The sequence below is a fragment of the Aphis gossypii genome, chromosome 2 (genome assembly GCF_020184175.1).
Source record: "Aphis gossypii isolate Hap1 chromosome 2, ASM2018417v2, whole genome shotgun sequence".
Lineage (NCBI taxonomy): Eukaryota > Metazoa > Arthropoda > Insecta > Hemiptera > Aphididae > Aphis > Aphis gossypii.
Window position 1 is genome coordinate 63,738,860 of NC_065531.1, and position 481,282 is coordinate 64,220,141.

A 481,282-nucleotide genomic window follows, 5' to 3' on the forward strand; every position below is an offset into this window, starting at 1 on the left:
AAAATCTTGAATAGTTTTTTATTTAGTGAAAATTCTCGATTTATCGAGTTAAAAATGTCTTATAAATTTAACAAAATCATTAAATATGCCCTAAAACTGCAAAAACTCTAAAATAATACAGAATCGTTACGCCATGAAACATATTTTGATGCGTAGATAGGTTAGGTACTAGTAATTTTACTAGTTAACATTACGCATACAAATCAGTACAAATGTCGGCCTTGTAGTCATAATTATTTCTTTTTATTACCTATATAAACTACCTTGAAAGTTCCTATTGTTGCTTCTCCAAACTCAGACATTCATCTAAGTCGTATTATATTTCTACTTAATGGCTCTTTGCAGGAGACTCCCAACTTTTTGTCGAGTTTAAATTTACTTATTTCAAGTGCACATCCTCAGAAAACGTTCTCTTAAATCATCCAATGCATAGAATACTACACTATGCCAATTTTATGAATTTAAATTTTTGTGTTTTGACTTGGTTCTGTGATACGGACATAATATATTTTGTATTAAATTATTTACGGCCGTCAAATATATTTCGTTGTCTATAAGTTATACCAATGTTTAATATATAAAATATTACCAGTTCAGATACTTATAATCAAATAACAATATTTCTTTTTTTCAAAAATACTTATCAGTTATCAAATAATTTCAAACACTCATTTGATGTTAATATTACATCTAATTAAACATAGAACATAACAATATAAGAATTGAATAAACTTCAAAACCGCATAATATGGTAATAATTATAATCTTTATTTTTTCAGTTATCACTTGTTAATTAAAAGTGTAAATTACAAAAAAAAAAAAAATACATTATTATATATTATTCAAAGTTAATTAGATACAATATTGTTCTATTTATTGTGATATTTACAACTATCACATTTGTGATGCATAGGTATACATATTATAAATTATTGTACGATCACTTATGTAGTGTTCAGTAAAATATCATGACTATATTATTACATTAAATTATGACTTAGAGAAAATTTATGTTTACCTTAGCATAATATTACAACAATGTTTGTGCCTACGATAAATTATTAAAATACAAATTTGATAAAGAAACCCTAACTGACTATTGACTAGAACGGCCTGTAGTTCAATATATAGTATCAAAATAATTCTTGAGGAATCATTTTTATTTTCCTTACTTAATTTTAATAACCAATATTTTATTAAATATACAGTACAATAATTATGTTTATATAACAATAACAACAATAATAAAACTTAATTTACAAAAAAAAAAAAAAAGCCAGCCTTCCTGACTTCCTATTGTGCACACTTGGTGCTTACACCTAATATAATTATTGAATAAAATCAGTCATTTTTTTCTATTTGTTAAAATATGGATTATGTTAATACAATTTATATAAAAATGAAGTTAAAAAAAAATATGTATATAAATATAAATGTACTCCAATAACCGATATAAGTGACAAGACAGTCGAATAAAATTAAAAAAAAAACAATTCATAACATAATATAATAATAAAAATGACTGATGAAAATTATTTAAATTAGCAATTGTTTGGCAATAGTTATTTACAATAATCAGTAAAAAAGTTAACAAAAATGCCCAAAACAGATTAACAGAAAAACCAAGGAAGACAAAATCTATTTGTATATCTTAATAACGTCTTTAATAACAGCACGGCAAATCGGACAACGGCCCAAACGTACCCACTGCTTTTTAGCGCATTCGTAGCACATGCATAGATGTCCGCATGTGTACAAAGCACAGTCAACTGCTCTTTCGAAACAAATCGAACATTCTCCTTCGCCGGAAGGTAATTGCTAAAGGGGGAAAAAAATTAAAATTATTACTCATGCGCAACTCAAAAAATATAAATATTGTGTGCTTGTTTCGCGTCATCATCTTTAGACGAGCACTCAACAATAATGTCAAAGTATTAAACTATGATCATCTATGGTCAGTATATCTTACCTCTGGGAGATGTGGTTGTTGGGTAACAGGAGCGGCTCTTGGTTGTATCTGTTGGATGGTGACGGACGGCGGTCTAGCAGACATCTGCTGATGCTGCTGCATGCCAGAAGACGCCTGCGACAGGGCCGGAGACGGATGACACATCTGATTGTTCTGAGCGGCAGGTAGGTTAACGATGAGCACGGTGCCGCCGTTAGCGTCTGTGTTTACTTCTAGGATGTTTGACCGAACCATCGGTGGCTGCGGCGCGTAGCACACGGTCGGCGAAACTGACGACGAAACCGTCTCGTAAGAAGTCGACGGTTGTGGCGAAGATTGGACGATGGCGTTCGGGGTGCAGCCCATTGACGGTCGGGCCAACATTTTCGACACGACGATCTGCGTGGTCGTGCCGTAAATGTCGAACACTCCCCACAGCGTTTGCGAGTGGTCCACGCACATCAGCACGATCTCTGCGTTTCCGTTTTTGCTGCACAACACTTCGCCTGCAGAACAAATAAAAAAACAAACCGTTTAGTTTAGTTTTCGAGAAACACACATATTATTATTTTGTCTATTTATTATACGGTTTTAAGATATTCGTAGACATCGTCCGTATATAACATTTGATTATTGTGAATTTATAGTCGTTCTGAATACTTCATTAAAATATAATATTTAAGTATACTAAGTAAATATTGTTATGTACCGTTGTTGTTGATGGAGAATATCAGCACGTCACCGGGTTTGGTCTCTTCCGCGACGTTTCTGCTCATGACCCAGTACTCGCGCCGGTCGACCAGTTGGTTGGGGTCGTCGGGCAGTTCACCGATGCCGATGCTGCTCGGATCGCAGCACGTTACGCCGAACGAAAGGCTGCCCACGTATAACTGACTGGTCTTTGTGATCTGCACCAGGTACTTCTCGCCGATCTGCAGCGGCCGTTTCGTGAAGGTGTACCCTTGGAAGAATGCCGTTGACAGTCTGGTTCCAACGCAAGGCACACCGTCTTTCATGCTGATCATCACGTGCCGGCCCTTGCGCACTAATCCCAAAGGTTCCACATTGTCTGCTATCTGACCACGTGGGGGCGACGGGACCACCGCCGAATTCGATGACACGGTCACGGCGGACAGTTGAGAGGAGATTTCCAGTTCATCGCTGTACCGAGAAAAACAAAGTTAGTATCGCACAATATAATTATAATGTTATTGCGAAGTATCGCGGATGAACACAACAAGTCACACTAATATCGATGATAATAAAAAACGGATGCCATCACTGACATCCCTATAGTTTACGAGTTTATTTGGGAGTGATGTACCTAGCGTATTTAATTTTATATAAAAAAAAAATAATAAATAATGACTTTTTTTTTAATTATACACCACAAGTCATGGCGCACAATCTCAATCGATATTTTATGCGATCCTATTCATTCTTCCATTTATAATATATAATTTTTCGACGTAAACACATACCTTCTGGAAGTCCTGTTATTGTTCAGTTGTGGACGGCAGTCGAGAAACTCGACGATGGTCGAATTGCCGTAAATATCCAACAACACCCAAAGTGGTGACCTGGTGTCAATGCCCTGCATGAACACGCCTTTGGACTCGCCGTTAAGGCCGTAGTGCACGTCGCCACCAGCGTCAACGTAAAAAAATAACAAGCCATCGTGAATTGCATGCCGTTCGCTAAGCGCTTTCGCCCAAAATCCCGATTTGCTAGTCAGATCTAGAAAAACGAGAGAAAACGAGAATAAGTATATAGATCTATATAAATTGAATGTAATAGAAAATAATAGAAAATAATATCAGAACAAAAATAGCAATCGCGTGCCTTCAGGTACGTAGGTATACCAACGAATAATAGAATATTATATTGAACACTAACCAGGACAAGCGTATTTCGGAACTTTCTTGACGTTCGACGGATCTTCGCTGGTGAACCCGAACCGGAGTACGCCGCTCCAATTGTCGGATATCTCCAGGAACTTGATGTACACCTTTTCGTTGATGGCAACCGGCCGACTGCTGAATGCAACTCCCTTGCAAAAGCTGTCTACCCGTCTGGCGACGAACCCGTCTTTGTACAGCCGGATATTTTCGCCGTGAACGTTATGAAACTTGAGTGGCGGTAGGTTAGGATTGACAGCGCCGGTGCCCGATTTTGGTGCTGCAAACAAAAAACGTAAAACTGTTAGACAATTGTAATAAAAAAACCGTGCGTATTATTGTTTCAACAAAAATAATGTACAATGTTAGACAGCGCGCAGAAGTCCATAATAATATTATATTATCGTTTTAATTAATATTTTTCATAATTTAATCTCAGTGCGACAAATGTACTACAACAATGATAATAATATTGTATTATTGTGTGCCCTGCATATATGTATGTATGTGGGTGTGTGATATACGTATGTGTGTGTGTGTGTGAAGCCGTGTGGGTACGAAGCGAGGAATCGTTGAGTCTCTTTCATTCGGCAATTGTCACGGTCGAGTTTCCCACGACGACGACGTACGGTTAATATAAAAATGTGTTTCGTACGTATACATATATCATAATATTGTATACAGGTATATGCCATTACGATTGGTGTGGGACAATACGAGTGGTTCCTCAACACACTCGGTGACTATACGTATTATATGTACGATGACCGCGACAATGCACATGAAAAGCGGCCGCCGATGGCCGTGGGGTAGTCGAATGTGACATGTCATAAATGGAACAATAAGACGACGGACGAAAGACCAACATGCAATATACGGTATAAAATAATAAAGCCCGGCCGTCGGAATCGAGTGACGAGTATATAGTTAACATTTTTCGGTTCCAGTCGTACACGAAAATCGTTTTTTATGAGTGTTCTCTGTTGTATTTTAATTACACAATAATAATAATCGTGGTGCTCGAGTACAAAAACCAGAAAGACGCACTGCCGCCGCTTTCTGATTCAACAATATTTCATGTTATATTTTTTACAGAAATATTCAAATCGGACAACAACATAATCTGATCGAACAAAAATGGAATTGTAATTAACAAAAAACTACTCGGCAACTCAGATATGGTTGCAGGCTTCGTCTACTGCAGTGTATTGTAATATTACATTATTTATATTCAATTTTCTCCCGGCAGACCGTGAACTACGCATAGTATGTTTCGCATGTGTGGTTGCCAGGTGGTTGAACGCGTGTTAGTGATTCGTATATCCGGTGGTTTAAGCGGGCACGTAAAAAAGGGTTATTATCATGAAACGAACGACGGTCATATAATATTACATACACAACTCCGTCTTGGTGGAGTGTGGGTTACGACTAAAACTGAATGACTATAAACAACGCAAAGAAAAGGAAAACGAATCACTGAATCGGTTAAAAACGTCATATTATACGAAGAATATCATAAAATACAATTCTACGTTATCTGTTTCAGTCGGGAACACATGCATATTAGATAAATATAATAAATGCATACGAATTCGCGTATTATTATAATATATATAAGTACATTATAATATGCAATATCATATGAATTATAATAATAATAATAATAACGATATCGTTACGTGAGGAGCACGCACGCTATATTATAACGGCAACTTTGACGAGTATCACGCACGAGTCGATGACTCGACAACTGCGGAGACGGTGGTGGATGGGTAGGGGGTTGGGGATTTAGGCCTACCGCCCTACACGTTATCATAATTCCGAGTCAAGTATACGCGTAGTACGTACCTACAACGTATACGATATATAGTAAAAAAAATGCATAATAAAAGCGCTTCATAGTTACTCGGGTCACACATTGTTCGCGGGCGCGCGAGCGAACGAAAGACAAAACTCGCGGGACGGAGAGAGCAACGTGAAAAAAAACAACCTATATAATGAAAAAAATTATAATATTATATTATTTTACCGCGCGCAACACGGAGGCGGCTGAGACGACGATCCGGTCTTGTGCACTAGAAAATTTCGTATTACAATCGCGCGGCTTGTGCGAAGGGGGAGACGATCCCATTGTGTGAGCGGGGCGCGCGCGGTTTCCGGTGGCCCACCCGCCCGCCCATCGCACACAACCGCGGCTGGTTCTTGCGCACGTCCGCCGGAAGTCCGAATTCGTAGAGCGCCAAAGACGACGTTTAAATACGACACGATCGCGCGGAGCACAATATAATAATATAATATACTCTTCAGCTGCGCAAGCGCATCGTCGGCGGTCGAGATAGCGGTGTCGGTTTGTAAATGATAGGGAGAGAGGTAGGAAAGCCCCCCCCCACAGTTAAAAAGAATGAGAAGCCGGAAATAATTATCGGCGGTCGGACGGTATGTGTATTATTGTTATTACTTTAAAAAGTGCAAAACAAAAAATTGGTAACCACAACGTATAGCTATGATTACGTGCGAGCAATCGCGCGTACAAAACCGATTTACATACCGCATATTAAGAAGCCTCGATCATTTCCAATACCGACGTTAATTCGATTCATCGGAATCGATATTTTTATATAGTGAAGGTTAGTCTTAAGAGGTTTAACTGAGAAAATACGGTTTACAAGGCGGGTTCACGTCTGTAAGTGTCTGTAGTGTGACTTTTGTATCGTAAAATTCTGATTGGTCGTCGAAATCGCGGTGTCATTTATACCTATATTAATCTACGGGGGAACTCCCAGAGTCAATCTCGATTTTTCGACACGACATAGTTGTAAGAGCGCTCTCGGCATTTTAACGTAACACTTCGACGCCCCCCCCCCCCGCAGGGGTTAGCCCGTTTACCCCTTCACCCTAAACACCGTCTGCAGTCTTATAATCCGAAGCCTGAATGCAACAATATAATTGACACATATATACAAAATATATTTACACGGGTACAACGACAATAATAGTAATATCAAATTATTATAATCATCACCGTCATCGTGTCATATCGGAAAACCGCTGTGGCCGCCGCGCGCATTTAAATGGATCACGTCGGCTTACGACGGCGCTTTTTGTGTATGCGTATCAGGCACGGGCGGTTACGAATAATAATGATAAAAAAAAAAAAAAATAGTAATAGTAGTTATAATAATAAACCGTGAGAACGGAATGATGTCACTGTGCGGCCCGGAGTGGTGAGCGGCGAACGGCCAAAACGGTACGGCATAAAATTTACTATACGTACGCTCGTCGTCGTCGTCAGTCGACGACATGCGCTGCAATAACATCGTAGACATTACAGACGTGCTCTATTATCGTCTATTATCGGTACATTATTATTATCGTACGATTGCGGAGACGTATATTATGGTGTACCCGAGGAGAGAGCTGTCGTCTCGTTACACGACGTCAAATCCCAGCACACATTATCGGTAGTTATTATATTTACAATTACGATATTATTTCGAATGGACTTACGGCGACTATTATAATTACGCGTACGCCTACCTGCAACTATATAATAATAATATATTATATTGGTTCGAAATATATAACCCGGGATTACCGCGCGAGCCAATATTATCTCGATCTTACCCATGTATTATGATATATACGTAATGTACACGACAGTATTACAACTGTAATCTATAATGCACGTCTCTTAAGGTCGTCGTCGTCATCGTTGTCGCAGCGATGCAGCATCGTAGTCTGTCGTCAGCCCGAGGTGTCTAGCTCGATTCGTCCGTACGGAAAGTCCGATCTTCTGTTATGCGTACAATAACATGTATATACCGGATAATATTACGTTATACTGGGCAGCAAATATTGTTGTTTTTATTAATATAATAAACGCGGCACGTCGTTCATGGAAAAAACGACGAAGGGGCGAAAGGGACGCTGCAGAAATACGTAACGGTTTTTCAGTTTAGTCGCGAGGGGTGAGTTCGGCGACCCGCGGGTATTGTATTATTTTAGTGTCGCGCGCGACCCTCGTGGGAACGCCGGCCATCTGTAGCTATCTCGGTTGGCACTTTGCGCGCCGCGATGGACCACCACCGCCACCGCAGTCGTCGACAAGGCCGTTAATCCTTGTATCGGCGTCGGGTCCCCGAGGGCTTACATCGCCGCGCTCGTACGCACCGGCTTTGCTCTCGACGGACAAGGGCGAAAAGTCGAGAGAAAACCAAACCCGAGGGGGCGTATCGCATATATACACGTTGTACAGTATAAGAGTATACACATAACAATATAAGGGTGCGTTTGGATGATTTTACAATTTAAATTTTAAATGATCGACAGTCAAATCCACCGGATACATATATACGCGTACATGATATTATATATTATGAGCGGATGGCTACAAAACGCTACCCCACGATAATGCGATCATCTGAGGAGTATTAATAAAACCACTGCAGCGACGTCTAGAAAATGTTCCTCGGGGACACCACTTCCCGATATAATATATTACGCGTACCTACCATAATCTATAATGCATTTTAAATTCATGACGGGTGTCGTAAATACAAAATTATGAGACAGGCGACGACAATTGACACAGATCGCGTTAATTTCGGTTAGTTAACGGAATTAAGCCGACCGACGAGTGCGGACAATTTGTTATTAGATTATTATCATTAATAACGATCGCGGCGAACGACGACATGCCTTAAACGGCTGACAGTAATTAACACGTCGGTGGCGCCGACGTAATAATAATAATAGTATATACGACGACGGAAAGAGACTTACGACCGGTACGTTATTCTTCTTTCCTCTTTTTTTCTTACACAATCTCACTTCACCACTATTTGTCCATAAATTACAACGCTACTATCGATGTCGAGCACGCAGCTACTGAGAAAGCCGGAAAAACGGAGACTAACGTGCGGAACATGATACGCATGTCGCATACCTTTTATTATTTACTATCCCACAGTGTAACGACTTCTAAACACTTTTAATACATAATGTAATGATCACATACCCAGGCCGATTTTCTTGCGGATTTTCTTGAGACCTTTCATTTTGAACTTGAGCGGCGCCAAGAAATGGTCTACGGTACACTGGCACGGCGGTTCGGGAGCTACAGCGACGGACCTGCTGACGACGTTGTTGCTGCGGTTATCGGCGTTGCCCAGAACACCCATTTAGCGGGATTTATTGCGTGAGCGACGATTTCTTATATAAACACAAAGTGCGACGGACAGACGTCGTGTCGCGTGCGATTTCTTATAAAATTTAAAATCGGATAACTAATAGAACGCGTAATATTAACTATAATAATTTTTTTTCCACAGAGGGATAAATATTATACTATTATGACGTTATCACTACGGCGTCGTTACGAGCGTTGGGAACGGTGAACGCGACGAGGAGCGAACGCGTACTGAACGTGATCGGCTCCGGAAAGGAACTGACGAGTGTTGCTGCAATGCTGCCGAAAGCGACCGCCCGCAGTACGGTGTGAGGGCACGCGTCTCCCGCGGGCGACATCTGCTCGCTGTGTGGTGGGGGCAAGCACTCGCGCGCAGGTGGTGCACAGCGCCGCCGTACACGACGACGACAAGCGATACGCCGCCGCCCAGAGCACGTCGCGTATATATTATATTATTTTTATTAATATATATAAACTGCGTATGGTTATACGGGAATTATAATAATTATTATATATATATGCGTAATATTATACGGGAGAACGTTTTCACCTGGTGCGCGAATAATGGGCGGCGATGTAGTGAACGAATTATAATAAAAAGCGAAGAGGAGGAAACACCGGAGCGCGCGCGCGACCGAAGCGTGTGCGTCTCCTTTGACCGAAACAATGAGACCATCCGACCGTCGTAAAAAAAAAAAGTCATATACATTACGTCTTATGGACGTCCGTCGAGAACACATAATATAAATACTCTACCCCCTGGGAGACGTGTAAAGACGATTTGCAGGTTCTCGGGAGGACCTGCTACCGGCAATTATTATATGGATATAATATACGACTCGGTGGCGTGCGTCAAGGTATATACGACTCATAACAATCGTTTTCCCGACGATATGGCATTCAACGAATAACGATGCGTGAATTTCTTAGGGTTTCACAAAGGTACGGGCCAACAGGTTTCTTATTCGCTTTCGACTCGCCCGACGCCATGAAATGTGATGAAGTGAATTTTTTGACAAAAAAAAAAAATTCGCAATTGTTTCGAAGAACACCGTAGTCGAAGTCGACGACTATGCAGTACCTTATTTAACGTATACCGAGTAATAACTACAATTTATAATATTAATATGTTCCGGCAATACGGTGATTTACCAATAATTCGATTGGTCACTAATTATTCAATTGATTTTGTGACTATCCACTCTATTTGAACGACAATCGTTATAAACTTATAACAATAGAATTTGTCGTTAACAATATTATTATACATGGCAATACCATAATAATTTATTATTATATCGTTAATAATGATTACCGAAACGTGAACGAACGAGGACACCTACTGATGAGTCGACAACTTCAACAACCGTACAGACCACCCATTCTGTATTCACATTTCACAGTCTAATAATTGACTTTACCATTGAACAATATGCGGCACACATTTATACATTCATTAAAATCCCATTTCTTTTTTCCGTTGTACCTATATAGTATACATTTTAGTGGTTTGAATTTTGAAATCGTCTTATCTTATCTACGGTAATTTACTTTTATAGGCAATTTTTCTCGTGTTAGTGAAACTACCTATTACTTAATAATTAAACAACGTACAATATAATATATATTAATATTTAATTATTCAAATTGTTTAAGCGCATTGGAAACCTAATCTATGTTTTAGTGTGCTAAAATAATTATGCAGTCACAACGTCATGTTGACACTCGTTTCGTCTAAATGATAACCTATAGGCTATGAGACAACAGCCAACAACTGTAAACAAAATAATTATCATCGATAAGAAAAAAGTACAAAAAAAATCTATTCGAGCCATTGAATTTTAATCTAACTGATGCGATAAAATTACTTGACAGGAATTTTGTTTTTAAAAATAGTTTCATGTATATGATTGAAAGTCTCAAAACAATTTTTTTCTTCCTCTCACACAACACTACTTTATATTAAATAATATATTAAGAACAGTATAGGTACCTATAATGTTAATTTTTATTTTTAACATACACCTGTCACGACTCACAAAAAAAAAAACAAACGTTTAATAACATATACATCTGGACATCTGGTTCTAAGGATAAACAGAGAAATTATTATACGATCAGACATAATAGTTATTACTTTTTACCTACGTCTATACATTACACCTGTTGATCAATGATCTTACAGAAATTAAACAGGAAAAAAATATCTTCAAAGCAACTACATTTTCCTGTATCCCACGATCTAGTCGTGTGATCTTGTATGACAATGGAATGATTTCAGGCATTTTTTTTTATTAGAACACGTTGCAATGCGGCCTCTGTAATTATTACTGTACGCGTAATTTAATATCATAAAAACGATTATTAACATTGTTGACACTCCGTATTACTGGTAAAAATATGAACAAAACCATGAAATAAAATCTATTACGAATGTAACCATCGATCAGCGGTATACACATTTTTTCTAATAAAAAATTATTAAAAAGTATATATTTAACACTTATTTAATAATATTAATACAAATTTTGTCAATAAACGTCATACTTTTGCACTCTGATATCATATACAATTATTGTTATTTTTTCATTATTAGAAGCTATCAGCTACGGCTTGTAAAATGCCACTGGATCTCAAAATACAGTAATATTTATTAGTTGTTATATTTATCCATATTATTATATTATAGTGTTACTATACACGAACGCGTTCATAATACTGTAATAATATTTAAAATTTAAATAGGTCGTTGAGCTCTATCAATATCTAAAACACAAATCGAACTATAGAGCGATTCGTTCAATTTATCTATACGTAAACACTATCATATCTTCATTATACGCACGTATACACGCATAAGGTATGATATAATATATTCAAATATTTAAATCTACTACAATATATAACATAGGGAACCGCCTCAAGTCGAGAGTAGTCGTGCTGTTTGTGGTAAACGATGTCATAAACGCTCGTGCGTTACGGGATACTATAAACGCGGTCGGCGGTAACCGAAAACCGACTTGTTGCAGTGGCGATTAAGGGGGAAACGTCGACGAACAGCAAACTTATACAACACCGGAGGCGATGGTGATATCTTTGCAGCGGTAACACGAGTAAAACAAATTCAGAAGGGAGGGGGAGAGGAGATCGGCAGCACTCGACCTCGAGCTTCCTGCTCGGGCGAAGATACAAGCGCAAAAGACTGTGAAATTCTTTACGGCCCGATAAATCACATCCGCCGGAAACGGTCACGGTGCTATAGTCGAGAGCCACGCATGAAGGAATCGCGCGACGACTATAGGACAGCGGTAACGGAGATTCCGCTGTAGGTATACCAAATAATATTACTGCGTAACTATGCATAGTGTAGGTACCTACTATCTCTATAATATAATATATAGGCGTACAACGTAAATCATCGGTGGTTTAATGGATTCGTCGCGATTTCAGTACGAGCCGCGGTGACGATACAATAATATTACGTTACATGTAATATATATATTATATACAACACGGAAAACTACCATGTCGAGAGAAGAGAATAATATTATTCCATCGATTAAACAGAAAATATATACTACGTCGCAACCCGAGTTTAAAAAGTCGTCGGCATGGTGAGCAGGTCGCCCCCGCGCTATGCAAGTATAGGTCGGCTGCAGAAGACGTGGCTGGGCGCATGATGAGTGCGTATATAGAACCGACGATCGTGGGAAACGGTAAAAACCTGAGTCGTAGACGACGGTATTTAGACGGCGGTGGCATTAGAAACGATTTCTGCACCAGGACGAAGGTGTGTGTGTGTGCGTTTGTGTGTTCGTGTGTGCATATTCGTGTGCGTGTGTTTGCGTGTGGAGCGCGATTCTCACGACGTTGACCGCGGGCGCACGTCTGTTATACATCGCGAGAGCCTTTCCCCTCTCGCAAACGGGTCATCCAGCGGTGGGGACTGGGGACCTGACATGGCCGGGGATTGTGGAAAGGAGGGGTATAGAGCATCGATCGTCGATCGTCGATCGTGTGAATCCGTCGTGCGAAATCCTAAGGGGGCGATTGCATTTGTATAATATATAATGCTACAAAAAGTGCAGCACGTTTATACGTAGGTATATTGACATAGGCACACAATGCGGATGCAGCGTAATTAGTGTCTTGGCAACGACCAACGACAGTTAGAGATATTAAAAAATAACGTCAATAACAATGTATCAATATTTTAAAAGCGCAGCAAAAAATCGTATCAAACAAAACCGAGCCCCACGCTCGACGGATTAGATCTATCACCGGATAGACATCGTATAACGACGGTATTCCAGTTCGATGGAGTTCTACATGTAGTCACCAAGTACGGTTTTAGGCTTTTTTTTCATCCGGTCGCACGCACCGGACATGGTCATGATATACGAATACTCCCACTCATCGGCCGCCGTGCCGAAATTGTATCACTAATTTTTTTACTCGTTCAGAATGAAAAAAAATATTTGTCTAGACCGCACTGCTCTACATAAACATTATAAGCGTTTAACCTATAACTTTGTTTATATAACTTCGTCTGTATATTATATATATTATATATGTGGTCATATTACTCATACTATATTAATATTGATTTTTGTCGTGTTTTTTTCGCAATGTACACTAATGCAACCATTGGTAGACGAAAATCATTATCTATTTGTACTTTTTTTATGTAGATAATTCTATAAATATTATATATTACTCATTTACTTAGGAATCTCATATAAGCTTTTTCATGACATATTTTAGTATAATTATTTTAATTTTAGTAAGTTTTATTTAAGGTTAGGTACCTAGATACTTTATTACCTTATTAATAAGGATGAACAAAAATAGCGACGGGGGCGGCATGGGTAGGCTTAGCCTATCCTTTATCATCTCAAACACACCTAAAACTTATAATGTTTTAAAAAATATTACGTTATCATGACATTTTTACAATTTCTTATGTGTAGGATTCATTACATTATTTAACATTTATTACCAATTACCATCCTATTTTAATTTAGTGATGTATTACAAATTGAAGTATTGATACATTTTACTGGTTTTTCATTACTAATAAATCCTTAGTTAACTTTAAAAATCAATACTCAACCTATTTTGCAATCATTATGTTAAACATAATGTCTTATTGTTTTATGAATTATGAATAATAAAATCAAGTAGTACTGATTAACTGTTGAACTTACTATATTATTATAGAATATTTTAATACAGAAATTATAATATAACAAACGTTTTTTATACAAAGAAATGATAGAAAGTGAGGAAGCCGAGTACTTAAAAATAACTCCATTTATAATGGACGATCAATCAAAATAATATCCTTTGATTTTCAAAATTAATTTAATTAATAACAATGACGTAAATTAAAACGTTAGTCGTTAATGTTCTTAATAATTAGGAACATGACGATATTAAATTGTCATTATTAAATATTCTCAATACTGTGTTTTATTGTTTCGATGTATAATATATCTATTATCTATACATAGCTGCCTAGTGAGTGTTTCAAAATGTATATATTATTAAGCTTATTTCAAATAACAATAATCAAATGAAGCGTGTTTAAAGTATATAAAATTCAATTTCTAATGTAGATTCCATTAAAGAATATTATACAACTTTTTATTATATAACATGTTAGATACAACTTTTAATTAAATGTTTAATAGAAAAACCAATGACGATGTGTAAATTTAGTTTTATACATGAAAAACTCACAATAATAATAATAAAAATTAAATAAACCAGACATTTTCTTAGTGTGGGGTATCTTTAATATTTGGTACCTTTTTAATAGCCCAAATGCGTCTGCCATAGTATCGCTATAATAATGTTTGTATATCCCAATTACCAAGTGTGTCCGTAATGTTATCGCTGATAATACGTATACTATGATGGTACCTATAATATTACTTTATATTAGTTTGCGTTTGCACTATAATATATTATTTTATATTAATTTGCGTTTACACTATAATAGCCCATATTCCTCCGTACCTATAGGTACTTACTATTCGTAAATAACATTACCTTCTTGAAAATATTAAAAATTCAAATTAGATCCGACAATGAGAAGAAAATTGAATTCATTGAAAATAATATAAAATCTATCAAACTGTAAAAATTTCTAAATTCAATTTTATGAAAATTATGGTAAGTATAGAAAAATCAAGTAGGTAAAGTATAAATAAATAGGTAGTATGAAAACATAAATATTAAATCATAAAAATTGTACAATATTAGTACAGTCGTCAGTCACACGACATTTAAAAAATGGTTGTAAGTCAAAATAATCAAATAAATAACAATAAACATATATTTTTGCAGGGGTATAAGACAATATATATCTCCACATGGTGCACCCTTGGATAACTCTAAATAAACTAGGACGCACTCGCACTCCATCAAAATATAACATTTTTTTTCTAGGGACGTACCTATACTCTGATACAATATTTTGGACATACTTGAAAAATTTAAAAGGATTCAGTTAAGGACACACTAAACCTAAGTCATAGTTCATATAATATATTATGGATATTTACTGATATTACTATTGAGTATTTAAGTACTGTAAAAATAAATAACAAAATTATAAATAAGTAAATTTTAAATTAATAATACAAAAAAACTAAATGTATTAGAAAATGTAATCAATTTAAAATCTAAATTACTGTATAGGTATATTTAATATGACAATATTAGTTTATTAAAATTCTTAGTTATTATTAATAATTTCCAGCAGCATATTTTAATATTACACTATATCTATATGAATATGTTTAAAACAAAATACAATACTATGCTATTCAATATACAGTGCACACGAACAGTTCAATAACCATTGTTATTTATTTATTAATTATTATTATTTTACACCATGTCAATGTTTTCAAATAAACACGTCACCCATACTGCCAATCGTCAATCATGTACTTAAGCATTTATTGTTTTTATCCAAATAAAGCAGGAAATAAGAAATAATAGTAAAAAACACCTGCATTTTTACCTAAACAATTTATTAAGGATTTAGCTAATGCGTGTAAGTTATTACTAGAAAAAGTAGATATTAATTTAAAACGGGAAATACTTGTGTTATTCGCCTGCTCCATATCTATATTAAAAATTTTGAACGAAAAAAAAAGGGATATACGCAATAAATAAGGAATACAGTATTTTTCGTATACTTTTTTCGGTAATGAACTTATAATAAAACGCGTAATATGCATGGCTTTTAAAAATATTTATTACAATATGAAACTTTTATCTTCAAAATGTTAATATCTCACTATCGACCAAAATATTCGATCTTAACTGTTAAGTCAGCAGGTAAAAAAAATAAAACAATACACATTTTGTTACAAAAACATCTTAATATATTATTAAGTCTAAAACAGAAAGAATTTATTGTACAAAGTTCTAGCTGAATTTAAAACTTTTCCCTTTTATTATAAATGATTATTAAATACTCTCAGCTAATTTTTAATATTTTTTGAACGACGGGAAAGCACGATTATTTGCTATAGCGTGGGAGCGTTTCGCCTATGGACAATTCTGTGGCTGGTACGACTTGTTATGCAAGGTAATAAATAAGGTAACCCCGCCACCGTTTATATTATTCTGGACTATACTCGAAGTAGCAAAACTCATCTTAAAGATTAAGTACAATGTACAAATTAAATATACTAATATATCTACTTGAATAAAAGGAAAAAAAACAATAATTTTTTTTAAAAATGGATCTATTTAATGACAAGTTTATTAAATTAAACTAATGAAACTACTTGTTTTAAATTTAAATTATTTTTAGTAATGGACCCACTCTATGCAATCGTTCAAAGATGCCTGCACAATAATAGAGGCATGTTTTGATCATATCATTTTATTTGTACTCGGATGTATAATATAGAAATACTAAAAATATGACTACACTATATTATATACATTATTTTTTTTTTTTTTGCCCAACTGGAAGCATCGTGGATGAGATCCCTTCTATATGTGAGAAGGACAACATCTGGCGTCATACGGCTATCGACTCTCACAGGGGAGATAGGATGAAAAGCCTTTAAATATGAAATGTACGACTAAAATAATTACGCACACACACGAAAAAAGTACCCCTACAAAGCAACTGTTGCTTGCACATGTTGGGAGGGAAATAAACAATGAATTTGGTTACACAGAATCACACCGGGAGAAGTTTCAAAATAAACTTGTTGGCCCTGTAAGTTTAAGACAAACACGACGACTTCTAAAAGTAAAACTGCTTATAAAACATAAATTTTAAGTATATTTAGGAAAAGTTGGTGTATTCTTATATACATATTTAATAAAAATTACTCTAATTTTAGAATTAAAAGTTGATAATTATATTAAAATATTAAATAAATTCTATTACATAATATATAAAATAACAATGATAATTTATACACGAGGAGTTTCTGATACCAATATTTTCCAAATTTACGTTTCTCATATCAATTAGAAAAACAAATGTTGTTATGGACAAACACTAAAACCTACCAGACACTGTATAACTGTTAACTTATTGTTTTATATATATCTATTAAACAAATTCAACAAAATTATGAAACAATAATTTATAAACATACACTATGTATGTATATTGTTTATTTTTATTTTCGTTTGAGCATAAATGTCTAAAAATCTATATGTGTATAGTTTATTATTTTTCTAAGATCAGATAAAAACCCGCTAAACTAGATACGTTTTTCTGGGCCATATATATTTATATAACTCGTTATATTTTTTTTCATCAATTTTTTCTTCTATAAAATTACACATAATTAAATTAATTTTAATGTATATTATTCTAATTTAGATTCGACTTTGGTGAGAATATTTCTAAAACCTTAATTAATAAAATAATAAAAAATAAAAATCAGGCATAAAATGTAGTTAAAGTGAATGCATAAATCATTATAAAATCAAATAATTTAAAAATAATCAGAATTAAAGTAAAAAATGTTAAATTCAGATATAATACTAAATAAATTAAATAATACTCTGGAAACGTTAAAAAATAACCTACATTAAGATTTTATCAATAAATTAATGACGAGTAACGATGTGGTTTCTCGAAATTCATTGAATTTCTAATACTGCCTGATACATTAAATGATAGGCACACATAAAATAATGAAATATTGTATAATTTTCACTAAAAATTTTACTGGATATATACCTACTAGGAATACTATCAAATACAGGGTCAATATTAAGTCGATTAATTTAAAATTCATTAGAATTTCTAAAGTACCTACACAGTTAATATATCAGAATACAAAACATTGTCTTATGAATCTTATTAACTCGTAGATATACAGTCTAGATATAAAATATTATATTTTAAAATTGATAACATGGTAATAGACAATAATATTTTTAAATCAAAATATCTTTTATACTGTAGATACCTATTTGTATTGTTATTTATATATTTATGATGTTCATATTATAGCTTCATGTTTTTACGATCAATAAAAACGTAAAAAAAAACTAAAATATAGGTTAGGGGTACTCTAAAAAATAATAATTATGCATGGTTACGATCAGTTGAAAAACTTAAATCGAATACTTTAAAAATAATAAACATTAAAAAACAATGTTTGATAACAATCGAGCTGTACATTCATAGCGAACTCATACCTCCAAACTCGAATAAAAACAATGAGAAAAAGACGAAAAGAAACGTATTTAAAAAAAATTAAATAATAACGCGGAATGTCATTCACGATTTCGTTAACGGATATAACAATGTAAAATTATTATTATAAGACGTGGACCGGAAACTACGACTACGTTATTATAATATTATATTGAGGACAGCGGCCGGACAACGCACTTGTAAAGAGAAAAACGCATTTCCGTGTTCACTACGAGTTGTGATCGTCAAAAAAAAAAAAATAATAAAATAAGATAAATTAATAAGGAAAACAGTAAAACAAAACAGTCGATGACAAAAACTAAAAATCAAACCACTCGAGACGTTATTTTATAGCCAACGATTTTATTTACATACCTAAGTATCATACTATAATAACGACGTTATATCAATAAAATTACTTTTGATTTCGTGACGTGGTCTCCTTTCCGACATCAAAATATTATATTAATATTATTCAAAACTCTCTCGGATTTCATTCGAAATATTTACGCAACACAAATCATATATATATTAAAACATTATATGTGCCAAATCTATTACTTGCGCTTATTTTAAAATTATCATTTGGATTATTTAATATATGCCTACATTATACGATACATACAGGGGTGGCCAATTTACAGTTAGCGTGTGGCTCTCGTCATATTGTCAAATGTGACTGGCGTCTTATTTATAACATCAAGATTTACTTATTATTGTAATGAATTAAAATTTTTTTGCAGGCAAGGATTAATAAACATTTATGAAACGTTATAAAATGTACTTATAAACATTTTGGATCTTATGTATAGCGACTGAGAATAATAGTTGTATTTGTTCATGCGACTCACGAACACGTTCATGTCGGCCACCCTGATATAATATATATATATATACATAACAAACAAACGAAAAACAAATACGCATAAATATAATTAAGTGTTACTATAATTAATCTATAAAATTTCTCTTATTTTTATCATATTTTAAATTCGTTTTTAATTCGATCATCGGATCAAATATACCATTAAAAAAAAAAAAAAAAAACTTTGTCGCCATAATATACGTATATGTATATCGTCGTGATCAGTCGCGTGGGTGGGGTTGTCTGCACCGGTAACAACCGTATACGGGTATCAATAATATTATAATGGTCGGGGCACGCGCGCGGCCAAAAGGGTTGAGTTTAGGAATATTGTAATAATATATTGTAACAACACGTCGATTATATCCGTCTTTAGTCGTATAAATCGTGTCGCGATTTTTAAGAACCGGACGGCAGATGCACCAGCGATCTGCGGAACAGCTAGCGGCGCGAGCCGAGAAAACAACTGGCCAGCAGTCTGCGTTCGGCGGTAATTATTATTATATACTTGCTCGTAAAAATCCGATAGCAGCAGCAGCCGCCCGACGAGCCCCAAAGCATCGGGGCCGACAGCTGCCGTTTCCGATCGTCGCCTCGCCGTATACGGTTTACGAGTATAATAATAATATATTATATCGTTGGAGTCGGCTTCCGAGGCGGAGTACGGCCCGCGGGGGTATGGGCACGCGTATCGACGGTCCCGGTCGCGTGCCTGGTGTTTCCCGCATCTGCCCTCCGTCACTGAACACCGCCGGGTGGTGTCACCTGGCGCGTACACACGTACATATATATGTATTTTATATTTTAGGCGTATACACACATTATGCACCGACACACACACACACACGCCGATACCAGAACACGAGCAGTCAGCTGTTCCTTTGTACGGGCATTTTAAATTTTTATACATATAACATTATACGAACCAGCGGAGGAAACCCCCGCGAGGTCCTGTACTGCAGATTCTCACGATTGCGCAACAATAGGAGAGATGAGCGCCGACGACCCGAAGACTGTATATTTACGGGGCACACCGTTATTATGCGTATTATATCGTTTTGACGACGGTGCGACTCTCGATGAGGGATCTCCTCGGACCATATGATCGACAAAGAAACTGTGCGTTTCGCGCAACAGCTGATCGACAACGGCTTTTGTGAGTATACATTATGTGTGTGTGTTTCGTGTGTTATGGCCAAAAAATAATGCGTTCCCAGCCCGAAAAGTCTTTTCTCCGCGTGAGATCCGATACACCCCGGGTCGCACAAAAACACGCAATATACGTTTCTTTCGTGCTCGCAGTGCGAAAAATGTTAATCAGATATACAAAATGCGGTTTTGGGGGACAATCGTTCGGTTTTTGTGTTCAAAACCGCAGGCTTTTTTTTTCAGAGAAAACAACACAATGCTGCGTGCGCGGTCCGCGATAATATTTTATGATGCCACCGATAAATATACTATAGGTACCGCATGCATAACGTATGTATAATATATCCGAAGATTTCGGACATCACGAGAACGCGACGTGAATTTCTCAACCATATAGTCTAGATTTTTGTCGTACGGGTTACGGAAACTTTCCTGTCAATCGGTATATATACTTGCTGCAGTATGATGTATGATGAATATAAAATTTGGGTATACCGCACGCTATTATATTATATGTTATGGCGGTATGTATCTGTATATTTACGCGTAGCGATTTACGATATACGCGAAAAGGGTCTTGAAAGGATTACAATGAAACCATCGGGTCGCATCGATATTCGTATATAAGAATAGGGTTGTTGCCCCGAATACAAACGGGTGTTGTAGTAAAGGGTTGATGCAGAAGAATCAATATATGCGTATAATATAGTGCACCCGGGCTTCAATTGAAGCGGACCATCACATTTGGCGCCATTATTGGTTTGACGGAAAAAAGGTGTTTTATTGAAATAATTTCTATAGGTACAACAAGATGAAAAGGGTCACGAAAATCGACGACGGCAATGTCTACACATTTAACCCGTTTTAAAGATTATTGACAACCACGTTAAAAATCATAAATCAGAATTTGTTTTAAACTTAAAAAAATACATCTATATTTTTTAATAGACAAATATACATTTCAATTTCATTTCAAAAACGAACGTATCTGTACTAAAAAATGTCAAATCGATACGGAACGTTTAAATATTTCGGGAGACGTCCAACTGAGCAACATTTATAAAACCGGTGAAAAAAATGTATAGGTAATCAATAGCTAACAGAGAACTCCGACGCAAGCCAATGACGATGCGCGCATTACGTTTTTTTCCTACATAACATCGGGTGTTATTCTGGCACAGCTGCTAGCAATACATTACACGCCGAGAAACTACAGCCTAAATATAAACCCACGTCGTGTACATAAATTCGTACCACAGCAACTACCTATTGCTGGGTAAAATTATATAGTTGTTGCAACTAAGTGCATAGCGAAGATTCTTTTCTAGAGAATATTGTTGACGATATTATAATATTTAACAGTGACATGATTAATTTGTGTACTCAAAGGGAAAAGGCCAAATTCAATTTTAATTATTTTAACATGAAATTATGAAATAATTACAGTATACGTTATATTGGTATGCAGTATGCACTATATATTAATTACATTATGCAAGCAATACCTAATCAAATGAATTTAAAACCAATAATTTTAATCTAACCTGTGAACTCTAAAAATTACAGTAAATAAATTAATAATAATAACAATCCTAATCAAATAAAAGGAATTCGTTTTCTTGAGAAATAAAGAGTAATATAATAATAATAATTATTATTTATTAATTTAATTATTTATTCATAGTTCGTTGAATCTATATTATTGTAATATATACCTAAGTATTTTATAAGACCCGAATCAGTTCTGTATTATAATTTTAACATTTCATAAAATTAAATAGTATAACTAAAGAAAATTATATCATTATTTGATTTGAATACAATTGTAAGTAATAATAAGTTTATAACATACATCATAAACAAGAATTTGACTAGCTATTTAAAACTTGCTATAATAATAATAATAACCGATCAAAAACAATACATAATATTATGTAAACTATGTACTTTATATATAATATGTTGTATATACCTGCATCATATACCGCTCATAATAACATACATAATGATAATAGTATATTTTAGTATGGTAATGAGACGATTCATTTCTATAAAATAATTTGTATATTTATATATATAAATAAAACATCCAAATTCATATTCCAATTTTTTAATTTCTGTAAAATAAATTGACTTTTGAGTCTGTATTATACAACAAGACAGTGTAAATATAATTTAATCTTAAGCATGGATCTCGAACACATTCATCCTATACCAGCAAATAAATACCATTATATTATGTTATTATGCCGGTACTTTTATGTTCCTTACTAGTTGGTCGAGTCAATTATTAGTCTGGATAAACCTGCACTTATTCGTGCTCAAGTATCGAGGTTGTTACATCGAAAGCGTGACTGAGAACACCAAAAACCGGAATATTCGTCTATGAAAAAATTATATTTTCTTATTTAATAATCAACGTAAGACCGTGACCGAAGCAGGAGGAATACTTGTTATATAAACGTATTAATTAAAAGCAATTTCATAAAATACAATTTCAACTTGGACGAAATATTAAACTATTGTCTATTATCATTGGTAGTAATAAGTACCCTTATTTTTAAAAGAATATTTTTTTTCTGGGAAGTGATCGTAGACCATACAGACCGGAACTTACCTGTCGAATTGTACAACATGTCCCCCACCACATTATACGAAAGGAATAGGGGAACTTTTTTTCTTTAAATCCTGTTCCGGTTGACGAGTCCCTTCGCATTTATACAGGCTTCAGGCATTACGATAAATAGAACAGCTGCAACGTGCGCACGGCCCCCTTGGTTATTATTGCTCTAAACAGGATTTGTTTTTTCTTATACACTCCGTACGAGGATAAGATAAAAGCAAAATGTGCACGTCTGCTGCAAACATAATCTGATATAATATAAAAACCAAAAAAAAAAAAAAAATAGCAAAAATATAAGATAAAAATATAAGTCCTATACTCATTGGTTGTAGTGAATTTCATTTAAATTTAAATTTAAAGATACACGTACGTGATGTTAAATTTTACCTATGAATTAATTTTAATCATAAAAATACATAACACAAAAAAAGATGAAACCGGTATTTAATTTTTTATTTAACTATTTTGGAGGAAATGAAATAATCTATAAATTTTAATTTATAAATAAATATTATGACAGTAAATTACTTTTATTTTGAACAACTAAAACACATAATGTGTACAATCTATAATAAACATAAATAAATTATAATTCTGACATACAAGAACTTATATCAACAACATAAAAAAAAAATCAATATATATTATAAGTGAAACATAAAGAATAATTTTAAAAATGTTTTAAAATAACTTTTTTAAATAGGAATTTAATTCAGTTCTAAGTTCAATTAAATGGTTAAAGTACCTAATTCCATTTTAAGTTAAGATGTTTTATCTAGTAGGCAATGACGGCCTACGTCACTACGGCACTACGTATTTGGGGCCCTGGACAATTTTTTAGGTAGAGGCCTTAATTATTATAGAACTAGATAGAAATTACTCACACTGGATTTTTTTTTTAATATAATCCCTGACTATTTTTTGACATTTCAGATACCAATTACCAGTTAACGTTAATGATATATTTTAATATTCCTATAATTGAGGATTTATTTAGAATTACCTATTTTAAACATAAACAATTTATTAAATATTATTAAAATTAAAACATAATTAGGTATTACAGTTAATATATATTATTTCATTACATTTGTATTGATTTTAACACATATCAGCTTATAAAATGTATGAGTATCCACAAAAAAGTATATATTTCAAAAATAATTAGTGATTGAATACAATTGTTAATAAAATAGTTACCTACACAAAAAATTATTATAAAATTTATGTATAAGTATATCTGTCAATGTTCGCAAATTATATTTAATAAATAACAGGTATTTATGCACCCCCCTAGCGCCATAACTAATAATAGGCAATTACTTTTTGAGTTTTTAACCTACAGGACCTATTAAAAAGAAACTTTTTTTTACACATAATGTTTTAAAAGAAAAGAAATCATAAATCCAGGCAGTATTACTACGTTTTTCTATTTTTAGCCTTTTGGTTAAGTAGAAAAATACGTTGGCTCCGAGGTTGGTCCACAATAATTGTTTCAATATTATATGATAAAATAAAATAAAATATTGATCGTTTATCTACTATATATTATTTATAAACAATAACTCATAAAAGAACTGAACCCACGATATCAATAAATACAAAAAAAAAAATGTCTATGTTCATTATAAAGAATTAGTCTTACTATTTGGGAACTGGCTGTAATAGTGTAATATACAATAGGTACGTACAAATAATAATCGATGGTCGACAGATATGGAATAAATTACAAAAAGCCACTTTAAAATAGTTAGAGCAGATGTACAGCGTGTATACCAGATACATCCAGATGTACACCCACACAATACTGACCACTGGGTGACCAGTACCTGAATTCATTGCGGTAGGGCTTTACTCTAGAGCCTAGGGTAATATTAATACAATTTACAATGGACAACCGTATCTCACCATGGTAAATTTTTCCCACAAAATGTTGCCTTATGGTAAATAAAGTAATGGTCAAAATACATAGTGTTATAAAATGAACATTTGGTTATAGTGTGCAGAGTACTCAGCTTGCTATGCGAAATTACATTCATAATAATCATTACGCCCATTTGACCGTAAAATATTTTGAAACGTTCCAGATTCATAAAAATAGAAACTATATAGAAATAGAAGAATACATTTCATATTAGTATGGACAAGAATGGACTACAAATGATACGTTAATAATAAAAGTATTCATTGGCTCTACCCCACACATCAATTCGCACATTAAAGCGAAAACATACCCCCGTTTATTCATAGATAAACGAAAATTGTACAAATAAAAATTCTAATATTGATAAAAAAAATCGCATCTTATCTATATAGAATAATAACTAATATAATAATATATCAACTATCAAAATATGCACCTACTTCGTAATAAACTGAGTATGTTACTGTGATGGATGTGTTATATTATATTGAATTCAATAATAAATCATTGGATATAAAAATGATGTGAAGACAGTGTAGTCTGTCAGCCTATATTTCTAAAAATATTTTATAATTTATTTATATTATTGTTGGTAATTTATTTTTATTTATAATATGGTGATAGAACTAATTTTTGTCAAAAAAATCGCATTTATTAAATTTTATTATGATAATATTATATCATATTTTATGATATATTATTGTTGTTGAATATAAATCAATACACATTACGAACCGTAGAACTGCGTGAATAAGTTCGTGATATAAAAATCTTGATTGCTTGAAATTAGTAGATATAAATATTTAGAAACCTTCATAGTGTATAGTTATTTCATAAAATAATAATATACGAAATGATAAAATATTTTTAATCATTGCGAAAAAATATCTTTGTAGTTATAATTTATCATAAAATAACTTTTTCGAAAAAAAATGTTTCTTTTGCATAAATTAAGATATAAGGTGATTACTAATAAGGTATCTCATTTTGTCAACATTTTAAATTCAAACGCGTATGATTAATATTGTACTATGTATTTACGATGTTAATTGCTGTAAGAACAATAACCTATGAGGAACTTTGTACCTACTAAATGTTCAAGTTTTTTTACTCGCTAACGAAAATAAAAAATAATCAAATTCGTTCCGTTCAAAATGTTAAAGAAAATTTACAAACTAAATCATATTAATAATTGCTATACTATATTGTTAAATCAATTAAAATCTGAGTAGATAAAATTTATCAATAATTGTTATTTTACTGCAGTTATCTTATTATAAATGGTACCTTTAATACGTAACAATAGTGTATCAACATATTTAAAAGCGATTTGATGTATCATCACCTTTGTAAAAACCAGTACGTTCTATTTTAAATGAAACATTAAAGAGAATGTCAGTGCACTATTTATTTTATCTCTCTCGCCCACGTGGAACATGGAAAATTTCAGTACAACTAACGTTACGTTTTAAAACTTATTATAAAACTCAGAATTAAAAATATAAGATATTCTTAACTTTAAAGAAAATATATAATAATAAGTTTTTAACTACACGCATATGATAAATTTTTGCGATATTTTAGTTTTTATGAAGTATCTTAATTGTAATATTTAAAAAACGCTCATAACTCACTTAAAACTTAAAATGTCATAATAATATGTAATTCAATTTACTTTAATATTAAATTTAACAATACTTAATTGGAATTGCTGAATATACATTTTGGTGTGTTAACTAGTATGTTAGTAAGACTGAGACAACACATACGAATACGATTTCCTCTCAAGAATTATTTCAACAAACTTCAATAGCTTTAGATCATAAGATATTGAGATATTGTCAATATACATTTTATTAATATTAATTAAATACAATTATTTTCGACAAGTAAATAATACCTTGATTACTATGAAAATAATTAGATCTTATTAATTTGTATTGTTTTTTTAATTTTAACTAAAAGTTTCAAAATGTTTAATTCAATAAGGTATTACATACAAAAACTAAGAGTTTATAAAATAAAAGATATTAGTAAATATTTTATAATTTTTTTTATTTTTGTAAGAATCATACATTTATTTCTTAATATCAATCCTAGAAACCACCTGTGAAATATCACATAATTTTTTTAAAGAAAAAATAGTTATATTTTTAAGTACCAGGTTATTATAACGGTTATAGACTAAAATGTATGATACAGTAAAAATTAATGACCTGAATTAAGTAAAAAAAACTGTGTCTGACCACGGATTTAGGGGCACCACCCACGTCCATTGACGATGGACGATCTTTTTAATGCAAAATATAAATTATTAATTTTTTTTTTTATTAAATACAATAGTTTATGATTCACATAAATAAGATTTTATCCATAGTTAAAATCATGTATCTATATAATCTATAGCACCGTTTAATTGAAATTGCTTAGGTACATTAGTAAAACTACAGTATGGAGGGAAGGCTGTGGACAATGAGAATAAAATAGACCACTGTACGTATATTTTTAAAATAAAATAAATTATACGTAATTATTATATTTAATTTTTATCATATTACTATTTTTTCAAATATATTGATAACAAAATATAAAAAGTTTGTACGATAAAATAATTATGAACACAAATTTAATATTTAAAAAGGCTAACAAAATTGTTTACATTCAATGAACACCGTAGCTCATGGTTCCTAATCCGGACTCGAGTAAAATATATCTTTCTTATTTCCAATCAGTAAAACAAATATCTATTTCATTATCTTTTTTTACTTCAAAATAAATGCTAAATGTTAATAATATAACAACAAACGTATTAAGTGAGAACGTACCAATTTAAAATTATAAATATTTTTTTTTATAAATCTACAATGATTTACTTTTGTAAGTTATAACTAAATATTAAATATTCATAATAATAAAACAAAAAAATAACATCAATGTCGAATATGAAAACTAAATATAAGCTAATAATAGTTAAAACATATTATAACATTGTAATATAATGGAAAATGGGTAATGGATAATACACAATCTACAGAACAGTTCATAAATTACATACAACTCTAAGCTTATAGACAGTGTATGATAGATTATATGAACACACAACATTTTACTGTCAGTGATTGCAAACTTTAATTTGTCCGGATACATCCGGTTATACATGTATAATAATATAATTCGGCACTGAACACGTTTTTATCAACATTACATTGCACGTCGTGTAAACTGTAATCAGAGCGTCTCGTTATTTAAATATCTCACAGGCATTAGTTATTTTTTTGGGATGTGTATAAACCATAAATATTACGCTTATTTAATGAATGTTCACAGGCTAATGTAATTATAAAAAAACGTTTTGGGAAAAAACCACGGAGAGGGCGGTGATAAACTCTCCCGGTCAACATTATGGGTCAAAATTGTTCAAAATCCAAAGTTGCAATCAACTAAAAAAACAACTAAAAACAGTCATACAAAAAATCAAAAAAATTATAACTCAAAAAATATTAGATTATAAAGATAAAAAAATAGATACCATAAGTTTTTTTTAAATCTGTGTTCCTATTATCAAAAAAAATTAAATTTAAACATTTTTATTTTATCATACTTATATTTTTTATATTAGATTTATTTTTGGACTTTTATTAAATTAAATAAGTAGGTAGTACTGAAGACTCGGGAGAGTTTACAAGTTTCTGTCAGATAACATAAGAGTAGACCCGAGAAACAAAAAAAAATGTATGTTCAAAATCGTATGATACTGCTAAACAATACATAAAAAAATGGCTTTTCTTTAACTTAGAAAATAAATATTTTTTTTATCCTCTTTATTTTATTGTGACCTATTTGTATTTTGTCTTAATTTTCATGTGAATATTTATCTCAACTCTTTATCTCCAACACAAGCATTGCTTAACGGAGATAGATAAATCGCTAGTATAAAATGTTTAAATATATTGTACACCTCGTATTTTCGATAAAATAAAAAAAAAAAAGAGCCTACTATCGGGAGTTTCCAATCGCCCCGCGCGGAGACAAAAACAAATTCTTAATAAATACCTCACCGAACGGCAGTGGAATCGATCGTTAACACTAATATTACGAAACTCTCACCCTTTCCTATACGAACTTTGAACTCGTGAAATTGATTATGTCCGACAAAAAACACACGAACAAAATTATATTCTCTATATCATACACACATAGTATAATACACACCTATAATGTGAAATAATAATAATAGATCGTAAAAATCATAAAGTAATCATCACGAATGTACGATTAACTAGACTCATATCGATCCACCCATAATGATAATATTGCAGTATTTTGGTCTAACGGACGACTTACGAAAACTCATTTATTTTGTTATTAAACTCGTTATTATTTTTTTTTTTCGTCATTCTCGAGCTCGTGCGTGATTCCATAATTAGAACGCGAAACTCTACGGGAATCGGGGAGGCGGACAGAGAGCGCTCGACACACGCGTACGAAAACGTTTTTTTCGAGTCCACGGCCCCTTAAAAAAAAATACCCCACGTGGTAAAAATCGTTATTATTAATATTTTTCCTAACGTTATGATTTATTTTGCCGTAACAATCGCAATGTTTACGAGAACGTGTACCGCGGCAGCCATCTCGGCAAAGAACTTTAAACCGTGCGGGGGCCCGCCGGTTCCGTCATGGGTTGCTCCTCGCTCGGTTTCGTCGAGACCGCGCGCAACCGTACAGCAATAAAACCGACAACAACGAAAAACAATAATATTACAAGTACGCCCATTAATCATTATAATAACAGTTCGGACACGTAACTTCGTGACGACGGCGGCACACGTAGCTCGTCGAACGTTCGGTAACGACTCTACGTACATAGTTATGCGCAAATGTCACGAGAGAAACGATCACAACACAAACCTCTGTCGGGTGTGATGATAACGATAATAATAATAATAAGGTAATAATTATACATTTCGCGTTTTTGTGCGACCGTCGAAATCGAGAAAAATCGCATCGACCGGGGTCCGGACGACCGAGTAGAAGATGGGTACCCAAGACGAGGTAAAAGTTAGAGGTGAAATATTATTATCGATCTCACCTGATCTGTGACTCTCCGTCTGTCCCATAATACGATGGCGTCTTCGGCGGTGCGTGTCTCCCGGACGACGGCGATATACACATTTATAAGACGAACGCTGTACACCGGCACGAGACTGACTTCTATTTTATTGAGTGTGCACGAGCTAAACCGAGTACGACGACTACCGATTTACGATTACGCGGGCGACGGTAACGACTACGGTGGTATTCGAACGGCGGACGGAAATACCGCCGGCGGATACGGTGGCCACGGAGTCGATCGGACGACAAGACGTGATGGGCACGAGCTGAAAAGTGCAACACTATCGCGGTTGGCCGTATATAGCGATGGTCGTCGACGTCGTTGTTACGATAGAGTTCGGTCGACGAAAACGGTCGAGCCGACAACGGTCGTAATAATAATAGCAATAAATAACATTATTGCGGTCGATTATAATACACATCTCGACAGCACGTCGTCCTATCGTATTACGATAATAATATATTATTATTAATTTTATTATTGTTGCTGATAAGCGAAGCGGCGTCGGTTTGTTTTTTTTTTTCTCTCGTTTTCCGCCGTCCCTGATAACCTCGAACCGAAGAGTTTTAAACCGACAGCGCCATCTCGCGGCCCGGCCCGGCGACCCGACCGACGCCCGTTGTGTTGCCTAGGCGCTTCGACGTCGCGGCGGCCGTAATATCGTTTTTCTTATTTTTTTTTTCCACGTACAATTTACATATTATTAATATTATTAAATCATCGCTTTTCGTCGAACGGCGTACAAACTAATTTATTTTTTCCCCCCCGCAACGCCGTCCGCCCGACTTTTATTTTTAGTCCTCTTCAGTCGTGCGGCCCAATCGTTCGATATCATATTTATTAATATAATAGTCGCACGTATATTATGATGATGTTTTAGCCGAACGTATCGCACTGGCGTTTCATCGCATCGAGACGACTATCGGGTAAAACGTATTATTATCTGAGCGCCAATCATTATTATTTCTATACAGTCATCGATTTCCAATTTAATAATATCACAATCGATGTCCGATTGTACTAAATTAGCAGCGAAGAAAGCACATACATGTGTTGCACCGGTACGTTTAAAATTTTGCGTTTAGGACTTTTTCAAACGATCGAATCGCGTTTTGGCGAATTTCCAATTTTCACAACGCGTTTTGGAAAAATACAATGAACAAAAGCGCATAGCGTGTTCTAAAACAGCTGAGTACGTCTTGAACCAAGATTGTACAGATATTTTTAAACTATACTACTAAAATCCCATATTGTTTTTGTTAAACATTTTTAAAGAAAAAAATTTCTACTGGAAAATATAATATTGTCTATTAACTCTACCCAAATGTAAACGCGATATTTATTAGCTCTTAGAAAATACCGAACAGGTATAATTTTAAAATAATATACATAAAAAATGTATATCAGTTTATTTTTCGGGAAATAATTTAAACTCTTAAATAACATTGTATCAAGTGATAATTAGATAGTAAATGTCTAAAATGTCAAAATAAATAAAATGGTTTATGTGCTGTTTGCTTACCTATTTAATGCTCTATTTGAATTTTAAATGAAATAGTTGTTATGTATTTTTTTTTTTTTTTTGACAGCCTTCAATCAAGTATATTTATTAAGTATGCGAAACGTGAGTGTGACTTGTAATTTAATTTAGTCCATACTGTTCTGATCATTGTACATTTCTAAAACTAGTTTTAAGTTTTAAAACTCTGATTTTATTTAAATGTATTCTGATATTTTACAATTAACAGTTAGTTATTGGTTATAATAATTATTACCAACATCTGTTTAATGTTGCATTTTCTTACTAATATTTTATTAATACTATTAGCATTGGTCGAAATGGATCAAAAGAAGAGGGGGTATGGCACAAATCCAGTTAATTCCTACATTATAAGCACCAGTATAATAGAGTACAGTGATCCCTAATCTAACTCAGAGATTAGTGATAAGTAAATAATCTATACTATTATAATAGATATCAGACAATTGTATTTTAAGCAGCTAAATGACGTTATATAGTTTGTTGGTTTTCAGTTAAAATTTTAGAAAACAAAATCTATTTTATTCAATTTTACATTAAGAGGACGTCATACCCACATGTGTTATCTCTGTCTTACTAACGTACATAATCGTAAATTTGCGTTCAACAGGACACATTTTGTGATGTTAACTTTAACATTAGAGTAATTTACATATCATCAAATTTAAAAATAAGAACATTATCTAGGAAATGTCATATGTTTTTATTATCATTTTAAAGTGAGTTATAGTTATGTAGGTACAATATTACAATTTTAAAATGATAATATCAATAAAAGCATATGACATTTCCTAGATAATATTCTTATTTTTAAATTTAATAATATGTAAATTAGGTACTCTAATATTAAAACTAACATCACAGATGTGTTCTACTAAACTCAAATTTGCTATAGTGTACGCTATTAAGACGGAGATAACAACATGCGAGTAAAACATCCTCTCAAGTTATTTTTCTAAAAAAATTTAGTCAATCTGTATAAGAGACAAAAGTTATGAGAATAATTTAATAAATAATATTTCAAAATTTAAAAGAGATGATGAATAATTTTAAACAAAATAAGTGGGGGTTAGAAAATTCTACTAAAAAAAAAGTGACTGGGTGATATCCCCCACATTGTTCACTGACTATAATGTAATTATTATTAAGCCACATTAATATACAACATTTATTTTATAATTTATAGAAAAATATATTTTGATTTTCGCTCATGCGTTTTACTTATCTCCAATACATTTAACTCACAAATAAATATTTTTCATTAAATTATTAATACTATATTTTATTATAAAAAGAATATTTTATCAATAATTATATATTTAAAAATTAACTTATAAAATTAAATAAAACATAATAATTAATTAGCAAATATCTGACAAAATTCCAAATTAAAAATAGTCATTTGCTGAAGTCGATTTCATAATTGGCAGTTTAATGAGAACCGATTGACGCAGCTCTTGCAATTCCTTCTTCGATTCGTTTTTTATCGCCCAAAAACTTTTTTGAAGATAAAACTTTCATATCATCATCAAATTCGTAAACGAATGGAATACCCGAAGGGATGTTTATTGAGCAAATATCATTATCTGATACCCCTAATTTAAAAAAAAAAAGTTAAATTGCAATGATTATTGTATATTTTATCATATTATGAAAACAAAAACAAAACTTACCATCTAAGTACTTGATAAGACTTCGCAAAACCGTACCATGGGCAACGATTAAAATTCGTTGTCCTCGTTTAATATTAGGCACAATATAATCATCCCAATAAGGTATAACCCTCTCCATAGTCTCTTTAAGCGATTCGGTAGAAGGGAATTTTTCACTTGTGGTGTATGAGTGAGCAACGATTTTTGGATGGCACCAAATGGACATATAATATGCATGTGACTTGTCCATCTCTGGTGGAAGAACGTCAAAACTTCGTCTCCAAATTTGTACCTGAAAATAACAATAATGTGATCATTACTCAAATGTATATATTACAATTATACAGGTGTAAATTTATTGAACACAACATTTACAATAGAAGTTTTTTTTATCATATTTTAAATTGAATAAAAAATTGTTGGTTGTACAAAAACAAATAATTTAAGTTAATTATCTCTGAAAATCTTTTCACAATGTATGTTTTATAAGTCTAACATTGTAATTACTCACAGTGTAATTCCGTGTAAAGGTAATTATTAAAAATAATATATTTTCAAATGATTTTTAATTAACACATACAGTTCATAAGTACCTAATTAATGTATTTACTGAAGCCTTTTGAATTTTCGACATTTTTAAAAATCTACCTAACTGATGTTAATAAAAAACTATAGCTACACACTATTATGTTATTATTTAAAACTATAATTAAATTAAAATTAATTATAATATTAGAATAATTTAGATAATAGTAGAATTATTTATATTTATGAACATCAATAGTATCACAACATATAATATAACAAAATATATTATAAATAGTATAATATATTATATTATTTAATTATACACATAAAATATTAAGATAAAATCTATATTATAAGATATTTCTTATAACGATTTTAGTTTTTTTATTTTTGTTATTCGAAAAATATTAATTACATGGACTTACATTTTTATTTTCTAACACGATACAATTTTAAGATATTTTTTACCAAAATTCTAATAACACCATTCTATAAACATCAGTATTGACTTAAAACCTATAGTAAATAACCAAAAATATATATTTTAATATTATAATTATTATTTTAACTAAAAATAAAGTACTAATAAGCCTAGGAATTTAAATAAATTAAAAAATATTTTCATAAATAAAGACATCTGACAGTTTATTTTTTTTTTACGATGATAAAGCATTGAATTCAAGTTTCACACATCTATTATAACAGTAGCCTTTTAAATGATGATATACAATCAAATAACTATATTTACTATATAACAGATTAATTTTTCCAGTTTATACATATATATATTTAAAACTCAAAAGAAATAAACGATCCCATTAAATGTACTGCTATCTTATAAATTATAATGAACTTTTAAAGTATCGGAAATAAAATTCAAACATATCAAGATTTTAGTCCAATTTTATGATAATTACTTACCATAAATTTGCCATAATATGTTCTTTAATATAATAATATATTACCTGATTTTCACCATATTGTTCAGCTAATTCAGCTTTATTAAATCCGGTCAAAGCTCCGTAATGTCTTTCATTTAGTCTCCATGACTCTTCTACTGGTAGATTTGGCTGATCGATGTGTTCAGTAATTATCTTCAAAGTTTGATGAGCTCTAGTCAACAAAGATGTATAAGCTTTGTCGAATTTATAATTTGATTGTTTCAACAATTGTGCACATTCGAGTGCTTCGTTCGTACCTGATACGAGTAGAAAATAATGTATTATGAGTTTCACATTACATAAATTAATTCAATTAAATATTAATGCAATTAAGAAGTTAAAGAAGTAAGTAATATATGATATAATGTAAGAAAAATCAATATATATTACACAGTATAAATACTGTAAAAGTAGACACAGACTCTATACCTATTCAAAAGAGAAATTAATATTTATGTCTGTGTGTAACATAAAATACATATCAGATAAATATGATTCAACTATAGTTGAATCGATGATTGCAGAAACGTCACGAGTCAATTTTTTTATGAAATTTAGATATTGGTAAAAACGTATACCTAATAATAGTCATGTATTTATATGCGTTTAGTTTAAAAACGTCTTTAGTTGTATAATTAGTATATGCTATATTTTAATAAATATTTATTTTTAAATTAATTTTTTTTCAAAATTATTTAAATTATACAGTTTTTATCAATCGTCCAAAAATTTTAAATAATTGACTCATGACGTTTTTACAATCATCCATGCAGTTAAAAAAATATATGTGTATCATATTCGAGTTCTATCAATAATTGAAATTAAATTAATATTTTATGTGTTTATAAAATATATTGGTAAACGGTAATATTTATCATATGTTATAATTTATTAATTTATAATTATTGATACGATAAAATTATTTTTAATGTTAATATGTTACAACTATCTTAAAGTTACTATCATCAATATTATAATATTAAATTCGTAACTTGTAGTTATATGAGATGGTATATTATTTTAATTACCTCGATCAGACAAATGTGAATCGTACCATCCACAAAACACGTTGTTTTTAGACCATTCACTTTCGCCATGTCTGGCCATTACCACAATTCGTTTTCCTGTCATTTCTGAAATATTACAAAAATAATATTAAATGTTGTTAAATTTATAATTAAATTAGTTGAAAAATAGTTTGATTATATACAACGATATATTTCGATATTTAGCTTATGGTATAATAAGACAAATTAATTAGTGTACGGCAAGGGAATGACTCAAGACTTTAACACAGCTTTTATTTAATTCAAGTGACCTTCTTATAGGAGATAATGATAATGTTTATTATGTGGCACCGTGAATATAGGTACGTACCTACATTAGTACATTTTTTATTTTTAAAAACAACTACTTTATTACACTTAAATAAATAACTAACAAGAGATTAAACTTTTAAATTTCATACATGTAAAATCATCATTATATCAGTACTATTATTATTATACAAAATTATGCTTAAAACTATAATAAATGTACCTATTATATTCAACTATTATTATTATTATTATTATAGATTATTAAATAGTTATATTAAAATACTATAAAAAATAAAATGTATTACTTTTATACTGAAGTAAAAACAAAAAACCAAATTATATTATTTATAATTTTCAAAGTTACTTGATTTTTAATCATAATTTCAAGTTCAAGCCGAAAAATTTTTTTTTTTATTTAACGATTTTCGTTGTCTACTTTTTTTGTGTAAAAACCAGTTAATTTTGTTATTTATTTAGTCACATTTTCTAGTTAATTAAAACTGATTTTTTTAAATTTTAAAATCGGTACATTTCAGTTTTAAATTTGTTTATTTTTAGTTATAATAATATAGTCACATACTTTTATCTATTTTTTTCTTTTAATTAAGAATCAAAATCAATAAAATTAATTGAAATTTGAATTAATAATAATATAAGTATATATGTAATAAATATCAACCTATCTCAAAAATAAATTAGACACAAAATATACATAGTATTTTTGATTCATATCTTTAAGATTTTGAAACAAATAAAAAACAAATTAGGAACTAAAACGTAAACGGTAAAACATGATTAATAAATAAATTTTAATCTAGAAATTTTAATTACCAACTCAGTTTAAAGTTTTTAACACTTTATTGAGAAATAAGTAAAAATAAATAACTAAACAAAATTATCTCTGTTAATCATTATTTAATAGAATAAAAATATAAAATACCTATATTATAAAGATCTAAAAATTCTTAAACTTGGTTTATCAAAAAACAATATAAATTAAATATTACAAAAAAGGAAATAATTTTTTTTACATATTTTGCTCCTCTATTCATTCGAAATATTCAATAAACATAATGTTAAATATTATTATTATCAATTTTTACTACATCTATATTACATCGGTTAAGTATTTCGATAAAGATCAGCTTCAAATCTATTTTTAAGATTTACTAACTAATAAAAAATATAAAAACATAATATTGTATGATAATAATACATTTAAAAGAAGCCATTAATAAAATTCTTTTCAGTGCAAAATCAGCATTTTCTAATACAAAATTGTATAATTTTATGGTTGTTGAGCATAATATAATAAATACTATTGATTACTATCATTATTAATTTATGCCTAAATATATGCCTAAATATAATACAAATTGATAGCGTGTTTACAATAATTAAATTCCAAAAATGTAGTCGATTTATAGAAATAAGCAAAACTATAACTAAATATTGCGATTATTACATTTTTTCAAACCAATTTAACTACACACGTTTATATTTTCACAATAGTGAAGATATTGTATAAAATAATAACATTCTTCAATCACAAAATTAATATCCTCTGTATACAGTATAACATAAACATAAGTTATAAGCGATTATATCATGTAGGAATTTGCAAAACTGCAGTAATTATAGCTTTCTTATAATCTTATATCTCAATTATTATAATTTTATCAAAAAATTTAGAGGTTTTCAATTCATTAAGCATTTAAGCAATGTATAATTTACTACCTACATTATTTAGTAAGACGATCACGCCAAAGTAGAACACAGTTTAGTTTGAAGAATAAAAATTATCGTTACGAACAAATTCTTGAAATGCTTAATATAAAATTAATAACAAGTAGGTTAACTAGATAATCGAACACAATATTTAATAATAATTAAAAAAAATAATAATAATTTATATCATAAAGAAACAGAAACAACAAAAATAGCATAATTAGTGACCAAAAATAATATATTTTAAATATAAAATATAATGAACCTGTTTTATTTATAATTGCTGAAATATAAAAATTAATTAAAGTACTGAAAAATATAAGTACCTATATGATAACAAACTATACTAAACAAAACTAATTAAAGTATTAATCAATTTCTTCGTTGTAAATATCAAATGATAAATTTTTTATCATTTTAATACTAACATCATCAATTTTCTTAAATTATATTTATACCTCTCTACCTATTTAATTTTGCATAAACTTAACAAGTATTTTGCAATAAGTATACAAGAATTATTTAATAATCTGACACATCAATTAAAATTATAAATTGATGTCTTTTAACATGATGCGTATAAATATAAAATTAATTAAATCATGAATTAATTTATTAATTCTTATTAATAAATTTTCCTGACATGTTATATTATGAATAACTAATGTATAAATATATCAATAAAACAATCTTCTGAATTTATAACTTTAAAACAGAAGATAACAATTTTTTTTAAATAAAAGTAAATAAAATAGTATCCAAAACAATTAGTTATTAAGTTATAACTTAGAATCTGTAAATATATTTTACTTGTTGATTGCAAACAAATAGTTTAAAATTGTACTAAAATATGAAAACATTTATAATATATAATTAAAAATAAAATATTTTTAAAATCAATACATTCAACTTGTTGAAAATAGCTTTTATTTTACAATAATGTTGAAATATTTTAGCAAATTTAATTAATTGTTGTACAGTAAGAATATGTTTTTTTTAGTCTTTTTGGGTAATATCAATAACAAAAACGTTTATATTATACTTATAGTTGTATACCTACTCTCACGTAATAGGGTCATATAGTTAAGTATTACTATTATTACACCTAACTATTCAATAATTGTGGTAACGGTTTATTGTGTAAATATTGACAGAAAATAAGCTTTCACAAATCCTACCTACCTACATATTATGTATATTAATTATCAAAATATGTTTTGATATTTTTGTTTTTAAGAAAATCTTATGTAGGTATATAACTTCATTAACAGTTCAAATTGCAGACCTTAATTACTTTACAAATTAGTAATAGGTATAATTTCAAATGCCCAACAGCCAAGTGTTACGTAATTCTAAAATTATAATTATAGATAGGTATAAAATTAAAAAATCTATATTAAAAAGATATTAATATATTAGAAGGTTTCTTTATACCAACGAATGCAATAAGTAAATACAAACTATATTATCTGTATATACTATGTAGTAGTCATATAACTATTTGTAAGTATGAATATTTAGGATATAATTATTATATTATCCACCATTATGATAGTTTAATTATATTTTAATCTATTCTAATCTAATAATTTAATACATATTACAATAAATAATTAAATCGAATAGAAACTAATAAAATTTTTTTAAACTAAATATCGATTTTTAAAACAACTTTAGTTCAAAATTTAGACATTTATTACCAAAAAACTTTTAGAGTACTTATACAAATTAAAAACACTATACTTTACGGCTTTTATATAGATAAATATAAAAATTATTATGCCTATTAAACCATACTATAGCATCTATTATCAAGTGACAAGTACCTGTAGGCTATAATATTTGTTTTGCTCATAATATTTTCTGTTTTGCAAATTTTAAATTTTCTTGGAATGAAAATTTCTGATAATTTCTGACACGAATACAATATATACATAGGTATTATGTCATTGTTATTATATTAGAGACGCATTAATTATTGTAACAGTTAAACACTTTAGAAAATATGTTGATCACTGGTTATTGTTAAATTGAAAAATGTCTGAATTTATCCAGAGTCTAGTCACACAAAATTACAGAAACAATAGACGAAGATACGTAGATGAATATATTTATACCAATACCTATATAAGTAGTACTTATTGTGATTCCATATTTATAAATATAAAAACGAAGGTCATTATTGTGATCACCTATAAATTCAAATAAAGATAAAAAGACGTATTAAATGTTTGCATTACACATTTGTAATATAGCTATGGTGACCAGATATAAAAATTTAAAAAAAAGTACATTTTATAACTTAGCTCCTCCTCTGTCATAATTACCCAATGAGTAAACTATTTTACCCATGTTACTCATGTCATTTCCAATAGTAATCTTCTATAAAAATTGTTTTTTTCATCTGATTACTCTGTTTTTATTATTATTATCAATTATAAAAACTAATTATTTGAAACTGTATCTAATGTCAACTCATGTCAACTCATGAGTTAACATTAGATGACACCATAGTGTGTAGCTTTATGATGAAAATACTTTGAAATTTAACTCATTTAAGTGATTTAAAGTCTACTTAGGCTAAAGTATAGACATTCAAATTATTTTAACAAGCTACCAACCAATCAATCAGAATACATTAGGTTGAATCATATAATATAAATTAATAACCAAATTATAAAAAATCATAATATTAAAAAAATAAAAAAATAAAAAAATAAAAAAAAATAGTGTATAATTTCATGTACTTAACACTATAGTTAAGGAAACTAGGACATGCATCAAAAAAGAGTACGTCTGGTCGCCATGAATTATACACCTATATAAATTCATCAATATTTTTAATTATTATTTTTTTTTAATATGAATATATAGTTCTAAATTTATTTATATATTTAATCAAAATTGTTTTCTTTCAAATAACAATTTTGAATGCCTTTTTTAATGTAATTTCTAGATGTTATTGTTATTTCCGATGTTATATTATATACCTACAAACGATTGAATTGTTGTCAGTTGGAATGCTTTAAATGTAAAGGATACCACGACTGATTGTATGGGAACGAAAGCCGGTCTTGAAGTACGGAGTTAACTACAGTAATCAAGAGATGAGATAAATTAGCTGGCGTATTATTATAAGAGGAGTTCGAGGACGTTTGGAATTCCTCAGACTCGGGTTGAATGAATTACTGCAGTGATTTACAAAAATTATAATAACAATAATAATAATAAATCTACATAATATCGCATTGTAACTTGACTCAATCATTTGCATAGTTTTAAAATAATTCATTAAACTGTAAAATAAAGTAATTACTACCTAAATTATAATTAATAACTACATTCATACACCGTTTCAGTATAATTTATTATGTAGGTAATATGATAGGAAAATAAAAATGTGTTAACGTATTTATCAATAGTTACTTACATAAATGTACACATTTACCTATGTAAATTTAATCACACGTATGATAAATTATTCAAAATGTCAAAATAATAATATTATTTACATAAAAAATTATGTTGGTAAGATACAAAGTTTATCTAACCATAAATCATTTTTGTTTCTAAATATACTAAATAGTAAACAGGAAATTGATGCACATTTTAAGCTACTAACGGCGCTTATGCAAAAATAATCATTTAACTACGTAATTCTTCGTATCTTTTTTTAAATGACTAAAACATATTATATGACGTGTTCTAATAATTTAAGTTATAATTTGTAAATATAATCCACCATATAAGAACTTATGAAATGCATAATTAATACTTTCTATCCAAACCATTTTAATAATACATTATCACATTAGACTAAAAATATAATTAATCGATACATTATGTAAATACCAAATGTGTATACTATAAACTATCATTCTGTATTTATATAGAATGTGCAATAAACCGCGTCTCCAATCATAATGGTCTATGGCTTAAAGTTTGTCACACTTGGGCCGCATTATTAGAACAGTGACTTAATATATATTATGTAGTTCTGTATTTCTGTGTTTCTATTTACATTTAACAACAATTAAACAATTAAAAAATAAAAATAAGAAAAAAATGTGTCTACTATGCTAACTGTAATTAAAAGCTAAAGTTAAATGTCTTTAACTTCAAAAATACATATTACTATAATATGTATAATAAAGTTAAGAAAACAATTTTGTAATTATCTAATAAATGGTCAATAGCAACCCTAAAAGTGTCTTCCATAAATATTTGAGAAATAAGCGAACTATAGTTAAAACGTTATACGTGTACTATTTTGTAATACATTATACAGGTAGGTATATGTACATGAAAATTTGACATAATAATGATCATATTACTAATACTTGAACATCGAGTATACGGTTTCCAAAATAACTATATATATTTTTATATAAATTACATATTATTATTAGTCCTAATGCATGACGTGTGAACATAAGATTTCTTCTAATAACTATTTAATAAATTATACGATTTTTCTCAATTAATTTATAATTTAAAATATACAATAAGTACACAAAATTTAGTTTAACTTTTTATCACTTTAATTTGTAAACTAGATATTAAGATATAATATATTTAAATTTGTTAAGAAATACTGCAGGAATTTATGCTATATGCTTTTTAAATTCTTCCAATAAACTATCATAAAAGAATAATCCTCACGATTAAAATATTGATACATTAAATAACTTTTCAATCATTTTATAGAAAAATATTTTTTTAATAGTGTTTTAAATACGATATCCTTATAATAAATAATTTATCGATGGATATAATAGTAGATAAATGTACATAAACACATAGTTATATTATTATGTCTAATGTAACTGAATATAAGTATAATAATCAAATAGCAAACAATTTTAAGATTTAGGTATACATTTTTAATACTTAACTGGCAGCATGAACTTATAAAATGTAATAGATATATTGGTAGATTTTATTATTAAATTATTAAAATATTCTATAATGATAAAATTCTGAAAGACATCAATCTACTCAATATATGAATTTTTTTAAATATATTTATGTACAAACAAAAACATAATTGTTTACACTTTATATAAAATAATTACATAAAAGTTGAAATAAGTAGTTACGTAGAATAATTTCTTTAAAACATGCACTAAAGCAGTATCTTTATTTAGTATTAATATAAAAACAAATTTAAAGTTTAAATTGTCATTACTTATACAGCATTCAATCCACTTTAAACCCTGTTCTGCCAGAGGCATTTGCTTCTCTCACTCTCTCTATATACTCACATATATATTTAAATTTTAAATTGATATTGTGGTTTTATACATATATATAGGAATCTTATTACATATCCGTAAGTCGTAACATAAAAAAATTGCACAAATAATTCCTTTAATCATTACGGGATATCCAAAGTACCACGGTCTATTAAAATCGTATAGTATACTTTGAAGTAATTTTTTTTTCACGATTTAATAATCAATATCCGCCCATTATAAATATACTATAAAATAAAACTTATTTTTAGTTCTCAAAACATGTTTTATATTTGTTTGAATAAAAATATATGAATACCAAACACTTTCAATAATACAAACAAAATACAATTGGTGGAAGTACTTGAGTTAAAATATTATTGTTGTAAACTTTTTTGTAGTAATTACGGTTTCGTATTTTGAATAAAACTGAATTTATTACATTTTATAATCAAATAATTAATTCAAAAACCAACAAAATAGTGTTTAGGGAAATTCAGAAATAATTTTAAAAGTTCAATTATAAATTCTAGTACATACAATTTATGAAAAGTACCCGTAGTAAACATATAAAATAAATAAAATAAAACATCTGTGATCTGCAATTTTTACAGTCGAGTTGTAAAGAAGAAAATAAAACCACATAAGTACCTATGATGTTTTATTAATTATTATTGCCAAATTGTATTCATTATAATTCAACGTCTTTTAACTATCTAACTATCCAACTTATTCATTTACACGAATGTTTTGTATTTTATTTATTATAAAAATATTTTACAAATTCAATAATGATAATTTATTTGATAGTAATATTACGGTTTTTTTTTAAATATAATATAAAACAAAATTTACTTATGAATCTAACTCTACTTTGTAGTCAGCATAACAATGCTTTTATATGAATTAACTTTAAAAACATAATACATAGCTTATGTAATTTAATCAATAAAAATAGTAAGCCAAAAACATATAATATATTATAATTTATAATTAATACAATTTTATATTTTTTTCCTAGTATTTTTACCAAGTATATACTATTTATTCTACAAGTATTTAAATAAGTTACATTTTTTATTATTTTAATTGTCGACTGGTCATAGAACTAAGATTTTATACTCATGTATGATTGTTTAATTTGTTTTAAAATTTTTACAAAAGCAATCATAATATTATAAAAAATATTATCAAAAATTATAAGAAATTATTTATTTATTTATAAAGTTCTCATTTTTCATTTATATTTATTATTTTATTTCATTAAAGTATGATAGGTACCTATGTTAATATATTACTTAACTATTATATTACTTATTTTGAATTTAAACATAACTATAATGCTTATATATTGTATGAATATAGTTTCATGAAAATTAAAATGTTTTAATATATTATGTGATCTAGTATAGGTACTTTCAAATTAATACTTCTATTATAATTCTATTGGATATGTAGGTACCTATTTTACTATTAAATGCCTCTCTGTAATATCGTTACCTACTAACTGTACTAAAGACTAAACACGACATTGTAGATAAGATTATGTTGTTATGGTTATTTATACAATTATACTACACGAGTATGCGCGTTTTTATAATACTAACGTTGATATACTAATATATACTAACAAAGATAATAATTATTCTTGTTGGTAATAGGTGCACTGATACTTAATGTAAAATAGTGCAAATAAATCTAAGTTCAATTTTTTTTCCTTGAAATGTTCATGTTTGATTAAATTAATATTCATTAATGCTATATTATCATAAAGTGTACTTATACTATTTTGAGTTTTGTATTGATTCACCAATTAAAATTAAAATTAGGTAGTATTTTATTTCATATTATATAAGTACTTAAAACGCGATAGTTATAACTTATAATAGTAGAATATTGTTACTTTTAATATTTTTTCATGATAAATAAATAAAGTTCGTTGAAAATAAATATAACGGTTACATAACAGAGCAGAAATCAAATACCTAATATTAGAGCATAAAAAATAAGCTCTTATAATAAAGACAATAATAAATTGTATTATAATATTATCTTGCACCGTCAGAATTGTCGAGAAAAATATTTGACAATATCTCAGGAAACCCACATAATTATTATATAAGCCGTAATTACACTGTTTTAAAGATTAGATTTTGATATTTTTTCTAACGTATCGGAATTCTGATATAGTGTATAGTGCATACAATTTACGCATCAACAATTATTAAGAGGACGTAATAGTGGCATATCTTGTTGTATTTGTCCTATATACTATTATACTAACGCAAGCATTATCAAAATTTACGTTCAGAATCTTTTTTACTCTACAATTTTTAATATTACAATAAACCGACTTATTATCAATATTATCTAATGTTAACCTGAGCCCAACGTAGATATTTTTCTGTATTTTTCAATTTTAAAGTATTAAGACAAATCTACAAGAGGTCCTGGATTATAATAATATTCTCGCCTTTAAATTTGACCACAGATCGCAATTTACTGTAATGTTACAAAAAAAAAAAAAACAACGGAGTAGAGTAACACAAATCGTCCTGAACGTAAATTTTTTTATATTCAACATTTGTCAGAAGGGCAGCAAGTGGTATTACTCGTTTGACGTGTCATGCGATATAATGTCCTCTTAAATGCGTAATCAAATCGGTACCTATTATGCAACCCGAAAAAATTGGGCGGTTCGCATTACAATAATATTGTAGGTATTATAGTTAATGTATTATATTAAGTGCATATAGCGCACGGTCTCGATATCGCAGCAAACGATGTCAATGCGGCGGAGGATTCCGCAGAAGAAATTTCGAGAAGCTAGTCGACAGTGATGTCCGCCTTACGCGTGTCTATAGAGAGCGCGATCGGAAGGAGAGTGAGTATCTAACGCGGTGCACCGGAAGCTGGAGAAGAACCGAAGAAGAGTAGAGAGCAAAACGAGAATAAAATAACATTAATCTTTGTAATCGAATAAGATATCAAAATTCCATGTAATAATAATTAATAATAAACGATTGCGATATATATATATATTGAAGTGTCAAATAGCATTGCCGGAACACGGTGAATCGATTGTGACAGAAAAATTAAGTGTCGGCGCCGTTATCGTCGTCGGAGATTTTGATTAAAAATTGGCGCCAAAACAATACGCGGCCGAAACATATTTTTACTGTGTACATACACTCCAAACAGTCTGACACGGCGCGAGACACGGCGACGGGATCAATATAATATTATTATTATTATTATACGACGACGACGACAACGACATTGTTGTTATTTTTTTGGTTACGTCGATGGAGATAAGTCTAAGACGTAAAAAAAAAAAATATACTACATCGGTCATCGACATAATTTTACATATTATCGTGCACACACGTACGACGTATTATGTACTTATAATACCTATGCCCTATATAGACGTTAATTATTCTAAGCACAAGCACACACGGTGCACCGAGTCGATCGCTATACGAGACAGAACGGGCGCAATAATAATAATAATAATAATAATAATAATGATAATAATACGTAATAATGGCATGAAAATATTAAACACGGCGATCATGCGAATAATAATAATAATAATAATAATAATAATAAAAATATTACAATAATGACAATATTACTGATAACAAAGATTATTAAAATATATTCCAAGCAATTAAGCAAACGTTTAGAGTAGATATAATATTATTATACCTACCCATTATATTATGATATTATTGTATTATATTTTCAGACGTGTGGTACGTACCTATGTGGCGTTATGTATGCAACGTATATTAATTATAATATAAACGTAATATGCGTTAAAAATTCAATAAATAAATAAATAATAATCGTAAAAAAGATAACGAATTTATAAAATTACATATTATTATTGTTTTAATATTAATATTACATTAAATCACCGGGAAAAAAAACTATGAAAAAAAAAAAAAAAAAAAATTAAAAACAAACCGAAATAGTAAAAACAAAACAATGCGTAATGTTTACCACCTACTTGCGATAGAAACACTACTGATATAATAATATATATCGTGGCTGTATGTGTGTGTGTGTGTGTGCGTGCGCCGATCGCGCGCTTGCGTGTGTGTGTGTGTGTGTTTGTGCGCGCGCGGGTCGCAGCGCGCCGTCGCCTTGCCGTTCGCTTGCTCACCGGGGCAGTTCCAACACTAAATACGCAGACGGCCGTACCGAAGTTATAATACGGCGTGGCACGGCCCGACAGGCCTGCAGGCGCTGCTGCTGCTGCTAGTAGACGGCGGCGGCGTGGCGTTTTTGTGCGCACCGCGTGTTTTGGTTCTTCTGCCGATGTTGTTGTTATTGTTGTTGTTGTTGTTGTTGTTGTTGTTGTCGTCGTCGTCGTCGCTGATGGTTTTTTTTTTTTTTTTTTCAAATAGGTAGGTAACGCTCCCGGTCGGACCGGATCTGCGCCTCGACCGTTGCACCGATCACTGCAGCAGACGGACATGCACGGCGCAATCGTGCCGCACGGGCGGGGAGGGCCCCCTCCCCACTCGCGCCCGAATTCGTTTTTCCGGGGGACGTTTTATATACCGGCGCGGCGCCGCGACCGACACACACGGTGGAGGGGTCGTTGTCGTCGTGGTCGTCGTCGAGGCGCGTGCGGGGGGGAAATAATGCGACCCGCGCCGCGGAGAGGGGAAGAAACCGGGTGGCCGTCTTACGCGCGAGTAGTATGTGCTGCCGCTGCAGCGCCGCCGAGTGCGGTTTTTAACGGATGTCCTCGGCCGTGTTTAACGTGCACTGCTATATTATATTATATACTGCTACGTTATATTATTATTATGTTGTACGATATAATGGTAACGTACACGACACGCACCGGAAACGGCGTGGATTGTTCGTTTACACAGTGAAAGAAATGTTCACCGGGATAGGTATGCGGCGTGTCTGCGCGACGGCGGCGGCGGCGGCGGCACGGGGAGGGATGTTGGAATGTTTAAAAAACAGTGCGTGGTAAAAATATTGCTGATGAAATATCCTCCAGTTTTTCGACATAAGGGATGCCGTTACCTCGCAGCGTTCGGCGCGCGCACACGAACACGCACACGCACACGTACACGCACGATACGAAATCGCGGAGTTCGGTGGTATTATCGCGTGGCGTCGCTGCCGAATAACAAACAACGTAAATACACGATCGTACAACACTCGCACCACGCTCGTTTTATCGGGTCGATCACACCGAAACACCGCCGCCGCGCAGGCCACCGTGTGCAACAACGCAGACAACGTCAGACAGACCGACACGGACAGTGTGTCGAAAATCCTCCGAGTGTGTGCGTGTGTGTGTGTGTGTGTGTGTGGGTGTCAGTGGCATGTCGGATGAGTGGCACTTGGGGCCCTCTGCCATTGAATCGAGTCAAATGACAAATTAATCAAAAATTTAAAAAAAAAATTTCAATTACATGTTTTTTTTTTTTATTATTATTATTTAGTTAAATATTTGAGTGTGGCAATTTCTATGGCAGTTGTTGATCGTTTCTGATTTTGGACCCCGCAATCGATTTGGCACTATAATAATTTATATATTTTTTTTTTCTTTCGATAATAATAGATTTGTAGTCCTTGATTTGCCCAGTGGTTAAGCCACTGATGTATGTATTTTTATGTAGACTGCAGTATTGATCAAAAACAGCCTTTTGATACTTTCTGTAACTTCGAAATGATTCAAATAATTTATTGTCACAGTTATTAATGACCATTGATTCGACTTAACGCCACGCTGATTTTTCACAAAATTGGTGATTTCCTGAGCGACACGCTGAAATTTTCACGGCCGTTCGACGGGCTTCGTGTACAGTTATGGTGTCTTATCTCACTTTCTCTCACTCAAAAATTCTTCCCTTTTCGCGCGAACAAAAACTGGCACGTTCCATGTATATTATTGCGATATATTTAAACTGATCCGTTCTCCTTTTGACACTCAACCGCGATATAAATTACTCGTCATTAATTAATATCAAACTATTCACACTATGATATTATATGAATATATAGCCGAGTAAAATTTATATATAAGAGTACTAAAACAGTAAAACTACACTATCGTCAAATAATGCACTGTGATTAAAACACGTTTTACCTTATTGTAACTAATAATATTGAACGTCATTATTATAATTTATGCATATCGTCATTTAATCAATTTCATATTATTTTAGGTCGATATGTATAGTTTTTACTATATCGACCCATTTACTTATGCCTCATATTATGGCGAGTGTAAACGTTTTTCATAATTGTGGATCGTACTTGTGTCGTATGACGAGCATTTAGAAAGGTCAAATTTTTGTAATTAATCTATACATTTTAAAAATTTATAAAAAATTTATTACCAGCTCCACTAATAATAATACTAAGTAGGTACAATGATCAAATCATTATAGAAAACATTATAATACGTCGATTTGTTTAAATTAACATTAACATATTTTCTACCTATTTAATCGTTATATGTAATTTATTGAAATATACGCTGTAATTATTTTTATAGTGATTGTGGGTATATCGATGTAATTGAATATCGCGATTTCTTATAAATAAAGCTCGGATTTTTATGTATTTATTACATTAATATATTATGTACGTTTACATTGCATAAGCTAGTATAACTACGAGCTAAAAAGGTCAAATATTTAATTTATTTTCGAATTATAAATAAATAAAATAAAAATTATATTCTTATAATATCACAAAACATTACAAAACATTACTGATTTACGACTTAATTATCTTTATTGTAATTGGTTACACAAAATAAATACATTTTAAAATGTATTATTTATTAAAAATAATCGCCAATTCAGCTGTAAAAACCTGACTTACATCTGCAATTAAACGATACTTCTCCTTTTTCAAATGTCATTGAAGATCGCTGTAGAAATTCAAATAAGCATCTCTAAATAATATCTTTTATGTTTTTGCATCCTGCATTATAAATATGTAGTAAATAATCTGTCACATTAGAAAATAATATAAAAGACTTCATATAAATAAAAGTTAAAAATAATCAAAAAAAAAAAAAAAATTATACAAGAGCAAAATTTAAAAAAATTTATCGACTGTATTTTTTTAATTTGGTGGTAAACATAATGTTCAATTACATATACTTTATAACAAGATTTTTGGATTTATATTTTTTAATGAAAACGAGTTTAATATTACATGTATACAAAATTGTGTTACTCAGAAATACACAAACTTTAATAACAAAATATTGCCTAATAGACGCTAATAGTTTTAGAAACATGCTAATATTGCGAATTTAAAACGCTTATACCTATTAGACGTAGACAAATTATCGCTTGATTTTTTATTCAATCATATTATTATTTGTAGTTTTGTTTACATTTCAAAATATCAAACAATTTTTTTCCATTATGAATTTATTTCAGTTTAAAAAAAAAATGCTACTTATAAGTGATAGGCTTTAAACTTAAGTAAACTTTGATTATTAATAAAACGGATAATTTACAAAAAAATTTTTTTTTTGTTCTTCTATTTTTGAAAGTAATAAAAATTATATAAGAAAAATATAGTCAAATCAAATCTAACTTACTCGACGACATGGTAATTAAATATTTTTTTAGATGAAAGCTTGAAAATTATTTCAGTGGTATGAACCATCGCCTCCCCTATCACTATTTATGAATATAAGTTATTAATAAATAGATACTGTATTAAGATAGCGCATGGATTTTCGGATATCTAATAAAATAAATCCCATTAAAAATGATTGATATGGAAATACCATAAGATGTCGGTATTCCATCAGATAAAATTTTATCTAACAATAAGTTCATAAATACATGTCATATGAAGAAATATACGTCTATACTAGGTAGATGTTAATTCGCTTCTATATGTTTAATATACTTAACACATTTAATAGTCCAATAATAAATAGGTATTTTCCGAATAGGAAAATGTTAGCTTATCTTTTTACTGATTAAATTAAAAATATTAAGATCCAATACGAAAATCTTGAGACTTCTTAGCCCGACGGCTCTATTGAATATATACTTATGTAAGTATGAACTATACATATTACACAATAATTACATAGTTTATTAAGGACAAATTTTTAAAGGAACATTTATAGTTAACGTTAAGTTAAAAAATAAAAATAAAATAAGTAATAATACATAAATATAAATAAATTAGTTTTATTAGTCAATTAAATCCTAAGTTTACAATGCCCTTAAAAGTTTAATTAGTGGCACAGCAATATTTTATAATATGTGACTATGTTTTATTTCTTTTGTAACTAAATTGCTATTTTTATAAAGAATTAAACGGTTGTAAACATTTTATATTTTTAACAAAAAAAAATAATTTTACCTTAAGATAAGGATGATGGACCACGCAGATTCTTGACACTTGATTTCTATATAGCTGTTAATTTTAAGCTTAATGATTTTTACTACGTACGTCGGAAAAGAATTACCATACAAACATATTTTAGCTTATGATGGTAAAGAATTTCCTCACAAGTTACTAAACAAAATATTAACATATGTGACATATTTTTCTTGTGAACTATATATATATACGTGATATGAGTGCCTCTCCCTTCCAATCAAAAATCCTGGCTACTTCTCGTTATCATAATTTTTTATCACGTGCAATATATTTAAATACTGTTCTACTACCTAACTAGCTATTAAGGGGCTAATATTGGCAATAAATATGTTAATATTATAATATAAATAATATGTAACTTTTATATTTTAATAATAATCAGTACCATACTGTAATAATTTTATGATTTTCCGAGTTTATCTCTTTTATGTTTTGACTACCTACTTAAATAAACAGAATTGAAATTATAACAATAAGACGTATACTCAAATTTATTTAATATTTTTACATGTTTTGTTTTTTTTTTCTAACACAATAAATATGAGGCTAGAAAAATTCTTTGATGTTTATTTTACCTATTTGTATTTTATGATCAACATTTACCATATTGATAAAATACTATAAATATTTATATTTTAATGATTTGTAGCTTAGTAGCTTACAAAGTTACAAAATATAATAAATGTATATATATATATATGTGATTGCATATTATATATTGTATATAATATTTAATGGAAACTAATTTCAATCAATTTTTACTCGATATCTAGTGTACAGTATGCTACAACAATAAAAATATATATGCTTTATAGACTCGTCGGTACATAGTTTTTAATATTTATATATACATGTACTGTAGTACTAATTATTATACTGCATTCTGTATTATATATTGAATATACATACAATTATTTTATTATAGTCTGTAATTTTAACTTTATTGTAACTTAACAGTGAGCTACCTGTTACAACATATTGTAAGATTGACTTTTGTATAATATTTTAGTTTAAAAAATATAGATACAGTTTACAGTATATTTGATGGACGTTTTTAAAAATTAAAAAGATGATTTTATTGACTTATATGCAAAATAAGACAATGAATATAATAAAATATAAAATATTATATACATTATACATGTCATCACAGTAATATCATTATAATATATAAAAATATAAAACCATACCTTATGTCCTTCTTATTAGTTATTATATGTGTATTTAAAAAAAATCTTTTATATGTGTCTAGTTTGTTTTTATCACAGTGAATACTGAATAGTATTACATGCAATCAGTGGTATGCCAAAAGGGATACAGGTTAAGGGTTATATCCCTCCACCCATCGTTTTTTTTTTAGTCAACACTACGTTAGTTAGAGTGATTATTATAGCTTATATAGGTATTAGTTATTACATAGTACCTACCTACCTATACTTATTATGTTCTGCGATAAGACAAAACACGTACAGAATCGTATCAAATGTGGTACCTATTATAAATTAAACTTGAGTATAAATGTATAATCATTTATCAGTTGTCAAAAACTACTTCAACGCTTATAAAATGTTCATCGATATATCATTATACAGTTGTAATTATAGACTATGATATACTTATAAGTTATAAATGATATCTTAATCTATGGTTGTAAACCTAACCCATATAAAGCACCCCTATATTTGTATCTTTGGACCACAATTCGCTAAAATATATGATTATATTTACAACTCCTCTACCATTGAACATTTTTAAGTATTTAGTTTATAGCAATATAGGTAGAATATATTAACTTTGTTTAAAATAAACAAAATACATAACTGCCCATACTTCAAAGTTTGATGACTTACTATGAAGATTATATAAGTATATGTGATAGCATAAAACCCCGTCGATATCTTACGGTAGCGTATCTTTCTTATTTACAACATAATATAAAGAGTATTAGAATGTAAATTTTTCCAAATTTCCAAAATACTAAATTTAATGCTATAGTTAGGTAAAGAGTCATATTTTAATTGATACAGCACTTAAAGAGTTATTATTATTATATTGGCTTACTATATTACTATAATATGAGTAATATGTATAAAATAGAAATTTAGAGTAGGTATATAGTATACCTATATCTTTATTATAGTTCAATATTTTTTTTTTCTATGAACATTAATTGTTTCTAAAATAAAATTGAAATTATTAAACATTAAAGGTATAAATGCATAGTGGTATATCAAATAGAATTTTTTTTAATAAGTTATAAAACTATACAAAATCTATACATATATTTATACATAATAATTATTAATTACATGTGATGGTTATGATCTCGAAAAGAGAAAATATATAAATGGGGGTGGGTTGCATAAATAAAAAGTCGCACATAAAAGAATCTTTTATGATCCAATAAAAAAAAAAAATAGATAGGTACCTGATACATTGTAACACTATTTTTATAATTTATACTACTACTGATTTATACTGCTATTTACTTATCACTATTAAAAAAAATATATTATACTAGGCATTAATAGCATTATTGTGACATTATTGTTGGTGACCATCAAATACCATATATACGCAGTAAATATTCATTGTATGTAATATAACTAACTATTATGATATAATATTGCTAAATGCTATAAGTATTCTTACGATAATATATTAATTTTGATAAAATTGAATAAATCTATAAATCTAAGAATGTTGAAAATTGATTAATTTTTATTCATAATGAATAAATCTTTTAATTCCTCAATTATTTCAGAAATTCTCATTGATAAGCTTAAAATAAAAAAAAAAATCACATAATTATATTATACAATATAATATATTTTATAGCCTATGATTTGGAATGAAATCTATTGAGGAAAACGTGCAGTGGAATGTAAAAATTTTTTTGTCGTACTTTCATATATTTTTGTAGGATAAATATATTAATATACTTCTTTAACTAGGTCAAAATGTAGAAAATAATATACACATAAGATGGAATTGCAATACAATCTTAAGGTTTAATTTTTATTTAATAAATACAAACAGTAAATTTTTAGTTATGGTAAACAAAAGTAACCCTAAATTCTCTTTCAATGTCATGTAAATACACTATTATAAAATTAATTGTTAATTTAAATATATTTGTCTAGGTACCTATCTTTGATTTATTATACTTAGATTAAATATCTGTAGACAAAAATGTATTGCATAACAATTATTAGCTATCCCTTGTTCTGCTCGCAATCTAAATTTTTTCTAATATTGTAGTTAAGTTAACGTCATACATTAACAATATTAATTAACCATTCAAATCAATTATAAACATATTTATACATATAATTCTTCCTAATTTAGAAATATTCAAATAGGTTTTTTTAAACCAATAATCAATATGAATATTACTGTAATGGTGCAATCTTACAATGCTCAAATAAAAATGTACTTATTAAAGTAAATTTATATAACATAAATACTTAAGGATATTAAAGTCTCTAACAATCTTGTAAAGGATTTGAACTATTTCAGAATTTAGAAGACCATCAATCAATATAACTATAACTTAGACTTTAATAATAATTTAAGAAAATTATTGTATTCTTTTTTATTTTTAAAAATTCAAACTAGGATTATATATTTATATGAATATATTATGTATTATCTTATTAGTATAAGATTCATTATATTCCATAAAAAGTAACAACAATTAAAACAGGAAAAGTTTTAATCTTAAATTAAAAGTAATGCGTAGATACGTTACTTAAGAGGTCAAGACGATTTATATCAGTAAAATAATCACAACAAAATCAAATAACCGATAAATGAATAAAAAATTTAATTAGGTATCACAATCTTTCGTTTTGATAAATGTCAGACGAAAATAAGGAATGTTTAATTATGTATTATACCTATATCTTAATGGAAATATAATAAAAGTGATAAATTTGTATAAAAATAAGTACAATACGTACACCATTTAAGTAAAAATTACTTCTACATCAAAACGAAATTATTTTACAGAATTTATCTTGTTACTATTGTAATTTGCAAGAAGTTTTTCTCTAAAACATCAACATTGAATCTTTAAAAGTTATAAATATATTACTTGTTCGATATGTGAATTTGTCTCTGTTAGCTTAAATTTTTATGAAATAAATTTATGAAATTCAATATTATACTAAAATGGATTCTAAAAATAAATACATTTTTTATACGTACTGATTTTGAGTATAAGTGTATTAAAAATATGGTTGTATATTGCAATAATTTCTACAGTTCCAATATTTTCAATAATCTCTAAATACATCAAATTTAATTAACCAGTTTGATATTTTTTGTATTTTAATATTTTATGTACCATTAGGTATCATGTTTATAACATGATGAGTATTGAATATTAATTATGTATAATAATTAAATAATAATAACATACAAATAATATTAAATTAAATTAAGTTATCTAAGTTGCGACATTATACATTGAAATAAAAATTCTAGTGACCTTAGTACATTATAATGTTAAAATATATATTTATACAAACAATAAAAAAAAAAAAAATTAATAGAATTTATATAAGTATTGGGATAAATGATAATTATTGAAAAACATATTTTATTCTAAACTCCAGTGAAAAATTATATATTTGCGTGGGAGGAAGAAGTTGAATTACATGTATAAGGATTGATGTCTCCTTGAGTTAAGTTTATATGATATAATTTTACATCTTAATAATTATAATACAATTCAAAATATTTTTATCTTTGTTAGGTGTTATTAAATAAAATTCCATCTCCCCTCCTTGAAGAATACAAATTGTTTTCTCAATGCACACATTTTAGTTTTGATATTATACAAACCTAGTAATATTAATTTAATATACTTTTTATGTGAAAATAAATGTGATTGATGTCCATCCTATATGAAAATTATATATGAGCAAAATCGCCGAGAATCTATATACGGTTAAGAAATCAATAGAGGCTACACTGCATATACAATTCGTCAGCATCGGGGGAAAAAACAATAAACACTATTATAGTGGCTCACAATATAGGAACAGCTAAGGTTGTACGCTAAAATATTAAATTGCCGGCTTTAGTGACTCATGGACGTTTCTGTGCGCAGTTTATGTCATCTATTCCTCCAGCAGACATCAGGATATTGTACGCAGAGATCAGTTTGACTGATTAATTTCATTAAAAGTGCTCATAATAATATATTAATATAGTGATAAAAATCGAACCGCGATTGTGCACAGTATCAATGAATTCTTTTTAAATTATAAACGTCAATAAAGCACTCAATAATTTATTATAATAACATGATAAACATACAGACAAATGCTTTTCTACTTGTGCCTAGTTTGAATAGTAAGTATCCATTTATGATTATCAGTTATCAGTCATATATTATTATGTTCGAATTTTTTTTCCTGTGAACATTTTGCTTTTCATTTACTATTTGTTCGAATGACAGTCTTAATATACTCTACGTCAATTAATGAATTGTAAAAATAGATATTGTTTCAATTAACTAACAGCATCGGCCACATTATTATACAATGATTCACGATACTATATACTATCAAGTTAATAATATGGTGACAAGTAGTAGAACAATTGATCAGATTTTATTTTATTTCATTATTTTTATACTTCAAACTGTTTTATTGTTATATAAGACTGATTTAATCTCTTTCAATACAAAAATTAGATCTTTCATTACAAAAATGTATAACAAGTTCAGAATAATAAAATTCATTAACCATTATTTATCGATAAATACTTATTTAAGATTTTCCAAATGTATGTAACTATGATAATGATATACTTAACTAATATTCAAAATTACTAAAACCATTTTTTTAAGTATACCTACCAATTTTAAATTCTAATTATGAATAGATTTCTTACGTACCAATAATTATTGTTTATTTAAAATTGATACCTTTTTGATTTATTATTTATTTTTCATTACCTACCTATTAATATGACTTACAATAATTGATTTAAACAGGTATGAATATGAACACATACCTAATTCGTATATCTATCACTTAAATACGTATTTAAGAAAAATCTGATTAAAGTTATAACATTATTTTCATTTTTGACACTAAAATTAAATTTACTAAACATCAATAAGTATTGTTAATTGTATTAATTGCAATAAATTACACAAGTTAATAAACATTTGTCATTTACCATTAAAAATTAATTATACCGTCATAGAAGTCACAACTATTAAAATCATTAACATTTTTTTACAGTATCAACAATATGCGATTACAAACATTGAATACCGTAATTATAATTGTATACAAATATTAATAATTTAATAATATATTTACACCAGTATAAATGACGTAAAAGCATACAGTGTTTTTTGTTCTAAACTCTTATCAATAATTTGCTAAAGAAAATTTGTATACAATTAATAATTACATAATCAAAAAAATGTATTATATATATTATTATTGTCATTGGAAAAATTAATTAAATTTATCAACTACAGTTGATGTAGTTTAGATTTACAAATGTGTTTGGAGTTTATACGTCATAACATAAAATGAATTCGATTAAAAATTCAATCAAAATGATATTCATAACTTTTGAAAAATTACCTACAAGTGGAAATATTTGAAAATCAAATGATTTAATCGTAAAATTTTGAGCTGGCATATTTTACATCTACGTTGACTGTATTTGTAACATTAATACAAACATGTATATAGTATGATAAATCATAAATAATAATGTAGTGAATAATGCATTACGTCGTTAAGTGTACTAATGAATTAAAAAATATATATACCGACGGTATAAAATGTCACTGTGGCTTTATTATATTAAATTACTGTATGGTATAAACACTATAAACCATAAACTCACTAGGTATATGGCAGGATCCATTGAACCACCAAAAGAATTTATACTTAAGTATTCTGTTAGAATAGGTAACGTGAAGGTGCCAGTCCACAAGGTCATCATCTAAAATAAGGCATGATGGTAATGTCAATGAAAGTTTGAGGTTTATTATTTATTATTATAATATAATTGCGATTTATTTTTATTTTTTATTATTAGAAGTAGTCAGTATAAATATCTATTGTTATTTTGTTGTTCCTCGCGAATCGTGACTGCACAATGCTCGTCCGCGCGGTATAAAAAAAAAAGTCAAGGACACAATCGTACGTTTTACAAACAAACCACACACGTGATTCGGATTTCAAACTTCAAAGCCATTCGCTGTTGTGGAGAATGGAGATTACAATCTAGAATAATATTATTATATTATAATGTCAATCACGGCTTCTACGACTATTGTATAGACTAGTATTGTACTGATAAGAAAACATCAACCTGCAAGAAGACAGGAAACCATGCAACGCGTTTAATATGTATAGAAATATTCGTTCAATCGAAAACTAATGACAATCATCATGCCCAATCAGTAATCATTATATTACAGTACTAAAAAATACCATCTACTATACAATCCTCTAGAGGGTATGTACTCCCTGGTGTATTTACGGAAAATTACCTTCATTAGCTAACACCCTCCAGATAAAAATAAAATGAGTATATTAAATGTGTTCCATAAAAGTCATTGTTGAATAAAAGCTATCTATTAAATATTACACTAATGAAAAATATTTGATTACTATTCCATACGGCGTTAATTAAAAAAAAAATGTTTTACACGAAACTGTTAAGTATTAAAGTATATACATTTAGATAATCATTCAATTTGATACAGTTAAAGCCCTCGGTTGCCATTTTTCTTTGAGTAATAATGTCAATTATATTATGGTAATAGTATACCAAAGTTTATTCGATAATTGTGTAAAATACTAATACTAATATGTATATATTACCTTCCTAGAAAAATAGATGTCCTTTTAATTTTAACTTTAAGTTGTATAATAATTTGAAAGAAACAAGACTTTCATCGCCAAATAATAATCATTTAATTTTACTAGATAACAAATATTCAAATATAATATTATCAACTTTGAAAAGTATTAAAATACTAAATTAATATTAATCTATAAATACTAATTTTAATAAATTGTAGGATTTTAATTATTTCGATAATATTATGTTTTATTGTTATCTATTAATTAACGGAAAATTGTAACTTAATAGTTTATATACTATTGATGGTTCAATTAAAGTATTAAAGTCTATAGTAAAGTTCAAAATTGATATAATACTCGATAATATTTAAGATCGTTTTTCATTTTATAAGAAAATAGAGATGAATATAAATATACTATACTACATTCTTTTTTTAGTCTCATTCAGATATATATGTAAACCTTTTAATTTAAAAGTAAATTCAAAGAAACCTTAGATGTCTGTAAATACTAAGTAGTGTTGTAAATGCCTATGTGTTATAGTACAAACAATTTGTAGTTTTTAATATGGTTGAACATAAATAAAAAAAATGTATTATATAGAAATACAAATAGGTATATGTATCAAGAACGGTTGACTGATCACTGGACACTGATGAGTTTTAACTGAAGACTTGAGTCTATACAAAATTACTCAAAATTAATACATTTCAGAAACGATGGACAGCAACGTTTGCCCAAAAATCGAAAAACGAGCGTGATGCCAATCAACGGAAATGCGTTGGCCAAGTACTTGGTCATGGTGTCACAAGTGATCGCTTGGTGTACAGTCAGCGCGATGCTGTTGCGGAGGGGCCTGAACCAGGTGAATGCGGCCTCGCAGCAACCGCCGTCGCCTTTTTCGTACGACACTAAGCCTTACGGTGGTCCGGACGTAGCATTCAACGACAACAACGCGACATCAACCGCGGCTACGGACTCTAACCACCACAAGCATGGGACGTCGACGGAAAAGTCGTTCAACGAAAACGGTACGCCTGCCGTAGTAGCAGGCGTAGTAATGATCGCGATCGCAGTGATCATGTTGATCATCAGCCCCACGATCATGGTGATGAAAATAATCGAGAAACGCAAGAAAAGGATCCTAGACACGGTAGGCATATAGCGCATCAAAACGAAAAATCAGACGAAAACTTTGTTAAAAGAACGTCGTACCCGTAGTATGTGTTATCTCCGTCTTACATGGCAAATTTTCGTTCACCGGTTTCAAGAGCATGCTGTTAGATTTGATATTAGAAAGAATCGACATAATATATAAAACTTAAAGGTAAATTTATTCCACTTAGCCTTTTATTGATATTATTATTTTAAGTAAGTTATGACCTTTTTGAAACTGTACATTTTAAAATGATCATAACTTATTTTAAAATAATAATATCAATATAAGACTATATGGGTTCTTAGATAAAAATTTTACCTTTAAATCTTATAATAGGTCAATTAAACTCTAATATCAAAACTTATAATACACTATTGAAACTGGTTGAATGAAAATTTTCCATGTCGTACGTGTGTAAGACGGAGAAAGCACGCGTGGGTACAACGTCCTCTTAAATATGTATAATATGTTCTGCGGGTTAGGGTGGGTTGACTACGTATACGAGTTTCGGGTGCTGAGTTTTTGTCGGTTCAAAAAATCATATCGATATCATTGTAGGTATTTAAACGCGTTAAGTTTTTGAGTTATTATTATTATAATTTATAACATTTATAATATAATATGTAGTTTCTTACAAATATTTTCCATAATATGTGTTATGAATACAGTCATATATAGTTTGACATGACTTAAACATAATAGACAAAAATTAAAAAGTTATACAATAATTCATAACCCCCTTCCCATCAACAAACCAAGTATCAATACAAAATAAAGCTAAGAAGTTAGCTAGAAAGTTGGAAAAACATAGATTATAATTAAATATATCTACACCATTCTAATTTAAGTTTCTTGAATATACGGTTTAAAAAGTTTAAAATCATAGAATTTATATATATATATATATGTATATTATAGACATATATTAATTTTAAGAATCCTACAAGTGTAAATGAATAATTATACAGAAACTGAACTTTTTATACTAAAATGTTTCTTTAACTAAGGAATATGTGCAATGTATTAATATTTACTATATATTAATATGTTTATAATTTACTTAATTAAAAATACTAAAAACCAATAATAATAAATTTATAAGAAGCCATAGACATGCAAATAAAATTTTAAATTTATATAAAACATTATCTGTTAAATAACTAACGGCTTTGTAGTCAAAGTCTAACACAAATTAAGTATATTATAATGAAAATAGGTTTTACAATTTATTATTTTATTTTTACTTTCAATTTATACGCAATTAAAATCATTGGAAAACTATTTCCTAAATTAATAATTTTTAAAATAATATACCAGTGTAATAATAATATTATAGTTATTATTCTCTTTATAGGTACACTCTATTTTATAATAATTGTACTAAAATATGTTTATGGTAACGTTTTAGGTTTAAAAGCCCAATTAATATAATTCCCACATTATTGTTATTATATACCCGCCACTACCACGACCATCCACTTAAATTAAAAGTAATCAGGTGCATCAAAAGCACGTCCTAAGCACCCCTCTGTCTATCTCTGTCTGTTTTCCAGATTTGACGCTCTCCGTACTTAGATAGATCAAGTGATTATTAGAGACTAAAAATATAGTTTTAGAGCTATAATTATTTTCCTACACAACATATTATTGTACCTCCATTGATAGCTATTATATATATAGTATTTGTATAGCTGGTATAAATTAGTATTAAGTTTACTGTATACTATATAGGTCCATGTTGGTTTATTATAATCAATGATATTATCTGCTGGCAGTAATAATTATTGTAATCGAAACGCATTTGTTCTATTTATTGTGAATCGTTAACAGAGAAATTACAATATTTGACCAATTAATCATGTGCCGAAACTAATACGATGCTTTTGTTATTTATTTGCTTCGGTGAACCCAACTAGTTTTTTTATTATTACATTAATATGGTTAATGGTTATTTATATTTAAGTATATATTATAATAATATTTCAAAAAAAACTTTATATAATTTCCTATTATTGATTTTGATAAAAACGTCTTGAAAATAATAATAATTATATAAAAGCGGCAGAGAAACTGCCAAACGAGACTAATTTTTTAATATTATAGATTATTTTATTTTTCTTACATCTTACAAATACCTATTACCTATATTTATCGAGTGTTCTGCATTAAACAAATAATTGGGTGTATAATATATAAAATTATATATTGTTAAAATGCTTTGAAGCAGATTTTAATAATATTATAAAAATTATAGATATTATCATCAGCTACGAATTGATACGGTATAGGATAGCAGAAACATACTCTAATTGAACATTTTTAATATTTTCAAAGTAGGCTTAAACTATTATAGAAACCTAGGTATTTATAAGATTTTTTATATTTTACAGTATGAAAATAATTATGTTATGAACTTCATTTTTTTTGATAAAAATATTAATTTGATTCTTCTAAAACAATACCTAATATTTTAATTTATCTACCTATATTTAGTTAGTATGACGCAGACACAGTTGTATACACGAGTCACAACTCACAAGTTTTATTAATTATTATATTGTTTATTATAAGTTGTAAAAATAATAATTCCTTGCACATGAACGGAATCAGTGATCATGAATCGCCTATAGTAAACCATAGAACTTCCATTGATAAAGTTTTTTTTTTTATTTTTTATTTCTGGGTCATCAGTTATTCCTGTCTGTCAATAAACTCAATCACAAAACATTACTCCGAGGTGTAAAATTGATTGTTGTAAAGCTTAGTATTCGTACATTAAAAAATAACAATAACCATTTACATATAATTTGTTTTTAACTGTACTTAGAGTCAGTTGTTAACAACTGTTGTTGATGATGTCATTGTACTAACAGTAAAGAGCCTACATGGGAAAAATAAATACTCTCTCTCTTTTTCTTTTTTAAAATAATGACAATAGAGTTAACAATTTCTTTTAACGAATATTCATACTTGGAACAATTCACATAAAAATATCAACCAAATATACAATAACGATAAGATAATAATGCTATACAGTCAGTCTACTTTATTATAAGTTATAAAAAGCCTCAGCGGACGTTTTGTTAAATGTTGCTATAGGTATACCTATCACCTTCTGTGTGTGTATGTATAAAATATAAAAATACATCTTAATTTATTAAACTAACTAATGATATATTTTGTTTGTATAGGAATTAGAATCTCCGCCTAAATATGAAGACGTGGTGGAAAGCGCCCCAAGATATTCGTCATTATTTGTATTTAATAATGATGGTGAAATGGCATTAGTGACTGAAAATATATTACACAAAGAAAAGGATAATATTCAAAAACAACTTGTTTGAAATAATTAATTTTATATTATACTATCTACTTCACATTACTTACACTGCCACTACATCGATTGGCTTACGGTAGATAGCTATTCAAAAACTATTATTTATTGATGGTATAATTTAGCGTATAAACCTAAACTTATAAGTTAAAACACATAAACAGGAAAATATTGTTAAATTAAATGAGATAAAAGAAGTAAATATAAAGTAATAAAAATGTATTCAATAAATGTTTATAAAACTGTTATATATATTTTTATATGTGTAATTATTATTATTTTTTTTATTTTACATGGATGATATTTGACATTTTATTACAAATTGTAATGTTTCATGTAGTATTGTTAAATTTAATCATTTTTTAAAGAAAATCAATAACAGCCCACAATAAAAATTTTACATTTTTTCAATATACTGCAGAAAACTGAATGAGCTGATATAAAGATCATTCTATTTCTAAGGGAAACTTCAAATTTACAAACAATAATACATTAAGTAGGTAATTAATAAGAGTACTACGCCCAACTACATAAAATGTTCTACCAAAAACCCTTTCTAAATTGAATATACAAGTATATTTCTTTTCCATAACATGAAGAAAGACATACAAATAATAAGAACTGGGGAAATCTCTCCGTCGTAGTACAGGTTGAGTGTATCTCGAGCAGGTTACTGTAATGAATGTGATATTTTTTTTTAATTTGAATTCAATGATAAATTATTGAATACGATGAAAAACAATTTTGAGCAACGATGAACTGTTAGCCTACATATTAATATAAACTTACAAAGTAATGATTGAGTTTGGTGATTTTATATACCTATATTACCTATTGTGTATTTTCGATACTTTTTAATTGCTATAAAAAAAGCTTTACTTCTTTCGTCTGTTATTTTTCATCCAAATACAGAATGTTGTTAATTACTGATTAGTTATATTCAATTTATACTATATATTATATATATTCTACTTTCTAGATCTTTCCTCATTTTATTCTTAAATTTCCGTTTCCCGTAAAACTTCTTTTTTTAAGAACAGTCCGAACAGTACAAAACTCATTAATACAGTTTAGCTAAAAATGATTTAAATTAATGTTGGCTCATACAGATTTCATCAAACTTTTTACTAAGTAGGTAGGTAGATACTTAAATATGTTTTGGTTCATAATAAAAATTACCACTAGAATTAAACAATTCTAATCTCAAACCACATTTCACATTTCTAAACACAATTAAAATTATTCTAAATCCAAACAAATTAATTTCTAGTTCAAAATACCACAATTTACAACCTATACCTACATGGTTTATTCCAATTATTATCCAATCATTACATTCGATATAATAAGACACGGCATATTTATTTTAACATTTTAAAATACGACTTTATATATATATATAATATATTACTCTGTGGTGTAGCAAACGACCGGTTTTTTTGATTTTTGAATAACATTATACAAAATATAATCTACTCATTATTAATATAAATTCCAACTACATTATACTCACACTACATACTACATTATATTCGAATAAAATACTGCGTAGTACGTAAGTGCGTATTATTTATATAAATCGTTGATATATTTTGAAATAAATCATCCAAATTCATGGACGTATACGGTACACCTATATGTTAAAAGTAGATGTAGGTATGTAAATAAAAGTTATATAATATTAATATTTATTTAGGTACGTACATAATATTATTAGTAATATATTAAAATAGATATCTAAAATATAAGATTAGGTATGCTAAAAACAAATCCTCATTATTTAAAAAAAAACTGAATATACCTAGGTATCCAAGCTCATATATTGTTCATAAAATGAAATGAATAAAACAAAAGTATAAACAAAGTATAAAAAAATATAATGATTGGCTAATAAGTTAATGGCATTGGTTATTGCCTATTAGTTTAATTAGTACTTACTGGTTTTTAATTTACATCCTATAAATTACAAATCGAATAGAAAACCCAGAGAATTAATATCTGATGATTCTGATGTATTATATAATTAGGTTCTAAGAGTATTTTATCAACAAATAGATCACTGTAATGGATGTATCAATTTTGAATTTTAATGATAAATAATTGTTAATTAAAAAAAAAAATCTGAGCCAAAGAGATAGGTTTAATAGCATTTATTTCTAAAAATTAAATGAAACAAAACGTTATAAATGTGTATTATTATTAATTCTTAATTTATTGAAGAAAAACTTATAAGGAGTATCTTTTTAATAGATTTTAAAAAAAAGTATTAAAATTGAAAACCATACATTAACCACAAAATATTTTTTAAATGTTCGTAATTTCAACGAGATTAGTACCTATAAATTTAAACTCTATAAAAATGAAACACGGTAGATTCTTGAAGTGCCAAACATTACTATTTTAAATTTTTTGATACCTATCTCAAACTACACTGAAATTTCCTTGAAACTACCTTATACTCAATATAGCATTTTACTGTCGATAACTCGATATAAAACCAATCTCAAGCCTACACAAATATTATTTTGTTACGGTAAGAACATGGATGAATAACGACATTTTATCAGAAATCATTCAAAATCTCAACGAGAGCAAAGACTAAAGACGAACACAAAATGAAGAGGAGGTCACTGTATTTACAATTCAACAAGTTATAAATACACTTTAAAAACATCAAGGCATTTTGTTGACACTACAACAAGTATTGAAGATGTACACTTTTTCTACACTATCCAATTTGGAAGATATAGTAAAAGATAGAAGTAATAAAAAACAAACTTTAATGACAGATTTTTTTTAAAACTAATTTATTAAGTATTTTATTCTTTTTAAATAAAATTTAATAAAAACTCAATGTTTCGAATTTTTCCTGTTTCCCTTGAAATTCGGCATAACAAGAATCTACTGTATAGTTTTATGAAAACCTTGTATCACATTTTAATATATTTTGATTTTGAAATTAAAAATAATATTATTAACATAAAACGAAAAAAATCACAATCATAATTTAGAATGTATATACGAGTATAATAGCTCAATAAATTCCAAAATGTTTTGAAAACTATACCATGTCAGTATAAGTTCTATACGCGGAAATTTCAAGAAACTATCTATAAAATAATTGTTTTTAAAACATATATTACAAAACACTACATAAATTTTTGGTGTAGTTAACCTAAATATATCTATAATTTACTGCTGTTTTTTGTTAGTTTTTTCTAATATAAATATTAGAAGTAAATCGTATGCATATATAATATATGGTGATTTTTTTTTAAACAATCATTACAATAATATAATATAATAGTTATGCTTAAATATGTCAGCAAAGTTGCATGCACCAATACAGCCAATAGACATATAAGTATATACCTACATAAGGGTATACTCATTAGTTAGGTAATGAATTTAATATTGCTTCATAGTATACATACGTCATAAATAAACATTATATATTATTATATAGAAAATACAGATGTGTGTGGTGTAATACTATTAACTAGTAACTACTGTTACAATTCCTCTGCAAAAGTCCAATTATGTTTTTAAATGTTTTGTATTTATATTCATAATAATCATAATTCATCTTGGTACAATTTATAATTATTAATTATAATTTCATATTGTTATGGTTAATAGAAACAGAGCCATATAATATTTACTTAAACTTTGTTATTTTGATTAATCAACCATTTATTTAAAACCATTATATAAATTATAGTTTTGTTTTGTTATACGAATATTGATAAAGTATCAAGATCACTTTAGCAATGATGCATTGAATACAATATAAGTTATAGATATGATATAGGTATAAAACTGTACCTTAATTGTGGGTTTACAAATTGAACTAACAAAACAAACAAATTATTGAGTTATGATTTCATATTAAACAAAAAAGAATCTAGACGGTCATTAAGTATTTGAAATTAGTACTTATGAAGATGATTTTTTGTTAAACGCTTAGAGTTATTAAGATTATTGATTAGGTTTTGTTATTTATGAATATTATTTATTATTTTGTTTCTTAAATTGTATTTTAATTTGTTGTATGAAATTCAATTAAAAAATAACGATAAAAAATATTATAATTCAGATACCTATGACAAATATAGTAGCTTAAATATAAAGTTATATAATTTTCTTGTATTTGAGACATGGACACTTTACAAGGCTAAAATATTTAGGTTGCACTTGAATTTTATTTTGAAAGCAGATTGACCACGTTAATTTTTAATTTAATAATTATGGTTATTTACTGATTAAATCAATCATTTTGAATTCTACGATAAATTGATAAACAAAATATGTTTAATATGTTATAAAATGTTTGAAAAAAAAAATTTTATTATAACACAAGTATAACAATATATTTAATTTAACTTAATATGATAATTGTGGATTATATTTTACACAAAAGTTTAATTATAATATAAGTATATTGATAAACGTTAATTATAACATAGGTAGTATATCATTAAACTATTATGATAACTGACGTTTATATTTTACAATAAAGTCAATGTTATCTTACAGAAAATTATAACTATAAGTGCCTATACATGATTTTTATTATCATTTGAATACTTGATGTGTCTACGGCGGCTATATAATCTTTGATAAGAGCAGTTAGCTTAGTCTATTTAAAATTATTAGATATTAGATACGTCTGCTATGAAAAAAATTGTAAAACATTGAATGAAATTCTTTACTTAGATAAGTAAAATGTATGTTTTTTTATTTTTAATATATTATGGTAATAGGTAATTAACGTGGCTCACCTAAAGTTTCGTTGCATTTTAATTGCAATACTCAAATAAATAATATAAAAAATATATATAATTATGCAATATTTTCACCTATTCATTTCTAAGAGTAACTACTTTATTATAATTACATGCAATTCTAAGTCATATTGAGGTCTAAATTCTAAGATGCATATTTTTGTACTAACTTAGTTTGACCTCATTATTGATTAATGTCTTAAGAATTTTTGTATCATAGTTTAGATTTTTTACAACTAGTCAAATCTATCATCTTCAAAACAAGCATTAATTTATCAAATATATCACACCAAATACCGTTCTAATTATTTCAGTACAGAAGTGTAAATATACGTTATGCTTTCTTTCATTTCTTTTTTAATCGTACCCACAAAATAGACTTAATTATTTCGAAGTACAAATTTCCAATGATAATAAATTAACAACTAACGAACCATTACCATATAATTACAAATTGTACTGTTAGTTTAATAAGATACTAGTATTTGTAGCCGTCTTTTACGTTTATAAATTTAATGAATTTTAAAATATTTTTTTATTTTTATATTAATATGACACAAAAACAATTGCACTGTTTACCCAGTAAATAGCATAACCTTAGATAGTAAGCAAAGATAGGTTATATGAGACTGAAGTAATTTCTGTCTTTAAAATTACGCACTAATTTGGGCTAAGTTAGTTTTTATCTACGTAGGTACATTACATAATAATTACACTAAGTGAAAATATTCATATAGAGTACGAATTTCGGTAATAAATAATAAAAATCATATCTTGTATAACCTAAGGAATTTTTATTAAAAGAAGAAACTGTGTTTATAAGTATTTTATAATATCGTATTGAATATTTTAACTATATATTATGGGGCAATATTCAACAATGTTCTTCTACGTGGCCGTAGAGAATAATAACACTCTTGTTTTCACATGCTGTGGGGCATTTTAGTGGTAAAAATATTTTTATTATACCTACTTCGTTTCGGACAAAAAGGTACCAGTCGTCGGGCATCCCCGCCACAGGGCCACGCCCGCCAAGTCCCCACCAAATACTTGAACAACACTGTTCATACCTTTATAACGACGGTTATGTGAACCGAATTCGTGTGCCTGCGGACTTCTTGCATTCCTACAATTACAATTTCATTCTGCGTAAATTACAAAATGAAAATGACGAAAAAAATGGTTTGATCGTTCCCCCGTTTAAAGTGTTAAAGAGAATCAAAATATTTCTTTACTAAAAATGATGGTGGTGTAGAACCTATTAACTGAATAAATATAAATCGTAAACGGCAGTGAAATGCAAACATAAGAACGATACGTCGCTTAAATATGAATATTTTCCCTCTTAGAAAATCACCGTGACAACGATATTTAAAAGCACTAATAGGTATTATAGCATACATCCATCCACCATGACATCCATGTTACCTACCTAAACACAATATTATAACGCTACCCCTACAACTGTCCACTTAATACTTTGTTTAACGGAAGAGATAGATTTCATCATATACATAACTGAAAGATTTTAAAATAACGATTGTAAAATTTGAATTCAAAAACTTATAATACTATTTACGTTGTAATACGACATTATGTCGACTAATAACGGCGCCAAAAAAATACATTTTACAGTTTATTATAGGTATATTATACTAAAATATCAATCAACAGACGAGTTATTAAAATGGTGGATAAAAGGAGACGTTTGAAATCCTTTTTAGACGTACACATAACAGAATAACTGTACTGGACTCGTTTACCGTGAACTTATTCCATTTTAAACAGACATATAATGCGTTAAGATTAACCCTAGTGTTAGTAGTATTATAAACAGTCAACAATTGTATCTATACTACTTATATAAGACAGAACTAAATTCATATACTTTTATAACTGTTTTATAACTATAACAATACTGTACTTCATGCATGCACAAATTATTACCTATGTGTTATTCAATATTCATTTAAAGAAATATATTTTAATCCTGGAAGTTATTATTTTTCTAATTAAAAATTATTGTATTTATATAATTTATAATGATTTAGATGATAATAAATAAATTCAAGACTAAAGCAACTCAAAATAAATATATATTCAGCTTTGTTTATGAAATAATATTAATAAGATGACTGAACATTATGACTTCGCCATGGGAGGCATATTATATCAACAAATAATAAGCTATTTTACGATATACATGAATTATATTATGAATTACTCTATGTTATATGATATACATTATATTATAAATTAACTGACCTGCGTGTGCACTCAACTGGGCAGCCATCGTAGATTGGATTTCACGAAAGGGACGTCGATGTATTCGTTGCCGGACGAATCTTCAAACTGACTGGTGTTTTCGTCTAGAGCACTGCACACCCACAAAAATACCTACCTATAACGTTAATAGTCTTCATCCGTTGTCGATATAGCCGTGATTGTCGAGGACCAAGAGCACGGCAGCTGGTAATCACGCTTGTCAGGTGGCTGCAAAACTCGTCCCCGGCCTATTGTCATTATATAATATAAGTTCCAGCGTTGCCAGATCGGTAGAATTTCAGAGAAATGGGATGGATTTGAACCCTCCTCCTATACGGTTGTCGATGTAGCGTTAGGTGTAGGTTAGGTTAAAAATAATAAAGAAGTAAGAACTGCAGTATTCTTGTATTGCTTTTAGAGTTTTAGAGTAGGTACAGGAATTTTTGTACAGTTTTCAGAAAGATTTCATTACTATTATTATTATTTTTATGAATCAAATTTCGAGAAATATAACTTATAAACGCCATTGGTGTTAGTCATATTTTATATTTTTATTCGTTCTATGGCAACATTGTAATAATGAAGACCACAGTATACAAGTATAACATATGTGGTAGACGATGTATGGGAACGGTACGGGGGGATACCATCCCACTACTATTTTAGTTTGTATTTTCATCCCTCCACTTTCTATCCAAAATAACGCAATACAAAAAAATCACGATTTACCTATCTAGTTTTGGAATTTATTATTTTTAATACTACTTTTCATAAATAAAATATATATCTATATATTTTTAAGAGGAAAGAACACAATAGTTCATAGAGTATTAAGAATATTATGTATCCTACACTTATTAAAAAAAAAAAACAGAAAAAATTATAAAACAGAACAACTACCTAGACTATAACAGTCGAAAAACTACTCCGTCAATAAAAATTAGTCCTGCAGGTAATAGGTAGACTAAAATGGCCACCAGACTGGCGACTATATACTCCACGCCCACCGCTTACAGGTCAATTTTGAGTCCACGTAAAATCACCTGTAGGCTAAAATGATCAGTAAAGTGTAATAATAGGTACGTAATAAAAATATTATGCTACTATTGTACTATGATGATAATAATTGAATTTATTTTTAATGTATATATACAAATGTAATACAAGACTCTACAATTAATAAATATGATTTATGTAAAACTCAAAATATAATTTTAACAGAAATATTTCTGGACGAATTAACCAAATACCTTTTTCCACCGGCTAGATTTTAATGATATAACTTTCTAAATGACGCTTTAGAATAATATAAGGACTTTTTTAATTGATGGCTTAACAGCTTAAATTTCGTTTTTGAAATAAATATTATGGAATATTTTTTATCTCTTCTTTTAATTAGAAAATACATACGCCAGACATTATTACGATACTCTTATTACAATAGTTATTAATTATTATATTTAAACTAATAAATAAAATGTTTAAATATTAATTCTAAATATGCCTATTATTGAAAGTATAAAATATAGTATTTACCAATTTTCTATTTCTTTTTTCGTTTAAATATGAACATATCGCTTTGTTTAGTAATATCCCTGTAAATTGTAGAATTTTATGATATAATAAAATACTTAACTAATTGATTAATCTATGTTTTACAAAATATTGTAGGTAACACTGTGTAACCAACACTCAAATACGCCTCTGGCCTCTCATAAACTTCATATAGAACAGAACAATACAATTCTACTAATGACGCTAATACCTCCATTAGATATTTAAAGTATTTTAAAAAATACATTCTTATTAACATGCATATCAACCCGATTTTACAGTGGATGAGAAATATATTTTGTCGTTTTACACAAATTTTACAGAAAACAAGTACCTATAGAAAATTAAACTTTCAGTATAGGTGGGAAAAAATTAAAAATATCATACTATAGGTAAGTATTTGTTCTTTTACTTTTTATAAAAAAAAAAAACAATTCATTTACGGACTCACTGTCTCAATCCTTCAATACAATGAAACTGTTTCTCTATTCATTAAAATAGAGGAATTGATTCTTAACATAATTATATAGACCAAGGGTCTCCAAACTTTTTCATTCGAGGACCACATAAAATAATATCAAAAGCTCTGAGCAGGCCAAAATATATGAGCACATATATGTGCGCAACAACGACTCAGGGCGTATATTACACATATTTTTAACATATTTATTGTCCTTAAAGAAAGGAAAGTTAATACTTGATCTCAAGCTTTAGTTTAAAGACCCCAGATATAAACTAATGAGTTTGTTTACGATTCGTTTTATGTACTGAGTTTATCTATATATTATTATATATAACGTATCTATATAATCTATTACAAAAAATAATAATAAACAATACCATAAAATGTCCTTTTATACCTATCGCTTACTGGCATATTATATAATATTTATCAAATTTATTGATAACTGTTAATCATACATTGTATTGTTTGTTATACCTATTATAATAAATTAATGTAATAGTTATTATTTAGTTAGTGGTAGTAATTGAAATATTATCTATAACATTTTAGGTTCAGAATAATCTGCTGTATTACTCTGTTATATTGAATACTATAGTTAAATTTCATTTTTCAAAATTTATTTTTTATATTTTTATATATACCTATTTTACAAGCAATTATGAGTATAATCAGAAACAATTCAGCTATAGAAAAATTAATTATAAAGCAATAAAATTTATTTTTTTTAATGTTACAAAGTATTGACGCCAGTGGCAACTGCACCTCATGCCATTATAAGAATATCCGACGTCCATACGGTACACTGATTATTAACGTTGGAGAATAATTGATTATTCGATAGAAATTTGGGCTTACGATAAATCATTTTTAATAGGTATGTATTTTGTGTTAGGTACATGCGCAAGTGATAAAAAAATAAAAAGAAAAGCCGACTTGGCACATTTTCTATTTTTCTCGTCCGGTTAATTGGACGTCCGATTGCTTGGCGATCGGAGAATCGGAGTTCTACTGTACTTAAAAATGGATTCGCTGTACAAAACAATTAATATAATATAGTTAATGTAGCTTAAGAATTAACTGTGATGTATGATAATTAAAATGTAAATTTCGATCAAATGATGTAATATCTAAATATTTACTAATAGTTACTCTGTTTATACTATTACAATTCACAATTACATTGTGTATTGATTTGGTGACTTTTTGAGATTTTAGATAGAAAATTTGAAAAGTGATGATGAATTTTAAAAATGCAAAAATCTCGAGAGAATATATTGGCCATTGGGTATTATTAATTTGTAATTATAAAATTATCATTTTTATTCATGATTATTTTGTTTCACATAAAAAATTCTAAGAATTTTTTAGTCACAATTAATTTAAAGTTATGTGCATATACTTAAGTATAACCTGTCAGTTTGAAGTAGAAAGTACTATACCCTATGGAAAGTCAGGATTTATTTTTGTCTTTTATTACTTTGTATTACCTACCTATTTTTGTATTTTATTAAATATAATTAAATAACTAATTCCGGCAAACATTATACATTCGTCAGCTAATACGAAAATCCAATCGAAAAAAGCACCTTCCAATTTTTCTTCCCGTAAAACCCTTACTCGGACTACTACAAACATTGAAAAAATATAGCACAATAAATTCATCCATTTTCAAATTATATGCTTACCAACAAACATTTATCCACTTTTATATAATACTTATAAAGCCATTGAATATTACGAAAAATATACATTCGCATTTGTACATTTAAGTGTAAACCAGTTTTCTATTAAAATTAAACGCTGCTACTATGATTTTAATAAATGCCCGTACGTATTAGTCCTATAAGAGGAACATTTAGGGAGTTATATAACATATTTTATGTTATCTTATAATAGAATAAATAAATATGTTAAATACATTTACATATTATATTGACATAATTTTTCTACAATATACCTAAACACAATACCAGTGCTAAAACATTGCTTCCGAGATAGATAGATTACCGGAAACAATCCATTGGCATTTCCGGATTTTTTTCTATGTATGGTTACAAAATACAAGTATCAATGGTGCACCACTACCGCAGCATTCCAAAACTATACAGACAACACTGAATAGTGATGACTGATTATAATAAGAGCGCTATCTGGTGGTCGCCGTCGGTCATCGGCAGGCGGCCACGATTCGTGACAACTGACAATACGATGTTTGCGCGTGGACCGCAAATTACATTACAAGCCTACAACCAACGTATATGAAGTGGACAGGTGCACCGTCCACAAACAATATGTTTTAGTATTTAGTGTACGAAATAACTTCTGTACTACAATATTGTACGATTGTATGATCAAAACATTTTTTTAAGGGGTTTCTATATATATATAAACTAACTGCTAAAAGACTAAAAGACTAAAAGTCCAGTGCCCAATGATTCTACTTACACATTTAGGACATTCTTACTAATATAATAAACAATACATTTTAGATCCCTACGAAAAATTTATCAAAACAGACTCAAAAATATTTTTAAAAATAATAAAAGTAAATATTAATTGTTGATTTAATTTTTATTAAACTAATGGTAACGACTAACGAGTAGTCGAAAAAACGTTTCCAACTATTTACTAGTGGTTTTGGATGATAAATGTAATCTATTTTGTATACATAAAAGAGGTAAAAATTAAATTTTTTAAAATAATCGAGGAAAAAATAAACAAAAAATTAATGAAAAATGAGCATTATTAAACAGTATTAGTTTTGGAAAAATTAAATTTGGCCTTTTTTATTCTAGTTCAAAAGCTAATAACCGTAAATACATGAAATTTTCACTAAATATTTATATGATGATTTTTTATGCATAGAATAGTTTTTCTTAGTTTTTATAAAAAATTGTTTATAAAAATGCTTGAAAATTTAGAACAAATTCCTTATAATTTGTCAATTCACCAACCAAAAACATTTTGAAAAATTATAGTATCGACAAAGTTGACAAGATTCGTAAAATCTCTAAAATTGTCAATTTTCCAATTCGAATTTGAATAATCTATATTATACTCAAGATATGAACATTTAATACAAGGTTCTTTAAAAGTTTTTTAAGCTACCTACCTACATAAAAAAAAATTACGGGAATGCCAAAATAATTTTTTATAATCAATAATCATACCTAAAAAATTCAAATTGTTACCTACTATTTTTTATATTTTGTTATATATAGAAAAGGTAAATACAGTAGATGCTTTAAATTTTAACTTAAACATTTATGATCGATTTATCATCGTTTGTGTATTGATTTACATAGTATAAATTTCTAAATATTTCGATTATTTTTTAATTATTTATTTCAATTTTTATTTTTTAAGTTTATTTTTATACATTTTAAATGAAAAAGCTTAACAATTTAAAACTAAATTCCAGATAAGTTGTTCCTGTAAATTGTAAAAATATTTAAAAATACATAGGTACCTATTTGTTTTTATAAGAATTTTAAGTTTTCAAATTTTGACACCCTCCTTTTAACCCCGACAATTCGCAAATTGTTTCCCAGATAATCTATGAAATATGCAATTCTTTTAGCTAAGGCTTAAAAATGTAATACAAATAGTTCTTCATACTACAATCAAAAATTCTTAAAAAATGCGTTATTTTTTTATAGACATCTCAAGTTAAAATTTTAACTAAAATGTATTATATTATTTAAATATTAATAGTAGTATTGATTATTTTTTTTGTTAAGAAACATTTATAAAGAAGGAAACGTGAGGTACATCATGAATTAATATGCACAATGATATTTTCAAAATATATAGATTGTAGATTAATCTTAAGATATACCTAACTATTTATATTATGACCCTTCAAAGTGTGAGCTTCGCGCTGTTTTACGGTATTTACAGTAAGGTATTATTAATTCAAAAGTTCTATCAATAATACAATATAATATAAATATAAATACATAGGTATGTAGATAATAATATAATAAATGCAATGTTTCCAAAAAAAAAATAAAACAACTTTCCGTAATACTAAAAGAAAAATAAATGAATTTAATTGCTATATCGTGAAATTTACTTAATGATGTAGACGACAGACCGTTTCTATTCAGAATCTTTTTTCATTTGCAATGATTTACCAATATACCATTGAATTCAAATTTAACACATACATCAGTTCATCACAATAACCTACTCGTCAATCGTATAAAGCAAAGCAGTAGCAAACCTACTTACGTCTTGCCCATCTTTTTAAGTTTTAATATTTTTAATACTCATTACTCAATACTCATTATAACTTCCAAATTTCCAAATTTCCAAATTGAAATTTGATAACAACCATACAAAAAATACAATATAATATGTTTATCTTGTTATTAAGTATAATAATATTAAAATAGATCAATGTATTAATAACCCTATATTGTGTTAAAGCTAAAAACATAAAATTGGTTATGTTGAACGCAATGTGCTAGTGCTATATGTTGTACCTACCTAAGTTTGTAAGATAATGAGAATTTTCGACAAAATGAAAAACCGTTTAATTTTAATTTTTACAAAATATAGTTCTTACTAAATTATTATATTTTGAGAGCTATAATTAAAATTACTCTGGACTCAGTGGCCATTGGACATTGCACGTCAATTACTCCTAAAATCTCAGGTAAGGAAAAAAAATATGGGTTTCAAAAAGGTTATACACCAACTGCGCCGGGACGATATTGAGGTACAAAAAAGGTACATCACACCTTAATTGCGCGGTGATACTGAAGTTGAAAAATAAACGATATCGTTTTGACATCATTATTGTATGTACGTTTTCTGTCTAGGTATATGGGATAAAATAACCAATAAATTGGTCAAAATATACAATGACTTATAATGTTAACGTACCTATACATTAATTATGTACTTCCTTTGTCTATTTAATTAAAATAAAATATCTAAAAATATTATGGTATTATAATATTATAATATTTTTAGATACTGTATAGATACTATCTTTATAATGTTATATTTTCCTAGTGCAATCGATGTATACCTAATTAATTTGTGATAAATTTACTGGCCCGAAGTCATAGATTTCAGGTTATCTAGAAAAATCGACACAATTGACGAATACTGAAGCAATCATGAGAAGGTGTAAGTGGTTCCCACTAACCCTCGAAAATATTATCTTTTTCTTTTCACCTAGGTATCTATTTATTTCATATCGTCTTATGCATCTATACATTCTATTGTTTTAGTTTGATAATTTAAATAATTATTCTAGTATTAATAATTGTATAATGTATTATTATATATTTATATATTTAATATTATAAAATAGTTACATTATTACATACCGTTTTTAAAAACTCCATACGGGAAATTGTTTAACTTTTATACTTCGTCATTATCAGTTGATGTCACAGTCCACAGGCGCCTATTGATGATACATGCGGGAGATAAAATAAAAAATGTATGCTGTTATTAAGTAATATTATGGTGATATTTATTAAATAATATAAATAATCGAAATTAAACAGAAAATCTAAACATAACATAACATTAAAAATACATACCTAATGACCCGATGATGGTTTACCAGCATACGACTACACATTCCTACCACAGAATATTTATTATTTAATTATTTATTCTGTGTTCCTATATACTTTTCTGTCCACCTAGTTGACAGAGGAGAGCTCCACCACCACCATCATAACGTCTAAATTTAATAACAATGCTCGACAAAATTGCTTCAACAGTCCGACCCTGACGGGTCACGGGTGGTATATCAAGTGTTGATACCGGTATCCGCGGTATCCAGTAACTGTTTATAACCGCGTCAACCGATATCAACCATTAACGATATTATATAATATGGGTTACGTAATATTCAAAGTAATTATCGTAAAAACTTTCGATTTCGATTCTCAGTAATTATAAAATATACAGTAGGTACCTAGTACTTACATCAAAATCGGTATTTTCACTCATTTCAGTGAGTTTGTTTCCAACCCATGAAAATGTTTGATAAAAAATATTAACGTTTGTTTGTACCTAATTATAATTTAATTACAAAAAAAAAATACAAAATATTATTTAATATCTTGAATGAAGAAATTATTACAAAAAAAAAAAAAATCGATTTTGTTGTAAATTAAACTTTCAATGCTTGTGTCTCTACCCAATAGTCCTAATCTAATCTACCTATCTAGGTATATTATACAAAAAAGACTTAGGTTTTGCCATTTTTAAGGTCTCCTAATTATAAATAGAATATTACATTATTTTCAGGCTACAAATCAAATTATATAGGTATAATTCGTAAACTATTAGGTATATAACATTTATTCATTATTGTAATCAAATTATCAAACCATTCAAACCTAAAAATAATTACCTTTCATAATATTTTATTCAAAACTTTCATAAATAATAACTCATTAAAATATGTTTGTACCTACTATTTAAAAATTAAATTAAATATGTTGTTATAATTAAAGATTTTTATAACTAATTGTAATTTTTAATATATGTAGGAAGGTACATATATTATGTTTTTAAATTGAATACCACTTTATTTTCTGTCTAATTTTGCGTTACAGTTACGATCAAAACATAACTTAGACGTAATTATTAATGGAGCCTAAAACACAAAAAAATAAGTATTTTTTATTTGAAAGAGCATTCAATATTCTAAGACAAATGGTTTAGGTTGAACGTTTCTCCTCGCGTTCTTCAATAATTTATGATCTCTTAAGATTTTATATCAAGTATCAGTAATATCACGTTACGTTTGTATACATTCATTTTTTATGATTTTTGCTGGTTTTAATTTCTATGATATTTATGGTAATAATTTATTTTTTATTTTCAATATTTTTTTAAATAATTTGAAACATAAATTTTTAAATAAACAATTATAATTTTTCTTAATGTTTGTTAAAATTGCCCACTCAACATTTCTTAAATATTGAATGTATAATATTTATATTATTTATATATTTATACACCTATGTAGACTCGAATACAATACAAGAAATTCAACAAAAATAATACATTACTCATGTAAAAATAAAAAACAAAATACATTAATAATTGACTTGATGAGGGTAATTAACATTTATGTCAGAAATAATTAAAAATTACAGAAATAAGTACAAGTATAGTTAAATATTGGGGAATTATAATAGGATTGCGATGGACATAATAAAAATCGCAGGTTTGCTAGGTGGGGGGCTGAACCTTTCAATTTATTAATGTTTTAACATAAATACCTACAGTTGAGTAAGGTTTTGCGCCTCGTCGATTTTTTTAAATGTTCAAATCATAAACCTATTAACTAAATTAATAGGCCTATGGTTTAAATATTCAGGGCTGAAGCCCTACATTTCCCCCACTAAATTGAACTAATTTACTCCTATAAGTCCATTTATAGATGCCAGACTTTTTGTATTGAATATTATAATTTATAATACATTTTACGTAACTTGTACGCGCGGTTAAGTTATACGTATAGATCAAGTAGATCAACGCGTGTTTGTAAATTTTATGACCGGTCAATAAAACACAAAAAGAAGCAGATGGCGCAACTAACACTAAATTTTAGGGGGGGCTATCCATGTTTATAGCCCTACCTCAAAACTAAACCATAGGTAAAATATTTTTTTTTTTTGGTAGGGCTACGAGTAGTTTTTTTTTGAGGGGGGCTTAACCCCAAAGCCCCCCTCTAGTTGCGCCTATGAAGAAGTATTAAAATACATCCTGCCACCTCTTCATACATGACACTTCTGCGTCGAGAGTATTTACACCTCACTGGTTAGCAAATTGACATGATTCGCATGTTTACTAGTTTTTCCAAGTCTTTCTAAATCTTCAAACCCCTTTATGAAATCAAATACCTACATCAAACAATATTTGATAAAAACAAACATTATAATACCTATTAACTTTATCTATAAACATTTTAAATTCAATTTTTCTTTTTAAACTAATAAAGGTATCTATTGAACAATAATTTATTAAAAACAGATAAATATTTAGACTGACCAAACCAACATCACACATTCACACCCTCGTAAAAGTTGGTAAATCTTCTTTTTGTAAATGTACAAAGTTATAATATGTTGATGATTTATAAACATTAGTAAATTGATTCTTTAATCTTCCTGCACGGTCTACGTTTGATTCGCAACTACATAGTGACAAAAGACAATATTATTACTTCCGTGTTATAAAATAGAAATGTATAAGCATAAAAAAAGGTGCCTGCTCCACGGAAGTAATGCGAAAGCAGTTCCCGCGGCATCGTCGATTCAAAACGAAAAAAATGATAGATAGGTACCTAATAACTTTTTTTGTAAATTTATTTTTCATTTAGTTTTTCTTTATTCCTTTAATCCTTTCAATGACTTTATCGTCAAAAAGAATTTTTTTTTATTATTTATTTAATTTAATAATTTGTTCTTTTATATTTTAGTATGTCAATCATTTAAACATATCACATATGGATCATGGATGGACTAAGAAATACTAATTATATTGATACTTACTTAACGGGACTTATTTAATTTCTATGAATATTAAAAAATCTACCACTTTAAATACTACAAAAAATTGGCCGATTAAAAATAATTTAAAATAAAGAAATTAAAGAACTCAATTTGCTATAATACGTTTATTACTGTAGGATCAAGTGTACATAGGTAATATGTGTTTGTATAAGTCACTGTAATGAACGTATTAAAATTGGATTCAATGATTAACCATTTCACTTGAAAAAATCTGATACCGAATTGGTTCCAGTTTGAAAAAGGATTTTTTTTTTAAGATTAGCCATTTAGTTCCTGTTTAATTTGCAAGAAAATTTGCCACAATTCATAATAACTGGGAATTGGGATGGTTTACCAAACATTATTATTGCTATTTTATAAATAACAATCAAATGCAATTAATTGTAACTGTAAATTGTGATTTAATTATAAATTATAATATGTAAGAAAAAAATTTTATTTACAGGCCTTCTATAAGTACAACACTCAGAGCCCAACTTAGGAATTTTGGGGCCCAGGTCAAATTTTTTAATGGGGTCCCAAAATTAATTATTATATAAATTCTAAATTATCAACATAAATTATAATAATATCGGGGCCCGGGGCAGCAGCCCCCCCTAAGTTAGGCTCTGGCAACACTATAGACTATAGTACACTACAAATTAAAATTTCATCTAGTTTAATTATTAACAGCATAATGAAAAAATGTATTATCAAATATTACCATAATACAGCTACTGAAAAAAGTTATAATTTTATAAATCACTTTTTTTATGGAAATAATTACTAATCGATTGATAGCTATTAGTAATTAAGATGGTCGTCAGTATGTACCTCTCTAATAGGATATCACTATTAATAAATTAACTTAACTACAATAGGAATCAGTATTAGATACTACAGTCTTTTTTAATATTGAACGACTTCTGTACATAAAATTAATGTTAAAACCAAAAAATATTTTCTGTATTTAATTTAATATTGAAATAAATAATTATCTTATATGCAATTGAGTTTGTATATGAGGTAAAGTAACTAGCAATTACAATAAACAACATTTATTTTAAATAAAAATATATATCAATACATTACAATTGTTCATTTTTTACAGTCTTTTTTTTTCTTAGTAAATATAAAGTATTGTCTTTGAAATAATCTTCTATTTCAGATAATTTCTTTTTATGTGTTTCAGGAATAAACAACCATACAAAAAACACTGAAAGTATTGATATGAAACTATAGAACCACAAAATTCCTAGCATACCACCTAGTATTCCTTTGAGATCCTCATAAAAATGTACAGCCACAAACATGACTGCATTACACCAAGCCATTATTGGTCCAATAAATAATCCTTTTACTTCAGTTGGAAACATTTCGCTGGGCAATATCCATGGAATCAGCATTATACCAACAGAACCAGCCGAAATGTATAGTAACATACACAATAATGATACCCATGTCATAATAATACTGTCATCACCTTTAAAAACAAATAAATATAATTTAACTAAAACTAAATAAGTATGGTCAACATTAATAATTGTTAAGAAGCATGAGAAATTACAAGTAATAGTAGCGCTGATGGTAAAAGTGTTAAATAGTAGTTGTAACTGTTATACAACCACAGTAAAGCAACTCGGTCTTTGACATTTATACAATATTTAATGTATTAACCAAATCATGATAGTGAATTAATGAAATTCAAATAAATTTTAAACTATTCAAAAATTATTATTTGGTAACTATATTTTAATTATAACTTTTCTAATTAATTATAATGAAACAATATGTTTATACTTTTGACTATTTCCAGCTTTACTTGAACACAATATTTTATTTATTGTTCAACTTTTTTAATGAATTACAAATGTGGTTTATTTTTTATGGCAGAATTTTTTAAACACATTACATATAAATAATTTATTTTTGTACATTTATTTACATGGCCATTATTATATGTCAATTATTTAAGACAATATCCCTTTAAACAATGTTGTAGATGTTAGTGTAAAATACACTTCCTCAAAAGAAATTCTGTCTTCTATGTAAATGATTAATATTAATGTATGTTAATTAAAATAAACTCTTTTGATAATATAGTAGAATACTTTAATACCTGATTAATATTTTAATTAATGTCTATGTTAATAAAATGATAATTTATATTTTTCCTATCTTGCTGTTAATGCTTTACCTATAAAATGATTAATACAGTATGCTTTATTGAACTTTAAAATAAAAATTAATTTTAATTTTAAAAATAATTTAAGTAATATACAAATTATATTGCACAAAAGCCTAACATGCATATTAAATACTATGGAGAATATAATATTAAAATATAAAAACATTTAAATTAAAGAATATACACTTATTAGACAGAAATTAATATAAATTATTACCTTGACTTCTCAAATAAAAACATAATCCAGAAATAAATAAGGTAATTCCCATGATAATACCACTGATCATACACAGTGGACGTCTACCATAATTATGTAACATTCCTGTTGCCACAAAACTTAATAAGAACCGAAATAACCCAAACAGTAAAGTTGCATATTTGATGTCGATACCTTGAGTAACTTCCTTTAATATTAAAACAATTAATTAATAAACAATTATATTAACAATATTTAACTATACTTTATAATTACTTGTAACATTTTAACAGCATGAAATTGAAAAGTATAAATTCCAGTAAATTGTTGTAAAACAAAGAATACAATCATAAAAAGTGTAGGTTTAAAAACAGTTGGCTTAGATAAATTCCAGGCAATTCGTCTGAATACATTACTATTTTCAATATCTTTATTAATTAATAAATCTTTTTTTTCTTTGATATTTTTCATCTCATTAAAACTTTCTTGTACACCAACACTCTATAAGAACAAAAATTGTAGTAATAGTAATATATTAATGTTTTAATTTAAATAACACAATTTTAAATATAGGTATAAATGTAAAATAATATTCAAAAATAAAATATATATAAATATCATACAAAATATACTTGGAAATAACTTACATGTTTAGAGTTTTTAAAATATTTTAAAGATTTTAAAGCTTTAACATCTTGTCCTTTATGAATTAACCAAACAGGACTTTCAGGTGTCCAAAATGCTGTCATGAGAATTGGTAAAAATGCTCCAACAAATGCTATCCATGCAACAACCCGCCAATGTAAATATAACCCAGTGCAGTACATTGATAATACTCCTAATAAAAAAAATAATAAATTTAGTTTTATACACTTAAACTTTTTTTTTTTTTTAATAATTTAAATTACAGTAAAAGAAAATAACTATTTTACAAGATTTTGAGTTTACTGAAAAATAATATACATTGTATTTATTTATTATACTATTAATTTTTTCAAAATATGCACTAATTAAATTACTTACCAAAAGATAACATCACAGAACCTATTGACATCATGGAACCTCGAAGTTTTGGACTAGATATTTCTGCCATATACACATTGGCTGAATTTGTACCAACAGCTAAAAATGTAGTATTATATATGAAATATAGTATAATACGGTGTAAAATATTTAAATATTTTAACAATTATCATACACATTGAAAATCCAGTCAATAATCGTCCAATGATGATAATATTTGGATCAAAAGCAAGTGCAATTAACATCCATCCAATAACACATGGCCATAGAGAAAATTTAAATGTGGATATACGACCAATTCTATCCAATGAAAAAGCTATAAACAGACATCCAAGCGGAGCACCTACTGAAATACTGCTGGCTACATGTAAACATAAGAACATCTGAAAAGTTATGTATAGAAAAAAACCCTTATAAATTTAATTAATGATTTATCAATAACCGTTAAATTTATAAATTAATAGTAAATAAAATGTCTTAATAATATTTTTTGTTTAAAGAATGTATAATGTACATTATGGGCTATTTAGTTTTTAATTTACTGTAATAATTACAGGTTAGAAACATCTATAAGTAATATAAGTTACAAATAACATACCATAATGTTATAGACATTATATTTGTAGATATACATATAAAATTATTATTTTAGATTAAAAAGGAACATGTTATTTGTTATTCTACTAATATTACTCTATTATAAAATAATTAGTTAATATTAAAAATCTGAATGTTTTGTTTAATTAAATAAAATAAAAGTAAGCATATCTACCATTATATTTATTTCCATTTTTAAAAACATTTATTAAAACATATTATGCTTACTAATCATATTTATATTGATGCTATAGATAAATCATAATCATAAATATATCACCTTTATGAACATATAATAAAAATGTATATTTATAATTTTAATCTTTTAAAAAAATAAGGTTCAATCTGGGTCAGAAATATAAAACAGAATTTATGTTTACTTTTAATATAAGATCAAATATTTAATATACTTTAAAACTGATTCTTACCAATCCAAGAACATTGAGATTTGCTTAATTTGCCCACATCATCAGTGTATATTTCAAGTTGTGGTATAAGTATTGCAGAAAATCCCAAAGCAAATCCTGTATGTAAATTAGTAGTTGACACAGATACACAAGCTAAAAACTGAACACACAATTGTATTCAATCATAATACATTGATTAATATCATTATAATATAATATATATTATATATAGTAAAATTACCTCAGCCCAATCAAATGTTTTTTTATTTTTATTTTGAATTTCTTCCATTTCAAGTTCATGCATTGGTTTTTCATTTAGTTTTGTACTATAAGTAGGTACATAAATAAATAGATTATTAAATAAGAAATAAAAAAAAAAAATTACTAATGATTTATAATTGCATTACTTTTCTTCTTCCATTATGACAATGTAACTTCAATAACACTATTCAATGAAGTAAAATTAATAACCTAAAATTAAAATTAAAAATTTAATAAAAAAGTTAAGTTATAACCATAGACATATAAAACAACTAGATAGCGGACTGTGTATTACATTCCCATAGGAAAATTGAAGTCATGCGGCCATATGCCAACAAACAGGGCAATATTTACAAAATAACTCAATGGATAAGATAGCTATATTGATAATAATATAAATAACAAATTTATTTTTATAGTGTAAAATTTTATAAAAATTGCCCTTCTAGCATATGGCCGCTGACTTCAATTTTATTGTGCAGTCCGTTATCTAGTTGTTTTATATATCTATGGTTATAACTAATAAAGTATTAGTATTAATATCAGGAATAGGACTAATTTGTTAAATTCATTCATAGTGACCAGCGTATTTTTAAAAATCCATACGTTGTAAAATACATATACATATAAATGCAATTTTATTGAATCGATTAAAAAAATTTTGAAATTTTTTTTTATTGTGACTTAAAAATGCTGAATTTCAATTTTGTTTAGTTGAAAATAAAATAAATAATTAAAAAATATTATTCATCTATAAAATAATCCTTTGGTTATGTAGATAACTAATATAATTCGATATGTATACTATTGACTACAGTAATTATAAGTACTATTACTATCATTATTATTTGTTATTAGATAGATAGCCATAAGCACTAGATTGTGCAATATTAAATTTAATTAAATCATTAGACTAATTAAAGTTTTAAGTAAATTAGTAGTAAATTTTACATTATATTATACTATTATAGTAGGTACTGTAATACATCTAACTAAGATGATATTTTTAAAACTATAGCAAATTTAATTATAAATACAATGCCTTACTACCGAGTTTACTACTTTAGTTAGTGTATTATATGACTTATTATGTTGTAAGCACTTTTAAATAATTTATATAAATATTGCTTCCAGATAATTTTTTTTTTTGTTATATTTCTTTAAGTAAATATGTCTGGTGAGATAATTTTTTTCTTTTTGGCAATTATCAAATCACATCATATTAATAGGTAGTAAAGAACTAAAATTATTAAGTATTTTAGAATTTATATAGGTAAATATTAATATAGGCATTACTTATATTAATCATACCTAAATTCTTACAATCAGACAATAATTTACAGAAAAAAAAAAAAATTGTACGATTAAAATACAGTTGAGTGTTGATTATGCGCAGGTTAAATATTTGAACAAATTTATCTTTAGTTTAATTTAATTTGGATTTATCATTTATTACACTTGTTTTATTGTGTACTTATTATGAAATTTTTAATGGAAGTGCAAAAAAAAAATTATTATTATAAATAAATATATGTATTTACTAATTAATACATTATCTATTTTTATATACCTTTGTATGAATTTTATATTTTTAAATTTTTAAATTCAATCAATACGATATACACACATGTTTTTAATAATATATTAATATTAAAATATAAATAATGAATATTTTAAAATTAGTTTTAACTTTATTTTTAATCCATACCCCTTTGGTCCCAATTAGTGCGGATAATTATTGACACTCTACTGCATACACAAATCTCTACCTACATAGATAAGCATTTCATATGAAAAAATACATCATATTATTTTCACAACTAGAACATTTTCCAAATTACTAAGCAACAGATATTTTAGATTTTAATCAGAGCTATGAGTAAAATATATTTTAATAGTTTTAAAATAATTTAATAATGTGATTTTTATGTCTAATAGCACTTTTTAAAATATGAAAATAAAGTTTATATAACAGAGCGACTTTTATAGTTTTTATAACTTATTATCATTTTTAATGATTGTATTAATACCGATTATTAACAGTATCAGTAATTAGTTGGAGAAAATATAAATATTGAAATATTTCTATTGGCTATTACCTATTCGAGATTTTCAATTTTCAATAAAACATTAAACAAACAATACTAGTTGTATAAATTTGTATAACATAAATAGAAAATAAACCTCTATTAATTGTTTTAAACTTATAATGCAATATTTTATCATTACTTAGTAGAATATTTAAATAAATACTATTTAATAATAAATTAGTTAACTACACGGACTAAAAGATATCTTAATCCTTGGTTAACTATCTACTTAACCCTTTTTTTATAGAGTAAAATAGTAAATACCACCATCACGCGTCACATTTGCGGAAATCCATATACCTATTTAATTACTACAGGACAAATTACAGTGGAATATCCCAAATAATCCTATTTATAATAAACAAATTGTTATGTCCTAGCATGTACGAACAAGTAGCAGAAGCAGACGCCCAACAGCAGTAGTAGCATAATATAAAATACAGTTTATAATATTATATAATTCGGATTTTAATTTTTTTTTAGACAATTATAATATACCTATTATTGTTATGTATTTATTAATTGCATTATTCATCCTTATATATTTATATTTATTATCTACATACTTATATTACATTCACAATTTTCATCAATAATCTGCACGTATTTATTATTATGATACACTTTTAAATGACGGATGTCAATTAGTACCAGAATTCCATACCGCCATTCGCCTCAGATATGCATTAAGGGTAATCGGTAAAAAACGACACAACAATAAACGACAATGTGAAAAACGTTGGGTTAGGTTATGTTATAACTTATAAGTTATAAGTTATTAAAATAATTGCTATGATAAATATTTTATTTTTTTATTTTTATGCTATGATAAATAAATTTATTTATAAATAGCAATCCGAAATCACACTTGTTGAAATAAACTTTACATTTTATAAAATTTTGCACTTAGGGTTTGATTTAGTCACGATGGTGAAAGTATATTAAATAAGAAATAATATGCGAGTTGTATATTTTGTTATTAATACAATGATATTCGAGGGTTGCGATAAACCAAATTTAATCGATAAAAATGTAATTGTAAATGTTACCGGTTTCGTCTGCAATATTTTATGGCTATATAGGTAACTAGTACTTACAACATTACCTAGGTACATAGTTTCGATGAGTGAAGTCGCGACGATAATAATAATAATCAATAATAGAGAATTAGAGAACTAAAATAACTTATGAGATCACTCCTACCACGTAGAAACCTATTATCTATTGGGCACATACAACACGATAATATATTTGATTTATTTGACATTTTTTACTCAGATTCGTATTGACATGGCTGGAATATTATATTATCTACATCATGCCTTTAAATTTAATTATTTTAGTGTTTCGAGTAAATTTTTTTTTGGAATTGGAAATTTTGAAATATATAATTATCATGGTGCTAGATGTACGTTAATATAAAAATACGTACCTAATAGGTACAATACTCTAGTAAATGTGTGCATAAATTTGTAAATTTTCCATAATGTCTTTTCGTATTTATTTAATAAATAAATAAACCGTAAAATATTATTATTGCTTAGACAATTATAAATTAGAGAACTTTTTATTAGTAATTTAAGAAACTATCAGATGTCGATATTCATAAATTTTCTAAAAGCCTCCCAAATTTGGTTTTTTTGATTTTTTATACTAGTTAAATTGTCCGAGCGTATACGAAAAAGCAGTAGGTTCTATAAATATGACTACTATTTATAGCATTTTGGTCTATACTACATTTTATATTCATTAGAAAAAGATCGTGACTTTTGAGTATGAAAATGAATAAAAAAAAATCATCGGATGCACTAAGATTTTGAAATATCATCGAACAACCCAAACAAAAATACAAGCACACTTATACACAATATTACACACGAAAACCTGGGCTTTCCAAACTAATCGTGAAGAAGCTGTCCGACGAGAGCAACATTTGTCATAATAATATTATTATATTGTCGTCGTGCGGACATACATTCTTTAATAGGCCGAATAACGATCACTCGCACGATACTCACGTTTTGGCACGCGTCAAATCCAATTAGTAAACTCGTATCCAACTGATGAAAATCAAATTCTAATCCTTACGAAGGACAACCCCGAACTGCAAAAATATCCTGTTTAATAATAACTATTAACTAATACATAATAATGGAACGAAAAACAATGGGCCTCCAGTAAAGCGGCCTGCGTCCAACAACGCATAACGTCTGTCGAATGCGGAGTCGCAAAGATAACTAAGACTATATAATCGAGTACGGAGTAACGACTAACGAGTCGGAGATGAGAGATATAGTGTGATAACTGAACAATGATCGGTCATTGTGATTGTGTATAATATTAAAATATTTTGTAGGTTCTGCCTTGGACATTGAAACTGACTTTTGACGTCTAATTAACAGTTTACTGTTAAGACATGAAACATAATGACGTGATATTTTTAATTATCGCCGTGGTCCGTAAATCGAAATCGGGCATCGGCATTCGGCAATCAACCGCCGTCCGGATTCCGGAACGGCGTGAACAACACAATAAGAACGTTAACGTCTATTGCGCATGCGCAAAGCGCAACACTGTCACCTCCATCACCGTCGGATCATGGCTTAAATAATATATTTAAGCCATGCGTCAGATGGCGGATAAAATAAAATAGCGACGTCCTCGCCCCTCAAAGTGCCAACTGCCAAGTGGACATAGTTGTATTCGGACTAGTTGTAACTTGTAATAGTTGTATTTGCAATTTGCATATCCGTAACATTTTACATTGGAGTATAATGTGTTCGGAGCATGATACAATAATCTAATAATTAAATAGTAACAAATATTACAGTTCTTAATTAATTTTGGTGTCCAAGGTTAGGTTAGGTACTCCTACAATACCTATATTATGTTGTTTCTGCTTTCTGCACTATGCAACCCAACAACAGTTCTTATAAAAGAAAGAAAACATTGATACAAAAATCATAAACATTTTAAAATAATGCGTTGTATAAGCTAATAACTTAGATTTTTTACTGTTTTATTAGATATAGTTATTTTTAATGCACGTTTCCCATTATTTTTAATTACTACAGATCGATGGGCGATCATAATAAAATTTGATTGTTATGGTTTGGTCCATTGTTGGTTTTTGAACCTCTACGGTAGACATAACTTGTCAATATGGCCAATTTTTCTTTTTTTTTCCAATTATCAAATTATGCAATAAATTTTATTGAAATAAATATCTTATTTAGTTTTTTTTTTTTTTTTTGTCCCAAATACTTTTAATCTTTACCTTGAAGTGAACCAAATAGGAAACCATTTCTAATTCATCACTTAGGTACCTATATTTTTTCATTTTCAATTAATTGTTTTCTGGAGTCCAGACCATTATAGACCTATTAACTAAGTAGGTAGTTAGTTTATAGGTCTACGCTCCAGACGTTTGTGTTCACCGGGCACCGGCATGGCGCCATGGCGGCATGTATGATGTATATTGATATCGGTGTATCACCACGCTTGACGGTTATAGATACATTATCTTAAACCATGCCACCATGATTGTAGCACAGAATATGTGGTTGTAGGTGGTTCTAGTGATAAAAAATTGTTGTCGATTATTTTTTTGAAAATACATTTTTAGTGATAACAATAATAGTATGAGGTATTCAGTATTCACTATTTTCGCCTCTCGATATTATTGTAGGGCTGTTAAATACTAGTGCTTGGAGTAAATTTAGAATATTTGATCTTAAAACGATTGAAATCTGAAGAGCATTTACTGTTCAGTGTCCACTATTAGTGTACTTGACAAGCTACAAGCATATGATTTTTGACTAAATTAGTATTATTTTAAATTAAAAATTATATATTTTAATTATGCCTGTAAACACATTTATTCGATGGGAGAATTTAATGGACGTTTTAACCCATTATAGTGTGAATAATAGTTTTATGGAAACATTTAAGCATACTGCCAATAATGAAAAAATAAATCTTTGTATGCAAAATGAATTTATCAGGTACATAATTTCTTTTTCACAACTTTATTATAACATAAATGTATCTTATTAACTCTGTGATGTTAATGTCTATCACAGAAGCTGTCTGGAAAAATGGTTGGATGATTCAAAGTTTAATGAAAGTCTAAAAAATTCTACCAGATCTAAAGAAACTCGACTAGCAGCTAACGAAGAATTTAAAATGAATCGACTGGAGTTGTGTTGTAAACTTTACACCAAAGCAGCTCAGTTTGCACCGGATAAAAGTATAGAATCAGCATTAGCGTTTTCTAACCGTTCAGCTATGTACCTGAGGTTAAACAAATATCAAGTATAGTTTATTTGAAATTTAACATTGAACGAAAAATACTATATAAGCTTAATATTATTCTAGGAGTGTTTAAAAGATATTGATGCTAGTCTAAATATATTGGAAAATTTAGATATTAATGAAAAAGAAGTTCATAAAGGTCAATTAATTATGAAATTGTTAAAACGTAAAATTGAATGTTTGATGGCTTTAAAGCAATATGAAAGTGCTAAAACTAACTGGGAAAATGTATTAGAATTATCAAAAAATATTTATAAAATACCATTAGAAGGTTATGGTTAAAATATTTTATAATACATACATTATTTATTATTAACATTCACATCTTATTAATATAGATAAATTTATCAAGAAGTGCAAAATTTTGTTGGATTATGATAAAAATGATTCTAATAACAAAGATATTGTTAAAAATATCAATGAAATGCTTACTGAAGATCTAATTAAAAAAACATTGGATAAAAATGAAATAACTCTTCCATTTAAGTCTTCTAAATTACAGCTATGGTAATTATGGTGATGTGATTATTAACTATATATTTGTAAACAGTTATAAATATATATTCTAGATACCTCAATGCATAATGCATTTACATATTTATGACACTCATACTATATCACAGTATTAAATAAACATATAATATTTTTAAGTTTGTATAAACATTATATTTGCTTGTATTAAAACCTCAGAACTCGCTTCAATGATTATAATATTATAAAACGTCTATGGGAGGAAATTGAGTAATATTCTTATCCCTAAATTTTATACTAAATCAGTTCATTTTAATATTCAATTATCAATAATCTATTTTATGGATTTTTCTGAACATAAAATTTGCTATATAATAATATATTTAAATATTTTTTTTGTATAATTAATTTATTTGATTTTGAAATTTTAGTTATAAAGTCTACTCTTATTCTTATATTTATGTGCATATTATTATTTGTAACTATCTAACTATCTATTTACCTAATAATTACTGAGTACTGAGTTTTTATATAATATATTACTTCAAGAATATCGATCAACCATTACCTAGTGGTTTTATTCTGGTTTGACCATCTACCTACTCAATTATATTATACTATTCATAAAATTAAATAAATAATATTGATTGAACTAGAACTTCAATTTACACTTTATAAATACTATAATTACTAATGTATTTTTTTAAAAAACAATTGTATTTATTTAAGTATGAATTAACTTTTCATTTTATTTAATCATAATTAACTATACTTTTAAAACCTAAAGTTTTTTTTCACCATAGCTTACAAGTAAATTTAAGTATGAATGTTTGAATTTAATTTAAAATTGTTTACAGATATTGTAATTTTATCTATTTACTTGGATTTAAATGTTATTTTAGTTATACAGAAGCTAAAGGAAGACATTTTGTTGCTTCAACAAAAATAAAATATGGGGAACTTTTAATATTTGAAAATCCATTTGCATTTGTCTTACTACCAGAATATTATAGTTCATTTTGTTATAACTGCTGTGCCCCATTAAAATATTATTCTATACCGTAAGTGATATTAAATTTCCAATGTGTTATTAATTTTTACATGAAAATAATTATGTGAAGTAAATAAACTTAATAAACTTATTTTTTAGATGTGATAATTGTTGCACTATTTTGTTTTGTGATAATAAATGTCTTCAAGAAGCAAAAAATTCATATCATCGTTGGGAATGTAAACAGGGAACATCAATTTTTAAATGTATTGGCATTGCTCATCTTGCATTACGTTTAACATTAGAAACTTCTCAAGGAAACCGCAATAATGATCAAATTTATAATCTATTAACACATATTGATGATTTTAAATCATTAGAATTATACCAATACAGTCTGGTAATTTTTATATTTTACAACAATTTTAATAGATTATTTTCATTATTAACAATATGGTAAATTAATAAAATTACTTATAATTCTGATAGCATTAGCTGTAATATTATTTTGATTTATTTTTTAATTAGTCCTCTAAAACTAAGTCAATGTCTTATAGGAACAGAAATTTAATATTTATGATTTTGTTATTTTTAGACTGCCACACTTTTGCTTATATACTTGCAAAAGAAAACTGATTTCTTTGAAAAACATCCAAACCTTGCGATGAGTTCTGTGGGCAACGAATTACTACACCATATGACAAGATTAGTGTGTAATGGAAATGCTATTTCAACGCATTTGATGTCAGATCATGAATCAGGATCTTTTACATCAATTATTGATGAATCGCAACCACGTATTGGAACAGCTATTTTTCCTACTTCAAGTTTATTAAATCATTCATGCGATCCAAATATATTTTCAAGGTAAGCTTATTGACTTAATTTTTATTTAAATAATTTTAAAATTGGAATAACTTTTCAGTAATATACTAAAGTATGTTGTCATTAAAGCTTCACGAGACATAAATAAAGGAGAAGAAATTACTAATTGCTATGGTGAGAATACAATAATAACAATAATGATAATATTCTTGTTCATAATTTTGAAAATTTTAGGGCCTAACTTTCGACGTATGCGATTAGTTGACAGACAAATTTCATTGAAAGAACAATATCATTTTGACTGTAAATGTAGTATTTGCATGGATCCACAAAAAGATGATATGTTGTTTAAAATAGTCGAGGGACTTGTATGTTTCTTATGTCACAATGAAATTTCAGCAACTTTGTCAGATTTAGATGTAAATGACACTGTTTATTGTGATTTTTGCTTTAAACATTTTAGAACATTGGATTTTAAGAGACGGTTACTTAAAGCCGACAAAACTTATAATAAAGGTAAAAGTTACAATATTAAAAATTAATATAAATTAGTAATTCATTTTTATCTATGACTTTTAATATTCATTATACTATTCAATTCAATTTTTGAATTTGTGTGTAGTTAAATAATATCATAGAGTAAATTTGGTACGCAACTAATGCAATCATTTGTCACTCACTATTTTTATTTTTATTTGATTTGCTTGTGGCCCACGAAGATAGGAGATAATTAGATACTTATTTTTCACCCCCTAATTCCTTTCCCCATTAGTGAGACAAATTCAAATTAATTTAAAGAGTGATAAATGAGTGCATTGGCATTATGTATCTATAGTGTTATTTAATCTATGTTAATACTAAATAATATATTAATATCATTGATTAAAACATACATTTACATATATATATATATATATATATACACAAATATTTAATCATTAATAAATAATAATACTCACAAATTCAGTATAAACTATACAAACAATGGACATTCTAAATATTTCAGGGCTTCAAATATCCCACTAAAATTATCTCTTAATTTAAAATAGTTTTATATTCAATTATCAAGTTAGACACATAATATTTTAATATTAACCAATACACACACACGCACACACACATATATATATATATAGTACATAAATATAAGTATTATACTATTATATGAATTATAGTATGTGCTGAAGACTAATTTTTGAACAATTTTAACTGTTGAGAACCCTCTTATTAAAAAAAGAATGTTGGATTTTAATAAATTTTTTTTTATTTATTAGGAATAAAAGAACTAGAAGTAAATAATTTTTTTAAAGCAATAAATGTTATTTCTGAAAGCTTAAGACTTTATACTCTTGTTTTGAACCAAAAAAACTCAAATATTACTAAATGTGAAGATAGTATAGCAAAATGTTTTGCTTTAGCTGGTGAGATAATGATTCAATACAAATATGATTATTAAATTTTTTCTTTTCTTTAATTTTTGTATTATATGATTAAAGGAGACTATGAGAATTGTTATATGTATTTGGAGAGAAGTTTTGATGCAATAGAAGACCGCTTTGGCAAAAATAGTTTAGAAGTTGCTTACGAATTGGATAAAATATCAGATGTAATGGTCAACAACCTAGACATGAGAAAGAACCGGTAATTAATTTGCATTAATATTTCCATATATTTATATTTAAGAACATACGTATTATATATTGTATATGTACATTAAATAACTTAAACACAAATTTTAATGCAGTTGTTGACTGAATTATTTTTACTATAGTATTATTATTTATAGGAATTTAATTCATAAAGCATTAAAATATGTTCGAAGATCAATGGAAATATTTCACGCTAATTTATCTGCATGGGATATTCCATATAATGAATCTGGTTTAGCAAATATAAAACATAAAGAAAATATATTGTTACAGTTCTTGGAAGGTAGGTTTTGAAATCTATCTCAAATCTAAATATTGAAAAAAATTTATTCCAACTAGGTTGTAATTAATGTATTACTTAGTATGTAAAATTTAATTATTTATATATTATTTCACAATTTATTTAAAATAATATACATAATAAATAATAATATATTCTAGGAAATGAAAATTATTTTAAGTTTTTGTGTTTTTTTATTTATTAGGTTATTTGCTACCTTTTGTTCCTTATTTTTGCATTTATTTGAAGCTGTGCTGTAATTAAATCAATTTGTATATTATTTTGATTAATAAATTTGTTTTGTGATATTTTATTTTTTAGAATACCAATGTTAATCTCACTATGCTTTACTTAATAAGGATATGATATTATGCAATATCTGAATAAAAACAATTGTAGAACAATTTGCATAATTAGTCATTGAGATAACAAATTATTTACTATAACATAACATAGATCATGTAGTAGGGCAAGTAACCAATTGAGCTTTTGTATATCTCACTATATACTTATAGTATACTTATACTTATATACTTATTATTATTTTTTATTAATAAATATCGATTAGTTTCTTATAAGACTATAGGGGTGTTTATAAAAAATAAAGTTGGAAAATTAAGTATGAATTAGAGGGGTTAGTTAAAGACTACTTAAAGTATTAATTTTTAAATTTTAATATAAAGCTTGATTAATTACATACCAAAGAGCATCAGTAATTATACATAGAATAAAATTATATTCAAAAATAATTGTAGGAAGTTTTAGCCAACCATTCCGTAGAATCCTGAATCAGAGTTCCAGAGGGATATAATAATGGTACCTAAAACCTTTTGTAAATAAGTAATTTAGATTTAAAATTGAGTTTGGAAATAAGTAACAAAAAGATGAAGTTAGCTATTTTCCATGATTATTTTAATTTTAAGATGTGGGCCTCAAGCTAGAGGTTTCTGTAAAATGCCAAGGCATTTTGTTGAAAAAATATATTAAATATTAACCATCAAAAACCATAATTTAGTAACTTATAGTTTACATTACCTAATTGTTTTTATTATATTATCTACCTGTTGAATAAATGATTTAAAATATATTTAGATGTTAATAAAGATTAAAATAGTTAAAGTTGCATAATGATTAAATTTTAATTGTCTTGTAATTGATAATATTATATAATGTTTAATGTTAATTTATTTACAAATATCAAATTGTATCCAAACTTTAATTCAAAAAATTACATATAAAAAAAAAATCTATGTATTGATGTTGATATTGACTAATGGCTTTATTTATTTATTGGATTGTTGATTTTATGACCAGAAGGCAGAACGTAAATGTTAATTGTATATGTTAATAAATAAATAAATAATATAATACAAACTTACAAAACTTTCTAATAATTTTGGTAACCTCATGAACCATACACCAAATAAGTTACGGATTGCCATAGACCATGACGTTATTGAGCCCATCTTGATCCTTATAATACATATTAATGTATATTTTAGAGAAGACTGCTTTAAACATTAATTTTTGGCATTTGGGCTCAATGAATTAAGAGCTGCTGATATTAAGTTTACGAGCTATAGAATGGCGAAAAATCGTTTTTTTATTGGTATAAATTACCGAGACTTAACGATGGTATTGGCAGCTATAGTATGGAAGACTATATACGTACGTTTGGTTGCCTATCTAAGCACTTGTGATCAATTATTTAATATTATAAAATATATATCCTGTCTGCTCTTTACCAGAAGATCTTAAAAGTTAAGACCATAAGATCTCTAACATTTAAATTTCTAAGTTATTTGGAAAATTCCAAGAATTTACTCATATTTCAACTTAGATTTTATGTTAAAGTAACTTAACTTAAACTAGTTGAAAAAAATATGACTAACATGTCCAACTTTGAATTAAACATACTAATTACTAGAATTGGGATTTTGATGCAAAGGCATATTTTTCTTTAGTATTCTGAAGCGTTGGCTCGTAAGTATACAATATGTTTTGGGTGATATTGATAATTTTAAAGTAATTTTTTTTTTTGCATTTTTTGACAAAATTACCCTTAAATGCATTTTTTTTAGTTTCTAGAGTATTCTTTACAATTTGTTCATAAAATTAACAAAAATTGTTGCAATTAACAAGAGACTTTTGGCAATCTGCTAACGGTACATTTTTGAGATTTTCTAGGGCATTAAAATCCCAGTCCTACTAATTACTAATGGTCACTACGCATACAATGAGGTAAGACACATTAAGGCTAAAAATAAATTAATATGGCCTTAAATGAAGCAGTAGGTATACGATTAACTTGCAATTACTAAATGGTCACTACTCACTACTAATGTATATTTGAATATTTAAGTTTTAAATGGTAATGCGCATATCCAAAGAAAGGTAAGAATAATGGTAAAATGAATGTATCTAGAAAAGTAAAATGTATGAACGTGAATAGATACAGACAGATGAGTAAATTACCATATTGTTAATGCTTAGGTTCTGCTGAAAGGTATCAAGCAGAATTGTGGATCACAGCCAGCAAAGAATTGCTACCCATAACATTTAACAAAATAAAGAAAAGAACTCATAAATTTCTGATGTCTTTAAAGAGGGAATTTAAAAAGTTGCTGAAAGAAGAAAAATATGTATCAAATTTAGTATAACTTATTAGATATGTTGTATAATTGTATTTTTATTGATACCTAATGTTCTTAAATTCTATTGAATCAGTCAGTACTATTTATCAAGTCTTTCAGATTCTTGAGTATTAGTACCTACCCTACTTGAAAACAGGCAATAGTGGTTTTTATTTTTCAAGTAGTTTATTCATTGTAGTTTTATTTATTTTGACTTAATTAGTAAAGAAGTATAAGCACACTGAAATCAACACAGAGGAAATAAGTAAGGTAAAGACAAAATTACATACAAAATATTAATGTTGTTTTGTTTATTTATTACATACTACCACGTATTGTGGCAGCTATAATCTTAACATGTGAAACATAAATTCAGAATATGTTTAACACTTTAACTGTAATATGTATAACATTTGAATTTTATAAAAAACAAAAATTTTGTATAATTTTGTAACAAATCAATGATTATTTTAAAAAATCTGGTATAGTGTGATTAGAAAAAAATAACTGAATCAAAAATAAGAATAATAAATGTTACATTTTATAAATATTTGTCTAAAACAATGATTAAAAAACCGTATTCTAGACACAAATAAATGTAAGCATCCATAATGTGTTATTGGTTAACAACAGTAACAATTGACTATAATTTTAAATAAAACATAAAAAAATAAAATAAAAAAAAAAGACTAAAATTAACGAAAAACGATGAGAAACAGGCAACTAATATAAATATACAAGGTTATTCTTTTATCAAACATTATTCATTATTTCATAATCTATGAAGATTTTTTGAAATATATTTTTTACTTAATTTTCAGTCAAAATAAAACAATGTTATTTTTAAGTTTTTATTTTTTTAATAACAACATACATTTTTAAGTTTATATTTCGAAGCAGAATATTTTGATACAAAAAATTGAAATTAAGATGAATAGTTTATAAATATAAGTATTAAGTTCAAATATTTAAAGTTATGGTGACAAGTAGTACAAAGAAACCATGCAAAATGTTGGAGTTTATTTACAACTGCTCCACCAACATTTTAAACACTTATAACTCATAAACTACTTGTACAAATCTTGATTTTTATAAATTGAAATATTCCAAATAATATTTTACTTCATAATATGAAATTTGAAATGTATATTGTCATTTGAAAAAGTAGGTAATAAAAAATATTTTCAAAACATTAATAGATTTTGAAATAATTAATGTTGTTCGATAAAAAGAATCACACAATATCTTCATGTAGTTTATGGTTTACAAGTTAAGTATTTTGTTATTTAATAATTTAGATATTTTTACTATTGAAGTATTACATTTGATAATCATGGCTAAATGGATTAGATAAGAAATATGACAATTGAATACATATAAGTAGTGAATAATTAATTTTTAATCTTGACCCTGTATTGATTAGAATAAAATAAAAACCAAATTTCATTTTATGAGAAACAAATATTAATAATATTATTGAGTACATTTTATTATAAAATATGTATAAAAGTTGCCTATTAACACAAAAAAAAAAAAAAGAAAAGAAAAAAAGAAAGAAAGAAAAAAGACAAAAAAGTTAAATAATTATTTATTATTAAAGGTAACATTATGAAATAAACAAACAAAATAAATAAAAATTAAAACTAAACCTCATTAAACATAAATGCAAAACTTTATTATTTTTATGTTTAACAAAAAGGAGGAACTTTCAGGCCTAAGTGATTTTTAGTGACCACACCCTACGCGAGGATAATAAATAATTTATTAATTTATCAATCATTGATCAGTCATTTGCTTAGAAAATAAACAAAACAGTAATGTTTTGGAATTATTTAAAACTTTGCTATAACTTGATTTTATTTATTTTATAAAATATTTTAAAAAAATAGTACATACATACATTATATATAAATATATATGTATATGCATATAAAGTACATATTAATTTTTGAGCTTCTTACTCATTTTGACAGTCAGTCTTGTTACAAACATAACGGAGGGTATATGTTTTTCAATTATTTTATTCACTGTCATCATCTTTGTGGCATAAGTCTAATACTACCCTGTCAAATTCTTCCATACGTTCATCAAAACATTTAATTTGTTCAACAATTTCGGACAGGTGGTTGTAGACATTCAAATGATCAGGACGAACTTTTAATGATGGAGCACCAAGAAACTTTTGATAGAAGAGTGCCAATTCAATGTTTGGATTTGAATCAGAAAATGCAGCAGGCTTAAATTGTAATGGATTGTTGTCACAACTACGTCTCCGACAAAAATCTTCAGGTGATTGAGGTTTTACAGACTGACCCTAAAATTATTAAATAAATATTAGCATAAAAATATAGATAATGAAAAAATAAATTATTATTCTACTAAAATATTAAAATTAAATAACAAACAAACACCAGTAAAAATCAATTCCTTTTTTTAATTTCCCAATGTTAATGAAAAAAAAAAATACTAAAGTAAAGTTAGTCATTAATTAAATTACCAATTCTACCAAAATAAAATCATTGATGGCCTCATTGCTGGATGTATTCATTGAATGGTTGAGTTTGTTTTTGTTTTCAGTTGAAATGACATTATTGGCAACTCCAGTGCTCACCACCACACCATTGCTTACTGTAGAAGTCTTGTTATTTTGAATAGAAGATGTTATTGAATTATTATTTTCATTTGTTGATTCTTGAACTTTTTGCAATTGATTACTAGGTACCACGTGTGGTTGCCAATATTCAGCTCGTTTTCTGGGTTTTATGAATGTATCTTTTGGAAACTCAGGAATACGGTATAAGTTAAGGTTTTTAACTTTTTCTTCAAGACTGTCAGAAAAAGCACCCACAGTCCAATCATCCATGATGAATGTTCTAGACTGATCACTAAATTTAAGCATAATTTAACATTAAATTATATTACAATAACAAACAACAGTTGGAATATTAAGTAGACTCCAGAATAGGATAATAATAATTGTTTTTATTATTATTTAGTTTTTTTTTCATTAACTACATAAATGGTTAATTACACATGTTCAAAAATAATACTTTATTCTGGAAACCACCATAAATGAAAATAAAAATAATAAAAAAACATACATTGGAGTTTTGATAATCTGGTTGTGCCGTGGGCTATATTCTTTTCGAAAATGATCACTTTTCAACATAATTGGATCTTGTTGAGATGTTAGTGTCATAGAAGTACGGTAACAAACTGTCACTTGAATGGTCCCGATAGGCATTGACACTTGGCCAATTTGTAATTCTTTATATTCTTTTCCTGTAACACATTTAAAACAAATCAACATAAATATCAATTTATCATACTTAGTGACTAGTGCATATGATTTTTTTGGCAACCTTAATTTTCTTTTGTGATATTTTTGTATAGAATAAAGTATTATAATTAGCGGCCGATTTTATATGCATTTTGTATGTTTCTTTTAACAGTTCAAAAAATAGCTAGATAAGCTACAAGTTTGAATTATATGGTAAATAGATGTGAAATATTAAGTTTTATTTTACATATTTTTACATACTTTACCATTTTTTTATATGCAGAGCATATTTCTGTATTTAATGATTTTTCTTAGCATATAGACGATTTTTAAAAATATAATATATAATATGTAACAGATTTACAGTCATATTTAGAGTAAATAGAATTAACGAACATCATTTAGCCACACACCAATAAATAAAAAAAAATATATTTTCGTTATTGCTTTTTCAGATTGAAATTACAATACCTATATCGAAATTACTATAAAAAATGAATCATACAATATAATTTTATGTAAAGATATTAAATAAATAATGAAATTAGTCTTTTTTTCTGAAAATCGATTTTTTTTAAACATTTTTAAGGTTTTTAGAGTATATAAATCCGGGTCTTAGTTATAATAGTTATAGAAATATATGACTTTTCGTTATATTATTGTCTTGAAACGTAAAATTAGAAATAATTATTTATACGACATAAATACGTATAGACTATTTGTATTAAAATCGAATAATAGTCTAGAAACGAGTACGAAGACTAGTCAATCTTTAGTTGTGTTAGTATACTATTGTGTAACGTGACCTCTAAAATCTACGAAAACAAATTTATTGGCAACAATTTGGATGCACTCCGGGTCATGACATTGTAAAATTATATATTATATATATATATATTAAACATAAAAAAGTATAATATAATAATTATTACATGAACCAATATTAATTTCAAACAGTAAAAAATAAAGCTCATTTTTCCTTTTTATAATATTCATTAAACTTATTCATAAATCAAAATACATGGAATAAATAACTGGTAAAATAAACTAAGCATAGGTATTGTGATACCATATTGTAATAAATATGATCTTGATGCCAATTTTCTTGACTAATACTGATATTCTTAGTAAGATACAATAAATCGTTAAAACATTAAATCAGAACCTATATTTATTCTTATTACAATATAATATAGATACTATTAACATTAAAATCATACAGTCTTTGGTTATAATATTATTATGTTTAAACATATTAGCGTAATATACTAATATGCAACAGTGCAACACACAGCAAATTCTTATCGAGAACATGTTATTTATATCATTTAAAATTCACAAGACTCTTGCAAGAACTATGTCAGAGACAGAAAAAAAACATAACATATTCCTTGTTTTGTAATGCATACATAATTATTATGCGTGCATATTACCGAGAAAAATTATAGATATATTAAGCATGCTACAATGTTTTTATTATGTAAGTGTTCTTCGTTAAAACGTTTTTTTTTTTTTTTTTTTTTTTAACGAAAGGCAATTAAAATACAACCTCTGTTTAAGGGTTTTTTTTTTACCAAAAACAAAACTTACGGTATCAGAAAAATTATAGAACTTGTACGTTAACGTTAAGTTATCTATATTCAAATCATTGGTGATGAAGTATTGTAATTGAAAATTATTCGAAGTATGTATTGATTATGTTAGTGAACTTGACAAATTATGTGATTTTGTTATTTATATTTGTTAAATATTATTCTAAGTTAAAATTATATAACTTATAAGATAAATTACGTCAATACGCCACACACTCATTGGCGTAGCGTATATAATATTATATTATCAACACTAACACGAAAATATGAAGATCTACACCCTCTTCAAAACTCCAATAATAAAATTGAGGTATAAAAATAAGGTTGACTATTGATTTATTTAGGTGAACAATTAAAAAAAATTTCTAGAGTTGTGAACAAAACATATTGTATAAGGTATGTGTTTATTAAGTTTTAAAGAAATTTCAAAACTGTTTTAGAAATATATATAATATATATATGTTTACATTTTTTACAACGTTTGCATAAATTAATCAAAAAGTTTATAAGAGATTAATAGAAAAAATAGCATGTCATAATAAGTGTTACTTATAACACGAAGTCTGTAAATTATTTGCAGTATAAGTTCAATTAAATGATTATTGGATTTAATAATACTTTATCGCATATAGGTTCAATATCTCATCATAATAAATGTATTATTTATTTAAACTGAAGTTCGCGGTTTGTACATTATAAAATGGTTCTTGAATAATATATTTTTTTACAGCATTAACTTGTATTTTACATTTATCTGTAGTACTATGTAATTTGATATTAAATTCTCGTGAAGAAATCTTGAATAAATTTAGCTTAACTAACAAATAATAATAATAATATATAATATGATTAAAAGATACGGTAACAGTTTTATATTTGTACCTAATATACCTAATACTCATAGTTTAAGTTTGGTAGGGTAGAAACCTAGAGAAAAGCATCTGTTCATCTAGGACGCTACAAAATGCAAGTGAAAGTGGAAACGTGTCATAGTGACATTTGACCTAATAATGAGTAAAACACATCAATGGTTAAATATGAATTATTGTTCCACGCGTTTTTCGTCAAGTTAGAATTAAAATTAAATCATAAAATTACATACATATTCGATATTTGTATGGTCAGTAGTCAGTACGATCCACCATGCAACAACGAATAAAGGTGTAAAAGTCGGTTAGGTTTAATTGAATTATATAAAATTGTACTTTCTAATTATTACAATAATAAAATAAAAATTGTTAATAAATTAGGTATCTATTCAACATAATAATTTTATCACAAAATATTTCATCTAAAAAATTAAGTAAGGTTTACTTGCTTTTTAATTAAACAATGTTAATATTATACATATTAATGGATAACAGTTGTAATTAGTTTAGTTAAGAAAGAAACGTTTTACGATTAATATAAAAAATAGATGCCTATTTTAAATTTGCAACGAAGAAAAAATATGTAACCCATCGGAATAGCGTCTCGAAGTACTCCGATTTTATTTTATATTTTTGTTAAAGTTATTTTAGAAACATTTATTTAGGCACCAGATAAGCTTTTTATTTTTTATTTATTCATACACAAATCTAAAACTACTATTTAAAAACATTTAAACAAATTAATACGTTCTAAGATTATAATTTAAATATAATTTTAATTGTTTTTGATTTGATTAAGGATACAATACACATACATTATACAATACATTATACACATGTGCCTATACCGTGGAAATGTTTACATAGAATACATTTTTACTCATCTTAATATTTTTAATAACAAAATAAGTTTAGTAAAATTATTGATACAACATAACTTTTAAAACATATAAATCTAACATAATGTTTTATACGAGTACAGAGTATACTGTTCTATTACTTAAACGACGTAGTAACCATTGACTAATATATTATATATCTGATATTCGTTGAAGTTTAAAGAATTTGTTATTGTTTTGAAAGAATTCAACGTAAACATAACATTCAACATAACCGAAAAAAGAATTTTCTGAAAAATTTAGATTATCACAGATATTTTTAAATATATCTCATAAGCTATTTAATAATTGTCAATAATTAACTACGTCTAGATGCTACGCAGAAGGTGATTCAGTTTCAAATTATTTTCCATTATTAACATAGTTGACTAAACGTTGAATAATCTGTGATTCTGATTAATGAAAGACGGGAGTTTAAACCAGAAAAACGTAATAATTTATTATAACAAAAACGGATGGTTTAAGAATGTAAAATAATATTGCGGTATACCTAAGACGAAATAAACAAAATAGTTAAACGTGCTACTAATATATGCGATAAATAATTGCTCTATAAATTTTAAGAATAATAATACATTCAATCACCTTAAAGAATCAATCTAGAACAAGTGACTTACCCACAAATTAAATTTAGCTTAAAATGATATGAAAAATGGGATAAAAATGTATAATAATTAATTAATAAAATTATATTAGATACATAGTATTAATAATATAGAAAAAAGTAATATTACATATTATAAACACGAAAACATTTTATGTTAAGAAAAATATATTTTGATGTCGGAATGTGTTATATAAATATGTATATAAAGTGCTTAATAAAGCAATATATTTTCGTTTAGATGTCAATGCTATTTATATTTCATAGTATAATTTTCATTTGAATGTTGTTTAAAAGTGCATACCTAACAGGAATCACTAATATTGACATACCGGTTTTCGTCACTATTAATATAATCACGTTCACAGTTCACGTATAAATTTTATAATTAGTCATAACATTAAAATATTTAAGCAGAATGTTCTACAAAATTATAATAATATAAGTGACCGTATAGCTTAAAATTTACTCTTATTAATATTTCAAAACATAAAAAACGAGAAACTGGCTTCTGTTGTATAGTGGGTCTTGTGAGGATCTTGTTTTTTTAATCATGTTATAAAATATAAGGCATCATACTGGTAATTATACAATTTAAACATAAATTGAAAAAAAAAATAAAAAATGATAGTGTTATTTAACGTATGGGCTATATATTTTATGTTCCCCAATATTGGGCCACGTCCACAATTTTTTTGTGAACAAGTCAACAAGACCTGACGGACATAATAACTGCTGTTCCGTATCAAAAGAAAATGTACTGATGACTAATCATTAAAATTTAGGAAAAAGCCCCTAACCACATTCAACGCAAAAAAAACCCCGTACCAACTAAATATATTATTCGTATAATTATGATATACAAATTAAACATTGTAATTATTATATAAAATAACAATATGCATTACTTATAATAAAATATACAAGTATAGCAGCAATCTGCATTTCACATTGTCAATAATAATTGTTATTTTGTCATTTAAGAATACCATACCCAACTGTAGGTATAGTACACACAAATTTAAAATAAACACAACAATAACTGTGTGAACCAAAGTACCACATTTGTAACAATAAAATGTTCAGATCATAAGATACTAACACCAATTTTAAAATAAAGTCAAATGTCAATGACTTTTATTACTATATACTTTAATTAGTTTAATCTCTTATATTTCAAATGTATATTTATACCTATTATAGGTAGTTTAAAATGTTTGGCGTATTATTTTATTAAATTTTATTATATAAAAGTATATACAAAAGTTTAAACGAATATTTTATATAATATATTATATATTATGGTTATAGATACCTATGTCAAAAAAGTGTTACATAATTATATAGAAATAAAGATACATTGTAAAATTAAAAATTTAAGTGTTTTATGAATTTAGTTGGTACGGGACTCTTTTTTCCGAATTCCAATCATTAAGGTATCCCCTGAGCCTGAGGTCAATCATCATTTAAGTATATTATCTTAAAACAGTCAATAACTAAAAACTACTCGCTCGAATTCTGTCGTCAAAATTTTCAGAAAAATTAACTTTTAAATAATATACAGAAAACCTGGGTTGTCATTTGTAAAATAGAAGTTTGTATCTTCTTCACACATATGCTACAGTCTACACAATACACAGTCTCTATACATATTTGTATATTTAAAAGATCAAAAAATTATACTTTGATAATTACATCGTTCTAATTAGACCAATTTTTCTAACAGAAACTACCCTTAAAGTTGTAGATTGAAGCAAATGTTCTACTTGATGACCTAACTTGGTTACTGTAGAACATTTCTCGCTCTACTCAAAATCTAAAACTAGATTCAAAAATATACAATTAGAGCTTATATTGTTATTAGTTCTTTTTTCTTTAGTATACCAAACCATTTTTAAAAAATATATATAATTTATACATTAAAGACTGAAGCGATTACTTAAGGCTTATAAATACTAAATCATAATTAGATCAAAAAATCATTATTTACATGTACATTTTCAGCTCATTTAATACTTTGTTTATATTGTAAATAATCTATTTATACAATAAATGTAATACTACTTATATCTATAATTTTTCTATTCTTTAAGTTCAGTTATTCAAACTAATCAACAACATTGACATGTTTGTTGAATAATAATTTTAACCATTCATAATCGCATAAGAACATACTTCATTATTATTATTAACATGGAGACATTTTTATGTATTATTGAATAAACTAGTCTTGAGATATTTTAGTTTTAGTCATATTTAACTAAATAGTTATATGTATAGTATAGAAACAAAAATAATTGAAAGGATTGATCTGCAAGTTGTTATTGTATCAAAATAAAAGTCAATAATGAAATTGATAAACAATACATAAATGATTATTTAATTTAACTGTCTTTAAAATAAAAATTATTAATTTTAAGATCAGATATAAAAAAAATTGTTTAAAACTTTATTCTAAAATTACACATATTAATAAATACAAATATATAGCTATATGTTAAAATCTGTGAAATAATGCATGTGAGAACAAAAAAAAGAACATTGTTAAGAAAATAAATATTAAAATGATTTCAAAATGGCTAATTATGATACCGACCAAAATAAATGAAAAATCAGTAAAATGGGTTTTAACATTTTTACTTAAAAATGACATTGACCTCTCTTTTAAAGTCAAAGAAATAAGAATTATTCTTGACCCTCAGTGTATATTTCTATCCATTTGCACAAGATCACAAATTTACATTTCTCAAGGTAATCAAAAGAACCAAATATTGTACACGATTATAAACGAAGATCTACTCAGAATAAAAATTTTGAATTAATTAAAAATCAAAAATTAATTCTAATAAAGCATTGATTATGTAAATTTAGAAGTGAGCTGAGTAAACACACAGGGACTTAAGTTTCCATCTGAAGTACTTGATTGAGTTAACTTTTTTGAACTATTAAAAAAATCATTATCAAATAAAAATATAATATTATAATGAGTGTTGTCCATTTAAATTCATACGTTTTGACATTAATCAATAACATTTTGCTTATAAAACTTGATATACATTATTATTATACTTGGCCTCCAATCATTCTTATTTACCAATAGGTATTATTAATAATCTATATTAAATTATATTATATTTATTACTTATTAGTTATAACACTCGTGATAAATAATATTAGATAATTAATACAATTAATATGATATCATTTTTTTCTTCTACAAATAATAACGATTAATAACAATATACTACATATTTTATAATTTTTTTTTTATAAATACATATTTATTGTCATATTAAGATTCAAATATAAATCACCAGATTATTAAGCCAAAATTTTTTACTACCTAACAAACTATTAGACTTCAAATTATTAATAATAGGGTCCCTAAATTATTTAACAATAAAATTATGAAACAGTAATTTTAAAGATATGAAGGCCGTGAATCTAAACAAAATGTTGTATATGATTTAATAGTTCTTTACCAGTTAAGAATATAAAACACCTTAATTTACTTACCAAGAGTATGGACTTGAGGTTCTCCAGCATAAATTCGATGATGAATTTGAAAAGAATCATGGGATTGTTGCCTAGAGTATCGATACGCTGGTATTACTCGAGAAACTGACACTAATGATTTTAATAAAATTCCTAATCTGTTATATAGAGTATAAACTAAGTGTCGAGAACAAAAGGGATCAAAGACACTTTCAGCTAATAAACCAATACTCCATGTTTCTAATGTCATCGTATCTCCATCAACAGTTTTCAAAAATATTTCAACGCATAAAGGAACAGCATCTACAAGTCCATTACTTAATGCTAGTTTTGTTTCGGTTATTACATCTGGGATTTCTTTTATTGCAACATTCATCTGAAACAAATATTTAAAAATAATAATTATTAGTATTAACAAGTTAATACTTAGTATTTCTTAAATAATTTAATGATTTTATAATATAATTATTAATTTTGTTACTAATCATTAACTTAGGCATACATTACTGATTTGTTTTAACTCCAGTTTTAACTTTCATTAACTATTCACATGTTTGAATATTTTAATTAGTTTAAATAACTTAAAGCAGATTTTACTCAAAATAGATATGCATAGATGAAGAATAGATAAATAATTTGTTTTTTACTAATATGAATATAAGAACGTTTCCCTTGCAGTTTACAGCGTCAATTATCTAAATCTCAAAGAGTCAAAGATAGTAGACATCTAAACATGACATCACAATGTCGTGCTATTTCATTGTTAGACACTGTAGACCATATAGGGAAACCATACCTTAAGATTGCTATCTTATTTATAGTATCAACTTTTTTTTTTATCGGACTTTTTTTACTCATTATGATCATCCTAATTTTTCATAATTAATAAAAATCATTCAAATTCTTCCAGCCAAAATAATGTTCAAATATAACTTTTATGGACACTTAAACCCATATGCAATAAAATTGTTAATATTAAAAAAAAATATCTCAACTGAGTAGTTAAAACATTTTTATTTTTTTTTATTATTTAAGTAAGGTTTCAACAGCTGTTGTTATTACATAGACATACAAAGATAATATATTACATTTTTAAATACTTCCAATCAATTTTCTAAATTTTATCAATTTTTTTTTAATAAATATTATCTTAGGGATTATTTTAAACATTTTATTTGTTAATGAAAAAGATATTTTTTTCAATTATAATACATATTCTGGTTATGTAATGTAAATATAATTGCTACTTTTTCTATCTTTTATGAGATCTATTAATAATTATTATACTTTTGCAAGAACATATAATAAAACTAATGAGTAACTTGGTATAAAAACAAAATCGAGAACAAAATAGAATAAATTACAATACTTAAATCTAACTAAACACAATATAATATGTCAACGTAAAATTGAATGAACATTTTTTTTATATAATATAATTTGAACAAAGTACATTCCATACAATAGTATGTGAACTTGTTTTCAAGGATTTTATACCTTGCTCAACAGGATTTAATAAACTAGATATAATTAAGTATATTAAAACACTAAAAAGCAAAAGCAATCAAATTCCAGTTTGTACTATACATTTTTATAATAAATAAATAATATATATTTATTTAAATTAATTTAAAGATATTTAATTAATATTCATAGAAGGGTCTATTAATTGTTTAATTGTTGATTAAAATTAAAATATTATATTATAAGTAATAACTAAAAAAATAATATAATGTGATTGATTTTTTTTTTTTAAGTTCTTTGTGTAAATTATACATTTTTACATGTATTTTAGGCATAAAATCATTACTGTTATCATTGGGAAATTTAAATATAATGTAGGTATAATATAATATTAAGTATATTTGGATTTTTAAGTGAAATACTAAAAAATTAAGTTACGTAAGTTTCTTACGGATTAATCTAATTGCACTAGTCATTTAGATTTTAGGCAAATATAACGAATTAAGTAGATAATTGTAATTTTAAAATGTTGATGAAATGATTATTTATTTATTTAATGAGAGAAATTATAACTTATAATCATCAACATAATTAATATTATGTTAATAAAATTGTTTATGTTGTTAATTTGAAATAAAATACATATAATCATTAAATAAAGACTAAAAGTCTGTTTAAATTATTGTAATACATATTGAAAATGTTTTAAACATATTACAATACTTAAAAAAGGAGTATGTTATGTAAAATAGATTACTTAGTACTAGTATCATGAATCCATATTATATTTATTGTAGTTGTAGAAAATAGGTTTAAAGATAGTGCAAGTAGGTTAGTAGAACAGCATAACAATTTACTGTAATAGATAATAATCCAGCCACCTTGTAATATTATATAAGGGGTTTTGATTTAAATTAGGAAACTACTATTTTAAAATAACTTGTGTTGATAAAATAAACATGATGATTTTTATATTTTATCAGTGGTACCAATTATTTGGTACGAGTTTTTTTTTAAAATGGTTGTCAAATATCCATTAGGCCATACAATGTTTAATTTTTCAGATTAATAATTAAATTCAAATATATTATACATTTTTTACAAGCAAAGAATAGCAGTAAGATATTAAAGTTAATAGTGTTAAGCAAACTATATTAAACTTAAGTAGTAGTTCAACAAGTACTATTACATTGTACAATATAGTTTAATATAAATATTTTTAAGTTTTTTTAGATTAATATTTGTATTTAAAAAGGCAAAAAATATTAAATATGCCATTTTAGCTATGTTGACTTCTAAGACTTCAAATTTAATATAATAGTAATTATTTAGTTTTCTTTAAACTATATTAAAACATATTAGACAACTTTTCATCTAAAAAAAATTTGTAATACATTGCTGTTGTATTAATAATACATAAATTACATTTTTAAGAAATTTAAAATAACCAAATCTTACTTAAAAATGAAAAATTTTATAGGTAATTATATTTAATTTATTGCTGACTTTTGATCAACAATAGTTAATATTTTTTAAATATTACTTTACATAGTTTCCAAATGTTTGATTAAATTTAAGATTTGATTATAATAAAGAAAAATAACTGTTGAAAATAGTTTTTTAATTAATTAAAGAAAAAAATGTATCAAATTAAAAAAGCAACAAATAATTTGCCAAAATGTATTCATATTATGTTAATAAACATCAAATTCATCAAATGTTGTATTTTACTTAACACTAGTACACTGTCCATAATCCATATTAATTAGTCATATAATATGACTTATGCGTTAACTAATTACATTTAAATACAGAACATTATCTAATCAGTTGTTATTGTTTGTTATCTAACCATTTTAAATGTAATAAGTTTTTCTAATATACCTATATTTAAGCTTTAGTAATCTTTCATATAACAATATATTAAATTAGGTGTTTCAATGTCAAATAAAATAATTAAATTTAAATATGTAGGGGTAAACGGAAGTTTTGCCCACATAAAAAAAAAAAAAAAGATTACGGATGTTTTGTCGGTCATCCGGCATACTTTGATAATCTAAATACATTAATTTCTAATGAACAATTTAATGTTTAAATGACAATACTACAAAATGTACAAATACTAAATCAATAATTATACCTACAATATATTAAGTCAACACAAAATGTCGTAAAAATTAATAAATTTAAATTAATTATTGTAATACTTACATAAATTATATATTTATTTTTAGGTCAACTGGCTGATGTTTTTTTAATAGCATAAAATGTCATTATCGTCATTATATTTAAATCCTGTACAATATATGATTGTAATTTCTAATATAGTGTTTAATTTTAATTTATTAACTTTGTCATTTAAACATTAAATTGTTCATTCAAATTTAATGTATTTAGATTATCAAAGTATGATGGGGACAAAAAGTTGGTAGACGGGTTTTTCTTTTGATGAGGGCGAAACTACCACGATTCATGTAGGGATCTACAATGTAAGATACCTATTTCAATATGTTAGGCCTGTTAGGTATAATCAATTGACTAGTTTCCTAATTTATATTATAATGTATCTATTTTAAAAATATTTTTATAACTATCAATGAGAATTAGTAAAAAAGCTGAAAGGAAAATTTAATTTTTGGTTATCACCAGGACAAGATAAAAATTAGATTTTATCAATAACATATAAGAATTATACTCTGAATTATACTTATCAAATTATTGCATGTATTTTGTTAAGTTCTTTAGGATGCCTTGGTAAAATTACCTTATTAACTATATGAACACATTGTCATACACATTTATTATTCTAACCCATAGCTTTATTGAAATGTGTACTAAAAACAGTTACTCAGTGATTTTTAATTATCACAACTGAGATAATAAATTGCTAGTTTTATTTATTTAAAAAACTATTTACTAAATTAACTGAAATTGTATTAATATTAAATATAATACAATATTATATACAATGTTTATTTTACATTAACTAAATTTATTTTATAATACATAACTTATAATAATGCTTACCGAACTATTTTGATTTGTACAATAAGTATGCAATTTTTCACCCATTCTTGATTGAACAATTATTTGAGCTGATTTCATAGTCATAAGTTTAGTTAGCTGTTCCATTTCTTGCCTTTCTTTCTCAGCTGAATCAGTTAATGTTCGTGTATCCACCATTGTAATTTTTTATATTTAAGAAATGGTAGAAAAAAAAATTAAAATTGAACTATGAACACTTATTAACACCAATTTAATATAAAATTCACACATGGACAAACTATTAATAATTTTGAACATTTAAATTGTCTTTGTTTTAAAATTATTAGTTGCGTCACATTTTTCTGCATTTTGCAATAATCTGAAACATTTAAATTTAAATTAATATTTTTTTTTTGTTAAGATCATTTGTTACAATAAAATAATTTAATATAAATCTTAGCCTAAACCTATACGCCTATTGGGAAAGTTTTTAATTTTCAGATACTACTAATTTTCATATTTTGTACATATTAAATAATACTTACATTATTTATGTTACATATCTATTATCTATATAGAATAATCATAGTCTTTATAATAACCATAAAATCATTAGGGATCTAGCACAACTACTGAGTATTTTTAATCTTTATAACTGAATTTTATATTCATTTGATATCGTAGCATAGGTTTTGACATTAACCACTATATAATAACAGGTTGAAAGGAATAATTTCTTTGATAACAAATTTGTTTTTGTACACTTGTACATTATCAATTTATATTATTACACTTTTTATATGAAACACCTTTCATTATTACTTATTACCAATGAGCATGTATTAGTATATATAATTTAAAAATAAAGCATATTTATTGCAAAATCTTTAGGGACTATATAAAAGTAGATTGATTATAATTTAATATTAATGACGTAATAGCCAAGTTCAAAGAGAAGTTAATTAACCTCAGACTTATTTATCTTGAAAAAAAATACAAATAAGCAAGTACATAATATATAAAATATTATAATTAGTATACAATGTATAAAATAAGTATCTACTCTTAACAGGTGAACAACATGTTTATGTCATACTAAACACAAATCACTAACAACATAATATAGGTAAACTCCCGGATAAACTAATGGTACCTATTTATTTCAAAATATTTAGTGGGCAATTATAAAACTTTATATATATTTTAAACAAAATTATCAACTTATTCATGTTATTTTATTAATCTGATACCTAAATAAGTTTAAATACACAAAAAAATATTAAATTGTATTCTAAAAACAGTTGAGAATCATATAAAATAGAGTTATAATACATTTTTGTATATAATTTTAATTATTCAGTCACATTGATAGATAAGGTTGATTTTCATAAAAGTATGACAGATTAGTAAGACTCATTCATTTTTCGAGTTATAAAATTAATAATAAGTAGATATATTAATTAACTTATATTTAAAGATAACGTATAGATATAAAATCCGGTATATACTAAAGTAATTAACAAATCAGAATAGAACTTTTTAAAGTGTTTTGAAAACAACTTTGATAACTAAAAAACTAAATAACAAATAATACTATACCTACCATAACTGTACAAAATAGCATTATCAGTATTGAGAACATTCACTAAAAAAAATTCTTAACCTAACCTAACCTGAATTCAATTAGGTGTTATGAAGAAAAATTAACATATTCACATTTTTTTTTTAATGAATAGGGCCACATTAACTTGTCTATCTATATATACATATATATCTGAGCGCACAGCAGTACGCCAGGCCACGTCCAACAATGACAGTGTATCTTTATACGAACCAATTCGCCCAGTTTTTCTAACCCATATATCTCTGTTTCCTCTTAAAATATACTTTTGAAATTTAAAACACAGATTTATCTTAAGTAACTTAGGACGCTGTAAGAATATGAGCCTTTAATATTGTGTCATTTCAAAATGGGAGGATGTCAACATTTGTAATATTGTTACTGACTCATTCATTCACTCACTTAACATCAAAATTATAAGATACTTCCTGTATAGATAGAAACGTGAAATTTTTTCAAAATTAATGCTGCTTTAGAGAGTGTTTTTCTAAAAGTGTGAAGTGGCGTGCTTGGCAAGCATTAACGTTTTTTTTCAAATAGCGTTACAATATCAATATGGTAATAAGAAATTGTTTGTAATTGACTTATATATATATTTATAAAACATTATAATGTTAAATTTATTTTATTCAAATACAAAATATAATATAATTATTCAAATACAGAATATGTTAATAATATTCGTTGGTTTACAGACAAAAATTTTACGTAATAACGTCATAAGAAAACATTGATGACAAATTGTATACTTTTTTGAATTGAATGGAATTATTATCATTATTTTATATAATACAAAGAAGGAGTTACCGAGTTACCGAAATAGCCACGACCCTATCGTGATCGCAAAAAAAAAAAAAAACAATTCGTCCACGATGCTGAAGCCCGCAAAAATTAATGATACCTCCAACAAAAATCAAACGGTGAAAAAAAGCCAAGTTTACTATTTTTAATTCATAACCTCACTGCACTCCTACATCAAAGAGCAACATTCCTCTTTTATTTGTATTGTTTAATACGGTTTAATACTTGGCAAATTTATGAATGAAGTATAAAACGTTATTATTGAATGTACTCACTTATGACTTATGTGGGTGATGGGGAGAAAAGAACTAAGGAAAAAAAAAGATTTAGATTTCTTCTCAATAAAGACAGTAAATCATAGAAGTGGTATCTACATTGCGGTCAAGTCTAGTTTATGCCTCATTCAGAAACTGGCTAAGTGTTAAACAATACAAATAAAAGAGGAGTGTTGTTCTTAAATGTAGGAGTGAAGTTGAGGTTATGAATTAAAAAATAGCAAACTTGGCCACAATGTAGATTTCACTACTTTAATTGGCCAATTTTTTTGGGAGGGAGCCTCGGAGGGAGCAGTTAAGAACTTGGCTTTTTTTCACCGTTTGGTTTTTGTTGGATATATAAATATACATAAAATGGATTTTTATAATTTATTATAATTTATAATAAATATGCTATTAAATATGTAATTAAAATATTTGTACCTATACATTTTTTATTATTTAGCGTACACTTAAAATTCTTAAAATTGAACTTAGTACAAATTATAATAGATATACCTATATCAAATTTTATAAATAAAATTAAAAATTTAAGTGCATAGGTAACACATATTACCTCTTATAGTTTATAACAACAAATTATCCATATTAATTATTCTATTAATCAGAGTGAACAAACTACTCTATAAAAGGTAGGAAAATATGTACAAATATTTTGACAAGCAAGATTAGAAATAAGAGAATTTTGATTAATAATTCTTATAATTTCTTAATCAATAGCACAAGATCTGTATAGTTGGTATAATAATAGATTGGACTAAGCTGATTTGAAATGTCAAAATCCATGCTGATTGTGTAGAATTAAATAGGTACTGTTGACAATTTAGATAAATACCAACACAATTTTTAAGATCTTAGGTGAAGCACTGTAATATAAAACAATAAATTGTAACAACTCAATGAATCCATGATTTAAAATCAGGATAAAATATACAGTTATACTTCCATTATGAGGATGCCAAATCTGAATGTGAATACATGGTTAACAATTATTCAGTATAGGATGAATTTATTCTCTCAATATTTCTAACAGAATTACTAAAATTTCCACTAAAATTTTAAATTGCATTGAGAAGAACCTTAGGTATATGTGTCTTAGTGTTTAAATTGTTCTAATAACATGAATACAATTAAAGTCATCGGTTTGAGAACCTAAGGTTTTTTTTTGATTTAATTATTAAAATTATTGGTAACTACTCCGGTAACTACTATCCAAAAAATTAAAATGCTACAACACGGATAAAATTCTTCCAATGTGATTTATAATATTGATAATTCTAACATAAATACCGAAGGAGTAGTCATTCAACGCATAAAGATTTTAACTAGGTATAATACGAGGTATAATATTATGTCTATCTAAGACAGAGACAACCACAACATATGAGAGTATGGTGTCCTCTTAAATAGGATAAGAATCAAATTAAAATAAATGATAACAAAAGATTAAATTTTTTCTAAGTATTTCTTCTCATAGAATTTGAATAACAATTTACATTTTTCTTTAATTACAATAAAAATTTAGGTAATACAATGTTGACAAAAGACTTGAATACCTAATTTATAAAACTATTTTTTTTCTTTATTAAAATATACAATTGTTTAGAATCCTTTAAAATGAGTGATCATGAATGCCTCAATAAATGCGCTCTTTCTGAAAACTATTTTATTACATGATGGCATATATCTTAGTTGTAAATTTTTATAAAATATTCTATAAAATATCATTCATCAATGGTACCTAGTTTTTATAATTATTTATATTTTTTATTAAAAATTATAAAAATAATATACAATTAAGTATATTTTTAATATCTAAGTAGGTATTTAAATTACTTTTGAATAAATACTGTACTATATTAACATTGTGTAGGTACCTATGTATCTATTGAATCTATTACATAATAAACCAAACATTTACAATATTTCACCTGTTTATAAATAATGTACACTTTCTTTAAACTCAACTAATATAAATTCCACAATCAATAATTCTTATGTACTAATTATTTTCTCAAATTAAAGTTTGATATCAATAAATAGTTTCAACTTTAAGTCAACCTTTAAACTGGTCAACTTACTCCCTCCCTTAAAAATGTACTCATTATTCTACATTATTCTAGTTCATTACAAGCATTGTTTACCATGGCTTAAATATTTAAGCCATGATTTATACCAAGAAAAAAAGGTGATTAAAACTTGTTTAGTTTTTATTCTATACCTATAATTTAATCTAGGTATGATATTAATGGCTTAATTTGATTTGAAACTTATAATAACAATACAACGGGTATCATAATAAAGGTAATAAAACTATCTAGATTAGATACCTATTATATATTGATAAAGGTTACTACTTACTTAGAATTATTTCTTTATTTTACTAGTTTTGATTTTTTAAACTTTATAGACAAATTTTTCTACATTTATGCAAGTTAATTTTTAGATGATACATGGTTTTAAATTTATAGATATCAGCATAAAATTATTGTAGTATATATTATGCATTCATACAAGGTCACAGCTGTGAAAATATAGTTACCTACCTATTTATATATCACGAACAAGGTTATATGCAGTTTGATATAGGTAGTAGTCGGTAGTAGTTAACTTAGTGCTTAAATCACAATTTATAATAATGGTTTCTTCATTCTTTTAACTAGATTTCCAAATGGACTGGGAATTAAATCTCATGTATAGGTACATTTAACTACCTATCAAAATACTTAAGAAATAAAAATGAAAAATCCAAACAGGTAAACCTAAATTTTAGGTAGGAATGGAATAAGATATGCATCATGAGATACGTATCACATTTAAACTTGCTTTTTAGTAATACACAAAGGGTGAATTTAGAATACATAATATAAATTATTTTTGTAACTACCACTCAGATATTTCTTGAGATATTTATTTGTAGATATTTTAGTTTTTTATTAAGTAGTTATAGATAGGTTTCTTTTTATATTAGGTAACCAGATATTTTAAATAAACATAAAAAGTTATATATTAATCTATTTTTTTCACCAAACTTTATTTTATCAAGCTAACAGAGATTTAGTTTATATTATCTGAATAACAAATTAAAGTATTTTGTATAAACGAATAACTTTTAAATATTTTTAAGCAAACTGATATTATAAAACAGTTAAATAAAAACTATCTATAGCTTACAGTGTTTATACCAATTAACCTAAATATCACAAGCTAATATCAGTTTAAAACATAATGATAGGATCAAAGTAGGTAGGTAGATATTGTATTGTCATTCAATAGAACTATGTAGGGAGTCGTGAAATCAGCTGTGCCGTATTATGTACAGATTTAAAAAAATGCATTGAACACAACATGTTGTGCAACAAAAGTACTATCCAATGGAATGCAAGTATTCTAGGTATTATATTTTATGCCAATGTAAATAATGTAGGTAAACATTATACAACCGTGATTTAAACTAATGTACAATATTAAAACTTTTTACTAATACTAACCATTGAACTTATTTTGAAATTTTGTTAACATATACTAGGATCATTACTCCATAAAAATTACATAATGATAGGTATTATTTCGAAAAGTGTGTAGGGAGAATTAAAATATCTAACATTCCAGACCCTCCAAAGCTGTATAGAATTGATATAATAATCTCAGGAATTTCTTATTCTACAGTAAAACATTCACCAGACGTGTGGGTAGTCATCTGTAGGTCTTGCAGAAAGCATCTACCTACCTACCATCTGTTTTGTTTATTAAGCTATTTTAGCTCAAGCCATAAAAGTAGATAGAAACGCACATTTCTACAGTATATATAGAGGTAGGTACTATAAAGACGGAATATAAGGGTGATGTACTCACTCGTTAACGTGTATCAAAGTTATTAGTGTTACAGTAGTTAATATTATTGTAAGGTACGCCACCGAATCAGAAGGGGTACGACGGGAACGACGACTGGCTTTTTGGCGCCACGACAGTCGACGACACGCACGCAAAACATGTAGACGGCGGCCGAACGGTCGAACGACAGCAGCCTGCTGTGGGCCACACTCGCACTCGATAACACAAAAACACTTTTGGCAGCGGAAACGTGTGGATGTGAATTTGACCGCGAGTCGAACGAAAATAATTTAACAAGCAAAACGTCACACCGGATTGCACACACTGGTCAGACGGTGTCGTGTACGCGCATTTAAAGTTTGAACACAATAATTCGCATGTGGATTTACGCGGTATCTTCGCTTGTAGTATATTCCGTACGGTAGGAAACGTGAATATCCTTGTAGGACTTGTGGCTGATGTCACTCGCGTTATCACGCTTACGATTATTATTATTCCCGCGTCGTTTTTAAGGCGTGATCGTCGAATTTCGGTTTTTGTTTTTTTAAAAAAAAAAACGACTAATAATAATAGCGACTGATAGATACAATATTATTATTATATACTCGATTATACAATGTACGCACAGTGCACGGACGGGCGGCGGCGGCGGCGGTGGCGGACGAGGTCTAGACGGTCGTGGAAAACACGCTCGTTTGCGCTATCGTCGTCGATACAGACATACGCTACACACAATTGACAATTATGTTACACGCGGGTAACCAAAGTGCGCGCGTCTGTGGTGGGGGGGACGGGTATCGGTATACGGTTACGTGACGACGACGGTGGCGGCGGGACCGGGGAACCCAAGTCTGCCGACTGGGCGGGGCATGGAGGCGAAATAAAGGAGGAAAAAATAATAGTAATATTGGCCAGCGCGACGGGCGGATCCGCAGCGGAACGCGTGACGTGGTGCATACCGTCGGGCATGTGGAAATTCCGCGCGAGCCGCAGACGATCACGCTGCTCCAATCGGTGGCCGTTACGTCACGCGGTAAATATGTTTTCGCGCGTGGTGGTCAATGGTCTTCGGTCACGAACTCGAGCGACGGCCGACGACCACCGCGGCACAGCTCGCTTGTCGCTCGAGTACTGAGTAGTAGTCGAGCCGATTTCCATTGCCGCCCGCGACCACGAGGCCGATTCAATGGTCTGTGGTCACTCGCTGCTCCGTAATATATTAATAAAATGTCCAAGTCGTGGTAGGTACAGAGACAGTGTCTACACGAAACATTATACTGGGCGGTTGTAATAAGCTTATACTTGAACTACTATTACGATATTTTGTAAGTACATAAATATATATTGTGTAATGGTTATTGTCAAGGCCGTATTTAGAACTTTGGCGCCCCTAGGCAATGGCATTCCTCTTTTAGGGGTAGGGGGGATCCGGCGTTGAATAAACACGATTAGAAAAAGTATAAAGCGTTTCTTACTGGAATTTAATATAAATTGTATGCATTGGTCTACGATATTATAATGGCGTAGAATTCCGCATGATTCGTACATTTATAGATATTACTTTCGCATCACTTGCAGATTTGCAATAAAAATTATAGGTGTATGTTATTTACCTATTTTTTTTATTTCCACCTGCATGTAAAATGGAACAATACTTACTAAATAGATAATAATGTATAGTAAATGAATACATTAAAATTATATTAAAATTAAAGTAGTTGGTACTTGGTTAGGTTCGACATAAAAGTATACTTCTCTCGAAGTTCTTTATTTTTTCAAGAGGAAATTTCCCTCGCAGGCTAAATCTTAAGTACAGTAAACTGATAATTGGTCCTCATCTTTTCGAAAAGTCGGAACACAGCGTACTTGTAGGTACATTAATTGTTGATAATTTTTTTTCTGTGGTAGATTTTATTTAAAATATTTTTAATTTTTTTGTAACGGTAGATTTAAAAGATGGAAATTAAGATATCGTCTTATAGTGTCACTAATAAACCAGTGTACCAGCAGTTGGTACGTATTTTTTAGCAATAAATAATTACTTATAGATTAACTATTTTTAAATATAATAATATATTGATCTTCATTCTTCATCTATTAAGTTGTATAGGTGATTATGATGGAGGGTCAATATCCGCTTACGGCACTTTCGTAAAACCCTTGAATACACGTCTGTCACGCCTAAGTATAGTATTATCAATGATTATACTATTATGGTATTTATAATAAATGGTATTATGTACACTGTACATTCACTGCCACATAATGTTTCGAATCTGTAGTTGTAAACAAAATAACCAGATTATGACGTTACAAACTATAAGTAAAACTCGTAAAATGACGTATTAACTCATAACTGGTTCTGAGATCCGATCGCAGGGGATAAATTACTTCTATTTATTATTATTTATTTTGTATTCATGTGTTGTAGTTTTAAGTTGAATTAATTTATTAAAATTCCTGAGTGGGGAGGGAGAATGACTGCTAAATTATTTTGCATCTATACTTTATATTCTTATAACTATAGGTATACTCATATTAAAGTTGAACGTTAGTGGTTACGCTCGCCTGCAAAGACGAAAGACTGTATCTATATCGTCATTGTCGACATTAGTAGTCAGTAGTCACTCAATGACTAAATAGTAAATAGGTACATCTAATGGTTTCATGTATTACCTAAACTCGGGCTAAACCAATATTTTATACTTTTATTATTCATAGTATGCATATATTAACTAATATTTATGTAGGAATTAATCACTAAATAATCATATTGTACTAGAATATTAAAATTAATAAATTATAAATGACACGATAGATATACAACGTAAGTACACGCTACTAAATAAAAGCTGGGTTCAGGACTTTCAGAAATTAAATGATCGTATCTGCAGTATTGGTATTACATTTTGAGTGGAGGCTATCAGGATATATTTCTAAGGATATTTTATTAATTTATATAAATGTAACTATTGACTATTTGGATATTACTATTTGTAAGTATCTATTACGTTTTAACTTCTACAAAAAATTACACTAATTTGATATTTTGACGATAAAAACTAATTGCATATTTTTTTATATTCATTACTCATTAGTTATTACTTATTATTTTGATATTATTTTATATTTAAGTGTAGTAAAATGTGAAAGATTTCAAATTCTTGTGTACCTATTGCACAAAAAAAAGCCAAAATATTTTTAAAAATAATTTTAATACAACTTGATATAAATCAGGTCTAGAAAATGCTATTATAAATATTTGCTACTTTAAATTAATTTTATTGTAATTTATCATTTTTAAACATTTATACATAATGCATTTAACAAATTACTTATGCTAATGCACTAGCGGCTGTGTCAAACACCCTATTCAATTATTAAAGTGTATTATATCATAGATGTGTAATATACCTATTATGTATATCATAGTCCTACCTGTCATATATACATACAGTAAATATATTGTATATTGTCATATTGGTTTCATTGGATTTTTACACGATAACTGTATGAAATATTACCATTATGTATATAATAGCATGAAATCAGCAGTTATTACAATACATCCAGTTTATCTTGGCACTCCGCATTCGACGATTTACGATATATAGTCGTGTACAACAGCTGTTGTCGACTTTTCGAGTAAGTAAAGTTGTCTAGAATCTAGACGACTAGATGGGATGGACGGGCTAGGTTACAATAAACAATAATTATTAATTACCCATCAGTATTTTATATTTTTATATTTTTCTGTAACTGTAGTAGGTAGTCCAGTGGCGCAACCAGAATTTATTCAAGGGGGGGGGGGTCCAGGAAAATTTTTTATTTATTATATATTGTTTTTCTGTTCTCTTCCTCAGTATATACTATATACATTATAAATACATTTCATTGCTTGATAAGTACAATTATATTATTATACCAACTCTAATAATAATTATAATCAATACATTTTGATGAAAACTTTTGGGTAACTTTAAAAATATAAAATAAAAATAAATACTATGGCATGATCCAAGGAGGGGGGTCCACCCCCCTGGTTGTGCCACTGAGGTAGTCACAGATACTAATAGGTATAATTATTATTTATTAATTTTTTTTTATTTATATTTGTGGTAGTAGTTGACAGTTGTTGTAGTTGTTCGCATAGCAGACGGTTATATTGTTCATATCACTTCCTCTAGTTCCCCCGCTTTTTCTATTTAAGATAAATTCCTTATCAATGGAGGCAACGTTATAACGTTATATAACGTTTAAGCATGTTCTGGCTACACTGGACTATTGGTTGGATACTTGTTTTCCTCTATTATCTATAAAAAACCGGATACCGGAAAACATTGTTTATTGAATATTGATACTCGAGACTTTTCTGTCTTCTGTGACTACTACTTGAATTTTTAGCGTGTGGTGGAAAGTGGTCAGTGGACGATTTGATTTAGGACGTGTTATTAGCTACTTCGTATGCCGAAAGTTCGCAGAAGTCGTAAACCTCCTCCGGATGGGTGGGAACTAATAGAACCTACGCTAGAAGAATTGGAACAGAAAATGAGAGAAGGTAGGTACAAAAAATTGTTGGTTTCTCTAAGAATGCTTAGTTATTAAATTATTATTACTGAATTGTCCATCATTGTATTCCGTGTAAGCTGATAAAAATACCACTTAGGTATGAACATAATATTCTAAACAGATATAGGTAGGCTTATTTTATAAAATTGAAGTGTAATGACTAAGGTTCATAGACTTGCTTAGGATTTTGTGTCTGGTATTGTTGACATTTTTAACCTACCTGATATAAACAATAAGTATTCAACCAATTCCCCTCATTATATTTATGGCTTAGATAAAACAAATACTTTTAGGTGTGTAAGGTAAAAATAATGTACTTATGTACATATCATTTAATTATATGAGTAAAATTTCGTTTAGTACTTTAACATTTTTTTTGGTATACATATGAGACTATGAATAATTTACTATTTACTTATTGAGTTTGTATTTGTATGTCCAATACATGTGGGTATATCTGTCAGTATAAATCCCAGACTTATCTTGCATTAATAAATTTTTATTCATTTGATCAACCATTGATAATTTTTATTTTTATTTTATTTTAAATTCAATATTTAGGACTACAATATTCTTATTTTTTATATGTAAATACTAGATGCCTGATGTTTTTAATAAATATTCCTTAGTCCAATAAATCCAAAATAAATAGTCAACTCAAGACTGATTCCAAGTCAAAAACTGAAAATGTATGATTTTTATTGATGTAATACCTACATAACCAGGTATATATCTAATGTCTTGGATCAGGGGTCTTCAAACTTTTTTTATTCAAGGGTCACAAAAAATATCATCATCTCTTGGTGGGTCAAAAGTTAATTCATATACAGGGTATGGCAGTCAAATCCGACGATTTAAAAAAATAGAAAAAAATTTTTTTATTAATTTTTCGTCAAACAAATAAAAACTACACAAGTGGAATTTTTTATTAAATATTTAAAAACTTCATTTTTTAAAGATTGTGTCATGCAAAAGCTTTCCTTAGTTAACCACACATTTATCATTATTTTTGTAATACCCTTTTACCACAAACGCATGCTATTCACTCGACCAATGCTCCATGATAACTAAATTCTGGGTATTTAAAAGCGATAAGAACATTCCCAACATTTCTACCACTTGCTCTGCCGTCCAGTTCTTTTTAAATCGTCGGGTTTGACTGCTGAACCCTGTATATGTATTAACTTTTATACAATTTTTAATTTTTTAATGTTAGATATCTTCTTGTATATTTACTATCCTATGGGGCCGTGAGTTGGTTACAATTTGTTTGTAGGCCGTGGTTTGGAGACCCCTGTCTAAGACAATGAAATAAAATCAGGTTGTACAAAATTATATATTTTTAAATAACAGTTAATCATTAAAAATTAAATAATTTACTTTTTTCCCCCATAATTAATATTGACTTAAAACAATAATTAATTGTTTTAAGTAATTTGTTGTTGATGCATTATTAAAATGGTATACTAATATTATATTATGTGATTTTAGCTGAAACCGAATCTCATGAAGGAAAACGTAAAGTTGAGGCACTGTGGCCGATTTTCAAAATTCATAACCAAAAATCAAGATATATTTACGATTTGTTTCATAGACGTAAAGCTATTTCTAGAGGTCTGTTTGTATTACAATATCAATTGTAATATAATATATTATTATTATTATTGTTATTATCAATTATATTATATTACTTGAGTCAAAATATAACCTAATCTTATGATTAACCACTGTTATTTGAACAAATAGGTAATTAAGTACCTATGTTAACTATTTAATATTTAATTATATTTTATCTAATAACTAAATACAAAGTTAGCATGTATTTATTACTGTGTAAAATTATGTACATAATATTTTTTTATAAAAAATAATAAGAGCATAGTTTGAATTGTTATTGAATTTTTTTTTCTGTTATAGAATTGTATGATTTTTGCTTACAAGAAAAAATTGCTGATCAAAATTTAATAGCTAAATGGAAAAAACAAGGTTATGAAAACTTATGTTGTCTTCGTTGTATTCAAACAAGGGATACAAATTTTGGTACTAGCTGTATATGCAGAGTCCCAAAATCTAAACTAGAAGAAGTAATTGCTTAATAATTTAATTTATTCAAATATATGTATAAGCAATCAACATATAAGGTATTTACTTAAATATTATATTTTTCAGGGTCGAATTGTGGAATGTGTGCATTGTGGATGTAGAGGTTGTTCTGGCTAATTAAACACTGAACACTGAATAAATGATAATTGTATTACTTTTATTCTTAATACTTGTAAAATAAATGTATTTCTTTATTAATATGTGTGTGGTATAAGACTGAAATTAAAACAGTATACTAACTGAAAACTCAATAAGTAAGAAATATTTAATTTCTGTAATGATAATGTAAAATATGAAATGCGTTCATTTTTAAGATAAACATTTTTAACAACAAATATTATTGACTTTCTTTCTATTATATTAATAAAAAATGTATTTTGACATAACATAGTTTAATAAGAGGTATTTTGGTAGGTATTTCCATGTATATGGAGTGTATTCATTTAAACTCGAAGTAGTCATGTTATTATTACTTTTAAAATATTTATTCATTATTTTTATGTGTTTTTTTAATTCTAATTAAGCTTGAGCTCTATGTTTTCAAAACTAGGCACCTAAAAGTTTTTCTTTTTTTGCCACATGGCACAAAATAATTATTCCTACTATTATTTTATTTATTTATTAAAATTCGGGTATATAGATTGAATAAATTAATATAAATAAATAAAGTACTAATAAATAATAATGTTTCTTAAAACAAATTTCTTAAACAAAAATATAAATATTTTATACCTGTTTGTTAAATTGTGCTCTGTTTTAGAATGCAACAGCTTGAAAATCAACCCTACAGTATCTCTTTTTAAAGTTCCAATTTATAATTGTCTAGCATGGAATGAAGCTATACGTAAAACAAATAATCAAAAAACTGTAGTAAAATGTGTATGTGCTGATAATTTCTCACCTTGTGATTTAGTGACTAGTTATTCAGTCCACAAGATATTATTGAAGTATACTTATTTTTAAAAAATTTAATAAGAATAAAAGGTAGGTTAATTTTAAAGAGAAATTTATATCTTAAAGGATGCTGGAGTAAAACAGAATCACATTAAAAATGGGCTGTTTTTTCAATTTTTCCTGAGTCAAAAAAACAAAAAAGGTGATGAGAGGTACTTAATATTCCAGAATGTGATATTAATTACACTGAACCATTTCAAAAGCAGTTATTTACTGAAAAGGTGATAATATTAGCAAGGCCCTAACCGGAAATAAATTTCGGGAGGGGTTTCAAGCTGAAATATTGTGTTCTAATAGGTAATTTAGTATAGTGTACCTAACCATATAATAAAACACAAAAAAAAATTTGGGGGGGGGGGTAAATCCCCAAAATCCTCCAAGATATGGTCTTGTATATTAGTATTATAGTTAACTTAATAAGTTATAGTAAAAATAATATCACTAGCTGTATTGTTTCTATATGATTTGTATTTATATTTTTTATTCTGATTAACTGTTTAAAGAGTGTTGACAGGAAAATAGAAATTACTAAATTATTGTATATCTAATCACAGAAATGAATTGACTGGAGAACCATTTAATAAAAAAAATATGGAAACTTACCCTAACCTATTAAGCCATTAAGGTAACATATAATTAATTTATTATAGACGTATTATATTATTTTCCTTTATTTACTGTCTTGTATTTTCCAATACAATTTAAAATTCAAAATTGTAAGTACTTTTAGAATTTATGTTTAAATTACATAATATTATTCTTATAATAATTTTATGCCTAGAAAATAACTAATGAATTGTTTTTATTATACGATTTAATCAAAAATATAGATATAATACCTACTTGCCAGAAGGAAGGACCATGTATATTGGTGTGAATGAAATTTCATTTTATAAACTTAATATAAAAATGACATATTGCAAATTGATTAAATTGAAAAACAGATACTTTTTAAAAATACGTTGGAAATAAGTTTCTAGGTATGTATTTCAACATAAAATGGATACAAAAAATCTTGGTGTTAAACTATAACCACTTGATATAATTACATAAAAAGTATAAAGTCTGCTACTGAATTATTTGTAAATAAAAAAATTTGTTTTGGAGGTTCCAGTTCTATTAATTTTCCTGGTAATAACACGTTAAAGATATTCTTTAAAAATGTATAATAAACCATAATATTATAATTTATTTGTACATATAAACACTTAGGAGTTAGTCTATTGTGTTAGTCTAGTTTGTTCAAAATTGCAATAAATTCCATTTTTCCTCATTGGTATTTTACATTTTTTTTAAACTGCTGTGGTTTATGGAATAACATTAATATTAGTTTTATTTATTCAAGTAAAGATTAAATATATATATGATGAAATTTTTCAAAATCAATGTACCATAGGCAGATAATAATATACAGTTATATATGTACAAAAAAGTTTCAGTTACTAATTAAATTTAAGAAAATAATATTATCAATATACTTATGACTTAATGAGTAATCAGCTTGTATTATGCTTATGAATTACACGTTGTGGGCTTAGTTTTATAAACTATAATATACTAATGTATAATTTTTCATAAACCAAATTTAAATCAGAACATTTATATTAATATAAAGATAATAATAATAGTTACTAAATGTTGATGTAGATAAATTTAAAATGATTTTCGGTATAAAATGCAGATGTCAAGCTTAATCATTAGGTATATTATCATGAGTTTGTGATAATTATTAAATGTGAATTAAAGAAGTTGAAAACTTTAGTGTAGACGTGCCTATCTACAATAATTGCGTAGGTACTTATTAATACATAATATGACCCTTGATACTTTATTTTTTATAGACATTCACTATCATTTATTGCATGTTGTAATTGGAAATTAAATTGATATGATGACTATCTATGTTTATATGCATTTATACATCAATAGATGCAGTAGATGGTATGGCAAACAAAGTAATTTTTTTTTTGCAAAGTAAACACTCATTTACTTGAAAAGTAGTTTTTGAAAACAATTTTATGTTTTACTATTTTTTATCATTAGTATTTCATATTTTTTTTTAAAAGAAATACATTTGTAATTTCATAAAATAAAATATTTTTCTGAGATTAATATAAAAATCTAATTTTGGACGAGTATAGTTTATTATAATAGCGATGTTTATAAAGTAGTAGAATAACTTTATTTTTGTGTACGACTGTGTCACTGCTTTCTTCGTATCGACTTTAAATTAAGTTATAAGTTATACTTAATTTAATAACTAGTAACTACTCATACAAAATTCAATGTTTGTATATTGAAATGATAATGAGTATTTATTATTAAAATAATCACTCATTATATTATGTTGTTTGCTTTTATGATTAGGTGTAATGCATTTTAGTAGATATTTTATTATGTAACAAATAATTTCGTTTGATTCGATGCATTAGATTTGGATAAAGTAGATATGTGTTATTGTGTTATATAAACATAATAAATTATTATTAATTATGCATAAATATATATGATGTAATTTAATATGTAGGTATAGGTACCTATGTGGTTTTTTTTTTATCATGAACTATCTACTTATTATTTCAACAATTGTTAATATTTTGAAAATATTTCTTCTACATATAATTATAAATAATAAAAAACAACACTTTCTAATTATTTTTCTTTATTTTAGTTATTTAAGTTTTTTGTTTTTTATTTTGTAAAATATGATTTTCCTTAAAAGTTTAATTGTATAAAAAAATTAATTTATAAAAATGTGATATAATGGTTCATGATAAAAAAAAAAAAACACTATTTAAAAATTATAAGGAGATGAAGTCTTATAACGAAATATAACTAATTTACAAAATATATACCAATATTTAATTTTAACTAACTACATACCAGCTATAGGCTATAGTTAAAATAGAATACGTTTAAGTGTAAAAAAGGAGGATATGTAGATTGTAGTTATTTGTATAACTGTATAAGTATTATTTGGCGATATACATGGGGGACTGAGGGAGACCAAAGTAATTGAATATGGCCCAAGTAGACATATTTTTAAGTTCAATATCTACGTTAGGTAAAATGGACGCTGCTTATAAAACTTAGTACAAGTACAAATCGAGTACCAACTTTGTTAATATACTTGGATACGTCTGGCCCGTTTCTATAATTTTATTTCTTATAACATATAAGTAGGGCTCAGATTTAAATGTTATAAAAAATGCTTTAAAAAACTGAAATGTTCTAAAAATTCCTTTTTGACGCAATGAAACCATTAAACAATTACCAACATTTTTTTTATAAAAGTGCAATTACACAAGCAATAGGAAAATTATGAATTACGTTTCAGAATTTTTAACACTTCTTTATTTCAACTAAACTAATAGGTAATTCCAACAATATAAAAATTAAATAGGTACCTACAACACTTAGACATGAATTAAAATATCCAAAAAATATCAAGCTAATATTATGAAAATAATATTTCTTAATATTCTACTTCGATTTTTTTAATTTACTCTTTTAACTATAAACACACTAAAAGATCATACAATTTATTAAAAGATACACTAAAATTTATTAAATTTACCTGTAAAATCTAAAAAAAAAAATTTTAAATTTAAGTCTTACCTTTGCAGTATCTATTATTATACATAAAATGAATTATGTTCTTAAAATATAATATTATAATACACTGTATTGAAATCCAAGCCTACTTATAAACGGCTGAACTTTTATCCGTGAGTTTTATAAACGGCATTTATGCCCAGTCTCTGTTGCCCATAATCGTAAAATATGGCCCAAACACAACCCTAAAGCGCAAAAATAAATATTCCATAAGCTCAAAAAAAAAAAATTATGTTTTAATACAACCCATAAGTGTAAATCAATTTTATTAAAACAATGTGTATCTTATTAAAATGGTAGTTATTATATTAATATTTAATTAAGAATTTACAGTGGTAGTAAAATGTATAATATTAAAATTAGTTAAAAAAAAATAATAAAATTCACTAAGTATCAATGTATCATAAGTGCAATTATAATATTAGGTACTTTAAAATTTAATTTTTTTTCTGTTTAAAAGTTGCATATTTGTATAATATAGACATAACTTTATAGATTTGCTTCGATCGTCATTGTAATTTGTTACAATACAATGTAGGCAAATGCAATAACCGTCGTTTAAATTTGTCGTGAAACGGTTAAATTAAACTGTATCAGATTATTCATTTGTTTTTGCGCTTTTATCCTACTACCATATAGTTCAAAAGCGCAAATTAATTTTGCACTTTTGGGTTTTCAAAAATTATAGTCGATTTTCGCTTTTGGGTATCATTATATATTGTACTTTACTGAGCGTCGTTTACGACATAAGAAATTAATGGGAATTATTTAATTTTGTGATTTTGTTATTAATCACATAAAAATAATTTTCTTTTTTTCTATTTTTGATAAAAGAAGTTGATTGCGAAATCGAAAAAACGTTGAAACGCAAAATGTGCTCTATGGGACCATCTCTTTTTTAACTATAATATAGATTTATTAAAATTGTAAAATTGTAAAAATAAATTTCAAAATGCAAAATCGCAAGTCGTGTTCAGTAATATTCTTTAAGTAATACGTATTGTTTTATTTATATTCTTATGAGTTATGAGTGTGACGGTGTGACAATTTTACTGTGTATTTATTTTGATCTCCATTTGTGGAACAGGGTTAATTTATTATTTTAGGATTATTTTACTTTTACTTAGCTGTAAAACTTGTATATAATAAGGAAAAAAAGTATAAAAAGTTAATAATTTATAATTCGATTTTTTTATTTGAGAGCTATTCATTTTATTGATGTTAATATGTTTTAATTTAAGTTAGTGATCATTTTCAATTTTTTATATCTGTTTAATTTCAAATAAATAGCTAAAAACTTAAAAGTTATAGCTTTTATGTCATTATTATATATGTATAATAAATTTCGACTTAAAATAATAATAAATAAAGTTTTAAGCTATCCAAATCCAACATCTTAGAATTTAATTAATGTATAATGAGTATAATTTAGTATACATGATAACTATTCTTATACTAAAACATCACATCTTATAAAGTACAATATATTACAATATACAATGTATAGAACAATTATGCATATTAAACAATAACATTAATAATAATATTTTACACAATACTAAACTAACATAATAGTATATCTATAAAATACATAAATATTATTAATTTTAAAACTATTAGAATTTTTCTGCTATGAAGTTAAGCCTTTACAATCGTTTAAGAGTGTTACAATAAGAAAATAATTAAGCTTTAAATGTATGCACCGTCACATATATATGTGAGTATGAGTGTTACTCTGTTTATAATAAAAATATAAAAGAAACTAAAAAAAACAAAAATGCTAAGATACCAATTGAAAACGAAACACCCTTTGACCATGTGTTTATTTTAACTTTACCTTCTAAAAATCTATCACATAATTGTTTTTCTAGCATTTTTGCACCACATAAAACTATTGGTACACCAGTACCAGGTTGTGCCGAAGCACCAACAAAGTATAAGTTTTCAAATATTTTACATTTTAAGCTGGGCCTGAACCATAAAACCTGAGATAATGAATGAGATAATCCCAGTATAGATCCTTTCCATAAATTAAATTCGTTTTGCCATGTTCTCGGATCATTCACTATTTCATGGTCGATCATACTTCTGAAGTCGGATATCTTTAATCTTTTTTCTAACGTTTTGATTACATGTTCCCTAGCTCTTTTCACAAGTTTATCAAAATCAATATTTGGTACATTCGATACATGTCCTACTGGTACTAAAACTATGACAGTGTCTTTTCCTTCTGGTGCAGCTGTGGGATCAATGCGACTGGGTACGTTAACATAAAACGATGGTTCATCGGGCAACGTATGATCCTTGAATATTTGATCAAAACTTTCTTTATATTTTTCGGCCAAAAAAATGTTGTGAACTTTCAATTGAGATACAACAGTTTTCATGGACCAATAAAATGATATCGAAGAAGAAGTAAGTTCTTTTTTACCAAGTTTTTCAGCGTATGACGTTTTTGGCAAAAGTTTGTTGTACGCATATACGAGATCTGCATTACAGATTACAATGTCACTATTTATTACATCACCGTTTGTCAATTTGATTCCTTTCGCCACTCCATTGTCATCAACTATTATTTCTTGGACATCGATATTATAATTAAACTTGGCCCCATTTTGTACGGCAATTTTTTCTAGACTTTGTAAGACTTTGTTAAACCCTCCTTTCGGATACCAAATCCCTTCCGCTATTTCAGTGTATTGCAGTAAACTATAGGGTGCTAAACCATCATATGGTGACATTCTAAAACACATCATAAACATTATCTTAGTTTTATGTTTAAAGTATAATTAATTAATATTTTTATATTTACCCCAGGTACATAGTCTGGAATGAAAACGCCTTTCTCATGTAGTCGCTCTTGAAATACTTACAAACTCTGTTGTAAACAGTGTCCAATAGATGCAGTTTTATTACGTCCGGTATGTGTTTTGGATTAAATAAATCATACCAATTTTGGTAATCGGTCTTGAGTGCAACTTTGACGCTCCTCTGATAGTGTACATGAGTTTCCTTTAAATAACTCAAAAAGTTAATTAATGTTGATTCACCATTACCTTCATATTTTTCTAAAGAACGAGATAATTTTGATATATCTGTAGTGAGTTCAAATGTTTCTCCGTCGTGAAAATGTACGCTGTAATTAGAAGGACACTTCAATAACTCTATGTGATTTTTAATGTCTTCTCCCAAATCTTCAAATGTCTCTTCAAATATTTTAGGCATCAAATACAATGATGGACCTTGATCAAACCGATGTCCATTTTGATGAATGAGTGAACATCTTCCACCATTATATGAATTTTTTTCATAAATTTCTACTTGAAATCCTTTTTTGCTAAGCCTAGCGGCTGCTGCTGTACCACCAGCTCCAGCCCCGATGATGATAATTTTTACCACCATTTTGTCAATTATCTATAACATAATTAATATTAATATTAATACTATTTAAAACATAGATTTTTACTGTATGTAGGTTTTTTAAAGGAATAATCATATAAAATAAAAATATATAATATACGAATATATATTTTATAAATTACTTGGTTAATATTTTATCAATAGGTACATAATAAAGGTAGATATTTTAAATTTTAGTTTCAAAATAATAATATATTTAGTTGCAGACTTGAAATTACATAGTTTGGCTTCGTGATTACACATTATAGGTACCAATAGTCAATTAATTTATAATATTTTAAAAATATAAAAAATAATTAAATATTTTTTTAAATTATAATAAAATAACTAAAATTGTCATATTTCATGTATACGAATAGGTATATACTATTGTCCAAATTTGAACTTAGAATTTTTATAAAAAAATATTTTGGTTACTTAATGAAATATTTATGAGAAACTTTTTATACAATTTACAGTCTAGCTATAAAATTTAATACATTTTTAACTACGAAATTATTTACAAATATTCGTGATTTTAAGGAATTTTATTAAAATTTGAATTTTAAATGCTTCTAATCATGCCTATGTATCTTACGGATGTAAAAAGATTTTGAGCCAAGATAGAAAGTCAGCTTTCTATTACCAAGTATATTTTATGATATTTTTATATTACTTTTTTTTAGTCCAAATACGTCCGTAATCGAAAAATTATGTAATTGAATAGTCTGATTCTCTGATTGCGTCCTCAGTTTACAGCTAAAACGTCTAAGAGATAGCACCAATGATCGACTATGCATTTAACAGTTCAAATGTTCATTGTTCAAGTATTAGTTGTCTATGTATTTTTACGCCATTTTTACAACAACTGATCATAGTAATCAAAATTATTATGTAGCAATGGTGGGAAGGATTTATTTTATTTATTTTTAGTCTCGATAATAATTATAGCGTAAAAAATTATATAGATAAAAAAAATATACAAATTATCACCCATACCTACTTAAAAGATGCAAAAGATTAGGCATATCTAAACCAAAATAATAAAATAAATAATAATAATAACCAATTAAATTTATGTTATGTAATCTAGTTAATTTTCTCAAGCAATCGCGGGATAATGTTTATGAACTGAGACGCGTTCGAGTTGTGTAATCTATATTTTTCTTTGAGCGCACATTCTGCAGGTGATATAGCTTATTTTAGATAAATCTAGTCATTTAAATAAAAACCATTTCGGGATGTAATTTGAAAACTCCTACAATTTTAAAGGATAAATTATTCACCGATAAAGCATAATTATTTTATTGACTTATTACTTATTAAGATGTTTTTGTCTTATTTATTCTTATTGATTTATTTGTTTTACACCAATCCATGTATCTTTACAAATATATGATATATTACTATCTATTATGTATCTTTATTATAATAGAGAAATTAATTTTAACAATACTATGTAGGTGTTAGATACCTATAGTTGTATGTGTATAAAAAAAAAATCACCCTTAAACTAGGACCCTCAAGTAAGGTTCTTAACCCTTAGGAAAATTGGTCCTACTACATTACCTCTAAGTAGGGTTCTAAATAATATGTATGTAGGTACTTAACGATGATTTTTTTTTAAAGGTCATTACAAACATTAATGGAATTTTACATTTCAATTGTTAGTTTAACTGTATAACTATTCGAATATAGATGGTAAATTATTTATAACTGTGCATATGGTTTATATTCCTTTTTATTTTGTGTACCTATCTTAAACTATGATAAGACTAATGTTATTGATGTATTATGAAATAACAAATAATATGATTAAGTTGAAGGTATTAATTTTAGTTTTTCGTTTACTTTAATTGCACATTTTTGGAGAGTAATAAAAGCCGCCTCCTCGTGGTGCTTTCTGGGTTATGCTAAATGGCTTTATTTATACGGTGTTTCTCAAAATTTTGAAATTGAAACCGTTGATAAAAATATGAAGGTTATTTTAGGCCGTTTGGGTGAGAGAAATTAAGTAGAAAATAATAACTGCACAGAAAAAATAATATTGTGTCTTATTAAAAAAATAACAAATCGTGGCGGGGTTTCATAAATGCCTATAAATTCTTATCTCTAAACGTAAAATGTATTTTATGTTTGTATGAATATACTCATCCTAAAGTAACTATTTTCTAATAAGGGAATCGTAAGTTTCTACACGAGAGTAGCAGGTAGACAATTACATACGTTAAGTCCTACATATTATGTGATGTGTAAGTTCCTACACAAAAAAAAAAGGTACACGTGTAAGTTCCTACACTAAGTATATTATAAGTTATCAATCCACGTCTATAAAATACTGTCATACATTTTAACCCTTTATTCTGTATAATATATAATTTATAAGCTATCTATCTAATTTAATTTAATAATTTAAAAAATAATAATTGTAATATAATAAATATAATAATTGTAAAAAAAAATATAAGTGAAATAATTATTTTTTCATGTAACACAAACATAGAGTTTTTAAAACAGGGGTGTTTGGCTATAGATTTCATTTGGGCCAAGCTTGGTTTCGTAAAATACAAAATATAGGTTATGCATCACAATTTAATTCAGTTGACGATGTAGGAAAATGGTTGATACATATTTTTGGACTTTCTTTTCTAAATCCAGAGGAAGTGGAGGATTGTTTTACAGATAATTTTATGACAGATAAACCTGACAATTCAGCAATCACAGAATTTTGTGATTATTTAATTGATAATTATATTACAAATAATAGTATTTTTCCACCGAAAATATGGGCTAAACAATCTTCTGATAGAATACACACGACAAACGCATTTACGCATGCGAAAATTTTCATTTGGATTTTAATTCAAATTTTTATCATCAACATCCGCATATTTTTAAAATTATCGAAATTCTCAAATTATTTCAAGTTAATACATACATAAAAATAAGAACAACTGAGAGTAATTTAGTAATTAAAATAAGTCAAAAACATGCCGAAAAAAAAATTTTATAAATCAAAAAAATAAAAAATATTCAACTAAACAAATTAATCACTACGTAAAGCTATAAGCTTCAGAAATAAACCTCATAAAATATAATATATATTTTTTTTTTATTGTTTTATTATATTAAAATTATTAAATTGATAATATTTATTAGGTTAATTATTAAATATTGTTTTACTGTTGCACTGCTTTATATTTTTTACAATAAATGATGAATTATTATTATATTACAATTATTATTTTTAAAATTATTAAATATTATATAAAATGCACTACTTATATTTTTTTTTTACAATAAATGATGAATTATTATTAGGTAAATTATTAAATATTATAAAGAATTATTTATTATATAGAATAAAGGGTTAAAATGTATGACAGTATTATAATATGATATAACTGATATTAAATTGATAACTTATAATATACTTAGTTTAGGAACTTACACGTGTACCTGCTTTTTACTATGTAGAAACTTACATATGTACCTTATTTTATCGTGTAGGAACTTACATTCGACCTTCTAATATACCTTCAATTATTATCAATAAGTATCTAATGGATTTTTTTTTCTAATTAGGTACTAATAGAATAAATAAAAAATATAATTTAGTAGGTTGTTTAGTGCCTTTTTTATTTATGCCTTTTTTTGTTCCTTTTTTGATAATATTATTGTAGCAATAAATTACAAACAATTATAATATATATATTTTTTAATAATTGGTATAAATATATTGAGAAAAAATATCCCATTTAATATGAAGAAACTTTAATGAGGTTAAAAGTTATTTAGTGCGTAACTCTTTAATGTTGTTTTACTTGATAGAAGATTTCGAGTGTAGAACGTTAATGAGTAACATGTTAGATTATGTACGTAATAGGCATAACTTATTTAAAAAAAGTTCTTAAAAAAGCTTATGAAGAAAACTGAATTTAAAAAAATTAAAATAATAGGTTTTAGCACTAGAACATAATTTTGTAAGCAGTTTTTCCTCACCAAGACATGTGCGAATACCGGCAATACTAGTGAAAATTCGTGTTAAGCACATGCTAAATTTTGACTTAAATATTTTTTTAATATAATTGGGGTTTTTGGTAAGGCGATAGGTACTGGAAAAATGGAGAGACGTCTTTTCAGCATTGGCCAACAATTTTTGTCGTTTGAGTTTTAAAACCTGACACGAAAATGCGTTAATAGTCATTTAAATTCATGCTAATTGCTTAACAACAATAAAAAAAAAAAGATGAACAATTTAAATAAATGGAGTTAGTGAGATTTACGTTGTTAAATTTGAATTCAATAATAAATAATTTTAAATTATGATAATACTATTTTGAGCTGAAAAAGCGTATCATGCTTTTTCTCCTACAGTATTTTATATTTTATAATTTTATTTTTGTAACATGGTACGTTTCACACATTTTTTACCAATAACATTGCATACTCTCAAGTCCGGTATTAGATATCGAATATTGGTCATCGTTATATCAATCTTTTAATTATTAACAATAATGGAAACATAATATTATAAATATATAAAATCAAGTTTTGTTAGATATTATTTTAACATTTCTAATGTTCAACTATTAATTTGATTTACTTAACCAGGGAATCGAAGAATGATGATGTATTGATTTTATAATGATGTGTGTACGAGTTAAATGATAGTTAAGTTCGCTATAAAATTCAACTTTGATTTTGAATACCGAATTGGATCTAGTTTATACTTTAAAAGGTTAAAATTTAAAATTCCTAGTTCTTTTTTTTATAATAGGGGAAAACAAATAACAAATTAAAGAAGAATAGGGTTTTTTTGGCTAAACCGGATTTTAACTAAATTGATTTAATCATTGTTTAATAAATACATTTATCACTTTTTTAATAATTTAAAACATATAATCTCTCATTGAGCTATAAGTAATAACTAATAACAAACGTAAAATTAAGTATTATTATATAATATAAATGATATATAAATTATTATTATAGTTAAAATGGTAATAATTTAGTTACATAACGAAAAATTATATGAAGTTAATGTATTTAATAAGATTAGATTTCAAACAATTATATAATCTTATACTATTCATTAACACATCAGACATTTATACGTACCGTCGTAACATATCACAAATTATCAGTATTATAATAAATAATAATTAATATGTACTTATAAATGTTTAAATAAGGTTTATCATTAATACAATAATTAGTATGAATTGCCAAGCGCTTAATCAAACAAAAATAAACTTTATACGATTATTTTACATTGAATTTAACTATTTTGGATCAGCAAGTAATAAGTTATAATTTATAGTTTTTATAAGATCTAAATGAAAATTATAATTAATGGCCAGATACAACTAAAAACTGTGAGTATCATGAAAAATATAAAAAATATGGTTGTTATATCATTTAGATTATTTTAATAATTTTATTTGTATCATTATCGTCTAGCATTAGAGCTAATTATTGTAGAAAAAATTAGTGAGAAAAGAGATGATTTAGCCATATTATAAAATAGAAAACTCGGAAGATTGAGAATAGCTATGGAAATAAATTTGAAAGAAAAGAGAAAGTAAGCAGAAGACCGATGATGAGATTGACAAATTATATAGAAATATAAAGTAAAGAGTGGTACGAAAATAGCTAGTTTGAGTGGTGCGAAGTTGGTGACAGAGCCCTAGGAGGTAGGAGGTGTAGGATAAAGGCAGTTGACTCATATAGTTGTGTTTGAGGATGAAGAAAAAGAAAACAAAGAAGTTCATTATTATTATCTAAAATGCATTGATATGTGTGTAATTTTTTTTTTTTTTGTATGATACTGAATTTGCAACAAAGTTATATTTAAAACCTTAAAGATATACCACACAATATGTACTCGTACACTTAAAAAAATAATTCTAGTACGAACATTTTTCGTTTTAGGATTTTTAATGCAATTTGGGATATTAAACTTGTAGTACCTATAGAAAATATTTAGATTTATCGATACTATAAATGTAAAATGATTTAAAACCATATTTAAACAGTTATAACCCACCGAAAATTTCATTTTATTTATTTTATATTTTTAAGTAGGAAATATATAAATATATTAATTGTAAAATCCTGTAGGTATATTGTTATATTTTATTCATATTTTTTAATGTGTTGTTATATTTATATTTATAATTATTAATACTTATACCGGTATTTACTATGTTTTAAATATTGATATATTACATTCTCGCGTTTAAGATAATCTCTCAATGGTTGTTGTTTTGTACATATCTACACACAACACAGCACACACACATATACACACTCATAATACATTATCTATATTATATATTATTGTGGATTTTATATAACAAAAATAATATTATATAGTAATATTATATTTTTATGATTCTTATTATTATGTGGAATTTTATAGACAATATTGTAAAATACCATTATCTTCGGTACAAGTAGTAGCTGGCTAGTTAGTGTTGAACTTCTGGAAATTCTTGAGAAATAATATTCTTGTCAAGGGAAAGTCCTACTAGAATATTGAAATAAGAAATTTCTAGGAATACTAAAAATTAAATTGTTTTTTCAATAATAATTTTTTTATTATTATATAGGCTGTTAGGTCATATGAATTATGCGTTATTATAATAAAACTTTTATAAATATCATGTATTCATGTATTTTTTCATGTACCTATTCATAAAAAAATCCACTCAATACAAGTGTACCTACCATGTCTTTCGAAAATTTTTTAAAATTTTTAAAAATCTGTTGACCTGTAACTCGGTCAATTTTAGGTGTAGGACTATTGTCAACGGATCAAAAAGTCATAGAAAAAAAATTATAACATAACAGCGGACACGAGTTTCGTTGTCATCATACTAATTGCGTACAGAGCTTTTATTTTAATAAAAACCACTTGAGTTGGGGACACAAATATTTCCCTTCACCACTTTTCAGGACTTAGCCAAGCAACCGAAAAATCGGTAGGTGGGATTAAAAATATGTGTGTTTTGCAAAAGAGCAATTGTTATTTTTAAAATGTTGTTAAATAATTTAATGTTATTATATTATATAATTAAGTTTTAATTTTATGGCAACATTTTTTTTGAAACAGTTTGTATAAATGATATTCTACTAATTTCAATACTTGAATAGGTACTGCAACATTTATTATAACAATAATTGGACATTTGTCCGCAATTAGTATCATATATTCGTGTCCGCAATTCGTATGTTACCATTTTAGATTTCGTCCGCAACTCACGTGGTTTTTGTCACTTGGTCCACAATCGGAAACACTGCTATCTATCACAGCAAACCGTTTTTCAATCTAAGGGCCACCGGGCTGAGATATTTAGTGGTACATATAAAACGGAACACACTGTGTATTATATTGTATATTGTTAAATATAAAGTAATTATATTTTTGAGTTTTTTATTTTAATCTTTTGATGGATAACATACACCTTAAATTTTATATTACGAAACAGAATATGAATCAGCGTATTTCATTAATTAGCTTATTAGCTGATGTAACTTATAGGTGTTACAGTTATATAATTATTTTAAGTTTAGAAAAGCGGAATGGTAGCCCACCATTTTTTATTGCATCTGTACTATTCTACTCTGCTCATAAAAACTTTAAATACATATAACTTATAAACTACTATAGTCTAAAATTTGGTTTATTTTAAATCTAAGTTAAAAAATTAAATAAAAAATTATAAGAATAATAATAGTAAAAAAATAATATTTTTAGAAATATTTTATTTTAATATATTATATATTATATTATTTTATATTTTAATTTTTAGCTTTTATAATTATGATAAAAAAAAATATTTTCAAAAAAAGTTAATAGTTTATAAAAAAATAAGTGTTGTATTACGTGAATATAATATTATAGGTAATAAGTAATAACTAATAATATTTATTTATACTATATCATATATAAGTATTTATGGTTATTCGATTTTGAGTTAAAAAATCAATTTTGTCAAATAATGGTTTTTCTCAAATTTTATTTTTTATTTTAATGGCCTAATTTAAAAAATACCTAGAATTTTAATTTTTGATCTCTTTGATCAATTCTTGTTTAATAGTTATTACCCAAATTGCAATGAGTGATGACAGACACTAAAATCAAAATTAAATCATACATTATCGTAAAACCAATACATTTGTTATTTCACTCAAGGTTTCAAAATCTAAAAAAAAAAAAACCAAATTACACAATCTTATATCTTTATAAAATGATTTGTTATTTGCATATTAAATATTTTTCTAATGCCATCTATTTTTTTTTATAACAATTTTATAAATTATAGAAAAATTCTGTTAAAAGAATATTTATGTATGCCGTATTTCACACATTAATATTGTATAATAATATATTCAGAACTCAAACTGTAGAGTTTCTGAGCAATTCGATTTTTAACTTAACTAGTTACTTCTGAACTTTTGTGTTATTAAATCAATTATATCAAGCAGCAATAATAATATAGATATGCAGTATATATTATTTATATTATTGTTATCGATGATCAACGATGCGTGATGCCGTCATTTTAGAAAAAATAAAAATTAACATTAAAATCTAAAAATTAACAAAAATAAAAATAAATGATTGATTTTACGGTTTTACGAAAAACTCCAATGAAATACATACTAGGTATATGGAAATACTATATAAAGTATAAATACTAAATTCTATAATTTAGTTTTGGATTGGTAAAAAATAAAGTGCATAAGAGTTGTATATAAAAAATATCTTTTTTTTTTAACTTAATAAGAAATCTTAAAAAATATGTATTCAATTTTAACTTAACTGAGTTAATCAAAAATCAAATTAACTTTAAATTTTTTTCTTACTGATACACATATATCATACACATCCACTTAACTTAACTAAGTTAAAAAAAATCATCAACTTACCCAGCCTTGATTCTTAGTAACGCATCAAAATTTTGGAGGCTCTTATAATACAGTACTGTAGCTATTATACGTCCTGTATAATAATCTTTATATCATTTTATTGTATACAATTGTACCTATGTTGGAAAAATAACGTAAAAATAACTTATATACTTATACTTTATTTAACATTTTAATTTCTGTAAATGTAAATAGAAAAAAGTTACTTAAAATTAAAATTGTTTAGAAATTAAAATACAAAAACCAATATGCACTACTGAGTGCAATTTATTATGAAATTAATTCTATACAATTTATATTTACCCTTAATCTATTTATCACTAAAAATTACTTTACTTATGATTCTAAATCACATCTTATACAAAAATTTCATAAAACAAATTTCTTTAATATTTATCTTCGCTTATTAATGATTACTATTTACTTAGTGAATGTTATTTAAGTATTTAAGAGTACATTTTAATTTCTCAAATGTCATTAGTTATACTATATAGTTATAGCTATATCATTTACAGTTCTAAATTTTGCTTAAAGAATTTTGTATAATTCGATTGTGATTATTCTACGATTTTGTCTACCAAGAAAAATACAGTTTTTAAATCGGAACAAAAAAAAAAAAAAAAAATCAAACTGATATTATGGACACAAAACTATAATACAAGAAATATGGAAACATTTTGTGGTTACAAAGTCTGACAATTTTAACACGTTCTAATGAGTAAGTGCTATAATTGTGTTACTATTTTTAATTATGTATTGATAGATAAAAATAATGTAGGTTGCATAACGGAAATTAGTTTTCATTACCTTTGTAAAATAAATCAAAAACAAAGTTTATCTACTGGTGTAATTTTGTCATTATAAAAATAATTAATTTCACCTTTGCTCTTTACATTTTGTATCCGTATTAATAATACACCTTATTTAAACAGTAAAATATAATATATGTTTATTATAGTTCTTTAGTAAGTATATCTTATATATTTTTTATCAATATTTTTATGTGAAAAAATTTTCCCCTCCATTTAGAAGTTTATGAAAGCTGGTTAGCATTTATATTTAATACAATATAATTTATAAAATTAATTTCATACAAACGTTTATCATTGAATGAGTATAATATAATACAAAATAAATTATCATAGTTATTATATTTTTACTAGATTGTTATGTTTTATTATTTAAAATTTCTTTTCCTAATTTTATCACACTGATTAAAAATTTAAAGGTATTTAAAATATAAGGTGAGTACATTTTTAAATTAATAAAACTATAACTAAAACTATATAATAATATATTGTATATTTTTGTATTATTTATCGTTATTGATTATATGTTATTGACATATATTGTATACAATGAAACTATTTTTGTAAATGACTTATTAAAATCACATTTCATGAATAGGTATTTTATTCCATAAAAATAATTAAACTACTAAATTACTATGTTAATGTTATAAAATAAATAAATTAAACTTTTAATTTAGAATTTAAAATTTTTTTATTTAAAAATAGTTGACTCGACAGATGTACAGTCTAAATTTTAATAAATTTATTTGTTATTACTTATTGTTTTGTATAATTTTTAAAAGCTTTTCAAATTTTTTAAACAAAGTAAAAACGTATTTCTGTAAGACTATTATATCTATTAACGATTGTGGTAATTTTATCACAGATATTCAATTTGAAAAGATCTTTTCCCTTTTGCACTTCGAAGTGAATTCAGATTATATACAATTTTATGTGTTGTAGTGTGTGATAAATTCTATCGACAGTATTACGCTAAGATACGTATACACAATTTGTATACGTAATTTACGTACAAAGTTTAAATGTTCACACAATTTTTACATTATCATTTTCATTATTCGATAAAAGTTCCAAAATATTTTGACTATTTTTGAGCTATTAATGAGTATAAGAAACAGAATTTTTTTTATAAATACCGATTAACAGTATTCGCTAGGTAGAAATGTTTGAGCATTTAATAACCAAGCTTATCATAAGTTTTAAATTTCTCAGTTAAAAAGTTTCCAAAGTCTATAGTCACAACATTTATTTAAAAGCATTTAAAATAAGAACTTTGAAAAAATTCCTTAAGAATCGTAAAAACTAGTATTTTATCTTATAGTTAGAAATTCATAAAAAAATTTGTCTTTATACCTTTAGATTTAAAAATGTAATAAGTAAAAGATTTTTTATTAGGTAGTTATTCAACCTATAAGTGGAAAAAAATTCTACCGGAAAGCATAATACATTTTTATGAATTTTGTAAGTTCAAATATTTACGACATTTGATATTCACCTGTAAAATAATTATTTCTCCTCAAACAATGTTTGATATTTTATTGTATTTAAAAAAAAATAATAATGGATACTTAAAATCTTTATCAATTGTTTAGCTATCATTTTTATTTTATAATAACATTTTCGAAATTTTAATTTTAAGTTTTTGGTTCACAAAAAATTACAAACTCTTTTGTATTAAAAATATATAGAAATTTTTTTTTTTGTATCTAATTTTGAAAATTTCATATGAAATTCCTCATAAATTATTCAATTTTATTAAATTTTGAGTTACATAAGTTGATATAATTTGGTATAAATATTAAATATTATTACCTATGATGATTAAATTTAATAATATAGTAAATGAAATATTTTCCGACAAAGTTATATCATCTTACTATATTAGTATAATACTAAAAGTAAAGTAAACAACTTTAATAGCTATATCAAATAAATATATTACTTGGTGATTAGGGTGACCGTTTCTGCTCAGAATAGTTTTGTTGTATACAATGATCTATTATCATCAAATTCAAATTTAATATACTTATTATAATAGTGATCAACTCGGCACCTAATGTATAGGAGAACGATACTTACCATCACCTACCTTTTTTTTTTGCTTTTTGATTAATATAATTTTTTTGATTTTTCGATGTATATTTTACTCGTGTCTCGTGTATTAAGTAAAAGTAAGCAACTTTAAAATAAGGTTAATCACGCTGTGGCTTATTATATTATGTAAAATTGTTCAACATTTTTAAGTATGTTATGAAGTTTGAAGATCAAAATAAAATAAGTAAAATCTTATATAATATATTTAGTGTTGAAAATTCATAAGCTGATGTAAGTTTTTTACTTTAGCTTAACTGATTTTTAAATTTTTAGGATATTAGTCAAGTATTATAAAAGTACTGGTTTGATGTTTTGATTACAACATTTTAAATGTAGATTTATTTTTATTTGGATAAACATATTGTATACAACTTATTTATGTATACTTTTGGTTTATAAGTGCACGTATGAATGTGTACTTATTTTTTAGAGCTATAATTTTATAATGAAAAAACTTAAAAATATTCTTAGTGTCAACATTCAATAAAGCACTAAAATAAAACCTAAATAATTTTGAAAATTATATCAACAGTAAAATGCTAAAATAAATGTTCTTCGTGAATTATAATAGTATTATCACTGTTAAGTTCGCCTATCACACCAGTGAATGATTTAAAAAAGGCTTACAGTTGTAAATTATTAAACAATAAATTCTCCTTTATGATAAATAATTTTGATATTTTAATAAATAACCAAAGAAAAATCAAATTGCTCAAGTAAATTAACCATTTATTAATTACAATATGTTGTTTATATATTAGATTACTGCAGTATACTTTTAGTGTTTTGGAAAAATAATATTAATAGTTGTTTTTATTGTTTCAGTTTTCGACTTCTGTAAAACGTCTAAATGACAACCTACATAGATATCCATTTATTTTATATACTCCCGGTGATTGGTGTACTATCATTAATCACCCGACCATTTCTCAACCGCTCAGAAGTTTTTAAAATTTCATTCATAAGTATCATAGCTTTTGTGTATACAACTCCATGGGACAACTATATCATCTACAATAAAGGCTGGTCATATCCATCCGAAAAAGTCTTAGGTGTTTTTGGATATGTACCTATTGAAGAGTACATGTTTTTTATTACACAAACAGTTCTGACATCGTTGTGGGCTTTGCTCTGTGTCCGATGGTCAACTCCGTGCTTAAATTTTAACTATGACAAACACAGTTACCAATTGATTCGATGGATACCGATAGCGTTTTTGGCCATAGCCACTGTCGTAGGTTATATAATTACCATACCCGGACAACCAACGTTTTACTTGGGCTGTATACTATGGTGGGTATCTCCGGTGGTTATGTTCTTGTGGTACGGAGCAGGCAATTTTTTTGTGAAAAAAATAATTCCGTGTTCTTTTGCGGTCCTGGTTCCTACGTTGTACCTGTGTTGGGTTGATCAATTCGCCCTCAAGGAAAACATTTGGCATATCAATGAAAAGACAATGTTAAATATATTCGTCGCCGAAGACTTGCCATTTGAAGAAGCATTTTTTTTCTTTATATCAAACGTTATCATTGTCTTGGCGGGGACTTGTTATGATAAATCACGCGGTATAATAGAGACGTACACTTTGGAGTTTCCACAACGATTTAGTATTAGTTGGACATATATTCGCCAAATGTTCTGGGCATTCGCAACATCAGAATATAATTTGCCACAAATCGTGACGGGAGATATAAAAGAAAGTATTGAAATTATTAAAGTCGCTTCAAAATCATTCACCACTGCCAGTTTTCTTTTTCAAGCCGGTAAGAATTTGTAGACGTTATATACATGTAAGGATAAAATTCAGTTCTCCAAATAAATTTGTTAATGTAAGGGACCGTCGGTCAATACATCACACTGTTTTATTTAGTGAACCATATGTCCATATAGTTAAAACTGATTCATGGTATAAAATTATTCTTAAATTCAGTGATAGCATTATCTTTATATCTAATATACAGGGTGTTCAATGAGCTTAGAAACAGTCATTATTAAATTATTTTGAAAATTAAATTAATCAGTTAAATAAATAAGTTAAATTTTTATGGAAAAGGCTTATTTCTGCATTACTTTTTATAAAAATTTGACTTTGAATTGAATAATTTATAATCGCATAATTACCTATATTTAAATCACGATTTATAAAATTATACATGAGTTTATTATTTTTTATACTATGAGTTATTTAAATGATATGCAAATTTTCTTAAATATATTAATATGATTGGGTTTTAAATTATATATATAATGTTTTTCTAATAGAAAATATTTTTTAATTTAGGAATTCGATTAGATTTAATCATTTTGTACTCATTTTGCCGTGTAACTGATGATATGATTGATAATGAGTTGGATATCGAAAAGAAAAAACGAAAATTTGAGTTAACCAAAAATTTTATCAACGAATTATTTTATGATAGGAAATCAGATTATGATGTTGGAACAAAACCAAAAAAATTGAATATTGATTGGAAAAAGTATGAATCTGAATTAACTGACGTGGAGATGTCATCTTTTCGCTCATTATCAAGAATCGCATTTTATTTGCCTCGTAAGCCTTTCGAAGAGTTACTTGCAGGTTACGAATGGGATATTGAGGGTAGATTAGTCAGAAATGAAGACGATTTATTATTATATTCCACCTATGTGGCCGGAAGTGTCGGTGCATTATGTGTTTATGTAATGATGTACAGGTGCGATAATAACAATTTTGAACTTGTTGAAAACTATGATTATGTCATAGAAAAAGCATATCAAATGGGACAAGTGAGTATTTAGTTTTTATAATAAGATATTATACATATTAATTTATTGCATAAAACATCAATTATATTTTAAGGCTTTGCAACTTGTGAATATTGCCCGTGATATCGTCACTGACAGCGAAACATTGGGTCGGTGCTATGTACCCACCGAATATATGGACGACGAAGACGAAGAAATAAAAATCTTATGCCAGGAAAAAAAACCAAGGTCTCTTGGTGATAAGAAATTAAAAAAATATTCCACACGTATAATCCACTTGGCCAATAAACAACAATTTGAATCGGTGGACGCTATCAAATGTTTGCCGCGAGAAACAAGAGGTTCGGTTCTAGCAACAACTGATATTTATCGAGGGCTTGTTTCTGCTATCCAGTCTAGTCCAACGTATCCGACTAGAGCTTCATTGTCAAAATGGAATAAAATTGTAATAGGAATTTATTCCTTATATATTAAAAGCATTCAGTACGTTGTATAATATAATTTATATATTGAATGTATAAGCCCTATATAATTATAATTTATAATTCATATTGAATAGTAGTGGGTTGCAACCATTTATGTTGTGAGAGCATACATTTTTAAGTCTACTTTTAAACACCATCATGGCGTTCAATGGTGGACTATGAAAAAATGTGGCTTTTGAAAATTATATTTGACCGATCCTTTGAATTTGTTTTCTTCTAAATATAATAGTGTTGTTTTTTTTTTTTGAGGGAGATAAATTAATATATACATACTTTCAGGACCGGTGCAAGCAAATTTTTATATGTAGGAAAAGATCAAAATTGCCGCCTCTTGTTTTATAATTTTTTTCTTATATGCCGCCTCTATATATAAATATAAACTTTGCCGCCGTAGGCTTGGACCTATGTCGCCTACGCCTATAACCGGCCCTGCATACTTTCTTAAATATTATATTGAACATAATGTTACCCTCAAATTAGTCGATATTAAACAAATTAACTCATGTTTTGCTCTTAATTAAAACAGAATATAATATTGAATTTAAAATAAATGTACACAGTTCTTTTTAATCTTATAAATAACTTATTTTTAACAATGTCAATTTCTTCACCGTCATTATAATTTAAATTTTTATAGTATTTATATAGTATTAGCTATTACTAAGTTTAGTATATTTTATTAGTTATATATTTGTATTACTATTACAGTAGTATATTTTACTATTAGTTATACAGTAAAATAAATTTTTGCCTAAGAAATTGAATTTATTATATTGTAAGTTATTACTTATATCATACCTATATTATTGTTATTAACTTTTCAGTCACTATTGACTTATCGTAGAACAGTGTAAAAATAGGTTCGTATGTATTTTTTTTAAATAGCAGTTATTGGAATATAAGTATAGAGTTCCATACTTTTTATGAGCGTTTTTGTCTCTCTTAATTATTTAGGCCTACTTGCTATATGTGTGTCATGAATTATACTATAGAGAAGTGAGGAACTCTCAACTATAACTATGATAGTGTAGATACTAGATAGTTTCCAACGTAAGTACTCATGCTAGCTCGATTTACAGCTTTCACAGACATGATTGTATACTTGTATTTATCTTTATTTATAATATGGTCGTCAGTTAAGATTTTAACAGTTCAAAATTTAGTAGTTTAGTTAATTTACCAATATCAAAATATCTCATATCTGCATTTCATAAGCTTATCGTTAGACGAACAATTAAATTTAATAAACAATAATATACGAAAAATGTTCAATTCAACTTAAATAATAATTTTCTTTTATAAAAAATTTCCAAAATCATTATTCTTTGTTTAAATAATTTATTTCTTTAAAATTTAAACTTCAAATCTCTATACAAAGAAATGTTGCTAATATATTATATATATTTTTGATTTTTACATTTCAGTAAGAATTACTTATAAGAAACCTTTGAGATATTTGTTACATAATTATATATAAATATTGTACATAATACACATACTATAAAATTGATCACCTGAAAAATATACACTAAAATACTATTTAAAATTGTCAAATAAAAAAGTGACACACAGCAGACAGTTCGACATTCACTATCAATAAGTGCGAACTTAAATAGACATACAGTTATTTTCATCTTCATATAATAAAGCAAAAATTATTCTAGGTATATAACCCAACCCTATCTTTTTTATTGGTGTAAAACTAGTTCTTGCGCTAGCCACGTAAAACTATATCGATAACTATAAAGAATATAAATCTTTGCTTGTGAGATATATAATATCATCATAAGGTTCCTTCAAGCACGTTATATTCTTCTAATCTCGCAACTTTCTCAATTTTTTCTTTTATAAGATCTTTCTCTTGACGATAACAAACACAACAAAAAAAGAATTAGCAAAATCGGTTCTGCCATTCAACGTGATGAGGATATCAGGTAAATAGGGATTCATTTTTATACATATGTATATTGTATATGTTAGGTTGAAAAAATATTATTGAGTTTAATAATTGAAGTAACTGCATAATATTTCAAATTCTTACAATCAATGTTTTTTAAATGTTATTTATTATAACTAAAATAGTTGAGGATAAATCGTGACTATACTCTTATGTTTTAATATTTAATTTTAAAAATGTGCTTCACACTATTTTTTTTTTAATTTTTCCTTAAATGGAGGTATTTAACATACATGTATGTGCACGTTTTAAATTTTCGATAAACAAATTTAAAATTTAATGAATTTTATACTACTAATAATTTGAAAATTTTCGTAATTTTATGAATATCATAAAAATCTGATTTTTAAATATTTTGAAAAAATAAATAAATGAGAATTCCATAATAATTATTAAGCACAAACAAAGTAAAACTATAATCTACTATCTTTAAAAGATGTAATCTAATTAGACAAAGGGTAATTTACCTTTTTAAAACATTAGGTAGTATTATGGCAACAACTTATGCTTACCTTGGATAAAAAAATAGTTTGATTGTCTTCGCTCAGATTCGTTTTTCTTTGTATACAATAATGTATCATCGAATTCAAAAATTCTATCGTTATTGATAATATCCGTAGGTATTTCATAGAGATTTTAGTATACTTAAAACTTGGCAACATTTTGATTTCTGACACATTGGCTTCAATTATTATTGCTATAGCCATATACTAATATAAAATATCATTATTCTGCATTTAATTGCAATAATATTACTACCCTATGATTGAAATGCTGGTTTTTCCAGAATCTGAGTTAATATTTTAACAATGTACAATATTCCGGTGATTGATAATGTTCTATTTCATTTTTTTTTTTAAAAAAAAACCAAATGGTTAAAATAGTTACTGTAATATTGTATCGATGAGAATTAAATTTAGGTGCTATAACTGATTTCGGTTTTTAAAATTACAATTTTTCTGTCGTCCAGTATTTTTCTGATTTTGAAAATAGTATGACAAAATAATATTAATTGACTACTACATTTTGGTGTTTTTAGTAAATTTAGGAGAAACTCTGTAGAATAAATTGTAGCTGTATGGAATAATTTTATGGATTGTGAAAATTGCTTGGAATACTTTTATCTGAAATCAAATTATTGAATTTCATTACCTTTCTGAGAAATGTATGTATCTATAGGTAGTAAAATAGTATGCTGAAAATACTTTTACCTTGTAAATGGTAATTGTAAACAAATTTAAATTTATTTTATTTTCATGATAACGGTATTACTGGATAATATCTGTTATTTTTAATAGCAAACGATTGATTTAATTTTCCATTTCTCGATTGACTATAAATTATAACACTTCATCATTCATAGAGTTAATATTATTTATATAAATTATACAGAATATTTTATCAGAAGTTATACATTATAAAAATATAATATTATGTTTTAATAATACAATTTTATATAATAATAATTGTTGAGTTGCAGAGGGTTTCTTTCGTCATCAGTTCTGAAAATGTTGAGTGTTATTTGTAATCAAAGTAGGAGGTGTTAATATTTTATATTTGTATTGGTAAATAATAATTATACTTAATTAATGGTCATACACGTGATCAATAAAAAATAATATGTAAGATTTGAAATTCATACTAGATTCAAAAAAATGTGTTATAATTAGTGGGTATGATAAAATTATAGGATAAAAATAATCAAATATCTATTACTGTCTTTTTATTTTTGTAAATTACCATTAAGATTATAAAACAATAAATCAATTATTTGGACGTCTGTGAACGTTTTATAAAAAATTGTATGCATATAATTATAAAACAATGTTATCCTAAGTTCATAATCATTATTATTGAAGCCATAATATTAATAAAAAATAATAACAAAAAAACAATTATTAAATATTATAATAACACGATAATTTTGATTAATAATAATTTTTCCATGTAGATGTACATATGTAATATATTAACTTAAGCTAAGATTAAATTGACATAAAAAAATTTACTAAAATATTGAATGATACATAGGTACGTTATAGAAAAGTATAAAAATTAAAATATACTCAAATGAAAAAAAAATCAATTTCAAACTAACCAACACCTTAAAATTTAATGGACGGTGAGTATAATTTGCAATACGTTTATATAATACATAATACATTATTATTTATATAACTGTAATCAAATCATTCTCACTTTAAGACGTTTAATCCCGTAGTATACATAATGTATTTATTATTATATTTAATGTAATTTACATAGTAGTATACTTAAAAAAAACCTATATTATTTATATTGAACTATTAAATAACATATGCTATGAAACTCAAGTTTAAAAAAATATATAATCAAAGTACTACAAAAATAAAATAATAAAAACATAAAATGTATACATACAATAAATTCATAGTTCATTATTAAAATTTAAAAAAAAACCAGAATATCAGAAGTGCTAGAAGACCGATTAAAAATGAAATACACCTTGACCATATGTTTATTTCAGTTTTACCTTCTAAAAATCTATCACATAATTGTTTTTCTAGCATCTTTGCACCACATAAAACTATTGGTACACCAGTACCAGGTTGTGCCGAAGCACCAACAAAGTATAAGTTTTCAAATATTTTGCACTTCAAACTTGGTCTGAACCATAAAACTTGAAACAATGAATGAGATAATCCCAGTATAGATCCTTTCCATAAATTAAATTCGTTTTGCCATGTTCTCGGATCATTCACTATTTCATGGTCGATCATACTTCTGAAGTCGGATATCTTTAATCTTTTCTCTATCGTGTCGATTACTTGTTCCCTTGCTCTTTTCACAAGTTTATCGAAATCAATATTTGGTACATCCGATATATGCCCCACTGGTACTAAAACTACGATCGTGTCTTTTCCTTCTGGTGCAGCTGTAGGATCAATGCGACTGGGTACGTTAACATAAAACGATGGTTCATCGGGCAACGTATGATCCTTGAATATTTGATCAAAACTTTCTTTATATTTTTCGGCCAAAAAAATGTTGTGAACTTTCAATTGAGATACAACAGTTTTCATGGACCAATAAAATGATATCGAAGAAGAAGTAAGTTCTTTTTTGCCAAGTGTTTCAGCGTATGGAGTTTTTGGCAAAAGTTTGTTGTACGCATACACGAGATCTGCATTACAGATTACAATGTCACTATTTATTACATCACCGTTTGTCAATTTGATTCCTTTCGCCACTCCATTGTCATCAACTATTATTTCTTGGACATCGATATTATAATTAAACTTGGCCCCATTTTGTACGGCAATTTTTTCTAGACTTTGTAAGACTTTGTTAAACCCTCCTTTCGGATACCAAATCCCTTCCGCTATTTCAGTGTATTGCAGTAAACTATAGGGTGCTAAACCATCATACGGTGACATTCTAAAACACATCATAAACATTATCTTAGTTTTTTGTTTAAAGTATAATTAATTAATATTTTTATATTTACCCCAGGTACATAGTCTGGAATGAAAACGCCTTTCTCATGTAGTCGCTCTTGAAATACTTACAAACTCTGTTGTAAACAGTGTCCAATAGATGCAGTTTTATTACGTCCGGTATGTGTTTTGGATTAAAAAAATCGTACCAATTTTGGAAATCGGTCTTGAGTGCAACTTTGACGCTCCTCTGATAGTGTACATGAGTTTCCTTTAAATAACTTAAAAAGTTAATTAATGTTGATTCACCATTACCTTCATATTTTTCCAAAGAACGAGAAAATTTCGATATATCAGTGGTGAGTTCAAATGTTTCTCCGTCGTGAAAATGTACGCTGTAATTAGAAGGACACTTCAATAACTCTATGTGATTTTTAATGTCCTCTCCCAAATCTTCAAATGTCTCTTCAAATATTTTAGGCATCAAATACAATGATGGACCTTGATCAAACCGATGTCCATTTTGATGAATGAGTGAACATCTTCCACCATTATATGAATTTTTTTCATAAATTTCTACTTGAAATCCTTTTTTGCTAAGTCTAGCGGCTGCTGCAGTGCCACCAACTCCAGCCCCGATGATGATAACTTTTACCACCATTTTGTCAATTATCTATAACATAATAATCATCAATATTAATATAATGTATATCAATGTAATGCACTTCTAATAAGATTATTTAATCAAATTATAATTATTGTCTGAGGCGTGGGCCCACTTTTTTATTTTCGACGCAGCATTTAGAATTAAGCAGCCAATTTTTATCGACTTGCCAAATTAGTTTCAATTGTCACAATATTATTAATTATATGAATTACTGGTAGACTAGTTACTACCACTACAGTTTTCTACTTCTTTAATAAATATGTGTATCAAATAATGAATGAAAAAGTATTTTTTGTTTGTTTATAGTATTATTTTTTTAGAAAATATACAGCTGTAAAATAATGATTTTTTATAATAACTTGATGCATTACTTTTAAATCATCTGATGAAAACAAAGCAAAGTTGTTACAAAAGTCAATATATACTAGGGAAGTAATCAAATTAATTCGAAAACGACTAACTAGTTAAGTTAGAATAGTTTAAAATAAAATAATTTTCAACATAAGCTTTGACATAAATTTTTTTAACTTGATGTCCATTTTTGGTTATTATTTTTATTGTATTAATTTATGAAAAAAATCTAATACTTTTTACTACGTTATTTTACTTATTAGTATATTTTCTTTACAAATATATTTTTATTAAAGGTAACCGATTAGAAGTAATCCTTAGTGGTGATGAGGTGGGCTCTTAAACTGTATATTAAATTATACGTTTTTTTTTTTTATTTCAATTATATCATTAAACTTTTTCACGAGATTTGAGATGTTTAATTATTGTAACATCTACTTGCATTATGTTTAATTTATATTCCATACAAATAATGAACTATTTTAGAAATAATGTTTGTATTTTTAATTTATTCAACTTAAAATATGAACGAAGGAAAAATGAATAAGAAGTTTGAGACGTGATATAAATAATGTAGCAATTATTAATTTTGCATATTTGTTTGTAATTTCGAAGTATACTGGACGTGTTGTTGGTATTTTTACGGTTAAATCCGAAAGACTACCACCATATGGTACATAGTATTACATTAATACTAATGTACCTGTTTTGCATATACATTACGCCGTACTAAATTTATGATACAGTTAAGAAACAAATTAAAAACAAAAAGTTGGATACTTGAAATATAGAACTTAATAGAGATCATTATTGCGTTGTTGCCACATTAATGGAGAATATTGTCTTACGGATTGAATTGGATTTTTTATTTCTAGAGAAAGTCATGCCGCGCATTTAACGGCTTAAGACTGAGACGACAGTGATATCCCATAAATCGGACGCAAATGGTCGTAAATAATTTTACCATGCAAATCGATATGTACCTCAGTTCTATTGTGAAATTTTTTTCTCATCGATTTGCACCAATAATGTTGTAATTATAAATACTTTTTTAAATGCAACCTGTTTTTTTTCCCCAAAAACATTCATTGCGAGAAAAACTTTAATGTCTTTTAGAGTGATAACATTTCTATTGATTTATTTTGTATAAGAAGGAAGACGATTTTCTTTATGGAGTATTGGACTAAGATACTTTAGACTCCTTAATTTAATATTTTTCTGGTATGATGGGAACCCTTGAAAATATAGAATGAAACTGTGATGAGGATTACATATGTATCTGGCTGTCTAGAATATATAATTATAGGTACAATTATAAAAGTAAAACATAAATACTATAATGATGTTTTATTACTTCGATCATAATACTTTTTTAACAAAATCTAAGGGTATCTTAAAGAATTTTTATTCAAACACGTGACTCGCTCCAACTGCGATTATAATTTACTTAAAGAAAAAAATATTAAAATAAGATATAATAACTAAACAAAAGTCAAAAATTCATTATTTAGACGGGGAATAATAATGTATTGGAACTCGGTTTAGTATAGGATTTATATTTAAATAGTACAATTTTGAATTTGGAAGTATAGGAAACTAAAATAAATAAAAACAATTAATAATCTAAAATAAATAAAATTATGTTTGTAGTGATTAATTAAAGTGTCAAATTATAATCAAAAAACAATTACGGGGACAATCATACTAAAATAGGATAGATGAAAAAAAATCGTCAAATTAAATTTAAAGCGTTTTTTGTACTGTAGACAATAATGCTAACTTAATCATAAAATATTTATGATTTATTTCACCTACGCCCTATATTTTTTGTATTCAAATCGATCTTTTTTTTTATAATAAATCATAAAAGCACAGAACGTGAGCATAAATTTATTACGTTTATATAATTTAATAATAATATAAACTGATAACGGTTTTTCACAATTTCCCCTCCATTCACAAACTTTTAAAATTGTATTTAATTAAGTGTATATTTATAATTATTATTTCCATTTAGTCAATGCAGAAATGGTCTAAAAGTATTCAAGTGTTATTATTTTCATTCAGACTAGTTTTCTAAATTGGTACTAATTTTACATAATTAAAATATAAATTCTCAAAAATATAATCAGGTAAGTAAATGTGTTTTATGAATTATTATTAAATACAAGTTTAATTTAATTATTAAACTAAAAATTATAATGCTATTGAAATTATAATTATAATTAAAATATACAATTAATATTAGTATTCTCGGTCTTGAAAAGTATTTGAGTAAAACTATTAAAATATATTTTATATATATAAATACAATATACTACACACATTTTAAAAACGTTTTTTAGCTGATAATATATTTTATAGTTTATATTTAATCACATAAAATAAAAATATATAATAATATGCATTATAAATTTTATTTATTTTCTATATACCTAATATTATATATCCGACCAAAAGCGCAATTTAACCTTGTTAAAGATGAGTAATTTATAGTGATGCCAAATTATACCAAATGTTCTATAATACGATTAAATTAAAACATAAAAATGTTAAAAAAAACAATTATTTAAGTTGATTTATTAGGAAAAACAATTGTTTTTAAAAATGTTGAAATTATTTTTACTTATAAGCAAATGTGCATTTGAAATTCTTTTCAAAATAAGTATCCGTATACTTTTACTTAATACTACCTATTAAAAAATATTAAATACAAGATTGCTGAAACTTGAACATTGTAAGCACTTGTATTAATATTGTATTTCATTATTATCTTTCCACATATAAGATTACTCATTAGAACATATAACTTTCGATTGTTATATGAATTAAGACATGAGTATATGGTGTATAAATAGGACCTTTCTGTGCATGTAAAGGTCACTCATTCACAAAAGATTTTATTATTGTGCATTCAGCGTTCAACGCCTGACATTTCTCAGTAGTATCTATGTTATATTTATACCATAGTTATATTGTAGTAGGTTTTTATCTTCATTTAAATTATTTAAATATCTTATTTCAAAATTCACTCAAATTTCAATTCCAATTTTCAAAAGTTATTATTACTTATGAGAAATTGTATTCAAATAAAGAAAGACGTAGAATATATAACTTAGATATTTTCCCTGATATAGTATTAAATAGTTGGATTTGTTGTAAACTTAATAATTTTCATTAACAACCATAGTAATGGTATATACGTACATGTGTACACGTGTATGTGTGAAAGAAATCGTTCTTTTTAACTGGCACACATTTGGATGCAACAATCTAATAAAAATATTTTAAGCTATCAATGGAAACACGTGATATTTTGTCAAATGATGTAGGTATATTCCGATTTGGTGATTTTATTAACGATGTATAATTATTACTACTTTACCGCTTCATTATAGTTTAATTTTTTTTTGTTTTAACTTGTTTTTTTAAAATTTTTAAAATATTGAATGTATAAGTTGTAGTTTTGTAAATATTTTACATTATTTTTTTTTTATTTTTCAGTCCTTATAATAGACGCTAAAAATGTTAACCTACACGGACATACATCTAATATATATTCTTCCAGCTGTTGGAGTATTAACACTTATAACACTGCCATTTATCAATCGCTGGGAGACGTCTAAGATCGTAATCATAACCGCTGTAGCACTTATCTACACGACGCCGTGTTACAATTACAGCATCTCTAACAGAGCCAGATCGTATTCACCAGGACGAGTTAAAGCCGTCGTAGGAAACGTACCCGTCGAAGAGTACTTGTCAGTTGTCCTACAGACCGTGTTGACTTCGCTTTGGGCTTTGCTGTGTCTCCGGTGGAGACTGCCGTTTTTGAATTTCAACCACGACAAACGGAGTTATCAATTGATCCGATGGATACCGATTTTGTTACTGAGCGTTGCCGTGGCTGTAGGGTTCAAAATTGCCGTTCCGGGACAAAAAACGTTCTATTTGGGAAGTATTCTGTATTGGGCGTCCCCGGTCATCATGCTCATGTGGTACGGTGCCGGCAACTATTTCGTGAGAAACATTAAGCTGTCGTTCATGGCGATCGTGATTCCGACTTTATACTTGTTATGGGTCAACCGAATAGCCCTGAAGGAGAACATATGGCATCTGAATAAAGCGACCAGCTTAAACGTAATCGCGATGAATGGTTTACCATTAGAAGAAGTATTATTTACGGTTATAACGACCACTATGGTTGTGTTGGCGGGAACTTGTTACGACAAAGCGTACGGGATGATTGTAACCTTCTCGTTGATATTCCCTCATCAGTTTAGTATAAGTTGGAAATTCATCAGTCAGATGTATCGAGCGTTCGAGACTCCAGAATATTCTATGCCGTCTATTGTCACAGAAGATTTAAAAAAATGTATCGAAGTATTAAATTCTTCGAGTACATTTGGTACTTCTAATTATTTATTTCACATCGGTAAGTTATCATGATGATACATTTTTAAATACAAACAACACTTTTTATTATATGAATTATTAATTAAAGTAATATATAATATAAATACTAGTGTCATGGACTGAGTAACGTATTTTTTTTTACTGAGTTCTAATCTAATTTGTTGTGTTAAAAAAATTGATTTGTAGACATACGTTGGTTGTTGATAATAACTTATAATAAAATATTTTAGAATTTGAAAGAAGAAATACAAAGATTTATAATGACTTATGTTATAGAACATACAATATTGTAGACAAAATGCTTTAATCTTAAACTTCAATATCTTTTTTAGTAGGAAAGTAAATCTAGTCGGTACTTTTGGGCGATCAAAATTAAAAAAGTTGCCAAATTGGTGCCGTTCTGTTGTATAATACGTGTCAACTGTTAAGTGAGTAACTGTTATGGATGTGTTAAATTTTAATTCAAGTATTATATTATCGTACTTGGTAAACGATTCTGTATGGAGACGGTTTGTATCAGCTTATATTACTGAGCACATTTCATATTTCATGTTATATTTTTCGACATTGCATTAAAGTAATTTATTTTTACTTTAATGCAGTAGGTTGAATTAATTTTTATAAAATTTTAATTGTGAAATAATCGTTTGTGATTTTATAAAATTTGTTGAAATTCTAAATTTATATCAATCTAATTAAGAAGCTTGTGTTAAATTTTAAAATATTTTTATTAAAATTCCTAAAAATATAAAACTAAAAAAAATGAAAAAACGTATGTTTATAAATAACTCAAGAATATAAATAAAAAAGACGAACAAAGTTGGTACGAAGAAAGGCTTCTTTCTATAAATATTGATAAAAAAATGTTTCGGTAGGTCAAAAAGCTTAAAAGTTTAATGAAAGATTCCTCACAAATTCTTATTTTAACTATTTAAAAATATTAAAAATAAATGAAACTATAATATTAATTCAAAACAAATACTTGAGTTATATATATACGTCGTATTACGGATAACGTAATTGATGACACAATGACACATCGAGACCAAACACTAAAAATACCTAACCTTACCTTTTGAATTTCAATACTATCAAAACTTAACATATTATAGCCGTTTTCCATTCAAAATATGACATAAATATTAGTTTTTATTTAGCGAAAGAACGTTATAAATGGAAATAAGACAGTTTTAAATTTAAATTTTGGTTAATAAATCAAAAATCATATTGAGCTAATTGTTTACCATTCAAAAATAGTCATAACTCAAATTGATAAATTTTGAATTCCAACAAAGTTGTTCTAAAAGTTTTTATGATCAAAAATTATTTTACACATTGAATCCATTACGACAATTTTTTTATGTAAAAGTTTGCCTCGCCTCCTTTATTATAATTACGCTGATGCTACTCATTTGGACTTTCAATGAAGTGCGATTAAAGTGAAGTATGTAGGTTAATCATTTGCTGCCTTATATAGCTATAACCATGTCTAATATATATCTATTAAATATTCATACGAGTTTTTTATCATTAAATTACTAAATTAAGTTTTTTATATTTGTTTTAAATTATTACAACTTATCCTTAAATATCTAGTATATTAATGTTTTTGTTTTTGATTTGTCGATATTTTAATCATCAACATTTTGACCTAACGATATTTCATACCTGTCATGTGTAATTATAAGAAATTACAAGTTAAAAGAAACAATATAGAAAATTAAAATAACGTAACACTCACTTTTTCATATTATATACAATAAAAATTACTTTATAATGTTTAATAATATATTTTATTTCTTTTAAATTAAGATAATATTGTATTTATCTATTTGCTATGTATGTATTTTTATATTAATTACGACTTATATTCAATTATAATGTAAAGTTCTCCGCGTTATACATTATAAAATGAATTTTTTAATAAAATAACGTTGACCTCGAGTTATTTCATTATTAATATTTTAATTGTTTTTATAGGAATACCATTTTTATTGATATTTTATGCATAGAATTAAATAAGTATTTCCTTTGCCTTAATTAAATAATAGTATTACAAATTAATTATTGTATATAACTTATGTTTTAAATTACTTATTAATATTTTGTCAAAAAGTATTTAGTTGATATACTATCCAGTTATTTTTCTTATGAATATAATAGAAACAATTTATATGATTGTTGTCGATATTCAAGAATCGTCAATCGGAATCAAATCAAATAATCAAGAAATATAAAATGTGTGTAGAAATTTAAATAGATAAAATAAATTGTTCTTATTACGTACGTAAAATATACCTAAGTATATGAGACACATACAACGGGACTTGATCCAAAATGAGTGTTGTACGGAATAATTAATTACATTTGAGATTTCAATTTCCTATATAGGTAGTTATTATTTAATAAGTCATGTCTTAAAAAAAATGTTATTTGTTACATTTTTTTAATTTATTAAATAACACAATAAATATTTTTATGAGAACTTTTCAGTGCAGATATCTGATCAATACATAGTGAAATGTATTCAAAAAACGTAGTCTATAATATACTGGTCAGAATAAAACGATCAACGGTTACCGTCAAACGTCAAATGTAAGTGTTAGGGTGGTTCTTAAATTCAACTTTATCTCCAAAATATAATCAACTACTTTAAATCATAAATAGTATTGACTAACAGAACTACAATGTATTAACACGAGTAAATATACAATTATAGAGACACGCGCCAAAGACTCTAATAGCCTATAATGGTTTTAAAAGGCAATAAAAGGTTAATTTAGAAATTAAGTACTTATTATCTTTTATTAACTATTAATACTATTACTACATAACTATTATTGCTATCGAGCTAATGGTTTATTTTTTTTTATATAATTGAATATGTAAGCCAGACAAAGTTTAGTTACTCTTTGCTCTTAGTTAGCTAAATTCATCAAACTCGAGATAGTTTTATTTTTTGTTTAAGTACTTCATAGGATATTCGACACGTAAGTTTTATAATTTTTATAATTTTATATGTCTATGTAATTCTATTATATTATTAAATATTTTTTCAAGTACAGTAATACAGTGTGGGTTAGGTTCAATGACATATCCGAATTATATCCCCAATAATAGTTACATCTTTTATAATATTTTCCTTCCAAGTTTCACAGACTGAAGACTTTCATTTTTACATATAATACATGTTATACGGTATTATAGTTAGGTTTTGAATCCCGCCATCTTTAAATATTATTATTTATAGACTTTTGAAAAATAAAGTTATGTTCATAAATAAAACATTTTTTTCACTTTAAATTATCTCAACTTTCAATATTAATGAATAACTTAAAATTTTAAAATTAAAAAATATAACTTGTTGCAGTGTTGTTAAAAAACGTAAGTAATTGCACAAAATTAATTTCTAGCCATATCGGCCTAACTGTTTCATTTATTTGGTAATAATATAATTTAAAAATCAAAAATATTGTGGAGTACCTATCTTAGTTAAAAATCTAAATAATTCTCTATTAATTATGAAATAAACATTATTACATTCATAATTAAATTGTTGCCACATACAGGGTGATTTTTAAACATGAGCTTATAATAATGAAATTTAATAAAAACATGAGTATTGAAATTTTTTGTACTACTTAATATGAAGTACCTACCTAATATGAATTCAACTTTTTTAAAATAAAAACCAAAATTTTTTACTCTAAATTATTAAGCGGATAGTTGTATTAAAAACGATTATTTGCCTAATTCAAAAATTTATATACAATAGATAATACTCCCTAAAAATAGTTACGCTTCCAAGTAAAGATTAACATTGGCAACTAAAAACTTTCGAGAAGATTAAACATAGGAACAATGCAATACATATCTTAAAATAAATTTAATTATTCTTACTGATTAATTTATTTATTTTATAAAATGTAATGAGTACTAATTGATGGAAATATTAAACTACGATTTGGATAAAAAATATTTTTTTACATAGATATTTATTTATTTTGTTAACTTTCGACAAACTAGAAATCTTTTAATTGGCTACCTGTTCTTAAAACATTATTTTATTTAAATACTAATAATATTTTTATAATCTGTTTATTTCTTAACAACATTCTAATTTATAACTATTATAATATTTACTTTTGTTATATCTTGCACCATTTTCTTTGCATAATGTAGTAATCCGGCATATTACACTATTATTTAATTACATCATTCCTGTTACCCTGAGCTGATATTAGTCGTTTAGATTTAGAATACTGAATATTAATATATTATATTTAATAATAGATAATTAGATAATTAGATTATGAACATGGTTTTAATAATCGTTTAAATAGATTTTTAGGATTAAAATTATGTATTTAAATGATTGGTCATAGTAAACATGAAATAGAAACTTATAGTCGAATTTCCTGTTTACCATGACACGTACGTATATTTTGGGGACTACGCCCAAAATAGTTTAATATAAAAGGGGTTGTGGTAGTAGTTAAGCCTCACTCACGCATAGACCAATATAGACTCCATATAACAAATTTACTACTAAAATTGCAGATTATTCTATGTACAAATTTGGTTAAGTGTTTCACTTGTCTATTTTTGTCGTTCTAAAATAAATTGTACCTAAATTGATATATCAACTATTTTTTTTACATCGATACAGTTATTAAAATATAATTTTAATTGATTGTGTTAAATGTTGACATTATTCGATTCGATTTTTATTCTAAAACCTATGAACGTAATATTAGCTATTAATAATTATTAAATATCTTTATCACGATTTTTCAGTGTTCGTAAACCATCGACATGTTAACCTATCTAGATATCCATTTATCGTACACGCTATCAATCATCGGTATTTTAATATTAATAACTCGTCCGTTTATCAATCGATTGGAAATTTTTAAAATTGGATGTATAAGCGCTATAGCTGTACTATACGCAATACCGTTCTACAACTATTATGTGTACAACGGAGCTAAGACGACGTGTTCGCCGGAGTCGGTTTTAGCCGTCATTGGTAATGTACCCGTCGAAGAGTACATTCTTGTGATTTTGCAAACCGTTCTTACATCATTGTGGGCATCGATATTCGTCCAGTGGTCAACTCCGTGCTTGAACTTCAACTACGACAAACATAGCTACCAGTTGATTCGTTGGTTACCGATATCCCTGTTAAGTGTCGCCACGGCGGCCGGCTACACAATGGCCGTGCCGGAAAGTGAGAAGTTTTACTTGGGATGCATACTGTGTTGGGCGTCTCCGGCAATCATTCTCATGTGGTACGGAGCTGGCAATTTTTTCGTGAAAAAGATCATATCATCGTCGATTGCGATCGCGGGCCCTACGTTGTTCATGTGTTGGATTAATCGGACGACCGTAAAAGACGACTTCGACTTGGGCGAGTCGGCGCTAGAAGAAGTGTTATTTTTCTTCGTCACAAATCTGATGGTCGTCTTGGCCGGATCATCCTACGACAAGGCATACGGTATAATAGTCACGTATTCGTTGGATTTCCCTCATCAGTTCAGTGTTAGCTTGAGATTCATTCGACAAATGATAAGAGCATTCATGACATCGGAATATTCTACTCCTTCTGACGTGACGCAAGATATTAAGACAAGCCTTAAGGTCTTAAGTACTTCGAATGCGTTTGGTACTTCCAATTATTTATTCCATGCTGGTAAAGTTGATCGTTGTTAAAATTATATAATAAATATTTGAGAAGTGTAAAAAGTATAAGATTATAATTTGATTATTTATAAAATAATAATCATTTCAAATTATATAATATAATAATACTATTTACACTCTCAAGTTTTTAAATAAATCGTTTAGATTAAATATAGAATACCTTAGTATGTTGAAATTTTAACAAATAATAATCATGATAGCACCTAAACAGATTTTTTTTTCAAATGAAATTTTAAAAAACTACAAAATTTTTGTACGAATTTGCATAGACGGAGATTTGATTGAATTTTAGAGGGGAGGCTTAAATCGTTCTTTGCAAAATAATCCGTGGGGGCTTTGCCCCCACACCCCCTCACTAATAACAATATTACCTTCACATTTCAATAGATAATATTAACTACTTAATTACCAACTAAAAAAGAAAACTACTAAACACACATTACTAACTACATATACACTTTTAAAAAATAAATTTTTAATAATATTTATATATTCTAATAAAAATTATTATAATGACAAAATTTCGGAAAAACCCAATGTTTAGTGAGGTTCTAAGATTTTGGCAATTATTGTAAAATAAGTCGACGTCCGGCCAGCCACGTGACTTTGAAAAATGTTCAATCATTTGGGAGGGGGTCTTTCGCTCTTTTTGGGGGGAGCTAAGCTCCCGGAGCACCCCCCCCCCCAATTCCACCTATGCGAATTTGTTATAATCATAATTCTAATTTTAAACCTTTATGATTTATTTAGCATCGTATGCATATACTTCCCATTTAGCTATTATCGAAGCATTAGTTACGTGCTTGTACAAACAAAATGTCTTGATAGTATTTTAATTATGTTTTAATCGTAATAAATATTTTTAATTTAGGTATACGACTGGATTTAATAATTTTGTACGCATTTTGTCGTGTAACGGACGAAATGTTTGACAACAGAACGGACGAGAAAAAGAAAAAACTTAAATTAGAGCTATCCAAACAATTCATCAGTGAAGTTTTTGCTGACAGAAAATCAGATTATGACGTTAAAAAAACACCACAAGAAGTAAAAATCGATTGGCGAAAATACGAATCCGAATTCACTGATGTCGAATTATCATCTTATCGTGCAGTATCTAGAATTGCATTTTTTCTGCCCCGTAAGCCTTTCGAAGAGTTATTCGCGGGTTACCAATGGGATCTCGAGTTTACGTTGGTTCGAGACGAAAACGATTTAATGTTATACACCACATACGTAGCCGGAAGTATTGGTGCATTATGCCTATATGTAATCATATACAGATATGGTAATGACATCAATGATCTCGTCGACAAGGCTGATTATCTGACTAAACATGCATACAAAATAGGACAAGTAAGTTGTTCACGAATTATTAATTATTTTATTAGACATTAGTATATACTTGTGTGTACAAATGTTATTTTATGTGAAACGTCGTCCGTCACGAAACTCGTTTAGTCGGTTGCCGTTCGTCATCGATATAAGCAGCGTCATTATTTCCAAATTGCGAGCGAAAATCATTTCGAACTATGTATGATCATGTTTTCTCGTGACATAGCCAAATTTGTGCGTAGTTTTTAGCGATAAAAGTAATGATTTGTGAAAAATACGAGCGAAATATTATATAATAATAATAATAATCAGAAAAAATTATCAGATTTGTAAATATTAAAAAATGTCGAATTAAAAAAAAAATACAAAATAGATAAATAGATACACAAATAATAATGTATTACTCATATAATATATTTGATTAAAATATTGCGTGCAAACTTGCAAAGTTAATAAAAAATAATAAGTTTAAACTAAAATAAAATACATAAGAGGATATGCAAATATTTTTTTATATATTGTTATTTATCATATTATATAATCAATTTGGATACTATCCATCTATTATTATTATTTTACATAGATTTTTATACAAATGTATCAAATTATACAATATTAATAACTAATCACCATAATTCATTGAATGATCTCTATTTCCATTTATAAAACCCATAATTTATTACAATATATAGAATTTACTTATTATATTTACTATAAGAAATATATGCAAAATAACAAATGCAGGTCATTTGTTGAAACTTTTAACCACTTAATTCAAACCTGTAAACCTAAAAAGCGTGTTCGCAATTTAGTTGTCGGCCAACTAAAACATTACTCTTTTTTTAGCACATAATTTGGATGCAACCTGCAGTGGTTTTAAAATATCACTCATCCGGCGGATGCGTATAACCAACCTTAAGAAACTAATACGGTTTAAAATTATTTTAATTATTTTTTTATTAGTTATTATATAACCATCTGTATTTTCTGTATTATTATTATTATTATTCAGGCATTATTTTTTCCTATACTTATTAATGACGCTTCGAGATTTTTCTATAACTATTTGAAGATAAACTTCTAGAAAACTTGTGTTGAATTTTTTAACCTTAGATATAAATACAAACAATTTTATGAATTTTCAATTACAAAATTACTTTCAAATTTTCGTGATTTTGACATATTTCATAAAAATTTAAAGTTTAAACGCTTATAAGAAAAAACATATAAGAAACCTTAAGAAACAAAAAATTTCATGAAAATGGGTCAAGCCGTTTCGGAGAAGTTCAATAACAAACACTGTGACCTATTTGTATGATAGTGTTTTAAAGTGTTCTGTTATCAATACTTATCTAGTTGATATTTGTATTAATCATATAGTAGGTTAATAGTTATTGGATGATTAAAACATAAAATTATTTAATTTAAGTGATAAAATGAAGTAACATCTTAATGATTTTCTACAAGTATTGATTTAGACTTGTTCAATATATATTTTTTTCAAGGGTCTACAACTCGTGAATATTGCTCGGGACCTCGTAACTGACAGCGAATCATTGGGTCGGTGTTACTTTCCAGCTGCATTCATGGACGATGAAAAAGAAGATTTAAGAATGTTATGCCAAGAAAAAAATCCCAGGGCTTTGGGAAACAAGAAGTTGAAGAAATACTCTTCGAAAATGATACAATTGGCTAACAAAAAGCAATTCGATTCAGTGGGTGCTATCAAATGTTTGCCACAAGATTTAATAGGTTCAGTTCTAGCGGCTACTGAACTGTACCGTGGGCTAATTAACCTAATACAGTCGTGTCCAATTTACCCAACCAGAGCATCATTATCAAATTTAAATAAATTATTAATTTTACTTAATACTCTTTACATTAAAAGCATCCAATACATTTTTTAAGTATAATTATAATATACTTGTAGTTCAAACATACGTGTCCTGATCATAATACATAGTTTATAAATTTGCATTAAACAAGAATATTAAGTGAAAATTCATTTTTATTTTAGATTTCAATAAATTTAAACTAGTTAAAAAAAAATGTATTCATTGTTTTAATTATAACTGTTTATAACAATTGCAAAATGTTTATTTATGGTTTTGTAATTTTAAAATGTGTTTCATTGAAAATATAAAAGAATAATATGTTATTATAATGTTGAATTCTCTACAGTTGTAACATACATATGTTTTAAATTCCTTTCGTCAACAAACAATAAGGAAATATACGTTAAGTTGCTTCAGTTGACTTCTTCTATAATACTATTTATTCATAACTCTACGGTAGTCGAGTATAATATAATGGATTTTGCGAAGTACATGCCAATGCATAAATAATATATTGATAGTTGTTCCAATGGTACATTATATAATACATAATATTATTAATGAAACATAAATAATAAATTATAGTTGTGGTTACGCAAAATAATATAGATATGATTAAACGAATGTAATGGATCATTGTATTTGTAGCGTTTTATATATAAGTACTATAGTACTATATATTATTATTATGCTATTTACACGGATAGTTTGAATTACAATGGTATTGATAAAATAACATTATGAAATTGAAACTATTGTCTTCAATTATCACTTATACAGGTTTGACCGAAATGTCCACAAAAAAAAAAACTTTAAAAAAAAAACTAGTAAATTAATAAAACTTGTACGTTAAAGTTATTAAGAATGATTCAATAACATTTTTTAAATTTATTTTTTGCTATCAGCTTCTAATAAAAATAAAACTATAGAAAATAATAATTTAAATTCAAACATAACTTTATGCAATATAATACAATTTATAAGTATGTAATATAATGTAATTAGATCATATTATTCAAAATATTTAAATACGATAAAGCATTATAGCATTTATGACTATTACGTAATATTAGTCACTATCAAAATGTGTTAATAAATTACATTTAACATTAAAAAAATTGTTTTGCATATTAACAAATAAACAATAATTAAGTTTTCAAAATATTTTTAATTAAACAATAATAATCATTAAATAATTGAAAATTATATCTAATAATATGTTTTCAATGAATGTATTATACAATTTTATTTTTATATTATTTTGATAGAGAATATTAGACAACATGTACCAATAATTTATGAAAATATATAAATTGTAAATTGTTTAGAGTATTATTCAATTTGTTACATTTTTAAATAAACGTCAAAATAAATTTATTTTAATGTATAAATGCTAGAGAAACTTTTAAAATTATTCAAATCATTATACAAACATTTACGAAACTAAAAAACTGATAATTTTTTTTATTATTATTTATATTTATGAAGTAGATGAACTTAAATAGTTGTCACCTAAAAAATTATATGACATCATATTATATCACTATTATACAACATATTATTTTCCTTGGACATGTTATTGACAAAAATCAGTAAATGTAGTTAAATGTTGGTAGAATTTAGACTGAATTTTTGTATATATAATTTTATTTATATAGTTAAATTATTTATTTATCTATCAGTTTTATTTTATTTTATATGTTTTTTAATTATTTAAAATTATAAGATAATTGTTAAATTAGAGTTGGTGATGACCTAAATTATTATTTAACACCTCATAGTACTAATCTAATAAGTATATATTAAATTGATAATAGGTAGTTACAAGGAATCAAAGGGTAGTTTTATTCAATTTCAATTATTTTTATAAAAATATGTCAATTTTACTATTTATTTTTTGTTTTTTTTCTTCAAGGTTTATCTTCAAAATCGCTTCCAGATACCAGTTACCAATCTCAATGTTGAAAATTGAAGCAACATGTACCTATGCTTCAAAATGTTTTGTCTAATGGTAGGTACAGTAGGTATGGTACACACACACAAAACCAGATAATATACTAAAATCAATGCATTTCTTGTTTTACTCAGATTCTTAATAGAACTATCTTATCTTTGTATAATATTATTTATACAACAGACTCATAATTATAACTAGACAAAAGGTCAATAACTATATTTAACCTATTAAATAGAGTTTCAGTTCTGATTTTATAATGCAATTATACTAATGATTAATGATGAATGGTATTTGTAAAATCACTTTGAACTATGATCGTCTGAATTAAATTATATATATTATTAGATAATTACAGCTTAAACTTAAGTACTTTATAGTATTCTTAATAAAAAATTATAAATATTAATGGAATATTTTCTACTATCAATATTACCTACTCTTAATTTACGATTCCATATTGCATATTTTCTGTTATTTGTTTTTCATTGAATAACCAATATTTAAAAAGTATTTATAAACATTATTATTATTATATACAATTAATATGTTAATAAGTATTTAATCAATTACAAAAAAATACTTTAAGTTTTAAAATCCCTATTTTATTTTTTTTACAAATCTTTTATCAAATATTTTATATTCGATAAAAAAAAAATGTAAGTCAAGTAAAAAGAACGATTAAGTACACAATTTTGTTGTGTATGGTAGATGTTGATTGTAAATACATCAAAGAGTAGCTAACTGTTTTAGATATGTTAAATTTTAATTCAAAGATAAATAATCATACAAGACTAAAAATGGTTCTAAAAGGAGATGGTCTTTCAGTCTATACTTCAATAAATTATTGAAAAAATTATGATAAACTATATATATCAATTACATTTACAAGTCTTAGGTGTCGAAATTAAAAAAATTCAATTAACTCATTCTGCCGTATAATATGTATAGTAGAAGCAAAGTATATCTTGTCATGGAGGAAATGAAATAAAATGTATGTGTTAAATTTGAATTAAATAATATCTTATCTAAAAAATAGCAAAATAAATATTTGATAAAAATTTTAAATGCTAAAATAATTTATTTATAAGTTACAATAAAAAAAAAAAAAAATAATGTTGTCCATAATTTATTTTCTTGGTTATTTTTAAAAACAAAAATTTTTAACTTTGACTCACTGCCTACCCTGCACCAGTCGAATACAAACTATTTCTAATATGCAATCAGATATCAAACATCTGATTGCTGAAATTGAATATCAAAACTTTTTTATTCTAAAAATGAGGCTTACAATCAAGTATTATGATTTAGTTTGAAGATACAGAATCTGTCTCGTATAAATTATTTGTTTGAACTACCAACACACATATAAAAACATATTATTGTAAAATCAATACATTCATCGTTCTGTATAGAATAAAAAATATATTTTTTTTTACAAAAATTTGTTTTAGAACAACTATAAATAAGTTATAAAAAATTATTTTAATAATTTAAGTATTTTTTGAAATAATGAGTATTAAATCAACATCTGCGAAATCTAGGTTACACAAAAAATAGTATATTTATTACGCATGAGTGATGTATGAAAACTATATGATTATTTAAATAATACATAATACATTTCATTGTTAAACCAATCATTAAATATAAAAAAACTCAGTAAAAAAAGTAAGCTCATAATGCGAGATTTTGAAGGCCATAGACATGTTTCATTTATTTAAAAACAATGTAGTAAAAAGAAAATTATTTAAAATGTAGGTATAAAATATCATTATAGATTTTCGTAGAATTAGCTGTCAAACAATATTAACAATGTTAAATAGGTTAATCGTTTATAAGTAGTTATCAATTTTCAGTTTTTTCAAAACACAAGTAGTGTTAAATTTATATTGTAATATTAATGAATATGAGTGATTGGACCAAATATTATAACGTTCTATTAAAGCTGTCAATTCGTTATGTATGAGTATTGAGTATCGTATATTATACCTATTAAAACCAAATACTAACCTAACTTAACCAACAATATTTATAAAGTACTTATATATAATATACATAATTAGATACATTACCTACATAAATCGGTTTCTGAATTTAATTGGCTATACTGAGTGATCCATTTAATGTAAAACATTCATTAATACAAACACGTTTTATTTTTATTATTGAACTTAGAAAAACATTGAATTCAAAATGTATTAGTACGTTTAAAAAAAAAATTTCTTATTTTTGTAAATATTTTATTTTTAAATTATATCATGAAATAAATAGATAAAAACCAAATTTTTTTTTAAAATTAACTTTTTTAATGACATCATGTAAATTTAATTCCTTATTCTAAAATAAATTATTATTATTATTATTTTTAGTATTTTGATAGATAATAATTGAATTTAGACGAGTTAGAACTAGTTTATAATTTATAGGTATTTAAAGTTTAGATTAGCGGATTAGAGTACTCTTACAAAATTTTAATCCACTACTCCGCTCTTATAAATCTTGAATACTTATAGTAAGTATCTACTTTGTCCAAAATTTGATGCTTAAAATAATATATTACCTTAGAGTATAAAATTAAAATTGTACATAATGATGTCATTTATGTTATTTATGTTATTAAAATTCACCTATGGTCTTTATATTTTATTTATCTATAACTTTAATAAATTGTAAATAATTAATACGTTAATATAATTTTTCTGCATCAACGGAATAAATTTTAAGATCATATTAATTCTGACAACATCCCCTCCATACAAAAATTCCATTTAAATTAATATGTAATTAGTTTGTTATTTTCATTTACTTTATAAGTTTTCGTGTATTCAACACTAGTTATCATTGTCTTATTTTAAAATAATATTCAAGTTACTGCTTAAAGTATATTGTATTTAAAGTACTTCTATTTAAAATACACTCGGTCAAAATTCTATATAATAGTATCCGGTAAGTTAACATCTGTATAACATACTGAGAAATATAAATAATTTTTTTTGTTTCTGTGATTAACCAAATATTTGAATTTTTATTTTATTTTATAAATTATTTTCGTTAATATAATTCGCAGTTTTAACAGTTTATGATTAAAATTAAATACATTTTAGAAAGTAAATATATTTATAGGTAATAGTACGAGTATAACTTAAGAATAAAATAAAATATATATAAGAAGTCAAAAATAATAAATCATTTTCATTTTCGTTTAAAATTGCAAACTTAAAACATTATAAAGACATTTTATTTTTTAGATCCGCAATAATTATCAAAAATTTTGACCTACATGGACATAAATTTAAAACGCACACTTCCAGTTATCGATGTGTTAGCGTTAATCGCCCGGCCGTTTCTGTGTAGCATGGAAACAACTAAAATCGTATTCATAAGCATCGTAGCACTACTCTACACAACACTATTCTACAACTACACTATCCCGAATGGAACTCCAACGTATTCGCCTGAAAAAAATTCTTCTTTTATAGGAAACGTTCCCGTCGATGAGTACTAATATTAATTATCATTATTTTGTTTTTTATGTTTACTATTATTTAATGGGATGTGTGTATAAATGTGAAAAAGGTTGTCTATTTACAAAAAAAAACAAAAATTGAAATAAATGTAAGCAGAGAAATGCGTGTAGGTAATAGGTATATAGAAATGTTGTATATTATGTGGCGAAAATCCTTCTCTATTTTCAACATGATATTTAACTATTGAAAAACAATCTGACTAATCAGAGGTCGTATAATGGTTAAAATCGGTAGAATGGATTATGCCTGTTCACGTAAGAGGGTGAAAAGATTATTTTAGGGCATGGTTCCAGTCATAGTGTCAACAAACCAGTGACACTCTTTTGTTTTCGAAATTTATGTTCGTAAATAAAAGTCTGCACTCGATCCGTACTCAATTTGTTCTTCACCAAACAGCTCCAGATCGGGTATCGACTATATTTTCAGTAAATTTTTTAATTGTTTAATTTAAACAAATTACAAAATCTGTTATTAGAAATAAAAGTAGATAGTAAACTAGGGATGGTATTTTGCCATACCCTACAATAAAACCTCGTAAATTATCAATATGGTTTTTTATAAGATTTTATTATTTATTATTTTAAATGATTTATTAGTAACATTAATACAAGTTGCCAAAATAGTAAAGTAGAATTGATAGTGTTCGAAAAGTAAAGTATACAATTTTCACATAAAATAAAAGAAATATAATTAACTTGTATAACCGTATGTCTCAGCGACCTGCCAAATGTTTGTACTTAAAATGTATTCTCTTTTACAATTTGTATTAATAGATTTTGTGGTCCTCATTTTTATGGCTAAAATTATAATAAATTTTACAAAGTAACTTTAATTACAATTAATATAGACTTTTACGCAGGGATGTATAGCTTTACTGTCCTCGATAAGCTTACAGATGGTTAACTCGATTGTACAGATAAACAGGTGTTGTCTGAATATCGCCCTACGAAAACTAGTCTAGTATGTTTCTTAACTTTAACAGTCAACAGAGTATAGTTGGAAGTATGTATATAAGTCGTTAACCGGTCAATATAAGTTTGCATTTTCGTAGTTATATCCAGAAAACTATAGGTCTGTACTCCAAAGTACTTAACATCCTATTAAAAATCTTTCATTATAACTCTGTGTAAAATATAAACGGAGTATAAAAAAATGTAGTAGGTAATGACTAAATACCTTTAAAATACGAGATATAAAATAACTTCATAAAAATCTATTATGCAAATACAAATAAGTACGACGAATAAGATGATTTATAAAATTAAACTTTAGTTAAACTTCCCGCAAATATATGAAATGCATAAAATCATTAATTTATGTTAAGTAAACATAACTATTATGAAATAGAATTTCAGAAGATCATTAGTTTATTTATATTTGTTAATTGTTTATAGACGTAAATAAATAAAACGCTTAAAATTATTAATTCATATAAATATAAACTTATTGTGAAATAAAATTAATAAAATGATTAATTAATTTATTTACTTGTGTAAGGAAATAAATAAATTTATTGTCTATTAATTTTAATTGGATTAAATTTCCTGCCAAGTAAACTACAATGTTTCGTTTACTAACAATTTTATTTATCATTAAAGACATGTTTTGTAATTAAATAATGAAATTTTACAATATTACCATAGTCATTACTTGATTCATTTTACTTATTTAGATATTTTTCTTGTACTTCTAACATGTAGTTATAATAGTTTAAAGTGAAATATCAGCTATATCTTTATGAAAAATAAGTAATGTATACCGCATAAACTATGTATTTATGCATAGCATATATAGTATGTATATAATTATAATAATATTAAAATAAAATGTGATTGCATGCAAAACGACATATTCACCCGAATACGCAATAACAACAGTCACGTAATAGTTTAGATGCCAGTGCATATAAACTCCGGCAGTGGCGTATTTAGGGGGGGGGGGGTCAAAGAAGGCAATTGCCCTGGGCAGCACTTGTTTGGGGGGCAGTAAATGTAACTGTAAGGTTTTATTTTTAAACTGATTTAAACAATTGTAAAAAAAAAAAATGTGTACCCAGAGCAGCAAAATCCTAAATACGCCTCTGTATTATAGTATTATGCAGTTTATGCCGCTATCATATCGCCGCTGCAACAAAAGGAATTTTGTGGATTAAGTACGTCAAAATAAAAAACCACTGCTTACAAATTAACAGCGAATATGAAAAATATTGAACATTTTTGTTGTAAATATATGTATATAACCAATACACGTTATCATATCGGTTTATACTTAATAAGAAAAAATATATCTAATTATATTCCCGACGTTGCCTCTATAGCTTCGGTCAGTGATAATGAGAGAAATGAGAATCCAGAATGTGCCGAAATAGTGTAATTTTGGGAACATTCTGGTTACTATAGAAATACAAACCGATACAAGTACACAGTTGTGATTTTTTTTTTACTTAGATACTAACTTTGGAGCTAGATTTAATGTTATTTTTATAAAACCTTGAAATGTATGCCATAAAATGTTTTTAATACAAATAAATTCATGAATAAGTTTATTTTTTTTTATATTTTATTCAATAAACTTATTTAATTTTAGGTTCTGTGAACGGAGCGATGAATGTATTGATTTTATAATAATGGGTGTGTTTCTTTTTGTGCCTGAAAACTCATTTTCTATTAAAAAATATCTCTAATCATCAACATTAATGGAGGTTTACGATAACAAATTAGATTTAGTTATTACTTTTAGGAGGTTTAAATTAAGAATTCTCAGTAGATATTTTTTAAAATAATCGAGGAGAAAATACAAACATTTTGTTCAAATATAATATTTTTAATAAAATAGTTGTTTAGTAACCTTGGTTACTAAAAAGAAAATCGTCTTCGTTCATATCATTTTTTATTGTATACAATGATTTATCATTGAATTCAAATTTAACACATTCATTACCGTAAGTACTTACCTACCTATACTTAATCACAATTTACTATTATTCTTAGTTTAAAACTCATAAAATTATTTTATTATAAAATTTAACTTATCTATGAAAAAAAAAATAATAGATTTAAAATATTTTAATGTATATGTTTTTGTTTTATTATTATAACTTTACTACTTTATTTTAGATTTTTGAATGTTTTCAGCCACCATAAAAAAGTTCTGTGTTTCAACGCCATGACTATAAAATTTCGTTTATTAACATTTTAATTCTATTTATACCAAAAAATACCATAAATATTAAAATAAACTTAAAAAACAAAACAAGATGTAAAATGGCCGATGGTAGCTGAAAAATCACTTCGTGTTATTTATCTCTACGCAGGATACTAATAATAGTATGTAATAACTAATATATTATATATTTCTTAGAGGAATCTTATTAAACAACATTATAAGTGTCTTCTTAATAATACAATCATTTCAAGTACAATAATTGAATAATGGAAAGAACACGGATATTAGTTTACGATAATTTGTTATTAATGTTATTTTTATAACTTATAATATATATAAGCATTTAAATATACATTTTTCATTCATCTCAAAAAATCTTTTTTTCCCATAACTTCAATAAAATATGAATTATCCTTTACTGAATAATGTTTAAGTATTTATGCTTAACATAAAATACGTAGATATAATTGTTTTTTAGTTGTATTTATAAAATAACCAAGTTGGCATTTAACATTATTATAAATGATACGTTTTACTGAAAAATTATAAAACTGCTAAACTATAATTAATAACTAATTAAATATTAAAATTAGATACCAATGTAAGCATAATAATACGGATAACAAACAAAAAATTTAAATATAAGTAGTGTAAATTGTACAAATAACAGTTAATTAGTACAGTGCCCTACTAGCATAAATATACGATTGTTCTACGACATAATATAATTTCATGCACTTTGCTAATGTAATATTATGATTTGAAAATTATCATTTATTAGTTATTACAAATACAACGATACACCTATAGTATAAGATTTCAATAATTTACGATCATCTGAAACAGGGAAATAATTGGAAACGAATTTTTTTCCAGAGTTCCAAATAATATGCTACAATTTAAAATATTGAATTTCTGAAAAACCCGAAGTTTTTTGAAAATTATAAATTGTATTTAACCACCTACGCTTAAAATAATATAAGTAATTAAATATAAATTATAATATTACTTTTTTTAAATAGACAAAATAATAAAAGTTTATTTTGAATTAAAATAATTTTAAGAAATAAATTAAGCTTTACTATAAACCACGAAGTTTGAAATAACTTTATATTGCTGTAGGTTCAAAACTAACGCCTAACGTTGAATTCTATAATAATTTCACCATCGCTTTCAGTATAAAAAAAAAAAAAGAAAAGAAGAAGTCTGGACAGTCCAGTAAAATAGAAATGTAGTGTTCTATTGTTCTGTGTTGTTGTCCAATAGTATTATCAATACTGTATTGATAATATAGATATAATACGTACATGATATAATCAACCGCTAAATTGAGTCCAAATTCTAAGTTAAGCAAGGTAAAATGAGTCCTAAATACTTATACTATATCTATTATCTATATACATTAATTAGAAAACATTAAAATTAATTTAATTAAATTAATAACAATTGGAAAATCCAGGTATTTAAATTCAATCGATTTCAACTATATTTTCATTATCAACAAGTTTATACGAGTACATAAGTATGTAGTCATTTATTTACGTGAAAAATAATACTTGGTTGATTTCAAACTATTAATATTTAAAAAAAAAAAAGAATCAATTAGAATGATTGGAATGATAAATACTAATTTTAAAAATAATTAAAATGTTTTATATATTATGTATTACATAATCTTTATCAATTTGGAGTCATTTATAATATAATAATTATAAAAATTCAGTAGAATTCCATAAAATAATATTTTAACGAAGTTTAACACATTTAGATTCTGGGCGGAGCAATGTATTGATTTCATAAATTATGTATGGTTTTGTTTTACACGAAATATAGTAACAAATATTTTTAATCTTCAACTTTGAAGGTAGTTTTTAATAGTAAATTAGATCTAACTGTTAAATTATAAATATCAAAATAGAAAATTTCCAGTATTTTTCAATACAAGGTTTCTCATTAATTTTTCATAATTTACTAACTGTATTATGTAATATACGTAAAAATAGAAACAATACTAGATATTGGATGTTTTTGTGTTTCTGATGTTTTTTTAAACTTATAACAATAATAATTAAATGTGGTATTAATTATTAGAATATTTTTCTAGCCCTAAATACTTAATTTATAAAATGTTTTTATTTATTATTTATCATTTATTATATATAAATTATATTTAACTGCCTACGACCCAATGTCAATTGATATTAATGTATCTACAATAAACATCAAAATTTCACAGTAATATTATGTTGATGAGTGAATCGTTTGACAATTTTAAAAGTTAAATGATTGAGTAGCAACGCCTCTGTCAAATGAGTCAAGACTATAGGTCAAAAACACATAATAAGCAGCAACTAATTTGATTATATTATAACCTAATCACTTAACCTGCAGACTGTGGAGTCCGTCAAACAGTTCGCGGCAGTTATTTTATTTATGTAATTCGGTTAACCTAGAACTCGGTTTACCAGCCCGAACGCAGCGTACTTAATGATAAATTCTAAATTACCTTTGGTTGGCGAATCCCCCTCCTGGGTATCTGGTTGGACTGGTGCCCGGAACGACAGTCGTTATTGTGGTATCGCAGCGCACACACGGTATGCGGCGTGATTCGGTTATAACGCCTATGTTCGGTTGGCTGATAAATTAAAATATAAAGGATACACTGATACGGGCGGATAGGTATTATAATATGAAAATTACAGCACTTGGTTATCACTAGTCGTCACTCGAAATTTTGGAAGTCAATATACGACGTACTGTCGTTTTCGTTCAAACCGTGCTCGGGAAGGATCGCGGGCGACTGTCCGGCGTTACGTTCACACTGCACACGACTGCACGACAACGATAATGATAATAATATGTTGCAAGCTACGACGCAACATGCCGCCATCGCCGAAATAATAATAGTAATAGTGAAACCACAGTGTGTACTACGTCATGATTCCATGACGTTAAATATCGTACTTTGTGATGTAACCCACGGGCAGTGATGGCCAACGCACACTCCTCGTCTTCTGGAATTCAAAACCGACGATAATCACAATAATAATAATAATATTATGATTTTTTTTTTTTGTTACTCGCACTTGCAACAAAATGTTGTTTACAATTATTATTGGGCTGTTTGATTGCGACCGTGTGGGCGCGGGCGAAAGGGGCTTTATTCGATGATGGCGGAAAATGTACAAGGTCGTTCGAATCGTCGCCGACGGGTTACCTTTACAACCTGATATCCGTTTTTCGAGTTCACGTTCGCAGGTTACAGCTGTTCGGTACTATAATAATCGTACCGAATACACGGCGCACGATAAAACTGCAACGAGTGTAGTACGCTCGTTACGTAATCGCGCCTCGGTAAATAATAAAAATAAAAAAAAAACCCGTCCAGACTACAGACGATCGCGTGACGATTTTCGGCGATCGTTTCCTCGAAAAACGAAAGGACGAGGGATCACCGGACTAGCATAATATTTTAAAACGTTCGACACGTCCGCCGTAAGTACGCGACGATGACGTACAGTGGTGCGCCTACAATATAAACGTGTGAATTGTGTGGTCTTCGTCCATTTTATTTTTGGACGTGACTGACGTTAATATTATTATTTTTTAAATAACTGCCTAAAACTACTGTAGTGCATTATCATCGACTTGCCGGTGGGGTGGTGGTTGGTCATCTGTTCGCGTGCGAGTCAGTCGAACCACGGCAGTGGTGACTTTACGAGGAAGGGGGGCGACATACCGCTACGGTGGCGCACACGATGTCGCCGCCACTATAATCGTGTACAATGCGTATATATATGCACGTCGGTCCGCGCGCTCTAAAATAAAAACAAATGTGAAATGTTACGCGATGTTGCACCACACTGAATGCCGACTTTAGTCAAGATACGCGCCGGCATCGTTTCCAACTAAAAATCCCACACCGACCACAATGAACTCGTTCGCGTCCATCAGTACGGGGCGGTCCTGTGCGGCGTGCGTCTTCGTGCGTTTTTTTCGAACACATAATATATAGTTTTATCGTACACGATGACAATAACGCAATCATAATATTATCGTAAGTACGAGTGCTTTCGTACTACTTAATGAAAAAAAAATAATAATAATAACACGACTATACCGCTGTCTGACATAATAATTGTCACACAGTATTAAAGCTACGCACGCGCGTACGATATATAAAACGTTTATTTTATTTTAATATTATTATGTTATTTATGTGTGTATATAGGTCGCCTCCTAATGCGAAGCCTAAAATATGCAGTGAGAATGTTGCGATGATTACGTTTTACAAGATCCGAGGCATATTAAATAGGTTAGTATAAATATATTGTAACATTATGAAATCTATAAACTATAGACCCCAACTTTTCGGGTACTTTATTATATTTGAAAAATACCTACGCACCGATTTTTATATTAAAGGAAGTTGCTGTTTTATTTTTGAGGATCGTTGAGAACATAACCCTAAATCCATTTAACACGATTCACGTTATCCTCTAAAAAATATTACGTTGCTTGACAGTTTTGTTTTATTAAAATATATATAATAGACGAAATTTTGAAAATAAGCATGAAAAATGTATTTAATTATTTTAGAGGAATAGAACATAATAATATTTTTTCCTACAATTCTACATAATATTATTGAATTATTCATTAAAAAGTGTTAGTGCACTATTTGTTTTTTGATTTTTCTCTCTTTGGCCAACGTGCAACAAAATGTAATCACTTAAAATAAGTTTTTGTATTTTTGAATAGGTAATATAAAAGTAAAATAATAAATCACAAATATTTTAGACTAATATTTTCAAAGGTTTGATATATATTTACATAAAAATTTTCTCAAAACCGTTTAATATTAATTTTTAAATTGAATATTATTGTTATTAAATATTATTCTAAATATAAATTTTTATTATACCTATGTGATTTTACTCTAAGAATCTAAGATCACGAAAAACTACTTTACGTGAATACGTTTTGTCTTATTATTATTTTTTTATTATGTTGCACATGAGTGAGAAATAAAACAAATGTTTCACAAAATTCATCTTTATACGTTGATATTTTTTATTTTTTATGTATGTAAAACACGTTTAATAAGAATAATTTTAAGTTTTTGAATTGGTGCCTATTAAAATATTTCATTTTATGTATGCTAAATTGCAAATAAAGTTTAATTGTACTCTAAAATTTAATGAGCAACTAAATATTCTAAGAGACCATTAACTCATTATCGATTCATTAAATTATAATATATTACGTGATTGTATATGCAACCCAGTGTTATAAGATTTGGTTTATATTTCTTATAATTAGTTTATAACCGAAAAGTATATACAAAGATAAGTTCGTGAAAAGACTCATAAAATAATCAGAGTCCAGATTAGTATTGTCATTCTTATTTTACCTCGTCTTTTCCATGCCGAGATAAGTTTACTTATACATAGGTAGATAATCTAGCATAACCTTTACTGCACGACCCATTTGTGAAGCATAAGAGCTGTGACTATTACTGGGCCTCCGACCGAAAGGTTAAAAAAAAATATATGCGTATATTTTCTCGACATAAACGTAATATTATATACCTACTGTATAAAATCATCGTACCGTTTAGCAAACGACTATTATATAGTTATTCATCGCGTTTTTCTGTATATACAGTCATACCTGATATTATATTAATGCCGAGTCTATAAAATAGTAATATTATATTGAGTTATATTAAATTATCGAACGCCCTTGCAGTCGGCTCATTATGGCATCATCATAGGTATCTATAGAGGAAATTGTATACATTATATACCGCAGAAACACAAAGTGTTACGTAATCTCGGTCGTCGTACGGATAAAAAAACTATGTCTTTATTATTATTCTATGTTGGCGCACGTCCACCACTACCTATACGTATGGTGAATAATTATAGTAGTATAATATGCATAGATCTGTCGTCATTTAATGAAAATTAGTGATCTGAAATTGGTAAAATCGATGTCGTCTACGACACTACCCCACGAGGCACGCGATTATTTAACTAAACTGTCTAGTATAGTTTTTTTTTTACAAACGAATTATTTGAATATATGTTCACGTGCCTAACGTAGTTGTCAAAATTATTTTGCGTGCTATATAGTACAATAAAATCAAGGTAATGTATACTATATGAAAAAGATAGGTGTGTAGGTATATCTACGCACCTTGTTGTAATGACGGGTTTGTAAATATTACATAACTATATTGTACCTACTTCCTACGACACTCGTAGTTTTTATAATAAAATATTTTTTTTTTATCAACAGCGTGGGAATATCTATTATATTATATTATGAAGACATGTTTTAGTCTTCTAATCGTCTGCATAGTAGGTACTTTATGCGTTATTTATCGAAACATTTCAGAAATAAACAAAAAAACCGTGTTATAAAGTTTAAATAGATTAATTGTTTTCAAATATAATTTAAAGCTTAATATAATATATTTTAAATCTATTTAATTAATAATGAAATCAAGTAACAATATGGTTTAACTGTTTAAGTACAGTTATAGTAAGAACAAATATCAATATTTTACGTATACCTATTTTTATGTTTAGCCATAATATATTATAATATGGTAATAGTAGGTAGTGAGTTATTGCTCTTGGAATCTTCTTAACACTTTTATATTCAATTAAAAATCATCGGATAAAAATTGCTCTTTAAGATTTTTAAGACCATTACCAAATTTTAATCAATTTTAAATGCTTATAATGAAGCGATGAATGTGTTGGTTTTACAATATGTATGTTTTTTGTGTGTATATGTGTTTACTTCACCTTTTGAAACATTAAATCGCATTAATTTTTCCTAGAAAATCAGATCTAGTTATCATTCAAAGTATAAAATTAGTATTACAAACATCGCGTACTTTTTTTATTAATCGAGGAAAACTAAAAAATAAATAAATAAAAAACAAAACTATTTATGTAATATTATAATACGACAAAAAAATAATAAACTTCGTTCTTTTGATGTAATTTAAAAGAATAACTAAATATTTTATAAAAAATTTAAGCATTTTCAATATTTAATATAATTTTTAATATATTTTAGCTGTTTTTGAACTTTTTATTAACGATTGAAGTTCTAAGATTTTTTCGATACAATGAAAAGACTAGTAGTACAATACTTGTCATGATCATTGATCATAAGTTGTTCTTATAGTACTAAAAATATATAAATACCTACTTAAAAATTATGTTGATATTTTGTGTTTATTTTTACAAAACTGAATATTTGTATAAAAAATAACAATTTTTGCTATTACGTAAATTTTTATTAACTTTATTCAATGATAACTTTAAAATATTAAAACTAATTTCAAGTGAAGTACGTACTTACAAGAAGAGTACATTCATGGCATTAAATTGTATTTAGTGTATAATATGTCAGTAATTATACTATATTATAACTATATTTTGTATAGACCAATATTATTTTTAATTGTACTAAAAGACGAAACGTTATGGTTATAAAATGAATAGTGATGAGTGATAACCATTATATAGGTGAACAATACGTTAGTAATTTCTTTAGGGTATATAATCTTTACGGTAAGCATTAATGCAACCTACAGTATTACACTATTGTCTATTACTGATAGAAAAGTGTAAAATATACGTAGGTAGTCTAATGACCATCTCTACTCGTTTTTCGCGTGCAACGATTTATCATTTAAATCAAATTTAATTTATCTATAGTAATAGAATATATTGACTTTTATATAATTTAATAATGACCTCAATGACGAGGTATACTTAAAACTTATTATGTACCTGAATATTTTCCCTGGGGTTTTATTTTTTAAATAGCTTAATATATATTAAAATTTTTATTTTTTTCGGTAATGGCTTCATATACTTATTTATAAACTTCGTAAATGGAACAAAACAACAATATTTTACTGTTATAATTTATAAGTTTTCTTTAATACCTACCACTGAATCGATTTTAGAGTTCTGAAAATTATATCGATTTAGCTAGTATTTACATATATTTAATAATTGACAATTTTTAGTTTCCTATGTAAATCTTTTGATTACTGTGACCACCAAACAAAAAATATATACTATAATATATACATGTATTTCTAAATTGGATATAGTTCAGTAATAGAATCTAGATAAAAAATAAAATAATAAGTATAATTTGTAAATATTTGTACCAATATATTATACTAAAATAAGTCATATTTCAGAACTAAAAAAAAAAAAAAAATGATGAAAGAAAAAAGTATAAATATATACTTGAATTAAAAAGTAATTACTTACATAAGTCTATGTAATTTTAAAAAATTAAAATTTCACTACTCATAATGAACTACTTAAAATGTATATAATAAATATTTAGGTTTATATATTATATATTTCTATGTATCAGCTGTGAGACTTTTACTCATGTATTTCAGAATCTTGTAAATAATTAGCAAATTAAAAATACACTAATTATTGTAACATTTCGCACATAGTACAATATTTACATGTTGTAGTTATTCAATAATAAAAAAAAAATTAAAACATTTCGTCTGCTATGTACTGTATAAGATATCTTATCATACATTAGTCATTAATATAATTAACTTACAAATTATAAGTCAATACCTACTTACGGTATAATAGTTTGAATAGGTTTGTAGTATAAATTTGATAGATTACATTTTATAAATGTATATAAATATAATATATTTATATATACCTGTAGCTACTTAAAATTTAAAACATTTAATACCCCATAGGTACTATTAATATTTTTTTTAATTGTAAAATAAAAAGATAAAAAGATAAAATGATTATTTTTGTTTAAATACCTATTATCCAATGTTGTCAAAATTTTATCTGTGGCAATGTATTATTAATATGCATAAAATAACTTTTGACTTTAAAATTAAGCTTGTATCAAATAATTATGAAAATACAATACATTTTTAATTATATTATGTATAAAAAATACTTAAATAAATATGTGTTGAATATATCAAGTACTTATATACATTTAAGTAATTTAGTTTAAATTACAAAAAAAAAAAAACAATTTGGTCATAAACTAATGCTATATTATATAACTATTTTGTTTTAAGTAATTTGTTTTTACAACTATTATGATATATACTTTGAATTAAAAAAAATATTAATAACATTCGATATTATAAATTATGTTCAAAAAATGATGATTAGGGTTTTGAATAGAAGGTATTATAAAAACCTTAACAAATAAATTTAAAATCATAGTTTAAAAAATATAAAAATCTACAAAACATTAAGTATTTTAAATTAATGATATTATTAGTTTAGTATCACGTGCCTAACCACATAAATATTTATAAGACCAAAATAAATATGAAAAGAAAAGTAATAAAAATTGAAAAGTAAGTTATAAAAGAACAAAATAATATGTAATAAATCAAAATTAAAAAAAAAAAATTAAATTTCAAAATTTAAATCATTATTACCTAAATCAAACTTTGTATTTAGGCATTTTTATTGTTAAATTTAATATATTTTTAATATACATTTCTGTAAAATCAACAGAAGCTAAATCAGAATCCTTATAAAGAAATAATATTAAATTAAATACATACCTTTAGTCAATAGCGTGTTTTCAAATAATAAATTATATTTACAACTTCACTTTTAAAATATAATTATTTAAGAATACTCAAAAATCTAAATTAAAAATATATAATTTCTGTAGGATTTGCTGGTATAACTGATACTACTAATATATAGGTACTGTCGAGTTTAAGTAGGTACCTACGTTATTATTTTATCTTATAAAACATAAACAATGGTTACGTAGTGTACAACTATTGACACTTCCGATATTAAAAATTGTGTTAATGTACATGATAACAGAGTTCAAAATCTATAGCATCTATACCTATTAATTAAAATATTTTTTTATTTTTGAGCTATATTTGGTGTGTGTGTTATTATTTTCAAAGGTTATAATTATTATGTAACAAGTAGGCACTTATTATATCTAATGCCTCTAATTAAATATATTAAATGGTTGTTCAATAATTAAACTTCTATTTTCATATTATATAATATAAGACTAACAATTTGTATATAGAGATGGTAATTTCTTATTTAAATATTTTTTATTTTTCATAATAAATAGGTACAAGCATTTATCAGCTTTTAATGTTATAATGTCTTTCAGTGTTGAAGTATAGTTCTTATGTTTTTTAATAGTTGCATATATTTTTCAAATGCATATTTTTACTTGAAAAACGTTTCAGTATAATACATTAAAATAAAATCAATTTTATTTGATCCAGCACTCTATACCATATAGGTTAGTAAAATATTAACTCATATTATTCCATATACATTATTAACACAATTAACACTATACTGAAATTATCTACAATAAGTTCTCTTGAAATATTAGAATTAAACCTACAACCCACATAATGTTTTAAATTCTGAACGGAATAATGAATATATTGATTTTACAATGATGTGTGTTTTTTTTTTTGTCTCTGTGTATTCCATAACTTGTTGAAATAATGCTTCAATTTAAAACTTCAGGAATGGTTTCCGATGGCAAATGTAATATCCTTGATAAAGGTCAAAATTAAGAAGTTTCCATCAGATTTCAAAAAACTTTGGGAAAACCACAAATAGTGGCGTAATTTTTACGCAAAATCAGTTTTCGACCATATCGATTTTTTACATAGGTAGTTATAACTCAAAAACAAATCACTGTTAATACTTTAAATTTTCACAAAATGTTCATGTTGGTGTTATCCGTACACGGTTAAATTTACAAAAATATTCTTTTGAGCTATTTATAGACAATTGAAATTTTCGATTTTTCTAAGTATTTTTTTTTTTTTAATTTTTAAAATTAAATACAAGATTTCTTATAAGTTGTTCTTATGGTACTTGAAAAAATATCAAAAATCATTGGGTACAATTTTTTTTTGTTAGCTTTTGAAGTAGGTACAAATACTGACAAAATTCGTTAAAATCATGAATATTTGCAAATAATTTCCTTGTTAGAAATGAATGAAAAAATTTTGTAAAGTAACTAAGAGTTTAAAATTTAATGCGAGATTTTCATAAGTTTGGCTAACAATAATTATAAAAGAAGTTGAGCATTGGCCGCTTAAAAAATGGTATCTTAAATTTAAATCTTTACGAAATTCACGCTTAAAATAACGATTTACTATCAAATAATTTTAAATTTTTGTTACAGTTAAAAATTACTAGTCATAGAAACTTGAAACATATACCAGTTGTTTAAATTGCCATTTTCTGTAAAAAATTTCATTTAAGGGTATTCAGGTCATTAAAACGTTAACCTCCTTTTTCACCACCCAATTTAGGTTAACCAACCCTTGGCCGACAAATCATCTTCATTGTGAATCGATTTTAGTATACAATTATGTCTCTCATTGCATTCAAATTTAAAACACCCATTAAAGTGACATACTCTATGTCTTAGGTCCACTTGATACCTATAATAATATTATGCATTAATATACATTACTAATTAATTGATTTAATACTTATTTAAAAGTCGTGATAATCCCATAAGAATTTTTAACTTTTTTCATTATATTATTAATATTATACATGCTTTTTAATTTTTAGTGTATTTTTTGCGATATTGTTTGGCATAACTCAATTATATCTTCTATAATAATAAAAGGAAATTTGTGTACCAGCCAAGTCTATTAAATACGTGTTTTTAAAATTTGGTAAATGCATGATTCTATTCTATAATCGATCCTTTGCACCCCTAAGTAATTTTTTTAAATTTTAAAAAGGATCGGCTCACACGGGTAAAGACCAATATATTTTTGTTTTTATAGAATTAAAATTGGCTACACTAAATAAACTAATAGAAATATTATAATAACTAGATATAATTTTAAACCTATATTTTATATTTGATCAAATACAAATAATTGGGTTAATAATCTATATACCTAATTGCAATTTACATTTAACAAATATTTTATTGGCATTTAATTTGTAACGAACAACATAATAGAAAATCAGCTAGTTATTTATATACTGTAATTATTGAATTTTACATTTCTATAGTTTAAGCCCTGGTTTCTTACAACCACGCTGCGTTATCACGCAACGGTCGCTACTGTGGCAAAATTTGCGTGATCATGGATGCGCGGTTGTAGGAAACCAGAGCTTTATTAATTTTGTGGATTTTAAATAAAAACATATTTTAATCTAAAATAATCTCCAAAATCCTCAGCAAATTGAATTTTAAATAGATAATTTATAAATTTGATATTTGGACTATAATACGAATATTCTTTATAAAGTATTTAATTTTTTTTCAATTTATTCCGAAACTATTTATATAGGCTTACTTATAGAATATAAGTAAACAATATAGATTTAAGATATAATGTCATACAATATACAATATATATGCGTTGTATAGATACTTTCATGGTGCGTTAAAATATCATCCAGGTTTTTAGTAAGATACTAAAAAGTTAACTTTCTTCCTATTCCTTCCTTCCTTCTCTTATGTATTATATATAATTATACATGTTACAAACTGTATAATATTGTGATCCTTATAAAAATGGACTTTCATTATACAGTAATACATACAGTTCACAGTTCATCGACGAAGTAATTAAAATAACTTATTTTTAAAACGTTTGCAATTATATTTTTCATTCTATTAATTAGTCATTACGTCATTATTACATAACGATATTACATAATGTTGTTATTATTTATTTTCCATACATTTTTCTGTAAAATTGTACATTTAAATTCCAATATAGATACCTTTTAGTATAGTTAATCGTATAGAAATGAATTTATAATTTTTAAATAATGATTTGAAATGAAAATTATTTTTCACACATAAAATACCATAACAATAAGTGTATTTAGATAGAATATTTTAAATTAAGTATTGAAAAAATGCAAGTATTATTTAATTGATTGCATGCACTTCATACAATCAATATTTCTAAAACGAACGTGATTTCGTGACTTATTTAACCCCCTTTACGTTCAAATCACGAAGTTGACTAATGGATGATTTTTTGCACCAACTCTCCAGTCTCTAAAATCATAAATTTATATATTTACTATTTAATGTTACCTTTACATCACTTAATCTTACTGTTAAAACTTGTGTTAATAAAAATCTATTTTTGTCAAAATTATAACAAGTCTTTTTTATTTTTATTTAAAAATATTAAAAGTATAAATCACGATATTTTTTGAGAGCGTTTTAAGTTCAATTTTAAATTTTAATTCGGTCAAATTTTAACGAAATTGGGTATTCAAACAAAGGACAAAGATTTAAATGTTTTATTGTAATTTAGAAACTATTAATTATTACATGAATTTTTTGCCACTACAAATATTTTTATTTTCTAAACACAAAACAAATTTTAAAGATAAATCAAATCTAATCAAATATGTACACAATTTGTATTAATTGCAGTCTTTCTATTTAATTTTATGTTGCAATTTTTGCAATTTTTTGCAATTTTTTATATTTTACGTAATTAAATGTACATATCAATATTTCTTAACTAATTTTATAATACAAAAATAATAAAATTATTGTGGATATTCATTATTGGTTAGATTATTTGATCTAAGAAGTATAAAGGTGTAATAAAAATATAGATAGGTATACGTGGCGATATGGACTTCTATAGGTCGTTAATGATATCGATAACAATAGTTTATTACCCGTTACGATTACAATTTTTAAAATACTCTGTATGTTTGAATTGTTTTAAATATGCGTCTATAACCAGTGTGGATATTGAAAGATCATTTTCTTTGTATAAATATGTATTAAGTAACCGACGATATAATTTTAAAGAATACAATTTAGAAATGTACATAATTATAAATTTTAATTCAGAAAAATAATATATTTTAATTATTAAATACTTTAAAAAACTTTTTTATTTTATGATTTGTAAATGTCTATCATGTTTGTAAGAAAATAAATAATAATTATACATTTTGTAAAATTTTAAGATAACATTTTATAAAGCAATTTGTACTTTTTTTGAAGCAATTAGATGATTTTATTATGCAATTATTGTATTATTTTCATTGCAATTTTGACATATTTTTAGTGCAACTAAATCCGGTCTTTAATTTTAAGATATCATATAGACTGACTACAGACTGTCTCCACTCAGAATCGTTTTTTGTATATATAATGATAAATCATTGAATTCAAATTTAACATAATATCCTATATTCATTAAACAGTTATGTTTCCATTAAATTTTGATAAAAGTTTGACAAACTGTGCGTTAAAATTGATATATGATTGTACATCATTTTTTTTAAACTATCCTTATATAATCGAGTAATCAGCCACATTTTATTACATAATATAATCAAATTTATTAGGAATATATAAAATAATTACATTAATATGAATTATGAACGCAAAATTTAAAATAATCTTAAATAAATTCTATTCAGCAATATTGTTGATCAATTAATTTACTTATTTACTTTATTTACTATTAATTTATTTTTTTCTATGTAATTTGGAATAAATTATGTTTTAACATATCAGAAATAATAACAACTGAGTTTTACATCTAATCTATATTATAATAAAGTTATATATTGTCATATTGGAACAATTTAAGACTTGAGAAGTACACACTCCTCAAATCTATGGAAAATAAGATTATTTACATATAACACCAATTTTCTAATAAATCAATTTTGTCTATAAGTAAATAGAAAATGCTTACAATGTTAACAGTAACAATATAGTAGTCCAATAAAGATGATATATTCAAGTTAATAATAATAATAATAAAAAAAAAATTTGAGTTAAAAATAAATAATAATATTCATTCCTGGATCGATCTATCCGGACTGTCCGGTCAATATAGAAAATTAAATTAAATCTTATACGTACAACATATGATATTAATTATTATTAATTATAATTTTAATAATTGATGTTTAATCATTAATATGATAATTAAAGTGTATTAAGTATAAAAACCACTAAAGAGAGGATATCAATTAATTAACTCATAAAAACGTAAAAACCTTACTTATCATAAATTATACAAATAAACTAAAATATGTTCTAAAGGTCTTTGATCAATAATCAGTCATCAATAAAATTAAAAAAAAAAAGATCTGAAATAAATTCCTATGCAAGTAAATATTATGCAGAAAATTAGTACAGTCGTTGCTAGATAAATTGAGACGGCGATAACAGCTGATAACCAGTGGTTCTCTATATTTCAATATAATCATCGAAAATACATCAATAAACCAACAATTGTTACAAAAATTATTTTACGATATTAATTAAAAATCAAATATTCTGATAATAATCTTTTATTTAAGAACTAAAATCAGAAATTTTAAAATAATTTTTTGCACTGAGCCGGGTTCGAACTGGTAACTGCACGCGTCGTAGCCAACTGTGTGACCTTTGCACCACACTGCCAGCGACTGGTTTGGGCTACACTTACTGAAAAGCGCCGCCGCCGCCGTCTCAATTTATCTGGCAACGACTATAATAATTATAATATAATTATCAATTATTCTATTTGTCTCTTTTCTGTAATATATTAACAATATTAACTATTACAACTGTTATCTATATCATTTTTATAAATCAATTATTTAACGGATATTAATAAAAGATTATTGTATAATAATTCATTAATTTATTTAAAATTATTTCTATATTATTATAATTAATGTGATATAAGATGTTCAATGTTCATAGAACTATGTGCTTATAATAATATAGATAGATAGGTATAGTATACTATAGTAGATACTATAATTATTTATTAATACTACTGTAATAACTAATGATCTATATAACAGCTATTAATTATTTTTCAAAGGGAGTTTTTTTAGGTACCTACCTAAATAATTATTTTATTGAAGAATATCTATTAAATATTAATGAGTTTTTACATAACTTTAAGTCATTATAAAATATATATTTTTTTACTATTTGTTTTTGTTTTTGTTATTGAAATTGAAATTTTTTTTCGACTGAATAAAAGCAAACATTTTTAATTTCATTCAACATTAATTTTAAAAGTAAAGTATTTTTTAAATAATTTCAAAATATTTCAAAAACATTTTTTTTCATTAGTTAAATAAAAAAAAAACAGAGAAATCGCTTAGCTATACAAACGTACAGTAAAGGTCAGGTTCGTCATTAATTAGTCAATTTTAATGATTATGTAACATTTTAATTCCATAAGTTATCGTATATATAACGAAAAACGATTCTGAACGGCAACGAGCTGTCAGTCTATATTTTCAAGTGATATAATTGATTATAATATATTTGTATTACTATACTTGAGTAATTTATTTTTCTATTAATAATAATGCAATAAGTTAAGCTAATTTTTACCAAAAAAATCAATTGCATACATTGTATAATAATATTTAATTTGATTGAGTCAATACCCGTGTATCATAGGACGATGTAAACAGCCGAATAGGTTCACGGTGGGTATAAATAGCTTAAAATTGACCTAAATATTTTTAAAAGTATATTGCATTAAATAAATAATAATAAATATTATGGCAAAAAGTTTGAATACGCTACAAATAATATTTTTTGAATCGCGATAAAATAACTAAAATCGTTATTAATTTGTTGATTTTCAAAATTATATAAGTAGTGTAAAAAACTAAAAACTTAAGAGTGTCTACACTACATGCAGATACATCGGTACATGTATACGTCTTGTTTCTACTGAATATAGTTGACATAAGAATGTCAATGTCAATTTGATATTAGATACGAGGAGACGAGGATTTAACTGTAGGTAACTTACAAATACCGATGATAGTATGATACCTACTGACATCGATGAACAAACTATTAACCAACGTTAGTTATATTATAATATTATAATTTACAACGAGTTATTTTTATCATCAATACATTTATTATAGAACGGGCTATACCTAATGTTACTAAAAGATCACAAGCCAACGCGATTTCGATAACGGTCGTATAATCGCTAATTTCCGGGAATCGGTACCCATCGGTCGACACACACACACATGCACACATTAAACGTTAATGATGTCATGGTAATATTCTCGGTGTCGCAAAAATTAACAGAATGACGACCAGCCATAAGACATAAAATATAATATTATGTCAAAAACAAGATTGTGCCAGAATATATTTTCAGTATTTTTTAAATTTACTATAATAACAGGAATTTATTTACTTTTCACTCACAAACAAAAATGTTATCATACATAACTAAGTAAAAAATAAAAACCAAATAAATATATATAAATAACACGAAACAGCCTATGTATAATAATACGATGGAGGTCAATTTTATTTTACTACTCCTTAAGGGCAAATATTTCAATAGAAACATCATTATAAAATAAATACGCAGGTACAATCATAATTAAATTCAGAATTGAATTTCAAATCAGTAATTAGGTAATTTTGATTAGTAACTAGTTATAAATAGATGTTTTAAGCTTCTATTATAGAGGATAGTGAAGTGTCACAGAAATAAGTAGCAAAACGTTTGAGGCAATAGATAATATAGATAAAAAAATATTTGATTACATAATTCAATATTAATTTATTTTCGGTTTTATCTTTATTATTCGCTTATTCACAAATCAGTCATCACTAACGTCAATATGACATAATTTTTTATTGGTTTTCAATATTTTAATTTTTTTTCCTCATTTAGTGTATACAAAATTCACATTATAGTTACACCACTTGCAATACTAATAAAATCTTATATATAAATTAAATTATCTGTAAGAAGCATACTTGTGTGTTCTGAATTAACAATCAATAGCCCTACAATTAATAATAAGTTACAAGTGCAATGTTTCAAAATGCAAATTTGTAGTACATTGTACTATTAGGTAAGTTATTTTAAAAACGTACCTAACAATAGACTGGAGTTTAAATAAATGTTATCTGTCATCCAGCCCATCGTGATACTTTGGCAGCCGTTACAGAACAGATGTTCGAAAACTATATTATATTAAAGAAAATATGATATTATGGTTTTCGGACCAGTGTGATTTTAAACTGTAGTCTGTAACATGGTTTATGGGTGCCTAGATGAACTAGATGAGTTACACAACAATAATTGTTGATTTACTAAGTTAAATAGGTTAAGACGGTTAAGTACAGTAATTAAAATATTTTCTTGTCACGCCAAATAGTACAACCTTGGTTTTTAGTTATTACTGCACAATATTAAATAACATAAACGTATATTATATTATATTTGAATATTTTTTATTTTATTTATATATTATATTACATACTCATTTAAGTATCATACATATTAGTGTCATATTATAATAGCTATTATATTTTCTAGAACTTTATAATTTAACAATGGTGTGTGATGTTGTGTATTAACTGATTCAAATGTCAACAAAAGAAACATAGTATATGCCGTGTACAAAAAACTTAAAAACAAAAGTGAAATTTATCATTTATAAATATTTAAAAATATAATGTGTACTCTTATCAAATATAGTCTTTATTATTTACCTTATAAACATTTTAGTAAATATAAAGGTAAAGGTTACGAGAAACACTGAAGGTTAAGATGTATGATGTATATAAATAATTAATATTAAAATGAAATAATATTATATAAGATGCTATAATATCATTATTACAGACACCTACTATGGCCTGTTCAATATAAAACATAAAATATAAATTGGCTAAAGAAAAAATATGAACCTAATAACCCAATCTGTACTGTATTAGATATATGTGAAAATCCACTATCTATCTGTTTACTGTATTGTATATGCGGATTTAATTAATCGCTGTAATTATATTTAAAAATAAACCAATGGTTTTTAATCTAATCATATATTTTTATTTTATACTCATATTAGTTTTGTAATTAAAAATATAATTAAAAAATAATAATTTAGAACAATAATTATATTCTATATAAAATAATAATTCAATAAAATGATTACTTTGATTTATATTTTTCATTCAAACCTAAATTGATACCTTATTTGTCTCAAAATTAAATTTTATTTGACGATTTTACACGGATTATGCGTGATGAAATCAAAAACCACGTGGTTTTAGCAATTGTTATGATTTAATAACAACCAAAATTTTAAATTTAAATTGTCATGTCTCTTGTTATTTTCCATAGGGATTCAGCGTATACAGTATCAGTATCCTATACTTAGAACTGTAACCTTTAAAAACTGTCAGTACCATATAGTTATATCTAAATATCTTGTTCTTGGCGGTTAGCTAACTAGTTGTTTTAATGATTAAATCTATATACACTTTTTAAGCGATATATACTCATATTATTTTTTTATATAAATTAATTTTATCTCGAATCTAAAATTGTCACAAAACAAACAATGTATTAAAAAAACGTATGTATTTATGGAGTGTAAAAACTAAAAAATCCAATTTAACGAAATTTGAGAAAGAGAAAAAAATATTCAACAATATATGCGCCGTATATTCGTATAATATTTATTGTACCTACCTATAAGGATAATATATTACATTAGTAATGTTTGATATTATAATATATACTCTTAATACCTACATATATATATATGTATATATATTTGTATTAACTGCAGATATTATGATTAATAATAATTTTTTACGTATATGTTTCAGTTTTACCAGTCACCTACTATACTGAAAATGCTAACTTACATAGACGTGCATCTTATTTATACTCTGCCGATCATCGCAGTGTTGGCGTCGATAACATGGCCGTTTATAAGTCGCTTAGAACTGTTCAAAATGGCATTCGTCTGTACGATGGCGTTTGTCTATACGACACCGTGGGACAATTATATAATCTTCCACAACGCCTGGATGTACAAGCCCAAAAACATTTTAGCCGTTATAGGATATGTGCCCGTTGAAGAGTACATGTTTTTCGTTATACAAACCGTTATGACATCGCTGTGGGCCTTGATTTGCACAAGATGGTGTCCGGCTTGTTTCAATTTCAATTACAATAAGACAAGCTACACACTGATCCGTTGGATACCGATATTAGCTTTAGCGCTGACGGCGATTAAAGGCTACAACATAGCTGTACCGGGTACAGACACGTTCTATTTGGGTTGCATCCTTTGGTGGTCGTGCCCAGTCATAATGTTCCTGTGGTATGGTGCCGGTAATTACTTCGTCAAAAAGTCAACGTCGTCGGCGATCGCGGTTATTGTTCCGACTTTGTACCTGTGCTGGGTCGACCGCATAGCGCTCAAAGACGACGTATGGCACATCAACGAGAAGACCTCGTTGGAAATATTCGTCGCCGACGATTTACCATTCGAGGAATGCCTGTTCTTTCTGATCACCAACGTGATAATCGTACTGGGAAGCATGGCTTTCGACAAGTCCCACGGGCTTGCGGACACGTACACGTTCGACTTTCCACTCCGTTATAGCGCGAGTTGGAAATACAACAGTCAGCAAATGCGAGCTTTTGTGACGGCCGAATGCGACATGTCTCCCAGTCCAGTCAATGACATCAGACATTGTCTAAACGTACTCAAAACAGCTTCTAAATCGTTCGACGTGGCCAGTCTCGTTTTTCCAGCAGGTAAAGTATCTTTTATTCATAATATATTTTATATATAGAAGATGATCTAATGGCGGGCAGGCATTTTATTATTTTTAAGTCATTGAATTATAATTATGTTTATAAATTCGAAATAGACGATACGATATCTTTGTAAAGTGTATAATATACCAAAAACCAATATTATTTATGTAGGTAAGTATACATTTTGTTTTGAATTGCTCTAAAAACGATGTCAATGTCAAAACTCCGGGAGCTGATTCCCAAATGTGATGTTAATTCTATATCTCTCATAAAAATGATATTCTACATTGCGATAGACATATATGACGTAATGTATAAAAATTACAGTTATTTTTTCATACCATTTTACTAGCTGGTTCATTTTCAGTAGTAGATCGAACATTTTTAATAAATAAATAGATCATCTTTTCACGGCTAATCGCCTTAAACTTAATATGTCTCTAAGATACTCTAAATATATTATATACAACGTCAACGAAATATTTCAGCAGTAATGTCCACTTTAATGTTACTCGTCTATTTCTTGCACACGTTTATGCAAGATGCACTTATTAGTTATTATATTCATAGAACTCACAAGCGTGTGTGACACGGCTAATCCGCTTTAAAAATTTTGAACCCTATAATATAATATACTGTATATCAAGGGTCGCTAAATGATGTATCCCCGAGCAAAATATATTTGTCCTAAAAAGAAGAAATTTATTTTTTTTAATTATTAATTTTAGTGGTAAATTAAAGAGGTTTTCATTAATTTTCATTTTCATTTTTTTTCTTTATTTTATGGATTATAAATATGTAATTGTATTAAATTCTACAAGCTTTAAATATCCAAAAGCTTTAAATTTCCAAAACGACCTTTTAAAAACATTAATTTACATCCCAGCTTTACACTGTCTTTCCCGCAGGAGTACGTTTGCATTTGATCATATTATACGCATTTTGTCGGGTGACGGACGACATGATCGACAGCGAGCCGAACGTCGGCGTGAAGAAGCAAAAACTGACGCTGATTGAAAAGTTCATTGGTGAACTTTTCGCGGAGAGAAGTGCGGACTACGACGTGAAGAAGTCGACACCGCGAGAACCAGAAGTGGACTGGCAACGGTATCGCAAAGAGCTGACCGACGAAGAGCTATCGTGCTTTCGGGCTATATCACGGATATCCTTTTACTTGCCCCGGAAACCGTTCTACGAGCTGCTCGACGGCTACCGATGGGACGTGGAAGGTAAAGTAGTTCAAAACGAGGCCGACCTGATGTTGTACTCGAGCTACGTGGCCGGTAGCGTGGGAGCGCTGTGCGTGTACGTGATGATGCACAAGAGTGGTGTAAATATCGACGACGATGCAAGGCATGATTTCGTTATCAGAAAAGCGCAACAGATGGGACAGGTGAGAATAGACATGATGTATATTATGGGTTTATATATTATATAAGCAGGATGATTCTTTAGCACGCTCGCTCAAATGTTTTCCTTTAACAATAAATTTATTCAAATTCTGGTTTTTATAAACTTAAAGACAATACTTTCAAATACTTGATATTTTGTATACTAGCTACTTATATTCCACAGTGATACAACCATTTACTTTTCAAACAAGTACCCACTTTTTACTGTACATTTTTTTCCGTTCAAAATGTTGATATACCTTCATCAGAAGTCAAATGCGTATAGTTTCTCAAATGTTAAAATATTTATACGCGTAGGGTGGGATATGGTGAAAAAGTTATAAAGATAGGAAAGCTTGAAAAGATCTATAAATATATTATAAATAAAGGGTTTACCCTAGATATTGTTTGTATCAAGTTAAAACTATTACGCATACAAAATATAATAATATAATAGTAGTCAAAACGTAACTTTTTTTACTTTTAAACAAACCGTATTTATCAACAACAACAAAAAAAACAAACAATTTAATTCTATGTTATTACAACAAACACGAATATTGTTTTCATAAATTTTTATCGTAACGCCCATAGTATAATATCATATGGCATATACCTACACCGTGCTGGGATTAAAAAGAAAATGAAATACAGTAGAACCCCTCTCGTCCGCCCTCGGCTATAGTCCGCTACTCCGGTTCATCCGACCTTAATATTATCGATATGTATACTTTAAAAATATGTACATTTGGATCGAACATTAAAAAGTAATATTATATTATATTTTTATATTTTTCGTAATACTTTCATTCAAATTGTTTGTGTTATACACATAATATTATGTAGTAAATAATTTAATACTCGTGTGTAATTAAAAATAATATTTAAAATAGTTTCATAAATAAATTCGATAAGATTATTTATTCTTCAAATGTTTGTGTATATATTCTGATAATCCACGGACCTTTTCGGCGTTCCGACCACACCCCCAGTCCCAGTCAGGTAACGGATCGGAGGGGTTCTACCGTAGTGAAAACGAGTCTTGGGGCTGCAGCCAATAATGGACTTATAGCATAGTATGGTCTTCCTATTGGCAATTCGTGTACGATATAATATTATCATATTGTGCGTCGGCATTTCGCGGGCGTACCTATATACGAATGTTTCGAGAAACAAGGTTTTTCATATTTACTTTTCTATGTTTTTCATGGTTTTCATATTATGTGTTCCGCAGGTGCTGCAGATCGTCAATATCTCTCGGGACATCGTTACCGACAGCGAGACGCTGGGGAGGTGCTACGTGCCCGCCGAGTACATGGACGACGCGGCCGCGGACTTGAAGGTCCTGTGCGCCGACAGGAAACCGTGGACGCTCGGTTCCGACAAGTTGAAAACGTTCGCCGCGCGCATGATCGATCTGGCCAACCGACATCAGCTGGAGTCGCTGGAGGGCATCCGGTACCTGCCGTACGAGGTGCGCGGTCCAGTGCTGGTGGCCACGGACATTTACCGCGGCGTGGCGTGCGCGGTCCAGGCCAGCCCGGCGTACCCGCGGAGGGCGTCGCTGAACAAGTGGGACAAGATCCTCGTCGGAGTCAATTCGCTGTACGTCAAGAGCCTGAGGTATTTTTTCCAAACCGAACGCTGCAAACGGTGTTGACCGACGCCACGACGACGACGACGACGGGCCACCGCGCACTCGTGGTCCGCCGCTCAACTGCTGCACCTGCGTGTCACCTGCGATTTCAGAACACGCCTGTTGCTAACAATTTTTTTTTTTTTTTTATTTCTCTCGACATTTAATTGCGGCTGATAAAAAATTCAACTGCCGTTACACGTAATATTATTATTAGGTATATTTTTTATTGTCCTATTCGTTATTATATATATACTGCTGGGACCAAACACTTTTCTAAGGATGATGTTTAATGATAATATATTATATAATATGTCACACAACGGCTGATATCGAAACCAATATAATGTTTTCATATAGTATACGCATAACCGTTTAACAATTAAACGAGTGTACTTACGACAGAGGGCAGTACCTACCTATAATCACTCTGCAGCTTGTCAATATTGTAAGATATATGCTTATTAAATCGTGAAAAAAATATTTGTTTAGTATTCATTATTTAATACGAGTCAAGTGTTTTTTTTAAACGAACAGATCTGTTCCCGATTTAAAACCTAATAAATCACTAAGATATAAAATAGTAATAATATGTTAGCTTATTTTTTTTTATACATGTTTATTACCATTGTCCCAAAAGATGATTTGAAAATTGAGTGTACATTGCTATTCAATGGATCATATGCGTATGTGGCATTATAAAGTTATAAATTAATTAAATATAAGTTTAAAGTATACCTAGCCTACCTACGCTATAATAATATTTATAAGCGCCGTTAAAACTGTATTTACATCATATTATGCAATAATATAATCCTTATAAAATGCATAAATATTTGTAATACGACGTGTTTAATATTCATTTATCCATAAGTAAGAAACGAAAATAATTCAAGTTCATCATAATAACGCGTGTTATATTTTATTCTAATGTACATATTATTTATTACATATTATACATTTGTACACAAGCGAAAATAAATTTCCAGCCATCAGTTTAATATAATAATAATATGTACATTGCACTTACACCGTTATTAATTTTATATATTTTTTTTTTTTTTTACTCGACATAATTTTTATATTATTGTAACCGTCTTGTTTTTCTCGCGACTATTGTAATATATAATTTATCATGTGCTATTAATTCAGTTATTGTGTTTATTAAACGTTATTTATGATCTGCAAGTAATTAAAAATATCTAAAAATTTTTAATTTTATACCTTGAGCGAATTGATGATTGCATTGGTTTTACAATATTATGTGTTTGTGTGTGTGTGTGTCAAACTGTTAACACGTTTATACAAAACGTATTATACAAATAGAAAAAAAAACCTTCGACCTTCATTTTCAAAGATAATTTCTGTCAGTAATTGTGGTTAGTACTTTTTGTTTAGGAAGGGGGATCAAAAATTCACAAGGTTATTTATAAAAAAAAAAGTACTAACTTTTAAGTTAATAACAATAATACATTAATATTTTACAAAAATATATTCCATTATAATAATTAAATATTAATAATATAGGTAATTAAAATGCTCTTTATGTTTGTCGTAAAAACGAATCCAATCTATCGTACCTATTACTAATAGCAATTTAAATAAATAATAAAATATGTTTAAGTAGGTAGTAATATATAAGCTGACAGGCAATCTGTACTCAAAATCATTTTTCGTAAGCAATAATTTATCATGAGTTAAAATTTAAGTCAGACATTACAGTATAACCTTAAACTCGCCACCCACTATTTTTATTTATTTTTTTTTTATTGCATAAACAAATTAAATTATATTTTTTATTTAACCATCTTTAAATAATACCGAATAATAATTTACTTTATAAAGATAATTTTAATTTTTAAATCAACGAAATCATTTCAAATAGCAATTAATAATATATTATATGTGATATAATAACCTAAAATAAGGTATTATACTCGGTAATTCTCTAAAAAAATAAACACTCATTATCTCGAAAATTATTAAGGTTTTGTAAAATATATATAATACGTCATATATATTTTGTAATTTTACTTGACATTTTTGAGAAAAAATAATTTTTAATAATTTTCATTTCTAAGCATAACATTTTTCTGAGTATTTCAATGTGTACAAATCGAATTTCTAACTTAATTAGTTATAACTTTATAAGCATTTAAAGATAATACATTTTTACCCATAAGCAGGGGCGGCTCGTCAGGGGAGACTTTGAGACTGAGTCTCCCCCTTACAAAAACCCAGTTACTTGTAAATAATAATTAATTAAAATAATAATGCATAAAAATATTTTTATTCGAATTGAAAATATTATAATATTATATAATTTATATCGTTTTCTTTGTTTATTATTATAAATTGAAAGCAACCAAGTCTAAAACCTTTAAATAGTTATTTTAATAGAAATGCTATTTTAGTTTTATCGATGACGGTGACGGTCGCCGTTACAGTGAAACTGCCGCCCGACAGTCTCAATCATAACATGTAAAATGGTACGGCCGGTTTGATGGAGGGCCGGAGGGGGCAGGGAGAATAAGCTGCGTATTATAGACTCTATTGAGACTGGGTTCACGACAATAATTGCCGTACCGCGCGCCGTTCTTAGTCGCTGTCATAATTTAATGCATTTTTATGATTTAATAACTATAACACGTTTACTACAGGGTTTTTACTATCTTCTATTTGATATTTGTTATATTTCTAATTATTTTAAAAATGCAAAAAGACAATATAATAGACATATTATTAGCTAGTGGTTTTAATACTTTAACTTACGAACAAAAAAATCAAATTAAACTTAAAAATATTAACTAAATATGTAATACTATAATATTATTAGATTTTCAATAACAGGGTTTTTCTTGTTCGTTGTTGTACGTAGTTTATGTTAAATAATTTTAAGTCTCCCCAGAATATTAACTCACGAGCCGCTACTGCCCATAAGAACTCTCTTATGCCTACATTGGAATATATACGGTTATACGATTATACGAACCTTTATCGAGTTTATCGTTTATTATATCGGTACTAAATATTATTTGGTACGTTAATAATACACAGTGATGACAGTCTCTAAACTCAAGAAACAAACTTGATAGGTATAATAATTTGCTACCCAACTTACTCTTTTTGTTACCATATTTGTATGTATATATATTCCATTACGGTTAAAGCCTCTTTTACTTACATTAGTGCATTACTTTACTTATTACACGATAAGTTATTTAAGTAAGTATTATAAGTATATAATATTTTGAATATTGTTTTAGATTTATGTTCATATTGGTTTAACATACCACCCGTAGTAGGTATACGCCCGACCATTTTTGAACCAGAAGCTATTATTCCTATTATTCTTAAAACAAGCCAAACGTCATGGAATATAAAGGAACTACATAATTATTATAAGTGACGGGAAGACTAAGGCCTGCATTTAAAACTTTTGAGATAACTATGACCTTTCAAGCACCCCCCTCCCACGATTTCCCGCATTTGGCTGCCAACGTGGTATCTTTACCCAGATACTAATTTGACACATGTCACACACAGTGTTAGGGTAATTTATCCTTAATAGTATAATGGGTCAACATAATTTCTAGTTGTATAATACCCACCTGATGTTTTCAAAATAAAAATACTAGATTTATTATAACTTACCTATTTATGATGTTTATGTGTTATTTTTTTGTACAGATATCGTATTATATGTTGGTCAAAAAAATCAATAAGCTCTTTACATAATTACACGGAAATTATGTGGCGTGAGTGCTGCTTAAAACCAATCACAATTCGCAGAGAATTATAGTCTCGAGACCTTGCGTGTCGGTTACAACAATAGGTTGAAATAAAAACAATCAATAAGCTTATATGAATATTTGTAGAAGTGGAGTAGAAATGAAGAACTAAAAATGCAAATAATATCAAATCTAATGGCTAATTATAAACTATACTTAGGTACACAGTAATAAAGTTATAATATTATTAAATGTTATTAAACGTCGCATAATCAAATGCATTGACGATGAATCGTTAACTGCGGAAATGGGATAAGTTCACTTTCTATGAGAGATAAAAAAAACTAAATATTAATATGCCTCTTTTGTGTTATTTTTATATTTTCAAACAGTCAGAATTGTCTCCTTTTACAATAAATGATTAAGATACTTTTCACGTTTTGTTTTATCAATAAGGTTAAGTACATTTTTATATTTATGCGACGTATTTAAATTGAAACATGTTAAGTAAAACAAAAATATAAATTATAAACATAAAAAGTAATACATTTTATGATATACGCTACAAGTTAATTACATTTTTTTTTTTTTTATTGAGAAAAACGTTTTCTGAGTAATTAAGGTTTAGCATTTGTTCACTATGTCCTTATTAAACACTGTTGGGCGTTGGGCACGTATGCACTAAGAATGCCTATACGATACGCCGTGTAATACATCATTTATCATTTTCCACGCTCGGTTTTAAGCGTTTTTGAAATACAGATAATCGGTCAAACGAACATGTAAAATTTGAGTTTAATTACTTAAAATGAAAAATTAATTAGAATGTAATTGATCTTTACCTATTTTTTCTTTTCAACACATTTCCATATACTTTTTTTGTTTATTTTACTTCAAAAAGCCTAAGGACATATTTTTGATCCTTTCACTTTTCATAAAATGTAGTGGTATTTACTGCACAAAAATATATTATACAATACAACATTATAATGTATATTGTATACAGACTACCACAATCCACTGAAATGTGTATTAATGTAGAATACAGGAACAATATATCGGCGTTGATAAGAAAAGGCTTATGTTCTAAAAAAAAAGTAAAATCTCAATTTTCATGATATACAAAAAAAAGTTAAAATAAATATCAATGACAATTGACAAAATATAAAATATAAACTTATTTTGAAAAAAATTAATGTTTGTAAAAATACTGTACACACCTGTCACCTATCAATGTGTCTTCCAACATTGGAGGTTTATTAATTAAAGTTAATGTTTTTTGAAAACCTGCTAACATAGACAATTTTTAATGTCACATTCCAGATTTTTCAAATGATACCTACTTAATGCCATAGATCAACTAAACCTACACACAAACATACATATTCACACACATAAGCAGTTACACAATATATTATGTAGTCAAAACATTCTGATTATTCTGTTATTATATTCTTGTTGTTTTGGTATAAAAAAAAAATGCATAAATTTACAATAACTGGTCGTTTTTTAAGAGGTTTAAAATTTAAATATCACATTATTAGTAAGTTCACTATTTATTCACATTTATGTGTAATTGTAACCAATTAAATCTTATATCTATTATTTATATTCAAGCAAAATATTCAGGACTTAATCTAACCTATTCAGAACTCTGAGAATCATATAAAGGATTTTAACTTTTAATCATTAGACTGTAGCAAAAATAAATATAAACAATTATTATTATAATAAAGTGTTTTAAAATAATATCATTTCATTAAATGTTTTATTTTTCACTCCAACATATAATTTATAAACTTTTAAATTTAAATACAAAATATAAAAAAAGTGCTTGTGAGTGTTAAAATAACATAATAATTAAAATAATTTTCTTAAGGTATACAACAACCGAAATTGGGACGGCATATTTGGTATAAATCTTACAACTAATGAGAACTTTTTATAAAATTATTATTGTGCTAAAAACAAATTAAATAATTTTTAGCAATTGAGCTAAAAAAAAAAAAAAAAAAAATAAATAATAAAACTTAAAAATATTGTAAATACATATATAATTCTTTTACTAAAATATAATTAATATTTTTTGAAGGAACTCTTTTCAGAAAAATTGCCAGATGCTTTCTTTGACAATGAATAACCTGATCTTGATTTTTTTGGTCTATTAATAACAAAATAATTTTTAGATTATTTATCAATTAATTTTGTACTGTTAAAAAATATAAAAACTTACTGTTTTAATGTTGGAGACTGTTTGTTAATCACCAATGCAGAACTTGATTTGCGGCGCATTTTTACAGCCATCAACCGTTCACGATCACCCCTAATTACAGTCATTCTTTCATGTACAGATCCCAAAATTAAATCATTCAAATCATAGCAAGCGGTAGTAAGCTAATAAACAATTTAAAAAAAAATAAAGTTATACTAACTATAAAAAAGTTAATAGTGTTCAAGATTTTTTTTAAAAAAACTTAAAATTAATATATTATTTACTTGATTAATGATTCTTCGATGGAGTTCTAAATCAGATTCAGTAGGTTGTTGCTTTTTTAATTCCATATGCATAATCAGAGCTGTCTTCAATGAATCTAAAATAGTCTTTTTAAACATTTGAGCCTTTTCAGTGCGTAATAGCCTTCTGGTTAAATAACCTCTAACGCCAGCGTTTATAATGGTTGCCGCAGAATTTTCCACTTCAGTGGGAGCTCTTGTCCATTTTGCTGTTAGACCACCACGTATTCTATGATAAAATTTAATATTTTGCTGTAAATGTGGAGAACGAGGTGATATTCTTTGTCTTGGAGATGAGCAAACCAAATTTTTATTGACTGAACAGCTAGAAATAATTGATGAAGTATCAGATAGTATACTTTTGTCATTAGTGACTGTCATTCCAGATTGAATTGATGGAGAACTAGATATTTGTTTCGATATAGATTCTGAACATTCAGACCCATCAAAAGACATTCCGGATATACTTTGCGATACTAAATAATGCCTTACTGCAATTTTTTCTCGCTCTTCCATCTGTTTTTTTATTAAATTGGACAATTCTTCTTGATGCCTTCTTTCTAAATCCAACTTTGCTAAGCGCAATTGTTCAGTTTCTAGATTTAACTCCTCAGGAGTTTTGTAACGAATGTTGCTGCTACTTATAGAATATTCATCATCGCTATTTTGACAACAACAATGTTTCATAGATTTGCATGTCATTGAATTGGGACTGCTGTTGTTATCATAACTATTACCATTAAAAACAGTTATCACACTTCCTACGATACTTTCATCATTACTAAAATTTGTTCCAATAGTAGTTAAGCTTTCTCTTTCATCTTGATTTTGTTGGTCAGATATAATATTATCTTCTGTACATTTATTAATAAGATTCAATTCAATGGAATTGTTTGTAAGATCATGTTTATGAAATGATTTAGGAACAGAATTGAGTGAAAGACTTTTAACTTTCAATATTTCTTCATCATTATCATTGGTCATATAAATACTAAGTGGTTCAGATTTACTTTCTTTACTATGATTAATATTGTTTTCTACACTTTTTGGTTCCATTAATTGTTGTTGAACTTGACTATTTAAAAATGCTACCATTATTGGACTTGGTGATGATAAAGTATATGAATTACTTCTTAAGCGAGGAATTTGTTTTGTTGATATATTATCTCCATCAACATGGATAGTAGTATTAGTTACAGTTAAAAGTTGAGTTGGTTCTTGTTTTGAAACCAACGTGTCACAAGAATTTTGATTTAAATTATGATTTGTAGATTTAATATTTGATTCTTTATAAAGATAATTATCATTTAAATTATCTTCATTAAGCGTTATTGAATTATTTACAGTTAAATTACTATTTGATTCTTGCTGTGGAATCAAAGTGTCATCAGATTTTTCAGTTAAACTAACAGTTTCAGACTTTATAATTATTGGCTGTTTATTGGAAGAACTATCATTAGAATTATGCTCGTCTTCTTCTGATATTAATGTTGGTGTTTCGGGAGAAATTGAACCATCAGTTTTTATCCCATTAAGTATTGCAATTTTGTTAGTATTATTTATATCATTATAAACAGGTTCTTTTAACACTGTAGTAGGGGATTCATAGTTTTCAATTTTTTGCATTTCTGTACTGTTAATCATTACTCCACTATCCAAGCTAACTCTTTTACCCTTAAATTTATGTTCATAAGCAATTGCTTTTTCCTTATACTCTTTCATTTCTTGTCTTTTTTGATCTGTCATCTAAATTTTAAAAATAAATTACTTAATAGATAATAGTATATTATGTATACCCTATCGAGCAAAAAAGGACACAATGATAAAGATTCATTTTTATGAGCATCTTCACACATTATCATGCCATAGTGGAATCTATTTCAATGATAGGGTGTTAAATGGGACGCTTATCTCTTGTCCGACAGTATATACACAAAATCATTATTGTTATAAGATAAATAATAAAATAAATGTATAATAAACTATTCTAAAAAAGTGTAGATAATGAGATATAAATATAGATTCTCCGACTTAAATACATTTTTATAGTTTTTTAATAAAATTTATTTAAATACGTTAAAAACTTTTTACAATGTTTACCTACCTTAAACAAGAACTTTAAGCAATAGGTACTGGTTATTTTATGGTGGATTTCATAAATAATTAAAGCAATATCAGATGCTGGATGAATTTCAGATGCCAAATTCAGTAAATATTTTAATGTAATAGGATTCAATGAAGTTTTAATAATTTAAATTTTAGACTGAAATTATAATGAATTTTTTCCATGTACAAATGCTAAGTAGGTAAACAATTTTAAACAAAAGAACTCATAAGTCAAATCCTAGGTTTAATTAAAACATATGTAATAATGTATTAATGTATCCATATAAACTATATGATATGTAATAATTATAATTTATAACTCAAGTCAAATGTAGTTGGCCCATAGGTATTAGGTACCTAGTAAAAATATTAAATAATCATAATATAAGAAATAAGAAGTTAAAATATTGAGGTAATATAATAAAATATCTAAATTAAGTAATTAAAAAACATGAAAATAATAATTAATTTAACGAAAACGAACTGTACAAAGACTTAAAATGTACTTACAAGTGGCGGAACAATGGGAACGCCAAACATTTTAATACAAGACACGTACATATCCGTTCTTAACGCCATAATGAATTAACAATTTAATTATGTACAATGTAATGGAATAAATTAATATTTGTGTACTTAAGGTTACTAAATTTAATTGACGAGAATCATGAATTTTTTTTTTAAATTTTTGAGATCGATGTTCGGTACAATTTTCGTCTATCTCATTTTTTTGTACTTCTATCGCTTTCCCTCTGTTAAACCGTTATCACGTAGTTTTATTCAAACAATGCTACCAGCATTACAATTTTTTACTATTTCGTTTTTAACATTTCCTAACTGTACCGTTATCATTATTTTGTATTTACAACATAATACAATATTATCTCATATTAAGTCATAAACATTATACCAATAGGAGGCAATAGGCATTAATCTTTTTTGAAGTTTTTCTCTGTTTATAATGTTTGTGTTATGCAGTTAGTTATTAGGTTTTACAACATGTAATACTTATTATTATTTATTAACTATTTTTCAAGAAAAACCGAAATTATATAATGAATAAATAATTCTCTGTTGTGGTCGGTTGTGTGTCGGTTTAATATGAACGACGACAGCAGTTCTGAAGCCCAAATGGGTGATTTTGACTTAACAAGTTTTATGTTTGGAAACATCGACGAGAGTGGGCAGCTTGAAAATGATGACTTACTGGACAAAGATACAAAAAAATATTTGGCATCCTTGTCCAAGCTTGGATTTAGTTCGATGGTGTCTGAAGTCATTGACTCATCAGAACTACGAGGAATCGAGAATGGTCATGAAGACTCCAGTACTGTAGCAGAGAAATCGCCTACAGCTCAAGATTTTTTTGATATTGATGAATTAGCTGAAGAAACTACTAGCATTAAGAAGGAAGTTTTGGAAAGTGATTATGATGGTGATAATGAACAAAACGATAAACAAACTGATAGATCTAAGCGGTTGGAAACACCATTGGCTGCTATGTTACCTTCAAAATATGAAAATGTTGATGTTACAACGCTATTTCCTGATTTTAGAGTTGGAAAAGTAATATTGATGCATATTACATACCTAAATAATAAATACCTTTAATTCTTTTAAATCTATTTTGGTTATAGGTGTTACGGTTTTCTAGATTGTTTAAGCCCAATAAATCAAGTCGCTTACCTAAAGCTTGGCGAAATGTAAAAACAAAACGTAAAAAAAGAAGACAAAGTGATGCAAATGATTATAATTCTTCTGATAATGATTACAAACCTCAACTCCTGTGTCTTGAATATGGTTCATTACCAGATCCTGAATTCATTGCTTGTGATGATGAGGTTACTTTCTAAATTATTTACATGTTATTAAGCAATTTTTTTTAATAATAAGTTTTCAGGAAAAATTTTTACAACCAATTGAAAGTTTTTCTAAACAAACTAATCCAAATAAACAAGAAAATGAAGATGGTTCGAATAATCAAGCATACTGGAGATGTGGTCCAGCAAAATTGTGGTATGATATGTTGGGTGTTCCTGAAAATGGAGAAGAATTTGATTATGGTTTTAAACTTAAAGACAACAAAGTAAGTAAACATTGTAAAAATTGTTCTGTATTTAAATCTAAAATAGTGTATAGGTAATATTTTTAGTCCATTAAGATTCAATATATTGTTAGACGTTAGTACACATAGTCTATTACCTCCAAATAGCGGTAAATTTTTTTTCTTATACACTAGTATGTCCTTATCTATTTATTCTTAAGACTGTAGACTGTAGAGATTGATATTTTTTATTATTATTATTATTGGAGGAATAAAACTAACAGTTACCACAAGATATAGATATCTAAATTAATATATTGTTTCTTTCTCTTTCTAAATTATTTTAGTCTTAACTCTTAATACACATTTTTTAAAAGCTTTTAAAGTTGATTGAAATTAATAAGACTTCATAATCTTAAAATTGTTCTCAAATGTTTAGAAATTAAACTTGAAAATTTTTAATTTCAAAATAATTAATAATTGTCCTAAAATTCTCAATTTTTGAGTACTACTATTTATTAAAATTGATTATTATTTCAGACTGAAGACATAGAAAACAATGCAGAAGAAAATCCATATCCAGAAGACGCCTATTTAATGGTTAGTCAGTTGCATTGGGAAGATGATATAATATGGAACGGAGAAGATATTAAACATAAAGTTCTTCAAAAATTAAATAGCAAGACTAATGCTGCTGGATGGGTACCAAGTAGTACTAATCGTACTGCTCAAGCTTTTAGCCAGCCTGGAAAAGGAATGCTTCCTCTTGCAGGGGGATCAGTACGATTAGCTACATCCAACATAAACGTATCACAATCACAAAATAAAATGACTCCAAAATCAAATATGTAAGTTTTCTTAAATATAGTATTTTATATAATATAAATATAGAGCAGCAAAAAAAATATATAATTTACCAAAACCTGTTTGACAATTAACTATTTAATTAAAAATAGTATTTTAGTAATTTATCATACAATTTAGTTTGTTCAAATCACTAAAATTTATGAAAAAATAAAAGTGTACAGTGTTGTATTAGGCTTACGAGGGTTATACAACAACAGATTGCACATATTTTCGTTAACTTCTTCATTACTGTAGGGTATGTCAATAAATCATTCACAGAGCTATACTTTTTTCATTTTTTTCAGCCTATATTTAAGCTTAGCGGTGTCAAAAGTTATCCCTATTCTTACATTTGAAATTTTTAATGTTAGGTATGTAAGATGTGTAAAGTAGTGAGGATATAAAATCTATTAGAGGTTGGTAGATATATATGTGATTTTATATATTTACCAGACTGTTGTTTTTAAATATTCGATATTTATTATACAGTTGTATTGATATTATTCTTTTATGGTATAAATATATCTGGCAGCTACCATTAACTTGTGTCTGTCATCAGTCTAAGGTTATATATTTTTTATATTATTGTACAGTCATATTGGATTATAGCTTCTAAATGTTTTTATGTTAGGTTATGTTAAATATGTATGTATAATATACATAATATTGTTATATATTTTTATACTACATTAATTTATTTTATTTTATTTATTTACGTTTAACATTTTTAGTGGTTCAAAGCAACAGCCAATAAATGATACTGTAGATGATACCTGGTATTCTATATTTCCAGTAGAGAATGAAGAACTGGTATATGGAACTTGGGAAGATGAAATCATTTGGGATGCTAAAAATATGGAAAAAATACCTCGTCCAAAAATATTAACATTAGATCCCAATGATGAAAATATCATATTAGGTGTACCTGATGATGTAGATCCAGCAAAACAAAGACTAGATAACGCTACTCCAGTTAAAGTAAAAATTCCTCACCCACATGTTAAAAAATCAAAACTTTTACTTGGTAAAGCTGGAGTAATTAATGTTCTTGAAGAAGATACTCCATTGCCTCCACCTAAGTCACCAGACAGAGATCCATTTAATGTATCAAATGACTGGTATGTAATATAAAGATTTTTTGTTACAATTTAAACCTATAATTGTTTATTCCACTATCTTATAGTATAAAATATTAAATTATTGATTGCGATTTATTGAAAAATCTACAGTTACTATCAACCGCGGTCATCTGAAACATCATTACGTCTTAAAGTTGGAGGTGGTAACATCATCCAACATTCAACACCTATTGTTGAGTTAAAAGCCCCATTTATACAAACTCATATGGGGCCAACGCGTTTAAAATATTTCCATCGTCCTCCTATGAAACGTTATTCTCATGGTCCTGTTGCTGAGCCAATATTTCATTCCGTGCAACCTCTTTTGAAAAATATTAAAAAGAAAGCTAAGGTAAACAAAACATTGAATCAAACATACTATTGTGGGCATATCCAGAGTAGTGCTAAGCTTAACATTTTATTCAGGTTAAGTACATTATGAATTACCAACTATTTTATTAATTTAGCTTAGAGAACAAGAACGAATAGCTTCTGGAGGTGGTGATGTATTTTTCATGAGAACACCTGATGATTTGACTGGTCGAGATGGTTCAATTATTCTAGTTGAATATTGTGAAGAACACCCGCCTTTATTGAATCAAGTATGTATAAACATAAATTTACTAAAAATATCCTTTATTTGATATCTATTCTATAATTTTTAGGTTGGAATGTGCTCTAAAATTAAAAACTATTATAAACGTAAAATTGGTAAAGACCCTGGTCCACCAAATTTACGATTTGGAGAAATTGCTTATGCCCATACTTCGCCTTTTCTGGGTGTGCTATCACCTGGTAGAACAATTCAAGTTATTGAAAATAATTTATATCGAGCACCAATATATGAACACAAGCCTTTGGAAAATGATTTCTTACTTATAAGAACAAGGTTAAAAATTCTATATCATTACTTTTTTTTTAAATTTTAGCGTACTACCTATATTTAATTAAATAGATTCAAGTTGAAATTGATTTTGGCTTGATTTATTAAAAAATGAAACATACCTAACTACATATTACTATTTATATTAACTTTATAACTACAAATGTTATTTTATTAGTTATACAATTTTTACTTATTTTCAGGCATGCCTATTACATACGTGAAATAGATGCTTTATTTACATCTGGTCAACTTTGTCCATTGTATGAAGTTCCTGGTCCTAACTCTAAACGTGCTAACAATTTTGTGAGAGACTTTTTACAGGTAAAAACTAAATTTGTTTCATTTTTTTTTTTATTCTTGTTTTAACATTTTTTTTTTTCTAATAAGGTTTTTATTTATCGACTATTTTGGAAAAGTACTGATTATCCAAGACGTATAAAAATGGATGACATTAAAAAAGCATTTCCATCACATTCAGAAAGTAGCATTCGTAAACGTCTTAAGTTATGTGCTGATTTTAAAAGAACTGGTAAGTAATGGTAATTAAAGGGAATGAGTAAATTAAATTAATAATAATAACATAAACTGTATTTTAATAACATAGGATCTGATTCAAATTGGTGGGTAATTAAACCTGATTTCCGTTTACCATCAGAAGAAGAAATTCGTGCCATGGTATCACCAGAGCAATGTTGTGCTTATTTTAGCATGATTGCAGCCGAACAAAGACTTAAAGTAATTTAGATATTCAGTCAATTTAGTAAATTCAAAATTTCTATTTTTAATTAATATTTCTATAGGAAGCTGGCTACGGAGAAAAATTTATTTTAACTAGCTTAGAAGACGATGATGAAGAAATGCAGCTAAAAATGGATGATGAAATTAAAGTTGCACCTTGGATGACAACCCGAGCATACATACAAGCTATGAAAAATAAGTGTTTACTTCAACTCACTGGTCCTGCAGATCCTACTGGATGTGGAGAAGGATTTTCATATGTACGAGTACCTAACAAACCAACGGTATGTTGTTTTTAATATCTTATTTATGTTAAATTTCAATATTATATCAATTATATCACTTTATTTAACATTTTATGTATATATATATAAAAAAACAGTTGTACGTTTTTATTGATTTTAGTTGAATAAAGAAGAACAAGAAGCTCAGCCTAAACGTATGGTGACTGGAACAGATGCCGATTTAAGACGATTGTCATTAAATAATGCAAAAGCTTTATTGAGAAAATTTGCGGTACCTGAAGAAGAAATAAAAAAATTATCTCGATGGGAAGTTATTGATGTAGTTCGTACCTTGTCTACTGAAAAAGCTAAAGCTGGTGAAGAAGGAATGACAAAATTTTCAAGAGGAAATCGTTTTTCTATTGCTGAGCACCAAGAAAGGTAAAAAATATTCAAATAAAACATAAAAATTATATATATATATTTTTTTTTTACTTATAGATTAATAAATCCTGTTTTTACTATATAATAAATTGTAATTTTAACACATAACTTATTTTATTAAAAAAATTAATTGGTTGATAATTTTATATACCTATATTAAGTGAGAGAAAAAAAAAGAAAATAAAGAAATGTAAATATTTAGGCTAGAAAAATACCTAATAATAATAAATTATAGGTGTTAAATTTATGTTTAAGAACAGGTATGATTAATGATATTTGATGAATTTTTTTTTAAATTGACTAGTTAAGTAGAATATATCAACTTTTACAGGTAATTTGTTTACTTCATTTAAATACTATAGATTTTTTAAGACTAAAGAATATTTGGAAGTATTTATGTCATAGAAATTTGATACTTGAATATTCAACATAATATTTAAGTATACTTGGTATAAAAAATAAGCTGCAAAAACATAAATGTACTACTTAAATAATATATACTTATAATTATAATATATAAAATAATAATTATAGGAAACACTAACACAAATAATTTAATTATAAAACTAACTATATTGTAGTGAATTTAATAACAAGGTATCTGATACTAATTTATATCTTCAACGATGAATGTGTTGTTACTATAAGACCAATAATCGTACTGTTTAAAATATTAAATTGTTGTTAATATATTTTAGATACAAAGAAGAATGCCAAAGAATATTTGATTTACAAAATAGAGTGCTTTCATCTCATGAAGTGTTGTCCACAGATGAAGGAGAAAGTTTTGATGAAGAAGATTGTTCTGATATTGAAGAAATGGGAAAAAACATTGAAAATATGTTGTCAAATAAAAAAACAAGCACACAAGTATGCACTTTAATTTCTTCTTGAATGAATAAAACAAATGACTAAATATAATAATTTTACTAAATTTAGTTGTCACTTGAAAAAGAAGAACAAGAACGTCATGAACTTCGTAAAATGATCATGGGGTGCACGAATGAAGATATGCGTAAAAGAGACAAAAAAAAAATTGATGATGAAGATAGTATGCAGTTTTCATCAATTGGACAACCAGGTATGATAAAACATAATTATCATACATTTACAAAAAAAAAAATAAATAAACATGTAATTCTGCTTATAGGTCGTGTACTTAGGATATATAGAACATTTCAAGGATCAGATGGAAAAGAGTATACTAGAACAGAAGTTGTACGTAAACCGGGCGTTATTGATGCTTATCTAAAAATTAGAACAACAAGAGATGAAGGTTTTATTCGTCAATATGCTCTTATGGATGAAGCACAAAAAGAAGAAATGAAACGTGAAAAACGAAGAATACAAGAACAACTGAGACGTATAAAAAGAAATCAAGAACGTGAACGCTTTTCTAATAATACTAAACCACAGCCTGGTAAATTTATAACACTTGATACATTTAATCACCATTATTATATTTCATGTTACATTTTAAGGTTTTGGTTACTCTATGGTCAATAAGAGCAACTCTTTGAGTAATGATGTACCAATGCCTACTTCTGGAACAGTTACTATACCTAAACCACGCATGGAAGCCACCCCACCGAGACCTCGTAAACCCAAGCCCAGTAAAATGAAACCTGACTTAAAAGTTAGATGTGGAGCATGTGGCAATGTTGGTCATATGAGAACAAACAAAGCCTGTCCTCAGTATAATCTAAATCCTAATGCTTCAGTTAATGTTGCTCTTACTGAAGAACAAGAAGAAGAAATCGAAAAACAAATGAATGTAGAGGACGAAGATTTAGTCAATGTAGATGGAACCAAAGTCACATTATCCAGTAAACTCTTGAAGGTTTGTTTTTTAACCATGAATTGGCATACTACACACTTTAATTATGTACTATATATTGTAAATACATTTTTCTTTGTTTATTAGCATGCTGAAGAAGTAAAACGGAGATCACTTGTTTTGAAAGTACCCAAAGATGCGTTATCACGTAACAAGAAACGTAAGAATGAACTGCACTGTGATTATTTAAAGAAACCTGATCGTGCTGCCAACAGACGCCGTACTGATCCATTAATTGTTTTATCCACAATTTTTGAATCTATATTAAATGAAATGCGTGGTATGCCTGATGTACATCCATTTATTTATCCAGTTAATGTCAAGGTAAAATAACTGTTGTTATTAGTTGTTTAATAAATACATCCATTTAATTTACCTAAAAAATTGTGTTTTACAGAAAGTGCCTGATTACTACAATATAGTACAGAGACCTATGGATTTACAATCTATTAGAGATGGGCTACATTTGAAGAAATATCAGAATCGTGAAGAATTTCTTTCTGATGTCAACCAAATTGTTGAAAATTCTACATTGTACAATGGTGAATAAATGATGAAATGATGACAATATATTTTTTTATTGTTTAACTTACAATAATATAATTAATTTTTAGGTGCTAAAAGTTCACTAACAGTTGCTGCCCGTCGTATGTTGGGTGTTTGTGTAGATCGTTTACATGAAAAAGAAGAACGTCTTATGTTACTGGAAAAAGCAATCAACCCACTTTTGGATGATAATGACCAAGTGGCTTTAACATTTATATTAGATAATGTTGTTGGTAAAGTAAAGACTATGAGTGAAGCATGGCCATTCATGAAGCCAGTGAATCGAAAATTAGTCAAAGATTATTACAATGTCATTAAACAACCAATTGATTTAGAAACCATCGCTTCGCGTGTTTCGAGTGAGTATTACATATATTTTTTACCAATACATTGCAATGGGAAATAAATGCTTTCACGCATTTTCTAAGTTAATTGGTTCAATTATTATCAAAAAAATTGAAGAATGAGTTATACTAGATATAGGTATAGAATATTACTAAAATATAAGATCAGTCATAATGTACATACCTGAAACGTGACAGAACAAGAAAGAAAGAACAAATTAGGTATCATGAATGAGCAATTCTACACTACATCCTACTAGAGTTACTAAATATTAAAACAATATAAATAATAATATAATACAATTTGTAAAAAAAAAAATTGATTTTTTTAGTTCAAATATCAAACAAAATTTCAATTAATTAATTAATTTTGTGTAAAGCAGTGATGTCTATTAATTGGTAGCAACTTACATAGATTATGTGGAAGATTAAGTTCGTCTCTATTCATTTTAGTCTTATATATTATATAAGTAAGTGTTAAACAGAAATAAAAAAGGTCTGTAAGACAAAGACTGGTGGCCCAACCATGATATGCTTATGCAAGTTAGAATATTTGATTTTGAATCTATTAATAATACTTGTTATGACTAGGAAAAAATAAAATAGATGATTTAATTATATATCTAGTAAGTGATCACAATAAATTGAAACAAAAGTAACTTCTACATTTTAACATTTCACAAATTAAAATGATTTTTATTTTAAGTTCTAAGATATTTTTCTGAATATTAATATAAATTCTATATTGTTTTAGGTCACAAGTATCATAACCGTAAAGAATTTTTGGCAGACATAAATTTAATCTATGAAAACAGTGTCGCATATAATGGTGAAGATTCAGAATTTACACAACAAGCAAAAAAATTGATAAGTGTGGCCACAGAATCATTAGAAGAGGTAAATAAATGAAACTGTGAATATTGCTATAGAAAAATCTTATTCCATATAAATTCATAAAAATTTCAGTTTGATCAATACTTGACGCAAGTGGAACAAAATATCAGCTTAGTTCAAGCCCGAGCTCTGGAACAAGTTGATATGGATTCTGCTGCTGAGGATGATTATGCAGACATGCAAGATGTTGAGGATGTATGTTAACTCATTTTTAATATATATATATATATATAAATTAATTAACAAAATTTGTTTGTATCATCCATTTTCAACAATTTTTTTCATATATTATAAAGTAAATAAATTTTTTCAGAACTTAAATTCACCAAGAGAACACAAAGTGAACATTGAAGACATAGAATTCCAGACGATGGATCCAGACAGCAATTTCAAAACAGAAACTAATCATATATTAGAAGACGGTAATTTGTTTAATACATTATATATATATATTGAATGGTTCTATATGTTGTCATGATTTGTTTTTAGATTTACATTGTTCGAGTGAAGAAGATGATTTCATGGAAGTCGTTGGAGAAAATCCGCCAGATGATGACAGTCAACAAGTAGCGGAAGCCATGGTTTTGCTCGGTAACATGGGATACAATCCTGCTCCTGAAACTTTCTCCAACCAAATCCAAGGTGAAATACGAATATCATACTAATCTAACAGCATATAATTTTTGTTTTTTTAATAGCCGACGAAAGTATGGACCTCGATCCAAATTATGATCCTTCAGACTTCCTACCTACAGGTAGCCGAAATCTAGACACAAGTGATGAAAAAGATCTCGCAGGGTCAAGTAACAAAAATCATAGCAGCGCAAATATCCAAGACGATTTGGAAATCAGCGATTCGGATGAAGACAGTCCTCATGATGACAGCTTAGATATTAAAACAGAAGGCGATTTAGGGGAACTGTGGTTTTAAGTTATCACTATTTGTTAATTGTTTAAAATGTATTTATAAAATAAGTTTATTTGTATATTTGATATATTTATTATTTTCATTATATAATACACGTTTTGTTTTCTGTACCAAATGTTGTACTTACTGTCTTGTACAAAATGAAAACATGTTATTATATTATTGGCTTATTTTTATAATTAATAAAAGAAAAAAAGCACTTCATTATAATAAGCAGAAAAAAGTATTTTTGATAATACTACAAATAAAGTACTCAATGACAATTTATTTGGAGTAGAAAAAAAAATGGTTTGAAATTTGCCAATCATAGCAAAACTGATTGCTCATAAATACCAATTAAAAATGTCATTAATATAAATATTAAATAGTATACGTAATATATTTTGTTTAACAAAAACAATATAACATGCCGACAAGTTTAAGGATTAGTTAAGTACACTATACTAGATAGTAAAATTGATTACTATCCAATATCCAAAATACAGTTGGTTAGTGGGCAATTAATTATTAATAAATAATTTAAATTAATTCAAATACATAAACATAATATTCTAAATACAGCAATAATAAATGTACTTAATTAGAAACGAATTACCTAATGTTAGACAAAATGTAATAATTAATTTCATAATATACGTTTAGTATTGTACATTGTGATTTATTCTACACTTGAATGAAAACATTATTTAATAGTAAACAATCAATCATATAAAACAATTTAATTGCACATAAGATGATATAACTATTTACAAAATAGTTTGGTAAAACAAAATAAATATAATAAAATGTCAAAAGTCATAATACATAAAGGTAAGCTTGAGCTGTTAAATAATATAACAGCTCAAAAAAAATTCTATAATTTATATAATAAAATGTGTCTAATGTATTAGGATACAATTAATAGAAACAATATAACAATAATCGATACAAAAACAATTTCAATGTAATAACTTTGATAAATAATAATTTATGTGTATAAATAAACGTACTATATAGAAGAAATAATAATAAAAATTAATTGCATAACAAATAATAAATTTGTTGTAAATTTCTAAATCACTTAGTTGATGGTAACATTTAAGCTATAATTTTTAAAATAAAGATGTGCAGACTGAAAACATAAGTTAGTTAACTATAAAATCTAAAAAAAATCAATAAGGTTATAGTATACGTTTATCAATAAAATTAAATTGTATACTGGACACATACAAAGTTAGGTAATATTTGAATAGATTGTAAATTTAATTCTTAATTAACTTAAAAGTAAATATTATATAAATATAATAAATATTATGATATAATTTCAAGATTCTGTTGTACATTTTGAGCAACATGATTATATCTTAGATAATAGAAAATCTATGATTTAATATCAATAACAGGAAGACTTACGCCTAAACCCAAGAACATTAAATATTTTTAAGTTAAAATGTAAACATTAATTGAATAAATTAATATTTAACAGCTTTTGATTTAAGTTTGGCACACATTATGTCTTAAAAAATAGACAAATAACATGAATATAATGTAATAAAAGCTTTTAATTAACAGTTAAAATTAAACATTATAATTATATCTAAAGTTGAGATTGAAATAAAAAAAAAACTGTTTTTCATCTACTAAATAAAGTCAATTGTTTTACAGACCCAGTTTTTAATACACTAAGTATACAATTAGTATTTAGTAATAAAATAACATAATAATGTTTACAATTGAGGTCACTCGTGGCCGAGTGGGTCTGAACACTGAACTAATGTTCTAGTGTCCCAGGTTCGATTTCGAGATAGCCACAGATCATTTTTGCGTGTTATGGCATCAAGACTCAAGAGCAAGCCAGCCAATAATTACCGTCCTCCTCACCCAACCCCTTGGTTAACTAGACAAATATAGTTAACCAAAAACCATCTTCAACACCTTGACATGTGAAATGAGGCCAGTCCCAAAAGTAGCATTTCACTTAGAAGGCAAGAATGAAGATGTAAAACCATTGATTATTATAATAATATTTACAATAATTTGTTATTGTTATTTTATATAACATACAGACAATAATTATTACTAATAAAGTTGTTTATAGGAGAAAAAATAATAGTTTTAAAATTAAATTAAATTGATATTTTTATTAGAATTTAAGTGCCAGTAATTCTATAAGAAAAAGTTCTGTAAGCATATTTTCAATACACTAGTACACAACAGAGCGGGAATTCTAATTTAAAAGTATATGACTGTATGATGTATATTTTGAGATATTTAATGTGTACAATATATATTATAGGCAAATAGGGGAAATAAGGTTCGTTTTGATATCATATAATTAGAATAAATAGGATTTGCAAGAATATTGTATGAAAAAGTGTTGATGGCAATATTATTTTCTTATTTGAATCGTCAAATTTTTATATTATAATTCTCGATAAATTTTGTTTAATTTTAAAACATATTTTTCCTATTAGCAAATATTTTCTCCAAAATTGTAAAACAATACCACTCGTGATCAATAAATAGTTAGTACAATAGAGCAAAGAACTAGAAAATATTATTGTATAGCCCGTTTACATAATAAAAGGGTCCATCCAGCAATGGCACTTCAGCAATAATAAAATTGTCAAATCAGCATTAAATAAAATAAAAAATTAATGCATGGCTGGCAACTGCTAAAAAAATTTTAACTAAGCAATTTTAATCAACCTTCTCAGGCACCAGTACTCTTAACTGAGCTTTAGTCACTAATTCATATATATAGTATATAATTAGACAGTCACGGTACTTAAATTAAATAACTTTTAAAAAAAATTGTTATTAACAAAAATTAAATGTTATATCCTAAAATTGCAGTATCCATTTAGTTCCCAGACAATTATTTTCTCGTTTGAAATAGTTAAAATAAAATATTTATTTAATATTTCTGATAATTGTATTATTAATAATAGTATTTTAAATTGATCGAATTTAATGCATTAAGAATTTATTGATTCACCTTAGTAAATAAAATACTTTGTATCATAAATATTAAAATATTTTCCTTACAAGTTAGTCATATAGTATGATGTTTACTTGAAAATGAATAAAATATTGTATGAATCTAAGAACAATTAATAATATTTAAATATATTGCATACAAATCATTCTTCTTTTTAAATTCCTAATTTTACTATTACATTTTTAATAACTTGAGCAAATAATGTTTTTATAATGATGTGACTTTGAAATCTAACCTCATGGCGATATATCAAAAGATATTTGATATAGAGACGACTAGACCTATGAATATTGAATACATTTATATGCAAATTTGTAGTTAATGCTAAAATGACAATCGCTGTTAGAGTACTTTAATTTCAGTATTCAAAAAATATGGTTACATAATTCGATATCAATATCAGATTAAATAGTAAGGATTTAATCATACTTCGATAATAACAATTTAATATTCAAAACTTATTTAATGAATAATGACTAATTCAGTTCATTATTTAATAACTAATACAGTGTTCACTGTAAAATCCATCCACTGGATAATGCAAACCACCTCATATTATAGGAAAAATTATTAAAGCCAAATAAACTATTGTTGCTAATTTACATTACCTGGAAAAAAACCTATTTGCTGGTTTATTCAGAATAAGAAGCAACTACTGTATTTATTTTATTTTAAGCTCAACAATTAAGCAAAAGAATAAGCAGTTATTTTTATCTTGAAAATAAAACCCACAAAAATATAAATAATGATAGCGAGTTTTTCTTATTTCAAAAATTGATTGCAGAGGTTCTAAGTACAAGACAACAGTCTTAGTATAGGAACATATTAAAGGTCAAACAATTTTGTTTGTCAATTCTATGATTGAAAAATGAAATAAAAAATAATAATAAAATAGTATAACAACCATGGTAACCATTTAAGTTTGGCTTGATCCATAAGTACCTGCCGGAGGTCTGTACATTTGTGGTAAGGTAAAGTGTTGTAATCTGTTAAATGCATATTTTCTGACACCAGTATTTTTATATGCATTTTCTCTCCTACACCCCTCACTGAAAGACATAACATATTCAAATGGCATATTATGACAACTGTAAGTTTTTCTTATTTCTTATTTTCATTATAATATACAAACAATTAAATATACCTTCTCATACAATCTAATGCTTGCTGAATTTCACTTTCTGCAAGTCCATATTCCAAATTTAAAATAGAACACTGTTCTAATGTAACAGACATGCCTGTTCGGTCTTTTGCACTTTTACAACTAGTAAATCTTAAACCTAAAGTTAAAAAAATTATTCAGGTTGAAAAACAAATTAATGAAAACAATACAATAAAAATAAAAGCATTGAGTAGATATAAAATGTAAAATAAAACCATAATATTTTTATCATAGATATTTTATATATTTTACCTTTTAAGCGGCGACACACTATAGCTGCTGTTTGCAGTATTTCTACATTTTTACTCTTATTGCTTTGTAATGAATCTTTCAAATTGCTCATTAATTCTGCAACAGAAGTGCCTTGCCGTTCACAATCACCATTACTGGATAGATTAAGTTTACGGTATCTTGAACAAAATTCATTTAATCTTTCAAAATTGTCAATATTGCTACTATCTTGTGGTTTTGTATTTCCAAGGTTTTCTGCAATAGTCGCCATTTCATTAATACCAATATTAAAAAAAACAGGTGTAACCCGAAATGGAGCAATATTTTTAGAAGGCAATAGAGACTGAATTAAATCAGGAACTGGTAATAAAACACATAAAGAATTCTTAGAACCCACGATTCGTGGCATGATTTCATCTTTTGGATTTTCTCTACAAAAAAATATATTAATTATTAAATAAATTTATTTAGATTAATCTATAAATAATACCTAACAGCTTGCGATAATGGTAATAAGGTAAAGTTCACAGTAGCCAAATCTTCAATGGCAACAGCCATGTCACCCCACATATCAATTTCATTACCATAGTAACTCAATAGACATTCAAAAGAGGCTAAACAACCAATTGAAGACAAAACATACAGAAATTCAGGTTCAGGCTTTTGACACCACAATCTTGCCATTAAACCACTAACCAAAGCAGTTAACTAAAACAAAATTAAAAATAAGTGTTTTTTTAAGTATAATAGCAATTATTTATTTTAATTACCGCTTGTGAAAAACAAACATGTCTCCGGTAACGAACATTGCATGACCTTTCAGCTGAACGTTTATCTTCTTGTACTCTGAAAACACTATGCGTAAGTCTAGCAGTTTTTAAAAGTCCATCCATAGCTTGACGAAGTTTACGCATGCTTGGCTTTAATTCAGAACCCCAATCAGTCATAAGATTAAAATCAAGTCCTTCTGTAAACTTGTTTCTGGAAGGTAAACTAAACACATAAAATAATATATTTATTTATTGAATAACTTAGTAAAAGATAAAATATAAATATAATCACTTGTTATTAGAAGTTTTTTGTGCTTCATTACCAGAAATTTGAGTCAATCTAGAATCTAAGCTCACAGGTTGCTGAGAATTTGTTGGCTAAAATATTTTACAGTTATTATAAATACTAAATAACAATAATACTTTTGTCATATTGTATTATAATTTAAAGTATTATATAATTATAATTTAAAAGTATAGGTACATTTTTATACATTTGATATTATAGTTACCATAATATTAAAAAATAATTTGCATGATAAAAATAATTTACCTGAACTGTTGATGAGTTTGAACGAAAACTACGACATCTTTGAGACCTCAACCTTACTGCTGGACTATTGCAACGGCCACATAAAAATTTAACTTTGCTCACAAGACACATGATACTTGCTTCAATATTCAACTGAGTAAGCTCCCAAGGTTCTGGTTCTTCAGTAGGCTTATAATAGTTAGCTGACGGTGAATTACACATTGAATAAGTATCCAAAAATTGACCTGTTTTCATACCATTGCCGCTTTCATTAATGAGTGTATTTTCTTTAGAACCTAAAAATATTTCATTTAAATATCTTTTTATAACATCTAAATTTATAAAATATACAGTGTAATGTAAAATTTGACAAATAGTATACCAGAAATATGGTTTACATCTTCTTGATTATTGTCCATTTCACCCTTAGATTCTGGAAATACAATAAACTGTTGTTGGTCTTCATTACCGCTCAAGTCATGTTCTTCTTGGATTTCTTTTGAATCAAACTTCATAAAATTCCTCAAACATTTTGGACTTTCAGGAGTGTACAAATCCTCGGTATCTGGTGATTGTAAATCAAAATTTATCTGGCTTGCTATACGTTTAAATGGTGATACATGATAATTTGAAGTATCTTTCACAGATTCATTCTCATCACACAAGACAAGTGTCACTTTATGTTCTTCAATAAAATTTAAAGCTTCTTCAACAAGCTTTGGATCCCAAAGGCTTAGCAAAATACGAGTCTAAAAATTATAATGTTAAAATTATGTATAATATAATACATTTTAATCATGTAGGCTCAATAGGATTAGCTATTTCATATATAATTAAGTGTAACAAATAGTAATTAATAATTAAGAGCAGCTGATAAAGTTTATAAATAACTTATAGCTTACAACAGCTATTTAAAATATTAAATACTGCCAAACAGTAGTGTCATCTGAAATACCAATGACAAATTTTTATAGAGTAGTATTTCTACCACCCACCCTAAACCATAAAAAGATTCATTAACTCACCATCATTAATAACTGCTTTTTATAAGCAAATTTTCAAGTATCTGTTGATGCATAATGTTAGTACAAAAATTTATTCTTAACAATTTTAAGTCCAAAGTGTCTACACTCACCTACCCACCCACCTTCTTAAATTAACTACACCATTTGTCACGGTTTAACTATATTATTGCGCCACTTGTGCTTAACATCAAATATTTTAACAATGACTTTTAAGTATAATTACTTTAGATATCATATCATTACAAATTGGCATCATTCCTGAGGTTTGTTTGTCTTTAGCTAAATTTAACAAACTTTTCATTGCATCTACTACCTCTCGTCTTAAAAGTTTAATTGCTTGAATTGCATCAAATGCCATAGTAATTTTACTACTAGCCATAGCATGACCATTTGTTTTAAGAGGTGCTTCTTTGAGTTGTTGTAATAGTCTAAAAATATACATACATATATTACATATAAACAAAAACATAAACTTTTTTTTTCTTCAAAATCCATTTTACTTTATCAATCCTCCAGTTTTAGACTTATGTGAATGTGCAGTAAATGCACCAACTGTTATTGTATCATAAAATCCACTTTTTTTTAATGTATCATTTTGAACCCAAATGCGTTGTAAATGCAAGTTTGTTGGTGCAAACTCTAAAGAACGGTCGTTTTTACGAGAACTTGGTTTAAAATGAACCCCTAAAAAAAAAATAGAGTAATATAATGTTTATTTCACTATGATAAAGAAAATAATTAACATATAAATATGGATGAAATATACTTAAAATTATTTATCTATGAAACAGTCTATAAAAATAAAAATAAGCTAAGTAGTCAATAAAAAATATATTATAGTACTAGTAATTTAAGAAAATATTTCAATAAAATTAATACTTATCAAAGAACATATAAATTTACCCTTTTGATTTTCCAGATTTTGTTTAGCTTGAGAATATAAATGTAATAATTGTAAATGTCGGTCAAGTAGTTCTACTTGTTTTGAATGCCATGGTTCAGATAATTCACCCATTCCTGACACTTCTTGTAAAAGTTCTTTTTCTTCAAGGATCCATATGTTTCTAAGTACGATATTGGTTAATTTTCTCTTGTAATCTACTAACTTAGATGAGTAAATGCTTACAATAATTGTTGTGGTAGATAAAAGCATAACTTGCTTTCAGCCATTATTTCATAAACAGATATATCACCCCTTAGACCAGAATGAAAACGATATGTCACAAATGATACATTATCAAATAATAAATATAGATAGTTCTGTAATGGAACACGTAATCTGGATCCAAGTCTTGGAGGTAATGATTGTGTTCTTCGATGATTTACCATCTATAATAATTAAGATAGGTATATATCATAAATATATTATAATAAATATTTTTTTAAATTAACTTACGGGAAAGTTATGATTGTTATACATTAATGATTTACATGGCGTAGATTCTGTACTCATATTATGTCCAATCTGTTTATCTGGGCGACAAATCGTCATGGACACAAAACCAATAATTTTATCTAAATCAGATGTAATACTTGGCGAAGACAGTGGCAAACGGACACGTTGTCCATTGTTTCCTGAATGAGTAGTTTCTAACAATGAGCTAAGTGTTATTTCACAATGTCCCATCTTCACTGCAGTTCCAGAAACACATTCCCGAACATCATAAACTGATACTCGAAGAATACAATCCTCAGTTAACCCATCACTGCGTTGTAACCATATAGTTCTCAAAAACGTTGGATTGCTATTATCAATGATTACTTCTGTATTAGCATAGTTTATCCAAACATTTTCACTTGGTACACAAATTGATACAACAATGGCTGGATTTGGAGAACGTCCATGTCCATCACACATCAGATTATCACAAGAAAAACATATTTCGCACAATGGTACTTTTGTTAGATCTAAAACATAGACATAGTCGGGTATAAAATATTATAGTAAAAAATTTAACTATTATAGTTTACTATACATATAATGTACTAAAATATACCTAGTTTAGGTTGATTTTTACGTAATCTCCACATATTAATATCTAAATCTGGTTTTCGTTTTTCTTCTAATTGCCTTCTTAAATTCAACAGTCTCGCCCGCATGATTTCGTAGCTTGCTTGTTTTATAGCTTCTAACCAAGAATCTCTTTCTAACTCAGTATGTGCGGCAATTTGTTGACAAATACCATTTTCAAAAACTATTAATTTAAATTATTAGTAATTATATTATGAACTACTAAAATAAATATAATTTTTGACTTGGAAAAATGTTACCTATTTGAAAGCTAAATGGCCCTTCTGGTGGAGACTCATCTAGTTGTACAGAATAATTTTGAAGAACAATAACACCTAGTAAATCTGATAGCTGATCATGAGACTTAAGATAAAATAATAAATTTCCTCTTAAACGACACCAACGCTCAAAATTAGCTTAAAAAAATAAAATAAAACATATATAAGTATTTTCAATGAAATATTTTGAACTTAAATTTGGTTTTAAGGTATTTAACACATGGTAGCTATTTAAGTAAAATTTATAGAACCAAATGTATTATTTTGAATACTATACAATATATTATTATAATAGCATTTAACATTAAAAACAAAGATAATTATAGTAATAAATAATAATATTATGAAATTAATTAAAGAAATATATTTTTATTTTTCAATGTTAGATAAATTTATAATAGTCTACACTTAACTCTGATAACTCAAAATTTAAATCAAAATAATTAAACTAATAAATATATGTTCATAGGTGTGTATACGGGTATGGCTGATTGAATTATAAACATTAAACACATCTGGATATACACAGAGTTTTTAATGTGGGTACTCTCAGATGATGGTTCCATAAAAGATACATATAATATAAAAATAAGATATTTAAGATAAATAAAAATGTATTTTTTAATGTGTATATTCAAATTTTAATTTAATTAAGAAAATATTTTAAAGTAAGTAAATTATAGCTTATTTATCAAAAAATTCAGCCCACTCCTGTAAATATATTGTATAAAGAGTACATCAATATATTATTCACAGTATATTATAATATAATAATATATTATTCGTAGATTTAAATATATAAAAATCATCCTCACCTGTAAAATGAGAAAGGCTTATAGGTATAATATTATTTTCATTCAGAATTATACAAGAAAAATAATGAAAATATAAAATTATTGTATTAGTTACATTAATAATTTTACCTTGAGCTTTAACATAAAAAATTAACACTTATCAACATGCAGGGTTCAAAGATTATTTCAACATAAATAAACAATTAACTGTTAGGTTGGCTAGTAATGGGTTGCACATGGATACAATATCATGCAACAATACATAAGTCTCATGCTAAATATTAATGGAAACTAAATGTACAGTCTGCTTATAATACAAAGGTGGGAATAACTGTTTCATAAACATTTTATTAATTAAGTTCACAATTTCCCTACACTTAATCAAATTTATTGTTCAGCCATTAAAAGCCAACCACAAAAAATAATATTTAATTTGAACTTATAATCAATTAAACAATTAAATAAGTACAATATATGTACACATAGACATAACATTTTTTTTATATGATTACTAGATTAGTTTATTTAGGTATAACATCTAAATTAAATTTCCTTTACTGCCATCTTAGATTTGGATTTGCATGCATTTAGCATACATAAACTATACAAATTTTATTTTGCAATATAATAAACCAAATTATTTTAAACAAAATACAGGTATATTTTTTCATTGTTCTATCATACCTCATATTTTTTTTTATATCATATAATTATTAAATTATTCTAAATGCTAATAATCATATACCTTTATGTGATCCGCCATAACAGTTCAAATCGCTTAGACGTTCTCGCTTTTTGCTTCGTTTTGAATCTCTCTCTGAAATTGTTTAAATAAATCTAATAGTCTAAAAATCAATTATGATTAAAAAAACATAAGACCTCCAGTATCTTAAACAAAACAAAAACAAATAATTCAAAATGCAATAATTAGATTTTCTTTTGTTAAATGCTAAAATAGCACAACTCACAACCTTAGAAATCCACACGTAGAGTACAATTTCAAAAATATTTTTTTCTCCTTTATAGAAATCATCATAAAATTCTATTTTTAGTTTGCCATAATATTTCAGTAATAAGAGTGTTGATTAATATTTTTACTCAAATTGATTTTTATACTTTTTACTTTAGATCTGCTGGGCTATAAGTTTGTATTATAGTTTTTTAAAAATGCAACAAATGAATAAAATTGTATCCATAATATTACATTTTAAACACAAAATTATATTATAATATCTTTAATTGTTTAAAATTTTCTCATTTTATAGTTTTTTCTATCCAAATTCAATAATATAATTCTTTAAATAAATTAAAAATTATAATTATAAAAAAAACAAAACAATGCATTCAATAAATTTATAATGCCATACAAAAATATTGTGTAGATATCAACTTTTTACTAAAAAAATTTGTTAGAAAATTGCATTAGTTATTCAAATACAAAGCTTTATCCCACAAACACAAATAAGTAAAGTTGCTTACTGCATGAAATTTTGAATGAAGAAACTACCCATTAGTGACACTTCTGCAATGTTCTAAAAAATGGAATTTAAAATTATTTAATGATAAAACAATAAATGAATTATATTGTTATCATAAAACATAGATAATTTTACAGGCTTTAGCTATGAATGGATTATTATTAGTTGATGTATATTGAATTTGATTATAGTAGTAACATTACGTCATATTATTATCGATCTCAATTTTATCTTGCGAGTACTTATTTTAATCATTTATCATAATAATAACAACAATAAATGTACAAATAACTTACCTACTCATAACTATATTTATGTATACTGTTTTTTTTTTATCTGAACTTTTGTTTAAGAAGTTTTTACATAGATAAAATAATTATATTAATTCCGGTTATGTTATATATTTTCAGTTATTTCAAAATTGGTCAATATGTTTTTATACACAATGTTATATGGTTTAAATTCAAGACTTATAAATATAATTAAATCAATACAATTACAATGATATTAATGTAAAAGTACTAAATTGTGTCATGCAAAATTACAAACAATAATGAAATCAAAACACACAATTCATACATAAACATGCCAAGCTTTATGTAAACTATGCCAATATTAGATTATAACAGTAAGTCTCTAAGGGTATATGAATGGTAAGTTTGTATTTTGTTACATTTTATTTTAATTTTTTACTTATACATTTCTAAAACCCAATCAATACTCACTCTCAGTTCTTCTAAAAAAACCTTCTTGACGTTCGCGTACAAATAGCAGCCCTTCTTTGTCAAATTTATTAGATGGTTGTTGTGCCAATGTGATCATCTCCTGTTTATTGAAACGCATTTCATTTGTTGGGCCTAAAAATTTGACAAGTCAAATGTTGTGCGTGGAAACCATATTTGAATACTAACCGACAAGTCTACCGGGTAAATTGCATGTAAAAAATACAATAGTCAACCATGTTTGTTAGGTGTCCACTGGTTTTTGACTTGATACAGTGAAGAGCTGTATTGTCAACCAAAACGAATTTCCATTTGCAGCTTCCGCTAATGACATCTCTACTTTGAATGTTACGAAAATAACATTATGTATAGAAACGGTAAAATTGTATCTGTATAAGTAAAGACTAAATATTAAATAATTAAGAACAGAAATTAAAATTTGAATAGGAACCTATTGAAATAAATATTATTATTTTCGTTTCAGATTATGAGTGAAACGATGAATATTTTTTACTTTCATCTTGTGATAACGACTAAAGCGTATGACGTTGATAACGAAGTTTCTTCTAGGACCATAGATAATAATGAACATTTTAAATTATTAGGGAAAGCGACAGAACTACAGGAGTACAAAAAAATGAGATATTTTTTTATAGACGAAAATTGTACCGAACATCGATCTCAAAAATTTAAAAAAAAAAATCAATAATTTCATCAATTAAATTTAGTACCTAAACTAAAGTACACAAATATTAATTTTCTCCTTTAAATTGTTCATAATTAAATTATTTATTCATTACGGCGTTAAGAACGGATATGTACTTGTCCTGTATTAAAATATTTGGCGTTCCAATTGTTCCGCCACTTGTAAGTACATTTTAAATATTTCTACAGAGTTCGTTATCGTTAAAATAATTATTATTTTCATGTATTTTAATCACTTGTTTAAATATTTAATTATATTAGGTAGCTTACCCGCTAGCTTGGATGGTGGAGTAATGATTACCAGTATAGGTAGGTACTAGGTAGGTACAGAAATGCAAGAAATTGAAAATTATGAATCCCCTACTACAGTGTTAAAAGAACCTGTTTAAAATTATGTAAATAATATTAACAAAATTGCAATATTTAATGGGATAAAAACTGATGGTTCAATTTCTCCTGAAACACCAACATTAATATCTAAAGAAGACGAGCATAATTTTAATGATAATTCTTTATTATCTATACCTAGAACGATAAAGAAATTTTGATTTGATTTTTGAAATATTACACGTTATACATAAATTACATATTTCTGAAAACTAAATCGGCCGTATTATCCTATTCCTACATTCTTGTGGTAACCGGACAATTTCCCCCCCGGACATTTTCCTCCCATTTTTTCTTTAATGTTTACCTATTATTTAATAATTTAATATTATTTATTATTTAATAAGAAATTTTTTTTTCATAAATATAATCAATTATAGTATTATACTATAATTAACTTTATAAGTTTATACTATAAATTACATTTTTTTTTTTTCATAAATATAATAAAACGTAAAAAAAATTGTATATAAGTAAAATTGGTTAAAAATTGTAGGAGAATCTTATCTTAATAGTCTAAATCATAAAATTAAGATAGTTTTTGACAACCCAGCAATTGATTGGGTTTTAGATACAATTTTAGATTTCAATGTTACTATTGTCCACTAAAATTGTCCACCATTCATTCTTGTCATATAAAATACGATGTAAATATCATAATATTATGTCAAATGTCAGTGTAGAATGCAGATATATTTATGTATCTATTTATACCGTTTACGGCTTTACGCCTACAGGCTAAGGACACAACCAAGTTGTAGTGACGTATCTAAATATTCAGAGGACAACAGTTGTATAAAACACCAATACCTTTAGAGTAATTCACTATCACCCAAGGTCTAATAGTATACGTGACCCCCTTTTACCTTATTCAATGGACAATGATGCATTTATTCTAATTTTGATTTTTGAAATTTTTAAGTATAGATAATTAAAGTCTATACTTTCAAAAATGCATTAGTCATTACAAATCATATACTTTTTTTCATTCAAACAAGAATCACCTTTTTTTGCATTGGGTATGATTAAAAAGATTAAATATGAAATATTTGTAATTATGCGGAGGGTTGTGAATTAGAAAGTTTATATTTTGTTTGTGTTGGATTTCTTTGCTACGCCTCATAACTGGATCCCCACGCGTATCTATGTCCAAATGGGTTTTAACAAAGTTTTATACAGAAATAATTTTGTTTTTGTATTAAGCTCAAAGTATTTACATTTACCGAGTAGGGATTGATTGTAGTAATTTTCGTCATGAGTTTAAGAGGATTTATTTCTTTTTTATTTGATCTGCCCAGCTGGTTAGTCGTTGATCTAGATTCAAGAAACGAATTATTATAAATTTTCAAATATTGTCTAAGAATACGAGTAACTATTTAAAAATTTAAAATTTGAATGAATACATAGGTACTAAGTAAAAATTTCTTTCTGAATGACCAGAGTACCAGACATTATCCTTGCAGTTTGTTTTTCTAATCATGCACTCTTTATAAAATCGACGATAACTCACCCACAGAAGCGTGTTGGTGTTTTTATATTTTCTAAAATAATTAATACGAAAATATTTTTTTTAAGTATTAACAATAGACTATAGTCTATACTACTATACATTTATTTAATACCTATATAGGTATACAATATACATAAAGATATTAAACGTTACTGCCTAATTGGCTCAGTCTATTTGAAATACGAAAACATTGAGGATATACTATACCTATACTATATATAAAACCTAATCTACGTAGGTATACCTGTTTATAAAAATAATTAGGCCTCAAAATAGTTTTTATATTTTACACACAGGCATCTAATCAGTATCAGAATTCCCTTTAGAAAAGTGAATAATGCTTAATATAATTTTTAAAAATATCGAAGTATAAAAATGTAATATATTTATTTTGAAAAATGTTTTATTTTATTGCATAAAATTATGTAAAACATATAAAAATACCTAGGTATATATATTTTATTCTTCGTCTTTATAAAGAAATAGTATACCTATATTACATTATTAAATACAATATAATTTGGTAAAAATAATATAATATAGAGCAAAATGTATTTTTATTATTGAAGTATAATAAGCCAAATAAGTAGCCAGTAGGCATTTCATACTTTCACGCATCATGTTAGATAGGTACCTACTATTTGAGTGAATAACATATAGTTTATTCACTGCCATTGAAGTGTCAAATTGTTTTTATTTAATTATAATATTTAAATATATTAAATACATTTTGAATGGAAACTTTTAAATACAACAAATCTGGTAAAAAAATATGAGTACCTATAGATAATGCAGCCTGCAGGTCAGTTGACCTCCGCCAAGAAGATTTAGTTGACAGTTGACACTCGCCACTTATATCTCTCGTGTTTTCGATATTATAAAATGTATATACTGCAGTTTTGGCCACCTTCATAGTTTTTTATTATTTATTGCATATTATATTTATTCATGTATGAATGTTCATGATATATAATTTTTTTACGATTTATTTATTCATATTATTTATCTATTTTAAATTTGTATGTATAATCTATGAATAAAAGTATTATTAACCATACATTTTTGTACGAATTATTGATTATTTATTATAACATCGAAAACGGGATAGAGATGTAAGTACGTCAATTAAACCTAACCTTCTTATTAACGGGGCTCAACTAGACCAGTATCAAAATAAGTTTTAAAGCCTTAAAGAATACACGTATATTGTATAATATAGTAAAATACAAATGTAAAAATTATTTTACATCGAAATAATCAACTAAAAATAGGTACTACAAATTGTCTTGGAACAATATAATCACTACAGTATCCTGGAAACCGAACCTTCCGTGACATCAAAACTTAATTTTCTTGAGAGCCAATACAAAGTAAATGTCAGCTGAATCAAAAATTAAATTAGCTGCAAACTGCAAAGTGCAAAGCCTTATGAAATCCTGTGCAAATCCAATTGAGATTTATGATCAATCTTTAACTGCTTCAAGGTGTTTCTAAATTAGATAATAATATGATATTATCAATAATTGATAAATGATTAATATTAATAATTTGATATCAAACATTTTTTTAAGGAATATATTTTTAATTTTCAAAAATTATTCTTTTTTCCTTCCTCTTGGTCTTTTTTACCGATTACTATAAAATGTTTACATAGAAAAAAAATAATAATTTTTATTTAGTTACAACTAAGGTTTATAAAAATTGAAAATGATCATTCTGTTCAAAAAAATTATAATTATCCTATATCCAAATCCAAATAATATTTTTTATACAATAAATATTCTTTATTTAAATTAATATACCAAATAGATGGTTTAATGGTTACATACTTTTATAATAACATTTTTTTTTGTATTATTTATTCTAACAGTTAGTCTGACTTCTAAGTACAATTTTGAAAAATAAACTAAATAATATTGAATTTTAGTTATTATTATCATTAGACATACAGGTTAGTTATTATTTATTAATTATTATATTATAAAATTATTCCTAGCATTACTTTGTGTACATTATTATAACATAATATTCAGTTTTAATTTATAATTATTGTTTGGGTATGAGTTTTACATTTGATTATTTATTCATTTTTTAAAAAAATTTTTAGATTTTGATTCTGAACGGACTACAGAATGATAAATCTATTGATTTTACAATACTGCTTTATTATTTATTTATTAATATTTTGTGCTGTCATCAAATATTGGAGTAGTAAAATTGCTTCAATTTTCAACTCTGCAAGTAGTTTCTATTTGGGAAGATACATTTTATGAATGATTTATAATTATAAACTTTTGAATTCTTAACATAGGTAGTTCATTAAAATCAAAAATATTTTTATAGCTAAGGATAGTATATTTAATGAATGGTTAACCATTTCATTAATGGTTTTCTTAAATAGTCTATATTGTAAAAAATATATAGGTATTTTAAATTTAAATTTTGATGAAATTAACAAAATTTGAGTAACAAATACACAGGTAAGCTTAACATTAATAACATATCATTATATTTTATATACATAATTATATTTCTAAGAGCATTATTATAGGCAAAAATATATTTAGCATACTGTTTTTTAAAATAAATTCATTTATTAGCAGTTTAAATAAATCATAAAACATACATATACTCTGTTCAACGAGAGTTTACTTGAAACCTTTTTGTATACCAAAGTAGAAAGTTATTACTTATATTTTTCTCTCTCTCTTTTAATTTCATAAACATTATAGCTGAACACAAATATTAAGTGTGTTAATATATTTTTTATACTTACAAAATTTGTATACAATATAAGTTAAATATGTATATTTTAATATTTTTCAATAATTTCTAATAAACAATACAATATACATAAATATATTGAACACATAAAATATATCAGTACATTTTATTTATAGTAAAAATCTTAATATCTACGAAACTGTTTTTTGAATCTTTCATAATGAAAATCATCAGTTGCATTATCTTTCTTTTTTCTTTTATCAATATTGTTTTCATCAGAATGATCTTGTTTGACTGCAGGTTGTTGTTTATAAACTTTTTTCCCATCTGGTCCTGTTATCTCAATATTAACTAGAATTGAATAATATAGAAAATTAAAAGTAGGCATAACATTCAAAATTCAAAATTATTTTTATTTAACTTACATCTATTATGTTGTACAAAATTAACAGCCATGTTTGTAGGAACAAACTGTGATGGACCATCTTTTTTATTACGCTTATCGCGAATTAATTTCATTTTAGCTTCTTCTGTTGCTTCAATATTTTTTATTTTTGCACTAGTAATAAAAAAATATTATAAATCATGACATTTATGAAATTGTACAGTTTTATACATACATAAAGTCATATATATTTTAAGATTAACCAAAGTTTTAAATTTGTATTTATCATTTGCTTAATATGCTTTGCTAACTTTTAGACCTACCTAGCAATACTACTTAAATCACAATCCAATGATTAAAAACATTATTTTCCAAATTTGCATAAAGATTACTTACTCAATTCCTAAATCTACTTCCGGAATACCACTTAACATTTGATTTGATAACATTTCTTCAGATCTGTGAGTGGTTGAGTTTCTTAAATGTGATGGAACAGCTTGTAAAGCTGCCAATTCTGGTGGGCAATAATTTGATTTATTGAGATTGGCATTATCATCATCTACATCTACTGTTCGTCCAGTTCGTACAGCCACTTGTTCATCAATATATTTCATCCTGAAAATATATTTTTATTTATTGTATATGTATTTAGTTATATTATACAAAATAATATTGAATATTATTTTCACATTTCTTCGTCTTCATCTCGTTTATTAGTTTCAGCTGAAAACTGTGTTCCTATTCCAGTATCATACGCATCATCAACTTGAGTTACTTGTCCAGTTTTTAAAGCATCCATATTTATTAATCCACCAGTTTTTACTTTAAATGGATCAACCTAAATTAAATTTTAATAGTAAATTAATTAGTGATTATAATATAGTAATATGTGCAGTCGAGTAGAATCTGTATATTATATCTTTTTTTCAGATTGTAAATTTTCAATATTAAATAACTATTCTATCATACCTAATTTGAAACTATTGTTATGTAGCAGTTAATAAGGTTAAACAAATATTTTATGTATAAGGCAGTAGGTAAGTCACCTTTAAATGTATGTAAAATAAATACAAATTTTAAAAATTACCATCAATTTTTCTTCTTCTTGAGAGAGTTTTTCCCCTAATGCGAGGCTAATGATATTAACACCATTTGGCCTATCTCTTAGTTTTTGCATAGTTTTCATTTCTTCAAGTTTACCTCTAAAAATTTGAAAATTCATTATGACACTAGCAACATGATTTACTTAAATAGGTTTTTTGTAATAAATAATAAATTATGCTTACAATATATCCACTTCATCTTCTTGTTCATCATCGTCTATTCTTTTCCTTAATGATCGTCCTTTTGATTTTTTTTTTAGCATAACTGGAGACTTTGAACTAAAAATATTAGTGTAAAATTAAATATTATTTATAAATAGCTTGTTATGTTTATTATACTTTAGACTAATTGGTCAATTATTTTGTTATTACGTTAATGCTATCAATTTTTATATTTTTTCTATATTAATATCAAATATCTTTAAATACTGTAATAACAGTTTAACGTAATATTCGCTTTAAATGTATGAATTTTTTTTTTTGTACACATAATATAAATAAGGTGGGTATTTACTAAACATTTCTATTAAATTTTCAGTAATTTTGTTTAGTAAATAAAAATAATTTATACATAGACAAATTAATGTACAGATCTAATCAACACTAACGTATTTGTATTTTCAATGACTTTTTCATCCTGTAAAGGAACTTCAACATTTTGTTTCTTAATAGTTTCATTATTTGTTTCCATCGTGGTCTATTAAAATTTTAAATACGTTTAGTTCGTTTTCAATAAAGTTTAAAATACAAAATATAATAAAAATAAATGTCGTAAATTGTATTTAAATTAAAAACCAAAACATTACAAGGACTAATTTTGTATTAAAAAATTAATTAAATTATACAATAAACATCAATGTTTAATTTTTAGAATACATTGAACATTCGTTATTCTAAAACACTTCAGGTTCAAGCTCAAAATTTAAGATTTATAAATATTAAATATTTAACTGTACGTCCTATATAATAAGTTCAGGCCTCACTATTTCCTTATCAAGTATAAGTTTGCTTGTATACCAAACTAGCGGTTAAAAATATTCAACCTTCTCTATATGATAACATAATCATAATATTATTATTTATTAAGCAATAAGCATTAAGCATAGATTTTTTAACTTTTACTAAAACGTTTAATGTCTATGATTATTAGTTACCTATCATAAATTATAATATTAGTTATAATAGTTATTACATTATTATTCATTAGCGAGCATTGGCCAATGGCATTATAGGGTCAGTCACGCTCAGAACAATTATTTATATTTTTATGAAATTTGTTAATTGAAGTTCCTTATAAAAAATTTACAAAAAAAAAATAGAGCACGTTTTAAAATCATACCACATATACAATTCCCCTAATAAATAACCCCGGAAATTTTTTTAAAAAAAACTGGAACTCACTACTATTTAGTAGGTGTCGAATGAATCTGATGATGGCAAAGTAATAGTTGTATAAATAAAATACGTGTATTTAATTTTGACCCCCAAAAGTCTCAACTGGATCCGATTTTCCACCACAAAGCTCCCTTTAAGTTGAAAATTGGACTTTAACTGCTCCAAAACGTGATGACAGACTCATAAAAAAAAACACATATTTTTAAACATATACGTATATACTTACCTACAATAAATAATAATAATTAAAAAAATTATAATATTTTTAGTAATACGATATACCTAACACAAAAAGGGGGGAGGGATATCAATTTTTTCACAGGGATGATTTACCTTTATAGGTTCTTCCATAAGTGTAACATGCAGATACCAAAGTATTATTAATATGTAACAAATAAAAAAAGGTATGACAATTTAAAATCAGTAAAATACAATTTAAGACTTTTGTAGCGACTTTCATAGATCATTAAAATAATTTTTCAATTTTCTTAAAATTTCGGGAGACCCACCCCCTGGCTACGCCACTGTTGTGTAGGTCAGAGATTCCCAACCAGGGGGCCGCGAACTTTATTTAGGATTCCGCGAAATTATTTAAAATATATTTTTTTATTATATTATTTATGCAATAATAATAAAAAATAAAAATATATAGTTAATTTTCAATGTAAAAATTTGTTTTATAAAATACAATATGTGTTTATACTACATATACCTACATATCTTACTATTTTTTTATATACATATGCACTGCTAAATAAAACCGAAGTAGTTGATAGGATGCCTCCAGATTTTTAGAAAATGACTAAGGGTGCCGTGAGTAAAAAAATGTTGGGAACCTCTGGTGTAGGTATTGCGTGTAAGTGATCCACAACCAAGTTAGTTGCATTTACATGGTTCTAAAAATTGGTATATATCAGTAATAAGTATAGATACAATTTTATACATAGGTAGGTACTCCAGGAATGAGGACATATAATTTTTTATACCTCCAAATCAATTTTTCAAACTTTGTATTTGAAAGAGGTGATCACGCACATTTAAGTATTTGACATAGCTCACGATAAAAGAATGACTAAAGAGGTGTAAAATAAGTCTATTGTCTATACTCTACAGTAGTCTATAATATTATTTGAATTTCCTGTAGACAGACACATAGGTACCTAAATCTAAGAACATTTGAATTAGGAGTGTACAACTATGATACAACATAATATTTCTGATTTAATAGATTAGAATAAATTAATACATTGAATTATTTATAGAATTAATTGGGTTTATTCTAAAATTTAAAACAATCAGTAATATTATATAATAGTTAAAATTTAAATTTAAAATATTATTTTTAACGTCATTAGGTACTTATAGTGTTAATTTACATATTTAATTAATGTATTATGATTTATGATAATAAGTATTAACTTAAACTAGTTAAACTTTATAAAATATAAATAAATATAACTTAAAGTTTATACTTTAACTTTATTCACTACCTTACTTTGTTCGTAGTTGGTAGGGGATCCAATATTCAGTGTCGTTGTTATGGGCGAAACTGTTTCTCTTCGAAATCTGATAATACTATTTTTTTTTATGATAACGATATTAGAAGATTAAAACAAATAAATATAAAATCGTAACATATTAAAGTATTAATTGATTAATTATTAATTAATAATTTGAATATTGGTCATTGCGATTGCTGTATTAATGATATTTTTTCTTCGGTTTTTCTTGTTTTTTTGGGAATCTTAGAACGTGGTACAGACGAGTAATCAACATATAGAACTCAATTGATGTTGGACAAGTCGATAGTTTTAAACTTAATGTACAACTATGGGTTTTGATATCATCCGTTTCGTTGGCGAAGTAGATGAAGAGCTTCTCTGCCCCATATGTACTGGAGTGTTACAGGACCCAGTCCAAGTAAAATATATATATTTGCCTTCACCAAGTATTCCCATTAATAATTTCAAATGCTTCATGTCTCTTTCAAGTTACTCAAAGTAGTGAAGTCCACATTTTTGATATATCACTGTGCAATGCTTTATTAACTATTTAATTTTTCAGGCACCTGCTTGTGAACACGCATTCTGCAAAGGTTGTATACTCGAATGGCTGTTAAGACAATCCACATGTCCAGTTGATAGACTTTCCGTCAATGTTCTTCAGTTGCGACCAGTACCACGAATTTTAAAAAATCTACTAAACAGGTTGGTGAATACGGTTCCTTAACCAATATGACTTAAACATAGCATCTTGATTTTTTTTGTACCTAATATGGTATTATAACTGAAATATTTTATATTTTGTCCTTGTGGTACAGTGTATTATAGCCATAAAAAAAATTAAAATTAAATCTTTATTTTCTCCAAATTAATTCTTTCCTAAATTTAATCAACATTTAATGATTATTTTATAACAAAACATTTATTATTTCAAATTCTATTTTTATTTTTACATAATTTTACAAAATAAAAAGAAAAATTGGTGATAAATTTAAGATTTGATTGTTGTATATGATAAAAAAAATTTTGATTATATGTTCCAAAGCTAAATATTATTTAAAATATTATAATGAATTAAAATAATTTCTGTTAAATGAAGACATTAAGTACATAAAAATGAATTGATTTAGTCCCTTATTAGTAAAAGATGGATTCTTGTTTGTTATTCTCATTATTTTTAGAATAGGCTATTTAATAATTCATTTTCAATAGAAAATTTGAAAATGAAGAAGAAAATCACTACAGAATTTAAAAATTGGAATTTTAAAATTAATTTTACTTAATATGATAAGTTAATATGAATTAGTTTAGACTAAAGTGATAAATTAGCTTAAGCTTGTCTATCATTTACCGTGATCAGGTTCTAGTAAAATAGTACTAGATTGTAGTCATTTAATAGACAAACAATGACAGTGTACATAACATAAATGATACACAGTTACTTTTTCTGGATTTGTTCTATACCTTATTCCAACTAAGATTGAACCACTTGGCAGACCAAAACTCGTTTGGTTCGCGTATTACCACCACAAAACAATGACCGGCGATAACTGTCAGCCAATTACAGAATGCATAGCTATGGTCTAGGGAGTTAACAATGATTGACAGCTCAGTCTGAGTGCACTAAAGCTGTTTATTCTTAGATGGAGTATAAGGTATAGTTTTTTGTGGTCCATTTTGATGTTTAGACGTCAAATAACAACCACATATTCAAATTACACAAATTAATAATAAAGAACTTTATAGAAGTAGATAGTTTGAAATCCACTGAATTTTTAAACAAGAAATCTAGTTTTCAAATCCTTTTAGACTGTTTTGTTGAATATGACTATTTTGATTATTGAGCTCAATACTGAGTTTGGTTTACTGCTAAAAATAAAAATACATTTAGGCATATTGTGCCTATTGAGGGAAGTAAAATTATACGCGCATGTCTCATATTATTATAAATTATAATTGTTATGTACAATACATTAAAATAATTCTAATTTATTTAGATTGTATATTATTTGTGAAAATTCAAGTTATGGATGCCAAAATGTTGTCAAACTAGATACATTAGACTCTCATTTATCTGAATGCGAGTATAATCCTAAGAGACCATTTCCCTGTGAACAAGGATGTGGTTTAATCATACCTAAAGACGAACATAAGGTCTGTATTTAAAGTAATTTTACCATAGATTAAAATTAATAACATAATAGATACATAAAACCAATGCTAGTAATTCACTTGTAGATTGGGGTAAGCGACTTTCCCATATGATGGTGTTAGTATGTCAAATAATAAATATTATATAAATAATTGCATTGGATTTTGTATCTATAATGTTATTTAATCTATTATTTGATATAGATGTGTAACCATCTTGGTTCAACAAAATATTTTTTTTTAATTTAATAGGACCATAACTGTGTAAAAGAATTACGAGAATTAGTACAAAAACAACAACAAAAAATAAATGAAATGCATCAAGACATGGCTACATACAGATATGAAATGACTGGAATCAAAGATGAAATGAGAATTTTAAAGGTAAAATGTTTATGTTTTGTTTAGTACATATTTTTTGTAAACTATTTCTATTTTGTACTTAAGGCCCTAAGTCTTAAAATAAGATTTACTTTTGCTCTAGTTCAAAATATATAGTATTTATCTCTAATTGTTTTGTTGAAATAATTCAAAATGTATAGACATCTTAAAATAATTTAGGTATATCTTGTTTGATTTTAATTTTAATATAATATATTAAGAATATAGAACTAGAGTTATACTAGGTTTGTCTATCAAAAATTTATCAAATTACATCAATTAAAATTCATAAAAACTTTTTATTGATTGGAATACATATTTTCCCCAATAAAAATATATTTTTGAAAATTAGGTATGTTGCTAAACAGTGAAAAATAATATTGTACAATTTAATTTGTCTTATTTAGTAAATTTAAATTGTTTTCTCATATTATAACGATACATTATATTCTTATGTCATGTTTACTTCTAAACTAGAGTTAATGAATTTATATATTATCTGGTGAATTATTGTATATAACTCAAATCAAATTTTATTACACACTTGAAAATGCATTCATAAAATTTGAAATTTGAACAGTTGGAAGTAAATATTTATTCATAAATATTAGTTTACTTAATTATAGTTTATAAATTTAAATGATAAAAATGATAGACATTTTATTGTTTAGATAATAAACGAAAAAAATGTTTTTATTTGTTAAAAAAAAAGTACAAAACAAAACAAATTTAACAGTAAATTTTAAAAATATGTAAGCCTTAAGGACTTATAATATAATATAGCCTTTGAATTATATATACACAATGATCATAAATATTTTATTGATTATAATCTTAGTGTAATTGCATAGAATAGGAACGAGCATTTGGGTTGTGCACAGGCATCGAATTAGGTTTAGATATACTCCATTCATACCATACTTTTGAAGCATCACTAAGGCGCCAAAAATGCACTTTCAACTGCTCATCTTTCTTTAAGGTCACACTGCTTTTAATTGGGATATAAGCAGGATACCAACTAAACATGCCTGTACTAAATGTTGAAGGTTCAATACTAATATTTATATCCTTGTATAAGACTGCATTAAAATATCCAGCAAATCCGTGTAAAATGCAATCCTGTTGTATGTCAAACGTCAGTGTTGTATATCTGTTATTGTTTCTTTCTAAGTCACTTCTCGGGTGATTAAAAGTGAACAATGGTTGTGCAGGGGATATAATATACATGTTACGCATATTAACTACGTATATTTGTTCAGCATTTTCATGCAGGTATTCCATAGGTGTATTAGATTTAAACATCTTCATATTACTGAACAGAGTTTGAGATTGTAATGGACTTAAATAAGATGTATACGATGAGGGAATACAAACACCATCTTTTTTCAAAAGCTTTTGTGCCCCATCTAAACATTCAGGTGAAAGTTCATTGTCACCAAATGAACCCAACAATTCGGATACTAGTATATCACATTTTTCTTCAAACTCCCATGTTCTCATATCTGCACCAACTACTGTAACCAAATTGTGCCAATAGTTTTCATTGTTATAGTTCAACACATGTAATGCATTCTCGTTTTTTTCGATCGCATATACTTTAACTGCAACTTTAGACTTATCAGCTGCATTTAGACTAGCATTTACCAAAGGCCCTCTGCCAGCACCTACTACACACACTGTCAACACTTCTGTGCTACCACTTTTAACTTTGTCAGTTAATGCTTTGGTTATAGCCTTTTCATATTGTTGATATTTAATTGGATCTTGTTCAAACACAGCATAAACATTGTTATCCAGGTCGTTGATTAACGGCTGTAGAGGTACTTGTAACAAATCTTCATATCCATAAGAATAACTGTAAAGCTTATCAGATTTGTTGTTGTCATGAATAAACGACAAATATTCGAAATATGGTTTCACATTTTGATTAGGCTCACCACTTATAAATATACAGGCATCTAAATCGAAGAGTTTGTTGATAAACATTTGGTGAGGACGAGAGAGAACAGGAAAACCCGCTTTGTTAGTCAGAAATATGGAAGTGGGAGCAATAACTGCCTTAATAGGTTCACCCAGCCAACGATCAAGCTCTTGTTGATCAGGCAAGTCGACACTGAGTTCCAAAGCCAAGCACACAGACCTATGATAGTCACACGCGGCACTGAATGCTGACCACAACTTCCAAGTATCTGTTGTACCACTGCTGTTGTCATCACTGTCACAAATCCCATTATTATCACCTCTACCACCACATGTCATGGGCACTCGTACATAAAAATTTATGAACATATTCTCATGGAGCGCAACATTGACTAGACGAGCCAGGTTGGGCATGCAGCCATTGAGCGGCAACTGGAACATAATGGCAAACACATTTAAGTACGATGCATACGAAACCTCTTGCCGAAAGAGCTCAGCGTCACGATCCCTGGCACTGCTGTCTGCCAAATCCAGATTCAGGTGTTCCGACAACTTCACAACTACCCGGTTCCATGTCTCCGCCTGTAGGATCACATCAGCTCTGCTCACTAATGCTGATCGGTCCAATGTCGTGGCGTCGGGCTTGAGTTTTGCGTGCACCAGTGGTATGCATGCATAAGAATAGCCCCAATTGTTCAACTGTTGGATACACGCTACTAGATCTGGTACCGATGTGAAATCGAAACCGAATTTTATTTGCTTCTTGGACGTGGTCGTCATCGCCATGGTGGGCTGAAAGTGATGGCTACAACCGTTGTCGTTGTTTCAATAATATTAATATTACACGATACCTAAAGTGATGATTGTTTCCGGGTCTTAACGTTCGTCCTGCACTCCAGCCACTAGCAATCCTGCGTACAACAGTTGTTGTTGAATATTTAAAGTCTTGTATATTGGAATTTATATTTTATAATGTTTTTTTTGGCATTGTTTTCGTTTCGAACACGTTGTTATCATAACGTTTGGTCGGCGCATTCCGGTTAAAATCATGATTAAAGATATTATACAGGTTGCACATCGCTCTAGAATAAACGGTTTTCAGGTTGATTTACAAAGTGAATGTATAAAACAGATGAAAAAAATAAGTACTAGCGCTCATGTGTCAAAATTTAGAACTAATTTTGAAGTTTAATAAAAATTTTGATATAATAGTATGATAATATGGTGGGTTTAAATCACAGATCTATCTATATATATATATATATTTCTTTATTTCTATATTTCTATATATATTAATTCTATCTAGTATAGAAGTCTGTAGTATAAATTATCCTATTCTGTGTTAAAATTTAAGTTCCGTTATCACTTTCCATTGACAGTGCTATTTCTTGGTGCACGATTTACTGACATTATGATGTTTGCCTAGTGCCCTAGTACAAATTTTATGTTCCCACCATATTCTTTATAATTACGATATTTAAAATTAAAATTTTTACAAACGCGGCGATTACCTATCGCTTTGTTTTATTAGTTTAGGTAATTTTACGATACTTATCGGTTATCGCGACTACCTAACAAAAAATGTAACCGCCCGAAGAAATATTAAAAATTCAGAAAAAAGTCAAAAATGTGACTGCGCGTGTTTCGGCACTCGTCGCTACGCTCCGCACAAATCGAAAATGTCCCTCGACTTGCTATGCAACGCCACCTTAAGTAGGTCACAGGGTAAATTATGTCGTAGTATATGGGCAGTGATTATCCTGTGACCTACTTGAGGTGGCGTTGCATAGCAAGTCGAGGGATATTTTCGATTTGTGCGGAGCGTAGCGACGAGTGCCGAAACACGCGCAGTCATATTTTTTGTTGGGTAGTCGCGATAACCAATAGGTACCGTAAAATTACCTAAACTAATAATTAATAAATTAAAGCGATAGGTAATTGTTGTAGGTGTAAATAAAATAATATGTTCGAAATCGCCGCATTCGTAATTGGCGGGGCGATAAAATTTTTCGTTCCCGTGGCGGGGCGATAACAGACCAGTACCAAAATAAATATGAATGTATAAGGTATAATATAACATAATTCGTTTTTTGTTCTATAGTTCCATTCACCATGGACATAATGTTTAAAATAAGTAATAAATATATTTACATATTTTATTTTCGTTTTAAAATAATACTATTATAATCAAATTATTCAAATTATTGAATAAAAAAAAATTGTATGCGTCTATTTTGGTCTATTTAGTTAGTAAATGCTAATAGATAATAATATTGACATTTATAGCTCTAAACGTTTTCATAATTCTGTTGCCAAGAATTTTTATTTAATTTATTGAAATAAAGGAAATGTCGATAAATTGGTAGACTATTTTTTCTTGTGTATAAAATGACAATTAATGATTACTCAAATTGCAAATTAACCATTTAAAAACAACTTGAAATAAAGGGTTTCAAAATTCTATTGCATAATATAAACAATATTGCTATTAACGAAGTCGATTAAACTTAAACATTTTAGTAGTTCGGTATTATTGATTCAAAAAATAATTATAATCATGTTTTAAATAATGAAAATAATGTATGGCTTTGATTTATCTTTAGATGAATTTATAATTAATAGTTATTACTTGACATAATAACTAATTAGTATTTTAGTTATTTAATAGATTTCTGGTCAATAATATTATGTTTAAACAAATAAAACATGATTAATAAATAGATAGATTAATCCTCACTTATCTCTTATTATTCTTAATTACCGAAAACCTTATTTTTATAGATTTATTGTCAATATAAATGAACAAATGACGCATTGTAACTCATTTATATAAAAACTCCGTTACTGTGAAAAAGATTTGAACTTATATGATTAATCCACTTTTTTTTTTATCATAAAAATGTGATTTGGTTATAACACTTATAATTAACTATTTTAATATCAACCAGACGTCAGTGCGAATAGGATACCATGTTGAGCAAGTCGTGTATCGTTCACTTATTACATTTTCCTGTACAATTAATAGTTAAAATATGGCACTCATTAAAGGTCATTTATTTTGTTTGCTTTGCTAACAAAAAATAAAATAGAAGGCAGAATGTAATTTTTATTAAATTTAAATTTTTCGTTTCATTCAGGGTTACGTGCGAGCCTTACGTGTATGCAATCCCAGCGTAAGAGCTGTAACTGATGAGTTGGAAAGAGATGAAATCGAACGCTGGTCAAGTTCTCTTCCTCAAGCCAGAGTTACTCGCTGGGGAGGAATGATTTCTACGCCCGACGAATACCTTCAAGTATGTAACAACATTAAACATTTATGATTTAATCCATATCGTTTCATTTTTTAAAAAAAATATTTATCTTGTTCGTTTAGAACAACATAAAACAAGCACTTATCGAAAGTGGCTGTCCTGCTCACATCCTTGATGATCTCGTAAAAAATTGTCACGAACGAAATTGGCCATCTGGACTATCAAGTCTAGAAACAAGACAACACAACAGAAGACACTATGACCGATATAACTGCAAGCGTATACCTGGGAAACAAGCTGTTATCGTTTTGCCTTGTGATAATATTATGGTTAGTGATGACATGATGTCTGAACCAGGTCTCATCATGATTTTTGCTCACGGAATCGAATAAACAGTATGTGCATGTCGTTTTTAGTAGGTAATGTTAAACAACTAATATATTTTTTTTTTAATCCCATTTTGTTATTATTAACTATTTAATAAAAGTTATAGTTAACAACGAACCACTGTGATAAATTATATGTACCACAAATCTGTTACGAATCACCTACCTTTTTTTTTATCATTGTAATTTTTAAAAAAAAAATCATCATTTGTTTTTTCAACGTAACAACTTTAGAACACCATTTTTATGTAACTAACAAAAATAATGATTATGAGCTTATTTAACAATGAATAACCGTACAAAAGCCATTTATGAATTCGTTTACTTCACTATTGCTTTAAATGTTTGCTAAATGTGTATACAATGGCATTTAAATCTTAACAATCAATTTTAACTCGTTAACTATAAAAAAAATATAATTTTATTGAGTAATTTAAACTTAACATTTTATATTTTTATCTTACATGTATGTAATTACCATAAACTATTTAAACTATGAGATTTATATGTTTATCATTGTCGTATATATGCGTATCTAAACAATTATAGTTATTATAAAATAGCCAGTATGTGTTTTTAATATTATGTTATATAGTCTTAATGAATTTATTGTTTTATATGTATGTATAATAATTTTTATGTTTAATATTAAGTCAATTATACGGAAATTATCACGTTAAGTATTGCTGTAATGATATAATATACGAGGTATTTTCTAGAGTACTTCAAACTGTTTTGTATAAAGCATTTATTCGTTATCTTATTAATATTATTAATATTAATAATAATTATTTTTTATTTTGACAAATTTAAATTTAAGTTAAAATAAAATACTTTTAACAGTACAACATTAAAGATCTACTTATTTAAAGTACCCTAATAGCATACAACTTTCTTTTTTGAATTTTTTGTTCAGTATCTAATTAGTAACTTTTTGTAGCCAAAATCATGAGTTAGGATATATTTTAAATACCCTTGATTTGTGGTCGAAATTAAAAAAAAAATTAATCTGGAATAAAAATGAATAAACTATAATATTTATTTGACCGCATGATATAGAGTTTTGAAAAATAATATAGTATGTTGTTATAAGAGGACGCGTTACACAGGTCATTTTTAGCTGTAAAAACTTGTCTACGGAAAGCAAACAATATGCATTGTATAGTTTATTTTTTATACATTGTAAAAATGTATCTAAATAATGACATAAATAACTTTAAGCCGTATTTTAATGTTTTAATTTAGTGTCTGTTTACGTGTATAAAAAAAAATGTTAAAATCAAATGTTAGGTATTATAAATTATAATAGTGTTTAGTTATTTTGAAATGAGAAAAACACAAATTGCAAATACTTCTAAACACATAAACGATAAGTAGAACATCACAATAATGTTTACCATTAATAGGATACTTCATTACAATGAATAAATATATATAAAAAGTTATTTAATTAAATTAATTGTCAGTAAAATAGATGGTTTTAGACGAGATTCTTGAAAGTTTTGTTTCGATCGATTCTGGTTCAGTCGGTAATTTAATTGGTAATCATAATGTCTGGTTCACACCGATGTTTCACAACGCTATTTTTACTGCAGCTTCAAACAATTCGAAAATTAATAAATATTTGTTGATGTTTACAAAATAATATGTACATGTAAACTGTTTATACTTTCAAAAACCATAAAACCACAGAACAATGATATATGCAAATGATAACAAATGATAAAACGAAATGGAATGAATGCGCATTAGTAAATATTAGAGTGTCCTCTTCATGTATTATAGACGAATATTTCATTAAAGCTTTCACGAATTTTATAAATATATAGAGCATTTCTGTCGTTTGTTTCTTTTCTATTCGAGTCGGGGTCATTGTACCACATTTTTTCTCTTTTTAAAAAAATACCTATATTACTTACTCTACGCATGGTTAAGATTTTATAAGAAAGACCAGATTATAGTAAAATAAATAAATTTTTGTTTTATTGTCGATACACACAGTATATACGACGTGTCGAGTATAAAATTTGTACATCACATTGTCGATCGCGTTTCTGTCATTGTCACGTTCCAATAGTATAACGACGAGTTTACGGGTTCGTCCACAGGCTGCTGGTCTGCTGTGGCACGTCCGCGGTCACGGGAGGCACGCCGTTACGAGACGATCGGTTGTAGTACACGGACGAGTCTTGGAGCGACGACGGTCGGTCGTTTCCGGCGGCCGATCGGCCGCACGCGCCGGCCGCGTTTCCGGAATCGTCGTCGCTGCTGTCGGACGACGGAGGATTGTACTTGAGCAACCGTCGTTGCGGCGGCGGCGGCGCACAACACTCGTCGTCGGTGTCCGGCGACGGAGGCTGATAGTGCAGTTTGCGCCGCTGGCCGGCGGACGGACATCCGGTCGCCGCCGACGAGGTGGCGGCGGGCGCGCACTGCCCGTCCGACGACGGCTGCTGCTGCTGATAGCGTCTCTGGAGCTCGGCCGTCTTCTGTTTCGCCTCGTCGATCCTCCGCTGGATCCGTTGCCGGTCGTCGCACGGACCGGCAGCCGCCGCCGGGGCGGGACACGACTCCCGTTTCTTGCGCTGGTGTTCGAGCACCATCTCGACCATTTTCCGTTCCCTCTCCATGGACTGCAACAGTTCCGCCCGCTGCTCGTCCAGCCTCTGCAGTTCCAGCAGCATTTCCCGCCGCAAGTCTTGGGGGTTTTCGCTCTGCCGCTGCGGCCGGACGGGCGCGCCCGGCGTGGACGGCCTGGCCTGCGGCGAATACGGCTCGGTGTCCACGTACGGTTCGAACGCCAGGCCTCTGGGCCTCGGGGGCGGCGACGACGGCCTCTGCCGGGGCTCGTCGCGCCGGATGCTGTGGTCCCGGTGCTGTTGCCAGTTGTTCATGTCCGCCTGGTCGTCGAAATAATCGGGCTGGTAGCCGCCCCGCGCGGGCTGTGCTCCTCGGTCCGGACCTCGCCGAGGCCGACCGCTCCGGGACGACGACTGCCGCCGGCCGTGATGACGCTTCTTCTGCCGCTGCAGTCCCTCTTCGATGATCTGTTGGACCGGATCGACGGCGCCGCAAGCCGCCCGCGAGTCGTTCGTTTCGGGCCCCGCGCGCGGCGTGGCGGGACGGCGCTGTTGGCAACACGTGCTCGCGTCCTCGTCGGTGGTCAGGCAAGGAGTTTCGGGCGCCCTGGGGCAGCCGCAGCAGCCGAGGTCCTCGGCCAGTCGCCGTCGCACGCTCAGCGTCTTGCAGTCGACCGGATTGTCGTCCCGGACACACGCGTTCCGACAGCCCTGGTCGCCGTCCGTCCGCGGCTGTTCCGGCGACGCTCCGGCCCGGAGTCCCGAGTGTGCCCACTGTTGGTGCGGCGAATGTGGAGATTCTGCAGCACGGACGAAGTCGATTTCGCTAAAATCCTCGAGGTTTGTGGAACTCATAATATTATGTCGGTCGCTGGCGGTTATTCTCGCGTGTGTGATGTCACTGACGTGTTTAAAATGTAATTATTCTCTCGTATTATTTCGATAAAATAGTATATGAAAGGTTTTAAAATGCGTACCTATAAATTTTTATGAAATATGTGTATACCTAACTACCTTATATATGTATATATATACGTCGCCTGGCAAATTATTATATAGTATCCATCGTGTGCGGTGGGCTAAATCTGCTGGTCAACACAGATTGCAGTTTGTTTCAAACCATACTATATAGTATATACTATATATAGTCATCACAGTGAGTAAAACACGAGTACTGTACGACTTGAGTGCAGGTTTAGATCTTTCGGCAGTGGGTATATATTATGTATATACGTATATATAAGTAACAGAAGTTTTATGGACAAATATTTTGTATGTCGTTCTTAGAAATTCTGTTTAATAATTTTGAAATACATAATTAATCCTTAACGGCTTAAAACACAATTTTTTAAAAAACTTATTACAAAAATTCATTAACAATTATTATGCCTACTTCTTAAAAGTTTGTAAGTAAATATAGGATTAAATATTTAATTCTTCCCACATTTGACATGTCATATGCCCTGTTAACACTTTATAATTGAATTATTTCATACATACCTACATAATGAGTAATTATTGTTTGGTAGTTAAAAGAATTTATAATAATAACATACATGTTTAATAACAATATAACAATGTTTTATATTTAGTTTTAATCTTAGCACATTTCAGTCCAATAATTATTGTTATAAATAATTATTATAATTTTAGTAATTTTTAAATATTTTGATAATTATTAGGTATCTATGTTTATATAGTGTGTTACCTAATGTAATTAATATATATTATATATATTTTAAATATTTATTTAGATATTGTTTTGGTATGAAATATTTTAATATTAATATCTACACTTTATTTGCACAATTGCACTTAAAAAATATAATATAATCACTATTTCAAAAAAAAATTATAGTATAATGGGTTGAAGTTTTTGGACTTTTGAGTGAATTTAAAAAACAACATATTTTTAAGGTCGTGGACCAAGGTATTAAATATTGTAACATTTTAATTAGGTACAACTGGAAATTAACAAGCGACGGATTACTACAAGGAAAATTTTCATGCCTTAATAATTTTTATAGTATCTAATTTATATTATAAACTAATTATTATTAGAACGGTAAATTGTACACCTTTTAATAATTATTTAATAGTATATTTTTATAAGTTGTTTTATTGTTATTGCCCCAAAAATTAATTATTAATTATTCAAGAAAATACTAACATTTTTCAAAATATTTCCCAATATGTGAAACCAATTTATTAATTATAAGTTAAGCTACAGCTTTTTGATTTTATACATTTTCAGCAGAAACTGAATTAACTCGAGTTACATTTTACATAGTAAGGCCTTAAACTTAAAACAATTTTTATGTGTTCTAAGATATTGACGATAATGATGAAAACATAATAAAAAAAGTTGAAAAGTAGAATTAGAATCGTGATTTATAGTGTTAAAACAATTACCCTGAAAAATCATACTAACCGAGTTATACAATCATTTTCGCTGCGGATATCGACATAATACACGTATTACGTCCATTCTACGAAGTGCCCTAGATATTTTTACCTTTAAATAATTAATAGATGACCTATTTGATATTAACCAACAGGTCAATATTCACTGTGATACCTATTAACAATAACATAGTAAAGTAGATTCTCGTAAAATGTACTATGAAATGTAAGCAAGACCATTGTTTTTATAAAATTAAATTAAATAGTATAAGAGTAATAACAGCCAATACACGCGTGTTTGACGTGTTTTCAAATATGAAGTAACTATGATGGTAAACATTTTAGTTATATTGGTGGTAACGAATTTTTATAATAATAATTAATAAGTAGTATGATAATGCAAGTGCCTTTAAAATTAATTTGATAGCTGATAGGTACAGGTACATAGCCCTAATTATTCGTCATTGTCATTATATCTAGTATATTTATTATACAGAAAAATCGCGGACATACGGTTAGCAAAACACCAGAGTGAAATGCGAATATTCCAAATGGAAAACTGAAATACTATTCATAAAGGTACGGCCACACTGAACACGATTTGCGATGCGAGCGATTTTTACGTTTCCGGTGTTGTAACAAAGCGATTAATGATTAATCACAGGTAAACCAGAAACCATTTTGATTTTGGCGCGATTTATAGCAAAACGCAAATTCCAAAACGCGCCCTACGTGGCCATATCATAGCAATTAAATTACATTTTTATTTAATTTGAAAAAATCCTAGAATCGCTAAATCGCTCGCATCGCAAATCGCATTCAGTGTGGCCGTACTACTCGTGCAATAAATCCAAGACGGTGCGTTTTCTTATCATCCTGATAACTAATCACTTATCATCGACCACATTTACGATATTACCATAGACATATGTACTTATATCACATCGAATATTCTATGGTAATAAACAATAATAATATTGATGTGTCTTTTGTAATTTGTAACTTATTAATTGGTATCTATTATTGTTGTTGACTATTGTTCTAAATTTTAATTATTCGGAACGGAGACACGGGTACACGTTGACTCACCACATGCCGTCCACTATCGTCTCGATATTTAACATATTATTTCTATCCGTCACTATTTTTTGCTGAAGTCCGTTGACTCTTCGCCTGCGCGCCCGTGTTCCGGCCATGTTCTGAAACCAAAGAAAAGTTCGATTTTTCCTCCTAAAGGTCTTACACATTGAAGTACCGACCGACCATGTCCCGGGTCCGCTCGTCGACGGTGTTCGTCCTGGCTTTTGTCGTCCTGACGTTTTTGGCGTCGGTCGCTCAAGTGGCAGCCAGGATACACACACTGCCGATACACGTAAGTCACCTACTTTGAGTTTCGAGTGTTATGATACTAATTTTAATAACTGTCGGCATTGTTGTTGTTTCGTGCGATCAGAATGACGATCGGCGGTTCATAGCGTTGTCCACTTTTGGATTTTACCCTGGTGGATTGTTGGAAGTGGAAATAAGGGACTTTTACCTGCCTCCCAATAGCTTACAAGAAACCGTGAGTAAAAAGCACACATAATAATGCATTTTTGAACTTACGATTTGGACTTACCACACCACCTGTGTTTACTAATCGTAATGTCCTTAAAATGTTCTATTATAATATCTTGGTGTCAATATGTATTCTGGTTTTAGCATGGCTTGCTACTTGAAAAGTCCATATTTGATGAAGGAAATCCTTATATTGATTCTCTAGAAGAAATCTGTCCGATTGAATCACCCAATTTATTTGAGGCACGAAAGAATTTGGCAGTTTTCAGATTTAATTTTCCTAAAAAACTGTAAGTTTTTCTATTTAATATTTCAACTTGTAAACAAAGTTATAGATCGTATGTTTAGAAGTTATTCATTATTTAATAAATTAATGTAAATATTTAGTTGAAATTATTATTATTATTATTATTATTAGTAATAACAAAATATTTATGTCTAGCGTTACAATTAATTGCTCAGATTCCATGGAGCCATTTTATTTATTCAAAAACATGGATGATTTAAAAAACCACCAGAGTGATATTGAAGATGGTAAGCTTTTTAAATAAAAATAATAGTATAATAACATATTAAATTGAGACCTTTTTAGATACTATAACAAGACGCTGTGTTAACACAACTTTACCAATTTTAAATGGCACTCGACCAGACAATTTTAATATAAAGGTAAAACATTGTTATGCAGTTAAAAATTTCAAATAATATTTTTATTTTATTTATGATTAGTTTATTGTATATATGAAAACAAAATCAAATGAAGGATTGTATAATTTGTATTATCATAACTGTCCAAATTACGCTATGATGCCAAAGTCTAAACAAAGTTTTACGGTAATATACTATCATTAGAAAAAATCAAAAAAACGAAATGTAAATTGATATTTACGGTTTTTCATAGGTCACTATAAGAGAGAGTAATGCTAATGGGAATTATTTATCAGCTGGTGACATGCCATTGCCATCATTATATTTTTCTATGTCGATTATATATTTTATCACTGGTGTATTGTGGATTTATTTCTTGTATAGAAGCACGTAAGTCAAATGCATCTCTAATTAATTGTAAAAGTATATTGTAATATAAAATATTCTATTGATTGCAGTTATCCTGTCTATAAAATACACTACCTAATGGCTTTATTAGTGTTTCTAAAAGCAGCAACTTTATTTTTCCATGGTTTGAATTTCCATTTCATTCAAGTCAAAGGGCAACATATTGCCACATGGGCGTTTGTCTACTATGCGATCCATTTGTACTTAGTTTTTACTCATAATTAAAAGCTTATTTTATTGATAATGTTTTTCTATTTTAGATTGAAAGGATCAGTTTTATTCATTACAATTGTTCTCATTGGCACTGGTATGACATTTGTCAAACATGTTTTGTCGGATAAGGACAAGAACATTTTTATGATTGTTATACCTTTACAGGTTCGGAGTTTTTTTTTCATACAATTTAATGCTTTTAATGCAATTTTAAACATATTTATGCCCACAGGTATTAGCTAACATAGCCTATGCTATTATTCAAGAATCTGAAGAAGGAGATATGCAGCATAACGCTTGGTTGGATTTATTTTTACTTGTTGATTTCATGTGTTGTGCTGCTATTTTATTTCCCATTCTTTGGTAATGATGTTGCTAGTCATAAACAGATGTATCAAACTCATCATATTAAAATACAATTTGTTTTATGTTATAGGTCTATTCGACATCTACAAGAAGCATCACAGACAGATGGTAAAGCAGCAATAAATTTACGCAAACTCAAATTATTTCAACAATTTTACGTTATGTTAGTTTCTTATATTTACTTCACACGCATATTGATATATATGCTTAGAGTGAGTATTATGTTATTTATTCATTCTTTTCGAGAATAATTATTTACCTATGTAATATTACATGGATACCAAAAGTTTTGTAATATGAAAATTCAATATTTTACAGATGACAGTTCCATTTCATTTATTATGGCTTAATGAATTCTCCAGAGAAACAGCGACCTTTATTTTCTTTGTGATGACTGGATATAAATTCCGACCGACAATTGCAAATCCTTATTTCCAAGTAGCATCAGATGTTGACGATGACGATACAGACATTGTGTAAGCACAAAATAATACAATTAACTATCCATTCCCTACACTACTATAGTAACAATTTTCAAAAATTTTATTTGTTTTTTTTTTTTTGCTTTTTTTGTTACAGAATAAGTCATTTTGGATCTGGTGTAAACAATCGTTCTAGAAAGAAAGCAAACAGCACTGGAGAAATTGCTGAGGACGAAATCATGTTAGTGGAGTCATCATCGTGATATAATAGATATTGTATTTCTATGGTACCAAGACTGATCCAATTGATCCATGAACCTTTACTGTGTCTTCTAGTCTTCTAAGAGTAGACAAAACTGTTCATTTGTACATATTTGTACTCAACTATCGCACAACGTTTTACTGTTTGTTTATTTATGTAATAAATATAAGTCAATCACTTTGTTACAATATTGTCTATAATATGAGGTTTGATTGATTTTTTTTGTATTTTATTATAAAGTTCATGTTCCTTAGATGTTGTTGCTATTTATTATATTTTTTATTATAAATATTAACATTGGTGAAATATCAACAATTAATGCAATAGTAAAGAAAAATATAGGAACATTATTTTATTATATGAAATAAAACTTATGTTATATTATTAATATAATATGGTGCTTAATCGAATTTAACTAAAACAATATTAAATATCTGGTTTTAATAAGATAAATACACAAATATTAGATTTTAAGAGTACACATTCTTTAAAACCTTTCTATTTGATATATTTGTGTAAAAATTGAAAATAGTTTTTGCTATGTATAAATTCAATTCTTCTCCTGGTAGTTTGATTAACTGAAAAAGAGAAAAAAATGCAAGTGTTAAATCAAAAACTCTTTTTGCTGTCTTAGTGATGTATTTTATAAACGTTTTTTTAATAATGTAAAAATAAAGCTACCGATTTACCAGATTTAAATATTTTAATTGGTACTTTTTTTTTTGGGATAAAGATGTAAATATAATATTAATATCTTATATACTATCTACACAGTCATTTGTAAAAAATAATAACATTTGTGTACAAATTTAAAACATTTACAATACCTACTCATAACTTGCTTTAAAATTAAATTATAAAATGAATCTTATATTGAGAGGGAGAGTGGACTAAATAATATTCTAACCTTTAAATGTGATAATTGGTCAATTCAGTCTAAGATTAAAGTAAAATGGATTATTTTGAATATAAAATTTGCTGTGTAGTGCGTTAGTAAAACAGTAACAACCCATGCGAGTATAATGTTCTTATAAATAAATGTCTTATCTGTTTTATAATAATAAATTTAAAACTATGTGAAAATAAAAAGACTCCGTTTAATCCTTTATTTTTCATTTCCACTGTAATACATTTGAACTTTTTAAATAGCGTTTTAGGTTAAACATATTTTAGAATATTTTAATATTAGGTATTCAATATTTGCATACCACATACACGTTTGGAATAAATTTCATTTTATTTTAAACTAAATATATTATATATATATTATTATAATGTGATGATTTTTTTTTAACCTTCCTTATCTCAAAAAGTTTTAACGTGTTTGAGAATATGTTATTTTATTTAATTTTAATTCAGTTAATATATATATGTATATAATATATTTTAAACGTTCTATAAAATATTTTTTGCTTTGAATAAGTGTAAAATGTAAATGTTACAAGTAGGTGACGATTTTGATTGTAGATGGATGAAAGGGCCTCCCATTAAAAACACATGAGTGTGGGATGTGGATAGGTTTAATGAAATTAATTGTGTTGCAACTTTCCAAATTAGGATGTAAATAAAGTGAATGATTAATTGGAAATTCGGTACTTATGTATTAGGAAGGTTCGAAAAAACGTATAGCTGAAACGGGATAAGACTATATAAGAGACTAATAACGATGGATTTAAATTTATTAAGGAATAATTTAAGTATAATATATAGTGGTCTATATTGGTATATGTTGATATATATTTTAGGTCTAAGCATGAGTATCTTTAGTAGTAAGAAACTTAAGGAACTTTGTATTACCTATATTTTTTAAAAATTTTAGGATATTATGTGAATTTCGGCTATTTGAATAAATTTCGTTAGAATTTAAACATTATGAACTATCAAAAAATATCGTTTTATTGTGACTATATTACTGTATATTTTCTAAATATGTTTTAAAATCATTTATTTAATTATTGGAAGTTCAGGAAAATTAATTAATGTTGGATATAAACTTTATTTTTAAATTAGTAAAAATTACACATATATTTATTTTTAAAAGTGCTTTTAAAAAAATGACGTTAGAGTACCTATTGATGTTATTATACATTCATACATTATACATATAGGTACCTATTAATTATTATTTATCGAAAATGGGTACATAACAGTAACCTAATTGTTACCAAAATTGAATAAACAAATCACAGATGTACATATACGTTTTAAGCATTAGCTACATTAGCTATAAGTAAAACTGTTAAAGGCATAAATGTATAATTTTTTTTAAAAAAAAAAAAAACAATGAAATTATTTTAATAATAAAAAAATTAAAAATTGATTTTTATGAAAATTATACTTTACACGACATTTACACGTCTACTCGTTTACACCAACCTAATATATATTTTAAATAACTGTACACATATTTATTAAAAACAATCTAATACATTCGTTTACTTTTTGACTTGATACTATTTAACAGATAATATAGTTCTATATTGTGTCTAAGTGATATACGTGCATACTAAGAATTTCATTGTATCAATACAAATAATACAATATACATAATTACATAATATATAGACAAAATATAGGTAGCGTTAATCTTGCTACAGATAGCAACAATACAATAATAATAATTTAAAAAAAATTGATGTTTAGCGCATTGGTGTTAATTAAGATAAATATTATAAATTTTTATACACATACCTACATGTTTTTATACTACATGTAGTGGTAAACAATCAATAGTACTTAAACGTTACCAATGTGTTTAGTACGACACGTATGTATTTAATATTTATCTATCAACATGCGTTAATTAGGTATGAGGTATGTATACAATCTACTATAGTAATTACTAATTAGTAATGTACGGAGTTTATAATATTCGATTTTTAATGTTAACAGTGTATCGTAATATTCAGAGAAGTATTATTATACACATATATATTTATTGTAACTATGTATACTAATTAATAATTATTATTGTACATTATTTTAGCAATATAGTATTTTAATATAAATATAAACGAAGTTTAAATTTTAGGTAACCTAAATAATAAAAAGTTATAGTATTTATTGTAAATTAAAACAAAACTAATATGTATCATAGTTTTATAGTTACAACACTATAACATTTCAGTTAACGAATAAATTAAAGAAAATGAACAAGTCCGACATAAACAAGCAACGTCTCAACTACAACATCGTGCCAATGTCTTCCGATAATGATAATGATAGACAAATAGTTATTGAATTTTTAAAAAAAAATTTTTTTCAACAAACACCGTTAATAATGTGTACACAGTTATATAAAGACGTTGAATCAGTGGAAAAACTTCAAAATTATCTTTTCAAAATTTTGGATAATGGTAAGTTGTACCTAATAAATAAAAAATTAAGTGATTTCAACTATAGGTATATATATTTATTCGGTATACTTTTTAAGTAGGTACATACTATTAAAGACCTAATTTTCAAATACTTATACTTTTGTACCGGAATGTTAAATGCCCAATAGTAGTACAAACTTATTTTTTTCAAATAAGAACTTTTTTATACTGTAGATTGAAATTTGAACGAGTTTGTATCGAAGTACCCTTTAGTTTTTTATTAAACTTTATGTACTATAAAGAATAAAAATAATGTTTTTCAATCAAATATAAAATATATGTTACATTTTAGTCTATAAAAACTATTAGCATTGATTATACATAGTATATAATGCTATTAGATAGGTACGTAATATACGTATATATTATATTATACTGTTTTAACGGTTAAAATTCTATAATATGTTTAATATTAATATCTATTAATTTCTATAATATTTTTAATCATCAAAGCATTTTAACTTTCCTTCCCATAAATTTAAATTTATTATCAAAAACTATGACCATTGGTACCTAAGTATTTATAGTTTAATAATTAAGAAATTAGCCATTCGTTAGAATTTTAATTTATAATATATATTATTGCTTTGTTTTAATCATCTGATTAACATTCATGGTGAAAATAACTTTTATTTTAAAATATATAGTCTTTGTAGGTGTACTTAAAATTTCTAAAAATCAAAATTTAAATAAATTTATAAAGAATATTATATTAGCTTATACGGCATGCAAGGTGAATAACCTTGAATATAAATAATTAAATAAACTATTTAAAAATTTAAAATAATACAATTTTAAAGAATGGTAATTGATGGAAGAATAGAATACAATTTTAGAGTGGATCTTACATTTTTTCTAAACTTAAGTTTCCATTGATGATTTTATCATCATATTAATATATTATTTATATGTTCTTTACGACTATACAATAAGCATTAAACAAATTATATTTTATAAACAATTAAAAACAATAATAACCAAACATCTATAACAATAGTGTTAAAAATTTGTTTTAAATTTTTATTTTTATAAAATACATCCCATGGCATTTTCCCGTCAAATAAACATATACTCAAGCCTACAATAGATTTATTTTCCCGTTTATACTAAATAATTCAATATCTAAATGTTAATTTATGATTTATAATTTTATAAGCTATATACAGCAAAAAAATATGTTTTATTTATAAATCTAGGTTTAACTTTCAAAGCCGTGTCTTCGAATGGAGATTTGATTGGTGTAATTACCAACGAAATAATTGTTAAGGATAATGAAAAACGAAGTAATTGTAGCAGTAACAGCGAAGTTCAAGAGGGCAGTGTTAAGTTCAACAAGTTCATGAAACTTTTTCAAAAAGTCGAACAAGAATCAGATATGTTCGAAAGGTACCCAAATGTAAATCGGGTAATGTATATTAAGGGTGTCGCTGTGAATGAAGCATTTAGAGGCCAAGGAGTGTGCAAAGCCCTGTTTTATAAAAGCAAGTACGTTAGACATAAACTATTGTTTCTATAATCTCCGTTAATATATCTTCTTAACTATAGTTGTTTATTAATTATAATTAAGCACAATGATAATTTCCTTACAGTACATTACCTTTGCCTACTAAGTACTAAGTATAAACAAGTATTATTAAAGCCTATGTCTTGGTATTTTCAATGCTATCAGAATTTTTAAGCTACATAATATAATATGAAAATTAGTAATTACCTACTATATCTATCTAATTAAGTGGAAATATAAATTAACAATTATAATTTATGTTTTATGATATAGGTATTATAGATTATGTATTTATACTTATATACTTACATAAATTATATTTATACCTACACCTATATTTTTATCATATATATATCATGTAGGTATATGTATATGTGGGCTTTGAGATTCAAGTAATATGTAACCTAACTTTTGGCCATATCGGGCATATTGAATATCCAATTTAAGAACTTCGATTAGGTATAACGTGTAAGACATCCATTTTAAATTATTGTAATGTAATCTCATTTTATTTATTTAGTGAAATAGAAATCATTAATTTATAATAAAATGGTTATACAATACTTGTTTAACTTTTGGATATTAAAGGGAATATAAAAACACGTGTTTCATTAATATTTTATACAATGCATTAAGCATTTGTATTTTAATTTTTATCACTAATAATTTAAAAAAAAATTAATGCCCTAGCTGTGGGGGGGATTTTAGGGAAGTCAAAACCAGTTTTATTTCTACGGGGTATCTCAAAAACGAATAACTGCAGAAACGTGCTTATATTTGTATTTTCTATACATGATAATATTTTAAAAACATTTAACTCGTAAACTCACAAATCCTCACAAAACGATAGGAATTTATATTTTTTTATAATTCAAAAACTTATAATCCTAAGTTTATACGGACAACGATACTGAATTACTGATTTGATACTTACATAAACATAATTATATTTTAAAAATACTTAAATTAATCTCTTCTTATTGCCTATATTAATATATATAAATGATAAAATCTGCTTAGAATCGTTTTTTGTATCCACAATAATTTATCTCAGAACTCAAATTTAATAGCTAGGTACTTCCATTGCAGTTGCCTACTAAATGATGAATATTGAATAACATCAGTACTTACTGTATAACAAAGCAGATTTTTCTCTCTATTTTTATTCTTAAAATCAGTTATCACTAATCATAAAAAAATCATTAAAAATCATAAACACTTAGTTTCTATATAAAACCCTTTTAAAGCCAATATGGTCTCAAAGTGACCAAATATGGAATAATAGTAAATGGACTTTTAGAAAATTGAATACTAATAAAATACAAATTCTATTAAACATGAAGGAAATTCAATTAAGTACCTTCCAATAAAATAAAATCAATTGAATGTTTTTCTTTTAATACTTGTTTGGACACTTATTTTGTACATAAATTATAGTATGATTATATAACTATTTGTTGTTATATTACTCCTACAATATTTGAAATTTAAATTTCAGAGAATTGGCATTAGAAAACAAATGTTCAATGGTCCGTGTCGACTGTAGTAGTTATTTTTCTGCTAGTGCAGCAGAGAAACTAGGATTTCAATGCATATATTCTTTGAATTATGAAGAATATACAAATGAAAAAGGTGAAGTGATATTTAATGCTTTACCTCCCCACAAAAAATTTAAAGTGTATGTAATTTCGAAATTAAATTAATTTTAAATTGAAGATTTTTTTTACACATATTAATAACCAAATTATTCGTATGATATATTATATATAAATAAATAATTAATTATATAATTGTATACTTACAAGGCTGTAATCTACTCTTTCAGTAGTATGTATCCATTACTCATATGAATATAATATGCTATTATATTTGTATAACAAATCATTAATTATAAAGACTAAAGATGATAATATGATGTTGGTCTAAACTCTAAAGTTATATTTACTGTTCTCATTTTAAAATACCCATGTATTACTTTTTATGTTATAAAATAAATATAATTTTATATATTCATAGGTATACTAAATCAATTATTAAACATCTAGATAATATTGATTACCTACTTTATATTTAGTATTATATTTATCACAATGAATTCAAAAGATTGCCATCAGCATTTTCTCGATAAAAAGGTAAGTGAATAAGGGTTAAGACCCTAAGCAGTATTTAACTGATAAACTGATATACAATTATTTAGGTTTATATTACATAAAATATTATTATTTCATTATAGATGAAAAATATAATTTTATTACAATAATAGTCCACTTGCTATTAAATCATACACAGATGCACTGACTCATAAAAATATAAATGGTATACATTTTTCATTACGTAAATAATAATAAGTTTCAAATGATTATGTCTAAATAAATTTTGGTTATTCAAAAATATATACTTTTTATAACCCAAGTCTGCAACATAACGGTATGCTTTTAAGCTCCTTATTCTTTTTGCGCAAGAAAAAACAATTTTTTCATCTTTATCTGGTTTAGAAATATTGTACTTTTTCTAAGAATTTTTCAGGTGTAGATTCAAAAGCAGTATTTAACTCATCAACTAAAATAAAAAAAAAGTCGGCAAGTGGGTACCGCTCTGCTGTACATTAGGGGGTGGGGTAGACCTCGGACTAGGGTAGATTAAATTTGAATGCAATGATAAGTATCATTGTATACGAAAAACGATTCTGAACGGAGATGATTTGTCAGTCTATAATATATTATAATTAAATATGTCATATATTCTATTTTGAAACAAATATTCCGATTTCATAAAAATTTAAAACTCAAACGCTCAAAACATTTTTCCTATAATGACTCTTAAAATTTTCTCTATAGCTTTTTGAAGCAAAACTTATGGAAAATCTTGTATTAAATTTTCTACTCTTAGCTACCTATACAAACAATTTTATGAATTTTGAACTACAAAATAATTTGCAAATATTCATGATTTTGACGAATTTTTGTCAAAATTTGAACTTCAAATGCTAATAAAAAAAAATTGTGCCTATGTATTCTTATAATTTTTTAATCACTATAAGAATAACATATGAGGAGCTTTGTATAAAATTTTCAAGTATTTTGATAGGGCCAAAAAAATTTTATCGACCCTTCAAAAAAAATTTTTCAGAAAAATTGAAAATTTCAGTTGTCTATAAATAGCTCAAAAAAACTCAAAATATTTTGAAAATTAAATCAAGTAAATAAAATGCCAATCTAAATAACTGGTAAAATTTTCAAGTATCTACGACTTATACTTTTTGAATTATAACAAATATCAAAAATCGTTTGAGGCTAAACCGTTATTTAGCGCGGTTTTGTAAAAATTAAATTTCAAACACTCATAAAAATTTTTTGTCTGAATCTGGTAGAGTTTTTTTTACAGATATTTGAAGAAAAATGTATGGAGAACCTTGTACCAAATTTTCAAAACTTAGTTATAAAAGAAAAAAATTTTATGATTTTTCAACTTCAAAATTACTTGCAAATTTTCGCGTTTTCGACAGATTTCGTAAAAATTTGAACTATAAACTCTTATAAAAAAAAATTGTGACTAACGATTTTTAATTTTTTTTAGCTACAATAAAAACAACTCATAAGGAACCTTGTATTAAATTTTCAAAACTTTTTGGTCATCCAAAAATTTTTTATCGACACTTTAAAAAAAATTTCTCAAAAAAATCGAAAATTTCAGTGGTCTATAAATAACTCAAAAAAAGTCAAAATTTTTGAAAATTTAATTATATACAGATACCGCTGACATTAACATTTGGTGAAAATTTCAAGTATTTTCAGTGATTAGTTTTTGAATTACAACCATAAAAAAAAATCGATTTGGTCGAAAACTGGTTTTGCGTAAAAATTGCCGTTTTTCCGTCATTTTTTTTTGTTTTTCTCGATTTTTTTGAAAACTGTTGGAAAATGTTAACTTTTTACCTCTATAATGCACCAAGGATATTCACTTTTACATCGGAAACCACCCCCATAGTTTGAAATTGGAGCATTATTTCGACTAGTTATGCTGTACACAGACACAAAAAAAAAAAAAAAAAAAACACACATCATTGTAAAATCAATACATTCATCACTTCGTTCAGAATCTAAAATAAAATTAGGTAGGTAGGTAGGTAGATACTAACTATTAATTACAAACATAATAATGTGTTACACACGTGGAATATTACAACTATTTGGTAAAACTCCCGTGGCAGCTAATTCTTCTTTAGTAGGTACGTACATCAATAATTAATACATCATTTTGGTTGATAGATTCTTTCAATCTTTCATAATTAATATCTGTAATAATTGGTGGAGATGTACCAACAAAACTGCGATTTTGAATATGTGAGCACAGGTTTCATTTGGCTTTTTCTTAAACATTAAAATATTTTAAATTAAGTATGGTTATTATAAGTACTATGTTTAATTAATACTTTGGATACTAGAGCATTATTTTAAATTTTTAAAATATATTAGGTAGTAATATACTCTATTTGATTGAAGGAAAACACAAGTTAAGGACAAATCAACTATCATAGTAGTACAATAACATATTATTTATTGTAGAGTAGAACTTTAAAAAAAATCATGCAAGAAATCTGATATAAATATGATTATTTATAACTCATTACAATTTATTATACATGTAATAGGTATTACATTTTTATAATGAAATAACATAAAAATACAAATAATTTTAATATGAGCTATTACTCAAAATTTGTCTAGTAAAAGTCTCATTATGGTAGGTACAAATAATACTCTCATTTCTGATAATTTTTTTGAACATTTTACGTGTGTGAACTGTGAAGTTGGATTACGGACTTCTATATAATACTTAAGACTTCTATATAATATCTGTAGTATATAGAAGTCTGTAGTGGCCCCAGATGAACGTTATTGCTGGCTAATAATTAACAACGTTGAGTAGTGAGTACCCGTTCCGTTCGGCGTTCTTCGTTGTCCTGGAGATATTTGTTCTTTATTTTATGGGGAGATTTTTGATTTTCCCCAATTGTACGACTGTCGTCCACTGTGTCAATTAAATTTAGTAAACGAAAGTACTCAAATATTAATTTATTCCTTTACATTGTACATAATTAAATTGTTATTCATTATGGCGTTTAAAACGGATATGTACGTGTCCTGTATTAAAATATTTGGTGTTCCAATCGTTCCGCCATTTGTAAGTATATTTTAAATTTTTGTGCAGTTCGTTTTCGTTAAAATAATTAATATTTTCACGTATTTTAATCACTTAATTTAAATATTTAATTACATTACCTCAATATTTTAATTTCTTCCGAGATAGTGGTGTATATAGGGATTATTTAATATATTAACTACCTATGGAGTATGGGGCCAATATGGGCCAACTATATTTGACTTGGATTATAAATTATAATTATTATATAATAATTATAATATATTCTATGTGGGTACATAAATACATTATTACATAATACGTTTTGATTGAACCTAAGATTTGACTTATGTGTTCAATGTTCATATATACAAAATTGTTTACCTACTTAACATTTGTACATGAAGAGAATTCACTATAGTTTCAGTCTGAAATTTAAATAATTAAAACTTCATTGAATCCTATTACATTAAAATACTTACTAAATTTGGCATCTGAAATTCATCCAGTATCTGATATTGCTTTAATTATTCATGGGATCCACCATAAAAAACTAGTATTACTTAAAGTTCTTATTTAAGGTAAATAAATATTGTAAAAAGTTTTTAAAGTATTTAAATAAATTTTATTAAAAAACTATAAAAATGTATTTAAGTCGAAGAATCTATATTTATATCTTATTATCTACACTATTTTAGAATAGTTTATTATACATTTATTTTATTATTTATCTTATAACAACAATGATTTCGTGTATATACTGTCGGGCAAGAGATGAGCGTCCCATTTAACACCCTATCATTGAAATAGATTCCACTATGGCATGATAATGTGTGAAGATGCTCATAAAAATGAATCTTTATCATTGTGTCCTTTTTTGCTCGACAGGGTATACATAAAATAATATTATCTATTAAGTAATTTACTAAATTTTTAAAATTTAGATGACAGATCAAAAAAGACAAGAAATGAAAGAGTATAAGGAAAAAGCAATAGCTTATGAACATAAATTCAAGGGTAAAAGAGTTAGCTTGGATAGTGGAGTAATGATTACCAGTACAGAAATGCAAAAAATTGAAAACTATGAATCCCCTACTACAGTGTTAAAAGAACCTGTTTATAATGATATAAATAATATTAACAAAATTGCAATACTTAATGGGATAAAAACTGATGGTTCAATTTCTCCCGAAACACCAACATTAATATCAGAAGAAGACGAGCATAATTCTAATGATAGTTCTTCCAATAAACAGCCAATAATTATAAAGTTTGAAACTGTTAGTTTAACTGAAAAATCTGATGACACTTTGATTCCACAGCAAGAATCAAATAGTAATTTAACTGTAAATAATTCAATAACGCTTAATGAAGATAATTTAAATGATAATTCTCTTTATAAAGAATCAAATATTAAATCAACAAATCATAATTTAATTCAAAATTCTTGTAACACTTTGGTTCCAAAACAAGAACCAACTCAACTTTTAATTGTAGCTAATACTACTATCCATGTTGACGGAGATAATATATCAACAACACAAATTCCTCATTTAAGAAGTAATTCATATACTTTATCATCGCCAAGTCCAATAATGGTAGCATTTTTAAATAGTCAAGTTCAACAACAATTAATGGAACCAAAAAGTGTAGAAAACAATATTAATCATAGTAAAGAAAGTAAATCTGAACCACTTAGTATTTATATGACCAATGATAATGATGAAAAAATATTGAAAGTTAAAAGTCTTTCACTCAATTCTGTTCCTAAATCATTTCATAAACATGATCTTACAAACAATTCCATTAAGTTGAATCTTATTAATAAATGTACAGAAGATAATATTATATCTGACCAACAAAATCAAGATGAAAGAGAAAGCCTAACTACTATTGGAACAAATTTTAGTAATGATGAAAGTATCGTAGGAAGTGTGATAACTGTTTTTAATGGTAATAGTTATGATAACAACAGCAGTCCCAATTCAATGACATGCAAATCTATGAAACATTGTTGTTGTCAAAATAGCGATGATGAATATTCTATAAGTAGCAGCTACATACGTTACGAAACTCCTGAGAAGTTAAATTTAGAAACTGAACAATGGCGCATAGTAAATTTAGATTTAGAAACAAGGCATCAAGAAGAATTGTCTAGTTTAATGAAAAAACAGAGTGAAGAGCGAGAAAAAATTGCAGTAAGGCATTATTACAGGCAAAGTACATCTGGTATGTCTTTTGATGGGTCTGAATGTTCAGAATCTATATCGAAACAAATATCTAGTTCTCCGTCAATTCAATGTGGAATACAAAGAATATCACCTCGTCCTCTACATTTGAGGCAAAATGTTATATGTTATCATAGTACACATGGGGGTCGAACAGTAAAATGGACAAAAGCTCCTACTATAATAGAAAATGCTGCGGCAACTATTATAAATGCTGGTGTTAAAGGTTATTTAACTAGAAGACTATTACGAACTGAAAAAGCTCAAATGCTTAAAAAGACTATTTTAGATTCATTGAAGACAGCTTTGATAATGTATATGGAATTAAAAAAGCAACAACCTACTGAATCTGATTTAGATCTCTATCGAAGAATCATTAATCAAGTACATATATTAAATTTAAAGTTTTTTTCTTGAATATTATTATTTTTTTTTTGGTTTGTATAATGTTAATTATTTATTTAATTTTTAATTAGCTTACTTCTGCTTGCTATGATTTGAATGATTTAATTTTGGGATCTGTACATGAAAGAATGACTGTAATTAGGAGTGATCATGAACGGTTGATGGCTGTAAAAATGCGCCGCAAATCAAGTTCTACATTGGTGATTAACAAACAGTCTCCAACATTAAAACAGTAAGTTTTTATATTTTTTAACAGTACAAAATTAATTGATAAATAATCTGAAAATGTTTTTGTTATAAATAATAGACCAAAAAAATCACGATCAGGTTATTCATTGTCAAAGAAAGCATCTGACATTTTTTCTGAAAAGAGCTCCTTCAAAAAATATTAATTATATTTTAGTAAAAGAATTATATAATATTATGTATTTACAATATTTTTAAGTTATCTTTATTATATATATTTTTTTTAGCTTAATTGCTAAAAGATATTTAATTAAATTTGATTTTAGCACAATAATAATTTTATAAAAAGTTTTCATTAGTTGTAAGATTTATACCAAATATAATATGTCTTCCCAATTTCGGTTGTTGTATACGTTAAGAAAATTATTTTAATTATTATGTTATTTTAACACTCACAAGCACTTTTTTATACCTATTTTGTATTTAAATTTAAAAGTTTATTAATTATATGTTTGAGTAAAAAATAAAACATTGAATGAAGTGATATTATTTTAAAATACTATATTATAATAATATTTTTTTATATTTATTTTTGCTACAGTCTAATGATTAAAAGTGAAAATCTTTAATTTGAATTTCAGAGTTCTGAATATGAGTAGCTTTTTACTCTATCTCAAGTCCTGAATTTTGCCTAAATATAAATAATAGATATATGATTTAATAGGTTACAATAAAAAATAAATGTGAATAAATAGTTTACTTACTAATGCGATGATTACATTTTTTTAAAGATAAGTATTGGTAAAAATGTATTTTATTAGTGTTAAAAGTTTATTTTTGAATTCCAGAGTAATTAATTATTCTAAACCAAATAATTTAATGCTAACACCTTAACACCTTAGTTTTTCAAATCAAATAATAAAAAATAATTGTTACAAAACACTTATTTACTTTTAAGATAAGTTTTTTTCTATTATACTTACAACAGTTTACACTTTTGAGTCTTAAACTTTTAAATTTTTATGGAAGTATTTTACTATTAAAAATAATAAAACACATAAAAGTTTTAGAAATTTAGAGAATCTCAAAAAAAAAAAAGAAAATACTAAGGATTAGATCAAGGACTTTCATGCACTAACACTCAACACTGTCGCGTTTATCAGAAATTATAATATAGACACAGCTAAATATAATAGTTTGTGTCCTTGATTATGAAAAATATTCACCGATGTAAATGATTTTCAAAAAACTATAATACTAATACTAGCAATATGCCAATATTAATTAAGTTATAATATTGCTACGCTCCTGATTCATCTGGTTTTTAAAGTACTTAGGTACAGTAGACAAAGTTACAAAGTTTTATTTCTATACATGTATAGGCATGCTCAGCATTTTAAAAAATGCACTGACAGACTATGATGAACTATAATAATTAAAAATACATTACACCGTTAATATTATATCATTGCAAGATTTATTTTTTAATGTTCATAATTACAAAGGTTTAACATCGATTTTTTTTGTACAAAAACATGGTAAACAAATTACAAAAAACTATATCTAACTTTAAAATATTAGCTATTTATTTGTTGTTATTATTATTTATAACTGCATACCTATCCATTCGTAAAAGTAAAGTAAAAAAAATTATACAAAAATTTCATCGGAAATCGATAAAAAAAAAGTTATATAAAAATAAGAAAAGTTATTGAAAACAGTCTTTGCATTTAAGTAAATGGCAGGAATAAATATTTTTTATTTATCAATGATAACACGAAATTACATCATAATTATAATATTATATATACCTATAGTACAAAATACACATCATTCTATAGCTGAAAATCGCTGACGCCAATAAGCCACAATGAGGTACATAGGAAAGGTTGTGTACCTATTTGTGGTTTTCGAAAGTCAAACGATTCAGTAAATACTATACAGTCATTCTAATATTTTTTTTACACAATTTAATTATTTACAATAATATTATATAATATATCTAAAATGTATATACGTAGGTAGTTATATGATTTGTCGCAATACATAAAAGTTAGTGTTTGTTTAAATGAATAATAATTTATACACAATAAATTCATATGTAAAGATATAGGTACAATATATATGATACGTGTAGAAAATAAAGTGAGCAAATTACAATAACGCTTGTACGCGATTAAAATTTGATTTTTCGTTTTTAAGTATGGCAACGCTTAGGTTCGACTCCCTACTATACTATACGCTTGAATCGGCTTGACTTTAAAATTTTCACTAAAAAATTAATACCGTCCGTATAATTCTATATCGGTAGGTATACATAAAAAAAATTATAATTATCACAATATCGTTATAAAACTATATCTACCTTTGATTATACAGCCGTTTCGAGAATATAGTATATATATTATATATATATAATATAATATTATGTAAGACTATATTATATACACATAAAACAATTAGTCTAATAACTATAAATTAATCTATTTTATTACATGGTAAATCGAGGTGCAAAACGCAACGGCCGACGAAAGGGTGCGTATGACGATCACGACACGATTCGAAACGGATCGCTAGTGTGAGTACAAAATTGGACTATAAATTATTATTTTAAATTTTTTTGTTTGTCGCGTCACGCACACAACACCCTTTGGACGGCCGTGGTCGTTTAGACGGCGAATGTCGCTCGCTCGGCCACCGCGCAAACGTCACTATCACAGCCTGAGTTCGGCCTCCGCCGTCTGATGATGCCTTTGCCGGGCAGACGTTGAGGCGGCCGAGTGGAGCGGCGATATGGACGGCGACTGGTTGGCCAGGGGCGACAGCGATGGCGAGAAGGACGGCGACATGGCCACCGACTGGCTGAAACCCGGACTGGTCTCGTGACTGATCGGTGATCGAGGCACGAGCAGCATAGGTGGCGGCACGGCCTGATGGTGATGGTTGTGGTGGTGATGGTGGTGATGGTGCTGCTGCGAGCTGCCCGACTGTCGCGACGAGGACAGGGCCCTGGGCGCCATGTTGGTCAACAGAGGTGGGGGTGGCGGCGGCGCGCTCTTTTGCTGCTGCTGCTGCTGTTGGTTAGGAACGTTGGATTTCTTGCCGGAAGTGTTTTTGATGCCGCCGCCAGCACCGCTACCTCCACTCGTGGACACCGCGCCGCTGTTGGAGCTTTTCACCGAATTGGTGTCGTCCTTGAGCCGGGCGATCTCGTTGAACACGTGCGCCAGCGGCTGGTATTGTGGGCCCCAGTCCAACAGGTAGTCCCAGTTGTAACTGCCGGTCAGCTCTTCTTCACTGTGCACGATCGAGCTGAGCGACCCAACCATGGACGGCTGGGGTGGCGGTACTTTTGAGCCCGAGTACACAGTGCTGCTATTCGAAGACTTTCCGCCGCCACCGACGCCGCCGTCTTCTTCAACCCCGACTGTGCCGGTGCCGCCACCGCGTTCGCTGCCCACGTCGCTGAGTTTAGCGTATATCATGTTGGTTATGTCACCGTCGGTGGCTTCGTCCTCGTCGTACATGTCGATGTTCTCCATTGGCCTTCGGTGCCGCCTGGACGACGATAGCCGTCGGTTTTCCTCGGGTAGGTGCGGCGGTACCTGCTGGACCACTGTTTGCGCATCCACGATCCCCAGGCGAGCCAGGTACTCTTGCGTGTTGCGCGCCGCTGTCACTTCGGAAAGCTCGTCCGCGTTTTGTCGCTCGTTGATCATTCTGATTTCTTCGTCTTCCACGTCGTCCTCGGCCGACCCCCGGCCGCTGGAACCCGATTTTTCAGAGCCCGACAGGTCTGACGTAGTGGCTGCTCCGGAATTTGTAGTACTACTGTTGTTCCGGTACGTCGGTATCTCGTCGTACTTGGGAGGCGCGAACTGGCCGACCACCTGTGGGCCACCCACGCCCCGTATTGGTATCGTGTCGAAGGCGCCGGGGTCCACGTACGTGTTGTCGGTCCGTTGATGTCCGCTCAGCTCGGGTTTGTTGATGTTTCGGTGTTGCTTGTTCTTGAGGTGAAAGTAAAACATAATGCCTCCAAGCAGCAGGATTACCAGTAAGACCACTGACAGGATGCCAATAATCCAGTCTACTAAGCTTCCACCGGAAGCGCCGGTTCCGTTTTGACCTCCGCCATTGCCACCTATGCCGCTGCCCGACGAACTGCTGCTGGCAAGGTTCATTCCAGGTTGTGACAGGGGGTCGAACGATATCTCGACCACGCTCACGTTAGTAAGCGATCCTTGTTTGCCCGAGCTGGCTGTCACCACTAGGCTTATGTCTTGCGTCGCGTCAAAGTTGCCATCGATCTTCTTCTTCACGATTATTGCCCCTGTCGTCCGGTTTACCTTGAAGTACGCGTTTTGCGTGGTCAGATGGTATACGACCCGTCCTTCGGGTCCTTTGTCCCTGTCTGTGGCCGACACGTGTCCGATCACGTAGCCCACTGGCAAGTCAACCGTGTTTACCATAAATTTGAAAGTCCTCTCGATGAACTGCGGTGCGAATTCGTCCTTGCCCTCGATCTCGATCTTCACACGGACCTTAGTGTTTTTGTCCCCAGCATCGCTGGCGATTATTGTAAAAGTGTATTTGCTCCTAGCCTCGTAGTCGAACACGGCGTTGGTTGTAACCAGACCCGACGATGCGTCTATCTTGAACATTTTCCACGAATCGTCTGCACCCGAATAGCTGGCCGACGATGCGATTGAATAGTTGAGTTGTCCGTAATAGCCGCGGTCCGCGTCCGTAGCCTTGGCTGTGAACACCAGCGCGCCGATTGGCTCGTTTTCTCCCACAAACTCCAAGTATTCCGAAACGGGGAATCGCGGAGTGTTATCGTTGACGTCTTCTAGCCGTATTTTGAGCAACTTCACCGTGGCCAGCTGCTGATCTGGCGATTTTGCACCATCCTGAGCTTTAACCACTAGATTGTGTTCGGATACGTCCAAATCACAATCCAGCATCGACTTGACGTAAACGTCACCGGTGCTCCGATCGATATCAAAGTAATTTTTGCTGTTACCCGAAGTTATTTCATATGAAACATCCGAGTTTGGTGGCATGTCCAAATCACTAGCGACCATTCGAACGATCGAGTGTCCAATGGGTGTGTTCTCTGGCAAAGACAGAAGACTTTGTTGTTCGTTCACCATAAACTGAGGAGCATTGTCGTTGGCATCGTCGACAATCACGTGGACAAATACGTATGAGCTATTGACGCTGTCTGTGATTTTGAGTGAATATATATCGCGTGTTTCCCGATCCAGATGTTTTTTTACGAAAAGTTCACCGGTTGGACTTATAATGTCAAAATTTTTCTCATCGTCGCCTTCTACGATTTTAAACTGTGCCGAGCTGTCCACTGTATAGCTGGGCAACAATTTCAAAAACGATTCTCCCAAAACGATGTCCTCTCGAACCGATACTCTAGAAGATTAAAAAAAAAAAATACACAAACAATTAGTAAAATGCGTAGATAATATTTTTGTTATGATGGGACCTAGTGAGTTGTGGATATTTTTTTTACCTGAATTCGTTTTGTGTAAATTTCACCGTGTTTGAATGCGCCGTATTTTGTATGTTAGCGCGAACCGCGATAATAGTTGAAAGTGGAGGAGTTCCTAGGTCGGTGGCGGATACCAACAAATCAACAAAGCCCTAAAAAACAAATCACAAAACAATAGTTATAATTATTGATATAAACTAATTTGAAAGGAAAATTAATTTACAAGATTTATTTAATTATTACCTTTTGCAGTAATTTTTGATCGAACTTTAATCGGTTCGCAGTAATGACACCGGTTTGTTGGTCGATTCTGAATCCGCTTAAGTCGTTCACCAGTCCGTATTTGATTTGTCCGTTCAGTCCAGAATCCAAATCCTTCGCAAGCACTTTCATTGACGATTCTCCATAAACGTTTTCTATATACATCAACAATAAATACATGCGTTTAAATATTATATCGTTATAAATAGCGGTTCTGGAGACTATTTATGTAATATTGTTTTTATAAAACAAACCTGTCATCGTAAAAGTATAGTAAGGACGATCAAATACTGGAGGGTTGTCGTTGTCGTCGGTAACCATGACGGTTAGCTCTGTGGACGCCGTGTGTTCCGAGTCGGATACAACTACGCCCAAGCGATACATTCGTGTCTGTTCGTAGTCTAGACTTCCAATCAACGACACTCTTCCGCTATACCTGTCTAGTGCAAAAAGCTTTCGTTCCACTATTCCCACAGAAGGCGCCCAAGAATAGGTCAGAGTGGGATAAGTGTCCACGTCGTTAGCGACCACTGTTGTTATCATGCTTCCTACTTCTAGACCTTTAATACATATAAAGAATATATTATGTTAAAATTGTTAAAAACTAAAGTGTGAATAAATTATGAAGAATAGGCTAAATATAAAAAGAAAAAACAATAAATAATATTTTAGCCTATAGGAGGTATTTAATAGCTACATAATACGTAGGTATATTTAATATGTAATTTGTTGTTGTTAAAAAAAATAATAATAATGAATTCTACACATACCTTCTTTGACGTTAATGGCGGGTCGCGGTGGGAAGGATGGTCGATTGTCATTGATGTCGATAACTATGACCCGAATGGTGGCCATACCGGTCATCTGAGGCGAACCCTCGTCGGTTGCAATGACGGTTAGCTTGTAGGTGTCCCTGATCTCGCTGTCTAGCACAATGTTAGTCTTGACTATGCCGGAGTCGGTCGGATCGATGACAAAAGCGTTATCATGGTTACCGTCAACCAAGTGATACGATAGCCTCGAGTTCTCGTTGTCATCCAAGTCGATGGCAGCCACTCTAACGACGAACGCGCCTTTGGAGTTACCCTCAGCCACCGTTGCTGTGTACTCCTTTTGCGTGAATACGGGACTGTTGTCGTTTTGGTCGGAAAAGTGTATCCAGACGTCTGCGTATCCCCACATGAAAACAGATGCGGGAGCATCGGTTTGCGCAATGGCAACTAAGTGTATACCTGTTTTGTACGTTTCGTAGTCCAGACCCTCCGATTGACCGACGCGTATCACGCCCGTTTCTTCGTCGATGTAGAACAGACCGTTCTCGTTGTTGACCGGGGCCAATTTATAAAACACTTTTTGTTTCCGACCGTCGCTACGATAAGCCGAAATCTATAAATATATGAGGGAAACACAAATATTAATTTATTTGTTTTTCACCGTGCCTATACAGGCCACAAATGGTTCACTATATAAGCATGCTCAATTACAACTTTTTTTTTAATAGTTAATTTATTTAGATCTTGATTTTTGAGATTTTTAAATATACTCAAAAAAACACATTTTAATTATTAAAATGAGCATGCTTGTTGAATCACTTTGTATAATATTTTATGCTTAAATAATAGTACTAAATTATAAAATTACCTCGAGCACGTCTTTGTGCTGTTCCAAATTTTCCGGTATTGTTATGTGATACGTGGAGTTCTTGAACCGCATGACAGGGATCCGATCAAAGTTTTCACCAACCTTTATCTCTAAAAGTCCTGACGAACTCTGCGGCGGGTTTCCCTTGTCAGTGGCTATCACTTCCAAGTGGAACACTTGACCGTTGTCTGAGGCTAGACTGGATGATGCCGTCACCACGCCAGTATTAGGGTTAATCCGGAATCGGTCGGCGGCTTCTTGGTTTTCTTTGAACGAATACAAGACGTCGGCGTTGGATCCTTCGTCCTTGTCGATGGTCGACACCCGAACGATGTCCATTCCGGGTTGTACGTGTGACGGAATTTCCGCAGTGAACGGATATTTTGTAAACACCGGTGTGTTGTCGTTGACGTCCAGCACTTTAATGTATACTAACGTTGTGGATGACCTAGGATTGTACTTTCCACCGTCTCTGGCCACGACTTGTAGCCAATAGTTAGGTTGCCGTTCTCGGTCAAGACTTCTATAAAAACAAAAATTGAAAAAATAAATTAGAAAAAAGATCATAGATAGTCGGTGTATAATATTATAATATCGAATAAAGTTGCCAAACTTACTCCACGGTGGTGATGATTCCGGTCTTGTTGTCGATCTGGAAAACGTTTTCTGTTTGATTGGATAGCGAATACGTTATTTTGGCGTTCACACCCACATCCGCATCATGCGCTTTGGTCATCAGTACTTTGGTGCCGACTGGCACGTCTTCCGATAGGACAGCTTCGTACTTGCTCTGTTCAAAGTTCGGGTCATTGTCGTTCTCGTCGTCAACGATCACCGTCAAATTGCAATGGCCGTCCATCGTGCTGCCACGGTTCTGGGCAGCTATCTGCAGCTGGTATTTAGCCTGCACTTCCCGGTCCAGCGTTTTAGCCGTCAACTCACCCGTCTTTGGATCTAGATGAAACTTGTTGCCTCCATTTCCGCCTATGATGCTGTATACTACTTGACCATTAGATCCCCAATCGGGATCCATGGCAGCCACTGTGCGAATCACCGACGGTTCTTGGTTTTCGGGCACCATCAACGTATGACATGAGTCGTGCTTGAACCTAGGACTATGATCATTTACGTCCAATACGCCCACTTCGAGTGTCACCACATCCGTGCTTGATTTAACCTCATCCGTCGCGTAGACTGGTAACACGTACCGAGAGGTTCGCTCACGGTCTATTCTATTTTGCAATGTCACTATTCCTCGGTCTTTATCAATGCGAAAACAGTTGTCGGCCGCACCTTCAGGTATGCTATAAGAAATTCCTGAAATACAAAATACCAACGATTGTAGCAATTTCTACTAGCGGCTTGTTGTTGAGAATAAATTATGTCACCGTGTATACGAGCAATTACTGTAATATAGGAAAGTGTATACATTTAGGGTGAATATAAGTCCTATTTTTTATATAATAAAATATATTATTCTTATTTTTTTTATACATGTATATATTTATTCAAACCTAAAAACAACAATTTTTGGAGTCACCAATATCACTAAGTGACAGCTAACATTAGTGTTATTGCATTGTGTAATTTTATTATTATAATCCAGCACCATCCTTTCTAATAACTCTCTTTTATCCAACATGCAAAGAAGTTCTAAGTTATGTTTAAAAATATAAAAATGTTGGAGGTATTTTTTTTATAAAGTTAAGCAAAATTTGTTTGTTCAGATTCTTTTTTATACATACAAATATGGTAACTATGACAACCTTTGTATTACATTAATCGCTATTCATGTTGAATCATTTTCTTTTAGAATTTATCTTTACATACTACTAACGCATACCTTTATATTATAATATACGTTAGATACGTGAGGAGACAAGATTGTGACGTGTTTCGCAGACGAAGTGGTTTAAATAATATAATATTGCAACTTATAATAATTACTAGTTTGGTTCGGTTTTTTTTATATATAATAACGCCAACCTTGTATAATAAGATTTTGAATATTACTTGAACACAGATAACTGTAGGTTATAATAATGTTATAGCAATCAACGTTTCGATTTTCAATCGATAGGTTACTATAATTATACTCTTTATTCATTATTGCAAATTTAACGACTTTTAATATCGAGTCGCGCGTTCGAGATATGAAATCCAATCATCTCGCGCCTCACGTCCCATATATGCTAAACAGTTCCGACGCACATTATAAAGCAGTACCATTAAATTCCGATCGTGTAAAAGTTTTTTTTTTTATATGCGTTACGCTTATAAACGTTAAAACTAAATGCAATATTAATGTTATACTCGTCAATAATATTAGAGATATAATAAAATTGGTGTTTGTCGTGATTACTTTGTGAGGAGGATTACGGGGAACTTTCATCAGACACATTTACGAGATGTTAAATTTACGCTTTTTAACAGAATGTTATTGCGTGTGTGGTCGTTACTCTGCAGTGGCAAAGTTGAATAAGAAACAATGAGATAACTTCTACCTACTTAGAACACGGATAAATAAATTGGTTTTATTATATTCAAATAATAAAATTGCTTTTTATATATTTGAATGTAATAAATAATAATATGCAATATAAGTATTTGTGAAAATCGTTTTTATAGTAAATGGCTTGGATAAATAATAGGTATTTTCGTTGTGTTTTTATTTTTTATTTTAACATCTCCAATGACGTGACTACTGTTAAATTTTTCCCATACACAATGGCGAAAAATTGGACGAATATCATATAACTATGACTTACGGTTGTTGTTTGAGTTGGCAGTGACTTTGACGACAAAACTGCCGACGGGCGCGTCTTCGGAAACGTTGGCGGAGTACAGCTTCTGGGCAAACTTCACCGACTGTTCAGCACTGGTGGTGAACGCCACTTCGAGTGTGGTGTGCGTATACCTGGCCGGCGTGCCCCTGTCCGCGACCGTGACGTTGAGCGTGTGCTTTCTGCCGGTGTCCGGTACTCGGGCCAACACCAGTGTACCGGTGTCATAGCCGATACCGAACGTACCGTGGTCGTTGCCACCGGTGATGGTGTACACCGTGCGGCCGTTGTCACCGGAGTCCAAGTCTACGGCCACCACGTCGCAGAGCCAATCGCCCGGTCGGGCCGACCCGTCGGCGTACAGCCGTCGGAACGTCGGCGAAACGATTCTCGGCCCGTTGTCGTTGGCGTCCTGCACCACCACCCTGGCCGTCACGTCCGCGTACAGCCGTTCGGTGACGTTGACCGCCTGATCGGTGGCCCGGACCACCATCACGTATTCGCGGGTCGTTTCGTAATCGAGAGGTTCGACCAGTGTCAGCATGCCGGTCAGCGGGTCGAGCGAAAACGCCGACTCAGTCCCGTGGAGTTCCCGCTTCGGATGTGGGTACACGAACGTGTACCGCAGCTCGGAGTTGGCCTCCGCATCAGCGTCCGAAGCGGTGAAGTTGTACACCACCGAGCCGACAGCCACGTCCTCGGTCACAGTTATCAAGACCGGGTCTTCCGGCCATCGGGGCGCGTTGTCGTTTACGTCCAACACCTCTACGCGCACCGACACAGAGCTGCTTTGCGGGTTGGTGCTGGCACCGGTGTCCAGTGCGTGCACTTCCATCTCGTAAGTCGCTTTCGTCTCCCGATCCACCCGACCGGCCACGATAAGAGCTCCCGTGCTCCGATCCAGGTCGAAAACTTGCTGGCTGATGTCCGAGTGTCTGAGCGTATACTTGACTTGGCCGCGGCCCGCCGACGCGGCGCCCGCGCCCTCCGAACACGCTATGCGGCCCGCTATGCTACCCACGGTCGCGTCTTCCTTCACCTGCGATAAAAATAAAAAAAAATCTGTTAAGAACCGGTACAGAAATAAGTGGCGTGTGTGGGTGAGAATCGAACGGCACGTACAGCAGCAACGGCATCGTCGATGTAAGTCATTCGTACTATGGTATAAGTGTGTATATAAAAACGAAACCAACTGCTATTAAAACTTTTTTTAATATAATCGTGTAAAAAGCGACTACGAAATAATATTTAATTCCGTAGTTATAATACGGATTAAATGTTTACTGTGCCTGCTTATATTATTCAATTATACCCATAACTAGTTTATTTCAAAGATTTTGTAAGGCTACGTCAATCATCAATATTTACTACCTACTATAATATTGATCACTTTGGTCTTAATAAACAAACAACTACGTTATTCGTCGCGAGTTGACATGCGTGCTGATGGTTTTTACGGAAATTCGACCGTTTATACATTAGGTATACATATTATGGGTTGTTTTCAACGTTTACCGTTGTAATAACTGCACGGCGTATGCGAAAAAGGAGAGTTTTGGTCGAGGAATTCCATATTAGTATTCGTGTCGGTCTGGAGTAAATTTCGTTTGGGAACAATCACCGGACGGATCAGCTCCGGCCGGTTATCGAATGGTCTCACAGCGACGTGCGCGAGAGAAAATCGGTTGTCCATTTTTATTCTTTTCCCCACTTCGCGTCCACGTAGAATCTCATTTCGTAAAACTCGACTAACGCGCGTCTCTTAATTAAACCGATCCAAATCGAAAACGTATAAATCTTCACGGTCCGCGTGGTATTTAAAACTATAAATGCAAATCTCGTTAGTTCGTGACTAATTCAATATCTGATTCGGATCGTCGGAATGGTATAAGGAGAGGAAGAAAAAAAAAGTTGTTCACGAAAAGTACACGTCGTTGGACGAAGCGCGTTCAGGAAATCACCGGGACACACAAAGAGACGTTCATTAGGGCCGAAAAGACAGACCACGACAACAACGACGACGACAGGAATCGGTCGGTCGGTCGGTGCAATAATAATAATATGTAAAACACAAGAAGTTCGATTTCGTTATTGTTTTGTTTTATTTTTATGCAAGTAATTTTTTTTTTTTTTGCTCGCGTAACAATGCCTTATCGTGAGCACTGGATCTCGTCATTTGTGTATGTGTGTATGCGTACGGAGAGATAGAATGGAATAAATAAATGAAAAAAAAAGAAAAGAAAAAAAGTCGAACAATAAATATAAGTAAAGAGAAGTCACAGTGAACAAACGCGGCGCAAAAAGTATACATACACACCATCGTCGTTGTCGTAGTCGTCTGAAACCCGGTTTCAATTGAATATAGGCGAATTGTTTTTATCTCGTATATTTTATTTATATTCTTTATTTCGGTCGCAATCGTATTTCTCGGCTGCTGCTGCACCACACACACATACACATGAAGACAACACTAAAAACCAGTTTCGATTTTTCAAGCGCATTGCAACAACGCGGCGGCGACGAATTCGAGTTTTATTATTTATTTATTTTTTACCATTTGATTTGTTTATTCATTATTATTATTTTTTTGTCATTATAAACAATAACCACGTGAAAATGAACAGGTTAACAGGTAATGACTTTATCTAGATTTTTGGGTATTTTCGAAATGCAGTCGTGTCTCGTACACACAACGTTCGTCTATACGTGCACACACACATATACAAATTAGCATTTGAGGACCTCCTTTCTCCGTTGATTTATGTTCTCCAATCTAATCCAATTTATTCCGGATTTCAAAAATGCGCGTTAGGGGCGGGACGCTCTGTGATATCAATGTACATATGTACGAACGAACGAAAGACATTCAAATTTATTGCCGAGCGAAAAAATTGGGCGACGAAAATGTATATACACGCGATGACGAGAGGAACTGGTTATATATGAATATACGGATGATATCATGTTTTCCGATTTATATAAATGATTATCGAAAACTCGGTAGCATTGTGTGTGGTAGAAACTGCGTTTTATTTGTTTAGATGCAGCAAAGCACCGTCGGACCGAGCGTGCACGCAGGGAATTAGCCACGGGGCGAATTCGAATTTGGCCGCCGTATATAAAATACATTAACATCGAGTATGGGCGAGTTGAACTTATAAATGATATCAAAATAAATGATATACATTATATTATTTTATTTTAATGGAAGGAAATAAAACGATTCCATACCTGAAACACGAGACTGGAACTGGTGAACGTGGGTCGGTTGTCGTTCAAGTCGAGCACCTCGACCCTGAGCATGCGAATCGTTTGTTTGGGCGGATGTCCGTTGTCAGTCGCCGCCACCGAAAGTCTGTACATTGATTTTTCCTCATGGTCCAGTGAAACTTTGGTTCTGATCACGCCCGTGATGCGATCGATGAAAAACTCGCCGTTTCCATCGGAATCGCGACCTATATAAAACGCAGAGTTAGTACATTAATGTTTGGTTATATTTTGTAACATAATATAATATATATCTACAACAATTTTAAAATAATATTTTATTCATTTTTGTTTGTAATTTTTTTTGGTAGAGCCGATACATAATATATATACCGTGTTTCAATTTCAAATGTATTAGTCTATAATTGCGTAAGACACACATACCTTTGAGTATAGAATACGTGAGTGTAGCGTTGTTGCCCTGGTCAGGATCGGTAGCCTTTACAGTGACCACCTCGACACCGGGCGGCTGCTGTTCGCGAACTGCTACCACGTCTTGTTGTGGATCCACGATAACAGGCCCGTTATCGTTGACATCCGTCACCGCTACCTTGACTTTTACACGCTTGCTGCGACCTCTGACTCCACCATCTTGATCCCTGGCCTCGACTATCACTTCGTGCCAAACCCGGGATTCCCGATCTAAAGGCTCTTTGGTACTTAGTTCACCTGTGTATAAACAAAAAAAAAAAAATGTGTTATTGAGATTTGGAACTAATGATACAAACAATAATGTTCAAAATATATTTGTACTTGAATATGCAACTACTTTTATACATAGATTATACGCTAATATACTAAAGTATGATATTGTTAAAAACACTTGAAGTTTTGAAAAATATAACAATATAATATGTTAAGTTTAACTATGTATTTGATTTGACAAAAGAAATGGATAATAATATTCTACAATGACTATTCACTTCTAAAGTACATTGAAATGCTAGAAGTCTCGAACTCTAATTATTATTACTATATTGCCGTGTACTGCAATGTGTTTGCACAAACGAGAATTGTAATAAAGAGAAGAAAAAATTAGTTTTATGATGTCTATCGGTCGTCGTTGGGTTCGGTCGGGCACATATATGCATATGTAGTGTTTGCGTTTCTTTATCGCGCCTCACACGAGCGTCGTATTATTGTTATATAGTTTAGAAGGTCCCGTCTATTATTTATATACACTTTCTCCGTTCAACCGTCATAGTATTTTTTTACGACCGTCTGAGGTAAATATTGGGATTGTATCATAAACGCGAGAGCGGACGGGTTACCTATACGCACTATATACATATTATTATTAATATGTATATATACGCCGTCGCAGACGCCCGGCGAACATGGGGCTGTTATGTTATTATAATAGTGTATATACGGAGACGTTGCACGAGAGGGGAAAAAAAGGTTGACGTTTTTAATAGCTGTGCTTCAAATGTATTTATTTTTTTGTTGAACGCACGCACACCGCGTTCGGGATTGTCAATATTTAGGCGGACCACACGGCGGCTTCAGACACAGGTCCTTTGCGCAAACGATTATAATGTACCTAATATACCAGTTAATGTGTGGAGCGTGTGTCTGTACGTTCGGGATAGGTATTTTTTTTCTGTAAGAAAATTCCGCTATAGGGTGAGGCCACCTCCCCCCATCAATCTTTACCGAGATTGTACAGAGCTAATCGCGACTGACGGTACTGCGTGATGGATCCGAGAAAAAAATCGCATCACGGTTAAACATTTTTACAAAATCGATAATATGTATATAGCGTTTCTGGGCGTAAAAGAGTTGGTGTTACAAATAATGCGTGTATATACAGCACATACACACACACACACACATGGATATTCTCTTTAATGATCGATGTAATCAGCGGAGGCGTTGGCCGCTTGTAATTTAGAAACGAAACGAATGGAATCCGGCGGAGAGAGACGGAATATAATATAATATAAGACAATCGTTTCGACGACGATTCTCCTACACGCGTAGGTAGCCCGTTTAATTAACGCTCGCGGTGCACATGTAGGTAATATTGGCGGTGCGACGACGGACGGATATTAATAATGAATGACAATCTCGGACTAGGAATTAATATATCGTTTGGCTATTGCGTATAATAACGTAAATAAGCCACTTTAAATATATAACTGTATACTATAATTATAAACTTTATGATAATGAGTAAAATAGGGTATCGTAATAATTAAACATTAGGTTATATATTTTGGATCCGTTCCATTATTATACAATTTTGAATAAATCTTTAAAAATGTTAGGTTTTATTGATAGGAATTCTCATATTTTAAACAAACATGCCTTAAAACTTTATGTTATTTCTTTGTGCGACTATCGCTGCACTGTAATCAACTATGGAATTTGAATCCATGATTGGATCTCAAAAGTTATCTATGTATTTAAAAAATCTAGATGGAATGAATGGATACAAAACAAACTTTTAAAGAGAATTGTTTCTGTCTCCTATTAGAAAACAACTCAGATATTATTTTTATTTATGAACAACCAACTATAAATTGGTTTATTGCAATATTGGTCCACATTTACTGGCTCTAGTAGGTTTCCAATACTGTAAGTTATGGTACAGATTTAGTGATTTTAATTTCGGTTATATAACAATAAGCTCCATTTCAATGGATTTTTTGATTCTAATAAATTTGATTTTAATACATTATATCAATTTTAAAAAATAAATGTATTCTTTTCTTAATTTGTCTTAATTTTAGATTTAAGTTTTAGTATTTAGTACTTTGTAATTCGTTATAATATCATAATATTGTATTATTTAAAAAGCATGTCATGTAGCTTATAATTTCCATCACAGCTGAGCGGTTAAAATATTATTATTGTTATTATTATCGTGTACAGGTCTGTATTATTGTTATTATATAAGTATACGCAATTAACTGCTATTATTGCGATAGAGTTTGCAGTTCCAAAGTATAATATGCACCCATACTATACACGGTATTTTATTTATCTTCCGCTATAGTACCGATAACGCACACGACGTTAAAACGTATAATTACCAGTGGTATAATGCTGGTTTTTTTTTTTTATTGTATAGGTACTCTCCGCGAACCTTATTGTTGTCGTTATACTGCTGCAGTTGTAGGTATCCTCACGAGCAACAATAAACTCGGAGACGATAAAACGAATAAAACAATGGGCATTTTGCGTGATAAAAGAAAAATTAGAGACATAAATTTTGAATGCACAATAATTTATTATATTACAATATGAAAATGTATTTATGCACGTTTCGCCCGGTTAAACTGCATCGCCACCAAAGATATTATAATATTATTAGTTATTAGTTGATTACTTATTACTTAAACCTATGATAGTCGTTGTAGCAGAAAAACGATTATTGTATTGATCCTATAATATATTAGTCGCGTTGATAAAATATGTATGATATGTGAACCAAATTTAAGGAATGAAACAGGCTCAAAGAAATATAATTCAATAATCTTATTCAATTTTTGAACTAATTATTATATTTTCAAATTATTGATCTCTTAAAAAAAAAAGATCAGTCAAATATTATTTTTAATACAATATTTATATTATCATAACTACTATTGATTCATCAAAATATGTTGAATATAATAATTTATAATTTATGGTATATTAAAATAATAATAGCTTGTCGTTGACCAACACGATTTATAGCTCACGAATTCCAGAATATTAGTAAAATATAATTTTTCCACAAGGTTCAGAAAATTTGTTTTTCATTTTATTGTACACGATTATAATTATGTGCTATGTTTTTTTTATGCATACATAAAAATAAGGCCTAAAGAGTTGACTATTTTTCTTAAGCTCATATATCTACTCTATAAAGCTGTCAATATATTATAAGAAGACGATAATTAAATTTGACTATTACTGTATGCATATTGTATACTTGAATACGTAAGCAAAAGAATAAATCATAGTTAAAAAAAAGTTTAATAGAAACATTCAAGTTGATAAAAACAAAAACTAAAACTCGATTGATGACTATTATTTTATATTAGTGATCAACTCGTTTATTTGCGAAACCCGGAAGGAAATCTGTTATTGGTCGTTGCGACTGTGCAGTCCAGATTTGTACCTACGCGTAAGCATATCATCATCGGTAATAGACAAATGTATAATATAAAATACGTATAATATGTCAGCGGCGCTTTTCTAAGTCACAGAGGCGGCTGACGGATCATATACACAAAAGTCGGAATTATTATTATATATTTTCGTCCGTTCCGAGACGTGATTAATTATTCATATTGAAAATACCAATTTGTAGGCGGGCTGTTCGTTTTGTATTTTTACACACACACACACACATACACAAACACTCATTTATATATTATATATATACCCGGGTATAGCCAACGGCTAGTCGATGCGTATAATAATAAGGAGCCACCACTAAAGTAAGTGATCGAGCAGCAGCAGCAGCACCAGCAGCTATATACGGCTAGGTAGTATAGGTATATTTTAGGTATATGAAGTCTACCTATACGCAGGCCTCAGGGTGTATCCGACCTCAAGGCCTCTCCGATTGTTTTTTTTTTTTTTTCATCAACCGCTACAACGCGCGCGTTACACGCGGGTACTTCGGGTAGGTAGGAGACTTATACGCGCATTTATATATATATATATACATCTAGTATTATCATAACCGCGTTCGGCAGCTTGCAGCAACTATATAGGTATTGTATATATTATAAAAAAAAACCACTACCAATACACCGTCATCGACGGCGACGAAGACTACTACGATGACGATCACTAGGACGGAGACGCACGCAAACCAGACACGCACAAAACCGAAATCTACACACACACACACACATAGACTCGTACGTACCTATAATATATACTATATATCTTGTACCTGTGTATGAGTACAATATATGATATTATACACGAATAGTCCCGAGAGTCGACCCGTAATTTGGCGGCAGCCACAACCGCACCGTAGTCCTCCTATACACATCATATCTATATTCCGACCCAAATTGTCTACATAACTACCATAATTTACAAGGAAATTGCTTTTGCGCCACCGCCGTCGCCGCAGCTATCGATTTATAAATTATACGTAATATGTTATTCTTTATTATTATTATTATTATTATACGAATATGTTCGATGCACCAGACCGCTGTAATTAGTATTTTGTATTTATAAAGACGTATCTACCCCCTGTGTATTATAAAATAACGTGGGTGAGCCGAATTTTTATTATTTTTTTTTTCATACTACCAGCTGTGAAAGAAAAATAACATTAACAGAAGTTTTTGTTGTTATTGACAAATACTATGTGATATGTAAGTACAAATACTTCTCTAACTCACTTATTTATAAATATAGTTTTTAATCGGTTGTTTTGCACGCACATTCTACAGATGGTGGCGGAGATATTATTAGTTATTACAGAGTTCGAGTGTGTTGTGCTGTCGAGAGAATGCGCGCCGCGTAAGTAGTCTTCGATACGACCTCCTAACACATAGAGTACGTATAATAATAATAAAAACTTAAGTGGTTATGAGTACATATCTACACAAGTATTCCTATTTAGTTTGTTTATTCTCGTGCTACGTGCGTCAATCAAAACCGTATACAATATACGATGATACACATAATAAAAGCTTGGCCCCCAAATGCGACCTAGTCATTGAACGGGAGGGGGAAACGGATCTTTTGAGTGTGTTCGCTGCTTCTCGGAATACACACAATTCACGCTGTATAATATTTATTAATTACTACCACGGTATATTATTATATTCTACTAAGAACTAACAATACCTAAACCTACGAATAGAGATTATAAACGTATTTTAATAATTAGGTAATAAATATTATATTATGCTGTACAGGTATTATACGATATCGTGGTACATAGTGTGTGTGCTCCTCTTGTGTGTTATTCGTTGTGTAAGTACCTGGTACCTAAGTATAAATAGGAACGAAAAGATTCAAAAATATAATATAGTCGATCGTGTCGCGCGTTGAGAGCAAAGACCTCGCGTCGGCAACACCGTTGAATTAATTAAACGCGCGTTACCTATGTATATTATAAGCGTGTGCGACGTGCGTCGAGGAACAAAAGGCGCGAACCACGTAAGGCGTACGAGGGAGGTATAGTGGAAATGATTTTGAAAATGCCACCGTGTTTGATGCTCATTAGTCGTAGTCACGTATATAAAATAGCGCATCGGTGTCACACGTATTACACTGACGTTTATGTTATATGTTGTTAAACGCGCGTGTACTCGGTATACACAATAAATATACATATATCATAGGTACCTATAAGTGATATACGACTGTCGTAAAGCAAAATAGGTTTCCCATCAACTGTTCAAATATTTTTTCCGTCAGTGTTATTCAATCCACGGGAACAGATAATATTATAATATATATTATATAATATAAGCGTGCGCGCATGTCTGTTTAGTCTCGCCGCGAATTTGTCACTCCTCCCAAAAGGAGAAAACTCTATCCTGTTCATCGGTTCGATCAAATCTCATATATATTGCCCTTTGATTTGTACTTTCCAACAATGCAAATACATTAAAGCTAACCTAACCTAACCTGTATGTAATATAATGTTGTGACCACTTACCGGAGTACAGGTTGATGTTGAAACTCGAGTTGGACGGTATGAGCGAGTACCGGACGAGCGCGTTGTCGCCGGCGTCGCGGTCCGAGGCCGACACGGCGCCGAACACCGTGCCCGCCGGTCGGTTCTCCTCCACGTGAAACTCGTAGTACTCCCGGTCGAACTCGGGATCGTTGTCGTTGACGTCGGCCACGGTGACCACCACGACCACCGTGGCGGCCAGTGGTGCCGGTGACCCGTTGTCCGCGGCCACCACTGTCAACTCGTACGTGTCCTGAGTTTCCCTGTCCAGCGGGCTCTTGACGTACACCCATCCGGTGGTGGGGTGCACGTCCAGCGATCCGCCTCCGTCGCCACTGGACACCCGGTACGTGACCCGAGCGTTGTTACCGCTGTCGCCGTCTAACGCCGTCACTTGAACGATCTACGAGGCATAAATAAAAAGCGGATGTTATTATACTAAACACAAATCGTTTCATTCCATTAACATAATAAGGTAATAAAGGTCAAGTACAGCGTTCAGGGGATGTCGCTCATTGACGCGCTGGTCGTTTTTCGTTAATTTTTTTGATAAATCGCTCTACGACACCCGTTCTGGGACAGCGAGAGGGTGGTTCAGATACCTTGGAGAATTTGAAAATAAGTACCTACGTCCTACACATTATAATATCATTGGGTACCGCGATATTATATTATATCACTGTCCGAGGGAGAGATTTATGCGGTTAATCGGCGGCGTTGACAATATATATATATTATCGCGGATCGCGACGCCGACGAATCGTACATAATATAATATACATACGTATCGTGTAATAATATATAATATTCTACTCGGCGCATACCGCGAGCGATTTAATGTAGAACACGTTTATGAATTTGATAATAATCGTATATGTACGCGGAATACGCGGTTTTAACACTGCAACGGGCGTTAAAGTGAATTAATCGAGTCCGCGAGATTAACGTCAGCGCGGCCCACTAATTTATCGGCGTCCGCGCGACCAGATTATACTGTCCGCGCGTCGCTCGCTCGGGTTACCGTACACCTGGTATTAACACGTAGCTGCGTTTAATATAATATCACGTCCACTCTGCAGGTCTCGAGACGAACGCGATACGCATCTAAATCCGACACATTGTCGTCGTCGTCGTCGCAGTCGTCGGATCGTCGCGCATAATAATATTATAATATAATATAGCTGCAAAGTCGTATCGTATGTTACACGTGAATATACAGGATTGCAGTCGTACCTATATACCTCGCAGCCTACGCCTCGTCCGGATCCCCATCATAGACGACTCGCAGCGTCAGTCGTATTGTGGGTATAGGTGGGTGGCACCCACAACGAGCGGTTATCGAAACGACGAACGATGGATATTATAATAATATATAAAATCGGACGGAGAGAAAACGTCGTGCCCGGCATATATCGCGAGCGCGGTGCGACGGCGACCACCGCCTGCGCGGCATTCCCGGGCGTGAACTATACGCTCGACCCCGGCGAGACGGTCGGCGGCGGGCGCGGAGGGGACGGCGGACGCGTCAAATCGTATTATATTATTAGGTGGCGTGCGTACGCGGCCGTCCATCAATCACGGCCGCCGCCGCGATTCGGCCCCAGTGACGACGAGTAATTATCGGGACGCGCGCAGTTCTGCCAACACAATGACGCATTGTTCGCGCCTCGTTGGGGGCCTCGCACGACACCCCCCCGCGCGTGACGATGTTAATAATATAATAATATATTACCCATGCGTATAAAAATATAATATGCCGGGTCCCCGGGGAAAATCGATAGGTTGCAGCGCCAATGTCGACGCGTATATACAACTCCTCTCGTGTATTATATACATATATATATTATACTATATGATAAAAAGACGTACATACATTATTATTATTATTTCGTTTTGTCTTTGTACACCCCGCTCCCGATCATTCAAGTCTTTGGCGGTTGACGATCTCGTTACAATATATATATATATATACATGTAGATACCTTTATTATTATTATTATTATATTATAATGTTATCGTATCTCTTCTATTATGGTCTCTCCGCGGAGATATTATGGGTGCTGTACGCTATACACTACGCGGGTCGGCGTGGACTCCATCATGGGGCGTTTCGTCTCGAACGAAAAAAAAAAATTAAATAATAAATAATAATCATTATTATATTATACCCCTTCCAGCTCGCGATATGTACCACAACAAATAGGTACGTGCGTATATCGCGTGTGTATTAGATTATCAGTCATTATATTATTATTATTATTATTATGAAGGAAGGTATTATATTATTATACACGTGCATTGTTGTCCGCGTTATTATAATAATATTATTAAAGGTATACGCGTATTATAGGTACCGCGCATTAACTAGCCGTCGTCGTTTATTGTTTAATTGGTTCGCCCCACGGAATATACTTTTGCTATAGTCGCGCCGACCCGTTGTAGAAAGTGTTGTTGCTCGCCCACCGCCGTCGTCCAACATACCCCGTTGTGAAATTCCCCACAGTTACATTATATTATTGGCTGGATGTTTAAATTCAGTAAATTGGAAAATTTTAAATTTAAATGACCACTACACAATCGGAAAACCGCGTCTTTCCGGTGGATTTACATATGCAGATTGCAGCTTTTATAATGTATACAAATAATAAACTCGCTACGAACAGTGGGGCATAGGTAATAGTATATTATTATTATTGGAATGCGAGGACAATACCGTCGTGTGGTTCCGTTATAATATGCCGACGCGAAATCATGACTGTGACCCCCTCGCAAGTCGATGGTCATTGCGCGCGCGCTATAGGCACCCGCGTTGTACCGTTATTAATTAACGAGAGTGTCGTGACGATGGATGACGTGAGAATGTCGTAGCGTTTTCGGTGGGCTCGGTTATAAGTACATATAAGAATAAAATGAAAACTACGATTAGTTATAACCATTTGGGGAGAATCGAGGACATAAAAAGCGAACTGCATTACATTCTGCAAAGCTGTAGTATTATGTGTTTTAAACAACTAATCTGTACCCACAACTTGAAATAAAAAGTAAAAAACTCCAAAATACGCAAAAAAACACACAATTTTACGTTAACTATTAAACGAGAAAAATATTTTATGGTAAATTAGCTAATAGGAATATGTATTTTAAATTTTTAAATACGATGGCATATAGATGAAATATTATTATTAAAATAAATATTCTCATACCTGTGAATTGACCGGTAATGATTCCAAGATAGTAGCCGCGTAATGTGGTCGCTCGAATACGGGTGGGTTGTCGTTGATGTCCTGGACATCCACTACTAGGGTCATGTTGTCGGACAGGGATGGCACCCCCGAGTCTCTGGCGATGACGGTAACCGTCAGCCTGTGAACCGTCTCGTAATCCAGTCCATGGATCAAACTGATCGTACCACGGTTGTGGTCCACTTGGAAGTACGATGGTTCTTGCGTGGAAGCAATCAGCTCGTAATGTACTTGTCCGTTGGCGCCGGAATCTGGATCGGTTGCGTGTGCAGTGTATATCGGCGATCCTGTCGCTACGTTTTCCGGTACGGCAATTCTCACCGAACTCGAATCGAAATGCGGTGAATTGTCGTTTATATCTTCGATTATTATGTTCACCTATAATCGATTACACATATATAGTATAGACACACGGCCAATGAAAATAAGGTGTTGTTCGCAAAAATTATTTTAAAAATGTATCAAAGTACGTCGCCCTAATGCGTAACAGTATTAAATTCTGCTTAAATAATAAAATAATATTATTATCTTCTTTATATAGCTGATGAATACTTTCTATTTTAAAGCAATCTATAATCGCGTCCCAGAGCAAACGTTTTGAAATAACCGTCATAAATATAACTGCAGTTTCAGTAGGCACTGTGATGAATGTGCAGTCGTTAGAAACTGCAATCGTTAAAAAAATATATAACACACACCGTGACGGCATATTATTATATTATAGGTATGCATACTCGTCCGAGTCTATGGAAAATATTGACAGTTTTACGATCTTCATACATAAATATATAGGTACATATTATACGTATACACTTGCTTATCCGCAGCAAATTCTACGGGTACCTCTATATAATATTATATGTACCTAAATATTATAATATTCATCCGTTGATATATTTTACTATCGGTAAAAACAACAAACTAAGTATAATGCGTTTGAAAGAAACGTCGCGCCGGGCCTAAGTGGGATTTGTTTTATTACACACACATACATTTCCCCGTTACAGTGTTGAGCGCGTTCGGGTTGTAAAGGTTTTGCGTACGTAGACCATTAAGTCAACATAAACTCATAAACGCCTCATTCCTCCCCCCCCCGTTTGGCGCACCTGCAGTAGAACACTGGTGCAATTAAACAGTTTTACAACAGATCGAGGTCTCTTTCGTTAAACCAATCGTGTGTGCATTGATATCGCTATAGAGCAAGAGTTTATGTTTATGTGTATGGAACAAAATAAAAATCCTTAACAGAAAAAAAAAACCGAACGTTTATATTGTATGTAATACGTCAACATCATGGCGCGTATATAAACACAGCAGAGTTGTAGGAATGCGTGCACAAATGTTATTAAATATAATATTATTATTATGTGTATTCACTCACCTGAGTGTGAGCCCCGTAATATTTGTTCGTCGCCGAATAGGCTTTGACGTTGAGTAGAACCGATTCGAATGATTCGTGATCCAACACGGCTGTCGTTTTGATTATTCCTTTTACCGGGTCAATAGCGAAATATCCGTTCGCTTCGTCTGAATGTATTGCGTACCTTAGAGATTCTGAATCGTCCAAACCTGTAAAACGGATCGTATTTAATACTAATTCTCCTAGTTTAAATGTAAATGTAGAATGTTAATTTGCATAAAACAAAAATGTATGTAAATTAGACAAAAAAAAAAAACAATATTATAATACAAATTTGTTCGTGTTAAATAGACTGATAATTATAGCGGCTATACCTAAGTTGAATTACACTTTTCTACCATAATTAGTATCGTAATCGAAATGATCAAAATTGAGAAATTATATTATCATCGTATTAAACACTCAATACTATGTAGGTAAATCTAGTAGTTAGAGTACATAAATACTACGACTGTGTTAAACGCGCTTGTCAACGGTATTGGGGTATATATGTATATATGTATGAATATAATGATGATAATAATATAATACGACAATGTCAACGAAGCGGCGGACACACAAAAAATATTGACCAGTAGCCGTTATGTAAGAGGTTAAGGTATTATATAATTTCTACTGACCGGTTTGTTCGAAAATTAAAAAAGACAAGCACTCCCCGTGTTTGATCGAAAATCTTTTAGATTCAAAAAATATAGTTTTTATGAAATAAAAACAAATCAGAAATGATCGATATCCTTATGACGAGCATATTACTTCGGTAGTATAGCTGCAGATATTTAATATTATAAGGCAGGGCTGTAGCAAATGTTATCTCCGTCCGTGAACGCGTCAACGTGCTATCTTTCGTCTGCGGCTGTTATTTGAGATACGGATATCAATCAATGTACATAGGTAGTATGATAATATATTAAATTATGTTATTGTAAAGATTGGAGGGCAGCTAGTTAGTACACGGGTTGTGATATTCCGCGGAGAGGGTCGCGGCGCAACTCGGAGAGATTACCATTTAATTAAAATCCAGAAACACCGGTTGACCGGACGCTCGGAAAAGTCAGACATTGGTAGAGTGGGGATGAGATTACACACACTGCATACATATAATAATATGCACATCCGTAGGACGATGAGAGATTTTAATAGAATCGAGTGTGTTTTGGCCGGTATATAGGTGTATATATTGTATATATATGCATTACAGTATGTATATATATACACGAAAACCACGAACGATTTACATAAATCTCGTCCCGCGCGACGATTTTTTGTTGTTTTTATTTTACCATCTCGGAACGATCGTCGTCATCGCCCGGTGCAGCAGCGGTTTACCGATATCGGAGGGGTCCACGTACCGAAATATGACATATTCGGTTTTTGGTTGTTTTTCTCGTCTATTGTTGACTCGTCGTAAATTCGTCGTCTTTGGTCGAAAAAACGCCACGTTCCGGTTTATTTAATTTGAATAAAATTTTAATAACGACGAGAAATTCGTTCGTACCGGCGGCGGCGGTGATAAATAACTACTGCGGGACTGGGGCGAGATAAGTAAACGGACATAAATTGTGGTCGTTATATACGCACGCACGCGTTCACACACACCAACGAAGCTTATATGTCGTATTCTTTATAAATATATATATACGTGTATAGTGTATATTTTAAAATAATATAAATTTATTATTTATACATTGTATATATACACATCGCGCGGATCGAGTCGTAAATGTATGTAAGTTGTACGTTTGTAAGTTTTGATAATTGAAAGGAGTTTTTCTTATTGGCCTTATCGCCCGATGTAAGAGATGTCGATTATGTTGTTCGATAATAGTAGAAGGCCAAGTATACATGTATAGAAATAATTTTTAAAATTAACGATAATATTTTACACTATTTTGAAGTTTGATACTTGTGATCTGATAGGTGATCGTATTATGTGAATGTTATCGTATGTATTGAAAAAAAGTATAAAATAAATGGTCATTTTTATTTTGCATCAAATATCTGATTTATAGTCTTAATAAGTTCGATGCCGTATACAGACTCGGAAAAAAGGGTCTTTTAGTATATCATTCTGTTGGACGTGGATAATGATAAACTCAGGAGTGCGTGAGAATAAATATATAACTATATTATACCGATTGATCGACCTAGTCGATTAGACACGTCATACACACACATATATAGTTATGTGTACACATGCGAACCAGTTAGTTAGTGAATTTCAATCTGCTGCAGAAGGAGTAGCGGACAACGACGCGTGTCGTATTGCGACGACCGTCGTCGGGTGGTATCATTATAATGAGCTGGCCGTTCGTGCAAACGATCGCGGTGGCCGCCAAATTTCCAAACAGTTGCGCACAGATAAAGGTATACCTAATAATAATACTTACTACTTAGCAGTAATATATGCCTAGCACGACTCTGCGAGGGAAACAGCACGGTTATATAGAGAGAAGTCTCCGAGTGCACGGTTGAGACGATACATATTGTATAATATATGCGCGCGCGGGATATTATGTATACGTCTCGTAACTTACCCCCCCGGAACGGATCGTGATCGGATACGAAATGAAGACGTATTATTGTGAGATATATATACACTTCACGACTCGATTCATTCCTATATGTGTACCATGCTGCATTCCGATTTCTTTTATTTTACATGTATTCGACCTTTGTATCGTGCGGCTTGGTCTCGGTGTGTGCGTGAAGGAGCTGCCGTTTTAGCGATCTCCGTAACACACCTGCACTATATAGATACTATATGCTATTACGACTTGTACGACGACGTTTCCGCACGAAAGATTCCTCTTTTCTTTATACTTACGTATGTGCGAATATATATACGTTTGAGCGACACGGAGAACTTACCCCCAACTAGTCACCCACCCATCACCACACAGAATTTTTAAATCTTCGGGGGTAGTTGTACATACCTGACTGATTGGGTGACACCTCCACGTTTCCAACGGCAGTGCCCACCGGCGCGTCCTCCGGAACCGTGAATGAGTATTGTGACTTAACGAACACGGCGTATGGTTTGGCCGGGTCTGCAGCCAACACGGTGATTCGGACTTGGGCTACTTGGGCGGCTTCGTAACCACTACCATCCCTGGCGGCCACCATCAGCCTGTAAACTCCCGACCGCAGTTGTGCAGCCCAAATCTCACCGGTATTGCCATCCAACCGGAACGACGTCTCCGAGTCCTCACTGTCAGGTCCTGTAAACACAAGTACAAAGGCGTTATTTTAAGTATTAGAGCTGTAAATTCAATGTACGAAAAAAATTGTTGAGAATATTAAGCACATGTACTTCAAAAATCTGGAAATAAGTGTAATTATTGTTTTTCTTTTTTAATTTCAATATACCTACGGTGATAAATTAATAAATAAATATTTGTGAATTATATCGATTCAATATTTTTTTAACATAATAAATTATTGTACCTATTTGAAGTGTTGATTAAAAAGTCAACACAGTTTTAAAATCGTAATATTTTTATTGGAAATTTGATTCTAGGTATATACCTGACAAAAACAATCTTTAAATAAAATTTAAATTATCATTACTAATCAAAAAAATATAAGTAAAAGAAAAATACTAACTAAAATTTCTTATATTATGCACTATATAATATACAGTTGAACAGTTGAGTATAATAGTAAGTATATTATATCGTTATAGAATAAAATATGTCGATCCAACTTAATTGTTTATATAGTAACTAAAAAAAAACACGAATGCATTAAATTTACTGTAGCCTCGCAATGGGATTAAGTCGGGTTTAGTATAGGTTTAGGTCATTGTATCATTGGATATAATTGGGTACCACTTATAATATATTATATCGTTGAATATTATGGTAGTAAATATGGGGTTAAAATAATGATTTCTAACGACACGAATTTGATGATAAAAAAAATGTGATTTGGTAACTCATTTGCTAAAATATTTTTACGATATTTCGTTATAGATCATCTCATTGATAAAATTCTAGTTATACCTATACGCCGTTATACTAGTTAGTTATATGTTATCTGATTGTATAATGTATCAGCTACTGGACTATTAAAAAACGTCCGAGCGACTGAACCGAAGACTGCATGAGTTTATCGAAGAAACATTTCAACTATATGAATAATATAATAATATATAAATTTATTTATTTATCTCTTCAGGGGATAGGGACATAATATATGTGTATAATTGCACTACATACCTATGTATATAAAATATATTTTAGGTACCTAAGTAAGTATATGTTTAGTTTTCGTTGAATTGCATAGGTATATAAACATGACAAAAACACAATAAAATATAAAGAGTGTTTGGTTGTCAGTTAAGTGTACCTAAATAGTTGTAGTCATAATATACTATGTATATCTACTCTTATTGTAGGTGTGTGTATACGAATTGTCCTTTGTGTGGATCTATTATAATGCACAGAATATTCATAACGTAATAATAGGTATAACAGAACGACCGAGAAAACCACAAAATTAAAAAAAAAAATAATAATAAAAATTTAAGAAATCATGTATAAACCGACTGTCCGGACGTAAAACTTTTTATATGGTGAATCCAACAATGTACCTACTATATTGATAATTCATACGAACGTACGTCATTTACGGTTAAAGTTGAAAACTATTGCGGTTTAGGTAAAAACCTACGTGTCTTGTAAGGTGTATATGTAGTTATTTCAAATTTCGAATTTAGATATACAATATTCTATTTGAGTATCTATTATATGATATTGTACTATAAATTATCTTATATATTATAATATTATATACGTATTATTTACTATTGCTGTACATAATAATTATATACCTGCGTTTTCTATGATTCTATGAAATTTAAACGTATCGTATGTGAACAAAATATCGTTATTAACTTAATATATATTATTATATTGTAGGATAAGCCTGCGGCATGGCATAATGGCATATCGATGGTTTATTGGATAGATACATTTACAAAATATCTGCGTTATAAAAACTGCACACGATGATTATATTACAATTTATTTATAATAATTATATTTTCACATACCTTTAGCCGACATCATATAGTAGGAAACAACACCGAATGATCCGGAATCCGCGTCTTTTGCTCGGACCGTGACAATGGGCCCTTGTTCGGTGGAGCTCCATACGATGGATACGTTGTACTCGGAGGGTGAGAATACGGGCCAGTTGTCGTTGACGTCTTGCACGTCCACTTTGACTACGGCACTCGTGCTCAGTCCACCTACAAAATAAAATCAGTTATTATAATATATTTATTTATGTAGGTATAATATTATATGACCATTGAGTGTGTATATAAATTATAATAATTGAATTGGTGAAATAATACCACTTTAGTGGTAGCCGGTAAAATACGGGCAGGGACCTACGTCAGAATGCCACTACAAATTTAAAACTGTTTACTACAATATGTGATATAATAATTAAGAAAATTAGTGCCCGATCAGTAAATCAAAATAAATATAATTTATAGGTACTGCAACTTCGCGGGGTGTTTAATTGGCGGACGCGGTTTGGGTGTATAATATATCATTGCGTAACGTCCTCGGCGATGAAAAGCGGCAATAAAACCCGACAATACTACAGAGTCGGCGCGTGCGAGGGAGAGGTAGTAGCTATATTAGATGGATAGATAGTGGAAAAAAGAGAGATAAGCTATAGAAGGTATGGGTGTGTGTGTGTGTGTGTGAGAGAGAGAGATGTGTTGAAAGACAAGGGATGAGCCACAACGACGCACAGCAGCAGGTGGCCGTTGATGGTGCAACAGTAGGTGAGGCCGAGATATATGCTATATGGTCGGATAGATTTCAACGGATCACTTGGAGGTGCTCTGCAGCGCACTCGAAACCGCCCGATAAGCATCGGACGCGTCTGCGAGTCAACCGGTTTACGCGCGCGCGACTGCTCGAGTTGGATCTTTGATTTATCGACGGTAACCCGTGCACATGTTAATACATAAAAATGTGTACTTATATATTACAAAATTATTTCGGTTTATAATATACGCGTTTTTCCAAAAAAAAAAAAAAAAAAGAACGCCGATATTTAAATCATGATAGAAAGTCCGAAATAAAGTGGAAAAAAAAGTCAAACCATCATTATTTGATATTTAGCCGTCTATATTATATATTATACAAAGGCGTGCACCGACCGCAGTCATGGACTTATGGCGTAAATATAATATCTACAACCATAAGGGCAGGTGGTTATACCAGCTATTTATGTTCCCTGAAAAGGCGTTTCTATAGTACTGTTTATAGGCATATCCATATTATAATATGGTATAATTACACGCTTGTGTACGTAATATAATATAATGATTTTCCGAGCAATCACTTAAAATATTATAAATACTGTATACATAATAATATAACACCGTAGCCTATCACGGGTTGCCGTCGGTTGGATTTAATACCAATCATGTTTAAAACTGTTGTTTATTGTTTTTTTTTTCATTTAATACACTTACCCCTGTCAGTCGCCACCACCGGAAACTCGTACAGTTTCCGAGTTTCGTAGTCCAGCTGTCTGGACAGACATATATCGCCGGTTGCCGATTTGATGAAAAACGGTCCACTGTTTTCGGACAGAGTGAAGTTCACCATTGAATTGACGCCGCAATCTGGATCCGATGCCGACACCTGTGGGACAAAAAAGTACATTGTTCATTAGTACTGCACGCCGGAACACATTATTAAAATAATATCGTATACGAGAAAATAATAAGCTATAAGCCGGAATATAAAATGTAATGTACATAACGGCGTATATCGGTACGCACCACCGGAGTGTGGCCGAAGAGAGCGCGTCACACGATTCGTATAGTTATTTATAATAACGCCGTGGACGCAGCATCGCGCGTAGGTATACGATGCGTCTTACAATACATATCGTTTATAATTGAATTCTACGTCGTTGTTTTAACGACCCATAAAATACATGTACGTTTACTTATTAAAATAATATGTATATACTAGCATCCGTCGTTATTTTCGGCCAATCGAACTCGATGCGTGTCTTTATGCGCAGTGAACGGTTATAGAAAAAAAAAAACATTTCGAATACGATTTATATACGATATACATAGGCGGTGTATAAATTATTAAATAATGTATGTATTCGTCGAAATCTACGAAAACGTCGACGTTTTAGATAATGCTAACGAGGGTGTAACCTTATATAATATATATTATTATGTATGTATTCCTAGTTTAAATTCGAGTATTTAGATACACAAAATACTTTGGCCTGTGCTGCAACAGCAGTTTTAATTCGTAAACAAAACACAACTGTTGATTGATTTTATTTATGACACTATATATATTATAAAGTTTAGATGACACCCAAGTTTGTTGCACACTCCAAACAGTACAAACTATTTTTACTTGGTAATTTTATAATTTGATGTTACAATATTCATTATAATAATATTATGTGCATATTGAAATCCAACGAAAAACAACTGGTTAGAAATATTCCTCTTAATAATTTATGATCATTGGTCATTTTTAACATTATTATGCATAGTTTATGTAAATGTTGGAATAATATTTTGGTCCTATTCATGGGTCCTAGAAAAAATTTCAGGTGCAGCAGACGCGCGATTCGTATGTGCGTATATGATAAGTACACCTACTAAAGACGTCATTAGGAGTTATGATAATGAATTAAGTTGGCCAGACATAATGTAGCAACAGAATATTAAGTATATTAAAATCGGAAACTGGTATGTCATTTCATCGTTATTAATCATAGAGAATACACGCAACATGTGAAAAATGTTTTAAGTTTTGTTAGGTTCTGCGTATTGCAAATTGATTACGATAAAAAATGCGTTTTAAGCAAAGTATCATATACGCATTACATATATAATAATGTCTTATTTTATTATTATTGGCATGTTATTAAAGTTGAGTGATATTCACACAATTTTTATTGGGCACGACAGAAGATTTTTGTTTTTTTATACTACCAAAGACGTTTCCTATCTTTGTGAAATATTATATATACATGTACGAGACATGCAGTTCAGTAAGTTCAGAAACGTGTCTTATAAACAGTGAGTATAATTTATGTTTCTAGACTTTTGAACGCTTGCATAGAAAGTGCTAGGACACATTCTAACATATTATTATTGTAACCTCTTAAGTTAAGCTCTCGGACCAGAGGTTATTAGCTGTTATTTCCAAGTACTGTTGTCTGTTACTATAATTATTATTTATTTAAATATAATAAATAAAATATCAAATTAATACCATCTAAATATATTTATTACGATTTACTTGATTTTTTAAGAGTGGTCTAAATAAATAAGATGAGGACCCAAAAACGGTGTAATGGGTACCACCTGAAATTCAAGTCGCACACGCCTATTTAGCCGTACAACTATGTATAGGTATACATAATATAACAAATAATAATAATTTCGATCGTTCAATCCACGCATACTAATTTGAACGGGCGAGCGCACAACAGTATACCTATATAGGTACCTACTTATATTATACAGTCGACGACAAAAAAACAAACCGAAAATAATAATATATGATGTAATAATATAATATATAATATTATACTGAACAGCGGACAAGCACACACACACACACACACACACCACCGGTGAACGACCCGGCTGTACGCGTCTGCAAGATCATAAATTGAATTCATCCACCGGCTAGAAAGAGAGCGGCGGAGAGGCTGAGGGACGGAGAGATTGCAGATCGACCGAGGCGATAACTACGCGTATCCTTATACACATATGCGAGCGTATATGTCGACGGGCGACAACGAGCAACGGGTGACCGAAACGGCATTTCCAATTGCCGCAGCTGTCGCACGCGCGCGCGCGTCTCCTTATGGTCTCACGGCAGCAGAGCGCGCGTTGCTTTTGTGCGCCCGCCCGCAGGAGCGCATTCCGCGTCTCGCGGAGAAGAAACGAGAGCGCCGTGGACCGGGTCAGTGGTATAGAGAGCCGGTACATACCACCGCGGTGTGGGCGCCCGCGTTTCTATTATTGTAATATTATAATAAATTAATTTATATACCTGCATCGAAATCGACCGGATTAATGTAAACAAAAATGTCGGCGTATTATTATACCGCCGGTTTCCTGTTTTCGTAAAATATAATATATAAGACACGCTAGCTGTTGCATCTTATCGCGACTTGTTTCGTATGGCGTTTACACGATACGTTATACTATATATTATTATTATATCGTAGGTGACTCGGCCGCGTCCGCGGTCTGCAAGCGCGTAAAATGGTTTAGGAAAAAAAACGTCGAAAAATGCGGTTGAAAAAAATATGAAAAAACCGAACAGAGTAAATATCATTAATTTTAGCACGCCACGTATCTATTATGTACCTGTATTTTACCTATGTGTATATACGCTATACAACAGTCGTCGATGAATAATAATTATCATAACTAGATCTATTATATAATGCCTATACTTATACATAATATATAACGTGTGTCCGGCTGAGCGCGCGCGTGTGTGTGTGTTATGTTTCAAATTTATTCAATTCAGACACACACGATTTATTTATTTTTTTGAATTGTTTCGCAAAACGCCATGGAACTGATTTCCCGATACTTATACATATATAAATGCATGACGGGAGGCGTGCAGTGTTTTAAACGATCATAATAAATACGTATACGCGATAATTGCGACCGCGCGTAATTATACGGTCGTAAAACGGTAGCTTTAAGATTTTAAATGCTGTATAATTGCGAGTTTCGTTTTTTTCAACAAAACACGAACGCGCGCTCTAATATGGCCTCCGTTCATATTTATAATAATAATACATTATATTGGTATGTAGGTATCAGACTATCGGTTGTAGGAAGATACATGTCGCGTGTCGCATACGTCGGCATCCATTATATACTTATTATGAACTGTTTAAAGCGACCGATTTCGTATAAAATAATACAATTGGTAAACAATATATACCTAGTGATTCACCGAGCATGCTCAACTCTATTTTTCATTTCATACTTTTAATTTTGATTTTTGAATGGTTAAATATACTTAAAGATCATTATTACTCATTTTTTTTAAATTTTTCGTATTGACGAGTGTCTTCTGAACATTTTTGTTTTTCAAATTTCCAAAAATCATATTTTTGAAAGATTGTGCATTATTAAAGAAAAAATAAGGATGGACATTCGTGTCGAATCACTCTGTATACGAGTAGGTATACGTAAACATACACCTACACATAATTTATATCACCATTATAATATTATTCTTAAATTTATATATGTAAAAAATTGGTGTGGATAAAATATACGACAGTTGCATGTAGAAAACAAGATATAAAACTCCGAATTAACGAGGAAATGGCCAAAATTAAATCATAATAATATACATATTATTATATATTGCATTACGGCGTGACATGTGTGCAGGCGCCCGCGACCAGATATATTAATACAGGCGCGAGTGTCTTATTATATTATAGCTGGTCAGTTTCTTCTATAATTATGTGGTCATCGTTAGCGTTGTCGTCTTCGGGTTTTGGCGGCGGCTCCGAGCAATTTGTTACGTTTTGACAGCCGGCCCCGGCGCGCGCGCTGACAGAAAGACCCGCGCGTGTGAATTATTGGTTACATTTGTGTTCGCTTGCGTGTGTGTGAGCAGAGGGTATAGACGGGGAAAAAAGTGTATAAAACAAGCATTACCGGATTCCGCGGAAAAATGTGTCCTACGCGCCAAAAAATAAAAATAAAACATTACAAGCACGTATACGTATTATAAATATAATATACGCACACGCTGCTACGGTGTACGCAGCGCTTCTGTGCACCCAGGAGTCGAGGTGAACGACACGCTGGGATTTTTTGGGGAAAGAATAAAATATATAAATTACGCGTTTATCGATCCAATTATTTTCGGCGTCGACGTCGCTCCGGACTGCACCCGGTTGGCCCGTTGCTGCAGTGCATAATAATCATCGCATTGTTGTTTCATGCGAGCATCGTCGTCGTTATATATTATATTTTATGTAATATGTATAAGCCTGCCGCTGTACTTGAACAAATTAATACTATCCCCAAAATGATATATTGGTCTTGTGTACAGCCGGACCGGGTCTTCCATTTATTTGGATTATAATATGCAAACCACCGAGCTCAGATAGCAATCTCCTCTATATTATGTGTGCGTGTGCGACCGGTCGTCGTCGAGTTATTTCCTCATCCCACCGCCTCTTTCAAAGTTCCAATTATTAGGTATACGCTTCAGATGATATACACACGCAGATTCCGATCGATAAGCATCGCAGACGACGTTTGAAAAACTCGATGTTTTTGTATATATGTATATAGGACCATATCATATTATGTTTTATGTACAAATATAAAATACCTAATCGGATTTGTCTGAGGAACGTTTCGAGCTTTTGTGCCGCCACGATTGTTAAACCTACCGCTGTGATATTGTCGCACGATCACGAACCGAATTATTTATTCACTTGACTCGACAAAAAAAAATCAATGATATTTAGTTTAACCAAATTGCGGAGCAGGTGATGGAGTGAGGAAGAAGAGGTTTATACTTTACAAACCAGCGTTAGCGGCCAATATAAATAAAAACATTATAACGCACTATCGTGTCCAAAGAATCATGAAAATAGTTGCTAAAATTGAATATATAATATATTTATTAAATATATACCAATATGCCACATCATATACAATCTACGAGCAGCGATAAAGGCAATTCTTTATTAAACCGATAAAAGAAACGAACATTTTATAAATTATAATAGGCATTAGGGTGTTATTCCGTACCTGCTTAAGTGTACGGTGTTGTGAAATATCATTCTAACGACGACTTACTGCGATAATATATGGTGTTGCAGTGTGCGCAGCTATATCGATTATGACGTTTATATTATTATCATAGGTTCCTACGTATGAAAACGCGTGATTGATCTCCAGCGGAGGGGTCCCACCTAAACCGGTATTTAACTTAGTTAAGTACAATAATGTATACAAAATAATATACATGGGCAGGCCAGAAAAAATAGCGATCACTGCTGGGATAGTCTTTCGAAGAAGGAGTAATTTTTTAATCTATTTCTTCGCACACTCTTTTTTAAAATCTGATCATTCATCAACTACGCATGACTATATACCATTCTTCAATTATATTTTTGCGACTACCGCTACATTTATTACATCTTTAAAATAGCCAACGGTCATAAATTAGTAATTACCAATATGATATTATAAATAAACACATGGATGCGACACTCAGGATTGTAATATCGTAATAATTTGAAAATATATAAAATAAATCGTGTATATTATATTATTATTATGGGGTATATTGAAATATTTAATCATATTTTATGCTCTTACACGCGCTTACGCCGGAGTTTGTTAACCGTAATAATAAAAATATGTTAATATTAAATGGCTTTGTGTATATGTACATACATGAAAAATAATAATTAATAATCGATGACAGTCGCATGGCTATAACGTTCATCCCCCTTTGTCTCGTATACGATAAAGTTGCAATTAACAGTGGAATTATTACTATTATACAGTGTAAACCAGTCAATAGAAAAAAATAAAAACCATAATTTTCCTGTAGGTTATAAAGGAAAGTTAACTACATCGAAAATACGGATATCCGAAATCCGATATTAACTTGGGAATATCAATGTAAAAATACACGTGTTTAAAATGTATGCGTCAATCGATAAAAAAAAAATGTTCATATAATAATATAAATTTGTGATTTTTTTTATTCGCAGCTACACATAACACTCACATAATATAATAGTATATATATATTATATATATATAGGTATTTAATTGAAATGTCCCAGTCGCACGTCGGACGGCGGCGAGGAGGAGGAAAGTAAAACGCCGCGCGCGAGATCTCGGTGATGCTGCAGTTGTAGCAGTATATATATATACATATTCGTACGGCTGACAGGGGCCATTAAAGATAGGGAGAAAACACACTCGATTATTGGTTAATTACGGTACGGATTAACACCGAACGAAACGTGTTTATTCAAATTGGCAACATTATCGGTGTGTATAAACTGTAAATGTATATAGGTACAGTATACGTATGTGTGTGTGTATGTAAATGTGTGTCTATAATATGTCTGTATAAGAATGACTGAACGAGTGTGTTATGTGTTATGGTTGAAGTCGCAAAAATGATAACGGACGTTTCCTATATTATATATAACGATTGAGCTCGTGCGCGCATTCACACATAGGTAACTATATAATATAATATTCATAAAACGGTGATTTACGATGACTGTAAGATGGCGATCGGTTATATAGCTCATAGTAAATGTAACCATGCACCTAATACCTAAATAAATGTTTAAGTAGTATACACGGAAAGATGGGATTAAGCGCGGATTTAGCTGACAAAATAGGTATATATGTGCGAAGAAAAAACGTGACGTGATTAAAACAATGATTTAGTGATAATTTTATATCTGCAGGATTGTATCACGTAACGACGATTTTTCTACTGTATACGCGGTAAAACGATATATTTTTGCATACCCATACATATTGTCAGACGACGTTTTCGAGTCCTTGAGAATAGCACCAGCCTGTCTCTTTCCGCCTTATTACACACACACACACACACATTGTTCTCCGAAGCGAAACAGGCTACCATTTCGTCGTCTCCGGTTCATTGATGCTGCGTACTGCATGTATTTATATTTTAAATGTATATATAAATATATATGATGAAAGAGTGTGTGAGAGAGAGAGAACTCACTCTGATTTATTAAGCCGGTTTCCATTATTATATTAACGGTGTCCGCGCATTACACATACACAAACACACGTATAATATATAAATTGGTAAGCTTTCCCGAAAGTCACCACCGTCGCCGCCACACTAATGATTTCGGAACCATTGTTTTGACGGCACTGCAGCAGCAATTCCAGTGCATAATTCACTTTTGGGTTCGAGTTATTTACGAGCCATGCAGGCAGCGACGAGATAACGGTTTTGCGAACGACACAAGAGACTGGTCCCATAAAACAATTCGCGAAACAATTGCCGCCGACATTTCGCGACGATGGAATGTGCGCGCGTCTCGTTTAATATACGCGCCCATATATAATATATATCTACAAAAACGGCCGAGTACCATTTCCCGCGACTTTTCCATGGGTATATAAACGCCTGTATAATATGCAGTGGGTTATTATAACAATAATATAACTATTTATAGCTGCAGGCTCGCATATTATATACTCACCCTGAGCAGCTGCAACACTAATGTACTATATATTCACAACAAAGATAGGTAGGTATATTATAATATTATTATTTTATATAATAATATTATATTATGATTTTGTTAAAAAATGTTAAATCGTATACACACACGCACAACATAAAAAAAATGGTTTATATAGGACTCGTTTTGGGAAAGAAAAAATAATACCAAGACACATCGCTGATGTTGTTGTTAATCGCCTCCGTTTACGAAAAACATGTAAAGAATATTACTGTTCCTAATCCATTCGCTCGTTATCGCCGTCGCCGCCAACGCTATAGATAATATAGTACCACACAACTACAATGCACGTGCGTTAAAGTCTCTCGCGACGCGCAGTGTCATCCGAATAAAATCGTGCAAGTACCGAATTCCATCATCCGTCTAGTGGTCGCTGCTAGACTATAATACTATATATATATTTCAGTTACAACGACGAGATTGTTTGGGTACAATGTTAGCTCCATCAATTACGAAAAGACGTTTCCGTATTATGAATTGACGTGTCAGGTAAACGCGTATTATATGGCGGGTATAGATGGAATAAGTGAAAAAGAACAAACGCATACGGAAAACCAAAACCAGAAAACCCTTTTAGTCGGCTGTCAAAAATAATAAACATTAGGTACGCGTCGTCTTCTTAAATTAACCTCGTGAAGCAGCATATAAAATAATATACATCTGTCGGCGGTGTACATATATAATTGACTCTGCACAGACCTAGCATGCGGTTTATTAAAGAGATGCGCATGTGTCGTTATTCAATAAATCGTCATTATCGGTAAATCGATTTTTATATTTATAAATATCAGAATAATTGAAATGCATAATATGTTGCAATGTCGATCGTGATATTGATCAATAATTAATGGATGTTTAGAGGAAGAGTGTAAATTGTGTATAGTGTATACAATAAGTATTACGGTGAAATCGTAGATAGTGATTTTTTTCAAAACACTAAAATAATACAATATGTACCTATTATACGATAAAAATAATTTTTGCACAATATTTAAATGAAAAAATTAAATTAAATAACGATATTATAATATGCGAACTTATATCGCCGAATACTATTCTGTATTCATATAAATCGCGGTAATTTATTGGTCTGGACAATCCGAACATTTTGGTCACACGGTCCTCGCACGTTTGAGTATATATATATATATACATATGCAAACACGACGACAAAGATACGGATCGATATAAATGGCATCCAGCAGTATAGGCTTTCTTTTCTACTTTTCTGGGTTGATGTGGTGGTCGTCGGTAAACCGGTAGATCTTTTAATGGTTCGCTCAGTTCGTCTTGTATATAGGTACACTATACACAGTATACACATATTATAAATAGGTACTTTTATAGAAACATAGATCGAGTAAAGAAAACAATTACACTAGAATTATTCATTGTCTGTAGAGCGGCGAAATTGTTAATTTTTTTACACATACCTATAATGTATAATGTATATATTATACATCATAAAAATGTATATTAGGTATATATGATATGAGAAAGAGCTTATAAAAAACTTTGGATTTACACATAAATTTATTATAGTATAAACCTGCAGTAGGTTCGCCAAGTTGATAGACAAGGGTTGGCTACCCTGGCACGAAACTCGCATAGTCATGAAGTTTCCAATGCTATAACGTTCAGGGTATGTATCCGACAAACACACACATTGCCAAGAATGCGAGTATATATCTTTATACGCACACTATATATATATATTTATCCATATTATACTATACGCATACCCCTCGTCGTCGCGACGTGGTGCCCACAACCTGTCATTATTGTTCTCGGCGGCGGACTAATGATGTCGGACGAGCGCCCTCCTGCCATCTGCCTTTTTCATCACTCGAAGAAGAAGAAGAAAAAATACACAAATGTATAATAATAATAATACCCTATATATACTGGGTCGACGATGTGTAGTTAAATATTTTATAGTATGAGTGAGAAATACGATTTTCATTACGCGAACGTGTTAAAATTGTGCACACAACGGCGCGCGCGGAGATTCGATACGAAAGAATGCAAATCGTTTCAACCGCAAAAACCCCAACGGCGAGTGACGCGCGTTATACAATATAATAGTGCTGCAGCACCAAATATCTCGCGATCATTTCGATCTATTTCCTTTGTTGCGGCGCGGCGGCAGAGTAATCATCATTACACGCCATTACAATATAATATATTATATGTATATAATATCCGTTTCTTCCATTGAAATTACGACGGTCAAATGACAGGTTTTTGGAACATGTATATCTATTATGTATGCGCTCAACCCACACATACACATATATATATATATACATATTATACATAATTTGGGGAGGGGGGTCATTAAACACCCGAAGAGACATTAAACGCGCTGCCGCGGGAATAAAATCGGTAGGACGACTGCGGGCGGGTAGGGGTTGGGGTATAGCGGGAAGAAGAAAAAATATATTATGTCGGAAAAAAAACCGAAAGTAATCATGTTCTGCACCGCACGAGGAGAGGAACCGAGCGTATAATATAATATTATTATGTAGTATGCGATGGATGATGTATAAAGTAGTTATTACGCAACGTGCGCGGGTGATGGGAAGCGGCGGCGGTAATTGACGGTTGTAGCTGTGGCGGTGGCGGCGTCGACGACGGCAGAGAACCAGAAAACACGACCAATGACATCGGCGGGGGAGACCGCAACGATGGGCAATCATTATTTTGGACTCGGTGGTCGTTTTCCAAGAGTCGGTATAATACACGGCATAGTGCATATATATATATATAGTACAATAATTGTGGGCCCAGTTCTTTGTTTCTGTGTACACACACACATACACACGTATATATATATATATATAAACTTGAGACGCGCGAGCACATAATATAATATATAATATGTATATATAATGTATTCGTCGCATGGGAAAACAAAAACATATATACGACCACGACGGGAGGACATGATGACGACTATACGACGTCTGTTTAAAATAATTGACGTATATTATCGTGTGTGTGTGTGCAGTGTTTAATAATTGACGAATTTCGCCGCCGTGGGTGGGTGTTCGCGTATATATAATATTATAAATGTACCCGAGGAATTTGACCGCGTTTTTCTCGACGGCTGCTGGTCTATAATGTACAATAGGTATAATAATATAAATAAGATTCTATAGCTATAATATATGTTGCCCGAATGAACTAAGACTATATACTACTACTACTACGACTATTACGCGGATGAACTATTTTACGAACAGATTTTTTTTTCCAGGCGTGGGCACTTCGCGGTGGTACTTATAATAGGTATTATAGGTACCTGCAGCGATATACGCCGGTATTACAACGGTGTTTGTCGCGCTCGGCGATTGAAAACCGAACGCGGACGATAAAAAGGCGACGGCGGACAAGCAATATCTGTCATAATAATTCCGCCCACATACTGTGAGCACGGAACGCGTGTGTCCCACAGTAGCGGTCCGGTCCAATAAATTCGAAGTGAGAGAGGGCCCACCGCCACGCGGCCACCGTTTAAATTACGAGCCGTTTCAGAATTTATTCGTTTATAAATATTATTAAAACGACGATTTTTACGAGTTTTTCATACATATATTAATATATGTATATATGTGAAGACTATAGAGGTATATAATGGTATGTGCACGCATGTAAAGTTTATTATTATTTTTTTTTTATATATAAGCACCCCCTCCCCTCCGTCCGCCCAACAGTAGAACATAATAATATATAATATATATAAATATAAGTCTTTACACCGGCCAGCGGCTTAGGAGAAATATCGACTCAATGTGTATATGTGTGTGAGTGTGTGTGCATACTGCATAATAATAATAATAATATATTATAATGCACGCGTGGAATTATATTATTGCACTCTGAACACCGATCGTAATAATGTAATTTATATATGTATATATATGCCCCGATCCGATCGGCGATGATCCAATGGGGGGTCCAATTAATTCGCTTATACGCGTATTTAAGCCAAAACGATGTAAATATTTTCGTCGAGAAAAATAGTTGCTCTCCGGTCGTTTGAATAATTCATGTACTTAAAATGTTATGTACCAGTATATTTATAATTTGACTTTTATTTTCCAATAAATAGATAATTGTAAAACGTGTAAAGTCATCGATAAATGTGAGAAAATATTTCTTTTACTATTCCATTATATATTGGAGATATAATCGAAACACAAACATCACTATACGTACAAGTTGTAGAGGGTGGTGTAAACAGAAGATCTTGATTATAGAAATAGTTTTCTATAGTTTGCTTATACTTTTTTTATCTACCACACAACAATCTGATGAAACAGTATTATTTATATTTTACATTTACACTATCAACTATGTTTTTCGTTTAATTAAATAAATCGAATTTTAAAATAAAAACCACTTATAATCGTTATTATAGTACAAACTTTTCTATACAAAGAACAAAGCTATAATTTCCTGTTAGTTAAGTCTGTAACTGAAAATTGCGTAATATAGGTACCATAATATATTATTTACATGATGCGAGTTATATCAATTTACTGTTGGTCATGTCTGAGTCCATAACCTGTTATAATTCTTGAGCCTTGATATGATATTCATAAAAAGATTATTACAAACTAAATAACAACTTACATACCCATCAGTTAATTGATTTGTATATTGGCATCTACTGAATTCTATATGTATTAAGTTAAGCGCTTTTAATAATAAAAAAAACTATAATAATATGTAAGACATTTCAAGATTTTTAGAAAATATGCAAAAGTGCCGAATTTCACTCAAGGTTAAGAACTATTATAATTTACATAATATATTAAAAGTTGGTGAACATAACAAATTCATATGTAATTTAAAAATAAAATTTTAATTTTAATTTGATTTATTTGTAATTAAAACTTTGGTATCGCGTAAAAAATGATTAAAAAAAATTTATTAATCTGTATTAAAGACATTTTATAAACTAAAGAAAAGTTGATTTTTTTTTAAATATGAATATATGTTGCAGCGTGGAATATAATATAATATAGGGATGGAATAACAAGGGATTTGTTCAGCTGCAGTGGCGGCACGAAAAAAGAAATATAGAAGCGTAGGTATATTATTTAAACCCATATATAATTCGAATAATAATTAGAACAACGTGTGTCGGCGTTTTTCCCTGTGAGAGAAAAAGAATTGATTTGCGTCGCCGCCGTCTTTACTGCGACGGGTCATCGAGTACGCCGTAGCTATACGCAGACACAAGACGCCACTGCAGCCATATATAGTCTTGTTATTACACAAAAACATACACACACGTACGAATTATATACGCGACCTTTTCGGGGGCGTTTCTTTAGGACAAAAAAAAAAAACCCGAAAAAATAATCCCCCGCGATGATGATATTGTGTATAATAGATTCACTGAAGATCAAACCTAATTTCATTTCTGCAGTCGTCGCGGCATAAAAACACACAACGCCGCGCAGTGTGTGCGGTCTCTTCAGTTTTTACGCAAACGCGGTGGAAAAACGTCTATGCCTTTAATACTATATATATAATAGGTACATACAGTACACAGTACAACTAATATATATACATACACGCACGAGATGATGCGATAGTAAATGATAATATATTATTAAACGTGGTATACACCAAGTAGCTGCTGCAGCAGTTGGCCTCCGCACGGATATATCACGCGAGACGTTGTGTGGGCGGCGGACGAATATAATATACTCCTATTTAATATACAGGATGATTCACCATTCATACTCACCCTTAAAAATAAACGATGTACAATACACAGTACACAATATATAGATCAAATATTCAAAATATTACATATGTATTTTATATTTTAGTAAAATTATTTTTAAGAACTTTTATCATTATTATATCTATAAATATTATGTTATAATAGCTGAAACACTACTCGTTAAAATTATAATTTAAATTAACGCATTGTTAGATAAATAAAAAATAGCAGGTTAACATTTTTGGTGAACCACCCTGTACATATACTTGTGCAGTATTATGCACGAGAAACAAAACGACTAGCGATCATCGTGCGCGTATACTGTATAAGTAGAATAAGAACAATATGTATATAATATTATAACTTATCGCGGAGCCCGGCAAATTATTTTATCGGACAGCTATGAAATTGGCTGCTACCATCGATTGTCATGCCGCATAACAATAACGAGAAAAACACGAACAAGAGTTAAAATCAGTCATACCTATTGAGTTATACATAAACGTTTGTACCGCAGATGTATATAGTGAGATATATAATAATATATTGATATATTATGTATACGCGTGCGGACGAATGGCATAATATAAATTTGACGAATGATAATTTAAAGTATGCATCTAAAAGGAGTATAGGTAAGTCGATTTTTACATTTTTCTAAGACATCACATCAGTACCTATTCGTGTATTATATAGGTATACTTTGACACAACTAATATAGCATCAGATAGTTATTACTTATTTATATATTTTTTTTTTTTTTTGACACATTTAAATGTCCCGAATAAAAAATTACACGATTATAACCCGTCGATTGGGTTTTATATAATTATATAAATATTATGTATAAAAATCGGAATGTAAAATATTATGCCGCTGTCGCCGCCGCACAAGGACTCCCCCAAGACGATACACACACATATATATATACAAAGTAAATAATATATTACGCGAGTGTGAGCAACGTTTCTATATTTATATTATATTTAAAGTGTACCCTTTAATCAATATACATACTATACGCCTTTCTCGGCCCACACGGGTACACAAGGCGACAACGACCGCCGCTGCGGCATTGACTTTTCACACGCCACATCCGCGTCTGACCGGAGCCTCTTCGCCGCGTTATCTGGTCGGCGGCGCGAGCGTTATTAATGAGAAGCGATTTACCGTTTCCAGTATATAATATTATATTATATATTATGTCTTGTACACGACGCCACAGCTATACACCCGATAACGTCAATAATGCTCGCGGTGCCTATATATATAATATTACTCATATATATTGTACACAAATATGTATAAAAACGCGACACGATGACACGGGAACACTTAAATCCATTTAGGTTTGTGTAATAATATTATGAAGTCGATATATATTTTGCCCCCACCGATGATGCACGTGATAGGTATTTATATTTTTTTCTCCTGTCAGATTAACGTACGAATTACACGAATACGTGTTCGGTATAGTGTTATAATAGTGACATCGACGACCATAACAATATTTTAATAAAGACGAACACATATTTCTGCTATAATTATCATAGATGTGTTTAGACCGTCTATAATATATTATTATATTATATAAAATATAATAAACCTCAGGTCGTAGATCTAGTCGAGGGAGGCAGCTACCCACATTACCTAGCCGCTGTCACATCTATGATATATACATGTAAGTACAAAATATATAATACAAGTTCGAAGGACGATTATTTTTTATTATTTCGATAACGCACTAGGGTGGTGCGTCGTTGTCGGTTACGTTGGTCGGCATACTATTTATACATATATACGCGAAGGCAGCGATCTTATCTCGGATGCAGCGCACATATATTTGTGTACCTATATACGAGAAAGACAGAGATAGGAGACGCGCGCGAGCTCGCACAATTTGTCCGGAACAATTAGCGTCTGATATTATGGCCGACGACGTGTATTTATTGTGTGCATATAATATAACATTGGAAACAATGTGCAGTACGTACATATGCGCGCGCGCGCACGTATTATACGAATATATATGAAAAAAAAGGGTAATGTAGGTATATTATAATATTATGTAAAAAAGAGAAATATATAAAAACTGCGGTGTGAGGCGGACAATGGGGTCTCGTCGAAGGGGAAGAGCCGCGGAGTGAATATATGCGCTGTATGTGCGCATAAGACAATGTGGTTCGCAAGGTGTCGCGTGAGGGTTAGTGGTGGCGGTGGTGGTGATCGTCGTCGTTGCCGTAGTTGTACATGCAGAGTCGTTCATTGTTCTTTCGATTATTACGGTCGACCCGAAGGGTCAGTCGGCGGGAGAAGATCGATGAAATATTCTTTCCGATGAGAAAATATGCGTATGGAAATAATGGTAATTACTAGATATATATATATATACGTACACACACCGCCGTCGCATGTTCGCGAATACAAACAACGAAGCATATATCATCGTGTACCTACTGTAAATCCTTATAATGGATTATATATAGTAATATTCAAGACGACGGAGCGGATTGCAACGAATTTTTCGGAATTCCGTTGGGAAATTTCGTATTCGTATATATAGTTGCAGCCTACGAGTACGATATAATTTGCATAATGAAATTATAAAACGCTAAATATTTAAGGTACTTATATATCAATGTAATAAAATATGTGGGACTTGAAATAGCTCTGCAGGGAGAGCTAAAACCACCCCCCTACTTACATTTATGTATAACACTTATAGGTGTCTGTACTATATACAGCTTTGAATAATAAACTATAATAATATATAATATCCTCATATTATATACAATAGATATTGTAACGCTTGCGGACTTAACTCGATGGTCACCCCCTCATCATCAGCTATAGGTATTTACTATATTATACAGTATATTTTATATAGATATATATTATAATATACAGTTAAATTGGTTTTCCCGGCTCTATATAAAATAATATTATATAGGTATTATCAAATTATACACAGGTTCGGGACAAGCGACGAAACAATGGGATTATCGACCGCAATACACGCATATATATGCGGTACACACTATACATATATATATAAGGACACATATATAATCATATGATATGCCGGGGCCGCGGGTATACACGTTGGAAAACTAAAATATCATTCCTGTGTAATTACGGTGTGCGGTTTGTGTTGTTTTGTGTGTACCTACGCTACAGCAGAAGTTTCTATATAGATAATAGGTATATATATATATATAAGTTGGTACTTTGAAATTTTCATGGCCAGTTCTTATTCCGGAATACATTAGAGTCCGTAATTACGGTAAAGAATGTAATGGCCTTTATTTTTTCCATGGTCCAGTCCACATACACACACACACCGCAGTCGCAGCACCGAACAAATCGAACGGACGCTCAGTGCCCGGGCTATGTTATCATCTTTACTGCGTATATACGCGTATTATAAACACGCAGAATTTATGACGTTACTCATATATATTAATGTATACTTTATAAGACGAGAGCGAAGCTGGTATAAATGAATGTACTCGAATACTCGAGTAGAATTTATGTACAAATATAACGGCCCTAACATTTTTGGAGGTTGACGAAATCAGCATTCTGAATTATATTGCAGCTGCAACTGTATATACGAGGGACGTAAAAGAGTCGAGTCGTTTGGCCGGCTAAATCACTCAAAAGTTAAGTCAAAATAATATAAAGTCATTATCGTGATCTAATTATTAATTTAAAAGGTGTACTTATACGTTTATACAATTTGCTTCGGTATAAACATAATCGAAAGGTATAGAAGCTTAAAATTTAAATTTATAATACATAAACACCAAGTAAATATATATATAAAGGAATCGACAATATATTTATATATAATATATTATAGGTATTTGTAAGTAGACAGAGCGATGATGCAAAATCATTATAAAACACGCACAGACACGCGTGTTATGATTCACCGCAAGTATATTATAATCTACGACGAAGACGACGGCGTAGGTACATATATATTATATACCTATTATATTCTGTTGTGAGCGCGGCCATTATCGCGCGCGGTCTTTGACCGACGACGGTTTACGACGAGACTTACGGTAAAATATACGCGTATATAATACCTATACATACGTAGGTACCTATAATATATATCGATATCGAAAACGTATAAATTCGATTGTCGTTGGAGTCGTAGGATATGCATATATACACTAACTGCAGCGCCCCGAGTGCTGCTGATGCTGTGCGGTATACACACTACACGTGGGATTTATAAACTCTTCCTTGACGTATATTTTATTGCCTTTCGAGCGTGGTATATACCTACCTAATATATTTACGCATTTAATAGGAACGCAACGATAATATGATTTACACGATGTTGAACATATATTAGGTACCTATATAAAATGTATAGAAACATCCGCGACAACGAGTTTAATGAGCTATCCGAATATATATAGAATCTATAGGTATAAAAGCTCTGATGCAACGACATTCACCCTGCAGTATAGATACCTATATGTACGGTTACAGTACGTCGACCTGGTGTGTACTTAGAATTTTTTTCCTGAATAAGGGTAGCTTCAAGCTTTTATCTATATTTCCCTTTAACAGAAACAATATGCACTGCAATTACCATTAATTCGACTATCGTCGGTGAACATCATCACAGACACAGTAAAAATTATTATAACGATGTATATAGGTAACGATTAAAGGCAACATATTTCTGAGGGGAGGAGTAGCTTCAACCCCAAAGCCACCACCTGCGGATCCTAAATGTGCCACTGACTTCGAAAATTGTTCAATAAACATGATGCAATATTTGCTTACATATAGGCAAACCTATCGTAAATCGTGTGAAAAATTCGAACGAATAAGGGATGATATATTTCTACGCGAACCGCGAGCTTTGTGCACGTTGCGATAGGTATTTACTGCGGTTTGCGACCTATACGGACAACTATATAATATAATATATTATGTATATTTTTATTTGCATAAACATATCTATTATAATATTATGTATACGATAAATTAATAACACAATAAACAAAAATGGCGTATTCGTGCGTATATAAATAAATAATCGCGGTAACCCCACCAGGTCGATAGACGCGCGCACGGCATTACACGTATACATATATAATGTGTATAAGGTGTATAACGAACGTGAATGACGGCGGCGTCGGGTCCTAATGAAAAATTGCGCGTCCGGTCGGCGCGTAATTAGTGCTGCCGCCGTGGTGGGGACCCGAAGTTCGTCCATTGGGCGGCCGTCGCGATTCCGGCACGTCTATTGGCCGACTCGCAGATAATGAGCGGTGGCATTACGGCTAGGGCGCTGCCGCCTGTTGTCGCGAATATATGTCTATGTGTAATGTGTGTGTATTTGTTTGTGTGTAAATTGCAGTACACATACATTTGACGATGATAATAGTAATAATAGTATATGTAAATCGCGTGTTTAACAACTATATAATATATATATATATATGGGTACACGTTGTGCCGTAAGCCGCAGAATGCGAGTATATAGAAATAATGCGTTCGCCACAATAACTACCCTTATTATAATTTGTGATCGCTGACGATTATTTGCCTATAGATCCGCGTTTTCAGATACCACGACTTATAAAAGTAGTAGATACCTGTATACTAACAAATAATATACCTAATATAAAAATAGAAATAGCCGATTTTTATAGGTAATACGCACGGCGGACAAAATTTTCAAGCACATAACGATTTCGATTTACGAATAATATAAAATTTAATTACGTGTATTTTTGGTTTTTTATGTATAAATATATATACTATATAGGTACGATATATAAATTAATTCGACAATATTTCGATAAGTTTAGTTGAGTAGATATACAAAACGCAAATGCGTGGCCACTGGCCAAATTACTTTGCATATTTATCTATATTATATATACGAATAATATATCATCGATTTGATCTCGTGTATATACACAAATATATAAAATATAATATATAACTCGTGTATCTATTTGAAATGATCTGGTAACTCTTACATTATTATAGGTATAGGACCTAGGTATTACGATTCAATTCAATTATCTACGCGCGTTGAAACTGTTAAGCATACCTGTTGGCTATTTGAACTTTTAATTCATTATAATATTTCATTTTTGTTATTGTTATATAGAATGTATAAGTTATAACTTATAATAGACAACTGAAAATATTATATAGGTAGGTAGGTATGTATAATGATTAATAAATTGAAAAAAAGGTAATCAAATGCATTTTGTATATTATAATATATAATATGTAACTATATACATTATATTGTATTTATTAAAACATGAAGTTTTTTTTTTTAATTTGACTTTAAATCAACGTGCATTATTACATAAAAAATACTTGAAATAAAAATTGTAAACATAATTTACAATTAAAAATTATAAATGTAGGTATATTATATATTTTAAATGAATTCAACTTCTCATAAATATTATATCACTCACTATAAAAATATAATTTCAATAATTTATATCATATAATATTAACGAACAACTCGTTGTATTATAGAAAACAAAAATATGAGGCAATTGAATAATATAAGTATATATTATAATATATTATATTTCATAAAATATAATATATGATTTGGAGACGAATCTCAAAACGATTATAATATAGATTCTAAAGCATTGTAGGTATATATTTATTATTTATATCTATATATAATATATATATAGTATTTTAATCTATTTACCTGTATACACTATATACATCATAAAGGTACAATGAAATCTGCAGTTATTAATTACTAAATAATATGATTATTACGTCATATATGTAGTTAAAAATATTTCATTTTAATAACAGGATATGCATATTATAAGTAAATACATTTATGAGAAAATTGGTTAAACATAAAAATATAACACATTTTTATTTTAATAAACATAATATACGTTTTGATAGGTACGTTTGTATCTACCAAGTACCTATATTAATTTTTTTTTTTTAATTTTGTAAATTATATATTTCACAATATATAATTATACTATAGTTGGAAAATATTTTAGCTCCCTCGAACAAATTAATTCGCTGTTTGATTAAATAGATAAAATCTCTTCTATCTCTATGTATGTATGTATATTGAAAGAACAAAAACAATTATATATTATTATTATTTTTTTTTGCTTTTAATAAGACATTAAAAAATGTTGTAAAATAGAACGCGCGCTTCGTTATGGTTCCATCACCACATGCACCGAGTTGTACATTTCACGTTCATGTATACATAAGTACCTACTATCTATATATTATATGACACGATAATAATATTATACATAGGTATTTGGAAAGAAACTACATTTCACATATTATACTCTTTATAGTGTGTATATATTCTATTTATATTATGAATTAGGTACATCTGTATAGTTGAAAAAGGCATTTTTTTTTAACGTGGGAAGACATTTTGTTTTTCAATCACCTCCGTAATTGCATATATATATATATATATAGATAGACGAACCGGCCTCCACGGCTTGCGCGAGAGTGTGTGTGTGTATATGTGTGTAGTATACCTAAACCTAACCCGTTCCTGAATCTATATAGCAGATACCAATCAAGGCGAATAATATTGTTAATTGTGTATCGGTAATTATGTCAGAGAATATAATATATTATAAATAGAGTCTGCCATTTTATATATACATATATTATATTTGTGTGATATACATAAACGATGGCGGGGTCAGGTATATCGAAAAGCTCTGGTGGGGAGGGAGAACCAATCGTTATTATTATATTAATTTCAATATTTTTAATAAACACTCGTCTGGGACAAAGAGGATATGTTATACCTATACCTATAGCAAAGAAAAAAATTGCACACACATAATACTTATTATATTTTAATATTATATATTATAAACCTACCTATATAGGTAGCGTGTGCAATTTAATAACACGTTTATCGCACAATTTAAATTTGTTTTTCGATGTATATACATAATCGGTATGTGAGTGGATTTTAAATATACGCTGATTGCATATTATGTATTTAGAGTACCTACTATTATTGACTAGGTAGATATAATATTCGATATTAAATCGCCACATATAATTATAAACGAATACCTACCTATTTCTATTTATATATAATATATATGCGAACGCCAATTGATTTTTCACACAATTGGTATGAACAATTATGTATATAGGTATAATAGGTTCCAATACCATGTTGTATTATGTAGGTATATATTATATACATATACATAATCGCAAAATATATTTATTAATTCACGCGTAAAGGATAAAGATACTTATTATTATATGTGTATAATCACATATAAATATTTAAAGTTGAGGAAGATTTAATTGCAAATTTAGTGTCTTATATAAATAAATAATGTAGGTAATACATTAAAGAAACAAATTGACTTCGACGTGAATAATTTTGAAGCACTGACAGCGACCGGTCAAAATTTCCTAATTATATTTCTATTATATCATATTTATAGACAGACCCATTGTATAATAACACACACATACACACATAAATAAAATTAAAATTAAAATTATACCTTTTACTTAACCCGTGTGGCGACGAAATCCTTACAGTTCACACGTAGAAAAAACAACAATAACTATTACGATTTATGACTCGTGGCCAGTGCACTGTATACACTGCTGTATTTCATATGCATATAATATACATACCTATATGCGCAAACAGGAAACCAGAACAGCGGTCTTCCCGAAACCGCGGTGGCGGCCCAGTTTTAATTAAATGATAAGACATCTAGAATTTTTTTAATTTCGAAAAATATGAATAGTAATAATAATTTCCTGCAGCAGACGAAAATGCAATGTCCCGCTACGCGCGCACGTTGTATTTAATATAATAAACATAAAACATAAATAATATAATGTGCGACGGTATGGCGGCGTGCGTGCAGACTAGTTTTCGTACACGTTTTTTAATATACGCGCGATTTATATATACATATATCCCGCCCGCTGCATCATGAATCTTATATGCATATATAATATTTATAGATAATATATGATGATGTATACCAAATTTTAATATACTTTCAGTGATTTCATTATACACATTATAGTCATACCTATGTATATTATACTGCAGAAAAAATAGATCAAAGAATATTGCCTGCTGCACTATAGCTAGTAAAGGTAATTATAGATAAACCAGGATAGGTATATTATACTTAAGTTAGATAATGTAAAACATTTTTAGAACTCTATAGAATTGTACGTTGAGATCTTACTCTTACCCGCGACCTTAGGTACCCGATAAAGTGAATCATTTTTTTCCCCTTGAATAAATATCTCATAAATGTATACATACCCCCATTTAATTATATGAACATATCACTTTTTACAATATCTGTATTGCGTTTACCTACCTAATATTTATCTCGACACAAAAATCGTGGAAACGTAATATTTTTGTTTTATTTTCATCATATTGTGTTCCACTGATCGCTTATATTATAGACTCCACCGAATAGTCGATAAATGCAAGTAAACGGTCCAGTACACCCATTGCACTGCAGTTATATCCTATCTCCTTTTGTACCGAAGTATATATTGTGTGTGTGTGTGTGTGTGTGTAATGTGTATGTGTGTGTATAATATTATACGTCGACTATATATGTATTATATAATATGTAATGCGCTCGTGGGACAATAGGGAACGTCGGGGACCATTGTGTACAGGCTCGCGGGTGTGTGGAGGACCTTCGCGCGAAAAGAGACATACCTGCAGCAGCAGCACCAGCACCACCAAGCGATGGATTCAATTGTCGGCGGCGACGTACATATTATTATCATTATTATTGTACACCCGAAGCTGTAGCATCAAGGGCAATGCGATGTATTATATTATATTATATTCTTTTCTTCGCGTGCGTGCGTGCGTGTGTTTGTAATATATATAATAGGGTATGGCTGTTTGAGGTTTTCCAGACTCGTATTAAAACGGCGTAAAAACTCGGCCTCCTCCCCCATTGGAAACAAATTAACCGTGCGAAATTTCATAATCCACTCACCACGCCGCCAACAATAAAGTGGTTGTATATGATTTTATATATTATATACCAAACCCGACGACGACGACCCTTTGATATAACATATAATATGTTGTTATACAATATGTATAACAATAAATGTTTTCGGGCCACTCGAATTTCGATAGCGTTATTGTTATTATTATTGCTTGTGTTTGTGTTGTATATTATATAAGTACGAGGAATTTCGAGAAATAAATCTAAAATACGTGTATTATAATGTGTTCGTAACATATTCCATAAAATATAGTTCATTATCTTTTAATAATGTTTTGGCTACCAAAGACTGGAATATTGTTTAGTCTCTGTTCGTGTACGATGTATAACGAGTGAGCGTAAAACGCATTATTAGTTATTGTATTTATTACTTATTATTACCATTGTTCTGACTAGTATAAATATACAACAGTACATTATTGTTATTATATTATATTATAACCAATCGTTTTTCCATTTATTTTTTCGTACCTTAAATTATTTTAGGACTTGTGTCCATGAAATTTGGTATACACACTGCGATATGCGTGAAACGCTCTCGCGGTATAGTTTTACAAAAAAAATTGTGTGCTATCCGACGCACTAGCATGTCTCTAATCGCGTCATGATAAATTCGTATTTAAATAGTAAAAGTCCCTTCATTTACGAAAATAACAATCACAATTTTTAGTACATAGGTATAGGTAGATAATATATCGATAAATATATAGGTAAAAGACATTTTAGTGTGAAAAATCATAAACATTCCATAATTTATTATTATGAAAATAGATATTCATAGAAGATATATATCGACGGAGTTGTCGTCACTTGTCGATTGCAAGAATAATATTTGTTATAACTTAAAACCGATCGCCGGTTATTACTCGCGAGAGTGAGAGACCGGTTTTCTAGAGTTTTCTCTCGCGTTTGGCAAATTATTTTATATACCGCACAAATATATACCTAATAATAAAAAATATAAAACATATGATTGTGTGTACGTTCGCGTATATTATGTGCGATGACTATAAGAAGAACCGGACTACAACCCACCACCACCGTTGCATTATAATCGTCGTGGTCGATTGATGAATTCGACAGTTGGGCGGCTGCAGTGACGGCGAGAGGCAGACATAATATAATATACACTACATAGGTAGTTCCAAAATCTAATTTTCTCGTCGAATTACAATAATTATTGGAGTACCTATTATTTTTTCCTTTCCTTTTCCATTTTTTTTTATCCAACATTTTATTTCTCTTTGATATAAACTATACATACATATAGGTGTATATATGTATCAAGAACGCGGCACGAAACCCGTGTGCGCAGTAATTATCCGGAAGAATGCGGCGACAGGGCGGAGAGTTTGCTGTGGAAATAACTATAAGGCGGTGGTAGTCGGTTGGAGCGGGGATCAAACCTGTCGGTAGATCGTATTTATGTACGTACGTGTGTATGTACTATGTATGTACGTAAGTATGTACGTGTGTCTGTATGTAGGTATGTGAGTGTGTGTGTGTGTACGTGAAGAGTAGCCATCAGTCAACGTAGGTTTGGGTGTATGTAGGTATATATATCGTCTCCTCTCGCCACTCGTCTTACATGTATGTATTACATATATTTCATATTATGTATTGTGCGCATTACAGAATTTTTTGATAAATATAATAATAATAAATCAGAAAAAATATCACTGTGTACACAAAATCGATAAAATCGCGATCTACAGGATCGACGAAAACATAATTATTATAGCATATATATACCGACAACTATATATATATAGGTATAGGTATACTACAGCAACAGGTATTGTATTGTACAGACCTACACGAGTACTGCAGGGACGGAAACCATATTATATGTATATAGGTACCTACATGCGTGTATACACGCACACGGGGCAATAATAAATCATTTATCGGAAGTACGTTCTAAACGGGAAAAAAATAAAACATAAAAATGTTTCCCGCCGCAATAAATCATTTCGATAACTCGTATATTAGATATGTATTACGTGTTCTTAATGGTATATAATGTGCGTATCACTGTACGCAGATATACCGCCTATATAATATATAGGTTATATATATGGCGAATGCAGTATAATATTTTACTATTTTACATTGTTGTTCACACGGACTACGACAATAATATGACATCGTATATAATGGATTGCGCATCCCTAAAACGGCCTCCCCCCGTGTTTAGCCACAGGTTGCCCAATATGCGAGGGCTGTTGAACAAATAACAAACTGTTGTCCGTCTTTCTCACACTCTACAGCACACGAGGCGCGTATATCTATATATTATATCATACTAGTCTGGAGAGCGGTCCGGCAAGCCGTGTCAATTAGATTAATGATCAGACGTACGCGAAATGAAATATTATATTATATTATATACAAAATGCATCTATTAAAGCAGCACATTACATTCAAACCCGAAATCGGTTGGCGTTGATACTGAATGACTGAATGTATGAACCGGAAGATGGACAAAAAAAGGGTGTAAATCTATATTGGAACGAAGTACCTATAGGAATCAGTTGTAGGTATATACGAAATATATAATATAATACTATAATATATAGCTTACAAGTAAACGGAGTGTAAATCGAGAAACGGTGTAGCGGGGTTAAAAATGAATTACGATTAACTACATAATATACAACGCAAACTGTACATATATGGTATTCTGCACTGTATAATAAACGAAACAAATCGCGATTATTAATTCTGTAGCTAACGGATAATAAAGGAGCGTGTGAGTGTATTATATATTACAGTTTTTTTTTTATTTTAACATAATTCCCGTGTATAATATATATAATATATTAATTTATAGCTTCGCGCGCCGAAAAATGACAACGAGATATTATTATCATTATATTAATATTATAATATATATATTTTGCACGCAAAACGGTACACCAATCCGGTACCAATAAATCATTAGCGCGCACTGGACAATTTCCAAAAAAAAAAATAAATGATACATCGGTCTCCGCATTCGAAAGTCTGTGCACTGATATATTTATATATTATATATATGATATAGATACGCGTTATACCTAAATAACATAATATAATAATATACATTTTACGTTTTGTACGGGATGTATAAGTTTTCGCCTTTTTAAATTTATTATTTTTATTATACGCGTCATAAATTCACGTGAATTGTTTCCTTCCGATGTATCATATATTTGATGATGAGCGGTGTACGAGCTGGTATAATATGGGAATGTGTGTACAATGCATATAATATAGGTATACGTCCGCAGGGGTGAAAATTGGCTTCCGTGTTGTGGTAGCCGGTAGCGATATAATACGGTTATTATTATCATCATCATTATTAATTACTAACTAATATTTTAGTTCGGAATCCGAAATTAAAAATGTATTACTATTAAAAAAAAATAAAAATACTAAAAAACTTACAATAAAAAATGTAATTTTTTTCGAACAAGTAATAACTTAAAAATATGCAAAATAAATATTATAGAATATATTTCTTTTCTTTCATTTCTGGGTAGCGTAAACAATTTTGGCGGGACGAACCGTACGTTTACCGCTTAAACATAATATATACCTATATATATCATACCTATAAATTAATATTATTTTGTATAATAATATGCATTTTTATCTATAGCAGCGGTGGCGAACACGGTCCGAATAAAAATAATCGCAGTACCTATGTATAATATATGCACTGTCGGAGCAGAGAGGAGTTATTTCGGTGAGCATAATATTTAACATGACGTGTTTTATAGGAACAGGGCGCCGCGTGACAATGACTTATAATTCGTTTTTATATTTGTGACGCAACGCGCGCGATGTCTCCGAAATCAAAGTTCCTATTATTGCGAACGGCGGCGGCGGCGCAAGTCATCGTTTCGTATATTATAATAATGACATCGTGTACCTATATATTATACATATATATATTCATCGGAACCCCCGAACAACGGACGGGAATTATTTCCCTCCCACCGCCAGGCCAGTTTTCCTGACGGTGCTGCATACACTCGGCGTACATTATATTATTATTATATAGATACACGTGTATTATAAACGAAATAAATAAAAAATAAATAAATACCTCTGTGACATTAGATTAATGATCGAAAAACTACAATATCTCACTCGGCAACATTTCGAATCGATTTTTTTTCCCCCGTTCAAATTTATTAACATCCATTTGCCACCACGCGGGAATCGTCGTCGTCACGTACCTACATAATATAATGTACCTATAGAAGAGGTAAGGCTACGACGATTTCCTCACCGTTTTTTTTTCTACAATTTTTCTTTTACTTTTCGCTTCTCGCGCGCATACACATTTGTATTTAAAGTGCTATCGTATGTTTTATGGAGTGCGAGATTAATCAATTTGTTTGACACTTTTCACGACGACGACGGCACATTAGCTCGAACAAGATACGTAGGTATATGTACATATACTACATATATAATATATTATTATTATACACATCAGCGGCCGAGTTTTTCTGGGTGTATACTGTTGCAGCATATATATATATGATTAATGATTACATACCTACCGATTACAACAACTGCAGACCACGAGCAACACACGTCTCATCGTCGTCTGTTGGCCATTAATAGGTAATAGGCTACATAATATTATAATTTAATAATTCGAGAGGAATAGACTACGACGACGAGTGTCACCACTCACTATCCCGGTGTACATAATATTATAGGTATATGATAGAAACTACGACATAGGGACATGGACATTTTATTCACAACTTTTCGCACATATGGCGTATAATATTATTATACATCGTACGGTTTTTTTTTCCCGATCGTCCTTAACAGGACCGCATCTGCAGCCGTTTACGCCGCGTACCCATAATATGTAAATGCAGTTTGTGGGCCGTGTCTCGTCGTCGCCGTTTTCGTCGTCGTGTACAGGTATATTAAATGCGCATACGCATAGGTACGCGCCACCGCCGCACATATGGGTGCAGCAGAATTCTCGTTAATTACAAAACTAGAGAGTTGCAGCACTGCACCGAGGAACTGCGCGCACACACACACACCATATAATATAATATATGTACGACTATTTATGTATGTATAGGGAAAGAAAAAAAAAACCACCGCCGCCGATCGGTTGTTAATTAAAAATATTGGCCGGCACATATATATATTTGTGTGTATATGTGTACGCGTGTGTGTGTGAGCGGAGTATTTGCACAGAAAGAGCTAGCGCGTTATCTATGTTATTTATCTCGCGCGACGGCGGCGGTTAATTCGATCAGACTCCTATTACAAAAACTTTCTATACACGCGCGCTGCAGAAGATCTATCGGCACATCGCGAGATAACGTTTACACACTGCTTTAAAACATATTATACATAGTTAGGCAGGTATAATATACAAAACGTCGCCTATATGTTTATATACGCGTGTGTAAACGCGCGTGGTCCCCACGAACATTCTCGTGGTTCTCGAGGTATCCGATAGTCTTGCCACCGTCGCGTCGCTTAAATATTTATATTTTTTTTAAATATTGATCTGACAAAAAAAATACATAATTGCCCAAAACGAGTCATTAATTACATATACTATATAGGTACACGAATTGTATCTAGAATACCTATACGCACATATAGTCTTGGTCACGGGAAGAATTATTGTAGGTATTATATCGCACAATCGAAATAATATGAAAAAAATATATTTCATGATGATTTTTGACACGCATTTTTTATCGCCTCGAACATACGAATGACATAATTGATGATAATATTATTTCGTAGACTTTTTCAAACTGAGCAGGACACGTCCTGCACACATATTTTGTACTATATATAAACCGACTCCTGCGCGACATATCCTGTACATAAATAAACATCGCTTATATACGCGTATACGCGCGTGTTATTATAATATGCAAACGTGTAAAATCCACAACAGATCTAAACATAATATTATACACACAAACGAGCAGTACCTATATACGTATAAATACGTCTATATATAATCTAGGTACTGTGCTGAGCTCATATTATAATCTCTCTCTTCTAGCGCATACGCAGCAACAGCAGCAGCAGCAGCCGCCTCGCGCAATTGTCTCTTGCATATTACCGACTGCAGTATATTTACTGGGCTGCTGCCGCTGCAGTTGCCGGTGCACTGCCTGGTCGCGCGCTGCACATGTGACGCATTATACAGGGTGTCCCGTGAGGATTTACCCATTGCGATATCTCGTTATCTGTATTTGTTACCACTATGGTATTAAATAATTCACTGTTTTTCTAGAAACTAGAAAAAATATTAAAAATCAGGAAATTAATGAAATCAAAATGTTGAAACGTCAATATTTTCAGAAAAATTAACTCTACAAAATGGCTATCTTCGATTTTTTTGAAATAATTAAATAAAAAATATATTTTTTAACTTTTTTACCAAAACATTAAAATAAATTAAAACATAAAATATTTGTAGTTCTTATTCCTGTGAGTCTTATTAAAAAATCAGAATTATGATATGTCCATTATTTCAGGAGATATCGCAATGGGTAAATCCTCACGGGACACCCTGTATATATATATATACATATACGTATTGAATAACCAAAGTGACATGAATGGAATCTACAATGCCGCCGCGCGTGTAGCGGAAGAATTAGAAATAATGTGCATGTAATGTGCGCGCGCGCCCGTTTGAGTGGGACAAAGAGACATTGAAAAGATGGCGGCTCGGGCAATATATATCGGCGGATGCTGCAGTGGCGGTGACGGCGGTGTTGGGCGCTGCCGATGCCGGTGGCTATATGCGGCGGCGACCGAAGGAGATAGGGTTTAATATACGCGCTGCTGCTGCTGCTGCAGAGCCTCTACGTATATACGCGTATAATAATAATATGTGAGCGCTGCGCCGGTGGATGGGAATAAAATGCAAAAACGTTTGACCCGGTGACAAAGACAAGAGAGACCGCCGCCACTGCCGCAGCTCCGCCGCCGTCTCCTCTTCTGACGCTGGCGGTCTCCTCCACCGCGGGGTCGCACTGCATATAATATACGAATGCATCCGTGTACGAGTGCGCGTGTGTGCGTATGCGTGTAACCGATGGGTACAACGTTAATTGTACAAGCTATTGTTTTAATTATTGCACGCACATATTGCTGTAGGTATATAAACGTATATAGTCGCTCAGTGCGCATGCAGGATGTGCAAGTGCATGCGCGTGCACCGCCGCATATTATTCACGTATTCGCGACGATTTGCCGCCATAGAGACCGCAAACTTTATGACTAATTCAATTGCGCGGGAGAGAGGAACAATACATATATATATATAATTATGTATATATAATGTGCGACGGCGGTGCTGCAGACTCGGAGATTTTTTTCTATTTTCATTTTATGGCCAATATAACAATACCGCGGCGAGGGGGGGGGGCTAATAATGGTAATATATTATTATATAAAAATGGTCAGTCCGCAACTACAGTCGCATATTATCTATTGAAATCTGGCGAGGAAATATCGTCGCGATACAATAACCGCGTCGCCACTGTAATGTCGCCGCGCCGTATATACATAAACATATATTTTATTATGTATATTGCGACATCTGCCGCGTTGTGAATGGAAACGGGTTGCTCGTCGATATTTTGGCTCGTGCGCATTTATATACATATAGACATTATAGTAGTATTATAATATTTAATATCATGCATGTTTATCGTAATACACCCAATACGCAGACCCCGTCCACGCGCCTTATTATTATACATAACATTTTTATGATAATGCTCGTGATGCGGACCACTGCCGCGGCGGCACGACAATATTGTCCCGGGGCCGGACCGTCGACGAATAAATATCATCAACGTAAAATATAATTAATATAAGACACACGGGTATTTTCGGACCTCCTAATTGGACTCTCATATCGTTGTTATAACGGGGCCATATGACGTGCGTCGGTCGTTTTTCTATATTTTATTATATTCCGTTTAAAATCTTTGTTAGACCGAGTTATGATCGAGCCTATACGCATATAGTATCATTATAATATTAAATACTTGTACGTGCGCGGGTATGCGTGTGTTTATATGTGCGCGCGTGATAGGAAGGTGCGTAAATCGTTTATATGGTATATATTCGACGGACCGCTGCCGTAGCACTGTTGCGTTTTATCATTTGACAGACCATTCCGCGGAGAACCCCGAAGGCTATATTATAAGAACCAAATTTCCGGAACGGGTGTCAGCGCGTAAGTCCGTTTCCCGGGGCGCGCACGCGCGAATTTGCTACTCACATTACATATTACAATATGATAATAATAGGTATGAAGTATCTGTTATTATTATTATTATTATCGCGTGTGTTGTATAGTGTAGGTATATGCGTCTATATGTGTGGTACGCACTACTCAGTGTATCTTAGTCTACGGTGTGTCGGTATAATGTAAATCGTTGACAAATCAGGTAGTCGACATTATCTATTTTTGTTTTTTTAAATTAAAAGTTCAAAGTTCCTGGTAGATGTTTTATAATATGTACGTATATTCGATTTATGGTTACAACACATAACTGTTAATAATAAATATTATAAAAGTTTTAAAATATAAAACAAATTTATATCTTGTCTATCTTGAATAATGCTCGATAAATTTTCGATAAACTATTTTTAGTTAAGCTGTAAGTCACCAGGAAAGAAAACGAATTTGATAACGATAATTTTTTTCTTCATGATGAATTATTATTCTCAATTAAAATAGCATACAAGTTTAATACATTTTAACGTAATTAACAGTTCATTATAATCTAATCATCACACAGATGTCTTTTAAACACCGCTTTATTAGATCTGACATTGGTGTTTGATCTATACTATAGGAACACGAACGATTATAATATGTTGAGACAATAATATATTAAAGTTCACAGTCGATGAGTTAGAACGAGAGGCAGTCAGGTATACCGTAATCGTATATAATATATTATATATATAGATAATACGACTTTGCGGCTGCCAACGTGTAATGTTAGGTATAGGTACGTATGTACGACAAGCTGAGTAATAATAATAATATAATATTATCGACTATATACATTATATATTATATTATTAATATGGAAGTTATTACTTATTACTTATATTTGCATCAGACGCGATGAATAATCGTGTGAAAATGATTTGGACATATCCACGCATTTACACTATACACACGTGTATATAATTTAATAATGGCATATACCCACATGTTCGTTTTCGTTATTAAGTACTCGAGAGAGTTCGCGTCGACCTTTAATCAGTGGCGACGGAAAAATCACGGAACTGCAAGCGGAATAATAATAGTACCTATATTATTGCGATGTATACACACTGCAGTATAATACAGTATACAGTAATACCTATATATATACGTGCGTGTGTGTAAACCATCCTGTATACGTGTATACATACGCGTATAAATGAACGAGGAGGCAAACACACAACACACAATGGATCGGTGCTCATTAACAACGGAATTATAGAGAGGCAGTGATGTTGCAGCAGTGCTGTGTGTACGTCGGCCCCCAAAGTCACATTTTTCTCTCAAGCGCCGGTCACAGCAGCGGCTGACCAGCAGCGCACCGGAACAATATTACAGAAGAAGGCTGCGGCGGCGGACGATTCAGAGGCGTGGGTTATAAGGCAATCCATCAGGCTATCCGGTAGCCTTCTGCCAGTTAATCATGCTATACAGTGGTGGGCCTGTGCGAGCGAACGAGCGCTCGCGGTGTGTGCGCGTCAAGTACCTACCTATATACATGTATACAAATACTTCATTGCACACACGAGCTTATATATATTATGCGCTGTTCATATATGTATATTATACGTTATTATATTGTTATTACGTTCGCGGTGTACATGTCGTAGAGAGAAAAAAATTACGATAGATGATGGGCAACGAAATAAAAAAACCGCCGACAGCAAAATAATAATATAATATGCCTTTCGCGTAGTTTTAAAAGTCACTATATGTATACTATCCGTCAAAATAACGCGCGCGATATATTGTGCGTGGAAATAACCCCGACCGTGTATTTTTTATCTATAATAAAACGGTTTAAATCTATAGTTGGTCAGCCATTTTAATGTATAATATTAATATTATAATAAACTGAAATTGAAATAGAAAGAATAAAACGCGCAGCGCAGACTTCACGCAAATAAATAATTTGTATTTTTTTTATTTTTATTTTTTTTGTTATTATTACCTATATGGTACGATTGCGACGCAACGATGTCAGAGTTTAGTGCGCTGCGAATCGTGTAATTTGTTTCGCGATTGATGCACCGTGCTATACAGCAACAAGTAGCAATACTTATACTATAAGGTATATCATCTGTATAACAACACATAACTCGCGACGTTATAATATTATTATGTGTGGTAAAAGAAATGAACGCGGGGACCTATCTACGACACGCGGCTAAGTACGATATCGTTTGGCGATAAAAGAAAATTACGACAGTTTGCGACGAAAAAAAATATTAAAAAAAAAAAAAAAAAAAATTGCTATACGGGTGAATCCGACTAATCGCTTGGCCGTATAGCCGTCGTATATATTATATTATATATACAATATAACATTATAACCTAAGCCGGTGCGGCGATTCGCGCCGGGAAGATGAAGTAAAAATAAAATCGAAAGCCGACCATAAAACGAGAATGTACAATTAAGTTTATGTGCCGCCTGTGGTGGTGCGGCGGCGGTACTTACCCCTACACGAGTAGATACCTACTGCAGGTAATTGAAATTTATTGCGAGAATACCACCGCCGCGGATATATAATACGCGAAACATTCTCCATATAATAATATATAATATTATTATCGTATAAAATATATAATCGTATGTTTTCTTGTCTTCTCGAAATATTATATTTTATGTAGGTACATGCGCGTAATATACAATCACACACGTATATACCTTTATACATACATATATATAAAACATGAGCGCAACAATTTATTCATTTTGAATCGATCAGTCGCGTATATATAATATACTAAGTGCAACCGGTTCTCTCCGAATCTTCTCGTGACTCGACGGATATATAATCTGACGTCGTTTTGGCGGTTGGTCGATTTTTTGAACTGAGACTCGGTAACGATGTCGCTGTAGATCGCACACATCAAAGACCCATACCTTCAGCTGTAACGCGTTCGTATGGAAAGTTTATTTAAATGTTAAAGATGCAGGGTAACCGTCGACCCGCGTGATTCGTATACTTAGCTATAAATATTGTGCATAGTGGTATAAGAAATATGTGATCGTGCTCCGGATAGCAAGTGGCACGTAGAATATAATAAATGATAAAAATGATCGACCGTTTCGACGAAAATAGTCAAATAATAACTTTATAAAACAAATGTACCCACAACAATCAAACGAGGAATAAATCAAAATATTGTGTCCCGTTTAAACCCATGGCTGCAGCTGTAACTGTTTGTGCTGCGCATATCGTCTGGTGCAGCGGTCATTGCAGCTAAACCTAAATTTGATTGGTATATGTCGTACTATATAGTAGTGATGGCATGGTAACGTGCAGTAACCGTAACACTGGTAGGAGACCCCCCTCTCGAAATTGGAGATAAAATCAACCGCAATAACATTACAAGAGGAAAAACTTCGTCGATCGATTCGGAAGTTGGTTATTGTAACATAATTAATATAAATGATATTTGCGATCATAATCATATACACTCCGCAGTATATACTATATAGTACCTATAATATTTCAGCAACGTATGAATTAGAGGTTTTTAAAATGATTCTGAATCCTTCTCTCCTAAGTATTATACTTATGTGTGCGTGAAGCATTAAAAATGTACGTATTAATTGTTTTGCTGTTCACAGCAGCTGCAACTGAGTACCTACCTATAATAACAATATATAGCGCCTAAATATTATATATATAATAATATACTCTAAATATGCAGCGGCGACGGAGGATAACGAAACAAACGTTTAGTTAAAACACGGCTATATTATAATAGATACGAGTACCTACCTATGTAGTATTTATATAGGTACGACGTAATTTAATATATTATTTCGTTATACATATTGTATAATGTACTGTAGTCGGCGACAATTGAACCGTGTCTCTCCTGTACACAACCTGCAGCCGAAATAATAACTATATAATAATTCGTTGGCGTACGCTTGTTATGCTAACGAGGTATCGAATTTTGTCGTCGACAATACAATGACCACGCGCATAGGTATGTATACACACCGCGTTGCTGCTGTTGCCGCTACAGGTAGGTATATAATAGGTATATAATACCTATATACTTATATATTATAACCACTGACTAGACGTCACGTGTGACGCACGCATACTATATGTGCGTAAGTACAACCTTTGTGTAAAGAGTTAGGTACGTAATAATGCGTATACTCGGGTCTGTGTTTATATATAAGTGTATGTGTGTGTGTGTGTGTGTGTGTGTGTGTGTGTGTGTGTGTGTTTACTGGAAACGCGTTCCGACGATTGTTGGTCATCTCGTTAGCGCAAAGACATATTATTACAATATAAATACGCGTATATTATACGGGCGATATTGTACACGGAGTATTTATTTATGTGTGTATGTATGCTGCACAATAATATATTAGTAAAAAGCTAACATAGTATTAGGGGTGAAAAAAAATAATGAAAAGAAAATGTAGCGATAGGTTATAATACGACCACGAGTGACGATACTACCAAAAACCAAATTCTGCTGTCTTTCCGATTTACCAAAAAATATTTCGAAGTTCGAACCACGTACTTACACGCCAATATTGTATATGAAATAAAAATAATAAAAATCGATAATATATTATAATGTAGCGCTACACCGCGGTGCAGTGAAAACATTCCGTATAATATAATAATATAAATTTATTATCGACTGTCGTCGTGCATTGCAGCGTGTGCGAGAATGAGAAGCTGCATATAATAACACTTATACATTATTGTCGTCGCGAGAGGAGAATGTAAAGTGTTTGATATTATTAATTGTGACTGTTATTATTATTATTATTATTATCATCATCATCATTATACATACTGTAGTGAGACGTGTGCCAATACACACGTCCGTCGACGGCAATTGCATTATTTGTAAATATATTATTGCTCGTATTTTTTTTACACTTGTATTATTGCCGTCTTTCCGGTCCGATAGGTAGTCGCCGCGCAACTCCGTCGTATTGGTCGTCGCCGCCGCCGCGTGATGATGTATATTATATGTGTTTTTTTTTTTAATTTTATTTATGTCTTTTTCTTTACCGAGTTATTTTATATAAATTATACTCAGGTGTCATTTTTCGACCGCACTATTATGTACACATATGTATAAAAAGCCACATTAATCGAACAACTAGCAATCGAGAAAATAGAAAAAAAAAATTATAAACCCGAGCGCATGTTATATCATAGTTGAGCACCTATCGACATCGATTATGTTATATTTTTATAAATAATATAATGCATATGGGTATGCGTAATGTTATTGTACATATTATTTTATTATTAGGTATGTGTAGTGTACGAGTTCCGTTCGAAAAAAAAAAATAAGAATAATTATTATCATATTTCTGTAATGTCCCGATGGCGTATGGCAACCGCGGCAATCGAGTGAGCAGAGCTCTGAGCATTCAACAATTCGCTGCCGTCGCGCGGTTGTAATCGATTGGTCGCGGCTTCAAAGACATATATTATTATTACCACGGCAGCTTATAGCCAATCTCGGAATGGTTTTTATTAACTATATATATATATATATATACATCCGAAGACGACAACGCTTATTACTATTGCACTACACGTGTATTAAAACAATCGGCGACCCCGTGTGGTCGTCAGCTACAGCTTGTAATATATATGTTTGGTCACTGCTATAAGGTTATTTTTTCACAATACGCGCGTTCGCGATAAAAATAAGAAACCGAGACATGGATGTGATGTATATATACCTATTTTATAATTTATGATGTATAGTGTATTGAGACTTTTAGAGTATTGGCGCATTGCAATAGGCTGTGTACTGAAAAAACTTTAGAAAACAATTTATCTAAACTTCAAACAGGCATGTACTAACCGAGTCGCATAAACAACTATTCCAAAATTCGATTTAAAAAAAAAATATTTGACTTTAGAATCAAGAATTAAAAATGCTCATTCAAAAAAGTAAAAATTTAAAAACGACAATGACGTAAATATTGAAAATTATTTTTTTAAATAATGAATGTCTTACGTTAAATATATCATCTGGTATACCTACATAGCATCCGAGTGTTTTTACGTATTTATAAGTACATGCGCAATACTATATAAATTAATATTAGACATTATGCGAACGATCGAAGTTATATATCATCAAATCTTCGCTTCTACCCGAAGATCGTACGATGCGATATATTGGAATATAATGATGATATACACGCGTATATATTAAAGACGCGACGACGTGCGCGCTAGCTGCACGCAGTTTTTCTCTCCTGAACTGGCGTAGGACAGGGGGATTATTGCGTACCTATACATCCGATAAATAATAATATAGTACCCGCTATCATACATCAAACACGATACATCTAACGTAATAATATTATTATCATCGTCATCAGTATCGTCCCGTATACGTTGGAGAATATTTAACACCGCAGCGTATATATTCGGTATATTATAATACGAAATATATTACAATAATATATCAGCGCGCGCTTGCGTAGTAATTAACTCTAATCGCATATTAATAATATTCCTCGAGCATTCATATATTACTATGGTTCATTGAAGTTGTGTGCAGCAATATGTATGACGTATGAATGTGCATGTTTCGAACGAACAGTATCAGAGATATACGCGAGATGACGAATGTCGTATATAATATTACATAAATAAACACTGCAGACACGCGTATATTAAGAAGACGCCACACCCGCCAGTGTAGTTGTCAGCTCCGTCTTACGATCGTATGTATGGAAAATATGAATTTAATATAACCAATAATTGAATGTTGTTATAGCCTTGCCATTTATAGACTGAACAAATTGGAGCACATAAAATATAAATAGCAATGTAGCATAATTCGAGAGTGCGACGGATGATCGTATGGGACCAACGAAGACGAAAAATATATATAAAATTTAATAAATCGTATAAACACGTAGTGTAGGTACCTACGTGTGTATAATATAGGACATAGATTTCGGTTTTTTAATAAGATAACCGAAATCGCGAAAATACAAAACAAATCCGTTTCATCGGTCACATTATGTAATTTACTAAACAGTCTTGCAGCGTGTGCATGATTTTACTCTCTTCTCTTCATTTCTGCTAATTATCCAAACCCGTTCGCGTTGCCGTCATTGCAGTATAATGTGTATATATGTGCGAGATGTGTTGCCGACACTATACACACACACATACACTGTAATACACGGAGAATTATATGCCGCACTCGGGGGGCAAACACTCTCGATTAGGACGATTCGAAACGGCTCGTAACAATAAAACAAAAATGTAACACGTCTAATAAACGTCAAGTCGACTGACAGATTAGCGCCGCGCCGTAGCCACCTTGCCACCTCGTCATATATATAATATATATGTAACGCAATAACGCTAGTATAATATTATACTCGCCAGGCGTATGTGTTTGTGTGTATATATATTATATATTATTATTATACAATATAATATGATGTATTATTATAACGTATAATACCCAGGAGGTTTGTGTTTGCACAGGATATTTTTAAGATTCATTAGACCAACGGTTTTGTATGTATAGGACCTGTATTTAAACACAGCAGAAGTGCTCGAACATACATAGACATCACTACGGTTCACGAGCAAAATAAACACGCACTTTCGAGGATGACCAATCCGTGAGATGTACCTCTCAACGCCGGCTATTTACTTTAAGATATTTAAATACGTTTATAAAATATTGTATTGTGTAGTATTCAAATATTTAAAATTTGTTTTCATAATTCGATGGCTAGAAATTGATTATAAAAATTTAAAACAGTAGTTCAGTTGTTTTAAAGAAAGTGTTGCATCATTGTGTGAGAAAATATATTACTTAAAAATAAGAAAATTGAATGATAAATATCTTTTTATTTAAAGTTGAGTAATGATTGCTGTCAGTATCGAATTTAGGATTAGACAATGCAGGTCAAAAAAGTTAAAAAATTCGGTTAATTTAAACATTTTATAAAATATGTATATACCTTCTACGTTCAAAAACTCATTTAAATGCAGTGTCATCCAGTAGGATTTTTAGTGTTACCTTAAGTCGTGATCAAACTTTATATTATAATATGTTAAAAATGCGCGTGACATTACAGTATAATACACCAGTGGTTCGTGTCGCGATTGAACGAATAATATAATATTTCTAAACGGGTATTGGCTGCAACGTGTACCTAGCACCTACAAGTCGTGGGGACGAAAAATAATATAATATATATAAACATTACTGTTTTAAAGGGCTGTAAATTGTAATGTATTATAACAGTATCTATTTATATGCATATTATATTATACCACGTGAGAAGAATGCGATACGTCGACGTAATCGCAGCTCTTGAACTGAATATAACACAGAATCTTAAACTTTTTATATACCACAGAAGGTATATTATTATAATAGGTATAGTACCTCCACCCTTTTAAACCTTTTTAACCTGTTGATACTGATCAGGACAAATTTATTATTCCGTAAGCTTATTATACACATATAAGTATATGATATGCGCTTAAATTAGTCGATCTGACGTTCCGGTCGAAAAGTTGAATGAGAGAGTAACGGAAAAGTGGAGAAAAACGAATCGAAATTCCTCACATCGTGCACGCGCGCGCTTATAATATAGAGCCTCTTCGCAAAAAGAAAATACAATATTATATTATTATACTCCGAGCTATATATTATATACTCGTTTTACAATAATATATACGGTAAAAAAAACATATATATATGTATAAAGAAGGTATTATTATATTATATTATAGTCGGCGCGCACAGCACATTATAAATGCGGCGTCGCGGGTCAGAACGTGATTATAGCTGCTGCAGTTGTCGCGCCTGGCGAGAAGGGCTAGCCGTTATTTGAATTTCACGAACGGCGAAAAAAAACCATCTCCACCGCGAGTCGAGAGGTGTCGTCGTCGTGTCCTCGTTTATATACGGCATTTATACATCTAATACCTATATAGTATATATTATTTAAATGAGTGAATAGAATAAGTGTATATATACATAAAGCAGGCGAATTCCCCTCCCCGCCGTGGGCCTCTCTCCATATCCTGCATACTATATTCTTTGCCGGTGTCGTGCGCCGACCATCGTTTCTATTCTCTACGAATTATATACCTATACATGTATATTATCAAAGTTATTTCTACTTTTTTCCATTTCTTTACGTTTTATTTTTTCCCCTCAACCTCGGATATATACCCACACACGCTCATATATGCACTACAACAATAACAACAATAATAATATAACGTAAGTCGTTCGTCGCTATTGCTGCGAGCTCAGGTGACAATGGTTGCACGATTCGACCCGGAGCCGTCGACAACGACACATTTGCGCCGGTGTCGGCGGTAGTCTCGACGACGGTGATCGGGCACGCAAAGGCGGCGTGTATAATGATATTGTAATAATGTGCTGCTTACAGAGGCGATTCTTCCCACTCGTTCGGACAATATTATTATTATTATTATTACTATTATTATTGTAACGGGTAAACGATAGCGATAAATAAAAATATTACAATATCATGCCACCGCCGTCCGGGCGACATTAAACGCTGGCACGTTGCGGTTTTGCCTACGCCGAGCGCCTCGCATATATCCCTCTCATCATCTCGCCATGCCGATCGTTACAAATATATTCCTAAATCGTGTTTTTCATACACATTTTAATATTATCGTAGTCTTTGTTGCCATCGTCGTATAATAATGAAGAATGTGCCGCGTATAATGTATTTATGTATATAATTCCAATACGCACGTACCTGCAGCTTTATAGTATTACTATATACTTTTAAATTAGAATATCAACACACATTCAGACTTCCGACAATTCTTAGAGGAAATTATAATAAACGCCAGCGTATACACTATTGGTACATTGCTATTATCATATTTGATATACCAAACGAGTGAGTGAGTGATGATATTATATTATTTATTAATAAATTTAATGAACATAAGCTATTTGAATAAATTATAAAAGCACATCACATGACGTTGGAATACTGATGTTAATAATTATAATAATACTTTTTTTTTTTTGATGGATTATAATAATATATAGTATTGAAGAGATTTGTTGGTTTTTTATAAATAAAACATTTTATTGGGGATGAAATACGTTTGAAATATTAGGTTAAGATTAGGTGCTTGTAGGACGCACATATATAATATTATTATGTTGACAAATTAGCAGGCGAGATTAACGAGAAAAATATAGTCAAACTCACGAGGAATTATATGCAATAAATATATACCTGTAATGTGTCTACGGGTATAGAGATTAAGAGGTATAAATAAAGTGGGAGATACGCGTTAGAAGGTAATGGACCGCACCACCGCGTGTTTCCAACCACGACGGTAACTATACATGTAATTTTAATCCTGTTCGAATATCGAATTTCTCTAATACGTGTGTGAGTACCTATATATCTTGGAGTGGTAAGTGACTAATAAAACATTGTGAAAATTATAAGTGGTGACGACGTGCCTTTACGGTATTACGACGACTGAGCGATGAACTGTCTGGTGTATTGAAGGGTTCGGATATTTCTTAAATTAGGCGATATTTATTTTGTTTATTTGTTTGTCTTTTTTCAAACCATGAATACATTTCATTTCAGTCGCTCAATGATTTTATAATATTGTCGTTAAAAACGGAAAGACGGACTAATTATGTAAACTTATATTAATATAATAATAATATATACTACAGTAACGACTAATGATATACGAATGCAACAGCGTTCGTTGTCCGCATACGTACACGATCACCAAATTACCCTCGACAACCGGTCGAATATTTCAGGAATTAATTATTATCTATTCATAAAAATATATTTTAACGCTCGTGTAAAATACTATTAAATTACATATAGGTAATGCATTAACGTTAAAATATTTATATCATATAAAACTGCGGCGCGATCGGGTCGTATAGTTTTTTTTTACTCTTTTTCTCGTACGTTTTGGTGGTGGTGGTGGTGGTTATATTATAAAAGAAGGGAGGAACGGTAAACAAGCAGACCCTATAACGCATTGATTTGGCCAACGACCCTGCAGCAAGGTACGAGCACGTCACGAGCGGCGCTGACGTCGACGGCAGTCGTTGACAGTCGCGTCATCACGGGTTGGCTGCATGACCGTCCGGACCGCACCGGCCTCGGACCGCGCCGTGGGTGCCGCGCGCAGGTTTGGCACCACTGGCCGGCAGTGCGTTGAGCGCGCATCACCGGCGGCGGTAGAGGAACGACGACGAATCGACCGGGCGGATGTGTTTAACGCGGGCATCCGCCGTAGCGACCCGGTCAAACCGGCCGCCGCGGCGCGCGTTTACCACTCGCCCCACCAGATCGGCCCGGAACCGTCCACCACCGCGCCGGCACGTTATTTCCTACCGTCGGGACCCTCTAGCGAACACGGGCGGCGGCCGTGTGTAATCGGTATTGTTATTATCGCATTGTTGTTGTTATTGTTATATATTTATCGATCGACGAGGCGCCCGTCCGGCGGATACCGGGGACCCGCACGTAACCGTTTTCGCTCCGTTCGTACCGCGCGGCGACTGCCGACTCCCGTAAAGACCGCAGTCAACGGTCGAACACGGACCTATTCGCACGTACCTTTACTCTGCCACCGTCCTCGCGTGTCATTATTATCATCATCATCATCGTTGTGGAAGTCGTCGTTAATAATTTACTATAACGTGGTAGTCGTAAACAAACGCCACCGAGTACGCATATACCTACTATATACGATACAACAACCGGTACAGGGTATTATTGGTCGTAAAAATCTTCCAGCTATAATATAATAACCGACGGTCGGACGACATAATTATGGTCTATTTCACGGAAAAACTCATAAACGAAGTACGCAAGCGGTCATGCATATGGGACGCAGCTGACATGAACCACCTCAACAAGGAAGTGTTGGCCAATACCTGGGCAGAGATCGCTGAAAACCTTTATTCGGATTGGCACACACTCAGTGGTTTCGATAAACGTGATAGAGGTAAACAAGTAATATAATATAATATCATATTATAATCGTAACCTATGTTTTTGTATACATATAGTTATTATAGTACCCTCCTAATTCGGAATATCGTTTGGTTTTTTCGTATTTACAGTATCCGACGTCAAAAAAAAGTGGACAAACATTAAAGACTCGTTCGTCAAAGACGTCAAGGGCAACAAACCTAGAAAGAAGTCCCAGTGCCTGCCTGAACACCGGAAAAAGTACTATCTGTTCGATCATCTACAGTTTCTGTTGCCATTTGTACAAGATTCGAATTCTGGTCGATCAGCAGAACACCACGGTGGCAGCGAACCAGTAAAGAGAAAGAAAATCCGTAAAAACACGCTTGGCGAGGGCTCGTCTCGAAATTCGCAACAGGCGGTGAAGATGACACCCTCGGCTGTTCCAGGATCGACTGGGAGATCGGAATCTTTGCAACCGGACATACAGAAGCAAGCCGACTTACTCAATAACATCGCGGGTAAAACAGCCGCAGACGCGCTGTGTCAGCTGGACGGTGATTTATCTTTCATGGTGTCGTTGTTGCCTACTATCAAATCGATGGATGAAAAGCAAAAACTTAACTTCAAGATCGGCATCCTGCAGCTTGTGTCCCAGATAAAGTTCGATGAAGTGCTACATCATCCCCCGGGTGCAGTGTACGGTACGCAGTTTATTTCGACGACCCCCGATCTTGAAGGCTTTTCTGTGTCTAGTCCACCGGCAGGGGCTGTGGGCGAACCACCATTGAAACCATTCGTCAACCGTGTAACTGTGTCGTCTACACAGCAACGACCGCAGCATCACCAACGCAACCATCAACACCATCTCGAGCACGAATCAACGGTTAAACAGGAAGTAATCGATTCGAGTTACGAGTGTGATACCGAAGACGATAGTTAATCAAAATTATGATTGAAAATATGCCAAATCGAAGATGAAAACCAACAATAATTGTCATTGTATATAACTTATTTAAGATCTTTGATATAAAAATACGATTTATTAAGTATTATTATCTTTTTTATAATTGTTTGCTATTGTTGTTGCACATTGTGTTGTATAATTAATAAGTACTATAATAATATGATGTATTTATGTCCATCAGTGATATGAATTAAAATGTATTTTTGTTTCTATATGGGCTAGTATTTATATTATTAATACAGAGTATATCAATCCCAAAATTAAGTGTTCAGTGCAATTATATTGCAAGCGCGTATATATAATATATTAATATATGTTGCACTGCAATAAAACGAGAAAGATTAAAAATCAATTTTGAAACCTTTACCGGTTTGTAATTACAACGTACTGTGTAGTAGGTCCTATGCAGATACGAATAATAATAATAATAATAATAATAATAATAATATGTTTATAACATACACGCTGCTCTACGGGAATGTTATATAATTACAATTTACAGTAAATTATATTATATTACATTATACAAGTATATATAGGCAATGATATATATCATATATATCATACGTTCGCTATAATATAATATATAGTAGGAAGGTACTATCATCGTCTGGTTGTAAAACTATATATACTTTACATATTACATAATATATTACACGTTACTGTACACTTGCGTCCATAAAGCGCATATAATAATAATAATAATATATAAATCGTAAATATCGCGAGGTTCAACAACTCCGCTGCCGTCGGTACACTTGTTGCGATTAGGAATGATTAAAATTTATAAAATCAAGATACAGGTCATAGGTGTATGTTATTTTAGAAAGATAGTACAATATTTCTGGTTGGAACTTGGAAATACATATATACATAAATATATACCTAATATGATAAATTGAGTGCATTATCACGTGACTTGTACGTACATCATAATACTACATATAATATATACTCGTATATATATATGCACAAAAAATTCTAACAGGTATATATTCTATGTTAGTGAGTACGCGTGTGTTCGATACTATGTAAGCATGAATGAAATACGTCCCGGAAAAATTACTATACTATGACATTGTGATTTATGTGCACAAATTGTAGGAAAAAAGTTATTTTTTTATTTCATAAAAAAAAAATAGTAAATAAAAATATGGTATATTATGACACTTTATATATATATATATAAAATTGTGTATAGGTATTATGGTTACCTAGTGTTTATAATATCATATCGATAATCGATCAACGTAAACTGCGCGCGATGTTTCAGATCGTTATCGACGCGATTATAAAACCTGTTGATATGTAATGCTGCGGACGCACGAGCTCACGCGCACGCGCACGACTAGGTAAAATATCGATTGAGTTGAATAATAATATTTAAATAGTGTCCGCCCGTCGTACACATACACACATCATTATATATATTATATGGACATATTATATATTCGAAACGACAAAACGTTTTTTTTTTTCTAGTTTCCGTACGCCTCTGTTCACACGATCATTGTGAGAAAACCATAATAATAATAGTAATAATATACAAAACGGATGTTTTAACTCCATCGGTACACCTATCTTATACGTGACCGTCATACCGAATATTTTGCCGAGCAATATTTTACGCCACAAACCAATAATACATGGACAAAGTTGTACACATTTGCAAATATTGTTTTCCCGAACAATATAATTACCAATTTATATTCGTGCGACCCATGCAGTGTAGATTGTTCATGTATATTTACTTATTACTGCAGTAAATAATACGTTTTAAGTGATTTTAACCGTGTGATTGAATAAACACATAGTACTGCTTCATTGAAAGTAGAACCGTGGCGTTAATGATGTTCAAAAATAGCTTATATGAAATCAACCACTCCTAATATTAAATCCCTATCCTATAACACTGACTATACCGTTACCTAAATGGGATGGAAAATATTTGGAATATAAAATTTATAATGATATGAATTACGTATACTCGGAATGCAAGCTTTTTCGTGAGAGACTCCACGGTTATACTTAGCACAGTAATTTTTACATTTCAAATTGTATACAATATACATTAAGACAGAATATAGATGATCTATTGATCTGTGATGTATATAGATTTGTATGTGTGTGTATGTGTGATGACAGCGTGTAGCATGTAACGTATACATAATATCAAATAAGTATTAACAAATTGTGTAGCGGCAGGTGTGCGTATAGAGGCGGTGTCCTGCGATCGTTGGAAAGGATTAACAGTAATATAGCAGGGGACCGAAGTATAGGTCCAATTGACGCGGGTCTTTGAGAGCCGATCTCAAATACGCTCTCCTTTCGGCGTACACCTACCACTTGATGTATATAACGTATACAACACACGAGTACCGCACAACAAGCTCGTAATGTATCCCGGACAAATGAACGTGAAAAAAATAAAGTATAATGAACAATGAAAGAAAACTCGAGGGAACCGACTAAAATCATAATAATAGCGTGTGCGTGTGGAATAATGAAAATACGCAGAAAACGCGAGAGCTGCGACGACTACACGACGGCGACCGCCTGTTGGGCGAACACAACACCTGATCATTGTCCTTCACCGCGGGACGTATCGAGTACGCGCGCGCGCTCGCGAGGGGCCCGGCCAGCTCTAAAATATATAAAGGCGTGCGTGGGGGTGAGGAAGGTGCACTCGAAAAATCTGTCACCACTTGCAGTGCGTGCGTGTGTATACACATTGGTGTCGAAAACGACAAGTCTGGCACGTGGAAAGAAAAGAGCGGTATACCTCAATTGTAGTGGAGGGGGGTAAGGTCATAAAAAACCAGAAGATAACCGACGGGGCGAGTAAGTGTACCGTTGTACGACATTATAAATTTATGTTTGAGCCGTTTGGGAAAAATTAACAAATTCCCTGGTTATATTAATACACATAATATCACACGGCACACAGAATCATCATCACGATTATGGACCACGCGCGAACAGAAAACGTGCTTCAAACTCAAATTGCATTATGTGTGCGCGCCGCCGCCGGTATGTCGTCGCGGTAGTACAAGAATGAGTAGTTGTAGTAGTAGTGTAGTAGTAGAATATATGTATGCATTACCTATAGGAAAAAAAACGAAATAATAATAATAATAATAATAAAAAATAAACGAAAAAATGTATTTATACTAAATTGCTGATAATTTAATCGGACTGCGCGACTGGCCGAGCCCGATTTCGTTTTTTTTCTTTTTATTATTATTTTTTCATTAGGTACATTATTACGTTTAAACTTGCGCTCACCGGGGCCATAAAAATAAATTGGATCACACAGGGTCCGCGCGGGCGCGAGAGAGACGGCCGCCGAGCGACGTGGATCGGATCTGTCTATATAATATAATATGCGCGAGCGGATTCTTTAATTAGTTGCGCTGTTCACGTTCCTGTGTATTTGTGAGCGTGTATATGTGTATGGGTGTGCGCTCGCTCCTCCGGTTTTCGTTGTTTTTTTATTCACTATTAATACACACGCACGCACACACACACACACACACACATATAAATGCATCGTGTGCCATTTTCATATATACGGGATGCACACACAACACACGAGTGGTGCACGGTTATAATAATAATAATAATATTATAGTGGCGGTAAATTAAAATTGATGAAAAAAAACTATACTACGTGATGCATTTCGATAAATTACACGAACACGAATTTAATCGATTTCTACGGGTTCTATATTATACTACAATGCCAGGATCTGTTATTATTATTATTATTATTATAACGACGACGGGAATAGTACTATATAATATAATATACGCATAGAGAAAAGTCGGACTCCGCCGTTCTCCGGCGCTGTCAATTGTTGATCACGAACGAATAAAAAAAAAAAAAAAAGGAACGGGCATTTTTAAATGTCCCCCGCTCTGCATATATATATACATATAATATTATAATACACTACTGCACCCGCTGTAGTATGGCATTATAATAATAATAATATAATAATAATAAAAACACACATTGCAAGCACATAATATTATTATTATTATATAAAAAACGACGACGGAGACGACGGAACGCGCGGCGCCCCTTGGGCAAAACGAAACGAAAGAATAGGTAAAAAACACACAACCGTGAACCGCGAACTTATATACATACTTATCTCCTAGCCAGGATTACATATTATATGCGATTGTGTGTGTGAGTGAGCATGCACATTACACGCACACAAGTACACAATCGCATATATATATAGATAAATAAATACCCGTTGCGCGTGTACCGCGGTGCGTACCTATATAATATACAAAAAAAAAATATATTTATAAAAACAATACGACAACGGTCGGTCTCGTTTCAACTCACACGCGGGGTGCACCCATGTCCTGCAGTCGGTCTTTGTCTCCTCGGGGCCACAAGCTCATTGAACCACGCGCGAGCGCGCTCTCTTGCAGCGCGTACACTGCACATTATAATATTACACACACACACACAGACGCACGCGGGCGCGTATATTAGCAGACACACGCACAAACACAGATATATAATATTATTGTATATAAATACGCGCGACGAGTACGTTTTATCTCGCATTTCATTTGGTTACTTTACAAATGAAAACGATGTTGAAAATATTAGCATAATGGTGTAATGGATACGGCGGCGGTCGCGTAGTTGTATATATAAGCGCTACGTACACCCAAGTCTGGTTTGTTGTGACCCCGCCACCTCCCCCTTCTGCACCTGCGGATCATTCAACCACCCTCCACCCTGTCAACGGCTGCCGCGTTCTTCCCCGCAAATCCTTGTGCGCTGCCACCACTACCACCACTGCCCTCCCGCGAGCGTCTAAGTCTCTTCGCTGCAGTGGTAGCGGCGGATACATACGCACACACACACACACACATACAAACGATATATAATAATAATACGTAGCGAGCATATTATTATTATTATTATACGTGTATACTCGGACTTTGAACGGACAAACGTACAATATAGCGTATATACATAGGTATTATACTTAGGTATATATATTATAATGTCGTGTGGGTAGATACACTGCAGCGGACACAGATGAGCTACCTATACAAAGACCGTTCATATATGTATATATACGCACGTTACATAATATATTATACTACGATAATAATAATAATTATCGTATAATGCCCGTGTGTACTGTATTGTATATTATATAGGTATATTATATGATGCGTACCTGCCGCAATACTCCTTCGTAACCAACCCTCGTACGTGCGCACGGCTGCTGCATATTGTATAGTCATATATTTCTTAATTTTTTCGTTAATAATCATATTATAATTGTGTACCCCGCCATATCGCGTAGAGCGCGGTCAGTAGGTGTTTCGGTGAAAGTCTTGCCGGCTACCGTAAAACGCGTGAGGCAAACACAATTGTATATTTAATCTAACGTACGAGAACCTATAGGTTTTACGAAGAGCACGTCGATATAGTTCGAAAGCTCAATAATTGTGGTGTATTATGTATTTTACTTTTAACTAATAAAGAGGTTACACAATATAAGATACGATGTCCTTTTAAGATTTTTTTTACACTTTATTAATATACGACCTGTACCAAAAACTGTCAAAATAAGTAAATGGGAAGAGTATGAACTAAGCCTGAAGCTCTTATCAGTGACGGACTTTTATGTTGATTTAAATATTATAAACGTTTTGGAGTGTAGCTTGATTGATACCTCGGAAATAATGTATAAGAAATGTAAAAACTGAGCTAGAAAATCAAATAAATCGTTATCGTTACTCTAAAGTAGGACTTTAAAACGGTAGATTGTTCCAAAAAGTTGCTTTTCTACAATCGTTTTGAATAGTTACTTTTGTGATCTCAGACTGACCGAGTTATAGAATTTGCATTTTAGTTCAAAGAATGGAGAGAATAAGTACCTACTATTGTTTTTTTTTTTAACTTTCCAATTTAAATCATTAAATCGATAATTGCGTGTAAGTTTTGGATATAGAACATGTTGCTCTGATATTAGTTTTATTTTAATTTGTTTTCAACATCAATTTTATTGTTTAATTTTTTTTTTTAGCAGAAATGCCTCTAATTATTTAAACGAGCTGCAGTTCGCTGCCCATTACCATCCGCGGCCCAGCGGGAAATAGGTATCTCGATATCCCGCCGGTTCGATACGGCCACTCAGTAAACCGCGAGCGTCTCTATACTTATGATATGATATACTTTAAAATAAGTCCAACAAAAATATTATACAATAATGATAATAATAATAATAATAATAGAAAACGATCACGTGAGGCGACGACGCTGGTGTGACAGCGTCCACAAACAGTCAACTCACACACACGCACACACACACACAGAGACGAGAGCTCGCGCGCGCACCGTTGCCGGTTCGGACATCTGCCTACGTCGTGGTCGTGTTGCGTGTCCGCCGCCGCTGAGCGCGCATTCCACATCGACGCATTGCATTCCACCGCGCCGGATTCCCCTTAACGCCCGAGCGGGTCGACGTCGCCGCCGCCGCCGCCGCCGTCGTCTCAGTCGACGCGGCCGCCTCACTCACTCTATCTCAATCGCCCGTCTTCTGTCCTCTGCCGCGGCCGCTAGGCAATTTTATAATATTATATTCACACTCTTTGGCGCGCGGCTATGGGTAAAATTCGATATATTTTTGTATATTAAAACGACGATACTTGACCCGAAACCGATAAGAAATTACAATCGAGAGAAAGAAAGAGAGGGAGAGAGAGAGAAAGCTGAAAAATCACAACAGCGATAAAGAGCATATTATTATGGACCTTAGTCTACCGTGACCGTGATTATAAATGGATTTACATTATAATAGAGTTAAGCTCAGCCACGAGAAACATTATCCTGGCACCCCTGCAGATTCATTATACTGAGAGCAACTTGGTTTTCACCCCGAGCATTTAATTTATTCCCTATACGCGGTAGTGCTATAACTTTACAGCACCATACCTTCCTCTATAAACACCAAAACAAATAATTAATGCACTTAGTTACTAAATAGTTATATAATATTTTAATATGTGAAAATTCTGATTTTGGGGGTAACAGAGTAACGTAGTACCTAAGATAAAAATTATTCGGGTTTTGGTTATTTTTGGTTTTTCAAAAACAAAATCATTTGGGTTTTATGAATTTCAAGTGTATGATTTTTAAAGAGTTTTTATGAGTGTTACAGGTTCGGGTTAATTTTGACGGGAAGCTATGGTCGTCACCAACAATATATATTAATAATAATAATTTTATCTCATCTCACGTCTGACGCGGCGGCCGGCGATCGGATGTATATAATAACAAACACACGTGTAATAACGTATCGCAGACACGCGCGTGCAGCGCGTAAAGATAAAAAATATAATATTAATGCGTACCTATACGCGAAGAGGAGGTATACATATAGACGGCGCGCCGCGGATCAAGTGTGAAATAGTCAGCCTCCGGCTACTATATAAACGAATAGTCTAACGTATACTCGGCGGCGGTGGCAGTTGGGCCAAATACCACAGATGAATAATAATAATAATAATCGTCGTAGTCGTCGTCGTCTCATATAATATGTGCGTGTGTACGCTGCGCTCGCGTTGAGTAGCCGAACCACAATCATGTATAAGATACCTATAGAGGTGCCCGTATAGTGTATACCTTCGCACACTCCGTATGTGTGTATAATGCAATGCCAGAGCTAGGCAATATCGCCTCCTCGTAATAATAATAATAATATTATTATTATTATATTCATCTTCTAGCTCTCCGTCTCGGGACACCGCATCGATCCGCGAGATTTATGAACGCCCACCCCTTCCCCTCTCCGCTACCCCCGCGGCATCAGTCGAATTATATATATATTTTTGTATGTATACGTATACATACTCCTCTAAAAGCGGCAATAGTAGTAGTAGTAGTAGTTTTTAGTTTTTTCTCATTCGTGATGTGGTGAGCGGGAATACAAATAAGACAAATTTTAATTGATTTCACTATATTCTACCGGGCGCATGTAGAAGCAGCAGCAGCAGTTTCCGCTGCCGAAGACAGTGAGTGCCCATAACACGTAACATATTATATGTATGTGTGTGCGACGGAGATTTAAACGGTTTTTTATTATTATTTTTTTTTTTTACCTTGTTACACGGGACGACGACGACCACGAAACGATAGCTGTCTGCAGCGGTGGTCACAACAACTGCTGCATATATAGAGGAACCTATCCAGGATTTCGTTTATTTATGTGCGCGTATACGGCTCAAGGGCAAAAGAACAACGTAACTACAAATTGGTACAGTCGATATCTGCTTTGGGTCTGAAACGGCGGGAGACGAGTGCACACATTTATAATATATACCTAATATTATGTACAAACAAAATATCTTTGCAGAATATTACGTCGATGACCCGTAAATCTCGCAGGCTTTGCCCCAACGGGATTTCTCTCACAAGCGTAATCAAAAACATAATATTATCACCGCGGATACTATACGTTATAACTACGGAGACCGATCGCCAAAGGGGTGTACCTATCCAAGGGGGTGATATATGCTCCACCTGATAGCAATCGCCGGTGGGCGGGAGAAACGCGGACGAAATGATTATCTTGCATCGACCGCGGAAGCGGTTTTAACGACCAAAAAGGTATGGGTAGGTAGGTCGTAGGTAGCATAGGTAATGAACTTACTAAAAGCGATTAACGCGGCGCGGCGGCGTCTTTAGTTCGTTCAAAAACCCATTATACCTGTGGTCGGAAAATTAGTGTGGGGAATACAGGTGTAGCAGGCGAGGGTACCGTCATTAGTCATGGTTTTTTTCTTTCCCGTCGCCAAAAACTTCATACGTTTATTCGGTGTCATTATAGATTGCTCGGTCGAGACAGAAAACGACGTATCTATTGAGTTTGTATGTATGTCGGAACGAATTAATCTCATCAACTACTACTTGACCGACTTAAATAAAAGTTATATCAAAAGATTAGAGAACATATTAGAATCAAAGGTCAATAAAGAATTGCTCGTTCTTAGAGATATCAAGAAAGCTTAGAGAATTTTTTGAACTAGATTCGAAAAAAATTATAATTATCCATCTCAGCCATTTCGACAAAGCGAGGTACACGGATTCCGATTCACCCGTGAACTGAAATAACTACACTAAAATCCAAGTACATCGCGATATAGTACCGTGTATTTTTATGTTTCTTAATTTTTTGCCAGATAAAGTAAGTTTCAAGCTTAATACTGTAACATTACTAGGTATCGTTATTTAGTATTTTACCTAATGATCCATCTGTTTACGAGACCGTTATAATATGCCTTTTTACCCGTACCTAATAGTAATGAATAATAACGAAATTTTGACGGCGCACTTGATGTGTGTGTAGAACACGCGGGTCGCAGCAGCCGCCCCAAGGCAGCTTTACCACCGGAACGGCTACCGTGCGTGTGTATACCCCCTCCCCTTCATCGATCAGTAGCTTACACTCGCCCGCCTGCCAATATATAATAATAATATTGTGTGTTAACGTACAACTCTGGAGATTCGCGTGCGCGTCGAAATCGCTACTGCGACCGGGCAAGCACATTATATTGTAAAGGTACGCAACTATTACGTGTTTAGCGAAAAAAACCGACGGCGGTGGCTGCAAACGACCATACATTGCAAACGCGCCATTATACCTATTCGATATAATATATGTATCGTCATCGCGTGATCGTCGGCGTAGGTTAGCGGTAGCGTGGTGAACTTGAAATTGTTCAGAAGCTAAATAGTCTAATAATCCATAACAACCCGACCAGAAAAAACTAGATAAAGGAATGTTTTGTCATATTTTTAACTACCTCTATTGTAGTGAATACTAAAATACTAAAGGTAACTGCAGGCCATTGCCCACCCACCTATCTATGTCTAAAATACAATCTGAGGTCACTATTTCTAGATTATCCCTTTTTGGTGCCGGATCCGAAACGGGCGAAGAAAATAATTGTTGAAATTGAAAATAAAATTCCTGGAAATGTATAATAACCTACCCAAATATAGTGACACCGACGAGACGTTTTAGCATATATAATATTATATTAATATACCTATACTATATAAAAAAAGCATAAAATATTATTATAATATAAATTATACGCGGGTTTGTGTGTAATACGTCGTCGAATGGCACACGGACACTTCAAGGTTATCTGGATTTATACATCGTGAGTCGCGACCGCGCGCGCCGCCGGGGCCGACTAGCCGTTTCTTCTGTTTATTCAAATACCTCCGCGAGTTGACCCGCACGCGCACGCGCGCAATCACCGCCCGGCTTGCCATTGTAATACTATTATATAGGCCTATAGCGCGTTCCACAGCCGTTTTCCCGCACGTACAAGTAATATAATATTATCATGCGACTCCTGCCGCCGAACCGGCGACGATTGGGCGATCTTGGTGATGACCGGTCTGTGGACTATACGCCATAATATTATTACAATTGTTGTTATTGTTTGGGTTCAAGTTAGACACCAAAATCGATAATCGTTAGATAATATGAATAGAGGCGTTAATCGGCAGAGGTCTCAGTTAAAAAGTACGAAGAGTTTTTGTAGACACTAGTATGATGCTCTGCACGCAAATGAATGTCTAATATAGATTTTCGTATTTCTACTTTCTGCGATCATCCAATTATCACCACCGACTATTAACATGTTCGATGAAAAACAAACAGTAACTATTTCGCCCGAGTCATACAAAAATGTTCTTCATGACTATTATTATTATGAAGAAATCCTACACCGTCAAATTGGATTCGGCTTACAGGGTAAATGAGTCAGTCGGTTAAGGGGAGGTCTTATAATACTTGCACGTATACAGTATAATATAATATTTATGGCTGATATCCCAAACTGCAAAATTACAACGATGATGGTACAGCTGCTGCTGCGGGTGGTGAGAGGAAGGGTAGGACTAAAAGAGAGGAGAAAAAATTACATTAAAAACCAGATTGGAAAGCCCGAGGCGGATACCACTAAATAATAATAACATCATATTGCAGTGATTGGATTTGTATCTCCGCCACCTCGTCCTCCGCCCGAAAGGCCGGTGTACCGTTTCGCATACCCTACCATTAGAACGCTTCTAATTATTTTCCTATCGAATATTATTAGTTACGTATTCGGTGGCGAAGATATCGCAAAATTTTTCATTATTATTAAGTATGATCAAGCAGCGACCGTATTATATTCGCGTGTATACTTATAAAAAGTAACATAATATAATATATTAAAACCGGAATCGATGTTTAAATAATGTGTATTATTTAATATTCTATATAGTATAAGATGTATAGGTACATTGTACGCACAACAAAACACATTATGCGATATACGCGAAATACTGCAGTTTATACCTATAAGAATAATGGATAAAACGAAAAAAAATTCGTTAACGAACCGAAAACTTCTATTCACGACGCGCGTTGTACTTACTATATATATATATTATATATACCAATGTAATGCTCCCGCGTGCAGATGTACCTATATAGATAAACGCTTGAAAACTGCACACACATACACACACACACACATACAGGAATACACTAACTAGTTTATGTGTATAGGTGTGAAAACGATTACGCGGCCGTTGCATTCTTATGCGACCGGATAAAACGACCACGTCGGTATATTGGTTATACATGTATGCAGCGATGCACTGCTGCACGGTCGGTCGGTCGCCCTGCGCGCAGTCGCGACTTGCGACCCGGCACATATTACAGGTATTATATTAAATTATATATATATATCTAATATAATATAATATACCTACACACTGCACTGCACATGTGCAGACCGTGGCTATCATGCGATCATCTCACGTATTAAGTAATTTATAGATAAACCGTTTTCCGCAGTGTAGCGCTATTGAGATGATCGCGCACCAGATAACCGAGTCGCTCGTAATCACTTTCACGATTCACGCCGAGGCTATTAATCTAAATAACGAGTTTTGCCCCTCAAAACGCGCTGCGGCGGATATAGGTGTAGGTATATATATTATATGCCGCAGTACCTACACGGCATCCGCGACGAAGCGACATCGACGATATTTGCAGTGTCATACGCACACACACACGTACATTTGTAAATATCGTCTACAATACGCACTGCGCGTTCGCCGCCACTGGGCTTGAACGGCGGCGACTGCAGTGGAACAGATCTCACGGCCGTATAGATGACGACCCCGCGACGTTATTGCCATGGATATACGTATAAATACAGAGCTGACTGAGATGTGCAAGTTCAATAGAGTGCAGTTTAACCGCTTGCAGCACCCATGTGCAATAGTTACGACTGATACCACTGAACGCACCCTGTAAATCCTAAAAGTTGCGCGTGGTCGTTACCTAAAACGCAATGCGCTGTTGCGGGTATATATATTACGCGCGTATATATAGTTATCATATTATACTAATGACACGGGATACGGCTATTATAATAATAATAATAATAATAATAATAATATGAAGATATAACTGTCGTCGAGACGTTGCGCGAGACCAGCGGATGCTGCTGCTGCCGCTGCAACTGGCGGTGGCGACCGCGTGCGCGTTCGCACATAACCGGTCCAATGACATTATTACCGCCGTTTCCCCCAACGTCTCTCTTACCCGTCTACATTATTATTCTTAAAAAATATCATTTTTCATTCAATTTATGTAATATATTTATACACATGTTAAGATCGACCGGAGAAAAATCACACTCGCGAATTAACTGCAGGCGTCTGCTGCCGCCGACACCACGTCACCAGTTTATAATACGATAATCGCTAGTATATATATGTATATCCTGTACTCTACCAGACTAATATACGCGGCGCACATATTATAATAATACATAAATCCACGTCAGACACAATATATATAAATTTATAATTATTATTCGTACATGCGCGTACAGGGTGATTCTTTTGTCGCGGCAAATCTGACAATATATATTATTTTGGAAAATGCAGGCATTTTTTTTACGATAATTTATTCATGACGTTTAAAAACATAATTTATTAACTATTTAAAATTATTCTACGATTAGGAGGTATCTATGACTTATAAGTATTATAATTGTTCTTAAAATATATAATTGCATTTCGTACAAGAATATAATGTACAGCGATGAATACGATTTACCTCGCAGAAGTATAATATATTATTATACTACGACGACGACCGATGAAACGATTCTATCGCGTCTTACGACGACGCTTCCATTTATAACCATAACCGATACGAGTCGCATATCATCATAATATAGGTATAACATATGTATTTGATGTGCCGCAAGCGGGCTAATTATTATTAGTTGCATGACATATTATTTTGCGCGTACTGTTTTCGTAATTTTTTTTCCACGGCACATGATGGTGAACTGTATATACTATATATACCTAACCCATTCATATATGTATATATATTCATCCGCGTGTATAGTACTATATACATAGATATATTTAGTTTCTTCGCAGGTGACATGAATGGAAAGTGGGCAGAGGGGTGAGGGAATGCGTATACGAGCACATATAATATTATGTACTCTGTAATATCGTGTGCGTGTATATATATGGAGCTGCTGCTGATGCTGTGTGGTCGCGCGCGCTCAATGAAAGTCACCGATTGATTGGTTTCGATTCCGTCACGTAAGCGCGCGGGTAATTAACGGTGTAGCCTTGATCGAAATTTTAATATTCATGTCCCACACTCGTTTGCTATGTAATAATACTATACACACACACACACATATTATATATAAGTAAACGTGTGCTTATATGCGTGTGTGTGCGCGCGAGTCGCACAGAGATATACGACGTCCGCCGATAAATATTTCTTCTTATTATTATTTCTTTTTCATTTCACGAAATGACACATATTATTATTGCGTATTTACCATGGTTATCCTGTATATGTCTGTGGTAATACAATATCGTATTATGTATACATCAGCTTGAAGCAAAAACAGGTGCGTTTTATTATTATTTTTTTTTCTATCGTTATGTTCTTTTGCGCAATCTAACGGAACGCGCGAGCGGAGGCCGGAAACCACTTGCGCGTATAGCTTTATTATTATTATATTATATTGTCCGTAGAACTTTTTTCTATCTGTAAAACGTGTACACACATACATACACTCGTATGTATAAATATGGAGAACGAGTTGGAGAGAGAGAGAGAGCTGAGGCGAGTGTGGCATGGAGAGCCCGTCGCACAACCCCACGACACGATTTTCTGATCTAAGCCCACGCACGTTCCATTATATATATTATTATAATATAATATTATTTTCGTAGTCACCATTGCGAAACATGGTTGGGTAAAAATTGACGATTTATGTATAAAAATATTTACGTTATTTCTTATATTTTTATTTGTCGATTGTTGCGTATTGCGGATTGGATTTCAAAAAAAAAAATCACCTTCGACGTGAGTCTTATTTATTTATTTATTTTAACTTTTAACACCCGTAAAATAATAACAACGTCATTAAACGCGTTCTATTAATTTTATTATATTCCCGACTCGCGCGCGCGCCGTCCACTCTATGAGGAGTCTACATTGGACCGACTGCACACAGTATGCGGTCACCGGTATCGATAAATTATGATGACAATTACCGACAGATCTACCTTGGGTGGCCAATGGAGCTTAGCCGCGCGTTTATTTAATTTAATGTACACGCGTACAGTGGGTTCGATCGACTAGTATAATATGCTGTGCATAGATAGGCAGGAACTCACCCTATCATCCATACCTGTTGCATTTCTCTCAATCGCACGTGTCTCATCGCACCTATAGTTAACCATCATATCCCAACGTGCGTTTAACTATACAATAATAACGACGATAGACAGTTATCTGCGAATGTTTACAGACTCGTTCACTTTTGCTCGCATATATATACACACACACACACATGACATTACATTATGTGCACGCACACGAGATGTATACCTATAATATAAATACAATATCATAATATCTTTCGCGATAATTTTTCGCCGATACGGTGCAACGACGAGCAACACGCTGAAGCAGTACACTGGGCACACATCACGCTCGCCACGAGCACGTAAGTATACACTATACATCGATTTTGTACGTACATACTTATATACGTACCTACGTTTAATATATGCGCGTACCTATATTAAAATACGACGCGGCAGACGACGGCGACTAAAACTATACGACAGCGACGACGACGGGGACCCATGCGGCGAGACCCGGTCGTGATATATATTCACCGGCAAGTCCGACCGACCGACACATATCGCCGCCCCCTCGGTGCAGTCTCGTTTCGCGTGTACACTGCAAATATTTATATATGTATTCGCCAGTTTTTAAGACTCTCCATGCAGTATATATGTATATATTGATACTATAAGATATGAAATATCATCGTCACCCCGTACAACGGTTTAATGAGCAAAAAGAAAATCACCGGGGCGGCACACCTCTCGCGCGATGTCCGTCTGCGATTCTCACTGCACCAGCATAATATAATAATATTAATATTATTATAATGTATACGCTGCAGCAGTCCAACACCTCATGACGGCCGAAATCGCTTTCTATACACGCACGAATAAAAGAATACCAGACTCTCGCATATATATCATGTGGTCGGAAACCTAACTCCTCCCTGTTGCAGAAATCCTAAGGGTAACACACACCTGTTCTATACTGGCTTGTGTGTTTATGTGTTTGTGTGTGTGTACTTATGTAACTATTATTATATGCATCGAGGTACATAACAAAGTTTCGCGGGATCGAGCGCAGTTCATATACTTCTATATACCTGCAGCTACATATAGGTACATATGTATATTCAATATTGGTATAATATATAACAGCGGTACAGGAATTCGACGAGAATATGTATATTCCAATGACCATATTATACATATATAAATATAATACATATATACCTATATATACTATTATATTCCACCTAGTCGGGTATAACATTTAAATACGCACGCGTGGTATACTTATATACAATATTATATACCTATGCTATACAATCGAAGATATGTAGGTATACGCGCATAATAAATACGTCGCAAACGTAATATAGAATTCCAAAGTCAGTCACGACCGCTGCATATAACGCGCGACTACTATATAGATGTACCTACCCGTGTCGCGTCGTGTACTTGCGAGTATATATGTATAATATATATATATATATATATAAATATACACGCGTGCTGGTTATATAAATATATATATGTATAATAGGTAAGTACACGTCGCGAGTTGGCCCGGTGTAGGGCTGATAGTACTGCAAAACTGCTAAAACAGTTCGGCTGGCGTTTAAGTCTCCGCCGGAGACCTCGGCGGCGCGCGGTCGGCACATATCCACTTGCTGCTGATGCAGGAATGTCGTCGTCGCGAGAACGCTATACACACACAAATACGCGCGCGCGTATATAATATGATGTCGTAATAATATTATAAACGTGCAGAACTGGCGATCTCTCCCCGGAATGGTAAACTATAATAATATATTATATATTATTACTATAGGTGTGGTTGTGGGGAGTTTATCGTAGAACGGGACACGAGCGCATTCAAGTAATAATAATAAAGCCTATAATGGACGCAAACGATACCGGCGAAAAACGTCGACTGGATGCTATATTTTATATCACCAAAAAGGATTTATCGCGATCGATTGGCGATCGTTTCGTAGAAAACTAAAGCGCGCTTTTAATAACGAGCCGATATCGACCGGACGTGGCGTTGTGATTTATATACCTATAGCTGGGGGCTTGAGGAGGGTCCGCGCACCATATAGATTGCAGTTGTAGTGCACCCACACTAGCGATTGCGGACGATTATTATTATTATTATACAACGAATCTGCAGTATCGATCGCATTCGTGTGATCTACTACCGCGGTAAATTATGTAATATAATATATATGGTCTATTTGTTATTGTAGATTATCACGTCGTCACGCAGTATATTATATTTATACGATAAAAATATATATAGCATATTGTTTATAACGGCGTGGGCGTTTTCGGCAGGCCACCGCGATGACGCTGCTGTACCGGATAAAGTATCTTCTTTCTTTATACTATACACTATATCAGTGCTATAGACGAAAATTGGGTAAGGGGCTCGAGGGGGCTAAGCCTTATCAAAACGTACATACATATAAATGTAGTTAGAAAATAACCGCCTCAAAGATGATACTGTTGAAATGCAAATAAAAATAAGTAAATAATAATTGTACAAAAAAAGTCGATGATAAAACTTTTATTTAGGATCCTATATCACTCTTATTTATTTTAAGTAATGTTTCACATGCATACACACATATTATATACGAAATAGTATGATATACTGCAGAATGACTAAAATAAATCATGCTTAGTTATGCCTTATATGGTATTTAAAATAAGATAATTTTACAAGCTTTGCAGAGGGTGGTTTCGACGTGCAACTAAATGTTTTTAATTTCACCCCCTCTCTAAAATGATGAAAAAATGTCCGATAATGGCACTACTCTATATGGATTTTAAGATACTTTACTGCAGTTAGTAGTGATATCTAAAACACACATGCGCTTTATCCCATCAGTATATATCTGCAGCTATTTCTCATATATATAATGTATTTACATGCGAAATAGCGCATCGTATAATGTAGGAGTGCAGCGTATTGTGTTCTAGGTATTATATATTATATTATTTACGCACTTATAGACTTCCATTAAAATTCCGCGTGAACCCGATAAACAACGCGAGGGCGCGAGGGAGGAGAGAATAAAGTGCAAAGTGTGTCACTATATTATATATTAAATGTTTCCTTTATATTATATATTATATTGCAGGTAGCGCTGACAATGGGACGGGAGACGTGCGCGCGCGCGTATAGCTCTCGGGGCGCCGGTCGCCTGTGCCGTATAAACATTATTATAATATATAACTAGGTAATAATATATAGGCAATATATCGACGTCGTGGATATGCCGTGCGATTTACGATCGAAATCTACGGCGGCGGCGATGATCGGCAATGTGAGTATATCATACATTGTGTACCGCCCGCGCTAATAACAATAATCGTCACCGTGTCATTGTTATTATAATAATAATATTATATTGCACACTGCACCGTCATCGGTCCTGTGATCTATCGATTCGGATCGGCAATGTATACGATGATAATAATAATAGTAATAATAATATCGTATGTTCCCTATACTGCCTATAAATACGGTCTCTCATAAATGTCGCGTATATAATAATAAAACGGCGGCACCTCCTCTCGAGCGCCCGATAAATAGGAACGCCCATCGCGGCGAGCGCACAAACATTGTTTGCAGAGTAAAGTTTATGACCGCGGTCGCGGGCACGGTCGATTACGGTTTAATTAAACTGGTTGCATTCCACTCCCAACACAGACGCCGCATAATATGTGGTACGAAAGGTACCCACAATGAAACGCGCGCGCGTATATTATAATCACAGTATCATTCGATTCGACTATATGGGTGTATAATAATATTATTATTATTATTTATATAACTATTATTATTATTATTATGAGCTGTGCGAGCATATAAATCTCGAAAAACGGTCGACGGCTGCAAACGGGTTCTCACCACGATGACGAGCACGATAATTACAATAATAATAATAATAACAACACTACCGCCTATAACAATAACGTCCGTCGTCGTAAAAGTTAAAATTCGTTTCATGTATACTCAGAAGACAGTTATATCCATATACATATTATAATAGGTAGATTTATAGTGATAAAAACGTCGAAAAACTGCACACCTACAAACTTAAGAATAATATAATGTACCTATACATTAAATCGTTACAATCGATCTATACAGTATTTTGTCAAAAGATTGTTTAGTATTATATATTATATACCTCAGGTTTTAAATTTTAATTTATATCGATTACTTATTACACGTAGTATCTTAATTAATAATCATACTATGTCAAACAACTAGATCTTCACCTTGTATTAAATTCTATACATAGCGTGACCGACCGGAACCTGACGTTTTTCAGGTTCTAACTCCATTCAGATTTCAGAACATCACTTAGACGATGTTAAATGTCATAATTGATAAATGTTTTTCATTACAAACAACTTTGAGTATTAAATTTTAAAGTTCAATAAAAAATAACTGAGTATTGTTCATTTTAAAAACGTCAAGTTCCCGTCTGCCATCGTATATTTACTTTTAAAAACGAATTTTATTTTTCTGATATTTTTTTGTCGATTATTCATTTTTAATAAATTTAATTTGATCTAACCTTATACGTAAAACTTCTCAAGCTTTAGCTTGATAAATAGAAAGACTAAATATTACTTAAGACCTACATATAATAATTTATAAATAGACGAACGTGAAGCACTTACCTTGAGAACACACGATCCGACAGCTCTATCTTCCGACACCTCCACGTTGTAAAAGCTCTGGTCGAATATCGGCTCGTTGTCGTTGAGGTCGTGTATGGTGACGTGCACCGTAGTGGTGCCGGTCAGCTGTTGCGGCCGACCGTTGTCGACGGCCAACACGACGAACGTGGGCTCGGGATCGCGTTCGCAGTCCATCCGGTCCCGGGTGGCTACCACGCCGGTCTGCGGGTCCACCTGGAACCATAGCGGAGGCGGGTCGCGCATCTTGTATGTGAGCGCCGCGTTTTCGCCCTCGTCCTCGTCGGTGGCCACCACTCGGGCCACGGACGTGCCCGGCTCGGCGGTCTCGGACACGCTGGCCCAGTACTCGGGCGCCGCGAACACCGGCCGGTTGTCGTTGACGTCCGTCACCAGCAGATGAAAGGTCTTGGACGCGTGCAGCGGCGGGCTGCCCGTGTCCGTGGCGATCACGCTCAGCGTGTAGTTGGGCCGAGACTCGCGGTCCAGCGGAAGCGCCACGATCACCAGATAGATGATGTTGTCCTGCGTGGTCAGCCCGAAGTGGCCGTCGCCACCCTGCAACGTGACGTTCACGTCCGAATACTCCTGCTTCGAGTCGGGGTCGTGGACCGATATGCGGGCGACGAACTCACCGGGTTGCGCTCGTTCCGAAATTTTCGGCGTCGCGTCGTCGCTCAGGAATATCACGTTGATGTCGGGCTGGTTGTCGTTGACGTCTGCCACGCGCACCGTGACGAAAGCCGTCGTCTCCAGCGGCTGGTCTCCCCGATCCTTGGCCACCACCACCAGTTCGTGCACCTCGCGCGTCTCGTAATCCAACGGCCGGTTGACCGATATCACGCCCGTGTGCCGGTCCACCGTGAAGTAGCCCTCCTTGTCGCTCTGCCGCCGGCTGATGGAGTACTCGACAACGCCGTTGTCGCCGTCGTCCACGTCGGTGGCGTGCACCTGTAGTATGCTCGTCGACACGGTGGCGTTCTCCGGCACGGTAGCGTAGTATCGACTCTGGTTGAACGTGGGCTGGTTGTCGTTCACGTCCAAAACCGTCACGTTGACCGTCATGGCTCCCTTGAGCGGCGGCACGCCACCGTCATACGCCTCGATCACCAGGTGATAGGCGGCCGTCGTCTCTCGGTCCAAGTAACCGTTGATCTGCAAGTCCAAGTAGAGCACGTCGTCTTTTTCGCGGTGCGACGAAAGCCTGAACGCGTTGTTCACGTTACCGGCCACGATCGCATACCGCTGCGTGTTGTACGGTCCCAGGTCCAAGTCCCGCGCCGGGTTCAGCGTCCGTTTCGTGTCCCGCGGCGTGTTCTCCGGGAACTCGACGTGCATGGACGGGCTGGGGAACGTGGGCGCGTTGTCATTCTCGTCGATCACGCGCACCACCACGCGCACGTTCTCGCCGCTCAACGGTATCGCCACCAGCGTGTAAGACGCCCGCGTCTCCCTGTCCAATGGCACCCGAGTCCTGATTTCACCCGTGTTCTGTTCCGCTATCAGGTCGGTGTCCACCGCGCTGCCCGGCACCGGCACGATCAGGTACGGCGGCCCGCTGTCTTTGGACCCGTCGCCGATGAAACCGATCCGGGTGCCGACCGGCGCCGACTCCGACACGTCCAGGTGCCGTTCGTGTTCGCCGGCCACCGCGGCCACTGCCGCCAACAGGCACAACCATCGCGGCAGGCCCATCGCCGTCGTTCAATTACCACCGCATAGTCGGCCACCTAAAAATCATCAATTCAATATATTAATAAATCGTTATTTTAATTTGTGTAAACGTTGGTCGGGTTAGGTAATAAATTTTATATTATTTGATTTTTGTGAGAAACCTATAGGGGGTTGAAAAACGAAGCGAGAACACTATTCAACGGATTTGTTCGTGTGAAATATTTCGAGCAAATCTTTTCAGTTATTTCAAAGTATTTACAAGCCTTGTGTACAAACGTGCATTCGTTTTTATATAATATATCGACATGTGTACGAGGTACACGACGTGCAGTGCAGAGAGCAATCGGCCGCATGACGAGAACGGAGCCGCGGTCGTTGTCTACATATTATATAATACGATCGTATATAGCTGATGTATCCCGATGTTGCCACAGACGAGTCTGAATGAGAAAAAAATATCGTCCAAAGAACGAGTGGAAGAAAAAAGTTGTGATGTAATAGATTAGATTCTGACGACGGCGACGAGGTGAACAATGAGATAGGAGATCGCTTTCAAATTTAAAACTTCACACTTGTCAACCGACTCGTATTTTCATATTATATTAAACCGTCCTGTATACGATTGTTATCTATATATATATTATTATCATCGATCATCATCGTCATCGCCATCATCGTCATCAAACAGATATGTTCGCCGGACAGACCGTTTTGTGTGTTTCCAACAAATCTCTTTTCGATTATTTTATATTCATATTTATTCGTATTTATTCGATTACTAAAGACTACGGAATTGTAATACCTTATATATTAATATTAGTTGCGACAACGAGTATACACGAGTTTTTATGCGACAAGTGAATTTCGTTCGAAACACTGCACGACAAGAGAGGTCGAAACCGACGGAATTATACAATATCCGACGACCCGATGCATGAGTATTACAGTACATAGTAGTAGTCGTTTCGACGCGAGATTCGATACGATATATATATTATTATAATGTGTACACGCGATGAGAGACACGATTCCGGGAAGAATAATATTTATCGCGTTTGCCAACGTATGTGTGTGTGTGTGTGTGAGATGTCCCAACAAATAACTCAATTCTCGTGAAACTGGAATATAAATTATTCAGCGCAAACGTACAGTGTTTTCGCGGTCGTTATCAATATCATACACACACATAAATCGTATAATTATACCATCGGTACACGACCGATCAGCGACTCGGAAAACGGTTAGTGGTGATGTACGCAGAGATCGCCAGTAGTGAATCGTTATTATATTTATTGAAAAATGATAATAATATTATTATCTTTACGTATCCCGTTTTTGGTTTGACTTCACAGAATCGTACACGAACGGTTCAAAGTACCTACCTATACTTCACGACGATTCGCGATTAAGCGCGTAGTTGCCGTACATAATTCGTTGGCTTTCCGTCGATTCGTTAACGTAATAATAATTATTATTACATTGACCTATTTATATTTAATACACGGATGCAATGTTTCGTGTTCGATCGTCGTGTACAAAATAACGGTAGGTACAATGATAATTTGCCGAGTGACGAGCCTACAGCGCGGTTTTTATTTATTTTTTCACATATTACGCGCGTCGTGTTCGTATAATATTATATTAATATACACGTAGAGGCGTTACGTGATATCAAATTCGTGTAGCTATATGTATATAATATGATGTAGTCGAAGCAAAACAATTACACTGCAGCACGCTGCTGACCGTAGAAAAACCCCTCCCCGCAGTCACCATTTTCACCACTCAAAACTACTGATGAATAACAATTATTATCCTTTGCCCTGTTATTATATTATCATTATTATTAGTATACTTGACAGACCGAACACCGCGCGTATTTACCTCGGGTACCTAGATATACCTACACATACATACCTATAACTAAACACGTATACACGTTCGCCCGAAGATGTGTCTTTCTTAATAATATTGTTACATCCAATCACTGTATTTCAGTCGTCATTGTGCATATTATTATTATTAACACTACTTTACGAAATGTACGACTACTGCAGCGGTGGCGGGGCCAACAGTAGTGACGTCTAATGCGTTAATATGAGTTTAATATTTATTAAAATTTAGCAGCTGCAGTTACACTAATGCTCGGTGGAAATCGATTATTCGTGTGTTAGCCATATAACGATTAAGACAAATCAATGAGTGCCGTCAAACGTGCACACTATATACCTACATAAATATTTCGCGAAATTCGTATTTAAGACCATATTTGTCGACGGGGACACGGCAGGATAACCATGTCATATGCATAATATTATATATCTACTTAAATCACGATTTGTACACTAATTAAGCATAAAATATACCTGTATGCCACTTGTGAATAATGTCATCTAAACCGTATAAATGCACGAGAACGTCTAGCGATTGGAAATCAACGACATAACGCGCACGACGACGGTTATAAAAAAAATATATAAAAACAATAATATTCTTTCAGAATTTGCCACGATATGGCTAATAAGCAATAAACTATATGATATTGATATGGGTTTGGTTTCTGTGTACGGCGCACGCGGTGATTTACGCGTATTCCGAGCAGTAATATTATTACGCGTCCTCCTTTCTAAAAATTGTGTTATATTCTCATAAAACTTGAAAACTTAGCTTCGAGAAACTTTCTCTTTTAAAAATTCACGATTTTCCGGCGGAGACGCTTTCACATCATAGTGATAAACCGAAAAGAGCCGTATATACCAATAATTAGTGCGATAAATTTTTTTTCGTTTGTGCCGATCATACGTAAAATTATGGATTATGACGATAACGTATCATTATAGCTTATGTGAACCTATACTAAACAACCACGGCGGCGGCTTTTGCATCACGCGCTTCGTCATTACATAATACATATAAACGAAAATTAAACCGTTTTTGATGTTATTATTACGTGCTCCGGGTATACGTTTCACACGCGCGGATCTTCGATTAATTATAAATATAGACAAACATAATGATATTACACATTAATCGAACATCATCGTCGGACGATAGTTCGTGACCAGGCGCACAGTTCCGGGTGCCAACTGTCCATGTAGAAATATATAGTAAAGACCTGAAACAGTTAATCGATTTTTACGTGAACCGTCGGTATAGACACGCTGTATCGCAGTGAGGGAGTGCAGAGAGAGTGGTGATGTGGTCCATTATTGATATGGCGAGCGATGTGTAACTATATTATCGGTTTGTAAGAGCATCTAAATACAGACATACGTATGTATAATATATTATAATAACGTTAAACATATACATATATGTACATTGTATAGGAAGAAGGAAATGGTACATAATTTTAATAATAAATATCGGAATTTCGATGGATGCACGATGAATATTATTCTACGATAAACTGGTTTCGAGACGAAAATCGTAATTCACTATATATTATATTATTATATCGGCGGCCGCAGAGGAAGACGAAATCTTTAATGCACTATACATGTTATACATAAAATACACGTTTCTAGCTCGAAAAATCAAACGCCCGTTGTATCCACGGCCGTAATAATAATAATGACAGATACCCCCGACTGTAACTCTAATTAACAAAATATAATTGTAATATTATAATTGAACATTGTTATTTAAACGATAGAGGAGGGCAAACGACTAGACAAGATATCGACGAATTAGTGCAATGTTGTACAATATGGATATAAATAATACTGCAGAGTGTTTAAAAAAGCATACCATACATTTTTGAAAGTATGTATTTATTAAATGAAAAAATTTATGAAACTTTTGGCAATTAATCAATGTAAAAAAGTACACAATAAGAATAGTTCTTACTAATAGAATATATTGAGAGTAGCTTACATCTTATCAAATAATTAACAAGCCGTGGCAACGCGGTAAAAGATACATTCGTTAAAGTCCCTCAGCAACCAATCGAAACATCAGAAAGTCACGTAAACGATGACAGATCAGTTCTCAGCTTTTCGTTTCTTATTTACAGAAATTTCGATTTTTTAAAAAGTGGTATTTTTTTAAATTAACATATATTTTATTTTAATATGTATAAGAATTCCCGTGAAACGTTCTCGTTTCTCTCTGCGGTATATTCATATGATGTGTATAGTTACGATTGACACTAAACAATTCGTTATCGGAGGGGGAGTGTGCCGAACGGAGACAGCGGCGAGAACGACGATAATAAGGGCACGAGTATAGGAAGAAAACAAGAGTCTACGGAGTGATGAGCCAAGATGTTTGGTCAGCTACTTTTTAACACGTAGATAGATCTACTCGCAGTGACGTTTGTGTGAGCGAGAGTATGCTATAGCATCCATACCCGCCTATATGTATGTATGTATGTATAGCATTATATTGTATTTCGTTGGTCGACGCACACTGACCGAGCCGCATAATATAATAATAATATTATAACGACGAACCATTCGTTCGCCAACGATGGCGCGAGCGTAATAATAACATTTCCAGTCGGAGGTTTTTATATATTATATAGAACCACGGCTACTCTATAATTATTGTCAATGAAAACTCGCACAGCAAACGAGATAATTATTTTAACTAGCAAACATAATTCCCGTGTCGAAAAAACAATAGACCGAACGATTTTTACCGTCCGCCCGTACCTGTGTATATATTAATGTATATTATAATAAATATACAACCCGCGCAGCATACGTAATGTTATTATTACGCGTATTATAGGTATAATGGGTACGCGCGAGGATAATGCTGCTAGCTGCTGCTGTTGCTGCCTCCGCCGTTTAAACGAAACCATATTCCTTTTCACCATAATATTATCTATCGTTATAAATACGTGGTTCGTTTTTTTTTTTTTTTTGTCAGCAATAATGAGATTTGTTTTAAACGATCGAGTGAAACGTGAATACGTATATTATATTTTTACGACGTGAACCCCGAGGACGTGACTATACCGCGTGGAGGCGGCCAGGTATGGAATATAAAATATACACGTAGGTATTATTATAACGAATACGTACGTTTTGAAAATTTCGTTCCAAAAAATCGGATCGGAAGTGTCCATGTACCTATATAATGATATTACACGATGACGACGACGATATATCGCGAGGTTATACCATAGGTGATACGGCGGAAAAAGCGCGGGGACGACGCGTGTGCGGTACACCGTGCGTGTATTATAATATACGTATGCCTATTATTGTGTATATTGTATTAATATGTTAAGCATCACTGACTGCTGCTGCGGATCGGCCGGCCGGGCGACGACGACGACGTTAGGTATATATAATATAATATAATGACAGCGCGGTAATTGAAATAAAAATAAAATAGTTGGTATTTAAATTTTGAATCCAGGAAACTCGTTCCGCATAGCGTTTTATTTTTCTCTCTATAGGGTCGCGCGGTGTGCAGTCCACCGTTTGAAACCCATGTCCGCACGTCCGTCTTAAGTCTTTCTTCCGCTGACGCGCGACGGTACGGCGGGTATGCGATGATGACACACAACACAATCAAATCGATTACCGAGATGCGATTGCAGCCCGCAGAGAGACTGCGCGTCAGTCGTCCGCCGGACGCCGAGCTCGAGGCACGGGAAATCGGACACCGGCGTAATCGGTTTTTCAATTTTCCACTCGCAACACGTCACACCGCATATAGAATATGATATTAAATATTATATGCATAATGTGTGTAAAATCGTAAGCCCGAGCACCCGGTAAAACATATTGTTAATATTACGTGTGCGAGTTTGAGTACGCGCGCGCGTGTGTGTGTGTGTGTGTGTGCGTGCGACTATATGATATTGATATACATGTGCGGCCACCTACACTTTTATAATACTCGCCGCACGCGAAAACCGTGTAAACGATATTCCTACGGGGTCCTATATACATATATTTTGTGGTGGTGTGTGTACTCGTGTATTATAATGCACACACACACACATACACGAATATTATATATTTATATACGTACGTGCTGAAACGCGATACCCGTCCGGAACAAGCTTTTTAGCCCGAAGCGATGCGCGCACACACACATACTTGATTGTATTTATATATATATATACGTGTTATTAACTGTTCCCAAAACTGTACGCCGTACACAGCACTGCAGCTAGGCCTTGTACCTACAGTGCGCGCGCGATATATAATAATAATACGACGCGAATATATTGTACTATTATTATTATTATTATTATTATTGTTATAATAATATATACTATTATGTTTTTTTTTTTCGTCATGGGTCTGTCGCCGCCGCATTTTGGGGCTCACTGCCGACCGACGTCGTCGTCAGGAGGCTGTGGCCCCGAACACATCATTAAGTTTACATTTATTTAACGACGGAGCCCCCTGGACTCCTCTGGTACACCGCTGGCCATTTTTTTTTTTTTTTTTACGAACGGAGTGGGCGACCGACCGACCGGCGGCGGCATCCGGACGAACGGAATTCCTAAACAACCATTAGTGTTAAAATTGGAGGCAATCATCCCGTTCGAAAAATTTTACCTTTTCATTATTATTACACACACACACACACATACACGCACACGCACACTTACATATTACGTACACGTATATACGATCGATTGAAATATTGAATGTTGCTGCAGTCGTTGTATGTATGTATATAGGACGTACACATTATTGTTATATTATAATATAGACCGCAATACCGCGGGGTACGAGCTCAGTCCACTATATCCATACGCTATATATTATAATATTATATGTGTGCAGTATGTCGGCGAAGGATACGATGTACAACATCATCACTTATCGGTGTATTCTATGCGTATATTATACACGCGTGGTGCGTACAACCTATACGGTATAACGACTAGAAACCAAACGGGAAAATGACGAGACAAATTTTTGATTTTCGTTATTCGACGATGCGGATTTTCGTGTGCCGCTCGCGAGGAGAGTAAATATTATTTGTATCGCACAAAAGAGCGGTCACGATAACTGGACAGCGGCAGTGTCGGATGCCCGGCCGTTTCGATTAAAAATACTAAATTATACACATACGGAAACGCAATAATTTAGGTGGGCATATAGCTATACTATTTTATATATTGTATATATTATATATATGTATGTGTGTGTGTGTATATATAACGCCGTATGCGCATTGTGCCACGAGCAATGAGTTTATCGCAATGATTTATGAACTCGAAGATAAATGTAAATCCTATGCTAATTGTTATGGAGATTTGTCGGTAAACGAAAGACATTTTTGAGCCCGACGACCCCGCGCCACGGCAATACCACGCACGGCACCGTCGTCTTCTATATATTATGCGTATATGAGTGTACGAACCCCGAACCGTCGAGGTGCTCATATAGTATACGGCCCCCGGATCGCGCTCTCGTCGTGTATTTTTACATATAATAATATTTTAACGTCCGACGATTGACCGGAAATCTATTTCGAAATCGTACATAGTATATGTATATTATATATACCTACGTTTTCTATTATTTCATTTTTTCACCATTACACCCAAATACGTCGTATAAACAGGCTTCCGCTGCGAGTCGCAAAAAGTATGCACAGCTATATTATATTACGTACAAATATAAACAAGCGCCCGACCGAATTATTATCGTCAAAAACCAGTAAGTATATCAAATAATATAATATCATAAACGGTAACCGCTGCAACCGTATTGAAAAGATAATAATAATATTAAACGGTTTCGTGTGTGCGTATACCATTATACCCGTTGGCTGTAGCGGCGATACGTATATATACACACGATTACAAGATACCTCATTCTGTAACATTGTGCGTTTATTATATGGAGTGCAACACAAATGTTAATATATCAAACAAATGATTTAAAAATAAATAAATAATAAATAGGGCTAGAGACTTCTGGTAAATTGTATTTTAAATACAGTAGTTGAAATCCTATACAGCTGAGTAAATGTTTTTCATTTCACGTGAAGTGTTAACAACCAAAAAAATAATATTCAATAACTCAATTACATATATTATACTTGAGGAAAAATTATAAAATAAATGTCAATCATTATAAATTCTTTAATAATTTAAATAAATGTATAAACTCAAACATCTAGTTTAATATTTTTTTGTAAATTACACAAACGAAAAATTGTTTTCACCAAGAAGTTAGCTTAATTAATTTAATAATTTTTAATAAATATTTTTATGGTATCAAATTCTTTACCGTAATATTATAACACTCGAAGAAATCGTGATAGTTTTGATTAAATGAAACCGAGATTAATTAAAAGCGAATTCGTCATAAAATAAAAAACCGTTATGAAATATTTTATAAAAAAAATACAATACGGCCATCATAATCTTTTCTAAGTCATTTATACTTGTGTATAATATTATATACACCGGTTAGTTTAAGTTGTTAGTGCAATTATTATTTTCAACCTATATATGTGGTATTGGCGGAGGAGGTCGACCGTATAGAGTAAACGATCAACATAACATGAAAAATTACTCGTAAACACGATCGCTGATGTGAATAGTTTTATACCTAGTTATATACCTATTTGGGTAGGTTTATTTAGGTTTCATCATCCCTTTTTTTCTTTCTCTTAAACAGTAAAACATAATAAAAATAATATAATATAATAATTACAACGTATAGTATACGCGGGTCTCGTTATACACCTAACGGCAGAACACTCGCGTTCCTATAACGTATATCTATACCTACTTATAAACTGACGCAGTTATTAGATCGGGTCGGAGTTTTTTCTCTTTCCATCTAAATCTCTGTCGTTCACGTGGATATAGCTAGACGTACTTACTATATAATATGCGTGCGCGGGCGGGCGGTGCACAAAAAAAAAACGATTTTCGACTATCCTTTTCGCGCCGGTCGGCCTCTCCGGTAAAACAAAAATAGGGATGCATTATTATTGAATATACGTTTTCTCTTTCGGCGTTCTTAAGACCACGCCAAGTATTGTATATATATAGGTAGCCATATTTAATTGATCCCGCCTGCACGAGAAGCTGACGGCTGGTGTCGGGGTGTACTACCCTTCAAGGTCGCGTATATCCTAACAATATGTACATGTGTACAGGACGATCGCCAAAGAAATTCGTAATAAACCTCCCCGGGTCCATGTGCAAGGGTCCGTGATGCGAGCACCTGCACTTTATACACGGTCACGCATTGTCTGAACATTTTTTGCAAATCACTCGGTATACAATATACATAATATTATACGTAGTACGTACTCACGCAATCATACGCAGTCACACACACGCCTTATGTTTCGGTGCCACTACTATTCGGAGGGTTGTTAAAGGCCGGTTACCACGTTTACCCATTTAGTAGGTACACGAGTTGTATAGTATACATAAAAAAAACGACGTGGTTGTTCTGTGGCGCAGAAATATTTCTTTTTTGTTTAGCGGAATAATTTCCGGATCTTGAAGGGTGTATTTTTTAACGACGACAAGAGGGCCCCCGAGGTGTGTGAACGCAAACGACGTAGGCTCCCGATAAACAGCTCATTCGTACGTACACATATAATACATTTATATATATATATATATATATATATATATATATATATATATAATATATGCGATAATATGGATACTGCGACGTGTATATATTATATAGAGTATCACTGCAGTACGCGCTCGCCATTTTGAATAATATATATTATTATATCCAACGCGATTTTGCTCTCGTTATGATTATCAATGATAGAAATATTAATGTTTTTATTTAAATCAGTCAGCAATTCGCCCCGGGTACACATACGACGTTTTACCAATATATATTCGTTATTATATACACACACTTGTACCTAATATAACTTATCCAGTTATAGCTATTCGTAATAAATTTGAATAATGGGAAATTATAACTGGCCATATTCAGTAATGCAATTTTTAATTCGAACACAATGCAAGATTGTATAAAACGAACCACATAGCTTATATACAGAAGTAGCATGTCTTGTGACCTTTAAATATATTATACTAGTTACTACCATTTTAATATTCAAAGCGCATATTAATTTTGTTTTAAAACTGTCTCGTTATAATATTCCGACGGTTCGGAATGCTTCTTGCGAATGCGTAAGACGATATTTATATCATATTATATTATCCTACCAATACAAAACGTTTGTACAATTTTACCAACAGAGTACTGTTGAAATATTAAAAAATAAAAATATAAGATTTCGATTGATTGTGAACATGCGGGAACCTCCTTTACGGTGTCATCTTCTCTGCAGTAAAGTGTTTAACTCGAATAGAACAATATTCTCAAACTAATTTAGTTATGGTTCTCAAAAGTACTTCGTTAAATGGGAGTTTCATTGTATTATTATATATTATAAATACAAGCAGCGAAATATTATATCGTTAGCATTAGAATGTCAGTTATGATTATTATATAAATATATTTATATGTACCCATCATATATCATAAATTCATAACATTATGTACAAACGTCAACCCCATATGCACAATTTATAATATATTATTATGCGTACTACAATATAAAATAATATATAATACCACTCGAAATATCTCAGGACCCGCGTGTCCTATACATGGATACTATAAAAATAATATCGAAACACTCGTGATGTACAACGACGGACCAATACAAAATACAACAATAACAATAACGTTGTTGTTATTGTTATTATATTCGTTGTTATATAGTTATATCGCGCGCATTATCCTATATTCTCGCGGGGCTGCTTTACCAATTCTTAGAGAACGAAACCCCCCTCTCCAGCATCCAGCATCGCAGTTCAGCTACGGCTAGAACAGTTGTAGTAGCGCAGCTCACGTCGGTAGTACCACGGTCCAAGGTGGTGCGACGTGCGAGGGTCGGGGTTTACTGTTTTGTAGGTATACTTCCGTGACAAGTGCGTTATCTATAAAAGTATATAATGGCGGTGTATGCGTGTGCGACTGGTGGTGTGCCGGTAGGGTTGAGGGATTGTTATGAAGCAAAATTAAACAATAACATAACAATAACGTTTTCATAAAATATAAAATTCGAACGATAAACACGACGAACACTCGCGTCGGTAAACTACGGTGCACGCCACAGTATCAATACCTACGATCTATACACTTCTTTACTTTATACATATTCACATAATAACATGGTACAGAGGTATTTCAAATTTTTTCATCCCGCGGCTCTATTGTCTCTTCACAACAACAGTTTGGTGGCTCTCGAATTATTAAACACACAGAAAGATAATATTTCAATATTTAATTATTTACAATAATATTTATACATATCTACATTTTATGTTACGAAATTGTGCATATGGAAAACCGAAATTAAATACTTTATGTTTAGAATAAGATTATAAAAACCAGCTATATAATATGAACAATAAAAAGAAATATATGCACGTGGTTTTACCCCTCCGAGCCAAATTTATACTACAGCGACCATCGCGCCCTGAAAATTGGCTAACCCCGTATAATACTTGTACATGAACATTAATGTTCGTGTACTTGTACTACGTCATATCGCACCTTTTATACTAATGGTAGCGGAGGCCTCGCAGTAAGACTCATCATTTACGTACTTATATTAATAAAAAAACATAACCATGTTTATGTGTGCTGTATTTTATACAATATGGTTTAATAAAATATAGAAATTATATCTCAGACCTACCCGCAGTCCACGTCGAAAAAATACGAATAATTTTTATTTTTCATATTATATAATAAAACACACATACACATTACAGACACACATAAATAAACATGCACGTATTATTACATTATGCTGCAGCTGATATGTAATGTCTGCGTGTGTGGATATTATGTACTAAGTGTGCACGGTAATCTGTTTTAATAGTTTACTATATACATTTCGGGACGGACCACGGCTGCTGTTGCGGCGGCGGACATAATGGATGCCACCGTACACACACACACACACACACACGATTATTATGTGTATTCGACAAAAGAATTCTGGAATTTTTATTCATTACTATATAATATGTATTATTATGTATTTCTTTCTTCAGTCATCGTCGTCGTCGTCGACGTAGTTCGTCGTCGTCCCTACAAATCGCTATTTAATAACCCTTTTTTCTCCCATCGAATCCGCACTCACGCTGCAGCATTAGAGAGTAGTAGCAGCAACATCAACTGCAGCGTATATATATACGGTTTTCCTCGCGCCCTAATGACCGGTTAATTGATACAAATCGTCACGTGAAAAATTCTTGTGCGGTGTGTGCGCATGTGGTGTGTGTGTGTGTGTCAGTTGCAGTGCGTGTGAGAAAACTAGTCATCGCCACCAACATCGCCGAGGGTATGTATAATATTGCCGCCGCCGCTCCCACCGAATATTGGACGAAAAGAAAGAAAGAAAAAAAGAGTAAAAATGTGCGATCAAACCTGATGCAGAAGTCGCACACACAGACGCACACATAATAATATATAAGTTTCCTCTTGTGCGCGTATACCTAATACATAAAATGTGTACGGACTTCACCGCGAGTACGTATTACCGAGCGCGTAACGAACGCGTACTTTTATATTATATATATTATAAACTATTGTACGCCGATGAGGTTATTATTTTATTGTGTTCCCCGTCCGGAAGATGTACATAATAATAATATAATGCGCATCATATATTATATATATATTTATTGGGTAGTACGCGCTTATGCGCGGGGGGAAGGACGAAACGAAAAACGAAAAGCAATTTACGAGATAATATAAACGATAAAAAAAAATAAAAAATTTGAACTGGGACGCGGCAAAAATTAACTCGAACGAAATATTATAAATATCTCTTTGCGAGTGCGTACGAGAGCGCGCGCTCACACACACACACACACACACACGCATACGTGTATAATAATAATACGCGTACAAAGTTAATTAACTTTTACCGCGTAACCGGTTTCCGTACGCGAGCGCGAGCCCGGTGATCTGCGCGCAGAGCCGTCCAACTGGCGCGCGCGCGCACACACACACAAATATATACGACCGCTGCACGCACACAAGTGTATCACATAGTATATTATGCGTTTTACTCTGAATGGCATTACACTGCACAGACACACGCTCATCATGTTGTATCTGCGAGTAGGAATCGTATGTATATATTTCTATATATATACATACATACCTATCCGTGTTATATACCTACCTATCGTGTTATATCGTGGTATATATATTTGATTTTGATTATTATTATTATTTTTTTTTAATTCTATATTTTTACCCGTTCTACATTCTTTCGTTTTTATTTTACACGCGCGAAACACGGGGCCTCCACTGCAGTGGTGATGACGGTGACGGCAATGGTGCAGGCTGATCTTTTCTGTATGAGCGAATAGAGTAAAAAAAATGCGACCTACATTTTTTTTAAGTAGAATATGTACCTATCATAATGAATATATATATATATAGTATTATATGGAGACGCACAATCTATTATACGGACGTGCGTTTAATCCGATAAGATCGAGAGGGTAAAAACTACCACACGGCAGATATTAGATAATCGACAAACGGCTTCATCATAGCCTACATATATAGATGAGGGTGAAATAACCCATACACACCTGCACCGCGCACATATATAGGATCAAAAAGAAAAGTATAGATATCTATGTTTTTTAACAATATACGCTCCCTTGTCGTTTCACGAATATCGGTAAATTTGATACGTACACTTATAATATAGATATGTATAGACAGTAGACAAAATCGTTATAATAATGTAGGTAAATGCCGCGGGATCGCGTATTTAATATTTTTTTCATATGAATAGACCTTATAAGTACCTAATCTATTCCTCAGTACATACCACGAATTTTATATTACGAGTAAATAGATTTATATAGCGCGACAACAATAACAATACCGCTATATTGTATATGTATATAAATCTTATCAATAAATAAATACAAATTATTAAGCATATTTTGTTAGAGTGTAACGTGAGTGATATTTTACACGTTTATATGTATACACAATATAAGTTATTATATACGTATTATGTTTATATACACATTGTCCGTAGTGTTGGCGCAGGTTCGCAAAGAGACTTTAACGCGTTTTTTGTAGTTATGTGATACGAAATCGTCGGGCGCTCACACTGCGATTGACGCGAAACAACGCAGCGGTATATTATACTGTTATATATATATATAAATGTGTATATACCGAAAAAATGTATTATAACATAAGGTGTATTGGCGTACACACTCACACACACACACATACACACATTGAAAACAGGTTTTAGCGCGAATTCGTGGAATGACCGCACGCCGTCGCATCGGAGAGACGCGAAAATGTTTACGAGGCCGCGAAATTTTAGGGTGTATATATAAAGAAATAATAATGAAGCATCCGTTGTATTGTTTTGTTACATGGCGTAATTATTTTATTTATTTACGGATATATTATTTTAAACACAAACACACACACACATTTATATATATAATATGCGCTGCAATATATTTTTTTATACATTGTTTGATCGTTCGGGACGTAGGACGAAGGATATCGCCTCGTATAGATCGTACGCGAGAGATAGAACATACGGCAATGACGTGATTATATTATGTTTACAATACGCACACACTTTATATACCCGAGTGATATAAAAAGTTTCTCGTAGGTACCTATATACACATAGACAGTTCTGGTATCCCGTCTCTACACACACAACACACATCCACACATATATAAATATATATATATGTATATATGATGGTTAATAAAGTTTAATGTTCTCGAAGAGGTTGTGCGTTTTATGCGTTTATCGGTATCGAGGGAAAATATACTACTTGTACACACAGATATATACATATATATATATTATATATAACTACATATGTTGGTACGTATTACACTAACTAAAGATGATTCCGGCAGATTACAATGTGTATGTGTGTGTGTGTGTGTGTGTAGATGGTAAGACTATTGGATAAGGTCATTGAAACACTAAGTGATGCTGGGTAAGAATAAATACTATTTATATATATATATACTACACCACGTAGGCGTTTGACAAAAAAAAAAAATGTAAAGAAATGTGAGGGAAAAAAATAATCGCTTTTTGTCAACCCCGTGCGCGCGAGATTCCCGAGAAAAACGTAATAATATATAGTATTATAAGTTGTAACGTATTATTATGGCGTGTTTATCATCTATATTATATGTATATTTGTACATAGAAAGCGTAATAGACAAAAACGTGTAAATCTAATAGTAAAATCATGACTACTCGCACACCGACTGTTTTTTCTCCTCTTTTATCATCACATCGTAGCAAATAAACGGAAACGTTGAATTAGGACAATAACCATTAAGATTTTAATCGAAGCGGTACACAGTGACATCACCATAAACTTTTATTAGAAAATTAATTTAAGTTATTGAGCGTAACGTCTGGAAAATGGTTTTTATTGTATTTTTTTTTGTTTAATGATTTAATCGCGGAAAAATTCATTACCACTGCTATTGAATGTTATAAATTATAATATATATATATTTGTTATAATTTTACTGTAAGAATATTACAAGTTCTTTAGTTGTTTTAGGCACTTATAAGTGTTTTCATATATATAAAATAATGTAGATGATACTATATATTCCTAGGTATTATCTATGTATAATGTATATAATATACATTTTATAAATCTGTGAATTAGTTAAATTTGTTACGTGTTGTTAATAAAAATAAAAAAAACACACAACATAGTGTATAATATATTAAGCTAAACGGATGTATTATTATTATTATAACCGAGCATTATATTATATATATTATAAACACTTCTGCATAATAATACAATAATTTTTTGGTGTAGTACCAGTCGACTATATTATCATAAATTTTATAAATATGGTTGAATAATGTTTTGTTTATTAGACGGACACTCGATTTGTCGAGAAGAACCTAACGCGATAATATTATGCAATAAAATATACAAAATGTATTAGTGTATAATATATAGGTATACGCGTCTGGCGCGTAATAATAATAGTAATAATAAAAATAATTTGTGTCTACGAATATATAATAAAATATTATAATATAGTTAGTACATCATTATCATCGTATACCAAATATAGCTATATAATGTATAGGTAGATATAAATTCGCGTATTTCGGTCGTCACATGAAAAAAAAATCATTAGACGTAACAAATTGGTATACGCGTGTAGGCAATAATAATAATAATAATAATAATATGTAAAGTCGCCGGCTGTACGTCAAATACACGTGCACACACACACACAAACACACATATCTAGTGAAATAAAATTTGTAAATGTACCACTGCCGTAGACGTATAATCATAATTATTCGCGTAGGTACTCGTCGAGTATTATAATATTTCATATATATGTACATATGAGTATAATATATGTATAATATATCAATCGAATATTCTAATAAGCGTCTCGTTATATTCGATAAAAATGTATATTGCATGCGCGTGTATGTGTTTAATTATTTATGTTAACGCGTGTTCGATTTCGATTTGTAAAAAAATCAAAATTTTTCCTTAAAAAAATCACGTTGCATATATGGGACACGCGTAGAACCTACATGGACACCAGCCAAGTTTAGCCAGTTCACCACAAGTTTGTCACCTCGTCCCACGGACACTTATATATTTATATACAATTTATAATATGAGCATTACAATATAATAACGAAATATACGCACATTACATACCCGTGGGTCTCCCGGACATCCGATTCTACGATATATATATAAATTGGCTGACGATTTATCTTCATTATAATCGGCTCAACTGTATACATATTATATTATATTACCACACTGCACAGCATGGCACCTAACCATCCCCGTCGTATTTTTTTTCAATCAGTATATAGTTATATTGTGTCGACGCTACGGCATCACGGGAAAGAATGCAATTTTTATTTTTTTAACAATACTGTATAGTATAGTTTATTAAATAATATATATGAGACATAGGTATAAATGTATAATATTGTATCGATAATCCACCTGTAATAATTTAACGAAAAATATTGAACATGTCGTTTATAATATACTTATATACTGCGATAATAGTATTACATAAATAGGTATTATGTCATTTACAGTTTACACTGTCTCGCCAACGTGCACTATAAGTTCAGTGCTCATGACAATAATGATAATAATTTATATCTCGTCTCGCGTTGCGTCCATCTTCTGTATTATTATATAGTATTCGGTATACATAATAAATAATAATAATATTAATACGACCATATAGACTGCAGGTCCGTATCTGTTCGACTAACCAGAGCGCAATTATCCACGGTTTCACGTTCGTAAAATATATATGTGCTTTTACGGGAGTGTTTTCTTTCTTTCTTTCATTTTTCCCCGTTAGTAGGCGCACCGCTCTAAACCAGAAGACGGAATCTGTCGTATATTATAATATACAATATTATATTGTGTTCGAGGAGCTAACGAGCGCGCTGCGGTGAATAATATGTATAATATGTTATTTGTACAAACACGAAAACCTAAACGAATATATTATTATTATTATGCGCGCACACACACACACACACACACACACACACACACACACACACACACACACACACACACACACACACACATACACACGCATACCTATACACAGATCGAAATTGTTATTATAATATTAGTGTTCGGGCGAAACGCCTGAATTCCGTATTTAACACACGTCTATACGATATATTACAATATTATATTGTGCACGCATAATATGTCCAACAATAATATAGCAGCTAGGCAGGCAGGTACCTATGATTATAATATGACCGTGTGTCTACGAATCCCAGAAGTCGCTTGGGCATGCGGTGCATCGACGAACATCACATGTAATCGTATACCGAACACACTGCAGCTGGTATAGGAGGTCTGGAGGTAGGATATGTGTAGGTATATACGAACGCGATTAATCACGGAGCCGCAGCGATTTTTCATATTTTTAAATATAAATGATTGTGTACCTATATCTAATATACGATATCACTCAAAACGTAAAAAGTACAAACGACAATGCGCGCCGCGTAATAGCAATATTAATACGATATAATGTTATGATATTATGATAATGGTATCGATAAAAATAAGTAAAAAAAAAGAAAAAAATTCAGAACGCTATTATATTATAAAATATAATATATGCTTACATATTATAAAGCGGTGTACGCGTTCCTATATATTATATATTATGATATAAAAATTCAAAACGAGATTCTCGATTATTGAAAATGTTAATTATACAGTTTATTATTAAACTATTATTATTATTATTATTCGCCTCGCGTAATATTCCAGACAAATGTACCTGAATAATATGTGTGTATATATCTCAATGTATGATAATATAATATTTATACATATTGTAACCTGACCTTAGAAATATTTTATCGATTATAATTTATAATTGATTTTCATTTCTGAAATGATATGATACTGTGTACAAATTAAATCGACGATATTCAAAGTGCGGTGTACCTAAGTAGCTGCGGCACCTATCTATTTACAACACACTGTCTATAATATACTCTATTATACTATAATATGTACATGCGCATTTAGTTTATACACAAAAAACGTATAATTATTAATACAATGCACAAAATGATTCTAAAAAAAAAAAATGATTTAATTTTATCCTTAATGGTTCTTACACGCCTAATGCATCGTCGTAAAATATATATTACGTTTTCGGGTATCATTTTTCCACAACTAATAAAATAATTATATTGAAGTAAATAATATTTTGATCATAAAATAATAACATTAGCGAACGTAATAAAATGTTTGATATATTATAATACTTAATTGTTTATAGCACGAGTTTTTTTTTAAATATGTATACATTCACATTTATGTATATATATTTAGTTGGAAGATCGTGAACATATACACAATTGTTTAGACTTTTGTTATCTGTAGAACGTGTGTATGTATTACTTTTTTATTCGTTAACTATCGTAAATATTATTAATTGGTATAAAATAATATATTTTTATTTTATTTTTAAATAATAATTATTGTAAACGTTAAAAAGCAAAAAATAAAATAATCAGTAGAATGCCGTATCTATATACATCATTCTGCAGTATATTATGAATAAATATATTGATGACACGTAAAAATGTATATTTATTTAAAATTTGAAATTTGAAATTGTAGTTATCATTTTAATATTAATACAAAAAAAAAAGCAATTTAAGTTTTAAACTTCCTTCAATGTTTTTAATAGTCTAATATTTATTACATAATGTCTGCTGAATATAATAGTACAATAATATATTAATGTTTAAACGGTTTACAGATAAAACGAATCATACTGCAGGCCGATATAATATATGTTATTAATTATTAGGTATGAATATTGAATAATATGAATAATATATCCTAAAGGTGTATATGCCGATTTTTTTTTCAAGTGGTTTTACCGATATTCAGTGGAACACAAGGAGTCGAGTCGACGTTCGTGTTCTCCAGCGATATCGTTTTCCAGTTTATAATATATAATATGATTTTTGGCGTCGTCGGAGGCTACATCAGCAGTGCACCATAGATGCCGAGGCGCGCGGACACGGCAGCACTGAGATGACGATAAGCGCGCATTACACATGGGGCCCCCGAGGTTATAGTACGCCTTGTCCGTATACAAATTGTGTACACGTATATGGTATATAGTGTACAGTGAACTGAGAGATTGACGTGTTACACACGGTGTTCTTCAAAAGATACAATAATATATAATAATAAAAATAATATTTAAAAATAAATTTAGTTAGTCCATAAAAAAACGCATTGTATACTGTCGGTTTTATCGCACGTACTTGCCGCTGAAATTAAGCTTTTTATCGCGCCGTGGTCTTTCGATAATATTTCAAACACACGATACAACGACGACAACAATGATATTTGCTTTTACACGCACACTCACTATATTATACATTTTAATTATTGATAATATTATACTCGTACACGGAATTGTCGTCTTGCTGCAGTTAATGAGATTTGTGACCGAGACAACACGAATGTGCGAGTGTACACTCTCGTACATACTCCGATATCTTATCATATATATATAGGTACTACGGTGGAACTGGTAACCGTTGCTACCGTTTTTCTATTGAATCCTATAAAAACAATAATAAAGGTCTTGAAGTGAGTGATATCAAACTATTGGATCACTAAATAAGATCTAAATAAAATGCGGATAAATACAAATTTTCGTATAGTGAGAACAACAAAAAGCGATACCTACCTATAATACAAGAGGGCAAATTTTGTTTCAGCGCGAGAAAAGAACGTACTTTTTACGATGTTTTAAGTACCGAGGTCGCGTACAACGCGAATATTATATTTTCGAATAGCACGCATTATTAATGGATGCTGCTGGTGCTGGAGCACGAGATGAGAAGGAGATGCGACGGACGACCGACCCGTTTGTCGCGCCGCCGCCGGTAACAGTAATAATAATAATAATTGCTCTACAGACACGGCGCAGTTCTTATTCGTCATCATCATTATCATCATCATCATCACCACCATCATCATCATTAAATCGTTATTTGGTCGCCGTCGTCGATGCGCCTCAACCATCGCACCACCCTCGGTTCACCCACACCGGACAAAAGTCTATATTATAGGTATACGTAGGTATATACACACACGAATACGACGACCGCGAGAGGGATCCATTCGAATTTGAAGCCCGGGGCGTTCCGGGGCATCGGCAATCATAAATCATCTCAACGTATACACGGGATCTATTATATTATGAGCTCGGGCATGTATATAATATATATATATATAAACCTATACTGCAGCAACGTAGTATATAGTGCGCGTTTGTGGTGATCGTGCGCGTGCGTGAATGCGTGGACCAGATTACAATGTGAGAGAGCTCGGGGATGACAATATATATATATATATATATTTAATATAATATTTATATTGTGCGATGTGTATTATATGGGGTGGTTTGGCAAAGTCAGCAGGAGACGATGAGATTCGGTAAGAGAAAAAGAAAAAATCCGCGGTATATACATACGTACAAACACATCTTGCGTACTGTTAACAAAAATTAATAGACATCAGTGAAGGGTCGATTGGCGCCTTAAATAATAATAGTAATAATAACAACAACAATAACAATAAAAATCGAAATTTACTTTGAAATTGAATATAATGTATAAATATACGTGTATACTTTATAGATATAAGTGCCAGAAACTACGGCGCCTACGGGATATATCAAAGAGACGCGAGTACATTTAGGCAGTTACGACGTATTAAGAATATGACACAATACTGGTATAATAGGAATACATATCAAATTATATACATAGAAGATACATTATATTCGTGCTACGGTAGTCTCAAGCAGTGGGCCGAACGAATTTTAGAAGAAAATGCGATTAGAGGTACTCATTATCGCGGGCTTATGTACTATTTTTTTTCTACTTGAGAAAGGTACGACACGAAATATGTGTATAATAGCACTTATAAAGCATTAGTGTATTTCCGAAGGATAAATGATATATACAAACGTATTTCGTTCGTGGCATGCACGAATGACAGACGGAGATAATTTCTGTGAGAACTGTGTATTGTCTCCGTTTTCATTAACTCGTCATTATCGTGTTAACACAAATTACAGTTGTTATAATAGTGCCTAAAAATAGTTGAAAAAATATTTATTTTTTTTTGTTTTTAAAATTAGTAAAATATGGCAGATAGATAGGACAGGTATAGGTTCTATATCTACGACGATAACTTATTTTTTAATTCTGCTACATCATACGAAAATTAATGACGTTTACGAATTTAACAAAAAAATAATGTAGACATGTAATATTTATATCACCTAACTAAAACGTAAGTCGCTTACTATTTATATCTTTTACATAAAAAAAATTTAAAATATTTGTCATGATTCATGAAAATCGATCAAAATGTTAAATGAATTGCATTTAAAAAAAAAAAATATTAATAATATACAGTAATAATTGCAAAAATATGGAAAAGCTATTATTAGTGTATTAGTATTCAAACCACGCTTGATTATATTTTTTCGATTAACTCTTTTCTATATTTATTTCTCCTACGCTCAGACAAAATCTAAAAATCACATTTTCAAAATATTTCTAAAATAACGTGTTTGATTATTTCAATTTGTATAGGTAATGTATAGAATAATAGATAGATTTATTCAACAATTTAAATTCAACAAATTTCTTGGAAAAATTCACACTGAAAAAGAAAATACATCATTGTTACCAATAAGGTACATTTCTCTTTTCAGTATCGAAAACCTAAAGAATATATACCTAGCTAATAATAAATATAAAATGTCAAGTTTCATTCTTAGACAAAATGTTTCTGAGGATTAAACACGATTATATAATAAAACATCAAACCATTATTACATTATATCCCTGCCTTTAAATATCTTCAAATGTGCCGTTGGAAATATAACGGAACATTTTTTTTTCATTTATCTTATATACGTTAATAAATAATGCTAACAGCAACAGAGATGGCCATTAATCTATGTTCATCGAATGACACTCGACGGTGATTCTGTAAAGTAGGTGTACCTATGTGCGAGTTTCTTTTTTTTGGTTATTATAAAATTGTAAACGTCTCAGAACAAAGTATTATAATATGTACCCCGTAGTCCCGGGCAGTATGCGTTTATTGACGTGCAATGTTTTACAATACCCGAGGGTTATAGGCATTTTTGAACGAAATTCGGCACGTACGGTCTTTGAAGTCCACTTGTTACCTATATATATAACCTATACGATGCACCCAATCTACCTGCGAGTCGGCAAACGTCCTTTGAAGTTAAGTAAAGATTTTATTGCACCTATAGAATACATGTAAGTATTCAACTACTCCCAATGTTTGTTCCCGCCGTAAGTCAACAAGCAAACATTGTTTCTATCACCAGACAATATCATTTATGTTTATACCAGCTATTATGTAAGATTATTGTGTATAAATATGGATATTTTACAACTCTCGTTGCATCCTACGAGAAAATAGAAAAAAAGGAATAACCGATATTTGTGCAACGAGACACATAACACTTGTTTTAAAAGATGGAATTTCACATACATAACGAGTTAATAAAACCTAGAAATGAGTGGTGTTTATTATGGAAGCAAGTAGGTCTCCTCTCATCGCGTTTATCTCGCAACGATGCAGCTCTTTTTTAATATCCACAGATTATTATTATTTTTTTATTATATGTGATATGTGTGTGTACTGTGTGTACGCATACACAAGCGGACTACGTGAGTTGAATATTTCGAGTCTACGCGGTGCATCTAACTTCACTACAAGCTTCTAGCAGAAACGAAAAATAAATTAAAAGAAATCTTACGAATACGTTCAAAATAATATATAATTTAGTAGAAATCTGGAAACTACTTTGAAATTGTTAGAAACAAATGAACAAAACGACGACGAACGATTTGAATAATTTTATAATTACAGACAGTCTGTGTTTTATACTAAGGGTTATTTATTCTTATTATATTTTTGTTCGTTTTATAAAAACCAATATTATATATCCCCACGAACACCAAAATGCAACGTTAATCGATCAGATATGTCAGGTAGATAGGGAGTCTGTTTCTTTCACTCTCCCACCCCACCCACTCATCATCACTCTCTTTATTTCTTTAACTCTCTCAGGTCTTCAAGCCCCCTTGCACCGGTATTTGTGTCGCATAAAACAACATGCACGACTCGGATTTATGGAAATGTACCATAATTATCTGTACATATAGAATATTCGATTGGTGAGTAGGCTGAACGAATAACCTGACCATTCGAATGTAAAATAATAGCCGGTCTACTACAAATTAACATAAAATAGTTTTGTATCTCTTAAAAAATTAAAACGAAACAAAACATATCACACAGGATAAACTAACTTAGTATTGGTACCCATATATATTATATACTAAACATGCATACACGTTTTTGTGTACGACCAACTCGCGCTTGATGACACGTTGACGTGGTCAACAGTTTTCCGGTTACACCTTTTTCGAAGGGTTCGAGTATATCATCAGAAATAAAATACAATACATAGGTATACTTACACGGTTTTATTTACATTTTAAGTAAACTATTAAGATTTTAACGAGACACCGTTATATATTGACGTTTGACAGGATATATAACAATTGAACAACACATGCATACACACACACACCTCATCGCGTTTATATATTGTTGTCTATCACTGGCGGTCATAACAATTAAAATGTATATGAATACATCGTCAAACGGCCTTAATCCAGTAATGCAAACAGGAAAATTTTCAAGTGAGGGCTTAAAACGTTAGAAATTTTTGAAAATATTTTTTATTAACAATTAAATACTTATATATTTAATTAATATTATTAAGGGGGTTAGCCTAGTGCCACTGCCTACGTTTTTTATTGCTGTTTATAATGTTTATATACTTAATATGCTGGGAGTATAATGGACTTGTGACGGACGCAGGACTATCAAAAGCCTGGCACGTGATTTTTTGCAGCTTAGTAACAGACATAATAATACGGCAGCGGGGCAGTAATATAATAATATAATATATAGGTTTTAGGATAATATAACGTGTGTATACATACGGATGAATGGAGTGTGAAAACAGATATTTCTCACGCGGTTTCCTAACAATATCTACAAAGTTCTGTTCGACGTGTCAACACTCAACACAACACGTATTTGTGCCTATACATATCATAAAATATATTGTTGTAGTTGTGTAATGTAATATATATACAACTACACCGGCGACCTAAGCGGGGCCCTTTGACGGCGAGGAAACAAATATCCTTTACATAATAATAGTAATGATAATGTGCTGTTGTCGGGTGTATTGTATTGTGCAGTATGAGTAAAGGCCCGACAAAAGAAGCAATAAAATGTATAGGCGCGAAGGGGTTCCTCTATTTAAACGTATACAGTCTGACAGTATAATACATATAATATTATAAAAACGGAAAAAAATATATTCGTTTAGCCCCTGTGACAAAGTTACATTACGCGTATGCGTACCTATACATATAGATAGGAGGTATATTATTCTATGCCAAAAATATAATTAGAAATACAAAGAACCGGCGACAGACGCATCCACCCGAATTCGGTAATAACATAAATCTTAAAACGGGAACGAGTGACAGACAGACGAGCAAATATTTTCAATAATATTTTACTGGGTTTGGTTTCTTTTATTTTTTTTTTTAGTTTTTTTTTCATGCCTCGTTCGCTTACGTCCGCCGAATCCCGATATTATATACAGCACACATGCATTATCAAAAAACTGGTACGAATTTTCGTCCACCACCGCCACCTCTCACCACCAGACAATCACGGCTGTATCTAATAATGTTGCGACAGCACACGGTGCGTGCGTATGGGAAAAGTGTTGTGCGAAAACGTCGTTCGGGAGACTTGAACGCAAGTGAAGTAAGTAATAAAATATTACAAGAGACTTTAACGCACACACGTGAGTTGAATATAAATTCCGACCGGCGACCTCTATGTTTTATTTATTAGAAAGGGAAAAAATTGTACATAGTTTTACCGGACGGAACATCTTTTATTACATATTATACACATAAATAAGTAAGATATTTATATTGTATAAGTGCACTTTATATACCTATATGTTAGCTAAATACGTTATGACATCATCCTCATCCAAATATTTGTTGAACGCACGTGTGATCGACCTTTACGATTATATTATAGTACTCGCAATTAACAACGAAAACAAATCTATTACTAAGACCAATATCTCAGTTTATAACTAAACTTAATGAATATACATGTATCATAACGAATGACTGTCTATACAGTAGCTGTATTTCATTTAAGAGACACGAGACGGGGACAACGAAAGTTTAGTCAAGTTTTAAGTACCTGTGTCCTGCAATATCGATTCCCAAGGGACGACGATGGGTCGTTGTAAGATTTGTATTAATCCAAAAATAGTGGTAAGTATCCAACAGTGTACGGTGTATTTCGACCGCACAATATTCTTACTAAACTAACAACAACACGCGATCAAATTTAATTTTCGGCGCACTGAGAATATAACGATAGAGATATGATATCACCGTAAAAAATCACAAAAATATGCAAAATTATAAAAAAAAAAAACGGTTGTAACGACACGCACACAGCGTATACGCACTTCACATACACAAATAGATCATCAAGGTAGGATGAACAAAATTAAAACCTTTAAAAAAAAAAACACTACACACACCGCGCACGCACACACGAAAAAAACGAAAACACGATACGTCGGAACGGAATTATTATGATTTAATAATATGCGATCTCTCAGCTAACCAATATAAATGCGTAGATATTATAATCTATTTTCAATTCACAACGATGAAAGCCGAGTGGATAAAATAATATTATAATGGTTTGGAAGCGGAACACAAGAGAAAAATAACAAAAAAGCGGGCACGCCCGAACGTACGGTATGGCGGTTGTGCAGTGACTGACTCGGTCCCGGTCGGCTCCAGAACTCGTTTTGTGCGCTCGCCACAAGTGCGGCTCTGTGCTCGCGCCTGGGCGTGCGTGCTTCAGTATGCGTATGCGGAGATCGTGCGCGTGCGCGCGCGGGCCAACTCCTCTCGGGTGTCGCGGGGCCCGCGATGCGCGCGCCGCCTTCGTCCACAAGGATCGCGGGTACCGCCGCCGTGTGGTACGTCGACCGCACCGTGGCGACCCGACAAGGACGGCGCGAAACAGGTTTTCCGTAGCCGCCGCTGCAGTCCGAGAGTCGGGCGCACGAGCTGCTAAAATAGCAGCTCCTCGGTGCGCCGCGTGTACCGGGCGGCGGCCGACCGAGAGCATCAGAACGATGCCGAATCGGCTGGCGCGCATGCGTGCGGCTCAATGCGTGCGCGCCGCGCGACGGACGGCTCGGCCGTGCTCCTCACTCGGCTTTCGCCCGCGCGTATGCGATCGTCTTCCTAGCGCGTCTGGCAGCCTCCGGTTCAACGACAGAGTATATGATAAGCATAATATTATTTTATTTTATTATCACATCTAATAAAATTATTTTTCAAATTTAACTTTTTTACTGTATCACAAAATAATATGTAAAACAATTTACTTATTTATTTTTTTATATTAATATAATATAAGTACTCCAATTTCATCTGTAAGAGAATAATATCCTAAATGGTGAGTTGGGCCAATTGTATTTATATTAATGTGATTATCTTATAAGGTGGCTAATAATTTATTATGATTATTAAATTGTGACTGGAGAAAACGCAGACGGTGTGATGGACGTGTTCGAGTCCGTCACCGGGGCCGATGTCGTTACATTAAAAAATGTTCGGACTATCGTGATTCGTGACCGTCTTGACAAGAGAGTAACATAATTATTGTCATTGAGCGCGTAATGTATAGCGTGGAAAACAACTACATGCGTGTTTACGGTATCGACGAAGGAGTTTGCTATATTCGATTATGCATCTATCAAGTTTTCACAAAATTGGACAAAAACTTCGAGTACCTCCAATTATTATTTTAATTTTTTTTTTATTATCAATTGCATTGATTTATTAACACCATCGTATATAATAATATTAACATATTATTTTTCAACAATGTCATCGCTGCAGCTATTTTCGGGTTAACCGGTATTTTCAGTTTCTCGATTTAACTATATACATAATAATTCTCCTACACAGTGAGGTGTATCATATGGAAAATACAGTCAACTCCGGTGTCAACATAATTTACATTACTTTTAATATCCATAGTGTTAGTAAGTCATTACCTAACGCATTTAAATTAACGGCACTGCAGTTTTAATTCCGTTTGTTTTTAATTCAATATATAGGTACCCACCATTCTTGTAATATTATAATTTATAATATAATGCATAATAGTAAATAATATTATGTTGTATTATTTTCTTATTTCCGCTTTTGTGCTAGACTTAGCAATATGTTATTTGTTATGTTTTATAGTTATTATTTGTTAGTTTTGATATTTTCGAAATATTCAATACAGATATAATACTCGATGAGAGAATGGTTTCCTTTATTGTGCATATAAATATCGATTAATGACTTAAGAGCATTATCATTTCTCCGCATCCTCGTATCTGCATGATAAATATATGTAGATGGGTATAGGTAGGTTAGTGTAAGTAGGTACACTTATGTCTTATAATAGATATACTTATTATTTATACGTAGATGCAGGTACTCCAGAACATTATAGTTAATATCGGTTTTGATTGAAAGATGTAGGCGCCCTTTCGTTAATAATATAATAATTTCTTGTCTTTTGTATTGTGCCAGAGAGTTTATAATGGCATATTATCGGCGTCTTCCTTCAACCGCTCGTACCTATCATAATTAATATACAACATTATAGTGCAATCGCGAAGATGTTGAGATATGTATACTATTGTCGTCTTGTGATCCGTTTGTACCTTCTATGTTGCGAACTTGGGTTGCGTTATGATAATATATTATATTAGAAATCAACTGATCTCTTTTCTGTCCGATATATACATATAATATTATAAGTAGCCACAGAATATAATATATATTTATATATGTATTGACGACAATATCACTTGTTGTACATAGTAGTCGGTGCACGTCACATATATTATGTATAGTGGGCTATAGAGTTTATACAAACGGTTTGTGTATAATATAAGTTGGCGTGTATATAATATAATATCGTATACGGCGCGCGGCAACATTACATGCGTATTTTTACACGTCTGTTTTCTCGTTCCTTTATAAAATGGCGTATTTATGTGTACCGCACAGAATTCCGGGGAGCATATACGACGTCTTATCGTAACGCATACGTTAAAGGTATTGGGTAGTACTTGTGGTCACGGTCGGTTGCGGACGAGCCAATTTTATTTACGCGTTATTCAAATACTGTACATCAGTATATATTATAAGAGACAGTGACGGTGTGTGCGGCGTGGTATATAGCTGCCATTACGGATGAGGATTTTTTTCAATCCGTGACTATTAATAAGTTTAAATAGTGAAATGTACCCATGAAAATATACCTATAGGGGCAATACAAATGAATGTCTGTTGCACGCATAAAAGTATCCGGTATCATAACTTTAATGTGTTATTCTTTATACCGTATAATATATAGTCTGCAGTATTATATGCAAAAACCAATTAAATGAATAAATGGCTAACGATAATAAAAACTTATTTTTGTCTATTGCTTAAATTCATATACTTGTATACAGTGACATATTTAGGGGGGCCTGAGGGGGCTTGGGCTCCGGGTGGTAAATTTTAGAGAGCATTTTGATATAATACGGTACCTAGGTTATTTGAATGATAAAAAAAAGTTATAAGTTAGTAACACTTTTTTGAAACAGCCTGCATAAATGATACTCTACTAATTTCAACACTTGAATATTGCAATTTGCAACATTTATTTGTTGATAAATGCCTCCTTTTTGACAGGTGTTTTGCACGTTTTAAATTTTGTATAGCTACCAGTTTGTATTTCAGTATATTGAGATATATATATTAGAGCGACTACGATAAAACATAATATATCCATTAAGTTTAGCATGAAAATTTTCACAAGCATTTGTGTTTCGAGAAATCGAAGAAAAAATTCTGCCTATATTTCTGGAGGAAACTAAGTAGAATAGAATCTATATTTATATAGTTTATAAAAACATAATAATCTATAAAATCATGTACAGCACTACAGCAGTACAGTAAACCGGCAGCATAGACATCAATTTATCTGTAAAACAGTTGTCCAGTGTATATAGGGACAGAAAATGGTAGACCAAAAAATATTTTTTTTAATATTAGAAATTTACTGACGTCCATAATTGTTAGGTATATCAAAAATAATAATTGGGAATTTGTCCACAATTAATGTGTTATATTTGTGTCCACGATTCGTACGTTACTTTTTATGGTTTCGTCCACAACTCACACGATTTTTATCATTTTATCCGCAAATATTAATAACACCGTATTTTCAGAATTAACTGATTGCCGTAGGTATATTGATAGCGGTAAATTGTGACAAAACACTAGCCTAACATATATATTCAAGTATCACGTGAATCAATGAAAAAATAGGTGTCATAAGTGTATAAAACACAGAACACGTAGTTTTACCTAATACTCTTAACTATAAGTATAATCAATATGGGGAAAAAATGAAACTAATACCTTTAATGATGTATGTAGTGTATGTTTTAATGTATCATACACGATGAGATTTAAATACACCAACTGGAGCCAAAATATTATATACGTTATATATTTATATTAATATATAGGTAGAGATATAGGTAGTAATGTAGTATGTTTATTATAACTTTATTATTAAGTTTTAAGCAAAAAACATTCAATTTTTTTTCATCCTTGGTTAGTAGTTATCCCCCGTATATTACACTCCTAACATTATTAGATAAAGTATATTATGCTTATATACAATTAAAAAAACTTATCTTTGATGTTATATACACTATATTATATTATAAGTGTGTATAGCTATATAAATATACACATTCCTATGGTAGGTTGGCCTGCAACGCGTTTTGTATAAACACATGTTCTTTTGTAATTATTTTACAGTAGTACTTGGCTACCTGAATACTCGCTTTTATCTGTTTACGCATTTTTGATACACATGGGGTATGTTAAAATGTTATATTAATAATTTGTATGCATTTATGTATTATGATCATCATATAATTATAATATCGAAAATTGTCCCTAGGCGCTGAAATACAATACTACGCGCACTGTTATAATATATATTTTATAATACACGTCGAAAACCCGAATCTACATTTTATATATTATTTATAATATGTGTATAGTGCAGCCGTTTTGCTAAGGCGTTGGTAATGAAAACGAAAATACCACTGCGTCAGTTATAGTTCTAAAGCTTTAACTGATAAAAATAATTACAATAGTAAACATATTGTTGTTGACAATTACTAAAAATTATTATTATTATTATTATTATATTTCAATAATGGTTATTACTACCTTTTCAAATCAATACTTTTTTGATTATAATACACGATACGTAATATTTGAGTTTTAACTATCAATAATTGTTTTTTGAAATTTATAGAATTTTTAATGAAGTTAATAGTAGGTACTGAAAAATAAAATCATATGATTCAATAAATGAAAGTTATCATATTTAAACGTAAAGGTTGAAATAAAAAAATATCAAGGAATTCAGTCTACTATATAGGTAGTTCAGAATGTTTAGTTCGTCATTGAGTAGGTGACTATAGTATATGTGTTCAATTTGAATTGAATGGTAAATCAATAATCTTGAATATGAAAAACGATTCTGATTAGATAGGATATATTGTCAGCCTCTATTTCTAAAGATATTTTATAAAATAAATGTATTTAATGTTACTTTTAGTACTACGATGTAGGTTGAATTAACTTTTGCAAAAATATCGCATATAATAATATTATATTATTAGTAATTATTATAAAATGATGTTATACAGAATTGTCATTAATAGGTACTTTTATAAGTAAATACTGTATACGACGATAACTGCATAGCGTAAAATGATGTAGACGAATACGTATTATAATGTAATATAAAATATTATAAATAGCGTCTAATTTATGTAAATATTTTGAAAAGTTAATTTATATAAATTAGTATAATATATAAGTACTTAATAATAATGTGAAATGGTTAAAGTGTTCAACGGTTAATATGTTTACAATAAAATAACTCATAAACCCATGCGTTTGATGAAAGTGATTACTTTTTGTAAATATTTATTAATTACAACAACATGTGTTAAAAAAAAGTTTGTAAAATTTGTTTAGCTTTATGATAAACTTTTCTTTATTTCAAAAAACAATACATATAAAAATTTAGAATTTATTTTTCAACTATATTAAACTTGGAAAAAAAATTAAAATAGTTTAAAATGTCTATAAACGAACCAAAATATTTTGATAGTTACATTATATCTAGAAAATGTTAACATAATTAATAATTGATGATCATAACAAAAAAACGTAAGTATTATTGTTTTCTTGATTAATTAAAAAGGTTTCAAGGAGATTCAGAAAACACCAAAACGCTACTAAAAACCACCCTCCAGTTATTAATAATTGTTAAGATATTTCCCAGATCTATAGCCTGATGATATAAACAAAAAAGAACACAAAGAACAAATATCATTCTAAATCCAATATTATATTTACATTCATAACTTGAAACCGTAAATAAATTATTCGGACAATTAAACCTAACCTATACTTCACATTTTAAAGGATATTTTTGATTCTGAACCAAGTAATGAATGTATTGGTTTAATAATGAGTTTTGTTTTGTTTCTTAGCTTTGAAAATTGTAATAATTGAAAAATATTATATATTATTTATATCATTATAGTATTATAATATAATACATAGAAAATTGTACTGTTCTTTATATAAGTCTTTACCTAATTATGGTATACAACATAATATAGCTACTGTTTTATATAATTGAATAATTATCCATATTTATACTTAGTGTGATTAAATATCGAGCGGTTGAACACAGTTAAAAGCTTATTTTAAGAGACTTATTAGATATCTTATAAAATTAAAATAGTTATTATTTGACTTTCCGACGATAGCAGTGACGTTTGAGCATGTCTTATGCCAAAAGATTATCGTTTAGTTATCTGATTGTTAATTTATAAGTTACATATATACATTTAATAATTATTAATTATAACAAAGTATCATCATTATAATGCTAATTTTAAAAATATATGGTTGAACAATATTATAGATATATGTTTTCATTAATATATTATAATATTATGTACCTTACCATTAGCTAGTTAGTATAACATTTGAATGAAAGGGAAAATTAATATTATTGAAATTAGTCATGATTTATGATATATTATATTAGTTGATAATTTTATAAAGATAACAAAGTCTGGACTTAGATTGATAGCATAATATTGAATAATAAAATATTAAAATCTATAACATATATTATACTATAGACTAGATAGATTATATGTACAAAAACTCAAAGTAGAAAGTACCTATATGGTTATATATATATTTAATATAATAATATGAAATATATCTTCTGATTAATGTTATTATAGCTTTATCGCTTGTAGTATATAACCTGTCACTAAAGCATTTTTATGCATTTATTATTTAATTACTAATAAAACCGCTATAATTTATTATTTGGAAAATAAAATCGTTAAATGTCTAAACTGAGTGTAGTCGCTGAATAGGTAGGTACGTAAAGCATTTTGCGAAAATGTGTAATGATACCAATTATTACTACATTGCATGTAGAATGATTTGATTAAAATGTTCACAAAACTTGTGGTGACACATAATCAACTTAATTGTATGTGGTGTAAAAAAACAACTATGTACATAGGTACATTTACATACTCATAATTTGTAAATTCAGTATTTATATGCTGTCTTTGAAAGTTGCCAACAGAGTTTTTAAATTTAAATATTTAAATTGTGAGTTCATTTTAAAAAATAAGTGCCAATTTGTTATATGATTCAATATGTAGCTACTTTAATATTGTATACATTTTTTCCTATCAGATCATTACAAATTTACTTTTTTTTCGCACAAAATAATTCGCATTGGAATTTCTGTGTAAATGTATGCAGTGACATTAATTGAAACACGATTCGTTTGTATGTATATATATTATATGTGTGTGTGTGTGTGTGTATGTGAGTAAAATTATCACAAATTGGCTTATTTTTTACGCATTAAATTAATTCACGTAGGTATAGCTACTGTGTTTATAAATATACACAGATTTTTCATAATATGATACATTATAATACAGTTAAAATCGAATGAAATTATTTTGTTATTTAAATAGGCATACATAATAATATAGTGGTTATTACAAAACAGGGTCGTCCAAAATTATTTGCTTTAAAAAACTCTAAAAGAACATTATTATACATTGGAAATTCCTGCGAAATATGACGACCCTTATATGTATATTATGGTTTATGATAATAGCTAGTATATATAGCCACAATTACATTATATTATATATTGTGTAAAGTTAATGTTTTTATACAAGCGAGAAGTATAATTGATCCGTTAATTAGACGCGCGCGCGCGTTATTGCAACCAAGTTTAAGAAACCTAACCATACGAGTATATACTGTAGATACCTACTAGGTACCTATATATTTATAATATATATATATAAGTGGCGCAAACTCAGAATGATTTATTAAGTATAATACGTTTGATATCTACTACTGTACTATCACTATACTACTTATAGGTACTACCTACTACTGTACATACGAGTACCTACACTAAGTATCCGGCAATCATATATATTATATTATACAAAGGTGTATATAAATATACTATAATGAATCACTTCGTATAATAATATCGTAACTATACTATAATATATTACTGAGCTAGACTTTTTTGTACATAATTATACAAACGCATATACATAAGTATCATATATTATATAGTTAGGTACTCAATGAATTTTTCTATTCTCCCTACCCCACAACCTGTTTATATATTATATAAGGAATACCCTGCACTCTGCAGTTACTTATATGGAAGTATATCACAGAAAATAAGATTTTACTCTGCACTATATATTATGCTATAGTTTACTAGAACGAGGTTAATTGTTAATAATGTTATAGAAAATGCATTTAATAACCTATTCTGTAATATCCGATAGATAAACCCGTTTGGTTGGGAAAAAAAATTATTGAAATAGTTCTTTTCCTTTTTCCTTATTACGCATTATTATTTTAGTAAACGTAGGTATGTGCCTATTAAGTACTTACAAATGACACTATATAAAATAGTATGTATTAATATTATTGCGTCGATGTATAGTTATTGGAAAAATAATATAAGTTGAATTTTATCGATCGGTTTTAACATTTCGTTCATTATTGTATATAGTTGATAGGTATAATTATAATCGAGTAAATTGCCTTTGTATAATGCTTATACACAATAATGATAAACGTTTTAAATGGATATAGTATATGTTGTATAGGCATATATCTACAACATAAATATTGTATTATACTGCTCAAGAAATTTATATTTTGAAAGATTTCCTCAAAATTACACAAACCGTTTGGAATGTTATTATATGATTACAAACAAGTGTAAGTTGAGATGGAACAGGTTGGGCTTAGGAATGTTCAAGTGGAAACATTAAAAACTATATTAACTGTGGACCAAAGCTGAAGACGTTCATACAATATTATTATTAAATATATATTATGCGTTTTGTAAATTGGAAAATGCGTTTCGTTTAATAGAAGAAATAAAAAAGAATTGTTTTTGATATTTTACGAAAAGAAAAATTAATTGAATTAATTGTTTTCATTTTTTTTTTTTTTTAATCTCGAAACCAGTTCTTTTGTGTATCCAATGTGTAATTTGTACTTTGGCGAATATAATTGGTGATAACCTTACTTCAGTAAATGACAGGGTGATTTGAGCCTTAAAACAAACCGGTATTTTCAATTATTTGTAATTCGTTTATAAATTAGTTTTTCAACAAAAGCACAACGCTAAAACATTAATTACAACGTAGTATGACTAATTTCCAAAACTGGTTCCGCAAAAGAAATTCGATTTGATTAATAATATCTATTTTTGAGAAAAAATCATTTCGCCATAGCCAGTCTGCGCGTATAATAATAATGTACATCCACGTACTTTATGCTATAGGTATACATACAAGTATATCTAATACAACGGACGATGTCACAACTCACAATGATATTTATCATAATATAATTATTTTTATTGACCTACCTAACTATTGCAATTTGCAATTTTATTGTGGTGTAAAAAGCCATGTATATTGTGTATAATATAGTAATCTAGGGTAATGTAATGTATTAATGAACCAAAGAGTCTCGCTACCGTTATTATTTCAGACACAAGAACGTTCCTATATGAAGCGTACATAGAGTGATTCACCAAGTATAATATTCTCCTTAATTTTTTCATTTAACAATACATTTATTCAGATATTGATTTTTAGAATTTAAAATACAGTGGAATTTCTGTTAACAAACCTTAAGGTCTTCATAAATTCATTAATAAGACATTTATTTGAAAAGGAATAATATTTTTTACACTTAAAAAGTTCATTTTTAGTATACTAAATTTATGTGAATAATAATATATTAATATGTTATTACTTATTACTTATTATGTGTAATATCTTATTAATAAATTAATTAAAATAAAAAGATTTTATTTAAATTATATTAAGTAGGTATGTAAATTATACTTTTTTTTTATTCTTTGTTTTCGTAGAAATTTCTAATATCCTGTTGAACAACTTCTGAACCATTCTGTTAATAAAAATACTAGCATTTATTTATGTAAGTCTGATCGATGAACGTGTATATTATGAATATTTAAGATTAAGAGTACAATAGTTTTTAAATTTGCTACAGAAAAATAATATAGATACCTACAATTAATTTGTTAATTAGAAACTTTTTGTATAAACGTTTTTGGTATAGTTCCATAAAATGTTTCGTTAAACAGAAATTTGTTTAATGGAGGTTCTATTATATGCATTATGCTTTAAAATAATATTTTTAAATATTCGATAATTTATTATTTAACGGAACATTTTTTTGGAAATTTTGACTTATCGCAATCAAAATTCGAACTAATAGATGATGAGTTATTTAATTTTATGTACTGAGAATGATTTATCGACAAAAAAACTCCTTAAGTGGTAAACAAAAAAAAAAAAACAATACAAAAGTTATAAAAAAATGCCTTTAATTACGTTTAAAAATTTTAAGAATTAAATTTGTATAAATTATTAATAGAAAGGGAGTTGTGGTGGTGACCATGCTTGGTGTATCATCTTGTATTCAACAATTAGGTATATTGTGTAATATTATAAATAAATGAATCGTTTTTATTCAATAAAAAATTCAAACGTTTAAGTTCTATAAAATTGCACGAATAATCAATTTACAGTTTTAATTATCGATGGATTCTAGCCGCTGCTATCCGCCATACATATATATAATATAATATATCGGAATGGTAACGCCCCGATAATATACATGTACGTACACGTGTACATATTATACATACATAATAGCTGCTATTACTTTTAATATCGATTTGGAAGCAAATGTCTTTGAATTATCTATCCTGCATTCGTGCGTAGGTATTTTCCCGTCGTATATTTTGGGCGTGAAGCATATTATAATATCTTATACGTTTGTATTTATATTACCGACCTATGTACTAAGTATAACCTATGATATAATACATTTAACTGTAAAATATAAATACATAAAAGCATATCAGAATAATTTTTGTTCTAATTTTTGATAACACTATTGGTATAGGTATATAAATAATACTATATAATATTATTATATTATAGGTGTTTTAATATATTTATAGTCAGTATCCGTGATTAAATTTTTTTCGGTCGGTCAACTCTTAGTGGGTGTTTGCACAGAGAACGACAAGCGATTTGCTGCTGCTGCAGAGTATATATGTGCGCATGTAATAAGTATATATTATATATATATATATAAATGTATGAAAATATATGGACGGACTTATAAGTGAGCACACGCTAAGACGGACATTTGTGTTTTTAATTATCTAATTTATGGAGTGATTTTTAATGAGACATCGAATAAACAGATGTTAGGGCATATTATAAATATGTGTGTATATATATATACTTTTTCGAATAAAATATATATATAAGTATATCCAACCCCTCTTTCCATAATATATATTATATACACATATTGTTAATATAGGTACGCTTGCACTGTTGCATTATAGTGCACGCGCTGCAGTGGTGCACCTATATTATTCCATGGATAACAATATGCTATGCGCTAGTATATGTATATTTGTATATTGACTTTTTAATTTATTAACCGGTCGAGTCAAACGGAAAAATGTCCCATTATATTATATAAAATATAAATTGCCCGGTTGTCGAACACATCCCCCGGACTGATTGTATATATTATTATTCAACGATTTCCAGTAAATTGAGGGCGTTAATGCATACTTTATAATTTATATTTATTTTTATTGATTGTCAGGTACCGACCGTGTAACATTTATAGTTCACAATTTTAGCATTTTTCACTAGTTGAGTACATATTAGATATTTTTTTTTGTTGATTTTTTTACCTACCTACTTGTACTAGTTCTACTGCTACTACTACCAGGTAGGTATATATTATATAATATGTTTTGTAATATTACTTCTTACTGTATACATAATATTGGTTTATCGATAACGGAAGATGTGTGGACACCAAGCTGTCATCGGAATCTTCCAAAATTCTTTGCTGCGAATCGATTAAATTCGAAATGGTCGATCAAATTAGTCCGTAGATGTGATATTAAAACATTTATATACGACAGCTACCTGACACATTTAGAAATTATAATGAAGAAATGAGTATCAGAGTATGTACATAGATCATTCTCCTCAGAGAAAAGATTAAAATGACTAAGCTATACAACAACACTATAGCTGTATTATTGTGTGTGTACTGTGTATACAGAAGAATGACATGAAGAAATAAGAGGTTATATATATATATCTTATTTTGATCCAAACGCAATCGAATGTGGTCAATTTTAATTCGTTTATATGTTACGAAATTGCAGGCATTGTGAAAGAAAATAATATGGTATAAACACTATAAACGATAAATCAAAGAAGACTCTTCGCAAATAAATAATTAGCAAAACAAGCTATATCAGTATAAAATATATAGATATGCGTTTGTAATAGCTAGTGTAGCATAAAAAAAAATGTCGATTTTTCCTTTTTTAATGTATACTATATTTTGCTCGTACGAAAACGGACTCGCGGTCAATGCATGTATTGTGTTATTGTGTTCTTGGCGTACCACGTGTAATTTACATACAAGTTTATAGTTTACCCAATGCGCAAGCCGCAAGGATGTTTAACAATAAAACAATACAGTGAATAAACATTATGTGAAAAAATATTAGTTAAAAATGTTATTAGAATGGACTTGTTAAGAATATTAATGGTACGTTAAAGTTTTAATAACTTTTTTAATTTATACAGATAATTATTATTACATTAATTTCTATATAGTCTAAGTATAATTATATATTATATTATAATTCTTTATTCTTGTATATTGAAAATTTAATTTAAAAAATATAATTACAACGTGCATAGGTTATAGATATTTATTAAACCATAAAATATTATGCTTAGTTTTATACTAAAATTTAGTTGAAAAATAATTTAATATACTCAGAGCTTTGTTGAGGGGTGAGAGCAAAGGGGACAATTACCCCCGGCTGCCGTACTTTTGTAAAAGTAAGTATTTATCTGCGATTATAGTATGCTATCTGTGGCCCTGAAAACCAAATATGTTATAATTTTATAAATAATATACAAAGGACACCTTGAGTAGGTACTATTAGATATTAGTTATTACTTATTACATTGTACGCATTTTATTTTTATTTTTTATAATCGAGTGAATCGACACAATAAATATTACATTAATGCATCATTCGTAAAATGTTTACATTACTTTAAAATACATAAATTGCAATTGCTAATAATTTAATCTTTATAATTTATTTATTTTGCATTATGATATTTTTTTTATGACATGGGTGATTTGGTTCATATTAGCTTGTTGATAACTATAGTTTGGTATTCAAACTTTAAATTATTGCTTATTGTCATTATAGAGTTGCTAAATAAAAGTAAAAAGAAAGCTAATGAAGTAAAATTAGGAAAAGTGCAAAAGAAAATGTTCAAAAAATGCTTTGCTTTTCTCAAAAATGCCTAAATTGTAAAATTATTTTTTTAAATTAGAAACAGGTGGATATTGGGTATTAAAATATAATCTAGTTAATCAATTTATTAAGTTTACTAAAAAAAATCGTATCAAATTTAATTGTGGACCTATACTTTTTATAATTACTTAATTTATTATTTAGTTGAGACTGAGTCTTTTGAAACTAGCAATATTGATGATCCAGATCTAATCGAAAAATATGATAAATATTGAATATATTATTTTAGTTAGTTTTCGTTTTGTGTGTTAATATGGTGTCCTATGGAGATCTATATAATAAAAAAACAATTAATAGTTAAATCGTAGGGGAGAGGCGCTAAAAAATTTTGCCCCGGGGAGTTGAATTGCTTAACAAGGCTCTGAGTATATCTTCATAATTTATGTGTATATTATGTTATATATAAAAAAAACGCATGCGTGAAGGTGCCGATAAAATAAGTTAGGGATAAATTAATAAATTATCAGTTATAAAATGTTTATAAAAAGTTATAACAACTATCGTTTGTAACAACGCAATATAGATTTATAATATGTAATTATTTCACGTTGTAATAATAATAGAATATTATATTTTTTCATTTAAAAGTATATAATTATAATGTGTCTATGTGTCACTCGTGTCAACCAAATCATATACCTAATAATCTATCAACCCGAAAAAAAACCATTTTTCACCGACTTGCATTAAATAAACAGTGATCGATATGATTTATTTTATAGTATTTGAGCATTTATTAACTAAAAGATACTTTAAATAGGTAATCAAAAAAAATTTTACTTATTTAAACTTTACTGGTTAATATTATATGGTCATCTAAAAAAATATAAAAAACTAACGAATTAGTGTAAAAAAATCGCGTGATAAAGTTATCTAAAGATTTTTTAAAAGTACATTTTCTATATAATTTTATACCTGAGAAAAATTTTTTTAAATTATTTTCAGTTAAAAGTTGATGAACTATTATGCAAATTATTGAATACAATGTAAAACGTTCATATTGTATATTATAAACTATGTAGATATACACGTTGTATCAGAAATTAATAAACCTCTCGGAAAGAATTTTCCTGCATTATGGGTGAATTATCCCTTAAAGAGGAGTATAGTTTAGTTAGGATGTTTACATCCTCTCCCTGGTACAATATCTCTTAGACTGTAATTTGATTTAAAAACATTGCATAAATTAGTTTTTTATTCGTACTGGGAAGTGGGGGTAAAATATTCCTTACAGACATTTCAACACAAATACTTCGTAACTAAATAGTAAATACTAATAAGTAATAACAAATCTATACAAAGTTTACCACCCATATGACCTTAAATCAACAATACCCCTGGATAGTGTATACACTATTACGATTTACGATTTACGAATATCTGCGATCTTATAATCCTTCTCTATTCGTTCGGACGTTAAATTATATTTTCATGGTAGCGCTGATTACTGTTTTAAGGCTTGGGCATGATGTACTTCATATATTAATTATTAAATATATATATATATACTCGTATACCGAAGTGAAATAAATTTTTTTTTATGATTAATGTACAATCCGTATCAAATTATAATAGTAATCATAATATGTGAAAACAACAGGAAAAAACTCATTTAAGTGATGAAAGAAGACACCTGTCCTATTTAAGACACTCTCTATTATGTTAATTAATTATTATTATATGTATAGGTCGTAAGAGATATTGATAACATTTACGCTTCAGGCGTCAACAAAGATTAACATGAATTGATCAAGAGATGAGTTTTGAATTAGTATACTAGGATGAGATGATAATCGATTATGGAATCATTTATAGAAACATTTGAGCACTTCATATACAGTTTTAAATTCTAAACCTGTGCATCATTTTTAATTTGACATTTAGAAAAGTACATACATTATTTGAGGGTGATATTTTTAAATGTTCCAACACAATTTGTTTTAAAAGTTGTTTAGACAAATAGTTAAAATTATGTAACAGAAGACAAGTGTCAAGTATGTTTATTATTACAAAGAAGAATTTTTAACATCAGCAGACGGTTATACAAACTTCAAAGAAATCGTCGCTAGTGCAAAGTAAACTTTCGATAACTTCAGTATTTATAATACTATAATATCGAGGTATGGTTCAGTTATTAATTAAATTAATTAATATTACACGTGTTTAAGTGTTTAACATGGTAAATGATAACGAAGCTTCGATAACACGAATCATGGCCTGATATTTCATGCAACAAAATACAGCCAGGTACAGTACATCTTTAGTATCGTAGTATATACATAGGAATTAATTTAGTGAATAAATTATAATCGAATTTACGGAGAAACATGAAAAGTGATCTTAGTGATTACGGTATTAAACGGCTATTTATAATTATTTGAGTTTGCTTATCTGTTGACTACTTGTTTATAGTAATTTATTATTATTGCAACAGTTACAAAATGATTAAAACAATATTCAACGTAATAATAATTTATAAAAATACTGTATCAATGTATAATATGTTTAAACATTTTACATGTATAATGTATGTATGTATACTGTTGTTTGTCTGTAATTTTTATAGTTAATTAAAATTGGAGGTTTTTGAAAGTAAAGGACATGGTTAGTTCTTCCTTACACATTCGGTATATACTCAATTTAACATGTATGGAACACGTGCATGTAATTAAAAAGGTTTTTTATTTTTAAATTAGGTATTATAGTTCTGAATTCAAAATAGATCTAAATTTGTTTGTTGGATTTTTTCTAAAACACATACGTGTATATCTCCTACTAGGTATATAAAAATATCCTATTTAAGTTGAAGGTCATTTTATAAAAATATTATTATCATACGATTGAGCATATAATATATATATATTAAATATATATAATATAATAATATGGTATGTGTACGATCTCGACTCTCGAGAGGAGTTTAAGAGTGTGCCTATACCTGGTGGCTTCGAAATTTCATCCCCTACGGCCCTGTATACTACAATTACAGCAGACAACTTCAGATTGATTCAACCCAAACTAATATGAACTCTCTTATTATTATATAGAGGGAGTAATAATATGTATGTATTGTCGGTTAGAAGCTGAGAAAACAACTTCTGACGATTTGACTGTGGCTATAAATAGTTGATGGGTTGAATAGTTGACATTGGTGTTTTCAGTCAACGATTAATTTGAACATTTTAATTAATATTATTAATACATTATAATTAACAAATTATTCTGATATACCTATGATTAAGTAATAATACTAGCTGAATTATCCAGGTTTACCAGTTTACTTACAGGTTTGAATTATATTTTAACACCTATTTAATTTTGTTAATTTTATTATTTGTATAATATTTCTAGTGCACGTTAAATTTTTAATTTGCATATTATATTTATTTATTATATTTTAAAGTATATCCCATATTTCTATAAAAAAAAATGTTTCATTCATTACAAAACATTTATTAACCTAAAGAATATTAAAATTTCAAAATTTGGTTTTTAAGTTTAATATTATTAAATAACTTCAAAACTTAAAACTAGAATAAATTTATTATTAAAGAAAAAATATGGGTTGATCATTTTTAGTGAATCACTCAAACACTCAGCACATTATATCATGTGTATTTATATTGTAGGTATATTATACGAGTACGTGAAAAAAGAAAAAATCCCCATAACCGTATAATGGCTGCTCGATTTCCTAAGAACCTTGTCGCGGTCAGAATCGTAATTTATAACGTCTATAGTAATAAAAGCATGATAGGTAGGTATAAAGCTATGGTTTTACTGATCCAACATTGACAGCGCAGTCATTAACTCATAATAATAATAATATCCCAGCTATAATGTGCAGCAAACAACGACCGACATGCATTCTGCACACTCACCAGCCTCTAACATATTTACCTTCCCTGCAGCGGGTTCACGTAAATATTGTTAACATTACAATTGTTTGTGTATCGATTTATCATAATATACTTTTAGAGACAATAAGTATATAAGGTATATATATTATTATACAACTGATCATCTAACTAGGTACGGAATCGAAATTAAATTCATTTATATCCAAAATTAACTTCCCCCAAAATAGTTTCAATAATTAATAAATCCTGAACTATACATATAATTGCATACCTATCTGTTTTTCATTTTAAAAGTTTATATTGATTAATATTGATATAATATGGCGTTCAAATATTAATTATTATATTTTTATTTCAGAGATCGTATATAATAAGTTATTATAGTAATTTGTAGGTATTAATAGTATTGGTCGGCAGAGTCCTACCCCCACCTCCACGCGGTGCCGACTGGAAACGGAACTCCGGTTCCGGCCAACAGGGGAGGCACAGAAGGCAAACTGTATAAAACCGAACACCGGCGGGTCAAAAACAGCGACCAGAGAGGCCCAACATCGCCCTTCAACTACCGGAACACAGGCCGAAGGCTCGATGCGCGGACGACCGGGAACGTTAGACGAAGACTCAACGGCAAGTACACTGAGCTCCTTAGTACCATTTCCGAAACTATCTCCCAGGGGCATTAGTAGGATGCCCGTTGACGGTTGGTGGACCGTCCGGGTGATCTTAACAGATCTGGGAAAAGGCTGCTCGTCGAATGCCGCAAGTCTCCGCCGACCGATCACTCAACGCACCGAGCAACAAGATCAAACGGACGGAGTAACCAGAAGGAAAACTGATGAAACCAAAACACCGGCAGGTATCAGACCGAGGGCAAACATCGCCCCTACCCGAGAACAACAACAAGCCGAGGACGGATTCCGGAGACGAGTGGAAGCAGCAGAACAACGGCGTAACTATCCGCACCCCGAAAACTCATCTGAAACTGTCGACAGTGGGTTGCAGGGCCCACAGCGCAGGAGTAAGACTCCCACAGCACGACTTGCCATCGTCAGGGTGCTGAGGAAGTAGGGGCTGCAGACGCAGACACCCACGCGATGCAGCGACCTGAGCGAACCTGGAACGACGACTAAACAGCAAACACGGAGACTGCAGAAGGAAAACTGGTAAACCATCACTGGCGAGAAGCGAACTCCAGTACAACGGAAGGAAAATTCAAGAGGTACGAGACTCGAGGCCGACTGGCTAACAAGCCGGGCCGGGAAGACCAAGAACGTGACTTCGAGACTGGCGGGCAGCAAAGCCGGGTCGAGAAGTCAACCAATGCGAACAGAGGGCCTTAAGCCACCAATGTAACTTTTTTCTTTATTTTACCTAAAGTGTATAAATAATTAATATGTGCGCCCATTAAGGGACCAAAAACGGTTGTAAAAATTAATAAAATGTAATTTAAACTTTTCATTAATAAACGATGGCGGCGTCGCGGAAGCAATGCGCAAGCAGTCCCCGCGGCGTCGTCGGTTCAAACACGCAAAAAAAAAAAAAAAAAAGGTATTAATAGTATTAAAATATTATTTAAATTATACTACATACATTATGTACCGGTAACAAATATATTAAAAATTAAACGTAAGAATATAAATTAAAAACAAATAAAATAAAGTTTTAAATAAGTAAAATATGGATATTATTTTATTTGGATGTCATAACCAGACTTTTTTTATTTAACTTATAAAATAAAAATATTAATGTTATAAATTTCTAGATTATTTCATCTTTACATACGGGTTTTCTAAGGAAAACTTAAATGTTTAATAATTTTATTAGCCAGTACCTACCTAAATAAACTTATATAGTAAGTATCTATTGTTGTCTATTGGTAATTAGAAATGTTCATATTGGGGGTAAATTATGTATAACATGTCCATCTGCCGAACATAAAATTGCAACTTTTTTTGCGCAAACTACATGCCATAATTCCAATAAATAAAGTATTGCCTATAATGTTTATACAGTTATGTACATAAGTTAGGTATAGAGACAATTTCTTCTTAGCGTTTTTTTCAGGCTAAGAATTCATCTGCATTTGATTATTATTTTATAATATTTATATCCAACCGTGGCCTTCAGAGAAGATTAATCTAATCGGTGCGCAGTTATATTAGTTGGGTATTTACTATTTATGTATACTCTTTGCGAGCCACTAAATAAAAATATAATTGCAAAATAATACAGTCATTCCTATATGTATATATATATTCATTTGAAATGTTATTAACAAAGTGAACATTAAATTGCAGGAAAACAAAATTAAAAAAATCCAACTTATAGTTAGTAAATTTGTCTACGAAGTCGTCTCTACACGCTATTACTAATTACACGGCTTCATTCGTCATTTAGTATATTACCTATATATATGTATGTATGTAATCCTAATTTTTGTATTATAGAGCTAGTGTTTATGGCATTACACTGAATCTTCAAAAACAAATTCGATTGTACAAAACCGCTAAAAGAGTAAAAAAAAGAATCCGACGACGGTAGCTGTATATAATGTCTATGAGGCGCATTTTAATTGACATCAATCAAGTTGCATATAATTACTTGACAATAATTGGATTACTCTGTCAGACAAAGGTATAATTTTGAAATAAAAATAACGAGACGACGTTTATATTTTGATCTAATCAATCTCGAGATTAGTGTGGGAACAACGAGTTTTTGAGAAAAACATTTTTCATGGGGGTTTTTCTTCTTATATTCTCTATTCGGATTCGTGCGACCGCATAGATTTACAAGTAAGTGTACAACATAATTTCTAGTTGTATTCCGGTGCACAGCACGCGTATTATCCCGAGAGTTATCATCGGGTACTCGTAAATCTAATGTATATGTATATTGTATACAATGCATAGGTAGGTACCTAATAACGGTAAACATATAATACACGAACTGTTCCGAATGACATTTTAGTCTAAACCGTTTTTCTATATAGTATAATATATAGATGTATAGGTAATATACGTTGTGACTATACGGCCGACTTGACAAACATACATATTATAATACTTTTATAATACTGTATATTATATTCTCGTATTACAAAAAGAATAAGCTCCACGAGGGTAATTTATTATTTTTATTATTATCATAATTATAGTATACTATTATACAAGTAACAAGTGTACTATTTTTTGGATGAGAAAAATATAAGACTTAGGCATAATATTATTATGTATGATACAATCGACTAATACACTGAAATTTAATAACTTAAGAGAACAGCTTACTTGCATGTGTTAAACCAGTCATACCAACACATTAAGTAGTTTCAATTGTATTTGCTTAGCTTAAATATTAGAATGAAATGAACTTTTATCAAACTTTAAGGTAAGAATATTATTTGTATGTAATCTTTTCAGGTTTTTACAATATAGGTACTTCAATTTTTAAATATTAATACTTTACATATTTATAACTTGCTTAAAAATTAAAAGAACATAAAAGATAATTTTCTTATATTTAAATTGTATAATAGGTAATTTCATTTTAAAATTTAAGCTTAACACATAAAATTGAAACTTCATAATGTATAATATTTTGATATGGTAGGTATACATGCGTTATGGTAAAATGGAAATAACGCATATAGGTACGACGTTCTTTCGAGGATAACGCACAAGATTTCGAGTGCAGTTGTCAATTATATTTAATTTTTATGGAATGATTATTTATAAGAGTGGTTATTACTTAAATTCTAATAGTAGCAGTTTTAATCACACGAATAGATCTCGTTTTTACAATAATTATTCAAACCCGCGCTTATACGTATGTTATCATAATATTAAAATAGCGAACGTCGAAAAGACGTCTCAAATACTTAAATAAATGTGTACATTAAATAATATTATTTTTGTCCGAGAAAATATTAAGTCCAAGTTATATTTTACCATCATATAATGTATATTATAATATGTATACAAACACCCTGCTACAGTCAATAGTATTATATTATATATACGACAAGCATTTATATACGTTCCATATACTTACAGATACATAACTTAACCTATATAATAATAATTTATACCGGATACTGGCTATATATAATATATATATAGGTTTAATTTACGACGGGCGGGTGGCCATCTAGTGGGCACGCATCATTACCTCTCCCTTAGACGTATAAATGTTGCATATATTTAATATTAAGTACACGCGCTTATAATGAGTATGAGAAAGTCAATTTTATTTTCATAAATGAGATTCGTTAATCGTACATATCGCGTATTCGTGTATTATAATATGTGTGTGTGTATAGGTATATTATATTGTTATGAACACGTATGCGTTGTGTGTACACACGTATATCTATAAATATATAAATAATAATGATTATATAGATCTGCGATATTATTCTTTATACTCATTCATTTTTTTAATAGACCCGTGGAGTGGGTATAAGCAGAAGGTATATGTTATAAACGCATGCGCGGAAAAAATTGGTTAGTTGCAATGGCGCGGCTCACGTATTATAACGATTATACCAGGTTATAATGTGCGAGACTCTGTGTGCCGTGTTTGGCGGTGGTAATTAGATTCCAATGAGACACGATTATCGCAAATAATATCCATGCAATATATTATAAACATATAAGAAAATTATCGAATATTTAGTTTCTTTATTTTGATGAAAAATGTGTGTAGCACGATGGCGGTGTCGAATGTGTCGATGATGACCAAAGGGATGACTTATTTTAGATGATTACACGCATATTAATAAAAGCCAATGTTTGTACGTATGTAAGCGATCCATAGCCAAATCAACGCACTCGTGGTTTCGAAATTTGGTTTATTGGTAATCCTATTCCTAAGGATATGCACTTTGAAGTCAATTTTTAAATTTTACATTTTAAAGAGGGGCTCACAAAGAGATGTATTGGTTCTCGAAAAACGAATATTTTTTGGATTGTATTGGTTTCATAAAATACAATAGTTATTAAAATTAAAAATAATTTTACTTCTGTATTTTATATTTGGCTGAAACAACCCAAATAACTGTGTAAAAAATCTGTGTAATTTCCATTTAATTAAGTTTAAAAATAGATAAGTCCATGAGCAATTAATTTGTCACGAGCATTTGTCACAATGCATTATACAGGATCAACTAGTATAGTAGTATGTATATAATATAGTAAATAAATGTACGTATTAAAACGATGATTCGTATTCGTAATTAAGTTATAAATTCATCGCTGGTTCAAGAAATTAGTATATGTTATTATGATCGCAGAAAAATACATAAAAAAAACCGATACTAAAATGATGTACGTTATATTATATGAATAAAATAGTGTACTATAATAAATCTAAACGCGTAAATAATGTTTCTCACGAGTTATGTCTAATTAAGGAGTCAGATTTTTTTACTGCTGTTAGACGCATGTGATTACTAATTACTCTACTAATTTGCAAGTAATAGGCGTGTTCCGAACTCGTCGTAATTGAAACTTTGATCGTAACGTAATTTTGATAACGTCCTTTTAGAGACAAATTTTAAATTGCTAAGTTTATTGACGTATAGACTATAGAGTCAAGTGTAATAGGTATGCTATATATACATTTATATACTACCTGTAATATATTATTACAGCGCATTAGGTACCCATATAATATTTACCCGGGAGTATTATGTAAAATGCAAAAACTGAGTTTCCGTTCAATAATCATTAAATTCTTGCGATACATTTTCTGCAATAAAAAGGGCTCAAAAACATTAAAATAATATAAAGAGGTACTTAAATAAATACGTATTTAAAATGACAAATAACTCCGAAGGGAGGGTTCTGAAATTGAAATCAAGGATATATAATATTATAAATAATGTTGCAACCAATATAATATATTTATGAAGAATATTGTTTGTACTGAGATTTAAGTACAATAATATACGTATATAATTTAATTTATTGTAAAGTGGATGAATTATAAATATTGATACAACTCAAAAAATAAGAATATGGGTAAATATAAGAATATACCAATGTTCAATGATTGTTTGATGTAATAGATACAGAAAGTTTTGGTATTAATATATGGTTTGTTTTAATTATAATTTTTATTATATACCTAGCAAAGCAGTTATCGCTCGTCACGTTCAATATACACTGCAGCATCTAGGTATTTTTGTTAAAAAATACGGTATAAGGGTCATTGTAGTTATTAAGCTATGTTATGGAGAGGATTTATTTAACTTTGAAAACATTGAAATCTACCCTAATCGGTTTTTTAATCATATAGATACTATTAACTCTATAGAATTGTGATTGATGATATCAAATTTGCACACAGTGAGAAGTTATATTTATTATTTATATAATATTATGTGCAGGTATGTGAATGTAATTTTACATTAGGCTTATTTTAATACTCTCGTCTCTCCAACAAAATAATTTTGATAAAATGCACTAATTTATTCCTCTTGTTATATCTTATACATTTATCGGTATAAAAAACACTTACGTAACCTAACTTAACCTAGGGACATTGGATTTTTGCAAAACCTATATGCACGACGAACGGTAAATACTAAATATTCCATATACCATAAAATATTCATTGATCACGATTCGTATCCTAAATTATATACAAACATTCAGTATATACTACCCCACACAAAGAAAATTGTAATATTACAGTGTAAAATATATTTTTAGAGATGTGAATATTCTGTGTTTTACGTAATGCGTAAGAGACGATAATAATAATATTATTATAGCAGGTAACAGTGTATACATATTATACAGCTATAAGTAATAAGTTATATTAATATGTAATTTATTCTATGGGACACGGTTTAAACGACTCATTTTTCTTATTCATACAACATTAGACATATTTTTTTTAATGACTGTTTTCATCTTTTTTAATCTCACACACGACTATTTGTATATTATATTTTCTATATGATGTGTATACTGAGATCGTGTTTATAACACTGTAGTCTTTATGGCGATGGCCCGATACAAATCCCAGATTATAATATACATATAAGTTCGTACTTATACCTTCATAATTTAATGTAATATACTACACCTCCCAGACTCGATCACTCAGTCATATAACTAATATATTTTCGCGGATCCGACACTTATACCTATATAACCCACTCGTCATATAATAATACTTATAATAAAATAATCGCAATATTCATTTACACCGTATATTATAATATATATTATAATATATAGTAGGTTTATGTTTGTACAGCAAATATTGTTATAATTTATAATATAAAGGGCGATTCGCCATTTTTTTTTTTATTTAATTATGAATTTATTCAAATTTCAAAAATACGAATTTAAATAACTGCGTTATTGAAAAAAAGAGGGGATGCGCATGTTTGTGAATCATTCTGTAAATTACTACTTAACTATATTTATGACATATACTGTCATAATAATCATAATAATAACAATAATAATAATAATAATATATTATACGAATATACGATGATCAATGTTGTTATACCACTCGTTTCTGTAGTAAGTACCAATATAATATTATAGTAGTTTAATACCAAGTATAAATAGTAGTAGTAGTAGTAGTAGTAGAAGTAGTAGTTTTCGATTGTGTTATCGATACGAGTTTTGCTTCCTGTTTACCCCGCGGTCAGCATTCTCGCGCATCGTTCGAATATAATACCTATACATTATTATTATATTGTACAATGTTATACATATTATGTATTATATAATATTACTCGTACAATGATCTGATCGATCGATGTCGACGACGACAACGACGACTATGCTGTCCGATAACACTTTATTCTTCAATCTCAAGATGTGTTTACCAAAACAAAAACATCCCGTTTCACGCACGCGTATGAACACTACGAACTCGTCGATACCTATATGAGTTGTATTATTGTTATTGTTACTATTATTATTATTATCGTGTAGTGTGTACGCTTCATTACGCGGTACGGTCGCACCTCAATGTATAATATAATGATCTTTTTTTCCCCGTCCATCTACACACATCCATCTCACACAGACCAAATATAATTAAAATAAATCGGTCTAGGTCGCGTCTTTTGTACGACCCCAGGGGTCCTCAAAATATTACCGGGCTCTTTTGGGTTACATATAAGGTCCACATGGTGAACAGATCGTGTGAATTGTATCGTAAATACACATACGCAATACGCACAAAGGTAACGCGCGTCAAGATTATTAATATAAAAATTTCATTTGGCCTATAGATATAGTTATATATTATATTATGTTTGAATCGAGGGTACAAATCGAAATTATTTTACACACTGATAGTTTTAATCGGTTTTCTTTTACCCTCAGACTATTGTTATATGTGAACACTCGATTGACACAATAAAATAGATTATTATTAATAAATTTTAGGGACCTATGTACGTAGTATATAAACACGTTATCCGTATATGGAATACCAAACATAATATTAAGTATCATCTGTGTATGAAAAAACCTAACCTGAAAAGAAAGACCAACACTATAAGCAAATGAGTCAAATACTGATCAAAAATAAATAAAACATCTACTGCTTATATTTTTATTAGCGATTAATTTTCTTTCAAAATCGGTGAAAAATATAGATTTAACATCCCAGCAGAAATTTATATGATATAAAGACAAACAATGAATGTTAGTTTTTACTTTTTATTTATGGATATGGTTTAGAATAATATAGTTAAATAAAAACTTTTGACATATGCATTTGAAAATGAACAATAATATGTAAAATGTTAAAAGAAACATTGTTTTCCTATTAACTGCAAGCTGAAAACGCGTAGTACTATCAGCAAAAACTATGAAAGGGTTAAAGGATTTGAGCACTTAGACTACACTGTTTAATTTTAAGGTAAAATAACACTATAATATACCTATAGACTAAACTGTAAATTTGTCTATATTATATAATAAGTACTAAATATATTTATTTTTATTATTATTAATTTTTCTAGATCTACATCTTTACTTCATTTTAGACAATAGCTTTTTTTATGTTGTGTATGTTAACTACATTATCTACAATGTCATACACTCCTATTACTCTTAAGAAAGCACACATAATAATCACACTCTATTAAGTATTCCAAATTATAAATATTTTCTAGTAAAATTTATTAAGCTGTTCAAACAGTTATGTGTACTTATAATAGCATTGTGTTTTATTGCCTATTGGTAGACTTAAGTATATTTTAATACTATTTAGTTATGGTAATCTTATGTTAAATCTTACCTTATAATACGTAGACAGCCATTTCTCATATTTTGCGGTTGGTTTGTTTGTTCCGATATTAAAAATCTAGTTATCCTGTAACGGCTGTAAATGTAGTCTGAAAATAAAATAAAACGTTTTATTATTATATAGTATAAATATTACAATAAGATTAAATTTAAACATGTATCAATGAAAAGATTAAAAAATAATGTTAAATATAGACCACCGTTTTTTCTTTATAAGAGGTCGCAATACTTCTTGTTTTACACCAATGTTTAGTATATTATCATAATAAAAACAGCTCTTCGAGTATGCCCTAGACTATATTATGTACGATTGAAATGGAGGTAAATAATAATTAATGATTTCCTTGAAAATTACTAAATCCAAATTTTAAACTAAAATGACACAACATTAACCACGTGATAATAATATAATAAAATACGATGAAAGCAAATTTTAAAATACTCATCGTATATTGATAAGATAAGATCTACTTTATTAGGTTACTATACTAGTTAGTAGTTAGTAGTTATTATATTATGTAACTATAACCTAACTCTAACACTAACACCTAAGATTCTTAAATATTTAAATATTTTATTAGTCTTTTCCCTAAAAAAAAAAAAATAATTTTAATTAATTAGTTACGTATTTATAATTTTCATAGTGTAACAAAAAACAAATTTACTATGGATTAGCAAGGCGCAAGAAAGATATTCAAACTTATCACTGTCAAATATTGAAAATGGTTTAAAAAACACTTGAAATCTAGAAGTATTCTTACATTTGCTACTGAAGAATATATAGTTGTTTTAATATAGATCTTAATAATAATATAACACTTATTATTGATATTTGTGAAATAATTAACAGTTAAGAAATAAGGTTGTCATTTGAAAAACAGAAGTTCATATCACCACAGGACACGTCTTCTTAAGTATATTGTTTATTTCTATTTTCTTATTATTATTACATTAAAGCTTAAATTTAAATCGGATGGATGATTATGAGATATTGTGTGATGCATCATGCATGTCTATATTGTATATGTGTGTTAAGGTATTAATAACAATAGTGTTTTTAGTATGTATTGTAGGTATACTTGTAGTTCAATATTCGATCAAACTCAAGATTAAACTTCAATATTCTAACCTATGTATATGTATTTAAAATAAACATACCACTTATCCGGAACCCACGACCATTTATATTAAGTATATACAATTATAAATATAATATAACTAACAATAAAATAATGTAATAATGCTGGATTTAGAATTTATTCTACATATTCTACATTAATTATTGTTAATATTCCTGTGAATACAAACAAAATTTAATATCCATAAAATCATCATGAAAATAGATATCATGTTTACCTGTAACGAGGAATTATGTATATTTTTACATTATGAGTTATGACATAACAGTATCTAACGGAAATAGTGAATAGAAAAAAATTCATGTGAATAACAATACGTTTTAATCATAATTTTAAATTAAACATATATACATAATACTAAATACATATATATATATAAATACCTAGTTACAAGTTTTTTTGGCTCAATTATTATTGTTTAAACCGTCAAAATATAAAAACGACCTTACCGTTGTCCAGTTCGAACAACTGTTTAGAAAAAAGGTTACAATTTTTATTTTATTATTATTATTATCGTGTCGCTAAGTAATTAAGTATGCCGCTACGTTGCTTATACGATTTGTGACGTAGTTTGGCGTTAAAGTCACCGTACAATAAGAATAATATAAAAATAATATATTTAAAAATTTATTGGGATTTGTTATCGAGGGTCTTATTGTTAATATTATTATTAGTAATAATTGTAATTGTCCGTGATAAGAATTTACGTTGCACTCCGTGATGGTCACCTGGGTGATATTAAGACAAGTGTATGATACCTCATACACATAAAATAATATAATATACCGTTTTGGAGGGTTTGTAAATAATAAGATTATCCTTTTGACTGGTTAGTCTTGCGTAAGTATTGTCTCCAAGCAACAGAAGCTCCAAACACAGAAATCTATACATGTATACAGGGCTGTAAGTGGGTGTATTTCAGTGTTTCAGCTAGGTAGTTATTTATAATTCATATATGGTGACAAAAATATCTTAGGGCACACCCTGTACGTTTATATATATCATTAAATGTATTGTGTATAAAATAATATATTACAATATGCATGTCTGTACGTATTGGCAACGGTGGGCGTCTGCCCATTAAAATATAAATACACCATACTTACATATTCGTCTATAAAATATATACCTAGTTTTTATTGGTTACTGCTTATTATTAAAAATATCAATCTTTGATTGTTCAGTGTTAAAAAAAAATTATAATCTAAAAACATTACTGTATGCCGTTTAAATAACGACTACAATATAATATTATTATGTTAGGCGATGAGTACACTTATATGTTCAATTATAAATAGGTGCAGTACGCATTTGAAAACTTTTCAGAATAATGAATGATTTTTACTACGTCGATAGTCAATACAAAATTTATATACCTATTTTAATATCGAGTGTGCAGCGTGAAAGAGTGCAATTTGGTTTTTAATTTTTATTGTTTTTTTTCACGTTTCGATAAGGGCGTGAACCATTTTCACAAATACGATAAAATAATTAATATAATAAATACACATATACGCACACATGTGTGCACACTTATATGCATACAAGTATAAACATAAAAGTAATGATCTGACAGAAAAATACCTATAATAATAATATATCTAAATATTATATTATACACTCCTTTCAAACGGATACGATGGCGATGGAATAATAATAACAAACAACCATAAAAACAATTTATATTGCGCGAAAATACTTATACGAAAAACAACGCATTTAGTTTCGCCACAATCAATTATTATTCGCCCTTCGGTTGTTTCGTTGACATCGAAATGTATCTTTTTATATTTACATATAATATCAATAGTTCAACACCAATAAAAATACTTTTGGTTTTTTTCTTCTTTAATTTCCCATTAGGTAACATTTATTACGGTAATATAAAAAAAAAATTACGGATCTTAATCTGGGATTAGATTACTAATGGACAAGGATGAATAAATCGTAAACATTTGTAATAAGTTGATATACTAAAATCTTAAAAGTAACTAATGTTATTATTGCGAGTAGGTATCTCTATTTATGGTCACATTCACCATGGAATATATCATCATCAACTGCCGAGATAAGTAACTGGTTTTTGTTTAACATTTATTTCGGTGAAAATTATGTGTTAAAAAACAATCCACCTACTACTCAACAATAATTTAGTAAGTTGCATGGGGTACAGGGTTGTAAGTTGAAATTAACTAAAATGTTTTAGTTATTTTACGTTAATTGGATGATTCATCAAAAATGCTCACCCCCGTTATTTTTTAATGATGAATTTATTCATATTTTAATTTTTGGAATGTTTAAAATTTTAATATACTTAAACATCATTTATGAAAGAATTTGTTTTGTACTACTTGAAGTGTGGTGATAAAAACTTGTGAGTTCCTTTCCTTTTTTACAGTTAATTATTTAGAGAATATTTTTTTTTTAAAAATGTTGATATAAAATTTGTATCGATGCATCTAATTCAAAATTCGAATAATTAGTTTTTCAGCTGTTAAAATTTTTATACTAAGAATAAAAGTCTTTAAAAATGGTTAAACAAAAATATAAAATAGATATAATAATATATCTAGTATTTATTATAATTGGATCAATTTAATAATTTATATGACTTATGTTAATAGATAAATATAAATGACTAACATTTTCAAATATTATAATAGCCTCTACGTATATTTTCTATATAAATCCATTATCATGGGCACAAAATAAAATAATTAATAAAATATTCATTCGAATTTTGATTATGATATGTCAAAATTTCAGAAAAATTACCTTCAAAATAATTTTTAGGCGAACAAATAGAAGTTGATATTTTCACTGGACACTACTATTTAAGTAGTACAAAAAAATTTAAAAGTTTGAAAATATAAAATTTACTTTTTAAGAGAACCTTCGCATATATGTGTCTTCGACTTTCAAAAATATAACGTAGCAAATTTAGGTCCAGTATTAATGTTCAATATTGAGTGTTTTAAATTTTAATATTAATGTAAATTGACCCATTATCAAAGTTTAAGCTAAGAATATTATCTGTGTTTAAACATTGGTTTTTCGGTATTTTAATTTTTAAGCTAAATATAAAGATTTTCAACTTGTAATATTTTTAATACTCAAATTAAAATATTGGAAAAACATAGCTTAACCACAGATGATGTTCTCTGACCTATAAATTTGATAATAACCAGTTGGATTTACCGAATGTAAATTTGCTATGTTGTACGACGTTATAAGACGATGACATATTATACCTGTAATTACAAAATTCAAAATCAAAATATGAATATCTGCACACTACAGTATTGAAAAAAAAGGGGTGAGCATGCTTGACCTATGTATATTCAACTGCAGTTATTATACAATAAATTGTAAAACATAAATGATTTTAAAATAATTTGTCCTAAAAATTTTCAATTTTGAAAACACTTTTTATTATTAATATTATTACAAAAAAATTAACCTATCTATTATAAACCCTTAAATAGACGATATTTCATTTGTATTGTTAGTTTTTCGAGCATTCGCCGAAACGTGCCGTCCGTACAAACATCGGTCAAAGCACCGCATTCATAGGTAGATATTAGCATCGATGCAGTTAAACTGACACATTAAAGTCGGTCCATTTATATGTATATGATATATTATTAGGATAGGCAATATAAAATTCTCACATGTGTATTATTTACTTTTCATCGTAGGTAGAAAATTTAGTTTTTCAACCGAATAATATACAAAATTACCTAGGTACCAGGTACCTAATATAATAAAATACGAAAACGCTACATTAAATCATTTGACCTCCGAGTATAATAATAATATGGTGTCATGAACGAACATCAAGGGTAAGACCAATTGCACAATGTCGGGGTCACGTAATATCTAACATAATATATCTTGTATAGGCACATACCGTCTATAAAAACGCACGTTTTGTGTAATGAAAAAGGGTCTTGCCCGAATGGATGATCTTCGAATTGAAAACCAAAGAAAGAATCACGCAAATCGAATATCACTCTATGTTTGTTATATAAATGTAAAATCGAGTTTTGTTGTAAATGATTAATTTCTGCAACTATATAGATTATAGGTACTGGATCAATTTCAATAAAATCTTTATTCTTTCTTTAAGATATTTTAGTTCCTTTTTTTCAATAGGGTTTATGTATACATATTTTAATCTTGTCTTTTAAAATTGTATTTAAAAATGTTCATCTAGAAATTTAGATTTGGAAAAAGTGGCTAGTACCGCGGTATCAATAGGTATTTAAAATACTATAGTTTAACTGCAATACTAATGCATACAAATATATTATTATGGTGTTACATATGGATATTTGACTGCATAGTGCACATGGCCCAGATGAAATTGCTATATGTTATAATAATTTAAAAAGAAAACATTGAAGTCACTCATGAACGAAAATGAACCACTAATATAATACACATAGGTAGGTACATGAGAGTTAATTTCTCACTTACTCTCCTGTATATATACATTATACACTTATATATTATACTATATATACATAGTACATACTAATGCCTATAATATGAAACTTTTTATAATAGTGAATGATGTGCACATGTGGAGAGTGTCACAACTCCAATATAATATTTTGAACATATATACAATGTAGTAATATTATACGCACGCGCGATTTTCTAAAATATAGGTACATTCAGTTCATTTAACGAATATTTTCAACAACAATAATAATTAGTCATATTTCTAGTCTACTACTTATTATGAAAATAATACATTGATGCAAACAAGTATATTTTTAATAAAACTATACATTATGATTTAATTTAGTATAATTTTGAAGACTAGTCTTAAAACAATGCCTTTGTAGATACATAATATAAACGTTTTAATCGAATTAAACCTTACAGAAACACGTCCTTATAGTTGACACATGAAAAACAAACAATAAGCGTCCTATAGGCTATAGTTATATTTTTATTATATTTAATGATAATTATGATTGAGTTGATCGAAAATATTGTTCATTTTCTAATTACATGTATTATATTACACGTATATACCTAATTATAATATACACCTATGTTATGCATATATATTTTGAAACCTAACCGAAGGCTTATTTAGAAAATGCAAAACTTTTCGAGGAAGATTTATTATCGTTATTTTAAAATGAAGATTCGAGCTAAAATGTGTAAGTATTAATCAAGCATATAATTTATATTAAAATCAAAGATACATAGATATTATCATCTTATTATATTTATAATTAATATAATTTGAAATAATATTGTTTACAAATCGTCTTTTTTAATTTTTGCGGTACCTATTGCAACAATTATTATATTATTATTCATCATTATTGCTATAAAAATGTATTGTATATTATCACAAATATTATTAAAATACTGCTTAAATATAAAAAAATAAAAATAAAAACGTTGTAAATTATATACATATACATATAATGGCCATAAAAGTACAAATGAAATAGAAAAATATTTACACCCTATTTCAATAAATCCTCACTACCTATCTACGAGTACGATAATTTATGAACATAGTTTTATATAATATTATCTAGTTTAGGTATATATAATAATACTCTATACTATAATAAAATATACATAAATGTAATATATATTGCACCAAACATTGTACCAATTACCTTGGCCAGTTGACAGTCATACAAAACTCGAGAAGTGAACGAGAAAAAAAATTGTCGTGTTACCCGATTGGTCACGTTTTTCTGTATTACTATATTATTTTTTTTCTACCACCGACAACCTTGGGGGGTTTATGATATAATGTACCTACGTGGACTATAAAACCTTTGACTGGATCATAAGTAGGTATATGCATAGACTTTAAAGTAATATAAATAATAATATATTACTTTTTTTGTACTCACTTCACAGTTGTGTAAACTGTTCATACGTGTATTTAGACCCACGTAAAGAGATTTCCGTCCGGAGAAAGTGTCGGGTACATTACAGTGTGAAAAAGACGGCTTACCCAAACCTGCAACAATGAGAAAAGGATTGGGTCTATATATATATGACAATTTATCAATCATTTGAGTGTGATATAATACATTTAACTAATGTAGTTCTATACACATCCAACCAGTCTGGTCATGACCTATAATGGTTTTAGTATCTTCTTACTCTTAAAAAAATACTTACATATATAAATATATATATATTGTAACAACAGCGTTTGAAAAAAACCGAATAACGATCGTTTAAACTGCATTTTTTATGTTTAAATTTCAAGTGCTGTAGCGGAAAGAAAAAAGTGGAGAAGAATTTTCCTATATATATGTATACCTTAACTGTTATTTAATGCTGGTCAATTTGTATTTTGTATTACGTGCACGCAATTTAAAATCGAATAAAACTCAGAGGCTGACATTTAAAAGTTAAAGTTCGACGTATCCTAAATGACTTTAAAGTCCAAATTATATCACACACCTAAAGATATTTGCTTGAAATATTCTTCCGAAAAATAATAGTTTACAAATATAATTAAAATAAGTTTTACATGCAATTCAGCATAGGTAGGTATACAATCTATATTTGTTGTAATCGTATATATCTAATAATATCACAAGTAAAATCACTTACACACGACTTAAAATAAAAATAAACAAAGAGGTTTTTTACGATTATTCCCTTTGATTCTAGGTATTATTGCAAGTAAACTTATTTAGATAACCTTGTTATAAATCTTCACTACTACCAAAGAAATTAAAATATATTTTTAATTTAAAATTTGTTGATATTATTTTTCATTGTTTTACGCGTGATATATATTTATAAAAAAATCAAAGGAGCAATGTCCTTTCCTGGACACCCCTGTTGGCGGCCTTGGTAGAGAGTATATTAAATAAATATTATATTAGTAATAGCTAGGCGGTAATTCTACATTAAAGTCATATTATTATGCACCGTGAGATTTATAATATTATATATCAGAAGAAATTAATCAATTAAAAATGTATAAAATAATAATATATTTTATAATACGCGATTCATATCTATAAATACGAGCACTATATGTATGTATACACAATAAACCGCATAAACCGTATTATAATAAATATCTATATCTATATATTATAATCTATATAGTTATTTATACAGGCAGATATTTTAATTAGAACGAACGCATAAAGACGTTTTATCCGCATTACTGATGGTCCCGAACTTAACTATATAATATATGTTATGTATAGAGGTTAGGTATTTATATATTATACATAATATGTGACTTCTGCTGTAGCGTAGCAACAACTAAAATTATTATTAACGTTTTGCTCTTAATTTATCTGAGTATAACTATAATTACTGTCTTCGGCAGTTTCGGTTATCTAATATGCTGCGGACGCACACACATTAACGCATCATAATATATATCGAATTCGATCGATAAAGAGAAATTAAATTATAATTAACTTTAACATTAAGGCATAGAGTATAAAATATAAATACCCTAACGGTTAATCAGCCAGACATTCCAATGATCTAATCCAATATACGCGCACATGCGTGCTATATATTTATGTATGCATATGCAGAATACGCGCGCGTGTGTATGTAGGTACAATACAAAAGCGTACATGACGATTTTGATGATTTAAATTCCTAATCTCTTTGCAATCATATCATTTGAAACTCCAAATCTTAACTCTAAAATCTAATCCAAATTATATGTACCAGAACATAACCATATTTCGCATTGAATACTTAAAGTTGCAAATAACGTTTAACTTTTTAGTTCACGCCTCTCATTACTTAATTTTATATCAATATTCTATAATTTTTATTTTTATTTTGTATACATTAACCAATAATTAACCATTATATTATACATAAATTAATTATTATCTTATTTTATATCATTTCTAATTTTATTTTTAATTTATCAACTGTATATTTTTGTAAATTAATTAAAATATTAGATTGCCATTTGGCGTTAGAAATAAAACTTAATAATATGTGTCTCATGCATATATTGTATTGTAAATTGTAATACAAATAATACTTATGTTGGTGGGCGTCTATTATGTATGCAGGATTCGATTTTTAACTGTATACCATGCAAATTTTTTATAAGGATAATTGTATAATGACTATATACTTGTTGTGAATGTTTTAATTATGAAACCGAAATACCGAATAGAATAGTTCTTAAAAAAATCAATCGTTTAACAATATACAATATACACGCGATAACGCGTTTTTAGCCTTGTGAAGTATTTTTGAAAAACTCTTTTCTTCCCCTCATCGTCACCGCGTATATCGTATTACCCAAAAAACCATGTGTACCTATATATTATACAAGCGTGCAAACGAGCGCACCGAGTGTGAGAAGTGTTTGGATATCTCTCTCTCTCTTCATTCATATATATGTATATGTACACACATTATATTATAGAAAGAATTCCGCCTTAACGCTTCGCCTTAAACGTATCAAGTTGCCATTTCGATCGGTTCTCCTATGTGTTTTGTGTATACGAACAAACCTATATATATATATTATACAGGAACCTATGTACACTTACCGCAGCTGTTGGACTACGTATACTCGCGCGCGGCATACACGAAAAGGAATGCACATGAAAATAATAATGGTAAATATGGACCTGTTTAACCGGACATTCTTTGTTTGCGATGTTTTTTTTTGTCTTTTCGTTTATTTTTTCATCGCGACCGTCACACGCAGTGTATACATAGATAGACGACGATGATGGTTTTTCTCAAACAAACAAAAGTAATCGATCACTTACCCCTGTAGGTATTACACTGCCGGAGGACAACGCGGCGACGGTATATTACATTAGGTGAATATAAATATATAAATATATATATTTATAGTAGGAGGAGGTTCCGAGGGTATACAACTTCTCCAATATAATAGTATTATTATATGTATAGACTAACATATTATAATTTTGATCGAATTAGATGGACCCGAATCTGTTTTTAAAGTTTAAACAGCTCCTCCTATTGAATCCGATATAGTGTTATTCCTATATGATAAAAATCTTTTCTCGCATATATGTATTTACAATACACACATTTTTTATTTATATTAGATTATACGTGCGGTACATTACCTATGAATAATGAATATTGATAAACGCTTTACACATTTTGAAATATTCTAATATACTTATATAGGTACTCGTATATGTATACACGCCGAATTACCTTAGCATATGTTTTTTTTATTTCAAAATTATTTGTATTTACATGCGAAGATGTTTAAACAAACATTACATATTTTTCATAAAAAAATAAATAAATAACTTTAAAGAAAATTATTTAAGCAATTTATATAAAATTTAAAACTCCAACTTTCACTATTAAATTTTAATTACTAGGTAACCAAAAAATCTAGTAATTTCTTATAAGTAGGTAAGATATAGAATAGATTATTAAAAATATGATTTAAATTTATTTGTATTTTTTCCATTTTAAATTAATTAAATAGTACTTATGCTATTTTCAATTTTGTGTGCTTGGGCGGTAATGTTTATTTTCCATAGAAGCATAAAAAGTGATTTATTTTCAAATCAAAAGATAGATTGGTTCGATAAATTTAACAATATGTGATACAATCTGCAGTGATCTGCGCGCAACTATATTACGTTTTACGTTTATTATTAGGTTATTTATTTTTTTTGTCAAGTTTACATAATATTATTTTTAATGGGGTCTCAAAAAGAAAAAGAAAAAAATATTCACAAATTAGAGGTATTATGGAACAACATTTTGTGGCGTGGGATGCGAATGCAAAAAAAAAAGATGTATATCCAAACGAAATATTGCAGCAGTCTTGATGATTTTTCTTTGTACTGTCAATATTATTCTTATACAAGATAATTTCGTTCAATTTTAATTATACCGAAGTTATATCAATAATATAGGTATACTCTCGATATTAAACTGGACAGGGAAGGGAAGTAAAAAGCAGAATTTCAATTCCTTAGTTTCTAGCAGTAAGTAGCCCACAAGTATAAAATAAAAACTCACATCACACACACACAGACACACGCACGCACACACATATAATATGTATATATATATATATTGGTATAATACGCGCCGCTATAATTTAAATATATTAACGTAAACGGGGAAAATGACCTTGAATATTTCAAACAAAATTAATTGAGGTAAAAAACACAATATTAACAATGAACAAAAGACTGTCAACGTCGTCCGGACTAATAATATAACATGTGTGCGTTGAGCATGTACATACATTTATTCTATATTCTATAAATTATATTACGAATTAACGATCGGATTTCTCCTTCCACACACATACACTCACACGATTTTAGATATAACTATAACTTTGTAATGGTATTAAAATACAGTAAACACGGTGCATACACATGTTAGCCGCAGTGGTATGCAACTTGAAGGATATTGGCAATAGGTACCGTATGTTTTTATATTAGGGTATACCTACACAGTGATATACAGGATGATTCACCGATCATGCTAAACTCCCTTTTCTTTCAATAATGTAGTTCTTCAAAATCAAATTTTCGGATATTTTATTTATGTAATTAAAGACAATATAATTTTCAGTCATAGGATTTTTTTTTTTAATTCTTAGAGAGTATAAAAATTCAATCTTCTATTTTTTTAAAAGAGGTTCACTCTTTTCTATTGTACATTATTACCTATTACTGTTTAGCGACAATTTTTAATGCACCGTGACTGCGCATGCATCGTGTCCATTTTATAATATATCATCTTAACTTTACAAGGTTTATTTTTAACACCTTATATCAACACATGTTTTTTCTTAATTTTGTTTATTGTTTTAATACAATATAATTATATTGTGTTATTAAAGTTAAATAAAATAATATTAGATAAATAATACCGGAAACAACATAATCTAAAAAATGTATCACTAACATTAAAATCAAATTATTTTAAATCTAAGTACTAGTAATAACTAAATCAATCTATCAATTTGGTTGACGTTATATAATTATATTTTTTTTATCTATAAATTGGATATTAGTTTTTTGTTGAGTTCTAATTTATTATCATACTATTTCTACTTTTATGATTAGATATGGATTTCCAAATATAATAGTTTAATTTCAACATAGTTTTACATCAATATAGCGATATTTTAATTAATTTCATGGCATATGGACTTTTGGTGTTAAAAATATTTTTAGAATGCGAAGCTGCGGTGATTTCGTTTTTTTGATTGTACGGAAATACGGTGCATACGCGAGCTAAGGATTCACAAAGTATTTTTATTCTACGGTGTGCTCAAAATTTTACCTGACAATTTTATTGTATCAAAACTAATGTTTAAGCAAGTAGATGGTGGCTTAATTAAGTTAATGTATCTACCAAGTACAACAATAAAAGTGCATAGTAATAGCAGGAAAAATTGAGAAGATACGGGGACTATATAATAAACCGAAAAATCTAATAATTAATATTAATCTATCAACTTTTATGATTTAAAAAATGGTACAAGAATAATAAATAAATAATAAATCTAATATGAAATTGCTGTAATATAATATTTAGGACTTTTAACCTTAGTATAAATATTTTTTTTTGTATAATAACTTAATGGAGAATGTACTCGTGAATATATATTATTAAGCTGTTTCGTATTTATACGCAGGGTGAATTTAAAAAACCTAGATGCGCTATGATTATATGCTAGCCATAACTATAACGTAGTTATTCACGATCCTGCAAAATGTTTCATTAGTATCCGAATTTTTTCTTCAAATTTGACAAAATGTCAAATAAATAATTTATGCAAACAAAAACGTGATTGAAGTAATTCTTAATTAATTTTATTAAATTAAAAGTGTATTGTGTAGTATTAGTATTAGATGACGTTAAAGTCCTGGTTCTCGCGTTTTATAAACATCAAGTGAAAAAAATACACGATTAAAAGTGTTAATGGATGCATTCAGATTCCAATGAACCTCTAGACTATAGAGGATTCAACAAGGACGATTTTAAATTAATTTTGTCTGATATTGAAAGTATATCTAGGAAATTTATTATGTACTACCAAAAGTCTAGTTTAATATTCGATGAATGAACATTATAATTTAAAATTCGAAAGATATCTCTGAAAATTCGGGAATATAATAAAATACAATATTTTAAGAAGATTTCCATTTTTAGATATAACTGCGGTTGCCTATATTATTCAAGAATAAGAATCTTACTTTATCTATTAAATACATATTATAATATTACTATATGAACATTATACATTTATACATGTTATAAGCAGCTAGCCTTTCTTGAAAATCCTACGAAAATATTGTATGATAATTATCATTAGACATTAATGTCCAATAAGAGTAGTAGTTGTAGTTAATTGTATCACAATAACACAAAAAAATTGAATTGCAAAATAAATCCCCAGTATTAAAGTTAATCAATTTATATATTCGCTTAAAGTGATGATTATGGCCTGGATTTAAAAACTCTAAAAACAATTCAAAAATGCTCAAAAAATAAAAAAAATAACCAAAGATACCTCTATTCAAATCAACTATTTGAATGACTCACATTATTTTAATAGGCATGCAAACGAGACTAAAACAATGATAATACAAAAATATAATATCGAACTTATTTAACTAAACTTATTCACGTGACTTACATATTATTTCTTTAATTTGTATACAGGGAATTCATTTTTTTTTTAATTACCATAAAAACATCGTTGACTTTATACCTATATTATATTATAATGGTATACCTATTAACTATCGAGCTGAAAATATTGTATGAACTTCAACTAAAATCAACTCGCATATTATATCCGCATCAATGCAGCGGAGTGCGTGTTAAAATGAAAATTATTATTGCAAAATATCAAGACATCGAGTCTCATGGTCCGCAGAAGATTACGGGTCGGACAGCCCAGGTATGTATATACATAAATACGATATACGTCGTGTATACTACCTATATACAACGACGCGACGATTGTGGGATTTCTAATTAAAACATTCTCGTTTTTGGCGTGTATACAAACAAGTCTATATTATGCATCATGACATACAAATATATATACAGAGTGACTCACCAAGCATGGTTACCCCCCATTTTTTTTATTTAATAACGAATTTATTCAAATTCTGATTTTTTAAATTTTTGAAGACTTATAAAGATCATGTTTTCAATTTTTTCAATTTCTTCACATTTATTATACTTTACTTTCAGATGAGAACCATCAATCCTTTTTTTTTTTTTACTGTAAAATATTTAATAGATAATTTTTTTTTTTAATTTTTATGTGGTCAACTCAAAATTCAAACGTGTAGTTTTTCAGTTATTAACATGTTTGCATTAATGACGATATTTCTTAAATATGATTTTACATAAGAATAAATTATAGATGTAAGATCAGATCTAGTATTTATAATACTTGAAGGATCATTTTTATAAATTAGTAATATTTTCAAATGAGCATAATTCTCAATATCACGAACTTATACTATCCTTAGTACACAAATTAAATAATTAACTGCATAAAAGAATGATTGTTATTTTTAAAACAAAAGTTTTGTATCTCTACAAGACAGTAATACAAAAATTTCAAAAATTTGAAAATATGGTCCTCAAGTATATTTAAAATTTTTAAAAACTAGATTTTCAATAACTGCATGGCATCTTGAAGAAAAAAGGAGATGAGCACGTTTATTGATGAATCGTCCTGTATATATTATATTATATATTAATATATAGTATCATTAAACTATATGAACGACAACCGCTCTCGGTCGTTCTGTTTTCAGCGGAGACGTATCCGTGCGCGGGTACCCACCACCGCGTCTCATGACCTCTGTGCGGGTTTCCAATAGTTCAGACATTTAACATTTTTTTTTCATTCTACTCGAAATTTACTTGATTTATGCGGTCTCGAATAACTGGTCCGGCAAACGTATACGTATATTATAATATCGTCTTATATATTTTTTTTAGCTTATACGCACTTATTATAAAATATAGGCGACGAGTATTTGCACAGAGCCGCAACGCGTTCGCAGGTCGTTATAAGTATTTCGGAACGGTGGTTAGCAGAAAACAACGTGTTCATTATGAACAAAACACTGCCGCTCGCCACACTTACATATTGCCGCCGCCGACAACGACGACGGTTTGTTTTAAAATTAAAAAAGACCGTTTTATTTTTATTCAACCGAGGTCTGTTTTACACGCAATAATTATTCGTTTCGAAATGTACTTAAAAAAATAAATGGTGTGTCGATAAACAGCTTTTGGGGGAGTTGTGGATATACGGCGAAATTTAAACGAAATTATTATGCGTTTATGTTATTTATAATATACATACATATAAATATGATGGCAACCAGCCGGCTCCATTTTTCAGACACAAAACACGCGATAATTTTGTCCTATATGATTATTTTATGACGTGGTCGGGCAACCATGGGACTAATTGGACGGAAATCTAACCTATCCCGTGGTCAGAGAAATTTGACGTCACCGCTGCGATTTTCGTATATAATTTTATAATATTTCTTTATAATACAATGTATGTGTATATGTACGTAATGGTTATATACTACTATACTAGTATTCTATGTGTATTTCATAATAATAATATTATATTATATATAGTCGAGGTGTATACAATGAGGAAAACTTGACGTTTTGTCGGCCTCGTTAATCACACAGCCCTTATCGGAGAAGAGAAAAAAAAATAGTATGTAATAAAGTGACAAATTGGACATACTAATGTGTGTACGTATGAAACAAGACAGTGGCGGCGGCGACTCAAAAAACGAGTCAAATTGATTATACCGAAATTATACATCATCACTGATTCATCGCAGCAGAGTTCCGTGTACACAGCGCGTACAATTTCCGGTGTGCGCGCCGCAGGTTTCTCGAATTCGATTCACAACAGTTTTTTTGTTCTCTACTCCAAACCAAAGACCAGAAAAATTGAATTTTTACACCACATTTTCGTTTTAACACGCGGCGCTATACGTCTATAATAATAATAATGTTATATGTACGTTGTATATATCTATACTCCGCCGCCGATATACGTTTACCTGTGTAATTGTGGTCTGTATATAATAATAATAATATTATATGTTATTATATTGTACGCGACGATCGAAAGAAAAACTATATTATTATGAGTGATGAACGGGTACGAAGGGAAGGTGCAGGAAATGTGTCTGTGTGTGTTTGTCTCCGCGTGTAGCAGGAGACGGAACGACCACGTCGAAGGACCGGAGGTGGCGGGCTATCGCGGTCGTCATTAACGGGCGCCACTCTATACCTATTTTTTTTATCCCCACATCCCGTCTTAGTAGCCTAAGGCCGACGACATCAGAAATATATATTTTTTTCGATTATTCTCTTGGCGACGGCGGCACAACTATGATTTCTATCTGCGGCCTTATACCGCGTTAATAATAATAATAATAATAAAATACATAGTGTGTGTAATAATAATAACAATAACGGTGACTCTATGTTATAAGTTAAAACTATAAATAAAATATAAAATTAAGATTAGGTAGGTATATATATTTATTATAATCGTTGCACCAGAGCACGTCGTCGACAATTTAATTTATATCGTTAATTGTTAGTTTTTTTTTACGTGAAACGTATAAATCGACGTCATCGCGTCGTAATTTATTATAAAATGATTCGGCTTAATATATTATTTAAAATAAAATAATAAATAATTCGATTTTTGTTAAATTAATTTTTACGCGATTTCATAATTGCAAAGAATATTAACATCAGTATAGGTAATATATAAGTTGGTACCATTTCCAAATTTGTATAAGAATAGGTATAATATATTCCTTCTACCAGGAGTTTTTAAGAAATAATCATTGAACATGTCATTTTTGTATTAAAGCGAAAACCTGTTGCAATACTTCGAGGTGCCTGGTTCAATTCCGGATGGATGACCACCCCACGACATCCTCCCCGCTGACCTAATATACATATACACACACATATATATATATTATATATATTATATTTATGTAAGTGCAAATATTCAGTTATGTACAGAATGATGGCCAATAAATGGTTTTTAAACAAATATTTAGGTTAAGTGAGCTATCATTTTAAATTTATGAATTTATGATACCTATAGTACATACATATTAAATATTATAATAATGATATAATTTAGCCGACTATTGTATTATTTGGTCATAATTTAAACTAATCAACTAATAATACCGGAATGAGTTCGAAATAATAATAAAAAAGAGTAGTGTGAAAACGATCGCAAAATGGTGATAAGTTCGATGAAAATCGAGTCTGGACTGAAACATTGAATGTATATTATATGATAATTTATTGAAACATAATAATTAAAACTTCACCGAGTTTCAATTTATCACGTACTTATACTTATTATTATTATGAATAATATAATTACGGCACGAAAAAAAAAAAACGACATCCCACATAACGAAAAAATCCGTTATCGTTTCATATACATGTATATAAAGTCGACCATATTTTAATAATAATATTAAATTTCAAGATCCATCCGCAATTGGTTTTGTGAAAAAAAAATGACGCAGCTATATTATATTATATTATACACTTAAATGTTATATCACATCAACGCCGCCGTTACAACTCACTTTATACATAAACACATTATATTATATATATTATATTATCTGATTGAAGAACCAGAGTCGTCCACGTGTCATTTCCATCAGGCTTCAAATACATAACTGCAGGACGAGAAGAAGAACCATTATATTATATATACAGGATGATTCACCTAGCAAGTATAGGTACCCCTTTTTTCTTCAATAATGTGATTTTTGGAATTTTTTATAGATGTATGATACTTTAAGAACGTATTTTAATATTCTTGAGATTTTTTTTAGTATTTAAGGAGTATCAAATGAAGATATAAATTTTCGTTTTTTTTTTCAAATGAAAACTTTCTTATCTACAGTAAATTATTAAGCAGACATTTTGTTTTGAAAATGTTAAATTGTTGATGTATCTTAAATTATAATCAACATTTGAACGAATAGTTATTATTTATTAAGTTATTTAAATTTGTGTACTAAAGACAATATATGAATAATAAATCTTAATAAGTTAGGAAAGTTGGGGTGTATGATAATTTGAACATTTTTGTAATTAATATTAATCCATCAACATTTATGAATTGTAAAAATGGTTCAAGTTAAATAAATACTAATGCAAATTTACATCTATTTTATATATATTTTTAAGAACTATTACCTATCCTTAATATTAATATTTTAATAACTGATAAACTATACATGTTTTAATTTTTAATTAGGAAATCAAAATTTTCAAAAAAATTATCTATTTTATAATTTACAGTAAAAGTTAAAGTTTTCATTACCACAGAACACTTCTTAAGCAATACCAACAAATTTGAAAATTTGAAAATTTAGTTTTCAAGTGTGTATTTAAAAATACCAACTCGTAAATAACTACATAAATAAAAAATAGGGGTGAGCATATTCTTGATGAATCATCCTGTATATATAAATGCTAAGAGCGTATAACATAATATAGTTTATAATATTATACTTATACATACCTACGTGCGAGGGGTCGAGATAATTTGGACAACTACTATACATTATATTATAAACAGTCATACTACGTATAGGTACTACGTTTTATTCTTTATTACTGTTATGACTAAGTTTTTGTGTCTGGCAAAAAAAAATTTTGGGGATCTTATACTCACACACGCACACACACGCATTGTATTACAAAATAAAGTATACCATCATACCGATGGGTTTTTGGATGATAAAATCTAAACTGCAGCTACGTCACCGAGTAATCTTATCGTGTACAGCGTTAAATATAATAACAGCGATAAATAATATGACCGAAGACGGCATACACTAGTTACATATATATACTATATAGCCACATATAGGTAGATTTTATATCTGCTCTACCGATATAATCGTCAACGGAATATACGTAACTCCAAAAAATGTATAGTTTTTTTGGTAACAATAAAAATAGTTTTTAACACTAAACTAGTTAGTAGAGTTAAAATAATATTTAGTTTTTAAAAATTAAAAATATGGTATATTTTAATATTTTTACAGGAAAACTTATTAACACAAAACTTACCATAGTCGTAGTGCGAAATTCTTTCTGATATCTTTAGAGTATCAATGCAGTTATACAAGTATATTTAATACTTTAACACACTATCTAGGTATAGTGTATAAGATTGTTTAATATTTAAATAAAGTTGTAATGACATGTACACTTTAATATTAGATTAACTGAAAACTATTTGATACTTATATTTTATACACATTCAGGCGAGAATGGAGAAAAAAATAACGAATATTTAGCACTTTGAAAATGTAAGATTTAATAGTTCAACTAAAAACATTTATTATAATGTCAATTCTTTTTAAATTACTATAAATCCCTACCATGTTATCAGTAAACGTAACATGGTATAAAATGTATTAATTTTATTTTGAAACCAATGTTAAATTTAAACTAAAAATATTAATTTGGTTGGACATACTGCAATAATTACATGGAAGAAAAGCGGTAATCACAGACCATAACTGTTTTTTATTCTACTATTTGGACATACTGTCTATTTGCTTTTTATAATAATGAATGTATATTTACTCGTCAATTTCTTTGTTTTAAATTTCTTTGTATGAATTTCTACTGAGAAAAATTGTAAATTTCATTACGGAAATTGATAGAGAATTATAATTTATAAAAATTATACCAATAGACGCCAAAATCTTTATTTTTAGCAAAATGGAGGTATGATAAAGGCATAACAACTATATACTGGTTGCTACACAGTCGCGGGAAAACGAAAAATGAAATTTACCTACAACGTCGAACTTCCAAATTTCGAAACGTACTGGACTCGTAAGTACGTATTATATATATTTGTATTTGGGTAGGTATTACCCATAATAGGAAAATATTATAATAATCGAAAAATGTTTAATACACGCGTGTCAACTGCAAAGAAATATAAATATAATATATACTTCGCAGACTATGCCAAGCGAGACATTCAACGGGACGCTAATAACAATAAAACTGTCGACCGAGTAGACGTGCGTTAGTGTGAGTGAATGCGTGTGTGAAGCTCAGAAGGAATGCGTTTAGATTTCGCCGAGATTAATATCGCTCGTCTACTAGGCGCAGTTACTCGGAGAGTTAATTTAGAGGAGACGTCTATCTCCTAACCGAGATGTATAGTCATATATACATATACTTGTACATAATGTATTTAGTTAATCCCGAGACGACTTTCCATTCAAGTTCTACACGGCGTACCGCTAAGCGGCCGATATATTTAAGTATTAAGCGCGGTATGTTTGAACGCATATGGCTATATGTAATAAGTGTATATAATACCCAATACATATATAATATATGTGTGTGTGTGTGTGTGTGTGTGTATGTATGTTTACTTAACAGATACATAATATAGGTATATGCCTTACGAACTACGGTAAATATAGCTACCATCGCGTCGGGTGGTAGGCAATCGTGTGTTTGTATCGTTCATCTGCCGCCGAGACGCGAGCTAATTCAAAAATTTAAATCTACATTATTATACCTTTTTATGTTATATTATATATATTATGGTAACATGATATAATATTATACAATATATAATTCTACGCTCCACAGACAATAAAATTTAAGTTGTGGGTCATCGTTTTCGACACGTTCGGTATAATATTATATAGTTATCGTTTGGCGTACCTGTAATATATGTTAATAGTCGAATATTTGAGTGTAATAGATATTATATATATAAGATCACAGTATATTATAGATTTACAGAGTTGACTATTTTTAACTCAACAAAAAGTTATCATTCCAATAATCACAGACACGTGTATTTGTATAACCAAGGGAAACTTTGTGTAACATTGTGTATGCTTAAACGGAATAGGTTAGAATTTGATGTGTTTTTATCGCAAATAATTAGAAGGGAAAGAATTCTAATGCCAACCACGTATCATTCATAGTATAGTCGTAGAACTATTAGGTACAACTATAGAACACATCAATATGCGTGCTGCAAGGTGATAAAATTTCTTGTTTTCGTAAATTCTTACGATTCGTCTATTATAATATGTAAATAACCACACATCGGTATGTATATCCGATTATCGTTTAGTCATATGGTAATGGGGCAAACTCACCGGATTTGGTAAATTCAGTCCCATTTTATTGTTTTTAGCTAAACTAAGTTAAAGATATTTAATGTGGTAAATTAATAAATAATACCTAGTAATAAAATAGTCTAGAATGTTGTTAATAATTAAGTAAATACTTAAATAATACCAAGTTCAGTCTAGTAATTGTATTGTCATTATTCTTCATAATTTTTTTTATACGACTTTTTCGATAAGTACTGTGTTTTGAATATCTTTACTTTTTATTTGAATGTATACGGCATGATCACCAATAACCTGACACCTATATGATTTGATTTTTCGAAAATGCAGGCCAAATATTAGGCCGAAATGTACGAATAGAATTTCATGCAAATATGCAATATATTTGTTTCTAAAATACCTACTTATAATCAGTGAATAATATTTCTTGTTTTCACTTCCAAGAAACTTTGGCATAATATCTTGAATGAAATAATCAAAAAAAAATATCTTTAGATTTAGAAATGGTAAACAAAAAAAAAATAATTTTAAATAATAATTATTCTCGTTTGAATTTTGCTGAATTTACCGTATATTGTATACATAATATCCTTTCTATCATGTCTATATATACTATACATGAATATTATCATGTCTATATATTATGTACTTTAATATTTCTATACATGAATATTATCTTGTATTTATCTACACGGTATACATTTATGTATACCTATATTATACAAATATGTGTTTATTTATTTATTTTTATTACTTATTGTATTTGTTATATACAGATTGTAAATATTATTTTCTTAATAAAATAAAAAAAAATATTTATAATTTTTTGTGTTGCAAACTGACACAGCTCTGCTGGTTGCTGGATCCGCAGGATCGGTTTGGTTAAGCGGCAACAAAACTAGCTATTGCATTGGAAATTGGAAACGTCTTTTAAATTATTATAGCGCACTCATGTATTTATATATTATAATATACAAAACGATACAATCAAATATATTAATTATTACTATTGAGCTATCAAAATACGTTCGGGGAATTTCTAACACGGCCGTTTTTTATCCCACAAAGTCTAATTGGTCGATTACAGTGTTTATTTATTATGTAACCTCGATAAAATATTTCCGACAAAATTCACAATTTAATCAAACGACGAACTATACGACATTATAATATAATGCACATACGCAACAAATTATGTAAATTAAACGAAACATGCGTTATATATACAATATACCTAACATATATTATAAAGAAAAACAGTTTTAGATTTTAACATACAAATGTATAGAGATACATACATATAATATAATATAATACTATTATTCTATAGTTATACCTATATATAACGTATAATTTGCTTTAAAAAAAAAATCAACGACACAAAAACTAATATAATATACAGTTTATATGCCTATGCATATTTTAATAGATAATTGAGCACGGCATCGTTTTATTGTAGATACCTATTACATTATGTGTCCACTGTGTATACATTAATAAGTTTATGCATAAATAATAGATATTGTATAAACTCAAAAGTTTTTTAAATGATTTTTCTTGTGTTTAGAATATTGAGAAGTATAGGTTTAATATTATGATTTATGGTTAATACCATATTATGCTTTTGTCTGATGTCGATAATATATATATTATTTTTTTGTAGTTAAAAACGTGATCGATGTAATTACTTTTAAACCATTCGGTATTATAACTTTAAATAACATACCTAATACACCTATCTTGGGTACCTAACTAAAATTACTTGTATAAACTATTATTATTGCAGTCTGTACTCTGTAGCAACTAGTATAAAAAATTCAGAAACGTTTTATATTATTAGTAAAACAGATACTGCTAGTATTTGCATATTAAAAATATCGTAAGAAAAATTTATTTAGTGTTATGACAAAGATAAAATATTATATATTTTATGTTTCATTTTCAAAACATTTGTTGAATTTTTAGACCGCATATTTGTATTTATTTTTGATGTATATTTTGGATTATTTTTGCATGGCTTTTTTTAAATAAAGTTTATCACTACTACATGTCTTTTAAAGTTCTTATAGATGTAGAACGATTTGAACGTTTAAAACCTTTCACGCACCGCTTCATCAGTAGGTATAGCTGCGGATCGATAGAATATTTAAATGCAATATGATCGTATTGATTCATATAGAATCGTCCGTGTTCTAATTAACGTTCTTCTAATTTAAAATGATATTGTTAATTAAGCCACTCAAAAAAAAAATACTACATATTTTAGGGATTTTAAGTAGGTACATGAGTACTTGCATATTTTAAATTTTTTTAGAACTATATATGCAAATAGATCAAAAAGTGATTAACTTAACTTATAAAGTAATTCATAAAAATGATTTTTTTGTATTTTATTCTTAAAAGTTCGAGAAATAAAACGATAAAATTTGAAAGTTGAAAAGTTATACCAATAGGCAATAACTATATTTAGGTACATATTAAGCCCATAATAATTTTAGAATAAATAGATATCAGTTAGTAAACAGAAGAAAAATGTAATGGGACCATTTAAATAATATAAGCTATAATTTACCAAAACAGCAAATTTATATTTCATATTTTATAAAAAGTAATATTCGGCAATAAGAAAATTTATATAAATAACTATATATACCTACAATAAGCTTAAGTTATCTGAGAAACAAGCTTTGTGTAGATCATCGTTTTATAATTAGGGTTTGCGCAAAGAAGTTGTAGCATTTGACTATCATTTTATATTTTTTGTGTACACCTAACCTAACCGTTCGCGTGTATTTTTATTGTTAAAATGTCTATAGATGTGTTTAAATATATTCCAATAAACCAGTATATGGTGATAAAAATATTTAATAATTTTTTTTATAACACTGAAAATGTTTTTAATATTTTTTTTTTAAAAAGTTTTCTTTTTAGCTTAGGTGTTGCTTAAAAATAAAAGAATAAATATAATTTTATATTATTTGACATTTTAGTATTTTACTTAATTTTTAAAATACTATTAAAAAATATCTTTTTTATATTTTAGTTACCTATTAATTATATTATAATTTTATAAAAGTGTTTAATCATACATTTCACATGTATATTATTTTTTGATTTTTGTAACAATCATGTATTTATTACAATCAATCTACGTTATTTTTTGTTTAACAACTTTTTCACCCTACTAATAATATTTTTAGGAACAAGCATTTACTAAAAATGCAATGTAATATTATATAGCGTACAGTTTATTATTTTTATCAAACAATCTAATGTCGTGTCGTTGATTTTTAATGAATACTGCAATATTATAATATACGTTTATTAGTGTTAACCCGTTTACAAATTAGATATTAATATGCCAATCCCGTCTTAGTTTTTAGAACCAACACTGCCGACGGATCTCTGTGTGCTAACATTTATTTTTGAATAACGTCGTTACAATAATAATAATAAGCAACTCGATTTTTGCGTGAGAAACCAGATTAATATCCATACATAAGAATATATATATTATAGTGAACCGATATGCCATATATACTCACAGAGTTTTTTGTTAAAAATAAATAATGAAAAAACAATAATAATAATAATAATAATAATAAAATTGAATACATATTTCACTTAAATATTTAAAAAAACGACTCGTGATATTGTATAAGTTCGTGTATATGATAATTACTTTTATTGAATAAAATAATGCGTGAATAAAATAATTTAAAAAAAAAAGCTTAAAATACCTATATAATATATTATTATTATAAAAAGTATTTTCTAAATATTCCATATCAATCTAATTATCCACGTGGTTAATCAATATATTTAAATACGGGTATTGATTTTGGAATTTTTAATTGTAGGAACTTGAACAATATTTTAAAATACTTATAGAATTTATATATTATCATTTAAAATTAGTCTAATTATGATAAATACTTCTTTTATTCAAATGAGAATCAATTTTTGGAAAATGTTGATGTTGATGACCTAACCTATACATTAGTCGATATTCCAACTAGTAATTTTTAAGTTATTGAACTCATCAGCGTTTTAAAGATAATATATCCCAGGAAAATGTCCCTGGTAATATGGAAAAAGTAAAAAATAGTTACATCACTTGTAGTAATGTAAGTAATACGAGTATAATACGTAATATATTGTTAAAAGTTTATGATACGTCATATTTTTATAAAATAAGTTCTTAAAGTTCTAAAACAATTGACAGCATAGGTATATTAAACATAATAATATGATATAGGTCCTTTGCTTTACACATTAGGTATAATCTCACTGTGGCCCCGTATAAAAAATATGATTTCTATGTAATAAACTGGTGTAATTATGTATAGCTTTATATTTTAATTGGTTTTAGATAAAAAAATAAGATATATTATTATACAATTGACTCGGAAATCATAAAAAGTGACTATGTACTATATAGCAGTAGTTAAAATCATTGTAAAACATTCAAGGATACGACTGAAATATCGCATGATTACGACACAACTATATTACATTTTATGCGTTTTGCTAGGCTTCCGCAGTGGACGAGTGCAAAGCAAACGCATATATTACGATATTACATATTATTTACATATCATATTATTTTTCTTATTTTGGTTGACCACCGTATTTAATCCACAAATATAAATACTTAAAAAATAAAAATGCGTGTATAGAAACCTAGTTGAATTCAATAGTTGAGTTTATAAATCATATCAGATATAGGTCTGTATTGATGGATATTAAATTATATAATATTTATTCATGTACACGCTATTATATTATGTACATATGATATGAAAAAACCGATGGGTTAGTTACAGTTAAGCGTACAACTATCGTAACTTGTAAATAATGGTTTTACGTTTATAATCATTAAAACTATAGTCCTACTAAGTATAGTATCTACCTACGAGGGTGCTATGAAGTGAGCATGATTGTGATGTGTCAAGCTGTGTGTATAATCGTGATAATTTATTCTTTCTTTCTGCAGCTCGAGGGAAACACAACCGTCAAAGTGATTTTTCACGTCGGTAACTCGCACCGTTTGAATTAGAATAATTAAAAATTAAATATTAAGCTATCTTTGTTTTGTCGTCTACCGATACCGAAGACCTAACTATTAATTCATAAATTATATAAATACTACCAGTGAAACGAAATTCTTTTGAAACAGATTATTATTTCAAACCTAATGGGTAATTTAATTTTTGGTCAGACGAAATGTATGACATCTTCTGTGTCCTCGAGATTAGTACACGAGACGAGGAAGGATGCAAAATATAGACAACTGAATAACTCCAATTTGTACTCTTCAGCGACCATTATAATAACAATGATGTGTAAATGAAGTGTATGAACAATTTGTTTTTCATCGAAATTATTTTGTTTTTATTAACTATTTTTAAAATTATTGCTAGTTGCGTTCCAGTTATCTAGTCAGTGCATGTGTTTTCTGAGGTAATACTGAATATAACAATATAGTTTCATTTTCGATCAGTCACGTGAGCTGTCACAAACAACAATATAAATAATATCATACTTTGAGACATGAAAACTAGATAATTTAACAGTATAAATTCTTTTGTTCACTGTGTTTTTATTTCAGTTCCGATTAACCGTCATCGCTTCATTTTTCCGGTCGGGTTAACAATAAAGCTTATCGGCAACTACGGTTTAGCCGTGGAGCGTCATACCATGTGAACGAACGAATGGTTGTCAGTGAGGTGTGGCTCCCGGATTTCACAGTACCTAGCTAATAGCTATAGCCTATAGGTAATGACAATTTTGAACGATACGTCGTTGATAGAGTTGTGATCGTTGATTAGTAATTATATTTATTACATACTATAAATGATTACCTACATTTATATAGAACTTATAAATTTAGAAACTATTAAAACAATTTCATCAAATTTCGCACACATATTTCTTGAGACGAGACTTGGGGAGTGTTCATAATTTCATTTTTCAACCAGTATTTTTTTTATATACATATAGTGCTATCTTTGGTTATAGAAATTAAGGAAACGTAAATTTTTGTTGTCTAATTCATAAGCCTTATGTATCCTTTTGGCATATTTTTCAGACGTGTCAAGTGTGATATACAAATATCCGGTCTTTAGCTACAGCTATATGGTAAGTTGAAGTTTAATGTGTAGTACTTAAATAATCTAAAATAGTTATTTTGAGGTTTCGGATTAAATCATATACATATAAATCTTCAAGTACGTTTTTATACCTATAAAAAGTATAAAACATAATAATAGCTAATAATTTTATTACATTTTAGAATAATATTTTTGAATATTAAGTATAATTATTTCAAAAATGTTTTCCAGTAATTCCTGTAACATTATTATTAAATATTATGACTTATGAGTATACTTTTTGTTAGTATGTAGTATATGTAATCCGATTAGTCAAATTTAAAAGTTTTATATGAATTCATAATATAGTAAAATATATACCAATATCAATACTACTTATTTTTTCAGTCTTGAATAATACCTACATCAGACAAATCAAAAAGTTTTTACACCGTATGAATATATATTCGTTGATTGATGAGAAAGAGAAAAATTAGACAGAAAATTTCATTTTTGTTTGGAAAACATGTTCTGATTTAAATTAGTGAGTACCGAATTGCTGTATGTCTGTATGTAAACTTCATAAATTAGCAACTTTTTTTTATAAAAGTCAATATGTAAAGTGCAAAAAAGAATTATACTATTTATGATAATACCCACTAATAACTTATCGGTAAGATATATTATATAAACTACGGTAGTTAATTTTATATTCATATCGTTTTCTATAATAATAAACGTAAAAGACTGTGTTATCGAAGTAAAAAAACAATGCAAAAATACAAATTGATTAACGAACAGCGTATATACATCGAGTATAGTAGGTGTATAAAATAAATTTCCGAACTTCATATGCGTAATGTATCTTGTCGGTTTAGTTACAGATTGTACAATGCAATTTATTCTTGCTGCAACTCATTATTTTAGAAAAAAAGTTATTTCACCGATTTTATCATTTCCCTTCTAAATGCTGTTAATTATAACGTGTTAGGCATTGATAACAGAAAAATATTTTTTGTATAAGATAGTTAAAATAAATAAATTGATAAAATGACTAAAATGGCGTCTACTAGAGCTTTGTGGATATATTTATTTAGTTTCTTAGTTTAATGGTATCCTCGGCTTAAAAAATTTATACTTAAAAATATAATGAATCTTTTTATACTCCTATCATTTAATATAAACTTTATGTACAAGCATAAGCATAGATAAAACTGTGAATGAAAATTGAAGGGTATTGATTTTGGTTAATATCTTACTGTGGTAGGGCATTGGTTGGTGGAAATAACAATTTAAAAAATGGTTTTTCGTTTCACTCGAGTTTCCGTTATTAAATTTCTACTAAAGATAATGTTATAATTTTTGTTTTTTTATTTTTTTAAGTGTTTGAAACATTAAAAATTCACAATTTGTTTGATATACTCCAAACTGATTTTTAATTTATAATAATTAAGTTTTGTTTTCACTATTGAAAAGGCATTTTTGACCTTTTCAATGATGTTCGTATACAGCAATTAAAAAAAAATATCAAAAAACAGTATCCACAATTTTATTTGGTTAATGTGTCAAGTTCATATTTTCATCTAAATTTTTTATTCATTTTATTGAATTCAAACAGACTATTTACATCAGAAGCAAGTTCTCCATTTTTTAAATTTATTTTTAAAATAACAGTTGGTTTACCTGTTATCGCATAAATTTTATGGAAAATAAGGATTTTTTTTCATTCTTCTTAAAAAAAAAAATATCCTATATATAGGTACAATATAATATACAAATAGTACTTTTTTGTAAATATTTATTAAGGGAAATATTATATATTTTACGCTCATAAAAATCGGTATTTCTTTTTCAACAATTACTGTTCACTCTTGAATAGACTGGTGAGTTGTATAGGTTATCTTAGATATAATCGTGTTATTGTGTGCAAGGAATAATAATATAACATGATTATGTGTATAGTAAACTAAATAGTATATATAATGGATGTTTTAGAGTACGGCTGTTCTTAATAATAATTATTAGACAATTTACGGTAATATCAGAATATAGTGAGCATAGCGTGTGTACAGTGAGTCAAGCGCGTGTCTAGTTAATAACGATTTGTTTTTTAAAGTAGGCAAAGTCGATGTATAGTTTGGGTATGAGACACGAGATGAAAAAAAACCTCATTACCGAAATATTCGAAGAGAAATTTTTTAATTATTCCCGAAATCATAGCAAAGCAGTAACCCCCCTTTTTTAACCAAAATAATAATGTGTACATAAATTATTAGTACAGATAAATATCGCAAAGTTATAACATACATACGGGTTTCAATGGACTCGTTTGGTATATAATATATATTAATAATGTGTACATACTATACATACCTACCATCAGACGGAAATCGCAATGACTGCAGCACAATAGTATCGACGGCGATATATCATTCAGCGAAACAATAATAAATCACGTCGAATTTTCTTTTTGTTTTATCGTTTTGTTTAGTTTTGTTTTACATTTTTGTAATTTGATATTACATTATTGTTCGACTCCCGGGGGCTTGTTTTAAGTATCATATAAGCTACGCATAGCTTATCACATAATTAGGTTAAGGCTGGTTCGACAAGATGTTGGTGGTAGTGAGTGGAGAGAGAAGAAGTAATTTAATTTTTCTTACAAAAATACAGCACAGCTATTTATAGGGTTTAATTAATGCTATTTTAAATAGATATTTAGATCCATATCTATTTGCGTCTCATAACAAAATGTATGCATCAATGATTTTTTATTTTTATTTTTATGTTCGTGAATCTAATGTGTCAACGGTGGTTTAATGTCGATATATTTTTGCAGATATAATTTAGAAAAGATAACTATTTTTTTTTTTAACATATAATATATTATTATATATACCTATACGTATTCAATGGATAATCAAATACATCTCGAAATCGTAAAACCAAATCGAGTATAATTATTAATTACTATCGCGTTCCTTTCAAAGCTAATATACTCACAAAGCAGAACGATAATGGTCGTTTCTAAATATTCAACGTTTAAGAGCACGACAGCGATGTATGTGCGGTGCACTCGCGTCTTGGGAGCGTTCGGGTACCTCCGTATAAGTAATAGCAACGCAGACTATAATATTAAATTTTATTGAGATCGATTTATTCCATATAACGCTTATTATGTATTACGATTTCGCGTTTTATAAATATCTAAAATTATTTCATGATCGCGGTGGTCTAACACAACGTCGTGTCTATAGTTTAATATACGTATAGTGATGTATGTACTTAAATAAATGTCGATATTAAATACTTTTATAATACGCATGCCTGCCATCGATTCGATTAAAAATACTATGGACAAGTTCTCAAATCGAGTCATCATTTTAAAACGTGAAATTTTGAATGTTTGAAAGGCGTTGAGAAATCGTGATAAACTCTAATAATATTTTATAATATGTGGTTACAGTTACGAATACTAATTATGACACAGATTTATAAGATTAAACAAAATGGAATATTCGCGGGAAATTTTGGTGTAGGGTTACCTAACCTATTACCTAAGTCAATAAATTAACGAAAACGATGTTATAAAGTTTTTTTAAAGTAAAAATCAATAAACCATTTTACTCAAGAATTTTTTTGTGAAACATTATTAGAATATATTATATTATTTTATATACACCTATAATAAATTGTGAAGATCATTTTAAATATTTTATTTCAATAAAATATGTTTATAAAATTAACAAAAATAAAAATAATAATTAAATGGCAAACTTATATTGCTAACAACATACAAGTACCAACACCGAAATTCAAGACTATAATATTATAAATTATAATATATTATAGAAAATGATTTAAAAAAATGCAAAATCCATATTTAAAAATATAATAAAATATGAATAGGAATCGGCGTACTAACTAGATTAACACTAAAATTTTTAACATGATGTTAAAAAATAATCATTAATATGTAATACTTGCGAGGCCAATATAACAATACAAAACACATATAATTACTAATAACGTCATGTTGCTCATAAATCTATGAAATCAACAAAACCGACAGAGTACTCAGTACTATTTGACTTAACTTGCACAACATAGCCGTAAAATTACAAGATTATATCATTAAAAACAAAAACCAAATTTATACAATTAAGTTGAATTAACTTAAACAAACAAATAATGTTTTTTGAAGCTAAAGTATAAATCAATAAATAAATAATTTGTTGGACAGATGAATTATATTATATATCAGGTAGATAAACTATATAAAAAAAATAAGATAAATATTTTTATTATTACTTAGTTCAATGACATACGTATTTATTGCAGATTAGAACATTTAAAATTATTAGTTTTTTAATAAACACAAAAATGTTGGTCATAATATAAACTTGTTAAATAATATCAACTAATATATGCATTGGCTGATCATGCATTAAATAAAAAAAAAGATTTTTGAAAATATAAATTTAGATTACCATTAAAATTTCACTGGAAGTTTAGATTGGTGAGATTCGAGTGTGCCTTTTGTGGTAACGATAATACAGTATGGTCTGCAGTATCAATATGGTCATAATTCATAACAATCTTTGATGCGTTTTGGTCTCAATTTAGTTAAAATTGTGTATAACTTAATAATATATTTTTTTATAATTTGTCATTATTTCAGACACGTTTTTATTAAATAATGTTGTATGTATTTTATACTATTAGTATATATTATAATTTATAATATAACAAGACAACTAGTATACAATTCTGAATTTTCACAAAGTGTTTGCGTTTCGTGTTTTGTAGGTACAAAGTGACCTATAACTTTTCATTATATAGTATTATATATATACTACCTACTGATAAACTCATAGTGGTCATAATATACCTAACTATATAAATATAACGTTCAAAAATATAACACATGATAATATATAAACGTAATATAAATCTTACAGTATATGGATAGAATCAGTAAGCATTTTTAGTAATATGATTAGGAAGAAAATTGTGCACACATACCAAGTTTTACGATTATACGACCAGTCATAATATACATAATATTATATAGTAAATATAAATATACATACAGCGATCGTATATTTACGATTATTGACTTCTGTACGAGATTCCGATATATTCGTTGTTATAATCTCTAATTCCTATGCCAACGTTTTAACCTGACCATATGCATATATATATGTATAGGTCTATAGTAGATCGTGATTTTTATTTTTTCGATAAGTTTGTAAGAATATCATAAAGCTTTTTATTAACTGTAAAATAGTATAATTCTCACTGCTTTTCATAGGCAATGCACCAATATTCCCTAATCATTAAAAATAATAAAGGAAGGTTTCGTGAGAATAATTGATACCTGTTGCAGGTTTTATAGTCAACTACGACAGTTAAGCATGATGGATTTTATTAAAACCATACAGCTGAGTTTATTTTTTAAATGAAATAAAAACATTTTGTCAAGATTCAAGTTCATTAAGAAAAATCAATAGGGAATGATAAAAGATTAAAATTCACTATTTTTTTTATTCAATTATATAGTAGAAAAAAACAATAAAATTAAATGTGTACGGAACTATATCTATACTAAATAATTTATTTCATCTTTTTGATTATTAATAGTTTTGATATGTATTTTCTGATTTAAAAGACACTCTAACATATTAAGTATTCCTTTTTTAAATTTAAATAATTGCAGTCGAGCTCTCAAAAACACTTAGAAATAAAAAACAAAAACAACCAACAAACTACAATCGGGTTGCGAAACTCGGACCGTTAAAAGTAAAAAGTAAAAACAACAACGGACGTTTTTGTTCATTTCACCCGCGTCAACTATAGTTTTCGACAATCGCAGTGTATAAGAACACAATAGGTCTCTTATATTATATGTTATAAACATTTTGACGTCCAAACGCCGTGTTAAAAAACCGTTGACAGCAATAAAGGGGATGACGGGGCGGCGGCTCGGTCGAAATCCGATTGTACCTGATGTTACTTGTACGTATTATAAGTATGTACACGGTGAGGGGCTGCCTGTTGATTGCGGGCGTTTCTAAATAATAAAATAAATAACAATGAAACCAAAACCTGTCACTACATAATATAATAACGCGATAATGTTATTTGTCATCGTAGAGTTTTTACAACGGACATTAAAATATAAAATAATAGGTACTACATTAATAATCACCAGTCGCAGTCGTACCAATCATTATTATTTATTATACGTCTATCGACTACCTCTCTTTCAAACAGGTTGATGGTACCTACATAAAGGCATCAGACTTGTGCATAGACAGTTGGGACTTAAAATCAAAATTATATCTTTCGATTCAAATTTAAATATTGCTTAAAAAGTTTTGATAGAAATAAACTATTTTTTTCTGACAAAAATTTAAAGTGACATTTTTATACAGTTTTAAAATATTGATTTAATTGTTTTCTATAGGTATATACTTACTAAAAAAAGACAACATAACAGTCTGCGGCACTTCGATCAACGCTTGAAATCAAAATCTATTCGGTGTTTACATGAGGTGAGTTTTTTCAGCGGAAATATTTATTAATAACAAAGGTTTTAAAATTGGCATAACATATTTACTAAGAATAATGATAATAAAATCCAATAAAATTAACATCTCTAGCAACACCCGAAGAAGTAAAGTAGGTAATTTATTAGGCACGGTCACAACCAGTTTTTTTAACTATGAATTAATTCAAATTCCGATTTTGGAAATTTTTAATATACTTAAAGATAGTATTTTCAAATTGTGAGATTAGCTATTTAGGGAGTGTAGATATAAACTTTTTTTTATGCAAGAATCATCCTTTTTTACTGTAAATTATTTAACGTATATTTTTTTTAAAATATTAGCGTACCTCATTAATTATTTAAACGTGTAGTTTTTAGTTATTAAAATGTTTATGTTTAATGATAAAAGTCCTTAAATATGGTTTTACATAAGTATAAAATATCTATTGTTTATTTGTATTTAAATAATTTTTATAAATTATTAATATTATAATATTAATTACTAACATTTTCAAGAATTCACTGTAACTCTTAAAATATCATGAACCTATACTGACTTTATTAACCTATCAAATTAAATAACTTAAAAACTATTTTTTTGAATTTTGATAGTAAAAATATTTAGAAAAATTAACCGCTAAATAATTTACTGTAAAAAAAGGGGCGGTTCTCGTCTGAAAAACAAAAGTTTGTATCTCAATAATATATATATATTTAAAAATTTCGCAAATCAGATTTTGAATAACTACGTTTTTAATGTAAAAAAGAAGCGCTTAGTATGATTGGTTAATTACCTGGATGTATAAAGTCGTTAAATATAACAATTATATAGTCATCACTACACATATACTGCTTATAGAGGATATTCTAAACAGTAGTTAGTTTCAGTGAGTCAAAACCCTGACAAGGAGTATTATATGTAAAAGTGGTGTAGCGTTTTCATCGAGAAACCGTATTCATTTTGTATGCATATGAGCTACCTACATTTTTATAATGTGTACAATGCGCGACATTATAGTATGCGGTATATGCGACCGTATAGACGCGCGCGTCCAATGTTCTCTTCGAGTTAACGCACCAACGCCTCTCGGTGTAATCGGGCGGATGAAGCGCGCGAGGACCTTACGCACGCGGTCCTCTACATATGTGTATGCATACGTACAAGTATTATAGGTGCACCGTACCTATATGTAAGTATGCGCACGAGAAACGTGATATTGTGGCTGCCCGTGGTGTGGTTTTTATTCGAAATTACTTACAATAGGTATAGTGTAGTACGAAGATACGACATACGGACTCTCGTGAAATCAATATTTTGTATAGAATATATTATTATATAGAGACAAAATTCTAGCGCGAACGTTATCGTTTTTCACGCGATGACCGTTTTTACCGTTTTTTAAGGTAAACCTTCACAATCTTTAAAACATTTTTTTTTTTACATTCCAAAAGTACAAAATACAATACATTTAAGGAATACAGCGGTATTGTTCCTTATTGTTCGTCACCATCCTCTATATTCAACACGACTGCTTAAAAGGATTTTTATAACAGCTATTGTTGAATATAATTTATATATTATATTATATGCCTTTATTATTATTACTATTATGAACTTCGGTAACATATGGGCCATATGTCATTAGTTGTACCTACTTTTGTTTTATCTGAGATAGTTTTGATAATATGAGTTTAAATTGTTTGCAAAATTGGATCTTGGTGCTACGTCCAAGATTCTTTGATATTTTGCATTAATCGACATCTTTTTTATATTTGAGACATCCCATCAGTAAAATGAATCTTATTTTGATGTCAAAAATCCAAGTGTTATTCTAGTGTGTCCGGGTTTTAGTAGGTATATTAAGTATGGTTTTTCTTTATTCGCCATAATAATATAAAGAATAAAAATATAATGCATATTTGAGTATTATTTATAACTTATAACACTGAATAATAATATACATGTATCTCATATGGTTAATAATTACAATCGTTCATATTATCACCGAATTCTATTTTATTATTATTATATAATTATTATACCTAGGTATTTATTTTATTATTATATTAGTATAGTTTTTTTAGTATTTTTTTCTCTAGAAAAACCAATACGGTAATATTATAAATAGGTAATAAACAAAATAAAATAAAAAAATGTATCAATATCATCTTTACAAATGAAAGTTGAAACGAGAAAACGTAAGCTGGGTCCCAAGATATTTGATAGCTTAGGTTAAGCACGAGTTGAATCCATAGTGTTATTTGACAATATTCGAATTGGCTCTACTGTAATATTTTATCTTAATGTTATCTTGATAACAGCGTCAACAAAATTTACCACATTTTAAAGTTAAAATTAAGCTGATTTAATAATCATTAATATTAAAAATATTAAATTATAACAAAAAGTTTGGAGACTTTCTAACCAGCCTCCGTTACTTGATAAAATACTTTAGGACTTAATGCATGTATTTATTGTGTTTGATAAAAATAAATATCACGAGACCCATAATTTATGACTCGGCCGTTTTTAAAATTTGCGACCTGAAACAAAATTATCTGTTAGAATGTGCAATTATTACCACGTACTCGTACATTTACCAACTGCTGATTATTATTATAAACGTCTATAAGTACCTGTAATATTAAGTAAAAAAACAATCTTAAAGTGAGAGAAGATGCGCGTTTTCCCATACGTATGTATTATAATACATTCGAAAACTATTTTTTAAGCTCTTAAGGTACGTTTTTTCTACAGCGTTCAGTCGCGACGTCGAACAATGTACTATTGAACTTATGTATTTTGAAAGTTATTCGCCATCTGGCTACAGCACAGTGTACCGCATCGAACACCAGTGTTTGGAGGCCACGGAGAACGCTATAGAAAAAACGTACCTTAAGACTTGTTTGTGGTCTTTGGATTTAAAAATTGAAATGGTCAAGCGGGCTTCTGTTATTCATACGCTGCGGAAACGTCTCTCTAAGTATACGATTTAGTAATTATTACCTGTGTACTGATTACTCACACATTATCGTTTTAAAAACGCACACAAACACGAAGCTCAGGCAGCACTTCTATACCTATATCATTATATAAATACAGCGTAATATAGTAATATTATTTTCTAAATATTTGTTGTATGCCGCCGACGTTGTTGACGTTTAGTCAAAACACGTTGATTAAAAAACATAATTACGAAAATCTATATACGTACTAGTAAATATATTATTACCAACACAAAATAGCTAAATTGGGCATAAAACTATATTTATTTCAATCATAAAAACGTAATAATTTAAATTTTTCAGTACGCGCGCTAAGAGTTCCCAGTTCTTCCGTGTCTTGAGTCGTCACTATTTCGTGACTTAGAACGACACGCGCGTACCTGTATCATATATGTATACATGCATATTATATTTAAATTATGTAGGTATAGTATAAATTAGTAATTACTATGTATAGTAATCTGCTAGATCATAACTTATCACGTGGAACTTAAAAAAAAAATTTTATCTAAATTTTCAAAATTTGGTCATTTTGCAACCTACTACAGAACTATACCTATATGAATTTTTAGAAACTATCATAATAATTTCTAAATTTCATTATTTTAAGGACGCTTAAGTGAGAAGAAGTTAAAATATTGAAATATAGTGAATATCGAATTTATTTTAATATTAAGTTATTCATGAAATAAATTATAATAAATATAGAATATGTCTTTTAGGTACTAATAGATTCTTATGTACGCTATTGACTTAATGTGGTGATCAGAAATTCTTTTATAACATTTGTTGGGAAATACACGACTCTTGAGAAACATTTATACTTCACTACTAATTACATTTTTGATACAGAAGTAGTGTATACGTAAAACTATAAAAGTGTTACATGCACATGTACATGGTACACCCACCCACACACACACACACACATATATATATATATATATATATATTAATATATTATACATAGTTGTATACTTATGTTATGTTATGTAATGATATTAATTCCTCTATATAATACATTTGAGCTAAAAATAAAATGAATATTAGTTAAAAACAAAATATTATACTATTCATATTATTTTTTAGGTTTGTGTATCGATTCCCATAACACTATAGTCGTGAAATTTAATATTGTAAGTATTTAAATATTATACATCAAATATCAATCTAATATTCGAATTCTTTTTAAAATAAGTATAAAATATTATGATGCCAACTTATATTATTAATTTAATCCAGGCATTAAGTGCAAAAAAAAAGAATATAAAATAGAATTGATATATATTAATACTTAAAGTTTAAATACACAACCTACCAATAATTTTACTAACATGTAAAAAATGTAGTGATGGTGCGTAATACGTTTAGTCTTTAATTGTATTATTAATAAATAAATGTTGACAAAATATTCCTACATATTTTAAAATTTCTATATTTGATAAATAATAATTACCTAATAGAAACAATTTTGATACCATATATAGTGACAAAAGTTTTGTTTTTATAGATTCTTAAATATGTAACCGAAAACCTTTGCTAGGTCCTGAGTAACTGAAATTCTTTATAAGTAAGCTTAGAAATTGCAAAATAAGTTGACCTTGAACCTTGTGTAATTACTACTAAATAAGCTTTATCTATACAATCGTATATTTATGTGTATAACCTAAACGTATCAAGTCAATGAACAATAATTAATGAAACCTAACCATTAATCGCCTACTCGTTTTATTTCCGCTACAAAATATAATATACAACGATACCATTTTTTCATGTATTTATATTTAATATATACATGTATAGTGAATATACGATATAATAAGATTTTAATGAACTACTGCAGTCTATAACAATACATACATAATATAAAAACTGCCTGTTTGTGTTGCAATGACTCCGCAACATTGCCCAAAAGTAATTATATGATTTTTAGTAATGCCTCTATCGCATTATAGTCTGTAGAGGAATAACTATCGAAATTATATTTTTTTTCAAACGATTCGTTGTTAGGTATGAGAAAACAAAATGTGTTTATAAATAAAAAATATAACAGTGTATAACTATATATTTTGTCATGCTGCAGTCGTTGTATTTATTATTCCGATTCCTTAGTAGTAATTTCATTTGTACTATACTCATCAAAACTGACAGGACATAATATGTTATTCCAAAGCATAATTTAACGATTGATATAATATTATTATGATTAAACGTTTCTGGTAAACAATTATATTTAAATGGTGTTCGTCGAAACGTGAATAGGTACAGACGTACAGTCATACAGGTAAAAACCAGATATTTTTTAACGTTAAAAAAATTTGTTCGTCAAAATTCTCATATACATACGTATAATATGTATGTATACCCGTCCGATTACCTATATACATAATATATAATATACATATATATAAGTATATACCTACAAAATACATAATATTAAATTATTATATTCTGAACAATCTATCCGATACCGATTAATAACAGTAATAATAATAATAATAATAATAGCAATGACCATTTTAATAACATATATATGCATAATAAACACATATAATGCGGCTTCATCTGTACCTACGTATAGTACGAGCACACTATTACCACTAGGAATTTAATCTAAAACTCATGTACCGCGCTCACTCCCCGCCGTTTAATTATTGAGTGTAGGTATCTACTAAATGTTTTCGATTAAAATATTTATTTTAATGAACGCGTACGCGTATACTAATATAATATAATGTAATATGTATAATGCATAATGTTTTATGTGGTAAAACGCAAACGAAATATCTTATTATATTTATAAGTACTTGGCGGAAATTACTACTTTTCTTCGTTATTAGTTTTTTTTTCTGATTAAGAACCCAATCATTTGTTAGCGCGTTTAAATTTGTAATTGTATTTTTCACTCACGACGCGAATGAATAAGAGGAAATCATTTCGTGATACCTGCATAGTCCCAAACGTATTATATGTATCATTATTTTTTATATGTGTATATTCGTTTGTGCAATGTGCAAAAATTTTAATTTTTGACGACTATAATATAGTGCGCGCGGCGTTTATTAGTACCTATCCTATGTTTTATGCTTATTATAAATAATAATTGGTACACTGGTACACGGTACACACACGCATCATATGCATTAAATGTACCTAAATATTATATAGTGTACACATAAATGTAATACCTATCTATTCGATATACATTTATATCCGCGGATAGATATTTTATTTACGATTACATTATGCTCTCATTAAAAAATACCGATAATATCTTTTTGAAATTTACAATGTCCGGGATTCGATAAGAGTTCGTAAAAATAACGATGTGCGATTGTGCAGATAAAAGCAAAAAACTTGCAATAAATACAAATCGCTTTAATTACCTGGCTACTACTTTATGCAATATTATATATAATAATGCTACACATACATACATTATAAATTAAACAGACATGCGATGCATAGTAGGTACTTATATTATACTCGTAGTACTGTGTTTAGCAAGGTGTACGTTCCTAATTTTAATCAGTTCGACTTGTAATATTGTGTAAACAAATTCAACGCCATTTTTTCATTATTATTATTATTGAGTAAAAAAACAACCACCAATGACGGCAAATCAAACTGCTGTACTATCTATAAACGTTAATTATGTCGACCATTTTTTTCTGCTACCATATTGTAGTACAATAATAAAATACAATATAATATATTATATAATATATAATAAATACCTAAGTTTTCCTGACTCAGATCAAATAAACTATTAGCTATAAAAATTTACGATTTTAAGCGTTTGAATACCAGATGCATTATGCAATGGTCATTTTGCTATGGATTACTATATTTTAAAATTTTACATATTATAATAATTATACAAACATGTTTTCAATTAGGTATTTTTTATACATTATTTTAATAATAAATTTAAGTAAAATGAGATAATTTAAAAACTAGTGGGAACGACCACACGTGGGAGTCTGTGTTAGTTATTACTTATTAGTATGGTTATTAAGTTTTTAATGTCGTGGACAGTTTTCATTACATAGGTGGCAAGGAGCGTAGTTTCCTTGTGTAGTTTCAAATATTGGTATTTTTTAATCTGTCTATAATACATTGTTTCGAACAAACCAGAGCACATTTTAAATATAAATTAATTAATTACTGTCCTATATTCAAAATAGATATTCATACCTATTAGTCAGTGTTAGAAATAGTTAATTTAGCATGCTCGCAGATTATGCTATCTTAAATTTATGTATATAAGTTTGTATAAGTCGAAATGAGATAGTTGTCACTTAACTGATATTCAAAGAAAATAATTAATAAATGCGCTATGACGATATGGAGTTGTACTTATATATTATATTATATTGATGGATTTTAAGATTCATCTATAAAAAAAAAAAAAAATATAAGAATAGACTTAATTAGAATTAATGATGAATATAAAAATATTTTTTGTTTTTTTTAAAACTTCCTGAAAAATAGTTGGTGCCGAGCGGGGAAAAACAACACTTGCAGAATGCGCGCTTCGATAGTCATCAATCAGAATAATTCAATATCGATACCTTATAGTTGGAATCGTCAATTCGTCTATAGATAAAATAATTGCGCCTCGCAAGATCTTTATACCACAGTCCGACAACACATAACATTACACACACACACACACCACACACACACACACACACACCACACACACACACACACACACACACACACACACACACACACACATACACACATACATACACCGTGGTTGTGGTCTGATGACCGTTTGAGTGCGGTTCAGTAACGACAGTATAATATGGTATATATCGTTATGTCGTAATAAATTATAAACCAGCAGCCACACTGCCTTGATGACACGACAACTATCTACACGCTGCCGAGGCATTGCCGGCTGAAAGTGGATTCGATTTCGCGACGAGGGGCTTCCCGATTCACACACGACACGCGATTCTATACGCGTCAAAGACCCGCATCGAACCGTCCTAAGATGACTATAAAATTACACGATTTGCAAACGTAACTTATATTATATCCGTCGCAGGCCCATCATATCCGCTACAAGATGACGCTCAAACGGACAGTGTTTCACACGTAACTATAGAAAATTAATAGCATTCCACCCATATTATACCTTTGTGTATTGCCTAAATAATAATATTACCACGGTCAAAAATCGATATGAAACGCGGATATCGCTACTGCCAAGACGATGTCGGTCTTTAATTAAACGTTATAAGATGAATTAAGCGGCTAAATTACTCATCAATAACGATATTAATATTACAATATATTATATATATATCTACATTTAATAAACAGGTACGTAGATAAATTTAATTAATTTCCCTCTGCAATAAAATAGGATATTTTACGAATACAATTTTTTTTAAATTAATTTAGAAAAGTATAGAGAACTATTGGTTATTATATACTCAGATATACTAAGCGCTGGCTTATTCCTCTATAGCATTATCACGCTAATTTTAATTTTAATGATGAATTTATTCAAACTTTGATTTTTAGAATTTTCAAACAAACTTTAGGACCATATTTTTAATTATATACATTTTATTTACTACAATATAAACTTAATTGTTTTAAATTTAAATCTTTTGTTTACTGTAAATTTTTAGATTAAACCTCGATAAACGGATGAAATTGTCGTTCTCTTAAAAATCTGGTGATATACATACAACATATAATTAAAAGTATTTTTGCCCACTCGATGTATTTACGTAAATAAATATATATTATTAAAATGAATATGTATTTATAGTGTATTGATTTAAATTTTGAATTTTTATAAAATTGTGTTGGTGGTCGGTGGATGCTTTGATGTAAGGAACATTCAATGTACTGAACTCTTTCTAGGTTCTTTTAAATTCGTTGTATCGCGAGTTGGCTGTATAATATGTTAATGTAAATCAAAAATTGATGGAGCAGTTTCAAAATTATTAAAATTTATCTAATATGATAATAATATAGATAGTCCAAATCATCAGAGTGACAGAGTCACAACATCCTAAAAATCTGTTATAGTAGACCTTTCACTATTGTTCATAATATGCTAAGAGATAACTTTATATAAATTATAAATACATAAATTAGTGTATAAAAGTATAAATACAGTTATTTTATTATATCTAGTTTAGGTTAGGTATTAACCAAATAAGGACGATAAAACATATAATTAATAATTTAACTAGATATTTAATTTATTTTATAAATTCTTCGAGCTTGTTCAGTTGTTTTATTGTGTAAATTGGAAGTTGTTGAGGCACAATTAGATTCCCGTGGCATGTGAACTAGTTTTGTGTCGTTTTCATTATCGATAACAGGTACGACGAATAAATTTATAATTGTATTTCAGAATGACGACAATGATACACACATCCGGAGTGAACTTCAACACTTAATGTCACTACGCTTCGATACGCGTATGAACATTCATCTTGTCTCTATTGCCTCTATTCACGTCCACAACACTATTATAATTTATTATCTAGGAATATATTTTTATGCATTATATATTATGTGTTATTTACATGTTTTTTAAATAAAAAATAATTATGGTGAAGGTTTTTTTTAAATGTCCATGTATTACTATAAATGTACCACGAACCGATTACTGATGTATTTGTCGTGAGAATGGTGTACCTATATAGTGTAATTTAGAATATCACCAAAATCAATTTTGTAATAATAAATAATAGGTATTTCACGTTTCATGGCATTACGCAATAGATTATAAATTAACTTAATTTATAAAACGTTTTAAACAAGTCACATTATTATATAGAAATTTTTATTTTTATTTTTATTTTTGGTCCTAAATGTACATAAAAAATATTTTAAATATACCAATATTATTGTTCAGGATGTAATCAATATTTTTTAATGTCAAAATATATAATGATTTTACATCCATATACTTTTTGACTCTTCTCAACCAAGGTTTACATTAACTAAATTTAGTATTAAATTTTAATGTAAATATTACTTTAATTAAAAAGCAGTGTGTTAAGTATAAAATAACGGAATTCATTCTACGGTACTATGGTAACATATTATATTGTTATTTGATATATTATAAATATATTAATAATCATATATTTATTAAATAGACTTGTGTTACGAGAGCAGAAATGGTTTAAGCAATTAAACATTTGGACGGATGACCGCGTGTGCCAATCGGTAGTATCTATAATACTTATTATAGAAAAAGTATTTATATAATATATTCAAAGGACTTAAAGCGGGATCATTTGTATACTTTTATTTTTTTTAAATTTCGCTTAAGTGATAATACAATTTAAGTTGTATGTTAATAATATGTTATATATGTAAAATAATATATGTATATGAATAGCAATAATATATATAAAATAATATTAAAATTATATGTTTTATTTATATTGCTTAAAATGAGTCGGCAATATGCATAATGCCTAGGCAGTTTGCAAAATACCTGAATTTTCTATATTGCCAGTGACATTTATAATTTAAAAAAAGTGGTTTCGTAAACGTTTTTAAACTCAAACGCTTTTTCTCCAAAACTTATTGTTGAATTTTTTAACCTAAGAAATGAATACAAAATATGTATAAATTTTCAACTACAAAATTACTTGTAAGTTTTCACGATTTTGATACATATCGTAAAAATTTGAATTTTAAACGCTTATAAAAAAAATTGTGACCAACGATTTTTTATTTTTTTTCAACTACAATAAGAATTACTAATAAAAAACCTTGTATTCAATTTTCAAATGTTTTTGGGCAATCAAATAAAAAATTTGATAAAAAATCAACACTTCAAAATAATACTCAGAAAAATCAAAAATTTCAGTTGTTTATAAATAGCTTAAAAATGCCAGATTATTTTGAAAATTTATTTGTATATAGATAATGCTAATATAAACATTTGGTGAAAATTTCAAGTATTTACAGTAATTAGTTTTTGAGTTATAATCAAATAAAAAAATCAATTTTGTCGAAAACTGCTTTTGCATAACAATTTCCGTTTTTCATCACTTTTTTTTTCTCGATTTTTTTGAAAACTATTTGGAAATTCTTACTTTTGACTTGTATAATGCATTAAGGATATTTACTTTGCCATCGGAAACCACACTCGAAGTTTGAAATTGAAACATTATTTTGACAAGTTATGCTGTATACACTATACAGTGTACACAGACACAAAAAAACATACACATAATTATTGTAAAATCAATACATTCATCACCTCGTTCAGAATCTAAAACTTAATTGTAAATTGTAATTAGTCCAAAATAAGTAAATAATATTTTACTGTATGTTCAGTTGTTTGACAAACACGTTAAATAAATACTTAAATATGGCATTACAGTTTTGAATTATAAAAAATGATTGCTAATACATATGATTAATTTGATACAAAAAACTTAAAAACTAAGAAATTGAAATGGCAGCTGAAGTGATTTGGGTCGTAATCTATAATCAAACAGTAATATTAAAAAAAAATATATACATAATGTCACCTCTGTTGTAAATTATGTAATTTGATTATAATATCATTCAGTAAAATAGACAAAAATAAACGACAAGTTTATAAAGAAAAGAACGAATGATCCTCATTATTCATAGTGGCATAAAGGTGCAATGACACAAACGGCAAATACCACTTATAAATTAATTATCTTCATAATAATGAGCGGTGCAACAATGCTGACGAGAGGATACTTTGAATAGAGCTCAAAATCAAATAAATGGAGAAGGCTTTATCGTTAAAAGGTTATTTAGGTAATATATATATTCACTACTGAGTGTTTTCGATCATTTGAAGGGAGTTAAAGCAAAAATATTTTAGTAGGTATGGAAGAACAATAATTATGCGGCAAATGGCAATTATAAGTACATAGCTGGTGAAATTTATAAACTTACCTATGTTTAACACATTCAATTTGTCATGAGTTAGAGATAGTAGTACCGAGATCACATAAAATAGAACCATACTCGAGATTTGGTCTGACAAGTGAGCGATATAAGAGTTTTAAGGCGTGAAAACACTTGAAGTTACTTGAAACTAGTTTAATAAAACTATTTTGTTGATATCACAGTATGATAATAATTATTATATAATAGTTACTATTAAACCATGTATATTTTTTTACAGGGTCATAACCAGTGTGCCGACTAATGTGTCAAGTGTCAACAGTTCTGTGTGATTTCAAAAAAAAAAAAATCGTGACAATGTACCATAGTTACTTGTCGGTTATCATTCAATCACTAATGTAATTATTACACATGTACATTGTTTACTTAATGATGGGGTACACTTGACTCCAGAACACTAAAATACTATACGTTTTTTTAACTAATTTATTTTATATATTTTTTTTAACTTATTAATGTAACGGTTTGAAAACATAATATACACACAAAACTCAAAAACACAGTGATTAATACGTCATAATATAATATCTTACATTGTATGATACATTAATCACAATACAATTGTGTTTGTAGGATGTCATAATAGAGTGTGTGTGTCTCCATCTTACTAACATTATTAAAGGCTTTTATTGTTATTATCTTTTTAAAGTGAGTTTAGAGCTAAATAGATACATATTATGACTATAAAATGTTCACAACTCTAAGAGAGTTGATTATATTCTTACTTTAAAGTTTGTTATAATAGGTAAATGTAGGTACTCTAATATTAATTACTAACAACATAAAACGGATAGTGCTGAACTCATAGTTGCTGTGTTGTACGTTAGAAGGACGGAGACAAAAATACACCCGGCCATTTACTTAATACTTTTATTTATATAGCATTAATATAATAAAATTTTTTTATTTTTGATCCGTCATCCAGCCTGGGGCGATAAATAGCGCCGAAATTCGGCACCGCGCGCTTATTATTATTATAAACCTGTTAAAAAAAAAAAAAAAATAATATACATATACATATACGTATATATCTATGCGTATTATTTTATAATATGTAAACACACATATGTATACTGTATAGTATACGTACGTTTTGTCCGTTTCGATGATGTCCGTGTGTTCGCGTCTCAGAGGATGACCGCGATGCAGACGATACCGGGCGCAAAAAACCACAACATAAATATTATATCCGCGAGCAGACGCGATCGGGTCGCACTGATACACACCTATTTGCTTGTTAAAAATCTAATGGATCTCATGTACATACATTATATGTATATAAAATACGCGGTATCGTGTGTTGTGTGTGCGTAAATTATATGTACATATAGTATAATAAAAGAACAATCCGAAGCGCATGTCGTACACGCTGTTGTGGGTTAAAAAACTCGGAAGACAAAATTATCTGCAGGTACCCACCACCCGATACACGCCGTATGCATGATGATATAGGTACAATACGTGTACGGTACGTATACAACACGAGTCTCGTCTGCCGAAATTGCGATGACTCAATATATATATTATAATAGGTACGCAGTCACTGTTCATATTTTGTAGACAAATAGTTTTTGTTATGAATATACACATTACACATATTATTATAAAGTTAAGACGTGTGGTAAGTCCACAGATTTTGCAGAACTATATTATAGATACCGACGTGATTACGGTTCTTTAGGTTTGAAATATTTTGACATACCTATCATAGTATCATGTCGTAAAAAGAAAAGTAGGTATAGGTTTTCGTCTACAAATCAAAAGCTTATATTGTGGGTTAAGCCTGCGATATACGTCTTATTTATTAAAGTCCTTAAAGTAGTAAGTAATAATAATACTAAAGTAGTAACTTATTATTATACTCAAATAGTCAAAATCTCATATTATTTAATATTCATGTATATTCTCTTTATAGAAACATGGACCGTTTGTAAAACTCATTTTGTTTTCATGGCCCGGGAAATATTCGTTTACACGCTCATTTGATTGTAATATAGTTATTATTTAACCCATGATTAAAGTACGGATAAAGCGTTAAAGTCGGTATCGTTTTGATATGGTATGATTTGGTGTTGAATATTCTGACTAGTACGAAAAAAAATGTTTTTCTTGCACATAACATAATAATAATTAATAACTCGCATAATAATTTAGGTACATTTGTTTTCTAAAAACGATGCAAAGAAGTCCTAATATTAAATAAAAATAGGTAATTTTAATTATCAAATTTTAATTTAATATATCATCATATTATTATAGTATACATATCAATATCAGTAATATTATATAATAATGATTAATGGTACATATTTTTAAATGTGAAATAATCTGATTTTAATAAGATATTCAAATTGTTTCGATACGATCATGAATATACACCACTACTATATATTTTATACCTATAATGTGCATGTATATAGGTAGTATGTAATTTACGCCCTTAATAATTTATCGAAAAAAATGAAAATTGTAGTTAATTAGTTATCAAGTCTTATCCCGACGTAATTATATTTGTATTTCCTATGTACAATCCGGTCATACAAGTGCACTATAATCTGTTTATAATATTCTCCAAGTTCCATATACTTATACTACCTGTATAGATTTTTATTTGACCACGTTGTACAGTGTAATTATTATATTGATACATTGTATTTATATATTTTTATAAACGTAATCGAACTATATGAATAAGTATAATATGCGAACACGTACGATATATATATTATACATATAAATACATCAAAATAACGTATTTATAATTGAACAATAAAATATCAGATTTTTTTGCTATAGTATGCGTGTATAATAATATAAAAGTTGCAGTACATGTTTTACAAATTACAAGTGATAAGACGAGCAATATAATATCGTGGTAAATGCGATTTTTTTTTATGTAGTACATAGATACCTGCGTATATATTTTTTCATCTCAACACATGTTATTAAATTCGATCATAAACATTTATTCCAATAAATTATGATAATAAAAACTTGAACAACCTAATCATCTGTATATAATATACTAAGTGGACGTGACGAGGTAATTTTATTGCATGACATGATTGCAATTTAATTCATATTTTTCTCATAGGTTGTTTTTATTTTTAATTTTATGTAAGGCATAAGTTTGAATATATACTGCCTACAAAACACGTATAATGCTTATATAATATATAATATAGTACCTTTTTAGTGGGTCTATTACTATTATAATATAGTTAAATGGAACACATAAACCACGAACAAATATCATGTATATTTGATGCGTTTATATCTCAAGTAGGTATATTATATTATACCACCTACACGATGATAACATATCCATAGACTAAATTAAAACCTTTATCACTAAACATTTCTCTCGATTTTACAAGAATACTGAAACACAATATCTCCAACTCCAATAAAGAAATAATTAAAAAACAATTTAAAAATGTCACACAATCGTTTCTTATTTCAATCGACGTCAAGAATTATCGCCATGTCATTCAATTCTGAACTGAATATACCTTTAACAATTTATCTATAATATTATAATTAGTAAAGTCAAGTTTGATATACGCCCACTGCTCTTACAGTTCAACAATTAATAGAAGATTGCTTAAACTATATCGTTCCAATACGAATGTATCTGAACATGCTAAAAACCGTGACAGAAGCACTCAATGATGACCAAGCCACAAAAACAAAATAAAAATAATAATTTAAAACTTTCTATACTTTTCAATATCAATTTTTATTGTGTAAATTATAGGCTTAAAAAATAAAAATATTATTAAATGCTGAATAAAATCGTTAAGTATAGATAAACGATCTTTTGTATAATAAGATTCGATTGTATCTCATTATTGAATATTATTATCTGTAGCGAGTATGCAAAAATTTAATTCTATGATTTTCTATGGCATATTGTATACGATGAAAAACTAATTCTGAGTAATGAATACAATTTTACTTCTTAGTAATCAAAGAAACCAAACAATTATTTTAATACCAATATTTCCGATATTATATTTTAAAAAGTGTTTAACATTTTTAATGTTGACCTTCTGATAGTTTTAACTTCATCCAAATTTCTACAATAATAATGGCCATCGAAGCTGATAATCACAGCATTTTTTCTACTAAAAAAAGTATTTTCAGACACAAGAAACACGCATAAATGTTAAATCAATATAACCATTAGCTCTGCTAAGAATCTAACACGAATACTTATTATGTCAGTATTTTAATGTTTTTATTAAAAATGATAGTTTGGTAACCTTGGCTACCAAAAAGTTAAACCATCTCTGTTTAAGTCATTTATCATCGTACACAATGGTTTATATTTGAACTCAAATTTAACACATTCATTAACAATTATATTATCTATAATAGTATAATCAATGACGACGAGGTGCCTTTGTACGGTAGAGCGGTTACCCATACTTCCTCCTTTTTTTTTTAAAAAATTAATTTCTATATAGTTTTTATACTCTCTATAATCTTTACGGGTTATTTAATATCTAACTTTTTATAACAAATAATCCTAAATAAGCCAATGACAGGTAAACTGTATATAGAACATGCGATACGCGTATTTCGCGGTTGAAAAATTATAGCTATAATATTATATGTGTGTACAGAAAAAAAAGAATAAATCGTTTATGAAGAAGCCCACACACATGACAAATGGTATTGGCCTTCGACAGCAGATTAAATTTGGCGATGTCGGTGACTATAACCGAAGCGGGGTGGTGGAGGTGCAGTCAGAGAAGTATATAGAATATACGGCAAAGTTATATATTATATTATTATACTTCCACAGTCGATAATGTTTTTCTTATTGTCAGTCATAATTCGTCGTGTCTATATAATATTCTTCTTGAGAATTTTTCTTTACCGTCTTGATAGTTGTGATATTATAGGTAGGTATATTTAATTACAACAATCGACCCACGATGTAATAGGTATACGAGTCTGAATATCTGATATTACAATACCTATATAACCAGCCATTAGTTATTATTACGATACGAGCAAAGTAGACTTTCGGGCAATGTTTAGATTGCCCGGTCTATGTATACTTAGCCCTATTTTTTTCGAATAGAGTTATATTATTATTTTGACCGGTCCAAGTATACTTTGCTCGTAGTGAATCGGACATTGCGTAACTTAAGCTATTTCGCCAATTATTGCAGTCGTTTTAAGATTAGGTATATTGTAAAAATAAATAGTTAATGTGACAATAGGTGACTGATCAGTGATAATATTCAACTAATTAAGTAATTAAGTATTAGATTTAGAAGATTTATAATAATAAAATAAAAAAAATTGGCTTATATTGCTGAAACTATACAGACTGGCCAATTCTTTACAGCCCGGACAATGAATAATTTTGCATACGTTGTCTATCATAATCGAGAACAGTACCATAATTTCCGGGAAACCTTAACATTGCTAGAAGTCTTCTTTTCCCTTTACAACTATATAACTATACAATTAATCAACCCGCCAACACGCGGTCAATACGATATCGTTTTCAATTTACCGTCTTGTAAAACACGAATTTTATTGATAAATTAATGACTGTGATAATACACAATCGACTTCGTCGTACACTCGTACTACAACGCAATGTATCTAATGCCCGAGGATAGAAAAAATATTATTATGATGTAATAATATTCAATATTTTACTTGTAAGACAAACAGGTCGAATACCCTCTACATGCAGGCGTTAAGGAATGACGACTACACGTGTTTTTATGATCGATCTCCGACATTATTATTAATCGACGAATGTGCAAGACGAACGACGACGATGATTTACTAGAAAGACAAATAACTGGTACATCATAATGTATAGATAATATACTAGTATATTATTACTATTAAACCGACTTGTACAGTTTTAAAATGTTTAAATGTATAAATCGGCGCGACTATCGTATCGATTATTGTTATTATTATAGTGTTCTCACGACTGTTCTACAAACGTTTAGACGTCACGACCCGTTCGATTTTTTTTTTTTATTTAATTTATAAACGTTTTTAATCGCATAATAATGATAAATTGCGATCAATGACGATTCCGACTTTTTTTTCACTGCATGATTTCGTTTGAATTGTTTAAATTCAAATCACGTATCGTCCGATGAAAATAAGTATTTATTACTTACTGGCTTACTGCACTCAAGTAGCCGAGTACCAATACATAAAAATATCATTTTGTCGGGAAATTTGTAAATTGTTTTTGTGTATCGCGAGAGAGATAGGTACAATTTAATATGACGTATTATTAATAATTAAGTAGGACATTTTCAGTAAGTATGTTTTTCTTTAATTTTATAGCTAACAAAGTCAACAAATTATTGTGTGTACCAACGGTACTAAAAACAAAAAATAATTAATATAATAATTTCTCAATTTATAGAATATCATGACAGATGCAGATTAGCGTTTATTACAATTTACAAGGTACTGTATTTGTTACTGCTATCTGTTGGACTACGACGACAACGTAACTGTACAGTAGTATGGCCGTGAGATGGCGTCATAGTAACCACCGAAGCACCGGTCACCGATTATTAATAAGACACAAAAACGCTAATACGATTTCAATTTTTCTTCCACATCAATGAGCCTATTATTAATAGGTAATATAAATTGACCACTCAGAAAGATTCCTACTTTGGTAATTTTTGTATTTATTTATTTTCCAAACATATTAATTGAAATCATTGTTTTGCGGCAAAAATATTTGTTCAATCGTTAACAAAGAACGTCGCGTTGTAATAATTACTTATAAGATCAAATAGCTGAACGATTTTCGATATCCTCCATGATTGTTATATAATTATCTATTAGGTACTCTATAGAGATCAGTAGCTTTAGTTTGTTAATTTATTTTGCTGTTCATTACTTTTCCGTTTTATAAAATCCAATCCAAATTTTAAAAAAAGAATGTCGAATAAAAACATTTTCGTGTTTTTTCTTTTGTGCATGTTTTGGCAAAAATAACAACATCGATATTTAAATATTTTTAATTTTTAATTACATAAAAATCCATACTTCAATGATATCTAATATTATATCATTTTAGATTACCTACTATAGTCTATAATATTATAGACAAAAAGTAGAAAAATTCAGTGGTGTGTTTGTTTTGTAAACAATTATACACACGACACACGAATGATTACTATGCAATATAGACTTTTGCAATACAGTTGATGACGCACTTGCACTTGTTCGACTCCGAAACGAACGAAACCTCTTAAATGGGTCAACGCGCTGCAGACAATAATATAATAATATTATGAACATAATAGGTAGTATAAAAAGTTTGTCGCATGTACCACCGGTGTTTTCAAAAAATCTCAAAGTTCCTTTCGACCATAGGAGACAAAATATTTTCGAACCATAATACGCCCGTGTGTTTTATTTATGTATTTTGTTATTGCAGAAGGTACCATTTAATAAATTTAAAAACTGTAATTGAAGTAAATGTAGATACCTAGCGGGTATTCAATAGGTTTTGTGAGACATGCAAGAATATTATATATATATATAAAATAATTAGTTAAACGCATATTTTATACTGAATAAAATATAACCACCCGCATTTATATTTTTGTATAAGAGAGACTTGTGTTCAAATCAAAAAATTCCTACGGATAAACCAGACTCAGTCAGACATAGTTCAACAAGTAACGCTTGCGAGATGATGTATTGTATAGAATCGTTGCTTCACTGTATGGTAAAATCGTCTCTCGTACAATAAGTCTACCAAATAATGCTCAGCATATTAGAAAACACTATACACTTATTCTATTGCTAAATGTATAAAAAAAATTGTATTATATGATTTTATTTAAAAATTTATAACTTAATGTATATAATATTGTTATATTACCTATAACTAACGATAGTCGTGGTTCTTAAACTTATACCAGTCCTGATGTACAAAATGTGCTACAGATGGTGTAAGTATATTTTTGACAGGCGTAACACGATTGCAAACTTTTCATTTTTTTATTTGCAAAAAACATAACAGTACAACAGATAGCACATAATAAATATTTTATGTTGTAACTTTTAAAGCAATTTATAATATTGTCCAATGATGCTTATGATAATTTATTATAATGATTTACTTACTTAGTAAGTTTTATATACTGTATTGAAATACTAAATTGTTTATAATAACATATCGAATGCGATTAGCTAGTGTATATATTAAAAAAAATATATATATTCCTTACATAATGTAATTATAATGCGCCAGGAATATAATAATATAGATTTATTAGTACTATAAACTATAGCTGAATTTATGAAACTTAAACACAGACGCCAGCAGAAATTTTACTAGGAGGGGCAATGTTAGGATTTGTTATATAATAAATAATAATTTATCTTTAAAACATTAAATTTAAAACATATTTTTGAAAAGCCAGGGGGGAAATTCCCCAGCTTGACCCCCTTTTCTAGGCGCCTGTGAACTTAAATCATTAAGCTAATATTATGAAATAGTTTTAAGCGCAATCGTGTTGTATTTTTTTTCATGTAAAAAAGTAAAAAGTATGCACTTGTATTTCACGGCTTTCAGACACATATAATAGTCAACAGATATTACATTGTTAAAATACCTATTAGTGAATACAGAACTATATTATATTATGTACAATATATTCATCATTAAATAATAAAATCACAGAATTTCATGATTTATTGTAAGGATTTTTTGCTACTACAAGAATAGAATTTATGGTATTGAAACATGAGAGGGTTATTAAAATTTAAACTAAAAAAAAAAAAAAGTTACGTATAAAAATATATTTTAAGTAATTTATTCAAAGTACGTACTGAAAACAGTAAACTATGTATACACTGTTTTTATTTCCAAAGTTATGGCTTATGAGCATAGATTTTAGATAAACTGGGAGGGTTATACTTATATCTGCTCTCACTATAATTTATAGTTGATATAATATTGATTATAAATAATATATGTTAGCTATGCGAGTTATGCGACAAACGAGAAGCTTCACGAGAATTTTATCATTCTTGTTGTGTTATCGGAAATAAAATAGAAATAGAAAAAAGGAAATAATACCTACAGTTTTTATAAATTAAAATAAATGTAGAATCAGAGACTGATGGTGATCGCCAATATTTATATAGTCGATATCCCAATAGGTACTGATTAGTGATTACTATTGCTACCATTATAATTTATAAATGTAAAAAAAAAAATTTAAAACAGTTGCGTAGCGCATCAAGTGTTAAAAATTAACATATTTTGTAATAAGCTATATTCTAAACTATTTTTAATACCTAACAGATAGTATTTTTATTATTATTATTATTAAACATTAACTAGCTGGATCTCTATTCATAAGTATCTTTGCTCTACTACAGCAATTTTTTTTTAATATTATGTAAATATTTATTGTGTACATTAGCGCACATATTCATTAAGTCAACTAAACTTTTTAATTTTTATACTTCCTAATGTACGGTTAGTGTCCTATTGAACCTTACAATAATAATTATTGTTACCTCTTAATATTATATATAATATAATTATAAAATACATTCCGTTGAATGTAAACTACACAGTATTTTTAATAAATTAATATAGACTACACGTTTAAAATTATATCTAATCCCAATAACTATTTTATTTCCTGTAACTAGTACAAAACTAAACATAGCTATATGACAAAATCATTGGTTGAGCATTTGTAATCATAAAATGTTAATTTTAGATAATAATCGTTACTTAATGCGTTTATACAGAGTAATAAGGACCTTACCTAAAAATTTCAAACGAATCTGTTCGGTTTTACGTATATTATAAATCAGTCAGTCAGGACTTGTATATATTATATATATTTTATTGTGTGTACATTAGTATTACGACTATGCGTTGGCCAACGTTACGCAGAACTCGTTTAAACGACATATTTGAACGATAAATTCAGTTATATATAGATATCTAATACATTTTGTTCGAATTATTTAAAAAAAAAATTAAAAAAAACCTAAAAAACCAAAATTTCCTAATATTTTTTTAAAACAAAATGCATGTAAATTACTTTTGATTGTATATGCACGCAAATGTAAGTACCTACACACCCACTGTATACATTATAATATAATATTATATATTATATGAAACGGTGACAACTCGATAATATCGAAAAATCTATACACGCATGCTTATTGTGATTTAATTATCATCGCATTGGCCTCTCCTCCACTTACACAAATACTAAATCATTGGTTTTCAATAGAAAAAATAGCGCGAGCAAACCGGTCCGACTTCTCTGTACAATATAATATCAAAATATTATAATTTATAATATATTATATTATTATATTGTAAGTTTACCATCATGTTAATATTACAGGTGTACTAATACAGTGTACTTGCGACAAACATTATAGTGGTCTGTCGTTAAATTAACAATATTATTTATGGGTAACGTCAATCTTAATTCTTATGCTGTATAAGTGCTGTACGACAACCATGGTGATCACGCGATAGGATTTTGTCGTATATTATTTTCAGCTTGGCTAAGATTTATAAGTTGTATAAAATAATTAATTGTGTATTTAATTTTGTCAAAATATGTTAAAATACGCAATAAAAATTTAATATATTATACTTGCAATGATAATTTAACGATATTTTTTAAATCATCAACAAGTTATGAATGAGAAGCATATTAAAGTTTCAAAATAAATTGAGTACAGCTATTTACTTTTATGTAAGCTAAGTCTTCTCTGTTACTCTACTTTTAAATAAGTCCACAACATTTTTAATAGGTAATTTTTTACATTTATTCCGTCAAAAATAAAATCATTGGTGTGATTAAATTGAAATTAGGAAGTGGAAATTAATATTAGAAATGTTACACTATGTACTTTCGTTGAAATATTCCATAAGACATATTTTTCGTGCTTAAATTAAAATATACAACAACATTATGCATTATCCTTAAAGTATGCGAAAATAAAAAATAGATTTGTGATTCGTGTACATTACCGATCAGTAATCACATTTTTAAAACGATAATGAAATAAAAACATATGCTGATGTATAATTTAAAAAAATTATAATCAACCGGAATAACAACTGTAATATATGATTGGATTG

General features: G+C 29.6%; 23 protein-coding genes, 1 long non-coding RNA gene and 1 pseudogene across 44 annotated transcripts; 14 read left to right on the forward strand and 11 right to left on the reverse strand.

Annotated features, from left to right (window-relative positions):
• Positions 1–747: 747 nt before the first annotated feature.
• LOC114121049 (protein neuralized) lies at positions 748–30,844 on the reverse strand. 3 transcript variants are annotated; one of them, XM_050202238.1, is made up of 6 exons: positions 30,379–30,844; positions 3,845–4,126; positions 3,430–3,685; positions 2,658–3,109; positions 1,970–2,454; positions 748–1,818 (listed from the first exon to the last, which is right to left on the reverse strand). In XM_050202238.1, the coding sequence occupies exons 1-6, from the start codon at positions 30,404–30,406 to the stop codon at positions 1,639–1,641; spliced, it is 1,683 nt and encodes a 560-aa protein (XP_050058195.1). In that variant the 5' UTR covers positions 30,407–30,844; the 3' UTR covers positions 748–1,638. The 3 variants fall into 3 exon arrangements, with proteins under 3 accessions (XP_050058195.1, XP_050058194.1, XP_050058196.1); XM_050202237.1 differs by lacking the exon at positions 30,379–30,844 and adding an exon at positions 8,864–9,336; XM_050202239.1 differs by lacking the exon at positions 30,379–30,844 and adding an exon at positions 7,471–7,687.
• A 2,265-nt stretch (positions 30,845–33,109) lies between these two features.
• LOC114125986 (2,3-bisphosphoglycerate-dependent phosphoglycerate mutase-like) lies at positions 33,110–71,307 on the reverse strand. 7 transcript variants are annotated; one of them, XM_027989836.2, is made up of 5 exons: positions 71,140–71,307; positions 36,092–36,196; positions 35,088–35,320; positions 33,616–33,886; positions 33,110–33,537 (listed from the first exon to the last, which is right to left on the reverse strand). In XM_027989836.2, the coding sequence occupies exons 1-5, from the start codon at positions 71,165–71,167 to the stop codon at positions 33,374–33,376; spliced, it is 801 nt and encodes a 266-aa protein (XP_027845637.2). In that variant the 5' UTR covers positions 71,168–71,307; the 3' UTR covers positions 33,110–33,373. The 7 variants fall into 7 exon arrangements, with proteins under 7 accessions (XP_027845637.2, XP_050058200.1, XP_027845638.2 ...); XM_050202243.1 differs by lacking the exon at positions 71,140–71,307 and adding an exon at positions 51,727–51,850; XM_027989837.2 differs by lacking the exon at positions 71,140–71,307 and adding an exon at positions 47,554–48,556.
• LOC114125985 (uncharacterized) lies at positions 56,768–64,349 on the forward strand. The gene is made up of 3 exons (XM_027989834.2): positions 56,768–57,108; positions 60,312–60,750; positions 63,948–64,349. The coding sequence occupies exons 2-3, from the start codon at positions 60,358–60,360 to the stop codon at positions 64,098–64,100; spliced, it is 546 nt and encodes a 181-aa protein (XP_027845635.1). The 5' UTR covers positions 56,768–57,108; positions 60,312–60,357; the 3' UTR covers positions 64,101–64,349.
• Positions 71,308–82,738: 11,431 nt separating the features above from the next.
• Positions 82,739–90,920, reverse strand: LOC114125988 (facilitated trehalose transporter Tret1-2 homolog). Of its 2 annotated transcripts, XM_027989839.2 has the most exons (10): positions 90,477–90,920; positions 86,515–86,578; positions 86,349–86,433; positions 86,129–86,267; positions 85,279–85,464; positions 85,104–85,202; positions 84,728–84,918; positions 84,357–84,581; positions 84,102–84,288; positions 82,739–83,179 (listed from the first exon to the last, which is right to left on the reverse strand). In XM_027989839.2, the coding sequence occupies exons 2-10, from the start codon at positions 86,526–86,528 to the stop codon at positions 82,785–82,787; spliced, it is 1,521 nt and encodes a 506-aa protein (XP_027845640.1). In that variant the 5' UTR covers positions 86,529–86,578; positions 90,477–90,920; the 3' UTR covers positions 82,739–82,784. The 2 variants fall into 2 exon arrangements, with proteins under 2 accessions (XP_027845640.1, XP_027845642.1); XM_027989841.2 differs by lacking the exons at positions 86,349–86,433; positions 86,515–86,578; positions 90,477–90,920 and having other exon boundaries at positions 85,279–85,486.
• A 1,160-nt stretch (positions 90,921–92,080) lies between these two features.
• Positions 92,081–97,296, forward strand: LOC114125999 (SET and MYND domain-containing protein 4-like). Its single transcript, XM_027989852.2, has 12 exons — positions 92,081–92,462; positions 92,541–92,772; positions 92,836–93,043; positions 93,111–93,279; positions 94,146–94,304; positions 94,394–94,634; positions 94,830–95,101; positions 95,160–95,233; positions 95,294–95,575; positions 96,334–96,480; positions 96,556–96,700; positions 96,846–97,296. Exons 1-12 carry the CDS (start codon positions 92,320–92,322, stop codon positions 97,000–97,002), a joined length of 2,229 nt encoding a protein of 742 aa, XP_027845653.1. The 5' UTR covers positions 92,081–92,319; the 3' UTR covers positions 97,003–97,296.
• Positions 97,297–101,191: 3,895 nt separating this feature from the next.
• On the reverse strand, positions 101,192–122,455 carry LOC114125993 (autophagy-related protein 13 homolog). Of its 3 annotated transcripts, none has more exons than XM_027989844.2 (6): positions 121,362–122,455; positions 114,852–115,188; positions 110,382–110,736; positions 102,723–102,903; positions 102,119–102,506; positions 101,192–101,935 (listed from the first exon to the last, which is right to left on the reverse strand). In XM_027989844.2, the coding sequence occupies exons 2-6, from the start codon at positions 115,005–115,007 to the stop codon at positions 101,642–101,644; spliced, it is 1,374 nt and encodes a 457-aa protein (XP_027845645.1). In that variant the 5' UTR covers positions 115,008–115,188; positions 121,362–122,455; the 3' UTR covers positions 101,192–101,641. The 3 variants fall into 3 exon arrangements, with proteins under 3 accessions (XP_027845645.1, XP_027845646.1, XP_050055511.1); XM_027989845.2 differs by having other exon boundaries at positions 102,128–102,506; positions 121,362–122,452; XM_050199554.1 differs by lacking the exon at positions 121,362–122,455 and adding an exon at positions 115,355–115,463.
• A 3,186-nt stretch (positions 122,456–125,641) lies between these two features.
• On the forward strand, positions 125,642–128,210 carry LOC114126001 (protein BUD31 homolog). Its single transcript, XM_027989854.2, has 4 exons — positions 125,642–125,898; positions 127,401–127,523; positions 127,827–127,993; positions 128,079–128,210. Exons 1-4 carry the CDS (start codon positions 125,805–125,807, stop codon positions 128,127–128,129), a joined length of 435 nt encoding a protein of 144 aa, XP_027845655.1. The 5' UTR covers positions 125,642–125,804; the 3' UTR covers positions 128,130–128,210.
• Positions 128,211–134,049: 5,839 nt separating this feature from the next.
• Positions 134,050–136,855, reverse strand: LOC114125979 (uncharacterized). Its single transcript, XM_027989829.2, has 3 exons — positions 136,657–136,855; positions 135,394–135,995; positions 134,050–135,323 (listed from the first exon to the last, which is right to left on the reverse strand). The coding sequence occupies exons 2-3, from the start codon at positions 135,981–135,983 to the stop codon at positions 134,321–134,323; spliced, it is 1,593 nt and encodes a 530-aa protein (XP_027845630.2). The 5' UTR covers positions 135,984–135,995; positions 136,657–136,855; the 3' UTR covers positions 134,050–134,320.
• A 9,148-nt stretch (positions 136,856–146,003) lies between these two features.
• Positions 146,004–151,975, forward strand: LOC114125977 (uncharacterized). The gene is made up of 4 exons (XM_027989824.2): positions 146,004–146,161; positions 148,649–149,586; positions 150,105–150,589; positions 150,663–151,975. The coding sequence occupies exons 2-4, from the start codon at positions 148,674–148,676 to the stop codon at positions 151,062–151,064; spliced, it is 1,800 nt and encodes a 599-aa protein (XP_027845625.2). The 5' UTR covers positions 146,004–146,161; positions 148,649–148,673; the 3' UTR covers positions 151,065–151,975.
• Positions 151,976–154,366: 2,391 nt separating this feature from the next.
• LOC126548864 (uncharacterized) lies at positions 154,367–182,408 on the reverse strand. Its single transcript, XM_050199095.1, has 3 exons — positions 181,889–182,408; positions 156,498–157,099; positions 154,367–156,427 (listed from the first exon to the last, which is right to left on the reverse strand). Exons 2-3 carry the CDS (start codon positions 157,085–157,087, stop codon positions 155,431–155,433), a joined length of 1,587 nt encoding a protein of 528 aa, XP_050055052.1. The 5' UTR covers positions 157,088–157,099; positions 181,889–182,408; the 3' UTR covers positions 154,367–155,430.
• On the forward strand, positions 158,911–161,979 carry LOC114125983 (uncharacterized). The gene is made up of 2 exons (XM_027989832.2): positions 158,911–159,576; positions 160,949–161,979. Exon 2 carries the CDS (start codon positions 160,970–160,972, stop codon positions 161,891–161,893), a length of 924 nt encoding a protein of 307 aa, XP_027845633.2. The 5' UTR covers positions 158,911–159,576; positions 160,949–160,969; the 3' UTR covers positions 161,894–161,979.
• Positions 164,746–171,053, forward strand: LOC114125978 (uncharacterized). Its single transcript, XM_027989827.2, has 4 exons — positions 164,746–164,850; positions 166,658–167,552; positions 168,435–168,919; positions 170,404–171,053. The coding sequence occupies exons 2-4, from the start codon at positions 166,676–166,678 to the stop codon at positions 170,803–170,805; spliced, it is 1,764 nt and encodes a 587-aa protein (XP_027845628.2). The 5' UTR covers positions 164,746–164,850; positions 166,658–166,675; the 3' UTR covers positions 170,806–171,053.
• Positions 182,409–183,106: 698 nt separating the features above from the next.
• On the forward strand, positions 183,107–204,244 carry LOC114125976 (uncharacterized). Of its 3 annotated transcripts, XM_027989821.2 has the most exons (5): positions 183,107–183,439; positions 183,614–183,697; positions 199,087–200,026; positions 200,938–201,422; positions 202,655–204,244. In XM_027989821.2, exons 3-5 carry the CDS (start codon positions 199,114–199,116, stop codon positions 203,078–203,080), a joined length of 1,824 nt encoding a protein of 607 aa, XP_027845622.2. In that variant the 5' UTR covers positions 183,107–183,439; positions 183,614–183,697; positions 199,087–199,113; the 3' UTR covers positions 203,081–204,244. The 3 variants fall into 3 exon arrangements, with proteins under 3 accessions (XP_027845622.2, XP_027845623.2, XP_050055051.1); XM_027989822.2 differs by lacking the exons at positions 183,107–183,439; positions 183,614–183,697 and adding an exon at positions 189,571–189,720; XM_050199094.1 differs by lacking the exons at positions 183,107–183,439; positions 183,614–183,697 and adding an exon at positions 197,176–197,318.
• A 4,294-nt stretch (positions 204,245–208,538) lies between these two features.
• LOC114125996 (protein PF3D7_1417600-like) lies at positions 208,539–212,146 on the reverse strand. Its single transcript, XM_027989849.2, has 4 exons — positions 211,918–212,146; positions 209,284–211,047; positions 209,021–209,181; positions 208,539–208,948 (listed from the first exon to the last, which is right to left on the reverse strand). The coding sequence occupies exons 1-4, from the start codon at positions 211,984–211,986 to the stop codon at positions 208,864–208,866; spliced, it is 2,079 nt and encodes a 692-aa protein (XP_027845650.2). The 5' UTR covers positions 211,987–212,146; the 3' UTR covers positions 208,539–208,863.
• Positions 212,147–212,316: 170 nt separating this feature from the next.
• On the forward strand, positions 212,317–222,371 carry LOC114125975 (transcription initiation factor TFIID subunit 1). Its single transcript, XM_027989820.2, has 25 exons — positions 212,317–212,973; positions 213,045–213,248; positions 213,308–213,493; positions 213,992–214,299; positions 215,029–215,415; positions 215,527–215,767; positions 215,883–216,017; positions 216,081–216,304; positions 216,502–216,622; positions 216,689–216,830; positions 216,906–217,036; positions 217,102–217,323; positions 217,445–217,704; positions 218,406–218,577; positions 218,647–218,788; positions 218,858–219,127; positions 219,189–219,547; positions 219,632–219,868; positions 219,942–220,086; positions 220,159–220,449; positions 221,189–221,331; positions 221,401–221,523; positions 221,642–221,750; positions 221,818–221,970; positions 222,027–222,371. The coding sequence occupies exons 1-25, from the start codon at positions 212,509–212,511 to the stop codon at positions 222,257–222,259; spliced, it is 5,403 nt and encodes a 1,800-aa protein (XP_027845621.2). The 5' UTR covers positions 212,317–212,508; the 3' UTR covers positions 222,260–222,371.
• A 239-nt stretch (positions 222,372–222,610) lies between these two features.
• LOC114125994 (inositol polyphosphate-4-phosphatase type I A-like) lies at positions 222,611–234,876 on the reverse strand. Of its 4 annotated transcripts, none has more exons than XM_050199089.1 (18): positions 234,429–234,876; positions 234,243–234,374; positions 232,785–232,856; positions 231,228–231,383; positions 230,954–231,151; positions 230,353–230,864; positions 230,083–230,285; positions 229,860–230,020; positions 229,457–229,640; positions 229,180–229,384; positions 228,314–228,680; positions 227,953–228,227; positions 227,692–227,777; positions 227,400–227,622; positions 227,120–227,337; positions 226,651–227,060; positions 226,381–226,516; positions 222,611–226,285 (listed from the first exon to the last, which is right to left on the reverse strand). In XM_050199089.1, exons 2-18 carry the CDS (start codon positions 234,358–234,360, stop codon positions 226,153–226,155), a joined length of 3,657 nt encoding a protein of 1,218 aa, XP_050055046.1. In that variant the 5' UTR covers positions 234,361–234,374; positions 234,429–234,876; the 3' UTR covers positions 222,611–226,152. The 4 variants fall into 4 exon arrangements, with proteins under 4 accessions (XP_050055046.1, XP_050055048.1, XP_050055047.1 ...); XM_050199091.1 differs by lacking the exon at positions 234,429–234,876 and adding an exon at positions 233,519–233,571 and having other exon boundaries at positions 234,243–234,380; XM_050199090.1 differs by lacking the exon at positions 232,785–232,856 and having other exon boundaries at positions 234,429–234,875.
• LOC114125995 (E3 ubiquitin-protein ligase NRDP1) lies at positions 227,505–252,887 on the forward strand. 3 transcript variants are annotated; one of them, XM_050199097.1, is made up of 8 exons: positions 227,505–227,617; positions 233,928–234,145; positions 244,198–244,368; positions 244,513–244,655; positions 245,948–246,104; positions 246,354–246,485; positions 251,540–251,695; positions 251,776–252,887. In XM_050199097.1, the coding sequence occupies exons 3-8, from the start codon at positions 244,279–244,281 to the stop codon at positions 252,043–252,045; spliced, it is 948 nt and encodes a 315-aa protein (XP_050055054.1). In that variant the 5' UTR covers positions 227,505–227,617; positions 233,928–234,145; positions 244,198–244,278; the 3' UTR covers positions 252,046–252,887. The 3 variants fall into 3 exon arrangements, with proteins under 3 accessions (XP_050055054.1, XP_027845649.1, XP_050055055.1); XM_027989848.2 differs by lacking the exons at positions 227,505–227,617; positions 233,928–234,145 and having other exon boundaries at positions 244,043–244,368; XM_050199098.1 differs by lacking the exons at positions 227,505–227,617; positions 233,928–234,145; positions 244,198–244,368 and adding an exon at positions 244,404–244,448.
• Positions 239,414–242,029, reverse strand: LOC114125987 (telomere length and silencing protein 1 homolog). The gene is made up of 7 exons (XM_027989838.2): positions 241,662–242,029; positions 241,237–241,332; positions 241,038–241,152; positions 240,640–240,788; positions 240,347–240,565; positions 239,991–240,124; positions 239,414–239,916 (listed from the first exon to the last, which is right to left on the reverse strand). Exons 1-7 carry the CDS (start codon positions 241,742–241,744, stop codon positions 239,750–239,752), a joined length of 963 nt encoding a protein of 320 aa, XP_027845639.1. The 5' UTR covers positions 241,745–242,029; the 3' UTR covers positions 239,414–239,749.
• Positions 252,888–257,954: 5,067 nt separating the features above from the next.
• On the forward strand, positions 257,955–261,152 carry LOC114125998 (protein GPR107). The gene is made up of 13 exons (XM_050199096.1): positions 257,955–258,393; positions 258,475–258,585; positions 258,723–258,868; positions 259,021–259,112; positions 259,171–259,247; positions 259,308–259,412; positions 259,480–259,616; positions 259,685–259,834; positions 259,895–260,012; positions 260,080–260,210; positions 260,284–260,425; positions 260,532–260,689; positions 260,793–261,152. The coding sequence occupies exons 1-13, from the start codon at positions 258,286–258,288 to the stop codon at positions 260,896–260,898; spliced, it is 1,581 nt and encodes a 526-aa protein (XP_050055053.1). The 5' UTR covers positions 257,955–258,285; the 3' UTR covers positions 260,899–261,152.
• Positions 261,153–263,555: 2,403 nt separating this feature from the next.
• LOC126548870 (arylalkylamine N-acetyltransferase 1-like) lies at positions 263,556–267,678 on the forward strand. 3 transcript variants are annotated; one of them, XM_050199100.1, is made up of 4 exons: positions 263,556–263,664; positions 264,025–264,253; positions 265,471–265,759; positions 267,277–267,678. In XM_050199100.1, the coding sequence occupies exons 1-4, from the start codon at positions 263,647–263,649 to the stop codon at positions 267,479–267,481; spliced, it is 741 nt and encodes a 246-aa protein (XP_050055057.1). In that variant the 5' UTR covers positions 263,556–263,646; the 3' UTR covers positions 267,482–267,678. The 3 variants fall into 3 exon arrangements, with proteins under 3 accessions (XP_050055057.1, XP_050055056.1, XP_050055058.1); XM_050199099.1 differs by having other exon boundaries at positions 263,634–263,711; XM_050199101.1 differs by lacking the exon at positions 263,556–263,664 and adding an exon at positions 263,765–263,928 and having other exon boundaries at positions 263,995–264,253.
• Positions 267,679–267,818: 140 nt separating this feature from the next.
• LOC126549839 (rhodanese domain-containing protein CG4456-like) lies at positions 267,819–270,134 on the reverse strand (annotated as a pseudogene).
• On the forward strand, positions 270,127–273,974 carry LOC114119099 (protein PF3D7_1417600-like). Its single transcript, XM_050199093.1, has 4 exons — positions 270,127–270,962; positions 271,865–273,532; positions 273,625–273,785; positions 273,861–273,974. The coding sequence occupies exons 1-4, from the start codon at positions 270,894–270,896 to the stop codon at positions 273,943–273,945; spliced, it is 1,983 nt and encodes a 660-aa protein (XP_050055050.1). The 5' UTR covers positions 270,127–270,893; the 3' UTR covers positions 273,946–273,974.
• Positions 273,975–275,197: 1,223 nt separating this feature from the next.
• On the reverse strand, positions 275,198–397,620 carry LOC114119107 (protein dachsous). The gene is made up of 18 exons (XM_050201223.1): positions 397,019–397,620; positions 369,331–371,078; positions 305,011–305,182; positions 303,565–303,762; positions 301,445–301,729; positions 298,473–298,660; positions 297,053–297,469; positions 293,832–294,252; positions 287,585–287,869; positions 287,165–287,388; positions 283,919–284,972; positions 281,768–282,467; positions 281,151–281,673; positions 280,280–280,895; positions 279,764–280,069; positions 279,492–279,664; positions 279,270–279,400; positions 275,198–279,169 (listed from the first exon to the last, which is right to left on the reverse strand). Exons 2-18 carry the CDS (start codon positions 371,041–371,043, stop codon positions 276,454–276,456), a joined length of 10,122 nt encoding a protein of 3,373 aa, XP_050057180.1. The 5' UTR covers positions 371,044–371,078; positions 397,019–397,620; the 3' UTR covers positions 275,198–276,453.
• On the forward strand, positions 348,195–350,098 carry LOC114119104 (uncharacterized). The gene is made up of 2 exons (XM_027980573.2): positions 348,195–348,953; positions 349,072–350,098. Exons 1-2 carry the CDS (start codon positions 348,779–348,781, stop codon positions 349,860–349,862), a joined length of 966 nt encoding a protein of 321 aa, XP_027836374.2. The 5' UTR covers positions 348,195–348,778; the 3' UTR covers positions 349,863–350,098.
• A 53,546-nt stretch (positions 397,621–451,166) lies between the features above and the next one.
• On the forward strand, positions 451,167–467,969 carry LOC126550212 (uncharacterized). Its single transcript, XR_007604256.1, has 5 exons — positions 451,167–451,308; positions 451,622–451,671; positions 452,031–452,166; positions 458,092–458,179; positions 467,570–467,969. It is a non-coding gene; the product is annotated as an uncharacterized LOC126550212 (long non-coding RNA).
• Positions 467,970–481,282: the final 13,313 nt, after the last annotated feature.

Excerpts from the sequence above, each read along its gene's own strand:
- LOC114121049 (XM_050202237.1), bottom strand. The coding sequence starts at position 9,026 with ATGGGTGTTCTGGGCAACGCCGATAACCGCAGCAACAACGTCGTCAGC. Across the intron at positions 2,455-2,657 it reads ATTCTCCATCAACAACAACG|GCGAAGTGTTGTGCAGCAAA; the intron begins GTACATAACAAT and ends TTTGTTCTGCAG. Across the intron at positions 1,819-1,969 it reads AACAACCACATCTCCCAGAG|CAATTACCTTCCGGCGAAGG; the intron begins GTAAGATATACT and ends TTCCCCCTTTAG.
- LOC114125986 (XM_027989837.2), bottom strand. The coding sequence starts at position 47,830 with ATGTCCGTCTGCTGCAGTGATCGGTGCAACGGTCGAGGCGCAGATCCG. Across the intron at positions 36,197-47,553 it reads CACGCCGTATTATAACTTCG|AAATGACAGGAAAACGAATT; the intron begins GTACGGCCGTCT and ends GTAATATTTCAG. Across the intron at positions 35,321-36,091 it reads TTCACATTTGTCTGATCGAG|GTACGAACGAAGCACTCGAA; the intron begins GTAATTAAAATA and ends TACTCGTATCAG.
- LOC114125985 (XM_027989834.2), top strand. The coding sequence starts at position 60,358 with ATGCCAATCAACGGAAATGCGTTGGCCAAGTACTTGGTCATGGTGTCA. Across the intron at positions 60,751-63,947 it reads AGAAAAGGATCCTAGACACG|GAATTAGAATCTCCGCCTAA; the intron begins GTAGGCATATAG and ends TTGTTTGTATAG.
- LOC114125988 (XM_027989839.2), bottom strand. Across the intron at positions 84,919-85,103 it reads TTCTGTGATGTTATCTTTTG|GAGTATTATCAATGTACTGC; the intron begins GTAAGTAATTTA and ends TTTTTTTATTAG. Across the intron at positions 84,582-84,727 it reads ATTTTAAAAACTCTAAACAT|AGTGTTGGTGTACAAGAAAG; the intron begins GTAAGTTATTTC and ends TTGTTCTTATAG.
- LOC114125999 (XM_027989852.2), top strand. The coding sequence starts at position 92,320 with ATGCCTGTAAACACATTTATTCGATGGGAGAATTTAATGGACGTTTTA. Across the intron at positions 94,305-94,393 it reads TTAAAATATTATTCTATACC|ATGTGATAATTGTTGCACTA; the intron begins GTAAGTGATATT and ends CTTATTTTTTAG. Across the intron at positions 95,576-96,333 it reads CGACAAAACTTATAATAAAG|GAATAAAAGAACTAGAAGTA; the intron begins GTAAAAGTTACA and ends TTTATTTATTAG.
- LOC114125993 (XM_027989844.2), bottom strand. The coding sequence starts at position 115,007 with ATGGTGGATACACGAACATTAACTGATTCAGCTGAGAAAGAAAGGCAA. Across the intron at positions 102,904-110,381 it reads ACCTCAAGTCCATACTCTTG|GAAAAGAATATAAAGAATTA; the intron begins GTAAGTAAATTA and ends AATGTGTTACAG. Across the intron at positions 101,936-102,118 it reads ATTTTATTTTGGTAGAATTG|GGTCAGTCTGTAAAACCTCA; the intron begins GTAATTTAATTA and ends TAATAATTTTAG.
- LOC114126001 (XM_027989854.2), top strand. The coding sequence starts at position 125,805 with ATGCCGAAAGTTCGCAGAAGTCGTAAACCTCCTCCGGATGGGTGGGAA. Across the intron at positions 127,524-127,826 it reads ACGTAAAGCTATTTCTAGAG|AATTGTATGATTTTTGCTTA; the intron begins GTCTGTTTGTAT and ends TTTCTGTTATAG. Across the intron at positions 127,994-128,078 it reads CAAAATCTAAACTAGAAGAA|GGTCGAATTGTGGAATGTGT; the intron begins GTAATTGCTTAA and ends TATATTTTTCAG.
- LOC114125979 (XM_027989829.2), bottom strand. The coding sequence starts at position 135,983 with ATGGTGGTAAAAATTATCATCATCGGGGCTGGAGCTGGTGGTACAGCA. Across the intron at positions 135,324-135,393 it reads TTCCAGACTATGTACCTGGG|AATGTCACCATATGATGGTT; the intron begins GTAAATATAAAA and ends GATGTGTTTTAG.
- LOC114125977 (XM_027989824.2), top strand. The coding sequence starts at position 148,674 with ATGACAACCTACATAGATATCCATTTATTTTATATACTCCCGGTGATT. Across the intron at positions 149,587-150,104 it reads CAGTTTTCTTTTTCAAGCCG|GAATTCGATTAGATTTAATC; the intron begins GTAAGAATTTGT and ends TTTTTAATTTAG. Across the intron at positions 150,590-150,662 it reads AAGCATATCAAATGGGACAA|GCTTTGCAACTTGTGAATAT; the intron begins GTGAGTATTTAG and ends TTATATTTTAAG.
- LOC126548864 (XM_050199095.1), bottom strand. The coding sequence starts at position 157,087 with ATGGTGGTAAAAGTTATCATCATCGGGGCTGGAGTTGGTGGCACTGCA. Across the intron at positions 156,428-156,497 it reads TTCCAGACTATGTACCTGGG|AATGTCACCGTATGATGGTT; the intron begins GTAAATATAAAA and ends GATGTGTTTTAG.
- LOC114125983 (XM_027989832.2), top strand. The coding sequence starts at position 160,970 with ATGTTAACCTACACGGACATACATCTAATATATATTCTTCCAGCTGTT.
- LOC114125978 (XM_027989827.2), top strand. The coding sequence starts at position 166,676 with ATGTTAACCTATCTAGATATCCATTTATCGTACACGCTATCAATCATC. Across the intron at positions 167,553-168,434 it reads CAATTATTTATTCCATGCTG|GTATACGACTGGATTTAATA; the intron begins GTAAAGTTGATC and ends TTTTTAATTTAG. Across the intron at positions 168,920-170,403 it reads ATGCATACAAAATAGGACAA|GGTCTACAACTCGTGAATAT; the intron begins GTAAGTTGTTCA and ends ATTTTTTTCAAG.
- LOC114125976 (XM_027989821.2), top strand. The coding sequence starts at position 199,114 with ATGCTAACTTACATAGACGTGCATCTTATTTATACTCTGCCGATCATC. Across the intron at positions 200,027-200,937 it reads CAGTCTCGTTTTTCCAGCAG|GAGTACGTTTGCATTTGATC; the intron begins GTAAAGTATCTT and ends TCTTTCCCGCAG. Across the intron at positions 201,423-202,654 it reads AAGCGCAACAGATGGGACAG|GTGCTGCAGATCGTCAATAT; the intron begins GTGAGAATAGAC and ends TGTGTTCCGCAG.
- LOC114125996 (XM_027989849.2), bottom strand. The coding sequence starts at position 211,986 with ATGGCGTTAAGAACGGATATGTACGTGTCTTGTATTAAAATGTTTGGC. Across the intron at positions 211,048-211,917 it reads TTCCCATTGTTCCGCCACTT|ATGACAGATCAAAAAAGACA; the intron begins GTAAGTACATTT and ends TTTAAAATTTAG. Across the intron at positions 208,949-209,020 it reads CAGTCTCCAACATTAAAACA|ACCAAAAAAATCAAGATCAG; the intron begins GTAAGTTTTTAT and ends TGTTATTAATAG.
- LOC114125975 (XM_027989820.2), top strand. The coding sequence starts at position 212,509 with ATGAACGACGACAGCAGTTCTGAAGCCCAAATGGGTGATTTTGACTTA. Across the intron at positions 217,037-217,101 it reads CAGCCGAACAAAGACTTAAA|GAAGCTGGCTACGGAGAAAA; the intron begins GTAATTTAGATA and ends ATATTTCTATAG. Across the intron at positions 221,971-222,026 it reads TTTCTCCAACCAAATCCAAG|CCGACGAAAGTATGGACCTC; the intron begins GTGAAATACGAA and ends TTTTTTTAATAG.
- LOC114125994 (XM_050199089.1), bottom strand. The coding sequence starts at position 234,360 with ATGCGTTTCAATAAACAGGAGATGATCACATTGGCACAACAACCATCT. Across the intron at positions 231,384-232,784 it reads TTATGGCGGATCACATAAAG|CTAATTTTGAGCGTTGGTGT; the intron begins GTATATGATTAT and ends TATTTTTTTAAG. Across the intron at positions 230,865-230,953 it reads TAAAAATCAACCTAAACTAG|ATCTAACAAAAGTACCATTG; the intron begins GTATATTTTAGT and ends TCTATGTTTTAG.
- LOC114125987 (XM_027989838.2), bottom strand. The coding sequence starts at position 241,744 with ATGGAAACAAATAATGAAACTATTAAGAAACAAAATGTTGAAGTTCCT. Across the intron at positions 240,566-240,639 it reads CGAGATGAAGACGAAGAAAT|GATGAAATATATTGATGAAC; the intron begins GTGAAAATAATA and ends ATATATTTTCAG. Across the intron at positions 239,917-239,990 it reads TTTTGTACAACATAATAGAT|TTAATATTGAGATAACAGGA; the intron begins GTAAGTTAAATA and ends ATTCAATTCTAG.
- LOC114125995 (XM_050199097.1), top strand. The coding sequence starts at position 244,279 with ATGGGTTTTGATATCATCCGTTTCGTTGGCGAAGTAGATGAAGAGCTT. Across the intron at positions 246,486-251,539 it reads ATGAAATGAGAATTTTAAAG|GGTTACGTGCGAGCCTTACG; the intron begins GTAAAATGTTTA and ends CGTTTCATTCAG. Across the intron at positions 251,696-251,775 it reads CGCCCGACGAATACCTTCAA|AACAACATAAAACAAGCACT; the intron begins GTATGTAACAAC and ends TTGTTCGTTTAG.
- LOC114125998 (XM_050199096.1), top strand. The coding sequence starts at position 258,286 with ATGTCCCGGGTCCGCTCGTCGACGGTGTTCGTCCTGGCTTTTGTCGTC. Across the intron at positions 258,394-258,474 it reads TACACACACTGCCGATACAC|AATGACGATCGGCGGTTCAT; the intron begins GTAAGTCACCTA and ends TCGTGCGATCAG. Across the intron at positions 260,211-260,283 it reads ATTTTATTTCCCATTCTTTG|GTCTATTCGACATCTACAAG; the intron begins GTAATGATGTTG and ends TTTATGTTATAG.
- LOC126548870 (XM_050199099.1), top strand. The coding sequence starts at position 263,667 with ATGTATTTAATATTTATCTATCAACATGCGTTAATTAGGTATGAG. Across the intron at positions 264,254-265,470 it reads TTTCAAAATTTTGGATAATG|GTTTAACTTTCAAAGCCGTG; the intron begins GTAAGTTGTACC and ends TTATAAATCTAG. Across the intron at positions 265,760-267,276 it reads GCCCTGTTTTATAAAAGCAA|AGAATTGGCATTAGAAAACA; the intron begins GTACGTTAGACA and ends TTTAAATTTCAG.
- LOC114119099 (XM_050199093.1), top strand. The coding sequence starts at position 270,894 with ATGGCGTTTAAAACGGATATGTACGTGTCCTGTATTAAAATATTTGGT. Across the intron at positions 273,533-273,624 it reads ATCGAAGAATCATTAATCAA|CTTACTTCTGCTTGCTATGA; the intron begins GTACATATATTA and ends ATTTTTAATTAG. Across the intron at positions 273,786-273,860 it reads CAGTCTCCAACATTAAAACA|ACCAAAAAAATCACGATCAG; the intron begins GTAAGTTTTTAT and ends TATAAATAATAG.
- LOC114119104 (XM_027980573.2), top strand. The coding sequence starts at position 348,779 with ATGGTCTATTTCACGGAAAAACTCATAAACGAAGTACGCAAGCGGTCA. Across the intron at positions 348,954-349,071 it reads TTTCGATAAACGTGATAGAG|TATCCGACGTCAAAAAAAAG; the intron begins GTAAACAAGTAA and ends TCGTATTTACAG.
- LOC114119107 (XM_050201223.1), bottom strand. The coding sequence starts at position 371,043 with ATGGGCCTGCCGCGATGGTTGTGCCTGTTGGCGGCAGTGGCCGCGGTG. Across the intron at positions 294,253-297,052 it reads CATTACCGGTCAATTCACAG|ATCGTTCAAGTGACGGCGTT; the intron begins GTATGAGAATAT and ends TATGCCTCGTAG. Across the intron at positions 287,389-287,584 it reads CACGTATTCTATACTCAAAG|GTCGCGATTCCGATGGAAAC; the intron begins GTATGTGTGTCT and ends CGTTTTATATAG.